Source organism: Peromyscus maniculatus, chromosome 23 (assembly GCF_049852395.1).
Source record: "Peromyscus maniculatus bairdii isolate BWxNUB_F1_BW_parent chromosome 23, HU_Pman_BW_mat_3.1, whole genome shotgun sequence".
Taxonomy (NCBI): Eukaryota; Metazoa; Chordata; class Mammalia; order Rodentia; family Cricetidae; genus Peromyscus; species Peromyscus maniculatus.
Genome location: NC_134874.1, coordinates 33,884,337 through 34,458,532, shown reverse-complemented (window position 1 = coordinate 34,458,532; position 574,196 = coordinate 33,884,337).

Below are 574,196 nucleotides of genomic sequence, written 5' to 3'. Positions count from 1 at the left end.
AGAGTGTTTTTCTTGTAAGGCCGACTGGGGTTCAATACAACTTCCTAAACGGAGTTGATTCTCATTGAGTTTCAAGTTCTAGCATTAAGTGTTAATTCAGGGTAAGAACACCACTATTGTGCTCTTCTGGCCATAAACAGTGCAAATAGCACTCGCGTCTGTTCCCAGCAAATACAGTGTATTGGACTGAAGAGAAGCTCCTGTTTTACTTAGTTTCCTATACTGAGTTGAACTAGATATGCCTCGTTTGTGTAGGAAGCACAGTTCTCTTGTTCTGAGCTAGCTCACTGTACTGGCCCTATAGGAAACACAGTAGAGTGCAAGAGTGCCTGTTTCTCAAAAGCAGAGTGTTTTTCTTGTAAGGCCGACTGGGGTTCAATACAACTTCCTAAACGGAGTTGATTCACATTGAGTTTCAAGTTCTAGCATTAAGTGTTAATTCAGGGTAAGATCACCACTATTGTGCTATTCTGGCCATAAACAGTGCAAATTAGCACTCGCGTCTGTTCCCAGCAAATACAGTGTATTGGACTGAAGAGAAGCTCCTGTTTTACTTAGTTTCCAATACTGAGTTGAACTAGATATGTCCCGTTTGTGTAGGAAGCACAGTTCTCTTGTTCTGAGCTAGCTCACTGTACTGGCCCTATAGGAAACACAGTAGAGTGCAAGATTGCCTGTTTCTCAAAAGCAGAGTGTTTTTATTTAAGGCCGACTGGGGTTCAATACAACTTCCTAAACGGAGTTGATTCACATTGAGTTTCAAGTTCTAGTATTAAGTGTTAATTCAGGGTAAGAACACCACTATTGTGCTATTCTGGCCATAAACAGTGCAATAGCACTCGCGTCTGTTCCCAGCAAATACAGTGTATTGGACTGAAGAGAGGCTCCTGTTTTACTTAGTTTCCAATACTGAGTTGAACTAGATATGCCCCGTTTGTGTAGGAAGCACAGTTCTCTTGTTCTGAGCTAGCTCACTGTACTGGCCCTATAATAAACACAGTAGAGTGCAAGAGTGCCTGTTTCTCAAAAGCAGAGTGTTTTTCTTGTAAGGCAGACTGTTTTTTTGAGTGCAAGAATGCCCGTTTTTCAAAAGCAGAGTGTTTTTCTTGCATGGCACACCAGGGTTCAATTAAACTTCCTAAACGTAGTTGAATCACGTTCAGTTTCAAGTTCTAGCAGCAAGGGTTCATTGAGGCTAAGAACAGCACTCTTGTGCTATTCTGGCCATACACAGTGCAACCAGCATTCGAGTCTTTTCCCAGCAAGTACAGTGTATTGGACTGAAGAGAAGCTCCTGTTCTACTTAGTTTCCAATACTGAGTAGAACTAGATATGCCCCGTTTGTGTAGGAAGCACAGTTCTCTTGTTCTGAGCTAGCTCACTGTACTGGCCCTATAGGAAACACAGTAGAGTGCAAGAGTGCCTGTTTCTCAAAAGCAGAGTGTTTTTCTTGTAAGGCCGACTGGGGTTCAATACAACTTCCTAAACGGAGTTGATGATTTTCAATGAGTTTCAAGTTCTAGCATTAAGTGTTAATTCAGGGTAAGAACACAACTATTGTGCTATTCTGGCCATAAACAGTGCAAATAGCACTCGCGTCTGTTCCCAGCAAATACAGTGTATTGGACTGAAGAGAAGCTCCTGTTTTACTTAGTTTCCAATACTGAGTTGAACTGGATATGCCCCTTTTGTGTAGGAAGCACAGTTCTCTTGTTCTGAGCTCGCTCACTGTACTGGCCCTATAGGAAACACAGTAGAGTGCAAGAGTGCCTGTTTCTCAAAAGCAGAGTGTTTTTCTTGTAAGGCCGACTGGGGTTCAAAACAACTTCCTAAACGGAGTTGATTCACATTGAGTTTCAAGTTCTAGCATTAAGTGTTAATTCAGGGTAAGAACAGCACTATTGTGCTATTCTGGCCATAAACAGTGCAAATAGCACTCGCGTCTGTTCCCAGCAAATACAGTGTATTGGACTGAAGAGAAGCTCCTGTTTTACTTAGTTTCCAATACTGAGTTGAACTGGATATGCCCCTTTTGTGTAGGAAGCACAGTTCTCTTGTTCTGAGCTCGCTCACTGTACTGGCCCTATAGGAAACACAGTAGAGTGCAAGAGTGCCTGTTTCTCAAAAGCAGAGTGTTTTTCTTGTAAGGCCGACTGGGGTTCAATACAACTTCCTAAACGGAGTTTATTCACATTCAGTTTCAAGTTCTAGCATTAAGTGTTAATTCAGGGTAAGAACACCACTATTGTGCTATTCTGGCCATAAACAGTGCAAATAGCACTCGCGTCTGTTCAAAGCAAATACAGTGTATTGGACTGAAGAGAAGCTCCTGTTTTACTTAGTTTCCAATACTGAGTTGAACTAGATATGCCCCGTTTGTGTAGGAAGCACAGTTCTCTTGTTCTGAGCTAGCTCACTGTACTGGCCCTATAGGAAACACAGTAGAGTGCAAGAGTGCCTGTTTCTCAAAAGCAGAGTGTTTTTCTTGTAAGGCCGACTGGGGTTCAATACAACTTCCTAAACGGAGTTGATTCTCATTGAGTTTCAAGTTCTAGCATTAAGTGTTAATTCAGGGTAAGAACACCACTATTGTGCTCTTCTGGCCATAAACAGTGCAAATAGCACTCGCGTCTGTTCCCAGCAAATACAGTGTATTGGACTGAAGAGAAGCTCCTGTTTTACTTAGTTTCCTATACTGAGTTGAACTAGATATGCCCCGTTTGTGTAGGAAGCACAGTTCTCTTGTTCTGAGCTAGCTCACTGTACTGGCCCTATAGGAAACACAGTAGAGTGCAAGAGTGCCTGTTTCTCAAAAGCAGAGTGTTTTTCTTGTAAGGCCGACTGGGGTTCAATACAACTTCCTAAACGGAGTTGATTCACATTGAGTTTCAAGTTCTAGCATTAAGTGTTAATTCAGGGTAAGATCACCACTATTTTGCTATTCTGGCCATAAACAGTGCAAATTAGCACTCGCGTCTGTTCCCAGCAAATACAGTGTATTGGACTGAAGAGAAGCTCCTGTTTTACTTAGTTTCCAATACTGAGTTGAACTAGATATGCCCCGTTTGTGTAGGAAGCACAGTTCTCTTGTTCTGAGCTAGCTCACTGTACTGGCCCTATAGGAAACACAGTAGAGTGCAAGAGTGCCTGTTTCTCAAAAGCAGAGTGTTTTTCTTGTAAGGCCGACTGGGGTTCAATACAACTTCCTAAACGGAGTTGATTCACATTGAGTTTCAAGTTCTAGCATTAAGTGTTAATTCAGGGTAAGAACACCACTATTGTGCTATTCTGGCCATAAACAGTGCAATAGCACTCGCGTCTGTTCCCAGCAAATACAGTGTATTGGACTGAAGAGAGGCTCCTGTTTTACTTAGTTTCCAATACTGAGTTGAACTAGATATGCCCCGTTTGTGTAGGAAGCACAGTTCTCTTGTTCTGAGCTAGCTCACTATACTGGCCCTATAGGAAACACAGTAAGTGCAAGAGTGCCTGTTTCTCAAAAGCAGAGTGTTTTTCTTGTAAGGCCGACTGTTTTTTTAGTGCAAGAGTGCCCGTTTCTCAAAAGCAGAGTGTTTTTCTTGCATGGCACACTAGGGTTCAATTAAACTTCCTAAACGGAGGTGAATCACGTTCAGTTTCAAGTTCTAGCAGCAAGGGTTCATTGAGGCTAAGAACAGCACTCTTGTGCTATTCTGGCCATACACAGTGCAACCAGCATTCGAGTCTTTTCCCAAGAAGTACAGTGTATTGGACTGAAGAGAAGCTCCTGTTTTACTTAGTTTCCAATACTGAGTTGAACTAGATATGCCCCGTTTGTGTAGGAAACACAGTCTCTTGTTCTGAGCTAGCTCACTGTAATGGCCCTATAGGAAACACAGTAGAGTGCAAGAGTGCCTGTTTCTCAAAAGCAGAGTGTTTTTCTTGTAAACCCGACTGGGGTTCAATACAACTTCCTAAACGGAGTTGATTCACATTCAGTTTCAAGTTCTAGCATTAAGTGTTAATTCAGGGTAAGAACACCACTATTGTGCTATTCTGGCCATAAACAGTGCAAATAGCACTCGCGTCTGTTCCCAGCAAATACAGTGTATTGGACTGAAGAGAAGCTCCTGTTTTACTTAGTTTCCAATACTGAGTTGAACTAGATATGCCCCGTTTGTGTAGGAAGCACAGTTCTCTTGTTCTGAGCTAGCTCACTGTACTGGCCTTATAGGAAACACAGTAGAGTGCAAGAGTGCCTGTTTCTCAAAAGCAGAGTGTTTTTCTTGTAAGGCCGACTGGGGTTCAATACAACTTCCTAAACGGAGTTGATTCACATTGAGTTTCAAGTTCTAGCATTAAGTGTTAATTCAGGGTAAGAACACCACTATTGTGCTATTCTGGCCATAAACAGTGCAATAGCACTCGCGTCTGTTCCCAGCAAATACAGTGTATTGGACTGAAGAGAGGCTCCTGTTTTACTTAGTTTCCAATACTGAGTTGAACTAGATATGCCCCGTTTGTGTAGGAAGCACAGTTCTCTTGTTCTGAGCTAGCTCACTGTACTGGCCCTATAGGAAACACAGTAAGTGCAAGAGTGCCTGTTTCTCAAAAGCAGAGTGTTTTTCTTGTAAGGCCGACTGTTTTTTTAGTGCAAGAATGCCCGTTTCTCAAAAGCAGAGTGTTTTTCTTGCATGGCACACTAGGGTTCAATTAAACTTCCTAAACGGAGGTGAATCACGTTCAGTTTCAAGTTCTAGCAGCAAGGGTTCATTGAGGCTAAGAACAGCACTCTTGTGCTATTCTGGCCATACACAGTGCAACCAGCATTCGAGTCTTTTCCCAAGAAGTACAGTGTATTGGACTGAAGAGAAGCTCCTGTTTTACTTAGTTTCCAATACTGAGTTGAACTAGATATGCCCCGTTTGTGTAGGAAACACAGTCTCTTGTTCTGAGCTAGCTCACTGTAATGGCCCTATAGGAAACACAGTAGAGTGCAAGAGTGCCTGTTTCTCAAAAGCAGAGTGTTTTTCTTGTAAGGCCGACTGGGGTTCAATACAACTTCCTAAACGGAGTTGATTCACATTCAGTTTCAAGTTCTAGCATTAAGTGTTAATTCAGGGTAAGAACACCACTATTGTGCTATTCTGGCCATAAACAGTGCAAATAGCACTCGCGTCTGTTCCCAGCAAATACAGTGTATTGGACTGAAGAGAAGCTCCTGTTTTACTTAGTTTCCAATACTGAGTTGAACTAGATATGCCCCGTTTGTGTAGGAAGCACAGTTCTCTTGTTCTGAGCTAGCTCACTGTACTGGCCCTATAGGAAACACAGTAGAGTGCAAGAGTGCCTGTTTCTCAAAAGCAGAGTGTTTTTCTTGTAAGGCCGACTGGGGTTCAATACAACTTCCTAAACGGAGTTGATTCTCATTGAGTTTCAAGTTCTAGCATTAAGTGTTAATTCAGGGTAAGAACACCACTATTGTGCTCTTCTGGCCATAAACAGTGCAAATAGCACTCGCGTCTGTTCCCAGCAAATACAGTGTATTGGACTGAAGAGAAGCTCCTGTTTTACTTAGTTTCCTATACTGAGTTGAACTAGATATGCCCCGTTTGTGTAGGAAGCACAGTTCTCTTGTTCTGAGCTAGCTCACTGTACTGGCCCTATAGGAAACACAGTAGAGTGCAAGAGTGCCTGTTTCTCAAAAGCAGAGTGTTTTTCTTGTAAGGCCGACTGGGGTTCAATACAACTTCCTAAACGGAGTTGATTCACATTGAGTTTCAAGTTCTAGCATTAAGTGTTAATTCAGGGTAAGAACACCACTATTGTGCTATTCTGGCCATAAACAGTGCAAATTAGCACTCGCGTCTGTTCCCAGCAAATACAGTGTATTGGACTGAAGAGAAGCTCCTGTTTTACTTAGTTTCCAATACTGAGTTGAACTAGATATGCCCCGTTTGTGTAGGAAGCACAGTTCTCTTGTTCTGAGCTAGCTCACTGTACTGGCCCTATAGGAAACACAGTAGAGTGCAAGAGTGCCTGTTTCTCAAAAGCAGAGTGTTTTTATTTACGGCCGACTGGGGTTCAATACAACTTCCTAAACGGAGTTGATTCACATTGAGTTTCAAGTTCTAGCATTAAGTGTTAATTCAGGGTAAGAACACCACTATTGTGCTATTCTGGCCATAAACAGTCAATAGCACTCGCGTCTGTTCCCAGCAAATACAGTGTATTGGACTGAAGAGAGGCTCCTGTTTTACTTAGTTTCCAATACTGAGTTGAACTAGATATGCCCCGTTTGTGTAGGAAGCACAGTTCTCTTGTTCTGAGCTAGCTCACTGTACTGGCCCTATAATAAACACAGTAGAGTGCAAGAGTGCCTGTTTCTCAAAAGCAGAGTGTTTTTCTTGTAAGGCAGACTGTTTTTTTGAGTGCAAGAATGCCCGTTTTTCAAAAGCAGAGTGTTTTTCTTGCATGGCACACCAGGGTTCAATTAAACTTCCTAAACGGAGTTGAATCACGTTCAGTTTCAAGTTCTACCAGCAAGGGTTCATTGAGGCTAAGAACAGCACTCTTGTGCTATTCTGGCCATACACAGTGCAACCAGCATTCGAGTCTTTTCCCAGCAAGTACAGTGTATTGGACTGAAGAGAAGCTCCTGTTTTACTTAGTTTCCAATACTGAGTAGAACTAGATATGCCCCGTTTGTGTAGGAAGCACAGTTCTCTTGTTCTGAGCTAGCTCACTGTACTGGCCCTATAGGAAACACAGTAGAGTGCAAGAGTGCCTGTTTCTCAAAAGCAGAGTGTTTTTCTTGTAAGGCCGACTGGGGTTCAATACAACTTCCTAAACGGAGTTGATGATTTTCAATGAGTTTCAAGTTCTAGCATTAAGTGTTAATTCAGGGTAAGAACACAACTATTGTGCTATTCTGGCCATAAACAGTGCAAATAGCACTCGCGTCTGTTCCCAGCAAATACAGTGTATTGGACTGAAGAGAAGCTCCTGTTTTACTTAGTTTCCAATACTGAGTTGAACTGGATATGCCCCTTTTGTGTAGGAAGCACAGTTCTCTTGTTCTGAGCTCGCTCACTGTACTGGCCCTATAGGAAACACAGTAGAGTGCAAGAGTGCCTGTTTCTCAAAAGCAGAGTGTTTTTCTTGTAAGGCCGACTGGGGTTCAATACAACTTCCTAAACGGAGTTGATTCACATTCAGTTTCAAGTTCTAGCAGTAAGTGTTAATTCAGGGTAAGAACACCACTATTGTGCTATTCTGGCCATAAACAGTGCAAATTAGCACTCGCGTCTGTTCCCAGCAAATACAGTGTATTGGACTGAAGAGAAGCTCTTGTTTTACTTAGTTTCCAATACTGAGTTGAACTAGATATGCCCCGTTTGTGTAGGAAGCACAGTTCTCTTGTTCTGAGCTAGCTCACTGTACTGGCCCTATAGGAAACACAGTAGAGTGCAAGAGCGCCTGTTTCTCAAAAGCAGAGTGTTTTTCTTGTAAGTCCAACTGGGGTTCAATACAACTTCCTAAACGGAGTTGATTCACATTCAGTTTCAAGTTCTAGCATTAAGTGTTAATTCAGGGTAAGAACACCACTATTGTGCTATTCTGGCCAAAAACAGTGCAAATAGCACTCGCGTCTGTTCCCAGCAAATACAGTGTATTGGACTGAAGAGAAGCTCCTGTTTTACTTAGTTTCCAATACTGAGTTGAACTAGATATGCACCGTTTGTGTAGGAAGCACAGTTCTCTTGTTCTGAGCTAGCTCATTGTACTGGCCCTATAGTAAACACAGTAGAGTGCAAGAGTGCCTGTTTCTCAAAAGCAGAGTGTTTTTCTTGTAAGGCCGACTGGGGTTCAATACAACTTCCTAAACGGTGTTGATTCACATTGAGTTTCAAGTTCTAGCATTAAGTGTTAATTCAGGGTAAGAACAGCACTATTGTGCTATTCTGGCCATAAACAGTGCAAATAGCACTCGCGTCTGTTCCCAGCAAATACAGTGTATTGGACTGAAGAGAAGCTCCTGTTTTACTTAGTTTCCAATACTGAGTTGAACTGGATATGCCCCTTTTGTGTAGGAAGCACAGTTCTCTTGTTCTGAGCTCGCTCACTGTACTGGCCCTATAGGAAACACAGTAGAGTGCAAGAGTGCCTGTTTCTCAAAAGCAGAGTGTTTTTCTTGTAAGGCCGACTGGGGTTCAATACAACTTCCTAAACAGAGTTGATTCACATTGAGTTTCAAGTTCTAGCATTAAGTGTTAATTCAGGGTAAGAACACCACTATTGTGCTATTCTGGCCATAAACAGTGCAAATTAGCACTCGCGTCTGTTCCCAGCAAATACAGTGTATTGGACTGAAGAGAAGCTCCTGTTTTACTTAGTTTCCAATACTGAGTTGAACTAGATATGCCCCGTTTGTGTAGGAAGCACAGTTCTCTTGTTCTGAGCTAGCTCACTGTACTGGCCCTATAGGAAACACAGTAGAGTGCAAGAGTGCCTGTTTCTCAAAAGCAGAGTGTTTTTCTTGTAAGGCCGACTGGGGTTCAATACAACTTCCTAAACGGAGTTGATTCACATTGAGTTTCAAGTTCTAGCATTAAGTGTTAATTCAGGGTAAGAACACCACTATTGTGCTATTCTGGCCATAAACAGTGCAAATAGCACTCGCGTCTGTTCCCAGCAAATACAGTGTATTGGACTGAAGAGAAGCTCCTGTTTTACTTAGTTTCCAATACTGAGTTGAACTAGATATGCCCCGTTTGTGTAGGAAGCACAGTTCTCTTGTTCTGAGCTAGCTCACTGTACTGGCCCTATAGGAAACACAGTAGAGTGCAAGAGTGCCTGTTTCTCAAAAGCAGAGTGTTTTTCTTGTAAGGCCGACTGGGGTTCAATACAACTTCCTAAACGGAGTTGATTCACATTCAGTTTCAAGTTCTAGCATTAAGTGTTAATTCAGGGTAAGAACACCACTATTGTGCTATTCTGGCCATAAACAGTGCAAATAGCACTCGCGTCTGTTCCCAGCAAATACAGTGTATTGTACTGAAGAGAAGCTCCTGTTTTACTTAGTTTCCAATACTGAGTTGAACTAGATATGCCCCGTTTGTGTAGGAAGCACAGTTCTCTTGTTCTGAGCTATCTCACTGTACTGGCCCTATAGGAAACACAGTAGAGTGCAAGAGTGCCTGTTTCTCAAAAGCAGAGTGTTTTTCTTGTAAGGCCGACTGGTGTTCAATACAACTTCCTAAACGGAGTTGATTCACATTGAGTTTCAAGTTCTAGCATTAAGTGTTAATTCAGGGTAAGAACACCACTATTGTGCTATTCTGGCCATAAACAGTGCAAATAGCACTCGCGTCTGTTCCCAGCAAATACAGTGTATTGGACTCAAGAGAATCTCCTGTTTTACTTAGTTTCCAATACTGAGTTGAACTAGATATGCCCCGTTTGTGTAGGAAGCACAGTTCTCTTGTTCTGAGCTATATCACTGTACTGGCCTTATAGGAAACACAGTAGAGTGCAAGAGTGCCTGTTTCTCAAAAGCAGAGTGCTTTTCTTGTAAGGCCGACTGGGGTTCAATACAACTTCCTAAACGGAGTTGATTCACATTGAGTTTCAAGTTCTAGCATTAAGTGTTAATTCAGGGTAAGAACACCACTATTGTGCTATTCTGGCCATAAACAGTGCAAATAGCACTCGCGTCTGTTCCCAGCAAATACAGTGTATTGGACTCAATAGAAGCTCCTGTTTTACTTAGTTTCCAATACTGAGTTGAACTAGATATGCCCCGTTTGTGTAGGAAGCACAGTTCTCTTGTTCTGAGCTAGCTCACTGTACTGGCCCTATAGGAAACACAGTAGAGTGCAAGAGTGCCTGTTTCTCAAAAGCAGAGTGTTTTTCTTGTAAGGCCGATTGGGGTTCAATACAACTTCCTAAACGGAGTTGATTCACATTGAGTTTCAAGTTCTAGCATTAAGTGTTAATTCAGGGTAAGAACACCACTATTGTGCTATTCTGGCCATAAACAGTGCAAATAGCACTCGCGTCTGTTCCCAGCAAATACAGTGTATTGGACTGAAGAGAAGCTCCTGTTTTACTTAGTTTCCAATACTGAGTTGAACTAGATATGCCCCGTTTGTGTAGGAAGCACAGTTCTCTTGTTCTGAGCTAGCTCACTGTACTGGCCCTATAGGAAACACAGTAGAGTGCAAGAGTGCCTGTTTCTCAAAAGCAGAGTGTTTTTCTTGTAAGGCCGACTGGGGTTCAATACAACTTCCTAAACGGAGTTGATTCACATTGAGTTTCAAGTTCTAGCATTAAGTGTTAATTCAGGGTAAGAACACCACTATTGTGCTATTCTGGCCATAAACAGTGCAATAGCACTCGCGTCTGTTCCCAGCAAATACAGTGTATTGGACTGAAGAGAGGCTCCTGTTTTACTTAGTTTCCAATACTGAGTTGAACTAGATATGCCCCGTTTGTGTAGGAAGCACAGTTCTCTTGTTCTGAGCTAGCTCACTGTACTGGCCCTATAATAAACACAGTAGAGTGCAAGAGTGCCTGTTTCTCAAAAGCAGAGTGTTTTTCTTGTAAGGCAGACTGTTTTTTTTGAGTGCAAGAATGCCCGTTTTTCAAAAGCAGAGTGTTTTTCTTGCATGGCACACCAGGGTTCAATTAAACTTCCTAAACGGAGTTGAATCACGTTCAGTTTCAAGTACTAGCAGCAAGGGTTCATTGAGGCTAAGAACAGCACTCTTGTGCTATTCTGGCCATACACAGTGCAACCAGCATTCGAGTCTTTTCCCAGCAAGTACAGTGTATTGGACTGAAGAGAAGCTCCTGTTTTACTTAGTTTCCAATACTGAGTAGAACTAGATATGCCCCGTTTGTGTAGGAAGCACAGTTCTCTTGTTCTGAGCTAGCTCACTGTACTGGCCCTATAGGAAACACAGTAGAGTGCAAGAGTGCCTGTTTCTCAAAAGCAGAGTGTTTTTCTTGTAAGGCCGACTGGGGTTCAATACAACTTCCTAAACGGAGTTGATGATTTTCAATGAGTTTCAAGTTCTAGCATTAAGTGTTAATTCAGGGTAAGAACACAACTATTGTGCTATTCTGGCCATAAACAGTGCAAATAGCACTCGCGTCTGTTCCCAGCAAATACAGTGTATTGGACTGAAGAGAAGCTCCTGTTTTACTTAGTTTCCAATACTGAGTTGAACTGGATATGCCCCTTTTGTGTAGGAAGCACAGTTCTCTTGTTCTGAGCTCGCTCACTGTACTGGCCCTATAGGAAACACAGTAGAGTGCAAGAGTGCCTGTTTCTCAAAAGCAGAGTGTTTTTCTTGTAAGGCCGACTGGGGTTCAATACAACTTCCTAAACGGAGTTGATTCACATTCAGTTTCAACTTCTAGCAGTAAGTGTTAATTCAGGGTAAGAACACCACTATTGTGCTATTCTGGCCATAAACAGTGCAAATTAGCACTCGCGTCTGTTCCCAGCAAATACAGTGTATTGGACTGAAGAGAAGCTCCTGTTTTACTTAGTTTCCAATACTGAGTTGAACTAGATATGCCCCGTTTGTGTAGGAAGCACAGTTCTCTTGTTCTGAGCTAGCTCACTGTACTGGCCCTATAGGAAACACAGTAGAGTGCAAGAGCGCCTGTTTCTCAAAAGCAGAGTGTTTTTCTTGTAAGGCCAACTGGGGTTCAATACAACTTCCTAAACGGAGTTGATTCACATTCAGTTTCAAGTTCTAGCATTAAGTGTTAATTCAGGGTAAGAACACCACTATTGTGCTATTCTGGCCAAAAACAGTGCAAATAGCACTCGCGTCTGTTCCCAGCAAATACAGTGTATTGGACTGAAGAGAAGCTCCTGTTTTACTTAGTTTCCAATACTGAGTTGAACTAGATATGCACCGTTTGTGTAGGAAGCACAGTTCTCTTGTTCTGAGCTAGCTCATTGTACTGGCCCTATAGTAAACACAGTAGAGTGCAAGAGTGCCTGTTTCTCAAAAGCAGAGTGTTTTTCTTGTAAGGCCGACTGGGGTTCAATACAACTTCCTAAACGGTGTTGATTCACATTGAGTTTCAAGTTCTAGCATTAAGTGTTAATTCAGGGTAAGAACAGCACTATTGTGCTATTCTGGCCATAAACAGTGCAAATAGCACTCGCGTCTGTTCCCAGCAAATACAGTGTATTGGACTGAAGAGAAGCTCCTGTTTTACTTAGTTTCCAATACTGAGTTGAACTGGATATGCCCCTTTTGTGTAGGAAGCACAGTTCTCTTGTTCTGAGCTAGCTCACTGTACTGGCCCTATAGGAAACACAGTAGAGTGCAAGAGTGCCTGTTTCTCAAAAGCAGAGTGTTTTTCTTGTAAGGCCGACTGGGGTTCAATACAACTTCCTAAACGGAGTTGATTCACATTCAGTTTCAAGTTCTAGCATTAAGTGTTAATTCAGGGTAAGAACACCACTATTGTGCTATTCTGGCCATAAACAGTGCAAATAGCACTCGCGTCTGTTCCCAGCAAATACAGTGTATTGTACTGAAGAGAAGCTCCTGTTTTACTTAGTTTCCAATACTGAGTTGAACTAGATATGCCCCGTTTGTGTAGGAAGCACAGTTCTCTTGTTCTGAGCTATCTCACTGTACTGGCCCTATAGGAAACACAGTAGAGTGCAAGAGTGCCTGTTTCTCAAAAGCAGAGTGTTTTTCTTGTAAGGCCGACTGGTGTTCAATACAACTTCCTAAACGGAGTTGATTCACATTGAGTTTCAAGTTCTAGCATTAAGTGTTAATTCAGGGTAAGAACACCACTATTGTGCTATTCTGGCCATAAACAGTGCAAATAGCACTCGCGTCTGTTCCCAGCAAATACAGTGTATTGGACTCAAGAGAATCTCCTGTTTTACTTAGTTTCCAATACTGAGTTGAACTAGATATGCCCCGTTTGTGTAGGAAGCACAGTTCTCTTGTTCTGAGCTATATCACTGTACTGGCCTTATAGGAAACACAGTAGAGTGCAAGAGTGCCTGTTTCTCAAAAGCAGAGTGCTTTTCTTGTAAGGCCGACTGGGGTTCAATACAACTTCCTAAACGGAGTTGATTCACATTGAGTTTCAAGTTCTAGCATTAAGTGTTAATTCAGGGTAAGAACACCACTATTGTGCTATTCTGGCCATAAACAGTGCAAATAGCACTCGCGTCTGTTCCCAGCAAATACAGTGTATTGGACTCAATAGAAGCTCCTGTTTTACTTAGTTTCCAATACTGAGTTGAACTAGATATGCCCCGTTTGTGTAGGAAGCACAGTTCTCTTGTTCTGAGCTAGCTCACTGTACTGGCCCTATAGGAAACACAGTAGAGTGCAAGAGTGCCTGTTTCTCAAAAGCAGAGTGTTTTTCTTGTAAGGCCGATTGGGGTTCAATACAACTTCCTAAACGGAGTTGATTCACATTGAGTTTCAAGTTCTAGCATTAAGTGTTAATTCAGGGTAAGAACACCACTATTGTGCTATTCTGGCCATAAACAGTGCAAATAGCACTCGCGTCTGTTCCCAGCAAATACAGTGTATTGGACTGAAGAGAAGCTCCTGTTTTACTTAGTTTCCAATACTGAGTTGAACTAGATATGCCCCGTTTGTGTAGGAAGCACAGTTCTCTTGTTCTGAGCTAGCTCACTGTACTGGCCCTATAGGAAACACAGTAGAGTGCAAGAGTGCCTGTTTCTCAAAAGCAGAGTGTTTTTCTTGTAAGGCCGACTGGGGTTCAATACAACTTCCTAAACGGAGTTGATTCACATTGAGTTTCAAGTTCTAGCATTAAGTGTTAATTCAGGGTAAGAACACCACTATTGTGCTATTCTGGCCATAAACAGTGCAATAGCACTCGCGTCTGTTCCCAGCAAATACAGTGTATTGGACTGAAGAGAGGCTCCTGTTTTACTTAGTTTCCAATACTGAGTTGAACTAGATATGCCCCGTTTGTGTAGGAAGCACAGTTCTCTTGTTCTGAGCTAGCTCACTGTACTGGCCCTATAATAAACACAGTAGAGTGCAAGAGTGCCTGTTTCTCAAAAGCAGAGTGTTTTTCTTGTAAGGCAGACTGTTTTTTTTGAGTGCAAGAATGCCCGTTTTTCAAAAGCAGAGTGTTTTTCTTGCATGGCACACCAGGGTTCAATTAAACTTCCTAAACGGAGTTGAATCACGTTCAGTTTCAAGTACTAGCAGCAAGGGTTCATTGAGGCTAAGAACAGCACTCTTGTGCTATTCTGGCCATACACAGTGCAACCAGCATTCGAGTCTTTTCCCAGCAAGTACAGTGTATTGGACTGAAGAGAAGCTCCTGTTTTACTTAGTTTCCAATACTGAGTAGAACTAGATATGCCCCGTTTGTGTAGGAAGCACAGTTCTCTTGTTCTGAGCTAGCTCACTGTACTGGCCCTATAGGAAACACAGTAGAGTGCAAGAGTGCCTGTTTCTCAAAAGCAGAGTGTTTTTCTTGTAAGGCCGACTGGGGTTCAATACAACTTCCTAAACGGAGTTGATGATTTTCAATGAGTTTCAAGTTCTAGCATTAAGTGTTAATTCAGGGTAAGAACACAACTATTGTGCTATTCTGGCCATAAACAGTGCAAATAGCACTCGCGTCTGTTCCCAGCAAATACAGTGTATTGGACTGAAGAGAAGCTCCTGTTTTACTTAGTTTCCAATACTGAGTTGAACTGGATATGCCCCTTTTGTGTAGGAAGCACAGTTCTCTTGTTCTGAGCTCGCTCACTGTACTGGCCCTATAGGAAACACAGTAGAGTGCAAGAGTGCCTGTTTCTCAAAAGCAGAGTGTTTTTCTTGTAAGGCCGACTGGGGTTCAATACAACTTCCTAAACGGAGTTGATTCACATTCAGTTTCAACTTCTAGCAGTAAGTGTTAATTCAGGGTAAGAACACCACTATTGTGCTATTCTGGCCATAAACAGTGCAAATTAGCACTCGCGTCTGTTCCCAGCAAATACAGTGTATTGGACTGAAGAGAAGCTCCTGTTTTACTTAGTTTCCAATACTGAGTTGAACTAGATATGCCCCGTTTGTGTAGGAAGCACAGTTCTCTTGTTCTGAGCTAGCTCACTGTACTGGCCCTATAGGAAACACAGTAGAGTGCAAGAGCGCCTGTTTCTCAAAAGCAGAGTGTTTTTCTTGTAAGGCCAACTGGGGTTCAATACAACTTCCTAAACGGAGTTGATTCACATTCAGTTTCAAGTTCTAGCATTAAGTGTTAATTCAGGGTAAGAACACCACTATTGTGCTATTCTGGCCAAAAACAGTGCAAATAGCACTCGCGTCTGTTCCCAGCAAATACAGTGTATTGGACTGAAGAGAAGCTCCTGTTTTACTTAGTTTCCAATACTGAGTTGAACTAGATATGCACCGTTTGTGTAGGAAGCACAGTTCTCTTGTTCTGAGCTAGCTCATTGTACTGGCCCTATAGTAAACACAGTAGAGTGCAAGAGTGCCTGTTTCTCAAAAGCAGAGTGTTTTTCTTGTAAGGCCGACTGGGGTTCAATACAACTTCCTAAACGGTGTTGATTCACATTGAGTTTCAAGTTCTAGCATTAAGTGTTAATTCAGGGTAAGAACAGCACTATTGTGCTATTCTGGCCATAAACAGTGCAAATAGCACTCGCGTCTGTTCCCAGCAAATACAGTGTATTGGACTGAAGAGAAGCTCCTGTTTTACTTAGTTTCCAATACTGAGTTGAACTGGATATGCCCCTTTTGTGTAGGAAGCACAGTTCTCTTGTTCTGAGCTCGCTCACTGTACTGGCCCTATAGGAAACACAGTAGAGTGCAAGAGTGCCTGTTTCTCAAAAGCAGAGTGTTTTTCTTGTAAGGCCGACTGGGGTTCAATACAACTTCCTAAACAGAGTTGATTCACATTGAGTTTCAAGTTCTAGCATTAAGTGTTAATTCAGGGTAAGAACACCACTATTGTGCTATTCTGGCCATAAACAGTGCAAATTAGCACTCGCGTCTGTTCCCAGCAAATACAGTGTATTGGACTGAAGAGAAGCTCCTGTTTTACTTAGTTTCCAATACTGAGTTGAACTAGATATGCCCCGTTTGTGTAGGAAGCACAGTTCTCTTGTTCTGAGCTAGCTCACTGTACTGGCCCTATAGGAAACACAGTAGAGTGCAAGAGTGCCTGTTTCTCAAAAGCAGAGTGTTTTTCTTGTAAGGCCGACTGGGGTTCAATACAACTTCCTAAACGGAGTTGATTCACATTGAGTTTCAAGTTCTAGCATTAAGTGTTAATTCAGGGTAAGAACACCACTATTGTGCTATTCTGGCCATAAACAGTGCAAATAGCACTCGCGTCTGTTCCCAGCAAATACAGTGTATTGGACTGAAGAGAAGCTCCTGTTTTACTTAGTTTCCAATACTGAGTTGAACTAGATATGCCCCGTTTGTGTAGGAAGCACAGTTCTCTTGTTCTGAGCTAGCTCACTGTACTGGCCCTATAGGAAACACAGTAGAGTGCAAGAGTGCCTGTTTCTCAAAAGCAGAGTGTTTTTCTTGTAAGGCCGACTGGGGTTCAATACAACTTCCTAAACGGAGTTGATTCACATTCAGTTTCAAGTTCTAGCATTAAGTGTTAATTCAGGGTAAGAACACCACTATTGTGCTATTCTGGCCATAAACAGTGCAAATAGCACTCACGTCTGTTCCCAGCAAATACAGTGTATTGTACTGAAGAGAAGCTCCTGTTTTACTTAGTTTCCAATACTGAGTTGAACTAGATATGCCCCGTTTGTGTAGGAAGCACAGTTCTCTTGTTCTGAGCTATCTCACTGTACTGGCCCTATAGGAAACACAGTAGAGTGCAAGAGTGCCTGTTTCTCAAAAGCAGAGTGTTTTTCTTGTAAGGCCGACTGGTGTTCAATACAACTTCCTAAACGGAGTTGATTCACATTGAGTTTCAAGTTCTAGCATTAAGTGTTAATTCAGGGTAAGAACACCACTATTGTGCTATTCTGGCCATAAACAGTGCAAATAGCACTCGCGTCTGTTCCCAGCAAATACAGTGTATTGGACTCAAGAGAATCTCCTGTTTTACTTAGTTTCCAATACTGAGTTGAACTAGATATGCCCCGTTTGTGTAGGAAGCACAGTTCTCTTGTTCTGAGCTATATCACTGTACTGGCCTTATAGGAAACACAGTAGAGTGCAAGAGTGCCTGTTTCTCAAAAGCAGAGTGCTTTTCTTGTAAGGCCGACTGGGGTTCAATACAACTTCCTAAACGGAGTTGATTCACATTGAGTTTCAAGTTCTAGCATTAAGTGTTAATTCAGGGTAAGAACACCACTATTGTGCTATTCTGGCCATAAACAGTGCAAATAGCACTCGCGTCTGTTCCCAGCAAATACAGTGTATTGGACTCAATAGAAGCTCCTGTTTTACTTAGTTTCCAATACTGAGTTGAACTAGATATGCCCCGTTTGTGTAGGAAGCACAGTTCTCTTGTTCTGAGCTAGCTCACTGTACTGGCCCTATAGGAAACACAGTAGAGTGCAAGAGTGCCTGTTTCTCAAAAGCAGAGTGTTTTTCTTGTAAGGCCGATTGGGGTTCAATACAACTTCCTAAACGGAGTTGATTCACATTGAGTTTCAAGTTCTAGCATTAAGTGTTAATTCAGGGTAAGAACACCACTATTGTGCTATTCTGGCCATAAACAGTGCAAATAGCACTCGCGTCTGTTCCCAGCAAATACAGTGTATTGGACTGAAGAGAAGCTCCTGTTTTACTTAGTTTCCAATACTGAGTTGAACTAGATATGCCCCGTTTGTGTAGGAAGCACAGTTCTCTTGTTCTGAGCTAGCTCACTGTACTGGCCCTATAGGAAACACAGTAGAGTGCAAGAGTGCCTGTTTCTCAAAAGCAGAGTGTTTTTCTTGTAAGGCCGACTGGGGTTCAATACAACTTCCTAAACGGAGTTGATTCACATTGAGTTTCAAGTTCTAGCATTAAGTGTTAATTCAGGGTAAGAACACCACTATTGTGCTATTCTGGCCATAAACAGTGCAATAGCACTCGCGTCTGTTCCCAGCAAATACAGTGTATTGGACTGAAGAGAGGCTCCTGTTTTACTTAGTTTCCAATACTGAGTTGAACTAGATATGCCCCGTTTGTGTAGGAAGCACAGTTCTCTTGTTCTGAGCTAGCTCACTGTACTGGCCCTATAATAAACACAGTAGAGTGCAAGAGTGCCTGTTTCTCAAAAGCAGAGTGTTTTTCTTGTAAGGCAGACTGTTTTTTTTGAGTGCAAGAATGCCCGTTTTTCAAAAGCAGAGTGTTTTTCTTGCATGGCACACCAGGGTTCAATTAAACTTCCTAAACGGAGTTGAATCACGTTCAGTTTCAAGTACTAGCAGCAAGGGTTCATTGAGGCTAAGAACAGCACTCTTGTGCTATTCTGGCCATACACAGTGCAACCAGCATTCGAGTCTTTTCCCAGCAAGTACAGTGTATTGGACTGAAGAGAAGCTCCTGTTTTACTTAGTTTCCAATACTGAGTAGAACTAGATATGCCCCGTTTGTGTAGGAAGCACAGTTCTCTTGTTCTGAGCTAGCTCACTGTACTGGCCCTATAGGAAACACAGTAGAGTGCAAGAGTGCCTGTTTCTCAAAAGCAGAGTGTTTTTCTTGTAAGGCCGACTGGGGTTCAATACAACTTCCTAAACGGAGTTGATGATTTTCAATGAGTTTCAAGTTCTAACATTAAGTGTTAATTCAGGGTAAGAACACAACTATTGTGCTATTCTGGCCATAAACAGTGCAAATAGCACTCGCGTCTGTTCCCAGCAAATACAGTGTATTGGACTGAAGAGAAGCTCCTGTTTTACTTAGTTTCCAATACTGAGTTGAACTGGATATGCCCCTTTTGTGTAGGAAGCACAGTTCTCTTGTTCTGAGCTCGCTCACTGTACTGGCCCTATAGGAAACACAGTAGAGTGCAAGAGTGCCTGTTTCTCAAAAGCAGAGTGTTTTTCTTGTAAGGCCGACTGGGGTTCAATACAACTTCCTAAACGGAGTTTATTCACATTCAGTTTCAACTTCTAGCAGTAAGTGTTAATTCAGGGTAAGAACACCACTATTGTGCTATTCTGGCCATAAACAGTGCAAATTAGCACTCGCGTCTGTTCCCAGCAAATACAGTGTATTGGACTGAAGAGAAGCTCCTGTTTTACTTAGTTTCCAATACTGAGTTGAACTAGATATGCCCCGTTTGTGTAGGAAGCACAGTTCTCTTGTTCTGAGCTAGCTCACTGTACTGGCCCTATAGGAAACACAGTAGAGTGCAAGAGCGCCTGTTTCTCAAAAGCAGAGTGTTTTTCTTGTAAGGCCAACTGGGGTGCAATACAACTTCCTAAACGGAGTTGATTCACATTCAGTTTCAAGTTCTAGCATTAAGTGTTAATTCAGGGTAAGAACACCACTATTGTGCTATTCTGGCCAAAAACAGTGCAAATAGCACTCGCGTCTGTTCCCAGCAAATACAGTGTATTGGACTGAAGAGAAGCTCCTGTTTTACTTAGTTTCCAATACTGAGTTGAACTAGATATGCACCGTTTGTGTAGGAAGCACAGTTCTCTTGTTCTGAGCTAACTCATTGTACTGGCCCTATAGTAAACACAGTAGAGTGCAAGAGTGCCTGTTTCTCAAAAGCAGAGTGTTTTTCTTGTAAGGCCGACTGGGGTTCAATACAACTTCCTAAACGGTGTTGATTCACATTGAGTTTCAAGTTCTAGCATTAAGTGTTAATTCAGGGTAAGAACAGCACTATTGTGCTATTCTGGCCATAAACAGTGCAAATAGCACTCGCGTCTGTTCCCAGCAAATACAGTGTATTGGACTGAAGAGAAGCTCCTGTTTTACTTAGTTTCCAATACTGAGTTGAACTGGATATGCCCCTTTTGTGTAGGAAGCACAGTTCTCTTGTTCTGAGCTCGCTCACTGTACTGGCCCTATAGGAAACACAGTAGAGTGCAAGAGTGCCTGTTTCTCAAAAGCAGAGTGTTTTTCTTGTAAGGCCGACTGGGGTTCAATACAACTTCCTAAACAGAGTTGATTCACATTGAGTTTCAAGTTCTAGCATTAAGTGTTAATTCAGGGTAAGAACACCACTATTGTGCTATTCTGGCCATAAACAGTGCAAATTAGCACTCGCGTCTGTTCCCAGCAAATACAGTGTATTGGACTGAAGAGAAGCTCCTGTTTTACTTAGTTTCCAATACTGAGTTGAACTAGATATGCCCCGTTTGTGTAGGAAGCACAGTTCTCTTGTTCTGAGCTAGCTCACTGTACTGGCCCTATAGGAAACACAGTAGAGTGCAAGAGTGCCTGTTTCTCAAAAGCAGAGTGTTTTTCTTGTAAGGCCGACTGGGGTTCAATACAACTTCCTAAATGGAGTTGATTCACATTGAGTTTCAAGTTCTAGCATTAAGTGTTAATTCAGGGTAAGAACACCACTATTGTGCTATTCTGGCCATAAACAGTGCAAATAGCACTCGCGTCTGTTCCCAGCAAATACAGTGTATTGGACTGAAGAGAAGCTCCTGTTTTACTTAGTTTCCAATACTGAGTTGAACTAGATATGCCCCGTTTGTGTAGGAAGCACAGTTCTCTTGTTCTGAGCTAGCTCACTGTACTGGCCCTATAGGAAACACAGTAGAGTGCAAGAGTGCCTGTTTCTCAAAAGCAGAGTGTTTTTCTTGTAAGGCCGACTGGGGTTCAATACAACTTCCTAAATGGAGTTGATTCACATTGAGTTTCAAGTTCTAGCATTAAGTGTTAATTCAGGGTAAGAACACCACTATTGTGCTATTCTGGCCATAAACAGTGCAAATAGCACTCGCGTCTGTTCCCAGCAAATACAGTGTATTGGACTGAAGAGAAGCTCCTGTTTTACTTAGTTTCCAATACTGAGTTGAACTAGATATGCCCCGTTTGTGTAGGAAGCACAGTTCTCTTGTTCTGAGCTCGCTCACTGTACTGGCCGTATAGGAAACACAGTAGAGTGCAAGAGTGCCTGTTTCTCAAAAGCAGAGTGTTTTTCTTGTAAGGCCGACTGGGGTTCAATACAACTTCCTAAACAGAGTTGATTCACATTCAGTTTCAAGTTCTAGCATTAAGTGTTAATTCAGGGTAAGAACACCACTATTGTGCTATTCTGGCCATAAACAGTGCAAATTAGCACTCGCGTCTGTTCCCAGCAAATACAGTGTATTGGACTGAAGAGAAGCTCCTGTTTTACTTAGTTTCCAATACTGAGTTGAACTAGATATGCCCCGTTTGTGTAGGAAGCACAGTTCTCTTGTTCTGAGCTATATCACTGTACTGGCCCTATAGGAAACACAGTAGAGTGCAAGAGTGCCTGTTTCTCAAAAGCAGAGTGTTTTTCTTGTAAGGCCGACTGGGGTTCAATACAACTTCCTAAACGGAGTTGATTCACATTGAGTTTCAAGTTCTAGCATTAAGTGTTAATTCAGGGTAAGAACACCACTATTGTGCTATTCTGGCCATAAACAGTGCAAATAGCACTCGCGTCTGTTCCCAGCAAATACAGTGTATTGGACTGAAGAGAAGCTCCTGTTTTACTTAGTTTCCAATACTGAGTTGAACTAGATATGCCCCGTTTGTGTAGGAAGCACAGTTCTCTTGTTCTGAGCTAGCTCACTGTACTGGCCCTATAGGAAACACAGTAGAGTGCAAGAGTGCCTGTTTCTCAAAAGCAGAGTGTTTTTCTTGTAAGGCCGACTGGGGTTCAATACAACTTCCTAAACGGAGTTGATTCACATTGAGTTTCAAGTTCTAGCATTAAGTGTTAATTCAGGGTAAGAACACCACTATTGTGCTATTCTGGCCATAAACAGTGCAAATAGCACTCGCGTCTGTTCCCAGCAAATACAGTGTATTGGACTGAAGAGAAGCTCCTGTTTTACTTAGTTTCCAATACTGAGTTGAACTAGATATGCCCCGTTTGTGTAGGAAGCACAGTTCTCTTGTTCTGAGCTAGCTCACTGTACTGGCCCTATAGGAAACACAGTAGAGTGCAAGAGTGCCTGTTTCTCAAAAGCAGAGTGTTTTTCTTGTAAGGCCGACTGGGGTTCAATACAACTTCCTAAACGGAGTTGATTCACATTCAGTTTCAAGTTCTAGCATTAAGTGTTAATTCAGGGTAAGAACACCACTATTGTGCTATTCTGGCCATAAACAGTGCAAATAGCACTCGCGTCTGTTCCCAGCAAATACAGTGTATTGTACTGAAGAGAAGCTCCTGTTTTACTTAGTTTCCAATACTGAGTTGAACTAGATATGCCCCGTTTGTGTAGGAAGCACAGTTCTCTTGTTCTGAGCTATCTCACTGTACTGGCCCTATAGGAAACACAGTAGAGTGCAAGAGTGCCTGTTTCTCAAAAGCAGAGTGTTTTTCTTGTAAGGCCGACTGGGGTTCAATACAACTTCCTAAACGGAGTTGATTCACATTGAGTTTCAAGTTCTAGCATTAAGTGTTAATTCAGGGTAAGAACACCACTATTGTGCTATTCTGGCCATAAACAGTGCAAATAGCACTCGCGTCTGTTCCCAGCAAATACAGTGTATTGGACTCAAGAGAAGCTCCTGTTTTACTTAGTTTCCAATACTGAGTTGAACTAGATATGCCCCGTTTGTGTAGGAAGCACAGTTCTCTTGTTCTGAGCTATATCACTGTACTGGCCCTATAGGAAACACAGTAGAGTGCAAGAGTGCCTGTTTCTCAAAAGCAGAGTGCTTTTCTTGTAAGGCCGACTGGGGTTCAATACAACTTCCTAAACGGAGTTGATTCACATTGAGTTTCAAGTTCTAGCATTAAGTGTTAATTCAGGGTAAGAACACCACTATTGTGCTATTCTGGCCATAAACAGTGCAAATAGCACTCGCGTCTGTTCCCAGCAAATACAGTGTATTGGACTCAATAGAAGCTCCTGTTTTACTTAGTTTCCAATACTGAGTTGAACTAGATATGCCCCGTTTGTGTAGGAAGCACAGTTCTCTTGTTCTGAGCTAGCTCACTGTACTGGCCCTATAGGAAACACAGTAGAGTGCAAGAGTGCCTGTTTCTCAAAAGCAGAGTGTTTTTCTTGTAAGGCCGACTGGGGTTCAATACAACTTCCTAAACAGAGTTGATTCACATTCAGTTTCAAGTTCTAGCATTAAGTGTTAATTCAGGGTAAGAACACCACTATTGTGCTATTCTGGCCATAAACAGTGCAAATTAGCACTCGCGTCTGTTCCCAGCAAATACAGTGTATTGGACTGAAGAGAAGCTCCTGTTTTACTTAGTTTCCAATACTGAGTTGAACTAGATATGCCCCGTTTGTGTAGGAAGCACAGTTCTCTTGTTCTGAGCTATATCACTGTACTGGCCCTATAGGAAACACAGTAGAGTGCAAGAGTGCCTGTTTCTCAAAAGCAGAGTGTTTTTCTTGTAAGGCCGACTGGGGTTCAATACAACTTCCTAAACGGAGTTGATTCACATTGAGTTTCAAGTTCTAGCATTAAGTGTTAATTCAGGGTAAGAACACCACTATTGTGCTATTCTGGCCATAAACAGTGCAAATAGCACTCGCGTCTGTTCCCAGCAAATACAGTGTATTGGACTGAAGAGAAGCTCCTGTTTTACTTAGTTTCCAATACTGAGTTGAACTAGATATGCCCCGTTTGTGTAGGAAGCACAGTTCTCTTGTTCTGAGCTAGCTCACTGTACTGGCCCTATAGGAAACACAGTAGAGTGCAAGAGTGCCTGTTTCTCAAAAGCAGAGTGTTTTTCTTGTAAGGCCGACTGGGGTTCAATACAACTTCCTAAACGGAGTTGATTCACATTGAGTTTCAAGTTCTAGCATTAAGTGTTAATTCAGGGTAAGAACACCACTATTGTGCTATTCTGGCCATAAACAGTGCAAATAGCACTCGCGTCTGTTCCCAGCAAATACAGTGTATTGGACTGAAGAGAAGCTCCTGTTTTACTTAGTTTCCAATACTGAGTTGAACTAGATATGCCCCGTTTGTGTAGGAAGCACAGTTCTCTTGTTCTGAGCTAGCTCACTGTACTGGCCCTATAGGAAACACAGTAGAGTGCAAGAGTGCCTGTTTCTCAAAAGCAGAGTGTTTTTCTTGTAAGGCCGACTGGGGTTCAATACAACTTCCTAAACGGAGTTGATTCACATTCAGTTTCAAGTTCTAGCATTAAGTGTTAATTCAGGGTAAGAACACCACTATTGTGCTATTCTGGCCATAAACAGTGCAAATAGCACTCGCGTCTGTTCCCAGCAAATACAGTGTATTGTACTGAAGAGAAGCTCCTGTTTTACTTAGTTTCCAATACTGAGTTGAACTAGATATGCCCCGTTTGTGTAGGAAGCACAGTTCTCTTGTTCTGAGCTATCTCACTGTACTGGCCCTATAGGAAACACAGTAGAGTGCAAGAGTGCCTGTTTCTCAAAAGCAGAGTGTTTTTCTTGTAAGGCCGACTGGGGTTCAATACAACTTCCTAAACGGAGTTGATTCACATTGAGTTTCAAGTTCTAGCATTAAGTGTTAATTCAGGGTAAGAACACCACTATTGTGCTATTCTGGCCATAAACAGTGCAAATAGCACTCGCGTCTGTTCCCAGCAAATACAGTGTATTGGACTCAAGAGAAGCTCCTGTTTTACTTAGTTTCCAATACTGAGTTGAACTAGATATGCCCCGTTTGTGTAGGAAGCACAGTTCTCTTGTTCTGAGCTATATCACTGTACTGGCCCTATAGGAAACACAGTAGAGTGCAAGAGTGCCTGTTTCTCAAAAGCAGAGTGCTTTTCTTGTAAGGCCGACTGGGGTTCAATACAACTTCCTAAACGGAGTTGATTCACATTGAGTTTCAAGTTCTAGCATTAAGTGTTAATTCAGGGTAAGAACACCACTATTGTGCTATTCTGGCCATAAACAGTGCAAATAGCACTCGCGTCTGTTCCCAGCAAATACAGTGTATTGGACTCAATAGAAGCTCCTGTTTTACTTAGTTTCCAATACTGAGTTGAACTAGATATGCCCCGTTTGTGTAGGAAGCACAGTTCTCTTGTTCTGAGCTAGCTCACTGTACTGGCCCTATAGGAAACACAGTAGAGTGCAAGAGTGCCTGTTTCTCAAAAGCAGAGTGTTTTTCTTGTAAGGCCGACTGGGGTTCAATACAACTTCCTAAACGGAGTTGATTCACATTGAGTTTCAAGTTCTAGCATTAAGTGTTAATTCAGGGTAAGAACACCACTATTGTGCTATTCTGGCCATAAACAGTGCAAATAGCACTCGCGTCTGTTCCCAGCAAATACAGTGTATTGGACTGAAGAGAAGCTCCTGTTTTACTTAGTTTCCAATACTGAGTTGAACTAGATATGCCCCGTTTGTGTAGGAAGCACAGTTCTCTTGTTCTGAGCTAGCTCACTGTACTGGCCCTATAGGAAACACAGTAGAGTGCAAGAGTGCCTGTTTCTCAAAAGCAGAGTGTTTTTCTTGTAAGGCCGACTGGGGTTCAATACAACTTCCTAAACGGAGTTGATTCACATTCAGTTTCAAGTTCTAGCATTAAGTGTTAATTCAGGGTAAGAACACCACTATTGTGCTATTCTGGCCATAAACAGTGCAAATTAGCACTCGCGTCTGTTCCCAGCAAATACAGTGTATTGGACTGAAGAGAAGCTCCTGTTTTACTTAGTTTCCAATACTGAGTTGAACTAGATATGCCCCGTTTGTGTAGGAAGCACAGTTCTCTTGTTCTGAGCTAGCTCACTGTACTGGCCCTATAGGAAACACAGTAGAGTGCAAGAGTGCCTGTTTCTCAAAAGCAGAGTGTTTTTCTTGTAAGGCCGACTGGGGTTCAATACAACTTCCTAAACGGAGTTGATTCACATTGAGTTTCAAGTTCTAGCATTAAGTGTTAATTCAGGGTAAGAACACCACTATTGTGCTATTCTGGCCATAAACAGTGCAATAGCACTCGCGTCTGTTCCCAGCAAATACAGTGTATTGGACTGAAGAGAGGCTCCTGTTTAACTTAGTTTCCAATACTGAGTTGAACTAGATATGCCCCGTTTGTGTAGGAAGCACAGTTCTCTTGTTCTGAGCTAGCTCACTGTACTGGCCCTATAGGAAACACAGTAGAGTGCAAGAGTGCCTGTTTCTCAAAAGCAGAGTGTTTTTCTTGTAAGGCCGACTGGGGTTCAATACAACTTCCTAAACAGAGTTGATTCACATTCAGTTTCAAGTTCTAGCATTAAGTGTTAATTCAGGGTAAGAACACCACTATTGTGCTATTCTGGCCATAAACAGTGCAAATAGCACTCGCGTCTGTTCCCAGCAAATACAGTGTATTGGGCTGAAGAGAAGCTCCTGTTTTACTTAGTTTCCAATACTGAGTTGAACTAGATATGGCCCGTTTGTGTAGGAAGCACAGTTCTCTTGTTCTGAGCTAGCTCACTGTACTGGCCCTATAGGAAACACAGTAGAGTGCAAGAGTGCCTGTTTCTCAAAAGCAGAGTGTTTTTCTTGTAAGGCCGACTGGGGTCCAATACAACTTCCTAAACGGAGTTGATTCACATTGAGTTTCAAGTTCTAGCATTAAGTGTTAATTCAGGGTAAGAACACCACTATTGTGCTATTCTGGCCATAAACAGTGCAAATAGCACTCGCGTCTGTTCCCAGCAAATACAGTGTATTGGACTCAAGAGAAGCTCCTGTTTTACTTAGTTTCCAATACTGAGTTGAACTAGATATGCCCCGTTTGTGTAGGAAGCACAGTTCTCTTGTTCTGAGCTATATCACTGTACTGGCCCTATAGGAAACACAGTAGAGTGCAAGAGTGCCTGTTTCTCAAAAGCAGAGTGCTTTTCTTGTAAGGCCGACTGGGGTTCAATACAACTTCCTAAACGGAGTTGATTCACATTGAGTTTCAAGTTCTAGCATTAAGTGTTAATTCAGGGTAAGAACACCACTATTGTGCTATTCTGGCCATAAACAGTGCAAATAGCACTCGCGTCTGTTCCCAGCAAATACAGTGTATTGGACTCAAGAGAAGCTCCTGTTTTACTTAGTTTCCAATACTGAGTTGAACTAGATATGCCCCGTTTGTGTAGGAAGCACAGTTCTCTTGTTCTGAGCTAGCTCACTGTACTGGCCCTATAGGAAACACAGTAGAGTGCAAGAGTGCCTGTTTCTCAAAAGCAGAGTGTTTTTCTTGTAAGGCCGACTGGGGTTCAATACAACTTCCTAAAGGGAGTTGATTCACATTGAGTTTCAAGTTCTAGCATTAAGTGTTAATTCAGGGTAAGAACACCACTATTGTGCTATTCTGGCCATAAACAGTGCAAATAGCACTCGCGTCTGTTCCCAGCAAATACAGTGTATTGGACTGAAGAGAAGCTCCTGTTTTACTTAGTTTCCAATACTGAGTTGAACTAGATATGCCCCGTTTGTGTAGGAAGCACAGTTCTCTTGTTCTGAGCTAGCTCACTGTACTGGCCCTATAGGAAACACAGTAGAGTGCAAGAGTGCCTGTTTCTCAAAAGCAGAGTGTTTTTCTTATAAGGCCGACTGGGGTTCAATACAACTTCCTAAACGGAGTTGATTCACATTCAGTTTCAAGTTCTAGCATTAAGTGTTAATTCAGGGTAAGAACACCACTATTGTGCTATTCTGGCCATAAACAGTGCAAATAGCACTCGCGTCTGTTCCCAGCAAATACAGTGTATTGTACTGAAGAGAAGCTCCTGTTTTACTTAGTTTCCAATACTGAGTTGAACTAGATATGCCCCGTTTGTGTAGGAAGCACAGTTCTCTTGTTCTGAGCTATCTCACTGTACTGGCCCTATAGGAAACACAGTAGAGTGCAAGAGTGCCTGTTTCTCAAAAGCAGAGTGTTTTTCTTGTAAGGCCGACTGGTGTTCAATACAACTTCCTAAACGGAGTTGATTCACATTGAGTTTCAAGTTCTAGCATTAAGTGTTAATTCAGGGTAAGAACACCACTATTGTGCTATTCTGGCCATAAACAGTGCAAATAGCACTCGCGTCTGTTCCCAGCAAATACAGTGTATTGGACTCAAGAGAAGCTCCTGTTTTACTTAGTTTCCAATACTGAGTTGAACTAGATATGCCCCGTTTGTGTAGGAAGCACAGTTCTCTTGTTCTGAGCTATATCACTGTACTGGCCCTATAGGAAACACAGTAGAGTGCAAGAGTGCCTGTTTCTCAAAAGCAGAGTGTTTTTCTTGTAAGGCCGACTGGGGTTCAATACAACTTCCTAAAGGGAGTTGATTCACATTGAGTTTCAAGTTCTAGCATTAAGTGTTAATTCAGGGTAAGAACACCACTATTGTGCTATTCTGGCCATAAACAGTGCAAATAGCACTCGCGTCTGTTCCCAGCAAATACAGTGTATTGGACTGAAGAGAAGCTCCTGTTTTACTTAGTTTCCAATACTGAGTTGAACTAGATATGCCCCGTTTGTGTAGGAAGCACAGTTCTCTTGTTCTGAGCTAGCTCACTGTACTGGCCCTATAGGAAACACAGTAGAGTGCAAGAGTGCCTGTTTCTCAAAAGCAGAGTGTTTTTCTTGTAAGGCCGACTGGGGTTCAATACAACTTCCTAAACGGAGTTGATTCACATTCAGTTTCAAGTTCTAGCATTAAGTGTTAATTCAGGGTAAGAACACCACTATTGTGCTATTCTGGCCATAAACAGTGCAAATAGCACTCGCGTCTGTTCCCAGCAAATACAGTGTATTGTACTGAAGAGAAGCTCCTGTTTTACTTAGTTTCCAATACTGAGTTGAACTAGATATGCCCCGTTTGTGTAGGAAGCACAGTTCTCTTGTTCTGAGCTAGCTCACTGTACTGGCCCTATAGGAAACACAGTAGAGTGCAAGAGTGCCTGTTTCTCAAAAGCAGAGTGTTTTTCTTGTAAGGCCGACTGGTGTTCAATACAACTTCCTAAACGGAGTTGATTCACATTGAGTTTCAAGTTCTAGCATTAAGTGTTAATTCAGGGTAAGAACACCACTATTGTGCTATTCTGGCCATAAACAGTGCAAATAGCACTCGCGTCTGTTCCCAGCAAATACAGTGTATTGGACTCAAGAGAAGCTCCTGTTTTACTTAGTTTCCAATACTGAGTTGAACTAGATATGCCCCGTTTGTGTAGGAAGCACAGTTCTCTTGTTCTGAGCTATATCACTGTACTGGCCCTATAGGAAACACAGTAGAGTGCAAGAGTGCCTGTTTCTCAAAAGCAGAGTGTTTTTCTTGTAAGGCCGACTGGGGTTCAATACAACTTCCTAAACGGAGTTGATTCACATTGAGTTTCAAGTTCTAGCATTAAGTGTTAATTCAGGGTAAGAACACCACTATTGTGCTATTCTGGCCATAAACAGTGCAAATAGCACTCGCGTCTGTTCCCAGCAAATACAGTGTATTGGACTGAAGAGAAGCTCCTGTTTTACTTAGTTTCCAATACTGAGTTGAACTAGATATGCCCCGTTTGTGTAGGAAGCACAGTTCTCTTGTTCTGAGCTAGCTCACTGTACTGGCCCTATAGGAAACACAGTAGAGTGCAAGAGTGCCTGTTTCTCAAAAGCAGAGTGTTTTTCTTGTAAGGCCGACTGGGGTTCAATACAGCTTCCTAAACGGAGTTGATTCACATTCAGTTTCAAGTTCTAGCATTAAGTGTTAATTCAGGGTAAGAACACCACTATTGTGCTATTCTGGCCATAAACAGTGCAAATTAGCACTCGCGTCTGTTCCCAGCAAATACAGTGTATTGGACTGAAGAGAAGCTCCTGTTTTACTTAGTTTCCAATACTGAGTTGAACTAGATATGCCCCGTTTGTGTAGGAAGCACAGTTCTCTTGTTCTGAGCTAGCTCACTGTACTGGCCCTATAGGAAACACAGTAGAGTGCAAGAGTGCCTGTTTCTCAAAAGCAGAGTGTTTTTCTTGTAAGGCCGACTGGGGTTCAATACAACTTCCTAAACGGAGTTGATTCACATTGAGTTTCAAGTTCTAGCATTAAGTGTTAATTCAGGGTAAGAACACCACTATTGTGCTATTCTGCCCATAAACAGTGCAATAGCACTCGCGTCTGTTCCCAGCAAATACAGTGTATTGGACTGAAGAGAGGCTCCTGTTTTACTTAGTTTCCAATACTGAGTTGAACTAGATATGCCCCGTTTGTGTAGGAAGCACAGTTCTCTTGTTCTGAGCTAGCTCACTGTACTGGCCCTATAGGAAACACAGTAGAGTGCAAGAGTGCCTGTTTCTCAAAAGCAGAGTGTTTTTCTTGTAAGGCCGACTGGGGTTCAATACAACTTCCTAAACAGAGTTGATTCACATTCAGTTTCAAGTTCTAGCATTAAGTGTTAATTCAGGGTAAGAACACCACTATTGTGCTATTCTGGCCATAAACAGTGCAAATAGCACTCGCGTCTGTTCCCAGCAAATACAGTGTATTGGGCTGAAGAGAAGCTCCTGTTTTACTTAGTTTCCAATACTGAGTTGAACTAGATATGGCCCGTTTGTGTAGGTAGCACAGTTCTCTTGTTCTGAGCTTGCTCACTGTACTGGCCCTATAGGAAACACAGTAGAGTGCAAGAGTGCCTGTTTCTCAAAAGCAGAGTGTTTTTCTTGTAAGGCCGACTGGGGTCCAATACAACTTCCTAAACGGAGTTGATTCACATTGAGTTTCAAGTTCTAGCATTAAGTGTTAATTCAGGGTAAGAACACCACTATTGTTCTATTCTGGCCATAAACAGTGCAAATAGCACTCGCGTCTGTTCCCAGCAAATACAGTGTATTGGACTCAAGAGAAGCTCCTGTTTTACTTAGTTTCCAATACTGAGTTGAACTAGATATGCCCCGTTTGTGTAGGAAGCACAGTTCTCTTGTTCTGAGCTATATCACTGTACTGGCCCTATAGGAAACACAGTAGAGTGCAAGAGTGCCTGTTTCTCAAAAGCAGAGTGCTTTTCTTGTAAGGCCGACTGGGGTTCAATACAACTTCCTAAACGGAGTTGATTCACATTGAGTTTCAAGTTCTAGCATTAAGTGTTAATTCAGGGTAAGAACACCACTATTGTGCTATTCTGGCCATAAACAGTGCAAATAGCACTCGCGTCTGTTCCCAGCAAATACAGTGTATTGGACTCAATAGAAGCTCCTGTTTTACTTAGTTTCCAATACTGAGTTGAACTAGATATGCCCCGTTTGTGTAGGAAGCACAGTTCTCTTGTTCTGAGCTAGCTCACTGTACTGGCCCTATAGGAAACACAGTAGAGTGCAAGAGTGCCTGTTTCTCAAAAGCAGAGTGTTTTTCTTGTAAGGCCGACTGGGGTTCAATACAACTTCCTAAACAGAGTTGATTCACATTCAGTTTCAAGTTCTAGCATTAAGTGTTAATTCAGGGTAAGAACACCACTATTGTGCTATTCTGGCCATAAACAGTGCAAATAGCACTCGTGTCTGTTCCCAGCAAATACAGTGTATTGGGCTGAAGAGAAGCTCCTGTTTTACTTAGTTTCCAATACTGAGTTGAACTAGATATGGCCCGTTTGTGTAGGAAGCACAGTTCTCTTGTTCTGAGCTAGCTCACTGTACTGGCCCTATAGGAAACACAGTAGAGTGCAAGAGTGCCTGTTTCTCAAAAGCAGAGTGTTTTTCTTGTAAGGCCGACTGGGGTCCAATACAACTTCCTAAACGGAGTTGATTCACATTGAGTTTCAAGTTCTAGCATTAAGTGTTAATTCAGGGTAAGAACACCACTATTGTGCTATTCTGGCCATAAACAGTGCAAATAGCACTCGCGTCTGTTCCCAGCAAATACAGTGTATTGGACTCAAGAGAAGCTCCTGTTTTACTTAGTTTCCAATACTGAGTTGAACTAGATATGCCCCGTTTGTGTAGGAAGCACAGTTCTCTTGTTCTGAGCTATATCACTGTACTGGCCCTATAGGAAACACAGTAGAGTGCAAGAGTGCCTGTTTCTCAAAAGCAGAGTGCTTTTCTTGTAAGGCCGACTGGGGTTCAATACAACTTCCTAAACGGAGTTGATTCACATTGAGTTTCAAGTTCTAGCATTAAGTGTTAATTCAGGGTAAGAACACCACTATTGTGCTATTCTGGCCATAAACAGTGCAAATAGCACTCGTGTCTGTTCCCAGCAAATACAGTGTATTGGACTCAATAGAAGCTCCTGTTTTACTTAGTTTCCAATACTGAGTAGAACTAGATATGCCCCGTTTGTGTAGGAAGCACAGTTCTCTTGTTCTGAGCTAGCTCACTGTACTGGCCCTATAGGAAACACAGTAGAGTGCAAGAGTGCCTGTTTCTCAAAAGCAGAGTGTTTTTCTTGTAAGGCCGACTGGGGTTCAATACAACTTCCTAAACAGAGTTGATTCACATTCAGTTTCAAGTTCTAGCATTAAGTGTTAATTCAGGGTAAGAACACCACTATTGTGCTATTCTGGCCATAAACAGTGCAAATAGCACTCGCGTCTGTTCCCAGCAAATACAGTGTATTGGGCTGAAGAGAAGCTCCTGTTTTACTTAGTTTCCAATACTGAGTTGAACTAGATATGGCCCGTTTGTGTAGGAAGCACAGTTCTCTTGTTCTGAGCTAGCTCACTGTACTGGCCCTATAGGAAACACAGTAGAGTGCAAGAGTGCCTGTTTCTCAAAAGCAGAGTGTTTTTCTTGTAAGGCCGACTGGGGTCCAATACAACTTCCTAAACGGAGTTGATTCACATTGAGTTTCAAGTTCTAGCATTAAGTGTTAATTCAGGGTAAGAACACCACTATTGTGCTATTCTGGCCATAAACAGTGCAAATAGCACTCGCGTCTGTTCCCAGCAAATACAGTGTATTGGACTCAAGAGAAGCTCCTGTTTTACTTAGTTTCCAATACTGAGTTGAACTAGATATGCCCCGTTTGTGTAGGAAGCACAGTTCTCTTGTTCTGAGCTATATCACTGTACTGGCCCTATAGGAAACACAGTAGAGTGCAAGAGTGCCTGTTTCTCAAAAGCAGAGTGCTTTTCTTGTAAGGCCGACTGGGGTTCAATACAACTTCCTAAACGGAGTTGATTCACATTGAGTTTCAAGTTCTAGCATTAAGTGTTAATTCAGGGTAAGAACACCACTATTGTGCTATTCTGGCCATAAACAGTGCAAATAGCACTCGCGTCTGTTCCCAGCAAATACAGTGTATTGGACTGAAGAGAAGCTCCTGTTTTACTTAGTTTCCAATACTGAGTTGAACTAGATATGCCCCGTTTGTGTAGGAAGCACAGTTCTCTTGTTCTGAGCTAGCTCACTGTACTGGCCCTATAGGAAACACAGTAGAGTGCAAGAGTGCCTGTTTCTCAAAAGCAGAGTGTTTTTCTTGTAAGGCCGACTGGGGTTCAATACAACTTCCTAAAGGGAGTTGATTCACATTGAGTTTCAAGTTCTAGCATTAAGTGTTAATTCAGGGTAAGAACACCACTATTGTGCTATTCTGGCCATAAACAGTGCAAATAGCACTCGCGTCTGTTCCCAGCAAATACAGTGTATTGGACTGAAGAGAAGCTCCTGTTTTACTTAGTTTCCAATACTGAGTTGAACTAGATATGCCCCGTTTGTGTAGGAAGCACAGTTCTCTTGTTCTGAGCTAGCTCACTGTACTGGCCCTATAGGAAACACAGTAGAGTGCAAGAGTGCCTGTTTCTCAAAAGCAGAGTGTTTTTCTTATAAGGCCGACGGGGGTTCAATACAACTTCCTAAACGGAGTTGATTCACATTCAGTTTCAAGTTCTAGCATTAAGTGTTAATTCAGGGTAAGAACACCACTATTGTGCTATTCTGGCCATAAACAGTGCAAATAGCACTCGCGTCTGTTCCCAGCAAATACAGTGTATTGTACTGAAGAGAAGCTCCTGTTTTACTTAGTTTCCAATACTGAGTTGAACTAGATATGCCCCGTTTGTGTAGGAAGCACAGTTCTCTTGTTCTGAGCTATCTCACTGTACTGGCCCTATAGGAAACACAGTAGAGTGCAAGAGTGCCTGTTTCTCAAAAGCAGAGTGTTTTTCTTGTAAGGCCGACTGGTGTTCAATACAACTTCCTAAACGGAGTTGATTCACATTGAGTTTCAAGTTCTAGCATTAAGTGTTAATTCAGGGTAAGAACACCACTATTGTGCTATTCTGGCCATAAACAGTGCAAATAGCACTCGCGTCTGTTCCCAGCAAATACAGTGTATTGGACTCAAGAGAAGCTCCTGTTTTACTTAGTTTCCAATACTGAGTTGAACTAGATATGCCCCGTTTGTGTAGGAAGCACAGTTCTCTTGTTCTGAGCTATATCACTGTACTGGCCCTATAGGAAACACAGTAGAGTGCAAGAGTGCCTGTTTCTCAAAAGCAGAGTGTTTTTCTTGTAAGGCCGACTGGGGTTCAATACAACTTCCTAAAGGGAGTTGATTCACATTGAGTTTCAAGTTCTAGCATTAAGTGTTAATTCAGGGTAAGAACACCACTATTGTGCTATTCTGGCCATAAACAGTGCAAATAGCACTCGCGTCTGTTCCCAGCAAATACAGTGTATTGGACTGAAGAGAAGCTCCTGTTTTACTTAGTTTCCAATACTGAGTTGAACTAGATATGCCCCGTTTGTGTAGGAAGCACAGTTCTCTTGTTCTGAGCTAGCTCACTGTACTGGCCCTATAGGAAACACAGTAGAGTGCAAGAGTGCCTGTTTCTCAAAAGCAGAGTGTTTTTCTTGTAAGGCCGACTGGGGTTCAATACAACTTCCTAAACGGAGTTGATTCACATTCAGTTTCAAGTTCTAGCATTAAGTGTTAATTCAGGGTAAGAACACCACTATTGTGCTATTCTGGCCATAAACAGTGCAAATAGCACTCGCGTCTGTTCCCAGCAAATACAGTGTATTGGACTCAAGAGAAGCTCCTGTTTTACTTAGTTTCCAATACTGAGTTGAACTAGATATGCCCCGTTTGTGTAGGAAGCACAGTTCTCTTGTTCTGAGCTATATCACTGTACTGGCCCTATAGGAAACACAGTAGAGTGCAAGAGTGCCTGTTTCTCAAAAGCAGAGTGCTTTTCTTGTAAGGCCGACTGGGGTTCAATACAACTTCCTAAACGGAGTTGATTCACATTGAGTTTCAAGTTCTAGCATTAAGTGTTAATTCAGGGTAAGAACACCACTATTGTGCTATTCTGGCCATAAACAGTGCAAATAGCACTCGCGTCTGTTCCCAGCAAATACAGTGTATTGGACTCAATAGAAGCTCCTGTTTTACTTAGTTTCCAATACTGAGTTGAATTAGATATGCCCCGTTTGTGTAGGAAGCACAGTTCTCTTGTTCTGAGCTAGCTCACTGTACTGGCCCTATAGGAAACACAGTAGAGTGCAAGAGTGCCTGTTTCTCAAAAGCAGAGTGTTTTTCTTGTAAGGCCGACTGGGGTTCAATACAACTTCCTAAACGGAGTTGATTCACATTGAGTTTCAAGTTCTAGCATTAAGTGTTAATTCAGGGTAAGAACACCACTATTGTGCTATTCTGGCCATAAACAGTGCAAATAGCACTCGCGTCTGTTCCCAGCAAATACAGTGTATTGGACTGAAGAGAAGCTCCTGTTTTACTTAGTTTCCAATACTGAGTTGAACTAGATATGCCCCGTTTGTGTAGGAAGCACAGTTCTCTTGTTCTGAGCTAGCTCACTGTACTGGCCCTATAGGAAACACAGTAGAGTGCAAGAGTGCCTGTTTCTCAAAAGCAGAGTGTTTTTCTTGTAAGGCCGACTGGGGTTCAATACAGCTTCCTAAACGGAGTTGATTCACATTCAGTTTCAAGTTCTAGCATTAAGTGTTAATTCAGGGTAAGAACACCACTATTGTGCTATTCTGGCCATAAACAGTGCAAATTAGCACTCGCGTCTGTTCCCAGCAAATACAGTGTATTGGACTGAAGAGAAGCTCCTGTTTTACTTAGTTTCCAATACTGAGTTGAACTAGATATGCCCCGTTTGTGTAGGAAGCACAGTTCTCTTGTTCTGAGCTAGCTCACTGTACTGGCCCTATAGGAAACACAGTAGAGTGCAAGAGTGCCTGTTTCTCAAAAGCAGAGTGTTTTTCTTGTAAGGCCGACTGGGGTTCAATACAACTTCCTAAACGGAGTTGATTCACATTGAGTTTCAAGTTCTAGCATTAAGTGTTAATTCAGGGTAAGAACACCACTATTGTGCTATTCTGCCCATAAACAGTGCAATAGCACTCGCGTCTGTTCCCAGCAAATACAGTGTATTGGACTGAAGAGAGGCTCCTGTTTTACTTAGTTTCCAATACTGAGTTGAACTAGATATGCCCCGTTTGTGTAGGAAGCACAGTTCTCTTGTTCTGAGCTAGCTCACTGTACTGGCCCTATAGGAAACACAGTAGAGTGCAAGAGTGCCTGTTTCTCAAAAGCAGAGTGTTTTTCTTGTAAGGCCGACTGGGGTTCAATACAACTTCCTAAACAGAGTTGATTCACATTCAGTTTCAAGTTCTAGCATTAAGTGTTAATTCAGGGTAAGAACACCACTATTGTGCTATTCTGGCCATAAACAGTGCAAATAGCACTCGCGTCTGTTCCCAGCAAATACAGTGTATTGGGCTGAAGAGAAGCTCCTGTTTTACTTAGTTTCCAATACTGAGTTGAACTAGATATGGCCCGTTTGTGTAGGTAGCACAGTTCTCTTGTTCTGAGCTTGCTCACTGTACTGGCCCTATAGGAAACACAGTAGAGTGCAAGAGTGCCTGTTTCTCAAAAGCAGAGTGTTTTTCTTGTAAGGCCGACTGGGGTCCAATACAACTTCCTAAACGGAGTTGATTCACATTGAGTTTCAAGTTCTAGCATTAAGTGTTAATTCAGGGTAAGAACACCACTATTGTTCTATTCTGGCCATAAACAGTGCAAATAGCACTCGCGTCTGTTCCCAGCAAATACAGTGTATTGGACTCAAGAGAAGCTCCTGTTTTACTTAGTTTCCAATACTGAGTTGAACTAGATATGCCCCGTTTGTGTAGGAAGCACAGTTCTCTTGTTCTGAGCTATATCACTGTACTGGCCCTATAGGAAACACAGTAGAGTGCAAGAGTGCCTGTTTCTCAAAAGCAGAGTGCTTTTCTTGTAAGGCCGACTGGGGTTCAATACAACTTCCTAAACGGAGTTGATTCACATTGAGTTTCAAGTTCTAGCATTAAGTGTTAATTCAGGGTAAGAACACCACTATTGTGCTATTCTGGCCATAAACAGTGCAAATAGCACTCGCGTCTGTTCCCAGCAAATACAGTGTATTGGACTCAATAGAAGCTCCTGTTTTACTTAGTTTCCAATACTGAGTTGAACTAGATATGCCCCGTTTGTGTAGGAAGCACAGTTCTCTTGTTCTGAGCTAGCTCACTGTACTGGCCCTATAGGAAACACAGTAGAGTGCAAGAGTGCCTGTTTCTCAAAAGCAGAGTGTTTTTCTTGTAAGGCCGACTGGGGTTCAATACAACTTCCTAAACAGAGTTGATTCACATTCAGTTTCAAGTTCTAGCATTAAGTGTTAATTCAGGGTAAGAACACCACTATTGTGCTATTCTGGCCATAAACAGTGCAAATAGCACTCGTGTCTGTTCCCAGCAAATACAGTGTATTGGGCTGAAGAGAAGCTCCTGTTTTACTTAGTTTCCAATACTGAGTTGAACTAGATATGGCCCGTTTGTGTAGGAAGCACAGTTCTCTTGTTCTGAGCTAGCTCACTGTACTGGCCCTATAGGAAACACAGTAGAGTGCAAGAGTGCCTGTTTCTCAAAAGCAGAGTGTTTTTCTTGTAAGGCCGACTGGGGTCCAATACAACTTCCTAAACGGAGTTGATTCACATTGAGTTTCAAGTTCTAGCATTAAGTGTTAATTCAGGGTAAGAACACCACTATTGTGCTATTCTGGCCATAAACAGTGCAAATAGCACTCGCGTCTGTTCCCAGCAAATACAGTGTATTGGACTGAAGAGAAGCTCCTGTTTTACTTAGTTTCCAATACTGAGTTGAACTAGATATGCCCCGTTTGTGTAGGAAGCACAGTTCTCTTGTTCTGAGCTAGCTCACTGTACTGGCCCTATAGGAAACACAGTAGAGTGCAAGAGTGCCTGTTTCTCAAAAGCAGAGTGTTTTTCTTATAAGGCCGACGGGGGTTCAATACAACTTCCTAAACGGAGTTGATTCACATTCAGTTTCAAGTTCTAGCATTAAGTGTTAATTCAGGGTAAGAACACCACTATTGTGCTATTCTGGCCATAAACAGTGCAAATAGCACTCGCGTCTGTTCCCAGCAAATACAGTGTATTGTACTGAAGAGAAGCTCCTGTTTTACTTAGTTTCCAATACTGAGTTGAACTAGATATGCCCCGTTTGTGTAGGAAGCACAGTTCTCTTGTTCTGAGCTATCTCACTGTACTGGCCCTATAGGAAACACAGTAGAGTGCAAGAGTGCCTGTTTCTCAAAAGCAGAGTGTTTTTCTTGTAAGGCCGACTGGTGTTCAATACAACTTCCTAAACGGAGTTGATTCACATTGAGTTTCAAGTTCTAGCATTAAGTGTTAATTCAGGGTAAGAACACCACTATTGTGCTATTCTGGCCATAAACAGTGCAAATAGCACTCGCGTCTGTTCCCAGCAAATACAGTGTATTGGACTCAAGAGAAGCTCCTGTTTTACTTAGTTTCCAATACTGAGTTGAACTAGATATGCCCCGTTTGTGTAGGAAGCACAGTTCTCTTGTTCTGAGCTATATCACTGTACTGGCCCTATAGGAAACACAGTAGAGTGCAAGAGTGCCTGTTTCTCAAAAGCAGAGTGTTTTTCTTGTAAGGCCGACTGGGGTTCAATACAACTTCCTAAAGGGAGTTGATTCACATTGAGTTTCAAGTTCTAGCATTAAGTGTTAATTCAGGGTAAGAACACCACTATTGTGCTATTCTGGCCATAAACAGTGCAAATAGCACTCGCGTCTGTTCCCAGCAAATACAGTGTATTGGACTGAAGAGAAGCTCCTGTTTTACTTAGTTTCCAATACTGAGTTGAACTAGATATGCCCCGTTTGTGTAGGAAGCACAGTTCTCTTGTTCTGAGCTAGCTCACTGTATTGGCCCTATAGGAAACACAGTAGAGTGCAAGAGTGCCTGTTTCTCAAAAGCAGAGTGTTTTTCTTGTAAGGCCGACTGGGGTTCAATACAACTTCCTAAACGGAGTTGATTCACATTCAGTTTCAAGTTCTAGCATTAAGTGTTAATTCAGGGTAAGAACACCACTATTGTGCTATTCTGGCCATAAACAGTGCAAATAGCACTCGCGTCTGTTCCCAGCAAATACAGTGTATTGGACTCAAGAGAAGCTCCTGTTTTACTTAGTTTCCAATACTGAGTTGAACTAGATATGCCCCGTTTGTGTAGGAAGCACAGTTCTCTTGTTCTGAGCTATATCACTGTACTGGCCCTATAGGAAACACAGTAGAGTGCAAGAGTGCCTGTTTCTCAAAAGCAGAGTGCTTTTCTTGTAAGGCCGACTGGGGTTCAATACAACTTCCTAAACGGAGTTGATTCACATTGAGTTTCAAGTTCTAGCATTAAGTGTTAATTCAGGGTAAGAACACCACTATTGTGCTATTCTGGCCATAAACAGTGCAAATAGCACTCGCGTCTGTTCCCAGCAAATACAGTGTATTGGACTCAATAGAAGCTCCTGTTTTACTTAGTTTCCAATACTGAGTTGAATTAGATATGCCCCGTTTGTGTAGGAAGCACAGTTCTCTTGTTCTGAGCTAGCTCACTGTACTGGCCCTATAGGAAACACAGTAGAGTGCAAGAGTGCCTGTTTCTCAAAAGCAGAGTGTTTTTCTTGTAAGGCCGACTGGGGTTCAATACAACTTCCTAAACGGAGTTGATTCACATTGAGTTTCAAGTTCTAGCATTAAGTGTTAATTCAGGGTAAGAACACCACTATTGTGCTATTCTGGCCATAAACAGTGCAAATAGCACTCGCGTCTGTTCCCAGCAAATACAGTGTATTGGACTGAAGAGAAGCTCCTGTTTTACTTAGTTTCCAATACTGAGTTGAACTAGATATGCCCCGTTTGTGTAGGAAGCACAGTTCTCTTGTTCTGAGCTAGCTCACTGTACTGGCCCTATAGGAAACACAGTAGAGTGCAAGAGTGCCTGTTTCTCAAAAGCAGAGTGTTTTTCTTGTAAGGCCGACTGGGGTTCAATACAGCTTCCTAAACGGAGTTGATTCACATTCAGTTTCAAGTTCTAGCATTAAGTGTTAATTCAGGGTAAGAACACCACTATTGTGCTATTCTGGCCATAAACAGTGCAAATTAGCACTCGCGTCTGTTCCCAGCAAATACAGTGTATTGGACTGAAGAGAAGCTCCTGTTTTACTTAGTTTCCAATACTGAGTTGAACTAGATATGCCCCGTTTGTGTAGGAAGCACAGTTCTCTTGTTCTGAGCTAGCTCACTGTACTGGCCCTATAGGAAACACAGTAGAGTGCAAGAGTGCCTGTTTCTCAAAAGCAGAGTGTTTTTCTTGTAAGGCCGACTGGGGTTCAATACAACTTCCTAAACGGAGTTGATTCACATTGAGTTTCAAGTTCTAGCATTAAGTGTTAATTCAGGGTAAGAACACCACTATTGTGCTATTCTGCCCATAAACAGTGCAATAGCACTCGCGTCTGTTCCCAGCAAATACAGTGTATTGGACTGAAGAGAGGCTCCTGTTTTACTTAGTTTCCAATACTGAGTTGAACTAGATATGCCCCGTTTGTGTAGGAAGCACAGTTCTCTTGTTCTGAGCTAGCTCACTGTACTGGCCCTATAGGAAACACAGTAGAGTGCAAGAGTGCCTGTTTCTCAAAAGCAGAGTGTTTTTCTTGTAAGGCCGACTGGGGTTCAATACAACTTCCTAAACAGAGTTGATTCACATTCAGTTTCAAGTTCTAGCATTAAGTGTTAATTCAGGGTAAGAACACCACTATTGTGCTATTCTGGCCATAAACAGTGCAAATAGCACTCGCGTCTGTTCCCAGCAAATACAGTGTATTGGGCTGAAGAGAAGCTCCTGTTTTACTTAGTTTCCAATACTGAGTTGAACTAGATATGGCCCGTTTGTGTAGGTAGCACAGTTCTCTTGTTCTGAGCTTGCTCACTGTACTGGCCCTATAGGAAACACAGTAGAGTGCAAGAGTGCCTGTTTCTCAAAAGCAGAGTGTTTTTCTTGTAAGGCCGACTGGGGTCCAATACAACTTCCTAAACGGAGTTGATTCACATTGAGTTTCAAGTTCTAGCATTAAGTGTTAATTCAGGGTAAGAACACCACTATTGTTCTATTCTGGCCATAAACAGTGCAAATAGCACTCGCGTCTGTTCCCAGCAAATACAGTGTATTGGACTCAAGAGAAGCTCCTGTTTTACTTAGTTTCCAATACTGAGTTGAACTAGATATGCCCCGTTTGTGTAGGAAGCACAGTTCTCTTGTTCTGAGCTATATCACTGTACTGGCCCTATAGGAAACACAGTAGAGTGCAAGAGTGCCTGTTTCTCAAAAGCAGAGTGCTTTTCTTGTAAGGCCGACTGGGGTTCAATACAACTTCCTAAACGGAGTTGATTCACATTGAGTTTCAAGTTCTAGCATTAAGTGTTAATTCAGGGTAAGAACACCACTATTGTGCTATTCTGGCCATAAACAGTGCAAATAGCACTCGCGTCTGTTCCCAGCAAATACAGTGTATTGGACTCAATAGAAGCTCCTGTTTTACTTAGTTTCCAATACTGAGTTGAACTAGATATGCCCCGTTTGTGTAGGAAGCACAGTTCTCTTGTTCTGAGCTAGCTCACTGTACTGGCCCTATAGGAAACACAGTAGAGTGCAAGAGTGCCTGTTTCTCAAAAGCAGAGTGTTTTTCTTGTAAGGCCGACTGGGGTTCAATACAACTTCCTAAACAGAGTTGATTCACATTCAGTTTCAAGTTCTAGCATTAAGTGTTAATTCAGGGTAAGAACACCACTATTGTGCTATTCTGGCCATAAACAGTGCAAATAGCACTCGTGTCTGTTCCCAGCAAATACAGTGTATTGGGCTGAAGAGAAGCTCCTGTTTTACTTAGTTTCCAATACTGAGTTGAACTAGATATGGCCCGTTTGTGTAGGAAGCACAGTTCTCTTGTTCTGAGCTAGCTCACTGTACTGGCCCTATAGGAAACACAGTAGAGTGCAAGAGTGCCTGTTTCTCAAAAGCAGAGTGTTTTTCTTGTAAGGCCGACTGGGGTCCAATACAACTTCCTAAACGGAGTTGATTCACATTGAGTTTCAAGTTCTAGCATTAAGTGTTAATTCAGGGTAAGAACACCACTATTGTGCTATTCTGGCCATAAACAGTGCAAATAGCACTCGCGTCTGTTCCCAGCAAATACAGTGTATTGGACTCAAGAGAAGCTCCTGTTTTACTTAGTTTCCAATACTGAGTTGAACTAGATATGCCCCGTTTGTGTAGGAAGCACAGTTCTCTTGTTCTGAGCTATATCACTGTACTGGCCCTATAGGAAACACAGTAGAGTGCAAGAGTGCCTGTTTCTCAAAAGCAGAGTGCTTTTCTTGTAAGGCCGACTGGGGTTCAATACAACTTCCTAAACGGAGTTGATTCACATTGAGTTTCAAGTTCTAGCATTAAGTGTTAATTCAGGGTAAGAACACCACTATTGTGCTATTCTGGCCATAAACAGTGCAAATAGCACTCGTGTCTGTTCCCAGCAAATACAGTGTATTGGACTCAATTGAAGCTCCTGTTTTACTTAGTTTCCAATACTGAGTTGAACTAGATATGCCCCGTTTGTGTAGGAAGCACAGTTCTCTTGTTCTGAGCTAGCTCACTGTACTGGCCCTATAGGAAACACAGTAGAGTGCAAGAGTGCCTGTTTCTCAAAAGCAGAGTGTTTTTCTTGTAAGGCCGACTGGGGTTCAATACAACTTCCTAAACGGAGTTGATTCACATTGAGTTTCAAGTTCTAGCATTAAGTGTTAATTCAGGGTAAGAACACCACTATTGTGCTATTCTGGCCATAAACAGTGCAAATAGCACTCGCGTCTGTTCCCAGCAAATACAGTGTATTGGACTGAAGAGAAGCTCCTGTTTTACTTAGTTTCCAATACTGAGTTGAACTAGATATGCCCCGTTTGTGTAGGAAGCACAGTTCTCTTGTTCTGAGCTAGCTCACTGTACTGGCCCTATAGGAAACACAGTAGAGTGCAAGAGTGCCTGTTTCTCAAAAGCAGAGTGTTTTTCTTGTAAGGCCGACTGGGTTTCAATACAACTTCCTAAACAGAGTTGATTCACATTCAGTTTCAAGTTCTAGCATTAAGTGTTAATTCAGGGTAAGAACACCACTATTGTGCTATTCTGGCCATAAACAGTGCAAATAGCACTCGCGTCTGTTCCCAGCAAATACAGTGTATTGGACTGAAGAGAAGCTCCTGTTTTACTTAGTTTCCAATACTGAGTTGAACTAGATATGCCCCGTTTGTGTAGGAAGCACAGTTCTCTTGTTCTGAGCTAGCTCACTGTACTGGCCCTATAGGAAACACAGTAGAGTGCAAGAGTGCCTGTTTCTCAAAAGCAGAGTGTTTTTCTTATAAGGCCGACTGTTGTTCAATACAACTTCCTAAACAGAGTTGATTCACATTCAGTTTCAAGTTCTAGCATTAAGTGTTAATTCAGGGTAAGAACACCACTATTGTGCTATTCTGGCCATAAACAGTGCAAATAGCACTCGTGTCTGTTCCCAGCAAATACAGTGTATTGGGCTGAAGAGAAGCTCCTGTTTTACTTAGTTTCCAATACTGAGTTGAACTAGATATGGCCCGTTTGTGTAGGAAGCACAGTTCTCTTGTTCTGAGCTAGCTCACTGTACTGGCCCTATAGGAAACACAGTAGAGTGCAAGAGTGCCTGTTTCTCAAAAGCAGAGTGTTTTTCTTGTAAGGCCGACTGGGGTCCAATACAACTTCCTAAACGGAGTTGATTCACATTGAGTTTCAAGTTCTAGCATTAAGTGTTAATTCAGGGTAAGAACACCACTATTGTGCTATTCTGGCCATAAACAGTGCAAATAGCACTCGCGTCTGTTCCCAGCAAATACAGTGTATTGGACTCAAGAGAAGCTCCTGTTTTACTTAGTTTCCAATACTGAGTTGAACTAGATATGCCCCGTTTGTGTAGGAAGCACAGTTCTCTTGTTCTGAGCTATATCACTGTACTGGCCCTATAGGAAACACAGTAGAGTGCAAGAGTGCCTGTTTCTCAAAAGCAGAGTGCTTTTCTTGTAAGGCCGACTGGGGTTCAATACAACTTCCTAAACGGAGTTGATTCACATTGAGTTTCAAGTTCTAGCATTAAGTGTTAATTCAGGGTAAGAACACCACTATTGTGCTATTCTGGCCATAAACAGTGCAAATAGCACTCGTGTCTGTTCCCAGCAAATACAGTGTATTGGACTCAATAGAAGCTCCTGTTTTACTTAGTTTCCAATACTGAGTAGAACTAGATATGCCCCGTTTGTGTAGGAAGCACAGTTCTCTTGTTCTGAGCTAGCTCACTGTACTGGCCCTATAGGAAACACAGTAGAGTGCAAGAGTGCCTGTTTCTCAAAAGCAGAGTGTTTTTCTTGTAAGGCCGACTGGGGTTCAATACAACTTCCTAAACAGAGTTGATTCACATTCAGTTTCAAGTTCTAGCATTAAGTGTTAATTCAGGGTAAGAACACCACTATTGTGCTATTCTGGCCATAAACAGTGCAAATAGCACTCGCGTCTGTTCCCAGCAAATACAGTGTATTGGGCTGAAGAGAAGCTCCTGTTTTACTTAGTTTCCAATACTGAGTTGAACTAGATATGGCCCGTTTGTGTAGGAAGCACAGTTCTCTTGTTCTGAGCTAGCTCACTGTACTGGCCCTATAGGAAACACAGTAGAGTGCAAGAGTGCCTGTTTCTCAAAAGCAGAGTGTTTTTCTTGTAAGGCCGACTGGGGTCCAATACAACTTCCTAAACGGAGTTGATTCACATTGAGTTTCAAGTTCTAGCATTAAGTGTTAATTCAGGGTAAGAACACCACTATTGTGCTATTCTGGCCATAAACAGTGCAAATAGCACTCGCGTCTGTTCCCAGCAAATACAGTGTATTGGACTCAAGAGAAGCTCCTGTTTTACTTAGTTTCCAATACTGAGTTGAACTAGATATGCCCCGTTTGTGTAGGAAGCACAGTTCTCTTGTTCTGAGCTATATCACTGTACTGGCCCTATAGGAAACACAGTAGAGTGCAAGAGTGCCTGTTTCTCAAAAGCAGAGTGCTTTTCTTGTAAGGCCGACTGGGGTTCAATACAACTTCCTAAACGGAGTTGATTCACATTGAGTTTCAAGTTCTAGCATTAAGTGTTAATTCAGGGTAAGAACACCACTATTGTGCTATTCTGGCCATAAACAGTGCAAATAGCACTCGCGTCTGTTCCCAGCAAATACAGTGTATTGGACTCAAGAGAAGCTCCTGTTTTACTTAGTTTCCAATACTGAGTTGAACTAGATATGCCCCGTTTGTGTAGGAAGCACAGTTCTCTTGTTCTGAGCTAGCTCACTGTACTGGCCCTATAGGAAACACAGTAGAGTGCAAGAGTGCCTGTTTCTCAAAAGCAGAGTGTTTTTCTTGTAAGGCCGACTGGGGTTCAATACAACTTCCTAAAGGGAGTTGATTCACATTGAGTTTCAAGTTCTAGCATTAAGTGTTAATTCAGGGTAAGAACACCACTATTGTGCTATTCTGGCCATAAACAGTGCAAATAGCACTCGCGTCTGTTCCCAGCAAATACAGTGTATTGGACTGAAGAGAAGCTCCTGTTTTACTTAGTTTCCAATACTGAGTTGAACTAGATATGCCCCGTTTGTGTAGGAAGCACAGTTCTCTTGTTCTGAGCTAGCTCACTGTACTGGCCCTATAGGAAACACAGTAGAGTGCAAGAGTGCCTGTTTCTCAAAAGCAGAGTGTTTTTCTTATAAGGCCGACTGGGGTTCAATACAACTTCCTAAACGGAGTTGATTCACATTCAGTTTCAAGTTCTAGCATTAAGTGTTAATTCAGGGTAAGAACACCACTATTGTGCTATTCTGGCCATAAACAGTGCAAATAGCACTCGCGTCTGTTCCCAGCAAATACAGTGTATTGTACTGAAGAGAAGCTCCTGTTTTACTTAGTTTCCAATACTGAGTTGAACTAGATATGCCCCGTTTGTGTAGGAAGCACAGTTCTCTTGTTCTGAGCTATCTCACTGTACTGGCCCTATAGGAAACACAGTAGAGTGCAAGAGTGCCTGTTTCTCAAAAGCAGAGTGTTTTTCTTGTAAGGCCGACTGGTGTTCAATACAACTTCCTAAACGGAGTTGATTCACATTGAGTTTCAAGTTCTAGCATTAAGTGTTAATTCAGGGTAAGAACACCACTATTGTGCTATTCTGGCCATAAACAGTGCAAATAGCACTCGCGTCTGTTCCCAGCAAATACAGTGTATTGGACTCAAGAGAAGCTCCTGTTTTACTTAGTTTCCAATACTGAGTTGAACTAGATATGCCCCGTTTGTGTAGGAAGCACAGTTCTCTTGTTCTGAGCTATATCACTGTACTGGCCCTATAGGAAACACAGTAGAGTGCAAGAGTGCCTGTTTCTCAAAAGCAGAGTGTTTTTCTTGTAAGGCCGACTGGGGTTCAATACAACTTCCTAAAGGGAGTTGATTCACATTGAGTTTCAAGTTCTAGCATTAAGTGTTAATTCAGGGTAAGAACACCACTATTGTGCTATTCTGGCCATAAACAGTGCAAATAGCACTCGCGTCTGTTCCCAGCAAATACAGTGTATTGGACTGAAGAGAAGCTCCTGTTTTACTTAGTTTCCAATACTGAGTTGAACTAGATATGCCCCGTTTGTGTAGGAAGCACAGTTCTCTTGTTCTGAGCTAGCTCACTGTACTGGCCCTATAGGAAACACAGTAGAGTGCAAGAGTGCCTGTTTCTCAAAAGCAGAGTGTTTTTCTTGTAAGGCCGACTGGGGTTCAATACAACTTCCTAAACGGAGTTGATTCACATTCAGTTTCAAGTTCTAGCATTAAGTGTTAATTCAGGGTAAGAACACCACTATTGTGCTATTCTGGCCATAAACAGTGCAAATAGCACTCGCGTCTGTTCCCAGCAAATACAGTGTATTGTACTGAAGAGAAGCTCCTGTTTTACTTAGTTTCCAATACTGAGTTGAACTAGATATGCCCCGTTTGTGTAGGAAGCACAGTTCTCTTGTTCTGAGCTATCTCACTGTACTGGCCCTATAGGAAACACAGTAGAGTGCAAGAGTGCCTGTTTCTCAAAAGCAGAGTGTTTTTCTTGTAAGGCCGACTGGTGTTCAATACAACTTCCTAAACGGAGTTGATTCACATTGAGTTTCAAGTTCTAGCATTAAGTGTTAATTCAGGGTAAGAACACCACTATTGTGCTATTCTGGCCATAAACAGTGCAAATAGCACTCGCGTCTGTTCCCAGCAAATACAGTGTATTGGACTCAAGAGAAGCTCCTGTTTTACTTAGTTTCCAATACTGAGTTGAACTAGATATGCCCCGTTTGTGTAGGAAGCACAGTTCTCTTGTTCTGAGCTATATCACTGTACTGGCCCTATAGGAAACACAGTAGAGTGCAAGAGTGCCTGTTTCTCAAAAGCAGAGTGCTTTTCTTGTAAGGCCGACTGGGGTTCAATACAACTTCCTAAACGGAGTTGATTCACATTGAGTTTCAAGTTCTAGCATTAAGTGTTAATTCAGGGTAAGAACACCACTATTGTGCTATTCTGGCCATAAACAGTGCAAATAGCACTCGCGTCTGTTCCCAGCAAATACAGTGTATTGGACTCAATAGAAGCTCCTGTTTTACTTAGTTTCCAATACTGAGTTGAATTAGATATGCCCCGTTTGTGTAGGAAGCACAGTTCTCTTGTTCTGAGCTAGCTCACTGTACTGGCCCTATAGGAAACACAGTAGAGTGCAAGAGTGCCTGTTTCTCAAAAGCAGAGTGTTTTTCTTGTAAGGCCGACTGGGGTTCAATACAACTTCCTAAACGGAGTTGATTCACATTGAGTTTCAAGTTCTAGCATTAAGTGTTAATTCAGGGTAAGAACACCACTATTGTGCTATTCTGGCCATAAACAGTGCAAATAGCACTCGCGTCTGTTCCCAGCAAATACAGTGTATTGGACTGAAGAGAAGCTCCTGTTTTACTTAGTTTCCAATACTGAGTTGAACTAGATATGCCCCGTTTGTGTAGGAAGCACAGTTCTCTTGTTCTGAGCTAGCTCACTGTACTGGCCCTATAGGAAACACAGTAGAGTGCAAGAGTGCCTGTTTCTCAAAAGCAGAGTGTTTTTCTTGTAAGGCCGACTGGGGTTCAATACAGCTTCCTAAACGGAGTTGATTCACATTCAGTTTCAAGTTCTAGCATTAAGTGTTAATTCAGGGTAAGAACACCACTATTGTGCTATTCTGGCCATAAACAGTGCAAATTAGCACTCGCGTCTGTTCCCAGCAAATACAGTGTATTGGACTGAAGAGAAGCTCCTGTTTTACTTAGTTTCCAATACTGAGTTGAACTAGATATGCCCCGTTTGTGTAGGAAGCACAGTTCTCTTGTTCTGAGCTAGCTCACTGTACTGGCCCTATAGGAAACACAGTAGAGTGCAAGAGTGCCTGTTTCTCAAAAGCAGAGTGTTTTTCTTGTAAGGCCGACTGGGGTTCAATACAACTTCCTAAACGGAGTTGATTCACATTGAGTTTCAAGTTCTAGCATTAAGTGTTAATTCAGGGTAAGAACACCACTATTGTGCTATTCTGGCCATAAACAGTGCAATAGCACTCGCGTCTGTTCCCAGCAAATACAGTGTATTGGACTGAAGAGAGGCTCCTGTTTTACTTAGTTTCCAATACTGAGTTGAACTAGATATGCCCCGTTTGTGTAGGAAGCACAGTTCTCTTGTTCTGAGCTATCTCACTGTACTGGCCCTATAGGAAACACAGTAGAGTGCAAGAGTGCCTGTTTCTCAAAAGCAGAGTGTTTTTCTTGTAAGGCCGACTGGGGTTCAATACAACTTCCTAAACAGAGTTGATTCACATTCAGTTTCAAGTTCTAGCATTAAGTGTTAATTCAGGGTAAGAACACCACTATTGTGCTATTCTGGCCATAAACAGTGCAAATAGCACTCGCGTCTGTTCCCAGCAAATACAGTGTATTGGGCTGAAGAGAAGCTCCTGTTTTACTTAGTTTCCAATACTGAGTTGAACTAGATATGGCCCGTTTGTGTAGGTAGCACAGTTCTCTTGTTCTGAGCTTGCTCACTGTACTGGCCCTATAGGAAACACAGTAGAGTGCAAGAGTGCCTGTTTCTCAAAAGCAGAGTGTTTTTCTTGTAAGGCCGACTGGGGTCCAATACAACTTCCTAAACGGAGTTGATTCACATTGAGTTTCAAGTTCTAGCATTAAGTGTTAATTCAGGGTAAGAACACCACTATTGTTCTATTCTGGCCATAAACAGTGCAAATAGCACTCGCGTCTGTTCCCAGCAAATACAGTGTATTGGACTCAAGAGAAGCTCCTGTTTTACTTAGTTTCCAATACTGAGTTGAACTAGATATGCCCCGTTTGTGTAGGAAGCACAGTTCTCTTGTTCTGAGCTATATCACTGTACTGGCCCTATAGGAAACACAGTAGAGTGCAAGAGTGCCTGTTTCTCAAAAGCAGAGTGCTTTTCTTGTAAGGCCGACTGGGGTTCAATACAACTTCCTAAACGGAGTTGATTCACATTGAGTTTCAAGTTCTAGCATTAAGTGTTAATTCAGGGTAAGAACACCACTATTGTGCTATTCTGGCCATAAACAGTGCAAATAGCACTCGCGTCTGTTCCCAGCAAATACAGTGTATTGGACTCAATAGAAGCTCCTGTTTTACTTAGTTTCCAATACTGAGTTGAACTAGATATGCCCCGTTTGTGTAGGAAGCACAGTTCTCTTGTTCTGAGCTAGCTCACTGTACTGGCCCTATAGGAAACACAGTAGAGTGCAAGAGTGCCTGTTTCTCAAAAGCAGAGTGTTTTTCTTGTAAGGCCGACTGGGGTTCAATACAACTTCCTAAACAGAGTTGATTCACATTCAGTTTCAAGTTCTAGCATTAAGTGTTAATTCAGGGTAAGAACACCACTATTGTGCTATTCTGGCCATAAACAGTGCAAATAGCACTCGTGTCTGTTCCCAGCAAATACAGTGTATTGGGCTGAAGAGAAGCTCCTGTTTTACTTAGTTTCCAATACTGAGTTGAACTAGATATGGCCCGTTTGTGTAGGAAGCACAGTTCTCTTGTTCTGAGCTAGCTCACTCTACTGGCCCTATAGGAAACACAGTAGAGTGCAAGAGTGCCTGTTTCTCAAAAGCAGAGTGTTTTTCTTGTAAGGCCGACTGGGGTCCAATACAACTTCCTAAACGGAGTTGATTCACATTGAGTTTCAAGTTCTAGCATTAAGTGTTAATTCAGGGTAAGAACACCACTATTGTGCTATTCTGGCCATAAACAGTGCAAATAGCACTCGCGTCTGTTCCCAGCAAATACAGTGTATTGGACTCAAGAGAAGCTCCTGTTTTACTTAGTTTCCAATACTGAGTTGAACTAGATATGCCCCGTTTGTGTAGGAAGCACAGTTCTCTTGTTCTGAGCTATATCACTGTACTGGCCCTATAGGAAACACAGTAGAGTGCAAGAGTGCCTGTTTCTCAAAAGCAGAGTGCTTTTCTTGTAAGGCCGACTGGGGTTCAATACAACTTCCTAAACGGAGTTGATTCACATTGAGTTTCAAGTTCTAGCATTAAGTGTTAATTCAGGGTAAGAACACCACTATTGTGCTATTCTGGCCATAAACAGTGCAAATAGCACTCGTGTCTGTTCCCAGCAAATACAGTGTATTGGACTCAATAGAAGCTCCTGTTTTACTTAGTTTCCAATACTGAGTTGAACTAGATATGCCCCGTTTGTGTAGGAAGCACAGTTCTCTTGTTCTGAGCTAGCTCACTGTACTGGCCCTATAGGAAACACAGTAGAGTGCAAGAGTGCCTGTTTCTCAAAAGCAGAGTGTTTTTCTTGTAAGGCCGACTGGGGTTCAATACAACTTCCTAAACGGAGTTGATTCACATTGAGTTTCAAGTTCTAGCATTAAGTGTTAATTCAGGGTAAGAACACCACTATTGTGCTATTCTGGCCATAAACAGTGCAAATAGCACTCGCGTCTGTTCCCAGCAAATACAGTGTATTGGACTGAAGAGAAGCTCCTGTTTTACTTAGTTTCCAATACTGAGTTGAACTAGATATGCCCCGTTTGTGTAGGAAGCACAGTTCTCTTGTTCTGAGCTAGCTCACTGTACTGGCCCTATAGGAAACACAGTAGAGTGCAAGAGTGCCTGTTTCTCAAAAGCAGAGTGTTTTTCTTGTAAGGCCGACTGGGGTTCAATACAACTTCCTAAACAGAGTTGATTCACATTCAGTTTCAAGTTCTAGCATTAAGTGTTAATTCAGGGTAAGAACACCACTATTGTGCTATTCTGGCCATAAACAGTGCAAATAGCACTCGCGTCTGTTCCCAGCAAATACAGTGTATTGGACTGAAGAGAAGCTCCTGTTTTACTTAGTTTCCAATACTGAGTTGAACTAGATATGCCCCGTTTGTGTAGGAAGCACAGTTCTCTTGTTCTGAGCTAGCTCACTGTACTGGCCCTATAGGAAACACAGTAGAGTGCAAGAGTGCCTGTTTCTCAAAAGCAGAGTGTTTTTCTTGTAAGGCCGACTGGGGTTCAATACAACTTCCTAAACAGAGTTGATTCACATTGAGTTTCAAGTTCTAGCATTAAGTGTTAATTCAGGGTAAGAACACCACTATTGTGCTATTCTGCCCATAAACAGTGCAATAGCACTCGCGTCTGTTCCCAGCAAATACAGTGTATTGGACTGAAGAGAGGCTCCTGTTTTACTTAGTTTCCAATACTGAGTTGAACTAGATATGCCCCGTTTGTGTAGGAAGCACAGTTCTCTTGTTCTGAGCTAGCTCACTGTACTGGCCCTATAGGAAACACAGTAGAGTGCAAGAGTGCCTGTTTCTCAAAAGCAGAGTGTTTTTCTTGTAAGGCCGACTGGGGTTCAATACAACTTCCTAAACAGAGTTGATTCACATTCAGTTTCAAGTTCTAGCATTAAGTGTTAATTCAGGGTAAGAACACCACTATTGTGCTATTCTGGCCATAAACAGTGCAAATAGCACTCGCGTCTGTTCCCAGCAAATACAGTGTATTGGGCTGAAGAGAAGCTCCTGTTTTACTTAGTTTCCAATACTGAGTTGAACTAGATATGGCCCGTTTGTGTAGGAAGCACAGTTCTCTTGTTCTGAGCTAGCTCACTGTACTGGCCCTATAGGAAACACAGTAGAGTGCAAGAGTGCCTGTTTCTCAAAAGCAGAGTGTTTTTCTTGTAAGGCCGACTGGGGTCCAATACAACTTCCTAAACGGAGTTGATTCACATTGAGTTTCAAGTTCTAGCATTAAGTGTTAATTCAGGGTAAGAACACCACTATTGTGCTATTCTGGCCATAAACAGTGCAAATAGCACTCGTGTCTGTTCCCAGAAAATACAGTGTATTGGACTGAGAGAAGCTCCTGTTTTACTTAGTTTCCAATACTGAGTTGAACTAGATATGCCCCGTTTGTGTAGGAAACACAGTTCTCTTGTTCTGATCTATCTCACTGTACTGGCCCTATAGGAAACACAGTAGAGTGCAAGAGTGCCTGTTTCTCAAAAGCAGAGTGTTTTTCTTGTAAGGCCGACTGGGGTTCAATACAACTTCCTAAACGGAGTTGATTCACATTGAGTTTCAAGTTCTAGCATTAAGTGTTAATTCAGGGTAAGAACACCACTATTGTGCTATTCTGGCCATAAACAGTGCAAATAGCACTCGCGTCTGTTCCCAGAAAATACAGTGTATTGGACTCAATAGAAGCTCCTGTTTTACTTAGTTTCCAATACTGAGTTGAACTAGATATGCCCCGTTTGTGTAGGAAGCACAGTTCTCTTGTTCTGAGCTAGCTCACTGTACTGGCCCTATAGGAAACACAGTAGAGTGCAAGAGTGCCTGTTTCTCAAAAGCAGAGTGTTTTTCTTGTAAGGCCGACTGGGGTTCAATACAACTTCCTAAACGGAGTTGATTCACATTCAGTTTCAAGTTCTAGCATTAAGTGTTAATTCAGGGTAAGAACACCACTATTGTGCTATTCTGGCCATAAACAGTGCAAATAGCACTCGCGTCTGTTCCCAGCAAATACAGTGTATTGGACTCAATAGAAGCTCCTGTTTTACTTAGTTTCCAATACTGAGTTGAACTAGATATGCCCCGTTTGTGTAGGAAGCACAGTTCTCTTGTTCTGAGCTAGCTCACTGTACTGGCCCTATAGGAAACACAGTAGAGTGCAAGAGTGCCTGTTTCACAAAAGCAGAGTGTTTTTCTTGTAAGGCCGACTGTGGTTCAATACAACTTCCTAAACGGAGTTGATTCACATTGAGTTTCAAGTTCTAGCATTAAGTGTTAATTCAGGGTAAGAACACCACTATTGTGCTATTCTGGCCATAAACAGTGCAAATAGCACTCGCGTCTGTTCCCAGCAAATACAGTGTATTGGACTGAAGAGAAGCTCCTGTTTTACTTAGTTTCCAATACTGAGTTGAACTGGATATGCCCCTTTTGTGTAGGAAGCACAGTTCTCTTGTTCTGAGCTCGCTCACTGTACTGGCCCTATAGGAAACACAGTAGAGTGCAAGAGTGCCTGTTTCTCAAAAGCAGAGTGTTTTTCTTCTAAGGCCGACTGGGGTTCAATACAACTTCCTAAACAGAGTTGATTCACATTCAGTTTCAAGTTCTAGCATTAAGTGTTAATTCAGGGTAAGAACACCACTATTGTGCTATTCTGGCCATAAACAGTGCAAATTAGCACTCGCGTCTGTTCCCAGCAAATACAGTGTATTGGACTGAAGAGAAGCTCCTGTTTTACTTAGTTTCCAATACTGAGTTGAACTAGATATGCCCTGTTTGTGTAGGAAGCACAGTTCTCTTGTTCTGAGCTAGCTCACTGTACTGGCCCTATAGGAAACACAGTAGAGTGCAAGAGTGCCTGTTTCTCAAAAGCAGAGTGTTTTTCTTGTAAGGCCGACTGGGGTTCAATACAACTTCCTAAACAGAGTTGATTCACATTCAGTTTCAAGTTCTAGCATTAAGTGTTAATTCAGGGTAAGAACACCACTATTGTGCTATTCTGGCCATAAACAGTGCAAATAGCACTCGCGTCTGTTCCCAGCAAATACAGTGTATTGGACTGAAGAGAAGCTCCTGTTTTACTTAGTTTCCAATACTGAGTTGAACTAGATATGCCCCGTTTGTGTAGGAAGCACAGTTCTCTTGTTCTGAGCTAGCTCACTGTACTGGCCCTATAGGAAACACAGTAGAGTGCAAGAGTGCCTGTTTCTCAAAAGCAGAGTGTTTTTCTTGTAAGGCCGACTGGTGTTCAATACAACTTCCTAAACGGAGTTGATTCACATTGAGTTTCAAGTTCTAGCATTAAGTGTTAATTCAGGGTAAGAACACCACTATTGTGCTATTCTGGCCATAAACAGTGCAAATAGCACTCGCGTCTGTTCCCAGCAAATACAGTGTATTGGACTGAAGAGAAGCTCCTGTTTTACTTAGTTTCCAATACTGAGTTGAACTAGATATGCCCCGTTTGTGTAGGAAGCACAGTTCTCTTGTTCTGAGCTATCTCACTGTACTGGCCCTATAGGAAACACAGTATAGTGCAAGAGTGCCTGTTTCTCAAAAGCAGAGTGTTTTTCTTCTAAGGCCGACTGGGGTTCAATACAACTTCCTAAACGGAGTTGATTCACATTGAGTTTCAAGTTCTAGCATTAAGTGTTAATTCAGGGTAAGAACACCACTATTGTGCTATTCTGGCCATAAACAGTGCAAATAGCACTCGCGTCTGTTCTCAGCAAATACAGTGTATTGGACTCAATAGAAGCTCCTGTTTTACTTAGTTTCCAATACTGAGTTGAACTAGATATGCCCCGTTTGTGTAGGAAGCACAGTTCTCTTGTTCTGAGCTATCTCACTGTACTGGCCCTATAAGAAACACAGCAGAGTGCAAGAGTGCCTGTTTCTCAAAAGCAGAGTGTTTTTCTTGTAAGGCCGACTGGGGTTCAATACAACTTCCTAAACGTTGTTGATTCACATTCAGTTTCAAGTTCTAGCATTAAGTGTTAATTCAGGGTAAGAACACCACTATTGTGCTATTCTGGCCATAAACAGTGCAAATAGCACTCGCGTCTGCTCCCAGTAAATACAGTGTATTGGACTGAAGAGAAGCTCCTGTTTTACTTAGTTTCCAATACTGAGTTGAACTAGATAAGGCCCGTTTGTGTAGGAAGCACAGTTCTCTTGTTCTGAGCTAGCTCACTGTACTGGCCCTATAGGAAACACAGTAGAGTGCAAGAGTGCCTGTTTCTCAAAAGCAGAGTGTTTTTCTTGTAAGGCCAACTGGGGTTCAATACAACTTCCTAAACGGAGTTGATTCACAATGAGTTTCAAGTTCTAGCATTAAGTGTTAATTCAGGGTAAGAACACCACTATTGTGCTATTCTGGCCATAAACAGTGCAAATAGCACTCGCGTCTGTTCCCAGCAAATACTGTGTATTGGACTGAAGAGAAGCTCCTGTTTTACTTAGTTTCCAATACTGAGTTGAACTAGATATGCCCCGTTTGTGTAGGAAGCACAGTTCTCTTGTTCTGAGCTAGCTCACTGTACTGGCCCTATAGGAAACACAGTAGAGTGCAAGAGTGCCTGTTTCTCAAAAGCAGAGTGTTTTTCTTGTAAGGCCGACTGGGGTTCAATACATCTTCCTAAACGGAGTTGATTCACATTGAGTTTCAAGTTCTAGCATTAAGTGTTAATTCAGGGTAAGAACAGCACTATTGTGCTATTCTGGCCATAAACAGTGTAAATAGCACTCGCGTCTGTTCCCAGCAAATACAGTGTATTGGACTGAAGAGAAGCTCCTGTTTTACTTAGTTTCCAATACTGAGTTGAACTAGATATGCCCCGTTTGTGTAGGAGGCACAGTTCTCTTGTTCTGAGCTAGCTCACTGTACTGGCCCTATAGGAAACACAGTAGAGTGCAAGAGTGCCTGTTTCTCAAAAGCAGAGTGTTTTTCTTGTAAGGCCGACTGTTTTTTTGAGTGCAAGAATGCCCGTTTCTCAATAGCAGAGTGTTTTTCTTGCATGGCACACTAGGGTTCAATTAAACTTCCTAAACGGAGTTGAATCACGTTCAATTTCAAGTTCTAGCAGCAAGGGTTCATTGAGGCTAAGAACAGCACTCTTGTGCTATTCTGGCCATACACAGTGCAACCAGCATTGGAGTCTTTTCCCAGCAAGTACAGTGTATTGGACTGAAGAGAAGCTCCTGTTTTACTTAGTTTCCAATACTGAGTTGAACTATATATTCCCAGTTTGTGTAGGAAGCACAGTTCTCTTGTTCTGAGCTATCTCACTGTACTGGCCCTATAGGAAACACAGTAGAGTGCAAGAGTACCTGTTTCTCAATAGCAGAGTGTTTTTCTTGTAAGGCCGACTGGGGTTCAATACAACTTCCTAAACGGAGTTGATTCACATTGAGTTTCAAGTTCTAGCATTAAGTGTTAATTCAGGGAAAGAACACCACTATTGTGCTATTCTGGCCATAAACAGTGCAAATAGCACTCGCGTCTGTTCCCAGCAAATACAGTGTATTGGACTGAAGAGAAGTTCCTGTTTTACTTAGTTTCCAATACTGAGTTGAACTAGATATGCCCCGTTTGTGTAGGAAGCACAGTTCTCTTGTTCTGATCTATCTCACTGTACTGGCCCTATAGGAAACACAGTAGAGTGCAAGAGTGCCTGTTTCTCAAAAGCAGAGTGTTTTTCTTGTAAGGCCGACTGGGGTTCAATACAACTTCCTAAACGGAGTTGATTCACATTGAGTTTCAAGTTCTAGCATTAAGTGTTAATTCAGGGTAAGAACACCACTATTGTGCTATTCTGGCCATAAACAGTGCAAATAGCACTCGCGTCTGTTCCCAGCAAATACAGTGTATTGGACTGAAGAGAAGCTCCTGTTTTACTTAGTTTCCAATACTGAGTTGAACTAGATATGCCCCGTTTGTGTAGGAAGCACAGTTCTCTTGTTCTGAGCTAGCTCACTGTACTGGCCCTATAGGAAACACAGTAGAGTGCAAGAGTGCCTGTTTCTCAAAAGCAGAGTGTTTTTCTTGTAAGGCCGACTGGGGTTCAATACAACTTCCTAAACGGAGTGGATTCACATTGAGTTTCAAGTTCTAGCATTAAGTGTTAATTCAGGGTAAGAACACCACTATTGTGCTATTCTGGCCATAAACAGTGCAAATAGCATTCGTGTCTGTTCCCAACAAGTACAGTGCATTGGACTGAAGAGAAGCTCCTGTTTTACTTAGTTTCCAATACTGAGTTGAACTAGATATGCCCCGTTTGTGTAGGAAGCACAGTTCTCTTGTTCTGAGCTAGCTCACTGTACTGGCCCTATAGGAAACACAGTAGAGTGCAAGAGTGCCTGTTTCTCAAAAGCAGAGTGTTTTTCTTGTAAGGCCGACTGGGGTTCAATACAACTTCCTAAACGGAGTTGATTCACATTGAGTTTCAAGTTCTAGCATTAAGTGTTAATTCAGGGAAAGAACACCATTATTGTGCTATTCTGGCCATAAACAGTGCAATAGCACTCGCGTCTGTTCCCAGCAAATACAGTGTATTGGACTGAAGAGAGGCTCCTGTTTTACTTAGTTTCCAATACTGAGTTGAACTAGATATGCCCCGTTTGTGTAGGAAGCACAGTTCTCTTGTTCTGAGCTAGCTCACTGTACTGGCCCTATAGGAAACACAGTAGAGTGCAAGAGTGCCTGTTTCTCAAAAGCAGAGTGTTTTTCTTGTAAGGCCGACTGTTTTTTTGAGTGCAAGAATGCCCGTTTCTCAATAGCAGAGTGTTTTTCTTGCATGGCACACTAGTGTTCAATTAAACTTCATAAACGGAGTTGAATCACGTTCAGTTTCAAGTTCTAGCAGCAAGGGTTCATTGAGGCTAAGAACAGCACTCTTGTGCTATTCTGGCCATACACAGTGCAACCAGCATTTGAGTCTTTTCCCAGCAAGTACAGTGTATTGGACTGAAGAGAGGCTCCTGTTTTACTTAGTTTCCAATACTGAGTTGAACTAGATATGCCCCGTTTGTGTAGGAAGCACAGTTCTCTTGTTCTGAGCTAGCTCACTGTACTGGCCCTTTAGGAAACACAGTAGAGTGCAAGAGTGCCTGTTTCTCAAAAGCAGAGTGTTTTTCTTGTTAGGCCGACTGTTTTTTTGAGTGCAAGAATGCCCGTTTCTTCATAGCAGAGTGTTTTTCTTGCATGGCACACTAGTGTTCAATTAAACTTCCTAAACGGAGTTGAATCACGTTCAGTTTCAAGTTCTAGCAGCAAGGGTTCATTGAGGCTAAGAACAGGACTCTTGTGCTATTCTGGCCATACACAGTGCAACCAGCATTGGAGTCTTTTCCCTGCAAGTACAGTGTATTGGACTGAAGAGAAGCTCCTGTTTTACTTAGTTTCCAATACTGAGTTGAACTAGATATGCCCCGTTTGTGTAGGAAGCACAGTTCTCTTGTTCTGAGCTAGCTCACTGTACTGGCCCTATAGGAAACACAGTAGAGTGCAAGAGTGCCTGTTTCTCAAAAGCAGAGTGTTTTTCTTGTAAGGCCGACTGGGGTTCAATACAACTTCCTAAACGGAGTTGATTCACATTGAGTTTCAAGTTCTAGCATTAAGTGTTAATTCAGGGTAAGAACACCACTATTGTGCTATTCTGGCCATAAACAGTGCAAATAGCACTCACGTCTGTTCCCAGCAAATACAGTGTATTGGACTGAAGAGAAGCTCCTGTTTTACTTAGTTTCCAATACTGAGTTGAACTAGATATGCCCCGTTTGTGTAGGAAGCACAGTTCTCTTGTTCTGAGCTATCTCACTGTACTGGCCCTATAGGAAACACAGTAGAGTGCAAGAGTGCCTGTTTCTCAAAAGCAGAGTGTTTTTCTTGTAAGGCCGACTGGGGTTCAATACAACTTCCTAAACGGAGTTGATTCACATTGAGTTTCAAGTTCTAGCATTAAGTGTTAATTCAGGGTAAGAACACCACTATTGTGCTATTCTGGCCATAAACAGTGCAAATAGCACTCGCGTCTGTTCCCAGAAAATACAGTGTATTGGACTCAATAGAAGCTCCTGTTTTACTTAGTTTCCAATACTGAGTTGAACTAGATATGCCCCGTTTGTGTAGGAAGCACAGTTCTCTTGTTCTGAGCTATCTCACTGTACTGGTCCTATAAGAAACACAGCAGAGTGCAAGAGTGCCTGTTTCTCAAAAGCAGAGTGTTTTTCTTGTAAGGCCGACTGGGGTTCAATACAACTTCCTAAACGTTGTTGATTCACATTCAGTTTCAAGTTCTAGCATTAAGTGTTAATTCAGGGTAAGAACACCACTATTGTGCTATTCTGGCCATAAACAGTGCAAATAGCACTCGCGTCTGTTCCCAGCAAATACAGTGTATTGGACTGAAGAGAAGCTCCTGTTTTACTTAGTTTCCAATACTGAGTTGAACTAGATATGGCCCGTTTGTGTAGGAAGCACAGTTCTCTTGTTCTGAGCTATCTCACTGTACTGGCCCTATAGGAAACACAGTAGAGTGCAAGAGTGCCTGTTTCTCAAAAGCAGAGTGTTTTTCTTGTAAGGCCAACTGGGGTTCAATACAACTTCCTAAACGGAGTTGATTCACATTGAGTTTCAAGTTCTAGCATTAAGTGTTAATTCAGGGTAGGAACACCACTATTGTGCTATTCTGGCCATAAACAGTGCAAATAGCACTCGCGTCTGTTCCCAGCAAATACAGTGTATTGGACTGAAGAGAAGCTCCTGTTTTACTTAGTTTCCAATACTGAGTTGAACTAGATATGCCCCGTTTGTGTAGGAAGCACAGTTCTCTTGTTCTGAGCTAGCTCACTGTACTGGCCCTATAGGAAACACAGTAGAGTGCAAGAGTGCCTGTTTCTCAAAAGCAGAGTGTTTTTCTTGTAAGGCCGACTGGGGTTCAATACAACTTCCTAAACGGAGTTGATTCACATTGAGTTTCAAGTTCTAGCATTAAGTGTTAATTCAGGGTAAGAACAGCACTATTGTGCTATTCTGGCCATAAACAGTGTAAATAGCACTCGCGTCTGTTCCCAGCAAATACAGTGTATTGGACTGAAGAGAAGCTCCTGTTTTACTTAGTTTCCAATACTGAGTTGAACTAGATATGCCCCGTTTGTGTAGGAAGCACAGTTCTCTTGTTCTGAGCTAGCTCACTGTACTGGCCCTATAGGAAACACAGTAGAGTGCAAGAGTGCCTGTTTCTCAAAAGCAGAGTGTTTTTCTTGTAAGGCCGACTGTTTTTTTGAGTGCAAGAATGCCCGTGTCTCAATAGCAGAGTGTTTTTCTTGCATGGCACACTAGGGTTCAATTAAACTTCCTAAACGGAGTTGAATCACGTTCAGTTTCAAGTTCTAGCAGCAAGGGTTCATTGAGGCTAAGAACAGCACTCTTGTGCTATTCTGGCCATACACAGTGCAACCAGCATTGGAGTCTTTTCCCAGCAAGTACAGTGTATTGGACTGAAGAGAAGCTCCTGTTTTACTTAGTTTCCAATACTGAGTTGAACTATATATTCCCAGTTTGTGTAGGAAGCACAGTTCTCTTGTTCTGAGCTATCTCACTGTACTGGCCCTATAGGAAACACAGTAGAGTGCAAGAGTACCTGTTTCTCAAAAGCAGAGTGTTTTTCTTGTAAGGCCGACTGGGGTTCAATACAACTTCCTAAACGGAGTTGATTCACATTGAGTTTCAAGTTCTAGCATTAAGTGTTAATTCAGGGAAAGAACACCACTATTGTGCTATTCTGGCCATAAACAGTGCAAATAGCACTCGGGTCTGTTCCCAGCAAATACAGTGTATTGGACTGAAGAGAAGTTCCTGTTTTACTTAGTTTCCAATACTGAGTTGAACTAGATATGCCCCGTTTGTGTAGGAAGCACAGTTCTCTTGTTCTGAGCTAGCTCACTGTACTGGCCCTATAGGAAACACAGTAGAGTGCAAGAGTGCCTGTTTCTCAAAAGCAGAGTGTTTTTCTTGTAAGGCCGACTGGGGTTCAATACAACTTCCTAAACGGAGTTGATTCACATTCAGTTTCAAGTTCTAGCATTAAGTGTTAATTCAGGGTAAGAACACCACTATTGTGCTATTCTGGCCATAAACAGTGCAAATAGCACTCGCGTCTGTTCCCAGCAAATACAGTGTATTGGACTCAATAGAAGCTCCTGTTTTACTTAGTTTCCAATACTGAGTTGAACTAGATATGCCCCGTTTGTGTAGGAAGCACAGTTCTCTTGTTCTGAGCTAGCTCACTGTACTGGCCCTATAGGAAACACAGTAGAGTGCAAGAGTGCCTGTTTCACAAAAGCAGAGTGTTTTTCTTGTAAGGCCGACTGTGGTTCAATACAACTTCCTAAACGGAGTTGATTCACATTGAGTTTCAAGTTCTAGCATTAAGTGTTAATTCAGGGTAAGAATACCACTATTGTGCTATTCTGGCCATAAACAGTGCAAATAGCACTCGCGTCTGTTCCCAGCAAATACAGTGTATTGGACTGAAGAGAAGCTCCTGTTTTACTTAGTTTCCAATACTGAGTTGAACTGGATATGCCCCTTTTGTGTAGGAAGCACAGTTCTCTTGTTCTGAGCTCGCTCACTGTACTGGCCCTATAGGAAACACAGTAGAGTGCAAGAGTGCCTGTTTCTCAAAAGCAGAGTGTTTTTCTTGTAAGGCCGACTGGGGTTCAATACAACTTCCTAAACAGAGTTGATTCACATTCAGTTTCAAGTTCTAGCATTAAGTGTTAATTCAGGGTAAGAACACCACTATTGTGCTATTCTGGCCATAAACAGTGCAAATTAGCACTCGCGTCTGTTCCCAGCAAATACAGTGTATTGGACTGAAGAGAAGCTCCTGTTTTACTTAGTTTCCAATACTGAGTTGAACTAGATATGCCCTGTTTGTGTAGGAAGCACAGTTCTCTTGTTCTGAGCTAGCTCACTGTACTGGCCCTATAGGAAACACAGTAGAGTGCAAGAGTGCCTGTTTCTCAAAAGCAGAGTGTTTTTCTTGTAAGGCCGACTGGGGTTCAATACAACTTCCTAAACAGAGTTGATTCACATTCAGTTTCAAGTTCTAGCATTAAGTGTTAATTCAGGGTAAGAACACCACTATTGTGCTATTCTGGCCATAAACAGTGCAAATAGCACTCGCGTCTGTTCCCAGCAAATACAGTGTATTGGACTGAAGAGAAGCTCCTGTTTTACTTAGTTTCCAATACTGAGTTGAACTAGATATGCCCCGTTTGTGTAGGAAGCACAGTTCTCTTGTTCTGAGCTAGCTCACTGTACTGGCCCTATAGGAAACACAGTAGAGTGCAAGAGTGCCTGTTTCTCAAAAGCAGAGTGTTTTTCTTGTAAGGCCGACTGGGGTTCAATACAACTTCCTATACGGAGTTGATTCACATTGAGTTTCAAGTTCTAGCATTAAGTGTTAATTCAGGGTAAGAACACCACTATTGTGCTATTCTGGCCATAAACAGTGCAAATAGCACTCGCGTCTGTTCCCAGCAAATACAGTGTATTGGACTGAAGAGAAGCTCCTGTTTTACTTAGTTTCCAATACTGAGTTGAACTAGATATGGCCCGTTTGTGTAGGAAGCACAGTTCTCTTGTTCTGAGCTATCTCACTGTACTGGCCCTATAGGAAACACAGTATAGTGCAAGAGTGCCTGTTTCTCAAAAGCAGAGTGTTTTTCTTGTAAGGCCGACTGGGGTTCAATACAACTTCCTAAACGGAGTTGATTCACATTGAGTTTCAAGTTCTAGCATTAAGTGTTAATTCAGGGTAAGAACACCACTATTGTGCTATTCTGGCCATAAACAGTGCAAATAGCACTCGCGTCTGTTCTCAGCAAATACAGTGTATTGGACTCAATAGAAGCTCCTGTTTTACTTAGTTTCCAATACTGAGTTGAACTAGATATGCCCCGTTTGTGTAGGAAGCACAGTTCTCTTGTTCTGAGCTATCTCACTGTACTGGCCCTATAAGAAACACAGCAGAGTGCAAGAGTGCCTGTTTCTCAAAAGCAGAGTGTTTTTCTTGTAAGGCCGACTGGGGTTCAATACAACTTCCTAAACGTTGTTGATTCACATTCAGTTTCAAGTTCTAGCATTAAGTGTTAATTCAGGGTAAGAACACCACTATTGTGCTATTCTGGCCATAAACAGTGCAAATAGCACTCGCGTCTGCTCCCAGTAAATACAGTGTATTGGACTGAAGAGAAGCTCCTGTTTTACTTAGTTTCCAATACTGAGTTGAACTAGATATGGCCCGTTTGTGTAGGAAGCACAGTTCTCTTGTTCTGAGCTAGCTCACTGTACTGGCCCTATAGGAAACACAGTAGAGTGCAAGAGTGCCTGTTTCTCAAAAGCAGAGTGTTTTTCTTGTAAGGCCGACTGTTTTTTTGAGTGCAAGAATGCCCGTTTCTCAATAGCAGAGTGTTTTTCTTGCATGGCACACTAGGGTTCAATTAAACTTCCTAAACGGAGTTGAATCAAGTTCAGTTTCAAGTTCTAGCAGCAAGGGTTCATTGAGGCTAAGAACAGCACTCTTGTGCTATTCTGGCCATACACAGTGCAACCAGCATTGGAGTCTTTTCCCAGCAAGTACAGTGTATTGGACTGAAGAGAAGCTCCTGTTTTACTTAGTTTCCAATACTGAGTTGAACTATATATTCCCAGTTTGTGTAGGAAGCACAGTTCTCTTGTTCTGAGCTATCTCACTGTACTGGCCCTATAGGAAACACAGTAGAGTGCAAGAGTGCCTGTTTCTCAAAAGCAGAGTGTTTTTCTTGTAAGGCCGACTGGGGTTCAATACAACTTCCTAAACGGAGTGGATTCACATTGAGTTTCAAGTTCTAGCATTAAGTGTTAATTCAGGGTAAGAACACCACTATTGTGCTATTCTGGCCATAAACAGTGCAAATAGCATTCGTGTCTGTTCCCAACAAGTACAGTGCATTGGACTGAAGAGAAGCTCCTGTTTTACTTAGTTTCCAATACTGAGTTGAACTAGATATGCCCCGTTTGTGTAGGAAGCACAGTTCTCTTGTTCTGAGCTAGCTCACTGTACTGGCCCTATAGGAAACACAGTAGAGTGCAAGAGTGCCTGTTTCTCAAAAGCAGAGTGTTTTTCTTGTAAGGCCGACTGTTTTTTTGAGTGCAAGAATGCCCGTGTCTCAATAGCAGAGTGTTTTTCTTGCATGGCACACTAGGGTTCAATTAAACTTCCTAAACGGAGTTGAATCACGTTCAGTTTCAAGTTCTAGCAGCAAGGGTTCATTGAGGCTAAGAACAGCACTCTTGTGCTATTCTGGCCATACACAGTGCAACCAGCATTGGAGTCTTTTCCCAGCAAGTACAGTGTATTGGACTGAAGAGAAGCTCCTGTTTTACTTAGTTTCCAATACTGAGTTGAACTATATATTCCCAGTTTGTGTAGGAAGCACAGTTCTCTTGTTCTGAGCTATCTCACTGTACTGGCCCTATAGGAAACACAGTAGAGTGCAAGAGTATCTGTTTCTCAAAAGCAGAGTGTTTTTCTTGTAAGGCCGACTGGGGTTCAATACAACTTCCTAAACGGAGTTGATTCACATTGAGTTTCAAGTTCTAGCATTAAGTGTTAATTCAGGGAAAGAACACCACTATTGTGCTATTCTGGCCATAAACAGTGCAAATAGCACTCGGGTCTGTTCCCAGCAAATACAGTGTATTGGACTGAAGAGAAGTTCCTGTTTTACTTAGTTTCCAATACTGAGTTGAACTAGATATGCCCCGTTTGTGTAGGAAGCACAGTTCTCTTGTTCTGAGCTAGCTCACTGTACTGGCCCTATAGGAAACACAGTAGAGTGCAAGAGTGCCTGTTTCTCAAAAGCAGAGTGTTTTTCTTGTAAGGCCGACTGGGGTTCAATACAACTTCCTAAACGGAGTTGATTCACATTGAGTTTCAAGTTCTAGCATTAAGTGTTAATTCAGGGTAAGAACACCACTATTGTGCTATTCTGGCCATAAACAGTGCAAATAGCACTCGCGTCTGTTCCCAGCAAATACAGTGTATTGGACTGAAGAGAAGCTCCTGTTTTACTTAGTTTCCAATACTGAGTTGAACTAGATATGCCCCGTTTGTGTAGGAAGCACAGTTCTCTTGTTCTGAGCTAGCTCACTGTACTGGCCCTATAGGAAACACAGTAGAGTGCAAGAGTGCCTGTTTCTCAAAAGCAGAGTGTTTTTCTTGTAAGGCCGACTGGGGTTCAATACAACTTCCTAAACGGAGTTGATTCACATTGAGTTTCAAGTTCTAGCATTAAGTGTTAATTCAGGGTAAGAACACCACTATTGTGCTATTCTGGCCATAAACAGTGCAAATAGCACTCGCGTCTGTTACCAGCAAATACAGTGTATTGGACTGAAGAGAAGCTCCTGTTTTACTTAGTTTCCAATACTGAGTTGAACTAGATATGCCCCGTTTGTGTAGGAAGCACAGTTCTCTTGTTCTGAGCTAGCTCACTGTACTGGCCCTATAGGAAACACAGTAGAGTGCAAGAGTGCCTGTTTCTCAAAAGCAGAGTGTTTTTCTTGTAAGGCCGACTGGGGTTCAATACAACTTCCTAAACGGAGTTGATTCACATTGAGTTTCAAGTTCTAGCATTAAGTGTTAATTCAGGGTAAGAACACCACTATTGTGCTATTCTGGCCATAAACAGTGCAAATAGCACTCGCGTCTGTTCCCAGCAAATACAGTGTATTGGACTGAAGAGAAGCTCCTGTTTTACTTAGTTTCCAATACTGAGTTGAACTAGATATGCCCCGTTTGTGTAGGAAGCACAGTTCTCTTGTTCTGAGCTATCTCACTGTACTGGCCCTATAGGAAACACAGTAGAGTGCAAGAGTGCCTGTTTCTCAAAAGCAGAGTGTTTTTCTTGTAAGGCCGACTGGGGTTCAATACAACTTCCTAAACGGAGTTGATTCACATTGAGTTTCAAGTTCTAGCATTAAGTGTTAATTCAGGGTAAGAACACCACTATTGTGCTATTCTGGCCATAAACAGTGCAAATAGCACTCGCGTCTGTTCTCAGCAAATACAGTGTATTGGACTCAATAGAAGCTCCTGTTTTACTTAGTTTCCAATACTGAGTTGAACTAGATATGCCCCGTTTGTGTAGGAAGCACAGTTCTCTTGTTCTGAGCTATCTCACTGTACTGGCCCTATAAGAAACACAGCAGAGTGCAAGAGTGCCTGTTTCTCAAAAGCAGAGTGTTTTTCTTGTAAGGCCGACTGGGGTTCAATACAACTTCCTAAACGTTGTTGATTCACATTCAGTTTCAAGTTCTAGCATTAAGTGTTAATTCAGGGTAAGAACACCACTATTGTGCTATTCTGGCCATAAACAGTGCAAATAGCACTCGCGTCTGCTCCCAGTAAATACAGTGTATTGGACTGAAGAGAAGCTCCTGTTTTACTTAGTTTCCAATACTGAGTTGAACTAGATAAGGCCCGTTTGTGTAGGAAGCACAGTTCTCTTGTTCTGAGCTAGCTCACTGTACTGGCCCTATAGGAAACACAGTAGAGTGCAAGAGTGCCTGTTTCTCAAAAGCAGAGTGTTTTTCTTGTAAGGCCAACTGGGGTTCAATACAACTTCCTAAACGGAGTTGATTCACATTGAGTTTCAAGTTCTAGCATTAAGTGTTAATTCAGGGTAAGAACACCACTATTGTGCTATTCTGGCCATAAACAGTGCAAATAGCACTCGCGTCTGTTCCCAGCAAATACTGTGTATTGGACTGAAGAGAAGCTCCTGTTTTACTTAGTTTCCAATACTGAGTTGAACTAGATATGCCCCGTTTGTGTAGGAAGCACAGTTCTCTTGTTCTGAGCTAGCTCACTGTACTGGCCCTATAGGAAACACAGTAGAGTGCAAGAGTGCCTGTTTCTCAAAAGCAGAGTGTTTTTCTTGTAAGGCCGACTGGGGTTCAATACATCTTCCTAAACGGAGTTGATTCACATTGAGTTTCAAGTTCTAGCATTAAGTGTTAATTCAGGGTAAGAACAGCACTATTGTGCTATTCTGGCCATAAACAGTGTAAATAGCACTCGCGTCTGTTCCCAGCAAATACAGTGTATTGGACTGAAGAGAAGCTCCTGTTTTACTTAGTTTCCAATACTGAGTTGAACTAGATATGCCCCGTTTGTGTAGGAGGCACAGTTCTCTTGTTCTGAGCTAGCTCACTGTACTGGCCCTATAGGAAACACAGTAGAGTGCAAGAGTGCCTGTTTCTCAAAAGCAGAGTGTTTTTCTTGTAAGGCCGACTGTTTTTTTGAGTGCAAGAATGCCCGTTTCTCAATAGCAGAGTGTTTTTCTTGCATGGCACACTAGGGTTCAATTAAACTTCCTAAACGGAGTTGAATCACGTTTAATTTCAAGTTCTAGCAGCAAGGGTTCATTGAGGCTAAGAACAGCACTCTTGTGCTATTCTGGCCATACACAGTGCAACCAGCATTGGAGTCTTTTCCCAGCAAGTACAGTGTATTGGACTGAAGAGAAGCTCCTGTTTTACTTAGTTTCCAATACTGAGTTGAACTATATATTCCCAGTTTGTGTAGGAAGCACAGTTCTCTTGTTCTGAGCTAGCTCACTGTACTGGCCCTATAGGAAACACAGTAGAGTGCAAGAGTACCTGTTTCTCAATAGCAGAGTGTTTTTCTTGTAAGGCCGACTGGGGTTCAATACAACTTCCTAAACGGAGTTGATTCACATTGAGTTTCAAGTTCTAGCATTAAGTGTTAATTCAGGGAAAGAACACCACTATTGTGCTATTCTGGCCATAAACAGTGCAAATAGCACTCGCGTCTGTTCCCAGCAAATACAGTGTATTGGACTGAAGAGAAGTTCCTGTTTTACTTAGTTTCCAATACTGAGTTGAACTAGATATGCCCCGTTTGTGTAGGAAGCACAGTTCTCTTGTTCTGATCTATCTCACTGTACTGGCCCTATAGGAAACACAGTAGAGTGCAAGAGTGCCTGTTTCTCAAAAGCAGAGTGTTTTTCTTGTAAGGCCGACTGGGGTTCAATACAACTTCCTAAACGGAGTTGATTCACATTGAGTTTCAAGTTCTAGCATTAAGTGTTAATTCAGGGTAAGAACACCACTATTGTGCTATTCTGGCCATAAACAGTGCAAATAGCACTCGCGTCTGTTCCCAGCAAATACAGTGTATTGGACTGAAGAGAAGCTCCTGTTTTACTTAGTTTCCAATACTGAGTTGAACTAGATATGCCCCGTTTGTGTAGGAAGCACAGTTCTCTTGTTCTGAGCTAGCTCACTGTACTGGCCCTATAGGAAACACAGTAGAGTGCAAGAGTGCCTGTTTCTCAAAAGCAGAGTGTTTTTCTTGTAAGGCCGACTGGGGTTCAATACAACTTCCTAAACGGAGTGGATTCACATTGAGTTTCAAGTTCTAGCATTAAGTGTTAATTCAGGGTAAGAACACCACTATTGTGCTATTCTGGCCATAAACAGTGCAAATAGCATTCGTGTCTGTTCCCAACAAGTACAGTGCATTGGACTGAAGAGAAGCTCCTGTTTTACTTAGTTTCCAATACTGAGTTGAACTAGATATGCCCCGTTTGTGTAGGAAGCACAGTTCTCTTGTTCTGAGCTAGCTCACTGTACTGGCCCTATAGGAAACACAGTAGAGTGCAAGAGTGCCTGTTTCTCAAAAGCAGAGTGTTTTTCTTGTAAGGCCGACTGGGGTTCAATACAACTTCCTAAACGGAGTTGATTCACATTGAGTTTCAAGTTCTAGCATTAAGTGTTAATTCAGGGAAAGAACACCATTATTGTGCTATTCTGGCCATAAACAGTGCAATAGCACTCGCGTCTGTTCCCAGCAAATACAGTGTATTGGACTGAAGAGAGGCTCCTGTTTTACTTAGTTTCCAATACTGAGTTGAACTAGATATGCCCCGTTTGCGTAGGAAGCACAGTTCTCTTGTTCTGAGCTAGCTCACTGTACTGGCCCTATAGGAAACACAGTAGAGTGCAAGAGTGCCTGTTTCTCAAAAGCAGAGTGTTTTTCTTGTAAGGCCGACTGGGGTTCAATACAACTTCCTAAACAGAGTTGATTCACATTCAGTTTCAAGTTCTAGCATTAAGTGTTAATTCAGGGTAAGAACACCACTATTGTGCTATTCTGGCCATAAACAGTGCAAATAGCACTCGCGTCTGTTCCCAGCAAATACAGTGTATTGGACTGAAGAGAAGCTCCTGTTTTACTTAGTTTCCAATACTGAGTTGAACTAGATATGCCCCGTTTGTGTAGGAAGCACAGTTCTCTTGTTCTGAGCTAGCTCACTGTACTGGCCCTATAGGAAACACAGTAGAGTGCAAGAGTGCCTGTTTCTCAAAAGCAGAGTGTTTTTCTTGTAAGGCCGACTGGGGTTCAATACAACTTCCTATACGGAGTTGATTCACATTGAGTTTCAAGTTCTAGCATTAAGTGTTAATTCAGGGTAAGAACACCACTATTGTGCTATTCTGGCCATAAACAGTGCAAATAGCACTCGCGTCTGTTCCCAGCAAATACAGTGTATTGGACTGAAGAGAAGCTCCTGTTTTACTTAGTTTCCAATACTGAGTTGAACTAGATATGCCCCGTTTGTGTAGGAAGCACAGTTCTCTTGTTCTGAGCTATCTCACTGTACTGGCCCTATAGGAAACACAGTATAGTGCAAGAGTGCCTGTTTCTCAAAAGCAGAGTGTTTTTCTTGTAAGGCCGACTGGGGTTCAATACAACTTCCTAAACGGAGTTGATTCACATTGAGTTTCAAGTTCTAGCATTAAGTGTTAATTCAGGGTAAGAACACCACTATTGTGCTATTCTGGCCATAAACAGTGCAAATAGCACTCGCGTCTGTTCTCAGCAAATACAGTGTATTGGACTCAATAGAAGCTCCTGTTTTACTTAGTTTCCAATACTGAGTTGAACTAGATATGCCCCGTTTGTGTAGGAAGCACAGTTCTCTTGTTCTGAGCTATCTCACTGTACTGGCCCTATAAGAAACACAGCAGAGTGCAAGAGTGCCTGTTTCTCAAAAGCAGAGTGTTTTTCTTGTAAGGCCGACTGGGGTTCAATACAACTTCCTGAACGTTGTTGATTCACATTCAGTTTCAAGTTCTAGCATTAAGTGTTAATTCAGGGTAAGAACACCACTATTGTGCTATTCTGGCCATAAACAGTGCAAATAGCACTCGCGTCTGCTCCCAGTAAATACAGTGTATTGGACTGAAGAGAAGCTCCTGTTTTACTTAGTTTCCAATACTGAGTTGAACTAGATATGCCCCGTTTGTGTAGGAAGCACAGTTCTCTTGTTCTGAGCTAGCTCACTGTACTGGCCCTATAGGAAACACAGTAGAGTGCAAGAGTGCCTGTTTCTCAAAAGCAGAGTGTTTTTCTTGTAAGGCCGACTGTTTTTTTGAGTGCAAGAATGCCCGTTTCTCAATAGCAGAGTGTTTTTCTTGCATGGCACACTAGGGTTCAATTAAACTTCCTAAACGGAGTTGAATCACGTTCAGTTTCAAGTTCTAGCAGCAAGGGTTCATTGAGGCTAAGAACAGCACTCTTGTGCTATTCTGGCCATACACAGTGCAACCAGCATTGGAGTCTTTTCCCAGCAAGTACAGTGTATTGGACTGAAGAGAAGCTCCTGTTTTACTTAGTTTCCAATACTGAGTTGAACTATATATTCCCAGTTTGTGTAGGAAGCACAGTTCTCTTGTTCTGAGCTATCTCACTGTACTGGCCCTATAGGAAACACAGTAGAGTGCAAGAGTACCTGTTTCTCAATAGCAGAGTGTTTTTCTTGTAAGGCCGACTGGGGTTCAATACAACTTCCTAAACGGAGTTGATTCACATTGAGTTTCAAGTTCTAGCATTAAGTGTTAATTCAGGGAAAGAACACCACTATTGTGCTATTCTGGCCATAAACAGTGCAAATAGCACTCGCGTCTGTTCCCAGCAAATACAGTGTATTGGACTGAAGAGAAGTTCCTGTTTTACTTAGTTTCCAATACTGAGTTGAACTAGATATGCCCCGTTTGTGTAGGAAGCACAGTTCTCTTGTTCTGAGCTAGCTCACTGTACTGGCCCTATAGGAAACACAGTAGAGTGCAAGAGTGCCTGTTTCTCAAAAGCAGAGTGTTTTTCTTGTAAGGCCGACTGGGGTTCAATACAACTTCCTAAACGGAGTTGATTCACATTGAGTTTCAAGTTCTAGCATTAAGTGTTAATTCAGGGTAAGAACACCACTATTGTGCTATTCTGGCCATAAACAGTGCAAATAGCACTCGCGTCTGTTCCCAGCAAATACAGTGTATTGGACTGAAGAGAAGCTCCTGTTTTACTTAGTTTCCAATACTGAGTTGAACTAGATATGCCCCGTTTGTGTAGGAAGCACAGTTCTCTTGTTCTGAGCTAGCTCACTGTACTGGCCCTATAGGAAACACAGTAGAGTGCAAGAGTGCCTGTTTCTAAAAAGCAGAGTGTTTTTCTTGTAAGGCCGACTGGGGTTCAATACAACTTCCTAAACGGAGTGGATTCACATTGAGTTTCAAGTTCTAGCATTAAGTGTTAATTCAGGGTAAGAACACCACTATTGTGCTATTCTGGCCATAAACAGTGCAAATAGCATTCGTGTCTGTTCCCAACAAGTACAGTGCATTGGACTGAAGAGAAGCTCCTGTTTTACTTAGTTTCCAATACTGAGTTGAACTAGATATGCCCCGTTTGTGTAGGAAGCACAGTTCTCTTGTTCTGAGCTAGCTCACTGTACTGGCCCTATAGGAAACACAGTAGAGTGCAAGAGTGCCTGTTTCTCAAAAGCAGAGTGTTTTTCTTGTAAGGCCGACTGGGGTTCAATACAACTTCCTAAACGGAGTTGATTCACATTGAGTTTCAAGTTCTAGCATTAAGTGTTAATTCAGGGAAAGAACACCATTATTGTGCTATTCTGGCCATAAACAGTGCAATAGCACTCGCGTCTGTTCCCAGCAAATACAGTGTATTGGACTGAAGAGAAGCTCCTGTTTTACTTAGTTTCCAATACTGAGTTGAACTAGATATGCCCCGTTTGTGTAGGAAGCACAGTTCTCTTGTTCTGAGCTAGCTCACTGTACTGGCCCTATAGGAAACACAGTAGAGTGCAAGAGTGCCTGTTTCTCAAAAGCAGAGTGTTTTTCTTGTAAGGCCGACTGTTTTTTTGAGTGCAAGAATGCCCGTTTCTCAATAGCAGAGTGTTTTTCTTGCATGGCACACTAGGGTTCAATTAAACTTCCTAAACGGAGTTGAATCACGTTCAGTTTCAAGTTCTAGCAGCAAGGGTTCATTGAGGCTAAGAACAGCACTCTTGTGCTATTCTGGCCATACACAGTGCAACCAGCATTGGAGTCTTTTCCCAGCAAGTACAGTGTATTGGACTGAAGAGAAGCTCCTGTTTTACTTAGTTTCCAATACTGAGTTGAACTATATATTCCCAGTTTGTGTAGGAAGCACAGTTCTCTTGTTCTGAGCTATCTCACTGTACTGGCCCTATAGGAAACACAGTAGAGTGCAAGAGTACCTGTTTCTCAATAGCAGAGTGTTTTTCTTGTAAGGCCGACTGGGGTTCAATACAACTTCCTAAACGGAGTTGATTCACATTGAGTTTCAAGTTCTAGCATTAAGTGTTAATTCAGGGAAAGAACACCACTATTGTGCTATTCTGGCCATAAACAGTGCAAATAGCACTCGCGTCTGTTCCCAGCAAATACAGTGTATTGGACTGAAGAGAAGTTCCTGTTTTACTTAGTTTCCAATACTGAGTTGAACTAGATATGCCCCGTTTGTGTAGGAAGCACAGTTCTCTTGTTCTGAGCTAGCTCACTGTACTGGCCCTATAGGAAACACAGTAGAGTGCAAGAGTGCCTGTTTCTCAAAAGCAGAGTGTTTTTCTTGTAAGGCCGACTGGGGTTCAATACAACTTCCTAAACGGAGTTGATTCACATTGAGTTTCAAGTTCTAGCATTAAGTGTTAATTCAGGGTAAGAACACCACTATTGTGCTATTCTGGCCATAAACAGTGCAAATAGCACTCGCGTCTGTTCCCAGCAAATACAGTGTATTGGACTGAAGAGAAGCTCCTGTTTTACTTAGTTTCCAATACTGAGTTGAACTAGATATGCCCCGTTTGTGTAGGAAGCACAGTTCTCTTGTTCTGAGCTAGCTCACTGTACTGGCCCTATAGGAAACACAGTAGAGTGCAAGAGTGCCTGTTTCTAAAAAGCAGAGTGTTTTTCTTGTAAGGCCGACTGGGGTTCAATACAACTTCCTAAACGGAGTGGATTCACATTGAGTTTCAAGTTCTAGCATTAAGTGTTAATTCAGGGTAAGAACACCACTATTGTGCTATTCTGGCCATAAACAGTGCAAATAGCATTCGTGTCTGTTCCCAACAAGTACAGTGCATTGGACTGAAGAGAAGCTCCTGTTTTACTTAGTTTCCAATACTGAGTTGAACTAGATATGCCCCGTTTGTGTAGGAAGCACAGTTCTCTTGTTCTGAGCTAGCTCACTGTACTGGCCCTATAGGAAACACAGTAGAGTGCAAGAGTGCCTGTTTCTCAAAAGCAGAGTGTTTTTCTTGTAAGGCCGACTGGGGTTCAATACAACTTCCTAAACGGAGTTGATTCACATTGAGTTTCAAGTTCTAGCATTAAGTGTTAATTCAGGGAAAGAACACCATTATTGTGCTATTCTGGCCATAAACAGTGCAATAGCACTCGCGTCTGTTCCCAGCAAATACAGTGTATTGGACTGAAGAGAGGCTCCTGTTTTACTTAGTTTCCAATACTGAGTTGAACTAGATATGCCCCGTTTGTGTAGGAAGCACAGTTCTCTTGTTCTGAGCTAGCTCACTGTACTGGCCCTATAGGAAACACAGTAGAGTGCAAGAGTGCCTGTTTCTCAAAAGCAGAGTGTTTTTCTTGTAAGGCCGACTGTTTTTTTGAGTGCAAGAATGCCCGTTTCTCAATAGCAGAGTGTTTTTCTTGCATGGCACACTAGTGTTCAATTAAACTTCATAAACGGAGTTGAATCACGTTCAGTTTCAAGTTCTAGCAGCAAGGGTTCATTGAGGCTAAGAACAGCACTCTTGTGCTATTCTGGCCATACACAGTGCAACCAGCATTCGAGTCTTTTCCCAGCAAGTACAGTGTATTGGACTGAAGAGAGGCTCCTGTTTTACTTAGTTTCCAATACTGAGTTGAACTAGATATGCCCCGTTTGTGTAGGAAGCACAGTTCTCTTGTTCTGAGCTAGCTCACTGTACTGGCCCTTTAGGAAACACAGTAGAGTGCAAGAGTGCCTGTTTCTCAAAAGCAGAGAGTTTTTCTTGTTAGGCCGACTGTTTTTTTGAGTGCAAGAATGCCCGTTTCTTCATAGCAGAGTGTTTTTCTTGCATGGCACACTAGTGTTCAATTAAACTTCCTAAACGGAGTTGAATCACGTTCAGTTTCAAGTTCTAGCAGCAAGGGTTCATTGAGGCTAAGAACAGGACTCTTGTGCTATTCTGGCCATACACAGTGCAACCAGCATTGGAGTCTTTTCCCTGCAAGTACAGTGTATTGGACTGAAGAGAAGCTCCTGTTTTACTTAGTTTCCAATACTGAGTTGAACTATATATTCCCAGTTTGTGTAGGAAGCACAGTTCTCTTGTTCTGAGCTATCTCACTGTACTGGCCCTATAGGAAACACAGTAGAGTGCAAGAGTGCCTGTTTCTCAAAAGCAGAGTGTTTTTCTTGTAAGGCCGACTGGGGTTCAATACAACTTCCTAAACGGAGTGGATTCACTTTGAGTTTCAAGTTCTAGCATTAAGTGTTAATTCAGGGTAAGAACACCACTATTGTGCTATTCTGGCCATAAACAGTGCAAATAGCATTCGTGTCTGTTCCCAACAAGTACAGTGCATTGGACTGAAGAGAAGCTCCTGTTTTACTTAGTTTCCAATACTGAGTTGAACTAGATATGCGCCGTTTGTGTAGGAAGCACAGTTCTCTTGTTCTGAGCTAGCTCACTGTACTGGCCCTATAGGAAACACAGTAGAGTGCAAGAGTGCCTGTTTCTCAAAAGCAGAGTGTTTTTCTTGTAAGGCCGACTGTTTTTTTGAGTGCAAGAATGCCCGTTTCTCAATAGCAGAGTGTTTTTCTTGCATGGCACACTAGTGTTCAATTAAACTTCATAAACGGAGTTGAATTACGTTCAGTTTCAAGTTCTAGCATCAAGGGTTCATTGAGGCTAAGAACAGCACTCTTGTGCTATTCTGGCCATACAGAGTGCAACCAGCATTCGAGTGTTTTCCCAGCAAGTACAGTGTATTGGACTGAAGAGAGGCTCCTGTTTTACTTAGTTTCCAATACTGAGTTGAACTAGATATGCCCCGTTTGTGTAGGAAGCACAGTTCTCTTGTTCTGAGCTAGCTCACTGTACTGGCCCTATAGGAAACACAGTAGAGTGCAAGAGTGCCTGTTTCTCAAAAGCAGAGTGTTTTTCTTGTTAGGCCGACTGTTTTTTTGAGTGCAAGAATGCCCGTTTCTTAATAGCAGAGTGTTTTTCTTGCATGGCACACTAGTGTTCAATTAAACTTCCTAAACGGAGTTGAATCACGTTCAGTTTCAAGTTCTAGCAGCAAGGGTTCATTGAGGCTAAGAACAGCACTCTTGTGCTATTCTGGCCATACACAGTGCAAACAGCATTCAAGTCTTTTCCCAGCAAGTACAGTGTATTGGACTGAAGAGAAGCTCCTGTTTTACTTAGTTTCCAATACTGAGTTGAACTATATATTCCCAGTTTGTGTAGGAAGCACAGTTCTCTTGTTCTGAGCTATCTCACTGTACTGGCCATATAGGAAACACAATAGAGTGCAAGAGTGCCTGTTTCTCAAAACCAGAGTGTTTTTCTTGTAAGGCCGACTGGGGTTCAATACAACTTCCTAAACGAAGTTGATTCACATTGAGTTTCAAGTTCTAGCATTAAGTGTTAATTCAGGGAAAGAACACCACTATTGTGCTATTCTGGCCATAAACAGTGCAAATAGCACTCGCGTCTGTTCCCAGCAAATACAGTGTATTGGACTGAAGAGAAGTTCCTGTTTTACTTAGTTTCCAATACTGAGTTGAACTAGATATGCCCCGTTTGTGTAGGAAGCACAGTTCTCTTGTTCTGAGCTAGCTCACTGTACTGGCCCTATAGGAAACACAGTAGAGTGCAAGAGTGCCTGTTTCTCAAAAGCAGAGTGTTTTTCTTGTAAGGCCGACTGGGGTTCAATACAACTTCCTAAACGGAGTTGATTCACATTCAGTTTCAAATTCTAGCATTAAGTGTTAATTCAGGGTAAAAACACCACTATTGTGCTATTCTGGCCATAAACAGTGCAAATAGCACTCGCGTCTGTTACCAGCAAATACAGTGTATTGGACTGAAGAGAAGCTCCTGTTTTACTTAGTTTCCAATACTGAGTTGAACTAGATATGCCCCGTTTGTGTAGGAAGCACAGTTCTCTTGTTCTGAGCTAGCTCACTGTACTGGCCCTATAGGAAACACAGTAGAGTGCAAGAGTGCCTGTTTCTCAAAAGCAGAGTGTTTTTCTTGTAAGGCCGACTGGGGTTCAATACAACTTCCTAAACGGAGTTGATTCACATTGAGTTTCAAGTTCTAGCATTAAGTGTTAATTCAGGGTAAGAACACCACTATTGTGCTATTCTGGCCATAAACAGTGCAAATAGCACTCGCGTCTGTTCCCAGCAAATACAGTGTATTGGACTGAAGAGAAGCTCCTGTTTTACTTAGTTTCCAATACTGAGTTGAACTAGATATGCCCCGTTTGTGTAGGAAGCACAGTTCTCTTGTTCTGAGCTAGCTCACTGTACTGGCCCTATAGGAAACACAGTAGAGTGCAAGAGTGCCTGTTTCTCAAAAGCAGAGTGTTTTTCTTGTAAGGCCGACTGGGGTTCAATACAACTTCCTAAACGGAGTTGATTCACATTGAGTTTCAAGTTCTAACATTAAGTGTTAATTCATGGTAAGAACACCACTATTGTGCTATTATGGCCATAAACAGTGCAATAGCACTCGCGTCTGTTCCCAGCAAATACAGTGTATTGGACTGAAGAGAGGCTCCTGTTTTACTTAGTTTCCAATACTGAGTTGAACTAGATATGCCCCGTTTGTGTAGGAAGCACAGTTCTCTTGTTCTGACCTAGCTCACTGTACTGGCCCTATAGGAAACACAGTAGAGTGCAAGAGTGCCTGTTTCTCAAAAGCAGAGTGTTTTTCTTGTAAGGCCGACTGTTTTTTTGAGTGCAAGAATGCCCGTTTCTCAAAAGCAGAGTGTTTTTCTTGCATGGCACACTAGGGTTCAATTAAACTTCCTAAACGGAGGTGAATCACGTTCAGTTTCAAGTTCTAGCAGCAAGGGTTCATTGAGGCTAAGAACAGCACTCTTGTGCTATTCTGGCCATACACAGTGCAACCAGCATTCCAGTATTTTCCCAGCAAGTACAGTGTATTGGACTGAAGAGAAGCTCCTGTTTTACTTAGTTTCCAATACTGAGTTGAACTAGATATGCCCCGTTTGTGTAGGAAACACAGTTCTCTTGTTCTGAGCGAGCTCACTGTACTGGCCCTATAGGAAACACAGTAGAGTGCAAGAGTGCCTGTTTCTCAAAAGCAGAGTGTTTTTCTTGTAAGGCCGACTGGGGTTCAATACAACTTCCTAAACAGAGTTGATTCACATTCAGTTTCAAGTTCTAGCATTAAGTGTTAATTCAGGGTAAGAACACCACTATTGTGCTATTCTGGCCATAAACAGTGCAAATAGCACTCGCGTCTGTTCCCAGCAAATACAGTGTATTGGACTGAAGAGAAGCTCCTGTTTTACTTAGTTTCCAATACTGAGTTGAACTAGATATGCCCCGTTTGTGTAGGAAGCACAGTTCTCTTGTTCTGAGCTATCTCACTGTACTGGCCCTATAGGAAACACAGTAGAGTGCAAGAGTGCCTGTTTCTCAAAAGCAGAGTGTTTTTCTTGTAAGGCCGACTGGGGTTCAATACAACTTCCTAAACGGAGTTGATTCACATTCAGTTTCAAGTTCTAGCATTAAGTGTTAATTCAGGGTAAGAACACCACTATTGTGCTATTCTGGCCATAAACAGTGCAAATTAGCACTCGCGTCTGTTCCCAGCAAATACAGTGTATTGGACTGAAGAGAAGCTCCTGTTTTACTTAGTTTCCAATACTGAGTTGAACTAGATATGCCCCGTTTGTGTAGGAAGCACAGTTCTCTTGTTCTGAGCTAGCTCACTGTACTGGCCCTATAGGAAACACAGTAGAGTGCAAGAGTGCCTGTTTCTCAAAAGCAGAGTGTTTTTCTTGTAAGGCCGACTGGGGTTCAATACAACTTCCTAAACGGAGTTGATTCACATTGAGTTTCAAGTTCTAGCATTAAGTGTTAATTCAGGGTAAGAACACCACTATTGTGCTATTCTGGCCATAAACAGTGCAAATAGCACTGCGTCTGTTCCCAGCAAATACAGTGTATTGGACTGAAGAGAAGCTCCTGTTTTACTTAGTTTCCAATACTGAGTTGAACTAGATATGCCCCGTTTGTGTAGGAAGCACAGTTCTCTTGTTCTGAGCTAGCTCACTGTACTGGCCCTATAGGAAACACAGTAGAGGGCAAGAGTGCCTGTTTCTCAAAAGCAGAGCGTTTTTCTTGTAAGGCCGACTGGGGTTCAATACAACTTCCTAAACGGAGTTGATTCACATTGAGTTTCAAGTTCTAGCATTAAGTGTTAATTCAGGGTAAGAACACCACTATTGTGCTATTCTGGCCATAAACAGTGCAATAGCACTCGCGTCTGTTCCCAGCAAATACAGTGTATTGGACTGAAGAGAAACTCCTGTTTTACTTAGTTTCCAATACTGAGTTGAACTAGATATGCCCCGTTTGTGTAGGAAGCACAGTTCTCTTGTTCTGAGCTAGCTCACTGTACTGGCCCTATAGGAAACACAGTAGAGTGCAAGAGTGCCTGTTTCTCAAAAGCAGAGTGTTTTTCTTGTAAGGCCGACTGTTTTTTTGAATGCAAGAATGCCCGTTTCTCAAAAGCAGAGTGTTTTTCTTGCATGGCACACTAGGGTTCAATTAAACTTCCTAAACGGAGGTGAATCACGTTCAGTTTCAAGTTCTAGCAGCAAGGGTTCATTGAGGCTAAGAACAGCACTCTTGTGCTATTCTGGCCATACACAGTGCAACCAGCATTCGAGTCTTTTCCCAGCAAGTACAGTGTATTGGACTGAAGAGAAGCTCCTGTTTTACTTAGTTTCCAATACTGAGTTGAACTAGATATGCCCCGTTTGTGTAGGAAACACAGTTCTCTTGTTCTGAGCTAGCTCACTGTACTGGCCCTATAGGAAACACCGTAGAGTACAAGAGTGCCTGTTTCTCAAAAGCAGAGTGTTTTTCTTGTAAGGCCGCCTGGGGTTCAATACAACTTCCTAAACGGAGTTGATTCACATTGAGTTTCAAGTTCTAGCATTAAGTGTTAATTCAGGGTAAGAACACCACTATTGTGCTATTCTGGCCATAAACAGTACAAATAGCACTCGCGTCTGTTCCCAGCAAATACAGTGTATTGGACTGAAGAGAAGCTCCTGTTTTACTTAGTTTCCAATACTGAGTTGAACTAGATATGCCCCGTTTGTGTAGGAAGCACAGTTCTCTTGTTCTGAGCTAGCTCACTGTACTGGCCCTATAGGAAACACAGTAGAGTGCAAGAGTGCCTGTTTCTCAAAAGCAGAGTGTTTTTCTTGTAAGGCCGACTGGGGTTCAATACAACTTCCTAAACGGAGTTGATTCACATTGAGTTTCAAGTTCTAGAATTAAGTGTTAATTCAGGGTAAGAACACCACTATTGTGCTATTCTGGCCATAAACAGTGCAAATAGCACTCGTGTCTGTTCCCAGCAAGTACAGTGCATTGGACTGAATAGAAGCTCCTGTTTTACTTAGTTTCCAATACTGAGTTGAACTAGATATGCCCCGTTTGTGTAGGAAGCACAGTTCTCTTGTTCTGAGCTAGCTCACTGTACTGGCCCTATAGGAAACACAGTAGAGTGCAAGAGTGCCTGTTTCTCAAAAGCAGAGTGTTTTTCTTGTAAGGCCGACTTTTTTTTTGAGTGCAAGAATGCCCGTTTCTCAAAAGCAGAGTGTTTTTCTAGCATGGCACACTAGGGTTCAATTAAACTTCCTAAACGGAGGTGAATCACGTTCAGTTTCAAGTTCTAGCAGCAAGGGTTCATTGAGGCTAAGAACAGCACTCTTGTGCTATTCTGGCCATACACAGTGCAACCAGCATTCGTGTCTTTTCCCAGCAAGTACAGTGTATTGGACTGAAGAGAAGCTCCTGTTTTACTTAGTTTCCAATACTGAGTTGAACTAGATATGCCCCTTTTGTGTAGGAAGCACAGTTCTCTTGTTCTGAGCTAGCTCATTGTACTGGCCCTATAGGAAAAACAGTAGAGTGCAAGAGTGCCTGTTTCTCAAAAGCAGAGTGTTTTTCTTGTAAGGCCGACTGGGGTTCAATACAACTTCCTAAACGGTGTTGATTCACATTGAGTTTCAAGTTCTAGCATTAAGTGTTAATTCAGGGTAAGAACACCACTATTGTGCTATTCTGGCCATAAACAGTGCAAATAGCACTCATGTCTGTTCCCAGCAAGTACAGTGCATTGGACTGAATAGAAGCTCCTGTTTTACTTAGTTTCCAATACTGAGTTGAACTAGATATGCCCCGTTTGTGTAGGAAGCACAGTTCTCTTGTTCTGAGCTAGCTCACTGTACTGGCCCTATAGGAAACACAGTAGAGTGCAAGAGTGCCTGTTTCGCAAAAGCAGAGTGTTTTTCTTGTAAGGCCGACTTTTTTTTTGAGTGCAAGAATGCCCGTTTCTCAAAAGCAGAGTGTTTTTCTAGCATGGCACACTAGGGTTCAATTAAACTTCCTAAACGGAGGTGAATCACGTTCAGTTTCAAGTTCTAGCAGCAAGGGTTCATTGAGGCTAAGAACAGCACTCTTGTGCTATTCTGGCCATACACAGTGCAACCAGCATTCGAGTCTTTTCCCAGCAAGTACAGTGTATTGGACTGAAGAGAAGCTCCTGTTTTACTTAGTTTCCAATACTGAGTTGAACTAGATATGCCCCGTTTGTGTAGGAAGCACAGTTCTCTTGTTCTGAGCTAGCTCATTGTACTGGCCCTATAGGAAACACAGTAGAGTGCAAGAGTGCCTGTTTCTCAAAAGCAGAGTGTTTTTCTTGTAAGGCCGACTGGGGTTCAATACAACTTCCTAAACGGAGTTGATTCACATTGAGTTTCAAGTTCTAGCATTAAGTGTTAATTCAGGGTAAGAACACCACTATTGTGCTATTCTGGCCATAAACAGTGCAAATAGCACTCGCGTCTGTTCCCAGCAAATACAGTGCATTGGACTGAAGAGAAGCTCCTGTTTTACTTAGTTTCCAATACTGAGTTGAACTAGATATGCCCCGTTTGTGTAGGAAGCACAGTTCTCTTGTTCTGAGCTAGCTGACTGTACTGGCCCTATAGGAAACACAGTAGAGTGCAAGAGTGCCTGTTTCTCAAAAGCAGAGTGTTTTTCTTGTAAGGCCGACTGGGGTTCAATACAACTTCCTAAACGGAGTTGATTCACATTGAGTTTCAAGTTCTAGCATTAAGTGTTAATTCAGGGTAAGAACACCACTATTGTGCTATTCTGGCCATAAACAGTGCAAATAGCACTCGCGTCTGTTCCCAGCAAATACAGTGTATTGGACTGAAGAGAAGCTCCTGTTTTACTTAGTTTCCAATACTGAGTTGAACTAGATATGCCCCGTTTGTGTAGGAAGCACAGTTCTCTTGTTCTGAGCTAGCTCACTGTACTGGCCCTATAGGAAACACAGTAGAGTGCAAGAGTGCCTGTTTCTCAAAAGCAGAGTGTTTTTCTTGTAAGGCCGACTGGGGTTCAATACAACTTCCTAAACGGAGTTGATTCACATTGAGTTTCAAGTTCTAGCATTAAGTGTTAATTCAGGGTAAGAACACCACTATTGTGCTATTCTGGCCATAAACAGTGCAAATAGCACTCGCGTCTGTTCCCAGCAAATACAGTGTATTGGACTGAAGAGAAGCTCCTGTTTTACTTAGTTTCCAATACTGAGTTGAACTAGATATGCCCCGTTTGTGTAGGAAGCACAGTTCTCTTGTTCTGAGCTAGCTCACTGTACTGGCCCTATAGGAAACACAGTAGAGTGCAAGAGTGCCTGTTTCTCAAAAGCAGAGTGTTTTTCTTGTAAGGCCGACTGGGGTTCAATACAACTTCCTAAACGGAGTTGATTCACATTCAGTTTCAAGTTCTAGCATTAAGTGTTAATTCAGGGTAAGAACACCACTATTGTGCTATTCTGGCCATAAACAGTGCAAATAGCACTCGTGTCTGTTCCCAGCAAGTACAGTGCATTGGACTGAATAGAAGCTCCTGTTTTACTTAGTTTCCAATACTGAGTTGAACTAGATATGCCCCGTTTGTGTAGGAAGCACAGTTCTCTTGTTCTGAGCTAGCTCACTGTACTGGTCCTATAGGAAACACAGTAGAGTGCAAGAGTGCCTGTTTCGCAAAAGCAGAGTGTTTTTCTTGTAAGGCCGACTGTTTTTTTGAGTGCAAGAATGCCCGTTTCTCAAAAGCAGAGTGTTTTTCTAGCATGGCACACTAGGGTTCAATTAAACTTCCTAAACGGAGGTGAATCACGTTCAGTTTCTAGTTCTAGCAGCAAGGGTTCATTGAGGCTAAGAACAGCACTCTTGTGCTATTCTGGCCATACACAGTGCAACCAGCATTCGAGTCTTTTCCCAGCAAGTACAGTGTATTGGACTGAAGAGAAGCTCCTGTTTTACTTAGTTTCCAATACTGAGTTGAACTAGATATGCCCCGTTTGTGTAGGAAGCACAATTCTCTTGTTCTGAGCTAGCTCATTGTACTGTCCCTATAGGAAACACAGTAGAGTGCAAGAGTGCCTGTTTCTCAAAAGCAGAGTGTTTTTCTTGTAAGGCCGACTGGGGTTCAATACAACTTCCTAAACGGAGTTGATTCACATTGAGTTTCAAGTTCTAGCATTAAGTGTTAATTCAGGGTAAGAACACCACTATTGTGCTATTCTGGCCATAAACAGTGCAATAGCACTCGCGTCTGTTCCCAGCAAATACAGTGTATTGGACTGAAGAGAGGCTCCTGTTTTACTTAGTTTCCAATACTGAGTTGAACTAGATATGCCCCGTTTGTGTAGGAAGCACAGTTCTCTTGTTCTGAGCTAGCTCACTGTACTGGCCCTATAATAAACACAGTAGAGTTCAAGAGTGCCTGTTTCTCAAAAGCAGAGTGTTTTTCTTGTAAGGCCGACTGTTTTTTTGAGTGCAAGAATGCCCGTTTCTCAAAAGCAGAGTGTTTTTCTTGCATGGCACACCAGGGTTCAATTAAACTTCCTAAACGGAGTTGAATCACGTTCAGTTTCAAGTTCTAGCAGCAAGGGTTCATTGAGGCTAAGAACAGCACTCGTGTGCTATTCTGGCCATACACAGTGCAACCAGCATTCGAGTCTTTTCCCAGCAAGTACAGTGTATTGGACTGAAGAGAAGCTCCTGTTTTACTTAGTTTCCAATACTGAGTTGAACTAGATAAGCCCCGTTTGTGTAGGAAGCACAGTTCTCTTGTTCTGAGCTAGCTCACTGTACTGGCCCTATAGGAAACACAGTAGAGTGCAAGAGTGCCTGTTTCTCAAAAGCAGAGTGTTTTTCTTGTAAGGCCGACTGGGGTTCAATACAACTTCCTAAACGGAGTTGATTCACATTCAGTTTCAAGTTCTAGCATTAAGTGTTAATTCAGGGTAAGAACACCACTATTGTGCTATTCTGGCCATAAACAGTGCAAATAGCACTCGCGTCTGTTCCCAGCAAATACAGTGTATTGGACTGAAGAGAAGCTCCTGTTTTACTTAGTTTCCAATACTGAGTTGAACTAGATATGCCCCGTTTGTGTAGGAAGCACAGTTCTCTTGTTCTGAGCTACCTCACTGTACTGGCCCTATAGGAAACACAGTAGAGTGCAAGAGTGCCTGTTTCTCAAAAGCAGAGTGTTTTTCTTGTAAGGCCGACTGGGGTTCAATACAACTTCCTAAACGGAGTTGATTCACATTCAGTTTCAAGTTCTAGCATTAAGTGTTAATTCAGGGTAAGAACACCACTATTGTGCTATTCTGGCCATAAACAGTGCAAATAGCACTCGTGTCTGTTCCCAGCAAGTACAGTGCATTGGACTGAATAGAAGCTCCTGTTTTACTTAGTTTCCAATACTGAGTTGAACTAGATATGCCCCGTTTGTGTAGGAAGCACAGTTCTCTTGTTCTGAGCTAGCTCACTGTACTGGCCCTATAGGAAACACAGTAGAGTGCAAGAGTGCCTGTTTCGCAAAAGCAGAGTGTTTTTCTTGTAAGGCCGACTGTTTTTTTGAGTGCAAGAATGCCCGTTTCTCAAAAGCAGAGTGTTTTTAGCATGGCACACTAGGGTTCAATTAAACTTCCTAAACGGAGGTGAATCACGTTCAGTTTCAAGTTCTAGCAGCAAGGGTTCATTGAGGCTAAGAACAGCACTCTTGTGCTATTCTGGCCATACGCAGTGCAACCAGCATTCGAGTCTTTTCCCAGCAAGTACAGTGTATTGGACTGAAGAGAAGCTCCTGTTTTACTTAGTTTCCAATACTGAGTTGAACTAGATATGCCCCGTTTGTGTAGGAAGCACAATTCTCTTGTTCTGAGCTAGCTCATTGTACTGGCCCTATAGGAAACACAGTAGAGTGCAAGAGTGCCTGTTTCTCAAAAGCAGAGTGTTTTTCTTGTAAGGCCGACTGGGGTTCAATACAACTTCCTAAACGGAGTTGATTCACATTGAGTTTCAAGTTCTAGCATTAAGTGTTAATTCAGGGTAAGAACACCACTATTGTGCTATTCTGGCCATAAACAGTGCAATAGCACTCGCGTCTGTTCCCAGCAAATACAGTGTATTGGACTGAAGAGAGGCTCCTGTTTTACTTAGTTTCCAATACTGAGTTGAACTAGATATGCCCCGTTTGTGTAGGAAGCACAGTTCTCTTCTTCTGAGCTAGCTCACTGTACTGGCCCTATAATAAACACAGTAGAGTTCAAGAGTGCCTGTTTCTCAAAAGCAGAGTGTTTTTCTTGTAAGGCCGACTGTTTTTTTGAGTGCAAGAATGCCCGTTTCTCAAAAGCAGAGTGTTTTTCTAGCATGGCACACTAGGGTTCAATTAAACTTCCTAAACGGAGGTGAATCACGTTCAGTTTCAAGTTCTAGCAGCAAGGGTTCATTGAGGCTAAGAACAGCACTCTTGTGCTATTCTGGCCATACACAGTGCAACCAGCATTCGAGTCTTTTCCCAGCAAGTACAGTGTATTGGACTGAAGAGAAGCTCCTGTTTTACTTAGTTTCCAATACTGAGTTGAACTAGATATGCCCCGTTTGTGTAGGAAGCACAGTTCTCTTGTTCTGAGCTAGCTCACTGTACTGGCCCTATAGGAAACACAGTAGAGTGCAAGAGTGCCTGTTTCTCAAAAGCAGAGTGTTTTTCTTGTAAGGCCGACTGGGGTTCAATACACCTTCCTAAACGGAGTTGATTCACATTGACTTTCAAGTTCTAGCATTAAGTGTCAATTCAGGGTAAGAACACCACTATTGTGCTATTCTGGCCATAAACAGTGCAATAGCACTCGCGTCTGTTCCCAGCAAATACAGTGTATTGGACTGAAGAGAGGCTCCTGTTTTACTTAGTTTACAATACTGAGTTGAACTAGATATGCCCCGTTTGTGTAGGAAGCACAGTTCTCTTGTTCTGAGCTATCTCACTGTACTGGCCCTATAGGAAACACAGTAGAGTGCAAGAGTGCCTGTTTCTCAAAAGCAGAGTGTTTTTCTTGTAAAGCCGACTGTTTTTTTGAGTGCAAGAATGCCCGTTTCTCAAAAGCAGAGTGTTTTTCTAGCATGGCACACTAGGGTTCAATTAAACTTCCTAAACGGAGGTGAATCACGTTCAGTTTCAAGTTCTAGCAGCAAGGGTTCATTGAGGCTAAGAACAGCACTCTTGTGCTATTCTGGCCATACACAGTGCAACCAGCATTCGAGTCTTTTCCCAGCAAGTACAGTGTATTGGACTGAAGAGAAGCTCCTGTTTTACTTAGTTTCCAATACTGAGTTGAACTAGATATGCCCCGTTTGTGTAGGAAGCACAGTTCTCTTGTTCTGAGCTAGCTCACTGTACTGGCCCTATAGGAAACACAGTAGAGTGCAAGAGTGCCTCTTTCTCAAAAGCAGAGTGTTTTTCTTGTAAGGCCGACTGGGGTTCAATACACCATCCTAAACGGAGTTGATTCACATTGAGTTTCAAGTTCTAGCATTAAGTGTCAATTCAGGGTAAGAACACCACTATTGTGCTATTCTGGCCATAAACAGTGCAATAGCACTCGCGTCTGTTCCCAGCAAATACAGTGTATTGGACTGAAGAGAGGCTCCTGTTTTACTTAGTTTACAATACTGAGTTGAACTAGATATGCCCCGTTTGTGTAGGAAGCACAGTTCTCTTGTTCTGAGCTAGCTCACTGTACTGGCCCTATAATAAACACAGTAGAGTGCAAGAGTGCCTGTTTCTCAAAAGCAGAGTGTTTTTCTTGTAAGGCCGACTGTTTTTTTGAGTGCAAGAATGCCCGTTTCTCAAAAGCAGAGTGTTTTTCTTGCATGGCACACCAGGGTTCAATTAAACTTCCTAAACGAGTTGAATCACGTTCAGTTTGAAGTTCTAGCAGCAAGGGTTAATTGAGGCTAAGAACAGCACTCTTGTGCTATTATGGCCATACACAGTGCAACCAGCATTCGAGTCTTTTCCCAGCAAGTACAGTGTATTGGACTGAAGAGAAGCTCCTGTTTTACTTAGTTTCCAATACTGAGTTGAACTATATATTCCCCGTTTGTGTAGGAAGCACAGTTCTCTTGTTCTGAGCTAGCTCACTGTACTGGCCCTATAGGAAACACAGTAGAGTGCAAGAGTGCCTGTTTCTCAAAAGCAGAGTGTTTTTCTTGTAATGCCGACTGGGGTTCAATACAACTTCCTAAACGGAGTTGATTCACATTGAGTTTCAAGTTCTAGCATTAAGTGTTAATTCAGGGTAAGAACACCACTATTGTGCAATTCTGGCCATAAACAGTGCAAATAGCACTCGCGTCTGTTCCCAGCAAATACAGTGTATTGGACTCAATAGAAGCTCCTGTTTTACTTAGTTTCCAATACTGAGTTGAACTAGATATGCCCCGTTTGTGTAGGAAGCACAGTTCTCTTGATCTGAGCTAGCTCACTGTACTGGCCCTATAGGAAACACAGTAGAGTGCAAGAGTGCCTGTTTCTCAAAAGCAGAGTGTTTTTCTTGTAAGGCCGACTGGGGTTCAATACAACTTCCTAAACGGAGTTGATTCACATTGAGTTTCAATTTCTAGCATTAAGTGTTAATTCAGGGTAAGAACACCACTATTGTGCTATTCTGGCCATAAACAGTGCAAATAGCACTCGCGTCTGTTCCCAGCAAATACAGTGTATTGGACTGAAGAGAAGCTCCTGTTTTACTTAGTTTCCAATACTGAGTTGAACTGGATATGCCCCTTTTGTGTAGGAAGCACAGTCTCTTGTTCTGAGCTCGCTCACTGTACTGGCCCTATAGGAAACACAGTAGAGTGCAAGAGTGCCTGTTTCTCAAAAGCAGAGTGTTTTTCTTGTAAGGCCGACTGGGGTTCAATACACCTTCCTAAACGGAGTTGATTCACATTCAGTTTCAAGTTCTAGCATTAAGTGTTAATTCAGGGTAAGAACACCACTATTGTGTTATTCTGGCCATAAACAGTGCAAATTAGCACTCGCGTCTGTTCCCAGCAAATACAGTATATTGGACTGAAGAGAAGCTCCTGTTTCACTTAGTTTCCAATACTGAGTTGAACTAGATGCCCCGTTTGTGTAGGAAGCACAGTTCTCTTGTTCTGAGCTAGCTCACTGTACTGGCCCTATAGGAAACACAGTAGAGTGCAAGAGTGCCTGTTTCTCAAAAGCAGAGTGTTTTTCTTGTAAGGCCGACTGGGGTTCAATACAACTTCCTAAACGGAGTTGATTCACATTGAGTTTCAAGTTCTAGCATTAAGTGTTAATTCAGGGTAAGAACACCACTATTGTGCTATTCTGGCCATAAACAGTGCAAATAGCACTCGCGTCTGTTCCCAGCAAATACAGTGTATTGGACTGAAGAGAAGCTCCTGTTTTACTTAGTTTCCAATACTGAGTTGAACTGGATATGCCCCTTTTGTGAAGGAAGCACAGTTCTCTTGTTCTGAGCTCGCTCACTGTACTGGCCCTATAGGAAACACAGTAGAGTGCAAGAGTGCCTGTTTCTCAAAAGCAGAGTGTTTTTCTTATAAGGCCGACTGGGGTTCAATACAACTTCATAAACGGAGTTGATTCACATTGAGTTTCAAGTTCTAGCATTAAGTGTTAATTCAGGGTAAGAACACCACTATTGTGCTATTCTGGCCATAAACAGTGCAAATTAGCACTCGCGTCTGTTCCCAGCAAATACAGTGTATTGGACTGAAGAGAAGCTCCTGTTTTACTTAGTTTCCAATACTGAGTTGAACTAGATATGCCCCGTTTGTGTAGGAAGCACAGTTCTCTTGTTCTGAGCTAGCTCACTGTACTGGCACTATAGGAAACACAGTAGAGTGCAAGAGTGCCTGTTTCTCAAAAGCAGAGTGTTTTTCTTGTAAGGCCGACTGGCGTTCAATACAACTTCCTAAAAGGAGTTGATTCACATTGAGTTTCAAGTTCTAGCATTAAGTGTTAATTCAGGGTAAGAACACCACTATTGTGCTATTCTGGCCATAAACAGTGCAAATAGCACTCGCGTCTGTTCCCAGCAAATACAGTGTATTGGACTGAAGAGAAGCTCCTGTTTTACTTAGTTTCCAATACTGAGTTGAACTAGATATGCCCCGTTTGTGTAGGAAGCACAGTTCTCTTGTTCTGAGCTAGCTCACTGTACTGGCCCTATAGGAAACACAGTAGAGTGCAAGAGTGCCTGTTTCTCAAAAGCAGAGTGTTTTTCTTGTAAGGCCGACTGGGGTTCAATACAACTTCCTAAACGGAGTTGATTCACATTGAGTTTCAAGTTCTAGCATTAAGTGTTAATTCAGGGTAAGAACACCACTATTGTGCTATTCTGGCCATAAACAGTGCAAATAGCACTCGCGTCTGTTCCCAGCAAATACAGTGTATTGTACTGAAGAGAAGCTCCTGTTTTACTTAGTTTCCAATACTGAGTTGAACTGGATATGCCCCTTTTGTGTAGGAAGCACAGTTCTCTTGTTCTGAGCTCGCTCACTGTACTGGCCCTATAGGAAACACAGTAGAGTGCAAGAGTGCCTGTTTCTCAAAAGCAGAGTGTTTTTCTTGTAAGGCCGACTGGGGTTCAATACAACTTCCTAAACGGAGTTGATTCACATTGAGTTCCAAGTTCTAGCATTAAGTGTTAATTCAGGGTAAGAACACCACTATTGTGCTATTCTGGCCATAAACAGTGCAAATTAGCACTCGCGTCTGTTCCCAGCAAATACAGTGTATTGGACTGAAGAGAAGCTCCTGTTTTACTTAGTTTCCAATACTGAGTTGAACTAGATATGCCCCGTTTGTGTAGGAAGCACAGTTCTCTTGTTCTGAGCTAGCTCACTGTACTGGCCCTATACGAAACACAGTAGAGTGCAAGAGTGCCTGTTTCTCAAAAGCAGAGTGTTTTTCTTGTAAGGCCGACTGGGGTTCAATACAACTTCCTTAAAGGAGTTGATTCACATTGAGTTTCAAGTTCTAGCATTAAGTGTTAATTCAGGGTAAGAACACCACTATTGTGCTATTCTGGCCATAAACAGTGCAAATAGCACTCGCGTCTGTTCCCAGCAAATACAGTGTATTGGACTGAAGAGAAGCTCCTGTTTTACTTAGTTTCCAATACTGAGTTGAACTAGATATGCCCCGTTTGTGTAGGAAGCACAGTTCTCTTGTTCTGAGCTAGCTCACTGTACTGGCCCTATAGGAAACACAGTAGAGTGCAAGAGTGCCTGTTTCTCAAAAGCAGAGTGTTTTTCTTGTAAGGCCGACTGGGGTTCAATACAACTTACTAAACGGAGTTGATTCACATTCAGTTTCAAGTTCTAGCATTAAGTGTTAATTCAGGGTAAGAACACCACTATTGTGCTATTCTGGCCATAAACAGTGCAAATAGCACTCGCGTCTGTTCCCAGCAAATACAGTGTATTGGACTGAAGAGAAGCTCCTGTTTTACTTAGTTTCCAATACTGAGTTGAACTAGATATGCCCCGTTTGTGTAGGAAGCACAGTTCTCTTGTTCTGAGCTATATCACTGTACTGGACCTATAGGAAACACAGTAGAGTGCAAGAGTGCCTGTTTCTCAAAAGCAGAGTGTTTTTCTTGTAAGGCCGACTGGGGTTCAATACAACTTCCTAAACGGAGTTGATTCACATTGAGTTTCAAGTTCTAGCATTAAGTGTTAATTCAGGGTAAGAACACCACTATTGTGCTATTCTGGCCAAAAACAGTGCAAATAGCACTCGCGTCTGTTCCCAGCAAATACAGTGTATTGAACTCAATAGAAGCTCCTGTTTTACTTAGTTTCCAATACTGAGTTGAACTAGATATGCCCCGTTTGTGTAGGAAGCACAGTTCTCTTGTTCTGAGCTAGCTCACTGTACTGGCCCTATAGGAAACACAGTAGAGTGCAAGAGTGCCTGTTTCTCAAAAGCAGAGTGTTTTTCTTGTAAGGCCGACTGGGGTTCAATACAACTTCCTAAACGGAGTTGATTCACATTCAGTTTCAAGTTCTAGCATTAAGTGTTAATTCAGGGTAAGAACACCACTATTGTGCTATTCTGGCCATAAACAGTGCAAATAGCACTCGTGTCTGTTCCCAGCAAGTACAGTGCATTGGACTGAATAGAAGCTCCTGTTTTACTTAGTTTCCAATACTGAGTTGAACTAGATATGCCCCGTTTGTGTAGGAAGCACAGTTCTCTTGTTCTGAGCTAGCTCACTGTACTGGTCCTATAGGAAACACAGTAGAGTGCAAGAGTGCCTGTTTCGCAAAAGCAGAGTGTTTTTCTTGTAAGGCCGACTGTTTTTTTGAGTGCAAGAATGCCCGTTTCTCAAAAGCAGAGTGTTTTTCTAGCATGGCACACTAGGGTTCAATTAAACTTCCTAAACGGAGGTGAATCACGTTCAGTTTCTAGTTCTAGCAGCAAGGGTTCATTGAGGCTAAGAACAGCACTCTTGTGCTATTCTGGCCATACACAGTGCAACCAGCATTCGAGTCTTTTCCCAGCAAGTACAGTGTATTGGACTGAAGAGAAGCTCCTGTTTTACTTAGTTTCCAATACTGAGTTGAACTAGATATGCCCCGTTTGTGTAGGAAGCACAATTCTCTTGTTCTGAGCTAGCTCATTGTACTGTCCCTATAGGAAACACAGTAGAGTGCAAGAGTGCCTGTTTCTCAAAAGCAGAGTGTTTTTCTTGTAAGGCCGACTGGGGTTCAATACAACTTCCTAAACGGAGTTGATTCACATTGAGTTTCAAGTTCTAGCATTAAGTGTTAATTCAGGGTAAGAACACCACTATTGTGCTATTCTGGCCATAAACAGTGCAATAGCACTCGCGTCTGTTCCCAGCAAATACAGTGTATTGGACTGAAGAGAGGCTCCTGTTTTACTTAGTTTCCAATACTGAGTTGAACTAGATATGCCCCGTTTGTGTAGGAAGCACAGTTCTCTTGTTCTGAGCTAGCTCACTGTACTGGCCCTATAATAAACACAGTAGAGTTCAAGAGTGCCTGTTTCTCAAAAGCAGAGTGTTTTTCTTGTAAGGCCGACTGTTTTTTTGAGTGCAAGAATGCCCGTTTCTCAAAAGCAGAGTGTTTTTCTTGCATGGCACACCAGGGTTCAATTAAACTTCCTAAACGGAGTTGAATCACGTTCAGTTTCAAGTTCTAGCAGCAAGGGTTCATTGAGGCTAAGAACAGCACTCGTGTGCTATTCTGGCCATACACAGTGCAACCAGCATTCGAGTCTTTTCCCAGCAAGTACAGTGTATTGGACTGAAGAGAAGCTCCTGTTTTACTTAGTTTCCAATACTGAGTTGAACTAGATAAGCCCCGTTTGTGTAGGAAGCACAGTTCTCTTGTTCTGAGCTAGCTCACTGTACTGGCCCTATAGGAAACACAGTAGAGTGCAAGAGTGCCTGTTTCTCAAAAGCAGAGTGTTTTTCTTGTAAGGCCGACTGGGGTTCAATACAACTTCCTAAACGGAGTTGATTCACATTCAGTTTCAAGTTCTAGCATTAAGTGTTAATTCAGGGTAAGAACACCACTATTGTGCTATTCTGGCCATAAACAGTGCAAATAGCACTCGCGTCTGTTCCCAGCAAATACAGTGTATTGGACTGAAGAGAAGCTCCTGTTTTACTTAGTTTCCAATACTGAGTTGAACTAGATATGCCCCGTTTGTGTAGGAAGCACAGTTCTCTTGTTCTGAGCTACCTCACTGTACTGGCCCTATAGGAAACACAGTAGAGTGCAAGAGTGCCTGTTTCTCAAAAGCAGAGTGTTTTTCTTGTAAGGCCGACTGGGGTTCAATACAACTTCCTAAACGGAGTTGATTCACATTCAGTTTCAAGTTCTAGCATTAAGTGTTAATTCAGGGTAAGAACACCACTATTGTGCTATTCTGGCCATAAACAGTGCAAATAGCACTCGTGTCTGTTCCCAGCAAGTACAGTGCATTGGACTGAATAGAAGCTCCTGTTTTACTTAGTTTCCAATACTGAGTTGAACTAGATATGCCCCGTTTGTGTAGGAAGCACAGTTCTCTTGTTCTGAGCTAGCTCACTGTACTGGCCCTATAGGAAACACAGTAGAGTGCAAGAGTGCCTGTTTCGCAAAAGCAGAGTGTTTTTCTTGTAAGGCCGACTGTTTTTTTGAGTGCAAGAATGCCCGTTTCTCAAAAGCAGAGTGTTTTTAGCATGGCACACTAGGGTTCAATTAAACTTCCTAAACGGAGGTGAATCACGTTCAGTTTCAAGTTCTAGCAGCAAGGGTTCATTGAGGCTAAGAACAGCACTCTTGTGCTATTCTGGCCATACGCAGTGCAACCAGCATTCGAGTCTTTTCCCAGCAAGTACAGTGTATTGGACTGAAGAGAAGCTCCTGTTTTACTTAGTTTCCAATACTGAGTTGAACTAGATATGCCCCGTTTGTGTAGGAAGCACAATTGTCTTGTTCTGAGCTAGCTCATTGTACTGGCCCTATAGGAAACACAGTAGAGTGCAAGAGTGCCTGTTTCTCAAAAGCAGAGTGTTTTTCTTGTAAGGCCGACTGGGGTTCAATACAACTTCCTAAACGGAGTTGATTCACATTGAGTTTCAAGTTCTAGCATTAAGTGTTAATTCAGGGTAAGAACACCACTATTGTGCTATTCTGGCCATAAACAGTGCAATAGCACTCGCGTCTGTTCCCAGCAAATACAGTGTATTGGACTGAAGAGAGGCTCCTGTTTTACTTAGTTTCCAATACTGAGTTGAACTAGATATGCCCCGTTTGTGTAGGAAGCACAGTTCTCTTCTTCTGAGCTAGCTCACTGTACTGGCCCTATAATAAACACAGTAGAGTTCAAGAGTGCCTGTTTCTCAAAAGCAGAGTGTTTTTCTTGTAAGGCCGACTGTTTTTTTGAGTGCAAGAATGCCCGTTTCTCAAAAGCAGAGTGTTTTTCTAGCATGGCACACTAGGGTTCAATTAAACTTCCTAAACGGAGGTGAATCACGTTCAGTTTCAAGTTCTAGCAGCAAGGGTTCATTGAGGCTAAGAACAGCACTCTTGTGCTATTCTGGCCATACACAGTGCAACCAGCATTCGAGTCTTTTCCCAGCAAGTACAGTGTATTGGACTGAAGAGAAGCTCCTGTTTTACTTAGTTTCCAATACTGAGTTGAACTAGATATGCCCCGTTTGTGTAGGAAGCACAGTTCTCTTGTTCTGAGCTAGCTCACTGTACTGGCCCTATAGGAAACACAGTAGAGTGCAAGAGTGCCTGTTTCTCAAAAGCAGAGTGTTTTTCTTGTAAGGCCGACTGGGGTTCAATACACCTTCCTAAACGGAGTTGATTCACATTGACTTTCAAGTTCTAGCATTAAGTGTCAATTCAGGGTAAGAACACCACTATTGTGCTATTCTGGCCATAAACAGTGCAATAGCACTCGCGTCTGTTCCCAGCAAATACAGTGTATTGGACTGAAGAGAGGCTCCTGTTTTACTTAGTTTACAATACTGAGTTGAACTAGATATGCCCCGTTTGTGTAGGAAGCACAGTTCTCTTGTTCTGAGCTATCTCACTGTACTGGCCCTATAGGAAACACAGTAGAGTGCAAGAGTGCCTGTTTCTCAAAAGCAGAGTGTTTTTCTTGTAAAGCCGACTGTTTTTTTGAGTGCAAGAATGCCCGTTTCTCAAAAGCAGAGTGTTTTTCTAGCATGGCACACTAGGGTTCAATTAAACTTCCTAAACGGAGGTGAATCACGTTCAGTTTCAAGTTCTAGCAGCAAGGGTTCATTGAGGCTAAGAACAGCACTCTTGTGCTATTCTGGCCATACACAGTGCAACCAGCATTCGAGTCTTTTCCCAGCAAGTACAGTGTATTGGACTGAAGAGAAGCTCCTGTTTTACTTAGTTTCCAATACTGAGTTGAACTAGATATGCCCCGTTTGTGTAGGAAGCACAGTTCTCTTGTTCTGAGCTAGCTCACTGTACTGGCCCTATAGGAAACACAGTAGAGTGCAAGAGTGCCTCTTTCTCAAAAGCAGAGTGTTTTTCTTGTAAGGCCGACTGGGGTTCAATACACCATCCTAAACGGAGTTGATTCACATTGAGTTTCAAGTTCTAGCATTAAGTGTCAATTCAGGGTAAGAACACCACTATTGTGCTATTCTGGCCATAAACAGTGCAATAGCACTCGCGTCTGTTCCCAGCAAATACAGTGTATTGGACTGAAGAGAGGCTCCTGTTTTACTTAGTTTACAATACTGAGTTGAACTAGATATGCCCCGTTTGTGTAGGAAGCACAGTTCTCTTGTTCTGAGCTAGCTCACTGTACTGGCCCTATAATAAACACAGTAGAGTGCAAGAGTGCCTGTTTCTCAAAAGCAGAGTGTTTTTCTTGTAAGGCCGACTGTTTTTTTGAGTGCAAGAATGCCCGTTTCTCAAAAGCAGAGTGTTTTTCTTGCATGGCACACCAGGGTTCAATTAAACTTCCTAAACGAGTTGAATCACGTTCAGTTTGAAGTTCTAGCAGCAAGGGTTAATTGAGGCTAAGAACAGCACTCTTGTGCTATTATGGCCATACACAGTGCAACCAGCATTCGAGTCTTTTCCCAGCAAGTACAGTGTATTGGACTGAAGAGAAGCTCCTGTTTTACTTAGTTTCCAATACTGAGTTGAACTATATATTCCCCGTTTGTGTAGGAAGCACAGTTCTCTTGTTCTGAGCTAGCTCACTGTACTGGCCCTATAGGAAACACAGTAGAGTGCAAGAGTGCCTGTTTCTCAAAAGCAGAGTGTTTTTCTTGTAATGCCGACTGGGGTTCAATACAACTTCCTAAACGGAGTTGATTCACATTGAGTTTCAAGTTCTAGCATTAAGTGTTAATTCAGGGTAAGAACACCACTATTGTGCAATTCTGGCCATAAACAGTGCAAATAGCACTCGCGTCTGTTCCCAGCAAATACAGTGTATTGGACTCAATAGAAGCTCCTGTTTTACTTAGTTTCCAATACTGAGTTGAACTAGATATGCCCCGTTTGTGTAGGAAGCACAGTTCTCTTGATCTGAGCTAGCTCACTGTACTGGCCCTATAGGAAACACAGTAGAGTGCAAGAGTGCCTGTTTCTCAAAAGCAGAGTGTTTTTCTTGTAAGGCCGACTGGGGTTCAATACAACTTCCTAAACGGAGTTGATTCACATTGAGTTTCAATTTCTAGCATTAAGTGTTAATTCAGGGTAAGAACACCACTATTGTGCTATTCTGGCCATAAACAGTGCAAATAGCACTCGCGTCTGTTCCCAGCAAATACAGTGTATTGGACTGAAGAGAAGCTCCTGTTTTACTTAGTTTCCAATACTGAGTTGAACTGGATATGCCCCTTTTGTGTAGGAAGCACAGTCTCTTGTTCTGAGCTCGCTCACTGTACTGGCCCTATAGGAAACACAGTAGAGTGCAAGAGTGCCTGTTTCTCAAAAGCAGAGTGTTTTTCTTGTAAGGCCGACTGGGGTTCAATACACCTTCCTAAACGGAGTTGATTCACATTCAGTTTCAAGTTCTAGCATTAAGTGTTAATTCAGGGTAAGAACACCACTATTGTGTTATTCTGGCCATAAACAGTGCAAATTAGCACTCGCGTCTGTTCCCAGCAAATACAGTATATTGGACTGAAGAGAAGCTCCTGTTTCACTTAGTTTCCAATACTGAGTTGAACTAGATGCCCCGTTTGTGTAGGAAGCACAGTTCTCTTGTTCTGAGCTAGCTCACTGTACTGGCCCTATAGGAAACACAGTAGAGTGCAAGAGTGCCTGTTTCTCAAAAGCAGAGTGTTTTTCTTGTAAGGCCGACTGGGGTTCAATACAACTTCCTAAACGGAGTTGATTCACATTGAGTTTCAAGTTCTAGCATTAAGTGTTAATTCAGGGTAAGAACACCACTATTGTGCTATTCTGGCCATAAACAGTGCAAATAGCACTCGCGTCTGTTCCCAGCAAATACAGTGTATTGGACTGAAGAGAAGCTCCTGTTTTACTTAGTTTCCAATACTGAGTTGAACTGGATATGCCCCTTTTGTGAAGGAAGCACAGTTCTCTTGTTCTGAGCTCGCTCACTGTACTGGCCCTATAGGAAACACAGTAGAGTGCAAGAGTGCCTGTTTCTCAAAAGCAGAGTGTTTTTCTTATAAGGCCGACTGGGGTTCAATACAACTTCATAAACGGAGTTGATTCACATTGAGTTTCAAGTTCTAGCATTAAGTGTTAATTCAGGGTAAGAACACCACTATTGTGCTATTCTGGCCATAAACAGTGCAAATTAGCACTCGCGTCTGTTCCCAGCAAATACAGTGTATTGGACTGAAGAGAAGCTCCTGTTTTACTTAGTTTCCAATACTGAGTTGAACTAGATATGCCCCGTTTGTGTAGGAAGCACAGTTCTCTTGTTCTGAGCTAGCTCACTGTACTGGCACTATAGGAAACACAGTAGAGTGCAAGAGTGCCTGTTTCTCAAAAGCAGAGTGTTTTTCTTGTAAGGCCGACTGGCGTTCAATACAACTTCCTAAAAGGAGTTGATTCACATTGAGTTTCAAGTTCTAGCATTAAGTGTTAATTCAGGGTAAGAACACCACTATTGTGCTATTCTGGCCATAAACAGTGCAAATAGCACTCGCGTCTGTTCCCAGCAAATACAGTGTATTGGACTGAAGAGAAGCTCCTGTTTTACTTAGTTTCCAATACTGAGTTGAACTAGATATGCCCCGTTTGTGTAGGAAGCACAGTTCTCTTGTTCTGAGCTAGCTCACTGTACTGGCCCTATAGGAAACACAGTAGAGTGCAAGAGTGCCTGTTTCTCAAAAGCAGAGTGTTTTTCTTGTAAGGCCGACTGGGGTTCAATACAACTTCCTAAACGGAGTTGATTCACATTGAGTTTCAAGTTCTAGCATTAAGTGTTAATTCAGGGTAAGAACACCACTATTGTGCTATTCTGGCCATAAACAGTGCAAATAGCACTCGCGTCTGTTCCCAGCAAATACAGTGTATTGTACTGAAGAGAAGCTCCTGTTTTACTTAGTTTCCAATACTGAGTTGAACTGGATATGCCCCTTTTGTGTAGGAAGCACAGTTCTCTTGTTCTGAGCTCGCTCACTGTACTGGCCCTATAGGAAACACAGTAGAGTGCAAGAGTGCCTGTTTCTCAAAAGCAGAGTGTTTTTCTTGTAAGGCCGACTGGGGTTCAATACAACTTCCTAAACGGAGTTGATTCACATTGAGTTCCAAGTTCTAGCATTAAGTGTTAATTCAGGGTAAGAACACCACTATTGTGCTATTCTGGCCATAAACAGTGCAAATTAGCACTCGCGTCTGTTCCCAGCAAATACAGTGTATTGGACTGAAGAGAAGCTCCTGTTTTACTTAGTTTCCAATACTGAGTTGAACTAGATATGCCCCGTTTGTGTAGGAAGCACAGTTCTCTTGTTCTGAGCTAGCTCACTGTACTGGCCCTATACGAAACACAGTAGAGTGCAAGAGTGCCTGTTTCTCAAAAGCAGAGTGTTTTTCTTGTAAGGCCGACTGGGGTTCAATACAACTTCCTTAAAGGAGTTGATTCACATTGAGTTTCAAGTTCTAGCATTAAGTGTTAATTCAGGGTAAGAACACCACTATTGTGCTATTCTGGCCATAAACAGTGCAAATAGCACTCGCGTCTGTTCCCAGCAAATACAGTGTATTGGACTGAAGAGAAGCTCCTGTTTTACTTAGTTTCCAATACTGAGTTGAACTAGATATGCCCCGTTTGTGTAGGAAGCACAGTTCTCTTGTTCTGAGCTAGCTCACTGTACTGGCCCTATAGGAAACACAGTAGAGTGCAAGAGTGCCTGTTTCTCAAAAGCAGAGTGTTTTTCTTGTAAGGCCGACTGGGGTTCAATACAACTTACTAAACGGAGTTGATTCACATTCAGTTTCAAGTTCTAGCATTAAGTGTTAATTCAGGGTAAGAACACCACTATTGTGCTATTCTGGCCATAAACAGTGCAAATAGCACTCGCGTCTGTTCCCAGCAAATACAGTGTATTGGACTGAAGAGAAGCTCCTGTTTTACTTAGTTTCCAATACTGAGTTGAACTAGATATGCCCCGTTTGTGTAGGAAGCACAGTTCTCTTGTTCTGAGCTATATCACTGTACTGGACCTATAGGAAACACAGTAGAGTGCAAGAGTGCCTGTTTCTCAAAAGCAGAGTGTTTTTCTTGTAAGGCCGACTGGGGTTCAATACAACTTCCTAAACGGAGTTGATTCACATTGAGTTTCAAGTTCTAGCATTAAGTGTTAATTCAGGGTAAGAACACCACTATTGTGCTATTCTGGCCAAAAACAGTGCAAATAGCACTCGCGTCTGTTCCCAGCAAATACAGTGTATTGAACTCAATAGAAGCTCCTGTTTTACTTAGTTTCCAATACTGAGTTGAACTAGATATGCCCCGTTTGTGTAGGAAGCACAGTTCTCTTGTTCTGAGCTAGCTCACTGTACTGGCCCTATAGGAAACACAGTAGAGTGCAAGAGTGCCTGTTTCTCAAAAGCAGAGTGTTTTTCTTGTAAGGCCGACTGGGGTTCAATACAACTTACTAAACGGAGTTGATTCACATTCAGTTTCAAGTTCTAGCATTAAGTGTTAATTCAGGGTAAGAACACCAGTATTGTGCTATTCTGGCCATAAACAGTGCAAATAGCACTCGCGTCTGTTCCCGGCAAATACAGTGTATTGGACTGAAGAGAAGCTCCTGTTTTACTTAGTTTCCAATACTGAGTTGAACTGGATATGCCCCTTTTGTGTAGGAAGCACAGTTCTCTTGTTCTGAGCTCGCTCACTGTACTGGCCCTATAGGAAACACAGTAGAGTGCAAGAGTGCCTGTTTCTCAAAAGCAGAGTGTTTTTCTTGTAAGGCCGACTGGGGTTCAATACAACTTCCTAAACGGAGTTGATTCACATTGAGTTTCAAGTTCTAGCATTAAGTGTTAATTCAGGGTAAGAACACCACTATTGTGCTATTCTGGCCATAAACAGTGCAAATTAGCACTCGCGTCTGTTCCCAGCAAATACAGTGTATTGGACTGAAGAGAAGCTCCTGTTTTACTTAGTTTCCAATACTGAGTTGAACTAGATATGCCCCGTTTGTGTAGGAAGCACAGTTCTCTTGTTCTGAGCTCGCTCACTGTACTGGCCCTATAGGAAACACAGTAGAGTGCAAGAGTGCCTGTTTCTCAAAAGCAGAGTGTTTTTCTTGTAAGGCCGACTGGGGTTCAATACAACTTCCTAAATGGAGTTGATTCACATTCAGTTTCAAGTTCTAGCATTAAGTGTTAATTCAGGGTAAGAACACCACTATTGTGCTATTCTGGCCAAAAACAGTGCAAATAGCACTCGCGTCTGTTCCCAGCAAATACAGTGTATTGGACTGAAGAGAAGCTCCTGTTTTACTTAGTTTCCAATACTGAGTTGAACTAGATATGCCCCGTTTGTGTAGGAAGCACAGTTCTCTTGTTCTGAGCTAGCTCACTGTACTGGCCCTATAGGAAACACAGTAGAGTGCAAGAGTGCCTGTTTCTCAAAAGCAGAGTGTTTTTCTTGTAAGGCCGACTGGGGTTCAATACAACTTCCTAAACGGAGTTGATTCACATTGAGTTTCAAGTTCTAGCATTAAGTGTTAATTCAGGGTAAGAACACCACTATTGTGCTATTCTGGCCATAAACAGTGCAAATTAGCACTCGCGTCTGTTCCCAGTAAATACAGTGTATTGGACTGAAGAGAAGCTCCTGTTTTACTTAGTTTCCAATACTGAGTTGAACTAGATATGCCCCGTTTGTGTAGGAAGCACAGTTCTCTTGTTCTGAGCTAGCTCACTGTACTGGCCCTATAGGAAACACAGTAGAGTGCAAGAGTGCCTGTTTCTCAAAAGCAGAGTGTTTTTCTTGTAAGGCCGACTGGGGTTCAATACAACTTCCTAAACGGAGTTGATTCACATTCAGTTTCAAGTTCTAGCATTAAGTGTTAATTCAGGGTAAGAACACCACTATTGTGCTATTCTGGCCATAAACAGTGCAAATAGCACTCGCGTCTGTTCCCAGCAAATACAGTGTATTGGACTGAAGAGAAGCTCCTGTTTTACTTAGTTTCCAATACTGAGTTGAACTAGATATGCCCCGTTTGTGTAGGAAGCACAGTTCTCTTGTTCTGAGCTATATCACTGTACTGGCCCTATAGGAAACACAGTAGAGTGCAAGAGTGCCTGTTTCTCAAAAGCAGAGTGTTTTTCTTGTAAGGCCGACTGGGGTTCAATACAACTTCCTAAACGGAGTTGATTCACATTGAGTTTCAAGTTCTAGCATTAAGTGTTAATTCAGGGTAAGAACACCACTATTGTGCTATTCTGGCCAAAAACAGTGCAAATAGCACTCGCGTCTGTTCCCAGCAAATACAGTGTATTGGACTCAATAGAAGCTCCTGTTTTACTTAGTTTCCAATACTGAGTTGAACTAGATATGCCCCGTTTGTGTAGGAAGCACAGTTCTCTTGTTCTGAGCTAGCTCACTGTACTGGCCCTATAGGAAACACAGTAGAGTGCAAGAGTGCCTGTTTCTCAAAAGCAGAGTGTTTTTCTTGTAAGGCCGACTGGGGTTCAATACAACTTCCTAAACGGAGTTGATTCACATTGAGTTTCAAGTTCTAGCATTAAGTGTTAATTCAGGGTAAGAACACCACTATTGTGCTATTCTGGCCATAAACAGTGCAAATAGCACTCGCGTCTGTTCCCAGCAAATACAGTGTATTGGACTGAAGAGAAGCTCCTGTTTTACTTAGTTTCCAATACTGAGTTGAACTGGATATGCCCCTTTTGTGTAGGAAGCACAGTTCTCTTGTTCTGAGCTCGCTCACTGTACTGGCCCTATAGGAAACACAGTAGAGTGCAAGAGTGCCTGTTTCTCAAAAGCAGAGTGTTTTTCTTGTAAGGCCGACTGGGGTTCAATACAACTTCCTAAACGGAGTTGATTCACATTGAGTTTCAAGTTCTAGCATTAAGTGGTAATTCAGGGTAAGAACACCACTATTGTGCTATTCTGGCCATAAACAGTGCAAATTAGCACTCGCGTCTGTTCCCAGCAAATACAGTGTATTGGACTGAAGAGAAGCTCCTGTTTTACTTAGTTTCCAATACTGAGTTGAACTAGATATGCCCCGTTTGTGTAGGAAGCACAGTTCTCTTGTTCTGAGCTAGCTCACTGTACTGGCCCTATAGGAAACACAGTAGAGTGCAAGAGTGCCTGTTTCTCAAAAGCAGAGTGTTTTTCTTGTAAGGCCGACTGGGGTTCAATACAACTTCCTAAATGGAGTTGATTCACATTCAGTTTCAAGTTCTAGCATTAAGTGTTAATTCAGGGTAAGAACACCACTATTGTGCTATTCTGGCCAAAAACAGTGCAAATAGCACTCGCGTCTGTTCCCAGCAAATACAGTGTATTGGACTGAAGAGAAGCTCCTGTTTTACTTAGTTTCCAATACTGAGTTGAACTAGATATGCCCCGTTTGTGTAGGAAGCACAGTTCTCTTGTTCTGAGCTAGCTCACTGTACTGGCCCTATAGGAAACACAGTAGAGTGCAAGAGTGCCTGTTTCTCAAAAGCAGAGTGTTTTTCTTGTAAGGCCGACTGGGGTTCAATACAACTTCCTAAACGGAGTTGATTCACATTGAGTTTCAAGTTCTAGCATTAAGTGTTAATTCAGGGTAAGAACACCACTATTGTGCTATTCTGGCCATAAACAGTGCAAATTAGCACTCGCGTCTGTTCCCAGCAAATACAGTGTATTGGACTGAAGAGAAGCTCCTGTTTTACTTAGTTTCCAATACTGAGTTGAACTAGATATGCCCCGTTTGTGTAGGAAGCACAGTTCTCTTGTTCTGAGCTAGCTCACTGTACTGGCCCTATAGGAAACACAGTAGAGTGCAAGAGTGCCTGTTTCTCAAAAGCAGAGTGTTTTTCTTGTAAGGCCGACTGGGGTTCAATACAACTTCCTAAACGGAGTTGATTCACATTCAGTTTCAAGTTCTAGCATTAAGTGTTAATTCAGGGTAAGAACACCACTATTGTGCTATTCTGGCCATAAACAGTGCAAATTAGCACTCGCGTCTGTTCCCAGCAAATACAGTGTATTGGACTGAAGAGAAGCTCCTGTTTTACTTAGTTTCCAATACTGACTTGAACTAGATATGCCCCGTTTGTGTAGGAAGCACAGTTCTCTTGTTCTGAGCTAGCTCACTGTACTGGCCCTATAGGAAACACAGTAGAGTGCAAGAGTGCCTGTTTCTCAAAAGCAGAGTGTTTTTCTTGTAAGGCCGACTGGGGTTCAATACAACTTCCTAAACGAAGTTGATTCACATTCAGTTTCAAGTTCTAGCATTAAGTGTTAATTCAGGGTAAGAACACCACTATTGTGCTATTCTGGCCATAAACAGTGCAAATAGCACTCGCGTCTGTTCCCAGCAAATACAGTGTATTGGATTGAAGAGAAGCTCCTGTTTTACTTAGATTCCAATACTGACTTGAACTAGATATGCCCCGTTTGTGTAGGAAGCACAGTTCTCTTGTTCTGAGCTAGCTCACTGTACTGGCATATACGAAACACAGTAGAGTGCAAGAGTGCCTGTTTCTCAAAAGCAGAGTGTTTTTCTTGTAAGGCCGACTGGGGTTCAATACAACTTCCTTAAAGGAGTTGATTCACATTGAGTTTCAAGTTCTAGCATTAAGTGTTAATTCAGGGTAAGAACACCACTATTGTGCTATTCTGGCCATAAACAGTGCAAATAGCACTCGCGTCTGTTCCCAGCAAATACAGTGTATTGGACTGAAGAGAAGCTCCTGTTTTACTTAGTTTCCAATACTGAGTTGAACTAGATATGCCCCGTTTGTGTAGGAAGCACAGTTCTCTTGTTCTGAGCTATCTCACTGTACTGGCCCTATAGGAAACACAGTAGAGTGCAAGAGTGCCTGTTTCTCAAAAGCAGAGTGTTTTTCTTGTAAGGCCGACTGGGGTTCAATACAACTTCCTAAACGGAGTTGATTCACATTCAGTTTCAAGTTCTAGCATTAAGTGTTAATTCAGGGTAAGAACACCACTATTGTGCTATTCTGGCCATAAACAGTGCAAATAGCACTCGCGTCTGTTCCCAGCAAATACAGTGTATTGGACTGAAGAGAAGCTCCTGTTTTACTTAGTTTCCAATACTGAGTTGAACTAGATATGCCCCGTTTGTGTAGGAAGCACAGTTCTCTTGTTCTGAGCTATATCACTGTACTGGTCCTATAGGAAACACAGTAGAGTGCAAGAGTGCCTGTTTCTCAAAAGCAGAGTGTTTTTCTTGTAAGGCCGACTGGGGTTCAATACAACTTCCTAAACGGAGTTGATTCACATTGAGTTTCAAGTTCTAGCATTAAGTGTTAATTCAGGGTAAGAACACCACTATTGTGCTATTCTGGCCAAAAACAGTGCAAATAGCACTCGCGTCTGTTCCCAGCAAATACAGTGTATTGGACTCAATAGAAGCTCCTGTTTTACTTAGTTTCCAATACTGAGTTGAACTAGATATGCCCCGTTTGTGTAGGAAGCACAGTTCTCTTGTTCTGAGCTAGCTCACTGTACTGGCCCTATAGGAAACACAGTAGAGTGCAAGAGTGCCTGTTTCTCAAAAGCAGAGTGTTTTTCTTGTAAGGCCGACTGGGGTTCAATACAACTTCCTAAACGGAGTTGATTCACATTGAGTTTCAAGTTCTAGCATTAAGTGTTAATTCAGGGTAAGAACACCACTATTGTGCTATTCTGGCCATAAACAGTGCAAATAGCACTCGCGTCTGTTCCCAGCAAATACAGTGTATTGGACTGAAGAGAAGCTTCTGTTTTACTTAGTTTCCAATACTGAGTTGAACTGGATATGCCCCTTTTGTGTAGGAAGCACAGTTCTCTTGTTCTGAGCTCGCTCACTGTACTGGCCCTATAGGAAACACAGTAGAGTGCAAGAGTGCCTGTTTCTCAAAAGCAGAGTGTTTTTCTTGTAAGGCCGACTGGGGTTCAATACAACTTCCTAAACGGAGTTGATTCACATTGAGTTTCAAGTTCTAGCATTAAGTGTTAATTCAGGGTAAGAACACCACTATTGTGCTATTCTGGCCATAAACAGTGCAAATTAGCACTCGCGTCTGTTCCCAGCAAATACAGTGTATTGGACTGAAGAGAAGCTCCTGTTTTACTTAGTTTCCAATACTGAGTTGAACTAGATATGCCCCGTTTGTGTAGGAAGCACAGTTCTCTTGTTCTGAGCTAGCTCACTGTACTGGCCCTATAGGAAACACAGTAGAGTGCAAGAGTGCCTGTTTCTCAAAAGCAGAGTGTTTTTCTTGTAAGGCCGACTGGGGTTCAATACAACTTCCTAAATGGAGTTGATTCACATTCAGTTTCAAGTTCTAGCATTAAGTGTTAATTCAGGGTAAGAACACCACTATTGTGCTATTCTGGCCATAAACAGTGCAAATAGCACTCGCGTCTGTTCCCAGCAAATACAGTGTATTGGACTGAAGAGAAGCTCCTGTTTTACTTAGTTTCCAATACTGAGTTGAACTAGATATGCCCCGTTTGTGTAGGAAGCACAGTTCTCTTGTTCTGAGCTAGCTCACTGTACTGGCCCTATAGGAAACACAGTAGAGTGCAAGAGTGCCTGTTTCTCAAAAGCAGAGTGTTTTTCTTGTAAGGCCGACTGGGGTTCAATACAACTTCCTAAACGGAGTTGATTCACATTGAGTTTCAAGTTCTAGCATTAAGTGTTAATTCAGGGTAAGAACACCACTATTGTGCTATTCTGGCCATAAACAGTGCAAATTAGCACTCGCGTCTGTTCCCAGCAAATACAGTGTATTGGACTGAAGAGAAGCTCCTGTTTTACTTAGTTTCCAATACTGAGTTGAACTAGATATGCCCCGTTTGTGTAGGAAGCACAGTTCTCTTGTTCTGAGCTAGCTCACTGTACTGGCCCTATAGGAAACACAGTAGAGTGCAAGAGTGCCTGTTTCTCAAAAGCAGAGTGTTTTTCTTGTAAGGCCGACTGGGGTTCAATACAACTTCCTAAACGGAGTTGATTCACATTCAGTTTCAAGTTCTAGCATTAAGTGTTAATTCAGGGTAAGAACACCACTATTGTGCTATTCTGGCCATAAACAGTGCAAATAGCACTCGCGTCTGTTCCCAGCAAATACAGTGTAATGGACTGAAGAGAAGCTCCTGTTTTACTTAGATTCCAATACTAAGTTGAACTATATATGCCCCGTTTGTGTAGGAAGCACAGTTCTCTTGTTCTGAGCTAGCTCACTGTACTGGCCCTATAGGAAACACAGTAGAGTGCAAGAGTGCCTGTTTCTCAAAAGCAGAGTGTTTTTCTTGTAAGGCCGACTGGGGTTCAATACAACTTCCTAAACGGAGTTGATTCACATTGAGTTTCAAGTTCTAGCATTAAGTGTTAATTCAGGGTAAGAACACCACTATTGTGCTATTCTGCCCAAAAACAGTGCAAATAGCACTCGCGTCTGTTCCCAGCAAATACAGTGTATTGGACTCAATAGAAGCTCCTGTTTTACTTAGTTTCCAATACTGAGTTGAACTAGATATGCCCCGTTTGTGTAGGAAGCACAGTTCTCTTGTTCTGAGCTAGCTCACTGTACTGGCCCTATAGGAAACACAGTAGAGTGCAAGAGTGCCTGTTTCTCAAAAGCAGAGTGTTTTTCTTGTAAGGCCGACTGGGGTTCAATAAAACTTGCTATAAGGAGTTGATGATTCACATTGAGTTTCAAGTTCTAGCATTAAGTGTTAATTCAGGGTAAGAACACCACTATTGTGCTATTCTGGCCATAAACAGTGCAAATAGCACTCGCGTCTGTTCCCAGCAAATACAGTGTATTGGACTGAAGAGAAGCTCCTGTTTTACTTAGTTTCCAATACTGAGTTGAACTGGATATGCCCCTTTTGTGTAGGAAGCACAGTTCTCTTGTTCTGAGCTCGCTCACTGTACTGGCCCTATAGGAAACACAGTAGAGTGCAAGAGTGCCGGTTTCTCAAAAGCAGAGTGTTTTTCTTGTAAGGCCGACTGGGGTTCAATACAACTTCCTAAACGGAGTTGATTCACATTCAGTTTCAAGTTCTAGCATTAAGTGTTAATTCAGGGTAAGAACACCACTATTGTGCTATTCTGGCCAAAAACAGTGCAAATAGCACTCGCGTCTGTTCCCAGCAAATACAGTGTATTGGACTCAATAGAAGCTCCTGTTTTACTTAGTTTCCAATACTGAGTTGAACTAGATATGCCCCGTTTGTGTGGGAAGCACAGTTCTCTTGTTCTGAGCTAGCTCACTGTACTGGCCCTATAGGAAACACAGTAGAGTGCAAGAGTGCCTGTTTCTCAAAAGCAGAGTGTTTTTCTTGTAAGGCCGACTGGGGTTCAATACAACTTCCTAAACGGAGTTGATGATTCACATTGAGTTTCAAGTTCTAGCATTAAGTATTAATTCAGGGTAAGAACACCACTATTGTGCTATTCTGGCCATAAACAGTGCAAATAGCACTCGCGTCTGTTCCCAGCAAATACAGTGTATTGGACTGAAGAGAAGCTCCTGTTTTACTTAGTTTTCAATACTGAGTTGAACTGGATATGCCCCGTTTGTGTAGGAAGCACAGTTCTCTTGTTCTGAGCTCGCTCACTGTACTGGCCCTATAGGAAACACAGTAGAGTGCAAGAGTGCCTGTTTCTCAAAAGCAGAGTGTTTTTCTTGTAAGGCCGACTGGGGTTCAATACATATTCCTAAATGGAGTTGATTCACATTCAGTTTCAAGTTCTAGCATTAAGTGTTAATTCAGGGTAAGAACACCACTATTGTGCTATTCTGGCCAAAAACAGTGCAAATAGCACTCGCGTCTGTTCCCAGCAAATACAGTGTATTGGACTGAAGAGAAGCTCCTGTTTTACTTAGTTTCCAATACTGAGTTGAACTAGATATGCCCCGTTTGTGTAGGAAGCACAATTCTCTTGTTCTGAGCTAGCTCACTGTACTGGCCCTATAGGAAACACAGTAGAGTGCAAGAGTGCCTGTTTCTCAAAAGCAGAGTGTTTTTCTTGTAAGGCCGACTGTTTTTTTGAGTGCAAGAATGCCCGTTTCTCAAAAGCAGAGTGTTTTTCTAGCATGGCACACTAGGGTTCAATTAAACTTCCTAAACGGAGGTGAATCACGTTCAGTTTCAAGTTCTAGCAGCAAGGGTTCATTGAGGCTAAGAACAGCACTCTTGTGCTATTCTGGCCATACACAGTGCAACCAGCATTCGAGTCTTTTCCCAGCAAGTACAGTGTATTGGACTGAAGAGAAGCTCCTGTTTTACTTAGTTTCCAATACTGAGTTGAACTAGATATGCCCCGTTTGTGTAGGAAGCACAATTCTCTTGTTCTGAGCTAGCTCATTGTACTGGCCCTATAGGAAACACAGTAGAGTGCAAGAGTGCCTGTTTCTCAAAAGCAGAGTGTTTTTCTTGTAAGGCCGACTGGGGTTCAATACAACTTCCTAAACGGAGTTGATTCACATTGAGTTTCAAGTTCTAGCATTAAGTGTTAATTCAGGGTAAGAACACCACTATTGTGCTATTCTGGCCATAAACAGTGCAAATAGCACTCGCGTCTGTTCCCAGCAAATACAGTGTATTGGACTAAAGAGAGGCTCCTGTTTTACTTAGTTTCCAATACTGAGTTGAACTAGATATGCCCCGTTTGTGTAGGAAGCACAGTTCTCTTGTTCTGAGCTAGCTCACTGTACTGGCCCTATAATAAACACAGTAGAGTGCAAGAGTGCCTGTTTCTCAAAAGCAGAGTGTTTTTCTTGTAAGGCCGACTGTTTTTTTGAGTGCAAGAATGCCCGTTTCTCAAAAGCAGAGTGTTTTTCTTGCATGGCACACCAGGGTTCAATTAAACTTCCTAAACGGAGTTGAATCACGTTCAGTTTCAAGTTCTAGCAGCAAGGGTTCATTGAGGCTAAGAACAGCACTCTTGTGCTATTCTGGCCATACACAGTGCAACCAGCATTCGAGTCTTTTCCCAGCAAGTACAGTGTATTGGACTGAAGAGAAGCTCCTGTTTTACTTAGTTTCCAATACTGAGTTGAACTAGATATGCCCCGTTTGTGTAGGAAGCACAGTTCTCTTGTTCTGAGCTAGCTCACTGTACTGGCCCTATAGGAAACACCGTAGAGTGCAAGAGTGCCTGTTTCTCAAAAGCAGAGTGTTTTTCTTGTAAGGCCGACTGGGGTTCAATACAACTTCCTAAACGGAGTTGATTCACATTCAATTTCAAGTTCTAGCATTAAGTGTTAATTCAGGGTAAGAACACCACTATTGTGCTATTCTGGCCATAAACAGTGCAAATAGCACTCGCGTCTGTTCCCAGCAAATACAGTGTATTGGACTGAAGAGAAGCTCCTGTTTTACTTAGTTTCCAATACTGAGTTGAACTAGATATGCCCCGTTTGTGTAGGAAGCACAGTTCTCTTGTTCTGAGCTATCTCACTGTAGTGGCCCTATAGGAAACACAGTAGAGTGCAAGAGTGCCTGTTTCTCAAAAGCAGAGTGTTTTTCTTGTAAGGCCGACTGGGGTTCAATACAACTTCCTAAACGGAGTTGATTCACATTGAGTTTCAAGTTCTAGCATTAAGTGTTAATTCAGGGTAAGAACACCACTATTGTGCTATTCTGGCCATAAACAGTGCAAATAGCACTCGTGTCTGTTCCCAGCAAGTACAGTGCATTGGACTGAATAGAAGCTCCTGTTTTACTTAGTTTCCAATACTGAGTTGAACTAGATATGCCCCGTTTGTGTAGGAAGCACAGTTCTCTTGTTCTGAGCTAGCTCACTGTACTGGCCCTATAGGAAACACAGTAGAGTGCAAGAGTGCCTGTTTCTCAAAAGCAGAGTGTTTTTCTTGTAAGGCCGACTGTTTTTTTGAGTGCAAGAATGCCCGTTTCTCAAAAGCAGAGTGTTTTTCTAGCATGGTACACTAGGGTTCAATTAAACTTCCTAAACGGAGGTGAATCACGTTCAGTTTCAAGTTCTAGCAGCAAGGGTTCATTGAGGCTAAGAACAGCACTCTTGTGCTATTCTGGCCATACACAGTGCAACCAGCATTCGAGTCTTTTCCCAGCAAGTACAGTGTATTGGACTGAAGAGAAGCTCCTGTTTTACTTAGTTTCCAATACTGAGTTGAACTAGATATGCCCCGTTTGTGTAGGAAGCACAGTTCTCTTGTTCTGAGCTAGCTCACTGTACTGGCCCTATAGGAAACACAGTAGAGTGCAAGAGTGCCTGTTTCTCAAAAGCAGAGTGTTTTTCTTGTAAGGCCAACTGAGGTTCAATACACCTTCCTAAACGGAGTTGATTCACATTGAGTTTCAAGTTCTAGCATTAAGTGTCAATTCAGGGTAAGAACACCACTATTGTGCTATTCTGGCCATAAACAGTGCAATAGCACTCGCGTCTGTTCCCAGCAAATACAGTGTATTGGACTGAAGAGAGGCTCCTGTTTTACTTAGTTTCCAATACTGAGTTGAACTAGATATGCCCCGTTTGTGTAGGAAGCACAGTTCTCTTGATCTGAGCTAGCTCACTGTACTGGCCCTATAGGAAACACAGTAGAGTGCAAGAGTGCCTGTTTCTCAAAAGCAGAGTGTTTTTCTTGTAAGGCCGACTGGGGTTCAATACAACTTCCTAAACGGAGTTGATTCACATTGAGTTTCAATTTCTAGCATTAAGTGTTAATTCAGGGTAAGAACACCACTATTGTGCTATTCTGGCCATAAACAGTGCAAATAGCACTCGCGTCTGTTCCCAGCAAATACAGTGTATTGGACTGAAGAGAAGCTCCTGTTTCACTTAGTTTCCAATACTGAGTTGAACTAGATATGCCCCGTTTGTGTAGGAAGCACAGTTCTCTTGTTCTGAGCTAGCTCACTGTACTGGCCCTATAGGAAACACAGTAGAGTGCAAGAGTGCCTGTTTCTCAAAAGCAGAGTGTTTTTCTTGTAAGGCCGACTGGGGTTCAATACAACTTCCTAAAAGGAGTTGATTCACATTCAGTTTCAAGTTCTAGCATTAAGTGTTAATTCAGGGTAAGAACACCACTATTGTGCTATTCTGGCCAAAAACAGTGCAAATAGCACTCGCGTCTGTTCCCAGCAAATACAGTGTATTGGACTGAAGAGAAGCTCCTGTTTTACTTAGTTTCCAATACTGAGTTGAACTAGATATGCCCCGTTTGTGTAGGAAGCACAGTTCTCTTGTTCTGAGCTAGCTCACTGTACTGGCCCTATAGGAAACACAGTAGAGTGCAAGAGTGCCTGTTTCTCAAAAGCAGAGTGTTTTTCTTGTAAGGCCAACTGGGGTTCAATACAACTTCCTAAACGGAGTTGATTCACATTGAGTTTCAAGTTCTAGCATTAAGTGTTAATTCAGGGTAAGAACACCACTATTGTGCTATTCTGGCCATACACAGTGCAACCAGCATTCGAGTCTTTTCCCAGCAAATACAGTGTATTGGACTGAAGAGAAGCTCCTGTTTTACTTAGTTTCCAATACTGAGTTGAACTCGATATGCCCCTTTTGTGAAGGAAGCACAGTTCTCTTGTTCTGAACTCGCTCACTGTACTGGCCCTATAGGAAACACAGTAGAGTACAAGAGTGCCTGTTTCTCAAAAGCAGAGTGTTTTTCTTATAAGGCCGACTGGGGTTCAATACAACTTCATAAACGGAGTTGATTCACATTGAGTTTCAAGTTCTAGCATTAAGTGTTAATTCAGGGTAAGAACACCACTATTGTGCTATTCTGGCCATAAACAGTGCAAATTAGCACTCGCGTCTGTTCCCAGCAAATACAGTGTATTGGACTGAAGAGAAGCTCCTGTTTTACTTAGTTTCCAATACTGAGTTGAACTAGATATGCCCCGTTTGTGTAGGAAGCACAGTTCTCTTGTTCTGAGCTATCTCACTGTACTGGCACTATAGGAAACACAGTAGAGTGCAAGAGTGCCTGTTTCTCAAAAGCAGAGTGTTTTTCTTGTAAGGCCGACTGGCGTTCAATACAACTTCCTAAAAGGAGTTGATTCACATTGAGTTTCAAGTTCTAGCATTAAGTGTTAATTCAGGGTAAGAACACCACTATTGTGCTATTCTGGCCATAAACAGTGCAAATAGCACTCGCGTCTGTTCCCAGCAAATACAGTGTATTGGACTGAAGAGAAGCTCCTGTTATACTTAGTTTCCAATACTGAGTTGAACTAGATATGCCCCGTTTGTGTAGGAAGCACAGTTCTCTTGTTCTGAGCTAGCTCACTGTACTGGCCCTATAGGAAACACAGTAGAGTGCAAGAGTGCCTGTTTCTCAAAAGCAGAGTGTTTTTCTTGTAAGGCCGACTGGGGTTCAATACAACTTCCTAAACGGAGTTGATTCACATTGAGTTTCAAGTTCTAGCATTAAGTGTTAATTCAGGGTAAGAACACCACTATTGTGCTATTCTGGCCATAAACAGTGCAAATAGCACTCGCGTCTGTTCCCAGCAAATACAGTGTATTGGACTGAAGAGAAGCTCCTGTTTTACTTAGTTTCCAATACTGAGTTGAACTAGATATGCCCCGTTTGTGTAGGAAGCACAGTTCTCTTGTTCTGAGCTCGCTCACTGTACTGGCCCTATAGGAAACACAGTAGAGTGCAAGAGTGCCTGTTTCTCAAAAGCAGAGTGTTTTTCTTGTAAGGCCGACTGGGGTTCAATACAACTTCATAAACGGAGTTGATTCACATTCAGTTTCAAGTTCTAGCATTAAGTGTTAATTCAGGGTAAGAACACCACTATTGTGCTATTCTGGCCATAAACAGTGCAAATTAGCACTCGCGTCTGTTCCCAGCAAATACAGTGTATTGGACTGAAGAGAAGCTCCTGTTTTACTTAGTTTCCAATACTGAGTTGAACTAGATATGCCCCGTTTGTGTAGGAAGCACAGTTCTCTTGTTCTGAGCTAGCTCACTGTACTGGCCCTATACGAAACACAGTAGAGTGCAAGAGTGCCTGTCTCAAAAGCAGAGTGTTTTTCTTGTAAGGCCGACTGGGGTTCAATACAACTTCCTTAAAGGAGTTGATTCACATTGAGTTTCAAGTTCTAGCATTAAGTGTTAATTCAGGGTAAGAACACCACTATTGTGCTATTCTGGCCATAAACAGTGCAAATAGCACTCGCGTCTGTTCCCAGCAAATACAGTGTATTGGACTGAAGAGAAGCTCCTGTTTTACTTAGTTTTCAATACTGAGTTGAACTAGATATGCCCCGTTTGTGTAGGAAGCACAGTTCTCTTGTTCTGAGCTAGCTCACTGTACTGGCCCTATAGGAAACACAGTAGAGTGCAAGAGTGCCTGTTTCTCAAAAGCAGAGTGTTTTTCTTGTAAGGCCGACTGGGGTTCAATACAACTTACTAAACGGAGTTGATTCACATTCAGTTTCAAGTTCTAGCATTAAGTGTTAATTCAGGGTAAGAACACCACTATTGTGCTATTCTGGCCATAAACAGTGCAAATAGCACTCGCGTCTGTTCCCAGCAAATACAGTGTATTGGACTGAAGAGAAGCTCCTGTTTTACTTAGTTTCCAATACTGAGTTGAACTAGATATGCCCCGTTTGTGTAGGAAGCACAGTTCTCTTGTTCTGAGCTATATCACTGTACTGGCCCTATAGGAAACACAGTAGAGTGCAAGAGTGCCTGTTTCTCAAAAGCAGAGTGTTTTTCTTGTAAGGCCGACTGGGGTTCAATACAACTTCCTAAACGGAGTTGATTCACATTGAGTTTCAAGTTCTAGCATTAAGTGTTAATTCAGGGTAAGAACACCACTATTGTGCTATTCTGGCCAAAAACAGTGCAAATAGCACTCGCGTCTGTTCCCAGCAAATACAGTGTATTGGACTCAATAGAAGCTTCTGTTTTACTTAGTTTCCAATACTGAGTTGAACTAGATATGCCCCGTTTGTGTAGGAAGCACAGTTCTCTTGTTCTGAGCTAGCTCACTGTACTGGCCCTATACGAAACACAGTAGAGTGCAAGAGTGCCTGTTTCTCAAAAGCAGAGTGTTTTTCTTGTAAGGCCGACTGGGGTTCAATACAACTTCCTAAACGGAGTTGATTCACATTGAGTTTCAAGTTCTAGCATTAAGTGTTAATTCAGGGTAAGAACACCACTATTGTGCTATTCTGGCCAAAAACAGTGCAAATAGCACTCGCGTCTGTTCCCAGCAAATACAGTGTATTGGACTGAAGAGAAGCTCCTGTTTTACTTAGTTTCCAATACTGAGTTGAACTAGTTATGCACCGTTTGTGTAGGAAGCACAGTTCTCTTGTTCGGAGCTAGCTCACTGTACTGGCCCTATAGGAAACACAGTAGAGTGCAAGAGTGCCTGTTTCTCAAAAGCAGAGTGTTTTTCTTGTAAGGCCGACTGGGGTTCAATACAATTTCCTAAACGGAGTTGATTCACATTGAGTTTCAAGTTCTAGCATTAAGTGTTAATTCAGGGTAAGAACACCACTATTGTGCTATTCTGGCCATAAACAGTGCAAATTAGCACTCGCGTCTGTTCCCAGCAAATACAGTGTATTGGACTGAAGAGAAGCTCCTGTTTTACTTAGTTTCCAATACTGAGTTGAACTAGATATGCCCCGTTTGTGTAGGAAGCACAGTTCTCTTGTTCTGAGCTAGCTCACTGTACTGGCCCTATAGGAAACACAGTAGAGTGCAAGAGTGCCTGTTTCTCAAAAGCAGAGTGTTTTTCTTGTAAGGCCGACTGGGGTTCAATACAACTTCCTAAACGGAGTTGATTCACATTCAGTTTCAAGTTCTAGCATTAAGTGTTAATTCAGGGTAAGAACACCACTATTGTGCTATTCTGGCCATAAACAGTGCAAATAGCACTCGCGTCTGTTCCCAGCAAATACAGTGTATTGGACTGAAGAGAAGCTCCTGTTTTACTTAGTTTCCAATACTGAGTTGAACTAGATATGCCCCGTTTGTGTAGGAAGCACAGTTCTCTTGTTCTGAGCTATCTCACTGTACTGGCCCTATAGGAAACACAGTAGAGTGCAAGAGTGCCTGTTTCTCAAAAGCAGAGTGTTTTTCTTGTAAGGCCGACTGGGGTTCAATACAACTTCCTAAAAGGAGTTGATTCACATTCAGTTTCAAGTTCTAGCATTAAGTGTTAATTCAGGGTAAGAACACCACTATTGTGCTATTCTGGCCATAAACAGTGCAAATTAGCACTCGCGTCTGTTCCCAGCAAATACAGTGTATTGGACTGAAGAGAAGCTCCTGTTTTACTTAGTTTCCAATACTGAGTTGAACTAGATATGCCCCGTTTGTGTAGGAAGCACAGTTCTCTTGTTCTGAGCTAGCTCACTGTACTGGCCCTATAGGAAACACAGTAGAGTGCAAGAGTGCCTGTTTCTCAAAAGCAGAATGTTTTTCTTGTAAGGCCGACTGGGGTTCAATACAACTTCCTAAACGGAGTTGATGATTCACATTGAGTTTCAAGTTCTAGCATTAAGTATTAATTCAGGGTAAGAACACCACTAATGTGCTATTCTGGCCATAAACAGTGGAAATAGCACTCGCGTCTGTTCCCAGCAAATACAGTGTATTGGACTGAAGAGAAGCTCCTGTTTTACTTAGTTTTCAATACTGAGTTGAACTGGATATGCCCCTTTTGTGTAGGAAGCACAGTTCTCTTGTTCTGAGCTCGCTCACTGTACTGGCCCTATAGGAAACACAGTAGAGTGCAAGAGTGCCTGTTTCTCAAAAGCAGAGTGTTTTTCTTGTAAGGCCGACTGGGGTTCAATACAACTTCCTAAACGGAGTTGATTCACATTGAGTTTCAAGTTCTAGCATTAAGTGTTAATTCAGGGTAAAAACACCACTATTGTGCTATTCTGGCCATAAACAGTGCAAATTAGCACTCGCGTCTGTTCCCAGCAAATACAGTGTATTGGACTGAAGAGAAGCTCCTGTTTTACTTAGTTTCCAATACTGAGTTGAACTAGATATGCCCCGTTTGTGTAGGAAGCACAGTTCTCTTGTTCTGAGCTAGCTCACTGTACTGGCCCTATAGGAAACACAGTAGAGTGCAAGAGTGCCTGTTTCTCAAAAGCAGAGTGTTTTTCTTGTAAGGCCGACAGGGGTTCAATACAACTTCCTAAACGGAGTTGATTCACATTGAGTTTCAAGTTCTAGCATTAAGTGTTAATTCAGGGTAAGAACACCACTATTGTGCTATTCTGGCCAAAAACAGTGCAAATAGCACTCGCGTCTGTTCCCAGCAAATACAGTGTATTGGACTGAAGAGAAGCTCCTGTTTTACTTAGTTTCCAAAACTGAGTTGAACTAGATATGCACCGTTTGTGTAGGAAGCACAGTTCTCTTGTTCTGAGCTAGCCCACTGTACTGGCCCTATAGGAAACACAGTAGAGTGCAAGAGTGCCTGTTTCTCAAAAGCAGAGTGTTTTTCTTGTAAGGCCGACTGGGGTTCAATACAACTTCCTAAACGGAGTTGATTCACATTGAGTTTCAAGTTCTAGCATTAAGTGTTAATTCAGGGTAAGAACACCACTATTGTGCTATTCTGGCCATATACAGTGCAAATTAGCACTCGCGTCTGTTCCCAGCAAATACAGTGTATTGGACTGAAGAGAAGCTCCTGTTTAACTTAGTTTCCAATACTGAGTTGAACTAGATATGCCCCGTTTGTGTAGGAAGCACAGTTCTCTTGTTCTGAGCTAGCTCACTGTACTGGCCCTATAGGAAACACATTAGAGTGCAAGAGTGCCTGTTTCTCAAAAGCAGAGTGTTTTTCTTGTAAGGCAGACTGGGGTTCAATACACTTCCTAAACGGAGTTGATTCACATTGAGTTTCAAGTTCTAGCATTAAGTGTTAATTCAGGGTAAGAACACCACTATTGTGCTATTCTGGCCATAAACAGTGCAAATAGCACTCGCGTCTGTTCCCAGCAAATACAGTGTATTGGACTGAAGAGAAGCTTCTGTTTTACTTAGTTTCCAATACTGAGTTGAACTAGATAAGCCCCGTTTGTGTAGGAAGCACAGTTCTCTTGTTCTGAGCTATATCACTGTACTGGCCCTATAGGAAACACAGTAGAGTGCAAGAGTGCCTGTTTCTCAAAAGCAGAGTGTTTTTCTTGTAAGGCCGACTGGGGTTCAATACAACTTCCTAAACGGAGTTGATTCACATTCAGTTTCAAGTTCTAGCATTAAGTGTTAATTCAGGGTAAGAACACCACAATTGTGCTATTCTGGCCATAAACAGTGCAAATTAGCACTCGCGTCTGTTCCCAGCAAATACAGTGTATTGGACTGAAGAGAAGCTCCTGTTTTACTTAGTTTCCAATACTGAGTTGAACTAGATATGCCCCGTTTGTGTAGGAAGCACAGTTCTCTTGTTCTGAGCTAGCTCACTGTACTGGCCCTATAGGAAACACAGTAGAGTGCAAGAGTGCCTGTTTCTCAAAAGCAGAGTGTTTTTCTTGTAAGGCCGACTGGGGTTCAATACAACTTCCTAAACGGAGTTGATTCACATTGAGTTTCAAGTTCTAGCATTAAGTGTTAATTCAGGGTAAGAACACCACTATTGTGCTATTCTGGCCATAAACAGTGCAAATTAGCACTCGCGTCTGTTCCCAGCAAATACAGTGTATTGGACTGAAGAGAAGCTCCTGTTTTACTTAGTTTCCAATACTGAGTCGAACTAGATATGCCCCGTTTGTGTAGGAAGCACAGTTCTCTTGTTCTGAGCTAGCTCACTGTACTGGCCCTATAGGAAACACAGTAGAGTGCAAGAGTGCCTGTTTCTCAAAAGCAGAGTGTTTTTCTTGTAAGCCCGACTGGGGTTCAATACACTTCCTAAACGGAGTTGATTCACATTGAGTTTCAAGTTCTAGCATTAAGTGTTAATTCAGGGTAAGAACACCACTATTGTGCTATTCTGGCCATAAACAGTGCAAATAGCACTCGCGTCTGTTCCCAGCAAATACAGTGTATTGGACTGAAGAGAAGCTTCTGTTTTACTTAGTTTCCAATCCTGAGTTGAACTAGATATGCCCCGTTTGTGTAGGAAGCACAGTTCTCTTGTTCTGAGCTATCTCACTGTACTGGCCCTATAGGAAACACAGTAGAGTGCAAGAGTGCCTGTTTCTCAAAAGCAGAGTGTTTTTCTTGTAAGGCCGACTGGGGTTTAATACAACTTCCTAAACGGAGTTGATTCACATTCAGTTTCAAGTTCTAGCATTAAGTGTTAATTCAGGGAAAGAACACCACTATTGTGCTATTCTGGCCATAAACAGTGCAAATAGCACTCGCGTCTGTTCCCAGCAAATACAGTGTATTGGACTGAAGAGAAGCTCCTGTTTTACTTAGTTTCCAATACTGAGTTGAACTAGATATGCCCCGTTTGTGTAGGAAGCACAGTTCTCTTGTTCTGAGCTAGCTCACTGTACTGGCCCTATAGGAAACACAGTAGAGTGCAAGAGTGCCTGTTTTTCAAAAGCAGAGTGTTTTTCTTGTAAGGCCGACTGGGGTTCAATACAACTTCCTAAACGGAGTTGATTCACATTGAGTTTCAAGTTCTAGCATTAAGTGTTAATTCAGGGTAAGAACACCACTATTGTGCTATTCTGGCCATAAACAGTGCAAATAGCACTCGCGTCTGTTCCCAGCAAATACAGTGTATTGGACTGAAGAGAAGCTCCTGTTTTACTTAGTTTCCAATACTGAGTTGAACTAGATATGCCCCGTTTGTGTAGGAAGCACAGTTCTCTTGTTCTGAGCTAGCTCACTGTACTGGCCCTATAGGAAACACAGTAGAGTGCAAGAGTGCCTGTTTCTCGAAAGCAGAGTGTTTTTCTTGTAAGGCCGAATGGGGTTCAATACAACTTCCTAAACGGAGTTGATTCACATTGAGTTTCAAGTTCTAGCATTAAGTGTTAATTCAGGGTAAGAACACCACTATTGTGCTATTCTGGCCATAAACAGTGCAAATTAGCACTCGCGTCTGTTCCCAGCAAATACAGTGTATTGGACTGAAGAGAAGCTCCTGTTTTACTTAGTTTCCAATACTGAGTTGAACTAGATATGCCCCGTTTGTGTAGGAAGCACAGTTCTCTTGTTCTGAGCTAGCTCACTGTACTGGCCCTATAGGAAACACAGTAGAGTGAAGAGTGCCTGTTTCTCAAAAGCAGAGTGTTTTTCTTGTAAGGCCGACTGGGGTTCAATACAACTTCCTAAACGGAGTTGATTCACATTCAGTTTCAAGTTCTAGCATTAAGTGTTAATTCAGGGAAAGAACACCACTATTGTGCTATTCTGGCCATAAACAGTGCAATAGCATTCGCGTCTGTTCCCAGCAAATACAGTGTATTGGACTGAAGAGAGGCTCCTGTTTTACTTAGTTTCCAATACTGAGTTGAACTAGATATGCCCCGTTTGTGTAGGAAGCACAGTTCTCTTGTTCTGAGCTAGCTCACTGTACTGGCCCTATAGGAAACACAGTAGAGTGCAAGAGTGCCTGTTTCTCAAAAGCAGAGTGTTTTTCTTGTAAGGCCGACTGTTTTTTTGAGTGCAAGAATGCCCGTTTCTCAATAGCAGAGTGTTTTTCTTGCATGGCACACCAGGGTTCAATTAAACTTCCTAAACGGAGTTGAATCACTTTCAGTTTCAAGTTCTAGCAGCAAGGGTTCATTGAGGCTAAGAACAGCACTCTTGTGCTATTCTGGCCATACACAGTGCAACCAGCTTTCGAATCTTTTCCCAGCAAGTACAGTGTATTGGACTGAAGAGAAGCTCCTGTTTTACTTAGTTTCCAATACTGAGTTGAACTATATATTCCCCGTTTGTGTAGGAAGCACAGTTCTCTTGTTCTGAGCTATCTCACTGTACTGGCCCTATAGGAAACACAGTAGAGTGCAAGAGTGCCTGTTTCTCAAAAGCAGAGTGTTTTTCTTGTAAGGCCGACTGGGGTTCAATACAACTTCCTAAACGGGGTTGATTCACATTGAGTTTCAAGTTCTAGCATTAAGTGTTAATTCAGGGAAAGAACACCACTATTGTGCTATTCTGGCCATAAACAGTGCAAATAGCACTCGCGTCTGTTCCCAGCAAATACAGTGTATTGGACTGAAGAGAAGCTCCTGTTTTACTTAGTTTCCAATACTGAGTTGAACTAGATATGCCCCGTTTGTGTAGGAAGCACAGTTCTCTTGTTCTGAGCTAGCTCACTGTACTGGCCCTATAGGAAACACAGTAGAGTGCAAGAGTGCCTGTTTCTCAAAAGCAGAGTGTTTTTCTTGTAAGGCCGACTGGGGTTCAATACAACTTCCTATACGGAGTTGATTCACATTCAGTTTCAAGTTCTAGCATTAAGTGTTAATTCAGGGTAAGAACACCACTATTGTGCTATTCTGGGCATAAACAGTGCAAATAGCACTCGCGTCTGTTCCCAGCAAATACAGTGTATTGGACTGAAGAGAAGCTCCTGTTTTACTTAGTTTCCAATACTGAGTTGAACTAGATATGCCCCGTTTGTGTAGGAAGCACAGTTCTCTTGTTCTGAGCTAGCTCACTGTACTGGCCCTATAGGAAACACAGTAGAGTGCAAGAGTGCCTGTTTTTCAAAAGCAGAGTGTTTTTCTTGTAAGGCCGACTGGGGTTCAATACAACTTCCTAAACGGAGTTGATTCACATTGAGTTTCAAGTTCTAGCATTAAGTGTTAATTCAGGGTAAGAACACCACTATTGTGCTATTCTGGCCATAAACAGTGCAAATAGCACTCGCGTCTGTTCCCAGCAAATACAGTGTATTGGACTGAAGAGAAGCTCCTGTTTTACTTAGTTTCCAATACTGAGTTGAACTAGATATGCCCCGTTTGTGTAGGAAGCACAGTTCTCTTGTTCTGAGCTAGCTCACTGTACTGGCCCTATAGGAAACACAGTAGAGTGCAAGAGTGCCTGTTTCTCGAAAGCAGAGTGTTTTTCTTGTAAGGCCGACTGGGGTTCAATACAACTTCCTAAACGGAGTTGATTCACATTGAGTTTCAAGTTCTAGCATTAAGTGTTAATTCAGGGTAAGAACACCACTATTGTGCTATTCTGGCCATAAACAGTGCAAATTAGCACTCGCGTCTGTTCCCAGCAAATACAGTGTATTGGACTGAAGAGAAGCTCTTGTTTTACTTAGTTTCCAATACTGAGTTGAACTAGATATGCCCCGTTTGTGTAGGAAGCACAGTTCTCTTGTTCTGAGCTAGCTCACTGTACTGGCCCTATAGGAAACACAGTAGAGTGAAGAGTGCCTGTTTCTCAAAAGCAGAGTGTTTTTCTTGTAAGGCCGACTGGGGTTCAATACAACTTCCTAAACGGAGTTGATTCACATTGAGTTTCAAGTTCTAGCATTAAGTGTTAATTCATGGAAAGAACACCCCTATTGTGCTATTCTGGCCATAAACAGTGCAATAGCACTCGCGTCTGTTCCCAGCAAATACAGTGTATTGGACTGAAGAGAGGCTCCTGTTTTACTTAGTTTCCAATACTGAGTTGAACTAGATATGCCCCGTTTGTGTAGGAAGCACAGTTCTCTTGTTCTGAGCTAGCTCACTGTACTGGCCCTATAGGAAACACAGTAGAGTGCAAGAGTGCCTGTTTCTCAAAAGCAGAGTGTTTTTCTTGTAAGGCCGACTGTTTTTTTGAGTGCAAGAATGCCCGTTTCTCAATAGCAGAGTGTTTTTCTTGCATGGCACACCAGGGTTCAATTAAACTTCCTAAACGGAGTTGAATCACTTTCAGTTTCAAGTTCTAGCAGCAAGGGTTCATTGAGGCTAAGAACAGCACTCTTGTGCTATTCTGGCCATACACAGTGCAACCAGCATTCGAATCTTTTCCCAGCAAGTACAGTGTATTGGACTGAAGAGAAGCTCCTGTTTTACTTAGTTTCCAATACTGAGTTGAACTATATATTCCCCGTTTGTGTAGGAAGCACAGTTCTCTTGTTCTGAGCTATCTCACTGTACTGGCCCTATAGGAAACACAGTAGAGTGCAAGAGTGCCTGTTTCTCAAAAGCAGAGTGTTTTTCTTGTAAGGCCGACTGGGGTTCAATACAACTTCCTAAACGGGGTTGATTCACATTGAGTTTCAAGTTCTAGCATTAAGTGTTAATTCAGGGAAAGAACACCACTATTGTGCTATTCTGGCCATAAACAGTGCAAATAGCACTCGCGTCTGTTCCCAGCAAATACAGTGTATTGGACTGAAGAGAAGCTCCTGTTTTACTTAGTTTCCAATACTGAGTTGAACTAGATATGCCCCGTTTGTGTAGGAAGCACAGTTCTCTTGTTCTGAGCTAGCTCACTGTACTGGCCCTATAGGAAACACAGTAGAGTGTAAGATTGCCTGTTTCTCAAAAGCAGAGTGTTTTTCTTGTAAGGCCGACTGGGGTTCAATACAACTTCCTAAACGGAGTTGATTCACATTCAGTTTCAAGTTCTAGCCTTAAGTGTTAATTCAGGGTAAGAACACCACTATTGTGCTATTCTGGCCATAAACAGTGCAAATAGCACTCGCGTCTGTTCCCAGCAAATACAGTGTATTGGACTGAAGAGAAGCTCCTGTTTTACTTAGTTTCCAATACTGAGTTGAACTAGATATGCCCCGTTTGTGTAGGAAGCACAGTTCTCTTGTTCTGAGCTAGCTCACTGTACTGGCCCTATAGGAAACACAGTAGAGTGCAAGAGTGCCTGTTTCTCAAAAGCAGAGTGTTTTTCTTGTAAGCCCGACTGGGGTTCAATACACTTCCTAAACGGAGTTGATTCACATTGAGTTTCAAGTTCTAGCATTAAGTGTTAATTCAGGGTAAGAACACCACTATTGTGCTATTCTGGCCATAAACAGTGCAAATAGCACTCGCGTCTGTTCCCAGCAAATACAGTGTATTGGACTGAAGAGAAGCTTCTGTTTTACTTAGTTTCCAATACTGAGTTGAACTAGATATGCCCCGTTTGTGTAGGAAGCACAGTTCTCTTGTTCTGAGCTATCTCACTGTACTGGCCCTATAGGAAACACAGTAGAGTGCAAGAGTGCCTGTTTCTCAAAAGCAGAGTGTTTTTCTTGTAAGGCCGACTGGGGTTCAATACAACTTCCTAAACGGAGTTGATTCACATTGAGTTTCAAGTTCTAGCATTAAGTGTTAATTCAGGGTAAGAACACCACTATTGTGCTATTCTGGCCATAAACAGTGCAAATTAGCACTTGCGTCTGTTCCCAGCAAATACAGTGTATTGGACTGAAGAGAAGCTCCTGTTTTACTTAGTTTCCAATACTGAGTTGAACTAGATATGCCCCGTTTGTGTAGGAAGCACAGTTCTCTTGTTCTGAGCTAGCTCACTGTACTGGCCCTATAGGAAACACAGTAGAGTGCAAGAGTGCCTGTTTCTCAAAAGCAGAGTGTTTTTCTTGTAAGGCCGACTGGGGTTCAATACAACTTCCTAAACGGAGTTGATTCACATTCAGTTTCAAGTTCTAGCATTAAGTGTTAATTCAGGGTAAGAACACCACTATTGTGCTATTCTGGCCATAAACAGTGCAAATAGCACCCGCGTCTGTTCCCAGCAAATACAGTGTATTGGACTGAAGAGAAGCTCCTGTTTTACTTAGTTTCCAATACTGAGTTGAACTAGATATGCCCCGTTTGTGTAGGAAGCACAGTTCTCTTGTTCTGAGCTATCTCACTGTACTGGCCCTATAGGAAACACAGTAGAGTGCAAGAGTGCCTGTTTCTCAAAAGCAGAGTGTTTTTCTTGTAAGGCCGACTGGGGTTCAATACAACTTCCTAAACGGAGTTGATTCACATTGAGTTTCAAGTTCTAGCATTAAGTGTTAATTCAGGGTAAGAACACCACTATTGTGCTATTCTGGCCATAAACAGTGCAAATAGCACTCGCGTCTGTTCCCAGCAAATACAGTGTATTGGACTGAAGAGAAGCTCCTGTTTTACTTAGTTTCCAATACTGAGTTGAACTAGATATGCCCCGTTTGTGTAGGAAGCACAGTTCTCTTGTTCTGAGCTATCTCACTGTACTGGCCCTATAGGAAACACAGTAGAGTGCAAGAGTGCCTGTTTCTCAAAAGCAGAGTGTTTTTCTTGTAAGGCCGACTGGGGTTCAATACAACTTCCTAAACGGAGTTGATTCACATTGAGTTTCAAGTTCTAGCATTAAGTGTTAATTCAGGGTAAGAACACCACTATTGTGCTATTCTGGCCATAAACAGTGCAAATTAGCACTCGCGTCTGTTCCCAGCAAATACAGTGTATTGGACTGAAGAGAAGCTCCTGTTTTACTTAGTTTCCAATACTGAGTTGAACTAGATATGCCCCGTTTGTGTAGGAAGCACAGTTCTCTTGTTCTGAGCTAGCTCACTGTACTGGCCCTATGGAAACACAGTAGAGTGAAGAGTGCCTGTTTCTCAAAAGCAGAGTGTTTTTCTTGTAAGGCCGACTGGGGTTCAATACAACTTCCTAAACGGAGTTGATTCACATTCAGTTTCAAGTTCTAGCATTAAGTGTTAATTCAGGGAAAGAACACCACTATTGTGCTATTCTGGCCATAAACAGTGCAATAGCACTCGCGTCTGTTCCCAGCAAATACAGTGTATTGGACTGAAGAGAGGCTCCTGTTTTACTTAGTTTCCAATACTGAGTTGAACTAGAAATGCCCCGTTTGTGTAGGAAGCACAGTTCTCTTGTTCTGAGCTAGCTCACTGTACTGGCCCTATAGGAAACACAGTAGAGTGCAAGAGTGCCTGTTTCTCAAAAGCAGAGTGTTTTTCTTGTAAGGCCGACTGGGGTTCAATACACTTCCTAAACGGAGTTGATTCACATTGAGTTTCAAGTTCTAGCATTAAGTGTTAATTCAGGGTAAGAACACCACTATTGTGCTATTCTGGCCATAAACAGTGCAAATAGCACTCGCGTCTGTTCCCAGCAAATACAGTGTATTGGACTGAAGAGAAGCTTCTGTTTTACTTAGTTTCCAATACTGAGTTGAACTAGATATGCCCCGTTTGTGTAGGAAGCACAGTTCTCTTGTTCTGAGCTATCTCACTGTACTGGCCCTATAGGAAACACAGTAGAGTGCAAGAGTGCCTGTTTCTCAAAAGCAGAGTGTTTTTCTTGTAAGGCCGACTGGGGTTCAATACAACTTCCTAAACGGAGTTGATTCACATTGAGTTTCAAGTTCTAGCATTAAGTGTTAATTCAGGGTAAGAACACCACTATTGTGCTATTCTGGCCATAAACAGTGCAAATTAGCACTCGCGTCTGTTCCCAGCAAATACAGTGTATTGGACTGAAGAGAAGCTCCTGTTTTACTTAGTTTCCAATACTGAGTTGAACTAGATATGCCCCGTTTGTGTAGGAAGCACAGTTCTCTTGTTCTGAGCTAGCTCACTGTACTGGCCCTATAGGAAACACAGTAGAGTGCAAGAGTGCCTGTTTCTCAAAAGCAGAGTGTTTTTCTTGTAAGGCCGACTGGGGTTCAATACAACTTCCTAAACGGAGTTGATTCACATTCAGTTTCAAGTTCTAGCATTAAGTGTTAATTCAGGGTAAGAACACCACTATTGTGCTATTCTGGCCATAAACAGTGCAAATAGCACTCGCGTCTGTTCCCAGCAAATACAGTGTATTGGACTGAAGAGAAGCTCCTGTTTTACTTAGTTTCCAATACTGAGTTGAACTAGATATGCCCCGTTTGTGTAGGAAGCACAGTTCTCTTGTTCTGAGCTATCTCACTGTACTGGCCCTATAGGAAACACAGTAGAGTGCAAGAGTGCCTGTTTCTCAAAAGCAGAGTATTTTTCTTGTAAGGCCGACTGGGGTTCAATACAACTTCCTAAACGGAGTTGATTCACATTGAGTTTCAAGTTCTAGCATTAAGTGTTAATTCAGGGTAAGAACACCACTATTGTGCTATTCTGGCCATAAACAGTGCAAATTAGCACTCGCGTCTGTTCCCAGCAAATACAGTGTATTGGACTGAAGAGAAGCTCCTGTTTTACTTAGTTTCCAATACTGAGTTGAACTAGATATGCCCCGTTTGTGTAGGAAGCACAGTTCTCTTGTTCTGAGCTAGCTCACTGTACTGGCCCTATAGGAAACACAGTAGAGTGAAGAGTGCCTGTTTCTCAAAAGCAGAGTGTTTTTCTTGTAAGGCCGACTGGGGTTCAATACAACTTCCTAAACGGAGTTGATTCACATTCAGTTTCAAGTTCTAGCATTAAGTGTTAATTCAGGGAAAGAACACCACTATTGTGCTATTCTGGCCATAAACAGTGCAATAGCACTCGCGTCTGTTCCCAGCAAATACAGTGTATTGGACTGAAGAGAGGCTCCTGTTTTACTTAGTTTCCAATACTGAGTTGAACTAGATATGCCCCGTTTGTGTAGGAAGCACAGTTCTCTTGTTCTGAGCTAGCTCACTGTACTGGCCCTATAGGAAACACAGTAGAGTGCAAGAGTGCCTGTTTCTCAAATGCAGAGTGTTTTTCTTGTAAGGCCGACTGGGGTTCAATACACTTCCTAAACGGAGTTGATTCACATTGAGTTTCAAGTTCTAGCATTAAGTGTTAATTCAGGGTAAGAACACCACTATTGTGCTATTCTGGCCATAAACAGTGCAAATAGCACTCGCGTCTGTTCCCAGCAAATACAGTGTATTGGACTGAAGAGAAGCTTCTGTTTTACTTAGTTTCCAATACTGAGTTGAACTAGACATGCCCCGTTTGTGTAGGAAGCACAGTTCTCTTGTTCTGAGCTATCTCACTGTACTGGCCCTATAGGAAACACAGTAGAGTGCAAGAGTGCCTGTTTCTCAAAAGCAGAGTGTTTTTCTTGTAAGGCCGACTGGGGTTCAATACAACTTCCTAAACGGAGTTGATTCACATTCAGTTTCAAGTTCTAGCATTAAGTGTTAATTCAGGGTAAGAACACCACTATTGTGCTATTCTGGCCATAAAGAGTGCAAATAGCACTCGCGTCTGTTCCCAGCAAATACAGTGTATTGGACTGAAGAGAAGCTCCTGTTTTACTTAGTTTCCAATACTGAGTTGAACTAGATATGCCCCGTTTGTGTAGGAAGCACAGTTCTCTGGTTCTGAGCTATCTCACTGTACTGGCCCTACAGGAAACACAGTAGAGTGCAAGAGTGCCTGTTTCTCAAAAGCAGAGTGTTTTTCTTGTAAGGCCGACTGGGGTTCAATACAACTTCCTAAACGGAGTTGATTCACATTCAGGTTCAAGTTCTAGCATTAAGTGTTAATTCAGGGTAAGAACACCACTATTGTGCTATTCTGGCCATAAACAGTGCAAATAGCACTCGCGTCTGTTCCCAGCAAATACAGTGTATTGGACTGAAGAGAAGCTCCTGTTTTACTTAGTTTCCAATACTGAGTTGAACTAGATATGCCCCGTTTGTGTAGGAAGCACAGTTCTCTTGTTCTGAGCTATATCACTGTACTGGCCCTATAGGAAACACAGTAGAGTACAAGAGTGCCTGTTTCTCAAAAGCAGAGTGTTTTTCTTGTAAGGCCGACTGGGGTTCAGTACAACTTCCTAAACGGAGTTGACTCACATTGAGTTTCAAGTTCTAGCATTAAGTGTTAATTCAGGGTAAAAACACCACTATTGTGCTATTCTGGCCATAAACAGTGCAAATAGCACTCGCGTCTGTTCCCAGCAAATACAGTGTATTGGAATCAATAGAAGCTCCTGTTTTACTTAGTTTCCAATACTGAGTTGAACTAGATATGCCCCGTTTGTGTAGGAAGCACAGTTCTCTTGTTCTGAGCTAGCTCACTGTACTGGCCCTATAGGAAACACAGTAGAGTGCAAGAGTGCCTGTTTCTCAAAAGCAGAGTGTTTTTCTTGTAAGGCCGACTGGGGTTCAATACAACTTCCTAAACGGAGTTGATTCACATTGAGGTTCAAGTTCTAGCATTAAGTGTTAATTCAGGGTAAGAACACCACTATTGTGCTATTCTGGCCATAAACAGTGCAAATAGCACTCGCGTCTGTTCCCAGCAAATACAGTGTATTGGACTGAAGAGAAGCTCCTGTTTTACTTAGTTTCCAATACTGAGTTGAACTAGATATGCCCCGTTTGTGTAGGAAGCACAGTTCTCTTGTTCTGAGCTAGCTCACTGTACTGGCCCTATAGGAAACACAGTAGAGTGCAAGAGTGCCTGTTTCTCAAAAGCAGAGTGTTTTTCTTGTAAGGCCGACTGGGGTTCATACAACTTCCTAAACGGAGTTGATTCACATTGAGTTTCAAGTTCTAGCATTAAGTGTTAATTCAGGGTAAGAACACCACTATTGTGCTATTCTGGCCATAAACAGTGCAAATAGCACTCGCGTCTGTTCCCAGCAAATACAGTGTATTGGACTGAAGAGAAGCTCCTGTTTTACTTAGTTTCCAATACTGAGTTGAACTAGATATGCCCCGTTTGTGTAGGAAGCACAGTTCTCTTGTTCTGATCTAGCTCACTGTACTGGCCCTATAGGAAACACAGTAGAGTGCAAGAGTGCCTGTTTCTCAAAAGCAGAGTGTTTTTCTTGTAAGGCCGACTGGGGTTCAATACAACTTCCTAAACGGAGTTGATTCACATTCAGTATCAAGTTCTAGCATTAAGTGTTAATTCAGGGTAAGAACACCACTATTGTGCTATTCTGGCCATAAACAGTGCAAATAGCACTCGCGTCTGTTCCCAGCAAATACAGTGTATTGGACTCAATAGAAGCTCCTGTTTTACTTAGTTTCCAATACTGAGTTGAACTAGATATGCCCCGTTTGTGTAGGAAGCACAGTTCTCTTGTTCTGAGCTATATCACTCTACTGGCCCTATAGGAAACACAGTAGAGTACAAGAGTGCCTGTTTCTCAAAAGCAGAGTGTTTTTCTTGTAAGGCCGACTGGGGTTCAATACAACTTCCTAAACGGAGTTGACTCACATTGAGTTTCAAGTTCTAGCATTAAGTGTTAATTCAGGGTAAGAACACCACTATTGTGCTATTCTGGCCATAAACAGTGCAAATAGCACTCGCGTCTGTTCCCAGCAAATACAGTGTATTGGACTGAAGAGAAGCTCCTGTTTTACTTAGTTTCCAATACTGAGTTGAACTAGATATGCCCCGTTTGTGTAGGAAGCACAGTTCTCTTGTTCTGAGCTAGCTCACTGTACTGGCCCTATAGGAAACACAGTAGAGTGCAAGAGTGCCTGTTTCTGAAAAGCAGAGTGTTTTTCTTGTAAGGCCGACTGGGGTTCAATACAACTTCCTAAACGGAGTTGATTCACATTGAGTTTCAAGTTCTAGCATTAAGTGTTAATTCAGGGTAAGAACACCACTATTGTGCTATTCTGGCCATAAACAGTGCAAATAGAACTCGCGTCTGTTCCCAGCAAATACAGTGTATTGGACTGAAGAGAAGCTCCTGTTTTACTTAGTTTCCAATACTGAGTTGAAATAGATATGCCCCGTTTGTGTAGGAAGCACAGTTCTCTTGTTCTGAGCTAGCTCACTGTACTGGCCCTATAGGAAACACAGTAGAGTGCAAGAGTGCCTGTTTCTCAAAAGCAGAGTGTTTTTCTTGTAAGGCCGACTGGGGTTCAATACAACTTCCTAAACGGAGTTGATTCACATTCAGTTTCAAGTTCTAGCATTAAGTGTTAATTCAGGGAAAGAACACCACTATTGTGCTATTCTGGCATAAACAGTGCAAATAGCACTCGCGTCTGTTCCCAGCAAATACAGTGTATTGGACTCAATAGAAGCTCCTGTTTTACTTAGTTTCCAATACTGAGTTGAACTAGATATGCCCCGTTTGTGTAGGAAGCACAGTTCTCTTGTTCTGAGCTAGCTCACTGTACTGGCCCTATAGGAAACACAGTAGAGTGCAAGAGTGCCTGTTTCTCAAAAGCAGAGTGTTTTTCTTGTAAGGCCGACTGGGGTTCAATACAACTTCCTAAACGGAGTTGATTCACATTGAGTTTCAAGTTCTAGCATTAAGTGTTAATTCAGGGTAAGAACACCACTATTGTGCTATTCTGGCCATAAACAGTGCAAATAGCACTCGCGTCTGTTCCCAGCAAATACAGTGTATTGGACTGAAGAGAAGCTCCTGTTTTACTTAGTTTCCAATACTGAGTTGAACTAGATATGCCCCGTTTGTGTAGGAAGCACAGTTCTCTTGTTCTGAGCTAGCTCACTGTACTGGCCCTATAGGAAACACAGTAGAGTGCAAGAGTGCCTGTTTCTCAATAGCAGAGTGTTTTTCTTGTAAGGCCGACTGGGGTTCAATACAACTTCCTAAACGGAGTTGATTCACATTGAGTTTCAAGTTCTAGCATTAAGTGTTAATTCAGGGTAAGAACACCACTATTGTGCTATTCTGGCCATAAACAGTGCAAATAGCACTCGCGTCTGTTCCCAGCAAATACAGTGTATTGGACTGAAGAGAAGCTCCTGTTTTACTTAGTTTCCAATACTGAGTTGAACTAGATATGCCCCGTTTGTGTAGGAAGCACAGTTCTCTTGTTCTGAGCTAGCTCACTGTACTGGCCCTATAGGAAACACAGTAGAGTGCAAGAGTGCCTGTTTCTCAAAAGCAGAGTATTTTTCTTGTAAGGCCGACTGGGGTTCAATACAACTTCCTAAACGGAGTTGATTCACATTCAGTTTCAAGTTCTAGCATTAAGTGTTAATTCAGGGTAAGAACACCACTATTGTGCTATTCTGGCCATAAACAGTGCAAATAGCACTCGCGTCTGTTCCCAGCAAATACAGTGTATTGGACTGAAGAGAAGCTCCTGTTTTACTTAGTTTCCAATACTGAGTTGAACTAGATATGCCCCGTTTGTGTAGGAAGCACAGTTCTCTTGTTCTGAGCTAGCTCACTGTACTGGCCCTATAGGAAACACAGTAGAGTGCAAGAGTGCCTGTTTCTCAAAAGCAGAGTGTTTTTCTTGTAAGGCCGACTGGGGTTCAATACAACTTCCTAAACGGAGTTGATTCACATTGAGTTTCAAGTTCTAGCATTAAGTGTTAATTCAGGGTAAGAACACCACTATTGTGCTATTCTGGCCATAAACAGTGCAAATAGCACTCGCGTCTGTTCCCAGCAAATACAGTGTATTGGACTGAAGAGAAGCTCCTGTTTTACTTAGTTTCCAATACTGAGTTGAACTAGATATGCCCCGTTTGTGTAGGAAGCACAGTTCTCTTGTTCTGAGCTATCTCACTGTACTGGCCCTATAGGAAACACAGTAGAGTACAAGAGTGCCTGTTTCTCAAAAGCAGAGTGTTTTTCTTGTAAGGCCGACTGGGGTTCAATACAACTTCCTAAACGGAGTTGATTCACATTGAGTTTCAAGTTCTAGCATTAAGTGTTAATTCAGGGTAAGAACACCACTATTGTGCTATTCTGGCCATAAACAGTGCAAATAGCACTCGCGTCTGTTCCCAGCAAATACAGTGTATTGGACTGAAGAGAAGCTCCTGTTTTACTTAGTTTCCAATACTGAGTTGAACTAGATATGCCCCGTTTGTGTAGGAAGCACAGTTCTCTTGTTCTGAGCTAGCTCACTGTACTGGCCCTATAGGAAACACAGTAGAGTGCAAGAGTGCCTGTTTCTCAAAAGCAGAGTGTTTTTCTTGTAAGGCCGACTGGGGTTCATACAACTTCCTAAACGGAGTTGATTCACATTGAGTTTCAAGTTCTAGCATTAAGTGTTAATTCAGGGTAAGAACACCACTATTGTGCTATTCTGGCCATAAACAGTGCAAATAGCACTCGCGTCTGTTCCCAGCAAATACAGTGTATTGGACTGAAGAGAAGCTCCTGTTTTACTTAGTTTCCAATACTGAGTTGAACTAGATATGCCCCGTTTGTGTAGGAAGCACAGTTCTCTTGTTCTGATCTAGCTCACTGTACTGGCCCTATAGGAAACACAGTAGAGTGCAAGAGTGCCTGTTTCTCAAAAGCAGAGTGTTTTTCTTGTAAGGCCGACTGGGGTTCAATACAACTTCCTAAACGGAGTTGATTCACATTCAGTATCAAGTTCTAGCATTAAGTGTTAATTCAGGGTAAGAACACCACTATTGTGCTATTCTGGCCATAAACAGTGCAAATAGCACTTGCGTCTGTTCCCAGCAAATACAGTGTATTGGACTCAATAGAAGCTCCTGTTTTACTTAGTTTCCAATACTGAGTTGAACTAGATATGCCCCGTTTGTGTAGGAAGCACAGTTCTCTTGTTCTGAGCTATATCACTCTACTGGCCCTATAGGAAACACAGTAGAGTACAAGAGTGCCTGTTTCTCAAAAGCAGAGTGTTTTTCTTGTAAGGCCGACTGGGGTTCAATACAACTTCCTAAACGGAGTTGACTCACATTGAGTTTCAAGTTCTAGCATTAAGTGTTAATTCAGGGTAAGAACACCACTATTGTGCTATTCTGGCCAAAAACAGTGCAAATAGCACTCGCGTCTGTTCCCAGCAAATACAGTGTATTGGACTGAAGAGAAGCTCCTGTTTTACTTAGTTTCCAATACTGAGTTGAACTAGATATGCCCCGTTTGTGTAGGAAGCACAGTTCTCTTGTTCTGAGCTAGCTCACTGTACTGGCCCTATAGGAAACACAGTAGAGTGCAAGAGTGCCTGTTTCTGAAAAGCAGAGTGTTTTTCTTGTAAGGCCGACTGGGGTTCAATACAACTTCCTAAACGGAGTTGATTCACATTGAGTTTCAAGTTCTAGCATTAAGTGTTAATTCAGGGTAAGAACACCACTATTGTGCTATTCTGGCCATAAACAGTGCAAATAGAACTCGCGTCTGTTCCCAGCAAATACAGTGTATTGGACTGAAGAGAAGCTCCTGTTTTACTTAGTTTCCAATACTGAGTTGAAATAGATATGCCCCGTTTGTGTAGGAAGCACAGTTCTCTTGTTCTGAGCTAGCTCACTGTACTGGCCCTATAGGAAACACAGTAGAGTGCAAGAGTGCCTGTTTCTCAAAAGCAGAGTGTTTTTCTTGTAAGGCCGACTGGGGTTCAATACAACTTCCTAAACGGAGTTGATTCACATTCAGTTTCAAGTTCTAGCATTAAGTGTTAATTCAGGGAAAGAACACCACTATTGTGCTATTCTGGCCATAAACAGTGCAAATAGCACTCGCGTCTGTTCCCAGCAAATACAGTGTATTGGACTCAATAGAAGCTCCTGTTTTACTTAGTTTCCAATACTGAGTTGAACTAGATATGCCCCGTTTGTGTAGGAAGCACAGTTCTCTTGTTCTGAGCTAGCTCACTGTACTGGCCCTATAGGAAACACAGTAGAGTGCAAGAGTGCCTGTTTCTCAAAAGCAGAGTGTTTTTCTTGTAAGGCCGACTGGGGTTCAATACAACTTCCTAAACGGAGTTGATTCACATTGAGTTTCAAGTTCTAGCATTAAGTGTTAATTCAGGGTAAGAACACCACTATTGTGCTATTCTGGCCATAAACAGTGCAAATAGCACTCGCGTCTGTTCCCAGCAAATACAGTGTATTGGACTGAAGAGAAGCTCCTGTTTTACTTAGTTTCCAATACTGAGTTGAACTAGATATGCCCCGTTTGTGTAGGAAGCACAGTTCTCTTGTTCTGAGCTAGCTCACTGTACTGGTCCTATAGGAAACACAGTAGAGTGCAAGAGTGCCTGTTTCTCAATAGCAGAGTGTTTTTCTTGTAAGGCCGACTGGGGTTCAATACAACTTCCTAAACGGAGTTGATTCACATTGAGTTTCAAGTTCTAGCATTAAGTGTTAATTCAGGGTAAGAACACCACTATTGTGCTATTCTGGCCATAAACAGTGCAAATAGCACTCGCGTCTGTTCCCAGCAAATACAGTGTATTGGACTGAAGAGAAGCTCCTGTTTTACTTAGTTTCCAATACTGAGTTGAAATAGATATGCCCCGTTTGTGTAGGAAGCACAGTTCTCTTGTTCTGAGCTAGCTCACTGTACTGGCCCTATAGGAAACACAGTAGAGTGCAAGAGTGCCTGTTTCTCAAAAGCAGAGTATTTTTCTTGTAAGGCCGACTGGGGTTCAATACAACTTCCTAAACGGAGTTGATTCACATTCAGTTTCAAGTTCTAGCATTAAGTGTTAATTCAGGGTAAGAACACCACTATTGTGCTATTCTGGCCATAAACAGTGCAAATAGCACTCGCGTCTGTTCCCAGCAAATACAGTGTATTGGACTGAAGAGAAGCTCCTGTTTTACTTAGTTTCCAATACTGAGTTGAACTAGATATGCCCCGTTTGTGTAGGAAGCACAGTTCTCTTGTTCTGAGCTAGCTCACTGTACTGGCCCTATAGGAAACACAGTAGAGTGCAAGAGTGCCTGTTTCTCAAAAGCAGAGTGTTTTTCTTGTAAGGCCGACTGGGGTTCAATACAACTTCCTAAACGGAGTTGATTCACATTGAGTTTCAAGTTCTAGCATTAAGTGTTAATTCAGGGTAAGAACACCACTATTGTGCTATTCTGGCCATAAACAGTGCAAATAGCACTCGCGTCTGTTCCCAGCAAATACAGTGTATTGGACTGAAGAGAAGCTCCTGTTTTACTTAGTTTCCAATACTGAGTTGAACTAGATATGCCCCGTTTGTGTAGGAAGCACAGTTCTCTTGTTCTGAGCTATCTCACTGTACTGGCCCTATAGGAAACACAGTAGAGTACAAGAGTGCCTGTTTCTCAAAAGCAGAGTGTTTTTCTTGTAAGGCCGACTGGGGTTCAATACAACTTCCTAAACGGAGTTGATTCACATTGAGTTTCAAGTTCTAGCATTAAGTGTTAATTCAGGGTAAGAACACCACTATTGTGCTATTCTGGCCATAAACAGTGCAAATAGCACTCGCGTCTGTTCCCAGCAAATACAGTGTATTGGACTGAAGAGAAGCTCCTGTTTTACTTAGTTTCCAATACTGAGTTGAACTAGATATGCCCCGTTTGTGTAGGAAGCACAGTTCTCTTGTTCTGAGCTAGCTCACTGTACTGGCCCTATAGGAAACACAGTAGAGTGCAAGAGTGCCTGTTTCTCAAAAGCAGAGTGTTTTTCTTGTAAGGCCGACTGGGGTTCAATACAACTTACTAAACGGAGTTGATTCACATTGAGTTTCAAGTTCTAGCATTAAGTGTTAATTCAGGGTAAGAACACCACTATTGTGCTATTCTGGCCATAAACAGTGCAAATTAGCACTCGCGTCTGTTCCCAGCAAATACAGTGTATTGGACTGAAGAGAAGCTCCTGTTTTACTTAGTGTCCAATACTGAGTTGAACTAGATATGCCCCGTTTGTGTAGGAAGCACAGTTCTCTTGTTCTGAGCTATATCACTCTACTGGCCCTATAGGAAACACAGTAGAGTACAAGAGTGCCTGTTTCTCAAAAGCAGAGTGTTTTTCTTGTAAGGCCGACTGGGGTTCAATACAACTTCCTAAACGGAGTTGACTCACATTGAGTTTCAAGTTCTAGCATTAAGTGTTAATTCAGGGTAAGAACACCACTATTGTGCTATTCTGGCCATAAACAGTGCAAATAGCACTCGCGTCTGTTCCCAGCAAATACAGTGTATTGGACTGAAGAGAAGCTCCTGTTTTACTTAGTTTCCAATACTGAGTTGAACTAGATATGCCCCGTTTGTGTAGGAAGCACAGTTCTCTTGTTCTGAGCTAGCTCACTGTACTGGCCCTATAGGAAACACAGTAGAGTGCAAGAGTGCCTGTTTCTCAAAAGCAGAGTGTTTTTCTTGTAAGGCCGACTGGGGTTCAATACAACTTCCTAAACGGAGTTGATTCACATTGAGTTTCAAGTTCTAGCATTAAGTGTTAATTCAGGGTAAGAACACCACTATTGTGCTATTCTGGCCATAAACAGTGCAAATAGCACTCGCGTCTGTTCCCAGCAAATACAGTGTATTGGACTGAAGAGAAGCTCCTGTTTTACTTAGTTTCCAATACTGAGTTGAACTAGATATGCCCCGTTTGTGTAGGAAGCACAGTTCTCTTGTTCTGAGCTATCTCACTGTACTGGCCCTATAGGAAACACAGTAGAGTACAAGAGTGCCTGTTTCTCAAAAGCAGAGTGTTTTTCTTGTAAGGCCGACTGGGGTTCAATACAACTTCCTAAACGGAGTTGATTCACATTGAGTTTCAAGTTCTAGCATTAAGTGTTAATTCAGGGTAAGAACACCACTATTGTGCTATTCTGGCCATAAACAGTGCAAATAGCACTCGCGTCTGTTCCCAGCAAATACAGTGTATTGGACTGAAGAGAAGCTCCTGTTTTACTTAGTTTCCAATACTGACTTGAACTAGATATGCCCCGTTTGTGTAGGAAGCACAGTTCTCTTGTTCTGAGCTAGCTCACTGTACTGGCCCTATAGGAAACACAGTAGAGTGCAAGAGTGCCTGTTTCTCAAAAGCAGAGTGTTTTTCTTGTAAGGCCGACTGGGGTTCAATACAACTTACTAAACGGAGTTGATTCACATTGAGTTTCAAGTTCTAGCATTAAGTGTTAATTCAGGGTAAGAACACCACTATTGTGCTATTCTGGCCATAAACAGTGCAAATTAGCACTCGCGTCTGTTCCCAGCAAATACAGTGTATTGGACTGAAGAGAAGCTCCTGTTTTACTTAGTTTCCAATACTGAGTTGAACTAGATATGCCCCGTTTGTGTAGGAAGCACAGTTCTCTTGTTCTGAGCTATATCACTCTACTGGCCCTATAGGAAACACAGTAGAGTACAAGAGTGCCTGTTTCTCAAAAGCAGAGTGTTTTTCTTGTAAGGCCGACTGGGGTTCAATACAACTTCCTAAACGGAGTTGACTCACATTGAGTTTCAAGTTCTAGCATTAAGTGTTAATTCAGGGTAAGAACACCACTATTGTGCTATTCTGGCCATAAACAGTGCAAATAGCACTCGCGTCTGTTCCCAGCAAATACAGTGTATTGGACTCAATAGAAGCTCCTGTTTTACTTAGTTTCCAATACTGAGTTGAACTAGATATGCCCCGTTTGTGTAGGAAGCACAGTTCTCTTGTTCTGAGCTATCTCACTGTACTGGCCCTATAGGAAACACAGTAGAGTGCAAGAGTGCCTGTTTCTCAAAAGCAGAGTGTTTTTCTTGTAAGGCCGACTGGGGTTCAATACAACTTCCTAAACGGAGTTGATTCACATTGAGTTTCAAGTTCTAGCATTAAGTGTTAATTCAGGGTAAGAACACCACTATTGTGCTATTCTGGCCATAAACAGTGCAAATAGCACTCGCGTCTGTTCCCAGCAAATACAGTGTATTGGACTGAAGAGAAGCTCCTGTTTTACTTAGTTTCCAATACTGAGTTGAACTAGATATGCCCCGTTTGTGTAGGAAGCACAGTTCTCTTGTTCTGAGCTAGCTCACTGTACTGGCCCTATAGGAAACACAGTAGAGTGCAAGAGTGCCTGTTTCTCAAAAGCAGAGTGTTTTTCTTGTAAGGCCGACTGGGGTTCAATACAACTTCCTAAACGGAGTTGATTCACATTGAGTTTCAAGTTCTAGCATTAAGTGTTAATTCAGGGTAAGAACACCACTATTGTGCTATTCTGGCCAAAAACAGTGCAAATAGCACTCGCGTCTGTTCCCAGCAAATACAGTGTATTGGACTGAAGAGAAGCTCCTGTTTTACTTAGTTTCCAATACTGAGTTGAACTAGATATGCCCCGTTTGTGTAGGAAGCACAGTTCTCTTGTTCTGATCTAGCTCACTGTACTGGCCCTATAGGAAACACAGTAGAGTGCAAGAGTGCCTGTTTCTCAAAAGCAGAGTGTTTTTCTTGTAAGGCCGACTGGGGTTCAATACAACTTCCTAAACGGAGTTGATTCACATTCAGTTTCAAGTTCTAGCATTAAGTGTTAATTCAGGGTAAGAACACCACTATTGTGCTATTCTGGCCATAAACACTGCAAATAGCACTCGCGTCTGTTCCCAGCAAATACAGTGTATTGGACTCAATAGAAGCTCCTGTTTTACTTAGTTTCCAATACTGAGTTGAACTAGATATGCCCCGTTTGTGTAGGAAGCACAGTTCTCTTGTTCTGAGCTAGCTCACTGTACTGGCCCTATAGGAAACACAGTAGAGTGCAAGAGTGCCTGTTTCTCAAAAGCAGAGTGTTTTTCTTGTAAGGCCGACTGGGGTTCAATACAACTTCCTAAACGGAGTTGACTCACATTGAGTTTCAAGTTCTAGCATTAAGTGTTAATTCAGGGTAAGAACACCACTATTGTGCTATTCTGGCCATAAACAGTGCAAATAGCACTCGCGTCTGTTCCCAGCAAATACAGTGTATTGGACTCAATAGAAGCTCCTGTTTTACTTAGTTTCCAATACTGAGTTGAACTAGATATGCCCCGTTTGTGTAGGAAGCACAGTTCTCTTGTTCTGAGCTAGCTCACTGTACTGGCCCTATAGGAAACACAGTAGAGTGCAAGAGTGCCTGTTTCTCAAAAGCAGAGTGTTTTTCTTGTAAGGCCGACTGGGGTTCAATACAACTTCCTAAACGGAGTTGATTCACATTGAGTTTCAAGTTCTAGCATTAAGTGTTAATTCAGGGTAAGAACACCACTATTGTGCTATTCTGGCCATAAACAGTGCAAATAGCACTCGCGTCTGTTCCCAGCAAATACAGTGTATTGGACTGAAGAGAAGCTCCTGTTTTACTTAGTTTCCAATACTGAGTTGAACTAGATATGCCCCGTTTGTGTAGGAAGCACAGTTCTCTTGTTCTGGGCTAGCTCACTGTACTGGCCCTATAGGAAACACAGTAGAGTGCAAGAGTGCCTGTTTCTCAAAAGCAGAGTGTTTTTCTTGTAAGGCCGACTGGGGTTCAATACAACTTCCTAAACGGAGTTGATTCACATTGAGTTTCAAGTTCTAGCATTAAGTGTTAATTCAGGGTAAGAACACCACTATTGTGCTATTCTGGCCAAAAACAGTGCAAATAGCACTCGCGTCTGTTCCCAGCAAATACAGTGTATTGGACTGAAGAGAAGCTCCTGTTTTACTTAGTTTCCAATACTGAGTTGAACTAGATATGCCCCGTTTGTGTAGGAAGCACAGTTCTCTTGTTCTGAGCTAGCTCACTGTACTGGCCCTATAGGAAACACAGTAGAGTGCAAGAGTGCCTGTTTCTCAAAAGCAGAGTGTTTTTCTTGTAAGGCCGACTGGGGTTCAATACAACTTCCTAAACGGAGTTGATTCACATTGAGTTTCAAGTTCTAGCATTAAGTGTTAATTCAGGGTAAGAACACCACTATTGTGCTATTCTGGCCATAAACAGTGCAAATAGCACTCGCGTCTGTTCCCAGCAAATACAGTGTATTGGACTGAAGAGAAGCTCCTGTTTTACTTAGTTTCCAATACTGAGTTGAACTAGATATGCCCCGTTTGTGTAGGAAGCACAGTTCTCTTGTTCTGATCTAGCTCACTGTACTGGCCCTATAGGAAACACAGTAGAGTGCAAGAGTGCCTGTTTCTCAAAAGCAGAGTGTTTTTCTTGTAAGGCCGACTGGGGTTCAATACAACTTCCTAAACGGAGTTGATTCACATTCAGTTTCAAGTTCTAGCATTAAGTGTTAATTCAGGGTAAGAACCCCACTATTGTTCTATTCTGGCCATAAACAGTGCAAATAGCACTCGCGTCTGTTCCCAGCAAATACAGTGTATTGGACTGAAGAAAAGCTCCTGTTTTACTTAGTTTCCAATACTGAGTTGAACTAGATATGCCCCGTTTGTGTAGGAAGCACAGTTCTCTTGTTCTGAGCTATCTCACTGTACTGGCCCTATAGGAAACACAGTAGAGTGCAAGAGTGCCTGTTTCTCAAAAGCAGAGTGTTTTTCTTGTAAGGCCGACTGGGGTTCAATACAACTTCCTAAACGGAGTTGATTCACATTGAGTTTCAAGTTCTAGCATTAAGTGTTAATTCAGGGTAAGAACACCACTATTGTGCTATTCTGGCCATAAACAGTGCAAATAGCACTCGCGTCTGTTCCCAGCAAATACAGTGTATTGGACTGAAGAGAAGCTCCTGTTTTACTTAGTTTCCAATACTGAGTTGAACTAGATATGCCCCGTTTGTGTAGGAAGCACAGTTCTCTTGTTCTGAGCTAGCTCACTGTACTGGCCCTATAGGAAACACAGTAGAGTGCAAGAGTGCCTGTTTCTCAAAAGCAGAGTGTTTTTCTTGTAAGGCCGACTGTGGTTCAATACAACTTCCTAAACGGAGTTGATTCACATTGAGTTTCAAGTTCTAGCATTAAGTGTTAATTCAGGGTAAGAACACCACTATTGTGCTATTCTGGCCATAAACAGTGCAAATTAGCACTCGCGTCTGTTCCCAGCAAATACAGTGTATTGGACTGAAGAGAAGCTCCTGTTTTACTTAGTTTCCAATACTGAGTTGAACTAGATATGCCCCGTTTGTGTAGGAAGCACAGTTCTCTTGTTCTGAGCTAGCTCACTGTACTGGCCCTATAGGAAACACAGTAGAGTGCAAGAGTGCCTGTTTCTCAAAAGCAGAATGTTTTTCTTGTAAGGCCGACTGGGGTTCAATACAACTTCCTAAACGGAGTTGATTCACATTGAGTTTCAAGTTCTAGCATTAAGTGTTAATTCAGGGAAAGAACACCACTATTGTGCTATTCTGGCCATAAACAGTGCAATAGCACTCGCGTCTGTTCCCAGCAAATACAGTGTATTGGACTGAAGAGAGGCTCCTGTTTTACTTAGTTTCCAATACTGAGTTGATCTAGATATGCCCCGTTTGTGTAAGAAGCACAGTTCTCTTGTTCTGAGCTAGCTCACTGTACTGGCCCTATAGGAAACACAGTAGAGTGCAAGAGTGCCTGTTTCTCAAAAGCAGAGTGTTTTTCTTGTAAGGCCGACTGTTTTTTTGAGTGCAAGAATGCCCGTTTCTCAATAGCAGAGTGTTTTTATTGCATGGCACACCAGGGTTCAATTAAACTTCCTAAACGGAGTTGAATCACGTTCAGTTTCAAGTTCTAGCAGCAAGGGTTCATTAAGGCTAAGAACAGCACTCTTGTGCTATTCTGGCCATACACAGTGCAACCAGCATTCGAATCTTTTCCCAGCAAGTACAGTGTATTGGACTGAAGAGAAGCTCCTGTTTTACTTAGTTTCCAATACTGAGTTGAACTAGATATGCCCCGTTTGTGTAGGAAGCACAGTTCTCTTGTTCTGAGCTAGCTCACTGTACTGGCCCTATAGGAAACACAGTAGAGTGCAAGAGTGCCTGTTTCTCAAAAGCAGAGTGTTTTTCTTGTAAGGCCGACTGGGGTTCAATACAACTTCCTAAACGGAGTTGATTCACATTCAGTTTCAAGTTCTAGCATTAAGTGTTAATTCAGGGTAAGAACACCACTATTGTGCTATTCTGGCCATAAACAGTGCAAATAGCACTCGCGTCTGTTCCCAGCAAATACAGTGTATTGGACTGAAGAGAAGCTCCTGTTTTACTTAGTTTCCAATACTGAGTTGAACTAGATATGCCCCGTTTGTGTAGGAAGCACAGTTCTCTTGTTCTGAGCTAGCTCACTGTACTGGCCCTATAGGAAACACAGTAGAGTGCAAGAGTGCCTGTTTCTCAAAAGCAGAGTGTTGTTCTTTTAAGGCCGACTGGGGTTCAATACAACTTCCTAAACGGAGTTGATTCACATTGAGTTTCAAGTTCTAGCATTAAGTGTTAATTCAGGGTAAGAACACCACTATTGTGCTATTCTGGCCATAAACAGTGCAAATAGCATTCGTGTCTGTTCCCAACAAGTACAGTGCATTGGACTGAAGAGAAGCTCCTGTTTTACTTAGTTTCCAATACTGAGTTGAACTAGATATGCCCCGTTTGTGTAGGAAGCACAGTTCTCTTGTTCTGAGCTAGCCTACTGTACTGGCCCTATAGGAAACACAGTAGAGTGCAAGAGTGCCTGTTTCTCAAAAGCAGAGTGTTTTTCTTGTAAGGCCGACTGGGGTTCAATACAACTTCCTAAACGGAGTTGATTCACATTCAGTTTCAAGTTCTAGCATTAAGTGTTAATTCAGGGTAAGAACACCACTATTGTGCTATTCTGGCCATAAACAGTGCAAATAGCACTCGCGTCTGTTCCCAGCAAATACAGTGTATTGGACTGAAGAGAAGCTCCTGTTTTACTTAGTTTCCAATACTGAGTTGAACTAGATATGCCCCGTTTGTGTAGGAAGCACAGTTCTCTTGTTCTGAGCTAGCTCACTGTACTGGCCCTATAGGAAACACAGTAGAGTGCAAGAGTGCCTGTTTCTCAAAAGCAGAGTGTTTTTCTTGTAAGGCCGACTGGGGTTCAATACAACTTCCTAAACGGAGATGATTCACATTGAGTTTCAAGTTCTAGCTTAAGTGTAAATTCAGGGTAAGAACACCACTATTGTGCTATTCTGGCCATAAACAGTGCAAATAGCACTCGCGTCTGTTCCCAGCAAATACAGTGTATTGGACTGAAGAGAAGCTCCTGTTTTACTTAGTTTCCAATACTGAGTTGAACTAGATATGCCCCGTTTGTGTAGGAAGCACAGTTCTCTTGTTCTGAGCTAGCTCACTGTACTGGCCCTATAGGAAACACAGTAGAGTGCAAGAGTGCCTGTTTCTCAAAAGCAGAGTGTTTTTCTTGTAAGGCCGACTGGGGTTCAATACAACTTCCTAAACGGAGTTAATTCACATTGAGTTTCAAGTTCTAGCATTAATTGTTAATTCAGGGTAAGAACACCACTATTGTGCTATTCTGGCCATAAACAGTGCAAATTAGCACTCGCGTCTGTTCCCAGCAAATACAGTGTATTGGACTGAAGAGAAGCTCCTGTTTTACTTAGTTTCCAATACTGAGTTGAACTAGATATGCCCCGTTTGTGTAGGAAGCACAGTTCTCTTGTTCTGAGCTAGCTCACTGTACTGGCCCTATAGGAAACACAGTAGAGTGCAAGAGTGCCTGTTTCTCAAAAGCAGAGTGTTTTTCTTGTAAGGCCGACTAGGGTTCAATACAACTTCCTAAACGGAGTTGATTCATATTGAGTTTCAAGTTCTAGCATTAAGTGTTAATTCAGGGTAAGAACACCACTATTGTGCTATTCTGGCCATAAACAGTGCAATAGCACTCGCGTCTGTTCCCAGCAAATACAGTGTATTGGACTGAAGAGAGGCTCCTGTTTTACTTAGTTTCCAATACTGAGTTGAACTAGATATGCCCCGTTTGTGTAGGAAGCACAGTTCTCTTGTTCTGAGCTAGCTCACTGTACTGGCCCTATAGGAAACACAGTAGAGTGCAAGAGTGCCTGTTTCTCAAAAGCAGAGTGTTTTTCTTGTAAGGCCGACTGTTTTTTTGAGTGCAAGAATGCCCGTTTCTCAAAAGCAGAGTGTTTTTCTTGCATGGCACACTGGGGTTCAATTAAACTTCCTAAACGGAGTTGAATCACGTTCAGTTTCATGTTCTAGCAGCAAGGGTTCATTGAGGCTAAGAACAGCACTCTTGAGCTATTCTGGCCATACACTGTGCAACCAGCATTCGAGTCTTTTCCCAGCAAGTACAGTGTATTGGACTGAAGAGAAGCTCCTGTTTTACTTAGTTTCCAATACTGAGTTGAACTATATATTCCCCATTTGTGTAGGAAGCACAGTTCTCTTGTTCTGAGCTATCTCACTGTACTGGCCCTACAGGAAACACAGTAGAGTGCAAGAGTGCCTGTTTCTCAAAAGCAGAGTGTTTTTCTTGTAAGGCCGACTGGGGTTCAATACAACTTCCTAAACGGAGTTGATTCACATTCAGTTTCAAGTTCTAGCATTAAGTGTTAATTCAGGGTAAGAACACCACTATTGTGCTATTCTGGCCATAAACAGTGCAAATAGCACTTGCGTCTGTTCCCAGCAAATACAGTGTATTGGACTGAAGAGAAGCTCCTGTTTTACTTAGTTTCCAATACTGAGTTGAACTGGATATGCCCCTTTTGTGTAGGAAGCACAGTTCTCTTGTTCTGAGCTCGCTCACTGTACTGGCCCTATAGGACACACAGTAGAATGCAAGAGTGCCTGTTTCTCAAAAGCAGAGTGTTTTTCTTGTAAGGCCGACTGGGGTTCAATACAACTTCCTAAACGGAGTTGATTCACATTGAGTTTCAAGTTCTAGCATTAAGTGTTAATTCAGGGTAAGAACACCACTATTGTGCTATTCTGGCCATAAACAGTGCAAATTAGCACTCGCGTCTGTTCCCAGCAAATACAGTGTATTGGACTGAAGAGAAGCTCCTGTTTTACTTAGTTTCCAATACTGAGTTGAACTAGATATGCCCCGTTTGTGTAGGAAGCACAGTTCTCTTGTTCTGAGCTAGCTCACTGTACTGGCCCTATAGGAAACACAGTAGAGTGCAAGAGTGCCTGTTTATCAAAAGCAGAGTGTTTTTCTTGTAAGGCCGACTGGGGTTCAATACAACTTCCTAAATGGAGTTGATTCACATTCAGTTTCAAGTTCTAGCATTAAGTGTTAATTCAGGGTAAGAACACCACTATTGTGCTACTCTGGCCAAAAACAGTGCAAATAGCACTCGCGTCTGTTCCCAGCAAATACAGTGTATTGGACTGAAGAGAAGCTCCTGTTTTACTTAGTTTCCAATACTGAGTTGAACTAGATATGCACCGTTTGTGTAGGAAGCACAGTTCTCTTGTTCTGAGCTAGCTCACTGTACTGGCCCTATAGGAAACACAGTAGAGTGCAAGAGTGCCTGTTTCTCAAAAGCAGAATGTTTTTCTTGTAAGGCCGACTGGGGTTCAATACAACTTCCTAAACGGAGTTGATTCACATTGAGTTTCAAGTTCTAGCATTAAGTGTTAATTCAGGGTAAGAACACCACTATTGTGCTATTCTGGCCATAAACAGTGCAAATTAGCACTCGCGTCTGTTCCCAGCAAATACAGTGTATTGGACTGAAGAGAAGCTCCTGTTTTACTTAGTTTCCAATACTGAGTTGAACTAGATATGCCCCGTTTGTGTAGGAAGCACAGTTCTCTTGTTCTGAGCTAGCTCACTGTACTGGCCCTATAGGAAACACAGTAGAGTGCAAGAGTGCCTGTTTCTCAAAAGCAGAGTGTTTTTCTTGTAAGGCCGACTGGGGTTCAATACAACTTCCTAAACGGAGTTGATTCACATTGAGTTTCAAGTTCTAGCATTAAGTGTTAATTCAGGGTAAGAACACCACTATTGTGCTATTCTGGCCATAAACAGTGCAAATAGCACTCGCGTCTGTTCCCAGCAAATACAGTGTATTGGACTGAAGAGAAGCTTCTGTTTTACTTAGTTTCCAATCCTGAGTTGAACTAGATATGCCCCGTTTGTGGAGGAAGCACAGTTCTCTTGTTCTGAGCTATCTCACTGTACTGGCCCTATAGGAAACACAAGAGAGTGCAAGAGTGCCTGTTTCTCAAAAGCAGAGTGTTTTTCTTGTAAGGCCGACTGGGGTTCAATACAACTTCCGAAACGGAGTTGATTCACATTCAGTTTCAAGTTCTAGCATTAAGTGTTAATTCAGGGTAAGAACACCACTATTGTGCTATTCTGGCCATAAACAGTGCAAATTAGCACTCGCGTCTGTTCCCAGCAAATACAGTGTATTGGACTGAAGAGAAGCTCCTGTTTTACTTAGTTTCCAATACTGAGTTGAACTAGATATGCCCCGTTTGTGTAGGAAGCACAGTTCTCTTGTTCTGAGCTAGCTCACTGTACTGGCCCTATAGGAAACACAGTAGAGTGCAAGAGTGCCTGTTTCTCAAAAGCAGAGTGTTTTTCTTGTAAGGCCGACTGTTTTTTTGAGTGCAAGAATGCCCGTTTCTCAAAAGCAGAGTGTTTTTCTTGCATGGCACACTAGGGTTCAATTAAACTTCCTAAACGGAGTTGAATCACGTTCAGTTTCATGTTCTAGCAGCAAGGGTTCATTGAGGTTAAGAACAGCACTCTTGAGCTATTCTGGCCATACACAGTGCAACCAGCATTCGAGTCTTTTCCCAGCAAGTACAGTGTATTGGACTGAAGAGAAGCTCCTGTTTTACTTAGTTTCCAATACTGAGTTGAACTATATATTCCCCGTTTGTGTAGGAAGCACAGTTCTCTTGTTCTGAGCTATCTCACTGTACTGGCCCTACAGGAAACACAGTAGAGTGCAAGAGTGCCTGTTTCTCAAAAGCAGAGTGTTTTTCTTGTAAGGCCGACTGGGGTTCAATACAACTTCCTAAACGGAGTTGATTCACATTCAGTTTCAAGTTCTAGCATTAAGTGTTAATTCAGGGTAAGAACACCACTATTGTGCTATTCTGGCCATAAACAGTGCAAATAGCACTCGCGTCTGTTCCCAGCAAATACAGTGTATTGGACTGAAGAGAAGCTCCTGTTTTACTTAGTTTCCAATACTGAGTTGAACCAGATATGCCCCGTTTGTGTAGGAAGCACAGTTCTCTTGTTCTGAGCTAGCTCACTGTACTGGCCCTATAGGAAATACAGTAGAGTGCAAGAGTGCCTGTTTCTCAAAAGCAGAGTGTTTTTCTTGTAAGGCCGACTGGGGTTCAATACAACTTCCTAAACGGAGTTGATTCACATTGAGTTTCAAGTTCTAGCATTAAGTGTTAATTCAGGGTAAGAACACCACTATTGTGCTATTTTGGCCATAAACAGTGCAAATAGCACTCGCGTCTGTTCCCAGCAAATACAGTGTATTGGACTGAAGAGAAGCTCCTGTTTTACTTAGTTTCCAATACTGAGTTGAACTAGATATGCCCCGTTTGTGTAGGAAGCACAGTTCTCTTGTTCTGAGCTAGCTCACTGTACTGGCCCTATAGGAAACACAGTAGAGTGCAAGAGTGCCTGTTTCTCAAAAGCAGAGTGTTTTTCTCGTAAGGCCGACTGGGGTTCAATACAACTTCCTAAACGGAGTTTATTCACATTGAGTTTCAAGTTCTAGCATTAATTGTTAATTCAGGGTAAGAACACCACTATTGTGCTATTCTGGCCATAAACAGTGCAAATTAGCACTCGCTTCTGTTCCCAGCAAATACAGTGTATTGGACTGAAGAGAAGCTCCTGTTTTACTTAGTTTCCAATACTGAGTTGAACTAGATATGCCCCGTTTGTGTAGGAAGCACAGTTCTCTTGTTCTGAGCTAGCTCACTGTACTGGCCCTATAGGAAACACAGTAGAGTGCAAGAGTGCCTGTTTATCAAAAGCAGAGTGTTTTTCTTGTAAGGCCGACTGGGGTTCAATACAACTTCCTAAACGGAGTTGATTCACATTGAGTTTCATGTTCTAGCATTAAGTGTTAATTCAGGGTAAGAACACCACTGTTGTGCTATTCTGGCCATAAACAGTGCAATAGCACTCGCGTCTGTTCCCAGCAAATACAGTGTATTGGACTGAAGAGAGGCTCCTGTTTTACTTAGTTTCCAATACTGAGTTGAACTAGATATGCCACGTTTGTGTAGGAAGCACAGTTCTCTTGTTCTGAGCTAGCTCACTGTACTGGCCCTATAGAAAACACAGTAGAGTGCAAGAGTGCCTGTTTCTCAAAAGCAGAGTGTTTTTCTTGTAAGGCCGACTGTTTTTTTGAGTGCAAGAATGCCCGTTTCTCAAAAGCAGAGTGTTTTTCTTGCATGGCACACTAGGGTTCAATTAAACTTCCTAAACGGAGTTGAATCACGTTCAGTTTCAAGTTCTAGGAGCAAGGGTTCATTGAGGCTAAGAACAGCACTCTTGTGCTATTCTGGCCATACACAGTGCAACCAGCATTCGAGTCTTTTCCCAGCAAGTACAGTGTATTGGACTGAAGAGAAGCTCCTGTTTTACTTAGTTTCCAATACTGAGTTGAACTATATATTCCCCGTTTGTGTAGGAAGCACAGTTCTCTTGTTCTGAGCTAGCTCACTGTACTGGCCCTATAGGAAACACAGTAGAGTGCAAGAGTGCCTGTTTCTCAAAAGCAGAGTGTTTTTCTTGTAAGGCCGACTGGGGTTCAATACAACTTCCTAAACGGAGTTGATTCACATTCAGTTTCAAGTTCTAGCATTAAGTGTTAATTCAGGGTAAGAACACCACTATTGTGCTATTCTGGCCATAAACAGTGCAAATAGCACTCGCGTCTGTTCCCAGCAAATACAGTGTATTGGACTGAATAGAAGCTCCTGTTTTACTTAGTTTCCAATACTGAGTTGAACTAGATATGCCCCGTTTGTGTAGGAAGCACAGTTCTCTTGTTCTGAGCTAGCTCACTGTACTGGCCCTATAGGAAACACAGTAGAGTGCAAGAGTGCCTGTTTCTCAAAAGCAGAGTGTTTTTCTTGTAAGGCCGACTGGGGTTCAATACAATTTCCTAAACGGAGTTGATTCACATTCAGTTTCAAGTTCTAGCATTAAGTGTTAATTCAGGGTAAGAACACCACTATTGTGCTATTCTGGCCATAAACAGTGCAAATTAGCACTCGCGTCTGTTCCCAGCAAATACAGTGTATTGGACTGAAGAGAAGCTCCTGTTTTACTTAGTTTCCAATACTGAGTTGAACTAGATATGCCCCGTTTGTGTAGGAAGCACAGTTCTCTTGTTCTGAGCTAGCTCACTGTACTGGCCCTATAGGAAACACAGTAGAGTGCAAGAGTGCCTGTTTATCAAAAGCAGAGTGTTTTTCTTGTAAGGCCGACTGGGGTTCAATACAACTTCCTAAACGGAGTTGATTCACATTGAGTTTCAAGTTCTAGCATTAAGTGTTAATTCAGGGTAAGAACACCACTGTTGTGCTATTCTGGCCATAAACAGTGCAATAGCACTCGCTTCTGTTCCCAGCAAATACAGTGTATTGGACTGAAGAGAGGCTCCTGTTTTACTTAGTTTCCAATACTGAGTTGAACTAGATATGCCCCGTTTGTGTAGGAAGCACAGTTCTCTTGTTCTGAGCTAGCTCACTGTACTGGCCCTATAGAAAACACAGTAGAGTGCAAGAGTGCCTGTTTCTCAAAAGCAGAGTGTTTTTCTTGTAAGGCCGACTGGGGTTCAATACAACTTCCTAAACGGAGTTGATTCACATTGAGTTTCAAGTTCTAGCATTAAGTGTTAATTCAGGGTAAGAACACCACTATTGTGCTATTCTGGCCATAAACAGTGCAAATAGCATTCGTGTCTGTTCCCAACAAGTACAGTGCATTGGACTGAAGAGAAGCTTCTGTTTTACTTAGTTTCCAATACTGAGTTGAACTAGATATGCCCCGTTTGTGTAGGAAGCACAGTTCTCTTGTTCTGATCTAGCTCACTGTACTGGCCCTATAGGAAACACAGTAGAGTGCAAGAGTGCCTGTTTCTCAAAAGCAGAGTGTTTTTCTTGTAAGGCCGACTGTTTTTTTGAGTGCAAGAATGCCCGTTTCTCAAAAGCAGAGTGTTTTTCTTGCATGGCACACTAGGGTTCAATTAAACTTCCTAAACGGAGTTGAATCACGTTCAGTTTCAAGTTCTAGGAGCAAGGGTTCATTGAGGCTAAGAACAGCACTCTTGTGCTATTCTGGCCATACACAGTGCAACCAGCATTCGAGTCTTTTCCCAGCAAGTACAGTGTATTGGACTGAAGAGAAGCTCCTGTTTTACTTAGTTTCCAATACTGAGTTGAACTATATATTCCCCGTTTGTGTAGGAAGCACAGTTCTCTTGTTCTGAGCTAGCTCACTGTACTGGCCCTATAGGAAACACAGTAGAGTGCAAGAGTGCCTGTTTCTCAAAAGCAGAGTGTTTTTCTTGTAAGGCCGACTGGGGTTCAATACAACTTCCTAAACGGAGTTGATTCACATTGAGTTTCAAGTTCTAGCATTAAGTGTTAATTCAGGGTAAGAACACCACTATTGTGCTATTCTGGCCATAAACAGTGCAAATAGCACTCGCGTCTGTTCCCAGCAAATACAGTGTATTGGACTGAAGAGAAGCTCCTGTTTTACTTAGTTTCCAATACTGAGTTGAACTAGATATGCCCCGTTTGTGTAGGAAGCACAGTTCTCTTGTTCTGAGCTAGCTCACTGTACTGGCCCTATAGGAAACACAGTAGAGTGCAAGAGTGCCTGTTTCTCAAAAGCAGAGTGTTTTTCTTGTAAGGCCGACTGGGGTTCAATACAATTTCCTAAACGGAGTTGATTCACATTCAGTTTCAAGTTCTAGCATTAAGTGTTAATTCAGGGTAAGAACACCACTATTGTGCTATTCTGGCCATAAACAGTGCAAATTAGCACTCGCGTCTGTTCCCAGCAAATACAGTGTATTGGACTGAAGAGAAGCTCCTGTTTTACTTAGTTTCCAATACTGAGTTGAACTAGATATGCCCCGTTTGTGTAGGAAGCACAGTTCTCTTGTTCTGAGCTAGCTCACTGTACTGGCCCTATAGGAAACACAGTAGAGTGCAAGAGTGCCTGTTTATCAAAAGCAGAGTGTTTTTCTTGTAAGGCCGACTGGGGTTCAATACAACTTCCTAAACGGAGTTGATTCACATTGAGTTTCAAGTTCTAGCATTAAGTGTTAATTCAGGGTAAGAACACCACTGTTGTGCTATTCTGGCCATAAACAGTGCAATAGCACTCGCGTCTGTTCCCAGCAAATACAGTGTATTGGACTGAAGAGAGGCTCCTGTTTTACTTAGTTTCCAATACTGAGTTGAACTAGATATGCCCCGTTTGTGTAGGAAGCACAGTTCTCTTGTTCTGAGCTAGCTCACTGTACTGGCCCTATAGAAAACACAGTAGAGTGCAAGAGTGCCTGTTTCTCAAAAGCAGAGTGTTTTTCTTGTAAGGCCGACTGGGGTTCAATACAACTTCCTAAACGGAGTTGATTCACATTGAGTTTCAAGTTCTAGCATTAAGTGTTAATTCAGGGTAAGAACACCACTATTGTGCTATTCTGGCCATAAACAGTGCAAATAGCATTCGTGTCTGTTCCCAACAAGTACAGTGCATTGGACTGAAGAGAAGCTTCTGTTTTACTTAGTTTCCAATACTGAGTTGAACTAGATATGCCCCGTTTGTGTAGGAAGCACAGTTCTCTTGTTCTGATCTAGCTCACTGTACTGGCCCTATAGGAAACACAGTAGAGTGCAAGAGTGCCTGTTTCTCAAAAGCAGAGTGTTTTTCTTGTAAGGCCGACAGGGGTTCAATACAACTTCCTAAACGGAGTTGATTCACATTGAGTTTCAAGTTCTAGCATTAAGTGTTAATTCAGGGTAAGAACACCACTATTGTGCTATTCTGGCCATAAACAGTGCAAATAGCACTCGCGTCTGTTCCCAGCAAATACAGTGTATTGGACTGAAGAGAAGCTCCTGTTTTACTTAGTTTCCAATACTGAGTTGAACTAGATATGCCCCGTTTGTGTAGGAAGCACAGTTCTCTTGTTCTGAGCTATCTCACTGTACTGGCCCTATAGGAAACACAGTAGAGTGCAAGAGTGCCTGTTTCTCAAAAGCAGAGTGTTTTTCTTGTAAGGCCGACTGGGGTTCAATACAACTTCCTAAACGGAGTTGATTCACATTGAGTTTCAAGTTCTAGCATTAAGTGTTAATTCAGGGTAAGAACACCACTATTGTGCTATTCTGGCCATAAACAGTGCAAATAGCACTCGCATCTGTTCCCAGCAAATACAGTGTATTGGACTGAATAGAAGCTCCTGTTTTACTTAGTTTCCAATACTGAGTTGAACTAGATATGCCCCGTTTGTGTAGGAAGCACAGTTCTCTTGTTCTGAGCTAGCTCACTGTACTGGCCCTATAGGAAACACAGTAGAGTGCAAGAGTGCCTGTTTCTCAAAAGCAGAGTGTTTTTCTTGTAAGGCCGACTGGGGTTCAATACAATTTCCTAAACGGAGTTGATTCACATTCAGTTTCAAGTTCTAGCATTAAGTGTTAATTCAGGGTAAGAACACCACTATTGTGCTATTCTGGCCATAAACAGTGCAAATTAGCACTCGCGTCTGTTCCCAGCAAATACAGTGTATTGGACTGAAGAGAAGCTCCTGTTTTACTTAGTTTCCAATACTGAGTTGAACTAGATATGCCCCGTTTGTGTAGGAAGCACAGTTCTCTTGTTCTGAGCTAGCTCACTGTACTGGCCCTATAGGAAACACAGTAGAGTGCAAGAGTGCCTGTTTATCAAAAGCAGAGTGTTTTTCTTGTAAGGCCGACTGGGGTTCAATACAACTTCCTAAACGGAGTTGATTCACATTGAGTTTCAAGTTCTAGCATTAAGTGTTAATTCAGGGTAAGAACACCACTGTTGTGCTATTCTGGCCATAAACAGTGCAATAGCACTCGCGTCTGTTCCCAGCAAATACAGTGTATTGGACTGAAGAGAGGCTCCTGTTTTACTTAGTTTCCAATACTGAGTTGAACTAGATATGCCCCGTTTGTGTAGGAAGCACAGTTCTCTTGTTCTGAGCTAGCTCACTGTACTGGCCCTATAGAAAACACAGTAGAGTGCAAGAGTGCCTGTTTCTCAAAAGCAGAGTGTTTTTCTTGTAAGGCCGACTGTTTTTTTGAGTGCAAGAATGCCCGTTTCTCAAAAGCAGAGTGTTTTTCTTGCATGGCACACTAGGGTTCAATTAAACTTCCTAAACGGAGTTGAATCACGTTCAGTTTCAAGTTCTAGGAGCAAGGGTTCATTGAGGCTAAGAACAGCACTCTTGTGCTATTCTGGCCATACACAGTGCAACCAGCATTCGAGTCTTTTCCCAGCAAGTACAGTGTATTGGACTGAAGAGAAGCTCCTGTTTTACTTAGTTTCCAATACTGAGTTGAACTAGATATGCCCCGTTTGTGTAGGAAGCACAGTTCTCTTGTTCTGAGCTAGCTCACTGTACTGGCCCTATAGGAAACACAGTAGAGTGCAAGAGTGCCTGTTTCTCAAAAGCAGAGTGTTTTTCTTGGAAGGCCGACTGGGGTTCAATACAACTTCCTAAACGGAGTTGATTCACATTGAGTTTCAAGTTCTAGCATTAAGTGTTAATTCAGGGTAAGAACACCACTATTGTGCTATTCTGGCCATAAACAGTGCAAATAGCACTCGCGTCTGTTCCCAGCAAATACAGTGTATTGGACTGAAGAGAAGCTCCTGTTTTACTTAGTTTCCAATACTGAGTTGAACTAGATATGCCCCGTTTGTGTAGGAAGCACAGTTCTCTTGTTCTGAGCTAGCTCACTGTACTGGCCCTATAGGAAACACAGTAGAGTGCAAGAGTGCCTGTTTCTCAAAAGCAGAGTGTTTTTCTTGTAAGGCCGACTGGGGTTCAATACAACTTCCTAAACGGAGTTGATTCACATTGAGTTTCAAGTTCTAGCATTAAGTGTTAATTCAGGGTAAGAACACCACTATTGTGCTATTCTGGCCATAAACAGTACAAATAGCATTCGTGTCTGTTCCCAACAAGTACAGTGCATTGGACTGAAGAGAAGCTCCTGTTTTACTTAGTTTCCAATACTGAGTTGAACTAGATATGCCCCGTTTGTGTAGTAAGCACAGTTCTCTTGTTCTGAGCTAGCTCACTGTACTGGCCCTATAGGAAACACAGTAGAGTGCAAGAGTGCCTGTTTCTCAAAAGCAGAGTGTTTTTCTTGTAAGGCCGACTGGGGTTCAATACAACTTCCTAAACGGAGTTGATTCACATTGAGTTTCAAGTTCTAGCATTAAGTGTTAATTCAGGGTAAGAACACCACTATTGTGCTATTCTGGCCATAAACAGTGCAAATAGCATTCGTGTCTGTTCCCAACAAGTACAGTGCATTGGACTGAAGAGAAGCTCCTGTTTTACTTAGTTTCCAATACTGAGTTGAACTAGATATGCCCCGTTTGTGTAGGAAGCACAGTTCTCTTGTTCTGATCTAGCTCACTGTACTGGCCCTATAGGAAACACAGTAGAGTGCAAGAGTGTCTGTTTCTCAAAAGCAGAGTGTTTTTCTTGTAAGGCCGACTGGGGTTCAATACAAGTTCCTAAACGGAGTTGATTCACATTCAGTTTCAAGTTCTAGCATTAAGTGTTAATTCAGGGTAAGAACACCACTATTGTGCTATTCTGGCCATAAACAGAGCAAATTGCACTCGCGTCTGTTCCCAGCAAATACAGTGTATTGGACTGAAGAGAAGCTCCTGTTTTACTTAGTTTCCAATACTGAGTTGAACTAGATATGCCCCGTTTGTGTAGGAAGCACAGTTCTCTTGTTCTGAGCTAGCTCACTGTACTGGCCCTATAGGAAACACAGTAGAGTGCAAGAGTGCCTGTTACTCAAAATCAGAGTGTTTTTCTTGTAAGGCCGACTGGGGTTCAATACAACTTCCTAAACGGAGTTGATTCACATTGAGTTTCAAGTTCTAGCATTAAGTGTTAATTCAGGGTAAGAACACCACTATTGTGCTATTCTGGCCATAAACAGTGCAAATTAGCACTCGCGTCTGTTCCCAGCAAATACAGTGTATTGGACTGAAGAGAAGCTCCTGTTTTACTTAGTTTCCAATACTGAGTTGAACTAGATATGCCCCGTTTGTGTAGGAAGCACAGTTCTCTTGTTCTGAGCTAGCTCACTGTACTGGCCCTATAGGAAACACAGTAGAGTGCAAGAGTGCCTGTTTCTCAAAAGCAGAGTGTTTTTCTTGTAAGGCCGACTGGGGTTCAATACAACTTCCTAAACGGAGTTGATTCACATTGAGTTTCAAGTTCTAGCATTAAGTGTTAATTCAGGGTAAGAACACCACTATTGTGCTATTCTGGCCATAAACAGTGCAATAGCACTCGCGTCTGTTCCCAGCAAATACAGTGTATTGGACTGAAGAGAGGCTCCTGTTTTACTTAGTTTCCAATACTGAGTTGAACTAGATATGCCCCGTTTGTGTAGGAAGCACAGTTCTCTTGTTCTGAGCTAGCTCACTGTACTGGCCCTATAGGAAACACAGTAGAGTGCAAGAGTGCCTGTTTCTCAAAAGCAGAGTGTTTTTCTTGTAAGGCCGACTGTTTTTTTGAGTGCAAGAATGCCCGTTTCTCAAAAGCAGAGTGTTTTTCTTGCATGGCACACTAGGGTTCAATTAAACTTCCTAAACGGAGTTGAATCACGTTCAGTTTCAAGTTCTAGCAGCAAGGTTTCATTGAGGCTAAGAACAGCACTCTTGTGCTATTCTGGCCATACACAGTGCAACCAGCATTCGAGTCTTTTCCCAGCAAGTACAGTGTATTGGACTGAAGAGAAGCTCCTGTTTTACTTAGTTTCCAATACTGAGTTGAACTAGATATGCCCCGTTTGTGTAGGAAGCACAGTTCTCTTGTTCTGAGCTAGCTCACTGTACTGGCCCTATAGGAAACACAGTAGAGTGCAAGAGTGCCTGTTTCTCAAAAGCAGAGTGTTTTTCTTGTAAGGCCGACTGGGGTTCAATACAACTTCCTAAACGGAGTTGATTCACATTGAGTCAAGTTCTAGCATTAAGTGTTAATTCAGGGTAAGAACACCACTATTGTGCTATTCTGGCCATAAACAGTGCAAATAGCCCTCGCGTCTGTTCCCAGCAAATACAATGTATTGGACTGAAGAGAAGCTCCTGTTTTACTTAGTTTCCAATACTGAGTTGAACTAGATATGCCCCGTTTGTGTAGGAAGCACAGTTCTCTTGTTCTGAGCTAGCTCACTGTACTGGCCTTATAGGAAACACAGTAGAGTGCAAGAGTGCCTGTTTCTCAAAAGCAGAGTGTTTTTCTTGTAAGGCCGACTGGGGTTCAATACAACTTCCTAAACGGAGTTGATTCACATTGAGTTTCAAGTTCTAGCATTAAGTGTTAATTCAGGGTAAGAACACCACTATTGTGCTATTCTGGCCATAAACAGTGCAAATAGCACTCGCGTCTGTTCCCAGCAAATACAGTGTATTGGACTGAAGAGAAGCTCCTGTTTTACTTAGTTTCCAATACTGAGTTGAACTAGATATGCCCCGTTTGTGTAGGAAGCACAGTTCTCTTGTTCTGAGCTAGCTCACTGTACTGGCCCTATAGGAAACACAGTAGAGTGCAAGAGTGCCTGTTTCTCAAAAGCAGAGTGTTTTTCTTGTAAGGCCGACTGGGGTTCAATACAACTTCCTAAACGGAGTTGATTCACATTCAGTTTCAAGTTCTAGCATTAAGTGTTAATTCAGGGTAAGAACACCACTATTGTGCTATTCTGGCCATAAACAGTGCAAATTAGCACTCGCGTCTGTTCCCAGCAAATACAGTGTATTGGACTGAAGAGAAGCTCCTGTTTTACTTAGTTTCCAATACTGAGTTGAACTAGATATGCCCCGTTTGTGTAGGAAGCACAGTTCTCTTGTTCTGAGCTAGCTCACTGTACTGGCCCTATAGGAAACACAGTAGAGTGCAAGAGTGCCTGTTTCTCAAAAGCAGAGTGTTTTTCTTGTAAGGCCGACTGGGGTTCAATACAACTTCCTAAACGGAGTTGATTCACATTGAGTTTCAAGTTCTAGCATTAAGTGTTAATTCAGGGTAAGAACACCACTATTGTGCTATTCTGGCCATAAACAGTGCAAATTAGCACTCGCGTCTGTTCCCAGCAAATACAGTGTATTGGACTGAAGAGAGGCTCCTGTTTTACTTAGTTTCCAATACTGAGTTGAACTAGATATGCCCCGTTTGTGTAGGAAGCACAGTTCTCTTGTTCTGAGCTAGCTCACTGTACTGGCCCTATAGAAAACACAGTAGAGTGCAAGAGTGCCTGTTTCTCAAAAGCAGAGTGTTTTTCTTGTAAGGCCGACTGTTTTTTTGAGTGCAAGAATGCCCGTTTCTCAAAAGCAGAGTGTTTTTCTTGCATGGCACACTAGGGTTCAATTAAACTTCCTAAACGGAGTTGAATCACGTTCAGTTTCAAGTTCTAGCAGCAAGGGTTCATTGAGGCTAAGAACAGCACTCTTGTGCTATTCTGGCCATACACAGTGCAACCAGCATTCGAGTCTTTTCCCAGCAAGTACAGTGTATTGGACGGAAGAGAAGCTCCTGTTTTACTTAGTTTCCAATACTGAGTTGAACTATATATTCCCCGTTTGTGTAGAAAGCACAGTTCTCTTGTTCTGAGCTATCTCACTGTACTGGCCCTATAGGAAACACAGTAGAGTGCAAGAGTGCCTGTTTCTCAAAAGCAGAGTGTTTTTCTTGTAAGGCCGACTGTTTTTTTGAGTGCAAGAATGCCCGTTTCTCAAAAGCAGAGTGTTTTTCTTGCATGGCACACTAGGGTTCAATTAAACTTCCTAAACGGAGTTGAATCACGTTCAGTTTCAAGTTCTAGCAGCAAGGGTTCATTGAGGCTAAGAACAGCACTCTTGTGCTATTCTGGCCATACACAGTGCAACCAGCATTCGAGTCTTTTCCCAGCAAGTACAGTGTATTGGACGGAAGAGAAGCTCCTGTTTTACTTAGTTTCCAATACTGAGTTGAACTATATATTGCCCGTTTGTGTAGGAAGCACAGTTCTCTTGTTCTGAGCTATCTCACTGTACTGGCCCTATAGGAAACACAGTAGAGTGCAAGAGTGCCTGTTTCTCAAAAGCAGAGTGTTTTTCTTGTAAGGCCGACTGGGGTTCAATACAACTTCCTAAACGGAGTTGATTCACATTGAGTTTCAAGTTCTAGCATTAAGTGTTAATTCAGGGTAAGAACACCACTATTGTGCTATTCTGGCCATAAACAGTGCAAATAGCACTCGCGTCTGTTCCCAGCAAATACAGTGTATTGGACTGAAGAGAAGTTCCTGTTTTACTTAGTTTCCAATACTGAGTTGAACTAGATATGCCCCGTTTGTGTAGGAAGCACAGTTCTCTTGTTCTGAGCTAGCTCACTGTACTGGCACTATAGGAAACACAGTAGAGTGCAAGAGTGCCTGTTTCTCAAAAGCAGAGTGTTTTTCTTGGAAGGCCGACTGGGGTTCAATACAACATCCTAAACGGAGTTGATTCACATTGAGTTTCAAGTTCTAGCATTAAGTGTTAATTCAGGGTAAGAACACCACTATTGTGCTATTCTGGCCATAAACAGTGCAAATAGCATTCGTGTCTGTTCCCAACAAGTACAGTGCATTGGACTGAAGAGAAGCTCCTGTTTTACTTAGTTTCCAACACTGAGTTGAACTAGATATGCCCCGTTTGTGTAGGAAGCACAGTTCTCTTGTTCTGAGCTAGCTCACTGTACTGGCCCTATAGGAAACACAGTAGAGTGCAAGAGTGCCTGTTTCTCAAAAGCAGAGTGTTTTTCTTGTAAGGCCGACTGGGGTTCAATACAACTTCCTAAACGGAGTTGATTCACATTCAGTTTCAAGTTCTAGCATTAAGTGTTAATTCAGGGTAAGAACACCACTATTGTGCTATTCTGGCCATAAACAGTGCAAATAGCACTCGCGTCTGTTCCCAGCAAATACAGTGTATTGGACTGAAGAGAAGCTCCTGTTTTACTTAGTTTCCAATACTGAGTTGAACTAGATATGCCCCGTTTGTGTAGGAAGCACAGTTCTCTTGTTCTGAGCTAGCTCACTGTACTGGCCCTATAGGAAACACAGTAGAGTGCAAGAGTGCCTGTTTCTCAAAAGCAGAGTGTTTTTCTTGTAAGGCCGACTGGGGTTCAATACAACTTCCTAAACGGAGTTGATTCACATTGAGTTTCAAGTTCTAGCATTAAGTGTTAATTCAGGGTAAGAACACCACTATTGTGCTATTTTGGCCATAAACAGTGCAAATAGCACTCGCGTCTGTTCCCAGCAAATACAGTGTATTGGACTGAAGAGAAGTTCCTGTTTTACTTAGTTTCCAATACTGAGTTGAACTAGATATGCCCCGTTTGTGTAGGAAGCACAGTTCTCTTGTTCTGAGCTAGCTCACTGTACTGGCACTATAGGAAACACAGTAGAGTGCAAGAGTGCCTGTTTCTCAAAAGCAGAGTGTTTTTCTTGGAAGGCCGACTGGGGTTCAATACAACATCCTAAACGGAGTTGATTCACATTGAGTTTCAAGTTCTAGCATTAAGTGTTAATTCAGGGTAAGAACACCACTATTGTGCTATTCTGGCCATAAACAGTGCAAATAGCATTCGTTTCTGTTCCCAACAAGTACAGTGCATTGGACTGAAGAGAAGCTCCTGTTTTACTTAGTTTCCAACACTGAGTTGAACTAGATATGCCCCGTTTGTGTAGGAAGCACAGTTCTCTTGTTCTGAGCTAGCTCACTGTACTGGCCCTATAGGAAACACAGTAGAGTGCAAGAGTGCCTGTTTCTCAAAAGCAGAGTGTTTTTCTTGTAAGGCCGACTGGGGTTCAATACAACTTCCTAAACGGAGTTGATTCACATTCAGTTTCAAGTTCTAGCATTAAGTGTTAATTCAGGGTAAGAACACCACTATTGTGCTATTCTGGCCATAAACAGTGCAAATAGCACTCGCGTCTGTTCCCAGCAAATACAGTGTATTGGACTGAAGAGAAGCTCCTGTTTTACTTAGTTTCCAATACTGAGTTGAACTAGATATGCCCCGTTTGTGTAGGAAGCACAGTTCTCTTGTTCTGAGCTAGCTCACTGTACTGGCCCTATAGGAAACACAGTAGAGTGCAAGAGTGCCTGTTTCTCAAAAGCAGAGTGTTTTTCTTGTAAGGCCGACTGGGGTTCAATACAACTTCCTAAACGGAGTTGATTCACATTGAGTTTCAAGTTCTAGCATTAAGTGTTAATTCAGGGTAAGAACACCACTATTGTGCTATTCTGGCCATAAACAGTACAAATAGCACTCGCGTCTGTTCCCAGCAAATACAGTGTATTGGACTGAAGAGAAGCTCCTGTTTTACTTAGTTTCCAATACTGAGTTGAACTAGATATGCCCCGTTTGTGTAGGAAGCACAGTTCTCTTGTTCTGAGCTAGCTCACTGTACTGGCCCTATAGGAAACACAGTAGAGTGCAAGAGTGCCTGTTTCTCAAAAGCAGAGTGTTTTTCTTGTAAGGCCGACTGGGGTTCAATACAACTTCCTAAACGGAGTTGATTCACATTGAGTTTCAAGTTCTAGCATTAAGTGTTAATTCAGGGTAAGAACACCACTATTGTGCTATTCTGGCCATAAACGGTGCAATAGCACTCGCGTCTGTTCCCAGCAAATACAGTGTATTGGACTGAAGAGAGGCTCCTGTTTTACTTAGTTTCCAATACTGAGTTGAACTAGATATGCCCCGTTTGTGTAGGAAGCACAGTTCTCTTGTTCTGAGCTAGCTCACTGTACTGGCCCTATAGGAAACACAGTAGAGTGCAAGAGTGCCTGTTTCTCAAAAGCAGAGTGTTTTTCTTGTAAGGCCGACTGTTTTTTTGAGTGCAAGAATGCCCGTTTCTCAAAAGCAGAGTGTTTTTCTTGCATGGCACACTAGGGTTCAATTAAACTTCCTAAACGGAGGTGAATCACGTTCAGTTTCAAGTTCTAGCAGCAAGGGTTCATTGAGGCTAAGAACAGCACTCTTGTGCTATTCTGGCCATACACAGTGCAACCAGCATTCGAGTCTTTTCACAGCAAGTACAGTGTATTGGACTGAAGAGAAGCTCCTGTTTTACTTAGTTTCCAATACTGAGTTGAACTAGATATGCCCCGTTTGTGTAGGAAACACAGTTCTCTTGTTCTGAGCTAGCTCACTGTACTGGCCTTATAGGAAACACAGTAGAGTGCAAGAGTGCCTGTTTCTCAAAAGCAGAGTGTTTTTCTTGTAAGGCCGACCGGGGTTCAATACAACTTCCTAAACGGAGTTGATTCACATTGAGTTTCAAGTTCTAGCATTAAGTGTTAATTCAGGGTAAGAACACCACTATTGTGCTATTCTGGCCATAAACAGTGCAAATAGCACTCGCGTCTGTTCCCAGCAAATACAGTGTATTGGACTGAAGAGAAGCTCCTGTTTTACTTAGTTTCCAATACTGAGTTGAACTAGATATGCCCCGTTTGTGTAGGAAGCACAGTTCTCTTGTTCTGAGCTAGCTCACTGTACTGGCCCTATAGGAAACACAGTAGAGTGCAAGAGTGCCTGTTTCTCAAAAGCAGAGTGTTTTTCTTGTAAGGCCGACTGGGGTTCAATACAACTTCCTAAACGGAGTTGATTCACATTCAGTTTCAAGTTCTAGCATTAAGTGTTAATTCAGGGTAAGAACACAACTATTGTGCTATTCTGGCCATAAACAGTGCAAATTAGCACTCGCGTCTGTTCCCAGCAAATACAGTGTATTGGACTGAAGAGAGGCTCCTGTTTTACTTAGTTTCCAATACTGAGTTGAACTAGATATGCCCCGTTTGTGTAGGAAGGACAGTTCTCTTGTTCTGAGCTAGCTCACTGTACTGGCCCTATAGAAAACACAGTAGAGTGCAAGAGTGCCTGTTTCTCAAAAGCAGAGTGTTTTTCTTGTAAGGCCGACTGTTTTTTTGAGTGCAAGAATGCCCGTTTCTCAAAAGCAGAGTGTTTTTCTTGCATGGCACACTAGGGTTCAATTAAACTTCCTAAACGGAGGTGAATCACGTTCAGTTTCAAGTTCTAGCAGCAAGGGTTCATTGAGGCTAAGAACAGCACTCTTGTGCTATTCTGGCCATACACATTGCAACCAGCATTCGAGTCTTTTCCCAGCAAGTACAGTGTATTGGACGGAAGAGAAGCTCCTGTTTTACTTAGTTTCCAATACTGAGTTGAACTATATATTCCCCGTTTGTGTAGGAAGCACAGTTCTCTTGTTCTGAGCTATCTCACTGTACTGGCCCTATAGGAAACACAGTAGAGTGCAAGAGTGCCTGTTTCTCAAAAGCAGAGTGTTTTTCTTGTAAGGCCGACTGGGGTTCAATACAACTTCCTAAACGGAGTTGATTCACATTGAGTTTCAAGTTCTAGCATTAAGTGTTAATTCAGGGTAAGAACACCACTATTGTGCTATTCTGGCCATAAACAGTGCAAATACCACTCGCGTCTGTTCCCAGCAAATACAGTGTATTGGACTGAAGAGAAGTTCCTGTTTTACTTAGTTTCCAATACTGAGTTGAACTAGATATGCCCCGTTTGTGTAGGAAGCACAGTTCTCTTGTTCTGAGCTAGCTCACTGTACTGGCCCTATAGGAAACACAGTAGAGTGCAAGAGTGCCTGTTTCTCAAAAGCAGAGTGTTTTTCTTGGAAGGCCGACTGGGGTTCAATACAACTTCCTAAACGGAGTTGATTCACATTCAGTTTCAAGTTCTAGCATTAAGTGTTAATTCAGGGTAAGAACACCACTATTGTGCTATTCTGGCCATAAACAGTGCAAATAGCACTCGCGTCTGTTCCCAGCAAATACAGTGTATTGGACTGAAGAGAAGTTCCTGTTTTACTTAGTTTCCAATACTGAGTTGAACTAGATATGCCCCGTTTGTGTAGGAAGCACAGTTCTCTTGTTCTGAGCTAGCTCACTGTACTGGCCCTATAGGAAACACAGTAGAGTGCAAGAGTGCCTGTTTCTCAAAAGCAGAGTGTTTTTCTTGTAAGGCCGACTGGGGTACAATACAACTTCCTAAACGGAGTTGATTCACATTGAGTTTCAAGTTCTAGCATTAAGTGTTAATTCAGGGTAAGAACACCACTATTGTGCTATTCTGGCCATAAACAGTGCAAATAGCATTCGTGTCTGTTCCCAACAAGTACAGTGCATTGGACTGAAGAGAAGCTCCTGTTTTACTTAGTTTCCAATACTGAGTTGAACTAGATATGCCCCGTTTGTGTAGGAAGCACAGTTCTCTTGTTCTGAGCAAGCTCACTGTACTGGCCCTATAGGAAACACAGTAGAGTGCAAGAGTGCCTGTTTCTCAAAAGCAGAGTGTTTTTCTTGTAAGGCCGACTGGGGTTCAATACAACTTCCTAAACGGAGTTGATTCACATTCAGTTTCAAGTTCTAGCATTAAGTGTTAATTCAGGGTAAGAACACCACTATTGTGCTATTCTGGCCATAAACAGTGCAAATAGCACTCGCGTCTGTTCCCAGCAAATACAGTGTATTGGACTGAAGAGAAGCTCCTGTTTTACTTAGTTTCCAATACTGAGTTGAACTAGATATGCCCCGTTTGTGTAGGAAGCACAGTTCTCTTGTTCTGAGCTAGCTCACTGTACTGGCCCTATAGGAAACACAGTAGAGTGCAAGAGTGCCTGTTTCTCAAAAGCAGAGTGTTTTTCTTGTAAGGCCGACTGGGGTTCAATACAACTTCCTAAACGGAGTTGATTCACATTGAGTTTCAAGTTCTAGCATTAAGTGTTAATTCAGGGTAAGAACACCACTATTGTGCTATTCTGGCCATAAACAGTACAAATAGCACTCGCGTCTGTTCCCAGGAAATACAGTGTATTGCACTGAAGAGAAGCTCCTGTTTTACTTAGTTTCCAATACTGAGTTGAACTAGATATGCCCCGTTTGTGTAGGAAGCACAGTTCTCTTGTTCTGAGCTAGCTCACTGTACTGGCCCTATAGGAAACACAGTAGAGTGCAAGAGTGCCTGTTTCTCAAAAGCAGAGTGTTTTTCTTGTAAGGCCGACTGGGGTTCAATACAACTTCCCAAACGGAGTTGATTCACATTGAGTTTCAAGTTCTAGCATTAAGTGTTAATTCAGGGTAAGAACACCACTATTGTGCTATTCTGGCCATAAACAGTGCAAATTAGCACTCGCGTCTGTTCCCAGCAAATACAGTGTATTGGACTGAAGAGAAGCTCCTGTTTTACTTAGTTTCCAATACTGAGTTGAACTAGATATGCCCCGTTTGTGTAGGAAGCACAGTTCTCTTGTTCTGAGCTAGCTCACTGTACTGGCCCTATAGGAAACACAGTAGAGTGCAAGAGTGCCTGTTTCTCAAAAGCAGAGTGTTTTTCTTGTAAGGCCGACTGGGGTTCAATACAACTTCCTAAACGGAGTTGATTCACATTGAGTTTCAAGTTCTAGCATTAAGTGTTAATTCAGGGTAAGAACACCACTATTGTGCTATTCTGGCCATAAACAGTGCAAATTAGCACTCGCGTCTGTTCCCAGCAAATACAGTGTATTGGACTGAAGAGAGGCTCCTGTTTTACTTAGTTTCCAATACTGAGTTGAACTAGATATGCCCCGTTTGTGTAGGAAGCACAGTTCTCTTGTTCTGAGCTAGCTCACTGTACTGGCCCTATAGAAAACACAGTAGAGTGCAAGAGTGCCTGTTTCTCAAAAGCAGAGTGTTTTTCTTGTAAGCCCGACTGTTTTTTTGAGTGCAAGAATGCCCGTTTCTCAAAAGCAGAGTGTTTTTCTTGCATGGCACACTAGGGTTCAATTAAACTTCCTAAACGGAGTTGAATCACGTTCAGTTTCAAGTTCTAACAGCAAGGGTTCATTGAGGCTAAGAACAGCACTCTTGTGCTATTCTGGCCATACACAGTGCAACCAGCATTCGAGTCTTTTCCCAGCAAGTACAGTGTATTGGACGGAAGAGAAGCTCCTGTTTTACTTAGTTTCCAATACTGAGTTGAACTATATATTCCCCGTTTGTGTAGAAAGCACAGTTCTCTTGTTCTGAGCTATCTCACTGTACTGGCCCTATAGGAAACACAGTAGAGTGCAAGAGTGCCTGTTTCTCAAAAGCAGAGTGTTTTTCTTGTAAGGCCGACTGGGGTTCAATACAACTTCCTAAACGGAGTTGATTCACATTGAGTTTCAAGTTCTAGCATTAAGTGTTAATTCAGGGTAAGAACACCACTATTGTGCTATTTTGGCCATAAACAGTGCAAATAGCACTCGCGTCTGTTCCCAGCAAATACAGTGTATTGGACCGAAGAGAAGTTCCTGTTTTACTTAGTTTCCAATACTGAGTTGAACTAGATATGCCCCGTTTGTGTAGGAAGCACAGTTCTCTTGTTCTGAGCTAGCTCACTGTACTGGCACTATAGGAAACACAGTAGAGTGCAAGAGTGCCTGTTTCTCAAAAGCAGAGTGTTTTTCTTGGAAGGCCGACTGGGGTTCAATACAACTTCCTAAACGGAGTTGATTCACATTGAGTTTCAAGTTCTAGCATTAAGTGTTAATTCACGGTAAGAACACCACTATTGTGCTATTCTGGCCATAAACAGTGCAAATAGCATTCGTGTCTGTTCCCAACAAATACAGTACATTGGACTGAAGAGAAGCTCCTGTTTTACTTAGTTTCCAATACTGAGTTGAAGTAGATATGGCCCGTTTGTGTAGGAAGCACAGTTCTCTTGTTCTGAGCTAGCTCACTGTACTGGCCCTATAGGAAACACAGTAGAGTGCAAGAGTGCCTGTTTCTCAAAAGCAGAGTGTTTTTCTTGTAAGGCCGACTGGGGTTCAATACAACTTCCTAAACGGAGTTGATTCACATTCAGTTTCAAGTTCTAGCATTAAGTGTTAATTCAGGGTAAGAACACCACTATTGTGCTATTCTGGCCATAAACAGTGCAAATAGCACTCGCGTCTGTTCCCAGCAAATACAGTGTATTGGACTGAAGAGAAGCTCCTGTTTTACTTAGTTTCCAATACTGAGTTGAACTAGATATGCCCCGTTTGTGTAGGAAGCACAGTTCTCTTGTTCTGAGCTAGCTCACTGTACTGGCCCTATAGGAAACACAGTAGAGTGCAAGAGTGCCTGTTTCTCAAAAGCAGAGTGTTTTTCTTGTAAGGCCGACTGGGGTTCAATACAACTTCCTAAACGGAGTTGATTCACTTTCAGTTTCAAGTTCTAGCATTAAGTGTTAATTCAGGGTAAGAACACCACTATTGTGCTATTCTGGCCATAAACAGTGCAAATTAGCACTCGCGTCTGTTCCCAGCAAATACAGTGTATTGGACTGAAGAGAGGCTCCTGTTTTACTTAGTTTCCAATACTGAGTTGAACTAGATATGCCCCGTTTGTGTAGGAAGCACAGTTCTCTTGTTCTGAGCTAGCTCACTGTACTGGCCCTATAGAAAACACAGTAGAGTGCAAGAGTGCCTGTTTCTCAAAAGCAGAGTGTTTTTCTTGTAAGGCCGACTGTTTTTTTGAGTGCAAGAATGCCCGTTTCTCAAAAGCAGAGTGTTTTTCTTGCATGGCACACTAGGGTTCAATTAAACTTCCTAAACGGGGGTGAATCACGTTCAGTTTCAAGTTCTAGCAGCAAGGGTTCATTGAGGCTAAGAACAGCACTCATGTGCTATTCTGGCCATACACAGTGCAACCAGCATTCGAGTCTTTTCCCAGCAAGTACAGTGTATTGGACTGAAGAGAAGCTCCTGTTTTACTTAGTTTCCAATACTGAGTTGAACTAGATATGCCCCGTTTGTGTAGGAAACACAGTTCTCTTGTTCTGAGCTAGCTAACTGTACTGGCCCTATAGGAAACACAGTAGAGTGCAAGAGTGCCTGTTTCTCAAAAGCAGAGTGTTTTTCTTGTAAGGCCGACCGGGGTTCAATACAACTTCCTAAACGGAGTTGATTCACATTGAGTTTCAAGTTCTAGCATTAAGTGTTAATTCAGGGTAAGAACACCACTATTGTGCTATTCTGGCCATAAACAGTACAAATAGCACTCGCGTCTGTTCCCAGCAAATACAGTGTATTGGACTGAAGAGAAGCTCCTGTTTTACTTAGTTTCCAATACTGAGTTGAACTAGATATGCCCCGCTTGTGTAGGAAGCACAGTTCTCTTGTTCTGAGCTAGCTCACTGTACTGGCCCTATAGGAAACACAGTAGAGTGCAAGAGTGCCTGTTTCTCAAAAGCAGAGTGTTTTTCTTGTAAGGCCGACTGGGGTTCAATACAACTTCCTAAACGGAGTTGATTCACATTCAGTTTCAAGTTCTAGCATTAAGTGTTAATTCAGGGTAAGAACACAACTATTGTGCTATTCTGGCCATAAACAGTGCAAATTAGCACTCGCGTCTGTTCCCAGCAAATACAGTGTATTGGACTGAAGAGAGGCTCCTGTTTTACTTAGTTTCCAATACTGAGTTGAACTAGATATGCCCCGTTTGTGTAGGAAGCACAGTTCTCTTGTTCTGAGCTAGCTCACTGTACTGGCCCTATAGAAAACACAGTAGAGTGCAAGAGTGCCTGTTTCTCAAAAGCAGAGTGTTTTTCTTGTAAGCCCGACTGTTTTTTTGAGTGCAAGAATGCCCGTTTCTTAAAAGCAGAGTGTTTTTCTTGCATGGCACACTAGGGTTCAATTAAACTTCCTAAACGGAGTTGAATCACGTTCAGTTTCAAGTTCTAGCAGCAAGGGTTCATTGAGGCTTAGAACAGCACTCTTGTGCTATTCTGGCCATACACAGTGCAACCAGCATTCGAGTCTTTTCCCAGCAAGTACAGTGTATTGGACTGAAGAGAAGCTCCTGTTTTACTTAGTTTCCAATACTGAGTTGAACTATATATTGCCCGTTTGTGTAGGAAGCACAGTTCTCTTGTTCTGAGCTATCTCACTGTACTGGCCCTATAGGAAACACAGTAGAGTGCAAGAGTGCCTGTTTCTCAAAAGCAGAGTGTTTTTCTTGTAAGGCCGACTGGGGTTCAATACAACTTCCTAAACGGAGTTGATTCACATTGAGTTTGAAGTTCTAGCATTAAGTGTTAATTCAGGGTAAGAACACCACTATTGTGCTATTCTGGCCATAAACAGTGCAAATAGCACTCGCGTCTGTTTCCAGCAAATACAGTGTATTGGACTCAATAGAAGCTCCTGTTTTACTTAGTTTCCAATACTGAGTTGAACTAGATATGCCCCGTTTGTGTAGGAAGCACAGTTCTCTTGTTCTGAGCTAGCTCACTGTACTGGCCTTATAGGAAACACAGTAGAGTGCAAGAGTGCCTGTTTCTCAAAAGCAGAGTGTTTTTCTTGTAAGGCCGACTGGGGTTCAATACAACTTCCTAAACGGAGTTGATTCACATTGAGTTTCAAGTTCTAGCATTAAGTGTTAATTCAGGGTAAGAACACCACTATTGTGCTATTCTGGCCATAAACAGTGCAAATAGCACTCGCGTCTGTTCCCAGCAAATACAGTGTATTGGACTGAAGAGAAGCTCCTGTTTTACTTAGTTTCCAATACTGAGTTGAACTAGATATGCCCCGTTTGTGTAGGAAGCACAGTTCTCTTGTTCTGAGCTAGCTCACTGTACTGGCCCTATAGGAAACACAGTAGAGTGCAAGAGTGCCTGTTTCTCAAAAGCAGAGTGTTTTTCTTGTAAGGCCGACTGGGGTTCAATACAACTTCCTAAACGGAGTTGATGATTCACATTGAGTTTCAAGTTCTAGCATTAAGTGTTAATTCAGGGTAAGAACACCACTATTGTGCTATTCTGGCCATAAACAGTGCAATAGCACTGGCGTCTGTTCCCAGCAAATACAGTGTTTTGGACTGAAGAGAGGCTCCTGTTTTACTTAGTTTCCAATACTGAGTTGAACTAGATATGCCCCGTTTGTGTAGGAAGCACAGTTCTCTTGTTCTGAGCTAGCTCACTGTACTGGCCCTATAGGAAACACAGTAGAGTGCAAGAGTGCCTGTTTCTCAAAAGCAGAGTGTTTTTCTTGTAAGGCCGACTGTTTTTTTGAGTGCAAGAATGCCCGTTTCTCAAAAGCAGAGTGTTTTTCTTGCATGGCACACTAGGGTTCAATTAAACTTCCTAAACGGAGGTGAATCACGTTCAGTTTCAAGTTCTAGCAGCAAGGGTTCATTGAGGCTAAGAACAGCACTCTTGTGCTATTCTGGCCATACACAGTGCAACCAGCATTCGAGCCTTTTCCCAGCAAGTACAGTGTATTGGACGGAAGAGAAGCTCCTGTTTTACTTAGTTTCCAATACTGAGTTGACCTAGATATGCCCCGTTTGTGTAGGAAACACAGTTCTCTTGTTCTGAGCTAGCTCACTGTACTGGCTCTATAGGAAACACAGTAGAGTGCAAGAGTGCCTGTTTCTCAAAAGCAGAGTGTTTTTCTTGTAAGGCCGACCGGGGTTCAATACAACTTCCTAAACGGAGTTGATTCACATTGAGTTTCAAGTTCTAGCTTTAAGTGTTAATTCAGGGTAAGAACACCACTATTGTGCTATTCTGGCCATAAACAGTACAAATAGCACTCGCGTCTGTTCCCAGCAAATACAGTGTATTGGACTGAAGAGAAGCTCCTGTTTTACTTAGTTTCCAATACTGAGTTGAACTAGATATGCCCCGTTTGTGTAGGAAGCACAGTTCTCTTGTTCTGAGCTAGCTCACTGTACTGGCCCTATAGGAAACACAGTAGAGTGCAAGAGTGCCTGTTTCTCAAAAGCAGAGTGTTTTTCTTGTAAGGCCGACCGGGGTTCAGTACAACTTCCTAAACGGAGTTGATTCACATTCAGTTTCAAGTTCTAGCATTAAGTGTTAATTCAGGGTAAGAACACCACTATTGTGCTATTCTGGCCATAAACAGTGCAAATTAGCACTCGCGTCTGTTCCCAGCAAATACAGTGTATTGGACTGAAGAGAAGCTCCTGTTTTACTTAGTTTCCAATACTGAGTTGAACTAGATATGCCCCGTTTGTGTAGGAAGCACAGTTCTCTTGTTCTGAGCTAGCTCACTGTACTGGCCCTATAGAAAACACAGAAGAGTGCAAGAAAGCCTGTTTCTCAAAAGCAGAGTGTTTTTCTTGTAAGGCCGACTGTTTTTTTGAGTGCAAGAATGCCCGTTTCTCAAAAGCAGAGTGTTTTTCTTGCATGGCACACTAGGGTTCAATTAAACTTCCTAAACGGAGTTGAATCACGTTCAGTTTCAAGTTCTAGCAGCAAGGGTTCATTGAGGCTAAGAACAGCACTCTTGTGCTATTCTGGCCATACACAGTGCAACCAGCATTCGAGTCTTTTCCCAGCAAGTACAGTGTATTGGACTGAAGAGAAGCTCCTGTTTTACTTAGTTTCCAATACTGAGTTGAACTATATATTCCCCGTTTGTGTAGGAAGCACAGTTCTCTTGTTCTGAGCTATCTCACTGTACTGGCCCTATAGGAAACACAGTAGAGTGCAAGAGTGCCTGTTTCTCAAAAGCAGAGTGTTTTTCTTGTAAGGCCGACTGGGGTTCAATACAACTTCCTAAACGGAGTTGATTCACATTGAGTTTCAAGTTCTAGCATTAAGTGTTAATTCAGGGTAAGAACACCACTATTGTGCTATTCTGGCCATAAACAGTGCAAATAGCACTCGCGTCTGTTCCCAGCAAATACAGTGTATTGGACTCAATAGAAGCTCCTGTTTTACTTAGTTTCCAATACTGAGTTGAACTAGATATGCCCCGTTTGTGTAGGAAGCACAGTTCTCTTGTTCTGAGCTAGCTCACTGTACTGGCCTTATAGGAAACACAGTAGAGTGCAAGAGTGCCTGTTTCTCAAAAGCAGAGTGTTTTTCTTGTAAGGCCGACTGGGGTTCAATACAACTTCCTAAACGGAGTTGATTCACATTCAGTTTCAAGTTCTAGCATTAAGTGTTAATTCAGGGTAAGAACACCACTATTGTGCTATTCTGGCCATAAACAGTGCAAATAGCACTCGTGTCTGTTCCCAGCAAATACAGTGTATTGGACTGAAGAGAAGCTCCTGTTTTACTTAGTTTCCAATACTGAGTTGAACTAGATATGCCCCGTTTGTGTAGGAAGCACAGTTCTCTTGTTCTGAGCTAGCTCACTGTACTGGCCCTATAGGAAACACAGTAGAGTGCAAGAGTGCCTGTTTCTCAAAAGCAGAGTGTTTTTCTTGTAAGGCCGACTGGGGTTCAATACAACTTTCTAAACTGAGTTGATGATTCACATTGAGTTTCAAGTTCTAGCATTAAGTGTTAATTCAGGGTAAGAACACCACTATTGTGCTATTCTGGCCATAAACAGTGCAAATTAGCACTGGCGTCTGTTCCCAGCAAATACAGTGTATTGGACTGAAGAGAAGCTCCTGTTTTACTTAGTTTCCAATACTGAGTTGAACTAGATATGCCCCGTTTGTGTAGGAAGCACAGTTCTCTTGTACTGAGCTAGCTCACTGTACTGGCCCTATAGGAAACACAGTAGAGTGCAAGAGTGCCTATTTCTCAAAAGCAGAGTGTTTTTCTTGTAAGGCCGACTCGGGTTCAATACAACTTCCTAAACGGAGTTGATTCACATTGAGTTTCAAGTTCTAGCATTAAGTGTTAATTCAGTGTAAGAACACCACTATTGTGCTATTCTGGCCAAAAACAGTGCAAATAGCACTCGCGTCTGTTCCCAGCAAATACAGTGTATTGCACTGAAGAGAAGCTCCTGTTTTACTTAGTTTCCAATACTGAGTTGAACTAGATATGCCCCGTTTGTGTAGGAAGCAGAGTTCTCTTGTTCTGAGCTAGCTCACTGTACTGGCCCTATAGGAAACACAGTAGAGTGCAAGAGTGCCTGTTTCTCAAAAGCAGAGTGTTTTACTTGTAAGGCCGACTGGGGTACAATACAACTTCCTAAACGGAGTTGATTCACATTGAGTTTCAAGTTCTAGCATTAAGTGTTAATTCAGGGTAAGAACACCACTATTGTGCTATTCTGGCCATAAACAGTGCAAATTAGCACTCGCGTCTGTTCCCAGCAAATACAGTGTATTGGACTGAAGAGAAGCTCCTGTTTTACTTAGTTTCCAATACTGAGTTGAACTAGATATGCCCCGTTTGTGTAGGAAGCACAGTTCTCTTGTTCTGAGCTAGCTCACTGTACTGGCCCTATAGGAAACACAGTAGAGTGCAAGAGTGCCTGTTTCTCAAAAGCAGAGTGTTTTTCTTGTAAGGCCGACTGGGGTTCAATACAACTTCCTAAACGGAGTTGATTCACATTGAGGTTCAAGTTCTAGCATTAAGTGTTAATTCAGGGTAAGAACACCACTATTGTGCTATTCTGGCCAAAAACAGTGCAATAGCACTCGCGTCTGTTCCCAGCAAATACAGTGTATTGGACTGAAGAGAGGCTCCTGTTTTACTTAGTTTCCAATACTGAGTTGAACTAGATATGCCCCGTTTGTGTAGGAAGCACAGTTCTCTTGTTCTGAGCTAGCTCACTGTACTGGCCCTATAGGAAACACAGTAGAGTGCAAGAGTGCCTGTTTCTCAAAAGCAGAGTGTTTTTCTTTTAAGGCCGACTGTTTTTTTGAGTGCAAGAATGCCCGTTTCTCAAAAGCAGAGTGTTTTTCTTGCATGGCACACTGGGGTTCAATTAAACTTCCTAAACGGAGGTGAATCACGTTCAGTTTCAAGTTCTAGCAGCAAGGGTTCATTGAGGCTAAGAACAGCACTCTTGTGCTATTCTGGCCATACACAGTGCAACCAGCATTCGAGTCTTTTCCCAGCAAGTACAGTGTATTGGACTGAAGAGAAGCTCCTGTTTTACTTAGTTTCCAATACTGAGTTGAACTAGATATGCCCCGTTTGTGTAGGAAGCACAGTTCTCTTGTTCTGAGCTAGCTCACTGTACTGGCCTTATAGGAAACACAGTAGAGTGTAAGAGTGCCTGTTTCTCAAAAGCAGAGTGTTTTTCTTGTAAGGCCGACTGGGGTTCAATACAACTTCCTAAACGGAGTTGATTCACATTCAGTTTTAAGTTCTAGCATTAAGTGTTAATTCAGGGTAAGAACACCACTATTGTGCTATTCTGGCCATAAACAGTGCAAATAGCACTCGCGTCTGTTCCCAGCAAATACAGTGTATTGGACTCAATAGAATCTCCTGTTTTACTTAGTTTCCAATACTGAGTTGAACTAGATATGCCCCGTTTGTGTAGGAAGCACAGTTCTCTTGTTCTGAGCTAGCTCACTGTACTGGCCCTATAGGAAACACAGTAGAGTGCAAGAGTGCCTGTTTCTCAAAAGCAGAGTGTTTTTCTTGTAAGGCCGACTGGGGTTCAATACAACTTCCTAAATGGAGTTGATTCACATTGAGTTTCAAGTTCTAGCATTAAGTGTTAATTCAGGGTAAGAACACCACTATTGTGCTATTCTGGCCATAAACAGTGCAAATAGCACTGGCGTCTGTTCCCAGCAAATACAGTGTATTGGACTGAAGAGAAGCTCCTGTTTTACTTAGTTTCCAATACTGAGTTGAACTAGATATGCCCCGTTTGTGTAGGAAGCACAGTTCTCTTGTTCTGAGCTAGCTCACTGTACTGGCCCTATAGGAAACACAGTCGAGTGCAAGAGTGCCTGTTTCTCAAAAGCAGAGTGTTTTTCTTGTAAGGCCGACTGGGGTTCAATACAACTTCCTAAACGGAGTTGATGATTCACATTGAGTTTCAAGTTCTAGCATTAAGTGTTAATTCAGGGTAAGAACACCACTATTGTGCTATTCTGGCCATAAACAGTGCAAATAGCACTCGCGTCTGTTCCCAGCAAATACAGTGTATTGGACTGAAGAGAAGCTCCTGTTTTACTTAGTTTCCAATACTGAGTTGAAGTAGATATGCACCGTTTGTGTAGGAAGCACAGTTCTCTTGTTCTGAGCTATCTCACTGTACTGGCCCTATAGGAAACACAGTAGAGTGCAAGAGTGCCTGTTTCTCAAAAGCAGAGTGTTTTTCTTGTAAGGCAGACTCGGGTTCAATACAACTTCCTAAACGGAGTTGATTCACATTGAGTTTCAATTTCTAGCATTCAGTGTTAATTCAGGGTAAGAACACCACTATTGTGCTATTCTGGCCATAAACAGTGCAAATAGCACTCGCGTCTGTTCCCAGCAAATACAGTGTATTGCACTGAAGAGAAGCTCCTGTTTTACTTAGTTTCCAATACTGAGTTGAACTAGATATGCCCCGTTTGTGTAGGAAGCAGAGTTCTCTTGTTCTGAGCTAGCTCACTGTACTGGCCCTATAGGAAACACAGTAGAGTGCAAGAGTGCCTGTTTCTCCAAAGCAGAGTGTTTTTCTTGTAAGGCCGACTGGGGTACAATACAACTTCCTAAACGGAGTTGATTCACATTGAGTTTCAAGTTCTAGCATTAAGTGTTAATTCAGGGTAAGAACACCACTATTGTGCTATTCTGGCCATAAACAGTGCAAATAGCACTCGCGTCTGTTCCCAGCAAATACAGTGTATTGGACTGAAGAGAAGCTCCTGTTTTACTTAGTTTCCAATACTGACTTGAACTAGATATGCCCCGTTTGTGTAGGAAGCACAGTTCTCTTGTTCTGAGCTAGCTCACTGTACTGGCACTATAGGAAACACAGTAGAGTGCAAGAGTGCCTGTTTCTCAAAAGCAGAGTGTTTTTCTTGTAAGGCCGACTGGGGTTCAATACAACTTCCTAAACGGAGTTGATTCACATTCAGTTTCAAGTTCTAGCATTAAGTGTTAATTCAGGGTAAGAACACCACTATTGTGCTATTCTGGCCATAAACAGTGCAAATTAGCACTCGCGTCTGTTCCCAGCAAATACAGTGTATTGGACTGAAGAGAGGCTCCTGTTTTACTTAGTTTCCAATACTGAGTTGAACTAGATATGCCCCGTTTGTGTAGAAAGCACAGTTCTCTTGTTCTGAGCTAGCTCACTGTACTGGCCCTATAGGAAACACAGTAGAGTGCAAGAGTGCCTGTTTCTCAAAAGCAGAGTGTTTTTCTTGTAAGGCCGACTGTTTTTTTGAGTGCAAGAATGCCCGCTTCTCAAAAGCAGAGTGTTTTTCTTGCATGGCACACTGGGGTTCAATTAAACTTCCTAAACGGAGTTGAATCACGTTCAGTTTCAAGTTCTAGCAGCAAGGGTTCATTGAGGCTAAGAACAGCACTCTTGTGCTATTCTGGCCATACACAGTGCAACCAGCATTCGAGTCTTTTCCCAGCAAGTACAGGGTATTGGACTGAAGAGAAGCTCCTGTTTTACTTAGTTTCCAATACTGAGTTGAACTATATATTCCCCGTTTGTGTAGGAAGCACAGTTCTCTTGTTCTGAGCTAGCTCACTGTACTGGCCCTATAGGAAACACAGTAGAGTGCAAGAGTGCCTGTTTCTCAAAAGCAGAGTGTTTTTCTTGTAAGGCCGACTGGGGTTCAATACAACTTCCTAAACGGAGTTGATTCACATTGAGTTTCAAGTTCTAGCATTAAGTGTTAATTCAGGGTAAGAACACCACTATTGTGCTATTCTGGCCATAAACAGTGCAAATAGCACTCGCGTCTGTTCCCAGCAAATACAGTGTATTGGACTCAATAGAATATCCTGTTTTACTTAGTTTCCAATACTGAGTTGAACTAGATATGCCCCGTTTGTGTAGGAAGCACAGTTCTCTTGTTCTGAGCAAGCTCACTGTACTGGCCCTATAGGAAACACAGTAGAGTGCAAGAGTGCCTGTTTCTCAAAAGCAGAGTGTTTTTCTTGTAAGGCCGACTGGGGTTCAATACAACTTCCTAAACGGAGTTGATTCACATTGAGTTTCAAGTTCTAGCATTAAGTGTTAATTCAGGGTAAGAACACCACTATTGTGCTATTCTGGCCATAAACAGTGCAAATAGCACTCGCGTCTTTTCCCAGCAAATACAGTGTATTGGACTGAAGAGAAGCTCCTGTTTTACTTAGTTTCCAATACTGAGTTGAACTAGATATGCCCCGTTTGTGTAGGAAGCACAGTTCTCTTGTTCTGAGCTAGCTCACTGTAGTGGCCCTATAGGAAACACAGTAGAGTGCAAGAGTGCCTGTTTCTCAAAAGCAGAGTGTTTTTCTTGTAATGCCGACTGGGGTTCAATACAACTTCGTAAACGGAGTTGATTCACATTCAGTTTCAAGTTCTAGCATGAAGTGTTAATTCAGGGTAAGAACACCACTATTGTGCTATTCTGGCCATAAACAGTGCAAATTAGCACTCGCGTCTGTTCCCAGCAAATACAGTGTATTGGACTGAAGAGAAGCTCCTGTTTTACTTAGTTTCCAATACTGAGTTGAACTAGATATGCCCCGTTTGTGTAGGAAGCACAGTTCTCTTGTTCTGAGCTAGCTCACTGTACTGGCCCTATAGGAAACACAGTAGAGTGCAAGAGTGCCTGTTTCTCAAAAGCAGAGTGTTTTTCTTGTAAGGCCGACTGGGGTTCAATACAACTTCCTAAACGGAGTTGATTCACATTGAGTTTCAAGTTCTAGCATTAAGTGTTAATTCAGGGTAAGAACACCACTATTGTGCTATTCTGGCCATAAACAGTGCAAATAGCACTCGCGTCTGTTCCCAGCAAATACAGTGTATTGGACTGAAGAGAAGCTCCTGTTTTACTTAGTTTCCAATACTGAGTTGAACTAGATATGCCCCGTTTGTGTAGGAAGCACAGTTCTCTTGTTCTGAGCTATCTCACTGTACTGGCCCTACAGGAAACACAGTAGAGTGCAAGAGTGCCTGTTTCTCAAAAGCAGAGTGTTTTTCTTGTAAGGCCGACTGGGGTTCAATACAACTTCCTAAACGGAGTTGATTCACATTCAGTTTCAAGTTCTAGCATTAAGTGTTAATTCAGGGTAAGAACACCACTATTGTGCTATTCTGGCCATAAACAGTGCAAATAGCACTCGCGTCTGTTCCCAGCAAATACAGTGTATTGGACTGAAGAGAAGCTCCTGTTTTACTTAGTTTCCAATACTGAGTTGAACTAGATATGCCCCGTTTGTGTAGGAAGCACAGTTCTCTTGTTCTGAGCTAGCTCACTGTACTGGCCCTATAGGAAACACAGTAGAGTGCAAGAGTGCCTGTTTCTCAAAAGCAGAGTGTTTTTCTTGTAAGGCCGACTGGGGTTCAATACAACTTCCTAAACGGAGTTGATTCACATTGAGTTTCAAGTTCTAGCATTAAGTGTTAATTCAGGGTAAGAACACCACTATTGTGCTATTCTGGCCATAAACAGTGCAAATAGCACTCGCGTCTGTTCCCAGCAAATACAGTGTATTGGACTGAAGAGAAGCTCCTGTTTTACTTAGTTTCCAATACTGAGTTGAACTAGATATGCCCCGTTTGTGTAGGAAGCACAGTTCTCTTGTTCTGAGCTAGCTCACTGTACTGGCCCTATAGGAAACACAGTAGAGTGCAAGAGTGCCTGTTTCTCAAAAGCAGAGTGTTTTTCTTGTAAGGCCGACTGGGGTTCAATACAACTTCCTAAACGGAGTTGATTCACATTCAGTTTCAAGTTCTAGCATTAAGTGTTAATTCAGGGTAAGAACACCACTATTGTGCTATTCTGGCCATAAACAGTGCAAATAGCACTCGCGTCTGTTCCCAGCAAATACAGTGTATTGGACTGAAGAGAAGCTCCTGTTTTACTTAGTTTCCAATACTGAGTTGAACTAGATATGCCCCGTTTGTGTAGGAAGCACAGTTCTCTTGTTCTGAGCTAGCTCACTGTACTGGCCCTATAGGAAACACAGTAGAGTACAAGAGTGCCTGTTTCTCAAAAGCAGAGTGTTTTTCTTGTAAGGCCGACTGGGGTTCAATACAACTTCCTAAACGGAGTTGATTCACATTGAGTTTCAAGTTCTAGCATTAAGTGTTAATTCAGGGTAAGAACACCACTATTGTGCTATTCTGGCCGTAAACAGTGCAAATAGCACTCGCGTCTGTTCCCAGCAAATACAGTGTATTGGACTGAAGAGAAGCTCCTGTTTTACTTAGTTTCCAATACTGAGTTGAACTAGATATGCCCCGTTTGTGTAGGAAGCACAGTTCTCTTGTTCTGAGCTAGCTCACTGTACTGGCCCTATAGGAAACACAGTAGAGTGCAAGAGTGCCTGTTTCTCAAAAGCAGAGTGTTTTTCTTGTAAGGCCGACTGGGGTTCAATACAACTTCCTAAACGGAGTTGATTCACATTCAGTTTCAAGTTCTAGCATTAAGTGTTAATTCAGGGTAAGAACACCACTATTGTGCTATTCTGGCCATAAACAGTGCAAATAGCACTCGCGTCTGTTCCCAGCAAATACAGTGTATTGGACTGAAGAGAAGCTCCTGTTTTACTTAGTTTCCAATACTGAGTTGAACTAGATATGCCCCGTTTGTGTAGGAAGCACAGTTCTCTTGTTCTGAGCTAGCTCACTGTACTGGCCCTATAGGAAACACAGTAGAGTGCAAGAGTGCCTGTTTCTCAAAAGCAGAGTGTTTTTCTTGTAAGGCCGACTGGGGTTCAATACAACTTCCTAAACGGAGTTGATTCACATTGAGTTTCAAGTTCTAGCATTAAGTGTTAATTCAGGGTAAGAACACCACTATTGTGCTATTCTGGCCATAAACAGTGCAAATAGCACTCGCGTCTGTTCCCAGCAAATACAGTGTATTGGACTGAAGAGAAGCTCCTGTTTTACTTAGTTTCCAATACTGAGTTGAACTAGATATGCCCCGTTTGTGTAGGAAGCACAGTTCTCTTGTTCTGAGCTAGCTCACTGTACTGGCCCTATAGGAAACACAGTAGAGTGCAAGAGTGCCTGTTTCTCAAAAGCAGAGTGTTTTTCTTGTAAGGCCGACTGGGGTTCAATACAACTTCCTAAACGGAGTTGATTCACATTCAGTTTCAAGTTCTAGCATGAAGTGTTAATTCAGGGTAACAACACCACTATTGTGCTATTCTGGCCATAAACAGTGCAAATTAGCACTCGCGTCTGTTCCCAGCAAATACAGTGTATTGGACTGAAGAGAAGCTCCTGTTTTACTTAGTTTCCAATACTGAGTTGAACTAGATATGGCCCGTTTGTGTAGGAAGCACAGTTCTCTTGTTCTGAGCTAGCTCACTGTACTGGCCCTATAGGAAACACAGTAGAGTGCAAGAGTGCCTGTTTCTCAAAAGCAGAGTGTTTTTCTTGTAAGGCCGACTGGGGTTCAATACAACTTCCTAAACGGAGTTGATTCACATTCAGTTTCAAGTTCTAGCATTAAGTGTTAATTCAGGGTAAGAACACCACTATTGTGCTATTCTGGCCATAAACAGTGCAAATAGCACTCGCGTCTGTTCCCAGCAAATACAGTGTATTGGACTGAAGAGAAGCTCCTGTTTTACTTAGTTTCCAATACTGAGTTGAACTAGATATGCCCCGTTTGTGTAGGAAGCACAGTTCTCTTGTTCTGAGCTATCTCACTGTACTGGCCCTACAGGAAACACAGTAGAGTGCAAGAGTGTCTGTTTCTCAAAAGCAGAGTGTTTTTCTTGTAAGGCCGACTGGGGTTCAATACAACTTCCTAAACGGAGTTGATTCACATTCAGTTTCAAGTTCTAGCATTAAGTGTTAATTCAGGGTAAGAACACCACTATTGTGCTATTCTGGCCATAAACAGTGCAAATAGCACTCGCTTCTGTTCCCAGCAAATACAGTGTATTGGACTGAAGAGAAGCTCCTGTTTTACTTAGTTTCCAATACTGAGTTGAACTAGATATGCCCCGTTTGTGTAGGAAGCACAGTTCTCTTGTTCTGAGCTAGCTCACTGTACTGGCCCTATAGGAAACACAGTAGAGTACAAGAGTGCCTGTTTCTCAAAAGCAGAGTGTTTTTCTTGTAAGGCCGACTGGGGTAAAATACAACTTCCTATACGGAGTTGATTCACATTGAGTTTCAAGTTCTAGCATTAAGTGTTAATTCAGGGTAAGAACACCACTATTGTGCTATTCTGGCCATAAACAGTGCAAATAGCACTCGCGTCTGTTCCCAGCAAATACAGTGTATTGGACTGAAGAGAAGCTCCTGTTTTACTTAGTTTCCAATACTGAGTTGAACTAGATATGCCCCGTTTGTGTAGGAAGCACAGTTCTCTTGTTCTGAGCTAGCTCACTGTACTGGCCCTATAGGAAAAACAGTAGAGTGCAAGAGTGCCTGTTTCTCAAAAGCAGAGTGTTTTTCTTGTAAGGCCGACTGGGGTTCAATACAACTTCCTAAATGGAGTTGATTCACATTGAGTTTCAAGTTCTAGCATTAAGTGTTAATTCAGGGTAAGAACACCACTATTGTGCTATTCTGGCCATAAACAGTGCAAATAGCACTTGCGTCTGTTCCCAGCAAATACAGTGTATTGGACTGAAGAGAAGCTTCTGTTTTACTTAGTTTCCAATACTGAGTTGAACTAGATATGCCCCGTTTGTGTAGGAAGCACAGTTCTCTTGTTCTGAGCTAGCTCACTGTACTGGCCCTATAGGAAACACAGTAGAGTGCAAGAGTGCCTGTTTCTCAAAAGCAGAGTGTTTTTCTTGTAAGGCCGACTGGGGTTCAATACAACTTCCTAAACGGAGTTGATTCACATTCAGTTTCAAGTTCTAGCATTAAGTGTTAATTCACGGTAAGAACACCACTATTGTGCTATTCTGGCCATAAACAGTGCAAATAGCACTCGCGTCTGTTCCCAGCAAATACACTGTATTGGACTGAAGAGAAGCTCCTGTTTTACTTAGTTTCCAATACTGAGTTGAACTAGATATGCCCCGTTTGTGTAGGAAGCACAGTTCTCTTGTTCTGAGCTAGCTCACTGTACTGGCCCTATAGGAAACACAGTAGAGTACAAGAGTGCCTGTTTCTCAAAAGCAGAGTGTTTTTCTTGTAAGGCCGACTGTTTTTTTGAGTGCAAGAATGCCCGTTTCTCAATAGCAGAGTGTTTTTCTTGCATGGCACATTAGGGTTCAATTAAACTTCCTAAACGGAGTTGAATCACGTTCAGTTTCAAGTTCTAGCAGCAAGGGTTCATTGAGGCTAAGAACAGCACTCTTGTGCTATTCTGGCCATACACAGTGCAACCAGCATTCGAGTCTTTTCCCAGCAAGTACAGTGTATTGGACTGAAGAGAAGCTCCTGTTTTACTTAGTTTCCAATACTGAGTTGAACTATATATGCCCAGTTTGTGTAGGAAGCACAGTTCTCTTGTTCTAAGCTATCTCACTGTACTGGCCCTATAGGAAACACAGTAGAGTGCAAGAGTGCCTGTTTCTCAAAAGCAGAGTGTTTTTCTTGTAAGGCCGACTGGGGTTCAATACAACTTCCTAAACGGAGTTGATTCACATTGAGTTTCAAGTTCTAGCATTAAGTGTTAATTCAGGGAAAGAACACCACTATTGTGCTATTCTGGCCATAAACAGTGCAAATACACTCGCGTCTGTTCCCAGCAAATACAGTGTATTGGACTGAAGAGAGGTTCCTGTTTTACTTAGTTTCCAATACTGAGTTGAACTAGATATGCCCCGTTTGTGTAGGAAGCACAGTTCTCTTGTTCTGAGCTAGCTCACTGTACTGGCCCTATAGGAAACACAGTAGAGTGCAAGAGTGCCTGTTTCTCAAAAGCAGAGTGTTTTTCTTGTAAGGCCGACTGGGGTTCAATACAACTTCCTAAACGGAGTTGATTCACATTCAGTTTCAAGTTCTAGCATTAAGTGTTAATTCAGGGTAAGAACACCACTATTGTGCTATTCTGGCCATAAACAGTGCAATAGCACTCGCGTCTGTTCCCAGCAAATACAGTGTATTGGACTGAAGAGAGGCTCCTGTTTTACTTAGTTTCCAATACTGAGTTGAACTAGATATGCCCCGTTTGTGTAGGAAGCACAGTTCTCTTGTTCTGAGCTAGCTCACTGTAGTGGCCCTATAGGAAACACAGTAGAGTGCAAGAGTGCCTGTTTCTCAAAAGCAGAGTGTTTTTCTTGTAAGGCCGACTGTTTTTTTTGAGTGCAAGAATGCCCGTTTCTCAAAAGCAGAGTGTTTTTCTTGCATGGCACACTAGGGTCCAATTAAACTTCCTAAACGGAGGTGAATCACGTTCAGTTTCAAGTTCTAGCAGCAAGGGTTCATTGAGGCTAAGAACAGCACTCTTGTGCTATTCTGGCCATACACAGTGCAACCAGCATTCGAGTCTTTTCCCAGCAAGTACAGTGTATTGGACTGAAGAGAAGCTCCTGTTTTACTTAGTTTCCAATACTGAGTTGAACTAGATATGCCCCGTTTGTGTAGGAAACACAGTTCTCTTGTTCTGAGCTAGCTCACTGTACTGGCCCTATAGGAAACACAGTAGAGTGCAAGAGTGCCTGTTTCTCAAAAGCAGAGTGTTTTTCTTGTAAGGCCGACTGGGGTTCAATACAACTTCCTAAACGGAGTTGATTCACATTCAGTTTCAAGTTCTAGCATTAAGTGTTAATTCAGGGTAAGAACACCACTATTGTGCTATTCTGGCCATAAACAGTGCAAATAGCACTCGCGTCTGTTCCCAGCAAATACAGTGTATTGGACTCAATAGAAGCTCCTGTTTTACTTAGTTTCCAATACTGAGTTGAACTAGATATGCCCCGTTTGTGTAGGAAGCACAGTTCTCTTGTTCTGAGCTATCTCACTGTACTGGCCCTATAGGAAACACAGTAGAGTGCAAGAGTGCCTGTTTCTCAAAAGCAGAGTGTTTTTCTTGTAAGGCCGACTGGGGTTCAATACAACTTCCTAAACGGAGTTGATTCACATTGAGTTTCAAGTTCTAGCATTAAGTGTGAATTCAGGGTAAGAACACCACTATTGTGCTATTCTGGCCATAAACAGTGCAAATAGCACTCGCGTCTGTTCCCAGCAAATACAGTGTATTGGACTGAAGAGAAGCTCCTGTTTTACTTAGTTTCCAATACTGAGTTGAACTAGATATGCCCCGTTTGTGTAGGAAGCACAGTTCTCTTGTTCTGAGCTAGCTCACTGTACTGGCCCTATAGGAAAAACAGTAGAGTGCAAGAGTGCCTGTTTCTCAAAAGCAGAGTGTTTTTCTTGTAAGGCCGACTGGGGTTCAATACAACTTCCTAAATGGAGTTGATTCACATTGAGTTTCAAGTTCTAGCATTAAGTGTTAATTCAGGGTAAGAACACCACTATTGTGCTATTCTGGCCATAAACAGTGCAAATAGCACTTGCGTCTGTTCCCAGCAAATACAGTGTATTGGACTGAAGAGAAGCTTCTGTTTTACTTAGTTTCCAATACTGAGTTGAACTAGATATGCCCCGTTTGTGTAGGAAGCACAGTTCTCTTGTTCTGAGCTAGCTCACTGTACTGGCCCTATAGGAAACACAGTAGAGTGCAAGAGTGCCTGTTTCTCAAAAGCAGAGTGTTTTTCTTGTAAGGCCGACTGGGGTTCAATACAACTTCCTAAACGGAGTTGATTCACATTGAGTTTCAAGTTCTAGCATTAAGTGTTAATTCACGGTAAGAACACCACTATTGTGCTATTCTGGCCATAAACAGTGCAAATAGCACTCGCGTCTGTTCCCAGCAAATACAGTGTATTGGACTGAAGAGAAGCTCCTGTTTTACTTAGTTTCCAATACTGAGTTGAACTAGATATGCCCCGTTTGTGTAGGAAGCACAGTTCTCTTGTTCTGAGCTAGCTCACTGTACTGGCCCTATAGGAAACACAGTAGAGTACAAGAGTGCCTGTTTCTCAAAAGCAGAGTGTTTTTCTTGTAAGGCCGACTGTTTTTTTGAGTGCAAGAATGCCCGTTTCTCAATAGCAGAGTGTTTTTCTTGCATGGCACATTAGGGTTCAATTAAACTTCCTAAACGGAGTTGAATCACGTTCAGTTTCAAGTTCTAGCAGCAAGGGTTCATTGAGGCTAAGAACAGCACTCTTGTGCTATTCTGGCCATACACAGTGCAACCAGCATTCGAGTCTTTTCCCAGCAAGTACAGTGTATTGGACTGAAGAGAAGCTCCTGTTTTACTTAGTTTCCAATACTGAGTTGAACTATATATGCCCAGTTTGTGTAGGAAGCACAGTTCTCTTGTTCTAAGCTATCTCACTGTACTGGCCCTATAGGAAACACAGTAGAGTGCAAGAGTGCCTGTTTCTCAAAAGCAGAGTGTTTTTCTTGTAAGGCCGACTGGGGTTCAATACAACTTCCTAAACGGAGTTGATTCACATTGAGTTTCAAGTTCTAGCATTAAGTGTTAATTCAGGGAAAGAACACCACTATTGTGCTATTCTGGCCATAAACAGTGCAAATACACTCGCGTCTGTTCCCAGCAAATACAGTGTATTGGACTGAAGAGAGGTTCCTGTTTTACTTAGTTTCCAATACTGAGTTGAACTAGATATGCCCCGTTTGTGTAGGAAGCACAGTTCTCTTGTTCTGAGCTAGCTCACTGTACTGGCCCTATAGGAAACACAGTAGAGTGCAAGAGTGCCTGTTTCTCAAAAGCAGAGTGTTTTTCTTGTAAGGCCGACTGGGGTTCAATACAACTTCCTAAACGGAGTTGATTCACATTCAGTTTCAAGTTCTAGCATTAAGTGTTAATTCAGGGTAAGAACACCACTATTGTGCTATTCTGGCCATAAACAGTGCAATAGCACTCGCGTCTGTTCCCAGCAAATACAGTGTATTGGACTGAAGAGAGGCTCCTGTTTTACTTAGTTTCCAATACTGAGTTGAACTAGATATGCCCCGTTTGTGTAGGAAGCACAGTTCTCTTGTTCTGAGCTAGCTCACTGTAGTGGCCCTATAGGAAACACAGTAGAGTGCAAGAGTGCCTGTTTCTCAAAAGCAGAGTGTTTTTCTTGTAAGGCCGACTGTTTTTTTTGAGTGCAAGAATGCCCGTTTCTCAAAAGCAGAGTGTTTTTCTTGCATGGCACACTAGGGTTCAATTAAACTTCCTAAACGGAGGTGAATCACGTTCAGTTTCAAGTTCTAGCAGCAAGGGTTCATTGAGGCTAAGAACAGCACTCTTGTGCTATTCTGGCCATACACAGTGCAACCAGCATTCGAGTCTTTTCCCAGCAAGTACAGTGTATTGGACTGAAGAGAAGCTCCTGTTTTACTTAGTTTCCAATACTGAGTTGAACTAGATATGCCCCGTTTGTGTAGGAAACACAGTTCTCTTGTTCTGAGCTAGCTCACTGTACTGGCCCTATAGGAAACACAGTAGAGTGCAAGAGTGCCTGTTTCTCAAAAGCAGAGTGTTTTTCTTGTAAGGCCGACTGGGGTTCAATACAACTTCCTAAACGGAGTTGATTCACATTCAGTTTCAAGTTCTAGCATTAAGTGTTAATTCAGGGTAAGAACACCACTATTGTGCTATTCTGGCCATAAACAGTGCAAATAGCACTCGCGTCTGTTCCCAGCAAATACAGTGTATTGGACTCAATAGAAGCTCCTGTTTTACTTAGTTTCCAATACTGAGTTGAACTAGATATGCCCCGTTTGTGTAGGAAGCACAGTTCTCTTGTTCTGAGCTATCTCACTGTACTGGCCCTATAGGAAACACAGTAGAGTGCAAGAGTGCCTGTTTCTCAAAAGCAGAGTGTTTTTCTTGTAAGGCCGACTGGGGTTCAATACAACTTCCTAAACGGAGTTGATTCACATTGAGTTTCAAGTTCTAGCATTAAGTGTTAATTCAGGGTAAGAACACCACTATTGTGCTATTCTGGCCATAAACAGTGCAAATAGCACTCGCGTCTGTTCCCAGCAAATACAGTGTATTGGACTGAAGAGAAGTTCCTGTTTTACTTAGTTTCCAATACAGAGTTGAACTAGATATGCCCCGTTTGTGTAGGAAGCACAGTTCTCTTGTTCTGAGCTAGCTCACTGTACTGGCCCTATAGGAAACACAGTAGAGTGCAAGAGTGCCTGTTTACCAAAAGCAGAGTGTTTTTCTTGTAAGGCCGACTGGGGTTCAATACAACTTCCTAAACGGAGTTGATTCACATTGAGTTTCAAGTTCTAGCATTAAGTGTTAATTCAGGGTAAGAACACCACTATTGTGCTATTCTGGCCATAAACAGTGCAATAGCACTCGCGTCTGTTGCCAGCAAATACAGTGTATTGGACTGAAGAGAGGCTCCTGTTTTACTTAGTTTCCAATACTGAGTTGAACTAGATATGCCCCGTTTGTGTAGGAAGCACAGTTCTCTTGTTCTGAGCTAGCTCACTGTACTGGCCCTATAGAAAACACAGTAGAGTGCAAGAGTGCCTGTTTCTCAAAAGCAGAGTGTTTTTCTTGTAAGGCCGACTGTTTTTTTGAGTGCAAGAATGCCCGTTTCTCAAAAGCAGAGTGTTTTTCTTGCATGGCACACTAGGGTTCAATTAAACTTCCTAAACGGAGGTGAATCACGTTCAGTTTCAAGTTCTAGCAGCAAGGGTTCATTGAGGCTAAAACAGCACTCTTGTGCTATTCTGGCCATACACAGTGCAACCAGCATTCGAGTCTTTTCCCAGCAAGTACAGTGTATTGGACTGAAGAGAAGCTCCTGTTTTACTTAGTTTCCAATACTGAGTTGAACTAGATATGCCCCGTTTGTGTAGGAAGCACAGTTCTCTTGTTCTGAGCTAGCTCACTGTACTGGCCCTATAGGAAACACAGTAGAGTGCAAGAGTGCCTGTTTCTCAAAAGCAGAGTGTTTTTCTTGTAAGGCCGACTGGGGTTCAATACAACTTCCTAAACGGAGTTGATTCACATTGAGTTTCAAGTTCTAGCATTAAGTGTTAATTCAGGGTAAGAACATAACTATTGTGCTATTCTGGCCATAAACAGTGCAAATAGCACTCGCTTCTGTTCCCAGCAAATACAGTGTATTGGACTGAAGAGAAGCTCCTGTTTTACTTAGTTTCCAATACTGAGTTGAACTAGATATGCCCCGTTTGTGTAGGAAGCACAGTTCTCTTGTTCTGAGCTAGCTCACTGTACTGGCCCTATAGGAAACACAGTAGAGTGCAAGAGTGCCTGTTTCTCAAAAGCAGAGTGTTTTTCTTGTAAGGCCGACTGGGGTTCAATACAACTTCCTAAACGGAGTTGATTCACATTGAGTTTCAAGTTCTAGCATTAAGTGTTAATTCAGGGTAAGAACACCACTATTGTGCTATTCTGGCCATAAACAGTGCAAATTAGCACTCGCGTCTGTTGCCAGCAAATACAGTGTATTGGACTGAAGAGAAGCTCCTGTTTTACTTAGTTTCCAATACTGAGTTGAACTAGATATGCCCCGTTTGTGTAGGAAGCACAGTTCTCTTGTTCTGAGCTAGCTCACTGTACTGGCCCTATAGGAAACACAGTAGAGTGCAAGAGTGCCTGTTTCTCAAAAGCAGAGTGTTTTTCTTGTAAGGCCGACTGGGGTTCAATACAACTTCCTAAACGGAGTTGATTCACATTGAGTTTCAAGTTCTAGCATTAAGTGTGAATTCAGGGTAAGAACACCACTATTGTGCTATTCTGGCCATAAACAGTGCAATAGCACTCGCGTCTGTTCCCAGCAAATACAGTGTATTGGACTGAAGAGAGGCTCCTGTTTTACTTAGTTTCCAAAACTGAGTTGAACTAGATATGCCCCGTTTGTGTAGGAAGCACAGTTCTCTTGTTCTGAGCTAGCTCACTGTACTGGCCCTATAGGAAACACAGTAGAGTGCAAGAGTGCCTGTTTCTCAAAAGGAGAGTGTTTTTCCTGTAAGGCCGACTGTTTTTTTGAGTGCAAGAATGCCCGTTTCTCAAAAGCAGAGTGTTTTTGTTGCATGGCACACTAGGGTTCAATTAAACTTCCTAAACGGAGGTGAATCACGTTCAGTTTCAAGTTCTAGCAGCAAGGGTTCATTGAGGCTAAGAACAGCACTCTTGTGCTATTCTGGCCATACACAGTGCAACCAGCATTCGAGTCTTTTCCCAGTAAGTACAGTGTATTGGACTGAAGAGAAGCTCCTGTTTTACTTAGTTTCCAATACTGAGTTGAACTAGATATGCCCCGTTTGTGTAGGAAACACAGTTCTCTTGTTCTGAGCTAGCTCACTGTACTGGCCCTATAGGAAACACAGTAGAGTGCAAGAGTGCCTGTTTCTCAAAAGCAGAGTGTTTTTCTTGTAAGGCCGACTGGGGTTCAATACAACTTCCTAAACGGAGTTGATTCACATTCAGTTTCAAGTTCTAGCATTAAGTGTTAATTCAGGGTAAGAACACCACTATTGTGCTATTCTGGCCATAAACAGTGCAAATAGCACTCGCGTCTGTTCCCAGCAAATACAGTGTATTGGACTGAAGAGAAGCTCCTGTTTTACTTAGTTTCCAATACTGAGTTGAACTAGATATGCCCCGTTTGTGTAGGCAGCACAGTTCTCTTGTTCTGAGCTAGCTCACTGTACTGGCCCTATAGGAAACACAGTAGAGTGCAAGAGTGCCTGTTTCTCAAAAGCAGAGTGTTTTTCTTGTAAGGCCGACTGTTTTTTTGAGTGCAAGAATGCCCGTTTCTCAAAAGCAGAGTGTTTTTCTTGCATGGCACACTGGGGTTCAATAAACTTCCTAAACGGAGTTGAATCACGTTCAGTTTCAAGTTCTAGCAGCAAGGGTTCATTGAGGCTAAGAACAGCACTCTTGTGCTATTCTGGCCATACACAGTGCAACCAGCATTCGAGTCTTTTCCCAGCAAGTACAGTGTATTGGACTGAAGAGAAGCTCCTGTTTTACTTAGTTTCCAATACTGAGTTGAACTATATATTCCCCGTTTGTGTAGGAAGCACAGTTCTCTTGTTCTGAGCTAGCTCACTGTACTGGCCCTATAGGAAACACAGTAGAGTGCAAGAGTGCCTGTTTCTCAAAAGCAGAGTGTTTTTCTTGTAAGGCCGACTGGGGTTCAATACAACTTCCTAAACGGAGTTGATTCACATTGAGTTTCAAGTTCTAGCATTAAGTGTTAATTCAGGGTAAGAACACCACTATTGTGCTATTCTGGCCATAAACAGTGCAAATAGCACTCGCGTCTGTTCCCAGCAAATACAGTGTATTGGACTCAATAGAAGCTCCTGTTTTACTTAGTTTCCAATACTGAGTTGAACTAGATATGCCCCGTTTGTGTAGGAAGCACAGTTCTCTTGTTCTGAGCTAGCTCACTGTACTGGCCCTATAGGAAACACAGTAGAGTGCAAGAGTGCCTGTTTACCAAAAGCAGAGTGTTTTTCTTGTAAGGCCGACTGGGGTTCAATACAACTTCCTAAACGGAGTTGATTCACATTGAGTTTCAAGTTCTAGCATTAAGTGTTAATTCAGGGTAAGAACACCACTATTGTGCTATTCTGGCCATAAACAGTGCAATAGCACTCGCGTCTGTTGCCAGCAAATACAGTGTATTGGACTGAAGAGAGGCTCCTGTTTTACTTAGTTTCCAATACTGAGTTGAACTAGATATGCCCCGTTTGTGTAGGAAGCACAGTTCTCTTGTTCTGAGCTAGCTCACTGTACTGGCCCTATAGAAAACACAGTAGAGTGCAAGAGTGCCTGTTTCTCAAAAGCAGAGTGTTTTTCTTGTAAGGCCGACTGTTTTTTTGAGTGCAAGAATGCCCGTTTCTCAAAAGCAGAGTGTTTTTCTTGCATGGCACACTAGGGTTCAATTAAACTTCCTAAACGGAGGTGAATCACGTTCAGTTTCAAGTTCTAGCAGCAAGGGTTCATTGAGGCTAAAACAGCACTCTTGTGCTATTCTGGCCATACACAGTGCAACCAGCATTCGAGTCTTTTCCCAGCAAGTACAGTGTATTGGACTGAAGAGAAGCTCCTGTTTTACTTAGTTTCCAATACTGAGTTGAACTAGATATGCCCCGTTTGTGTAGGAAGCACAGTTCTCTTGTTCTGAGCTAGCTCACTGTACTGGCCCTATAGGAAACACAGTAGAGTGCAAGAGTGCCTGTTTCTCAAAAGCAGAGTGTTTTTCTTGTAAGGCCGACTGGGGTTCAATACAACTTCCTAAACGGAGTTGATTCACATTGAGTTTCAAGTTCTAGCATTAAGTGTTAATTCAGGGTAAGAACATAACTATTGTGCTATTCTGGCCATAAACAGTGCAAATAGCACTCGCTTCTGTTCCCAGCAAATACAGTGTATTGGACTGAAGAGAAGCTCCTGTTTTACTTAGTTTCCAATACTGAGTTGAACTAGATATGCCCCGTTTGTGTAGGAAGCACAGTTCTCTTGTTCTGAGCTAGCTCACTGTACTGGCCCTATAGGAAACACAGTAGAGTGCAAGAGTGCCTGTTTCTCAAAAGCAGAGTGTTTTTCTTGTAAGGCCGACTGGGGTTCAATACAACTTCCTAAACGGAGTTGATTCACATTGAGTTTCAAGTTCTAGCATTAAGTGTGAATTCAGGGTAAGAACACCACTATTGTGCTATTCTGGCCATAAACAGTGCAATAGCACTCGCGTCTGTTCCCAGCAAATACAGTGTATTGGACTGAAGAGAGGCTCCTGTTTTACTTAGTTTCCAAAACTGAGTTGAACTAGATATGCCCCGTTTGTGTAGGAAGCACAGTTCTCTTGTTCTGAGCTAGCTCACTGTACTGGCCCTATAGAAAACACAGTAGAGTGCAAGAGTGCCTGTTTCTCAAAAGCAGAGTGTTTTTCTTGTAAGGCCGACTGTTTTTTTGAGTGCAAGAATGCCCGTTTCTCAAAAGCAGAGTGTTTTTCTTGCATGGCACACTAGGGTTCAATTAAACTTCCTAAACGGAGGTGAATCACGTTCAGTTTCAAGTTCTAGCAGCAAGGGTTCATTGAGGCTAAAACAGCACTCTTGTGCTATTCTGGCCATACACAGTGCAACCAGCATTCGAGTCTTTTCCCAGCAAGTACAGTGTATTGGACTGAAGAGAAGCTCCTGTTTTACTTAGTTTCCAATACTGAGTTGAACTAGATATGCCCCGTTTGTGTAGGAAGCACAGTTCTCTTGTTCTGAGCTAGCTCACTGTACTGGCCCTATAGGAAACACAGTAGAGTGCAAGAGTGCCTGTTTCTCAAAAGCAGAGTGTTTTTCTTGTAAGGCCGACTGGGGTTCAATACAACTTCCTAAACGGAGTTGATTCACATTGAGTTTCAAGTTCTAGCATTAAGTGTTAATTCAGGGTAAGAACATAACTATTGTGCTATTCTGGCCATAAACAGTGCAAATAGCACTCGCTTCTGTTCCCAGCAAATACAGTGTATTGGACTGAAGAGAAGCTCCTGTTTTACTTAGTTTCCAATACTGAGTTGAACTAGATATGCCCCGTTTGTGTAGGAAGCACAGTTCTCTTGTTCTGAGCTAGCTCACTGTACTGGCCCTATAGGAAACACAGTAGAGTGCAAGAGTGCCTGTTTCTCAAAAGCAGAGTGTTTTTCTTGTAAGGCCGACTGGGGTTCAATACAACTTCCTAAACGGAGTTGATTCACATTGAGTTTCAAGTTCTAGCATTAAGTGTGAATTCAGGGTAAGAACACCACTATTGTGCTATTCTGGCCATAAACAGTGCAATAGCACTCGCGTCTGTTCCCAGCAAATACAGTGTATTGGACTGAAGAGAGGCTCCTGTTTTACTTAGTTTCCAAAACTGAGTTGAACTAGATATGCCCCGTTTGTGTAGGAAGCACAGTTCTCTTGTTCTGAGCTAGCTCACTGTACTGGCCCTATAGGAAACACAGTAGAGTGCAAGAGTGCCTGTTTCTCAAAAGGAGAGTGTTTTTCCTGTAAGGCCGACTGTTTTTTTGAGTGCAAGAATGCCCGTTTCTCAAAAGCAGAGTGTTTTTGTTGCATGGCACACTAGGGTTCAATTAAACTTCCTAAACGGAGGTGAATCACGTTCAGTTTCAAGTTCTAGCAGCAAGGGTTCATTGAGGCTAAGAACAGCACTCTTGTGCTATTCTGGCCATACACAGTGCAACCAGCATTCGAGTCTTTTCCCAGCAAGTACAGTGTATTGGACTGAAGAGAAGCTCCTGTTTTACTTAGTTTCCAATACTGAGTTGAACTAGATATGCCCCGTTTGTGTAGGAAACACAGTTCTCTTGTTCTGAGCTAGCTCACTGTACTGGCCCTATAGGAAACACAGTAGAGTGCAAGAGTGCCTGTTTCTCAAAAGCAGAGTGTTTTTCTTGTAAGGCCGACTGGGGTTCAATACAACTTCCTAAACGGAGTTGATTCACATTCAGTTTCAAGTTCTAGCATTAAGTGTTAATTCAGGGTAAGAACACCACTATTGTGCTATTCTGGCCATAAACAGTGCTAATAGCACTCGCGTCTGTTCCCAGCAAATACAGTGTATTGGACTGAAGAGAAGCTCCTGTTTTACTTAGTTTCCAATACTGAGTTGAACTAGATATGCCCCGTTTGTGTAGGCAGCACAGTTCTCTTGTTCTGAGCTAGCTCACTGTACTGGCCCTATAGGAAACACAGTAGAGTGCAAGAGTGCCTGTTTCTCAAAAGCAGAGTGTTTTTCTTGTAAGGCCGACTGTTTTTTTGAGTGCAAGAATGCCCGTTTCTCAAAAGCAGAGTGTTTTTCTTGCATGGCACACTGGGGTTCAATAAACTTCCTAAACGGAGTTGAATCACGTTCAGTTTCAAGTTCTAGCAGCAAGGGTTCATTGAGGCTAAGAACAGCACTCTTGTGCTATTCTGGCCATACACAGTGCAACCAGCATTCGAGTCTTTTCCCAGCAAGTACAGTGTATTGGACTGAAGAGAAGCTCCTGTTTTACTTAGTTTCCAATACTGAGTTGAACTATATATTCCCCGTTTGTGTAGGAAGCACAGTTCTCTTGTTCTGAGCTAGCTCACTGTACTGGCCCTATAGGAAACACAGTAGAGTGCAAGAGTGCCTGTTTCTCAAAAGCAGAGTGTTTTTCTTGTAAGGCCGACTGGGGTTCAATACAACTTCCTAAACGGAGTTGATTCACATTGAGTTTCAAGTTCTAGCATTAAGTGTTAATTCAGGGTAAGAACACCACTATTGTGCTATTCTGGCCATAAACAGTGCAAATAGCACTCGCGTCTGTTCCCAGCAAATACAGTGTATTGGACTCAATAGAAGCTCCTGTTTTACTTAGTTTCCAATACTGAGTTGAACTAGATATGCCCCGTTTGTGTAGGAAGCACAGTTCTCTTGTTCTGAGCTAGCTCACTGTACTGGCCCTATAGGAAACACAGTAGAGTGCAAGAGTGCCTGTTTCTCAAAAGCAGAGTGTTTTTCTTGTAAGGCTGACTGGGGTTCAATACAACTTCCTAAACGGAGTTGATTCACATTGAGTTTCAAGTTCTAGCATTAAGTGTTAATTCAGGGTAAGAACACCACTATTGTGCTATTCTGGCCATAAACAGTGCAAATAGCTCTCGCGTCTGTTCCCAGCAAATACAGTGTATTGGACTGAAGAGAAGCTCCTGTTTTACTTAGTTTCCAATACTGAGTAGAACTAGATATGCCCCGTTTGTGTAGGAAGCACAGTTGTCTTGTTCTGAGCTAGCTCACTGTACTGGCCCTATAGGAAACACAGTAGAGTACAAGAGTGCCTGTTTCTCATAGCAGAGTGTTTTTCTTGTAAGGCCGACTGTTTTTTTGAGTGCAAGAATGCCCGTTTCTCAAAAGCAGAGTGTTTTCTTGCATGGCACACTAGGGTTCAATTAAACTTCCTAAACGGAGTTGAATCACGTACAGTTTCAAGTTCTAGCAGCAAGGGTTCATTGAGGCTAAGAACAGCACTCTTGTGCTATTCTGGCCATACACAGTGCAACCAGCATTCGAGTCTTTTCCCAGCAAGTACAATGTATTGGACTGAAGAGAAGCTCCTGTTTTACTTAGTTTCCAATACTGAGTTGAACTATATATTCCCCGTTTGTGTAGGAAGCACAGTTCTCTTGTTCTGAGCTATCTCACTGTACTGGCCCTATAGGAAACACAGTAGAGTGCAAGAGTGCCTGTTTCTCAAAAGCAGAGTGTTTTTCTTGTAAGGCCGACTGGGGTTCAATACAACTTCCCAAACGGAGTTGATTCACATTGAGTTTCAAGTTCTAGCATTAAGTGTTAATTCAGGGTAAGAACACCACTATTGTGCTATTCTGGCCATAAACAGTGCAAATAGCACTCGCGTCTGTTCCCAGCAAATACAGTGTATTGGATTCAATAGAAGCTCCTGTTTTACTTAGTTTCCAATACTGAGTTGAACTAGATATGCCCCGTTTGTGTAGGAAGCACAGTTCTCTTGTTCTGAGCTAGCTCACTGTACTGGCCCTATAGGAAACACAGTAGAGTGCAAGAGTGCCTGTTTCTCAAAAGCAGAGTGTTTTTCTTGTAAGGCCGACTGGGGTTCAATACAACTTCCTAAACGGAGTTGATTCACATTGAGTTTCAAGTTCTAGCATTAAGTGTTAATTCAGGGTAAGAACACCACTATTGTGCTATTCTGGCCATAAACAGTGCAAATAGCACTCGCGTCTGTTCCCAGCAAATACAGTGTATTGGACTGAAGAGAGGCTCCTGTTTTACTTAGTTTCCAATACTGAGTTGAACTAGATATGCCCCGTTTGTGTAGGAAGCACAGTTCTCTTGTTCTGAGCTAGCTCACTGTACTGGCCCTATAGGAAACACAGTAGAGTGCAAGAGTGCCTGTTTCTCAAAAGCAGAGTGTTTTTCTTGTATGGCCGACTGTTTTTTTGAGTGCAAGAATGCCCGTTTCTCAAAAGCAGAGTGTTTTTCTTGCATGGCACACAGGGGTTCAATTAAACTTCCTAAACGGAGTTGAATCACTTTCAGTTTCAAGTTCTAGCAGCAAGGGTTCATTGAGGCTAAGAACAGCACTCTTGTGCTATTCTGGCCATACACAGTGCAACCAGCATTCGAGTCTTTTCCCAGCAAGTACAGTGTATTGGACTGAAGAGAAGCTCCTGTTTTACTTAGTTTCCAATACTGAGTTGAACTATATATTCCCCGTTTGTGTAGGAAGCACAGTTCTCTTCTTCTGAGCTAGCTCACTGTACTGGCCCTATAGGAAACACAGTAGAGTGCAAGAGTGCCTGTTTCTCAAAAGCAGAGTGTTTTTCTTGTAAGGCCGACTGGGGTTCAATACAACTTCCTAAACGGAGTTGATTCACATTGAGTTTCAAGTTCTAGCATTAAGTGTTAATTCAGGGTAAGAACACCACTATTGTGCTATTCTGGCCATAAACAGTGCAAATAGCACTCGCGTCTGTTCCCAGCAAATACAGTGTATTGGACTCAATAGAAGCTCCTGTTTTACTTAGTTTCCAATACTGAGTTGAACTAGATATGCCCCGTTTGTGTAGGAAGCACAGTTCTCTTGTTCTGAGCTAGCTCACTGTACTGGCCCTATAGGAAACACAGTAGAGTGCAAGAGTGCCTGTTTCTCAAAAGCAGAGTGTTTTTCTTGTAAGGCCGACTGGGGTTCAATACAACTTCCTAAACGGAGTTGATTCACATTGAGTTTCAAGTTCTAGCATTAAGTGTTAATTCAGGGTAAGAACACCACTATTGTGCTATTCTGGCCATAAACAGTGCAAATAGCACTCGCGTCTGTTCCCAGCAAATACAGTGTATTGGACTGAAGAGAAGCTCCTGTTTTACTTAGTTTCCAATACTGAGTAGAACTAGATATGCCCCGTTTGTGTAGGAAGCACAGTTGTCTTGTTCTGAGCTAGCTCACTGTACTGGCCCTATAGGAAACACAGTAGAGTGCAAGAGTGCCTGTTTCTCAAAAGCAGAGTGTTTTTCTTGTAAGGCCGACTGTTTTTTTGAGTGCAAGAATGCCCGTTTCTCAAAAGCAGAGTGTTTTTCTTGCATGGCACACTAGGGTTCAATTAAACTTCCTAAACGGAGTTGAATCACGTACAGTTTCAAGTTCTAGCAGCAAGGGTTCATTGAGGCTAAGAACAGCACTCTTGTGCTATTCTGGCCATACACAGTGCAAACAGCATTCGAGTCTTTTCCCAGCAAATACAGTGTATTGGACTGAAGAGAAGCTCCTGTTTTACTTAGTTCCCAATACTGAGTTGAACTATATATTCCCCGTTTGTGTAGGAAGCACAGTTCTCTTGTTCTGAGCTATCTCACTGTACTGGCCCTATAGGAAACACAGTAGAGTGCAAGAGTGCCTGTTTCTCAAAAGCAGAGTGTTTTTCTTGTAAGGCCGACTGGGGTTCAATACAACTTCCTAAACGGAGTTGATTCACATTGAGTTTCAAGTTCTAGCATTAAGTGTTAATTCAGGGTAAGAACATCACTATTGTGCTATTCTGGCCATAAACAGTGCAAATAGCACTCGCGTCTGTTCCCAGCAAATACAGTGTATTGGATTCAATAGAAGCTCCTGTTTTACTTAGTTTCCAATACTGAGTTGAACTAGATATGCCCCGTTTGTGTAGGAAGCACAGTTCTCTTGTTCTGAGCTAGCTCACTGTACTGGCCCTATAGGAAACACAGTAGAGTGCAAGAGTGCCTGTTTCTCAAAAGCAGAGTGTTTTTCTTGTAAGGCCGACTGGGGTTCAATACAACTTCCTAAACGGAGTTGATTCACATTGAGTTTCAAGTTCTAGCATTAAGTGTTAATTCAGGGTAAGAACACCACTATTGTGCTATTCTGGCCATAAACAGTGCAAATACACTCGCGTCTGTTCCCAGCAAATACAGTGTATTGGACTGAAGAGAAGCTCCTGTTTTACTTAGTTTCCAATACTGAGTAGAACTAGATATGCCCCGTTTGTGTAGGAAGCACAGTTCTCTTGTTCTGAGCTAGCTCACTGTACTGGCCCTATAGGAAACACAGTAGAGTGCAAGAGTGCCTGTTTCTCAAAAGCAGAGTGTTTTTCTTGTAAGGCCGACTGGGGTTCAATACAACTTCCTAAACGGAGTTGATGATTCACATTGAGTTTCAAGTTCTAGCATTAAGTGTTAATTCAGGGTAAGAACACCACTATTGTGCTATTCTGGCCATAAACAGTGCAAATAGCACTCGCGTCTGTTCCCAGCAAATACAGTGTATTGGACTGAAGAGAAGCTCCTGTTTTACTTAGTTTCCAATACTGAGTAGAACTAGATATGCCCCGTTTGTGTAGGAAGCACAGTTCTCTTGTTCTGAGCTAGCTCACTGTACTGGCCCTATAGGAAACACAGTAGAGTGCAAGAGTGCCTGTTTCTCAAAAGCAGAGTGTTTTTCTTGTAAGGCCGACTGGGGTTCAATACAACTTCCTAAACGGAGTTGATGATTCACATTGAGTTTCAAGTTCTAGCATTAAGTGTTAATTCAGGGTAAGAACACCACTATTGTGCTATTCTGGCCATAAACAGTGCAAATAGCACTCGCGTCTGTTCCCAGCAAATACAGTGTATTGGACTGAAGAGAAGCTCCTGTTTTACTTAGTTTCCAATACTGAGTTGAACTGGGTATGCCCCTTTTGTGTAGGAAGCACAGTTCTCTTGTTCTGAGCTCGCTCACTGTACTGGCCCTATAGGAAACACAGTAGAGTGCAAGAGTGCCTGTTTCTCAAAAGCAGAGTGTTTTTCTTGTAAGGCCGACTGGGGTTCAATACAACTTCCTTAACGGAGTTGATGATTCACATTGAGTTTCAAGTTCTAGCATTAAGTGTTAATTCAGGGTAAGAACACCACTATTGTGCTATTCTGGCCATAAACAGTGCAAATAGCACTCGCGTCTGTTCCCAGCAAATACAGTGTATTGGACTGAAGAGAAGCTCCTGTTTTACTTAGTTTCCAATACTGAGTTGAACTGGGTATGCCCCTTTTGTGTAGGAAGCACAGTTCTCTTGTTCTGAGCTCGCTCACTGTACTGGCCCTATAGGAAACACAGTAGAGTGCAAGAGTGCCTGTTTCTCAAAAGCAGAGTGTTTTTCTTGTAAGGCCGACTGGGGTTCAATACAACTTCCGAAACGGAGTTGATGATTCACATTGAGTTTCAAGTTCTAGCACTAAGTGTTAATTCACGGTAAGAACACCACTATTGTGCTATTCTGGCCAAAAACAGTGCAAATAGCACTCGCGTCTGTTCCCAGCAAATACAGTGTATTGGACTGAAGAGAAGCTCCTGTTTTACTTAGTTTCCAATACTGAGTAGAACTAGATATGCCCCGTTTGTGTAGGAAGCACAGTTCTCTTGTTCTGAGCTAGCTCACTGTACTGGCCCTATAGGAAACACAGTAGAGTGCAAGAGTGCCTGTTTCTCAAAAGCAGAGTGTTTTTCTTGTAAGGCCGATTGGGGTTCAATACAACTTCCTAAACGGAGTTGATGATTCACATTGAGTTTCAAGTTCTAGCATTAAGTGTTAATTCAGGGTAAGAACACCACTATTGTGCTATTCTGGCCATAAACAGTGCAAATAGCACTCGCGTCTGTTCCCAGCAAATACAGTGTATTGGACTGAAGAGAAGCTCCTGTTTTACTTAGTTTCCAATACTGAGTAGAACTAGATATGCCCCGTTTGTGTAGGAAGCACAGTTCTCTTGTTCTGAGCTAGCTCACTGTACTGGCCCTATAGGAAACACAGTAGAGTGCAAGAGTGCCTGTTTCTCAAAAGCAGAGTGTTTTTCTTGTAAGGCCGACTGGGGTTCAATACAACTTCCTAAACGGAGTTGATGATTCACATTGAGTTTCAAGTTCTAGCATTAAGTGTTAATTCAGGGTAAGAACACCACTATTGTGCTATTCTGGCCATAAACAGTGAAAATAGCACTCGCGTCTGTTCCCAGCAAATACAGTGTATTGGACTGAAGAGAAGCTCCTGTTTTACTTAGTTTCCAATACTGAGTTGAACTGGATATGCCCCTTTTGTGTAGGAAGAACAGTTCTCTTGTTCTGAGCTAGCTCACTGTACTGGCCCTATAGGAAACACAGTAGAGTGCAAGAGTGCCTGTTTCTCAAAAGCAGAGTGTTTTTCTTGTAAGGCCGACTGGGGTTCAATACAACTTCCTAAACGGAGTTTATTCACATTGAGTTTCAAGTTCTAGCATTAAGTGTTAATTCAGGGTAAGAACACCACTATTGTGCTATTCTGGCCATAAACAGTGCAAATAGCACTCGCGTCTGTTCCCAGCAAATACAGTGTATTGGACTGAAGAGAAGCTCCTGTTTTACTTAGTTTCCAATACTGAGTGAAACTAGATATGCCCCGTTTGTGTAGGAAGCACAGTTCTCTTGTTCTGAGCTAGCTCACTGTACTGGCCCTATAGGAAACACAGTAGAGTGCAAGAGTGCCTGTTTCTCAAAAGCAGAGTGTTTTTCTTGTAAGGCCGACTGGGGTTCAATACAACTTCCTAAACGGAGTTGATGATTCACATTGAGTTTCAAGTTCTAGCATTAAGTGTTAATTCAGGGTAAGAACACCACTATTGTGCTATTCTGGCCAAAAACAGTGCAAATAGCACTCGCGTCTGTTCCCAGCAAATACAGTGTATTGGACTGAAGAGAAGCTCCTGTTTTACTTAGTTTCCAATACTGAGTTGAACTAGATATGCCCCGTTTGTGTAGGAAGCACAGTTCTCTTGTTCTGAGCTAGCTCACTGTACTGGCCCTATAGGAAACACAGTAGAGTGCAAGAGTGCCTGTTTCTCAAAAGCAGAGTGTTTTTCTTGTAAGGCCGACTGGGGTTCAATACAAATTCCTAAACGGAGTTGATTCACATTCAGTTTCAAGTTCTAGCATTAAGTGTTAATTCAGGGTAAGAACACCACTATTGTGCTATTCTGGCCATAAACAGTGCAAATAGCACTCGCGTCTGTTCCCAGCAAATACAGTGTATTGGACTGAAGAGAAGCTCCTGTTTTACTTAGTTTCCAATACTGAGTAGAACTAGATATGCCCCGTTTGTGTAGGAAGCACAGTTCTCTTGTTCTGAGCTAGCTCACTGTACTGGCCCTATAGGAAACACAGTAGAGTGCAAGAGTGCCTGTTTCTCAAAAGCAGAGTGTTTTTCTTGTAAGGCCGACTGGGGTTCAATACAACTTCCTAAACGGAGTTGATGATTCACATTGAGTTTCAAGTTCTAGCATTAAGTGTTAATTCAGGGTAAGAACACCACTATTGTGCTATTCTGGCCATAAACAGTGCAAATAGCACTCGCGTCTGTTCCCAGCAAATACAGTGTATTGGACTGAAGAGAAGCTCCTGTTTTACTTAGTTTCCAATACTGAGTTGAACTGGATATGCCCCTTTTGTGTAGGAAGCACAGTTCTCTTGTTCTGAGCTTGCTCACTGTACTGGCCCTATAGGAAAAACAGTAGAGGGCAAGAGTGCCTGTTTCTCAAAAGCAGAGTGTTTTTCTTGTAAGGCCGACTGGGGTTCAATACAATTTCCTAAACGGAGTTGATTCACATTCAGTTTCAAGTTCTAGCATTAAGTGTTAATTCAGGGTAAGAACACCACTATTGTGCTATTCTGGCCATAAACAGTGCAAATAGCACTCGCGTCTGTTCCCAGCAAATACAGTGTATTGGACTGAAGAGAAGCTCCTGTTTTGCTTAGTTTCCAATACTGAGATGAACTAGATATGCCCCGTTTGTGTAGGAAGCACAGTTCTCTTGTTCTGAGCTATATCACTGTACTGGCCCTATAGAAAACACAGTAGAGTGCAAGAGTGCCTGTTTCTCAAAAGCAGAGTGTTTTTCTTGTAAGGCCGACTGGGGTTCAATACAACTTCCTAAACGGAGTTGATTCACATTGAGTTTCAAGTTCTAGCATTAAGTGTTAATTCACGGTAAGAACACCACTATTGTGCTATTCTGGCCATAAACAGTGCAAATAGCACTCGCGTCTGTTCCCAGCAAATACAGTGTATTGGACTGAAGAGAAGCTCCTGTTTTACTTAGTTTCCAATACTGAGTTGAACTAGATATGCCCCGTTTGTGTAGGAAGCACAGTTCTCTTGTTCTGAGCTAGCTCACTGTACTGGCCCTATAGGAAACACAGTAGAGTGCAAGAGTGCCTGTTTCTCAAAAGCAGAGTGTTTTTCTTGTAAGGCCGACTGGGGTTCAATACAACTTCCTAAACGGAGTTGATTCACATTGAGTTTCAAGTTCTAGCATTAAGTGTTAATTCAGGGAAAGAACACCACTATTGTGCTATTCTGGCCATAAACAGTGCAAATAGCACTCGCGTCTCTTCCCAGCAAATACAGTGTATTGGACTGAAGAGAAGCTCCTGTTTTACTTAGTTTCCAATACTGAGATGAACTAGATATGCCCCGTTTGTGTAGGAAGCACAGTTCTCTTGTTCTGAGCTATATCACTGTACTGGCCCTATAGGAAACACAGTAGAGTGCAAGAGTGCCTGTTTCTCAAAAGCAGAGTGTTTTTCTTGTAAGGCCGACTGGGGTTCAATACAACTTCCTAAACGGAGTTGATTCACATTCAGTTTCAAGTTCTAGCATTAAGTGTTAATTCAGGGTAAGAACACCACTATTGTGCTATTCTGGCCATAAACAGTGCAAATAGCACTCGCGTCTGTTCCCAGCAAATACAGTGTATTGGACTGAAGAGAAGCTCCTGTTTTACTTAGTTTCCAATACTGAGATGAACTAGATATGCCCCGTTTGTGTAGGAAGCACAGTTCTCTTGTTCTGAGCTATATCACTGTACTGGCCCTATAGGAAACACAGTAGAGTGCAAGAGTGCCTGTTTCTCAAAAGCAGAGTGTTTTTCTTGTAAGGCCGACTGGGGTTCAATACAACTTCCTAAACGGAGTAGATTCACATTCAGTTTCAAGTTCTAGCATTAAGTGTTAATTCAGGGTAAGAACACCACTATTGTGCTATTCTGGCCATAAACAGTGCAAATAGCACTCGCGTCTGTTCCCAGCAAATACAGTGTATTGGACTCAATAGAAGCTCCTGTTTTACTTAGTTTCCAATACTGAGTTGAACTAGATATGCCCCGTTTGTGTAGGAAGCACAGTTCTCTTGTTCTGAGCTAGCTCACTGTACTGGCCCTATAGGAAACACAGTAGAGTGCAAGAGTGCCTGTTTCTCAAAAGCAGAGTGTTTTTCTTGTAAGGCCGACTGGGGTTCAATACAACTTCCTAAACGGAGTTGATTCACATTGAGTTTCAAGTTCTAGCATTAAGTGTTAATTCAGGGTAAGAACACCACTATTGTGCTATTCTGGCCATAAACAGTGCAAATACACTCGCGTCTGTTCCCAGCAAATACAGTGTATTGGACTGAAGAGAAGCTCCTGTTTTACTTAGTTTCCAATACTGAGTAGAACTAGATATGCCCCGTTTGTGTAGGAAGCACAGTTCTCTTGTTCTGAGCTAGCTCACTGTACTGGCCCTATAGGAAACACAGTAGAGTGCAAGAGTGCCTGTTTCTCAAAAGCAGAGTGTTTTTCTTGTAAGGCCGACTGTTTTTTTGAGTGCAAGAATGCCCGTTTCTCAAAAGCAGAGTGTTTTCTTGCATGGCACACTAGGGTTCAATTAAACTTCCTAAACGGAGTTGAATCACTTTCAGTTTCAAGTTCTAGCAGCAAGGGTTCATTGAGGCTAAGAACAGCACTCTTGTGCTATTCTTGCCATACACTGTGCAACCAGCATTCGAGTCTTTTCCCAGCAAGTACAGTGTATTGGACTGAAGAGAAGCTCCTGTTTTACTTAGTTTCCAATACTGAGTTGAACTATATATTCCCCGTTTGTGTAGGAAGCACAGTTCTCTTGTTCTGAGCTATCTCACTGTACTGGCCCTATAGGAAACACAGTAGAGTGCAAGAGTGCCTGTTTCTCAAAAGCAGAGTGTTTTTCTTGTAAGGCCGACTGGGGTTCAATACAACTTCCCAAACGGAGTTGATTCACATTGAGTTTCAAGTTCTAGCATTAAGTGTTAATTCAGGGTAAGAACACCACTATTGTGCTATTCTGGCCATAAACAGTGCAAATAGCACTCGCGTCTGTTCCCAGCAAATACAGTGTATTGGATTCAATAGAAGCTCTTGTTTTACTTAGTTTCCAATACTGAGTTGAATTAGATATGCCCCGTTTGTGTAGGAAGCACAGTTGTCTTGTTCTGAGCTAGCTCACTGTACTGGCCCTATAGGAAACACAGTAGAGTGCAAGAGTGCCTGTTTCTCAAAAGCAGAGTGTTTTTCTTGTAAGGCCGACTGGGGTTCAATACAACTTCCTAAATGGAGTTGATTCACATTGAGTTTCAAGTTCTAGCATTAAGTGTTAATTCAGGGTAAGAACACCACTATTGTGCTATTCTGGCCATAAACAGTGCAAATAGCACTCGCGTCTGTTCCCAGCAAATACAGTGTATTGGACTGAAGAGAGGCTCCTGTTTTACTTAGTTTCCAATACTGAGTTGAACTAGATATGCCCCGTTTGTGTAGGAAGCACAGTTCTCTTGTTCTGAGCTAGCTCACTGTACTGGCCCTATAGGAAACACAGTAGAGTGCAAGAGTGCCTGTTTCTCAAAAGCAGAGTGTTTTTCTTGTATGGCCGACTGTTTTTTTGAGTGCAAGAATGCCCGTTTCTCAAAAGCAGAGTGTTTTTCTTGCATGGCACACAGGGGTTCAATTAAACTTCCTAAACGGAGTTGAATCACTTTCAGTTTCAAGTTCTAGCAGCAAGGGTTCATTGAGGCTAAGAACAGCACTCTTGTGCTATTCTGGCCATACACAGTGCAACCAGCATTCGAGTCTTTTCCCAGCAAGTACAGTGTATTGGACTGAAGAGAAGCTCCTGTTTTACTTAGTTTCCAATACTGAGTAGAACTAGATATGCCCCGTTTGTGTAGGAAGCACAGTTCTCTTGTTCTGAGCTAGCTCACTGTACTGGCCCTATAGGAAACACAGTAGAGTGCAAGAGTGCCTGTTTCTCAAAAGCAGAGTGTTTTTCTTGTAAAGCCGACTGGGGTTCAATACAACTTCCTAAACGGAGTTGATGATTCACATTGAGTTTCAAGTTCTAGCATTAAGTGTTAATTCAGGGTAAGAACACCACTATTGTGCTATTCTGGCCATAAACAGTGCAAATAGCACTCGCGTCTGTTCCCAGCAAATACAGTGTATTGGACTGAAGAGAAGCTCCTGTTTTACTTAGTTTCCAATACTGAGTTGAACTGGGTATGCCCCTTTTGTGTAGGAAGCACAGTTCTCTTGTTCTGAGCTAGCTCACTGTACTGGCCCTATAGGAAACACAGTAGAGTGCAAGAGTGCCTGTTTCTCAAAAGCAGAGTGTTTTTCTTGTAAGGCCGACTGGGGTTCAATACAACTTCCTAAACGGAGTTGATTCACATTCAGTTTCAAGTTCTAGCATTAAGTGTTAATTCAGGGTAAGAACACCACTATTGTGCTATTCTGGCCATAAACAGTGCAAATAGCACTCGCGTCTGTTCCCAGCAAATACAGTGTATTGGACTGAAGAGAAGCTCCTGTTTTACTTAGTTTCCAATACTGAGTTGAACTAGATATGCCCCGTTTGTGTAGGAAGCACAGTTCTCTTGTTCTGAGCTAGCTCACTGTACTGGCCCTATAGGAAACACAGTAGAGTGCAAGAGTGCCTGTTTCTCAAAAGCAGAGTGTTTTTCTTGTAAGGCCGACTGGGGTTCAATACAACTTCCTAAACGGAGTTGATGATTCACATTGAGTTTCAAGTTCTAGCATTAAGTGTTAATTCAGGGTAAGAATAGCACTATTGTGCTATTCTGGCCAAAAACAGTGCAAATAGCACTCGCGTCTGTTCCCAGCAAATACAGTGTATTGGACTGAAGAGAAGCTCCTGTTTTACTTAGTTTCCAACACTGAGTAGAACTAGATATGCCCCGTTTGTGTAGGAAGCACAGTTCTCTTGTTCTGAGCTAGCTCACTGTACTGGCCCTATAGGAAACACAGTAGAGTGCAAGAGTGCCTGTTTCTCAAAAGCAGAGTGTTTTTCTTGTAAGGCCGACTGGGGTTCAATACAACTTCCTAAACGGAGTTGATGATTCACATTGAGTTTCAAGTTCTAGCATTAAGTGTTAATTCAGGGTAAGAACACCACTATTGTGCTATTCTGGCCATAAACAGTGCAAATAGCACTCGCGTCTGTTCCCAGCAAATACAGTGTATTGGACTGAAGAGAAGCTCCTGTTTTACTTAGTTTCCAATACTGAGTAGAACTAGATATGCCCCGTTTGTGTAGGAAGCACAGTTCTCTTGTTCTGAGCTAGCTCACTGTACTGGCCCTATAGGAAACACAGTAGAGTGCAAGAGTGCCTGTTTCTCAAAAGCAGAGTGTTTTTCTTGTAAGGCCGACTGGGGTTCAATACAACTTCCTAAACGGAGTTGATGATTCACATTGAGTTTCAAGTTCTAGCATTAAGTGTTAATTCAGGGTAAGAACACCACTATTGTGCTATTCTGGCCATAAACAGTGCAAATAGCACTCGCGTCTGTTCCCAGCAAATACAGTGTATTCGACTGAAGAGAAGCTCCTGTTTTACTTAGTTTCCAATACTGAGTTGAACTGGGTATGCCCCTTTTGTGTAGGAAGCACAGTTCTCTTGTTCTGAGCTCGCTCACTGTACTGGCCCTATAGGAAACACAGTAGAGTGCAAGAGTGCCTGTTTCTCAAAAGCAGAGTGTTTTTCTTGTAAGGCCGACTGGGGTTCAATACAACTTCCTAAACGGAGTTGATGATTCACATTGAGTTTCAAGTTCTAGCATTAAGTGTTAATTCAGGGTAAGAACACCACTATTGTGCTATTCTGGCCATAAACAGTGCACATAGCACTCGCGTCTGTTCCCAGCAAATACAGTGTATTGGACTGAAGAGAGGCTCCTGTTTTACTTAGTTTCCAATACTGAGTTGAACTAGATATGCCCCGTTTGTGTAGGAAGCACAGTTCTCTTGTTCTGAGCTAGCTCACTGTACTGGCCCTATAGGAAACACAGTAGAGTGCAAGAGTGCCTGTTTCTCAAAAGCAGAGTGTTTTTCTTGTATGGCCGACTGTTTTTTTGAGTGCAAGAATGCCCGTTTCTCAAAAGCAGAGTGTTTTTCTTGCATGGCACACAGGGGTTCAATTAAACTTCCTAAACGGAGTTGAATCACTTTCAGTTTCAAGTTCTAGCAGCAAGGGTTCATTGAGGCTAAGAACAGCACTCTTGTGCTATTCTGGCCATACACAGTGCAACCAGCATTCGAGTCTTTTCCCAGCAAGTACAGTGTATTGGACTGAAGAGAAGCTCCTGTTTTACTTAGTTTCCAATACTGAGTTGAACTATATATTCCCCGTTTGTGTAGGAAGCACAGTTCTCTTCTTCTGAGCTAGCTCACTGTACTGGCCCTATAGGAAACACAGTAGAGTGCAAGAGTGCCTGTTTCTCAAAAGCAGAGTGTTTTTCTTGTAAGGCCGACTGGGGTTCAATACAACTTCCTAAACGGAGTTGATTCACATTGAGTTTCAAGTTCTAGCATTAAGTGTTAATTCAGGGTAAGAACACCACTATTGTGCTATTCTGGCCATAAACAGTGCAAATAGCACTCGCGTCTGTTCCCAGCAAATACAGTGTATTGGACTCAATAGAAGCTCCTGTTTTACTTAGTTTCCAATACTGAGTTGAACTAGATATGCCCCGTTTGTGTAGGAAGCACAGTTCTCTTGTTCTGAGCTAGCTCACTGTACTGGCCCTATAGGAAACACAGTAGAGTGCAAGAGTGCCTGTTTCTCAAAAGCAGAGTGTTTTTCTTGTAAGGCCGACTGGGGTTCAATACAACTTCCTAAACGGAGTTGATTCACATTGAGTTTCAAGTTCTAGCATTAAGTGTTAATTCAGGGTAAGAACACCACTATTGTGCTATTCTGGCCATAAACAGTGCAAATAGCACTCGCGTCTGTTCCCAGCAAATACAGTGTATTGGACTGAAGAGAAGCTCCTGTTTTACTTAGTTTCCAATACTGAGTAGAACTAGATATGCCCCGTTTGTGTAGGAAGCACAGTTGTCTTGTTCTGAGCTAGCTCACTGTACTGGCCCTATAGGAAACACAGTAGAGTGCAAGAGTGCCTGTTTCTCAAAAGCAGAGTGTTTTTCTTGTAAGGCCGACTGTTTTTTTGAGTGCAAGAATGCCCGTTTCTCAAAAGCAGAGTGTTTTTCTTGCATGGCACACTAGGGTTCAATTAAACTTCCTAAACGGAGTTGAATCACGTACAGTTTCAAGTTCTAGCAGCAAGGGTTCATTGAGGCTAAGAACAGCACTCTTGTGCTATTCTGGCCATACACAGTGCAACCAGCATTCGAGTCTTTTCCCAGCAAATACAGTGTATTGGACTGAAGAGAAGCTCCTGTTTTACTTAGTTCCCAATACTGAGTTGAACTATATATTCCCCGTTTGTGTAGGAAGCACAGTTCTCTTGTTCTGAGCTATCTCACTGTACTGGCCCTATAGGAAACACAGTAGAGTGCAAGAGTGCCTGTTTCTCAAAAGCAGAGTGTTTTTCTTGTAAGGCCGACTGGGGTTCAATACAACTTCCTAAACGGAGTTGATTCACATTGAGTTTCAAGTTCTAGCATTAAGTGTTAATTCAGGGTAAGAACATCACTATTGTGCTATTCTGGCCATAAACAGTGCAAATAGCACTCGCGTCTGTTCCCAGCAAATACAGTGTATTGGATTCAATAGAAGCTCCTGTTTTACTTAGTTTCCAATACTGAGTTGAACTAGATATGCCCCGTTTGTGTAGGAAGCACAGTTCTCTTGTTCTGAGCTAGCTCACTGTACTGGCCCTATAGGAAACACAGTAGAGTGCAAGAGTGCCTGTTTCTCAAAAGCAGAGTGTTTTTCTTGTAAGGCCGACTGGGGTTCAATACAACTTCCTAAACGGAGTTGATTCACATTGAGTTTCAAGTTCTAGCATTAAGTGTTAATTCAGGGTAAGAACACCACTATTGTGCTATTCTGGCCATAAACAGTGCAAATACACTCGCGTCTGTTCCCAGCAAATACAGTGTATTGGACTGAAGAGAAGCTCCTGTTTTACTTAGTTTCCAATACTGAGTAGAACTAGATATGCCCCGTTTGTGTAGGAAGCACAGTTCTCTTGTTCTGAGCTAGCTCACTGTACTGGCCCTATAGGAAACACAGTAGAGTGCAAGAGTGCCTGTTTCTCAAAAGCAGAGTGTTTTTCTTGTAAGGCCGACTGGGGTTCAATACAACTTCCTAAACGGAGTTGATGATTCACATTGAGTTTCAAGTTCTAGCATTAAGTGTTAAATCAGGGTAAGAACACTACTATTGTGCTATTCTGGCCATAAACAGTGCAAATAGCACTCGCGTCTGTTCCCAGCAAATACAGTGTATTGGACTGAAGAGAAGCTCCTGTTTTACTTAGTTTCCAATACTGAGTAGAACTAGATATGCCCCGTTTGTGTAGGAAGCACAGTTCTCTTGTTCTGAGCTAGCTCACTGTACTGGCCCTATAGGAAACACAGTAGAGTGCAAGAGTGCCTGTTTCTCAAAAGCAGAGTGTTTTTCTTGTAAGGCCGACTGGGGTTCAATACAACTTCCTAAACGGAGTTGATGATTCACATTGAGTTTCAAGTTCTAGCATTAAGTGTTAATTCAGGGTAAGAACACCACTATTGTGCTATTCTGGCCATAAACAGTGCAAATAGCACTCGCGTCTGTTCCCAGCAAATACAGTGTATTGGACTGAAGAGAAGCTCCTGTTTTACTTAGTTTCCAATACTGAGTTGAACTGGGTATGCCCCTTTTGTGTAGGAAGCACAGTTCTCTTGTTCTGAGCTCGCTCACTGTACTGGCCCTATAGGAAACACAGTAGAGTGCAAGAGTGCCTGTTTCTCAAAAGCAGAGTGTTTTTCTTGTAAGGCCGACTGGGGTTCAATACAACTTCCTTAACGGAGTTGATGATTCACATTGAGTTTCAAGTTCTAGCATTAAGTGTTAATTCAGGGTAAGAACACCACTATTGTGCTATTCTGGCCATAAACAGTGCAAATAGCACTCGCGTCTGTTCCCAGCAAATACAGTGTATTGGACTGAAGAGAAGCTCCTGTTTTACTTAGTTTCCAATACTGAGTTGAACTGGGTATGCCCCTTTTGTGTAGGAAGCACAGTTCTCTTGTTCTGAGCTCGCTCACTGTACTGGCCCTATAGGAAACACAGTAGAGTGCAAGAGTGCCTGTTTCTCAAAAGCAGAGTGTTTTTCTTGTAAGGCCGACTGGGGTTCAATACAACTTCCGAAACGGAGTTGATGATTCACATTGAGTTTCAAGTTCTAGCACTAAGTGTTAATTCACGGTAAGAACACCACTATTGTGCTATTCTGGCCAAAAACAGTGCAAATAGCACTCGCGTCTGTTCCCAGCAAATACAGTGTATTGGACTGAAGAGAAGCTCCTGTTTTACTTAGTTTCCAATACTGAGTAGAACTAGATATGCCCCGTTTGTGTAGGAAGCACAGTTCTCTTGTTCTGAGCTAGCTCACTGTACTGGCCCTATAGGAAACACAGTAGAGTGCAAGAGTGCCTGTTTCTCAAAAGCAGAGTGTTTTTCTTGTAAGGCCGATTGGGGTTCAATACAACTTCCTAAACGGAGTTGATGATTCACATTGAGTTTCAAGTTCTAGCATTAAGTGTTAATTCAGGGTAAGAACACCACTATTGTGCTATTCTGGCCATAAACAGTGCAAATAGCACTCGCGTCTGTTCCCAGCAAATACAGTGTATTGGACTGAAGAGAAGCTCCTGTTTTACTTAGTTTCCAATACTGAGTAGAACTAGATATGCCCCGTTTGTGTAGGAAGCACAGTTCTCTTGTTCTGAGCTAGCTCACTGTACTGGCCCTATAGGAAACACAGTAGAGTGCAAGAGTGCCTGTTTCTCAAAAGCAGAGTGTTTTTCTTGTAAGGCCGACTGGGGTTCAATACAACTTCCTAAACGGAGTTGATGATTCACATTGAGTTTCAAGTTCTAGCATTAAGTGTTAATTCAGGGTAAGAACACCACTATTGTGCTATTCTGGCCATAAACAGTGAAAATAGCACTCGCGTCTGTTCCCAGCAAATACAGTGTATTGGACTGAAGAGAAGCTCCTGTTTTACTTAGTTTCCAATACTGAGTGAAACTAGATATGCCCCGTTTGTGTAGGAAGCACAGTTCTCTTGTTCTGAGCTAGCTCACTGTACTGGCCCTATAGGAAACACAGTAGAGTGCAAGAGTGCCTGTTTCTCAAAAGCAGAGTGTTTTTCTTGTAAGGCCGACTGGGGTTCAATACAACTTCCTAAACGGAGTTGATGATTCACATTGAGTTTCAAGTTCTAGCATTAAGTGTTAATTCAGGGTAAGAACACCACTATTGTGCTATTCTGGCCAAAAACAGTGCAAATAGCACTCGCATCTGTTCCCAGCAAATACAGTGTATTGGACTGAAGAGAAGCTCCTGTTTTACTTAGTTTCCAATACTGAGTTGAACTAGATATGCCCCGTTTGTGTAGGAAGCACAGTTCTCTTGTTCTGAGCTAGCTCACTGTACTGGCCCTATAGGAAACACAGTAGAGTGCAAGAGTGCCTGTTTCTCAAAAGCAGAGTGTTTTTCTTGTAAGGCCGACTGGGGTTCAATACAAATTCCTAAACGGAGTTGATTCACATTCAGTTTCAAGTTCTAGCATTAAGTGTTAATTCAGGGTAAGAACACCACTATTGTGCTATTCTGGCCATAAACAGTGCAAATAGCACTCGCGTCTGTTCCCAGCAAATACAGTGTATTGGACTGAAGAGAAGCTCCTGTTTTACTTAGTTTCCAATACTGAGTAGAACTAGATATGCCCCGTTTGTGTAGGAAGCACAGTTCTCTTGTTCTGAGCTAGCTCACTGTACTGGCCCTATAGGAAACACAGTAGAGTGCAAGAGTGCCTGTTTCTCAAAAGCAGAGTGTTTTTCTTGTAAGGCCGACTGGGGTTCAATACAACTTCCTAAACGGAGTTGATGATTCACATTGAGTTTCAAGTTCTAGCATTAAGTGTTAATTCAGGGTAAGAACACCACTATTGTGCTATTCTGGCCATAAACAGTGCAAATAGCACTCGCGTCTGTTCCCAGCAAATACAGTGTATTGGACTGAAGAGAAGCTCCTGTTTTACTTAGTTTCCAATACTGAGTTGAACTGGATATGCCCCTTTTGTGTAGGAAGCACAGTTCTCTTGTTCTGAGCTTGCTCACTGTACTGGCCCTATAGGAAAAACAGTAGAGGGCAAGAGTGCCTGTTTCTCAAAAGCAGAGTGTTTTTCTTGTAAGGCCGACTGGGGTTCAATACAATTTCCTAAACGGAGTTGATTCACATTCAGTTTCAAGTTCTAGCATTAAGTGTTAATTCAGGGTAAGAACACCACTATTGTGCTATTCTGGCCATAAACAGTGCAAATAGCACTCGCGTCTGTTCCCAGCAAATACAGTGTATTGGACTGAAGAGAAGCTCCTGTTTTACTTAGTTTCCAATACTGAGATGAACTAGATATGCCCCGTTTGTGTAGGAAGCACAGTTCTCTTGTTCTGAGCTATATCACTGTACTGGCCCTATAGGAAACACAGTAGAGTGCAAGAGTGCCTGTTTCTCAAAAGCAGAGTGTTTTTCTTGTAAGGCCGACTGGGGTTCAATACAACTTCCTAAACGGAGTTGATTCACATTGAGTTTCAAGTTCTAGCATTAAGTGTTAATTCACGGTAAGAACACCACTATTGTGCTATTCTGGCCATAAACAGTGCAAATAGCACTCGCGTCTGTTCCCAGCAAATACAGTGTATTGGACTGAAGAGAAGCTCCTGTTTTACTTAGTTTCCAATACTGAGTTGAACTAGATATGCCCCGTTTGTGTAGGAAGCACAGTTCTCTTGTTCTGAGCTAGCTCACTGTACTGGCCCTATAGGAAACACAGTAGAGTGCAAGAGTGCCTGTTTCTCAAAAGCAGAGTGTTTTTCTTGTAAGGCCGACTGGGGTTCAATACAACTTCCTAAACGGAGTTGATTCACATTGAGTTTCAAGTTCTAGCATTAAGTGTTAATTCAGGGTAAGAACACCACTATTGTGCTATTCTGGCCATAAACAGTGCAAATAGCACTCGCGTCTGTTCCCAGCAAATACAGTGTATTGGACTGAAGAGAAGCTCCTGTTTTACTTAGTTTCCAATACTGAGATGAACTAGATATGCCCCGTTTGTGTAGGAAGCACAGTTCTCTTGTTCTGAGCTATATCACTGTACTGGCCCTATAGGAAACACAGTAGAGTGCAAGAGTGCCTGTTTCTCAAAAGCAGAGTGTTTTTCTTGTAAGGCCGACTGGGGTTCAATACAACTTCCTAAACGGAGTTGATTCACATTGAGTTTCAAGTTCTAGCATTAAGTGTTAATTCAGGGTAAGAACACCACTATTGTGCTATTCTGGCCATAAACAGTGCAAATAGCACTCGCGTCTGTTCCCAGCAAATACAGTGTATTGGACTGAAGAGAAGCTCCTGTTTTACTTAGTTTCCAATACTGAGATGAACTAGATATGCCCCGTTTGTGTAGGAAGCACAGTTCTCTTGTTCTGAGCTATATCACTGTACTGGCCCTATAGGAAACACAGTAGAGTGCAAGAGTGCCTGTTTCTCAAAAGCAGAGTGTTTTTCTTGTAAGGCCGACTGGGGTTCAATACAACTTCCTAAACGGAGTTGATTCACATTTAGTTTCAAGTTCTAGCATTAAGTGTTAATTCAGGGTAAGAACACCACTATTGTGCTATTCTGGCCATAAACAGTGCAAATAGCACTCGCGTCTGTTCCCAGCAAATACAGTGTATTGGACTCAATAGAAGCTCCTGTTTTACTTAGTTTCCAATACTGAGTTGAACTAGATATGCCCCGTTTGTGTAGGAAGCACAGTTCTCTTGTTCTGAGCTAGCTCACTGTACTGGCCCTATAGGAAACACAGTAGAGTGCAAGAGTGCCTGTTTCTCAAAAGCAGAGTGTTTTTCTTGTAAGGCCGACTGGGGTTCAATAAAACTTCCTAAACGGAGTTGATTCACATTGAGTTTCAAGTTCTAGCATTAAGTGTTAATTCAGGGTAAGAACACCACTATTGTGCTATTCTGGCCATAAACAGTGCAAATACACTCGCGTCTGTTCCCAGCAAATACAGTGTATTGGACTGAAGAGAAGCTCCTGTTTTACTTAGTTTCCAATACTGAGTAGAACTAGATATGCCCCGTTTGTGTAGGAAGCACAGTTCTCTTGTTCTGAGCTAGCTCACTGTACTGGCCCTATAGGAAACACAGTAGAGTGCAAGAGTGCCTGTTTCTCAAAAGCAGAGTGTTTTTCTTGTAAGGCCGACTGTTTTTTTGAGTGCAAGAATGCCCGTTTCTCAAAAGCAGAGTGTTTTCTTGCATGGCACACTAGGGTTCAATTAAACTTCCTAAACGGAGTTGAATCACTTTAAGTTTCAAGTTCTAGCAGCAAGGGTTCATTGAGGCTAAGAACAGCACTCTTGTGCTATTCTGGCCATAAACAGTGCAACCAGCATTCGAGTCTTTTCCCAGCAAGTACAGTGTATTGGACTGAAGAGAAGCTCCTGTTTTACTTAGTTTCCAATACTGAGTTGAACTATATATTCCCCGTTTGTGTAGGAAGCACAGTTCTCTTGTTCTGAGCTATCTCACTGTACTGGCCCTATAGGAAACACAGTAGAGTGCAAGAGTGCCTGTTTCTCAAAAGCAGAGTGTTTTTCTTGTAAGGCCGACTGGGGTTCAATACAACTTCCCAAACGGAGTTGATTCACATTGAGTTTCAAGTTCTAGCATTAAGTGTTAATTCAGGGTAAGAACACCACTATTGTGCTATTCTGGCCATAAACAGTGCAAATAGCACTCGCGTCTGTTCCCAGCAAATACAGTGTATTGGATTCAATAGAAGCTCCTGTTTTACTTAGTTTCCAATACTGAGTTGAACTAGATATGCCCCGTTTGTGTAGGAAGCACAGTTCTCTTGTTCTGAGCTAGCTCACTGTACTGGCCCTATAGGAAACACAGTAGAGTGCAAGAGTGCCTGTTTCTCAAAAGCAGAGTGTTTTTCTTGTAAGGCCGACTGGGGTTCAATACAACTTCCTAAATGGAGTTGATTCACATTGAGTTTCAAGTTCTAGCATTAAGTGTTCATTCAGGGTAAGAACACCACTATTGTGCTATTCTGGCCATAAACAGTGCAAATAGCACTCGCGTCTGTTCCCAGCAAATACAGTGTATTGGACTGAAGAGAGGCTCCTGTTTTACTTAGTTTCCAATACTGAGTTGAACTAGATATGCCCCGTTTGTGTAGGAAGCACAGTTCTCTTGTTCTGAGCTAGCTCACTGTACTGGCCCTATAGGAAACACAGTAGAGTGCAAGAGTGCCTGTTTCTCAAAAGCAGAGTGTTTTTCTTGTATGGCCGACTGTTTTTTTGAGTGCAAGAATGCCCGTTTCTCAAAAGCAGAGTGTTTTTCTAGCATGGCACACTAGGGTTCAATTAAACTTCCTAAACGGAGGTGAATCACGTTCAGTTTCAAGTTCTAGCAGCAAGGGTTCATTGAGGCTAAGAACAGCACTCTTGTGCTATTCTGGCCATACACAGTGCAACCAGCATTCGAGTCTTTTCCCAGCAAGTACAGTGTATTGGACTGAAGAGAAGCTCCTGTTTTACTTAGTTTCCAATACTGAGTAGAACTAGATATGCCCCGTTTGTGTAGGAAGCACAGTTCTCTTGTTCTGAGCTAGCTCACTGTACTGGCCCTATAGGAAACACAGTAGAGTGCAAGAGTGCCTGTTTCTCAAAAGCAGAGTGTTTTTCTTGTAAGGCCGACTGGGGTTCAATACAACTTCCTAAACGGAGTTGATGATTCACATTGAGTTTCAAGTTCTAGCATTAAGTGTTAATTCAGGGTAAGAACACCACTATTGTGCTATTCTGGCCATAAACAGTGCAAATAGCACTCGCGTCTGTTCCCAGCAAATACAGTGTATTGGACTGAAGAGAAGCTCCTGTTTTACTTAGTTTCCAATACTGAGTTGAACTGGGTATGCCCCTTTTGTGTAGGAAGCACAGTTCTCTTGTTCTGAGGTCGCTCACTGTACTGGCCCTATAGGAAACACAGTAGAGTGCAAGAGTGCCTGTTTCTCAAAAGCAGAGTGTTTTTCTTGTAAGGCCGACTGGGGTTCAATACAACTTCCTAAACGGAGTTGATTCACATTGAGTTTCAAGTTCTAGCATTAAGTGTTAATTCAGGGTAAGAACACCACTATTGTGCTATTCTGGCCATAAACAGTGCAAATAGCACTCGCGTCTGTTCCCAGCAAATACAGTGTATTGGACTGAAGAGAAGCTCCTGTTTTACTTAGTTTCCAATACTGAGTTGAACTAGATATGCCCCGTTTGTGTAGGAAGCACAGTTCTCTTGTTCTGAGCTAGCTCACTGTACTGGCCCTATAGGAAACACAGTAGAGTGCAAGAGTGCCTGTTTCTCAAAAGCAGAGTGTTTTTCTTGTAAGGCCGACTGGGGTTCAATACAACTTCCTAAACGGAGTTGATGATTCACATTGAGTTTCAAGTTCTAGCATTAAGTGTTAATTCAGGGTAAGAATAGCACTATTGTGCTATTCTGGCCAAAAACAGTGCAAATAGCACTCGCGTCTGTTCCCAGCAAATACAGTGTATTGGACTGAAGAGAAGCTCCTGTTTTACTTAGTTTCCAACACTGAGTAGAACTAGATATGCCCCGTTTGTGTAGGAAGCACAGTTCTCTTGTTCTGAGCTAGCTCACTGTACTGGCCCTATAGGAAACACAGTAGAGTGCAAGAGTGCCTGTTTCTCAAAAGCAGAGTGTTTTTCTTGTAAGGCCGACTGGGGTTCAATACAACTTCCTAAACGGAGTTGATGATTCACATTGAGTTTCAAGTTCTAGCATTAAGTGTTAATTCAGGGTAAGAACACCACTATTGTGCTATTCTGGCCATAAACAGTGCAAATAGCACTCGCGTCTGTTCCCAGCAAATACAGTGTATTGGACTGAAGAGAAGCTCCTGTTTTACTTAGTTTCCAATACTGAGTAGAACTAGATATGCCCCGTTTGTGTAGGAAGCACAGTTCTCTTGTTCTGAGCTAGCTCACTGTACTGGCCCTATAGGAAACACAGTAGAGTGCAAGAGTGCCTGTTTCTCAAAAGCAGAGTGTTTTTCTTGTAAGGCCGACTGGGGTTCAATACAACTTCCTAAACGGAGTTGATGATTCACATTGAGTTTCAAGTTCTAGCATTAAGTGTTAATTCAGGGTAAGAACACCACTATTGTGCTATTCTGGCCATAAACAGTGCAAATAGCACTCGCGTCTGTTCCCAGCAAATACAGTGTATTGGACTGAAGAGAAGCTCCTGTTTTACTTAGTTTCCAATACTGAGTTGAACTGGGTATGCCCCTTTTGTGTAGGAAGCACAGTTCTCTTGTTCTGAGCTCGCTCACTGTACTGGCCCTATAGGAAACACAGTAGAGTGCAAGAGTGCCTGTTTCTCAAAAGCAGAGTGTTTTTCTTGTAAGGCCGACTGGGGTTCAATACAACTTCCTAAACGGAGTTGATGATTCACATTGAGTTTCAAGTTCTAGCATTAAGTGTTAATTCAGGGTAAGAACACCACTATTGTGCTATTCTGGCCATAAACAGTGCAAATAGCACTCGCGTCTGTTCCCAGCAAATACAGTGTATTGGACTGAAGAGAAGCTCCTGTTTTACTTAGTTTCCAATACTGAGTTGAACTGGGTATGCCCCTTTTGTGTAGGAAGCACAGTTCTCTTGTTCTGAGGTCGCTCACTGTACTGGCCCTATAGGAAACACAGTAGAGTGCAAGAGTGCCTGTTTCTCAAAAGCAGAGTGTTTTTCTTGTAAGGCCGACTGGGGTTCAATACAACTTCCTAAACGGAGTTGATTCACATTCAGTTTCAAGTTCTAGCATTAAGTGTTAATTCAGGGTAAGAACACCACTATTGTGCTATTCTGGCCATAAACAGTGCAAATAGCACTCGCGTCTGTTCCCAGCAAATACAGTGTATTGGACTGAAGAGAAGCTCCTGTTTTACTTAGTTTCCAATACTGAGTTGAACTAGATATGCCACGTTTGTGTAGGAAGCACAGTTCTCTTGTTCTGAGCTAGCTCACTGTACTGGCCCTATAGGAAACACAGTAGAGTGCAAGAGTGCCTGTTTCTCAAAAGCAGAGTGTTTTTCTTGTAAGGCCGACTGGGGTTCAATACAACTTCCTAAACGGAGTTGATGATTCACATTGAGTTTCAAGTTCTAGCATTAAGTGTTAATTCAGGGTAAGAATAGCACTATTGTGCTATTCTGGCCAAAAACAGTGCAAATAGCACTCGCGTCTGTTCCCAGCAAATACAGTGTATTGGACTGAAGAGAAGCTCCTGTTTTACTTAGTTTCCAATACTGAGTAGAACTAGATATGCCCCGTTTGTGTAGGAATCACAGTTCTCTTGTTCTGAGCTAGCTCACTGTACTGGCCCTATAGGAAACACAGTAGAGTGCAAGAGTGCCTGTTTCTCAAAAGCAGAGTGTTTTTCTTGTAAGGCCGACTGGGGTTCAATACAACTTCCTAAACGGAGTTGATGATTGACATTGAGTTTCAAGTTCTAGCATTAAGTGTTAATTCAGGGTAAGAACACCACTATTGTGCTATTCTGGCCATAAACAGTGCAAATAGCACTCGCGTCTGTTCCCAGCAAATACAGTGTATTGGACTGAAGAGAAGCTCCTGTTTTACTTAGTTTCCAATACTGAGTAGAACTAGATATGCCCCGTTTGTGTAGGAAGCACAGTTCTCTTCTTCTGAGCTAGCTCACTGTACTGGCCCTATAGGAAACACAGTAGAGTGCAAGAGTGCCTGTTTCTCAAAAGCAGAGTGTTTTTCTTGTAAGGCCGACTGGGGTTCAATACAACTTCCTAAACGGAGTTGATGATTCACATTGAGTTTCAAGTTCTAGCATTAAGTGTTAATTCAGGGTAAGAACACCACTATTGTGCTATTCTGGCCATAAACAGTGCAAATAGCACTCGCGTCTGTTCCCAGCAAATACAGTGTATTGGACTGAAGAGAAGCTCCTGTTTTACTTAGTTTCCAATACTGAGTTGAACTGGGTATGCCCCTTTTGTGTAGGAAGCACAGTTCTCTTGTTCTGAGCTCGCTCACTGTACTGGCCCTATAGGAAACACAGTAGAGTGCAAGAGTGCCTGTTTCTCAAAAGCAGAGTGTTTTTCTTGTAAGGCCGACTGGGGTTCAATACAACTTCCTAAACGGAGTTGATGATTCACATTGAGTTTCAAGTTCTAGCATTAAGTGTTAATTCACGGTAAGAACACCACTATTGTGCTATTCTGGCCAAAAACAGTGCAAATAGCACTCGCGTCTGTTCCCAGCAAATACAGTGTATTGGACTGAAGAGAAGCTCCTGTTTTACTTAGTTTCCAATACTGAGTAGAACTAGATATGCCCCGTTTGTGTAGGAAGCACAGTTCTCTTGTTCTGAGCTAGCTCACTGTACTGGCCCTATAGGAAACACAGTAGAGTGCAAGAGTGCCTGTTTCTCAAAAGCAGAGTGTTTTTCTTGTAAGGCCGATTGGGGTTCAATACAACTTCCTAAACGGAGTTGATGATTCACATTGAGTTTCAAGTTCTAGCATTAAGTGTTAATTCAGGGTAAGAACACCACTATTGTGCTATTCTGGCCATAAACCGTGCAAATAGCACTCGCGTCTGTTCCCAGCAAATACAGTGTATTGGACTGAAGAGAAGCTCCTGTTTTACTTAGTTTCCAATACTGAGTAGAACTAGATATGCCCCGTTTGTGTAGGAAGCACAGTTCTCTTGTTCTGAGCTAGCTCACTGTACTGGCCCTATAGGAAACACAGTAGAGTGCAAGAGTGCCTGTTTCTCAAAAGCAGAGTGTTTTTCTTGTAAGGCCGACTGGGGTTCAATACAACTTCCTAAACGGAGTTGATGATTCACATTGAGTTTCAAGTTCTAGCATTAAGTGTTAATTCAGGGTAAGAACACCACTATTGTGCTATTCTGGCCATAAACAGTGCAAATAGCACTCGCGTCTGTTCCCAGCAAATACAGTGTATTGGACTGAAGAGAAGCTCCTGTTTTACTTAGTTTCCAATACTGAGTTGAACTGGATATGCCCCTTTTGTGTAGGAAGAACAGTTCTCTTGTTCTGAGCTCGCTCACTGTACTGGCCCTATAGGAAACACAGTAGAGTGCAAGAGTGCCTGTTTCTCAAAAGCAGAGTGTTTTTCTTTAAGGCCGACTGGGGTTCAATACAACTTCCTAAACGGAGTTGATTCACATTGAGTTTCAAGTTCTAGCATTAAGTGTTAATTCAGGGTAAGAACACCACTATTGTGCTATTCTGGCCATAAACAGTGCAAATAGCACTCGCGTCTGTTCCCAGCAAATACAGTGTATTGGACTGAAGAGAAGCTCCTGTTTTACTTAGTTTCCAATACTGAGTGAAACTAGATATGCCCAGTTTGTGTAGGAAGCACAGTTCTCTTGTTCTGAGCTAGCTCACTGTACTGGCCCTATAGGAAACACAGTAGAGTGCAAGAGTGCCTGTTTCTCAAAAGCAGAGTGTTTTTCTTGTAAGGCCGACTGGGGTTCAATACAACTTCCTAAACGGAGTTGATGATTCACATTGAGTTTCAAGTTCTAGCATTAAGTGTTAATTCAGGGTAAGAACACCACTATTGTGCTATTCTGGCCAAAAACAGTGCAAATAGCACTCGCGTCTGTTCCCAGCAAATACAGTGTATTGGACTGAAGAGAAGCTCCTGTTTTACTTAGTTTCCAATACTGAGTTGAACTAGATATGCCCCGTTTGTGTAGGAAGCACAGTTCTCTTGTTCTGAGCTAGCTCACTGTACTGGCCCTATAGGAAACACAGTAGAGTGCAAGAGTGCCTGTTTCTCAAAAGCAGAGTGTTTTTCTTGTAAGGCCGACTGGGGTTCAATACAACTTCCTAAACGGAGTTGATTCACATTCAGTTTCAAGTTCTAGCATTAAGTGTTAATTCAGGGTAAGAACACCACTATTGTGCTATTCTGGCCATAAACAGTGCAAATAGCACTCGCGTCTGTTCCCAGCAAATACAGTGTATTGGACTGAAGAGAAGCTCCTGTTTTACTTAGTTTCCAATACTGAGTAGAACTAGATATGCCCCGTTTGTGTAGGAAGCACAGTTCTCTTGTTCTGAGCTAGCTCACTGTACTGGCCCTATAGGAAACACAGTAGAGTGCAAGAGTGCCTGTTTCTCAAAAGCAGAGTGTTTTTCTTGTAAGGCCGACTGGGGTTCAATACAACTTCCTAAACGGAGTTGATGATTCACATTGAGTTTCAAGTTCTAGCATTAAGTGTTAATTCAGGGTAAGAACACCACTATTGTGCTATTCTGGCCATAAACAGTGCAAATAGCACTCGCGTCTGTTCCCAGCAAATACAGTGTATTGGACTGAAGAGAAGCTCCTGTTTTACTTAGTTTCCAATACTGAGTTGAACTTGGTATGCCCCTTTTGTGTAGGAAGCACAGTTCTCTTGTTCTGAGCTCGCTCACTGTACTGGCCCTATAGGAAACACAGTAGAGTGCAAGAGTGCCTGTTTCTCAAAAGCAGAGTGTTTTTCTTGTAAGGCCGACTGGGGTTCAATACAACTTCCTAAACGGAGTTGATGATTCACATTGAGTTTCAAGTTCTAGCATTAAGTGTTAATTCAGGGTAAGAACACCACTATTGTGCTATTCTGGCCATAAACAGTGCAAATAGCACTCGCGTCTGTTCCCAGCAAATACAGTGTATTGGACTGAAGAGAAGCTCCTGTTTTACTTAGTTTCCAATACTGAGTTGAACTGGGTATGCCCCTTTTGTGTAGGAAGCACAGTTCTCTTGTTCTGAGGTCGCTCACTGTACTGGCCCTATAGGAAACACAGTAGAGTGCAAGAGTGCCTGTTTCTCAAAAGCAGAGTGTTTTTCTTGTAAGGCCGACTGGGGTTCAATACAACTTCCTAAACGGAGTTGATTCACATTCAGTTTCAAGTTCTAGCATTAAGTGTTAATTCAGGGTAAGAACACCACTATTGTGCTATTCTGGCCATAAACAGTGCAAATAGCACTCGCGTCTGTTCCCAGCAAATACAGTGTATTGGACTGAAGAGAAGCTCCTGTTTTACTTAGTTTCCAATACTGAGTTGAACTAGATAGGCCCCGTTTGTGTAGGAAGCACAGTTCTCTTGTTCTGAGCTAGCTCACTGTACTGGCCCTATAGGAAACACAGTAGAGTGCAAGAGTGCCTGTTTCTCAAAAGCAGAGTGTTTTTCTTGTAAGGCCGACTGGGGTTCAATACAACTTCCTAAACGGAGTTGATGATTCACATTGAGTTTCAAGTTCTAGCATTAAGTGTTAATTCAGGGTAAGAATAGCACTATTGTGCTATTCTGGCCAAAAACAGTGCAAATAGCACTCGCGTCTGTTCCCAGCAAATACAGTGTATTGGACTGAAGAGAAGCTCCTGTTTTACTTAGTTTCCAATACTGAGTAGAACTAGATATGCCCCGTTTGTGTAGGAATCACAGTTCTCTTGTTCTGAGCTAGCTCACTGTACTGGCCCTATAGGAAACACAGTAGAGTGCAAGAGTGCCTGTTTCTCAAAAGCAGAGTGTTTTTCTTGTAAGGCCGACTGGGGTTCAATACAACTTCCTAAACGGAGTTGATGATTCACATTGAGTTTCAAGTTCTAGCATTAAGTGTTAATTCAGGGTAAGAACACCACTATTGTGCTATTCTGGCCATAAACAGTGCAAATAGCACTCGCGTCTGTTCCCAGCAAATACAGTGTATTGGACTGAAGAGAAGCTCCTGTTTTACTTAGTTTCCAATACTGAGTAGAACTAGATATGCCCCGTTTGTGTAGGAAGCACAGTTCTCTTGTTCTGAGCTAGCTCACTGTACTGGCCCTATAGGAAACACAGTAGAGTGCAAGAGTGCCTGTTTCTCAAAAGCAGAGTGTTTTTCTTGTAAGGCCGACTGGGGTTCAATACAACTTCCTAAACGGAGTTGATGATTCACATTGAGTTTCAAGTTCTAGCATTAAGTGTTAATTCAGGGTAAGAACACCACTATTGTGCTATTCTGGCCATAAACAGTGCAAATAGCACTCGCGTCTGTTCCCAGCAAATACAGTGTATTGGACTGAAGAGAAGCTCCTGTTTTACTTAGTTTCCAATACTGAGTTGAACTGGGTATGCCCCTTTTGTGTAGGAAGCACAGTTCTCTTGTTCTGAGCTCGCTCACTGTACTGGCCCTATAGGAAACACAGTAGAGTGCAAGAGTGCCTGTTTCTCAAAAGCAGAGTGTTTTTCTTGTAAGGCCGACTGGGGTTCAATACAACTTCCTAAACGGAGTTGATGATTCACATTGAGTTTCAAGTTCTAGCATTAAGTGTTAATTCAGGGTAAGAACACCACTATTGTGCTATTCTGGCCATAAACCGTGCAAATAGCACTCGCGTCTGTTCCCAGCAAATACAGTGTATTGGACTGAAGAGAAGCTCCTGTTTTACTTAGTTTCCAATACTGAGTAGAACTAGATATGCCCCGTTTGTGTAGGAAGCACAGTTCTCTTGTTCTGAGCTAGCTCACTGTACTGGCCCTATAGGAAACACAGTAGAGTGCAAGAGTGCCTGTTTCTCAAAAGCAGAGTGTTTTTCTTGTAAGGCCGACTGGGGTTCAATACAACTTCCTAAACGGAGTTGATGATTCACATTGAGTTTCAAGTTCTAGCATTAAGTGTTAATTCAGGGTAAGAACACCACTATTGTGCTATTCTGGCCATAAACAGTGCAAATAGCACTCGCGTCTGTTCCCAGCAAATACAGTGTATTGGACTGAAGAGAAGCTCCTGTTTTACTTAGTTTCCAATACTGAGTTGAACTGGATATGCCCCTTTTGTGTAGGAAGAACAGTTCTCTTGTTCTGAGCTCGCTCACTGTACTGGCCCTATAGGAAACACAGTAGAGTGCAAGAGTGCCTGTTTCTCAAAAGCAGAGTGTTTTTCTTGTAAGGCCGACTGGGGTTCAATACAACTTCCTAAACGGAGTTGATTCACATTGAGTTTCAAGTTCTAGCATTAAGTGTTAATTCAGGGTAAGAACACCACTATTGTGCTATTCTGGCCATAAACAGTGCAAATAGCACTCGCGTCTGTTCCCAGCAAATACAGTGTATTGGACTGAAGAGAAGCTCCTGTTTTACTTAGTTTCCAATACTGAGTGAAACTAGATATGCCCCGTTTGTGTAGGAAGCACAGTTCTCTTGTTCTGAGCTAGCTCACTGTACTGGCCCTATAGGAAACACAGTAGAGTGCAAGAGTGCCTGTTTCTCAAAAGCAGAGTGTTTTTCTTGTAAGGCCGACTGGGGTTCAATACAACTTCCTAAACGGAGTTGATGATTCACATTGAGTTTCAAGTTCTAGCATTAAGTGTTAATTCAGGGTAAGAACACCACTATTGTGCTATTCTGGCCAAAAACAGTGCAAATAGCACTCGCGTCTGTTCCCAGCAAATACAGTGTATTGGACTGAAGAGAAGCTCCTGTTTTACTTAGTTTCCAATACTGAGTTGAACTAGATATGCCCCGTTTGTGTAGGAAGCACAGTTCTCTTGTTCTGAGCTAGCTCACTGTACTGGCCCTATAGGAAACACAGTAGAGTGCAAGAGTGCCTGTTTCTCAAAAGCAGAGTGTTTTTCTTGTAAGGCCGACTGGGGTTCAATACAACTTCCTAAACGGAGTTGATTCACATTCAGTTTCAAGTTCTAGCATTAAGTGTTAATTCAGGGTAAGAACACCACTATTGTGCTATTCTGGCCATAAACAGTGCAAATAGCACTCGCGTCTGTTCCCAGCAAATACAGTGTATTGGACTGAAGAGAAGCTCCTGTTTTACTTAGTTTCCAATACTGAGTAGAACTAGATATGCCCCGTTTGTGTAGGAAGCACAGTTCTCTTGTTCTGAGCTAGCTCACTGTACTGGCCCTATAGGAAACACAGTAGAGTGCAAGAGTGCCTGTTTCTCAAAAGCAGAGTGTTTTTCTTGTAAGGCCGACTGGGGTTCAATACAACTTCCTAAACGGAGTTGATGATTCACATTGAGTTTCAAGTTCTAGCATTAAGTGTTAATTCAGGGTAAGAACACCACTATTGTGCTATTCTGGCCATAAACAGTGCAAATAGCACTCGCGTCTGTTCCCAGCAAATACAGTGTATTGGACTGAAGAGAAGCTCCTGTTTTACTTAGTTTCCAATACTGAGTTGAACTGGATATGCCCCTTTTGTGTAGGAAGCACAGTTCTCTTGTTCTGAGCTTGCTCACTGTACTGGCCCTATAGGAAAAACAGTAGAGGGCAAGAGTGCCTGTTTCTCAAAAGCAGAGTGTTTTTCTTGTAAGGCCGACTGGGGTTCAATACAACTTCCTAAACGGAGTTGATTCACATTCAGTTTCAAGTTCTAGCATTAAGTGTTAAATCAGGGTAAGAACACCACTATTGTGCTATTCTGGCCATAAACAGTGCAAATAGCACTCGCGTCTGTTCCCAGCAAATACAGTGTATTGGACTGAAGAGAAGCTCCTGTTTTACTTAGTTTCCAATACTGAGATGAACTAGATATGCCCCGTTTGTGTAGGAAGCACAGTTCTCTTGTTCTGAGCTATATCACTGTACTGGCCCTATAGGAAACACAGTAGAGTGCAAGAGTGCCTGTTTCTCAAAAGCAGAGTGTTTTTCTTGTAAGGCCGACTGGGGTTCAATACAACTTCCTAAACGGAGTTGATTCACATTGAGTTTCAAGTTCTAGCATTAAGTGTTAATTCAGGGTAAGAACACCACTATTGTGCTATTCTGGCCATAAACAGTGCAAATAGCACTCGCGTCTGTTCCCAGCAAATACAGTGTATTGGACTGAAGAGAAGCTCCTGTTTTACTTAGTTTCCAATACTGAGTTGAACTAGATATGCCCCGTTTGTGTAGGAAGCACAGTTCTCTTGTTCTGAGCTAGCTCACTGTACTGGCCCTATAGGAAACACAGTAGAGTGCAAGAGTGCCTGTTTCTCAAAAGCAGAGTGTTTTTCTTGTAAGGCCGACTGGGGTTCAATACAACTTCCTAAACGGAGTTGATTCACATTGAGTTTCAAGTTCTAGCATTAAGTGTTAATTCAGGGTAAGAACACCACTATTGTGCTATTCTGGCCATAAACAGTGCAAATAGCACTCGCGTCTGTTCCCAGCAAATACAGTGTATTGGACTGAAGAGAAGCTCCTGTTTTACTTAGTTTCCAATACTGAGATGAACTAGATATGCCCCGTTTGTGTAGGAAGCACAGTTCTCTTGTTCTGAGCTATATCACTGTACTGGCCCTATAGGAAACACAGTAGAGTGCAAGAGTGCCTGTTTCTCAAAAGCAGAGTGTTTTTCTTGTAAGGCCGACTGGGGTTCAATACAACTTCCTAAACGGAGTTGATTCACATTCAGTTTCAAGTTCTAGCATTAAGTGTTAATTCAGGGTAAGAACACCACTATTGTGCTATTCTGGCCATAAACAGTGCAAATAGCACTCGCGTCTGTTCCCAGCAAATACAGTGTATTGGACTGAAGAGAAGCTCCTGTTTTACTTAGTTTCCAATACTGAGATGAACTAGATATGCCCCGTTTGTGTAGGAAGCACAGTTCTCTTGTTCTGAGCTATATCACTGTACTGGCCCTATAGGAAACACAGTAGAGGGCAAGAGTGCCTGTTTCTCAAAAGCAGAGTGTTTTTCTTGTAAGGCCGACTGGGGTTCAATACAACTTCCTAAACGGAGTTGATTCACATTCAGTTTCAAGTTCTAGCATTAAGTGTTAATTCAGGGTAAGAACACCACTATTGTGCTATTCTGGCCATAAACAGTGCAAATAGCACTCGCGTCTGTTCCCAGCAAATACAGTGTATTGGACTGAAGAGAAGCTCCTGTTTTACTTAGTTTCCAATACTGAGTTGAACTAGATATGCCCCGTTTGTGTAGGAAGCACAGTTCTCTTGTTCTGAGCTATATCACTGTACTGGCCCTATAGGAAACACAGTAGAGTGCAAGAGTGCCTGTTTCTCAAAAGCAGAGTGTTTTTCTTGTAAGGCCGACTGGGGTTCAATACAACTTCCTAAACGGAGTTGATTCACATTGAGTTTCAAGTTCTAGCATTAAGTGTTAATTCACGGTAAGAACACCACTATTGTGCTATTCTGGCCATAAACAGTGCAAATAGCACTCGCGTCTGTTCCCAGCAAATACAGTGTATTGGACTGAAGAGAAGCTCCTGTTTTACTTAGTTTCCAATACTGAGTTGAACTAGATATGCCCCGTTTGTGTAGGAAGCACAGTTCTCTTGTTCTGAGCTAGCTCACTGTACTGGCCCTATAGGAAACACAGTAGAGTGCAAGAGTGCCTGTTTCTCAAAAGCAGAGTGTTTTTCTTGTAAGGCCGACTGGGGTTCAATACAACTTCCTAAACGGAGTTGATTCACATTCAGTTTCAAGTTCTAGCATTAAGTGTTAATTCAGGGTAAGAACACCACTATTGTGCTATTCTGGCCATAAACAGTGCAAATAGCACTCGCGTCTGTTCCCAGCAAATACAGTGTATTGGACTGAAGAGAAGCTCCGGTTTTACTTAGTTTCCAATACTGAGTTGAACTAGATATGCCCCGTTTGTGTAGGAAGCACAGTTCTCTTGTTCTGAGCTAGCTCACTGTACTGGCCCTATAGGAAACACAGTAGAGTGCAAGAGTGCCTGTTTCTCAAAAGCAGAGTGTTTTTCTTGTAAGGCCAACTGGGTTTCAATACAACTTCCTAAACGGAGTTGATTCACATTCAGTTTCAAGTTCTAGCATTAAGTGTTAATTCAGGGTAAGAACACCACTATTGTGCTATTCTGGCCATAAACAGTGCAAATAGAACTCGCGTCTGTTCCCAGCAAATACAGTGTATTGGACTGAAGAGAAGCTCCTGTTTTACTTAGTTTCCAATACTGAGTTGAACTAGATATGCCCGTTTGTGTAGGAAGCACAGTTCTCTTGTTCTGAGCTAGCTCACTGTACTGGCCCTATAGGAAACACAGTAGAGTGCAAGAGTGCCTGTTTCTCAAAAGCAGAGTGTTTTTCTTGCAAGGCCGACTGGGGTTCAATACAACTTCCTAAACGGAGTTGATTCACATTCAGTTTCAAGTTCTAGCATTAAGTGTTAATTCAGGGTAAGAACACCACTATTGTGCTATTCTGGCCATAAACAGTGCAAATAGCACTCGCGTCTGTTCCCACCAAATACAGTGTATTGGACTGAAGAGAAGCTCCTGTTTTACTTAGTTTCCAATACTGAGTTGAACTAGATATGCCCCGTTTGTGTAGGAAGCACAGTTCTCTTGTTCTGAGCTAGCTCACTGTACTGGCCCTATAGGAAACACAGTAGAGTGCAAGAGTGCCTGTTTCTCAAAAGCAGAGTGTTTTTCTTGTAAGGCCGACTGGGGTTCAATACAACTTCCTAAACGGAGTTGATTCACATTCAGTTTCAAGTTCTAGCATTAAGTGTTAATTCAGGGTAAGAACACCACTATTGTGCTATTCTGGCCATAAACAGTGCAAATAGCACTCGCGTCTGTTCCCAGCAAATACAGTGTATTGGACTCAATAGAAGCTCCAGTTTTACTTAGTTTCCAATACTGAGTTGAACTAGATATGCCCCGTTTGTGTAGGAAGCACAGTTCTCTTGTTCTGAGCTATCTCACTGTACTGGCCCTGTAGGAAACACAGTAGAGTGCAAGAGTGCCTGTTTCTCAAAAGCAGAGTGTTTTTCTTGTAAGGCCGACTGGGGTTCAATACAACTTCCTAAACGGAGGTGATTCACATTCAGTTTCAAGTTCTAGCATTAAGTGTTAATTCAGGGTAAGAACACCACTATTGTGCTATTCTGGCCATAAACAGTGCAAATAGCACTCGCGTCTGTTCCCAGCAAATACAGTGTATTGGACTGAAGAGAAGCTCCTGTTTTACTTAGTTTCCAATACTGAGATGAACTAGATATGCCCCGTTTGTGTAGGAAGCACAGTTCTCTTGTTCTGAGCTATATCACTGTACTGGCCCTATAGGAAACACAGTAGAGTGCAAGAGTGCCTGTTTCTCAAAAGCAGAGTGTTTTTCTTGTAAGGCCGACTGGGGTTCAATACAACTTCCTAAACGGAGTTGATTCACATTGAGTTTCAAGTTCTAGCATTAAGTGTTAATTCACGGTAAGAACACCACTATTGTGCTATTCTGGCCATAAACAGTGCAAATAGCACTCGCGTCTGTTCCCAGCAAATACAGTGTATTGGACTGAAGAGAAGCTCCTGTTTTACTTACTTTCCAATACTGAGTTGAACTAGATATGCCCCGTTTGTGTAGGAAGCACAGTTCTCTTGTTCTGAGCTAGCTCACTGTACTGGCCCTATAGGAAACACAGTAGAGTGCAAGAGTGCCTGTTTCTCAAAAGCAGAGTGTTTTTCTTGTAAGGCCGACTGGGGTTCAATACAACTCCCTAAACGGAGTTGATTCACATTCAGTTTCAAGTTCTAGCATTAAGTGTTAATTCAGGGTAAGAACACCACTATTGTGCTATTCTGGCCATAAACAGTGCAAATAGCACTCGCGTCTGTTCCCAGCAAATACAGTGTATTGGACTGAAGAGAAGCTCCTGTTTTACTTAGTTTCCAATACTGAGTTGAACTAGATATGCCCCGTTTGTGTAGGAAGCACAGTTCTCTTGTTCTGAGCTAGCTCACTGTACTGGCCCTATAGGAAACACAGTAGAGTGTAAGAGTGCCTGTTTCTCAAAAGCAGAGTGTTTTTCTTGTAAGGCCGACTGGGGTTCAATACAACTTCCTAAACGGAGTTGATTCACATTCAGTTTCAAGTTCTAGCATTAAGTGTTAATTCAGGGTAAGAACACCACTATTGTGCTATTCTGGCCATAAACAATGCAAATAGCACTCGCGTCTGTTCCCAGCAAATACAGTGTATTGGACTGAAGAGAAGCTCCTGTTTTACTTAGTTTCCAATACTGAGTTGAACTAGATATGCCCCGTTTGTGTAGGAAGCACAGTTCTCTTGTTCTGAGCTAGCTCACTGTACTGGCCTATAGGAAACACAGTAGAGTGCAAGAGTGCCTGTTTCTCAAAAGCAGAGTGTTTTTCTTGTAAGGCCGACTGGGGTTCAATACAACTTCCTAAACGGAGTTGATTCACATTGAGTTTCAAGTTCTAGCATTAAGTGTTAATTCAGGGTAAGAACACCACTATTGTGCTATTCTGGCCATAAACAGTGCAAATAGCACTCGCGTCTGTTCCCAGCAAATACAGTGTATTGGACTGAAGAGAAGCTCCTGTTTTACTTAGTTTCCAATACTGAGTTGAACTAGATATGCCCCGTTTGTGTAGGAAGCACAGTTCTCTTGTTCTGAGCTAGCTCACTGTACTGGCCCTATAGGAAACACAGTAGAGTGCAAGAGTGCCTGTTTCTCAAAAGCAGAGTGTTTTTCTTGTAAGGCCGACTGGGGTTCAATACAACTTCCTAAACGGAGTTGATTCACATTCAGTTTCAAGTTCTAGCATTAAGTGTTAATTCAGGGTAAGAACACCACTATTGTGCTATTCTGGCCATAAACAGTGCAAATAGCACTCGCGTCTGTTCCCAGCAAATACAGTGTATTGGACTGAAGAGAAGCTCCTGTTTTACTTAGTTTCCAATACTGAGTTGAACTAGATATGCCCCGTTTGTGTAGGAAGCACAGTTCTCTTGTTCTGAGCTAGCTCACTGTACTGGCCCTATAGGAAACACAGTAGAGTGCAAGAGTGCCTGTTTCTCAAAAGCAGAGTGTTTTTCTTGTAAGGCCAACTGGGGTTCAATACAACTTCCTAAACGGAGTTGATTCACATTGAGTTTCAAGTTCTAGCATTAAGTGTTAATTCAGGGAAAGAACACCACTATTGTGCTATTCTGGCCATAAACAGTGCAAATAGCACTCGTGTCTGTTCCCAGCAAGTACAGTGCATTGGACTGAAGAGAAGCTCCTGTTTTACTTAGTTTCCAATACTGAGTTGAACTAGATATGCCCCGTTTGTGTAGGAAGCACAGTTCTCTTGTTCTGAGCTAGCTCACTGTACTGGCCCTATAGGAAACACAGTAGAGTGCAAGAGTGCCTGTTTCTCAAAAGCAGAGTGTTTTTCTTGTAAGGCCGACTGGGGTTCGATACAACTTCCTAAACGGAGTTGATTCACATTGAGTTTCAAGTTCTAGCATTAAGTGTTAATTCAGGGTAAGAACACCACTATTGTGCTATTCTGGCCATAAACAGTGCAAATAGCACTCGCGTCTGTTCCCACCAAATACAGTGTATTGGACTCAATAGAAGCTCCTGTTTTACTTAGTTTCCAATACTGAGTTGAACTAGATATGCCCCGTTTGTGTAGGAAGCACAGTTCTCTTGTTCTGAGCTATCTCACTGTACTGGCCCTATAGGAAACACAGTAGAATGCAAGAGTGCCTGTTTCTCAAAAGCAGAGTGTTTTTCTTGTAAGGCCGACTGGGGTTCAATACAACTTCCTAAACGGAGTTGATTCTCATTGAGTTTCAAGTTCTAGCATTAAGTGTTAATTCAGGGAAAGAACACCACTATTGTGCTATTCTGGCCATAAACAGTGCAAATAGCACTCGCGTCTCTTCCCAGCAAATACAGTGTATTGGACTGAAGAGAAGTTCCTGTTTTACTTAGTTTCCAATACTGAGTTGAACTAGATATGCCCCGTTGGTGTAGGAAGCACAGTTCTCTTGTTCTGAGCTAGCTCACTGTACTGGCCCTATAGGAAACACAGTAGAGTGCAAGAGTGCCTGTTTCTCAAAAGCAGAGTGTTTTTCTTGTAAGACCGACTGGGGTTCAATACAACTTCCTAAACGGAGTTGATTCACATTGGGTTTCAAGTTCTAGCATTAAGTGTTAATTCAGGGTAAGAACACCACTATTGTGCTATTCTGGCCATAAACAGTGCAAATAGCACTTGCGTCTGTTCCCAGCAAATACAGTGTATTGGACTGAAGAGAAGCTCCTGTTTTACTTAGTTTCCAATACTGAGTTGAACTAGATATGCCCCGTTTGTGTAGGAAGCACAGTTCTCTTGTTCTGAGCTAGCTCACTGTACTGGCCCTATAGGAAACACAGTAGAGTGCAAGAGTGCCTGTTTCTCAAAAGCAGAGTGTTTTTCTTGTAAGGCCGACTGGGGTTCAATACAACTTCCTAAACGGAGTTGATTCACATTGAGTTTCAAGTTCTAGCATTAAGTGTTAATTCAGGGTAAGAACACCACTATTGTGCTATTCTGGCCATAAACAGTGCAAATAGCACTCGCGTCTGTTCCCAGCAAATACAGTGTATTGGACTCAATAGAAGCTCCTGTTTTACTTAGTTTCCAATACTGAGTTGAACTAGATATGCCCCGTTTGTGTAGGAAGCACAGTTCTCTTGTTCTGAGCTAGCTCACTGTACTGGCCTATAGGAAACACAGTAGAGTGCAAGAGTGCCTGTTTCTCAAAAGCAGAGTGTTTTTCTTGTAAGGCCGACTGGGGTTCAATACAACTTCCTAAACGGAGTTGATTCACATTGAGTTTCAAGTTCTAGCATTAAGTGTTAATTCAGGGTAAGAACACCACTATTGTGCTATTCTGGCCATAAACAGTGCAAATAGCACTCGCGTCTGTTCCCAGCAAATACAGTGTATTGGACTGAAGAGAAGCTCCTGTTTTACTTAGTTTCCAATACTGAGTTGAACTAGATATGCCCCGTTTGTGTAGGAAGCACAGTTCTCTTGTTCTGAGCTAGCTCACTGTACTGGCCCTATAGGAAACACAGTAGAGTGCAAGAGTGCCTGTTTCTCAAAAGCAGAGTGTTTTTCTTGTAAGGCCGACTGGGGTTCAATACAACTTCCTAAACGGAGTTGATTCACATTCAGTTTCAAGTTCTAGCATTAAGTGTTAATTCAGGGTAAGAACACCACTATTGTGCTATTCTGGCCATAAACAGTGCAAATAGCACTCGCGTCTGTTCCCAGCAAATACAGTGTATTGGACTGAAGAGAAGCTCCTGTTTTACTTAGTTTCCAATACTGAGTTGAACTAGATATGCCCCGTTTGTGTAGGAAGCACAGTTCTCTTGTTCTGAGCTAGCTCACTGTACTGGCCCTATAGGAAACACAGTAGAGTGCAAGAGTGCCTGTTTCTCAAAAGCAGAGTGTTTTTCTTGTAAGGCCAACTGGGGTTCAATACAACTTCCTAAACGGAGTTGATTCACATTGAGTTTCAAGTTCTAGCATTAAGTGTTAATTCAGGGAAAGAACACCACTATTGTGCTATTCTGGCCATAAACAGTGCAAATAGCACTCCTGTCTGTTCCCAGCAAGTACAGTGCATTGGACTGAAGAGAAGCTCCTGTTTTACTTAGTTTCCAATACTGAGTTGAACTAGATATGCCCCGTTTGTGTAGGAAGCACAGTTCTCTTGTTCTGAGCTAGCTCACTGTACTGGCCCTATAGGAAACACAGTAGAGTGCAAGAGTGCCTGTTTCTCAAAAGCAGAGTGTTTTTCTTGTAAGGCCGACTGGGGTTCGATACAACTTCCTAAACGGAGTTGATTCACATTGAGTTTCAAGTTCTAGCATTAAGTGTTAATTCAGGGTAAGAACACCACTATTGTGCTATTCTGGCCATAAACAGTGCAAATAGCACTCGCGTCTGTTCCCACCAAATACAGTGTATTGGACTCAATAGAAGCTCCTGTTTTACTTAGTTTCCAATACTGAGTTGAACTAGATATGCCCCGTTTGTGTAGGAAGCACAGTTCTCTTGTTCTGAGCTATCTCACTGTACTGGCCCTATAGGAAACACAGTAGAATGCAAGAGTGCCTGTTTCTCAAAAGCAGAGTGTTTTTCTTGTAAGGCCGACTGGGGTTCAATACAACTTCCTAAACGGAGTTGATTCTCATTGAGTTTCAAGTTCTAGCATTAAGTGTTAATTCAGGGAAAGAACACCACTATTGTGCTATTCTGGCCATAAACAGTGCAAATAGCACTCGCGTCTCTTCCCAGCAAATACAGTGTATTGGACTGAAGAGAAGTTCCTGTTTTACTTAGTTTCCAATACTGAGTTGAACTAGATATGCCCCGTTGGTGTAGGAAGCACAGTTCTCTTGTTCTGAGCTAGCTCACTGTACTGGCCCTATAGGAAACACAGTAGAGTGCAAGAGTGCCTGTTTCTCAAAAGCAGAGTGTTTTTCTTGTAAGACCGACTGGGGTTCAATACAACTTCCTAAACGGAGTTGATTCACATTGGGTTTCAAGTTCTAGCATTAAGTGTTAATTCAGGGTAAGAACACCACTATTGTGCTATTCTGGCCATAAACAGTGCAAATAGCACTTGCGTCTGTTCCCAGCAAATACAGTGTATTGGACTGAAGAGAAGCTCCTGTTTTACTTAGTTTCCAATACTGAGTTGAACTAGATATGCCCCGTTTGTGTAGGAAGCACAGTTCTCTTGTTCTGAGCTAGCTCACTGTACTGGCCCTATAGGAAACACAGTAGAGTGCAAGAGTGCCTGTTTCTCAAAAGCAGAGTGTTTTTCTTGTAAGGCCGACTGGGGTTCAATACAACTTCCTAAACGGAGTTGATTCACATTGAGTTTCAAGTTCTAGCATTAAGTGTTAATTCAGGGTAAGAACACCACTATTGTGCTATTCTGGCCATAAACAGTGCAAATAGCACTCGCGTCTGTTCCCAGCAAATACAGTGTATTGGACTCAATAGAAGCTCCTGTTTTACTTAGTTTCCAATACTGAGTTGAACTAGATATGCCCCGTTTATGTAGGAAGCACAGTTCTCTTGTTCTGAGCTAGCTCACTGTACTGGCCCTATAGGAAACACAGTAGAGTGCAAGAGTGCCTGTTTCTCAAAAGCAGAGTGTTTTTCTTGTAAGGCCAACTGGGGTTCAATACAACTTCCTAAACGGAGTTGATTCACATTCAGTTTCAAGTTCTAGCATTAAGTGTTAATTCAGGGTAAGAACACCACTATTGTGCTATTCTGGCCATAAACAGTGCAAATAGCACTCGCGTCTGTTCCCACCAAATACAGTGTATTGGACTGAAGAGAAGCTCCTGTTTTACTTAGTTTCCAATACTGAGTTGAACTAGATATGCCCCGTTTGTGTAGGAAGCACAGTTCTCTTGTTCTGAGCTAGCTCACTGTACTGGCCCTATAGGAAACACAGTAGAGTGCAAGAGTGCCTGTTTCTCAAAAGCAGAGTGTTTTTCTTGTAAGGCCGACTGGGGTTCAATACAACTTCCTAAACGGAGTTGATTCACATTCAGTTTCAAGTTCTAGCATTAAGTGTTAATTCAGGGTAAGAACACCACTATTGTGCTATTCTGGCCATAAACAGTGCAAATAGCACTCGCGTCTGTTCCCAGCAAATACAGTGTATTGGACTCAATAGAAGCTCCTGTTTTACTTAGTTTCCAATACTGAGTTGAACTAGATATGCCCCGTTTGTGTAGGAAGCACAGTTCTCTTGTTCTGAGCTATCTCACTGTACTGGCCCTATAGGAAACACAGTAGAGTGCAAGAGTGCCTGTTTCTCAAAAGCAGAGTGTTTTTCTTGTAAGGCCGACTGGGGTTCAATACAACTTCCTAAACGGAGTTGATTCACATTGAGTTTCAAGTTCTAGCATTAAGTGTTAATTCAGGGAAAGAACACAACTATTGTGCTATTCTGGCCATAAACAGTGCAAATAGCACTCACGTCTCTTCCCAGCAAATACAGTGTATTGGACTGAAGAGACGTTCCTGTTTTACTTAGTTTCCAATACTGAGTTGAACTAGATATGCCCCGTTTGTGTAGGAAGCACAGTTCTCTTGTTCTGAGCTAGCTCACTGTACTGGCCCTATAGGAAACACAGTAGAGTGCAAGAGTGCCTGTTTCTCAAAAGCAGAGTGTTTTTCTTGTAAGACCGACTGGGGTTCAATACAACTTCCTAAACGGAGTTGATTCACATTGGGTTTCAAGTTCTAGCATTAAGTGTTAATTCAGGGTAAGAACACCACTATTGTGCTATTCTGGCCATAAACAGTGCAAATAGCACTTGCGTCTGTTCCCAGCAAATACAGTGTATTGGACTGAAGAGAAGCTCCTGTTTTACTTAGTTTCCAATACTGAGTTGAACTAGATATGCCCCGTTTGTGTAGGAAGCACAGTTCTCTTGTTCTGAGCTAGCTCACTGTACTGGCCCTATAGGAAACACAGTAGAGTGCAAGAGTGCCTGTTTCTCAAAAGCAGAGTGTTTTTCTTGTAAGGCCGACTGGGGTTCAATACAACTTCCTAAACGGAGTTGATTCACATTGAGTTTCAAGTTCTAGCATTAAGTGTTAATTCAGGGTAAGAACACCACTATTGTGCTATTCTGGCCATAAACAGTGCAATAGCACTCGCGTCTGTTCCCAGCAAATACAGTGTATTGGACTGAAGAGAGGCTCCTGTTTTACTTAGTTTCCAATACTGAGTTGAACTAGATATGCCCCGTTTGTGTAGGAAGCACAGTTCTCTTGTTCTGAGCTAGCTCACTGTACTGGCCCTATAGGAAACACAGTAGAGTGCAAGAGTGCCTGTTTCTCAAAAGCAGAGTGTTTTTCTTGTAAGGCCGACTGTTTTTTTGAGTGCAAGAATGCCCGTTTCTCAATAGCAGAGTGTTTTTCTTGCATGGCACACTAGGGTTCAATTAAACTTCCTAAACGGAGGTGAATCACGTTCAGTTTCAAGTTCTAGCATCAAGGGTTCATTGAGGCTAAGAACAGCACTCTTGTGCTATTCTGGCCATACACAGTGCAACCAGCATTCGAGTCTTTTCCCAGCAAGTACAGTGTATTGGACTGAAGAGAAGCTCCTGTTTTACTTAGTTTCCAATACTGAGTTGAACTATATATTCCCAGTTTGTGTAGGAAGCACAGTTCTCTTGTTCTGAGCTAGCTCACTGTACTGGCCCTATTGGAAACACAGTAGAGTGCAAGAGTGCCTGTTTCTCAAAAGCAGAGTGTTTTTCTTGTAAGGCCGACTGGGGTTCAATACAACTTCCTAAACGGAGTTGATTCACATTGAGTTTCAAGTTCTAGCATTAAGTGTTAATTCAGGGAAAGAACACCACTATTGTGCTATTCTGGCCATAAACAGTGCAAATAGCACTCGCGTCTCTTCCCAGCAAATACAGTGTGTTGGACTGAAGAGAAGTTCCTGTTTTACTTAGTTTCCAATACTGAGTTGAACTAGATATGCCCCGTTTGTGTAGGAAGCACAGTTCTCTTGTTCTGAGCTAGCTCACTGTACTGGCCCTATAGGAAACACAGTAGAGTGCAAGAGTGCCTGTTTCTCAGAAGCAGAGTGTTTTTCTTGTAAGGCCGACTGGGGTTCAATACAACTTCCTAAACGGAGTTGATTCACATTGAGTTTCAAGTTCTAGCATTAAGTGTTAATTCAGGGTAAGAACACCACTATTGTGCTATTCTGGCCATAAACAGTGCAAATAGCACTCGCGTCTGTTCCCAGCAAATACAGTGTATTGGACTGAAGAGAAGTTCCTGTTTTATTTAGTTTCCAATACTGAGTTGAACTAGATATGCCCCGTTTGTGTAGGAAGCACAGTTCTCTTGTTCTCAGCTAGCTCACTGTACTGGCCCTATAGGAAACACAGTAGAGTGCAAGAGTGCCTGTTTCTCAAAAGCAGAGTGTTTTTCTTGTAAGGCCGACTGGGGTTCAATACAACTTCCTAAACGGAGTTGATTCACATTCAGTTTCAAGTTCTAGCATTAAGTGTTAATTCAGGGAAAGAACACCACTATTGTGCTATTCTGGCCATAAACAGTGCAAATAGCACTCGTGTCTGTTCCCAGCAAGTACAGTGCATTGGACTGAAGAGAAGCTCCTGTTTTACTTAGTTTCCAATACTGAGTTGAACTAGATATGCCCCGTTTGTGTAGGAAGCACAGTTCTCTTGTTCTGAGCTAGCTCACTGTACTGGCCCTATAGGAAACACAGTAGAGTGCAAGAGTGCCTGTTTCTCAAAAGCAGAGTGTTTTTCTTGTAAGGCCGACTGGGGTTCGATACAACTTCCTAAACGGAGTTGATTCACATTGAGTTTCAAGTTCTAGCATTAAGTGTTAATTCAGGGTAAGAACACCACTATTGTGCTATTCTGGCCATAAACAGTGCAAATAGCACTCGCGTCTGTTCCCAGCAAATACAGTGTATTGGACTGAAGAGAAGCTCCTGTTTTACTTAGTTTCCAATACTGAGTTGAACTAGATATGCCCCGTTTGTGTAGGAAGCACAGTTCTCTTGTTCTGAGCTAGCTCACTGTACTGGCCCTATAGGAAACACAGTAGAGTGCAAGAGTGCCTGTTTCTCAAAAGCAGAGTGTTTTTCTTGTAAGGCCGACTGGGGTTCAATACAACTTCCTAAACGGAGTTGATTCACATTGAGTTTCAAGTTCTAGCATTAAGTGTTAATTCAGGGTAAGAACACCACTATTGTGCTATTCTGGCCATAAACAGTGCAAATTAGCACTCGCGTCTGTTCACAGCAAATACAGTGTATTGGACTGAAGAGAAGCTCCTGTTTTACTTAGTTTCCAATACTGAGTTGAACTAGATATGCCCCGTTTGTGTAGGAAGCACAGTTCTCTTGTTCTGAGCTAGCTCACTGTACTGGCCCTATAGGAAACACAGTAGAGTGCAAGAGTGCCTGTTTCTCAAAAGCAGAGTGTTTTTCTTGTAAGGCCGACTGGGGTTCGATACAACTTCCTAAACGGAGTTGATTCACATTCAGTTTCAAGTTCTAGCATTAAGTGTTAATTCAGGGTAAGAACACCACTATTGTGCTATTCTGGCCATAAACAGTGCAAATAGCACTCGCGTCTGTTCCCAGCAAATACAGTGTATTGGACTGAAGAGAAGCTCCTGTTTTACTTAGTTTCCAATACTGAGTTGAACTAGATATGCCCCGTTTGTGTAGGAAGCACAGTTCTCTTGTTCTGAGCTAGCTCACTGTACTGGCCCTATGGGAAACACAGTAGAGTGCAAGAGTGCCTGTTTCTCAAAAGCAGAGTGTTTTTCTTGTAAGGCCGACTGGGGTTCAATACAACTTCCTAAACGGAGTTGATTCACATTGAGTTTCAAGTTCTAGCATTAAGTGTTAATTCAGGGTAAGAACACCACTATTGTGCTATTCTGGCCATAAACAGTGCAAATAGCACTCGCGTCTGTTCCCAGCAAATACAGTGTATTGGACTGAAGAGAAGCTCCTGTTTTACTTAGTTTCCAATACTGAGTTGAACTAGATATGCCCCGTTTGTGTAGGAAGCACAGTTCTCTTGTTCTGAGCTAGCTCACTGTACTGGCCCTATAGGAAACACAGTAGAGTTCAAGAGTGCCTGTTTCTCAAAAGCAGAGTGTTTTTCTTGTAAGGCCGACTGGGGTTCAATACAACTTCCTAAACGGAGTTGATTCACATTCAGTTTCAAGTTCTAACATTAAGTGTTAATTCAGGGTAAGAACACCACTATTGTGCTATTCTGGCCATAAACAGTGCAAATAACAATCGCGTCTATTCCCAGCAAATACAGTGTATTGGACTGAAGAGAAGCTCCTGTTTTACTTAGTTTCAAATACTGAGTTGAACTAGATATGCCCCGTTTGTGTAGGAAGCACAGTTCTCTTGTTCTGAGCTAGCTCACTGTACTGGCCCTATAGGAAACACAGTAGAGTGCAAGAGTGCCTGTTTCTCAAAAGCAGAGTGTTTTTCTTGTAAGGCCGACTGGGGTTCAATACAACTTCCTAAACGGAGTTGATTCACATTGAGTTTCAAGTTCTAGCATTAAGTGTTAATTCAGGGTAAGAACACCACTATTGTGCTATTCTGGCCATAAACAGTGCAAATTAGCACTCGCGTCTGTTCCCAGCAAATACAGTGTATTGGACTGAAGAGAAGCTCCTGTTTTACTTAGTTTCCAATACTGAGTTGAACTAGATATGCCCCGTTTGTGTAGGAAGCACAGTTCTCTTGTTCTGAGCTAGCTCACTGTACTGGCCCTATAGGAAACACAGTAGAGTGCAAGAGTGCCTGTTTCTCAAAAGCAGAGTGTTTTTCTTGTAAGGCCGACTGGGGTTCAATACAACTTCCTAAACGGAGTTGATTCACATTGAGTTTCAAGTTCTAGCATTAAGTGTTAATTCAGGGAAAGAACACCATTATTGTGCTATTCTGGCCATAAACAGTGCAATAGCACTCGCGTCTGTTCCCAGCAAATACAGTGTATTGGACTGAAGACAGGCTCCTCTTTTACTTAGTTTCCAATACTGAGTTGAACTAGATATGCCCCGTTTGTGTAGGAAGCACAGTTCTCTTGTTCTGAGCTAGCTCACTGTACTGGCCCTATAGGAAACACAGTAGAGTGCAAGAGTGCCTGTTTCTCAAAAGCAGAGTGTTTTTCTTGTAAGGCCGACTGTTTTTTTGAGTGCAAGAATGCCCGTTTCTCAATAGCAGAGTGTTTTTCTTGCATGGCACACTAGGGTTCAATTAAACTTCCTAAACGGAGGTGAATCACGTTCAGTTTCAAGTTCTAGCATCAAGGGTTCATTGAGGCTAAGAACAGCACTCTTGTGCTATTCTGGCCATACAGAGTGCAACCAGCATTCGAGTCTTTTCCCAGCAAGTACAGTGTATTGGACTGAAGAGAAGCTCCTGTTTTACTTAGTTTCCAATACTGAGTTGAACTATATATTCCCAGTTTGTGTAGGAAGCACAGTTCTCTTGTTCTGAGCTAGCTCACTGTACTGGCCCTTTTGGAAACACAGTAGAGTGCAAGAGTGCCTGTTTCTCAAAAGCAGAGTGTTTTTCTTGTAAGGCCGACTGTTTTTTTGAGTGCAAGAATGCCCGTTTCTCAATAGCAGAGTGTTTTTCTTGCATGGCACACTAGGGTTCAATTAAACTTCCTAAACGGAGGTGAATCACGTTCAGTTTCAAGTTCTAGCATCAAGGGTTCATTGAGGCTAAGAACAGCACTCTTGTGCTATTCTGGCCATACACAGTGCAACCAGCATTCGAGTCTTTTCCCAGCAAGTACAGTGTATTGGACTGAAGAGAAGCTCCTGTTTTACTTAGTTTCCAATACTGAGTTGAACTATATATTCCCAGTTTGTGTAGGAAGCACAGTTCTCTTGTTCTGAGCTAGCTCACTGTACTGGCCCTATTGGAAACACAGTAGAGTGCAAGAGTGCCTGTTTCTCAAAAGCAGAGTGTTTTTCTTGTAAGGCCGACTGGGGTTCAATACAACTTCCTAAACGGAGTTGATTCACATTGAGTTTCAAGTTCTAGCATTAAGTGTTAATTCAGGGAAAGAACACCACTATTGTGCTATTCTGGCCATAAACAGTGCAAATAGCACTCGCGTCTCTTCCCAGCAAATACAGTGTGTTGGACTGAAGAGAAGTTCCTGTTTTACTTAGTTTCCAATACTGAGTTGAACTAGATATGCCCCGTTTGTGTAGGAAGCACAGTTCTCTTGTTCTGAGCTAGCTCACTGTACTGGCCCTATAGGAAACACAGTAGAGTGCAAGAGTGCCTGTTTCTCAGAAGCAGAGTGTTTTTCTTGTAAGGCCGACTGGGGTTCAATACAACTTCCTAAACGGAGTTGATTCACATTGAGTTTCAAGTTCTAGCATTAAGTGTTAATTCAGGGTAAGAACACCACTATTGTGCTATTCTGGCCATAAACAGTGCAAATAGCACTCGCGTCTGTTCCCAGCAAATACAGTGTATTGGACTGAAGAGAAGTTCCTGTTTTATTTAGTTTCCAATACTGAGTTGAACTAGATATGCCCCGTTTGTGTAGGAAGCACAGTTCTCTTGTTCTCAGCTAGCTCACTGTACTGGCCCTATAGGAAACACAGTAGAGTGCAAGAGTGCCTGTTTCTCAAAAGCAGAGTGTTTTTCTTGTAAGGCCGACTGGGGTTCAATACAACTTCCTAAACGGAGTTGATTCACATTCAGTTTCAAGTTCTAGCATTAAGTGTTAATTCAGGGAAAGAACACCACTATTGTGCTATTCTGGCCATAAACAGTGCAAATAGCACTCGTGTCTGTTCCCAGCAAGTACAGTGCATTGGACTGAAGAGAAGCTCCTGTTTTACTTAGTTTCCAATACTGAGTTGAACTAGATATGCCCCGTTTGTGTAGGAAGCACAGTTCTCTTGTTCTGAGCTAGCTCACTGTACTGGCCCTATAGGAAACACAGTAGAGTGCAAGAGTGCCTGTTTCTCAAAAGCAGAGTGTTTTTCTTGTAAGGCCGACTGGGGTTCGATACAACTTCCTAAACGGAGTTGATTCACATTGAGTTTCAAGTTCTAGCATTAAGTGTTAATTCAGGGTAAGAACACCACTATTGTGCTATTCTGGCCATAAACAGTGCAAATAGCACTCGCGTCTGTTCCCAGCAAATACAGTGTATTGGACTGAAGAGAAGCTCCTGTTTTACTTAGTTTCCAATACTGAGTTGAACTAGATATGCCCCGTTTGTGTAGGAAGCACAGTTCTCTTGTTCTGAGCTAGCTCACTGTACTGGCCCTATAGGAAACACAGTAGAGTGCAAGAGTGCCTGTTTCTCAAAAGCAGAGTGTTTTTCTTGTAAGGCCGACTGGGGTTCAATACAACTTCCTAAACGGAGTTGATTCACATTGAGTTTCAAGTTCTAGCATTAAGTGTTAATTCAGGGTAAGAACACCACTATTGTGCTATTCTGGCCATAAACAGTGCAAATTAGCACTCGCGTCTGTTCACAGCAAATACAGTGTATTGGACTGAAGAGAAGCTCCTGTTTTACTTAGTTTCCAATACTGAGTTGAACTAGATATGCCCCGTTTGTGTAGGAAGCACAGTTCTCTTGTTCTGAGCTAGCTCACTGTACTGGCCCTATAGGAAACACAGTAGAGTGCAAGAGTGCCTGTTTCTCAAAAGCAGAGTGTTTTTCTTGTAAGGCCGACTGGGGTTCGATACAACTTCCTAAACGGAGTTGATTCACATTCAGTTTCAAGTTCTAGCATTAAGTGTTAATTCAGGGTAAGAACACCACTATTGTGCTATTCTGGCCATAAACAGTGCAAATAGCACTCGCGTCTGTTCCCAGCAAATACAGTGTATTGGACTGAAGAGAAGCTCCTGTTTTACTTAGTTTCCAATACTGAGTTGAACTAGATATGCCCCGTTTGTGTAGGAAGCACAGTTCTCTTGTTCTGAGCTAGCTCACTGTACTGGCCCTATGGGAAACACAGTAGAGTGCAAGAGTGCCTGTTTCTCAAAAGCAGAGTGTTTTTCTTGTAAGGCCGACTGGGGTTCAATACAACTTCCTAAACGGAGTTGATTCACATTGAGTTTCAAGTTCTAGCATTAAGTGTTAATTCAGGGTAAGAACACCACTATTGTGCTATTCTGGCCATAAACAGTGCAAATAGCACTCGCGTCTGTTCCCAGCAAATACAGTGTATTGGACTGAAGAGAAGCTCCTGTTTTACTTAGTTTCCAATACTGAGTTGAACTAGATATGCCCCGTTTGTGTAGGAAGCACAGTTCTCTTGTTCTGAGCTAGCTCACTGTACTGGCCCTATAGGAAACACAGTAGAGTTCAAGAGTGCCTGTTTCTCAAAAGCAGAGTGTTTTTCTTGTAAGGCCGACTGGGGTTCAATACAACTTCCTAAACGGAGTTGATTCACATTCAGTTTCAAGTTCTAACATTAAGTGTTAATTCAGGGTAAGAACACCACTATTGTGCTATTCTGGCCATAAACAGTGCAAATAACAATCGCGTCTATTCCCAGCAAATACAGTGTATTGGACTGAAGAGAAGCTCCTGTTTTACTTAGTTTCAAATACTGAGTTGAACTAGATATGCCCCGTTTGTGTAGGAAGCACAGTTCTCTTGTTCTGAGCTAGCTCACTGTACTGGCCCTATAGGAAACACAGTAGAGTGCAAGAGTGCCTGTTTCTCAAAAGCAGAGTGTTTTTCTTGTAAGGCCGACTGGGGTTCAATACAACTTCCTAAACGGAGTTGATTCACATTGAGTTTCAAGTTCTAGCATTAAGTGTTAATTCAGGGTAAGAACACCACTATTGTGCTATTCTGGCCATAAACAGTGCAAATTAGCACTCGCGTCTGTTCCCAGCAAATACAGTGTATTGGACTGAAGAGAAGCTCCTGTTTTACTTAGTTTCCAATACTGAGTTGAACTAGATATGCCCCGTTTGTGTAGGAAGCACAGTTCTCTTGTTCTGAGCTAGCTCACTGTACTGGCCCTATAGGAAACACAGTAGAGTGCAAGAGTGCCTGTTTCTCAAAAGCAGAGTGTTTTTCTTGTAAGGCCGACTGGGGTTCAATACAACTTCCTAAACGGAGTTGATTCACATTGAGTTTCAAGTTCTAGCATTAAGTGTTAATTCAGGGAAAGAACACCATTATTGTGCTATTCTGGCCATAAACAGTGCAATAGCACTCGCGTCTGTTCCCAGCAAATACAGTGTATTGGACTGAAGACAGGCTCCTCTTTTACTTAGTTTCCAATACTGAGTTGAACTAGATATGCCCCGTTTGTGTAGGAAGCACAGTTCTCTTGTTCTGAGCTAGCTCACTGTACTGGCCCTATAGGAAACACAGTAGAGTGCAAGAGTGCCTGTTTCTCAAAAGCAGAGTGTTTTTCTTGTAAGGCCGACTGTTTTTTTGAGTGCAAGAATGCCCGTTTCTCAATAGCAGAGTGTTTTTCTTGCATGGCACACTAGGGTTCAATTAAACTTCCTAAACGGAGGTGAATCACGTTCAGTTTCAAGTTCTAGCATCAAGGGTTCATTGAGGCTAAGAACAGCACTCTTGTGCTATTCTGGCCATACAGAGTGCAACCAGCATTCGAGTCTTTTCCCAGCAAGTACAGTGTATTGGACTGAAGAGAAGCTCCTGTTTTACTTAGTTTCCAATACTGAGTTGAACTATATATTCCCAGTTTGTGTAGGAAGCACAGTTCTCTTGTTCTGAGCTAGCTCACTGTACTGGCCCTTTTGGAAACACAGTAGAGTGCAAGAGTGCCTGTTTCTCAAAAGCAGAGTGTTTTTCTTGTAATGCCGACCGGGGTTCAATACAACTTCCTAAACGGATTTGATTCACATTGAGTTTCAAGTTCTAGCATTAAGTGTTAATTCAGGGAAAGAACACCACTATTGTGCTATTCTGGCCATAAACAGTGCAAATAGCACTCGCGTCTCTTCCCAGCAAATACAGTGTATTGGACTGAAGAGAAGTTCCTGTTTTACTTAGTTTCCAATACTGAGTTGAACTAGATATGCCCCGTTTGTGTAGGAAGCACAGTTCTCTTGTTCTGAGCTAGCTCACTGTACTGGCCCTATAGGAAACACAGTAGAGTGCAAGAGTGCCTGTTTCTCAGAAGCAGAGTGTTTTTCTTGTAAGGCCGACTGGGGTTCAATACAACTTCCTAAACGGAGTTGATTCACATTGAGTTTCAAGTTCTAGCATTAAGTGTTAATTCAGGGTAAGAACACCACTATTGTGCTATTCTGGCCATGAACAGTGCAAATAGCACTCGCGTCTGTTCCCAGCAAATACAGTGTATTGGCCTGAAGAGAAGTTCCTGTTTTACTTAGTTTCCAATACTGAGTTGAACTAGATATGCCCCGTTTGTGTAGGAAGCACAGTTCTCTTGTTCTGAGCTAGCTCACTGTACTGGCCCTATAGGAAACACAGTAGAGTGCAAGAGTGCCTGTTTCTCAAAAGCAGAGTGTTTTTCTTGTAAGGCCGACTGGGGTTCAATACAACTTCCTAAACGGAGTTGATTCACATTGAGTTTCAAGTTCTAGCATTAAGTGTTAATTCAGGGAAAGAACACCACTATTGTGCTATTCTGGCCATAAACAGTGCAAATAGCACTCGCGTCTGTTCCCAGCAAATACAGTGTATTGGACTGAAGAGAAGCTCCTGTTTTACTTAGTTTCCAATACTGAGTTGAACTAGATATGCCCCGTTTGTGTAGGAAGCACAGTTCTCTTGTTCTGAGCTAGCTCACTGTACTGGCCCTATAGGAAACACAGTAGAGTGCAAGAGTGCCTGTTTCTCAAAAGCAGAGTGTTTTTCTTGTAAGGCCGACTGGGGTTCAATACAACTTCCTAAACGGAGTTGATTCACATTGAGTTTCAAGTTCTAGCATTAAGTGTTAATTCAGGGAAAGAACACAATTATTGTGCTATTCTGGCCATAAACAGTGCAATAGCATTCACGTCTGTTCCCAGCAAATACAGTGTATTGGACTGAAGAGAGGCTCCTGTTTTACTTAGTTTCCAATACTGAGTTGAACTAGATATGCCCCGTTTGTGTAGGAGGCACAGTTCTCTTGTTCTGAGCTAGCTCACTGTACTGGCCCTATAGGAAACACAGTAGAGTGCAAGAGTGCCTGTTTCTCAAAAGCAGAGTGTTTTTTTTGTAAGGCCGACTGTTTTTTTGAGTGCAAGAATGCCCGTTTCTCAATAGCAGAGTGTTTTTTTGCATGGCACACTAGGGTTCAATTAAACTTCCTAAACGGAGGTGAATCACGTTCAGTTTCAAGTTCTAGCAGCAAGGGTTCATTGAGGCTAAGAACAGCACTCTTGTGCTATTCTGGCCATACACAGTGCAACCAGCATTCGAGTCTTTTCCCAGCAAGTACAGTGTATTGGACTGAAGAGAAGCTCCTGTTTTACTTAGTTTCCAATACTGAGTTGAACTATATATTCCCAGTTTGTGTAGGAAGCACAGTTCTCTTGTTCTGAGCTATCTCACTGTACTGGCCCTATAGGAAACACAGTAGAGTGCAAGAGTGCCTGTTTCTCAAAAGCAGAGTGTTTTTCTTGTAAGGCCGACTGGGGTTCAATACAACTTCCTAAACGGAGTTGATTCACATTGAGATTCAAGTTCTAGCATTAAGTGTTAATTCAGGGTAAGAACACCACTATTGTGCTATTCTGGCCATAAACAGTGCAAATAGCACTCGCGTCTGTTCCCAGCAAATACAGTGTATTGGACTGAAGAGAAGTTCCTGTTTTACTTAGTTTCCAATACTGAGTTGAACTAGATATGCCCCGTTTGTGTAGGAAGCACAGTTCTCTTGTTCTGAGCTAGCTCACTGTACTGGCCCTATGGGAAACACAGTAGAGTGCAAGAGTGCCTGTTTCTCAAAAGCAGAGTGTTTTTCTTGTAAGGCCGACTGGGGTTCAATACAACTTCCTAAACGGAGTTGATTCACATTGAGTTTCAATTTCTAGCATTAAGTGTTAATTCAGGGTAAGATCACCACTATTGTGCTATTCTGGCCATAAACAGTGCAAATAGCACTCGCGTCTGTTCCCAGCAAATACAGTGTATTGGACTGAAGAGAAGCTCCTGTTTTACTTAGTTTCCAATACTGAGTTGAACTAGATATGCCCCGTTTGTGTAGGAAGCACAGTTCTCTTGTTCTGAGCTAGCTCACTGTACTGGCCCTATAGGAAACACAGTAGAGTGCAAGAGTGCCTGTTTCTCAAAAGCAGAGTGTTTTTCTTGTAAGGCCGACTGGGGTGCAATACAACTTCCTAAACGGAGTTGATTCACATTGAGTTTCAAGTTCTAGCATTAAGTGTTAATTCAGGGTAAGAACACCACTATTGTGCTATTCTGGCCATAAACATTGCAAATAGCACTCGCGTCTGTTCCCAGCAAATACAGTGTATTGGACTGAAGAGAAGCTCCTGTTTTACTTAGTTTCCAATACTGAGTTGAACTAGATATGCCCCGTTTGTGTAGGAAGCACAGTTCTCTTGTTCTGAGCTAGCTCACTGTACTGGCCCTATAGGAAACACAGTAGAGTGCAAGAGTGCCTGTTTCTCAAAAGCAGAGTGTTTTTCTTGTAAGGCCGACTGGGGTTCAATACAACTTCCTAAACGGAGTTGATTCACATTCAGTTTCAAGTTCTAGCATTAAGTGTTAATTCAGGGTAAGAACACCACTATTGTGCTATTCTGGCCATAAACAGTGCAAATTAGCACTCGCGTCTGTTCCCAGCAAATACAGTATATTGGACTGAAGAGAAGCTCCTGTTTTACTTAGTTTCCAATACTGAGTTGAACTAGATATGCCCCGTTTGTGTAGGAAGCACAGTTCTCTTGTTCTGAGCTAGCTCACTGTACTGGCCCTATAGGAAATACAGTAGAGTGCAAGAGTGCCTGTTTCTCAAAAGCAGAGTGTTTTTCTTGTAAGGCCGACTGGGGTTCAATACAACTTCCTAAACGGAGTTGATTCACATTGAGTTTCAAGTTCTAGCATTAAGTGTTAATTCAGGGTAAGAACACCACTATTGTGCTATTCTGGCCATAAACATTGCAAATAGCACTCGCGTCTGTTCCCAGCAAATACAGTGTATTGGACTGAAGAGAAGCTCCTGTTTTACTTAGTTTCCAATACTGAGTTGAACTAGATATGCCCCGTTTGTGTAGGAAGCACAGTTCTCTTGTTCTGAGCTAGCTCACTGTACTGGCCCTATAGGAAACACAGTAGAGTGCAAGAGTGCCTGTTTCTCAAAAGCAGAGTGTTTTTTTTGTAAGGCCGACTGTTTTTTTGAGTGCAAGAATGCCCGTTTCTCAATAGCAGAGTGTTTTTTTGCATGGCACACTAGGGTTCAATTAAACTTCCTAAACGGAGGTGAATCACGTTCAGTTTCAAGTTCTAGCAGCAAGGGTTCATTGAGGCTAAGAACAGCACTCTTGTGCTATTCTGGCCATACACAGTGCAACCAGCATTCGAGTCTTTTCCCAGCAAGTACAGTGTATTGGACTGAAGAGAAGCTCCTGTTTTACTTAGTTTCCAATACTGAGTTGAACTATATATTCCCAGTTTGTGTAGGAAGCACAGTTCTCTTGTTCTGAGCTATCTCACTGTACTGGCCCTATAGGAAACACAGTAGAGTGCAAGAGTGCCTGTTTCTCAAAAGCAGAGTGTTTTTCTTGTAAGGCCGACTGGGGTTCAATACAACTTCCTAAACGGAGTTGATTCACATTGAGATTCAAGTTCTAGCATTAAGTGTTAATTCAGGGTAAGAACACCACTATTGTGCTATTCTGGCCATAAACAGTGCAAATAGCACTCGCGTCTGTTCCCAGCAAATACAGTGTATTGGACTGAAGAGAAGTTCCTGTTTTACTTAGTTTCCAATACTGAGTTGAACTAGATATGCCCCGTTTGTGTAGGAAGCACAGTTCTCTTGTTCTGAGCTAGCTCACTGTACTGGCCCTATGGGAAACACAGTAGAGTGCAAGAGTGCCTGTTTCTCAAAAGCAGAGTGTTTTTCTTGTAAGGCCGACTGGGGTTCAATACAACTTCCTAAACGGAGTTGATTCACATTGAGTTTCAATTTCTAGCATTAAGTGTTAATTCAGGGTAAGATCACCACTATTGTGCTATTCTGGCCATAAACAGTGCAAATAGCACTCGCGTCTGTTCCCAGCAAATACAGTGTATTGGACTGAAGAGAAGCTCCTGTTTTACTTAGTTTCCAATACTGAGTTGAACTAGATATGCCCCGTTTGTGTAGGAAGCACAGTTCTCTTGTTCTGAGCTAGCTCACTGTACTGGCCCTATAGGAAACACAGTAGAGTGCAAGAGTGCCTGTTTCTCAAAAGCAGAGTGTTTTTCTTGTAAGGCCGACTGGGGTGCAATACAACTTCCTAAACGGAGTTGATTCACATTGAGTTTCAAGTTCTAGCATTAAGTGTTAATTCAGGGTAAGAACACCACTATTGTGCTATTCTGGCCATAAACATTGCAAATAGCACTCGCGTCTGTTCCCAGCAAATACAGTGTATTGGACTGAAGAGAAGCTCCTGTTTTACTTAGTTTCCAATACTGAGTTGAACTAGATATGCCCCGTTTGTGTAGGAAGCACAGTTCTCTTGTTCTGAGCTAGCTCACTGTACTGGCCCTATAGGAAACACAGTAGAGTGCAAGAGTGCCTGTTTCTCAAAAGCAGAGTGTTTTTCTTGTAAGGCCGACTGGGGTTCAATACAACTTCCTAAACGGAGTTGATTCACATTCAGTTTCAAGTTCTAGCATTAAGTGTTAATTCAGGGTAAGAACACCACTATTGTGCTATTCTGGCCATAAACAGTGCAAATTAGCACTCGCGTCTGTTCCCAGCAAATACAGTGTATTGGACTGAAGAGAAGCTCCTGTTTTACTTAGTTTCCAATACTGAGTTGAACTAGATATGCCCCGTTTGTGTAGGAAGCACAGTTCTCTTGTTCTGAGCTAGCTCACTGTACTGGCCCTATAGGAAATACAGTAGAGTGCAAGAGTGCCTGTTTCTCAAAAGCAGAGTGTTTTTCTTGTAAGGCCGACTGGGGTTCAATACAACTTCCTAAACGGAGTTGATTCACATTCAGTTTCAAGTTCTAGCATTAAGTGTTAATTCAGGGAAAGAACACCACTATTGTGCTATTCTGGCCATAAACAGTGCAAATTAGCACTCGCGTCTGTTCCCAGCAAATACAGTGTATTGGACTGAAGAGAGGCTCCTGTTTTACTTAGTTTCCAATACTGAGTTGAACTAGATATGCCCCGTTTGTGTAGGAAGCACAGTTCTCTTGTTCTGAGCTAGCTCACTGTACTGGCCCTATAGGAAACACAGTAGAGTGCAAGAGTGCCTGTTTCTCAAAAGCAGAGTGTTTTTCTTGTAAGGCCGACTGTTTTTTTGAGTGCAAGAATGCCCGTTTCTCAATAGCAGAGTGTTTTTCTTGCATGGCACACTAGGGTTCAATTAAACTTCCTAAACGGAGGTGAATCACGTTCAGTTTCAAGTTCTAGCAGCAAGGGTTCATTGAGGCTAAGAACAGCACTCTTGTGCTATTCTGGCCATACACAGTGCAACCAGCATTCGAGTCTTTTCCCAGCAAGTACAGTGTATTGGACTGAAGAGAAGCTCCTGTTTTACTTAGTTTCCAATACTGAGTTGAACTAGATATGCCCCGTTTGTGTAGGAAGCACAGTTCTCTTGTTCTGAGCTAGCTCACTGTACTGGCCCTATAGGAAACACAGTAGAGTGCAAGAGTGCCTGTTTCTCAAAAGTAGAGTGTTTTTCTTGTAAGGCCGACTGGGGTTCAATACAACTTCCTAAACGGAGTTGATTCACCTTGAGTTTCAAGTTCTAGCATTAAGTGTTAATTCAGGGAAAGAACACCACTATTGTGCTATTCTGGCCATAAACAGTGCAAATAGCACTCGCGTCTGTTCCCAGCAAATACAGTGTATTGGACTGAAGAGAAGTTCCTGTTTTACTTACTTTCCAATACTGAGTTGAACTAGATATGCCCCGTTTGTGTAGGAAGCACAGTTCTCTTGTTCTGAGCTAGCTCACTGTACTGGCCCTATAGGAAACACAGTAGAGTGCAAGAGTGCCTGTTTCTCAAAAGCAGAGTGTTTTTCTTGTAAGGCCGACTGGGGTTCAATACAACTTCCTAAACGGAGTTGATTCACATTGAGTTTCAAGTTCTAGCATTAAGTGTTAATTCAGGGTAAGAACACCACTATTGTGCTATTCTGGCCATAAACAGTGCAAATAGCACTCGCGTCTGTTCCCAGCAAATACAGTGTATTGGACTGAAGAGAAGCTCCTGTTTTACTTAGTTTCCAATACTGAGTTGAACTAGATATGCCCCGTTTGTGTAGGAAGCACAGTTCTCTTGTTCTGAGCTAGCTCACTGTACTGGCCCTATAGGAAACACAGTAGAGTGCAAGAGTGCCTGTTTCTCAAAAGCAGAGTGTTTTTCTTGTAAGGCCGACTGGGGTTCGATACAACTTCCTAATCGGAGTTGATTCACATTGAGTTTCAAGTTCTAGCATTAAGTGTTAATTCAGGGTAAGAACACCACTATTGTGCTATTCTGGCCATAAACAGTGCAAATAGCACTCGTGTCTGTTCCCAGCAAGTACAGTGCATTGGACTGAAGAGAAGCTCCTGTTTTACTTAGTTTCCAATACTGAGTTGAACTAGATATGCCCCGTTTGTGTAGGAAGCACAGTTCTCTTGTTCTGAGCTAGCTCACTGTACTGGCCCTATAGGAAACACAGTAGAGTGCAAGAGTGCCTGTTTCTCAAAAGCAGAGTGTTTTTCTTGTAAGGCCGACTGGGGTTCAATACAACTTCCTAAACGGAGTTGATTCACATTCAGTTTCAAGTTCTATCATTAAGTGTTAATTCAGGGTAAGAACACCACTATTGTGCTATTCTGGCCATAAACAGTGCAAATAGCACTCGCGTCTGTTCCCAGCAAATACAGTGTATTGGACTGAAGAGAAGCTCCTGTTTTACTTAGTTTCCAATACTGAGTTGAACTAGATATGCCCCGTTTGTGTAGGAAGCACAGTTCTCTTGTTCTGAGCTAGCTCACTGTACTGGCCCTATAGGAAACACAGTAGAGTGTAAGAGTGCCTGTTTCTCAAAAGCAGAGTGTTTTTCTTGTAAGGCCAACTGGGGTTCAATACAACTTCCTAAACGCAGTTGATTCACATTGAGTTTCAAGTTCTAGCATTAAGTGTTAATTCAGGGTAAGAACACCACTATTGTGCTATTCTGGCCATAAACAGTGCAATAGCACTCGCGTCTGTTCCCAGCAAATACAGTGTATTGGACTGAAGAGAGGCTCCTGTTTTACTTAGTTTCCAATACTGAGTTGAACTAGATATGCCCCGTTTGTGTAGGAAGCACAGTTCTCTTGTTCTGAGCTAGCTCACTGTACTGGCCCTATATGAAACACAGTAGAGTGCAAGAGTGCCTGTTTCTCAAAAGCAGAGTGTTTTTCTTGTAAGGCCGACTGTTTTTTTGAGTGCAAGAATGCCCGTTTTCAAAAGCAGAGTGTTTTTCTTGCATGGCACACTAGGGTTCAATTAAACTTCCTAAACGGAGGTGAATCACGTTCAGTTTCAAGTTCTAGCAGCAAGGGTTCATTGAGGCTAAGAACAGCACTCTTGTGCTATTCTGGCCATACACAGTGCAACCAGCATTCGAGTCTTTTCCCAGCAAGTACAGTGTATTGGACTGAAGAGAAGCTCCTGTTTTACTTAGTTTCCAATACTGAGTTGAACTAGATATGCCCCGTTTGTGTAGGAAGCACAGTTCTCTTGTTCTGAGCTAGCTCACTGTACTGGCCCTATAGGAAACACAGTAGAGTGCAAGAGTGCCTGTTTCTCAAAAGCAGAGTGTTTTTCTTGTAAGGCCGACTGGGGTTCAATACAACTTCCTAAACGGAGTTGATTCACATTGAATTTCATGTTCTAGCATTAAGTGTTAATTCAGGGAAAGAACACCACTATTGTGCTATTCTGGCCATAAACAGTGCAAATAGCACTCGCGTCTGTTCCCAGCAAATACAGTTTATTGGACTGAAGAGAAGCTCCTGTTTTACTTAGTTTCCAATACTGAGTTGAACTAGATATGCCCCGTTTGTGTAGGAAGCACAGTTCTCTTGTTCTGAGCTAGCTGACTGTACTGGCCCTATAGGAAACACAGTAGAGTGCAAGAGTGCCTGTTTCTCAAAAGCAGAGTGTTTTTCTTGTAAGGCCGACTGGGGTTCAATACAACTTCTTAAACGGAGTTGATTCACATTGAGTTTCAAGTTCTAGCATTAAGTGTTAATTCAGGGTAAGAACACCACTATTGTGCTATTCTGGCCATAAACAGTGTAAATAGCACTCGTGTCTGTTCCCAGCAAGTACAGTGCATTGGACTGAAGAGAAGCTCCTGTTTTACTTAGTTTCCAATACTGAGTTGAACTAGATATGCCCCGTTTGTGTAGGAAGCACAGTTCTCTTGTTCTGAGCTAGCTCACTGTACTGGCCCTATAGGAAACACAGTAGAGTGCAAGAGTGCCTGTTTCTCAAAAGCAGAGTGTTTTTCTTGTAAGGCCGACTGGGGTTCAATACAACTTCCTAAACGGAGTTGATTCACATTGAGTTTCAAGTTCTAGCATTAAGTGTTAATTCAGGGTAAGAACACCACTATTGTGCTATTCTGGCCATAAACAGTGCAATAGCACTCGCGTCTGTTCCCAGCAAATACAGTGTATTGGACTGAAGAGAGGCTCCTGTTTTACTTAGTTTCCAATACTGAGTTGAACTAGATATGCCCCGTTTGTGTAGGAAGCACAGTTCTCTTGTTCTGAGCTAGCTCACTGTACTGGCCCTATAGGAAACACAGTAGAGTGCAAGAGTGCCCGTTTCTCAAAAGCAGAGTGTTTTTCTTGCATGGCACACTAGGGTTCAATTAAAATTCCTAAACGGGGTTGAATCACGTTCAGTTTCAAGTTCTAGCAGCAAGGGTTCATTGAGGCTAAGAACAGCACTCTTGTGCTATTCTGGCCATACACAGTGCAACCAGCATTCGAGTCTTTTCCCAGCAAGTACAGTGTATTGGACTGAAGAGAAGCTCCTGTTTTACTTAGTTTCCAATACTTAGTTGAACTATATATTCCCCGTTTGTGTAGGAAGCACAGTTCTCTTGTTCTGAACTATCTCACTGTACTGCCCTATAGGAAACACAGTAGAGTGCAAGAGTGCCTGTTTCTCAAAAGCAGAGTGTTTTTCTTGTAAGACCGACTGGGGTTCAATACAACTTCCTAAACGGAGTTGATTCACATTGAGTGTCAAGTTCTAGCATTAAGTGTTAATTCAGGGTAAGAACACCACTATTGTGCTATTCTGGCCATAAACAGTGCAAATAGCACTCGCGTCTGTTCCCAGCAAATACAGCGTATTGGACTCAATAGAAGCTCCTGTTTTACTTAGTTTCCAATACTGAGTTGAACTAGATATGCCCCGTTTGTGTAGGAAGCACAGTTCTCTTGTTCTGAGCTAGCTCACTGTACTGGCCCTATAGGAAACACAGTAGAGTGCAAGAGTGCCTGTTTCTCAAAAGCAGAGTGGTTTCTTGTAAGGCCGACTGGGGTTCAATACAACTTCCTAAACGGAGTTGATTCACATTGAGTTTCAAGTTCTAGCATTTAGTGTTAATTCAGGGTAAGAACAACACTATTGTGCTATTCTGGCCATAAACAGTGCAAATAGCACTCGCGTCTGTTCCCAGCAAATACAGTGTATTGGACTGAAGAGAAGCTCCTGTTTTAATTAGTTTCCAATACTGAGTAGAACTAGATATGCCCCGTTTGTGTAGGAAGCACAGTTCTCTTGTTCTGAGCTAGCTCACTGTACTGGCCCTATAGGAAACACAGTAGAGTGCAAGAGTGCCTGTTTCTCAAAAGCAGAGTGTTTTTCTTGTAAGGCCGACTGGGGTTCAATACAACTTCCTAAACGGAGTTGATGATTCACATTGAGTTTCAAGTTCTAGCATTAAGTGTTAATTCAGGGTAAGAACACCACTATTGTGCTATTCTGGCCATAAACAGTGCAAATAGCACTCGTGTCTGTTCCCAGCAAGTACAGTGCATTGGACTGAAGAGAAGCTCCTGTTTTACTTAGTTTCCAATACTGAGTTGAACTAGATATGCCCCGTTTGTGTAGGAAGCACAGTTCTCTTGTTCTGAGCTAGCTCACTGTACTGGCCCTATAGGAAACACAGTAGAGTGCAAGAGTGCCTGTTTCTCAAAAGCAGAGTGTTTTTCTTGTAAGGCCGACTGGGGTTCAATACAACTTCCTAAACGGAGTTGATTCACATTCAGTTTCAAGTTCTAGCATTAAGTGTTAATTCAGGGTAAGAACACCACTATTGTGCTATTCTGGCCATAAACAGTTCAAATTAGCACTCGCGTCTGTTCCCAGCAAATACAGTGTATTGGACTGAAGAGAAGCTCCTGTTTTACTTAGTTTCCAATACTGAGTTGAACTAGATATGCCCCGTTTGTGTAGGAAGCACAGTTCTCTTGTTCTGAGCTAGCTCACTGTACTGGCCCTATAGGAAACACAGTAGAGTGCAAGAGTGCCTGTTTCTCAAAAGCAGAGTGTTTTTCTTGTAAGGCCGACTGGGGTTCAATACAACTTCCTAAACGGAGTTGATTCACATTGAGCTTCAAGTTCTAGCATTAAGTGTTAATTCAGGGTAAAAACACCACTATTGTGCTATTCTGGCCATAAACAGTGCAATAGCACTCCCGTCTGTTCCCAGCAAATACAGTGTATTGGACTGAAGAGAGGCTCCTGTTTTACTTAGTTTCCAATACTGAGTTGAACTAGATATGCCCCGTTTGTGTAGGAAGCACAGTTCTCTTGTTCTGAGCTAGCTCACTGTACTGGCCCTATAGGAAACACAGTAGAGTGCAAGTGTGCCTGTTTCTCAAAAGCAGAGTGTTTTTCTTGTAAGGCCGACTGTTTTTTTGAGTGCAAGAATGCCCGTTTCTCAAAAGCAGAGTGTTTTTCTTGCATGGCACACTAGGGTTCAATTAAACTTCCTAAACTTAGGTGAATCACGTTCAGTTTCAAGTTCTAGCAGCAAGGGTTCATGAGGCTAAGAACAGCACTCTTGTGCTATTCTGGCCATACACAGTGCAACCAGCATTCGAGTCTTTTCCCAGCAAGTACAGTGTATTGGACTGAAGAGAAGCTCCTGTTTTACTTAGTTTCCAATACTGAGTTGAACTAGATATGCCCCGTTTGTGTAGGAAGCACAGTTCTCTTGTTCTGAGCTAGCTCACTGTACTGGCCCTATAGGAAACACAGTAGAGTGCAAGAGTGCCTGTTTCTCAAAAGCAGAGTGTTTTTCTTGTAAGGCCGACTGGGGTTCAATACAACTTCCTAAACGGAGTTGATTCACATTCAGTTTCAAGTTCTAGCATTAAGTGTTAATTCAGGGTAAGAACACCACTATTGTGCTATTCTGGCCATAAACAGTGCAAATAGCACTCGCGTCTGTTCCCAGCAAATACAGTGTATTGGACTGAAGAGAAGCTCCTGTTTTACTTAGTTTCCAATACTGAGTTGAACTAGATATGCCCCGTTTGTGTAGGAAGCACAGTTCTCTTGTTCTGAGCTAGCTCACTGTACTGGCCCTATAGGAAACACAGTAGAGTGCAAGAGTGCCTGTTTCTCAAAAGCAGAGTGGTTTCTTGTAAGGCCGACTGGGGTTCAATACAACTTCCTAAACGGAGTTGATTCACATTGAGTTTCAAGTTCTAGCATTTAGTGTTAATTCAGGGTAAGAACACCACTGTTGTGCTATTCTGGCCATAAACAGTGCAAATAGCACTCGCGTCTGTTCCCAGCAAATACAGTGTATTGGACTGAAGAGAAGCTCCTGTTTTACTTAGTTTCCAATACTGAGTAGAACTAGATATGCCCCGTTTGTGTAGGAAGCACAGTTCTCTTGTTCTGAGCTAGCTCACTGTACTGGCCCTATAGGAAACACAGTAGAGTGCAAGAGTGCCTGTTTCTCAAAAGCAGAGTGTTTTTCTTGTAAGGCCGACTGGGGTTCAATACAACTTCCTAAACGGAGTTGATGATTCACATTGAGTTTCAAGTTCTAGCATTAAGTGTTAATTCAGGGTAAGAACACCAGTATTGTGCTATTCTGGCCATAAACAGTGCAAATAGCACTCGTGTCTGTTCCCAGCAAGTACAGTGCATTGGACTGAAGAGAAGCTCCTGTTTTACTTAGTTTCCAATACTGAGTTGAACTAGATATGCCCCGTTTGTGTAGGAAGCACAGTTCTCTTGTTCTGAGCTAGCTCACTGTACTGGCCCTATAGGAAACACAGTAGAGTGCAAGAGTGCCTGTTTCTCAAAAGCAGAGTGTTTTTCTTGTAAGGCCGACTGGGGTTCAATACAACTTCCTAAACGGAGTTGATTCACATTCAGTTTCAAGTTCTAGCATTAAGTGTTAATTCAGGGTAAGAACACCACTATTGTGCTATTCTGGCCATAAACAGTTCAAATTAGCACTCGCGTCTGTTCCCAGCAAATACAGTGTATTGGACTGAAGAGAAGCTCCTGTTTTACTTAGTTTCCAATACTGAGTTGAACTAGATATGCCCCGTTTGTGTAGGAAGCACAGTTCTCTTGTTCTGAGCTAGCTCACTGTACTGGCCCTATAGGAAACACAGTAGAGTGCAAGAGTGCCTGTTTCTCAAAAGCAGAGTGTTTTTCTTGTAAGGCCGACTGGGGTTCAATACAACTTCCTAAACGGAGTTGATTCACATTGAGCTTCAAGTTCTAGCATTAAGTGTTAATTCAGGGTAAAAACACCACTATTGTGCTATTCTGGCCATAAACAGTGCTATAGCACTCCCGTCTGTTCCCAGCAAATACAGTGTATTGCACTGAAGAGAGGCTCCTGTTTTACTTAGTTTCCAATACTGAGTTGAACTAGATATGCCCCGTTTGTGTAGGAAGCACAGTTCTCTTGTTCTGAGCTAGCTCACTGTACTGGCCCTATAGGAAACACAGTAGAGTGCAAGAGTGCCTGTTTCTCAAAAGCAGAGTGTTTTTCTTGTAAGGCCGACTGTTTTTTTGAGTGCAAGAATGCCCGTTTCTCAAAAGCAGAGTGTTTTTCTTGCATGGCACACTAGGGTTCAATTAAACTTCCTACACTTAGGTGAATCACGTTCAGTTTCAAGTTCTAGCAGCAAGGGTTCATGAGGCTAAGAACAGCACTCTTGTGCTATTCTGGCCATACACAGTGCAACCAGCATTCGAGTCTTTTCTCAGCAAGTACAGTGTATTAGACTGAAGAGAAGCTCCTGTTTTACTTAGTTTCCAATACTGAGTTGAACTAGATATGCCCCGTTTGTGTAGGAAGCACAGTTCTCTTGTTCTGAGCTAGCACACTGTACTGGCCCTATAGGAAACACAGTAGAGTGCAAGAGTGCCTGTTTCTCAAAAGCAGAGTGTTTTTCTTGTAAGGCCGACTGGGGTTCAATACAACTTCCTAAACGGAGTTGATTCACATTCAGTTTCAAGTTCTAGCATTAAGTGTTAATTCAGGGTAAGAACACCACTATTGTGCTATTCTGGCCCTAAACAGTGCAAATAGCACTCGCGTCTGTTCCCAGCAAATACAGTGTATTGGACTGAAGAGAAGCTCCTGTTTTACTTAGTTTCCAATACTGAGTTGAACTAGATATGCCCCGTTTGTGTAGGAAGCACAGTTCTCTTGTTCTGAGCTAGCTCACTGTACTGGCCCTATAGGAAACACAGTAGAGTGCAAGAGTGCCTGTTTCTCAAAAGCAGAGTGTTTTTCTTGTAAGGCCGACTGGGGTTCAATACAACTTCCTAAACGGAGTTGATGATTCACATTGAGTTTCAAGTTCTAGCATTAAGTGTTAATTCAGGGTAAGAACACCAGTATTGTGCTATTCTGGCCATAAACAGTGCAAATAGCACTCGTGTCTGTTCCCAGCAAGTACAGTGCATTGGACTGAAGAGAAGCTCCTGTTTTACTTAGTTTCCAATACTGAGTTGAACTAGATATGCCCCGTTTGTGTAGGAAGCACAGTTCTCTTGTTCTGAGCTAGCTCACTGTACTGGCCCTATAGGAAACACAGTAGAGTGCAAGAGTGCCTGTTTCTCAAAAGCAGAGTGTTTTTCTTGTAAGGCCGACTGGGGTTCAATACAACTTCCTAAACGGAGTTGATTCACATTCAGTTTCAAGTTCTAGCATTAAGTGTTAATTCAGGGTAAGAACACCACTATTGTGCTATTCTGGCCATAAACAGTTCAAATTAGCACTCGCATCTGTTCCCAGCAAATACAGTGTATTGGACTGAAGAGAAGCTCCTGTTTTACTTAGTTTCCAATACTGAGTTGAACTAGATATGCCCCGTTTGTGTAGGAAGCACAGTTCTCTTGTTCTGAGCTAGCTCACTGTACTGGCCCTATAGGAAACACAGTAGAGTGCAAGAGTGCCTGTTTCTCAAAAGCAGAGTGTTTTTCTTGTAAGGACGACTGGGGTTCAATACAACTTCCTAAACGGAGTTGATTCACATTGAGCTTCAAGTTCTAGCATTAAGTGTTAATTCAGGGTAAAAACACCACTATTGTGCTATTCTGGCCATAAACAGTGCAATAGCACTCCCGTCTGTTCCCAGCAAATACAGTGTATTGCACTGAAGAGAGGCTCCTGTTTTACTTAGTTTCCAATACTGAGTTGAACTAGATATGCCCCGTTTGTGTAGGAAGCACAGTTCTCTTGTTCTGAGCTAGCTCACTGTACTGGCCCTATAGGAAACACAGTAGAGTGCAAGAGTGCCTGTTTCTCAAAAGCAGAGTGTTTTTCTTGTAAGGCCGACTGTTTTTTTGAGTGCAAGAATGCCCGTTTCTCAAAAGCAGAGTGTTTTTCTTGCATGGCACACTAGGGTTCAATTAAACTTCCTACACTTAGGTGAATCACGTTCAGTTTCAAGTTCTAGCAGCAAGGGTTCATGAGGCTAAGAACAGCACTCTTGTGCTATTCTGGCCATACACAGTGCAACCAGCATTCGAGTCTTTTCTCAGCAAGTACAGTGTATTAGACTGAAGAGAAGCTCCTGTTTTACTTAGTTTCCAATACTGAGTTGAACTAGATATGCCCCGTTTGTGTAGGAAGCACAGTTCTCTTGTTCTGAGCTAGCTCACTGTACTGGCCCTATAGGAAACACAGTAGAGTGCAAGAGTGCCTGTTTCTCAAAAGCAGAGTGTTTTTCTTGTAAGGCCGACTGGGGTTCAATACAACTTCCTAAACGGAGTTGATTCACATTCAGTTTCAAGTTCTAGCATTAAGTGTTAATTCAGGGTAAGAACACCACTATTGTGCTATTCTGGCCATAAACAGTGCAAATAGCACTCGCGTCTGTTCCCAGCAAATACAGTGTATTGGACTGAAGAGAAGCTCCTGTTTTACTTAGTTTCCAATACTGAGTTGAACTAGATATGCCCGTTTGTGTAGGAAGCACAGTTCTCTTGTTCTGAGCTAGCTCACTGTACTGGCCCTATAGGAAACACAGTAGAGTGCAAGAGTGCCTGTTTCTCAAAAGCAGAGTGTTTTTCTTGTAAGGCCGACTGGGGTTCAATACAACTTCCTAAACGGAGTTGATTCACATTCAGTTTCAAGTTCTAGCATTAAGTGTTAATTCAGGGTAAGAACACCACTATTGTGCTATTCTGGCCATAAACAGTGCAAATTAGCACTCGCGTCTGTTCCCAGCAAATACAGTGTATTGGACTGAAGAGAAGCTCCTGTTTTACTTAGTTTCCAATACTGAGTTGAAGTAGATATGCCCCGTTTGTGTAGGAAGCACAGTTCTCTTGTTCTGAGCTAGCTCACTGTACTGGCCCTATAGGAAACACAGTAGAGTGCAAGAGTGCCTGTTTCTCAAAAGCAGAGTGTTTTTCTTGTAAGGCCGACTGGGGTTCAATACAACGTCCTAAACGGAGTTGATTCACATTCAGTTTCAAGTTCTAGCATTAAGTGTTAATTCAGGGTAAGAACACCACTATTGTGCTATTCTGGCCATAAACAGTGCAAATTAGCACTAGCGTCTGTTCCCAGCAAATACAGTGTATTGGACTGAAGAGAAGCTCCTGTTTTACTTAGTTTCCAATACTGAGTTGAACTAGATATGCCCCGTTTGTGTAGGAAGCACAGTTCTCTTGTTCTGAGCTAGCTCACTGTACTGGCCCTATAGGAAACACAGTAGAGTGCAGGAGTGCCTGTTTCTCAAAAGCAGAGTGTTTTTCTTGTAAGGCCGACTGGGGTTCAATACAACTTCCTAAACGGAGTTGATTCACATTGAGTTTCAAGTTCTAGCATTAAGTGTTAATTCAGGGTAAGAACACCACTATTGTGCTATTCTGGCCATAAACAGTGCAATAGCACTCGCGTCTGTTCCCAGCAAATACAGTGTATTGGACTGAAGAGAGGCTCCTGTTTTACTTAGTTTCCAATACTGAGTTGAACTAGATATGCCCCGTTTGTGTAGGAAGCACAGTTCTCTTGTTCTGAGCTAGCTCACTGTACTGGCCCTATAGGAAACACAGTAGAGTGCAAGAGTGCCCGTTTCTCAAAAGCAGAGTGTTTTTCTTGCATGGCACACTAGGGTTCAATTAAACTTCCTAAACGGGGTTGAATCACGTTCATTTTCAAGTTCTAGCAGCAAGGGTTCATTGAGGCTAAGAACAGCACTCTTGTGCTATTCTGGCCATACACAGTGCAACCAGCATTCGAGTCTTTTCCCAGCAAGTACAGTGTATTGGACTGAAGAGAAGCTCCTGTTTTACTTAGTTTCCAATACTGAGTTGAACTATATATTCCCCGTTTGTGTAGGAAGCACAGTTCTCTTGTTCTGAACTATCTCACTGTACTGCCCTATAGGAAACACAGTAGAGTGCAAGAGTGCCTGTTTCTCAAAAGCAGAGTGTTTTTCTTGTAAGGCCGACTGGGGTTCAATACAACTTCCTAAAAGGAGTTGATTCACATTGAGTGTCAAGTTCTAGCATTAAGTGTTAATTCAGGGTAAGAACACCACTATTGTGCTATTCTGGCCATAAACAGTGCAAATAGCACTCGCGTCTGTTCCCAGCAAATACAGTGTATTGGACTGAAGAGAAGCTCCTGTTTTACTTAGTTTCCAATACTGAGTAGAACTAGATATGCCCCGTTTGTGTAGGAAGCACAGTTCTCTTGTTCTGAGCTAGCTCACTGTACTGGCCCTATAGGAAACACAGTAGAGTGCAAGAGTGCCTGTTTCTCAAAAGCAGAGTGTTTTTCTTGTAAGGCCGACAGGGGTTCAATACAACTTCCTAAACGGAGTTGATGATTCACATTGAGTTTCAAGTTCTAGCATTAAGTGTTAATTCAGGGTAAGAACACCACTATTGTGCTATTCTGGCCATAAACAGTGCAAATAGCACTCGTGTCTGTTCCCAGCAAGTACAGTGCATTGGACTGAAGAGAAGCTCCTGTTTTACTTAGTTTCCAATACTGAGTTGAACTAGATATGCCCCGTTTGTGTAGGAAGCACAGTTCTCTTGTTCTGAGCTAGCTCACTGTACTGGCCCTATAGGAAACACAGTAGAGTGCAAGAGTGCCTGTTTCTCAAAATCAGAGTGTTTTTCTTGTAAGGCCGACTGGGGTTCAATACAACTTCCTAAACGGAGTTGATTCACATTGAGCTTCAAGTTCTAGCATTAAGTGTTAATTCAGGGTAAAAACACCACTATTGTGCTATTCTGGCCATAAACAGTGCAATAGCACTCGTGTCTGTTCCCAGCAAATACAGTGTATTGGACTGAAGAGAGGCTCCTGTTTTACTTAGTTTCCAATACTGAGTTGAACTAGATATGCCCCGTTTGTGTAGGAAGCACAGTTCTCTTGTTCTGAGCTAGCTCACTGTACTGGCCCTATAGGAAACACAGTAGAGTGCAAGAGTGCCTGTTTCTCAAAAGCAGAGTGTTTTTCTTGTAAGGCCGACTGTTTTTTTGAGTGCAAGAATGCCCGTTTCTCAAAAGCAGAGTGTTTTTCTTGCATGGCACACTAGGGTTCAATTAAACTTCCTAAACTTAGGTGAATCACGTTCAGTTTCAAGTTCTAGCAGCAAGGGTTCATGAGGCTAAGAACAGCACTCTTGTGCTATTCTGGCCATACACAGTGCAACCAGCATTCGAGTCTTTTCCCAGCAAGTACAGTGTATTGGACTGAAGAGAAGCTCCTGTTTTACTTAGTTTCCAATACTGAGTTGAACTAGATATGCCCCGTTTGTGTAGGAAGCACAGTTCTCTTGTTCTGAGCTAGCTCACTGTACTGGCCCTATAGGAAACACAGTAGAGTGCAAGAGTGCCTGTTTCTCAAAAGCAGAGTGTTTTTCTTGTAAGGCCGACTGGGGTTCAATACAACTTCCTAAACGGAGTTGATTCACATTGAGTTTCAAGTTCTAGCATTAAGTGTTAATTCAGGGTAAGAACACCACTATTGTGCTATTCTGGCCATAAACAGTGCAAATAGCACTCGCGTCTGTTCCCAGCAAATACAGTGTATTGGACTGAAGAGAAGCTCCTGTTTTACTTAGTTTCCAATACTGAGTTGAACTAGATATGCCCCGTTTGTGTAGGAAGCACAGTTCTCTTGTTCTGAGCTAGCTCACTGTACTGGCCCTATAGGAAACACAGTAGAGTGCAAGAGTGCCTGTTTCTCAAAAGCAGAGTGTTTTTCTTGTAAGGCCGACTGGGGTTCAATACAACTTCCTAAACGGATTTGATTCACATTCAGTTTCAAGTTCTAGCATTAAGTGTTAATTCAGGGTAAGAACACCACTAAGGTGCTATTCTGGCCATAAACAGTGCAAATTAGCACTCGCGTCTGTTCCCAGCAAATACAGTGTATTGGACTGAAGAGAAGCTCCTGTTTTACTTAGTTTCCAATACTGAGTTGAACTAGATATGCCCCGTTTGTGTAGGAAGCACAGTTCTCTTGTTCTGAGCTAGCTCACTGTACTGGCCCTATAGGAAACACAGTAGAGTGCAAGAGTGCCTGTTTCTCAAAAGCAGAGTGTTTTTCTTGTAAGGCCGACTGGGGTTCAGTACAACTTCCTAAACGGAGTTGATTCACATTCAGTTTCAAGTTCTAGCATTAAGTGTTAATTCATGGTAAGAACACAACTATTGTGCTATTCTGGCCATAAACAGTGCAATAGCACTCGCGTCTGTTCCCAGCAAATGCAGTGTATTGGACTGAAGAGAGGCTCCTGTTTTACTTAGTTTCCAATACTGAGTTGAACTAGATATGCCCCGTTTGTGTAGGAAGCACAGTTCTCTTGTTCTGAGCTAGCTCACTGTACTGGCCCTATAGGAAACACAGTAGAGTGCAAGAGTGCCTGTTTCTCAAAAGCAGAGTGTTTTTCTTGTAAGTCCGACTGGGGTTCAATACAACTTCCTAAACGGAGTTGATTCACATTGAGTTTCAAGTTCTAGCATTAAGTGTTAATTCAGGGAAAGAACACCACTATTGTGCTATTCTGGCCATAAACAGTGCAAATAGCACTCGCGTCTGTTCCCAGCAAATACAGTGTATTGGACTGAAGAGAAGTTCCTGTTTTACTTAGTTTCCAATACTGAGTTGAACTAGATATGCCCCGTTTGTGTAGGAAGCACAGTTCTCTTGTTCTGAGCTAGCTCACTGTACTGGCCCTATAGGAAACACAGTAGAGTGCAAGAGTACCTGTTTCTCAAAAGCAGAGTGTTTTTCTTGTAAGGCCGACTGGGGTTCAATACAACTTCCTAAACGGAGTTGATTCACATTGAGTTTCAAGTTCTAGCATTAAGTGTTAATTCAGGGTAAGAACACCACTATTGTGCTATTCTGGCCATAAACAGTGCAAATAGCACTCTCGTCTGTTCCCAGCAAATACAGTGTATTGGACTGAAGAGAAGCTCCTGTTTTACTTAGTTTCCAATACTGAGTTGAACTAGATATGCCCCGTTTGTGTAGGAAGTACAGTTCTCTTGTTCTGAGCTAGCTCACTGTACTGGCCCTATAGGAAACACAGTAGAGTGCAAGAGTGCCTGTTTCTCAAAAGCAGAGTGTTTTTCTTGTAAGGCCGACTGTTTTTTTGAGTGCAAGAATGCCCGTTTCTCAAAAGCAGAGTGTTTTTCTTGCATGGCACACTAGGGTTCAATTAAACTTCCTAAACGGAGGTGAATCACGTTCAGTTTCAAGTTCTAGCAGCAAGGGTTCATTGAGGCTAAGAACAGCACTCTTGTGCTATTCTGGCCATACACAGTGCAACCAGCATTCGAGTCTTTTCCCAGCAAGTACAGTGTATTGGACTGAAGAGAAGCTCCTGTTTTACTTAGTTTCCAATACTGAGTTGAACTAGATATGCCCCGTTTGTGTAGGAAGCACAGTTCTCTTGTTCTGAGCTAGCTCACTGTACTGGCCCTATAGGAAACACAGTAGAGTGCAAGAGTGCCTGTTTCTCAAAAGCAGAGTGTTTTTCTTGTAAGGCCGACTGTTTTTTTGAGTGCAAGAATGCCCGTTTCTCAAAAGCAGAGTGTTTTTCTTGCATGGCACACTAGGGTTCAATTAAACTTCCTAAACGGAGGTGAATCACGTTCAGTTTCAAGTTCTAGCAGCAAGGGTTCATTGAGGCTAAGAACAGCACTCTTGTGCTATTCTGGCCATACACAGTGCAACCAGCATTCGAGTCTTTTCCCAGCAAGTACAGTGTATTGGACTGAAGAGAAGCTCCTGTTTTACTTAGTTTCCAATACTGAGTTGAACTATATATTCCCCGTTTGTGTAGGAAGCACAGTTCTCTTGTTCTGAGCTATCTCACTGTACTGGCCCTATAGGAAACACAGTAGAGTGCAAGATTGCCTGTTTCTCAAAAGCAGAGTGTTTTTCTTGTAAGGCCGACTGGGGTTCAATACAACTTCCTAAACGGAGTTGATTCACATTGAATTTCAAGTTCTAGCATTAAGTGTTAATTCAGGGAAAGAACACCACTATTGTGCTATTCTGGCCATAAACAGTGCAAATAGCACTCGCGTCTGTTCCGAGCAAATACAGTGTATTGGACTGAAGAGAAGTTCCTGTTTTACTTAGTTTCCAATACTGAGTTGAACTAGATATGCCCCGTTTGTGTAGGAAGTACAGTTCTCTTGTTCTGAGCTAGCTCACTGTACTGGCCCTATAGGAAACACAGTAGAGTGCAAGAGTGCCTGTTTCTCAAAAGCAGAGTGTTTCTCTTGTAAGGCCGACTGGGGTTCAATACAACTTCCTAAACGGAGTTGATTCACATTGAGTTTCAAGTTCTAGCATTAAGTGTTAATTCAGGGTAAGAACACCACTATTGTGCTATTCTGGCCATAAACAGTGCAAATAGCACTCGTGTCTGTTCCCAGCAAGTACAGTGCATTGGACTGAAGAGAAGCTCCTGTTTTACTTAGTTTCCAATACTGAGTTGAACTAGATATGCCCCGTTTGTGTAGGAAGCACAGTTCTCTTGTTCCGAGCTAGCTCACTGTACTGGCCCTATAGGAAACACAGTAGAGTGCAAGAGTGCCTGTTTCTCAAAAGCAGAGTGTTTTTCTTGTAAGGCCGACTGGGGTTCAATACAACTTCCTAAACGGAGTTGATTCACATTGAGTTTCAAGTTCTAGCATTAAGTGTTAATTCAGGGTAAGAACACCACTATTGTGCTATTCTGGCCATAAACAGTGCAAATAGCACTCGCATCTGTTCCAAGCAAATACAGTGTATTGGACTGAAGAGAAGCTCCTGTTTTACTTAGTTTCCAATACTGAGTTGAACTAGATATGCCCCGTTTGTGTAGGAAGCACAGTTCTCTTGTTCTGAGCTAGCTCACTGTACTGGCCGTATAGGAAACACAGTTGAGTGCAAGAGTGCCTGTTTCTCAAAAGCAGAGTGTTTTTCTTGTAAGGCCGACTGGGGTTCAATACAACTTCCTAAACGGAGTTGATTCACATTGAGTTTCAAGTTCTAGCATTAAGTGTTAATTCAGGGTAAGAACACCACTATTGTGCTATTCTGGCCATAAACAGTGCAAATAGCACTCGCGTCTGTTCCCAGCAAATACAGTGTATTGGACTGAAGAGAAGCTCCTGTTTTACTTAGTTTCCAATACTGAGTTGAACTAGATATGCCCCGTTTGTGTAGGAAGCACAGTTCTCTTGTTCTGAGCTAGCTCACTGTACTGGCGCTATAGGAAACACAGTAGAGTGCAAGAGTGCCTGTTTCTCAAAAGCAGAGTGTTTTTCTTGTAAGGCCGACTGTTTTTTTGAGTGCAAGAATGCCCGTTTCTCAAAAGCAGAGTGTTTTTATTGCATGGCACAATAGGGTTCAATTAAACTTCCTAAACGGAGGTGAATCACGTTCAGTTTCAAGTTCTAGCAGCAAGGGTTCATTGAGGCTAAGAACAGCACTCTTGTGCTATTCTGGCCATACACAGTGCAACCAGCATTCGAGTCTTTTCCCAGCAAGTACAGTGTATTGGACTGAAGAGAAGCTCATGTTTTACTTAGTTTCCAATACTGAGTTGAACTAGATATGCCCCGTTTGTGTAGGAAACACAGTTCTCTTGTTCTGAGCTAGCTAACTGTACTGGCCCTATAGGAAACACAGTAGAGTGCAAGAGTGCCTGTTTCTCAAAAGCAGAGTGTTTTTCTTGTAAGGCCGACTGGGGTTCAATACAACTTCCTAAACGGAGTTGATTCACATTGAGTTTCAAGTTCTAGCATTAAGTGTTAATTCAGGGTAAGAACACCACTATTGTGCTATTCTGGCCAAAAACAGTGCAAATAGCACTCGCGTCTTTTCCCAGCAAATACAGTGTATTGGACTGAAGAGAATCTCCTGTTTTACTTAGTTTCCAATACTGAGTTGAACTAGATATGCCCCGTTTGTGTAGGAAGCACAGTTCTCTTGTTCTGAGCTATCTCACTGTACTGGCCCTATAGGAAACACAGTAGAGTGCAAGAGTGCCTGTTTCTCAAAAGCAGAGTGTTTTTCTTGTAAGGCCGACTGGGGTTCAATACAACTTCCTAAACGGAGTTGATTCACATTGAGTTTCAAGTTCTAGCATTAAGTGTTAATTCAGGGTAAGAACACCACTATTGTGCTATTCTGGCCATAAACAGTGCAAATAGCACTCGCGTCTGTTCCCAGCAAATACAGTGTATTGGACTGAAGAGAAGCTCCTGTTTTACTTAGTTTCCAATACTGATTTGAACTAGATATGCCCCGTTTGTGTAGGAAGCACAGTTCTCTTGTTCTGAGCTAGCTCACTGTACTGGCCCTATAGGAAACACAGTAGAGTGCAAGAGTGCCTGTTTCTCAAAAGCAGAGTGTTTTTCTTGTAAGGCCGACTGGGGTTCAATACAACTTCCTAAACGGAGTTGATTCACAATCAGTTTCAAGTTCTAGCATTAAGTGTTAATTCAGGGTAAGAACACCACTATTGTGCTATTCTGGCCATAAACAGTGCAATAGCTCTCGCGTCTGTTCCCAGCAAATACAGTGTATTGGACTGAAGAGAAGCTACTGTTTTACTTAGTTTCCAATCCTGAGTTGAACTAGATATGCCCCGTTTGTGTAGGAAGCACAGTTCTCTTGTTCTGAGCTAGCTCACTGTACTGGCCGTATAGGAAACACAGTAGAGTGCAAGAGTGCCTGTTTCTCAAAAGCAGAGTGTTTTTCTTGTAAGGCCGACTGGGGTTCAATACAACTTCCTAAACGGAGTTGATTCACATTGAGTTTCAAGTTCTAGCATTAAGTGTTAATTCAGGGTAAGAACACCACTATTGTGCTATTCTGGCCATAAACAGTGCAATAGCACTCGCGTCTGTTCCCAGCAAATACAGTGTATTGGACTGAAGAGAGGCTCCTGTTTTACTTAGTTTCCAATACTGAGTTGAACTAGATATGCCCCGTTTGTGTAGGAAGCACAGTTCTCTTGTTCTGAGCTAGCTCACTGTACTGGCCCTATAGGAAACACAGTAGAGTGCAAGAGTGCCTGTTTCTCAAAAGCAGAGTGTTTTTCTTGTAAGGCCGACTGTTTTTTTGAGTGCAAGAATGCCCGTTTCTCAAAAGCAGAGTGTTTTTCTTGCATGGCACAATAGGGTTCAATTAAACTTCCTAAACGGAGGTGAATCACGTTCAGTTTCAAGTTCTAGCAGGAAGGGTTCATTGAGGCTAAGAACAGCACTCTTGTGCTATTCTGGCCATACACAGTGCAACCAGCATTCGAGTCTTTTCCCAGCAAGTACAGTGTATTGGACTGAAGAGAAGCTCCTGTTTTACTTAGTTTCCAATACTGAGTTGAACTAGATATGCCCCGTTTGTGTAGGAAGCACAGTTCTCTTGTTCTGAGCTATCTCACTGTACAGGCCCTATAGGAAACACAGTAGAGTGCAAGAGTGCCTGTTTCTCAAAAGCAGAGTGTTTTTCTTGTAAGGCCGACTGGGGTTCAATACAACTTCCTAAACGGAGTTGATTCACATTGAGTTTCAAGTTCTAGCATTAAGTGTTAATTCAGGGTAAGAACACCACTATTGTGCTATTCTGGCCATAAAGAGTGCAAATAGCACTCGCGTCAGTTCCCAGCAAATACAGTGTATTGGACTGAAGAGAAGCTCCTGTTTTACTTAGTTTCCAATACTGAGTTGAACTAGATATGCCCCGTTTGTGTAGGAAGCACAGTTCTCTTGTTCTGAGCTAGCTCACTGTACAGGCCCTATAGGAAACACAGTAGAGTGCATGAGTGCCTGTTTCTCAAAAGCAGAGTGTTTTTCTTGTAAGGCCGACTGGGGTTCAATACAACTTCCTAAATGGAGTTGATGATTCACATTGAGTTTCAAGTTCTAGCATTAAGTGTTAATTCAGGGTAAGAACACCACTATTGTGCTATTCTGGCCATAAACAGTGCAAATAGCACTCGCGTCTGTTCCCAGCAAGTACAGTGCATTGGACTGAAGAGAAGCTCCTGTTTTACTTAGTTTCCAATACTGAGTTGAACTAGATATGCCCCGTTTGTGTAGGAAGCACAGTTCTCTTGTTCTGAGCTAGCTAACTGTACTGGCCCTATAGGAAACACAGTAGAGTGCAAGAGTGCCTGTTTCTCAAAAGCAGAGTGTTTTTCTTGTAAGGCCGACTGGGGTTCAACACAACTTCCTAAACGGAGTTGATTCACATTCAGTTTCAGGTTCTAGCATTAAGTGTTAATTCAGCGTAAGAACACCACTATTGTGCTATTCTGGCCATAAACAGTGCAAATAGCACTCGCGTCTGTTCCCAGCAAATACAGTGTATTGGACTGAAGAGAAGCTCCTGTTTTACTTAGTTTCCAATACTGAGTTGAACTAGATATGCCCCGTTTGTGTAGGAAGCACAGTTCTCTTGTTCTGAGCTAGCTCACTGTACTGGCCCTATAGGAAACACAGTAGAGTGCAAGAGTGCCTGTTTCTCAAAAGCAGAGTGTTTTTCTTGTAAGGCCGACTGTTTTTTTGAGTGCAAGAATGCCCGTTTCTCAAAAGCAGAGTGTTTTTCTTGCATGGCACAATAGGGTTCAATTAAACTTCCTAAACGGAGGTGAATCACGTTCAGTTTCAAGTTCTAGCAGCAAGGGTTCATTGAGGCTAAGAACAGCACTCTTGTGCTATTCTGGCCATACACAGTGCAACCAGCATTCGAGTCTTTTCCCAGCAAGTACAGTGTATTGGACTGAAGAGAAGCTCCTGTTTTACTTAGTTTCCAATACTGAGTTGAACTAGATATGCCCCGTTTGTGTAGGAAGCACAGTTCTCTTGTTCTGAGCTATCTCACTGTACTGGCCCTATAGGAAACACAGTAGAGTGCAAGAGTGCCTGTTTCTCAAAAGCAGAGTGTTTTTCTTGTAAGGCCGACTGGGGTTCAATACAACTTCCTAAACGGAGTTGATTCACATTGAGTTTCAAGTTCTAGCATTAAGTGTTAATTCAGGGTAAGAACACCACTATTGTGCTATTCTGGCCATAAACAGTGCAAATAGCACTCGCGTCAGTTCCCAGCAAATACAGTGTATTGGACTGAAGAGAAGCTCCTGTTTTACTTAGTTTCCAATACTGAGTTGAACTAGATATGCCCCGTTTGTGTAGGAAGCACAGTTCTCTTGTTCTGAGCTAGCTCACTGTACAGGCCCTATAGGAAACACAGTAGAGTGCAAGAGTGCCTGTTTCTCAAAAGCAGAGTGTTTTTCTTGTAAGGCCGACTGGGGTTCAATACAACTTCCTAAACGGAGTTGATGATTCACATTGAGTTTCAAGTTCTAGCATTAAGTGTTAATTCAGGGTAAGAACACCACTATTGTGCTATTCTGGCCATAAACAGTGCAAATTAGCACTAGCGTCTGTTCCCAGCAAATACAGTGTATTGGACTGAAGAGAAGCTCCTGTTTTACTTAGTTTCCAATACTGAGTTGAACTAGATATGCCCCGTTTGTGTAGGAAGCACAGTTCTCTTGTTCTGAGCTAGCTCACTGTACTGGCCCTATAGGAAACACAGTAGAGTGCAGGAGTGCCTGTTTCTCAAAAGCAGAGTGTTTTTCTTGTAAGGCCGACTGGGGTTCAATACAACTTCCTAAACGGAGTTGATTCACATTGAGTTTCAAGTTCTAGCATTAAGTGTTAATTCAGGGTAAGAACACCACTATTGTGCTATTCTGGCCATAAACAGTGCAATAGCACTCGCGTCTGTTCCCAGCAAATACAGTGTATTGGACTGAAGAGAGGCTCCTGTTTTACTTAGTTTCCAATACTGAGTTGAACTAGATATGCCCCGTTTGTGTAGGAAGCACAGTTCTCTTGTTCTGAGCTAGCTCACTGTACTGGCCCTATAGGAAACACAGTAGAGTGCAAGAGTGCCCGTTTCTCAAAAGCAGAGTGTTTTTCTTGCATGGCACACTAGGGTTCAATTAAACTTCCTAAACGGGGTTGAATCACGTTCATTTTCAAGTTCTAGCAGCAAGGGTTCATTGAGGCTAAGAACAGCACTCTTGTGCTATTCTGGCCATACACAGTGCAACCAGCATTCGAGTCTTTTCCCAGCAAGTACAGTGTATTGGACTGAAGAGAAGCTCCTGTTTTACTTAGTTTCCAATACTGAGTTGAACTATATATTCCCCGTTTGTGTAGGAAGCACAGTTCTCTTGTTCTGAACTATCTCACTGTACTGCCCTATAGGAAACACAGTAGAGTGCAAGAGTGCCTGTTTCTCAAAAGCAGAGTGTTTTTCTTGTAAGGCCGACTGGGGTTCAATACAACTTCCTAAAAGGAGTTGATTCACATTGAGTGTCAAGTTCTAGCATTAAGTGTTAATTCAGGGTAAGAACACCACTATTGTGCTATTCTGGCCATAAACAGTGCAAATAGCACTCGCGTCTGTTCCCAGCAAATACAGTGTATTGGAATCAATAGAAGCTCCTGTTTTACTTAGTTTCCAATACTGAGTTGAACTAGATATGCCCCGTTTGTGTAGGAAGCACAGTTCTCTTGTTCTGAGCTAGCTCACTGTACTGGCCCTATAGGAAACACAGTAGAGTGCAAGAGTGCCTGTTTCTCAAAAGCAGAGTGGTTTCTTGTAAGGCCGACTGGGGTTCAATACAACTTCCTAAACGGAGTTGATTCACATTGAGTTTCAAGTTCTAGCATTAAGTGTTAATTCAGGGTAAGAACACCACTATTGTGCTATTCTGGCCATAAACAGTGCAAATAGCACTCGCGTCTGTTCCCAGCAAATACAGTGTATTGGACTGAAGAGAAGCTCCTGTTTTACTTAGTTTCCAATACTGAGTAGAACTAGATATGCCCCGTTTGTGTAGGAAGCACAGTTCTCTTGTTCTGAGCTAGCTCACTGTACTGGCCCTATAGGAAACACAGTAGAGTGCAAGAGTGCCTGTTTCTCAAAAGCAGAGTGTTTTTCTTGTAAGGCCGACAGGGGTTCAATACAACTTCCTAAACGGAGTTGATGATTCACATTGAGTTTCAAGTTCTAGCATTAAGTGTTAATTCAGGGTAAGAACACCACTATTGTGCTATTCTGGCCATAAACAGTGCAAATAGTACTCGTGTCTGTTCCCAGCAAGTACAGTGCATTGGACTGAAGAGAAGCTCCTGTTTTACTTAGTTTCCAATACTGAGTTGAACTAGATATGCCCCGTTTGTGTAGGAAGCACAGTTCTCTTGTTCTGAGCTAGCTCACTGTACTGGCCCTATAGGAAACACAGTAGAGTGCAAGAGTGCCTGTTTCTCAAAATCAGAGTGTTTTTCTTGTAAGGCCGACTGGGGTTCAATACAACTTCCTAAACGGAGTTGATTCACATTGAGCTTCAAGTTCTAGCATTAAGTGTTAATTCAGGGTAAAAACACCACTATTGTGCTATTCTGGCCATAAACAGTGCAATAGCACTCGTGTCTGTTCCCAGCAAATACAGTGTATTGGACTGAAGAGAGGCTCCTGTTTTACTTAGTTTCCAATACTGAGTTGAACTAGATATGCCCCGTTTGTGTAGGAAGCACAGTTCTCTTGTTCTGAGCTAGCTCACTGTACTGGCCCTATAGGAAACACAGTAGAGTGCAAGAGTGCCTGTTTCTCAAAAGCAGAGTGTTTTTCTTGTAAGGCCGACTGTTTTTTTGAGTGCAAGAATGCCCGTTTCTCAAAAGCAGAGTGTTTTTCTTGCATGGCACACTAGGGTTCAATTAAACTTCCTAAACTTAGGTGAATCACGTTCAGTTTCAAGTTCTAGCAGCAAGGGTTCATGAGGCTAAGAACAGCACTCTTGTGCTATTCTGGCCATACACAGTGCAACCAGCATTCGAGTCTTTTCCCAGCAAGTACAGTGTATTGGACTGAAGAGAAGCTCCTGTTTTACTTAGTTTCCAATACTGAGTTGAACTAGATATGCCCCGTTTGTGTAGGAAGCACAGTTCTCTTGTTCTGAGCTAGCTCACTGTACTGGCCCTATAGGAAACACAGTAGAGTGCAAGAGTGCCTGTTTCTCAAAAGCAGAGTGTTTTTCTTGTAAGGCCGACTGGGGTTCAATACAACTTCCTAAACGGAGTTGATTCACATTCAGTTTCAAGTTCTAGCATTAAGTGTTAATTCAGGGTAAGAACACCACTATTGTGCTATTCTGGCCATAAACAGTGCAAATAGCACTCGCGTCTGTTCCCAGCAAATACAGTGTATTGGACTGAAGAGAAGCTCCTGTTTTACTTAGTTTCCAATACTGAGTTGAACTAGATATGCCCCGTTTGTGTAGGAAGCACAGTTCTCTTGTTCTGAGCTAGCTCACTGTACTGGCCCTATAGGAAACACAGTAGAGTGCAAGAGTGCCTGTTTCTCAAAAGCAGAGTGTTTTTCTTGTAAGGCCGACTGGGGTTCAATACAACTTCCTAAACGGATTTGATTCACATTCAGTTTCAAGTTCTAGCATTAAGTGTTAATTCAGGGTAAGAACACCACTAAGGTGCTATTCTGGCCATAAACAGTGCAAATTAGCACTCGCGTCTGTTCCCAGCAAATACAGTGTATTGGACTGAAGAGAAGCTCCTGTTTTACTTAGTTTCCAATACTGAGTTGAACTAGATATGCCCCGTTTGTGTAGGAAGCACAGTTCTCTTGTTCTGAGCTAGCTCACTGTACTGGCCCTATAGGAAACACAGTAGAGTGCAAGAGTGCCTGTTTCTCAAAAGCAGAGTGTTTTTCTTGTAAGGCCGACTGGGGTTCAATACAACTTCCTACACGGAGTTGATTCACATTGAGTTTCAAGTTCTAGCATTAAGTGTTAATTCATGGTAAGAACACAACTATTGTGCTATTCTGGCCATAAACAGTGCAATAGCACTCGCGTCTGTTCCCAGCAAATGCAGTGTATTGGACTGAAGAGAGGCTCCTGTTTTACTTAGTTTCCAATACTGAGTTGAACTAGATATGCCCCGTTTGTGTAGGAAGCACAGTTCTCTTGTTCTGAGCTAGCTCACTGTACTGGCCCTATAGGAAACACAGTAGAGTGCAAGAGTGCCTGTTTCTCAAAAGCAGAGTGTTTTTCTTGTAAGTCCGACTGGGATTCAATACAACTTCCTAAACGGAGTTGATTCACATTGAGTTTCAAGTTCTAGCATTAAGTGTTAATTCAGGGAAAGAACACCACTATTGTGCTATTCTGGCCATAAACAGTGCAAATAGCACTCGCGTCTGTTCCCAGCAAATACAGTGTATTGGACTGAAGAGAAGTTCCTGTTTTACTTAGTTTCCAATACTGAGTTGAACTAGATATGCCCCGTTTGTGTAGGAAGCACAGTTCTCTTGTTCTGAGCTAGCTCACTGTACTGTCCCTATAGGAAACACAGTAGAGTGCAAGAGTACCTGTTTCTCAAAAGCAGAGTGTTTTTCTTGTAAGGCCGACTGGGGTTCAATACAACTTCCTAAACGGAGTTGATTCACATTGAGTTTCAAGTTCTAGCATTAAGTGTTAATTCAGGGTAAGAACACCACTATTGTGCTATTCTGGCCATAAACAGTGCAAATAGCACTCTCGTCTGTTCCCAGCAAATACAGTGTATTGGACTGAAGAGAAGCTCCTGTTTTACTTAGTTTCCAATACTGAGTTGAACTAGATATGCCCCGTTTGTGTAGGAAGTACAGTTCTCTTGTTCTGAGCTAGCTCACTGTACTGGCCCTATAGGAAACACAGTAGAGTGCAAGAGTGCCTGTTTCTCAAAAGCAGAGTGTTTTTCTTGTAAGGCCGACTGTTTTTTTGAGTGCAAGAATGCCCGTTTCTCAAAAGCAGAGTGTTTTTCTTGCATGGCACACTAGGGTTCAATTAAACTTCCTAAACGGAGGTGAATCACGTTCAGTTTCAAGTTCTAGCAGCAAGGGTTCATTGAGGCTAAGAACAGCACTCTTGTGCTATTCTGGCCATACACAGTGCAACCAGCATTCGAGTCTTTTCCCAGCAAGTACAGTGTATTGGACTGAAGAGAAGCTCCTGTTTTACTTAGTTTCCAATACTGAGTTGAACTAGATATGCCCCGTTTGTGTAGGAAGCACAGTTCTCTTGTTCTGAGCTAGCTCACTGTACTGGCCCTATAGGAAACACAGTAGAGTGCAAGAGTGCCTGTTTCTCAAAAGCAGAGTGTTTTTCTTGTAAGGCCGACTGTTTTTTTGAGTGCAAGAATGCCCGTTTCTCAAAAGCAGAGTGTTTTTCTTGCATGGCACACTAGGGTTCAATTAAACTTCCTAAACGGAGGTGAATCACGTTCAGTTTCAAGTTCTAGCAGCAAGGGTTCATTGAGGCTAAGAACAGCACTCTTGTGCTATTCTGGCCATACACAGTGCAACCAGCATTCGAGTCTTTTCCCAGCAAGTACAGTGTATTGGACTGAAGAGAAGCTCCTGTTTTACTTAGTTTCCAATACTGAGTTGAACTATATATTCCCCGTTTGTGTAGGAAGCACAGTTCTCTTGTTCTGAGCTAGCTCACTGTACTGGCCCTATAGGAAACACAGTAGAGTGCAAGATTGCCTGTTTCTCAAAAGCAGAGTGTTTTTCTTGTAAGGCCGACTGGGGTTCAATACAACTTCCTAAACGGAGTTGATTCACATTGAATTTCAAGTTCTAGCATTAAGTGTTAATTCAGGGAAAGAACACCACTATTGTGCTATTCTGGCCATAAACAGTGCAAATAGCACTCGCGTCTGTTCCGAGCAAATACAGTGTATTGGACTGAAGAGAAGTTCCTGTTTTACTTAGTTTCCAATACTGAGTTGAACTAGATATGCCCCGTTTGTGTAGGAAGTACAGTTCTCTTGTTCTGAGCTAGCTCACTGTACTGGCCCTATAGGAAACACAGTAGAGTGCAAGAGTGCCTGTTTCTCAAAAGCAGAGTGTTTTTCTTGTAAGGCCGACTGGGGTTCAATACAACTTCCTAAACGGAGTTGATTCACATTGAGTTTCAAGTTCTAGCATTAAGTGTTAATTCAGGGTAAGAACACCACTATTGTGCTATTCTGGCCATAAACAGTGCAAATAGCACTCGTGTCTGTTCCCAGCAAGTACAGTGCATTGGACTGAAGAGAAGCTCCTGTTTTACTTAGTTTCCAATACTGAGTTGAACTAGATATGCCCCGTTTGTGTAGGAAGCACAGTTCTCTTGTTCCGAGCTAGCTCACTGTACTGGCCCTATAGGAAACACAGTAGAGTGCAAGAGTGCCTGTTTCTCAAAAGCAGAGTGTTTTTCTTGTAAGGCCGACTGGGGTTCAATACAACTTCCTAAACGGAGTTGATTCACATTGAGTTTCAAGTTCTAGCATTAAGTGTTAATTCAGGGTAAGAACACCACTATTGTGCTATTCTGGCCATAAACAGTGCAAATAGCACTCGCGTCTGTTCCCAGCAAATACAGTGTATTGGACTGAAGAGAAGCTCCTGTTTTACTTAGTTTCCAATACTGAGTTGAACTAGATATGCCCCGTTTGTGTAGGAAGCACAGTTCTCTTGTTCTGAGCTAGCTCACTGTACTGGCCATATAGGAAACACAGTTGAGTGCAAGAGTGCCTGTTTCTCAAAAGCAGAGTGTTTTTCTTGTAAGGCCGACTGGGGTTCAATACAACTTCCTAAACGGAGTTGATTCACATTGAGTTTCAAGTTCTAGCATTAAGTGTTAATTCAGGGTAAGAACAACACTATTGTGCTATTCTGGCCATAAACAGTGCAAATAGCACTCGCGTCTGTTCCCAGCAAATACAGTGTATTGGACTGAAGAGAAGGTCCTGTTTTACTTAGTTTCCAATACTGAGTTGAACTAGATATGCCCCGTTTGTGTAGGAAGCACAGTTCTCTTGTTCTGAGCTAGCTCACTGTACTGGCGCTATAGGAAACACAGTAGAGTGCAAGAGTGCCTGTTTCTCAAAAGCAGAGTGTTTTTCTTGTAAGGCCGACTGTTTTTTTGAGTGCAAGAATGCCCGTTTCTCAAAAGCAGAGTGTTTTTATTGCATGGCACAATAGGGTTCAATTAAACTTCCTAAACGGAGGTGAATCACGTTCAGTTTCAAGTTCTAGCAGCAAGGGTTCATTGAGGCTAAGAACAGCACTCTTGTGCTATTCTGGCCATACACAGTGCAACCAGCATTCGAGTCTTTTCCCAGCAAGTACAGTGTATTGGACTGAAGAGAAGCTCATGTTTTACTTAGTTTCCAATACTGAGTTGAACTAGATATGCCCCGTTTGTGTAGGAAACACAGTTCTCTTGTTCTGAGCTAGCTAACTGTACTGGCCCTATAGGAAACACAGTAGAGTGCAAGAGTGCCTGTTTCTCAAAAGCAGAGTGTTTTTCTTGTAAGGCCGACTGGGGTTCAATACAACTTCCTAAACGGAGTTGATTCACATTGAGTTTCAAGTTCTAGCATTAAGTGTTAATTCAGGGTAAGAACACCACTATTGTGCTATTCTGGCCAAAAACAGTGCAAATAGCACTCGCGTCTTTTCCCAGCAAATACAGTGTATTGGACTGAAGAGAATCTCCTGTTTTACTTAGTTTCCAATACTGAGTTGAACTAGATATGCCCCGTTTGTGTAGGAAGCACAGTTCTCTTGTTCTGAGCTAGCTCACTGTACTGGCCCTATAGGAAACACAGTAGAGTGCAAGAGTGCCTGTTTCTCAAAAGCAGAGTGTTTTTCTTGTAAGGCCGACTGGGGTTCAATACAACTTCCTAAACGGAGTTGATTCACATTGAGTTTCAAGTTCTAGCATTAAGTGTTAATTCAGGGTAAGAACACCACTATTGTGCTATTCTGGCCATAAACAGTGCAAATAGCACTCGCGTCTGTTCCCAGCAAATACAGTGTATTGGACTGAAGAGAAGCTCCTGTTTTACTTAGTTTCCAATACTGATTTGAACTAGATATGCCCCGTTTGTGTAGGAAGCACAGTTCTCTTGTTCTGAGCTAGCTCACTGTACTGGCCCTATAGGAAACACAGTAGAGTGCAAGAGTGCCTGTTTCTCAAAAGCAGAGTGTTTTTCTTGTAAGGCCGACTGGGGTTCAATACAACTTCCTAAACGGAGTTGATTCACATTCAGTTTCAAGTTCTAGCATTAAGTGTTAATTCAGGGTAAGAACACCACTATTGTGCTATTCTGGCCATAAACAGTGCAATAGCACTCGCGTCTGTTCCCAGCAAATACAGTGTATTGGACTGAAGAGAAGCTCCTGTTTTACTTAGTTTCCAATCCTGAGTTGAACTAGATATGCCCCGTTTGTGTAGGAAGCACAGTTCTCTTGTTCTGAGCTAGCTCACTGTACTGGCCCTATAGGAAACACAGTAGAGTGCAAGAGTGCCTGTTTCTCAAAAGCAGAGTGTTTTTCTTGTAAGGCCGACTGGGGTTCAATACAACTTCCTAAACGGAGTTGATTCACATTGAGTTTCAAGTTCTAGCATTAAGTGTTAATTCAGGGTAAGAACACCACTATTGTGCTATTCTGGCCATAAACAGTGCAATAGCACTCGCGTCTGTTCCCAGCAAATACAGTGTATTGGACTGAAGAGAGGCTCCTGTTTTACTTAGTTTCCAATACTGAGTTGAACTAGATATGCCCCGTTTGTGTAGGAAGCACAGTTCTCTTGTTCTGAGCTAGCTCACTGTACTGGCCCTATAGGAAACACAGTAGAGTGCAAGAGTGCCTGTTTCTCAAAAGCAGAGTGTTTTTCTTGTAAGGCCGACTGTTTTTTTGAGTGCAAGAATGCCCGTTTCTCAAAAGCAGAGTGTTTTTCTTGCATGGCACAATAGGGTTCAATTAAACTTCCTAAACGGAGGTGAATCACGTTCAGTTTCAAGTTCTAGCAGGAAGGGTTCATTGAGGCTAAGAACAGCACTCTTGTGCTATTCTGGCCATACACAGTGCAACCAGCATTCGAGTCTTTTCCCAGCAAGTACAGTGTATTGGACTGAAGAGAAGCTCCTGTTTTACTTAGTTTCCAATACTGAGTTGAACTAGATATGCCCCGTTTGTGTAGGAAGCACAGTTCTCTTGTTCTGAGCTATCTCACTGTACAGGCCCTATAGGAAACACAGTAGAGTGCAAGAGTGCCTGTTTCTCAAAAGCAGAGTGTTTTTCTTGTAAGGCCGACTGGGGTTCAATACAACTTCCTAAACGGAGTTGATTCACATTGAGTTTCAAGTTCTAGCAATAAGTGTTAATTCAGGGTAAGAACACCACTATTGTGCTATTCTGGCCATAAAGAGTGCAAATAGCACTCGCGTCAGTTCCCAGCAAATACAGTGTATTGGACTGAAGAGAAGCTCCTGTTTTACTTAGTTTCCAATACTGAGTTGAACTAGATATGCCCCGTTTGTGTAGGAAGCACAGTTCTCTTGTTCTGAGCTAGCTCACTGTACAGGCCCTATAGGAAACACAGTAGAGTGCATGAGTGCCTGTTGCTCAAAAGCAGAGTGTTTTTCTTGTAAGGCCGACTGGGGTTCAATACAACTTCCTAAATGGAGTTGATGATTCACATTGAGTTTCAAGTTCTAGCATTAAGTGTTAATTCAGGGTAAGAACACCACTATTGTGCTATTCTGGCCATAAACAGTGCAAATAGCACTCGCGTCTGTTCCCAGCAAGTACAGTGCATTGGACTGAAGAGAAGCTCCTGTTTTACTTAGTTTCCAATACTGAGTTGAACTAGATATGCCCCGTTTGTGTAGGAAGCACAGTTCTCTTGTTCTGAGCTAGCTAACTGTACTGGCCCTATAGGAAACACAGTAGAGTGCAAGAGTGCCTGTTTCTCAAAAGCAGAGTGTTTTTCTTGTAAGGCCGACTGGGGTTCAACACAACTTCCTAAACGGAGTTGATTCACATTCAGTTTCAGGTTCTAGCATTAAGTGTTAATTCAGCGTAAGAACACCACTATTGTGCTATTCTGGCCATAAACAGTGCAAATAGCACTCGCGTCTGTTCCCAGCAAATACAGTGTATTGGACTGAAGAGAAGCTCCTGTTTTACTTAGTTTCCAATCCTGAGTTGAACTAGATATGCCCCGTTTGTGTAGGAAGCACAGTTCTCTTGTTCTGAGCTAGCTCACTGTACTGGCCCTATAGGAAACACAGTAGAGTGCAAGAGTGCCTGTTTCTCAAAAGCAGAGTGTTTTTCTTGTAAGGCCGACTGTTTTTTTGAGTGCAAGAATGCCCGTTTCTCAAAAGCAGAGTGTTTTTCTTGCATGGCACAATAGGGTTCAATTAAACTTCCTAAACGGAGGTGAATCACGTTCAGTTTCAAGTTCTAGCAGCAAGGGTTCATTGAGGCTAAGAACAGCACTCTTGTGCTATTCTGGCCATACACAGTGCAACCAGCATTCGAGTCTTTTCCCAGCAAGTACAGTGTATTGGACTGAAGAGAAGCTCCTGTTTTACTTAGTTTCCAATACTGAGTTGAACTAGATATGCCCCGTTTGTGTAGGAAGCACAGTTCTCTTGTTCTGAGCTATCTCACTGTACTGGCCCTATAGGAAACACAGTAGAGTGCAAGAGTGCCTGTTTCTCAAAAGCAGAGTGTTTTTCTTGTAAGGCCGACTGGGGTTCAATACAACTTCCTAAACGGAGTTGATTCACATTGAGTTTCAAGTTCTAGCATTAAGTGTTAATTCAGGGTAAGAACACCACTATTGTGCTATTCTGGCCATAAACAGTGCAAATAGCACTCGCGTCAGTTCCCAGCAAATACAGTGTATTGGACTGAAGAGAAGCTCCTGTTTTACTTAGTTTCCAATACTGAGTTGAACTAGATATGCCCCGTTTGTGTAGGAAGCACAGTTCTCTTGTTCTGAGCTAGCTCACTGTACAGGCCCTATAGGAAACACAGTAGAGTGCAAGAGTGCCTGTTTCTCAAAAGCAGAGTGTTTTTCTTGTAAGGCCGACTGGGGTTCAATACAACTTCCTAAACGGAGTTGATGATTCACATTGAGTTTCAAGTTCTAGCATTAAGTGTTAATTCAGGGTAAGAACACCACTATTGTGCTATTCTGGCCATAAACAGTGCAAATAGCACTCGCGTCTGTTCCCAGCAAGTACAGTGCATTGGACTGAAGAGAAGCTCCTGTTTTACTTTGTTTCCAATACTGAGTTGAACTAGATATGCCCCGTTTGTGTAGGAAGCACAGTTCTCTTGTTCTGAGCTAGCTAACTGTACTGGCCCTATAGGAAACACAGTAGAGTGCAAGAGTGCCTGTTTCTCAAAAGCAGAGTGTTTTTCTTGTAAGGCCGACTGGGGTTCAACACAACTTCCTAAACGGAGTTGATTCACATTCAGTTTCAGGTTCTAGCATTAAGTGTTAATTCAGGGTAAGAAAACCACTATTGTGCTATTCTGGCCATAAACAGTGCAAATTAGCACTCGCGTCTGTTCCCAGCAAATACAGTGTATTGGACTGAAGAGAAGCTCCTGTTTTACTTAGTTTCCAATACTGAGTTGAACTAGATATGCCCCGTTTGTGTAGGAAGCACAGTTCTCTTGTTCTGAGCTAGCTCACTGTACTGGCCCTATAGGAAACACAGTAGAGTGCAAGAGTGCCTGTTTCTCAAAAGCAGAGTGTTTTTCTTGTAAGGCCGACTGGGGTTCAATACAACTTCCTAAACGGAGTTGATTCACATTGAGTTTCAAGTTCTAGCATTAAGTGTTAATTCAGGGTAAGAACACCACTATTGTGCTATTCTGGCCATAAACAGTGCAAATTAGCACTCGCGTCTGTTCCCAGCAAATACAGTGTATTGGACTGAAGAGAAGCTCCTGTTTTACTTAGTTTCCAATACTGAGTTGAACTAGATATGCCCCGTTTGTGTAGGAAGCACAGTTCTCTTGTTCTGAGCTAGCTCACTGTACTGGCCCTATAGGAAACACAGTAGAGTGCAAGAGTGCCTGTTTCTCAAAAGCAGAGTGTTTTTCTTGTAAGGCCGACTGGGGTTCAATACAACTTCCTAAACGGAGTTGATGATTCACATTGAGTTTCAAGTTCTAGCATTAAGTGTTAATTCAGGGTAAGAACACCACTATTGTGCTATTCTGGCCATAAACAGTGCAAATAGCACTCGCGTCTGTTCCCAGCAAGTACAGTGCATTGGACTGAAGAGAAGCTCCTGTTTTACTTTGTTTCCAATACTGAGTTGAACTAGATATGCCCCGTTTGTGTAGGAAGCACAGTTCTCTTGTTCTGAGCTAGCTAACTGTACTGGCCCTATAGGAAACACAGTAGAGTGCAAGAGTGCCTGTTTCTCAAAAGCAGAGTGTTTTTCTTGTAAGGCCGACTGGGGTTCAACACAACTTCCTAAACGGAGTTGATTCACATTCAGTTTCAGGTTCTAGCATTAAGTGTTAATTCAGGGTAAGAAAACCACTATTGTGCTATTCTGGCCATAAACAGTGCAAATTAGCACTCGCGTCTGTTCCCAGCAAATACAGTGTATTGGACTGAAGAGAAGCTCCTGTTTTACTTAGTTTCCAATACTGAGTTGAACTAGATATGCCCCGTTTGTGTAGGAAGCACAGTTCTCTTGTTCTGAGCTAGCTCACTGTACTGGCCCTATAGAAAACACAGTAGAGTGCAAGAGTGCCTGTTTCTCAAAAGCAGAGTGTTTTTCTTGTAAGGCCGACTGGGGTTCAATACAACTTCCTAAACGGAGTTGATTCACATTGAGTTTCAAGTTCTAGCATTAAGTGTTAATTCAGGGTAAGAACACCACTATTGTGCTATTCTGGCCATAAACAGTGCAATAGCACTCGCGTCTGTTCCCAGCAAGTACAGTGCATTGGACTGAAGAGAAGCTCCTGTTTTACTTTGTTTCCAATACTGAGTTGAACTAGATATACCCCGTTTGTGTAGGAAGCACAGTTCTCTTGTTCTGAGCTAGCTCACTGTACTGGCCCTATAGGAAACACAGTAGAGTGCAAGAGTGCCTGTTTCTCAAAAGCAGAGTGTTTTTCTTGTAAGGCCGACTGGGGTTCAATACAACTTCCTAAACGGAGTTGATTCACATTGAGTTTCAAGTTCTAGCATTAAGTGTTAATTCAGGGTAAGAACACCACTATTGTGCTATTCTGGCCATAAACAGTGCAAATTAGCACTCGCGTCTGTTCCCAGCAAATACAGTGTATTGGACTGAAGAGAAGCTCCTGTTTTACTTAGTTTCCAATACTGAGTTGAACTAGATATGCCCCGTTTGTGTAGGAAGCACAGTTCTCTTGTTCTGAGCTAGCTCACTGTACTGGCCCTATAGGAAACACAGTAGAGTGCAAGAGTGCCTGTTTCTCAAAAGCAGAGTGTTTTTCTTGTAAGGCCGACTGGGGTTCAATACAACTTCCTAAACGGAGTTGATTCACATTGAGTTTCAAGTTCTAGCATTAAGTGTTAATTCAGGGTAAGAACACCACTATTGTGCTATTCTGGCCATAAACAGTGCAATAGCACTCGCGTCTGTTCCCAGCAAGTACAGTGCATTGGACTGAAGAGAAGCTCCTGTTTTACTTAGTTTCCAATACTGAGTTGAACTAGATATGCCCCGTTTGTGTAGGAAGCACAGTTCTCTTGTTCTGAGCTAGCTAACTGTACTGGCCCTATAGGAAACACAGCAGAGTGCAAGAGTGCCTGTTTCTCAAAAGCAGAGTGTTTTTCTTGTAAGGCCGACTGGGGTTCAACACAACTTCCTAAACGGAGTTGATTCACATTCAGTTTCAGGTTCTAGCATTAAGTGTTAATTCAGCGTAAGAACACCACTATTGTGCTATTCTGGCCATAAACAGTGCAAATAGCACTCGCGTCTGTTCCCAGCAAATACAGTGTATTGGACTGAAGAGAAGCTCCTGTTTTACTTAGTTTCCAATACTGAGTTGAACTAGATATGCCCCGTTTGTGTAGGAAGCACAGTTCTCTTGTTCTGAGCTAGCTCACTGTACTGGCCCTATAGGAAACACAGTAGAGTGCAAGAGTGCCTGTTTCTCAAAAGCAGAGTGTTTTTCTTGTAAGGCCGACTGTTTTTTTGAGTGCAAGAATGCCCGTTTCTCAAAAGCAGAGTGTTTTTCTTGCATGGCGCAATAGGGTTCAATTAAACTTCCTAAACGGAGGTGAATCACGTTCAGTTTCAAGTTCTAGCAGCAAGGGTTCATTGAGGCTAAGAACAGCACTCTTGTGCTATTCTGGCCATACACAGTGCAACCAGCATTCGAGTCTTTTCCCAGCAAGTACAGTGTATTGGACTGAAGAGAAGCTCCTGTTTTACTTTGTTTCCAATACTGAGTTGAACTAGATATGCCCCGTTTGTGTAGGAAGCACAGTTCTCTTGTTCTGAGCTATCTCACTGTACTGGCCCTATAGGAAACACAGTAGAGTGCAAGAGTGCCTGTTTCTCAAAAGCAGAGTGTTTTTCTTGTAAGGCCGACTGGGGTTCAATACAACTTCCTAAACGGAGTTGATTCACATTGAGTTTCAAGTTCTAGCATTAAGTGTTAATTCAGGGTAAGAACACCACTATTGTGCTATTCTGGCCATAAACAGTGCAAATAGCACTCGCGTCAGTTCCCAGCAAATACAGTGTATTGGACTGAAGAGAAGCTCCTGTTTTACTTAGTTTCCAATACTGAGTTGAACTAGATATGCCCCGTTTGTGTAGGAAGCACAGTTCTCTTGTTCTGAGCTAGCTCACTGTACTGGCCCTATAGGAAACACAGTAGAGTGCAAGAGTGCCTGTTTCTCAAAAGCAGAGTGTTTTTCTTGTAAGGCCGACTGGGGTTCAATACAACTTCCTAAACGGAGTTGATGATTCACATTGAGTTTCAAGTTCTAGCATTAAGTGTTAATTCAGGGTAAGAACACCACTATTGTGCTATTCTGGCCATAAACAGTGCAAATAGCACTCGCGTCTGTTCCCAGCAAGTACAGTGCATTGGACTGAAGAGAAGCTCCTGTTTTACTTTGTTTCCAATACTGAGTTGAACTAGATATGCCCCGTTTGTGTAGGAAGCACAGTTCTCTTGTTCTGAGCTAGCTAACTGTACTGGCCATATAGGAAACACAGTAGAGTGCAAGAGTGCCTGTTTCTCAAAAGCAGAGTGTTTTTCTTGTAAGGCCGACTGGGGTTCAACACAACTTCCTAAACGGAGTTGATTCACATTCAGTTTCAGGTTCTAGCATTAAGTGTTAATTCAGCGTAAGAACACCACTATTGTGCTATTCTGGCCATAAACAGTGCAAATAGCACTCGCGTCTGTTCCCAGCAAATACAGTGTATTGGACTGAAGAGAAGCTCCTGTTTTACTTAGTTTCCAATACTGAGTTGAACTAGATATGCCCCGTTTGTGTAGGAAGCACAGTTCTCTTGTTCTGAGCTAGCTCACTGTACTGGCCCTATAGGAAACACAGTAGAGTGCAAGAGTGCCTGTTTTCAAAAGCACAGTGTTTTTCTTGTAAGGCCGACTGGGGTTCAATACAACTTCCTAAACGGAGTTGATTCACATTGAGTTTCAAGTTCTAGCATTAAGTGTTAATTCAGGGTAAGAACACCACTATTGTGCTATTCTGGCCATAAACAGTGCAAATAGCACTCGCGTCTGTTCCCAGCAAATACAGTGTATTGGACTGAAGAGAAGCTCCTGTTTTACTTAGTTTCCAATACTGAGTTGAACTAGATATACCCCGTTTGTGTAGGAAGCACAGTTCTCTTGTTCTGAGCTAGCTCACTGTACTGGCCCTATAGGAAACACAGTAGAGTGCAAGAGTGCCTGTTTCTCAAAAGCAGAGTGTTTTTCTTGGAAGGCCGACTGGGGTTCAATACAACTTCCTAAACGGAGTTGATTCACATTCAGGTTCAAGTTCTATCATTAAGTGTTAATTCAGGGTAAGAACACCACTATTGTGCTATTCTGGCCATAAACAGTGCAAATTAGCACTCGCGTCTGTTCCCAGCAAATACAGTGTATTGGACTGAAGAGAAGCTCCTGTTTTACTTAGTTTCCAATACTGAGTTGAACTAGATATGCCCCGTTTGTGTAGGAAGCACAGTTCTCTTGTTCTGAGCTAGCTCACTGTACTGGCCCTATAGGAAACACAGTAGAGTGCAAGAGTGCCTGTTTCTCAAAAGCAGAGTGTTTTTCTTGTAAGGCCGACTGGGGTTCAATACAACTTCCTAAACGGAGTTGATTCACATTGAGTTTCAAGTTCTAGCATTAAGTGTTAATTCAGGGTAAGAACACCACTATTGTGCTATTCTGGCCATAAACAGTGCAATAGCACTCGCGTCTGTTCCCAGCAAATACAGTGTATTGGACTGAAGAGAGGCTCCTGTTTTACTTAGTTTCCAATACTGAGTTGAACTAGATATGCCCCGTTTGTGTAGGAAGCACAGTTCTCTTGTTCTGAGCTAGCTCACTGTACTGGCCCTATAGGAAACACAGTAGAGTGCAAGAGTGCCTGTTTCTCAAAAGCAGAGTGTTTTTCTTGTAAGGCCGACTGTTTTTTTGAGTGCAAGAATGCCCGTTTCTCAAAAGCAGAGTGTTTTTCTTGCATGGCACAATAGGGTTCAATTAAACTTCCTAAACGGAGGTGAATCACGTTCAGTTTCAAGTTCTAGCAGCAAGGGTTCATTGAGGCTAAGAACAGCACTCTTGTGCTATTCTGGCCATACACAGTGCAACCAGCATTCGAGTCTTTTCCCAGCAAGTACAGTGTATTGGACTGAAGAGAAGCTCCTGTTTTACTTAGTTTCCAATACTGAGTTGAACTAGATATTCCCCGTTTGTGTAGGAAACACAGTTCTCTTGTTCTGAGCTAGCTCACTGTACTGGCCCTATAGGAAACACAGTAGAGTGCAAGAGTGCCTGTTTCTCAAAAGCAGAGTGTTTTTCTTGTAAGGCCGACTGGGGTTCAATACAACTTCCTAAACGGAGTTGATTCACATTGAGTTTCAAGTTCTAGCATTAAGTGTTAATTCAGGGTAAGAACACCACTATTGTGCTATTCTGGCCATAAACAGTGCAAATAGCACTCGCGTCTGTTACCAGCAAATACAGTGTATTGGACTGAAGAGAAGCTCCTGTTTTACTTAGTTTCCAATACTGAGTTGAACTAGATATGCCCCGTTTGTGTAGGAAGCACAGTTCTCTTGTTCTGAGCTAGCTCACTGTACTGGCCCTATAGGAAACACAGTAGAGTGCAAGAGTGCCTGTTTCTCAAAAGCAGAGTGTTTTACATGTAAGGCCGACTGGGGTTCAATACAACTTCCTAAACGGAGTTGATGATTCACATTGAGTTTCAAGTTCTAGCATTAAGTGTTAATTCAGGGTAAGAACACCACTATTGTGCTATTCTGGCCATAAACAGTGCAAATAGCACTCGCGTCTGTTCCCAGCAAGTACAGTGCATTGGACTGAAGAGACGCTCCTGTTTTACTTAGTTTCCAATACTGAGTTGAACTAGATATGCCCCGTTTGTGTAGGAAGCACAGTTCTCTTGTTCTGAGCTAGCTAACTGTACTGGCCCTATAGGAAACACAGTAGAGTGCAAGAGTGCCTGTTTCTCAAAAGCAGAGTGTTTTTCTTGTAAGGCCGACTGGGGTTCAACACAACTTCCTAAACGGAGTTGATTCACATTCAGTTTCAGGTTCTAGCATTAAGTGTTAATTCAGCATAAGAACACCACTATTGTGCTATTCTGGCCATAAACAGTGCAAATAGCACTCGCGTCTGTTCCCAGCAAATACAGTGTATTGGACTGAAGAGAAGCTCCTGTTTTACTTAGTTTCCAATACTGAGTTGAACTAGATATGCCCCGTTTGTGTAGGAAGCACAGTTCTCTTGTTCTGAGCTAGCTCACTGTACTGGCCCTATAGGAAACACAGTAGAGTGCAAGAGTGCCTGTTTTCAAAAGCACAGTGATTTTCTTGTAAGGCTGACTGGGGTTCAATACAACTTCCTAAACGGAGTTGATTCACATTGAGTTTCAAGTTCTAGCATTAAGTGTTAATTCAGGGTAAGAACACCACTATTGTGCTATTCTGGCCATAAACAGTGCAAATAGCACTCGCGTCTGTTCCCAGCAAATACAGTGTATTGGACTGAAGAGAAGCTCCTGTTTTACTTAGTTTCCAATACTGAGTTGAACTAGATATACCCCGTTTGTGTAGGAAGCACAGTTCTCTTGTTCTGAGCTAGCTCACTGTACTGGCCCTATAGGAAACACAGTAGAGTGCAAGAGTGCCTGTTTCTCAAAAGCAGAGTGTTTTTCTTGTAAGGCCGACTGGGGTTCAATACAACTTCCTAAACGGAGTTGATTCACATTGAGTTTCAAGTTCTAGCATTAAGTGTTAATTCAGGGTAAGAACACCACTATTGTGCTATTCTGGCCATAAACAGTGCAAATTAGCACTCGCGTCTGTTCCCAGCAAATACAGTGTATTGGACTGAAGAGAAGCTCCTGTTTTACTTAGTTTCCAATACTGAGTTGAACTAGATATGCCCCGTTTGTGTAGGAAGCACAGTTCTCTTGTTCTGAGCTAGCTCACTGTACTGGCCCTATAGGAAACACAGTAGAGTGCAAGAGTGCCTGTTTCTCAAAAGCAGAGTGTTTTTCTTGTAAGGCCGACTGGGGTTCAATACAACTTCCTAAACGGAGTTGATTCACATTGAGTTTCAAGTTCTAGCATTAAGTGTTAATTCAGGGTAAGAACACCACTATTGTGCTATTCTGGCCATAAACAGTGCAATAGCACTCGCGTCTGTTCCCAGCAAGTACAGTGCATTGGACTGAAGAGAAGCTCCTGTTTTACTTAGTTTCCAATACTGAGTTGAACTAGATATGCCCCGTTTGTGTAGGAAGCACAGTTCTCTTGTTCTGAGCTAGCTAACTGTACTGGCCCTATAGGAAACACAGTAGAGTGCAAGAGTGCCTGTTTCTCAAAAGCAGAGTGTTTTTCTTGTAAGGCCGACTGGGGTTCAACACAACTTCCTAAACGAGGTTGATTCACATTCAGTTTCAGGTTCTAGCATTAAGTGTTAATTCAGCGTAAGAACACCACTATTGTGCTATTCTGTCCATAAACAGTGCAAATAGCACTCGCGTCTGTTCCCAGCAAATACAGTGTATTGGACTGAAGAGAAGCTCCTGTTTTACTTAGTTTCCAATACTGAGTTGAACTAGATATGCCCCGTTTGTGTAGGAAGCACAGTTCTCTTGTTCTGAGCTAGCTCACTGTACTGGCCCTATAGGAAACACAGTAGAGTGCAAGAGTGCCTGTTTCTCAAAAGCAGAGTGTTTTTCTTGTAAGGCCGACTGTTTTTTTGAGTGCAAGAATGCCCGTTTCTCAAAAGCAGAGTGTTTTTCTTGCATGGCGCAATAGGGTTCAATTAAACTTCCTAAACGGAGGTGAATCACGTTCAGTTTCAAGTTCTAGCAGCAAGGGTTCATTGAGGCTAAGAACAGCACTCTTGTGCTATTCTGGCCATACACAGTGCAACCAGCATTCGAGTCTTTTCCCAGCAAGTACAGTGTATTGGACTGAAGAGAAGCTCCTGTTTTACTTTGTTTCCAATACTGAGTTGAACTAGATATGCCCCGTTTGTGTAGGAAGCACAGTTCTCTTGTTCTGAGCTAGCTCACTGTACTGGCCCTATAGGAAACACAGTAGAGTGCAAGAGTGCCTGTTTCTCAAAAGCAGAGTGTTTTTCTTGTAAGGCCGACTGGGGTTCAATACAACTTCCTAAACGGAGTTGATTCACATTGAGTTTCAAGTTCTAGCATTAAGTGTTAATTCAGGGTAAGAACACCACTATTGTGCTATTCTGGCCATAAACAGTGCAAATAGCACTCGCGTCTGTTCCCAGCAAATAGAGTGTATTGGACTGAAGAGAAGCTCCTGTTTTACTTAGTTTCCAATACTGAGTTGAACTAGATATGCCCCGTTTGTGTAGGAAGCACAGTTCTCTTGTTCTGAGCTAGCTCACTGTACTGGCCCTATAGGAAACACAGTAGAGTGCAAGAGTGCCTGTTTTCAAAAGCACAGTGTTTTTCTTGTAAGGCCGACTGGGGTTCAATACAACTTCCTAAACGGAGTTGATTCACATTGAGTTTCAAGTTCTACCATTAAGTGTTAATTCAGGGTAAGAACACCACTATTGTGCTATTCTGGCCATAAACAGTGCAAATAGCACTCGCGTCTGTTCCCAGCAAATACAGTGTATTGGACTGAAGAGAAGCTCCTGTTTTACTTAGTTTCCAATACTGAGTTGAACTAGATATACCCCGTTTGTGTAGGAAGCACAGTTCTCTTGTTCTGAGCTAGCTCACTGTACTGGCCCTATAGGAAACACAGTAGAGTGCAAGAGTGCCTGTTTCTCAAAAGCAGAGTGTTTTTCTTGTAAGGCCGACTGGGGTTCAATACAACTTCCTAAACGGAGTTGATTCACATTGAGTTTCAAGTTCTAGCATTAAGTGTTAATTCAGGGTAAGAACACCACTATTGTGCTATTCTGGCCATAAACAGTGCAAATTAGCACTCGCGTCTGTTCCCAGCAAATACAGTGTATTGGACTGAAGAGAAGCTCCTGTTTTACTTAGTTTCCAATACTGAGTTGAACTAGATATGCCCCGTTTGTGTAGGAAGCACAGTTCTCTTGTTCTGAGCTAGCTCACTGTACTGGCCCTATAGGAAACACAGTAGAGTGCAAGAGTGCCTGTTTCTCAAAAGCAGAGTGTTTTTCTTGTAAGGCCGACTGGGGTTCAATACAACTTCCTAAACGGAGTTGATTCACATTGAGTTTCAAGTTCTAGCATTAAGTGTTAATTCAGGGTAAGAACACCACTATTGGCTATTCTGGCCATAAACAGTGCAATAGCACTCGCGTCTGTTCCCAGCAAATACAGTGTATTGGACTGAAGAGAGGCTCCTGTTTTACTTAGTTTCCAATACTGAGTTGAACTAGATATACCCCGTTTGTGTAGGAAGCACAGTTCTCTTGTTCTGAGCTAGCTCACTGTACTGGCCCTATAGGAAACACAGTAGAGTGCAAGAGTGCCTGTTTCTCAAAAGCAGAGTGTTTTTCTTGTAAGGCCGACTGGGGTTCAATACAACTTCCTAAACGGAGTTGATTCACATTGAGTTTCAAGTTCTAGCATTAAGTGTTAATTCAGGGTAAGAACACCACTATTGTGCTATTCTGGCCATAAACAGTGCAAATTAGCACTCGCGTCTGTTCCCAGCAAATACAGTGTATTGGACTGAAGAGAAGCTCCTGTTTTACTTAGTTTCCAATACTGAGTTGAACTAGATATGCCCCGTTTGTGTAGGAAGCACAGTTCTCTTGTTCTGAGCTAGCTCACTGTACTGGCCCTATAGGAAACACAGTAGAGTGCAAGAGTGCCTGTTTCTCAAAAGCAGAGTGTTTTTCTTGTAAGGCCGACTGGGGTTCAATACAACTTCCTAAACGGAGTTGATTCACATTGAGTTTCAAGTTCTAGCATTAAGTGTTAATTCAGGGTAAGAACACCACTATTGTGCTATTCTGGCCATAAACAGTGCAATAGCACTCGCGTCTGTTCCCAGCAAGTACAGTGCATTGGACTGAAGAGAAGCTCCTGTTTTACTTAGTTTCCAATACTGAGTTGAACTAGATATGCCCCGTTTGTGTAGGAAGCACAGTTCTCTTGTTCTGAGCTAGCTAACTGTACTGGCCCTATAGGAAACACAGTACAGTGCAAGAGTGCCTGTTTCTCAAAAGCAGAGTGTTTTTCTTGTAAGGCCGACTGGGGTTCAACACAACTTCCTAAACGGAGTTGATTCACATTCAGTTTCAGGTTCTAGCATTAAGTGTTAATTCAGCGTAAGAACACCACTATTGTGCTATTCTGTCCATAAACAGTGCAAATAGCACTCGCGTCTGTTCCCAGCAAATACAGTGTATTGGACTGAAGAGAAGCTCCTGTTTTACTTAGTTTCCAATACTGAGTTGAACTAGATATGCCCCGTTTGTGTAGGAAGCACAGTTCTCTTGTTCTGAGCTAGCTCACTGTACTGGCCCTATAGGAAACACAGTAGAGTGCAAGAGTGCCTGTTTCTCAAAAGCAGAGTGTTTTTCTTGTAAGGCCGACTGTTTTTTTGAGTGCAAGAATGCCCGTTTCTCAAAAGCAGAGTGTTTTTCTTGCATGGCGCAATAGGGTTCAATTAAACTTCCTAAACGGAGGTGAATCACGTTCAGTTTCAAGTTCTAGCAGCAAGGGTTCATTGAGGCTAAGAACAGCACTCTTGTGCTATTCTGGCCATACACAGTGCAACCAGCATTCGAGTCTTTTCCCAGCAAGTACAGTGTATTGGACTGAAGAGAAGCTCCTGTTTTACTTTGTTTCCAATACTGAGTTGAACTAGATATGCCCCGTTTGTGTAGGAAGCACAGTTCTCTTGTTCTGAGCTAGCTCACTGTACTAGCCCTATAGGAAACACAGTAGAGTGCAAGAGTGCCTGTTTCTCAAAAGCAGAGTGTTTTTCTTGTAAGGCCGACTGGGGTTCAATACAACTTCCTAAACGGAGTTGATTCACATTGAGTTTCAAGTTCTAGCATTAAGTGTTAATTCAGGGTAAGAACACCACTATTGTGCTATTCTGGCCATAAACAGTGCAAATAGCACTCGCGTCTGTTCCCAGCAAATACAGTGTATTGGACTGAAGAGAAGCTCCTGTTTTACTTAGTTTCCAATACTGAGTTGAACTAGATATGCCCCGTTTGTGTAGGAAGCACAGTTCTCTTGTTCTGAGCTAGCTCACTGTACTGGCCCTATAGGAAACACAGTAGAGTGCAAGAGTGCCTGTTTTCAAAAGCACAGTGTTTTTCTTGTAAGGCCGACTGGGGTTCAATACAACTTCCTAAACGGAGTTGATTCACATTGAGTTTCAAGTTCTAGCATTAAGTGTTAATTCAGGGTAAGAACACCACTATTGTGCTATTCTGGCCATAAACAGTGCAATAGCACTCGCGTCTGTTCCCAGCAAGTACAGTGCATTGGACTGAAGAGAAGCTCCTGTTTTACTTAGTTTCCAATACTGAGTTGAACTAGATATGCCCCGTTTGTGTAGGAAGCACAGTTCTCTTGTTCTGAGCTAGCTAACTGTACTGGCCCTATAGGAAACACAGTACAGTGCAAGAGTGCCTGTTTCTCAAAAGCAGAGTGTTTTTCTTGTAAGGCCGACTGGGGTTCAACACAACTTCCTAAACGGAGTTGATTCACATTCAGTTTCAGGTTCTAGCATTAAGTGTTAATTCAGCGTAAGAACACCACTATTGTGCTATTCTGTCCATAAACAGTGCAAATAGCACTCGCGTCTGTTCCCAGCAAATACAGTGTATTGGACTGAAGAGAAGCTCCTGTTTTACTTAGTTTCCAATACTGAGTTGAACTAGATATGCCCCGTTTGTGTAGGAAGCACAGTTCTCTTGTTCTGAGCTAGCTCACTGTACTGGCCCTATAGGAAACACAGTAGAGTGCAAGAGTGCCTGTTTCTCAAAAGCAGAGTGTTTTTCTTGTAAGGCCGACTGTTTTTTTGAGTGCAAGAATGCCCGTTTCTCAAAAGCAGAGTGTTTTTCTTGCATGGCGCAATAGGGTTCAATTAAACTTCCTAAACGGAGGTGAATCACGTTCAGTTTCAAGTTCTAGCAGCAAGGGTTCATTGAGGCTAAGAACAGCACTCTTGTGCTATTCTGGCCATACACAGTGCAACCAGCATTCGAGTCTTTTCCCAGCAAGTACAGTGTATTGGACTGAAGAGAAGCTCCTGTTTTACTTTGTTTCCAATACTGAGTTGAACTAGATATGCCCCGTTTGTGTAGGAAGCACAGTTCTCTTGTTCTGAGCTAGCTCACTGTACTGGCCCTATAGGAAACACAGTAGAGTGCAAGAGTGCCTGTTTCTCAAAAGCAGAGTGTTTTTCTTGTAAGGCCGACTGGGGTTCAATACAACTTCCTAAACGGAGTTGATTCACATTGAGTTTCAAGTTCTAGCATTAAGTGTTAATTCAGGGTAAGAACACCACTATTGTGCTATTCTGGCCATAAACAGTGCAAATAGCACTCGCGTCTGTTCCCAGCAAATACAGTGTATTGGACTGAAGAGAAGCTCCTGTTTTACTTAGTTTCCAATACTGAGTTGAACTAGATATGCCCCGTTTGTGTAGGAAGCACAGTTCTCTTGTTCTGAGCTAGCTCACTGTACTGGCCCTATAGGAAACACAGTAGAGTGCAAGAGTGCCTGTTTTCAAAAGCACAGTGTTTTTCTTGTAAGGCCGACTGGGGTTCAATACAACTTCCTAAACGGAGTTGATTCACATTGAGTTTCAAGTTCTAGCATTAAGTGTTAATTCAGGGTAAGAACACCACTATTGTGCTATTCTGGCCATAAACAGTGCAAATAGCACTCGCGTCTGTTCCCAGCAAATACAGTGTATTGGACTGAAGAGAAGCTCCTGTTTTACTTAGTTTCCAATACTGAGTTGAACTAGATATACCCCGTTTGTGTAGGAAGCACAGTTCTCTTGTTCTGAGCTAGCTCACTGTACTGGCCCTATAGGAAACACAGTAGAGTTCAAGAGTGCCTGTTTCTCAAAAGCAGAGTGTTTTTCTTGTAAGGCCGACTGGGGTTCAATACAACTTCCTAAACGGAGTTGATTCACATTCAGGTTCAAGTTCTAGCATTAAGTGTTAATTCAGGGTAAGAACACCACTATTGTGCTATTCTGGCCATAAACAGTGCAAATTAGCACTCGCGTCTGTTCCCAGCAAATACAGTGTATTGGACTGAAGAGAAGCTCCTGTTTTACTTAGTTTCCAATACTGAGTTGAACTAGATATGCCCCGTTTGTGTAGGAAGCACAGTTCTCTTGTTCTGAGCTAGCTCACTGTACTGGCCCTATAGGAAACACAGTAGAGTGCAAGAGTGCCTGTTTCTCAAAAGCAGAGTGTTTTTCTTGTAAGGCCGACTGGGGTTCAATACAACTTCCTAAACGGAGTTGATTCACATTGAGTTTCAAGTTCTAGCATTAAGTGTTAATTCAGGGTAAGAACACCACTATTGTGCTATTCTGGCCATAAACAGTGCAATAGCACTCGCGTCTGTTCCCAGCAAATACAGTGTATTGGACTGAAGAGAGGCTCCTGTTTTACTTAGTTTCCAATACTGAGTTGAACTAGATATGCCCCGTTTGTGTAGGAAGCACAGTTCTCTTGTTCTGAGCTAGCTCACTGTACTGGCCCTATAGGAAACACAGTAGAGTGCAAGAGTGCCTGTTTCTCAAAAGCAGAGTGTTTTTCTTGTAAGGCCGACTGTTTTTTTGAGTGCAAGAGTGCCCGTTTCTCAAAAGCAGAGTGTTTTTCTTGCATGGCACAATAGGGTTCAATTAAACTTCCTAAACGGAGGTGAATCACGTTCAGTTTCAAGTTCTAGCAGCAAGGGTTCATTGAGGCTAAGAACAGCACTCTTGTGCTATTCTGGCCATACACAGTGCAACCAGCATTCGAGTCTTTTCCCAGCAAGTACAGTGTATTGGACTGAAGAGAAGCTCCTGTTTTACTTAGTTTCCAATACTGAATTGAACTAGATATGCCCCGTTTGTGTAGGAAACACAGTTCTCTTGTTCTGAGCTATCTCACTGTACTGGCCCTATAGGAAACACAGTAGAGTGCAAGAGTGCCTGTTTCTCAAAAGCAGAGTGTTTTTCTTGTAAGGCCGACTGGGGTTCAATACAACTTCCTAAACGGAGTTGATTCACATTGAGTTTCAAGTTCTAGCATTAAGTGTTAATTCAGGGTAAGAACACCACTATTGTGCTATTCTGGCCATAAACAGTGCAAATAGCACTCGCGTCTGTTACCAGCAAATAGAGTGTATTGGACTGAAGAGAAGCTCCTGTTTTACTTAGTTTCCAATACTGAGTTGAACTAGATATGCCCCGTTTGTGTAGGAAGCACAGTTCTCTTGTTCTGAGCTAGCTCACTGTACTGGCCCTATAGGAAACACAGTAGAGTGCAAGAGTGCCTGTTTCTCAAAAGCAGAGTGTTTTACATGTAAGGCCGACTGGGGTTCAATACAACTTCCTAAACGGAGTTGATGATTCACATTGAGTTTCAAGTTCTAGCATTAAGTGTTAATTCAGGGTAAGAACACCACTATTGTGCTATTCTGGCCATAAACAGTGCAAATAGCACTCGCGTCTGTTCCCAGCAAGTACAGTGCATTGGACTGAAGAGAAGCTCCTGTTTTACTTTGTTTCCAATACTGAGTTGAACTAGATATGCCCCGTTTGTGTAGGAAGCACAGTTCTCTTGTTCTGAGCTAGCTAACTGTACTGGCCCTATAGGAAACACAGTAGAGTGCAAGAGTGCCTGTTTCTCAAAAGCAGAGTGTTTTTCTTGTAAGGCCGACTGGGGTTCAACACAACTTCCTAAACGGAGTTGATTCACATTCAGTTTCAGGTTCTAGCATTAAGTGTTAATTCAGCATAAGAACACCACTATTGTGCTATTCTGGCCATAAACAGTGCAAATAGCACTCGCGTCTGTTCCCAGCAAATACAGTGTATTGGACTGAAGAGAAGCTCCTGTTTTACTTAGTTTCCAATACTGAGTTGAACTAGATATGCCCCGTTTGTGTAGGAAGCACAGTTCTCTTGTTCTGAGCTAGCTCACTGTACTGGCCCTATAGGAAACACAGTAGAGTGCAAGAGTGCCTGTTTTCAAAAGCACAGTGATTTTCTTGTAAGGCTGAATGGGGTTCAATACAACTTCCTAAACGGAGTTGATTCACATTGAGTTTCAAGTTCTAGCATTAAGTGTTAATTCAGGGTAAGAACACCACTATTGTGCTATTCTGGCCATAAACAGTGCAAATAGCACTCGCGTCTGTTCCCAGCAAATACAGTGTATTGGACTGAAGAGAAGCTCCTGTTTTACTTAGTTTCCAATACTGAGTTGAACTAGATATACCCCGTTTGTGTAGGAAGCACAGTTCTCTTGTTCTGAGCTAGCTCACTGTACTGGCCCTATAGGAAACACAGTAGAGTGCAAGAGTGCCTGTTTCTCAAAAGCAGAGTGTTTTTCTTGTAAGGCCGACTGGGGTTCAATACAACTTCCTAAACGGAGTTGATTCACATTGAGTTTCAAGTTCTAGCATTAAGTGTTAATTCAGGGTAAGAACACCACTATTGTGCTATTCTGGCCATAAACAGTGCAAATTAGCACTCGCGTCTGTTCCCAGCAAATACAGTGTATTGGACTGAAGAGAAGCTCCTGTTTTACTTAGTTTCCAATACTGAGTTGAACTAGATATGCCCCGTTTGTGTAGGAAGCACAGTTCTCTTGTTCTGAGCTAGCTCACTGTACTGGCCCTATAGGAAACACAGTAGAGTGCAAGAGTGCCTGTTTCTCAAAAGCAGAGTGTTTTTCTTGTAAGGCCGACTGGGGTTCAATACAACTTCCTAAACGGAGTTGATTCACATTGAGTTTCAAGTTCTAGCATTAAGTGTTAATTCAGGGTAAGAACACCACTATTGTGCTATTCTGGCCATAAACAGTGCAATAGCACTCGCGTCTGTTCCCAGCAAGTACAGTGCATTGGACTGAAGAGAAGCTCCTGTTTTACTTAGTTTCCAATACTGAGTTGAACTAGATATGCCCCGTTTGTGTAGGAAGCACAGTTCTCTTGTTCTGAGCTAGCTAACTGTACTGGCCCTATAGGAAACACAGTAGAGTGCAAGAGTGCCTGTTTCTCAAAAGCAGAGTGTTTTTCTTGTAAGGCCGACTGGGGTTCAACACAACTTCCTAAACGGAGTTGATTCACATTCAGTTTCAGGTTCTAGCATTAAGTGTTAATTCAGCGTAAGAACACCACTATTGTGCTATTCTGGCCATAAACAGTGCAAATAGCACTCGCGTCTGTTCCCAGCAAATACAGTGTATTGGACTGAAGAGAAGCTCCTGTTTTACTTAGTTTCCAATACTGAGTTGAACTAGATATGCCCCGTTTGTGTAGGAAGCACAGTTCTCTTGTTCTGAGCTAGCTCACTGTACTGGCCCTATAGGAAACACAGTAGAGTGCAAGAGTGCCTGTTTCTCAAAAGCAGAGTGTTTTTCTTGTAAGGCCGACTGGGGTTCAATACAACTTCCTAAACGGAGTTGATTCACATTGAGTTTCAAGTTCTAGCATTAAGTGTTAATTCAGGGTAAGAACACCACTATTGTGCTATTCTGGCCATAAACAGTGCAATAGCACTCGCGTCTGTTCCCAGCAAGTACAGTGCATTGGACTGAAGAGAAGCTCCTGTTTTACTTAGTTTCCAATACTGAGTTGAACTAGATATGCCCCGTTTGTGTAGGAAGCACAGTTCTCTTGTTCTGAGCTAGCTAACTGTACTGGCCCTATAGGAAACACAGTAGAGTGCAAGAGTGCCTGTTTCTCAAAAGCAGAGTGTTTTTCTTGTAAGGCCGACTGGGGTTCAACACAACTTCCTAAACGGAGTTGATTCACATTCAGTTTCAGGTTCTAGCATTAAGTGTTAATTCAGCGTAAGAACACCACTATTGTGCTATTCTGGCCATAAACAGTGCAAATAGCACTCGCGTCTGTTCCCAGCAAATACAGTGTATTGGACTGAGGAGAAGCTCCTGTTTTACTTAGTTTCCAATACTGAGTTGAACTAGATATGCCCCGTTTGTGTAGGAAGCACAGTTCTCTTGTTCTGAGCTAGCTCACTGTACTGGCCCTATAGGAAACACAGTAGAGTGCAAGAGTGCCTGTTTCTCAAAAGCAGAGTGTTTTTCTTGTAAGGCCGACTGTTTTTTTGAGTGCAAGAATGCCCGTTTCTCAAAAGCAGAGTGTTTTTCTTGCATGGCGCAATAGGGTTCAATTAAACTTCCTAAACGGAGGTGAATCACGTTCAGTTTCAAGTTCTAGCAGCAAGGGTTCATTGAGGCTAAGAACAGCACTCTTGTGCTATTCTGGCCATACACAGTGCAACCAGCATTCGAGTCTTTTCCCAGCAAGTACAGTGTATTGGACTGAAGAGAAGCTCCTGTTTTACTTTGTTTCCAATACTGAGTTGAACTAGATATGCCCCGTTTGTGTAGGAAGCACAGTTCTCTTGTTCTGAGCTATCTCACTGTACTGGCCCTATAGGAAACACAGTAGAGTGCAAGAGTGCCTGTTTCTCAAAAGCAGAGTGTTTTTCTTGTAAGGCCGACTGGGGTTCAATACAACTTCCTAAACGGAGTTGATTCACATTCAGTTTCAGGTTCTAGCATTAAGTGTTAATTCAGCGTAAGAACACCACTATTGTGCTATTCTGGCCATAAACAGTGCAAATAGCACTCGCGTCTGTTCCCAGCAAATACAGTGTATTGGACTGAAGAGAAGCTCCTGTTTTACTTAGTTTCCAATACTGAGTTGAACTAGATATGCCCCGTTTGTGTAGGAAGCACAGTTCTCTTGTTCTGAGCTAGCTCACTGTACTGGCCCTATAGGAAACACAGTAGAGTGCAAGAGTGCCTGTTTCTCAAAAGCAGAGTGTTTTTCTTGTAAGGCCGACTGTTTTTTTGAGTGCAAGAATGCCCGTTTCTCAAAAGCAAAGTGTTTTTCTTGCATGGCGCAATAGGGTTCAATTAAACTTCCTAAACGGAGGTGAATCACGTTCAGTTTCAAGTTCTAGCAGCAAGGGTTCATTGAGGCTAAGAACAGCACTCTTGTGCTATTCTGGCCATACACAGTGCAACCAGCATTCGAGTCTTTTCCCAGCAAGTACAGTGTATTGGACTGAAGAGAAGCTCCTGTTTTACTTTGTTTCCAATACTGAGTTGAACTAGATATGCCCCGTTTGTGTAGGAAGCACAGTTCTCTTGTTCTGAGCTATCTCACTGTACTGGCCCTATAGGAAACACAGTAGAGTGCAAGAGTGCCTGTTTCTCAAAAGCAGAGTGTTTTTCTTGTAAGGCCGACTGGGGTTCAATACAACTTCCTAAACGGAGTTGTTTCACATTGAGTTTCAAGTTCTAGCATTAAGTGTTAATTCAGGGTAAGAACACCACTATTGTGCTATTCTGGCCATAAACAGTGCAAATAGCACTCGCGTCAGTTCCCAGCAAATACAGTGTATTGGACTGAAGAGAAGCTCCTGTTTTACTTAGTTTCCAATACTGAGTTGAACTAGATATGCCCCGTTTGTGTAGGAAGCACAGTTCTCTTGTTCTGAGCTAGCTCACTGTACTGGCCCTATAGGAAACACAGTAGAGTGCAAGAGTGCCTGTTTCTCAAAAGCAGAGTGTTTTTCTTGTAAGGCCGACTGGGGTTCAATACAACTTCCTAAACGGAGTTGATGATTCACATTGAGTTTCAAGTTCTAGCATTAAGTGTTAATTCAGGGTAAGAACACCACTATTCTGCTATTCTGGCCATAAACAGTGCAAATAGCACTCGCGTCTGTTCCCAGCAAGTACAGTGCATTGGACTGAAGAGAAGCTCCTGTTTTACTTTGTTTCCAATACTGAGTTGAACTAGATATGCCCCGTTTGTGTAGGAAGCACAGTTCTCTTGTTCTGAGCTAGCTAACTGTACTGGCCCTCTAGGAAACACAGTAGAGTGCAAGAGTGCCTGTTTCTCAAAAGCAGAGTGGTTTTCTTGTAAGGCCGACTGGGGTTCAACACAACTTCCTAAACGGAGTTGATTCACATTGAGTTTCAAGTTCTAGCATTAAGTGTTAATTCAGGGTAAGAACACCACTATTGTGCTATTCTGGCCATAAACAGTGCAATAGCACTCGCGTCTGTTCCCAGCAAATACAGTGTATTGGACTGAAGAGAGGCTCCTGTTTTACTTAGTTTCCAATACTGAGTTGACCTAGATATGCCCCGTTTGTGTAGGAAGCACAGTTCTCTTGTTCTGAGCTAGCTCACTGTACTGGCCCTATAGGAAACACAGTAGAGTGCAAGAGTGCCTGTTTCTCAAAAGCAGAGTGTTTTTCTTGTAAGGCCGACTGTTTTTTTGAGTGCAAGAATGCCGGTTTCTCAAAAGCAGAGTGTTTTTCTTGCATGGCACAATAGGGTTCAATTAAACTTCCTAAACGGAGGTGAATCACGTTCAGTTTCAAGTTCTAGCAGCAAGGGTTCATTGAGGCTAAGAACAGCACTCTTGTGGTATTCTGGCCATACACAGTGCAACCAGCATTCGAGTCTTTTCCCAGCAAGTACAGTGTATTGGACTGAAGAGAAGCTCCTGTTTTACTTAGTTTCCAATACTGAGTTGAACTAGATATGCCCCGTTTGTGTAGGAAACACAGTTCTCTTGTTCTGAGCTAGCTCACTGTACTGGCCCTATAGGAAACACAGTAGAGTGCAAGAGTGCCTGTTTCTCAAAAGCAGAGTGTTTTTCTTGTAAGGCCGACTGGGGTTCAATACAACTTCCTAAACGGAGTTGATTCACATTGAGTTTCAAGTTCTAGCATTAAGTGTTAATTCAGGGTAAGAACACCACTATTGTGCTATTCTGGCCATAAACAGTGCAAATAGCACTCGCGTCTGTTACCAGCAAATACAGTGTATTGGACTCAATAGAAGCTCCTGTTTTACTTAGTTTCCAAAACTGAATTGAACTAGATATGCCCCGTTTGTGTAGGAAGCACAGTTCTCTTGTTCTGAGCTAGCTCACTGTACTGGCCCTATAGGAAACACAGTAGAGTGCAAGAGTGCCTGTTTCTCAAAAGCAGAGTGTTTTTCTTGTAAGGCCGACTGGGGTTCAATACAACTTCCTAAACGGAGTTGATGATTCACATTCAGTTTCAAGTTCTAGCATTAAGTGTTAATTCAGGGTAAGAACACCACTATTGTGCTATTCTGGCCATAAACAGTGCAAATAGCACTCGCGTCTGTTCCCAGCAAGTACAGTGCATTGGACTGAAGAGAAGCTCCTGTTTTACTTAGTTTCCAATACTGAGTTGAACTAGATATGCCCCGTTTGTGTAGGAAGCACAGTTCTCTTGTTCTGAGCTAGCTCACTGTACTGGCCCTATAGGAAACACAGTAGAGTGCAAGAGTGCTTGTTTTCAAAAGCAGGGTGTTTTTCTTGTAAGGCCGACTGGGGTTCAATACAACTTCCTAAACGGAGTTGATTCACATTGAGTTTCAAGTTCTAGCATTAAGTGTTAATTCAGGGTAAGAACACCACTATTGTGCTATTCTGGCCATAAACAGTGCAAATATCACTCGCGTCTGTTCCCAGCAAATACAGTGTATTGGACTGAAGAGAAGCTCCTGTTTTACTTAGTTTCCAATACTGAGTTGAACTAGATATGCCCCGTTTGTGTAGGAAGCACAGTTCTCTTGTTCTGAGCTAGCTCACTGTACTGGCCCTATAGGAAACACAGTAGAGTGCAAGAGTGCCTGTTTCTCAAAAGCAGAGTGGTTTTCTTGTAAGGCCGACTGGGGTTCAATACAACTTCCTAAACGGAGTTGATTCACATTGAGTTTCAAGTTCTAGCATTAAGTGTTAATTCAGGGTAAGAACACCACTATTGTGCTATTCTGGCCATAAACAGTGCAATAGCACTCGCGTCTGTTCCCAGCAAATACAGTGTATTGGACTGAAGAGAGGCTCCTGTTTTACTTAGTTTCCAATACTGAGTTGATCTAGATATGCCCCGTTTGTGTAGGAAGCACAGTTCTCTTGTTCTGAGCTAGCTCACTGTACTGGCCATATAGGAAACACAGTAGAGTGCAAGAGTGCCTGTTTCTCAAAAGCAGAGTGTTTTTCTTGTATGGCCGACTGTTTTTTTGAGTGCAAGAATGCCCATTTCTCAAAAGCAGAGTCTTTTTCTTGCATGGCACACTAGGGTTCAATTAAACTTCCTAAACGGAGGTGAATCACGTTCAGTTTCAAGTTCTAGCAGCAAGGGTTCATTGAGGCTAAGAACAGCACTCTTGTGCTATTCTGGCCATACACAGTGCAACCAGCATTCGAGTCTTTTCCCAGCAAGTACAGTGTATTGGACTGAAGAGAAGCTCCTGTTTTACTTAGTTTCCAATACTGAGTTGAACTATATATTCCCCGTTTGTGTAGGAAGCACAGTTCTCTTGTTCTGAGCTATCTCACTGTACTGGCCCTATAGGAAACACAGTAGAGTGCAAGAGTGCCTGTTTCTCAAAAGCAGAGTGTTTTTCTTGTAAGGCCGACTGGGGTTCAATACAACTTCCTAAACGGAGTTGATTCACATTGAGTTTCAAGTTCTAGCATTAAGTGTTAATTCAGGGTAAGAACACCACTATTGTGCTATTCTGGCCATAAACAGTGCAAATAGCACTCGCGTCTGTTCCCAGCAAATACAGTGTATTGGACTCAATAGAAGCTCCTGTTTTACTTAGTTTCCAATACTGAGTTGAACTAGATATGCCCCGTTTGTGTAGGAAGCACAGTTCTCTTGTTCTGAGCTAGCTCACTGTACAGGCCCTATAGGAAACACAGTAGAGTGCAAGAGTGCCTGTTTCTCAAAAGCAGAGTGTTTTTCTTGTAAGGCCGACTGGGGTTCAATACAACTTCCTAAACGGAGTTGATGATTCACATTGAGTTTCAAGTTCTAGCATTAAGTGTTAATTCAGGGTAAGAACACCACTATTGTGCTATTCTGGCCATAAACAGTGCAAAAGCACTCGCGTCTGTTCCCAGCAAATACAGTGTATTGGACTGAAGAGAGGCTCCTGTTTTACTTAGTTTCCAATACTGAGTTGAACTAGATATGCCCCGTTTGTGTAGGAAGCACAGTTCTCTTGTTCTGAGCTAGCTCACTGTACTGGCCCTATAGGAAACACAGTAGAGTGCAAGAGTGCCTGTTTCTCAAAAGCAGAGTGTTTTTCTTGTATGGCCGACTGTTTTTTTCAGTGCAAGAATGCCCGTTTCTCAAAAGCAGAGTCTTTTTCTTGCATGGCACACTAGGGTTCAATTAAACTTCCTAAACGGAGGTGAATCACGTTCAGTTTCAAGTTCTAGCAGCAAGGGTTCATTGAGGCTAAGAACAGCACTCTTGTGCTATTCTGGCCATACACAGTGCAACCAGCATTCGAGTCTTTTCCCAGCAAGTACAGTGTATTGGACTGAAGAGAAGCTCCTGTTTTACTTAGTTTCCAATACTGAGTTGAACTATATACTCCCCGTTTGTGTAGGAAGCACAGTTCTCTTGTTCTGAGCTATCTCACTGTACTGGCCCTATAGGAAACACAGTAGAGTGCAAGAGTGCCTGTTTCTCAAAAGCAGAGTGTTTTTCTTGTAAGGCCGACTGGGGTTCAATACAACTTCCTAAACGGAGTTGATTCACATTGAGTTTCAAGTTCTAGCATTAAGTGTTAATTCAGGGTAAGAACACCACTATTGTGCTATTCTGGCCATAAACAGTGCAAATAGCACTCGCGTCTGTTCCCAGCAAATACAGTGTATTGGACTCAATAGAAGCTCCTGTTTTACTTAGTTTCCAATACTGAGTTGAACTAGATATGCCCCGTTTGTGTAGGAAGCAAAGTTCTCTTGTTCTGAGTTAGCTCACTGTACAGGCCCTATAGGAAACACAGTAGAGTGCAAGAGTGCCTGTTTCTCAAAAGCAGAGTGTTTTTCTTGTAAGGCCGACTGGGGTTCAACACAACTTCCTAAACGGAGTTGATTCACATTGAGTTTCAAGTTCTAGCATTAAGTGTTAATTCAGGGTAAGAACACCACTATTGTGCTATTCTGGCCATAAACAGTGCAATAGCACTCGCGTCTGTTCCCAGCAAATACAGTGTATTGGACTGAAGAGAGGCTCCTGTTTTACTTAGTTTCCAATACTGAGTTGACCTAGATATGCCCCGTTTGTGTAGGAAGCACAGTTCTCTTGTTCTGAGCTAGCTCACTGTACTGGCCCTATAGGAAACACAGTAGAGTGCAAGAGTGCCTGTTTCTCAAAAGCAGAGTGTTTTTCTTGTAAGGCCGACTGTTTTTTTGAGTGCAAGAATGCCGGTTTCTCAAAAGCAGAGTGTTTTTCTTGCATGGCACAATAGGGTTCAATTAAACTTCCTAAACGGAGGTGAATCACGTTCAGTTTCAAGTTCTAGCAGCAAGGGTTCATTGAGGCTAAGAACAGCACTCTTGTGCTATTCTGGCCATACACAGTGCAACCAGCATTCGAGTCTTTTCCCAGCAAGTACAGTGTATTGGACTGAAGAGAAGCTCCTGTTTTACTTAGTTTCCAATACTGAGTTGAACTAGATATGCCCCGTTTGTGTAGGAAACACAGTTCTCTTGTTCTGAGCTAGCTCACTGTACTGGCCCTATAGGAAACACAGTAGAGTGCAAGAGTGCCTGTTTCTCAAAAGCAGAGTGTTTTTCTTGTAAGGCCGACTGGGGTTCAATACAACTTCCTAAACGGAGTTGATTCACATTGAGTTTCAAGTTCTAGCATTAAGTGTTAATTCAGGGTAAGAACACCACTATTGTGCTATTCTGGCCATAAACAGTGCAAATAGCACTCGCGTCTGTTACCAGCAAATACAGTGTATTGGACTCAATAGAAGCTCCTGTTTTACTTAGTTTCCAAAACTGAATTGAACTAGATATGCCCCGTTTGTGTAGGAAGCACAGTTCTCTTGTTCTGAGCTAGCTCACTGTACTGGCCCTATAGGAAACACAGTAGAGTGCAAGAGTGCCTGTTTCTCAAAAGCAGAGTGTTTTTCTTGTAAGGCCGACTGGGGTTCAATACAACTTCCTAAACGGAGTTGATGATTCACATTCAGTTTCAAGTTCTAGCATTAAGTGTTAATTCAGGGTAAGAACACCACTATTGTGCTATTCTGGCCATAAACAGTGCAAATAGCACTCGCGTCTGTTCCCAGCAAGTACAGTGCATTGGACTGAAGAGAAGCTCCTGTTTTACTTAGTTTCCAATACTGAGTTGAACTAGATATGCCCCGTTTGTGTAGGAAGCACAGTTCTCTTGTTCTGAGCTAGCTCACTGTACTGGCCCTATAGGAAACACAGTAGAGTGCAAGAGTGCTTGTTTTCAAAAGCAGGGTGTTTTTCTTGTAAGGCCGACTGGGGTTCAATACAACTTCCTAAACGGAGTTGATTCACATTGAGTTTCAAGTTCTAGCATTAAGTGTTAATTCAGGGTAAGAACACCACTATTGTGCTATTCTGGCCATAAACAGTGCAAATATCACTCGCGTCTGTTCCCAGCAAATACAGTGTATTGGACTGAAGAGAAGCTCCTGTTTTACTTAGTTTCCAATACTGAGTTGAACTAGATATGCCCCGTTTGTGTAGGAAGCACAGTTCTCTTGTTCTGAGCTAGCTCACTGTACTGGCCCTATAGGAAACACAGTAGAGTGCAAGAGTGCCTGTTTCTCAAAAGCAGAGTGGTTTTCTTGTAAGGCCGACTGGGGTTCAATACAACTTCCTAAACGGAGTTGATTCACATTGAGTTTCAAGTTCTAGCATTAAGTGTTAATTCAGGGTAAGAACACCACTATTGTGCTATTCTGGCCATAAACAGTGCAATAGCACTCGCGTCTGTTCCCAGCAAATACAGTGTATTGGACTGAAGAGAGGCTCCTGTTTTACTTAGTTTCCAATACTGAGTTGATCTAGATATGCCCCGTTTGTGTAGGAAGCACAGTTCTCTTGTTCTGAGCTAGCTCACTGTACTGGCCATATAGGAAACACAGTAGAGTGCAAGAGTGCCTGTTTCTCAAAAGCAGAGTGTTTTTCTTGTATGGCCGACTGTTTTTTTGAGTGCAAGAATGCCCATTTCTCAAAAGCAGAGTCTTTTTCTTGCATGGCACACTAGGGTTCAATTAAACTTCCTAAACGGAGGTGAATCACGTTCAGTTTCAAGTTCTAGCAGCAAGGGTTCATTGAGGCTAAGAACAGCACTCTTGTGCTATTCTGGCCATACACAGTGCAACCAGCATTCGAGTCTTTTCCCAGCAAGTACAGTGTATTGGACTGAAGAGAAGCTCCTGTTTTACTTAGTTTCCAATACTGAGTTGAACTATATATTCCCCGTTTGTGTAGGAAGCACAGTTCTCTTGTTCTGAGCTATCTCACTGTACTGGCCCTATAGGAAACACAGTAGAGTGCAAGAGTGCCTGTTTCTCAAAAGCAGAGTGTTTTTCTTGTAAGGCCGACTGGGGTTCAATACAACTTCCTAAACGGAGTTGATTCACATTGAGTTTCAAGTTCTAGCATTAAGTGTTAATTCAGGGTAAGAACACCACTATTGTGCTATTCTGGCCATAAACAGTGCAAATAGCACTCGCGTCTGTTCCCAGCAAATACAGTGTATTGGACTCAATAGAAGCTCCTGTTTTACTTAGTTTCCAATACTGAGTTGAACTAGATATGCCCCGTTTGTGTAGGAAGCACAGTTCTCTTGTTCTGAGCTAGCTCACTGTACAGGCCCTATAGGAAACACAGTAGAGTGCAAGAGTGCCTGTTTCTCAAAAGCAGAGTGTTTTTCTTGTAAGGCCGACTGGGGTTCAATACAACTTCCTAAACGGAGTTGATGATTCACATTGAGTTTCAAGTTCTAGCATTAAGTGTTAATTCAGGGTAAGAACACCACTATTGTGCTATTCTGGCCATAAACAGTGCAAAAGCACTCGCGTCTGTTCCCAGCAAATACAGTGTATTGGACTGAAGAGAGGCTCCTGTTTTACTTAGTTTCCAATACTGAGTTGAACTAGATATGCCCCGTTTGTGTAGGAAGCACAGTTCTCTTGTTCTGAGCTAGCTCACTGTACTGGCCCTATAGGAAACACAGTAGAGTGCAAGAGTGCCTGTTTCTCAAAAGCAGAGTGTTTTTCTTGTATGGCCGACTGTTTTTTTCAGTGCAAGAATGCCCGTTTCTCAAAAGCAGAGTCTTTTTCTTGCATGGCACACTAGGGTTCAATTAAACTTCCTAAACGGAGGTGAATCACGTTCAGTTTCAAGTTCTAGCAGCAAGGGTTCATTGAGGCTAAGAACAGCACTCTTGTGCTATTCTGGCCATACACAGTGCAACCAGCATTCGAGTCTTTTCCCAGCAAGTACAGTGTATTGGACTGAAGAGAAGCTCCTGTTTTACTTAGTTTCCAATACTGAGTTGAACTATATACTCCCCGTTTGTGTAGGAAGCACAGTTCTCTTGTTCTGAGCTATCTCACTGTACTGGCCCTATAGGAAACACAGTAGAGTGCAAGAGTGCCTGTTTCTCAAAAGCAGAGTGTTTTTCTTGTAAGGCCGACTGGGGTTCAATACAACTTCCTAAACGGAGTTGATTCACATTGAGTTTCAAGTTCTAGCATTAAGTGTTAATTCAGGGTAAGAACACCACTATTGTGCTATTCTGGCCATAAACAGTGCAAATAGCACTCGCGTCTGTTCCCAGCAAATACAGTGTATTGGACTCAATAGAAGCTCCTGTTTTACTTAGTTTCCAATACTGAGTTGAACTAGATATGCCCCGTTTGTGTAGGAAGCAAAGTTCTCTTGTTCTGAGTTAGCTCACTGTACAGGCCCTATAGGAAACACAGTAGAGTGCAAGAGTGCCTGTTTCTCAAAAGCAGAGTGTTTTTCTTGTAAGGCCGACTGGGGTTCAACACAACTTCCTAAACGGAGTTGATGATTCACATTGAGTTTCAAGTTCTAGCATTAAGTGTTAATTCAGGGTAAGAACACCACTATTGTGCTATTCTGGCCATAAACAGTGCAAATAGCACTCGCGTCTGTTCCCAGCAAGTACAGTGCATTGGACTGAAGAGAAGCTCCTGTTTTACTTAGTTTCCAATACTGAGTTGAACTAGATATGCCCCGTTTGTGTAGGAAGCACAGTTCTCTTGTTCTGAGCTAGCTCACTGTACTGGCCCTATAGGAAACACAGTAGAGTGCAAGAGTGCCTGTTTCTCAAAAGCAGAGTGGTTTTCTTGTAAGGCCGACTGGGGTTCAATACTACTTCCTAAACGGAGTTGATTCACATTGAGTTTCAAGTTCTAGCATTAAGTGTTAATTCAGGGTAAGAACACCACTATTGTGCTATTCTGGCCATAAACAGTGCAATAGCACTCGCGTCTGTTCCCAGCAAATACAGTGTATTGGACTGAAGAGAGGCTCCTGTTTTACTTAGTTTCCAATACTGAGTTGAACTAGATATGCCCCGTTTGTGTAGGAAGCACAGTTCTCTTGTTCTGAGCTAGCTCACTGTACTGGCCCTATAGGAAACACAGTAGAGTGCAAGAGTGCCTGTTTCTCAAAAGCAGAGTGTTTTTCTTGTATGGCCGACTGTTTTTTTGAGTGCAAGAATGCCCGTTTCTCAAAAGCAGAGTCTTTTTCTTGCATGGCACAATAGGGTTCAATTAAACTTCCTAAACGGAGGTGAATCACGTTCAGTTTCAAGTTCTAGCAGCAAGGGTTCATTGAGGCTAAGAACAGCACTCTTGTGCTATTCTGGCCATACACAGTGCAACCAGCATTCGAGTCTTTTCCCAGCAAGTACAGTGTATTGGACTGAAGAGAAGCTCCTGTTTTACTTAGTTTCCAATACTGAGTTGAACTATATATTCCCCGTTTGTGTAGGAAGCACAGTTCTCTTGTTCTGAGCTATCTCACTGTACTGGCCCTATAGGAAACACAGTAGAGTGCAAGAGTGCCTGTTTCTCAAAAGCAGAGTGTTTTTCTTGTAAGGCCGACTGGGGTTCAATACAACTTCCTAAACGGAGTTGATTCACATTGAGTTTCAAGTTCTAGCATTAAATGTTAATTCAGGGTAAGAACACCACTATTGTGCTATTCTGGCCATAAACAGTGCAAATAGCACTCGTGTCTGTTCCCAGCAAATACAGTGTATTGGACTCAATAGAAGCTCCTGTTTTACTTAGTTTCCAATACTGAGTTGAACTAGATATGCCCCGTTTGTGTAGGAAGCAAAGTTCTCTTGTTCTGAGCTAGCTCACTGTACAGGCCCTATAGGAAACACAGTAGAGTGCAAGAGTGCCTGTTTCTCAAAAGCAGAGTGGTTTTCTTGTAAGGCCGACTGGGGTTCAATACAACTTCCTAAACGGAGTTGATTCACATTGAGTTTCAAGTTCTAGCATTAAGTGTTAATTCAGGGTAAGAACACCACTCTTGTGCTATTCTGGCCATAAACAGTGCAATAGCACTCGCGTCTGTTCCCAGCAAATACAGTGTATTGGACTGAAGAGAGGCTCCTGTTTTACTTAGTTTCCAATACTGAGTTGAACTAGATATGCCCCGTTTGTGTAGGAAGCACAGTTCTCTTGTTCTGAGCTAGCTCACTGTACTGGCCCTATAGGAAACACAGTAGAGTGCAAGAGTGCCTGTTTCTCAAAAGCAGAGTGTTTTTCTTGTATGGCCGACTGTTTTTTTTTGAGTGCAAGAATGCCCGTTTCTCAAAAGCAGAGTGTTTTTCTTGCATGGCACACTAGGGTTCAATTAAACTTCCTAAACGGAGGTGAATCACGTTCAGTTTCAAGTTCTAGCAGCAAGGGTTCATTGAGGCTAAGAACAGCACGCTTGTGCTATTCTGGCCATACACAGTGCAACCAGCATTCGAGTCTTTTCCCAGCAAGTACAGTGTATTGGACTGAAGAGAAGCTCCTGTTTTACTTAGTTTCCAATACTGAGTTGAACTATATATTCCCCGTTTGTGTAGGAAGCACAGTTCTCTTGTTCTGAGCTATCTCACTGTACTGGCCCTATAGGAAACACAGTAGAGTGCAAGAGTGCCTGTTTCTCAAAAGCAGAGTGTTTTTCTTGTAAGGCCGACTGGGGTTCAATACAACTTCCTAAACGGAGTTGATTCACATTGAGTTTCAAGTTCTAGCATTAAGTGTTAATTCAGGGTAAGAACACCACTATTGTGCTATTCTGGCCATAAACAGTGCAAATAGCACTCGCGTGTGTTCCCAGCAAATACAGTGTATTGGACTCAATAGAAGCTCCTGTTTTACTTAGTTTCCAATGCTGAGTTGAACTAGATATGCCCCGTTTGTGTAGGAAGCACAGTTCTCTTGTTCTGAGCTAGCTCACTGTACTGGCCCTATAGGAAACACAGTAGAGTGCAAGAGTGCCTGTTTCTCAAAAGCAGAGTGTTTTTCTTGTAAGGCCGACTGGGGTTCAATACAACTTCCTAAACGGAGTTGATTCACATTCAGTTTCAAGTTCTAGCATTAAGTGTTAATTCAGGGTAAGAACACCACTATTGTACTATTCTGGCCATAAACAGTGCAATTAGCACTCGCGTCTGTTCCCAGCATATACAGTGTATTGGACTGAAGAGAAGCTCCTGTTTTACTTAGTTTCCAATACTGAGTTGAACTAGATATGCCCCGTTTGTGTAGGAAGCACAGTTCTCTTGTTCTGAGCTAGCTCACTGTACTGACCCTATAGGAAACACAGTAGAGTGCAAGAGTGCCTGTTTCTCAAAAGCAGAGTGTTTTTCTTGTAAGGCCGACTGGGGTTCAATACAACTTCCTAAACGGAGTTGATTCACATTGAGTTTCAAGTTCTAGCATTAAGTGTTAATTCAGGGTAAGAACACCACTATTGTGCTATTCTGGCCATAAACAGTGCAAATTAGCACTCGCGTCTGTTCCCAGCAAATACAGTGTATTGGACTGAAGAGAAGCTCCTGTTTTACTTAGTTTCCAATACTGAGTTGAACTAGATATGCCCCGTTTGTGTAGGAAGCACAGTTCTCTTGTTCTGAGCTAGCTCACTGTACTGGCCCTATAGGAAACACAGTAGAGTGCAAGAGTGCCTGTTTCTCAAAAGCAGAGTGTTTTTCTTGTAAGGCCGACTGGGGTTCAATACAACTTCCTAAACGGAGTTGATTCACATTGAGTTTCAAGTTCTAGCATTAAGTGTTAATTCAGGGTAAGAACACCACTATTGTGCTATTCTGGCCATAAACAGTGCAAATTAGCACTCGCGTCTGTTCCCAGCAAATACAGTGTATTGGACTGAAGAGAAGCTCCTGTTTTACTTAGTTTCCAATACTGAGTTGAACTAGATATGCCCCGTTTGTGTAGGAAGCACAGTTCTCTTGTTCTGAGCTAGCTCACTGTACTGGCCCTATAGGAAACACAGTAGAGTGCAAGAGTGCCTGTTTCTCAAAAGCAGAGTGTTTTTCTTGTAAGGCCGACTGGGGTTCAATACAACTTCCTAAACGGAGTTGATTCACATTGAGTTTCAAGTTCTAGCATTAAGTGTTAATTCAGGGTAAGAACACCACTATTGTGCTATTCTGGCCATAAACAGTGCAAATAGCACTCGCGTCTGTTCCCAGCAAATACAGTGTATTGGACTGAAGAGAAGCTCCTGTTTTACTTAGTTTCCAATACTGAGTTGAACTAGATATGCCCCGTTTGTGTAGGAAGCACAGTTCTCTTGTTCTGAGCTAGCTCACTGTACTGGCCCTATAGGAAACACAGTAGAGTGCAAGAGTGCCTGTTTCTCAAAAGCAGAGTGGTTTTCTTGTAAGGCCGACTGGGGTTCAATACAACTTCCTAAACGGAGTTGATTAACATTGAGTTTCAAGTTCTAGCATTAAGTGTTAATTCAGGGTAAGAACACCACTATTGTGCTATTCTGGCCAAAAACAGTGCAAATAGCACTCGCGTCTGTTCCCAGCAAATACAGTGTATTGGACTGAAGAGAAGCTCCTGTTTTACTTAGTTTCCAATACTGAGTTGAACTAGATATGCCCCGTTTGTGTAGGAAGCACAGTTCTCTTGTTCTGAGCTAGCCTACTGTACTGGCCCTGTAGGAAACACAGTAGAGTGCAAGAGTGCCTGTTTCTCAAAAGCAGAGTGTTTTTCTTGTAAGGCCGACTGGGGTTCAATACAACTTCCTAAACGGAGTTGATTCACATTGAGTTTCAAGTTCTAGCATTAAGTGTTAATTCAGGGTAAGAACACCACTATTGTGCTATTCTGGCCATAAACAGTGCAAATTAGCACTCGCGTCTGTTCCCAGCAAATACAGTGTATTGGACTGAAGAGAAGCTCCTGTTTTACTTAGTTTCCAATAGTGAGTTGAACTAGATATGCCCCGTTTGTGTAGGAAGCACAGTTCTCTTGTTCTGAGCTAGCTCACTGTACTGGCCCTATAGGAAACACAGTAGAGTGCAAGAGTGCCTGTTTCTCAAAAGCAGAGTGTTTTTCTTGTATGGCCGACTGTTTTTTTTGAGTGCAAGAATGCCCGTTTCTCAAAAGCAGAGTGTTTTTCTTGCATGGCACACTAGGGTTCAAGTAAACTTCCTAAACGGAGGTGAATCACGTTCAGTTTCAAGTTCTAGCAGCAAGGGTTCATTGAGGCTAAGAACAGCACTCTTGTGCTATTCTGGCCATACACAGTGCAACCAGCATTCGAGTCTTTTCCCAGCAAGTACAGTGTATTGGACTGAAGAGAAGCTCCTGTTTTACTTAGTTTCCAATACTGAGTTGAACTATATATTCCCCGTTTGTGTAGGAAGCACAGTTCTCTTGTTCTGAGCTATCTCACTGTACTGGCCCTATAGGAAACACAGTAGAGTGCAAGAGTGCCTGTTTCTCAAAAGCAGAGTGTTTTTCTTGTAAGGCCGACTGGGGTTCAATACAACTTCCTAAACGGAGTTGATTCACATTGAGTTTCAAGTTCTAGCATTAAGTGTTAATTCAGGGTAAGAACACCACTATTGTGCTATTCTGGCCATAAACAGTGCAAATAGCACTCGCGTCTGTTCCCAGCAAATACAGTGTATTGGACTCAATAGAAGCTCCTGTTTTACTTAGTTTCCAATACTGAGTTGAACTAGATATGCCCCGTTTGTGTAGGAAGCACAGTTCTCTTGTTCTGAGCTAGCTCACTGTACTGGCCCTATAGGAAACACAGTAGAGTGCAAGAGTGCCTGTTTCTCAAAAGCAGAGTGTTTTTCTTGTAAGGCCGACTGGGGTTCAATACAACTTCCTAAACGGAGTTGATTCACATTCAGTTTCAAGTTCTAGCATTAAGTGTTAATTCAGGGTAAGAACACCACTATTGTACTATTCTGGCCATAAACAGTGCAGTTAGCACTCGCGTCTGTTCCCAGCATATACAGTGTATTGGACTGAAGAGAAGCTCCTGTTTTACTTAGTTTCCAATACTGAGTTGAACTAGATATGCCCCGTTTGTGTAGGAAGCACAGTTCTCTTGTTCTGAGCTAGCTCACTGTACTGACCATATAGGAAACACAGTAGAGTGCAAGAGTGCCTGTTTCTCAAAAGCAGAGTGTTTTTCTTGTAAGGCCGACTGGGGTTCAATACAACTTCCTAAACGGAGTTGATTCACATTGAGTTTCAAGTTCTAGCATTAAGTGTTAATTCAGGGTAAGAACACCACTATTGTGCTATTCTGGCCATAAACAGTGCAAATTAGCACTCGCGTCTGTTCCCAGCAAATACAGTGTATTGGACTGAAGAGAAGCTCCTGTTTTACTTAGTTTCCAATACTGAGTTGAACTAGATATGCCCCGTTTGTGTAGGAAGCACAGTTCTCTTGTTCTGAGCTAGCTCACTGTACTGGCCCTATAGGAAACACAGTAGAGTGCAAGAGTGCCTGTTTCTCAAAAGCAGAGTGTTTTTCTTGTAAGGCCGACTGGGGTTCAATACAACTTCCTAAACGGAGTTGATTCACATTGAGTTTCAAGTTCTAGCATTAAGTGTTAATTCAGGGTAAGAACACCACTATTGTGCTATTCTGGCCATAAACAGTGCAAATTAGCACTCGCGTCTGTTCCCAGCAAATACAGTGTATTGGACTGAAGAGAAGCTCCTGTTTTACTTAGTTTCCAATACTGAGTTGAACTAGATATGCCCCGTTTGTGTAGGAAGCACAGTTCTCTTGTTCTGAGCTAGCTCACTGTACTGGCCCTATAGGAAACACAGTAGAGTGCAAGAGTACCTGTTTCTCAAAAGCAGAGTGTTTTTCTTGTAAGGCCGACTGGGGTTCAATACAACTTCCTAAACGGAGTTGATTCACATTGAGTTTCAAGTTCTGGCATTAAGTGTTAATTCAGGGTAAGAACACCACTATTGTGCTATTCTGGCAATAAACAGTGCAAATAGCACTCGCGTCTGTTCCCAGCAAATACAGTGTATTGGACTGAAGAGAAGCTCCTGTTTTACTTAGTTTCCAATACTGAGTTGAACTAGATATGCCCCGTTTGTGTAGGAAGCACAGTTCTCTTGTTCTGAGCTAGCTCACTGTACTGGCCCTATAGGAAACACAGTAGAGTGCAAGAGTGCCTGTTTCTCAAAAGCAGAGTGGTTTTCTTGTAAGGCCGACTGGGGTTCAATACAACTTCCTAAACGGAGTTGATTAACATTGAGTTTCAAGTTCTAGCATTAAGTGTTAATTCAGGGTAAGAACACCACTATTGTGCAATTCTGGCCAAAAACAGTGCAAATAGCACTTGCGTCTGTTCCCAGCAAATACAGTGTATTGGACTGAAGAGAAGCTCCTGTTTTACTTAGTTTCCAATACTGAGTTGAACTAGATATGCCCCGTTTGTGTAGGAAGCACAGTTCTCTTGTTCTGAGCTAGCCTACTGTACTGGCCCTATAGGAAACACAGTAGAGTGCAAGAGTGCCTGTTTAACAAAAGCAGAGTGTTTTTCTTGTAAGGCCGACTGGGGTTCAATACAACTTCCTAAACGGAGTTGATTCACATTGAGTTTCAAGTTCTAGCATTAAGTGTTAATTCAGGGTAAGAACACCACTATTGTGCTATTCTGGCCATAAACAGTGCAAATTAGCACTCGCGTCTGTTCCCAGCAAATACAGTGTATTGGACTGAAGAGAAGCTCCTGTTTTACTTAGTTTCCAATACTGAGTTGAACTAGATATGCCCCGTTTGTGTAGGAAGCACAGTTCTCTTGTTCTGAGCTAGCTCACTGTACTGGCCCTATAGGAAACACAGTAGAGTGCAAGAGTGCCTGTTTCTCAAAAGCAGAGTGGTTTTCTTGTAAGGCCGACTGGGGTTCAATACAACTTCCTAAACGGAGTTGATTCACATTGAGTTTCAAGTTCTAGCATTAAGTGTTAATTCAGGGTAAGAACACCACTATTGTGCTATTCTGGCCATAAACAGTGCAAATAGCACTCGCGTCTGTTCCCAGCAAATACAGTGTATTGGACTGAAGAGAAGCTCCTGTTTTACTTAGTTTCCAATACTGAGTTGAACTAGATATGCCCCGTTTGTGTAGGAAGCACAGTTCTCTTGTTCTGAGCTAGCTCACTGTACTGGCCCTATAGGAAACACAGTAGACTGCAAGAGTGCCTGTTTCTCAAAAGCAGAGTGTTTTTCTTGTAAGGCCGACTGGGGTTCAATACAACTTCCTAAACGGAGTTGATTAACATTGAGTTTCAAGTTCTAGCATTAAGTGTTAATTCAGGGTAAGAACACCACTATTGTGCTATTCTGGCCAAAAACAGTGCAAATAGCACTCGCGTCTGTTCCCAGCAAATACAGTGTATTGGACTGAAGAGAAGCTCCTGTTTTACTTAGTTTCCAATACTGAGTTGAACTAGATATGCCCCGTTTGTGTAGGAAGCACAGTTCTCTTGTTCTGAGCTAGCCTACTATACTGGCCCTATAGGAAACACAGTAGAGTGCAAGAGTGCCTGTTTCTCAAAAGCAGAGTGTTTTTCTTGTAAGGCCGACTGGGGTTCAATACAACTTCCTAAACGGAGTTGATTCACATTGAGTTTCAAGTTCTAGCATTAAGTGTTAATTCAGGGTAAGAACACCACTATTGTGCTATTCTGGCCAAAAACAGTGCAAATAGCACTCGCGTCTGTTCCCAGCAAATACAGTGTATTGGACTGAAGAGAAGCTCCTGTTTTACTTAGTTTCCAATACTGAGTTGAACTAGATATGCCCCGTTTGTGTAGGAAGCACAGTTCTCTTGTTCTGAGCTAGCCTACTGTACTGGCCGTATAGGAAACACAGTAGAGTGCAAGAGTGCCTGTTTCTCAAAAGCAGAGTGTTTTTCTTGTAAGGCCGACTGGGGTTCAATACAACCTCCTAAACGGAGTTGATTCACATTGAGTTTCAAGTTCTAGCATTAAGTGTTAATTCAGGGTAAGAACACCACTATTGTGCTATTCTGGCCATAAACAGTGCAAATTAGCACTCGCGTCTGTTCCCAGCAAATACAGTGTATTGGACTGAAGAGAAGCTCCTGTTTTACTTAGTTTCCAATACTGAGTTGAACTAGATATGCCCCGTTTGTGTAGGAAGCACAGTTCTCTTGTTCTGAGCTAGCTCACTGTACTGGCCCTATAGGAAACACAGTAGAGTGCAAGAGTGCCTGTTTCTCAAAAGCAGAGTGTTTTTCTTGTAAGGCCGACTGGGGTTCAATACAACTTCCTAAACGGAGTTGATTCACATTGAGTTTCAAGTTCTAGCATTAAGTGTTAATTCAGGGTAAGAACACCACTATTGTGCTATTCTGGCCATAAACAGTGCAAATAGCACTCGCGTCTGTTCCCAGCAAATACAGTGTATTGGACTGAAGAGAAGCTCCTGTTTTACTTAGTTTCCAATACTGAGTTGAACTAGATATGCCCCGTTTGTGTAGGAAGCACAGTTCTCTTGTTCTGAGCTAGCTCACTGTACTGGCCCTATAGGAAACACAGTAGAGTGCAAGAGTGCCTGTTTCTCAAAAGCAGAGTGTTTTTCTTGTAAGGCCGACTGGGGTTCAATACAACTTCCTAAACGGAGTTGATTAACATTGAGTTTCAAGTTCTAGCATTAAGTGTTAATTCAGGGTAAGAACACCACTATTGTGCTATTCTGGCCAAAAACAGTGCAAATAGCACTCGCGTCTGTTCCCAGCAAATACAGTGTATTGGACTGAAGAGAAGCTCCTGTTTTACTTAGTTTCCAATACTGAGTTGAACTAGATATGCCCCGTTTGTGTAGGAAGCACAGTTCTCTTGTTCTGAGCTAGCCTACTATACTGGCCCTATAGGAAACACAGTAGAGTGCAAGAGTGCCTGTTTCTCAAAAGCAGAGTGTTTTTCTTGTAAGGCCGACTGGGGTTCAATACAACTTCCTAAACGGAGTTGATTCACATTGAGTTTCAAGTTCTAGCATTAAGTGTTAATTCAGGGTAAGAACACCACTATTGTGCTATTCTGGCCATAAACAGTGCAAATTAGCACTCACGTCTGTTCCCAGCAAATACAGTGTATTGGACTGAAGAGAAGCTCCTGTTTTACTTAGTTTCCAATACTGAGTTGAACTAGATATGCCCCGTTTGTGTAGGAAGCACAGTTCTCTTGTTCTGAGCTAGCTCACTGTACTGGCCCTATAGGAAACACAGTAGAGTGCAAGAGTGCCTGTTTCTCAAAAGCAGAGTGTTTTTCTTGTAAGGCCAACTGGGGTTCAATACAACTTCCTAAACGGAGTTGATTCACATTGAGTTTCAAGTTCTAGCATTAAGTGTTAATTCAGGGTAAGAACACCACTATTGTGCTATTCTGGCCATAAACAGTGCAAATTAGCACTCGCGTCTGTTCCCAGCAAATACAGTGTATTGGACTGAAGAGAAGCTCCTGTTTTACTTAGTTTCCAATACTGAGTTGAACTAGATATGCCCCGTTTGTGTAGGAAGCACAGTTCTCTTGTTCTGAGCTAGCTCACTGTACTGGCCCTATAGGAAACACAGTAGAGTGCAAGAATGCCTGTTTCTCAAAAGCAGAGTGTTTTTCTTGTAAGGCCGACTGGGGTTCAATACAACTTCCTAAACGGAGTTGATTCACATTGAGTTTCAATTTCTAGCATTAAGTGTTAATTCAGGGTAAGAACACCACTATTGTGCTATTCTGGCCAAAAAAAATGCAAATAGCACTCGCGTCTGTTCCCAGCAAATACAGTGTATTGGACTGAAGAGAAGCTCCTGTTTTACATAGTTTCCAATACTGAGTTGAACTAGATATGCCCCGTTTGTGTAGGAAGCACAGTTCTCTTGTTCTGAGCTAGCTCACTGTACTGGCCCTATAGGAAACACAGTAGAGTGCAAGAGTGCCTGTTTCTCAAAAGCAGAGTGTTTTTATTGTAAGGCCGACTGGGGTTCAATACAACTTCCTAAACGGAGTTGATTCACATTCAGTTTCAAGTTCTAGCATTAAGTGTTAATTCAGGGTAAGAACACCACTATTGTGTTATTCTGGCCATAAACAGTGCAAATTAGCACTCGCGTCTGTTCCCAGCAAATACAGTGTATTGGACTGAAGAGAAGCTCCTGTTTTACTTAGTTTCCAATACTGAGTTGAACTAGATATGCCCCGTTTGTGTAGGAAGCACAGTTCTCTTGTTCTGAGCTAGCTCACTGTACTGGCCCTATAGGAAACACAGTAGAGTGCAAGAGTGCCTGTTTCTCAAAAGCAGAGTGTTTTTCTTGTAAGGCCGACTGGGGTTCAATACAACTTCCTAAACGGAGTTGATTCACATTGAGTTTCAAGTTCTAGCATTAAGTGATTATTCAGGGTAAGAACACCACTATTGTGCTATTCTGGCCATAAACAGTGCAAATAGCACTCGCGTCTGTTCCCAGCAAATACAGTGTATTGGACTGAATAGAAGCTCCTGTTTTACTTAGTTTCCAATACTGAGTTGAACTTGATATGCCCCGTTTGTGTAGGAAGCACAGTTCTCTTGTTCTGAGCTAGCTCACTGTACTGGCCCTATAGGAAACACAGTAGAGTACAAGAGTGCCTGTTTCTCAAAAGCAGAGTGTTTTTCTTGTAAGGCCGACTGGGGTTCAATACAACTTCCTAAACGGAGTTGATTCACATTCAGTTTCAAGTCCTGCATTAAGTGTTAATTCAGGGTAAGAACACCACTATTGTGCTATTCTGGCCATAAACAGTGCAAATAGCACTCGCGTCTGTTCCCAGCAAATACAGTGTATTGGACTGAAGAGAAGCTCCTGTTTTACTTAGTTTCCAATACTGAGTTGAACTAGATATGCCCCGTTTGTGTAGGAAGCACAGTTCTCTTGTTCTGAGCTGGCTCACTGTACTGGCCCTATAGGAAACACAGTAGAGTGCAAGAGTGCCTGTTTCTCAAAAGCAGAGTGTTTTTCTTGTAAGGCCGACTGTTTTTTTGAGTGCAAGAATGCCCGTTTCTCAAAAGCAGAGTGTTTTTCTTGCATGGCACACTAGGGTTCAATTAAACTTCCTAAACGGAGGTGAATCACGTTCAGTTTCAAGATCTAGCAGCAAGGGTTCATTGAGGCTAAGAACAGCACTCTTGTGCTATTCTGGCCATACACAGTGCAACCAGCATTCGAGTCTTTTCCCAGCAAGTACAGTGTATTGGACTGAAGAGAAGCTCCTGTTTTACTTAGTTTCCAATACTGAGTTGAACTATATATTCCCCGTTTGTGTAGGAAGCACAGTTCTCTTGTTCTGAGCTACCTCACTGTACTGGCCCTATAGGAAACACAGTAGAGTGCAAGAGTGCCTGTTTCTCAAAAGCAGAGTGGTTTTCTTGTAAGGCCGACTGGGGTTCAATACAACTTCCTAAACGGAGTTGATTCACATTCAGTTTCAAGTTCTAGCATTAAGTGTTAATTCAGGGTAAGAACACCACTATTGTGCTATTCTGGCCATAAACAGTGCAAATAGCACTCGCGTCTGTTCCCAGCAAATACAGTGTATTGGACTCAATAGAAGTTCCTGTTTTACTTAGTTTCCAATACTGAGTTGAACTAGATATGCCCCGTTTGTGTAGGAAGCACAGTTCTCTTGTTCTGAGCTAGCTCACTGTACTGGCCCTATAGGAAACACAGTAGAGTGCAAGAGTGCCTGTTTCTCAAAAGCAGAGTGTTTTTCTTGTAAGGCCGACTGGGGTTCAATACAACTTCCTAAACGGAGTTGATTCACATTGAGTTTCAAGTTCTAGCATTAAGTGTTAATTCAGGGTAAGAACACCACTCTTGTGCTATTCTGGCCATAAACAGTGCAAATAGCACTCGTGTCTGTTCCCAGCAAATACAGTGTATTGGACTGAAGAGAAGCTCCTGTTTTACTTAGTTTCCAATACTGAGTTGAACTAGATATGCCCCGTTTGTGTAGGAAGCACAGTTCTCTTGTTCTGAGCTAGCTCACTGTACAGGCCCTATAGGAAACACAGTAGAGTGCAAGAGTGCCTGTTTCTCAAAAGCAGAGTGTTTTTCTTGTAAGGCCGACTGGGGTTCAATACAACTTCCTAAACGGAGTTGATGATTCACATTGAGTTTCAAGTTCAAGCATTAAGTGTTAATTCAGGGTAAGAACACCACTATTGTGCTATTCTGGCCATAAACAGTGCAAATAGCACTCGCGTCTGTTCCCAGCAAGTACAGTGCATTGGACTGAAGAGAAGCTCCTGTTTTACTTAGTTTCCAATACTGAGTTGAACTAGATATGCCCCGTTTGTGTAGGAAGCACAGTTCTCTTGTTCTGAGCTAGCTCACTGTACTGGCCCTATAGGAAACACAGTAGAGTGCAAGAGTGCCTGTTTCTCAAAAGCAGAGTGTTTTTCTTGTAAGGCCGACTGGGGTTCAACACAACTTCCTAAACGGAGTTGATTCTCATTCAGTTTCAGGTTCTAGCATTAAGTGTTAATTCAGCGTAAGAACACCACTATTGTGCTATTCTGGCCATAAACAGTGCAAATAGCACTCGCGTCTGTTCCCAGCAAATACAGTGTATTGGACTGAAGAGAAGCTCCTGTTTTACTTAGTTTCCAATACTGAGTTGAACTAGATATGCCCCGTTTGTGTAGGAAGCACAGTTCTCTTGTTCTGAGCTAGCTCACTGTACTGGCCCTATAGGAAACACAGTAGAGTGCAAGAGTGCCTGTTTCTCAAAAGCAGAGTGTTTTTCTTGTAAGGCCGACTGGGGTTCAATACAACTTCCTAAACGGAGTTGATTCACATTCAGTTTCAAGTTCTAGCATTAAGTGTTAATTCAGGGTAAGAACACCACTATTGTGCTATTCTGGCCATAAACAGTGCAAATAGCACTCGCGTCTGTTCCCAGCATATACAGTGTATTGGACTGAAGTGAAGCTCCTGTTTTACTTAGTTTCCAATACTGAGTTGAACTAGATATGCCCCGTTTGTGTAGGAAGCACAGTTCTCTTGTTCTGAGCTAGCTCACTGTACTGACCCTATAGGAAACACAGTAGAGTGCAAGAGTGCCTGTTTCTCAAAAGCAGAGTGTTTTTCTTGTAAGGCCGACTGGGGTTCAATACAACTTCCTAAACGGAGTTGATTCACATTGAGTTTCAAGTTCTAGCATTAAGTGTTAATTCAGGGTAAGAACACCACTATTGTGCTATTCTGGCCATAAACAGTGCAAATTAGCACTCGCGTCTGTTCCCAGCAAATACAGTGTATTGGACTGAAGAGAAGCTCCTGTTTTACATAGTTTCCAATCCTGAGTTGAACTAGATATGCCCCGTTTGTGTAGGAAGCACAGTTCTCTTGTTCTGAGCTAGCTCACTGTACTGGCCCTATAGGAAACACAGTAGAGTGCAAGAATGCCTGTTTCTCAAAAGCAGAGTGTTTTTCTTGTAAGGCCGACTGGGGTTCAATACAACTTCCTAAACGGAGTTGATTCACATTGAGTTTCAATTTCTAGCATTAAGTGTTAATTCAGGGTAAGAACACCACTATTGTGCTATTCTGGCCAAAAAAAATGCAAATAGCACTCGCGTCTGTTCCCAGCAAATACAGTGTATTGGACTGAAGAGAAGCTCCTGTTTTACATAGTTTCCAATACTGAGTTGAACTAGATATGCCCCGTTTGTGTAGGAAGCACAGTTCTCTTGTTCTGAGCTAGCTCACTGTACTGGCCCTATAGGAAACACAGTAGAGTGCAAGAGTGCCTGTTTCTCAAAAGCAGAGTGTTTTTATTGTAAGGCCGACTGGGGTTCAATACAACTTCCTAAACGGAGTTGATTCACATTCAGTTTCAAGTTCTAGCATTAAGTGTTAATTCAGGGTAAGAACACCACTATTGTGTTATTCTGGCCATAAACAGTCCAAATTAGCACTCGCGTCTGTTCCCAGCAAATACAGTGTATTGGACTGAAGAGAAGCTCCTGTTTTACTTAGTTTCCAATACTGAGTTGAACTAGATATGCCCCGTTTGTGTAGGAAGCACAGTTCTCTTGTTCTGAGCTAGCTCACTGTACTGGCCCTATAGGAAACACAGTAGAGTGCAAGAGTGCCTGTTTCTCAAAAGCAGAGTGTTTTTCTTGTAAGGCCGACTGGGGTTCAATACAACTGCCTAAACGGAGTTGATTCACATTGAGTTTCAAGTTCTAGCATTAAGTGATTATTCAGGGTAAGAACACCACTATTGTGCTATTCTGGCCATAAACAGTGCAAATAGCACTCGCGTCTGTTCCCAGCAAATACAGTGTATTGGACTGAATAGAAGCTCCTGTTTTACTTAGTTTCCAATACTGAGTTGAACTTGATATGCCCCGTTTGTGTAGGAAGCACAGTTCTCTTGTTCTGAGCTAGCTCACTGTACTGGCCCTATAGGAAACACAGTAGAGTACAAGAGTGCCTGTTTCTCAAAAGCAGAGTGTTTTTCTTGTAAGGCCGACTGGGGTTCAATACAACTTCCTAAACGGAGTTGATTCACATTCAGTTTCAAGTCCTGCATTAAGTGTTAATTCAGGGTAAGAACACCACTATTGTGCTATTCTGGCCATAAACAGTGCAAATAGCACTCGCGTCTGTTCCCAGCAAATACAGTGTATTGGACTGAAGAGAAGCTCCTGTTTTACTTAGTTTCCAATACTGAGTTGAACTAGATATGCCCCGTTTGTGTAGGAAGCACAGTTCTCTTCTTCTGAGCTGGCTCACTGTACTGGCCCTATAGGAAACACAGTAGAGTGCAAGAGTGCCTGTTTCTCAAAAGCAGAGTGTTTTTCTTGTAAGGCCGACTGTTTTTTTGAGTGCAAGAATGCCCGTTTCTCAAAAGCAGAGTGTTTTTCTTGCATGGCACACTAGGGTTCAATTAAACTTCCTAAACGGAGGTGAATCACGTTCAGTTTCAAGATCTAGCAGCAAGGGTTCATTGAGGCTAAGAACAGCACTCTTGTGCTATTCTGGCCATACACAGTGCAAAAAGCATTCGAGTCTTTTCCCAGCAAGTACAGTGTATTGGACTGAAGAGAAGCTCTTGTTTTACTTAGTTTCCAATACTGAGTTGAACTATATATTCCCCGTTTGTGTAGGAAGCACAGTTCTCTTGTTCTGAGCTACCTCACTGTACTGGCCCTATAGGAAACACAGTAGAGTGCAAGAGTGCCTGTTTCTCAAAAGCAGAGTGGTTTTCTTGTAAGGACGACTGGGGTTCAATACAACTTCCTAAACGGAGTTGATTCACATTCAGTTTCAAGTTCTAGCATTAAGTGTTAATTCAGGGTAAGAACACCACTATTGTGCTATTCTGGCCATAAACAGTGCAAATAGCACTCGCGTCTGTTCCCAGCAAATACAGTGTATTGGACTCAATAGAAGCTCCTGTTTTACTTAGTTTCCAATACTGAGTTGAACTAGATATGCCCCGTTTGTGTAGGAAGCACAGTTCTCTTGTTCTGAGCTAGCTCACTGTACTGGCCCTATAGGAAACACAGTAGAGTGCAAGAGTGCCTGTTTCTCAAAAGCAGAGTGTTTTTCTTGTAAGGCCGACTGGGGTTCAATACAACTTCCTAAACGGAGTTGATTCACATTGAGTTTCAAGTTCTAGCATTAAGTGTTAATTCAGGGTAAGAACACCACTCTTGTGCTATTCTGGCCATAAACAGTGCAAATAGCACTCGTGTCTGTTCCCAGCAAATACAGTGTATTGGACTGAAGAGAAGCTCCTGTTTTACTTAGTTTCCAATACTGAGTTGAACTAGATATGCCCCGTTTGTGTAGGAAGCACAGTTCTCTTGTTCTGAGCTAGCTCACTGTACAGGCCCTATAGGAAACACAGTAGAGTGCAAGAGTGCCTGTTTCTCAAAAGCAGAGTGTTTTTCTTGTAAGGCCGACTGGGGTTCAATACAACTTCCTAAACGGAGTTGATGATTCACATTGAGTTTCAAGTTCAAGCATTAAGTGTTAATTCAGGGTAAGAACACCACTATTGTGCTATTCTGGCCATAAACAGTGCAAATAGCACTCGCGTCTGTTCCCAGCAAGTACAGTGCATTGGACTGAAGAGAAGCTACTGTTTTACTTAGTTTCCAATACTGAGTTGAACTAGATATGCCCCGTTTGTGTAGGAAGCACAGTTCTCTTGTTCTGAGCTAGCTCACTGTACTGGCCCTATAGGAAACACAGTAGAGTGCAAGAGTGCCTGTTTCTCAAAAGCAGAGTGTTTTTCTTGTAAGGCCGACTGGGGTTCAACACAACTTCCTAAACGGAGTTGATTCTCATTCAGTTTCAGGTTCTAGCATTAAGTGTTAATTCAGCGTAAGAACACCACTATTGTGCTATTCTGGCCATAAACAGTGCAAATAGCACTCGCGTCTGTTCCCAGCAAATACAGTGTATTGGACTGAAGAGAAGCTCCTGTTTTACTTAGTTTCCAATACTGAGTTGAACTAGATATGCCCCGTTTGTGTAGGAAGCACAGTTCTCTTGTGCTGAGCTAGCTCACTGTACTGGCCCTATAGGAAACACAGTAGAGTGCAAGAGTGCCTGTTTCTCAAAAGCAGAGTGTTTTTCTTGTAAGGCCGACTGGGGTTCAATACAACTTCCTAAACGGAGTTGATTCACATTCAGTTTCAAGTTCTAGCATTAAGTGTTAATTCAGGGTAAGAACACCACTATTGTGCTATTCTGGCCATAAACAGTGCAAATAGCACTCGCGTCTGTTCCCAGCAAATACAGTGTATTGGACTGAAGAGAAGCTCCTGTTTTACTTAGTTTCCAATACTGAGTTGAACTAGATATGCCCCGTTTGTGTAGGAAGCACAGTTCTCTTGTTCTGAGCTAGCTCACTGTACTGGCCCTATAGGAAACACAGTAGAGTGCAAGAGTGCCTGTTTCTCAAAAGCAGAGTGTTTTTCTTGTAAGGCCGACTGGGGTTCAATACAACTTCCTAAACGGAGTTGATTCACATTGAGTTTCAAGTTCTAGCATTAAGTGTTAATTCAGGGTAAGAACACCACTATTATGCTATTCTGGCTAAAAACAGTGCAAATAGCACTCGCGTCTGTTCCCAGCAAATACAGTGTATTGGACTGAAGAGAAGCTCCTGTTTTACTTAGTTTCCAATACTGAGTTGAACTAGATATGCCCCGTTTGTGTAGGAAGCACAGTTCTCTTGTTCTGAGCTAGCTCACTGTACTGGCCCTATAGGAAACACAGTAGAGTGCAAGAGTGCCTGTTTCTCAAAAGCAGAGTGTTTTTCTTGTAAGGCCGACTGGGGTTCAATACAACTTCCTAAACGGAGTTGATTCACATTGAGTTTCAAGTTCTAGCATTAAGTGATTATTCAGGGTAAGAACACCACTATTGTGCTATTCTGGCCATAAACAGTGCAAATAGCACTCGCGTCTGTTCCCAGCAAATACAGTGTATTGGACTGAAGAGAAGCTCCTGTTTTACTTAGTTTCCAATACTGAGTTGAACTAGATATGCCCCGTTTGTGTAGGAAGCACAGTTCTCTTGTTCTGAGCTAGCTCACTGTACTGGCCCTATAGGAAACACAGTAGAGTGCAAGAGTGCCTGTTTCTCAAAAGCAGAGTGTTTTTCTTGTAAGGCCGACTGGGGTTCAACACAACTTCCTAAACGGAGTTGATTCTCATTCAGTTTCAGGTTCTAGCATTAAGTGTTAATTCAGCGTAAGAACACCACTATTGTGCTATTCTGGCCATAAACAGTGCAAATTAGCACTCGCGTCTGTTCCCAGCAAATACAGTGTATTGGACTGAAGAGAAGCTCCTGTTTTACATAGTTTCCAATCCTGAGTTGAACTAGATATGCCCCGTTTGTGTAGGAAGCACAGTTCTCTTGTTCTGAGCTAGCTCACTGTACTGGCCCTATAGGAAACACAGTAGAGTGCAAGAGTGCCTGTTTCTCAAAAGCAGAGTGTTTTTCTTGTAAGGCCGACTGGGGTTCAATACAACTTCCTAAACGGAGTTGATTCACATTGAGTTTCAAGTTCTAGCATTAAGTGTTAATTCAGGGTAAGAACACCACTATTGTGCTATTCTGGCCATAAACAGTGCAAATAGCACTCGCGTCTGTTCCCAGCAAATACAGTGTATTGGACTGAAGAGAAGCTCCTGTTTTACTTAGTTTCCAATACTGAGTTGAACTAGATATGCCCCGTTTGTGTAGGAAGCACAGTTCTCTTGTTCTGAGCTAGCTCACTGTACTGGCCCTATAGGAAACACAGTAGAGTGCAAGAGTGCCTGTTTCTCAAAAGCAGAGTGTTTTTCTTGTAATGCCGACTGGGGTTCAATACAACTTCCTAAACGGAGTTGATTCACATTGAGTTTCAAGTTCTAGCATTAAGTGTTAATTCAGGGTAAGAACACCACTATTGTGCTATTCTGGCCAAAAACAGTGCAAATAGCACTCGCGTCTGTTCCCAGCATATACAGTGTATTGGACTGAAGAGAAGCTCCTGTTTTACTTAGTTTCCAATACTGAGTTGAACTAGATATGCCCCGTTTGTGTAGGAAGCACAGTTCTCTTGTTCTGAGCTAGCTCACTGTACTGGCCCTATAGGAAACACAGTAGAGTGCAAGAGTGCCTGTTTCTCAAAAGCAGAGTGTTTTTCTTGTAAGGCCGACTGGGGTTCAATACAACTTCCTAAACGGAGTTGATTCACATTGAGTTTCAAGTTCTAGCATTAAGTGATTATTCAGGGTAAGAACACCACTATTGTGCTATTCTGGCCATAAACAGTGCAAATAGCACTCGCGTCTGTTCCCAGCAAATACAGTGTATTGGACTGAATAGAAGCTCCTGTTTTACTTAGTTTCCAATACTGAGTTGAACTAGATATGCCCCGTTTGTGTAGGAAGCACAGTTCTCTTGTTCTGAGCTAGTTCACTGTACTGGCCCTATAGGAAACACAGTAGAGTACAAGAGTGCTTGTTTCTCAAAAGCAGAGTGTTTTTCTTGTAAGGCCGACTGGGGTTCAATACAACTTCCTAAACGGAGTTGATTCACATTCAGTTTCAAGTTCTAGCATTAAGTGTTATTTCAGGGTAAGAACACCACTATTGTGCTATTCTGGCCATAAACAGTGCACATAGCACTCGCGTCTGTTCCCAGCAAATACAGTGTATTGGACTGAAGAGAAGCTCCTGTTTTACTTAGTTTCCAATACTGAGTTGAACTAGATATGCCCCGTTTGTGTAGGAAGCACAGTTCTCTTGTTCTGAGCTGGCTCACTGTACTGGCCCTATAGGAAACACAGTAGAGTGCAAGAGTGCCTGTTTCTCAAAAGCAGAGTGTTTTTCTTGTAAGGCCGACTGGGGTTCAATACAACTTCCTAAACGGAGTTGATTCACATTGAGTTTCAAGTTCTAGCATTAAGTGTTAATTCAGGGTAAGAACACCACTATTGTGCTATTCTGGCCAAAAACAGTGCAAATAGCACTCGCGTCTGTTCCCAGCAAATACAGTGTATTGGACTGAAGAGAAGCTCCTGTTTTACTTAGTTTCCAATACTGAGTTGAACTAGATATGCCCCGTTTGTGTAGGAAGCACAGTTCTCTTGTTCTGAGCTAGCTCACTGTACTGGCCCTATAGGAAACACAGTAGAGTGCAAGAGTGCCTGTTTCTCAAAAGCAGAGTGTTTTTCTTGTAAGGCCGACTGGGGTTCAATACAACTTCCTAAACGGAGTTGATTCACATTCAGTTTCAAGTTCTAGCATTAAGTGTTAATTCAGGGTAAGAACACCACTATTGTGATATTCTGGCCATAAACAGTGCAAATAGCACTCGCGTCTGTTCCCAGCAAATACAGTGTATTGGACTGAAGAGAAGCTCCTGTTTTACTTAGTTTCCAATACTGAGTTGAACTAGATATGCCCCGTTTGTGTAGGAAGCACAGTTCTCTTGTTCTGAGCTAGCTCACTGTACTGGCCCTATAGGAAACACAGTAGAGTGCAAGTGTGCCTGTTTCTCAAAAGCAGAGTGTTTTTCTTGTAAGGCCGACTGGGGTTCAATACAACTTCCTAAACGGAGTTGATTCACATTGAGTTTCAAGTTCTAGCATTAAGTGTTAATTCAGGGTAAGAACACCACTATTGTGCTATTCTGGCCATAAACAGTGCAAATAGCACTCGCGTCTGTTCCCAGCAAATACAGTGTATTGGACTGAAGAGAAGCTCCTGTTTTACTTAGTTTCCAATACTGAGTTGAACTAGATATGCCCCGTTTGTGTAGGAAGCACAGTTCTCTTGTTCTGAGCTATCTCACTGTACTGGCCCTATAGGAAACACAGTAGAGTGCAAGAGTGCCTGTTTCTCAAAAGCAGAGTGTTTTTCTTGTAAGGCCGACTGGGGTTCAATACAACTTCCTAAACGGAGTTGATTCACATTGAGTTTCAAGTTCTAGCATTAAGTGTTAATTCAGGGTAAGAACACCACTATTGTGCTATTCTGGCCATAAACAGTGCAAATAGCACTCGCGTCTGTTCCCAGCAAATACAGTGTATTGGACTGAAGAGAAGCTCCTGTTTTACTTAGTTTCCAATACTGAGTTGAACTAGATATGCCCCATTTGTGTAGGAAGCACAGTTCTCTTGTTCTGAGCTAGCTCACTGTACTGGCCCTATAGGAAACACAGTAGAGTGCAAGAGTGCCTGTTTCTCAAAAGCAGAGTGTTTTTCTTGTAAGGCCGACTGGGGTTCAATACAACTTCCTAAACGGAGTTGATTCACATTCAGTTTCAAGTTCTAGCATTAAGTGTTAATTCAGGGTAAGAACACCACTATTGTGCTATTCTGGCCATAAACAGTGCAAATTAGCACTCGCGTCCGTTCCCAGCAAATACAGTGTATTGGACTGAAGAGAAGCTCCTGTTTTACTTACTTTCCAAAACTGAGTTGAACTAGATATGCCCCGTTTGTGTAGGAAGCACAGTTCTCTTGTTCTGAGCTAGCTCACTGTACTGGCCCTATAGGAAACACAGTAGAGTGCAAGAGTGCCTGTTTCTCAAAAGCAGAGTGTTTTTCTTGTAAGGCCGACTGGGGTTCAATACAACTTCCTAAACGGAGTTGATTCACATTGAGTTTCAAGTTCTAGCATTAAGTGATTATTCAGGGTAAGAACACCACTATTGTGCTATTCTGGCCATAAACAGTGCAAATAGCACTCGCGTCTGTTCCCAGCAAATACAGTGTATTGGACTCAATAGAAGCTCCTGTTTTACTTAGTTTCCAATACTGAGTTGAACTAGATATGCCCCGTTTGTGTAGGAAGCACAGTTCTCTTGTTCTGAGCTAGCTCACTGTACTGTCCCTATAGGAAACACAGTAGAGTGCAAGAGTGCCTGTTTCTCAAAAGCAGAGTGTTTTTCTTGTAAGGCCGACTGGGGTTCAATACAACTTCCTAAATGGAGTTGATTCACATTCAGTTTCAAGTTCTAGCATTAAGTGTTAATTCAGGGTAAGAACACCACTATTGTGCTATTCTGGCCATAAACAGTGCAAATAGCACTCGCGTCTCTTCCCAGCAAATACAGTGTATTGGACTGAAGAGAAGCTCCTGTTTTACTTAGTTTCCAATACTGAGTTGAACTAGATATGCCCCGTTTGTGTAGGAAGCACAGTTCTCTTGTTCTGAGCTGGCTCACTGTACTGGCCCTATAAGAAACACAGTAGAGTGCAAGAGTGCCTGTTTCTCAAAAGCAGAGTGTTTTTCTTGTAAGGCCGACTGGGGTTCAATACAACTTCCTAAACGGAGTTGATTCACATTGAGTTTCAAGTTCTAGCATTAAGTGTTAATTCAGGGTAAGAACACCACTATTGTGCTATTCTGGCCATAAACAGTGCAATAGCACTCGCGTCTGTTCCCAGCAAATACAGTGTATTGGACTGAAGAGAGGCTCCTATTTTACTTAGTTTCCAATACTGAGTTGAACTAGATATGCCCCGTTTGTGTAGGAAGCACAGTTCTCTTGTTCTGAGCTAGCTCACTGTACTGGCCCTATAGGAAACACAGCAGAGTGCAAGAGTGCCTGTTTCTCAAAAGCAGAGTGTTTTTCTTGTAAGGCCGATGTTTTTTTTGAGTGCAAGAATGCCCGTTTCTCAAAAGCAGAGTGTTTTTCTTGCATGGCACACTAGGGTTCAATTAAACTTCCTAAACGGAGGTGTATCACGTTCAGTTTCAAGTTCTAGCAGCAAGGGTTCATTGAGGCTAAGAACAGCACTCTTGTGCTATTCTGGCCATACACAGTGCAACCAGCATTCGAGTCTTTTCCCAGCAAGTACAGTGTATTGGACTGAAGAGAAGCTCCTGTTTTACTTAGTTTCCAATACTGAGTTGAACTAGATATGCCCCGTTTGTGTAGGAAACACAGTTCTCTTGTTCTGAGCTAGCTCACTGTACTGGCCCTATAGGAAACACCGTAGAGTGCAAGAGTGCCTGTTTCTCAAAAGCAGAGTGTTTTTCTTGTAAGGCCGACTGGGGTTCAATACAACTTCCTAAACGGAGTTGATTCACATTCAGTTTCAAGTTCTAGCATTAAGTGTTAATTCAGGGTAAGAACACCACTATTGTGCTATTCTGGCCATAAACAGTGCAAATAGCACTCACGTCTGTTCCCAGCAAATACAGTGTATTGGACTGAAGAGAAGCTCCTGTTTTACTTAGTTTCCAATACTGAGTTGAACTAGATATGCCCCGTTTGTGTAGGAAGCACAGTTCTCTTGTTCTGAGCTGGCTCACTGTACTGGCCCTATAGGAAACACAGTAGAGTGCAAGAGTGCCTGTTTCTCAAAAGCAGAGTGTTTTTCTTGTAAGGCCGACTGGGGTTCAATACAACTTCCTAAACGGAGTTGATTCACATTCAGTTTCAAGTTCTAGCATTAAGTGTTAATTCAGGGTAAGAACACCACTATTGTGCTATTCTGGCCATAAACAGTTCAAAGAGCACTCGCGTATGTTCCCAGCAAATACAGTGTATTGGACTGAAGAGAAGCTCCTGTTTTACTTAGTTTCCAATACTGAGTTGAACTAGATATGCCCCGTTTGTGTAGGAAGCACAGTTCTCTTGTTCTGAGCTAGCTCACTGTACTGGCCCTATAGGAAACACAGTAGAGTGCAAGAGTGCCTGTTTCTCAAAAGCAGAGTGTTTTTCTTGTAAGGCCGACTGGGGTTCAATACAACTTCCTAAACGGAGTTGATTCACATTCAGTTTCAAGTTCTAGCATTAAGTGTTAATTCAGGGTAAGAACACCACTATTGTGCTATTCTGGCCATAAACAGTGCAAATAGCACTCGCGTCGGTTCCCAGCAAATACAGTGTATTGGACTGAAGAGAAGCTCCTGTTTTACTTAGTTTCCAATACTGAGTTGAACTAGATATGCCCCTTTGGGTAGGAAGCACAGTTCTCTTGTTCTGAGCTAGCTCACTGTACTGGCCCTATAGGAAACACAGTAGAGTGCAAGAGTGCCTGTTTCTCAAAAGCAGAGTGTTTTTCTTGTAAGGCCGACTGGGGTTCAATACAACTTCCTAAACGCAGTTGATTCACATTCAGTTTCAAGTTCTAGCATTAAGTGTTAATTCAGGGTAAGAACACCACTATTGTGCTATTCTGGCCATAAACAGTGCAAATTAGCACTCGCGTCCGTTCCCAGCAAATACAGTGTATTGGACTGAAGAGAAGCTCCTGTTTTACTTACTTTCCAATACTGAGTTGAACTAGATATGCCCCGTTTGTGTAGGAAGCACAGTTCTCTTGTTCTGAGCTAGCTCACTGTACTGGCCCTATAGGAAACACAGTAGAGTGCAAGAGTGCCTGTTTCTCAAAAGCAGAGTGTTTTTCTTGTAAGGCCGACTGGGGTTCAATACAACTTCCTAAACGGAGTTGATTCACATTGAGTTTCAAGTTCTAGCATTAAGTGATTATTCAGGGTAAGAACACCACTATTGTGCTATTCTGGCCATAAACAGTGCAAATAGCACTCGCGTCTGTTCCCAGCAAATACAGTGTATTGGACTCAATAGAAGCTCCTGTTTTACTTAGTTTCCAATACTGAGTTGAACTAGATATGCCCCGTTTGTGTAGGAAGCACAGTTCTCTTGTTCTGAGCTAGCTCACTGTACTGTCCCTATAGGAAACACAGTAGAGTGCAAGAGTGCCTGTTTCTCAAAAGCAGAGTGTTTTTCTTGTAAGGCCGACTGGGGTTCAATACAACTTCCTAAATGGAGTTGATTCACATTCAGTTTCAAGTTCTAGCATTAAGTGTTAATTCAGGGTAAGAACACCACTATTGTGCTATTCTGGCCATAAACAGTGCAAATAGCACTCGCGTCTCTTCCCAGCAAATACAGTGTATTGGACTGAAGAGAAGCTCCTGTTTTACTTAGTTTCCAATACTGAGTTGAACTAGATATGCCCCGTTTGTGTAGGAAGCACAGTTCTCTTGTTCTGAGCTGGCTCACTGTACTGGCCCTATAAGAAACACAGTAGAGTGCAAGAGTGCCTGTTTCTCAAAAGCAGAGTGTTTTTCTTGTAAGGCCGACTGGGGTTCAATACAACTTCCTAAACGGAGTTGATTCACATTGAGTTTCAAGTTCTAGCATTAAGTGTTAATTCAGGGTAAGAACACCACTATTGTGCTATTCTGGCCATAAACAGTGCAATAGCACTCGCGTCTGTTCCCAGCAAATACAGTGTATTGGACTGAAGAGAGGCTCCTATTTTACTTAGTTTCCAATACTGAGTTGAACTAGATATGCCCCGTTTGTGTAGGAAGCACAGTTCTCTTGTTCTGAGCTAGCTCACTGTACTGGCCCTATAGGAAACACAGCAGAGTGCAAGAGTGCCTGTTTCTCAAAAGCAGAGTGTTTTTCTTGTAAGGCCGATGTTTTTTTTGAGTGCAAGAATGCCCGTTTCTCAAAAGCAGAGTGTTTTTCTTGCATGGCACACTAGGGTTCAATTAAACTTCCTAAACGGAGGTGTATCACGTTCAGTTTCAAGTTCTAGCAGCAAGGGTTCATTGAGGCTAAGAACAGCACTCTTGTGCTATTCTGGCCATACACAGTGCAACCAGCATTCGAGTCTTTTCCCAGCAAGTACAGTGTATTGGACTGAAGAGAAGCTCCTGTTTTACTTAGTTTCCAATACTGAGTTGAACTAGATATGCCCCGTTTGTGTAGGAAACACAGTTCTCTTGTTCTGAGCTAGCTCACTGTACTGGCCCTATAGGAAACACCGTAGAGTGCAAGAGTGCCTGTTTCTCAAAAGCAGAGTGTTTTTCTTGTAAGGCCGACTGGGGTTCAATACAACTTCCTAAACGGAGTTGATTCACATTCAGTTTCAAGTTCTAGCATTAAGTGTTAATTCAGGGTAAGAACACCACTATTGTGCTATTCTGGCCATAAACAGTGCAAATAGCACTCACGTCTGTTCCCAGCAAATACAGTGTATTGGACTGAAGAGAAGCTCCTGTTTTACTTAGTTTCCAATACTGAGTTGAACTAGATATGCCCCGTTTGTGTAGGAAGCACAGTTCTCTTGTTCTGAGCTGGCTCACTGTACTGGCCCTATAGGAAACACAGTAGAGTGCAAGAGTGCCTGTTTCTCAAAAGCAGAGTGTTTTTCTTGTAAGGCCGACTGGGGTTCAATACAACTTCCTAAACGGAGTTGATTCACATTCAGTTTCAAGTTCTAGCATTAAGTGTTAATTCAGGGTAAGAACACCACTATTGTGCTATTCTGGCCATAAACAGTTCAAAGAGCACTCGCGTATGTTCCCAGCAAATACAGTGTATTGGACTGAAGAGAAGCTCCTGTTTTACTTAGTTTCCAATACTGAGTTGAACTAGATATGCCCCGTTTGTGTAGGAAGCACAGTTCTCTTGTTCTGAGCTAGCTCACTGTACTGGCCCTATAGGAAACACAGTAGAGTGCAAGAGTGCCTGTTTCTCAAAAGCAGAGTGTTTTTCTTGTAAGGCCGACTGGGGTTCAATACAACTTCCTAAACGGAGTTGATTCACATTCAGTTTCAAGTTCTAGCATTAAGTGTTAATTCAGGGTAAGAACACCACTATTGTGCTATTCTGGCCATAAACAGTGCAAATAGCACTCGCGTCGGTTCCCAGCAAATACAGTGTATTGGACTGAAGAGAAGCTCCTGTTTTACTTAGTTTCCAATACTGAGTTGAACTAGATATGCCCCTTTGGGTAGGAAGCACAGTTCTCTTGTTCTGAGCTAGCTCACTGTACTGGCCCTATAGGAAACACAGTAGAGTGCAAGAGTGCCTGTTTCTCAAAAGCAGAGTGTTTTTCTTGTAAGGCCGACTGGGGTTCAATACAACTTCCTAAACGCAGTTGATTCACATTGAGTTTCAAGTTCTAGAATTAAGTGTTAATTCAGGGTAAGATCACCACTATTGTGCTATTCTGGCCATAAACAGTGCAAATAGCACTCGCGTCTGTTCCCAGCAAATACAGTGTATTGGACTGAAGAGAAGCTCCTGTTTTACTTAGTTTCCAATACTGAGTTGAACTAGATATGCCCCGTTTGTGTAGGAAGCACAGTTCTCTTGTTCTGAGCTAGCTCACTGTACTGGCCCTATAGGAAACACAGTAGAGTGCAAGAGTGCCTGTTTCTCAAAAGCAGAGTGTTTTTCTTGTAAGGCCGACTGGGGTTCAATACAACTTCCTAAACGGAGTTGATTCACATTCAGTTTCAAGTTCTAGCATTAAGTGTTAATTCAGGGTAAGAACACCACTATTGTGCTATTCTGGCCATAAACAGTGCAATAGCACTCGCGTCTGCTCCCAGCAAATACAGTGTATTGGACTGAAGAGAGGCTCCTGTTTTCCTTAGTTTCCAATACTGAGTTGAACTAGATATGCCCCGTTTGTGTAGGAAGCACAGTTCTCTTGTTCTGAGCTAGCTCACTGTACTGGCCCTATAGGAAACACAGTAGAGTGCAAGAGTGCCTGTTTCTCAAAAGCAGAGTGTTTTTCTTGTAAGGCCGACTGTTTTTTTGAGTGCAAGAATGCCCGTTTCTCAAAAGCAGAGTGTTTTTCTTGCATGGCACACTAGGGTTCAATTAAACTTCCTAAACGGAGGTGTATCACGTTCAGTTTCAAGTTCTAGCAGCAAGGGTTCATTGAGGCTAAGAACAGCACTCTTGTGCTATTCTGGCCATACACAGTGCAACCAGCATTCGAGTCTTTTCCCAGCAAGTACAGTGTATTGGACTGAAGAGAAGCTCCTGTTTTTTTTTTTTTTTTGTTTGTTTTTTTTTTGTTTTTTTTTTTTTTTTTTTTTTTTTTTTTTTCGAGACAGGGTTTCTCTGTGTAGCTTTGTGCCTTTCCTGGAACTCACTTGGTAGCCCAGGCTGGCCTCGAACTCACAGAGATCCGCCTGGCTCTGCCTCCCGAGTGCTGGGATTAAAGGCGTGCGCCACCACCGCCCGGCGAGAAGCTCCTGTTTTACTTAGTTTCCAATACTGAGTTGAACTAGATATGCCCCGTTTGTGTAGGAAACACAGTTCTCTTGTTCTGAGCTAGCTCACTGTACTGGCCCTATAGGAAACACCGTAGAGTGCAAGAGTGCCTGTTTCTCAAAAGCAGAGTGTTTTTCTTGTAAGGCCGACTGGGGTTCAATACAACTTCCTAAACGGAGTTGATTCACATTCAGTTTCAAGTTCTAGCATTAAGTGTTAATTCAGGGTAAGAACACCACTATTGTGCTATTCTGGCCATAAACAGTGCAAATTATCACTCGCGTCTGTTCCCAGCAAATACAGTGTATTGGACTGAAGAGAAGCTCCTGTTTTACTTAGTTTCCAATACTGAGTTGAACTAGATATGCCCCGTTTGTGTAGGAAGCACAGTTCTCTTGTTCTGAGCTAGCTCACTGTACTGGCCCTATAGGAAACACAGTAGAGTGCAAGAGTGCCTGTTTCTCAAAAGCAGAGTGTTTTTCTTGTAAGGCCGACTGGGGTTCAATACAACTTCCTAAACGGAGTTGATTCACATTGAGTTTCAAGTTCTAGCATTAAGTGTTAATTCAGGGTAAGAACACCACTATTGTGCTATTCTGGCCATAAACAGTGCAAATAGCACTCGCGTCTGTTCCCAGCAAATACAGTGTATTGGACTGAAGAAGGCTCCTGTTTTACTTAGTTTCCAATACTGAGTTGAACTAGATATGCCCCGTTTGTGTAGGAAGCACAGTTCTCTTGTTCTGAGCTAGCTCACTGTACTGGCCCTATAGGAAACACAGTAGAGTGCAAGAGTGCCTGTTTCTCAAAAGCAGAGTGTTTTTCTTGTAAGGCCGACTGGGGTTCAATACAACTTCCTAAACGGAGTTGATTCACATTGAGTTTCAAGTTCTAGCATTAAGTGTTAATTCAGGGTAAGAACACCACTATTGTGCTATTCTGGCCATAAACAGTGCAAATAGCACTCGCGTCTGTTCCCAGCAAATACAGTGTATTGGACTGAAGAGAAGCTCCTGTTTTACTTAGTTTCCAATACTGAGTTGAACTAGATATGCCCCGTTTGTGTAGGAAGCACAGTTCTCTTGTTCTGAGCTAGCTCACTGTACTGGCCCTATAGGAAACACAGTAGAGTGCAAGAGTGCCTGTTTCTCAAAAGCAGAGTGTTTTTCTTGTAAGGCCGACTGGGGTTCAATACAACTTCCTAAACGGAGTTGATTCACATTCAGTTTCAAGTTCTAGCATTAAGTGTTAATTCAGGGTAAGATCACCACTATTGTGCTATTCTGGCCATAAACAGTGCAATAGCACTCGCGTCTGTTCCCAGCAAATACAGTGTATTGGACTGAAGAGAGGCTCCTGTTTTACTTAGTTTCCAATACTGAGTTGAACTAGATATGCCCCGTTTGTGTAGGAAACACAGTTCTCTTGTTCTGAGCTAGCTCACTGTACTGGCCCTATAGGAAACACAGTAGAGTGCAAGAGTGCCTGTTTCTCAAAAGCAGAGTGTTTTTCTTGTAAGGCCGACTGTTTTTTTGAGTGCAAGAATGCCCGTTTCTCAAAAGCAGAGTGTTTTTCTTGCATGGCACACTAGGGTTCAATTAAACTTCCTAAACGGAGGTGAATCACGTTCAGTTTCAAGTTCTAGCAGCAAGGGTTCATTGAGGCTAAGAACAGCACTCTTGTGCTATTCTGGCCATACACAGTGCAACCAGCATTCGAGTCTTTTCCCAGCAAGTACAGTGTATTGGACTGAAGAGAAGCTCCTGTTTTACTTAGTTTCCAATACTGAGTTGAACTAGATATGCCCCGTTTATGTAGGAAACACAGTTCTCTTGTTCTGAGCTAGCTCACTGTACTGGCCCTATAGGAAACACCGTAGAGTGCAAGAGTGCCTGTTTCTCAAAAGCAGAGTGTTTTTCTTGTAAGGCCGACTGGGGTTCAATACAACTTCCTAAACGGAGTTGATTCACATTCAGTTTCAAGTTCTAGCATTAAGTGTTAATTCAGGGTAAGATCACCACTATTGTGCTATTCTGGCCATAAACAGTGCAATAGCACTCGCGTCTGTTCCCAGCAAATACAGTGTATTGGACTGAAGAGAGGCTCCTGTTTTACTTAGTTTCCTATACTGAGTTGAACTAGATATGCCCCGTTTGTGTAGGAAGCACAGTTCTCTTGTTCTGAGCTAGCTCACTGTACTGGCCCTATAGGAAACACAGTAGAGTGCAAGAGTGCCTGTTTCTCAAGAGCAGAGTGTTTTTCTTGTAAGGCCGACTGTTTTTTTGAGTGCAAGAATGCCCGTTTCTCAAAAGCAGAGTGTTTTTCTTGCATGGCACACTAGGGTTCAATTAAACTTCCTAAACGGAGGTGAATCACGTTCAGTTTCAAGTTCTAGCAGCAAGGGTTCATTGAGGCTAAGAACAGCACTCTTGTGCTATTCTGGCCATACACAGTGCAACCAGCATTCGAGTCTTTTCCCAGCAAGTACAGTGTATTGGACTGAAGAGAAGATCCTGTTTTACTTAGTTTCCAATACTGAGTTGAACTAGATATGCCCCGTTTGTGTAGGAAACACAGTTCTCTTGTTCTGAGCTAGCTCACTGTACTGGCCCTATAGGAAACACCGTAGAGTGCAAGAGTGCCTGTTTCTCAAAAGCAGAGTGTTTTTCTTGTAAGGCCGACTGGGGTTCAATACAACTTCCTAAACGGAGTTGATTCACATTCAGTTTCAAGTTCTAGCATTAAGTGTTAATTCAGGGTAAGAACACCACTATTGTGCTATTCTGGCCATAAACAGTGCAAATAGCACTCGCGTCTGTTCCCAGCAAATACAGTGTATTGGACTGAAGAGAGGCTCCTGTTTTACTTAGTTTCCAGTACTGAGTTGAACTAGATATGCCCCGTTTGTGTAGGAAGCACAGTTCTCTTGTTCTGAGCTAGCTCACTGTACTGGCCCTATAGGAAACACAGTAGAGTGCAAGAGTGCCTGTTTCTCAAAAGCAGAGTGTTTTTCTTGTAAGGCCGACTGTTTTTTTGAGTGCAAGAATGCCCGTTTCTCAAAAGCAGAGTGTTTTTCTTGCATGGCACACTAGGGTTCAATTAAACTTCCTAAACGGAGGTGAATCACGTTCAGTTTCAAGTTCTAGCAGCAAGGGTTCATTGAGGCTAAGAACAGCACTCTTGTGCTATTCTGGCCATACACAGTGCAACCAGCATTCGAGTCTTTTCCCAGCAAGTACAGTGTATTGGACTGAAGAGAAGCTCCTGTTTTACTTAGTTTCCAATACTGAGTTGAACTAGATATGCCCCGTTTGTGTAGGAAACACAGTTCTCTTGTTCTGAGCTAGCTCACTGTACTGGCCCTATAGGAAACACCGTAGAGTGCAAGAGTGCCTGTTTCTCAAAAGCAGAGTGTTTTTCTTGTAAGGCCGACTGGGGTTCAATACAACTTCCTAAACGGAGTTGATTCACATTCAGTTTCAAGTTCTAGCATTAAGTGTTAATTCAGGGTAAGAACACCACTATTGTGCTATTTTGGCCATAAACAGTGCAAATAGCACTCGCGTCTGTTCCCAGCAAATACAGTGTATTGGACTGAAGAGAAGCTCTTGTTTTACTTAGTTTCCAATACTGAGTTGAACTAGATATGCCCCGTTTGTGTAGGAAGCACAGTTCTCTTGTTCTGAGCTAGCTCACTGTACTGGCCCTATAGGAAACACAGTAGAGTGCAAGAGTGCCTGTTTCTCAAAAGCAGAGTGTTTTTCTGGTAAGGCCGACAGGGGTTCAATACAACTTCCTAAACGGAGTTGATTCACATTCAGTTTCAAGTTCTAGCATTAAGTGTTAATTCAGGGTAAGAACACCACTATTGTGCTATTCTGGCCATAAACAGTGCAAATTAGCACTCGCGTCTGTTCCCAGCAAATACAGTGTATTGGACTGAAGAGAAGCTCCTGTTTTACTTAGTTTCCAATACTGAGTTGAACTAGATATGCCCCGTTTGTGTAGGAAGCACAGTTCTCTTGTTCTGAGCTAGCTCACTGTACTGGCCCTATAGGAAACACAGTAGAGTGCAAGAGTGCCTGTTTCTCAAAAGCAGAGTGTTTTTCTTGTAAGGCCGACTGGGGTTCAATACAACTTCCTAAACGGAGTTGATTCACATTGAGTTTCAAGTTCTAGCATTAAGTGTTAATTCAGGGTAAGAACACCACTATTGTGCTATTCTGGCCATAAACAGTGCAATAGCACTCGCGTCTGTTCCCAGCAAATACAGTGTATTGGACTGAAGAGAGGCTCCTGTTTTACTTAGTTTCCAATACTGAGTTGAACTAGATATGCCCCGTTTGTGTAGGAAGCACAGTTCTCTTGTTCTGAGCTAGCTCACTGTACTGGCCCTATAGGAAACACAGTAGAGTGCAAGAGTGCCTGTTTCTCAAAAGCAGAGTGTTTTTCTTGTAAGGCCGACTGTTTTTTTGAGTGCAAGAATGCCCGTTTCTCAAAAGCAGAGTGTTTTTCTTGCATGGCACACTAGGGTTCAATTAAACTTCCTAAACGGAGTTGAATCACGTTCAGTTTCAAGTTCTAGCAGCAAGGGTTCATTGAGGCTAAGAACAGCACTCTTGTGCTATTCTGGCCATACACAGTGCAACCAGCATTCGAGTCTTTTCCCAGCAAGTACAGTGTATTGGACTGAAGAGAAGATCCTGTTTTACTTAGTTTCCAATACTGAGTTGAACTAGATATGCCCCGTTTGTGTAGGAAACACAGTTCTCTTGTTCTGAGCTAGCTCACTGTACTGGCCCTATAGGAAACACCGTAGAGTGCAAGAGTGCCTGTTTCTCAAAAGCAGAGTGTTTTTCTTGTAAGGCCGACTGGGGTTCAATACAACTTCCTAAACGGAGTTGATTCACATTCAGTTTCAAGTTCTAGCATTAAGTGTTAATTCAGGGTAAGAACACCACTATTGTGCTATTCTGGCCATAAACAGTGCAAATAGCACTTGCGTCTGTTCCCAGCAAATACAGTGTATTGGACTGAAGAGAAGCTCCTGTTTTACTTAGTTTCCAATACTGAGTTGAACTAGATATTCTCCGTTTGTGTAGGAAGCACAGTTCTCTTGTTCTGAGCTAGCTCACTGTACTGGCCCTATAGGAAACACAGTAGAGTGCAAGAGTGCCTGTTTCTCAAAAGCAGAGTGTTTTTCTTGTAAGGCCGACTGGGGTTCAATACAACTTCCTAAACGGAGTTGATTCACATTGAGTTTCAAGTTCTAGCATTAAGTGTTAATTCAGGGTAAGAACACCACTATTGTGCTATTCTGGCTATAAACAGTGCAATAGCACTCGCGTCTGTTCCCAGCAAATACAGTGTATTGGACTGAAGAGAGGCTCCTGTTTTACTTAGTTTCCAATACTGAGTTGAACTAGATATGCCCCGTTTGTGTAGGAAGCACAGTTCTCTTGTTCTGAGCTAGCTCACTGTACTGGCCCTATAGGAAACACAGTAGAGTGCAAGAGTGCCTGTTTCTCAAAAGCAGAGTGTTTTTCTTGTAAGGCCGACTGTTTTTTTGAGTGCAAGAATGCCCATTTCTCAAAAGCAGATTGTTTTTCTTGCATGGCACACTAGGGTTCAGTTAAACTTCCTAAACGGAGTTGAATCACGTTAAGTTTCAAGTTCTAGCAGCAAGGGTTCATTGAGGCTAAGAACTGCACTCTTGTGCTATTCTGGCCATACACAGTGCAACCAGCATTCGAGTCTTTTCCCAGCAGGTACAGTGTATTGGACTGAAGAGAAGCTCCTGTTTTACTTAGTTTCCAATACTGAGTTGAACTAGATATGCCCCGTTTGTGTAGGAAGCACAGTTCTCTTGTTCTGAGCTAGCTCACTGTACTGGCCCTATAGGAAACACAGTAGAGTGCAAGAGTGCCTGTTTCTCAAAAGCAGAGTGTTTTTCTTGTAAGGCCGACTGGGGTTCAATACAACTTCCTAAACGGAGTTGATTCACATTGAGTTTCAAGTTCTAGCATTAAGTGTTAATTCAGGGTAAGAGAACCACTATTGTGCTATTCTGGCCATAAACAGTGCAAATAGCACTCGCGTCTGTTCCCAGCAAATACAGTGTATTGGACTGAAGAGAAGCTCCTGTTTTACTTAGTTTCCAATACTGAGTTGAACTAGATATGCCCCGTTTGTGTAGGAAGCACAGTTCTCTTGTTCTGAGCTAGCTCACTGTACTGGCCCTATAGGAAACACAGTGGAGTGCAAGAGTGCCTGTTTCTCAAAAGCAGAGTGTTTTTCTTGTAAGGCCGACTGGGGTTCAATACAACTTCCTAAACGGAGTTGATTCACATTGAGTTTCAAGTTCTAGCATTAAGTGTTAATTCAGGGTAAGAACACAACTATTGTGCTATTCTGGCCATAAACAGTGCAATAGGACTCGCGTCTGTTCCCAGCAAATACAGTGTATTGGACTGAAGAGAGGCTCCTGTTTTACTTAGTTTCCAATACTGAGTTGAACTAGATATGCCCCGTTTGTGTAGGAAGCACAGTTCTCTTGTTCTGAGCTAGCTCACTGTACTGGCCCTATAGGAAACACAGTAGAGTGCAAGAGTGCCTGTTTCTCAAAAGCAGAGTGTTTTTCTTGTAAGGCCGACTGTTTTTTTGAGTGCAAGAATGCCCGTTTCTCAAAAGCAGAGTGTTTTTCTTGCATGGCACACTAGGGTTCAATTAAACTTCCTAAACGGAGGTGAATCACGTTCAGTTTCAAGTTCTAGCAGCAAGGGTTCATTGAGGCTAAGAACAGCACTCTTGTGCTATTCTGGCCATACACAGTGCAACCAGCATTCGAGTCTTTTCCCAGCAAGTACAGTGTATTGGACTGAAGAGAAGCTCCTGTTTTACTTAGTTTCCAATACTGAGTTGAACTAGATATGCCCCGTTTATGTAGGAAACACAGTTCTCTTGTTCTGAGCTAGCTCACTGTACTGGCCCTATAGGAAACACCGTAGAGTGCAAGAGTGCCTGTTTCTCAAAAGCAGAGTGTTTTTCTTGTAAGGCCGACTGGGGTTCAATACAACTTCCTAAACGGAGTTGATTCACATTCAGTTTCAAGTTCTAGCATTAAGTGTTAATTCAGGGTAAGATCACCACTATTGTGCTATTCTGGCCATAAACAGTGCAATAGCACTCGCGTCTGTTCCCAGCAAATACAGTGTATTGGACTGAAGAGAGGCTCCTGTTTTACTTAGTTTCCTATACTGAGTTGAACTAGATATGCCCCGTTTGTGTAGGAAGCACAGTTCTCTTGTTCTGAGCTAGCTCACTGTACTGGCCCTATAGGAAACACAGTAGAGTGCAAGAGTGCCTGTTTCTCAAGAGCAGAGTGTTTTTCTTGTAAGGCCGACTGTTTTTTTGAGTGCAAGAATGCCCGTTTCTAAAAAGCAGAGTGTTTTTCTTGCATGGCACACTAGGGTTCAATTAAACTTCCTAAACGGAGGTGAATCACGTTCAGTTTCAAGTTCTAGCAGCAAGGGTTCATTGAGGCTAAGAACAGCACTCTTGTGCTATTCTGGCCATACACAGTGCAACCAGCATTCGAGTCTTTTCCCAGCAAGTACAGTGTATTGGACTGAAGAGAAGATCCTGTTTTACTTAGTTTCCAATACTGAGTTGAACTAGATATGCCCCGTTTGTGTAGGAAACACAGTTCTCTTGTTCTGAGCTAGCTCACTGTACTGGCCCTATAGGAAACACCGTAGAGTGCAAGAGTGCCTGTTTCTCAAAAGCAGAGTGTTTTTCTTGTAAGGCCGACTGGGGTTCAATACAACTTCCTAAACGGAGTTGATTCACATTCAGTTTCAAGTTCTAGCATTAAGTGTTAATTCAGGGTAAGAACACCACTATTGTGCTATTCTGGCCATAAACAGTGCAAATAGCACTCGCGTCTGTTCCCAGCAAATACAGTGTATTGGACTGAAGAGAGGCTCCTGTTTTACTTAGTTTCCAGTACTGAGTTGAACTAGATATGCCCCGTTTGTGTAGGAAGCACAGTTCTCTTGTTCTGAGCTAGCTCACTGTACTGGCCCTATAGGAAACACAGTAGAGTGCAAGAGTGCCTGTTTCTCAAAAGCAGAGTGTTTTTCTTGTAAGGCCGACTGTTTTTTTGAGTGCAAGAATGCCCGTTTCTCAAAAGCAGAGTGTTTTTCTTGCATGGCACACTAGGGTTCAATTAAACTTCCTAAACGGAGGTGAATCACGTTCAGTTTCAAGTTCTAGCAGCAAGGGTTCATTGAGGCTAAGAACAGCACTCTTGTGCTATTCTGGCCATACACAGTGCAACCAGCATTCGAGTCTTTTCCCAGCAAGTACAGTGTATTGGACTGAAGAGAAGCTCCTGTTTTACTTAGTTTCCAATACTGAGTTGAACTAGATATGCCCCGTTTGTGTAGGAAACACAGTTCTCTTGTTCTGAGCTAGCTCACTGTACTGGCCCTATAGGAAACACCGTAGAGTGCAAGAGTGCCTGTTTCTCAAAAGCAGAGTGTTTTTCTTGTAAGGCCGACTGGGGTTCAATACAACTTCCTAAACGGAGTTGATTCACATTCAGTTTCAAGTTCTAGCATTAAGTGTTAATTCAGGGTAAGAACACCACTATTGTGCTATTTTGGCCATAAACAGTGCAAATAGCACTCGCGTCTGTTCCCAGCAAATACAGTGTATTGGACTGAAGAGAAGCTCTTGTTTTACTTAGTTTCCAATACTGAGTTGAACTAGATATGCCCCGTTTGTGTAGGAAGCACAGTTCTCTTGTTCTGAGCTAGCTCACTGTACTGGCCCTATAGGAAACACAGTAGAGTGCAAGAGTGCCTGTTTCTCAAAAGCAGAGTGTTTTTCTGGTAAGGCCGACAGGGGTTCAATACAACTTCCTAAACGGAGTTGATTCACATTCAGTTTCAAGTTCTAGCATTAAGTGTTAATTCAGGGTAAGAACACCACTATTGTGCTATTCTGGCCATAAACAGTGCAAATTAGCACTCGCGTCTGTTCCCAGCAAATACAGTGTATTGGACTGAAGAGAAGCTCCTGTTTTACTTAGTTTCCAATACTGAGTTGAACTAGATATGCCCCGTTTGTGTAGGAAGCACAGTTCTCTTGTTCTGAGCTAGCTCACTGTACTGGCCCTATAGGAAACACAGTAGAGTGCAAGAGTGCCTGTTTCTCAAAAGCAGAGTGTTTTTCTTGTAAGGCCGACTGGGGTTCAATACAACTTCCTAAACGGAGTTGATTCACATTGAGTTTCAAGTTCTAGCATTAAGTGTTAATTCAGGGTAAGAACACCACTATTGTGCTATTCTGGCCATAAACAGTGCAATAGCACTCGCGTCTGTTCCCAGCAAATACAGTGTATTGGACTGAAGAGAGGCTCCTGTTTTACTTAGTTTCCAATACTGAGTTGAACTAGATATGCCCCGTTTGTGTAGGAAGCACAGTTCTCTTGTTCTGAGCTAGCTCACTGTACTGGCCCTATAGGAAACACAGTAGAGTGCAAGAGTGCCTGTTTCTCAAAAGCAGAGTGTTTTTCTTGTAAGGCCGACTGTTTTTTTGAGTGCAAGAATGCCCGTTTCTCAAAAGCAGAGTGTTTTTCTTGCATGGCACACTAGGGTTCAATTAAACTTCCTAAACGGAGTTGAATCACGTTCAGTTTCAAGTTCTAGCAGCAAGGGTTCATTGAGGCTAAGAACAGCACTCTTGTGCTATTCTGGCCATACACAGTGCAACCAGCATTCGAGTCTTTTCCCAGCAAGTACAGTGTATTGGACTGAAGAGAAGATCCTGTTTTACTTAGTTTCCAATACTGAGTTGAACTAGATATGCCCCGTTTGTGTAGGAAACACAGTTCTCTTGTTCTGAGCTAGCTCACTGTACTGGCCCTATAGGAAACACCGTAGAGTGCAAGAGTGCCTGTTTCTCAAAAGCAGAGTGTTTTTCTTGTAAGGCCGACTGGGGTTCAATACAACTTCCTAAACGGAGTTGATTCACATTCAGTTTCAAGTTCTAGCATTAAGTGTTAATTCAGGGTAAGAACACCACTATTGTGCTATTCTGGCCATAAACAGTGCAAATAGCACTTGCGTCTGTTCCCAGCAAATACAGTGTATTGGACTGAAGAGAAGCTCCTGTTTTACTTAGTTTCCAATACTGAGTTGAACTAGATATTCTCCGTTTGTGTAGGAAGCACAGTTCTCTTGTTCTGAGCTAGCTCACTGTACTGGCCCTATAGGAAACACAGTAGAGTGCAAGAGTGCCTGTTTCTCAAAAGCAGAGTGTTTTTCTTGTAAGGCCGACTGGGGTTCAATACAACTTCCTAAACGGAGTTGATTCACATTCAGTTTCAAGTTCTAGCATTAAGTGTTAATTCAGGGTAAGAACACCACTATTGTGCTATTCTGGCTATAAACAGTGCAATAGCACTCGCGTCTGTTCCCAGCAAATACAGTGTATTGGACTGAAGAGAGGCTCCTGTTTTACTTAGTTTCCAATACTGAGTTGAACTAGATATGCCCCGTTTGTGTAGGAAGCACAGTTCTCTTGTTCTGAGCTAGCTCACTGTACTGGCCCTATAGGAAACACAGTAGAGTGCAAGAGTGCCTGTTTCTCAAAAGCAGAGTGTTTTTCTTGTAAGGCCGACTGTTTTTTTGAGTGCAAGAATGCCCATTTCTCAAAAGCAGATTGTTTTTCTTGCATGGCACACTAGGGTTCAGTTAAACTTCCTAAACGGAGTTGAATCACGTTAAGTTTCAAGTTCTAGCAGCAAGGGTTCATTGAGGCTAAGAACTGCACTCTTGTGCTATTCTGGCCATACACAGTGCAACCAGCATTCGAGTCTTTTCCCAGCAGGTACAGTGTATTGGACTGAAGAGAAGCTCCTGTTTTACTTAGTTTCCAATACTGAGTTGAACTAGATATGCCCCGTTTGTGTAGGAAGCACAGTTCTCTTGTTCTGAGCTAGCTCACTGTACTGGCCCTATAGGAAACACAGTAGAGTGCAAGAGTGCCTGTTTCTCAAAAGCAGAGTGTTTTTCTTGTAAGGCCGACTGGGGTTCAATACAACTTCCTAAACGGAGTTGATTCACATTGAGTTTCAAGTTCTAGCATTAAGTGTTAATTCAGGGTAAGAGAACCACTATTGTGCTATTCTGGCCATAAACAGTGCAAATAGCACTCGCGTCTGTTCCCAGCAAATACAGTGTATTGGACTGAAGAGAAGCTCCTGTTTTACTTAGTTTCCAATACTGAGTTGAACTAGATATGCCCCGTTTGTGTAGGAAGCACAGTTCTCTTGTTCTGAGCTAGCTCACTGTACTGGCCCTATAGGAAACACAGTGGAGTGCAAGAGTGCCTGTTTCTCAAAAGCAGAGTGTTTTTCTTGTAAGGCCGACTGGGGTTCAATACAACTTCCTAAACGGAGTTGATTCACATTGAGTTTCAAGTTCTAGCATTAAGTGTTAATTCAGGGTAAGAACACAACTATTGTGCTATTCTGGCCATAAACAGTGCAATAGGACTCGCGTCTGTTCCCAGCAAATACAGTGTATTGGACTGAAGAGAGGCTCCTGTTTTACTTAGTTTCCAATACTGAGTTGAACTAGATATGCCCCGTTTGTGTAGGAAGCACAGTTCTCTTGTTCTGAGCTAGCTCACTGTACTGGCCCTATAGGAAACACAGTAGAGTGCAAGAGTGCCTGTTTCTCAAAAGCAGAGTGTTTTTCTTGTAAGGCCGACTGTTTTTTTGAGTGCAAGAATGCCCGTTTCTCAAAAGCAGAGTGTTTTTCTTGCATGGCACACTAGGGTTCAGTTAAACTTCCTAAACGGAGTTGAATCACGTTCAGTTTCAAGTTCTAGCAGCAATTGTTCATTCAGGCTAAGAACATCACTCTTGTGCTATTCTGGCCATACAGTGCAAATAGTATTCGCGTGTGTTCCCAGCAAGTACAGTGTATTGGACTGAAGAGAAGCTCCTGTTTTACTTAGTTTCCAATCCTGAGTTGAAGTAAATATGCCCCGTTTTTGAAGGAAGCACAGTTCTTTTGTTCTGAGCTAGCTCACTGTACTGGCCCTTTTGGAAACACAGTAGAGTGCAAGAATGCCCGTTTCTCAAAAGCAGAGTGTTTTTCTTGCATGGCACACTAGGGTTCAGTTAAACTTCCTAAACGGAGTTGAATCACGTTCAATTTCAAGTTCTAGCAGCAGGGGTTCATTCAGGCTAAGAACAGCACTCTTGTGGTATTCTGGCCATACACAGTGCAAATAGCATTCGCGTCTGTTCAGAGAAAGTACAGTGTATTGGACTGAAGAGAAGCTCCTGTTTTACTTAGTTTCCATTCCTGAGTTGAGCTAGATATGCCCCGTTTGTGTAGGAAGCACAGTTCTCTTGTTCTGAGCTAGCTCACTGTACTGGCCCTATAGGAAACACAGTAGAGTGCAAGAGTGCCTGTTTCTCAAAAGCAGAGTGTTTTTCTTGTAAGGCCGACTGGGGTTCAATACAACTTCCTAAACGGAGTTGATTCACATTGAGTTTCAAGTTCTAGCATTAAGTGTTAATTCAGGGTAAGAGAACCACTATTGTGCTATTCTGGCCATAAACAGTGCAAATAGCACTCGCGTCTGTTCCCAGCAAATACAGTGTATTGGACTGAAGAGAAGCTCCTGTTTTACTTAGTTTCCAATACTGAGTTGAACTAGATATGCCCCGTTTGTGTAGGAAGCACAGTTCTCTTGTTCTGAGCTAGCTCACTGTACTGGCCCTATAGGAAACACAGTGGAGTGCAAGAGTGCCTGTTTCTCAAAAGCAGAGTGTTTTTCTTGTAAGGCCGACTGGGGTTCAATACAACTTCCTAAACGGAGTTGATTCACATTGAGTTTCAAGTTCTAGCATTAAGTGTTAATTCAGGGTAAGAACACAACTATTGTGCTATTCTGGCCATAAACAGTGCAATAGGACTCGCGTCTGTTCCCAGCAAATACAGTGTATTGGACTGAAGAGAGGCTCCTGTTTTACTTAGTTTCCAATACTGAGTTGAACTAGATATGCCCCGTTTGTGTAGGAAGCACAGTTCTCTTGTTCTGAGCTAGCTCACTGTACTGGCCCTATAGGAAACACAGTAGAGTGCAAGAGTGCCTGTTTCTCAAAAGCAGAGTGTTTTTCTTGTAAGGCCGACTGTTTTTTTGAGTGCAAGAATGCCCGTTTCTCAAAAGCAGAGTGTTTTTCTTGCATGGCACACTAGGGTTCAGTTAAACTTCCTAAACGGAGTTGAATCACGTTCAGTTTCAAGTTCTAGCAGCAATTGTTCATTCAGGCTAAGAACATCACTCTTGTGCTATTCTGGCCATACAGTGCAAATAGTATTCGCGTGTGTTCCCAGCAAGTACAGTGTATTGGACTGAAGAGAAGCTCCTGTTTTACTTAGTTTCCAATCCTGAGTTGAAGTAAATATGCCCCGTTTTTGAAGGAAGCACAGTTCTTTTGTTCTGAGCTAGCTCACTGTACTGGCCCTTTTGGAAACACAGTAGAGTGCAAGAATGCCCGTTTCTCAAAAGCAGAGTGTTTTTCTTGCATGGCACACTAGGGTTCAGTTAAACTTCCTAAACGGAGTTGAATCACGTTCAATTTCAAGTTCTAGCAGCAGGGGTTCATTCAGGCTAAGAACAGCACTCTTGTGGTATTCTGGCCATACACAGTGCAAATAGCATTCGCGTCTGTTCAGAGAAAGTACAGTGTATTGGACTGAAGAGAAGCTCCTGTTTTACTTAGTTTCCATTCCTGAGTTGAGCTAGATATGCCCCGTTTGTGTAGGCAGCACGGTTCTTTTGTACTGAGCTAGCTCACTGTACTGGCTCGATAGGAAACACAGTAGAGTGCAAGAATGCCCGTTTCTCAAAAGCAGAGTGTTTTTCTTGCATGGCACACTAGGGTTCAGTTAAACTTCCTAAACGGAGTTGAATCACGTTCAGTTTCAAGTTCTAGCAGCAGGGGTTCATTCAGGCTAAGAACAGCACTCTTGTGCTATTCTGGCCATACACAGTGCAACCAGCATTCGAGTCTTTTCCCAGCAAGTACAGTGTATTGGACTGAAGAGAAGCTCCTGTTTTACTTAGTTTCCAATACTGAGTTGAACTAGATATTCCCCGTTTGTGTAGGAAACACAGTTCTCTTGTTCTGAGCTAGCTCACTGTACTGGCCCTATAGGAAACACCGTAGAGTGCAAGAGTGCCTGTTTCTCAAAAGCAGAGTGTTTTTCTTGTAAGGCCGACTGGGGTTCAATACAACTTCCTAAACGGAGTTGATTCACATTCAGTTTCAAGTTCTAGCATTAAGTGTTAATTCAGGGTAAGAACACCACTATTGTGCTATTCTGGCCATAAACAGTGCAAATAGCACTCGCGTCTGTTCCCAGCAAATACAGTGTATTGGACTGAAGAGAAGCTCCTGTTTTACTTAGTTTCCAATACTGAGTTGAACTAGATATGCCCCGTTTGTGTAGGAAGCACAGTTCTCTTGTTCTGAGCTAGCTCACTGTACTGGCCCTATAGGAAACACAGTAGAGTGCAAGAGTGCCTGTTTCTCAAAAGCAGAGTGTTTTTCTTGTAAGGCCGACTGGGGTTCAATACAACTTCCTAAACGGAGTTGATTCACATTGAGTTTCAAGTTCTAGCATTAAGTGTTAATTCAGGGTAAGAACACCACTATTGTGCTATTCTGGCCATAAACAGTGCAAATAGCACTCGTGTCTGTTCCCAGCAAATACAGTGTATTGGACTGAAGAGAAGCTCCTGTTTTACTTAGTTTCCAATACTGAGTTGAACTAGATATGCCCCGTTTGTGTAGGAAGCACAGTTCTCTTGTTCTGAGCTAGCTCACTGTACAGGCCCTATAGGAAACACAGTAGAGTGCAAGAGTGCCTGTTTCTCAAAAGCAGAGTGTTTTTCTTGTAAGGCCGACTGGGGTTCAATACAACTTCCTAAACGGAGTTGATTCACATTGAGTTTCAAGTTCTAGCATTAAGTGTTAATTCAGGGTAAGAACACCACTATTGTGCTATTCCGGCCATAAACAGTGCAAATTAGCTCTCGCGTCTGTTCCCAGCAAATACAGTGTATTGGACTGAAGAGAAGCCCCTGTTTTACTTAGTTTCCAATACTGAGTTGAACTAGATATGCCCCGTTTGTGTAGGAAGCACAGTTCTCTTGTTCTGAGCTAGCTCACTGTACTGGCCCTATAGGAAACACAGTACAGTGCAAGAGTGCCTGTTTCTCAAAAGCAGAGTGTTTTTCTTGTAAGGCCGACTGGGGTTCAATACAACTTCCTAAACGGAGTTGATTCACATTGAGATTCAAGTTCTAGCATTAAGTGTTAATTCAGGGTAAGAACACCACTATTGTGCTATTCTAGCCATAAACAGTGCAATTGCACTCGCGTCTGTTCCCAGCAAATACAGTGTATTGGACTGAAGAGAAGCTCCTGTTTTACTTAGTTTCCAATACTGAGTTGAAATAGATATGCCCCGTTTGTGTAGGAAGCACAGTTCTCTTGTTCTGAGCTAGCTCACTGTACTGGCCCTATAGGAAACACAGTAGAGTGCAAGAGTGCCTGTTTCTCAAAAGCAGAGTGTTTTTCTGGTAAGGCCGACTGGGGTTCAATACAACTTCCTAAACGGAGTTGATTCACATTGAGTTTCAAGTTCTAGCATTAAGTGTTAATTCAGGGTAAGAACACCACTTTTGTGCTATTCTGGCCATAAACAGTGCAAATAGCACTCGCGTCTGTTCCCAGCAAATACAGTGTATTGGACTGAAGAGAAGCTCCTGTTTTACTTAGTTTCCAATACTGAGTTGAACTAGATATGCCCCGTTTGTGTAGGAAGCACAGTTCTCTTGTTCTGAGCTAGCTCACTGTACTGGCCCTATAGGAAACACAGTAGAGTGCAAGAGTGCCTGTTTCTCAAAAGCAGAGTGTTTTTCTTGTAAGGCCGACTGTTTTTTCGAGTGCAAGAATGCCCGTTTCTCAAAAGCAGAGTGTTTTTTTTGCATGGCACACTAGGGTTCAGTTAAACTTCCTAAACGGAGTTGAATCACGTTCAGTTTCAAGTTCTAGCAGCAAGGGTTCATTGAGGCTAAGAACAGCACTCTTGTGCTATTCTGGCCATACACAGTGCAACCAGCATTCGAGTCTTTTCCCAGCAAGTACAGTGTATTGGACTGAAGAGAAGCTCCTGTTTTACTTAGTTTCCAATACTGAGTTGAACTAGATATGCCCCGTTTGTGTAGGAAACACAGTTCTCTTGTTCTGAGCTAGCTCACTGTACTGGCCCTATAGGAAACACAGTAGAGTGCAAGAGTGCCTGTTTCTCAAAAGCAGAGTGTTTTTCTTGTAAGGCCGACTGGGGTTCAATACAACTTCCTAAACGGAGTTGATTCACATTGAGTTTCAAGTTCTAGCATTAAGTGTTAATTCAGGGTAAGAACACCACTATTGTGCTATTCTGGCTATAAACAGTGCAATAGCACTCGCGTCTGTTCCCAGCAAATACAGTGTATTGGACTGAAGAGAGGCTCCTGTTTTACTTAGTTTCCAATACTGAGTTGAACTAGATATGCCCCGTTTGTGTAGGAAGCACAGTTCTCTTGTTCTGAGCTAGCTCACTGTACTGGCCCTATAGGAAACACAGTAGAGTGCAAGAGTGCCTGTTTCTCAAAAGCAGAGTGTTTTTCTTGTAAGGCCGACTGTTTTTTTGAGTGCAAGAATGCCCATTTCTCAAAAGCAGATTGTTTTTCTTGCATGGCACACTAGGGTTCAGTTAAACTTCCTAAACGGAGTTGAATCACGTTAAGTTTCAAGTTCTAGCAGCAAGGGTTCATTGAGGCTAAGAACTGCACTCTTGTGCTATTCTGGCCATACACAGTGCAACCAGCATTCGAGTCTTTTCCCAGCAGGTACAGTGTATTGGACTGAAGAGAAGCTCCTGTTTTACTTAGTTTCCAATACTGAGTTGAACTAGATATGCCCCGTTTGTGTAGGAAGCACAGTTCTCTTGTTCTGAGCTAGCTCACTGTACTGGCCCTATAGGAAACACAGTAGAGTGCAAGAGTGCCTGTTTCTCAAAAGCAGAGTGTTTTTCTTGTAAGGCCGACTGGGGTTCAATACAACTTCCTAAACGGAGTTGATTCACATTGAGTTTCAAGTTCTAGCATTAAGTGTTAATTCAGGGTAAGAGAACCACTATTGTGCTATTCTGGCCATAAACAGTGCAAATAGCACTCGCGTCTGTTCCCAGCAAATACAGTGTATTGGACTGAAGAGAAGCTCCTGTTTTACTTAGTTTCCAATACTGAGTTGAACTAGATATGCCCCGTTTGTGTAGGAAGCACAGTTCTCTTGTTCTGAGCTAGCTCACTGTACTGGCCCTATAGGAAACACAGTAGAGTGCAAGAGTGCCTGTTTCTCAAAAGCAGAGTGTTTTTCTTGTAAGGCCGACTGTTTTTTTGAGTGCAAGAATGCCCGTTTCTCAAAAGCAGAGTGTTTTTCTTGCATGGCACACTAGGGTTCAGTTAAACTTCCTAAACGGAGTTGAATCACGTTCAGTTTCAAGTTCTAGCAGCAATTGTTCATTCAGGCTAAGAACATCACTCTTGTGCTATTCTGGCCATACAGTGCAAATAGTATTCGCGTGTGTTCCCAGCAAGTACAGTGTATTGGACTGAAGAGAAGCTCCTGTTTTACTTAGTTTCCAATCCTGAGTTGAAGTAAATATGCCCCGTTTTTGAAGGAAGCACAGTTCTTTTGTTCTGAGCTAGCTCACTGTACTGGCCCTTTTGGAAACACAGTAGAGTGCAAGAATGCCCGTTTCTCAAAAGCAGAGTGTTTTTCTTGCATGGCACACTAGGGTTCAGTTAAACTTCCTAAACGGAGTTGAATCACGTTCAATTTCAAGTTCTAGCAGCAGGGGTTCATTCAGGCTAAGAACAGCACTCTTGTGGTATTCTGGCCATACACAGTGCAAATAGCATTCGCGTCTGTTCAGAGAAAGTACAGTGTATTGGACTGAAGAGAAGCTCCTGTTTTACTTAGTTTCCATTCCTGAGTTGAGCTAGATATGCCCCGTTTGTGTAGGCAGCACGGTTCTTTTGTACTGAGCTAGCTCACTGTACTGGCTCGATAGGAAACACAGTAGAGTGCAAGAATGCCCGTTTCTCAAAAGCAGAGTGTTTTTCTTGCATGGCACACTAGGGTTCAGTTAAACTTCCTAAACGGAGTTGAATCACGTTCAGTTTCAAGTTCTAGCAGCAGGGGTTCATTCAGGCTAAGAACAGCACTCTTGTGCTATTCTGGCCATACACAGTGCAACCAGCATTCGAGTATTTTCCCAGCAAGTACAGTGTATTGGACTGAAGAGAAGCTCCTGTTTTACTTAGTTTCCAATACTGAGTTGAACTAGATATTCCCCGTTTGTGTAGGAAACACAGTTCTCTTGTTCTGAGCTAGCTCACTGTACTGGCCCTATAGGAAACACCGTAGAGTGCAAGAGTGCCTGTTTCTCAAAAGCAGAGTGTTTTTCTTGTAAGGCCGACTGGGGTTCAATACAACTTCCTAAACGGAGTTGATTCACATTCAGTTTCAAATTCTAGCATTAAGTGTTAATTCAGGGTAAGAACACCACTATTGTGCTATTCTGGCCATAAACAGTGCAAATAGCACTCGCGTCTGTTCCCAGCAAATACAGTGTATTGGACTGAAGAGAAGCTCCTGTTTTACTTAGTTTCCAATACTGAGTTGAACTAGATATGCCCCGTTTGTGTAGGAAGCACAGTTCTCTTGTTCTGAGCTAGCTCACTGTACTGGCCCTATAGGAAACACAGTAGAGTGCAAGAGTGCCTGTTTCTCAAAAGCAGAGTGTTTTTCTTGTAAGGCCGACTGGGGTTCAATACAACTTCCTAAACGGAGTTGATTCACATTGAGTTTCAAGTTCTAGCATTAAGTGTTAATTCAGGGTAAGAGAACCACTATTGTGCTATTCTGGCCATAAACAGTGCAAATAGCACTCGCGTCTGTTCCCAGCAAATACAGTGTATTGGACTGAAGAGAAGCTCCTGTTTTACTTAGTTTCCAATACTGAGTTGAACTAGATATGCCCCGTTTGTGTAGGAAGCACAGTTCTCTTGTTCTGAGCTAGCTCACTGTACTGGCCCTATAGGAAACACAGTAGAGTGCAAGAGTGCCTGTTTCTCAAAAGCAGAGTGTTTTTCTTGTAAGGCCGACTGGGGTTCAATACAACTTCCTAAACGGAGTTGATTCACATTGAGTTTCAAGTTCTAGCATTAAGTGTTAATTCAGGGTAAGAACACAACTATTGTGCTATTCTGGCCATAAACAGTGCAATAGGACTCGCGTCTGTTCCCAGCAAATACAGTGTATTGGACTGAAGAGAGGCTCCTGTTTTACTTAGTTTCCAATACTGAGTTGAACTAGATATGCCCCGTTTGTGTAGGAAGCACAGTTCTCTTGTTCTGAGCTAGCTCACTGTACTGGCCCTATAGGAAACACAGTAGAGTGCAAGAGTGCCTGTTTCTCAAAAGCAGAGTGTTTTTCTTGTAAGGCCGACTGTTTTTTTGAGTGCAAGAATGCCCGTTTCTCAAAAGCAGAGTGTTTTTCTTGCATGGCACACTAGGGTTCAGTTAAACTTCCTAAACGGAGTTGAATCACGTTCAGTTTCAAGTTCTAGCAGCAATTGTTCATTCAGGCTAAGAACATCACTCTTGTGCTATTCTGGCCATACAGTGCAAATAGTATTCGCGTGTGTTCCCAGCAAGTACAGTGTATTGGACTGAAGAGAAGCTCCTGTTTTACTTAGTTTCCAATCCTGAGTTGAAGTAAATATGCCCCGTTTTTGAAGGAAGCACAGTTCTTTTGTTCTGAGCTAGCTCACTGTACTGGCCCTTTTGGAAACACAGTAGAGTGCAAGAATGCCCGTTTCTCAAAAGCAGAGTGTTTTTCTTGCATGGCACACTAGGGTTCAGTTAAACTTCCTAAACGGAGTTGAATCACGTTCAATTTCAAGTTCTAGCAGCAGGGGTTCATTCAGGCTAAGAACAGCACTCTTGTGGTATTCTGGCCATACACAGTGCAAATAGCATTCGCGTCTGTTCAGAGAAAGTACAGTGTATTGGACTGAAGAGAAGCTCCTGTTTTACTTAGTTTCCATTCCTGAGTTGAGCTAGATATGCCCCGTTTGTGTAGGCAGCACGGTTCTTTTGTACTGAGCTAGCTCACTGTACTGGCTCGATAGGAAACACAGTAGAGTGCAAGAATGCCCGTTTCTCAAAAGCAGAGTGTTTTTCTTGCATGGCACACTAGGGTTCAGTTAAACTTCCTAAACGGAGTTGAATCACGTTCAGTTTCAAGTTCTAGCAGCAGGGGTTCATTCAGGCTAAGAACAGCACTCTTGTGCTATTCTGGCCATACACAGTGCAACCAGCATTCGAGTCTTTTCCCAGCAAGTACAGTGTATTGGACTGAAGAGAAGCTCCTGTTTTACTTAGTTTCCAATACTGAGTTGAACTAGATATTCCCCGTTTGAGTAGGAAACACAGTTCTCTTGTTCTGAGCTAGCTCACTGTACTGGCCCTATAGGAAACACCGTAGAGTGCAAGAGTGCCTGTTTCTCAAAAGCAGAGTGTTTTTCTTGTAAGGCCGACTGGGGTTCAATACAACTTCCTAAACGGAGTTGATTCACATTCAGTTTCAAGTTCTAGCATTAAGTGTTAATTCAAGGTAAGAACACCACTATTGTGCTATTCTGGCCATAAACAGTGCAAATAGCACTCGCGTCTGTTCCCAGCAAATACAGTGTATTGGACTGAAGAGAAGCTCCTGTTTTACTTAGTTTCCAATACTGAGTTGAACTAGATATGCCCCGTTTGTGTAGGAAGCACAGTTCTCTTGTTCTGAGCTAGCTCACTGTACTGGCCCTATAGGAAACACAGTAGAGTGCAAGAGTGCCTGTTTCTCAAAAGCAGAGTGTTTTTCTTGTAAGGCCGACTGGGGTTCAATACAACTTCCTAAACGGAGTTGATTCACATTGAGTTTCAAGTTCTAGCATTAAGTGTTAATTCAGGGTAAGAACACCACTATTGTGCTATTCTGGCCATAAACAGTGCAAATAGCACTCGTGTCTGTTCCCAGCAAATACAGTGTATTGGACTGAAGAGAAGCTCCTGTTTTACTTAGTTTCCAATACTGAGTTGAACTAGATATGCCCCGTTTGTGTAGGAAGCACAGTTCTCTTGTTCTGAGCTAGCTCACTGTACAGGCCCTATAGGAAACACAGTAGAGTGCAAGAGTGCCTGTTTCTCAAAAGCAGAGTGTTTTTCTTGTAAGGCCGACTGGGGTTCAATACAACTTCCTAAACGGAGTTGATTCACATTGAGTTTCAAGTTCTAGCATTAAGTGTTAATTCAGGGTAAGAACACCACTATTGTGCTATTCTGGCCATAAACAGTGCAAATTAGCTCTCGCGTCTGTTCCCAGCAAATACAGTGTATTGGACTGAAGAGAAGCCCCTGTTTTACTTAGTTTCCAATACTGAGTTGAACTAGATATGCCCCGTTTGTGTAGGAAGCACAGTTCTCTTGTTCTGAGCTAGCTCACTGTACTGGCCCTATAGGAAACACAGTACAGTGCAAGAGTGCCTGTTTCTCAAAAGCAGAGTGTTTTTCTTGTAAGGCCGACTGGGGTTCAATACAACTTCCTAAACGGAGTTGATTCACATTGAGATTCAAGTTCTAGCATTAAGTGTTAATTCAGGGTAAGAACACCACTATTGTGCTATTCTAGCCATAAACAGTGCAATTGCACTCGCGTCTGTTCCCAGCAAATACAGTGTATTGGACTGAAGAGAAGCTCCTGTTTTACTTAGTTTCCAATACTGAGTTGAAATAGATATGCCCCGTTTGTGTAGGAAGCACAGTTCTCTTGTTCTGAGCTAGCTCACTGTACTGGCCCTATAGGAAACACAGTAGAGTGCAAGAGTGCCTGTTTCTCAAAAGCAGAGTGTTTTTCTGGTAAGGCCGACTGGGGTTCAATACAACTTCCTAAACGGAGTTGATTCACATTGAGTTTCAAGTTCTAGCATTAAGTGTTAATTCAGGGTAAGAACACCACTTTTGTGCTATTCTGGCCATAAACAGTGCAAATAGCACTCGCGTCTGTTCCCAGCAAATACAGTGTATTGGACTGAAGAGAAGCTCCTGTTTTACTTAGTTTCCAATACTGAGTTGAACTAGATATGCCCCGTTTGTGTAGGAAGCACAGTTCTCTTGTTCTGAGCTAGCTCACTGTACTGGCCCTATAGGAAACACAGTAGAGTGCAAGAGTGCCTGTTTCTCAAAAGCAGAGTGTTTTTCTTGTAAGGCCGACTGTTTTTTCGAGTGCAAGAATGCCCGTTTCTCAAAAGCAGAGTGTTTTTTTTGCATGGCACACTAGGGTTCAGTTAAACTTCCTAAACGGAGTTGAATCACGTTCAGTTTCAAGTTCTAGCAGCAAGGGTTCATTGAGGCTAAGAACAGCACTCTTGTGCTATTCTGGCCATACACAGTGCAACCAGCATTCGAGTCTTTTCCCAGCAAGTACAGTGTATTGGACTGAAGAGAAGCTCCTGTTTTACTTAGTTTCCAATACTGAGTTGAACTAGATATGCCCCGTTTGTGTAGGAAACACAGTTCTCTTGTTCTGAGCTAGCTCACTGTACTGGCCCTATAGGAAACACAGTAGAGTGCAAGAGTGCCTGTTTCTCAAAAGCAGAGTGTTTTTCTTGTAAGGCCGACTGTTGTTCAATACAACTTCTTAAACGGAGTTGATTCACATTGAGTTTCAAGTTCTAGCATTAAGTGTTAATTCAGGGTAAGAACACCACTATTGTGCTATTCTGGCCATAAACAGTGCAAATAGCACTCGCGTCTGTTCCCAGCAAATACAGTGTATTGGACTGAAGAGAAGCTCCTGTTTTACTTAGTTTCCAATACTGAGTTGAACTAGATATGCCCCGTTTGTGTAGGAAGCACAGTTCTCTTGTTCTGAGCTAACTCACTGTACTGGCCCTATAGGAAACATAGTAGAGTGCAAGAGTGCCTGTTTCTCAAAAGCAGAGTGTTTTTCTTGTAAGGCCGACTGGGGTTCAATACAACTTCCTAAACGGAGTTGATTCACATTGAGTTTCAAGTTCTAGCATTAAGTGTTAATTCAGGGTAAGAACACCACTATTGTGCTATTCTGGCCATAAACAGTGCAAATAGCACTCGCCTCTGTTCCCAGCAAATACAGTGTATTGGACTGAAGAGAAGCTCCTGTTTTACTTAGTTTCCAATACTGAGTTGAACTAGATATGCCCCGTTTGTGTAGGAAACACAGTTCTCTTGTTCTGAGCTAGTTCACTGTACTGGCCATATAGGAAACACAGTAGAGTGCAAGAATGCCTGTTTCTCAAAAGCAGAGTGTTTTTCTTGTAAGGCCGACTGTTTTTTTGAGTGCAAGAATGCCCGTTTCTCAAAAGCAGAGTGTTTTTCTTGCATGGCACACTAGGGTTCAGTTAAACTTCCTAAACGGAGTTGAATCACGTTCAGTTTCAAGTTCTAGCAGCAAGGGTTCATTCAGGCTAAGAACATCACTCTTGTGCTATTCTGGCCATTAAGTACAAATAGTATTCGCGTGTGTTCCCAGCATGTACAGTGTATTGGACTGAAGAGAAGCTCCTGTTTTACTTAGTTTCCAATCCTGAGTTGAAGTAAATATGCCCCGTTTTTGAAGGAAGCACAGTTCTTTTGTTCTGAGCTAGCTCACTGTACTGGCCCTTTTGGAAACACAGTAGAGTGCAAGAATGCCCGTTTCTCAAAAGCAGAGTGTTTTTCTTGCATGGCACACTAGGGTTCAGTTAAACTTCCTAAACGGAGTTGAATCACGTTCAGTTTCAAGTTCTAGCAGTAGGGGTTCATTCAGGCTAAGAACAGCACTCTTGTGCTATTCTGGCCGTACACAGTGCAAATAGCATTCGCGTCTGTTCCCAGCAAGTATAGTGTATTGGACTGAAGAGAAGCTCCTGTTTTACTTAGTTTCCAATCCTGAGTTGAACTAGATATGCCCCGTTTGTGTTGGAAGCACGATTCTTTTGTTCTGAGCTAGCTCACTGTACTGGCCCTATAGGAAACACAGTAGAGTGCAAGAATGCCCATTTCTCAAAAGCAGAGTGTTTTTCTTGCATGGCACCCTAGGTTTCTGTTAAACTTCCTAAACGGAACTGAATCACGTTCAGTTTCAAGTTCTAGCAGCAAGGGTTCATTCAGGCTAAGAACAGCACTCTTGTGCTCTTCTGGCCATACACAGTGCAAATAGCATTCGCGTCTGTTCCCGGCAAGTACAGTGTATTGGACTGAAGAGAAGCTCCTGTTTTACTTAGTTTCCAATCCTGAGTTGAACTAAATATGCCCCGTTTGTGTAGGCAGCACGGTTCTTTTGTTCTGAGCTAGCTCACTGTACTGGCCCTATAGGAAACACAGTAGAGTGGAAGAATGCCCGTTTATCATAAGCAGAGTTTTTTTCTTGCAGGGCACACTAGGGTTCAGTTAAACTTCCTAAACAGAACTGAATCACGTTCAGTTTCAAGTTCTAGCAGCAAGGTTTCATTCAGGCTAAGAACAGCACTCTTGTGCTATTCTGGCCATACACAGTGCAAATAGCATTCGTGTCTGTTCCCACCAAATACAGTGTATTGGACTGAAGAGATGCTCCTGTTTTACTTAGTTTCCAATCCTGAGTTGAACTAGATATGCCCCGTTTGTGTAGGAAGCACGGTTCTTTTGTTCTGAGCTAGGTCACTGGACTGGCCCTCTAGGAAACACAGTAGAGTGCAAGAATGCCCGTTTCTCAAAAGCAGAGTGTTTTTCTTGCATGGCACGCTAGGGTTCAGTTAAACTTCCTAATCGGAGTTGAATCACGTTCAGTTTCAAGTTCTAGCAGCAGGGGTTCATTCAGGCTAAGAACAGCACTCTTGTGCTATTCTGGCCATACACAGTGCAAATAGCATTCGCGTCTGTTCCCAGCAAGTACAGTGTATTGGACTGAAGAGAAGCTCCTGTTTTACTTAGTTTCCAATACTGAGTTGAACTAGATATGCCCCGTTTGTGTAGGAAGCACAGTTCGTTTGTTTTGAGCTAGCTCACTGTACTGCCCCTATAGGAAACACACTAGATGCAAGAATGCCCGTTTCTCAAAAGCAGAGTGTTTTTCTTGCATGGCACACTAGGGTTCAGTTAAACTTCCTAAACGGAGATGAATCACGTTCAGTTTCAAGTTCTAGCAGCAAGGGTTCATTCAGGCTAAGAACAGCACTCTTGTGCTATTCTGGCCATACACAGTGCAAATAGCATTCGCGTCTTCCCAGCAAGTACAGTGTATTGGACTGAAGAGAAGCTCCTGTTTTACTTAGGTTCCAATCCTGACTTGAACTAGATATGCCCCGTTTGTGTAGGAAGCACAGTTCTTTTGTTCTGAGCTAGCTCACTGTACTGGCGCTTTAGGAAACACAGTAGAGTGCAAGAATGCCCGTTTCTCAAAAGCAGAGTGTTTTTCTTGCATGGCACACTAGGGTTCAGTTAAACTTCTTAAACGGAATTGAATCACTTTCAGTTTCAAGTTCTAGCAGCAAGGGTTCATTCAGACTAAGAACAGCACTCTTGTGCTATTCTGGCCATACACAGTGCAAAAGCATTCTCGTCTGTTCCCAGCAAATACAGTGTATTGGGCTGAAGAGAAGCTCCTGTTTTACTTAGTTTCCAATGCAGAGTTGAACTAGATATGCCCCGTTTGTGTAGGAAGCACAGTTCATTTGTTCTGAGCTAGCTCACTGTACTGGCCCTATAGGAAACACAGTAGAGTGCAAGAATGTCCGTTTCTCAAAAGCAGAGTGTTTTTCTTGCATGGCACACTTGGGATCAGTTAAACTTCCTAAACGGAGTTGAATCACATTCAGTTTCAAGTTCTAGGAGCAAGGGTTCATTCAGGCTAAGAACAGCACTCTTGTGCTATTCTGGCCATACACAGTGCAAATAGCATTCGCGTCTGTTCCCAGCAAGTATAGTGTATTGGACTGAAGAGAAGCTCCTGTTTTACTTAGTTTCCAATCCTGAGTTGAACTAGATATGCCCCATTTGTGTAGGAAGCACAGTTTTTTTTTTCTGAGCTAGCTCACTGTACTGGCCCTATAGGAAACACAGAAGAGTGCAAGAATGCCTGTTTCTCAAAAGCAGAGTGTTTTTCTTGCATGGCACACTAGGGTTAAGATAAACTTCCTAAACGGAGCTGAATCACATTCAGTTTCAAGTTCTAGCAGCAAGGGTTCACTCAGGCTAAGAACAGCACTCTTGTGCTATTCTGGCCATACACAGTGCAAATAGCATTCGCGTCTGTTCCCAGCAAGTACAGTGTATTGGGCTGAAGAGAAGCTCCTGTTTTACTTAGTTTCCAATCCTGAGTTGAACTAGATATGCCCCGTTTGTGTAGGAAGCACAGTTCTTTTGTTCTGAGGTAGCTCACAGTACTGGCCCTATAGGAAACACAGTAGAGTGCAAGAATGCCCGTTTCTCAAAAGCAGTGTGTTTTTCTTGCATGGCACACTAGGGTTCAGTTATACTTCCTAAACGGAGTTGAATCACGTTCAGTTTCAAGTTCTAGCAGCAAGGGTTCATTCAGGCTAAGAACAACACTCTTGTGCTATTCTGGTCATACACAGTGCAAATAGCATTCGCCTCTTCCCAGCAAGTACAGTGTATTGGACTGAAGAGAAGCTCCTGTTTTACTTAGGTTCCAATCCTGAGTTGAACTAGATATGCCCCGTTTGTGTAGGAAGCACAGTTCTTTTGTTCTGAGCTAGCTCACAGTACTGGCCCTATAGGAAACACAGTAGAGTGCAAGAATGCCCGTTTCTCAAAAGCAGTGTGTTTTTCTTGCATGGCACACTAGGGTTCAGTTATACTTCCTAAACGGAGTTGAATCACGTTCAGTTTCAAGTTCTAGCAGCAAGGGTTCATTCAGGCTAAGAACAGCACTCTTGTGCTATTCTGGTCATACACAGTGCAAATAGCATTCGCCTCTTCCCAGCAAGTACAGTGTATTGGACTGAAGAGAAGCTCCTGTTTTACTTAGGTTCCAATCCTGAGTTGAACTAGATATGCCCCGTTTGTGTAGGAAGCACGGTTCTTTTGTTCTGAGCTAGCTCACTGTACTGGCCCTATAGGAAACACAGTAGAGTGCAAGAATGCCCATTTCTCAAAAGCAGAGTGTTTTTCTTGCATGGCACCCTAGGGTTCTGTTAAACTTCCTAAACGGAACTGAATCACGTTCAGTTTCAAGTTCTAGCAGCAAGGGTTCATTCAGGCTAAGAACAGCACTCTTGTGCTCTTCTGGCCATACACAGTGCAAATAGCATTCGCGTCTGTTCCCAGCAAGTACAGTGTATTGGACTGAAGAGAAGCTCCTGTTTTACTTAGTTTCCAATCCTGAGTTGAACTAAATATGCCCCGTTTGTGTAGGCAGCACTGTTCTTTTGTTCTGAGCTAGCTCACTGTACTGGCCATATAGGAAACACAGTAGAGTGGAAGAATGCCCGTTTCTCATAAGCAGAGTTTTTTTCTTGCAGGGCACACTAGGGTTCAGTTAAACTTCCTAAACAGAACATAATCACGTTCAGTTTCAAGTTCTATTAGCAAGGGTTCATTCAGGCTAAGAACAGACATCTTGTGCTATTCTGGCCATACACAGTGCAAATAGCATTCGTGTCTGTTCCCACCAAATACAGTGTATTGGACTGAAGAGATGCTCCTGTTTTACTTAGTTTCCAATCCTGAGTTGAACTAGATATGCCCCGTTTTTGTAGGAAGCACAGTTCGTTTGTTTTGAGCTAGCTCACTGTACTGCCTCTATAGGAAACACACTAGATGCAAGAATTCCCGTTTCTCAAAGCAGAGTGTTTTTCTTGCATGGCACACTAGGGTTCAGTTAAACTTCCTAAACGGAGTTGAATCACGTTCAGTTTACAGTTCTAGCAGCAAGGGTTCATTCAGGCTAAGAACAGCACTCTTGTGCTATTCTGGCCATACACAGTGCAAATAGCATTCGCGTCTTCCCAGCAAGTACAGTGTATTGGACTGAAGAGAAGCTCCTGTTTTACTTAGGTTCCAATCCTGAGTTGAACTAGATATGCCCCGTTTGTGTAGGAAGCACGGTTCTTTTGTTCTGAGCTAGCTCACTGTACTGGCGCTATAGGAAACACAGTAGAGTGCAAGTATGCCCGTTCCTCAAAAGCAGAGTGTTTTTCTTGCATGGCACACTAGTGTTCAGTTAAACTTCTTAAACGGAATTGAATCACTTTCAGTTTCAAGTTCTAGCAGCAAGGGTTCATTCAGACTTAGAACAGCACTCTTGTGCTATTCTGGCCATACACAGTGCAAATAGCATTCTCGTCCGTTCCCAGCAAATACAGTGTATTGGGCTGAAGAGAAGCTCCTGTTTTACTTAGTTTCCAATCCAGAGTTGAACTAGATATGCCCCGTTTGTGTAGGAAGCACAGTTCATTTGTTCTGAGCTAGCTCACTGTACTGGCCCTATAGGAAACACAGTAGAGTGCAAGAATGCCCGTTTCTCAAAAGCAGAGTGTTTTTCTTGCATGGCACACTATGGTTCAGTTAAACTTCCTAAACGGAATTGAATCACTTTCAGTTTAAAGTTCTAGCAGCAAGGGTTCATTCAGGCTAAGAACAGCACTCTTGTGCTATTCTGGCCATACACAGTGCAAATTGCATTGGCGTCTGTTCTCAGCAAATACAGTGCATTGGGCTGAAGAGATGCTCCTGTTTTACTTAGTTTCCAATACTGAGTTGAACTAGATATGCCCCGTTTGTGTAGGAAGCACAGTTCGTTTGTTTTGAGCTAGCTCACTGTACTGCCCCTATAGGAAACACACTAGATGCAAGAATGCCCGTTTCTCAAAAGCAGAGTGTTTTTCTTGCATGGCACACTAGGGTTCAGTTAAACTTCCTAAACGGAGTTGAATCACGTTCAGTTTCAAGTTCTAGACGCAAGGGTTCATTCAGGCTAAGAACAGCACTCTTGTGCTATTCTGGCCATACACAGTGCAAATAGCATTCGCGTCTGTTCCCAGCAAATATAGTGTATTGGGCTGAAGAGAAGCTCCTGTTTTACTTAGTTTCCAATCCAGAGTTTAACTAGATATGCCCCGTTTGTGTAGGAAGCACAGTTCATTTGTTCTGAGCTAGCTCACTTTACTGGCCCTATAGGAAACACAGTAGAGTGCAAGAATGCCCGTTTCTCAAAAGCAGAGTGTTTTTCTTGCATGGCACACTAGGGTTCAGTTAAACTTCCTAAACGGAGTTGAATCACATTCAGTTTCAAGTTCTAGGAGCAAGGGTTCATTCAGGCTATGAACAGCACTCTTGTGCTATTCTGGTCATACACAGTGCAAATAGCATTCGCGTCTGTTCCCAGCAAGTATAGTGTATTGGACTGAAGAGAAGCTCCTGTTTTACTTAGTTTCCAATCCTGAGTTGAACTAGATATGCCCCGTTTGTGTTGGAAGCACGGTTCTTTTGTTCTGATCTAGCTCACTGTACTGGCCCTATAGGAAACACAGTAGAGTGCAAGAATGCCCATTTCTCAAAAGCAGAGTGTTTTTCTTGCATGGCACCCTAGGTTTCTGTTAAACTTCCTAAATGGAACTGAATCACGTTCAGTTTCAAGATCTAGCAGCAAGGGTTCATTCAGGCTAAGAACAGCACTCTTGTGCTTTTCTGGCCATACACAGTGCAAATAGCATTCGTGTCTGTTCCCGGCAAGTACAGTGTATTGGACTGAAGAGAAGCTCCTGTTTTACTTAGTTTCCAATCCTGAGTTGAACTAAATATGCCCCGTTTGTGTAGGCAGCACGGTTCTTTTGTTCTGAGCTAGCTCACTGTACTGGCCCTATAGGAAACACAGTAGAGTGGAAGAATGCCCGTTTCTCATAAGCAGAGTTTTTTTCTTCCAGGGCACACTAGGGTTCAGTTAAACTTCCTAAACAGAACTGAATCACGTTCAGTTTCAAGTTCTAGCAGCAAGGTTTCATTCAGGCTAAGAACAGCACTCTTGTGCTATTCTGGCCATACACAGTGCAAATAGCATTCGTGTCTGTTCCCACCAAATACAGTGTATTGGACTGAAGAGATGCTCCTGTTTTACTTAGTTTCCAATCCTGAGTTGAACTAGATATGCCCCGTTTGTGTAGGAAGCACGGTTCTTTTGTACTGAGCTAGCTCACTGGACTGGCCCTATAGGAAACACAGTAGAGTGCAAGAATGCCCGTTTCTCAAAAGCAGAGTGTTTTTCTTGCATGGCACGCTAGGGTTCAGTTAAACTTCCTAATCGGAGTTGAATCACGTTCAGTTTCAAGTTCTAGCAGCAGGGGTTCATTCAGGCTAAGAACAGCACTCTTGTGCTATTCTGGCCATACACAGTGCAAATAGCATTCGCGTCTGTTCCCAGCAAGTACAGTGTATTGGACTGAAGAGAAGCTCCTGTTTTACTTAGTTTCCAATACTGAGTTGAACTAGATATGCCCCGTTTGTGTAGGAAGCACAGTTCGTTTGTTTTGAGCTAGCTCACTGTACTGCCCCTATAGGAAACACACTAGATGCAAGAATGCCCGTTTCTCAAAAGCAGAGTGTTTTTCTTGCATGGCACACTAGGGTTCAGTTAAACTTCCTAAACGGAGTTGAATCACGTTCAGTTTCAAGTTCTAGCAGCAAGGGTTCCTTCAGGCTAAGAACAGCACTCTTGTGCTATTCTGGCCATACACAGTGCAAATAGCATTCGCGTCTGTTCCCAGCAAGTATAGTGTATTGGACTGAAGAGAAGCTCCTGTTTTACTTAGTTTCCAATCCTCAGTTGAACTAGATATGCCCCGTTTGTGTTGGAAGCACGGTTCTTTTGTTCTGAGCTAGCTCACTGTACTGGCCCTATAGGAAACACAATAGAGTGCAAGAACGCTAGTTTCTCAAAAGCAGAGTGTTTTTCTTGCATGGCACCCTAGGGTTCTGTTAAACTTCCTAAACGGAACTGAATCACGTTCAGTTTCAAGTTCTAGCAGCAAGGGTTCATTCAGGCTAAGAACAGCACTCTTGTGCTCTTCTGGCCATACACAGTGCAAATAGCATTCGCGTCTGTTCCCAGCAAGTACAGTGTATTGGACTGAAGAGAAGCTCCTGTTTTACTAAGTTTCCAATCCTGAGTTGAAATAAATATGCCCCGTTTGTGTAGGCAGCACGGTTCTTTTGTTCTGAGCTAGCTCACTGTACTGGCCCTATAGGAAACACAGTAGAGTAGAAGAATGCCCGTTTCTCATAAGCAGGGTTTTTTTCTTGCAGGGCACACTAGGGTTCAGTTAAACTTCCTAAACAGAACTGAATCACGTTCAGTTTCAAGTTCTAGCAGCAAGGGTTCATTCAGGCTAAGAACAGCACTCTTGTGCTATTCTGGCCATACACAGTGCAAATAGCATTCGTGTCTGTTCCCACCAAATACAGTGTATTGGACTGAAGAGATGCTCCTGTTTTACTTAGTTTCCAATCCTGAGTTGAACTAGATATGCCCCGTTTGTGTAGGAAGCACGGTTCTTTTGTTCTGAGCTAGCTCACTGGACTGGCCCTATAGCAAACACAGTAGAGTGCAAGAATGCCCGTTTCTCAAAAGCAGAGTGTTTTTCTTGCATGGCACGTTAGGGTTCAGTTAAACTTCCTAATCGGAGTTGAATCACGTTCAGTTTCAAGTTCTAGCAGCAGGGGTTCATTCAGGCTAAGAACAGCACTCTTGTGCTATTCTGGCCATACACAGTGCAAATAGCATTCGCGTCTGTTCCCAGCAAGTACAGTGTATTGGACTGAAGAGAAGCTCCTGTTTTACTTAGTTTCCAATACTGAGTTGAACTAGATATGCCCCGTTTGTGTAGGAAGCACAGTTCGTTTGTTTTGAGCTAGCTCACTGTACTGCCCCTATAGGAAACACACTAGATGCAAGAATGCCCGTTTCTCAAAAGCAGAGTGTTTTTCTTGCATGGCACACTAGGGTTCAGTTAAACTTCCTAAACGGAGTTGAATCACGTTCAGTTTCAAGTTCTAGCAGCAAGGGTTCATTCAGGCTAAGAACAGCACTCTTGTGCTATTCTGGCCATACACAGTGCAAATAGCATTCGCGTCTTCCCAGCAAGTACAGTGTATTGGATTGAAGAGAAGCTCCTGTTTTACTTAGTTTCCAATCCTGAGTTGAACTAGATATGCCCCGTTTGTGTTGGAAGCACGGTTCTTTTGTTCTGAGCTAGCTCACTGTACTGGCACTATAGGAAACACAGTAGAGTGCAAGAATGCCCATTTCTCAAAAGCAGAGTGTTTTTCTTGCATGGCACCCTAAGTTTCTGTTAAACTTCCTAAACGGAACTGAATCACGTTCAGTTTCAAGTTCTACCAGCAAGGGTTCATTCAGGCTAAGAACAGCACTCTTGTGCTCTTCTGGCCATACACAGTGCAAATAGCATTCGCGTCTGTTCCCGGCAAGTACAGTGTATTGGACTGAAGAGAAGCTCCTGTTTTACTTAGTTTCCAATCCTGAGTTGAACTAAATATGCCCCGTTTGTGTAGGCAGCACGGTTCTTTTGTTCTGAGCTAGCTCACTGTACTGGCCCTATAGGAAACACAGTAGAGTGGAAGAATGCCCGTTTCTCATAAGCAGAGTTTTTTTCTTCCAGGGCACACTAGGGTTCAGTTAAACTTCCTAAACAGAACTGAATCACGTTCAGTTTCAAGTTCTAGCAGCAAGGTTTCATTCAGGCTAAGAACAGCACTCTTGTGCTATTCTGGCCATACACAGTGCAAATAGCATTCGTGTCTGTTCCCACCAAATACAGTGTATTGGACTGAAGAGATGCTCCTGTTTTACTTAGTTTCCAATCCTGAGTTGAACTAGATATGCCCCGTTTGTGTAGGAAGCACGGTTCTTTTGTTCTGAGCTAGCTCACTGGACTGGCCCTATAGGAAACACAGTAGAGTGCAAGAATGCCCGTTTCTCAAAAGCAGAGTGTTTTTCTTGCATGGCACGCTAGGGTTCAGTTAAACTTCCTAATCGGAGTTGAATCACGTTCAGTTTCAAGTTCTAGCAGCAGGGGTTCATTCAGGCTAAGAACAGCACTCTTGTGCTATTCTGGCCATACACAGTGCAAATAGCATTCGCGTCTGTTCCCAGCAAGTACAGTGTATTGGACTGAAGAGAAGCTCCTGTTTTACTTAGTTTCCAATACTGAGTTGAACTAGATATGCCCCGTTTGTGTAGGAAGCACAGTTCGTTTGTTTTGAGCTAGCTCACTGTACTGCCCCTATAGGAAACACACTAGATGCAAGAATGCCCGTTTCTCAAAAGCAGAGTGTTTTTCTTGCATGGCACACTAGGGTTCAGTTAAACTTCCTAAACGGAGTTGAATCACGTTCAGTTTCAAGTTCTAGCAGCAAGGGTTCCTTCAGGCTAAGAACAGCACTCTTGTGCTATTCTGGCCATACACAGTGCAAATAGCATTCGCGTCTTCCCAGCAAGTACAGTGTATTGGACTGAAGAGAAGCTCCTGTTTTACTTAGTTTCCAATCCTGAGTTGAACTAGATATGCCCCGTTTGTGTAGGAAGCACGGTTCTTTTGTTCTGAGCTAGCTCACTGTACTGGCGCTATATGAAACACAGTAGAGTGCAAGAATGCCCGTTTCTCAAAAGCAGAGTGTTTTTCTTGCATGGCACACTAGGGTTCAGTTAAACTTCTTAAACGGAATTGAATCACTTTCAGTTTCAAGTTCTAGCAGCAAGGGTTCATTCAGACTAAGAACAGCACTCTTGTGCTATTCTGGCCATACACAGTGCAAATAGCATTCTCGTCTGTTCCCAGCAAATACAGTGTATTGGGCTGAAGAGAAGCTCCTGTTTTACTTAGTTTCCAATCCAGAGTTGAACTAGATATGCCCCGTTTGTGTAGGAAGCACAGTTCATTTGTTCTGAGCTAGCTCACTGTACTGGCCCTATAGGAAACACAGTAGAGTGCAAGAATGCCCGTTTGTCAAAAGCAGAGTGTTTTTCTTGCATGGCACACTAGGGTTCAGTTAAACTTCCTAAACGGAGTTGAATCACATTCAGTTTCAAGTTCTAGGAGCAAGGGTTCATTCAGGCTAAGAACAGCACTCTTGTGCTATTCTGGCCATACACAGTGCAAATAGCATTCTCGTCTGTTCCCAGCAAGTATAGTGTATTGGACTGAAGAGAAGCTCCTGTTTTACTTAGTTTCCAATCCTGAGTTGAACTAGATATGCCCAGTTTGTGTTGGAAGCACGGTTCTTTTGTTCTGAGCTAGCTCACTGTACTGGCCCTGTAGGAAACACAGTAGAGTGCAAGAATGCCCATTTCTCAAAAGCAGAGTGTTTTTCTTGCATGGCACCCTAGGGTTCTGTTAAACTTCCTAAACGGAACTGAATCACGTTCAGTTTCAAGTTCTAGCAGCACGGGTTCATTCAGGCTAAGAACAGCACTCTTGTGCTCTTCTGGCCATACACAGTGCAAATAGCATTCGCGTCTGTTCCCAGCAAGTACAGTGTATTGGACTGAAGAGAAGCTCCTGTTTTACTAAGTTTCCAATCCTGAGTTGAAAAAAAAATATGCCCCGTTTGTGTAGGCAGCACGGTTCTTTTGTTCTGAGCTAGCTCACTGTACTGGCCCTATAGGAAACACAGTAGAGTGGAAGAATGCCCGTTTCTCATAAGCAGAGTTTTTTTCTTGCAGGGCACACTAGGGTTCAGTTAAACTTCCTAAACAGAACTGAATCACGTTCAGTTTCAAGTTCTACCAGCAAGGGTTCATTCAGGCTAAGAACAGCACTCTTGTGCTATTCTGGCCATACACAGTGCAAATAGCATTCGTGTCTGTTCCCACCAAATACAGTGTATTGGACTGAAGAGATGCTCCTGTTTTACTTAGTTTCCAATCCTGAGTTGAACTAGATATGCCCCGTTTGTGTAGGAAGCACGGTTCTTTTGTTCTGAGCTAGCTCACTGGACTGGCCCTATAGGAAACACAGTAGAGTGCAAGAATGCCCGTTTCTCAAAAGCAGAGTGTTTCTCTTGCATGGCACGTTAGGGTTCAGTTAAACTTCCTAATCGGAGTTGAATCACGTTCAGTTTCAAGTTCTAGCAGCAGAGGTTCATTCAGGCTAAGAACAGCACTCTTGTGCTATTCTGGCCATACACAGTGCAAATAGCATTCGCGTCTGTTCCCAGCAAGTACAGTGTATTGGACTGAAGAGAAGCTCCTGTTTTACTTAGTTTCCAATACTGAGTTGAACTAGATATGCCCCGTTTGTGTAGGAAGCACAGTTCGTTTGTTTTGAGCTAGCTCACTGTACTGCCCCTATAGGAAACACACTAGATGCAAGAATGCCCGTTTCTCAAAAGCAGAGTGTTTTTCTTGCATGGCACACTAGGGTTCAGTTAAACTTCCTAAACGGAGTTGAATCACGTTCAGTTTCAAGTTCTAGCAGCAAGGGTTCATTCAGGCTAAGAACAGCACTCTTGTGCTATTCTGGCCATACACAGTGCAAATAGCATTCGCGTCTTCCCAGCAAGTACAGTGTATTGGACTGATGAGAAGCTCCTGTTTTACTTAGGTTCCAATCCTGAGTTGAACTAGATATGCCCCGTTTGTGTAGGAAGCACGGTTCTTTTGTTCTGAGCTAGCTCACTGTACTGGCGCTATAGGAAACACAGTAGAGTGCAAGAATGCCCGTTTCTCAAAAGCAGAGTGTTTTTCTTGCATGGCACACTAGGGTTCAGTTAAACTTCTTAAACGGAATTGAATCACTTTCAGTTTAAAGTTCTAGCAGCAAGGGTTCATTCAGGCTAAGAACAGCACTCTTGTGCTATTCTGGCCATACACAGTGCAAATAGCATTCGCGTCTGTTCCCAGCAAATACAGTGTATTGGGCTGAAGAGAAGCTCCTGTTTTACTTAGTTTCCAATCCAGAGTTGAACTAGATATGCCCCGTTTGTGTAGGAAGCACAGTTCATTTGTTCTGAGCTAGCTCACTGTACTGGCCCTATAGGAAACACAGTAGAGTGCAAGAATGCCCGTTTCTCAAAAGCAGAGTGTTTTTCTTGCATGGCACACTAGGGTTCAGTTAAACTTCCTAAACGGAGTTGAATCACATTCAGTTTCAAGTTCTAGGAGCAAGGGTTCATTCAGGCTAAGAACAGCACTCTTGTGCTATTCTGGCCATACACAGTGCAAATAGCATTCGCGTCTGTTCCCAGCAAGTATAGTGTATTGGACTGAAGAGAAGCTCCTGTTTTACTTAGTTTCCAATCCTGAGTTGAACTAGATATGCCCCATTTGTGTAGGAAGCACAGTTTTTTTGTTCTGAACTAGCTCACTGTACTGGCCCTATAGGAAACACAGTAGAGTACAAGAATGCCTGTTTCTCAAAAGCAGAGTGTTTTTCTTGCATGGCACACTAGGGTTAAGATAAACTTCCTAAACGGAGCGGAATCACGTTCAGTTTCAAGTTCTAGCAGCAAGGGTTCACTCAGGCTAAGAACAGCACTCTTGTGCTATTCTGGCCATACACAGTGCAAATAGCATTCGCGTCTGTTCCCAGCAAGTACAGTGTATTGGGCTGAAGAGAAGCTCCTGTTTTACTTAGTTTCCAATCCTGAGTTGAACTAGATATGCCCCGTTTGTGTAGGAAGCACAGTTCTTTTGTTCTGAGCTAGCTCACAGTACTGGCCCTATAGGAAACACAGTAGAGTGCAAGAATGCCCGTTTCTCAAAAGCAGTGTGTTTTTCTTGCATGGCACACTAGGGTTCAGTTATACTTCCTAAACGGAGTTGAATCACGTTCAGTTTCAAGTTCTAGCAGCAAGGGTTCATTCAGGCTAAGAACAGCACTCTTGTGCTATTCTGGTCATACACAGTGCAAATAGCATTCGCCTCTTCCCAGCAAGTACAGTGTATTGGACTGAAGAGAAGCTCCTGTTTTACTTAGGTTCCAATCCTGAGTTGAACTAGATATGCCCCGTTTGTGTAGGAAGCACGGTTCTTTTGTTCTGAGCTAGCTCACTGTACTGGCGCTATAGGAAACACAGTAGAGTGCAAGAATGCCCGTTTCTCAAAAGCAGAGTTTTTTTCTTGCATGGCACCCTAGGGTTCAGTTAAACTTCCAAAACGGAGTTGAATCACATTCAGTTTCAAGTTCTAGGAGCAAGGGTTCATTCAGGCTAAGAACAGCACTCTTGTACTATTCTGGCCATACACAGTGCAAATAGCATTCGTGTCTGTTCCCAGCAAGTATAGTGTATTGGACTGAAGAGAAGCTCCTGTTTTACTTAGTTTCCAATCCTGAGTTGAACTAGATATGCCCCGTTTGTGTTGGAAGCACGGTTCTTTTGTTCTGAGCTAGCTCACTGTACTGGCCCTATAGGAAACACAGTAGAGTGCAAGAATGCCCATTTCTCAAAAGCAGAGTGTTTTTCTTGCATGGCACCCTAGGTTTCTGTTAAACTTCCTAAACGGAACTGAATCACGTTCAGTTTCAAGTTCTAGCAGCAAGGGTTCATTCAGGCTAAGAACAGCACTCTTGTGCTCTTCTGGCCATACACAGTGCAAATAGCATTCGCGTCTGTTCCCGGCAAGTACAGTGTATTGGACTGAAGAGAAGCTCCTGTTTTACTTAGTTTCCAATCCTGAGTTGAACTAAATATGCCCCGTTTGTGTAGGCAGCACGGTTCTTTTGTTCTGAGCTAGCTCACTGTACTGGCCCTATAGGAAACACAGTAGAGTGGAAGAATGCCCGTTTCTCATAAGCAGAGTTTTTTTCTTCCAGGGCACACTAGGGTTCAGTTAAACTTCCTAAACAGAACTGAATCACGTTCAGTTTCAAGTTCTAGCAGCAAGGTTTCATTCAGGCTAAGAACAGCACTCTTGTGCTATTCTGGCCATACACAGTGCAAATAGCATTCTCGTCTGTTCCCAGCAAATACAGTGTATTGGGCTGAAGAGAAGCTCCTGTTTTACTTAGTTTCCAATCCAGAGTTGAACTAGATATGCCCCGTTTGTGTAGGAAGCACAGTTCATTTGTTCTGAGCTAGCTCACTGTACTGGCCCTATAGGAAACACAGTAGAGAGCAAGAATGCCCGTTTCTCAAAAGCAAGTGTTTTTCTTGCATGGCACACTATGGTTTAGTTAAACTTCCTAAACGGAATTGAATCACTTTCAGTTTAAAGTTCTAGCAGCAAGGGTTCATTCAGGCTAAGAACAGCACTCTTGTGCTATTCTGGCCATACACAGTGCAAATTGCATTGGCGTCTGTTCTCAGCAAATACAGTGCATTGGGCTGAAGAGAAGCTCCTGTTTACTTAGTTTCCAATCCTGAGTTGAACTAGATATTCCCCGTTTGTGTAGTAAGCACGGTTCTTTTGTTCTGAGCTAGCTCACTGTACTGGCCCTACAGGAAACACAGTAGAGTGCAAGAATGCCCGTTTCTCAAAAGCAGGGTGTTTTTCTTACATGGCACACTAGGGTTCAGTTATACTTCCTAAACGGAATTGAATCACGTTCATTTTCAAGTTCTAGCAGCAAGGGTTCATTCAGGCTAAGAACAGCACTCTTGTGCTATTCTGGCCATACACAGTACAAATTGCATTTGTGTCTGTTCCCAGCAAGTACAGTGTATTGGACTAAAGAGAAGCTCCTGTTTTACTTAGTTTCCAATCCTGAGTTGAACTAGATATGACCCGTTTGTGTTGGAAGCACGGTTCTTTTGTTCTGAGCTAGCTCACTGTACTGGCCCTATAGGAAACACAGTAGAGTGCAAGAATGCCCATTTCTCAAATGCAGAGTGTTTTTCTTGCATGGCACCATAGGGTTCTGTTAAACTTCCTAAACGGAACTGAATCACGTTCAGTTTCAAGTTCTAGCAGCAAGGGTTCATTCAGGCTTAGAACAGCACTCTTGTGCTATTCTGGCCATACACTGTGCAAAGAGCATTCGCGTCTGTTCCCAGCAAGTACAGTGTATTGGACTGAAGAGAAGCTCCTGTTTTACTTAGTTTCCAATCCTGAGTTGAACTAAATATGCCCCGTTTGTGTAGGCAGCACGGTTCTTTTGTTCTGAGCTAGCTCACTGTACTGGCCCTATAAGAAACACAGTAGTGTAGAAGAATGCCCGTTTCTCATAAGCAGAGTTTTTTTCTTACAGGGCACACTAGAGTTCAGTTAAACTTCCTAAACAGAACTGAATCACGTTCAGTTTCAAGTTCTAGCAGCAAGGGTTCATTCAGGCTAAGAACAGCACTCTTGTCCTATTTTGGCCATACACAGTGCAAATAGCTTTCGCGTCTGTTCCCACCAAATACAGTGTATTGGACTGAAGAGATGCTCCTGTTTTACTTAGTTTCCAATCCTGAGTTGAGCTAGATATGCCCAGTTTGTGTAGGAAGCACAGTTCTTTTGTTCTGAGCTAGCTCACTGTACTGGCCCTATTGGAAACACAGTAGAGTGCAAGAATGCCCGTTTCTCAAAAGCAGGGTGTTTTTCTTGCATGGCACACTAGGGTTCAGTTATACTTCCTAAACGGAGTTGAATCACGTTCAGTTTCAAGTTCTAGCAGCAAGGGTTCATTCAGGCTAAGAACAGCACTCTTGTGCTATTCTGGCCATACACAGTGCAAATAGCATTCGCGTCTTCCCAGCAAGTACAGTGTATTGGACTGAAGAGAAGCTCCTGTTTTACTTAGGTTCCAATCCTGAGTTGAACTAGATATGCCCCGTTTGTGTAGGAAGCACGGTTCTTTTGTTCTGAGCTAGCTCACTGTACTGGCGCTATAGGAAACACAGTAGAGTGCAAGAATGCCCGTTTCTCAAAAGCAGAGTGTTTTTCTTGCATGGCACACTAGGGTTCAGTTAAACTTCTTAAACGGAATTGAATCACTTTCAGTTTAAAGTTCTAGCAGCAAGGGTTCATTCAGGCTAAGAACAGCACTCTTGTGCTATTCTGGCCATACACAGTGCAAATAGCATTCGCGTCTGTTCCCAGCAAATACAGTGTATTGGGCTGAAGAGAAGCTCCTGTTTTACTTAGTTTCCAATCCAGAGTTGAACTAGATATGCCCCGTTTGTGTAGGAAGCACAGTTCATTTGTTCTGAGCTAGCTCACTGTACTGGCCCTATAGGAAACACAGTAGAGTGCAAGAATGCCCGTTTCTCAAAAGCAGAGTGTTTTTCTTGCATGGCACACTAGGGTTCAGTTAAACTTCCTAAACGGAGTTGAATCACATTCAGTTTCAAGTTCTAGGAGCAAGGGTTCATTCAGGCTTAGAACAGCACTCTTGTGCTATTCTGGCCATACACAGTGCAAATAGCATTCGCGTCTGTTCCCAGCAAGTATAGTGTATTGGACTGAAGAGAAGCTCCTGTTTTACTTAGTTTCCAATCCTGAGTTGAACTAGATATGCCCCATTTGTGTAGGAAGCACAGTTTTTTTGTTCTGAACTAGCTCACTGTACTGGCCCTATAGGAAACACAGTAGAGTACAAGAATGCCTGTTTCTCAAAAGCAGAGTGTTTTTCTTGCATGGCACACTAGGGTTAAGATAAACTTCCTAAACGGAGCGGAATCACGTTCAGTTTCAAGTTCTAGCAGCAAGGGTTCACTCAGGCTAAGAACAGCACTCTTGTGCTATTCTGGCCATACACAGTGCAAATAGCATTCGCGTCTGTTCCCAGCAAGTACAGTGTATTGGGCTGAAGAGAAGCTCCTGTTTTACTTAGTTTCCAATCCAGAGTTGAACTAGATATGCCCCGTTTGTGTAGGAAGCACAGTTCATTTGTTCTGAGCTAGCTCACTGTACTGGCCCTATAGGAAACACAGTAGAGAGCAAGAATGCCCGTTTCTCAAAAGCAAGTGTTTTTCTTGCATGGCACACTATGGTTTAGTTAAACTTCCTAAACGGAATTGAATCACTTTCAGTTTAAAGTTCTAGCAGCAAGGGTTCATTCAGGCTAAGAACAGCACTCTTGTGCTATTCTGGCCATACACAGTGCAAATTGCATTGGCGTCTGTTCTCAGCAAATACAGTGCATTGGGCTGAAGAGAAGCTCCTGTTTACTTAGTTTCCAAACCTGAGTTGAACTAGATATTCCCCGTTTGTGTAGTAAGCACGGTTCTTTTGTTCTGAGCTAGCTCACTGTACTGGCCCTACAGGAAACACAGTAGAGTGCAAGAATGCCCGTTTCTCAAAAGCAGGGTGTTTTTCTTACATGGCACACTAGGGTTCAGTTATACTTCCTAAACGGAATTGAATCACGTTCATTTTCAAGTTCTAGCAGCAAGGGTTCATTCAGGCTAAGAACAGCACTCTTGTGCTATTCTGGCCATACACAGTACAAATTGCATTTGTGTCTGTTCCCAGCAAGTACAGTGTATTGGACTGAAGAGAAGCTCCTGTTTTACTTATTTTCCAATCCTGAGTTGAACTGGATATGCCACGTATGTGTAGGAAGCACGGTTCTTTTGTTCTGAGCTACCTCACTGTACTAGCACTTCAGGAAACACAGTAGAGTGCAAGAATGCCCGTTTCCCAAAAGTAGAGTGTTTTTCTTGCATGGCACACTAGGGTACAGTTAAACTTCCTTAACGGAGTTGAGTCACGTTCAGTTTCACGTTTTAGCAGCAAGGGTTCATTCAGGATAAGAACAGCACACTTGTGCTATTCTGGCCATACACAGTGCAAATAGCATTCGCGTCTGTTCCCAGCAAGTACAGTGTATTGGACTAAAGAGAAGCTCCTGTTTTACTTAGTTTCCAATCCTGAGTTGAACTAGATATGACCCGTTTGTGTTGGAAGCACGGTTCTTTTGTTCTGAGCTAGCTCACTGTACTGGCCCTATAGGAAACACAGTAGAGTGCAAGAATGCCCGTTTCTCAAAAGCAGAGTGTTTTTCTTGCATGGCACGCTAGGGTTCAGTTAAACTTCCTAAACGGAGTTGAATCACGTTCAGTTTTAAGTTCTAGCAGCAGGGGTTCATTCAGGCTAAGAATAGCACTCTTGTGTTATTCTGGCCATACACAGTGCAAATAGCATTCGCGTCTGTTCCCAGCAAGTACAGTGTATTGGACTGAAGAAAAGCTCCTCTTTTACTCAGTTTCCAATAATGAGTTGAACTCGATATGCCCAGTTTGTGTAGAAAGCACAGTTCTTTTGTTCTGAGCTAGCTCACTGTACTGGACCTATTGGAAACACAGTAGAGTGCAAGAATGCCCGTTTCTCAAAAGCAGAGTGTTTTCCTTGCATGGCACATTAGGGTTCAGTTAAACTTCCTAAACGGAGTTTAATCACGTCAGTTTCAAGTTCTAGCAGCAAAGGTTCATTCAGGCAAAGAACAGCACTCTTGTGCTATTCTGGCCATACACAGTGCAAATAGCATTCTCGTCTGTTCCCAGCAAGTACAGTGTATTGGACTGAAGAGAAGCTCCTGTTTTACTTAGTTTCCAATCCTGAGTTGAGCTAGATATGCCCCGTTTGTGTAGGAAACATGGTTCTTTTGTTCTGAGCTAGCTCACTGTACTGGCCCTATAGGAACACAGAAGAGTGCAAGAATGCCCGTTTCTCAAAAGCAGAGTGTTTTTCTTGTATGGCACATTAGGGTTCAATTAAACTTCCAAAACGGAGTTGAATCAGGTTCAGTTTCAAGTTCTAGCAGCTAGGGTTCATTCAGGCTAAGAACAGCACTCTTGTGCTATTCTGGCCATACACAGTGCAAATAGCATTCGCGTCTGTTCCCAGCAAGTACAGTGTATAGGACTGAAGAGAATCTCCTGTTTTACTTAGTTTCCAATCCTGAGTTGAACTAGATATGCCCAGTTTCTGTAGGAAGCACAGTTCTTTTGTTCTGAGCTAGATCACTGTACTGGCCCTATAGGAAACACAGAAGAGTGCAAGAATGCCCGTTTCTCAAAAGCAGACTGTTTTTCTTGCATGGCACACTAGGGTTCAGTTAAACTACCTAATCGGAGTTGAATAACGTTCAGTCACAAGTTCTAGCAGCAGGCGTTCATTCAGGCTAAGAACAGCACTCTTGTGCTATTCTGGTCATACACAGTGCAAATAGCATTCGAGTCTGTTCCCAGCAAGTACAGTGTATTGGACTGAAGAGAAGCTCCTGTTTTACTTAGTTTCCAATCCTGAATTGAACTAGATATGCCCAGTTTGTGTAGGAAGCACAGTTCTTTTGTTCTGAGCTAGCTCACTGTACTGGCCCTATTGGAAACACAGTAGAGTGCAAGAATGCCCGTTTCTCAAAAGCAGAGTGTTTTTCTTGCATGGCATACTAGGGTTCAGTTAAACTTCCTAAAGGGAGTTGAATCACGTTCAGTTTCAAGTTCTAGCGGCAAGGGTTCATTCAGGCTAAGAACAGCACTCTTGTGCTATTCTGGCCATACACAGTGCAAATAGCTTTCGCGTCTGTTCCCAGCAGGTACAGTGTATTGGACTGAAGAGAAGCTCCTGTTTTACTTAGTTTCCAATCCCGAGTTGAACTAGATATGCCCTGTATGTGTAGGAAGCACAGTTCTTTTGTTGTGAGCTAGCTCACTGTACAGGCCCTATAGGAAACACAGTAGATTGCAAGATTGCCCGTTTCTCAAAAGCAGAGTGTTTTTCTTGCATGGCACACTAGGGTTCAGTTAAACTTCCTAAATGGAGTTGAATCACGTTCAGTTTCAAGTTCTAGCAGCAAGGGTTCATTCAGGCTAAGAACAGCACTCTTGTGCTATTGTGGCCATACACAGTGCAAATAGCATTCCTGTCTGTTCCCAGCAAGTACAGTGTATTGGACTGAAGTGAAGCTCCTGTTTTACTTAGTTTCTAATCCTGAATTGAACTAGATATGCCCCGTTTGTGTAGGAAGCACTGTTCTTTTGTTCTGAGCTAGCTCACTGTACTGTTCCTATAGGAAACACAGAAGAGTGCAAGAATGCCCGTTTCTCAAAAGCAGAGTGTTTTTCTTGCATGGCACACTAGGGTTTAGTTAAACTTCCTAAACGGTGTTGAATCACGTTCAGTTTCAAGTTCTAGCAGCAGGGGTTCATTCAGCCTAAGAACAGCACTCTTGTGCTATTCTGGCCATACACAGTGCAAATAGCATTCCCGTCTGTTCCCAGCAAGTACAGTGTATAGGACTGAAGAGAAGCTCCTGTTTTACTTAGTTTCCAATCCTGAGTTGAACTAGATATGCCCCGTTTGTGTAGGAAACATGGTTCTTTTGTTCTGAGCTAGCTCACTGTACTGGTCCTATAGGAAACACAGAAGAGAGCAAGAATGCCCGTTTCTCAAAAGCAGAGTGTTTTTCTTGCATGGCACACTAGGGTTTAGTTAAACTTCCTAAACGGTGTTGAATCACGTTCAGTTTCAAGTTCTAGCAGCAAGGGTTCATTCAGGCTAAGAACAGCACTCTTGTTCTATTCTGGCCACACACAGTGCAAATAGCATTCTCGTCTGTTCCCAGAGAATACAGTTTATTGGACTGAAGAGAAGCTCCTGTTTTACTTAGTTTCCAATCCTGAGTTGAACTAGATATGCCCCGTTTGTGTAGGATGCACAGTTCTTTTGTTCTGAGCTAGCACACTGTACTGGCCCTATGGGAAACACAGTAGAGTGCAAGAATGCCCGTTTCTCAAAATCAGAGTGTTTTTCTTGCATGGCACACTAGGGTTCAGTGAAACTTCCTAAACGGAGTTGAATCACGTTCAGTTTCAAGTTCTAGCAGCAAGGGTTCATTCAGCCTAAGAACAGCACTCTTGTGCTATTCTGGCCATACACAGTGCAAATAGCATTCGCGTCTGTTCCCAGCAAGTACAGTGTATAGGACTGAAGAGAAGCTCCTGTTTTACTTAGTTTCCAATCCTGAGTTGAACTAGATATGCCCCGTTTGTGTAGGAAACATGGTTCTTTTGTTCTGAGCTAGCCCAGTGTACTGGCCCTATAGGAACACAGAAGAGTGCAAGAATGCCCGTTTCTCAAAAGCAGAGTGTTTTTCTTGTATGGCACATTAGGGTTCAATTAAACTTCCAAAACGGAGTTGAATCACGTTCAGTTTCAAGTTCTAGCAGCTAGGGTTCATTCAGGCTAAGAACAGCACTCTTGTGCTATTCTGGCCATACACAGTGCAAATAGCATTCGCGTCTGTTCCCAGCAAGTACAGTGTATAGGACTGAAGAGAAGCTCCTGTTTTACTTAGTTTCCAATCCTGAGTTGAACTAGATATGCCCAGTTTGTGTAGGAAGCACAGTTCTTTTGTTCTGAGCTAGATCACTGTACTGGCCCTATAGGAAACACAGAAGAGTGCAAGAATGCCCGTTTCTCAAAAGCAGACTGTTTTTCTTGCATGGCACACTAGGGTTCAGTTAAACTACCTAATCGGAGTTGAATCACGTTCAGTCACAAGTTCTAGCAGCAGGGGTTCATTCAGGCTAAGAACAGCACTCTTGTGCTATTCTGGCCATACACAGTGCAATTAGCATTCGAGTCTGTTCCCAGCAAGTACAGTGTATTGGACTGAAGAGAAGCTCCTGTTTTACTTAGTTTCCAATCCTGAATTGAACTAGATATGCCCAGTTTGTGTAGGAAGCACAGTTCTTTTGTTCTGAGCTAGCTCACTGTACTGGCCCTATTGGAAACACAGTAGAGTGCAAGAATGCCTGTTTCTCAAAAGCAGAGTGTTTTTCTTGCATGGCATACTAGGGTTCAGTTAAACTTCCTAAAGGGAGTTGAATCACGTTCAGTTTCAAGTTCTAGCGGCAAGGGTTCATTCAGGCTAAGAACAGCACTCTTGTGCTATTCTGGCCATACACAGTGCAAATAGCTTTCGCGTCTGTTCCCAGCAGGTACAGTGTATTGGACTGAAGAGAAGCTCCTGTTTTACTTAGTTTCCAATCCCGAGTTGAACTAGATATGCCCTGTATGTGTAGGAAGCACAGTTCTTTTGTTGTGAGCTAGCTCACTGTACTGGCCCTATAGGAAACACAGTAGAGTGCAAGAATGCCCGTTTCTCAAAAGCAGAGTGTTAATCTTGCATGGCACACTAGGGTTCAGTTAAACTTCCTAAATGTAGTTGAATCACGTTCAGTTTCAAGCTCTAGCAGCAACGGTTCATTCAGGCTAATAACAGCACTCTTGTGCTATTGTGGCCATTCACAGAGCAAATAGCATTCGTGTCTGTTCCCAGCAAGTACAGTGTATTGGACTGAAGTGAAGCTCCTGTTTTACTTAGTTTCTAATCCTGAGTTGAACTAGATATGCCCCGTTTGTGTAGGAAGCACAGTTCTTTTGTTCTGAGCTAGCTCACTGTACTGGTCCTATAGGAAACACAGAAGAGAGCAAGAATGCCCGTTTCTCAAAAGCAGAGTGTTTTTCTTGCATGGCACACTAGGTTTTAGTTAAACTTCCTAAACGGTGTTGAATCACGTTCAGTTTCAAGTTCTAGCAGCAAGGGTTCATTCAGGCTAAGAACAGCACTCTTGTTCTATTCTGGCCACACACAGTGCAAATAGCATTCTCGTCTGTTCCCAGAGAATACAGTTTATTGGACTGAAGAGAAGCTCCTGTTTTACTTAGTTTCCAATCCTGAGTTGAACTAGATATGCCCCGTTTGTGTAGGATGCACAGTTCTTTTGTTCTGAGCTAGCACACTGTACTGGCCCTATGGGAAACACAGTAGAGTGCAAGAATGCCCGTTTCTCAAAATCAGAGTGTTTTTCTTGCATGGCACACTAGGGTTCAGTGAAACTTCCTAAACGGAGTTGAATCACATTCAGTTTCAAGTTCTAGCAGCAAGGGTTCATTCAGCCTAAGAACAGCACTCTTGTGCTATTCTGGCCATACACAGTGCAAATAGCATTCGCGTCTGTTCCCAGCAAGTACAGTGTATAGGACTGAAGAGAAGCTCCTGTTTTACTTAGTTTCCAATCCTGAGTTGAACTAGATATGCCCCGTTTGTGTAGGAAACATGGTTCTTTTGTTCTGAGCTAGCTCACTGTACTGGCCCTATAGGAACACAGAAGAGTGCAAGAATGCCCGTTTCTCAAAAGCAGAGTGTTTTTCTTGTATGGCACATTAGGGTTCAATTAAACTTCCAAAACGGAGTTGAATCACGTTCAGTTTCAAGTTCTAGCAGCTAGGGTTCATTCAGGCTAAGAACAGCACTCTTGTGCTATTCTGGCCATACACAGTGCAAATAGCATTCGCGTCTGTTCCCAGCAAGTACAGTGTATAGGACTGAAGAGAAGCTCCTGTTTTACTTAGAATCTAATCCTGAGTTGAACTAGATATGCCCAGTTTCTGTAGGAAGCACAGTTCTTTTGTTCTGAGCTAGATCACTGTACTGGCCCTATAGGAAACACAGAAGAGTGCAAGAATGCCCGTTTCTCAAAAGCAGACTGTTTTTCTTGCATGGCACACTAGGGTTCAGTTAAACTACCTAATCGGAGTTGAATCACGTTCAGTCACAAGTTCTAGCAGCAGGGGTTCATTCAGGCTAAGAACAGCACTCTTGTGCTATTCTGGCCATACACAGTGCAATTAGCATTCGAGTTTGTTCCCAGCAAGTACAGTGTATTGGACTGAAGAGAAGCTCCTGTTTTACTTAGTTTCCAATCCTGAATTGAACTAGATATGCCCAGTTTGTGTAGGAAGCACAGTTCTTTTGTTCTGAGCTAGCTCACTGTACTGGCCCTATTGGAAACACAATAGAGTGCAAGAATGCCCGTTTCTCAAAAGCAGAGTGTTTTTCTTGCATGGCATACTAGGGTTCAGTTAAACTTTCTAAAAGGAGTTGAATCACGTTCAGTTTCAAGTTCTAGCGGCAAGGGTTCATTCAGGCTAAGAACAGCACTCTTGTGCTATTCTGGCCATACACAGTGCAAATAGCTTTCGCGTCTGTTCCCAGCAGGTACAGTGTATTGGACTGAAGAGAAGCTCCTGTTTTACTTAGTTTCCAATCCCGAGTTGAACTAGATATGCCCTGTATGTGTAGGAAGCAGAGTTCTTTTGTTGTGAGCTAGCTCACTGTACTGGCCCTATAGGAAACACAGTAGAGTGCAAGAATGCCCGTTTCTCAAAAGCAGAGTGTTTTTCTTGCATGGCACACTAGGGTTCAGTTAAACTTCCTAAATGGAGTTGAATCACGTTCAGTTTCAAGTTCTAGCAGCAAGGGTTCATTCAGGCTAAGAACAGCACTCTTGTGCTATTGTGGCCATACACAGTGCAAATAGCATTCGCCTCTGTTCCCAGCAAGTACAGTGTATTGGACTGAAGTGAAGCTCCTGTTTTACTTAGTTTCTAATCCTGAGTTGAACTAGATATGCCCCGTTTGTGTAGGAAGCACAGTTCTTTTGTTCTGAGCTAGCTCACTGTACTGATCCTATAGGAAACACAGAAGAGTGCAAGAATGCCCGTTTCTCAAAAGCAGAGTGTTTTTCTTGCATGGCACACTAGGGTTTAGTTAAACTTCCTAAACGGTGTTGAATCACGTTCAGTTTCAAGTTCTAGCAGCAGGGGTTCATTCAGCCTAAGAACAGCACTCTTGTGATATTCTGGCCATACACAGTGCAACTAGCATTCGAGTCTGTTCCCAGCAAGTACAGTGTATTGGACTGAAGAGAAGCTCCTGTTTTACTTAGTTTCCAATCCTGAGTTGAAATAGATATGCCCAGTTTGTGTAGGAAGCACAGTTCTTTTGTTCTGAGCTAGCTCACTCTACTGGCCCTATTGGAAACACAGTAGAGTGCAAGAATGCCCGTTTCTCAAAAGCAGAGTGTTTTTATTGCGTGGCACACTAGGGTTAAGTTAAACTTCCTAAACGGAGTTGAATCACGTTCAGTTTCAAGTTCTAGCAGCAAGGGTTCATTCAGGCTAAGAACAGCACTCTTGTGCTATTCTGGCCATACAGAGTGCAGATAGCATTCGCGTCTGTTCCCAGCAAGTACAGTGTATTGGACTGAAGAGAAGCTCCTGTTTTACTTATTTTCCAATCCTGAGTTGAACTAGATATGCCCCGTTTGTGTAGGAAGCATGGTTATTTTGTTCTGAGCTAGCTCACTGTACTGGCCCTATAGGAAACACAGTAGAGTGGAAGAATGCCCATTTCTCATAAGGAGAGTGTTTATTTGCATTGCATACTAGGGCTCAGTGAAACTTCCTAAACGGAGTTGAATCACGTTCAGTTTCAAGTTCTAGCCGCAAGGGTTCATTCAGGCTAAGAACAGCACTCTTGTGCTATTCTGGCCATACACAGTGCAAATAGCATTCGCGTCTGTTCCCAGCAAGTACAGTGTATTGGACTGAAGAGAAGCTCCTGTTTTACTTAGTTTCCAATCCTGAGTTGAACTAGATATGCCCAGTTTGTGTAGGAAGCACAGTTCTTTTGTTCTGAGCTAGCTCACTGTACTGGCCCTATTGGAAACACAGTAGAGTGCAAGAATGCCTGTTTCTCAAAAGCAGAGTGTTTTTCTTGCATGGCACACTAGGGTTCAGTTAAACTTCCTAAACGGAGTTGAATCACGTTCAGTTTCAAGTTCTAGCAGCAAGGGTTCATTCAGGCTAAGAACAGCACTCTTGTGCTATTCTGACCATACACAGTGCCATAGCATTCTCGTTTGTTCCTAGCAAGTACAGTTTATTGGACTGAAGAGAAGCTCCTGTTTTACTTAGTTTCCAATCCTGAGTTGAGCTAGATATGCCCCGTTTGTGTAGGCAGAACGGTTCTTTTGTTATGAGCTAGCTCACTGTCCTGGCCCTATAGGAAACACTGTAGAGTGCAAGAATGCCCGATTCTCAGAAGCAGAGTGTTTTTCGTGCATGGCACACTAGGGTTCAGTTAAACTTCGTAAACGGAGTTGAATCACATTAAGTTTCAAGTTCTAGCAGCAGGGGTTCATTCAGCCTAAGAACAGCACTCTTGTGCTATTCTGGCCATACACAGTGCAACTAGCATTCGAGTCTGTTCCCAGCAAGTACAGTGTATTGGACTGAAGAGAAGCTCCTGTTTTACTTAGTTTCCAATTTTGAGTTAAACTAGATATGCCCCGTTTGTGTAGGAAGCACAGTTCTTTTGTTCTGAGCTAGCTCACTGTACTGGCCCTATAGGAAACTCAGTAGAGTGCATGAATGCCCGTTTCTCAAAAGCAGAGTCTTTTTCTTGCATGGCACACTAGGGTTCACTTAAACTTCCTTAAGGGAGTTGAATCACGTTCAGTTTCATGTTCTAGCAGCAGGGGTTCATTCAGGCTAAGAACAGCACTCTTGTGCTATTCTGGCCATACACAATTCCATAGCATTCGCGTCTGTTCCCAGCAAGTACAGTGTATTGGACTGAAGAGAAGCTCCTGTTTTACTTAGTTTCCAATCCTGAGTTGAGCTAGATATGCCCCGTTTGTGTAGGCAGCACGGTTCTTTTGTTCTGAGCTAGCTCACTGTCCTGGCCCTATAGGAAACACTGTAGAGTGCAAGAATGCCCGATTCTCAGAAGCAGAGTGTTTTTCGTGCATGGCACACTAGGGTTCAGTTAAACTTCCTAAACGGAGTTGAATCACATTAAGTTTCAAGTTCTAGCAGCAATGGTTCATTCAGGCTAAGAACAGCACTCTTGTGCTATTCTGGCCATACACAGTGCAGATAGCATTCGCGTCTGTGCCCAGCAAGTACAGTGTATTGGACTGAAGAGAAGCTCCTTTTTTACTTGTTTTCCAATCCTGAGTTGAACTAGATATGCCTTGTATGTGTAGGAAGCACAGTTCTTTTGTTCTGAGCTAGCTCACTGTACTGGCCCTATTGGAAACACAGTAGAGTGCAAGAATGCCCGTTTCTCCAAAGCAGAGTGTTTTTCTTGCATGGCACACTAGGGTTCAGTTAAACTTCCTAAATGGAGTTGAATCACGTTAAGTTTCAAGTTCTAGCAGCAAGGGTTCATTCAGGCTAATAACAGCACTCTTGTGCTATTCTGGCCATACACAGTGCAAATAGCTTTCGCGTCTGTTCCCAGCAATTACAGTGTATTGGACTGAAGTGAAGCTCCTGTTTTACTTAGAATCTAATCCTGAGTTGAACTAGATATGCCCCGTTTGTGTAGGAAGCACAGTTCTTTTGTTCTGAGCTAGCTCACTGTACTGGCCCTATAGGAAACTCAGTAGAGTGCATGAATGCCCGTTTCTCAAAAGCAGAGTCTTTTTCTTGCATGGCACACTAGGGTTCACTTAAACTTCCTTAAGGGAGTTGAATCACGTTCAGTTTCATGTTCTAGCAGCAGGGGTTCATTCAGGCTAAGAACAGCACTCTTGTGCTATTCTGGCCATACACAATTCCATAGCATTCGCGTCTGTTCCCAGCAAGTACAGTGTATTGGACTGAAGAGAAGCTCCTGTTTTACTTAGTTTCCAATCCTGAGTTGAGCTAGATATGCCCCGTTTGTGTAGGCAGCACGGTTCTTTTGTTCTGAGCAAGCTCACTGTCCTGGCCCTATAGGAAACACTGTAGAGTGCAAGAATGCCCGATTCTCAGAAGCAGAGTGTTTTTCGTGCATGGCACACTAGGGTTCAGTTAAACTTCCTAAACGGAGTTGAATCACATTAAGTTTCAAGTTCTAGCAGCAATGGTTCATTCAGGCTAAGAACAGCACTCTTGTGCTATTCTGGCCATACACAGTGCAGATAGCATTCGCGTCTGTGCCCAGCAAGTACAGTGTATTGGACTGAAGAGAAGCTCCTGTTTTACTTGTTTTCCAATCCTGAGTTGAACTAGATATGCCTTGTATGTGTAGGAAGCACAGTTCTTTTGTTCTGAGCTAGCTCACTGTACTGGCCCTATTGGAAACACAGTAGAGTGCAAGAATGCCCGTTTCTCCAAAGCAGAGTGTTTTTCTTGCATGGCACACTAGGGTTCAGTTAAACTTCCTAAATGGAGTTGAATCACGTTAAGTTTCAAGTTCTAGCAGCAAGGGTTCATTCAGGCTAAGAACAGCACTCTTGTGCTATTCTGGCCATACACAGTGCAAATAGCTTTCGCGTCTGTTCCCAGCAATTACAGTGTATTGGACTGAAGTGAAGCTCCTGTTTTACTTAGAATCTAATCCTGAGTTGAACTAGATATGCCCCGTTTGTGTAGGAAGCACAGTTCTTTTGTTCTGAGCTAGCTCACTGTACTGGCCCTATAGGAAACACAGTAGAGTGCAAGAATGCCCGTTTCTCAAAAGCAGAGTGTTTTTCTTGCATGGCACACTAGGGTTCAGTTAAACTTCCTAAACGGAGTTGAATCACGTTCAGTTTCAAGTTCTAGCAGCAGGGGTTCATTCAGGCTAAGAACAGCACTCTTGTGCTATTCTGGCCATACACAGTGCAACTAGCATTCGAGTCTGTTCCCAGCAAGTACAGTGTAATGGACTGAAGAGAAGCTCCTGTTTTACTTAGTTTCCAATCCTGAGTTAAACTAGATATGCCACGTTTGTGTAGGAAGCACAGTTCTTTTGTTCTGAGCTAGCTCACTGTACTGGCCCTATAGGAAACACAGTAGAGTGCAAGAATGCCCGTTTCTCAAAAGCAGAGTGTTTTTCTTGCATGGCACACTAGGTTTCAGTTAAACTTCCTAAATGGAGTTGAATCAATTCAGTTTCAAGTTCTAGCAGCAAGGGTTCATTCAGGCTAAGAACAGCACTCTTGTGCTATTCTGGCCATACACAGTGCAAATAGCATTCGCGTCTGTTCCTAGCAAGTACAGTGTATTGGACTGAAGTGAAGCTCCTGTTTTATTTAGTTTCTAATCCTGAGTTGAACTAGATATGCCCCGTTTGTGTAGGAAGCACAGTTCTTTTGTTCTGAGCTAACTCACTGTACTGGCCCTATTGGAAACACAGTAGAGTGCAAGAATGCCCGTTTCTCAAAAGCAGAGTGTTTTTCTTGCATGGCACGCTAGGGTTCAGTTAAACTTCCTAAACGGAGTTGAATCACATTCAGTTTCAAGGTTTAGCAGCAGGGGTTCATTCAGGCTAAGAACAGCACTCTTGTGCTATTCTGGCCATACACAGGGCAACTAGCATTCGAGTCTGTTCCCAGTAAGCACAGTGTATTGGACTGAAGAGAAGCTCCTGTTTTACTTAGTTTCCAATCCTGAATTGAACTAGATATGCCCAGTTTGTGTAGGAAGCACAGTTCTTTTGTTCTGAGCTAGCTCACTGTACTGGCCCTATTTGAAACACAGTAGAGTGCAAAAATGCCCGTTTCTCAAAAGCAGAGTGTTTTTCTTGCATGGCACACTAGGGTTCAGTTAAACTTCCTAAACGGAGTTGAATCACGTTAAGTTTCAAGTTCTAGCAGCAAGGGTTCATTCAGGCAAAGAACAGCACTCTTGTGCTATTCTGGCCATACACGGTGCAAATAGCATCGCGTCTGTTCCAAGCCAATACAGTGTATTGGAATGAAGAGAAGCTCCTGTTTTACTCAGTTTCCAATCCTGAGTAGAACTAGATATGCCCCGTTTGTGTAGGAAGCACGGTTCTTTTGTTCTGAGCTAGCTCACTGTACTGGCCCTATAGGAAACACAGAAGAGTATTAGAATGCCCGTTTCTCAAAAGCAGAGTGTTTTTCTTGCATGGCACACTAGGGTTCAGTTAAACTTCCTAAAGGGAGTTGAATCACATTCCGTTTCATGTTCTAGCAGCAAGTGTTCATTCAGGCAAAGACAGCACTCTTGTGCTATTCTGGCCATACACAGTGCAAATAGCATTCGCGTCTGTTCCTAGCAAGTACAGTGTATTGGACTGAAGAGAAGCTCCTGTTTTACTTAGTTTCCAATTTTGAGTTAAACTAGATATGCCCCGTTTGTGTAGGAAGCACAGTTCTTTTGTTCTGAGCTAGCTCACTGTACTGGCCCTATAGGAAACACAGTAGAGTGCAAGAATGCCCGTTTCTCAAAAGCAGAGTGTTTTTCTTGCATGGCACGCTAGGGTTCAGTTAAACTTCCTAAACGGAGTTGAATCACGTTCAGTTTCAAGTTCTAGCAGCAGGGGTTCATTCAGGCTAAGAAGAGCACTCTTGTGCTATTCTGGCTATACACAGTGCAAATAGCATTCGAGTCTGTTCCCAGCAAGTACAGTGTATTGGACTGAAGAGAAGCTCGTGTTTTACTTAGTTTTCAATCCTGAGTTGAACTAGATATGCCCAGTTTGTGTAGGAAGCACAGTTCTTTTGTTCTGAGCTAGCTCACTGTACTGGCCCTATTGGAAACACAGTAGAGTGCAAGAATGCCCGTTTCTCAAAAGCAGAGTGTTTTTCTTGCATGGCACACTAGGGTTCAGTTAAACTTCCTAAACGGAGATGAATCACGTTCAGTTTAAAGTTCTAGCAGCAAGGGTTCATTCAGGCTAAGAACAGCACTCTTGTGCTATTCTGGCCATACACAGTGCAAATAGCATTCGCGTCTGTTCCCAGCAAGTACAGTGTATTGGACTGAAGAGAAGCTCCTGTTTTACTTTGTTTCCAATCCTGAGTTGAGCTAGATATGCCCCGTTTGTGTAGGCAGCACGGTTCTTTTGTTCTGAGCTAGCTCACTGTACTGGCCCTATAGGAAACACAGTAGAGTGCTAGAATGCCCGATTCTCAGAAGCAGAGTGTTTTTCGTGCATGGCACACTAGGGTTCAGTTAAACTTCCTAAACGGAGTTGAATCACGTTCAGTTTCAAGTTCTAGCAGCAAGGGTTCATTCAGGCTAAGAATAGCACTCTTGTGCTATTCTGGCCATACACAGTGCAAATAGCATTCGCGTCTGTTCCCAGCAAGTACAGTGTATTGGACTGGAGAAGCTCCTGTTTTACTTAGTTTCCAATCCTGAGTTGAACTAGATATGCCCCGTTTGTGTAGGCAACACGGTTCTTTTGTTCTGAGCTAGCTTACTGTACTGGCCCTATAGGAAACTCAGTAGAGTGCAAGAATGCCCGTTTCTCAAAAGCAGAGTGTTTTTCTTGCATGGCACACTAGGGTTCAATTAAACTTCCTAAACGGAGTTGAATCACGTTCATTTTCAAGTTCTAGCAGCAAGGTTTCATTGAGTCTAAGAATAGCACTCTTGTGCTATTCTGGCCATTCACAGGGCAAATAGTATTCGCGTCTGTTCCCAGCAAGTACAGTGTATTGGACTGAAGAGAAGCTCCTGTTTTACTTAGTTTCCAATCCTGAGTTGAACTAGATATGCCCCGTTTGTGCAGGCTGCACGGTTCTTTTGTTCTGAGCTAGCTCACTGTACTGGCCCTATAGGAAACTCAGTAGAGTGCATGAATGCCCGTTTCTCAAAAGCAGAGTGTTTTTCTTGCATGGCACACTAGGGTTCAGTTAAACTTCCTAAACGGAGTTGAATCATATTCAGTTTCAAGTTCTAGCAGCAAGGGTTCATTCAGGCTAAGAACAGCACTCTTGTGCTATTCTGGCCATACACAGTGCAAATAGCATTCGTGTTTGTTCCCAGCAAGTACAGTGTATTGGACTGAAGAGAAGCTCCTGTTTTACTTAGTTTCCAATCCGGAGTTGAACTAGATATGCCCCGTATGTGTAGGAAGCACAGTTCTTTTGTTCTGAGCTAGCTCACTGTACTGGCCCTATAGGAAACACAGTAGAGGGCAAGAATGCCAGTTTCTCAAAAGCAGTGTGTTTTTCTTCCATGGCACACTAGGGTTCAGTTAAACTTCCTAAACGGAGTTGAATCACGTTCAGTTTCAAGTTTTAGCAGCAAGGGTTCATTCAGGCTAAGAACAGCACTCTTGTGCTATTCTGGCTATACACAGTGCAGATAGCATTCGCGTCTGTTCCCAGCAAGTACAGTGTATTGGACTGAAGAGAAGCTCCTGTTTAACTTATTTTCCAATCCTGAGTTGAACTAGATATACTCAGTTTGTGTAGGAAGTACAGTTCTTTTGTTCTGAGCTAGCTCACTGTACTGGCCCTATTGGAAACACAGTAGAGTGCAAGAATGCCCATTTCTCAAAAGCAGAGTGTTTTTCTTGCATGGCACACTAGGGTTCAGTTAAACTTCCTAAACGGTGTTGAATCACGTTCAGTTTCAAGTTCTAGCAGCAAGGGTTCATTCAGGCTAAGAACAGCACTCTTGTGCTATTCGGGCCATACACAGTGCAACCAGCATTCTCGTCTATTCCCAGCAAGTACAGTGTATTGGACTGAAGAGAAGCTCCTGTTTTACTTAGTTTCCAATCCTGAGTTGAACTAGATATGCCCCGTATGTGTAGGAAGCACAGTTCTTTTGTTCTTAGCTAGCTCACTGTACTGGCCCTATAGGAAACACAGTAGAGTGCAAGAATGCCCGTTTCTCAAAAGCAGAGTGTTTTTCTTGCATGGCACACTAGGGTTCAGTTAAACTTCCTAAACGGAGTTGAATCAAGTTCAGTTACAAGTTTTAGCAGCAGGGATTCATTCAGGCTAAGAACAGCACTCTTGTGCTATTCTGGCCATACACAGTGCAAATAGCATTCACGTCTCTTCCCAGCAAGTACAGTGTATTGGACTGAATAGAAGCTCCTGTTTTACTTAGTTTCCCATTCTGAGTTGTACTAGATATGCACAGTTTGTGTAGGAAGCACAGTTCTTTTGTTCTGAGCTAGCTCACTGTACTGGCCCTATTGGAAACACAGTAGAGTGCAAGAATGCCCGTTTCTCAAAAGCAGAGTGTTTTTCTTGCATGGCACACTAGGGTTCAGTTAAACTTCCTAAACGGAGTTGAATCACGTTCAGTTTAAAGTTCTAGCATCAACGGTTCATTCAGCCTAAGAACAGTACTCTTGTGGTATTCTGGGCATACACAGTGCAAATAGCATTCGCGTCTGTTCCCAGCAAGTACAGTGTATTGGACTGAAGAGAAGCTCCTGTTTTACTTAGTTTCCAATCCTGAGTTGAGTTAGATATGCCCCGATTGTGCAGGCAGCACGGCTCATTTGTTCTGAGCTAGCTCACTGTACTGGCCCTATAGGAAACACAGTAGAGTGCAAGAATGCCCGATTCTCAGAAGCAGAGTGTTTTTCGTGCATGGCACACTAGGGTTCAGTTAAACTTCCTAAACGGAGTTGAATCACGTTCATTTTCAAGTTCTAGCAGCAAGGTTTCATTCAGTCTAAGAATAGCACTCTTGTGCTATTCTGGCCATTCACAGGGCAAATAGCATTCGCGTCTGTTCCCAGCAAGTACAGTGTATTGGACTGAAGAGAAGCTCCTGTTTTACTTAGTTTCCAATCCTGAGTTGAACTAGATATGCCCCGTTTGTGCAGGCTGCACGGTTCTTTTGTTCTGAGCTAGCTGACTCTACTGGCCCTATAGGAAACTCAGTAGAGTGCATGAATGCCCGTTTCTCAAAAGCAGAGTGTTTTTCTTGCATGGCACACTAGGGTTCAGTTAAACTTCCTAAACAGAGTTGAATCACGCTCAGTTTCAAGTTCTAGCAGCAAGGGTTCATTCAGGCTAAGAACAGCACTCTTGTTCTATTCTGGCCATACACAGTGCAACCAGCATTCGAGTCTGTTCCCAGCAAGTACAGTGTATTGGACTGAAGAGAAGCTCCTGTTTTACTTAGTTTCCAATCCTGAGTTGAACTAGATATGCCCCGTTTGTGTAGGAAGCACAGTTCTTTTGTTCTGAACTAGTTCACTGTACTGGCCCTATAGGAAACACAGTAGAGTGCAAGAATGCCCGATTCTCAGAAGCAGAGTGTTTTTCTTGCATGGCACGCTAGGGTTCAGTTAAACTTCCTAAACGGAGTTGAATCACGTTCAGTTTCAAGTTCTAGCATCAGGGGTTCATTCAGGCTAAGTAGAGCACTCTTGTGCTATTCTGGCCATACACAGTGCAAATAGGATTCGAGTCTGTTCCCAGCAAGTACAGTGTATTGGACTGAAGAGAAGCTCCTGTTTTACTTAGTTTTCAATCCTGAGTTGAACTAGATATGCCCCGTTTGTGTAGGCAACACGGTTCTTTTGTTCTGAGCTAGCTCACTGTACTGGCCCTATAGGAAACTCAGTAGAGTGCAAGAATGCCCGTTTATCAAAAGCAGAGTGTTTTTCTTGCATGGCACACTAGGGTTCTGTTAAACTTCCTAAACGGAGTTGAATCACGTTCAGTTTAAAGTTCTAGCAGCAGGGGTTAATTCAGGCTAAGAACAGCACTCTTGTGCTATTCTGGCCATACACAGTGCAAATAGCATTCACGTCTCTTCCCAGCAAGTACAGTGTATTGGACTGAAGAGAAGCTCCTGTTTTACTTAGTTTCCCATTCTGAGTTGTACTAGATATGCCCAGTTTGTGTAGGAAGCACAGTTCTTTTGTTCTGAGCTAGCTCACTGTACTGGCCCTATAGGAAGCACAGTAGAGTGCAAGAATGCCCGTTTCTCAAAAGCAGAGTGTTTTTCTTGCATGGCACACTAGGGTTCAGTTAAACTTCCTAAACGGAGTTGAATCACGTTCAGTTTAAAGTTCTAGCAGCAAGGGTTCATTCAGGCTAAGAACAGCACTTTTGTGGTATTCTGGCCATACACAGTGCAAATAGCATTCGCGTCTGTTCCCAGCAAGTACACTGTATTGGACTGAAGAGAAGCTCCTGTTTTACTTAGTTTCCAATCCTGAGTTGAACTAGATATGCCCCGTATGTGTAGGAAGCACAGTTCTTTTGATCTGAGCTAGCTCACTGTACTGGCCCTATAGGAAACACAGTAGAGTGCAAGAATGCCCGTTTCTCAAAAACAGACTGTTTTTCTTGCATGGCACACTAGGGTTCAGTTAAATTTCCTAAACGGAGTTGAATCACGTTCAGTTTCAAGTTCTACCAGCAAGGGTTCATTCAGGCTAAGAACAGCACTCTTGTGCTATTGTGGCCATACACAGTGCAAATAGCATTCGCGTTTGTTCCCAGCAAATACAGTGTATTGGACTGAAGAGAAGCTCCTGTTTTACTTAGTTTCCAATCCTGAGTTGAACTAGATATGCCCAGTTTGTGTAGGAAGCACAGTTCTTTTGTTCTGAGCTAGCTCACTGTACTGGCCTTATAGGAAACACAGTGGAGGGCAAGAATGCCCGTTTCTCAAAAGCAGTGTGTTTTTCTTCCATGGCACACTAGGGTTCAGTTAAACTTCCAAAACGGAGTTGAATCACGTTCAGTTTCAAGTTCTAGCAGCAAGGGTTCATTCAGGCTAAGAACAGCACTCTTGTGCTATTCTGGCCATACACAGTGCAAATAGCATTCGCGTCTGTTCCCAGCAAATACAGTGTATTGGACTGAAGAGAAGCTCCTGTTTTACTTATTTTCCAATCCTGAGTTGAACTAGATATGCTCAGTTTGTGTAGGAAGCACAGTTCTTTTGTTCTGAGCTAGCTCACTGTACTGGCCATATTGGAAACACAGTAGAGTGCAAGAATGCCAGTTTCTCAAAAGCAGAGTGTTTTTCTTGCATGGCACACTAGGGTTCAGTTAAACTTCCTAAACGGAGTTGAATCATATTCAGTTTCAAGTTCTAGCAGCAAGGGTTCATTCAGGCTAAGAACAGCACTCTTGTGCTATTCTGGCCATACACAGTGCAAATAGCATTCGTGTTTGTTCCCAGCAAGTACAGTGTATTGGACTGAAGAGAAGCTCCTGTTTTACTTAGTTTCCAATCCGGAGTTGAACTAGATATGCCCCGTATGTGTAGGAAGCACAGTTCTTTTGTTCTGAGCTAGCTCACTGTACTGGCCCTATAGGAAACACAGTAGAGGGCAAGAATGCCCGTTTCTCAAAAGCAGTGTGTTTTTCTTCCATGGCACACTAGGGTTCAGTTAAACTTCCTAAACGGAGTTGAATCACGTTCAGTTTCAAGTTTTAGCAGCAAGGGTTCATTCAGGCTAAGAACAGCACTCTTGTGCTATTCGGGCCATACACAGTGCAACCAGCATTCTCGTCTATTCCCAGCAAGTACAGTGTATTGGACTGAAGAGAAGCTCCTGTTTTACTTAGTTTCCAATCCTGAGTTGAACTAGATATGCCCCGTATGTGTAGGAAGCACAGTTCTTTTGTTCTTAGCTAGCTCACTGTACTGACCCTATAGGAAACACAGTAGAGTGCAAGAATGCCCGTTTCTCAAAAGCAGAGTGTTTTTCTTGCATGGCACACTAGGGTTCAGTTAAACTTCCTAAACGGAGTTGAATCAAGTTCAGTTACAAGTTCTAGCAGCAGGGATTCATTCAGGCTAAGAACAGCACTCTTGTGCTATTCTGGCCATACACAGTGCAAATAGCATTCACGTCTCTTCCCAGCAAGTACAGTGTATTGGACTGAATAGAAGCTCCTGTTTTACTTAGTTTCCCATTCTGAGTTGTACTAGATATGCACAGTTTGTGTAGGAAGCACAGTTCTTTTGTTCTGAGCTAGCTCACTGTACTGGCCCTATTGGAAACACAGTAGAGTGCAAGAATGCCCGTTTCTCAAAAGCAGAGTGTTTTTCTTGCATGGCACACTAGGGTTCAGTTAAACTTCCTAAACGGAGTTGAATCACGTTCAGTTTAAAGTTCTAGCATCAACGGTTCATTCAGCCTAAGAACAGCACTCTTGTGGTATTCTGGGCATACACAGTGCAAATAGCATTCGCGTCTGTTCCCAGCAAGTACAGTGTATTGGACTGAAGAGAAGCTCCTGTTTTACTTAGTTTCCAATCCTGAGTTGAGTTAGATATGCCCCGATTGTGCAGGCAGCACGGCTCTTTTGTTCTGAGCTAGCTCACTGTACTGGCCCTATAGGAAACACAGTAGAGTACAAGAATGCCCGATTCTCAGAAGCAGAGTGTTTTTCGTGCATGGCACACTAGGGTTCAGTTAAACTTCCTAAACGGAGTTGAATCACGTTCATTTTCAAGTTCTAGCAGCAAGGTTTCATTCAGTCTAAGAATAGCACTCTTGTGCTATTCTGGCCATTCACAGGGCAAATAGCATTCGCGTCTGTTCCCAGCAAGTACAGTGTATTGGACTGAAGAGAAGCTCCTGTTTTACTTAGTTTCCAATCCTGAGTTGAACTAGATATGCCCCGTTTGTGCAGGCTGCACGGTTCTTTTGTTCTGAGCTAGCTGACTGTACTGGCCCTATAGGAAACTCAGTAGAGTGCATGAATGCCCGTTTCTCAAAAGCAGAGTGTTTTTCTTGCATGGCACACTAGGGTTCAGTTAAACTTCCTAAACAGAGTTGAATCACGCTCAGTTTCAAGTTCTAGCAGCAAGGGTTCATTCAGGCTAAGAACAGCACTCTTGTTCTATTCTGGCCATACACAGTGCAACCAGCATTCGAGTCTGTTCCCAGCAAGTACAGTGTATTGGACTGAAGAGAAGCTCCTGTTTTACTTAGTTTCCAATCCTGAGTTGAACTAGATATGCCCCGTATGTGTAGGAAGCACAGTTCTTTTGTTCTTAGCTAGCTCACTGTACTGACCCTATAGGAAACACAGTAGAGTGCAAGAATGCCCGTTTCTCAAAAGCAGAGTGTTTTTCTTGCATGGCACACTAGGGTTCAGTTAAACTTCCTAAACGGAGTTGAATCAAGTTCAGTTACAAGTTCTAGCAGCAGGGATTCATTCAGGCTAAGAACAGCACTCTTGTGCTATTCTGGCCATACACAGTGCAAATAGCATTCACGTCTCTTCCCAGCAAGTACAGTGTATTGGACTGAATAGAAGCTCCTGTTTTACTTAGTTTCCCATTCTGAGTTGTACTAGATATGCACAGTTTGTGTAGGAAGCACAGTTCTTTTGTTCTGAGCTAGCTCACTGTACTGGCCCTATTGGAAACACAGTAGAGTGCAAGAATGCCCGTTTCTCAAAAGCAGAGTGTTTTTCTTGCATGGCACACTAGGGTTCAGTTAAACTTCCTAAACGGAGTTGAATCACGTTCAGTTTAAAGTTCTAGCATCAACGGTTCATTCAGCCTAAGAACAGCACTCTTGTGGTATTCTGGGCATACACAGTGCAAATAGCATTCGCGTCTGTTCCCAGCAAGTACAGTGTATTGGACTGAAGAGAAGCTCCTGTTTTACTTAGTTTCCAATCCTGAGTTGAGTTAGATATGCCCCGATTGTGCAGGCAGCACGGCTCTTTTGTTCTGAGCTAGCTCACTGTACTGGCCCTATAGGAAACACAGTAGAGTACAAGAATGCCCGATTCTCAGAAGCAGAGTGTTTTTCGTGCATGGCACACTAGGGTTCAGTTAAACTTCCTAAACGGAGTTGAATCACGTTCATTTTCAAGTTCTAGCAGCAAGGTTTCATTCAGTCTAAGAATAGCACTCTTGTGCTATTCTGGCCATTCACAGGGCAAATAGCATTCGCGTCTGTTCCCAGCAAGTACAGTGTATTGGACTGAAGAGAAGCTCCTGTTTTACTTAGTTTCCAATCCTGAGTTGAACTAGATATGCCCCGTTTGTGCAGGCTGCACGGTTCTTTTGTTCTGAGCTAGCTGACTGTACTGGCCCTATAGGAAACTCAGTAGAGTGCATGAATGCCCGTTTCTCAAAAGCAGAGTGTTTTTCTTGCATGGCACACTAGGGTTCAGTTAAACTTCCTAAACAGAGTTGAATCACGCTCAGTTTCAAGTTCTAGCAGCAAGGGTTCATTCAGGCTAAGAACAGCACTCTTGTTCTATTCTGGCCATACACAGTGCAACCAGCATTCGAGTCTGTTCCCAGCAAGTACAGTGTATTGGACTGAAGAGAAGCTCCTGTTTTACTTAGTTTCCAATCCTGAGTTGAACTAGATATGCCCCGTTTGTGTAGGAAGCACAGTTCTTTTGTTCTGAACTAGTTCACTGTACTGGCCCTATAGGAAACACAGTAGAGTGCAAGAATGCCCGATTCTCAGAAGCAGAGTGTTTTTCTTGCATGGCACGCTAGGGTTCAGTTAAACTTCCTAAACGGAGTTGAATCACGTTCAGTTTCAAGTTCTAGCATCAGGGGTTCATTCAGGCTAAGTAGAGCACTCTTGTGCTATTCTGGCCATACACAGTGCAAATAGGATTCGAGTCTGTTCCCAGCAAGTACAGTGTATTGGACTGAAGAGAAGCTCCTGTTTTACTTAGTTTTCAATCCTGAGTTGAACTAGATATGCCCCGTTTGTGTAGGCAACACGGTTCTTTTGTTCTGAGCTAGCTCACTGTACTGGCCCTATAGGAAACTCAGTAGAGTGCAAGAATGCCCGTTTATCAAAAGCAGAGTGTTTTTCTTGCATGGCACACTAGGGTTCTGTTAAACTTCCTAAACGGAGTTGAATCACGTTCAGTTTAAAGTTCTAGCAGCAGGGGTTAATTCAGGCTAAGAACAGCACTCTTGTGCTATTCTGGCCATACACAGTGCAAATAGCATTCACGTCTCTTCCCAGCAAGTACAGTGTATTGGACTGAAGAGAAGCTCCTGTTTTACTTAGTTTCCCATTCTGAGTTGTACTAGATATGCCCAGTTTGTGTAGGAAGCACAGTTCTTTTGTTCTGAGCTAGCTCACTGTACTGGCCCTATAGGAAGCACAGTAGAGTGCAAGAATGCCCGTTTCTCAAAAGCAGAGTGTTTTTCTTGCATGGCACACTAGGGTTCAGTTAAACTTCCTAAACGGAGTTGAATCACGTTCAGTTTAAAGTTCTAGCAGCAAGGGTTCATTCAGGCTAAGAACAGCACTTTTGTGGTATTCTGGCCATACACAGTGCAAATAGCATTCGCGTCTGTTCCCAGCAAGTACACTGTATTGGACTGAAGAGAAGCTCCTGTTTTACTTAGTTTCCAATCCTGAGTTGAACTAGATATGCCCCGTATGTGTAGGAAGCACAGTTCTTTTGATCTGAGCTAGCTCACTGTACTGGCCCTATAGGAAACACAGTAGAGTGCAAGAATGCCCGTTTCTCAAAAACAGACTGTTTTTCTTGCATGGCACACTAGGGTTCAGTTAAATTTCCTAAACGGAGTTGAATCACGTTCAGTTTCAAGTTCTACCAGCAAGGGTTCATTCAGGCTAAGAACAGCACTCTTGTGCTATTGTGGCCATACACAGTGCAAATAGCATTCGCGTTTGTTCCCAGCAAATACAGTGTATTGGACTGAAGAGAAGCTCCTGTTTTACTTAGTTTCCAATCCTGAGTTGAACTAGATATGCCCAGTTTGTGTAGGAAGCACAGTTCTTTTGTTCTGAGCTAGCTCACTGTACTGGCCTTATAGGAAACACAGTAGAGGGCAAGAATGCCCGTTTCTCAAAAGCAGTGTGTTTTTCTTCCATGGCACACTAGGGTTCAGTTAAACTTCCAAAACGGAGTTGAATCACGTTCAGTTTCAAGTTCTAGCAGCAAGGGTTCATTCAGGCTAAGAACAGCACTCTTGTGCTATTCTGGCCATACACAGTGCAAATAGCATTCGCGTCTGTTCCCAGCAAATACAGTGTATTGGACTGAAGAGAATCTCCTGTTTTACTTATTTTCCAATCCTGAGTTGAACTAGATATGCTCAGTTTGTGTAGGAAGCACAGTTCTTTTGTTCTGAGCTAGCTCACTGTACTGGCCATATTGGAAACACAGTAGAGTGCAAGAATGCCAGTTTCTCAAAAGCAGAGTGTTTTTCTTGCATGGCACACTAGGGTTCAGTTAAACTTCCTAAACGGAGTTGAATCATATTCAGTTTCAAGTTCTAGCAGCAAGGGTTCATTCAGGCTAAGAACAGCACTCTTGTGCTATTCTGGCCATACACAGTGCAAATAGCATTCGTGTTTGTTCCCAGCAAGTACAGTGTATTGGACTGAAGAGAAGCTCCTGTTTTACTTAGTTTCCAATCCGGAGTTGAACTAGATATGCCCCGTATGTGTAGGAAGCACAGTTCTTTTGTTCTGAGCTAGCTCACTGTACTGGCCCTATAGGAAACACAGTAGAGGGCAAGAATGCCCGTTTCTCAAAAGCAGTGTGTTTTTCTTCCATGGCACACTAGGGTTCAGTTAAACTTCCTAAACGGAGTTGAATCACGTTCAGTTTCAAGTTTTAGCAGCAAGGGTTCATTCAGGCTAAGAACAGCACTCTTGTGCTATTCGGGCCATACACAGTGCAACCAGCATTCTCGTCTATTCCCAGCAAGTACAGTGTATTGGACTGAAGAGAAGCTCCTGTTTTACTTAGTTTCCAATCCTGAGTTGAACTAGATATGCCCCGTATGTGTAGGAAGCACAGTTCTTTTGTTCTTAGCTAGCTCACTGTACTGACCCTATAGGAAACACAGTAGAGTGCAAGAATGCCCGTTTCTCAAAAGCAGAGTGTTTTTCTTGCATGGCACACTAGGGTTCAGTTAAACTTCCTAAACGGAGTTGAATCAAGTTCAGTTACAAGTTCTAGCAGCAGGGATTCATTCAGGCTAAGAACAGCACTCTTGTGCTATTCTGGCCATACACAGTGCAAATAGCATTCACGTCTCTTCCCAGCAAGTACAGTGTATTGGACTGAATAGAAGCTCCTGTTTTACTTAGTTTCCCATTCTGAGTTGTACTAGATATGCACAGTTTGTGTAGGAAGCACAGTTCTTTTGTTCTGAGCTAGCTCACTGTACTGGCCCTATTGGAAACACAGTAGAGTGCAAGAATGCCCGTTTCTCAAAAGCAGAGTGTTTTTCTTGCATGGCACACTAGGGTTCAGTTAAACTTCCTAAACGGAGTTGAATCACGTTCAGTTTAAAGTTCTAGCATCAACGGTTCATTCAGCCTAAGAACAGCACTCTTGTGGTATTCTGGGCATACACAGTGCAAATAGCATTCGCGTCTGTTCCCAGCAAGTACAGTGTATTGGACTGAAGAGAAGCTCCTGTTTTACTTAGTTTCCAATCCTGAGTTGAGTTAGATATGCCCCGATTGTGCAGGCAGCACGGCTCTTTTGTTCTGAGCTAGCTCACTGTACTGGCCCTATAGGAAACACAGTAGAGTGCAAGAATGCCCGATTCTCAGAAGCAGAGTGTTTTTCGTGCATGGCACACTAGGGTTCAGTTAAACTTCCTAAACGGAGTTGAATCACGTTCATTTTCAAGTTCTAGCAGCAAGGTTTCATTCAGTCTAAGAATAGCACTCTTGTGCTATTCTGGCCATTCACAGGGCAAATAGCATTCGCGTCTGTTCCCAGCAAGTACAGTGTATTGGACTGAAGAGAAGCTCCTGTTTTACTTAGTTTCCAATCCTGAGTTGAACTAGATATGCCCCTTTTGTGCAGGCTGCACGGTTCTTTTGTTCTGAGCTAGCTGACTGTACTGGCCCTATAGGAAACTCAGTAGAGTGCATGAATGCCCGTTTCTCAAAAGCAGAGTGTTTTTCTTGCATGGCACACTAGGGTTCAGTTAAACTTCCTAAACAGAGTTGAATCACGCTCAGTTTCAAGTTCTAGCAGCAAGGGTTCATTCAGGCTAAGAACAGCACTCTTGTTCTATTCTGGCCATACACAGTGCAACCAGCATTCGAGTCTGTTCCCAGCAAGTACAGTGTATTGGACTGAAGAGAAGCTCCTGTTTTACTTAGTTTCCAATCCTGAGTTGAACTAGATATGCCCCGTTTGTGTAGGAAGCACAGTTCTTTTGTTCTGAACTAGTTCACTGTACTGGCCCTATAGGAAACACAGTAGAGTGAAAGAATGCCCGATTCTCAGAAGCAGAGTGTTTTTCTTGCATGGCACGCTAGGGTTCAGTTAAACTTCCTAAACGGAGTTGAATCACGTTCAGTTTCAAGTTCTAGCATCAGGGGTTCATTCAGGCTAAGTAGAGCACTCTTGTGCTATTCTGGCCATACACAGTGCAAATAGGATTCGAGTCTGTTCCCAGCAAGTACAGTGTATTGGACTGAAGAGAAGCTCCTGTTTTACTTAGTTTTCAATCCTGAGTTGAACTAGATATGCCCCGTTTGTGTAGGCAACACGGTTCTTTTGTTCTGAGCTAGCTCACTGTACTGGCCCTATAGGAAACTCAGTAGAGTGCAAGAATGCCCGTTTATCAAAAGCAGAGTGTTTTTCTTGCATGGCACACTAGGGTTCTGTTAAACTTCCTAAACGGAGTTGAATCACGTTCAGTTTAAAGTTCTAGCAGCAGGGGTTAATTCAGGCTAAGAACAGCACTCTTGTGCTATTCTGGCCATACACAGTGCAAATAGCATTCACGTCTCTTCCCAGCAAGTACAGTGTATTGGACTGAAGAGAAGCTCCTGTTTTATTTAGTTTCCCATTCTGAGTTGTACTAGATATGCCCAGTTTGTGTAGGAAGCACAGTTCTTTTGTTCTGAGCTAGCTCACTGTACTGGCCCTATAGGAAACACAGTAGAGTGCAAGAATGCCCGATTCTCAAAAGCAGAGTGTTTTTCTTGCATGGCACACTAGGGTTCAGTTAAACTTCCTAAACAGAGTTGAATCACGCTCAGTTTCAAGTTCTAGCAGCAAGGGTTCATTCAGGCTAAGAACAGCACTCTTGTTCTCTTCTGGCCATACACAGTGCAACCAGTATTCGAGTCTGTTCCCAGCAAGTACAGTGTATTGGACTGAAGAGAAGCTCCTGTTTTACTTAGTTTCCAATCCTGAGTTGAACTAGATATGCCCCGTTTGTGTAGGAAGCACAGTTCTTTTGTTCTGAACTAGTTCACTGTACTGGCCCTATAGGAAACACAGTAGAGTGCAAGAATGCCCGTTTCTCAAAAGCAGACTGTTTTTCTTGCATGGCACACTAGGGTTCAGTTAAACTTCCTAAACGGAGTTGAATCACGTTCAGTTTCAAGTTCTAGCAGCAAGGGTTCATTCAGGCTAAGAACAGCACTCTTGTGCTATTCTGGCCATTCACAGTGCAAATAGCATTCGCGTCTGTTCCCAGCAAGTACAGTGTATTGGACTGAAGAGAAGCTCCTGTTTTACTTAGGTTCCAATCCTGAGTTGAACTAGATATGCCCCGTTTGTGCAGGCTGCACGGTTCTTTTGTTCTGAGCTAGCTCACTGTACTGGCCCTATAGGAAACTCAGTAGAGTGCATGAATGCCCGTTTCTCAAAAGCAGAGTGTTTTTCTTGCATGGCACACTAGGGTTCAGTTAAACTTCCTAAACAGAGTTGAATCACGCTCAGTTTCAAGTTCTAGCAGCAAGGGTTCATTCAGGCTAAGAACAGCACTCTTGTTCTATTCTGGCCATACACAGTGCAACCAGCATTCTAGTCTGTTCCCAGCAAGTACAGTGTATTGGACTGAAGAGAAGCTCCTGTTTTACTTAGTTTCCAATCCTGAGTTGAACTAGATATGCCCCGTTTGTGTAGGAAGCACAGTTCTTTTGTTCTGAGCTAGTTCACTGTACTGGCCCTATAGGAAACACAGTAGAGTGCAAGAATGCCCGTTTCTCAAAAGCAGACTATTTTTCTTGCATGGCACACTAGGGTTCAGTTAAACTTCCTAAACGGAGTTGAATCACGTTCAGTTTAAAGTTCTAGCAGCAAGGGTTCATTCAGGCTAAGAACAGCACTTTTGTGGTATTCTGGCCATACACAGTGCAAATAGCATTCGCGTCTGTTCCCAGCAAGTACACTGTATTGGACTGAAGAGAAGCTCCTGTTTTACTTAGTTTCCAATCCTGAGTTGAGCTAGATATGCCCCGATTGTGCAGGCAGCACGGTTCTTTTGTTCTGAGCTAGCTCACTGTACTGGCCCTATAGGAAACACAGTAGAGTGTAAGAATGCCCGATTCTCAGAAGCAGAGTGTTTTTCGTGCATGGCACACTAGGGTTCAGTTAAACTTCCTAAACGGAGTTGAATCACGTTCAGTTTCAAGTTCTAGCAGCAAGGGTTCATTCAGGCTAAGAATAGCACTCTTGTGCTATTCTGGCCATTCACAGTGCAAATAGCATTCGCGTCTGTTCCCAGCAAGTACAGTGTATTGGACTGAAGAGAAGCTCCTGTTTTACTTAGTTTCCAATCCTGAGTTGAACTAGATATGCCCCGTTTGTGTAGGCTGCACGGTTCTTTTGTTCTGAGCTAGCTCACTGTACTGTCCCTGTAGGAAACTCAGTAGAGTGCATGAATGCCCGTTTCTCAAAAGCAGAGTGTTTTTCTTGCATGGCACACTAGGGTTCAGTTAAACTTCCTAAACAGAGTTGAATCACGCTCAGTTTCAAGTTCTAGCAGCAAGGGTTCATTCAGGCTAAGAACAGCACTCTTGTACTATTGTGGCCATAGACAGTGCAAAGAGCATTCGCGTTTGTTCCCAGCAAGTACAGTGTATTGGACTGAAGAGAAGCTCCTGTTTTACTTAGTTTCCAATCCTGAGTTGAACTAGATATGCCCAGTTTGTGTAGGAAGCACAGTTCTTTTGTTCTGAGCTAGCTCACTGTACTGGCCTTATAGGAAACACAGTAGAGGGCAAGAATGCCCGTTTCTCAAACGCAGTGTGTTTTTCTTCCATGGCACACTAGGGTTCAGTTAAACTTCGTAAACGGAGTTGAATCACGTTCCGTTTCATGTTCTAGCAGAAAGTGTTCATTCAAGCTAAGAACAGCACTCTTGTGCTATTCTCGCCATACAAAGTACAAATAGCATTCGCGTCTGTTCCTAGCAAGTACAGTGTATTGGACTGAAGAGAAGCTCCTGTTTTACTTAGTTTCCAATTGTGAGTTAAACTAGATATGCCCCGTTTGTGTAGGAAGCACAGTTCTTTTGTTCTGAGCTAGCTCACTGTACTGGCCCTATAGGAAACACAGTAGAGTGCAAGAATGCCCGTTTCTCAAAAGCAGAGTGTTTTTCTTGCATGGCACGCTAGGGTTCAGTTAAACTTCCTAAACGGAGTTGAATCACGTTCAGATTCAAGTTCTAGCATCAGGGGTTCATTCAGGCTAAGAAGAGCACTCTTGTTCTATTCTGGCCATACACAGTGCAAATAGGATTCGAGTCTGTTCCCAGCAAGTACAGTGTATTGGACTGAAGAGAAGCTCCTGTTTTACTTAGTTTTCAATCCTGAGTTGAACTAGATATGCCCCGTTTGTGTAGGCAACACGGTTCTTTTGTTCTGAGCTAGCTCACTGTACTGGCCCTATAGGAAACTCAGTAGAGTGCAAGAATGCCCGTTTCTCAAAAGCAGAGTGTTTTTCTTGCATGGCACACTAGGGTTCTGTTAAACTTCCTAAACGGAGTTGAATCACGTTCAGTTTAAAGTTCTAGCAGCAGGGGTTAATTCAGGCTAAGAACAGCACTCTTGTGCTATTCTGGCCATACACAGTGCAACCGGCATTCGAGTCTGTTCCCCGCAAGTACAGTGTATTGGACTGAAGAGAAGCTCCTGTTTTACTTAGTTTCCAATCCTGAGTTGAACTAGATATGCCCCGTATGTGTCGGAAGCACAGTTCTTTTGATCTGAGCTAGCTCACTGTACTGGCCCTATAGGAAACACAGTAGAGTGCAAGAATGCCCGTTTCTCAAAAGCAGAGTGTTTTTCTTGCATGGCACACTAGGGTTCAGTTAAATTTCCTAAACGGAGTTGAATCACGTTCAGTTTCAAGTTCTACCAGCAAGGGTTCATTCAGGCTAAGAACAGCACTCTTGTGCTATTGTGGCCATACACAGTGCAAATAGCATTCGCGTTTGTTCCCAGCAAGTACAGTGTATTGGACTGAAGAGAAGCTCCTGTTTTACTTAGTTTCCAATCCTGAGTTGAACTAGATATGCCCAGTTTGTGTAGGAAGCACAGTTCTTTTGTTCTGAGCTAGCTCACTGTACTGGCCTTATAGGAAACACAGTAGAGGGCAAGAATGCCCGTTTCTCAAAAGCAGTGTGTTTTTCTTCCATGGCACACTAGGGTTCAGTTAAACTTCCAAAACGGAGTTGAATCACGTTCAGTTTCAAGTTCTAGCAGCAAGGGTTCATTCAGGCTAAGAACAGCACTCTTGTGTTATTCTGGCCATACACAGTGCAAATAGCATTCGCGTCTGTTCCCAGCAAATACAGTGTATTGGACTGAAGAGAAGCTCCTGTTTTACTTATTTTCCAATCCTGAGTTGAACTAGATATGCTCAGTTTGTGTAGGAAGCACAGTTCTTTTGTTCTGAGCTAGCTCACTGTACTGGCCATATTGGAAACACAGTAGAGTGCAAGAATGCCAGTTTCTCAAAAGCAGAGTGTTTTTCTTGCATGGCACACTAGGGTTCAGTTAAACTTCCTAAATGGAGCTGAATCACGTTCAGTTTCAAGTTCTAGCAGCAGGGGTTCATTCAGGCTAAGAACAGCACTCTTGTGCTATTCTGGCCATACACAGTGCAAATAGCATTCATGTCTCTTCCCAGCAAGTACAGTGTATTGGACTGAATAGAAGCTCCTGTTTTACTTAGTTTCCCATTCTGAGTTGTACTAGATATGCCCCATTTGTGTAGGAAGCACAGTTCTTTTGTTCTGAGCTAGCTCACTGTACTGGCCCTATTGGAAACACAGTAGAGTGCAAGAATGCCCGTTTCTCAAAAGCAGAGTGTTTTTCTTGCATGGCACACTAGGGTTCAGTTAAACTTCCTAAACGGAGTTGAATCACGTTCAGTTTAAAGTTCTAGCAGCAACGGTTCATTCAGGCTAAGAACAGCACTCTTGTGGTATTCTGGGCATACACAGTGCAAATAGCATTCGCGTCTGTTCCCAGCAAGTACAGTGTATTGGACTGAAGAGAAGCTCCTGTTTTACTTAGTTTCCAATCCTGAGTTGAGTTAGATATGCCCCGATTGTGCAGGCAGCACGGCTCTTTTTTTTATGAGCTAGCTCACTGTACTGGCCCTATAGGAAACACAGTAGAGTGCAAGAATGCCCGATTCTCAGAAGCAGAGTGTTTTTCGTGCATGGCACACTAGGGTTCAGTTAAACTTCCTAAACGGAGTTGAATCACGTTCATTTTCAAGTTCTAGCAGCAATGTTTCATTCAGTCTAAGAATAGCACTCTTGTGCTATTCTGGCCATTCACAGTGCAAATAGCATTCGCGTCTGTTCCCAGCAAGTACAGTGTATTGGACTGAAGAGAAGCTCCTGTTTTACTTAGTTTGCAATCCTGAGTTGAACTAGATATGCCCCGTTTGTGCAGGCTGCACGGTTCTTTTGTTCTGAGCTAGCTCACTGTACTGGCCCTATAGGAAACTCAGTAGAGTGCATGAATGCCCGTTTCTCAAAAGCAGAGTGTTTTTCTTGCATGGCACACTAGGGTTCAGTTAAACTTCCTAAACAGAGTTGAATCACGCTCAGTTTCAAGTTCTAGCAGCAAGGGTTCATTCAGGCTAAGAACAGCACTCTTGTTCTATTCTGGCCATACACAGTGCAACCAGTATTCGAGTCTGTTCCCAGCAAGTACAGTGTATTGGACTGAAGAGAAGCTCCTGTTTTACTTAGTTTCCAATCCTGAGTTGAACTAGATATTCCCCGTTTGTGTAGGAAGCACAGTTCTTTTGTTCTGAACTAGTTCACTGTACTGGCCCTATAGGAAACACAGTAGAGTGCAAGAATGCCCGTTTCTCAAAAGCAGACTGTTTTTCTTGCATGGCACACTAGGGTTCAGTTAAACTTCCTAAACGGAGTTGAATCACGTTCAGTTTCAAGTTCTAGCAGCAAGGGTTCATTCATGCTAAGAACAGGACTCTTGTGCTATTCTGGCCATACACAGTGCAAATAGCATTCGCGTCTGTTCCCAGCAAGTACAGTGTATTGGACTGAAGAGAAGCTCCTGTTTTACTTATTTTCCAATCCTGAGTTGAACTAGATATGCCCCGTTTGTGTAGGAAGCACGGTTCTTTTGTTCTGATCTAGCTCACTGTACTGGCCCTATAGGAAACACAGTAGAGTGCAAGAATGCCCGTTTCTCAAAAGCAGAGTGTTTTTCTTGCATTGCACACTAGGGTTCAGTTAAACTTCCTAAACGGGGTTGAATCACGTTCAGTTTCAATTTCTAGCAGCAAGGATTCATACAGGCTAAGAACAGCACTCTTGTGCTATTCTGGCCATACACAGTGCAAATAGCATTCGCGTCTGTTCCCAGCAAGTACAGTGTATTGGACTGAAGAGAAGCTCCTTTTTAATTATTTTCCAATCCTGAGTTGAACTAGATATGCCCCATTTGTGTAGGAAGCACGGTTCTTTTGTTCTGAGCTAGCTCACTGTACTGGCCCTATATGAAACTCAGTAGAGTGCAAGAATGCCCGTTTCTCAAAAGCAGAGTGTTTTTCTTGCATGGCACACTAGGGTTCAGATAAACTTCCTAAGCGGAGTTGAATCACGTTCAGTTTCAAGTTCTAGCAGCAAGGGTTCATTGAGGCTAAGTACAGCACTCTTGTGCTATTCTGGCCATAAACAGTGCAACAAGCATTTGAGTCTGTTCCCAGCAAGTACAGTGTACTGGACTGAAGAGAAGCTCCTGTTTAACTTAGTTTCCAATCCTGAGTTGAACTAGATATGCCCCTTATGTGTAGGAAGCACGGTTCTTTTGTTCTGAGCTAGCTCACTGTACTGGCCCTATAGGGAACACATTAGAGTGCAAGAATGCCCGTTTCTCAAAAGCAGAGTGTTTTTCTTGCATGGCACACTGGGGTTCAGTTAAACTTCCTAAACGGAGTTGAATCACGTTCAGTTTCAAGTTCTAGCAGCAAGGGTTCATTCAGGCTAAGAACAGCACTCTTGTGCTATTCTGGCCATACACAGTGCAAATAGCATTCGCGTCTGTTCCCAGCAAGTACAGTGTATTGGACTGAAGAGAAGCTCCTGTTTTACTTAGTTTCCAAGCCTGAGTTGAACTAGATATGCCCCGTTTGAGAAGGAAGCACGGTTCTTTTGTTCTGAGCTAGCTCACTGTAGTGGCCCTATAGGAAACACAGTAGAGTGCAAGAATGTCCGTTTCTCAAAAGCAGAGTGTTTTTCTTGCATGGCACACTAGGGTTCTGTTAAACTTGCTAATCGGAGTTGAATCACGTTCAGTTTAAAGTTCTAGCAGCAAGGGTTCATTCAGGCTAAGAACAGCACTCTTGTGCTATTCTGGCCATACACAGTGCAAATAGCATTCGCGTCTGTTCCCAGCAAGTACAGTGTATTGGACTGAAGAGAAGCTCCTGTTTTACTTAGTTTCCAATCCTGAGTTGAACTAGATATGCCCCGTTTGTGTAGGAAGCACGGTTCATTTGTTCTGAGCTAGCTCACTGTACTGGCGCTATAGGAAACACAGTAGAGAGCAAGAATGCCCGTTTCTCAAAAGCAGAGTGTTTTTCTTGCATGGCACACTAGGGTTCAGATAAACTTCTTAAACGGAGTTGAATTACGTTCAGTTTCAAGTTCTAGCAGCAAGGGTTCATTCAGGCTAAGAACAGCACTCTTGCGCTATTCTGGACATACACAGTGCAAATAGCATTCGCGTCTGTTCCCAGCAAGTACAGTGTATTGGACTGAAGAGAAGCTCCTGTTTTACTTATTTTCCAATCCTGAGTTGAACTAGATATGCCCCGTTTGTGTAGGAAGCACGGTTCTTTTGTTCTGAGCTAGCTCACTGTACTGGCCCTATAGGAAACACAGTAGAGTGCAGGAATGCTCGTTTCTCAAAAGCAGAGTGATTTTCTTGCATGGCACATTAGGGTTCTGTTAAACTTCCGAAAGGGAGTTGAATCATGTTCAGTTTCAAGTTCTAGCAGCAAGGGTTTTCAGGCTAAGAACAGCACTCTTGTGCTATTCTGGCCATACACAGTACAAATAGCATTCTCGTCAGTTCCCAGCAAGTACAGTTTATTGAACTGAAGAGAAGCTATTGTTTTACTAGTTTCCAATCCTGAGTTGAACTAGATATGCCCCGTTTGTGTAGGAAGCACGGTTCTTTTGTTCTGAGCTAGCTCACTGTACTGGCCCTATAGGAAACACAGTAGAGTGCAAGAATGCCCGTTTCTCAAAAGCAGAGTGTTTTTCTTGCATGGCACACTAGGGTTCAGTTAAACTTCCTAAACGGAGTTGAATCACGTTCAGTTTCAAGTTCTAGCAGCAAGGGTTCATTCAGGCTAAGAACAGCACTCTTGTGCTATTCTGGCCATACACAGTGCAAATATTATTCGCGTCTGTTCCCAGCAAGAACAGTGTATTGGACTGAAGAGAAGCTCCTGTTTTACTTAGTTTCCAATCCTGACTTGAGCTAGATATACCCCGTTTGTGTAGGCAGCAGGTTCTTTTGTTCTGAGCTAGCTCACTGTACTGGCCCTATAGGAAACACAGTAGAGAGCAAGAATGCCCGTTTCTCAGTAGCAGAGTGTTTTTCGTGCATGGCACACTAGGGTTCAGTTAAATTTCCTAAACGGAATTGAATCACGTTCAGTTTCAAGTTCTAGCAGCAAGGGTTCATTCAGGCTAAGAACAGCACTATTGTTCTATTCTGGCCATTCACAGTGCAAATAGCATTCGCGTCTGTTCCCAGCAAGTACAGTGTATTGGACTGAAGAGAAGCTCCTGTTTTACTTAGTTTCCAATCCTGAGTTGAACTAGATATGCCCCGTTTGTGTAGGAAGCAAGGTTCTTTTGTTCTGAGCTAGCTCACTGTACTGGCCCTATAGGAAACACAGTAGAGTGCAAGAATGCCCGTTTCTCAAAAGCAGAGTGTTTTTCTTGCATGGCACACTAGGGTTCAGATAAACTTCCTAAGCGGAGTTGAATCACGTTCAGTTTCAAGTTCTAGCAGCAAGGGTTCATTGAGGCTAAGTACAGCACTCTTGTGCTATTCTGGCCATAAACAGTGCAACAAGCATTTGAGTCTGTTCCCAGCAAGTACAGTGTACTGGACTGAAGAGAAGCTCCTGTTTAACTTAGTTTCCAATCCTGAGTTGAACTAGATATGCCCCTTATGTGTAGGAAGCACGGTTCTTTTGTTCTGAGCTAGCTCACTGTACTGGCCCTATAGGGAACACATTAGAGTGCAAGAATGCCCGTTTCTCAAAAGCAGAGTGTTTTTCTTGCATGGCACACTGGGGTTCAGTTAAACTTCCTAAACGGAGTTGAATCACGTTCAGTTTCAAGTTCTAGCAGCAAGGGTTCATTCAGGCTAAGAACAGCACTCTTGTGCTATTCTGGCCATACACAGTGCAAATAGCATTCGCGTCTGTTCCCAGCAAGTACAGTGTATTGGACTGAAGAGAAGCTCCTGTTTTACTTAGTTTCCAAGCCTGAGTTGAACTAGATATGCCCCGTTTGAGAAGGAAGCACGGTTCTTTTGTTCTGAGCTAGCTCACTGTAGTGGCCCTATAGGAAACACAGTAGAGTGCAAGAATGTCCGTTTCTCAAAAGCAGAGTGTTTTTCTTGCATGGCACACTAGGGTTCTGTTAAACTTGCTAATCGGAGTTGAATCACGTTCAGTTTCAAGTTCTGGCAGCAAGGGTTCATTCAGGCTAAGAACAGCACTCTTGTGCTATTCTGGCCATACACAGTGCAAATAGCATTCGCGTCTGTTCCCAGCAAGTACAGTGTATTGGACTGAAGAGAAGCTCCTGTTTTACTTAGTTTCCAATCCTGAGTTGAACTAGATATGCCCCGTTTGTGTAGGAAGCACGGTTCATTTGTTCTGAGCTAGCTCACTGTACTGGCGCTATAGGAAACACAGTAGAGAGCAAGAATGCCCGTTTCTCAAAAGCAGAGTGTTTTTCTTGCATGGCACACTAGGGTTCAGATAAACTTCTTAAACGGAGTTGAATTACGTTCAGTTTCAAGTTCTAGCAGCAAGGGTTCATTCAGGCTAAGAACAGCACTCTTGCGCTATTCTGGACATACACAGTGCAAATAGCATTCGCGTCTGTTCCCAGCAAGTACAGTGTATTGGACTGAAGAGAAGCTCCTGTTTTACTTAGTTTCCAATCCTGAGTTGAACTAGATATGCCCCGTTTGTGAAGGAAGCACGGTTCTTTTGTTCTGAGCTAGCTCACTGTACTGGCCCTATAGGAAACACAGTAGAGTGCAGGAATGCTCGTTTCTCAAAAGCAGAGTGATTTTCTTGCATGGCACATTAGGGTTCTGTTAAACTTCCGAAAGGGAGTTGAATCATGTTCAGTTTCAAGTTCTAGCAGCAAGGGTTTTCAGGCTAAGAACAGCACTCTTGTGCTATTCTGGCCATACACAGTACAAATAGCATTCTCGTCAGTTCCCAGCAAGTACAGTTTATTGAACTGAAGAGAAGCTATTGTTTTACTTAGTTTCCAATCCTGAGTTGAACTAGATATGCCCCGTTTGTGTAGGAAGCACGGTTCTTTTGTTCTGAGCTAGCTCACTGTACTGGCCCTATAGGAAACACAGTAGAGTGCAAGAATGCCCGTTTCTCAAAAGCAGAGTGTTTTTCTTGCATGGCACACTAGGGTTCAGTTAAACTTCCTAAACGGAGTTGAATCACGTTCAGTTTCAAGTTCTAGCAGCAAGGGTTCATTCAGGCTAAGAACAGCACTCTTGTGCTATTCTGGCCATACACAGTGCAAATATTATTCGCGTCTGTTCCCAGCAAGAACAGTGTATTGGACTGAAGAGAAGCTCCTGTTTTACTTAGTTTCCAATCCTGACTTGAGCTAGATATGCCCCGTTTGTGTAGGCAGCAGGTTCTTTTGTTCTGAGCTAGCTCACTGTACTGGCCCTATAGGAAACACAGTAGAGAGCAAGAATGCCCGTTTCTCAGTAGCAGAGTGTTTTTCGTGCATGGCACACTAGGGTTCAGTTAAATTTCCTAAACGGAATTGAATCACGTTCAGTTTCAAGTTCTAGCAGCAAGGGTTCATTCAGGCTAAGAACAGCACTATTGTTCTATTCTGGCCATTCACAGTGCAAATAGCATTCGCGTCTGTTCCCAGCAAGTACAGTGTATTGGACTGAAGAGAAGCTCCTGTTTTACTTAGTTTCCAATCCTGAGTTGAACTAGATATGCCCCGTTTGTGTAGGAAGCAAGGTTCTTTTGTTCTGAGCTAGCTCACTGTACTGGCCCTATAGGAAACACAGTAGAGTGCAAGAATGCCCGTTTCTCAAAAGCAGAGTGTTTTTCTTGCATGGCACACTTGGGTTCAGTTAAACTTCCTAAACGGAGTTGAATCACGTTCAGTTTCAAGTTCTATCAGCAAGGGTTCATTGAGTCTAAGAACAACACTCTTGTGCTATTCTGGCCATACACAGTGCAACCAGCATTCGCGTCTGTTCCCAGCAAGTACAGTGTATTGCACTGAAGACAAGCTCCTGTTTTACTTAGTTTCCAATCCTGAGTTGAACTAGATATGCCCTGTTTGTGTAGGAAGCAGAGTTCTTTTGTTCTGAGCTAGCTCACTGTACTGGTCCTATAGGAAACACAATAGAGTGCAAGAATGCCCGTTTATCAGAAGAAGAGTGTTTTTTTTGCATGGCACACGAGGGTTCAGTTAAACTTCCTAAACGGAGTTGAATCACGTTCAGTTTCTAGTTCTGGCAGCAAGGGTTCATTCAGGCTAAGAACAGCATTCTTGTGCTATTCTGGCCATACACAGTGCAAATAGCATTCGCGTGTTCCCAGCAAGTACAGTGTATTGGACTGAAGAGAAGCTCCTGTTTTACTTAGTTTCAAATCCTGAGTTGACATAGATATGCCCCGTTTGTGTAGGAATCACGGTTCTTTTGTTCTGAGCTAGCTCACTGTACTGGCCCTATAGGAAACACAGTAGAGTGCAAAAATGCCCGTTTCTCAAAAGCAGAGTGTTTTTCTTGCATGGCACACTAGGGTTCAGTTAAACTTCCTAAACGGAGTTGAATCACGTTCAGTTTCAAGTTCTAGCAGCAAGGGTTCACTCAGGCTAAGAACAGGACTCTTGTGCTATTCTGGCCATACACAGTGCAAATAGCATTCGCGTCTGTTCCCAGCAAGTACAGTGTATTGGACTGAAGAGAAGCTCCTGTTTTACTTAGTTTCCAATCCTGAGTTGAACTAGATATGCCCCGTATGTGTAGGAAGCACGGTTCTTTTGTTCTGAGCTAGCTCACTGTACTGGCCCTGTAGGAAACACAGTAGAGTGCAAGAATGCCCGTTTCTCAAAAGCAGAGTGTTTTTCTTGCATGGCACATTGGGTACAGTTAAACTTCCTAAACGGAGTTGAATCACGTTCAGTTTCAAGTTCTAGCAGCAGGAGTTCATTCAGGCTAAGAACAGCATTCTTGTGCTATTCTGGCCATACACAGTGCAAGTAGCATTCGCGTCTGTTCCAAGCAAGTACAGTGTATTGGACTGAAGAGAAGCTCCTGTTTTATTTAGTTTCAAATCCTGAGTTGAAATAGATATGCCCCGTTTGTGTAGGAAGCACGGTTCTTTTGTTCTGAGCTAGCTCACTCTACTGGCCCTATAGGAAACACAGTAGAGTGCAAGAATGCCTGTTTCTCAAAAGCAGAGTGTTTTTCTTGCATGGCACACTAGGGTTCAGTTAAACTTCCTAAACGGAGTTGAATCACGTTCAGTTTCAAGTTCTAGCAGCAAGGGTTCATTCAGGCTAAGAACAACACTCTTGTGCTATTCTGGCCATACACAGTGCAAATAGCATTCGCGTCTGTTCCCAGCAAGTACAGTGTATTGGACTGAAGAGAAGCTCCTGTTTTACTTAGGTTCCAATCCTGAGTTGAAATAGATATGCCCAGTTTGTGTAGAAAGCACGGATCTTTTGTTCTGAGCTAGCTTACTGTACTGGCGCTCTAGGAAACACAGTAGAGAGCAAGAATGCCCGTTTCCAAAAGCAGAGTGTTTTTCTTGCATGGCACACTAGGGTTCAGATAAACTTCCTAAACGGAGTTGAATCACGTCCAGTTTCAAGTTCTAGCAGCAAGGGTTCATTCAGGCTAAGAACAGCACTCTTGTGCTATTCTGGCCATACACAGTGCAAATAGCATTCGCGTTGGTCCCAGCAAGTACAGTGTATTGGACTGAAGAGAAGCTCCTGTTTTACTTATTTTCCAATCCTGAGTTGAACTAGATATGCCCCGTTTGTGTAGGAAGCACGGTTCTTTTGTTCTGAGCTAGCACACTGTACTGGCCCTATAGGAAACACAGTAGAGTGCAAGGATGCCCGTTTCTCAAAAGCAGAGTGTTTTTCTTGCATGGCACACTAGGGTTCAGTTAAACTTCCTAAACAGAGTTGAATCACATTCAGTTTCAAGTTCTAGCAGCAAGGGTTCATTCAGGCTGAGAACAGCACTCTTGTGCTATTCTGGCCATACACAGTGCAAATATTATTCGCGTCTGTTCCCAGCAAGAACAGTGTATTGGACTGAAGAGAAGCTCCTGTTTTACTTAGTTTCCAATCCTGAGTTGAGCTAGATATGCCCCGTTTGTGTAGGCAGCAGGTTCTTTTGTTCTGAGCTAGCTCACTGTACTGGCCCTATAGGAAACACAGTAGAGAGCAAGAATGCCCGTTTCTCAGTAGCAGAGTGTTTTTCGTGCATGGCACACTAGGGTTCAGTTAAATTTCCTAAACGGAATTGAATCACGTTCAGTTTCAAGTTCTAGCAGCAAGGGTTCATTCAGGCTAAGAACAGCACTATTGTGCTATTCTGGCCATTCACAGTGCAAATAGCATTCGCGTCTGTTCCCAGCAAGTACAGTGTATTGGACTGAAGAGAAGCTCCTGTTTTACTTAGTTTCCAATCGTGAGTTGAACTAGATGTTCCCCGTTTGTGTAGGAAGCAAGGTTCTTTTGTTCTGAGCTAGCTCACTGTACTGGCCCTATTGGAAACACAATAGAGTGCAAGAATGCCCGTTTCTCAAAAGCAGAGTGTTTTTCTTGCATGGCACACTTGGGTTCAGTTAAACTTCCTAAACGGAGTTGAATCACGTTCAGTTTCAAGTTCTATCAGCAAGGGGTCATTGAGGCTAAGAACAACACTCTTGTGCTATTCTGGCCATACACAGTGCAACCAGCATTCGCGTCTGTTCCCAGCAAGTACAGTGTATTGCACTGAAGACAAGCTCCTGTTTTACTTAGTTTCCAATCCTGAGTAGAACTAGATATGCCCTGTTTGTGTAGGAAGCAGAGTTCTTTTGTTCTGAGCTAGCTCACTGTACTGGCCCTATAGGAAACACAATAGAGTGCAAGAATGCCCGTTTATCAGAAGCAGAGTGTTTTTTTTGCATGGCACACGAGGGTTCAGTTAAACTTCCGAAACGGAGTTGAATCACGTTCAGTTTCTAGTTCTGGCAGCAAGGGTTCATTCAGGCTAAGAACAGCATTTTTGTGCTATTCTGGCCATACACAGTGCAAATAGCATTCGCGTGTTCCCAGCAAGTACAGTGTATTGGACTGAAGAGAAGCTCCTGTTTTACTTAGTTTCAAATCCTGAGTTGACATAGATATTCCCCGTTTGTGTAGGGATCACGGTTCTTTTGTTCTGAGCTAGCTCACTGTACTGGCCCTATAGGAAACACAGTAGAGTGCAAGAATGCCCGTTTCTCAAAAGCAGAGTGTTTTTCTTGCATGGCACACTAGGGTTCAGTTAAACTTCCTAAACGGAGTTGAATCACGTTCAGTTTCAAGTTCTAGCAGCAAGGGTTCATTCAGGCTAAGAACAGGACTCTTGTGCTATTCTGGCCATACACAGTGCAAATAGCATTCGCGTCTGTTCCCAGCAAGTACAGTGTATTGGACTGAAGAGAAGCTCCTGTTTTACTTAGTTTCCAATCCTGAGTTGAACTAGATATGCCCAGTTTGTGTAGGAAGCACAGTTCTTTTGTTCTGAGCTAGCTCACTGTACTGGCCCTATTGGAAACACAGTAGAGTGCAAGAATGCCCGTTTCTCAAAAGCAGAGTGTTTTTCTAGCATGGCACACTAGGGTTCAGTTAAACTTCCTAAAGAGAGTTGAATCACGTTCAGTTTCAAGCTCTGGCAGCAAGGGTTCATTCAGGCTATGAACAGCACTCTTGTGCTATTCTGGCCATACACAGTGCAAATAGCATTCGCGTCTGTTCCCAGCAAGTACAGTGTATTGGACTGAAGAGACTCTCCTGTTTTACTTAGTTTCCAATCCTGAGTTAAACTAGATATGCCACGTTTGTGTAGGAAGCACAGTTCTTTTGTTCTGATCTAGCTCACTGTACTGGCCCTATAGGAAACACAGTAGAGTGCAAGAATGCCCGTTTCTCAAAAGCAGAGTGTTTTTCTTGCATGGCACACTAGGGTTCAGTTAAATTTCCTAAACGGAGTTGAATCACGTTCAGTTTCAAGTTCTAGCAGCAAGGGTTCATTCAGGCTAAGAACAGCACTCTTGTGCTATTGTGGCCATACACAGTGCAAATAGCATTCGCGTTTGTTCCCAGCAAGTACAGTGTATTGGACTGAAGAGAAGCTCCTGTTTTACTTAGTTTCCAATCCTGAGTTGAACTAGATATGCCCAGTTTGTGTAGGAAGCACAGTTCTTTTGTTCTGAGCTAGCTCACTGTACTGGCCTTATAGGAAACACAGTAGAGGGCAAGAATGCCCGTTTCTCAAAAGCAGTGTGTTTTTCTTCCATGGCACACTAGGGTTCAGTTAAACTTCCAAAACGGAGTTGAATCACATTCAGTTTCAAGTTCTAGCAGCAAGGGTTCATTCAGGCTAAGAACAGCACTCTTGTGCTATTCTGGCCATACACAGTGCAAATAGCATTCGCGTCTGTTCCCAGCAAATACAGTGTATTGGACTGAAGAGAAGCTCCTGTTTTACTTATTTTCCAATCCTGAGTTGAACTAGATATGCTCAGTTTGTGTAGGAAGCACAGTTCTTTTGTTCTGAGCTAGCTCACTGTACTGGCCATATTGGAAACACAGTAGAGTGCAAGAATGCCAGTTTCTCAAAAGCAGAGTGTTTTTCTTGCATGGCACACTAGGGTTCAGTTAAACTTCCTAAATGGAGCTGAATCACGTTCAGTTTCAAGTTCTAGCAGCAGGGGTTCATTCAGGCTAAGAACAGCACTCTTGTGCTATTCTGGCCATACACAGTGCAAATAGCATTCATGTCTCTTCCCAGCAAGTACAGTGTATTGGACTGAATAGAAGCTCCTGTTTTACTTAGTTTCCCATTCTGAGTTGTACTAGATATGCCCCATTTGTGTAGGAAGCACAGTTCTTTTGTTCTGAGCTAGCTCACTGTACTGGCCCTATTGGAAACACAGTAGAGTGCAAGAATGCCCGTTTCTCAAAAGCAGAGTGTTTTTCTTGCATGGCACACTAGGGTTCAGTTAAACTTCCTAAACGGAGTTGAATCACGTTCAGTTTAAAGTTCTAGCAGCAACGGTTCATTCAGGCTAAGAACAGCACTCTTGTGGTATTCTGGGCATACACAGTGCAAATAGCATTCGCGTCTGTTCCCAGCAAGTACAGTGTATTGGACTGAAGAGAAGCTCCTGTTTTACTTAGTTTCCAATCCTGAGTTGAGTTAGATATGCCCCGATTGTGCAGGCAGCACGGCTCTTTTTTTTATGAGCTAGCTCACTGTACTGGCCCTATAGGAAACACAGTAGAGTGCAAGAATGCCCGTTTCTCAGAAGCAGAGTGTTTTTCGTGCATGGCACACTAGGGTTCAGTTAAACTTCCTAAACGGAGTTGAATCACGTTCAGTTTCAAGTTCTATCAGCAAGGGTTCATTGAGGCTAAGAACAACACTCTTGTGCTATTCTGGCCATACACAGTGCAACCAGCATTCGCGTCTGTTCCCAGCAAGTACAGTGTATTGCACTGAAGACAAGCTCCTGTTTCACTTAGTTTCCAATCCTGAGTTGAACTAGATATGCCCTGTTTGTGTAGGAAGCAGAGTTCTTTTGTTCTGAGCTAGCTCACTGTACTGGTCCTATAGGAAACACAATAGAGTGCAAGAATGCCCGTTTATCAGAAGAAGAGTGTTTTTTTTGCATGGCACACGAGGGTTCAGTTAAACTTCCTAAACGGAGTTGAATCACGTTCAGTTTCTAGTTCTGGCAGCAAGGGTTCATTCAGGCTAAGAACAGCATTCTTGTGCTATTCTGGCCATACACTGTGCAAATAGCATTCGCGTGTTCCCAGCAAGTACAGTGTATTGGACTGAAGAGAAGCTCCTGTTTTACTTAGTTTCAAATCCTGAGTTGACATAGATATGCCCCGTTTGTGTAGGAATCACGGTTCTTTTGTTCTGAGCTAGCTCACTGTACTGGCCCTATAGGAAACACAGTAGAGTGCAAAAATGCCCGTTTCTCAAAAGCAGAGTGTTTTTCTTGCATGGCACACTAGGGTTCAGTTAAACTTCCTAAACGGAGTTGAATCACGTTCAGTTTCAAGTTCTAGCAGCAAGGGTTCACTCAGGCTAAGAACAGGACTCTTGTGCTATTCTGGCCATACACAGTGCAAATAGCATTCGCGTCTGTTCCCAGCAAGTACAGTGTATTGGACTGAAGAGAAGCTCCTGTTTTACTTAGTTTCCAATCCTGAGTTGAACTAGATATGCCCCGTATGTGTAGGAAGCACGGTTCTTTTGTTCTGAGCTAGCTCACTGTACTGGCCCTGTAGGAAACACAGTAGAGTGCAAGAATGCCCGTTTCTCAAAAGCAGAGTGTTTTTCTTGCATGGCACATTGGGTACAGTTAAACTTCCTAAACGGAGTTGAATCACGTTCAGTTTCAAGTTCTAGCAGCAGGAGTTCATTCAGGCTAAGAACAGCATTCTTGTGCTATTCTGGCCATACACAGTGCAAGTAGCATTCGCGTCTGTTCCAAGCAAGTACAGTGTATTGGACTGAAGAGAAGCTCCTGTTTTATTTAGTTTCAAATCCTGAGTTGAAATAGATATGCCCCGTTTGTGTAGGAAGCACGGTTCTTTTGTTCTGAGCTAGCTCACTCTACTGGCCCTATAGGAAACACAGTAGAGTGCAAGAATGCCTGTTTCTCAAAAGCAGAGTGTTTTTCTTGCATGGCACACTAGGGTTCAGTTAAACTTCCTAAACGGAGTTGAATCACGTTCAGTTTCAAGTTCTAGCAGCAAGGGTTCATTCAGGCTAAGAACAACACTCTTGTGCTATTCTGGCCATACACAGTGCAAATAGCATTCGCGTCTGTTCCCAGCAAGTACAGTGTATTGGACTGAAGAGAAGCTCCTGTTTTACTTAGGTTCCAATCCTGAGTTGAAATAGATATGCCCAGTTTGTGTAGAAAGCACGGATCTTTTGTTCTGAGCTAGCTTACTGTACTGGCGCTCTAGGAAACACAGTAGAGAGCAAGAATGCCCGTTTCCAAAAGCAGAGTGTTTTTCTTGCATGGCACACTAGGGTTCAGATAAACTTCCTAAACGGAGTTGAATCACGTCCAGTTTCAAGTTCTAGCAGCAAGGGTTCATTCAGGCTAAGAACAGCACTCTTGTGCTATTCTGGCCATACACAGTGCAAATAGCATTCGCGTTGGTCCCAGCAAGTACAGTGTATTGGACTGAAGAGAAGCTCCTGTTTTACTTATTTTCCAATCCTGAGTTGAACTAGATATGCCCCGTTTGTGTAGGAAGCACGGTTCTTTTGTTCTGAGCTAGCACACTGTACTGGCCCTATAGGAAACACAGTAGAGTGCAAGGATGCCCGTTTCTCAAAAGCAGAGTGTTTTTCTTGCATGGCACACTAGGGTTCAGTTAAACTTCCTAAACAGAGTTGAATCACATTCAGTTTCAAGTTCTAGCAGCAAGGGTTCATTCAGGCTGAGAACAGCACTCTTGTGCTATTCTGGCCATACACAGTGCAAATATTATTCGCGTCTGTTCCCAGCAAGAACAGTGTATTGGACTGAAGAGAAGCTCCTGTTTTACTTAGTTTCCAATCCTGAGTTGAGCTAGATATGCCCCGTTTGTGTAGGCAGCAGGTTCTTTTGTTCTGAGCTAGCTCACTGTACTGGCCCTATAGGAAACACAGTAGAGAGCAAGAATGCCCGTTTCTCAGTAGCAGAGTGTTTTTCGTGCATGGCACACTAGGGTTCAGTTAAATTTCCTAAACGGAATTGAATCACGTTCAGTTTCAAGTTCTAGCAGCAAGGGTTCATTCAGGCTAAGAACAGCACTATTGTGCTATTCTGGCCATTCACAGTGCAAATAGCATTCGCGTCTGTTCCCAGCAAGTACAGTGTATTGGACTGAAGAGAAGCTCCTGTTTTACTTAGTTTCCAATCGTGAGTTGAACTAGATGTTCCCCGTTTGTTTAGGAAGCAAGGTTCTTTTGTTCTGAGCTAGCTCACTGTACTGGCCCTATTGGAAACACAATAGAGTGCAAGAATGCCCGTTTCTCAAAAGCAGAGTGTTTTTCTTGCATGGCACACTTGGGTTCAGTTAAACTTCCTAAACGGAGTTGAATCACGTTCAGTTTCAAGTTCTATCAGCAAGGGGTCATTGAGGCTAAGAACAACACTCTTGTGCTATTCTGGCCATACACAGTGCAACCAGCATTCGCGTCTGTTCCCAGCAAGTACAGTGTATTGCACTGAAGACAAGCTCCTGTTTTACTTAGTTTCCAATCCTGAGTAGAACTAGATATGCCCTGTTTGTGTAGGAAGCAGAGTTCTTTTGTTCTGAGCTAGCTCACTGTACTGGCCCTATAGGAAACACAATAGAGTGCAAGAATGCCCGTTTATCAGAAGCAGAGTGTTTTTTTTGCATGGCACACGAGGGTTCAGTTAAACTTCCGAAACGGAGTTGAATCACGTTCAGTTTCTAGTTCTGGCAGCAAGGGTTCATTCAGGCTAAGAACAGCATTTTTGTGCTATTCTGGCCATACACAGTGCAAATAGCATTCGCGTGTTCCCAGCAAGTACAGTGTATTGGACTGAAGAGAAGCTCCTGTTTTACTTAGTTTCAAATCCTGAGTTGACATAGATATGCCCCGTTTGTGTAGGGATCACGGTTCTTTTGTTCTGAGCTAGCTCACTGTACTGGCCCTATAGGAAACACAGTAGAGTGCAAGAATGCCCGTTTCTCAAAAGCAGAGTGTTTTTCTTGCATGGCACACTAGGGTTCAGTTAAACTTCCTAAACGGAGTTGAATCACGTTCAGTTTCAAGTTCTAGCAGCAAGGGTTCATTCAGGCTAAGAACAGGACTCTTGTGCTATTCTGGCCATACACAGTGCAAATAGCATTCGCGTCTGTTCCCAGCAAGTACAGTGTATTGGACTGAAGAGAAGCTCCTGTTTTACTTAGTTTCCAATCCTGAGTTGAACTAGATATGCCCAGTTTGTGTAGGAAGCACAGTTCTTTTGTTCTGAGCTAGCTCACTGTACTGGCCCTATTGGAAACACAGTAGAGTGCAAGAATGCCCGTTTCTCAAAAGCAGAGTGTTTTTCTAGCATGGCACACTAGGGTTCAGTTAAACTTCCTAAAGAGAGTTGAATCACGTTCAGTTTCAAGCTCTGGCAGCAAGGGTTCATTCAGGCTATGAACAGCACTCTTGTGCTATTCTGGCCATACACAGTGCAAATAGCATTCGCGTCTGTTCCCAGCAAGTACAGTGTATTGGACTGAAGAGACTCTCCTGTTTTACTTAGTTTCCAATCCTGAGTTAAACTAGATATGCCACGTTTGTGTAGGAAACACAGTTCTTTTGTTCTGATCTAGCTCACTGTACTGGCCCTATAGGAAACACAGTAGAGTGCAAGAATGCCCGTTTCTCAAAAGCAGAGTGTTTTTCTTGCATGGCACACTAGGGTTCAGTTAAATTTCCTAAACGGAGTTGAATCACGTTCAGTTTCAAGTTCTAGCAGCAAGGGTTCATTCAGGCTAAGAACAGCACTCTTGTGCTATTGTGGCCATACACAGTGCAAATAGCATTCGCGTTTGTTCCCAGCAAGTACAGTGTATTGGACTGAAGAGAAGCTCCTGTTTTACTTAGTTTCCAATCCTGAGTTGAACTAGATATGCCCAGTTTGTGTAGGAAGCACAGTTCTTTTGTTCTGAGCTAGCTCACTGTACTGGCCTTATAGGAAACACAGTAGAGGGCAAGAATGCCCGTTTCTCAAAAGCAGTGTGTTTTTCTTCCATGGCACACTAGGGTTCAGTTAAACTTCCAAAACGGAGTTGAATCACATTCAGTTTCAAGTTCTAGCAGCAAGGGTTCATTCAGGCTAAGAACAGCACTCTTGTGCTATTCTGGCCATACACAGTGCAAATAGCATTCGCGTCTGTTCCCAGCAAATACAGTGTATTGGACTGAAGAGAAGCTCCTGTTTTACTTATTTTCCAATCCTGAGTTGAACTAGATATGCTCAGTTTGTGTAGGAAGCACAGTTCTTTTGTTCTGAGCTAGCTCACTGTACTGGCCATATTGGAAACACAGTAGAGTGCAAGAATGCCAGTTTCTCAAAAGCAGAGTGTTTTTCTTGCATGGCACACTAGGGTTCAGTTAAACTTCCTAAATGGAGCTGAATCACGTTCAGTTTCAAGTTCTAGCAGCAGGGGTTCATTCAGGCTAAGAACAGCACTCTTGTGCTATTCTGGCCATACACAGTGTAAATAGCTTTCATGTCTCTTCCCAGCAAGTACAGTGTATTGGACTGAATAGAAGCTCCTGTTTTACTTAGTTTCCCATTCTGAGTTGTACTAGATATGCCCCATTTGTGTAGGAAGCACAGTTCTTTTGTTCTGAGCTAGCTCACTGTACTGGCCCTATTGGAAACACAGTAGAGTGCAAGAATGCCCGTTTCTCAAAAGCAGAGTGTTTTTCTTGCATGGCACACTAGGGTTCAGTTAAACTTCCTAAACGGAGTTGAATCACGTTCAGTTTAAAGTTCTAGCAGCAACGGTTCATTCAGGCTAAGAACAGCACTCTTGTGGTATTCTGGGCATACACAGTGCAAATAGCATTCGCGTCTGTTCCCAGCAAGTACAGTGTATTGGACTGAAGAGAAGCTCCTGTTTTACTTAGTTTCCAATCCTGAGTTGAGTTAGATATGCCCCGATTGTGCAGGCAGCACGGCTCTTTTTTTTATGAGCTAGCTCACTGTACTGGCCCTATAGGAAACACAGTAGAGTGCAAGAATGCCCGTTTCTCAGAAGCAGAGTGTTTTTCGTGCATGGCACACTAGGGTTCAGTTAAACTTCCTAAACGGAGTTGAATCACGTTCATTTTCAAGTTCTAGCAGCAATGTTTCATTCAGTCTAAGAATAGCACTCTTGTGCTATTCTGGCCATTCACAGTGCAAATAGCATTCGCGTCTGTTCCCAGCAAGTACAGTGTATTGGACTGAAGAGAAGCTCCTGTTTTACTTAGTTTGCAATCCTGAGTTGAACTAGATATGCCCCGTTTGTGCAGGCTGCACGGTTCTTTTGTTCTGAGCTAGCTCACTGTACTGGCCCTATAGGAAACTCAGTAGAGTGCATGAATGCCCGTTTCTCAAAAGCAGAGTGTTTTTCTTGCATGGCACACTAGGGTTCAGTTAAACTTCCTAAACAGAGTTGAATCACGCTCAGTTTCAAGTTCTAGCAGCAAGGGTTCATTCAGGCTAAGAACAGCACTCTTGTTCTATTCTGGCCATACACAGTGCAACCAGTATTCGAGTCTGTTCCCAGCAAGTACAGTGTATTGGACTGAAGAGAAGCTCCTGTTTTACTTAGTTTCCAATCCTGAGTTGAACTAGATATGCCCCGTTTGTGTAGGAAGCACAGTTCTTTTGTTCTGAACTAGTTCACTGTACTGGCCCTATAGGAAACACAGTAGAGTGCAAGAATGCCCGTTTCTCAAAAGCAGACTGTTTTTCTTGCATGGCACACTAGGGTTCAGTTAAACTTCCTAAACGGAGTTGAATCACGTTCAGTTTCAAGTTCTAGCAGCAAGGGTTCATTCATGCTAAGAACAGGACTCTTGTGCTATTCTGGCCATACACAGTGCAAATAGCATTCGCGTCTGTTCCCAGCAAGTACAGTGTATTGGACTGAAGAGAAGCTCCTGTTTTACTTATTTTCCAATCCTGAGTTGAACTAGATATGCCCCGTTTGTGTAGGAAGCACGGTTCTTTTGTTCTGATCTAGCTCACTGTACTGGCCCTATAGGAAACACGGTAGAGTGCAAGAATGCCCGTTTCTCAAAAGCAGAGTGTTTTTCTTGCATTGCACATTAGGGTTCAGTTAAACTTCCTAAACGGGGTTGAATCACGTTCAGTTTCAATTTCTAGCAGCAAGGATTCATACAGGCTAAGAACAGCACTCTTGTGCTATTCTGGCCATACACAGTGCAAATAGCATTCGCGTCTGTTCCCAGCAAGTACAGTGTATTGGACTGAAGAGAAGCTCCTTTTTAATTATTTTCCAATCCTGAGTTGAACTAGATATGCCCCATTTGTGTAGGAAGCACGGTTCTTTTGTTCTGAGCTAGCTCACTGTACTGGCCCTATATGAAACTCAGTAGAGTGCAAGAATGCCCGTTTCTCAAAAGCAGAGTGTTTTTCTTGCATGGCACACTAGGGTTCAGATAAACTTCCTAAGCGGAGTTGAATCACGTTCAGTTTCAAGTTCTAGCAGCAAGGGTTCATTGAGGCTAAGTACAGCACTCTTGTGCTATTCTGGCCATAAACAGTGCAACAAGCATTTGAGTCTGTTCCCAGCAAGCACAGTGTACTGGACTGAAGAGAAGCTCCTGTTTAACTTAGTTTCCAATCCTGAGTTGAACTAGATATGCCCCTTATGTGTAGGAAGCACGGTTCTTTTGTTCTGAGCTAGCTCACTGTACTGGCCCTATAGGGAACACATTAGAGTGCAAGAATGCCCGTTTCTCAAAAGCAGAGTGTTTTTCTTGCATGGCACACTAGGGTTCAGTTAAACTTCCTAAACGGAGTTGAATCACGTTCAGTTTCAAGTTCTAGCAGCAAGGGTTCATTCAGGCTAAGAACAGCACTCTTGTGCTATTCTGGCCATACACAGTGCAAATAGCATTTGCGTCTGTTCCCAGCAAGTACAGTGTATTGGACTGAAGAGAAGCTCCTGTTTTACTTAGTTTCCAAGCCTGAGTTGAACTAGATATGCCCCGTTTGAGAAGGAAGCACGGTTCTTTTGTTCTGAGCTAGCTCACTGTACTGGCCCTATAGGAAACACAGTAGAGTGCAAGAATGTCCGTTTCTCAAAAGCAGAGTGTTTTTCTTGCATGGCACACTAGGGTTCTGTTAAACTTGCTAATCGGAGTTGAATCACGTTCAGTTTCAAGTTCTAGCAGCAAGGGTTCATTCAGGCTAAGAACAGCACTCTTGTGCTATTCTGGCCATACACAGTGCAAATAGCATTCGCGTCTGTTCCCAGCAAGTACAGTGTATTGGACTGAAGAGAAGCTCCTGTTTTACTTAGTTTCCAATCCTGAGTTGAACTAGATATGCCCCGTTTGTGTAGGAAGCACAGTTCTTTTGTTCCCAGCTAGCTCACTGTACTGGCCCTATAGGAAACACAGTAGAGTGCAAGAATGCCCGTTTCTCAAAAGCAGAGTGTTTTTCTTGCATGGCACACTAGGGTTCAGATAAACTTCTTAAACGGAGTTGAATTACGTTCAGTTTCAAGTTCTAGCAGCAAGGGTTCATTCAGGCTAAGAACAGCACTCTTGCGCTATTCTGGACATACACAGTGCAAATAGCATTCGCGTCTGTTCCCAGCAAGTACAGTGTATTGGACTGAAGAGAAGCTCCTGTTTTACTTATTTTCCAATCCTGAGTTGAACTAGATATGCCCCGTTTGTGTAGGAAGCACGGTTCTTTTGTTCTGAGCTAGCTCACTGTACTGGCCCTATAGGAAACACAGTAGAGTGCAGGAATGCTCGTTTCTCAAAAGCAGAGTGATTTTCTTGCATGGCACATTAGGGTTCTGTTAAACTTCCGAAAGGGAGTTGAATCATGTTCAGTTTCAAGTTCTAGCAGCAAGGGTTTTCAGGCTAAGAACAGCACTCTTGTGCTATTCTGGCCATACACAGTACAAATAGCATTCTCGTCAGTTCCCAGCAAGTACAGTTTATTGAACTGAAGAGAAGCTATTGTTTTACTTAGTTTCCAATCCTGAGTTGAACTAGATATGCCCCGTTTGTGTAAGATGCACAGTTCTTTTGTTCTGAGCTAGCTCACTGTACTGGCCCTATAGGAAACACAGTAGAGTGCAAGAATGCCCGTTTCTCAAAAGCAGAGTGTTTTTCTTGCATGGCACACTAGGGTTCAGTTAAACTTCCTACACGGAGTTGAATCACGTTCAGTTTCAAGTTCTAGCAGCAAGGGTTCATTCAGGCTAAGAACAGCACTCTTGTGCTATTCTGGCCATACACAGTGCAAATAGCATTCGCGTCTGTTCCCAGCAAGTACAGTGTATTGGACTGAAGAGAAGCTCCTTTTTTCTTAGTTTCCAATCCTGAGTTGAACTAGATATGCCCCGTTTGTGTAGGAAGCACGGTTCTTTTGTTCTGAGCTAGCTCACTGTACTGGCCCTATAGGAAACACAGTAGAGTGCAAGAATGTCCGTTTCTCAAAAGCAGAGTGTTTTTCTTGCATGGCACACTAGGGTTCTGTTAAACTTGCTAATCGGAGTTGAATCACGTTCAGTTTCAAGTTCTAGCAGCAAGGGTTCATTCAGGCTAAGAACAGCACTCTTGTGCTATTCTGGCCATACACAGTGCAAATAGCATTCGCGTCTGTTCCCAGCAAGTACAGTGTATTGGACTGAAGAGAAGCTCCTGTTTTACTTAGTTTCCAATCCTGAGTTGAACTAGATATGCCCCGTTTGTGTAGGAAGCACGGTTCATTTGTTCTGAGCTAGCTCACTGTACTGGCGCTATAGGAAACACAGTAGAGAGCAAGAATGCCCGTTTCTCAAAAGCAGAGTGTTTTTCTTGCATGGCACACTAGGGTTCAGATAAACTTCTTAAACGGAGTTGAATTACGTTCAGTTTCAAGTTCTAGCAGCAAGGGTTCATTCAGGCTAAGAACAGCACTCTTGCGCTATTCTGGACATACACAGTGCAAATAGCATTCGCGTCTGTTCCCAGCAAGTACAGTGTATTGGACTGAAGAGAAGCTCCTGTTTTACTTATTTTCCAATCCTGAGTTGAACTAGATATGCCCCGTTTGTGTAGGAAGCACGGTTCTTTTGTTCTGAGCTAGCTCACTGTACTGGCCCTATAGGAAACACAGTAGAGTGCAGGAATGCTCGTTTCTCAAAAGCAGAGTGATTTTCTTGCATGGCACATTAGGGTTCTGTTAAACTTCCGAAAGGGAGTTGAATCATGTTCAGTTTCAAGTTCTAGCAGCAAGGGTTTTCAGGCTAAGAACAGCACTCTTGTGCTATTCTGGCCATACACAGTACAAATAGCATTCTCGTCAGTTCCCAGCAAGTACAGTTTATTGAACTGAAGAGAAGCTATTGTTTTACTTAGTTTCCAATCCTGAGTTGAACTAGATATGCCCCGTTTGTGTAAGATGCACAGTTCTTTTGTTCTGAGCTAGCTCACTGTACTGGCCCTATAGGAAACACAGTAGAGTGCAAGAATGCCCGTTTCTCAAAAGCAGAGTGTTTTTCTTGCATGGCACACTAGGGTTCAGTTAAACTTCCTACACGGAGTTGAATCACGTTCAGTTTCAAGTTCTAGCAGCAAGGGTTCATTCAGGCTAAGAACAGCACTCTTGTGCTATTCTGGCCATACACAGTGCAAATAGCATTCGCGTCTGTTCCCAGCAAGTACAGTGTATTGGACTGAAGAGAAGCTCCTTTTTTCTTAGTTTCCAATCCTGAGTTGAACTAGATATGCCCCGTTTGTGTAGGAAGCACGGTTCTTTTGTTCTGAGCTAGCTCACTGTACTGGCCCTATAGGAAACACAGTAGAGTGCAAGAATGCCCGTTTCTCAAAAGCAGAGTGTTTTTCTTGCATGGCACACTAGGGTTCAGTTAAATTTCCTAAACGGAGTTGAATCACGTTCAGTTTCAAGTTCTAGCAGCAAGGGTTCATTCAGGCTAAGAACAGCACTCTTGTGCTATTCTGGCCATATATATTGCAACCAGCATTCGCGTCTGTTCCCAGCAAGTACAGTGTATTGAACAGAAGAGAAGCTCCTGTTTTACTTATTTTCCAATCCTGATTTGAGCTAGATATGCCCCGTTTGTGTAGGCAGCAGAGTTTTTTTGTTCTGAGCTACCTCACTGTACTGGCCCTATAGGAAACACAGTAGAGTGCAAGAATGCCCGTTTCTCAAAAGCAGAGTGTTTTTCTTGCATGGCACACTAGGGTTCAGTTAAATTCCTAAACGGAGTTGAATCACGTTCAGTTTCAAGTTCTAGCAGCAAGGGTTCATTCAGGCTAAGAACAGCACTCTTATGCTATTCTGGCCATACACAGTGCAAATAGCATTCGAGTCTGTTCCCAGCATGTACAGTGTATTGGACTGAAGAGAAGCTCCTGTTTTACTTAGTTTCCAATCCTGAGTTGAACTAGATATGCCCCGTATGTGTAGGAAGCACGGTTCTTTTGTTCTGATCTAGCTCACTGTACTGGCCCTATAGGAAACACAGTAGAGTGCAAGAATGCCCGTTTCTCAAAAGCAGAGTGTTTTTCTTGCATGGCACACTAGGGTTCTGTTAAACTTCCTAATCGGAGTTGAATCACATTCAGTTTCAAGTTCTAGCAGCAAGGGTTCATTCAGGCTAAGAACAGCACTCTTGTGCTATTCTGGCCATACACAGTGCAAATATCGTTCGCATCTGTTCCCAGCAATTACAGTGTATTGGACTGAAGAGAAGCTCCTGTTTTACTTAGTTTCCAATCCTGAGTTAAACTAGATATGCCCCGTTTGTGTAGGAAGCACATTTCTTTTGTTCTGAGCTAGCTCACCGTACTGGCCCTATAGGAAACACAGTAGAGTGCAAGAATGCCCGTTTCTCAAAAGCAGAGTGTTTTTCTTGCATGGCACACTAGGGTTCAGTTAAACTTCTTAAACGGAGTTGAATCACGTTCAGTTTCAAGTTCTAGCAGCACGGGTTCATTCAGGCTAAGAACAACACTCTTGTGCTATTCTGGCCATACACAGTGCAAATAGCATTCGCGTCTGTCCCCAGCAAGTACAGTGTATTGGACTGAAGAGAAGCGCCTTTTTACTTAGTTTCCAATACTGAGTTGAACTAGATATGCCCCGTTTGTGTAGGAAGCACGGTTCTTTTGTTCTGAGCTAGTTCACTGTACTTGCCTTATAGGAAACTCAGTAGAGTGCAAGAATGCCTGTTTCTCAAAAGCAGAGTGTTTTTCTTGCATGGCACACTAGGGTTCAGTTAAACTTCCTAAAAGGAGTTGAATCACGTTCAGTTTCAAGTTCTAGCAGCAAGGGTTCATTCAGGCTAAGAATAGCACTCTTGTGCTATTCTGGCCATATACAGTGCAACCAGCATTCGCGTCTGTTCCCAGCAAGTACAGTGTATTGAACTGAAGAGAAGCTCCTGTTTTACTTATTTTCCAATCCTGATTTGAGCTAGATATGCCCCGTTTGTGTAGGCAGCAGAGTTCTTTTGTTCTGAGCTACCTCACTGTTGGCCCTATAGGAAACACAGTAGAGTGCAAGAATGCCCGTTTCTCAAAAGCAGAGTGTTTTTCTTGCATGGCACACTAGGGTTCAGTTAAACTTCCTAAACGGAGTTGAATCACGTTCAGTTTCAAGTTCTAGCAGCAAGGGTTCATTCAGGCTAAGAACAGCACTCTTGTGCTATTCTGGCCATACACAGTGCAAATAGCATTCGCGTCTGTTCAAAGCAAGTACAGTGTATTGGACTGAAGAGAAGCTCCTGTTTTACTTAGTTTCCAATCCTGAGTTGAACTAGATATGCCCCGTATGTGTAGGAAGCACGGTTCTTTTGTTCTGATCTAGCTCACTGTACTGGCCCTATAGGAAACACAGTAGAGTGCAAGAATGCCTGTTTCTCAAAAGCAGAGTGTTTTTCTTGCATGGCACACTAGGGTTCTGTTAAACTTCCTAATCGGAGTTGAATCACGTTCAGTTTCAAGTTCTAGCAGCAAGGGTTCATTCAGGCTAAGAACAGCACTCTTGTGCTATTCTGGCCATACACAGTGCAAATATCGTTCGCATCTGTTCCCAGCAATTACAGTGTATTGGACTGAAGAGAAGCTCCTGTTTTACTTAGTTTCCAATCCTGAGTTAAACTAGATATGCCCCGTTTGTGTAGGAAGCACAGTTCTTTTGTTCTGAGCTAGCTCACTGTACTGGCCCTATAGGAAACACAGTAGAGTGCAAGAATGCCCGTTTCTCAAAAGCAGAGTGTTTTTCTTGCATGGCACACTAGGGTTCAGTTAAACTTCTTAAACGGAGTTGAATCACGTTCAGTTTCAAGTTCTAGCAGCACGGTTTCATTCAGGCTAAGAACAACACTCTTGTGCTATTCTGGCCATACACAGTGCAAATAGCATTCGCGTCTGTTCCCAGCAAGTACAGTATATTGGACTGAAGAGAAGCGCCTTTTTACTTAATTTCCAATACTGAGTTGAACTAGATATGCCCCGTTTGTGTAGGAAGCACGGTTCTTTTGTTCTTAGCTAGTTCACTGTACTTGCCTTATAGGAAACTCAGTAGAGTGCAAGAATGCCTGTTTCTCAAAAGCAGAGTGTTTTTCTTGCATGGCACACTAGGGTTCAGTTAAACTTCCTAAAAGGAGTTGAATCACGTTCAGTTTCAAGTTCTAGCAGCAAGGGTTCATTCAGGTTAAGAACAGCACTCTTGTGCTATTCTGGCCATACACAGTGCAACCAGCATTCGCGTCTGTTCCCAGCAAGTACAGTGTATTGGACTGAAGAGAAGCTCCTGTTTTACTTAGTTTCCAATCCTGAGTTGAACTAGATATGCCCCGTTTGTGTAGGAAGCACGGTTCTTTTGTTCTGAGCTAGCTCACTGTACTGGCCCTATAGGAAACACAGTAGAGTGCAAGAATGCCCGTTTCTCAAAAGCAGAGTGTTTTTCTTGCATGGCACACTAGGGTTCAGTTAAACTTCCTAAACGGAGTTGAATCACGTTCAGTTTCAAGTTCTAGCAGCAAGGGTTCATTCAGGCTAAGAACAGCACTCTTGTGCTATTCTGGCCATACACAGTGCAAATATTATTCGCGTCTGTTCCCAGCAAGAACAGTGTATTGGACTGAAGAGAAGCTCCTGTTTTACTTAGTTTCCAATCCAGAGTTGAGCTAGATATGCCCCGTTTGTGTAGGCAGCAGGTTCTTTTGTTCTGAGCTAGCTCACTGTACTGGCCCTATAGGAAACACAGTAGAGAGCAAGAATGCCCGTTTCTCAGTAGCAGAGTGTTTTTCGTGCATGGCACACTAGGGTTCAGTTAAATTTCCTAAACGGAATTGAATCACGTTCAGTTTCAAGTTCTAGCAGCAAGGGTTCATTCAGGCTAAGAACAGCACTATTGTTCTATTCTGGCCATTCACAGTACAAATAGCATTCGCGTCTGTTCCCAGCAAGTACAGTGTATTGGACTGAAGAGAAGCTCCTGTTTTACTTAGTTTCCAATCCTGAGTTGAACTAGATATGCCCCGTTTGTATAGGAAGCAAGGTTCTTTTGTTCTGAGCTAGCTCACTGTACTGGCCCTATAGGAAACACAGTAGAGTGCAAGAATGCCCGTTTCTCAAAAGCAGAGTGTTTTTCTTGCATGGCACACTTGGGTTCAGTTAAACTTCCTAAACGGAGTTGAATCACGTTCAGTTTCAAGTTCTATCAGCAAGGGTTCATTGAGGCTAAGAACAACACTCTTGTGCTATTCTGGCCATACACAGTGCAACCAGCATTCGCGTCTGTTCCCAGCAAGTACAGTGTATTGCGCTGAAGACAAGCTCCTGTTTTACTTAGTTTCCAATCCTGAGTTGAACTAGATATGCCCTGTTTGTGTAGGAAGCAGAGTTCTTTTGTTCTGAGCTAGCTCACTGTACTGGCCCTATAGGAAACACAATAGAGTGCAAGAATGCCCGTTTATCAGAAGAAGAGTGTTTTTTTTGCATGGCACACGAGGGTTCAGTTAAACTTCCTAAACGGAGTTGAATCACGTTCAGTTTCTAGTTCTGGCAGCAAGGGTTCATTCAGGCTAAGAACAGCATTCTTGTGCTATTCTGGCCATACACAGTGCAAATAGCATTCGCGTGTTCCCAGCAAGTACAGTGTATTGGACTGAAGAGAAGCTCCTGTTTTACTTAGTTTCAAATCCTGAGTTGACATAGATATGCCCCGTTTGTGTAGGAATCACGGTTCTTTTGTTCTGAGCTAGCTCACTGTACTGGCCCTATAGGAAACACAGTAGAGTGCAAAAATGCCCGTTTCTCAAAAGCAGAGTGTTTTTCTTGCATGGCACACTAGGGTTCAGTTAAACTTCCTAAACGGAGTTGAATCACGTTCAGTTTCAAGTTCTAGCAGCAAGGGTTCACTCAGGCTAAGAACAGGACTCTTGTGCTATTCTGGCCATACACAGTGCAAATAGCATTCGCGTCTGTTCCCAGCAAGTACAGTGTATTGGACTGAAGAGAAGCTCCTGTTTTACTTAGTTTCCAATCCTGAGTTGAACTAGATATGCCCCGTATGTGTAGGAAGCACGGTTCTTTTGTTCTGAGCTAGCTCACTGTACTGGCCCTGTAGGAAACACAGTAGAGTGCAAGAATGCCCGTTTCTCAAAAGCAGAGTGTTTTTCTTGCATGGCACATTGGGTACAGTTAAACTTCCTAAACGGAGTTGAATCACGTTCAGTTTCAAGTTCTAGCAGCAGGAGTTCATTCAGGCTAAGAACAGCATTCTTGTGCTATTCTGGCCATACACAGTGCAAGTAGCATTCGCGTCTGTTCCAAGCAAGTACAGTGTATTGGACTGAAGAGAAGCTCCTGTTTTATTTAGTTTCAAATCCTGAGTTGAAATAGATATGCCCCGTTTGTGTAGGAAGCACGGTTCTTTTGTTCTGAGCTAGCTCACTCTACTGGCCCTATAGGAAACACAGTAGAGTGCAAGAATGCCTGTTTCTCAAAAGCAGAGTGTTTTTCTTGCATGGCACACTAGGGTTCAGTTAAACTTCCTAAACGGAGTTGAATCACGTTCAGTTTCAAGTTCTAGCAGCAAGGGTTCATTCAGGCTAAGAACAACACTCTTGTGCTATTCTGGCCATACACAGTGCAAATAGCATTCGCGTCTGTTCCCAGCAAGTACAGTGTATTGGACTGAAGAGAAGCTCCTGTTTTACTTAGGTTCCAATCCTGAGTTGAAATAGATATGCCCAGTTTGTGTAGAAAGCACGGATCTTTTGTTCTGAGCTAGCTTACTGTACTGGCGCTCTAGGAAACACAGTAGAGAGCAAGAATGCCCGTTTCCAAAAGCAGAGTGTTTTTCTTGCATGGCACACTAGGGTTCAGATAAACTTCCTAAACCGAGTTGAATCACGTCCAGTTTCAAGTTCTAGCAGCAAGGGTTCATTCAGGCTAAGAACAGCACTCTTGTGCTATTCTGGCCATACACAGTGCAAATAGCATTCGCGTTGGTCCCAGCAAGTACAGTGTATTGGACTGAAGAGAAGCTCCTGTTTTACTTATTTTCCAATCCTGAGTTGAACTAGATATGCCCCGTTTGTGTAGGAAGCACGGTTCTTTTGTTCTGAGCTAGCACACTGTACTGGCCCTATAGGAAACACAGTAGAGTGCAAGGATGCCCGTTTCTCAAAAGCAGAGTGTATTTCTTGCATGGCACACTAGGGTTCAGTTAAACTTCCTAAACAGAGTTGAATCACATTCAGTTTCAAGTTCTAGCAGCAAGGGTTCATTCAGGCTAAGAACAGCACTCTTGTGCTATTCTGGCCATACACAGTGCAAATATTATTCGCGTCTGTTCCCAGCAAGAACAGTGTATTGGACTGAAGAGAAGCTCCTGTTTTACTTAGTTTCCAATCCTGAGTTGAGCTAGATATGCCCCGTTTGTGTAGGCAGCAGGTTCTTTTGTCTGAGCTAGCTCACTGTACTGGCCCTATAGGAAACACAGTAGAGAGCAAGAATGCCCGTTTCTCAGTAGCAGAGTGTTTTTCGTGCATGGCAAACTAGGGTTCAGTTAAATTTCCTAAACGGAATTGAATCACGTTCAGTTTCAAGTTCTAGCAGCAAGGGTTCATTCAGGCTAAGAACAGCACTATTGTGCTATTCTGGCCATTCACAGTGCAAATAGCATTCGCGTCTGTTCCCAGCAAGTACAGTGTATTGGACTGAAGAGAAGCTCCTGTTTTACTTAGTTTCCAATCGTGAGTTGAACTAGATGTTCCCCGTTTGTGTAGGAAGCAAGGTTCTTTTGTTCTGAGCTAGCTCACTATACTGGCCCTATTGGAAACACAGTAGAGTGCAAGAATGCCCGTTTCTCAAAAGCAGAGTGTTTTTCTTGCATGGCACACTTGGGTTCAGTTAAACTTCCTAAACGGAGTTGAATCACGTTCAGTTTCAAGTTCTATCAGCAAGGGGTCATTGAGGCTAAGAACAACACTCTTGTGCTATTCTGGCCATACACAGTGCAACCAGCATTCGCGTCTGTTCCCAGCAAGTACAGTGTATTGCACTGAAGACAAGCTCCTGTTTTACTTAGTTTCCAATCCTGAGTAGAACTAGATATGCCCTGTTTGTGTAGGAAGCAGAGTTCTTTTGTTCTGAGCTAGCTCACTGTACTGGCCCTATAGGAAACACAATAGAGTGCAAGAATGCCCGTTTATCAGAAGCAGACTGTTTTTTTTGCATGGCACACGAGGGTTCAGTTAAACTTCCGAAACGGAGTTGAATCACGTTCAGTTTCTAGTTCTGGCAGCAAGGGTTCATTCAGGCTAAGAACAGCATTTTTGTGCTATTCTGGCCATACACAGTGCAAATAGCATTCGCGTGTTCCCAGCAAGTACAGTGTATTGGACTGAAGAGAAGCTCCTGTTTTACTTAGTTTCAAATCCTGAGTTGACATAGATATGCCCCGTTTGTGTAGGGATCACGGTTCTTTTGTTCTGAGCTAGCTCACTGTACTGGCCATATAGTAAACACAGTAGAGTGCAAGAATGCCCGTTTCTCAAAAGCAGAGTGTTTTTCTTGCATGGCACACTAGGGTTCAGTTAAACTTCCTAAACGGAGTTGAATCACGTTCAGTTTCAAGTTCTAGCAGCAAGGGTTCATTCAGGCTAAGAACAGGACTCTTGTGCTATTCTGGCCATACACAGTGCAAATAGCATTCGCGTCTGTTCCCAGCAAGTACAGTGTATTGGACTGAAGAGAAGCTCCTGTTTTACTTAGTTTCCAATCCTGAGTTGAACTAGATATGCCCAGTTTGTGTAGGAAGCACAGTTCTTTTGTTCTGAGCTAGCTCACTGTACTGGCCCTATTGGAAACACAGTAGAGTGCAAGAATGCCCGTTTCTCAAAAGCAGAGTGTTTTTCTAGCATGGCACACTAGGGTTCAGTTAAACTTCCTAAAGAGAGTTGAATCACGTTCAGTTTCAAGCTCTGGCAGCAAGGGTTCATTCAGGCTATGAACAGCACTCTTGTGCTATTCTGGCCATACACAGTGCAAATAGCATTCGCGTCTGTTCCCAGCAAGTACAGTGTATTGGACTGAAGAGACTCTCCTGTTTTACTTAGTTTCCAATCCTGAGTTAAACTAGATATGCCACGTTTGTGTAGGAAGCACAGTTCTTTTGTTCTGATCTAGCTCACTGTACTGGCCCTATAGGAAACACAGTAGAGTGCAAGAATGCCCGTTTCTCATAAGCAGAGTGTTTTTCTTGCATGGCACACTAGGGTTCAGTTAAACTTCCTAAACGAAGTTGAATCACGTTCAGTTTCAAGTTCTAGCAGCAGGGGTTCATTCAGGTTAAGAACAGCACTCTTGTGCTATTCTGGCCATACACAGTGCAAATAGCATTCGCGACTGTTCCCAGCAAGTACAGTGTATTGGACTGAAGAGAAGCTCCTGTTTTACTTAGTTTCAAATCCTCAGTTGAAATAGATATGCCCCGTTTGTGTAGGAAGCACGGTTCTTTTGTTCTGAGCTAGCTCACTGCACTGGCCCTATAGGAAACACAGTAGAGTGCAAGAATGCCCGTTTCTCAAAAGCAGAGTGTTTTTCTTGCATGGCACACTAGGGTTCAGTTAAACTTCCTAAACGGAGTTGAATCACGTTCAGTTTCAAGTTCTAGCAGCAAGGGTTCATTCAGGCTAAGAACAGGACTCTTGTGTTATTCTGGACACACAGTGCAAATAGCATTCGCGTCTGTTCCCAGCAAGTACAGTGTATTGGACTGAAGAGAAGCTCCTGTTTTACTTAGTTTCCAATCCTGAGTTGAACTAGATATGCCCCGTATGTGTAGGAAGCACGGTTCTTTTGTTCTGAGCTAGCGCACTGTACTGGCCCTGTAGGAAACACAGTAGAGTGCAAGAATGCCCGTTTCTCAAAAGCAGAGTGTTTTTCTTGCATGGCACACTTGGGTAGAGTTAAACTTCCTAAACGGAGTTGAATCACGTTCAGTTTCAAGTTCTAGCAGCAGGAGTTTATTCAGGCTAAGAACAGCACTCTTGTGCTATTCTGGCCATACACAGTGCAAATAGCATTCGCGTCTGTTCCCAGCAAGTACAGTGTATTGGACTGAAGAGAAGCTCCTGTTTTACTTAGTTTCCAATCCTGAGTTGAACTAGATATGCCCAGTTTGTGTAGGAAGCACAGTTCTTTTGTTCTGAGCTAGCTCACTGTACTGGCCCTATTGGAAACACAGTAGAGTGCAAGAATGCCCGTTTCTCAAAAGCAGAGTGTTTTTCTAGCATGGCACACTAGGGTTCAGTTAAACTTCCTAAAGAGAGTTGAATAACGTTCAGTTTCAAGCTCTGGCAGCAAGGGTTCATTCAGGCTAAGAACAGCACTCTTGTGCTATTCTGGCCATACACAGTGCAAATAGCATTCGCGTCTGTTCCCAGCAAGTACAGTGTATTGGACTGAAGAGAAGCTCCTGTTTTACTTAGTTTCCAATCCTGAGTTAAACTAGATATGCCACGTTTGTGTAGGAAGCACAGTTCTTTTGTTCTGAGCTAGCTCACTGTACTGGCCCTATAGGAAACACAGTAGAGTGCAAGAATGCCCGTTTCTCAAAAGCAGAGTGTTTTTCTTGCATGGAACACTAGGGTTCAGTTAAACTTCCTAAACGAAGTTGAATCACGTTCAGTTTCAAGATCTAGCAGCAGGGGTTCATTCAGGCTAAGAACAACACTCTTGTGCTATTCTGGCCATACACAGTGCAAATAGCATTCGCGTCTGTTCCCAGCAAGTACAGTGTATTGGACTGAAGAGAAGCTCCTGTTTTACTTAGTTTCCAATCCTGAGTTGAACTAGAAATGCCCTGTATGTGTAGGAAGCACATTTCTTTTGTTCTGAGCTAGCTCACTGTCCAGGCCCTATAGGAAACACAGTAGAGTGCAAGAATGCCCGTTTCTCAAAAGCAGAGTGTTTTTCTTGCATGGCACACTAGGGTTCAGTTAAACTTCCTAAACGGAGTTGAATCACGTTCAGTTTCAAGTTCTAGCAGCAGGGGTTCATTCAGGCTAAGAATAGCACTCTTGTGCTATTCTGGCCATACACAGTGCAAATAGCATTCGTGTCTATTCCCAGCAAGTACAGTGTATTGGACTGAAGACAAGCTCCTGTTTTACTTAGTTTCCAATCCTGAGTAGAACTAGATATGCCCTGTTTGTGTAGGAAGCAGAGTTCTTTTGTTCTGAGCTAGCTCACTGTACTGGCCCTATAGGAAACACAATAGAGTGCAAGAATGCCCGTTTATCAGAAGCAGAGTGTTTTTTTTGCATGGCACACGAGGGTTCAGTTAAACTTCCGAAACGGAGTTGAATCACGTTCAGTTTCTAGTTCTGGCAGCAAGGGTTCATTCAGGCTAAGAACAGCATTCTTGTGCTATTCTGGCCATACACAGTGCAAATAGCATTCGCGTGTTCCCAGCAAGTACAGTGTATTGGACTGAAGAGAAGCTCCTGTTTTACTTAGTTTCAAATCCTGAGTTGACATAGATATGCCCCGTTTGTGTAGGGATCACGGTTCTTTTGTTCTGAGCTAGCTCACTGTACTGGCCCTATAGGAAACACAGTAGAGTGCAAGAATGCCCGTTTCTCAAAAGCAGAGTGTTTTTCTTGCATGGCACACTAGGGTTCAGTTAAACTTCCTAAACGGAGTTGAATCACGTTCAGTTTCAAGTTCTAGCAGCAAGGGTTCATTCAGGCTAAGAACAGGACTCTTGTGCTATTCTGGCCATACACAGTGCAAATAGCATTCGCGTCTGTTCCCAGCAAGTACAGTGTATTGGACTGAAGAGAAGCTCCTGTTTTACTTAGTTTCCAATCCTGAGTTGAACTAGATATGCCCAGTTTGTGTAGGAAGCACAGTTCTTTTGTTCTCAGCTAGCTCACTGTACTGGCCCTATTGGAAACACAGTAGAGTGCAAGAATGCCCGTTTCTCAAAAGCAGAGTGTTTTTCTAGCATGGCACACTAGGGTTCAGTTAAACTTCCTAAAGAGAGTTGAATCACGTTCAGTTTCAAGCTCTGGCAGCAAGGGTTCATTCAGGCTATGAACAGCACTCTTGTGCTATTCTGGCCATACACAGTGCAAATAGCATTCGCGTCTGTTCCCAACAAGTACAGTGTATTGGACTGAAGAGACTCTCCTGTTTTACTTAGTTTCCAATCCTGAGTTAAACTAGATATGCCACGTTTGTGTAGGAAGCACAGTTCTTTTGTTCTGATCTAGCTCACTGTACTGGCCCTATAGGAAACACAGTAGAGTGCAAGAATGCCCGTTTCTCATAAGCAGAGTGTTTTTCTTGCATGGCACACTAGGGTTCAGTTAAACTTCCTAAACGAAGTTGAATCACGTTCAGTTTCAAGTTCTAGCAGCAGGGGTTCATTCAGGTTAAGAACAGCACTCTTGTGCTATTCTGGCCATACACAGTGCAAATAGCATTCGCGACTGTTCCCAGCAAGTACAGTGTATTGGACTGAAGAGAAGCTCCTGTTTTACTTAGTTTCAAATCCTGAGTTGAAATAGATATGCCCCGTTTGTGTAGGAAGCATGGTTCTTTTGTTCTGAGCTAGCTCACTGCACTGGCCCTATAGGAAACACAGTAGAGTGCAAGAATGCCCGTTTCTCAAAAGCAGAGTGTTTTTCTTGCATGGCACACTAGGGTTCAGTTAAACTTCCTAAACGGAGTTGAATCACGTTCAGTTTCAAGTTCTAGCAGCAAGGGTTCATTCAGGCTAAGAACAGGACTCTTGTGTTATTCTGGACACACAGTGCAAATAGCATTCGCGTCTGTTCCCAGCAAGTACAGTGTATTGGACTGAAGAGAAGCTCCTGTTTTACTTAGTTTCCAATCCTGAGTTGAACTAGATATGCCCCGTATGTGTAGGAAGCACGGTTCTTTTGTTCTGAGCTAGCGCACTGTACTGGCCCTGTAGGAAACACAGTAGAGTGCAAGAATGCCCGTTTCTCAAAAGCAGAGTGTTTTTCTTGCATGGCACACTTGGGTAGAGTTAAACTTCCTAAACGGAGTTGAATCACGTTCAGTTTCAAGTTCTAGCAGCAGGAATTCATTCAGGCTAAGAACAGCACTCTTGTTCTATTCTGGCCATACACAGTGCAAATAGCATTCGCGTCTGTTCCCAGCAAGTACAGTGTATTGGACTGAAGAGAAGCTCCTGTTTTACTTAGTTTCCAATCCTGAGTTGAACTAGATATGCCCAGTTTGTGTAGGAAGCACAGTTCTTTTGTTCTGAGCTAGCTCACTGTACTGGCCCTATTGGAAACACAGTAGAGTGCAAGAATGCTCGTTTCTCAAAAGCAGAGTGTTTTTCTAGCATGGCACACTAGGGTTCAGTTAAACTTCCTAAAGAGAGTTGAATAACGTTCAGTTTCAAGCTCTGGCAGCAAGGGTTCATTCAGGCTAAGAACAGCACTCTTGTGCTATTCTGGCCATACACAGTGCAAATAGCATTCGCGTCTGTTCCCAGCAAGTACAGTGTATTGGACTGAAGAGAAGCTCCTGTTTTACTTAGTTTCCAATCCTGAGTTAAACTAGATATGCCACGTTTGTGTAGGAAGCACAGTTCTTTTGTTCTGAGCTAGCTCACTGTACTGGCCCTATAGGAAACACAGTAGAGTGCAAGAATGCTCGTTTCTCAAAAGCAGAGTGTTTTTCTTGCATGGCACGCTGGATTTCAGTTAAACTTCCTAAACGGAGTTGAATCACGTTCAGTTTCAAGTTGTAGCAGCAGGGGTTCATTTAGGCTAAGAACAGCACTCTTGTGCTATTCTGGCCATACAAAGTGCAAATAGCATTCGCGTTGTTCCCAGCAAGTACAGTGTATTGGACTGAAGAGAAGCTCCTGTTTTACTTAGTTTCCAATCCTGAGTTGAACTAGATATACCCCGTTTGTGTAGGAAGCACAGTTCTTTTGTTCTGAGCTAGCTCACTGTACTGGCCCTATAGGAAACACAGTAGAGTGCAAGAATGCCCGTTTCTCAAAAGCAGAGTGTTTTTCTTGCATGGCACACTAGGGTTCAGTTAAACTTCCTAAACGAAGTTGAATCACGGTCAGTTTCAAGTTCTAGCCCCAGGGGATCATTCAGGCTATGAACAGCACTCTTGTGCTATTCTGGCCATACACAGTGCAAGTAGCATTCGCGTCTGTTCCAAGCAAGTACAGTGTATTGGACTGAAGAGAAGCTCCTGTTTTATTTAGTTTCAAATCCTGAGTTGAAATAGATATGCCCCGTTTGTGTAGGAAGCACGGTTCTTTTGTTCTGAGCTAGCTCACTGCACTGGCCCTATAGGAAACACAGTAGAGTGCAAGAATGCCTGTTTCTCAAAAGCAGAGTGTTTTTCTTGCATGGCACACTAGGGTTCAGTTAAACTTCCTAAACGGAGTTGAATCACGTTCAGTTTCAAGTTCTAGCAGCAAGGGTTCATTCAGGCTAAGAACAGCACTCTTGTGCTATTCTGGCCAAACACAGTGCAAATAGCATTCGCGTCTGTTCCCAGCAAGTACAGAGTATTGGACTGAAGAGAAGCTCCTGTTTTACTTAGTTTCCAATCCTGAGTTGAACTAGATATGCTCCGTATGTGTAGGAAGCACGGTTCTTTTGTTCTGAGCTAGCTCACTGTAGTGGTCATGTAGGAAACACAGTAGAGTGCAAGAATGCCCATTTCTCAAAAGCACAGTGTTTTTCTTGCATGGCACACTAGGGTTCAGTTACACTTCCTAAACAGAGTTGAATCACATTCAGTTTCAGGTTCTGTCAGCAAGGGTTCATTCAGTCTAAGAACAGAACTCTTGTGCTATTCTGGACATACACAGTGCAAATAGCATTCGCGTCTGTTCCCAGCATGTACAGTGTATTGGACTGAAGAGAAGCTCCTGTTTTACTTAGTTTCCAATCCTGAGTTGAACTAGATATGCCCCGTTTGTGTAGGCAGCACGGTTCTTTTTTTCTGAGCTAGCTCACTGTACTGGCCCTATAGGAAAGACAGTAGAGTGCAAGAATGCCCGTTTCTCAGAAGCACAGTGTTTTTCGTGCATGGCACACTAGGGTTCAGTTAAACTTCCTAAACGGAATTGAATCACGTTCAGTTTCAAGTTCTAGCAGCAAGGGTTCATTCAGACTAAGAACAGCACTCTTGTGCTATTCTGGCCATTCACAGTACAAATAGCATTCTCGTCTGTTCCCAGCAAGTACAGTGTATTGGACTGAAGAGAAGCTCCTGTTTTACTTAGTTTCCAATCCTGAGTTGAACTAGATATGCCCCGTTTGTGTAGGAAGCACGGTTCTTTTGTTCTGAGCTAGCTCACTGTACTGGCCCTATAGGAAACACAGTAGAGTGCAAGAATGCCCGTTTCTCAAAAGCAGAGTGTTTTTCTTGCATGGCACGCTAGGTTTCAGTTAAACTTCCTAAACGGAGTTGAATCACGTTCAGTCTCAAGTTGTAGCAGCAGGGGTTCATTCAAGCTAAGAACAGCACTCTTGTGCTATTCTGGCCATACACAGTGCAAATAGCATTTGCGTTGTTCCCAGGAAGTACAGTGTATTGGACTGAAGAGAAGCTCCTGTTTTACTTAGTTTCCAATCCTGAGTTGATCTAGATATGCCCCGTTTGTGTAGGAAGCACGGTTCTTTTGTTCTGAGCTAGCTCACTGTACTGGCCCTATTGGAAACACAGTAGAGTGTAAGAATGCCCGTTTCTCAAAAGCACAGTGTTTTTCTTGCATGGCACACTAGGGTTCAGTTACACTTCCTAAACAGAGTTGAATCACGTTCACTTTCAAGTTCTAGCAGCAAGGGTTCATTCAGGCTAAGAACAGCACTCTTGTGCTATTCTGGCCATACACAATGCAACCAGCATTCGCGTCTGTTCCCAGCAAGTACAGTGTATTGGACTGAAGAGAAGCTCCTGTTTTACTTAGTTTCCTATCCTGAGTTGAACTACATATGCCCCGTTTGTGTAGGAAGCAGAGTTCTTTTGTTCTGAGCTAGCTCACTGTACTGGCCCTATAGGAAACACAATAGAGTGCAAGAATGCCCGTTTCTCAAAAGCAGAGTGTTTTTCTTGCATGGCACACTAGGGTTCAGTTAAACTTCCTAAACGAAGTTGAATCACGTTCAGTTTCAAGTTCTAGCAGCAGGGGTTCATCCAGGCTAAGAACAGCACTCTTGTGCTATTCTGGCCATACACAGTGCAAATAGCATTCGCGTTGGTCCCAGCAAGTACAGTGTATTGGACTGAAGAGAAGCTCCTGTTTTACTTAGTTTCCAATTCTGAGTTGAACTAGATATGCCCCGTTTGTGTAGGAAGCACGGTTCTTTTGTTCTGAGCTAGCTCACTGTACTGGCCCTATTGGAAACACAGTAGAGTGCAAGAATGCCCGTTTCTCAAAAGCAGAGTGTTTTTTTTGCATGGCACACTAGGGTTCAGTTAAACTTCCTAAACAGAGTTGAATCACGTTCAGGTTCAAGTTCTGTCAGCAAGGGTTCATTCAGGCTAAGAACAGCACTCTTGTGCTTTTCTGGCCATACACAGTGCAAATAGCATTCGCGTCTGTTCCCAGCAAGTACAGTGTATTGGACTGAAGAGAAGCTCCTGTTTTACTTAGTTTCCTATCCTGAGTTGAACTAGATATGCCCCGTTTGTGTAGGCAGCACGGTTCTTTTTTTCTGAGCTAGCTCACTGTCCAGGCCCTATAGGAAACACAGTAGAGTGCAAGAATGCCCGTTTCTCAGAAGCAGAGTGTTTTTCGTGCATGGCACACTAGGGTTCAGTTAAACTTCCTAAACGGAATTGAATCACGTTCAGTTTCAAGTTCTAGCAGCAAGGGTTCATTCAGGCTAAGAACAGCACTATTGTGCTATTCTGGCCATTCACAGTGCAAATAGCATTCGCGTCTGTTCCCAGCAAGTACAGTGTATTGGACTGAAGAGAAGCTCCTGTTTTACTTAGTTTCCAATCCTGAGTTGAACTAGATACGCCCCGTTTGTGTAGGAAGCACGGTTCTTTTGTTCTGAGCTAGCTCACTGTACTGGCCTTATAGGAAACAGAGTAGAGTGCAAGAATGCCCGTTTCTCAAAAGCAGAGTGTTTTTCTTGCATGGCTCACTTGCTTTCAGTTAAACTTCTTAAACGGAGTTGAATCACGTTCAGTTTCAAGTTCTAGCAGCAAGGGTTCATTCAGGCTAAGAACAGCACTCTTGTGCTATTCTGGCCATACACAGTCCAACCAGCATTCGCGTCTGTTCCCAGCAAGTACAGTGTATTGGACTGAAGAGAAGCTCCTGTTTTACTTAGTTTCCAATCCTGAGTTGAACTAGATATGCCCCGTTTGTTTAGGAAGCACGGTTCTTTTGTTCTGAGCTAGCTCACTGTACTGGCCCTATTGGAAACACAGTAGAGTGCAAGAATGCCCGTTTCTCAAGAGCACAGTGTTTTTCTTGCATGGCAACTAGGGCTCAGTTAAACTTCCTAAACAGAGTTGAATCACGTTCAGTTTCAAGTTCTGTCAGCAAGGGTTCATTCAGACTAAGAACAGCACTCTTGTGCTATTCTGGCCATACACAGTGCAAATAGCATTCGCGTCTGTTCCCAGCAACTACAGTGTATTGGACTGAAGAGAAGCTCCTGTTTTACTTAGTTTCCAATCCTGAGTTGAACTAGATATGCCTCGTTTGTGTAGGCAGCACCGTTCTTTTTTTCTGAGCTAGCTCACTGTACTGGCCCTATAGGAATCACAGTAGAGTGCAAGAATGCCCGTTTCTCAGAAGCAGAGTGTTTTTCTTGCATGGCAACTAGGGTTCAGTTAAACTTCCTAAACGAAGTTGAATCAAGTTCAGTTTCAAGTTCAAGCAGCAAGGGTTCATTCAGGCTAAGAACAGCACTCTTGTGCTGTTCTGGCCATATACAGTGCAAAGAGCATTCTCGTCTGTTCCCAGCAAGTACAGTTTATTGGACTGAAGAGAAGCTCCTGTTTTACTTAGTTTCCAATCCTGAGTTGAACTAGATATGCCCCGTTTGTGTAGGATGCACAGTTCTTTTGTTCTGAGCTAGCTCACTGTACTGGCCCTATAGGAAACACAGCAGAGTGCAAGAATGCCCGTTTCTCAAAAGCAGAGTGTTTTTCTTGCATGGCACGCTAGGTTTCAGTTAAACTTCCTAAACGGAGTTGAATCACGTTCAGTTTCAAGTTCTAGCAGCAGGGGTTCATTCAGGCTAAGAACAGCACTCTTGTGCTATTCTGGCCATACACAGTACAAATAGCATTCGCGTTGGTCCCAGCAAGTACAGTGTATTGGACTGAAGAGAAGCTCCTGTTTTACTTAGTTTCCAATCCTGAGTTGAACTAGATATGCTCCGTTTGTGAAGGAAGCACGGTTCTTTTGTTCTGAGCTAGCTCACTGTACTGGCCCTATTGGAAACACAGTAGAGTGCAAGAATGCCCGTTTCTCAAAAGCACAGTGTTTTTCTTGCATGGCACACTAGGGTTCAGTTAAACTTCCTAAACAGAGTTGAATCACGTTCAGGTTCAAGTTCTGTCAGCAAGGGTTCATTCAGGCTAAGAACAGCACTCTTGTGCTATTCTGGCCATACACAGTGCAACCAGCATTCGTGTCTGTTCCCAGCAAGTACAGTGTATTGGACTGAAGTGAAGCTCCTGTTTTACTTAGTTTCCAATCCTGAGTTGAACTAGATATGCCCCGTTTGTGTAGGAAGCACGGTTCTTTTGTTCTGAGCTAGCTCACTGTACTGGCCCTATTGGAAACACAGTAGAGTGCAAGAATGCCCGTTTCTCAAGAGCACAGTGTTTTTCTTGCATGGCAACTAGGGTTCAGTTAAACTTCCTAAACAGAGTTGAATCACGTTCAGTTTCAAGTTCTGTCAGCAAGGGTTCATTCAGGCTAAGAACAGCACTCTTGTGCTATTCTGGCCATACACAGTGCAAATAGCATTCGCGTCTGTTCCCAGCAAGTACAGTGTATTGGACTGAAGAGAAGCTCCTGTTTTACTTAGTTTCCTATCCTGAGTTGAACTAGATATGCCCCGTTTGTGTAGGCAGCACGGTTCTTTTTTTCTGAACTAGCTCACTGTACTGGCCCTATAGGAAACACAGTAGAGTACAGGAATGCCCGTTTCTCAGAAGCAGAGTGTTTTTCGTGCATGGCACACTAGGGTTCAGTTAAACTTCCTAAACGGAATTGTATCACGTTCAGTTTCAAGTTCTAGCAGCAAGGGTTCATTCAGGCTAAGAACAGCACTATTGTGCTATTCTGGCCATTCACAGTGCAAATAGCATTCGCGTCTGTTCCCAGCAAGTACAGTGTATTGGACTGAAGAGAAGCTCCTGTTTTACTTAGTTTCCAATCCTGAGTTGAACTAGATATACCCCGTTTGTGTAGGAAGCACGGTTCTTTTGTTCTGAGCTAGCTCACTGTACTGGCCTTATAGGAAACAGAGTAGAGTGCAAGAATGCCCGTTTCTCAAAAGCAGAGTGTTTTTCTTGCATGGCTCACTTGGGTTCAGTTAAACTTCTTAAACGGAGTTGAATCACGTTCAGTTTCAAGTTCTAGCAGCAAGGGTTCATTCAGGCTAAGAACAGCACTCTTGTTCTATTCTGGCCATACACAGTGCAACAAGCATTCACGTCTGTTCCCAGCAAGTACAGTGTATTGGACTGAAGAGAAGCTCCTGTTTTACTTAGTTTCCAATCCTGAGTTGAACTAGATATGCCCCGTTTGTGTAGGAAGCACGGTTCTTTTGTTCTGAGCTAGCTCACTGTACTGGCCCTATTGGAAACACAGTAGAGTGCAAGAATGCCCGTTTCTCAAGAGCACAGTGTTTTTCTTGCATGGCAACTAGGGTTCAGTTAAACTTCCTAAACAGAGTTGAATCACGTTCAGTTTCAAGTTCTGTCAGCAAGGGTTCATTCAGGCTAAGAACAGCACTCTTGTGCTATTCTGGCCATACACAGTGCAAATAGCATTCGCGTCTGTTCCCAGCAACTACAGTGTATTGGACTGAAGAGAAGCTCCTGTTTTACTTAGTTTCCAATCCTGAGTTGAACTAGATATGCCTCGTTTGTGTAGGCAGCACGGTTTTTTTTTTCTGAGCTAGCTCACTGTACTGGCCCTATAGGAAACACAGTAGAGTGCAAGAATGCCCTTTCTCAGAAGCAGAGTGTTTTTCGTGCATGGCACACTAGGGTTCAGTTAAACTTCCTAAACGGAATTGAATCACGTTCAGTTTCAAGTTCTAGCAGCAAGGGTTCATTCAGGCTAAGAACAGGACTATTGTGCTATTCTGGCCATTCACAGTGCAAATAGCATTCGCGTCTGTTCCCAGCAAGTACAGTGCATTGGACTGAAGAGAAGCTCCTGTTTTACTTAGTTTCCAATCCTGAGTTGAACTAGATATGCCCCGTTTGTGTAGGAAGCACAGTTCTTTTGTTCTGAGCTAGCTCCCTGACTGGCCCTATTGGAAACACAGTAGAGTGCAAGAATGCCCGTTTCTCAAGAGCACAGTGTTTTTCTTGCATGGCAACTAGGGTTCAGTTAAACTTCCTAAACAGAGTTGAATCACGTTCAGTTTCAAGTTCTGTCAGCAAGGGTTCATTCAGGCTAAGAACAGCACTCTTGTGCTATTCTGGCCATACACAGTGCAAATAGCATTCGCGTCTGTTCCCTGCAAGTACAGTGTATTGGACTGAAGAGAAGCTCCTGTTTTACTTAGTTTCCAATCCTGAGTTGAACTAGATATGCACCGTTTGTGTAGGCAGCACGGTTCTTTTGTTCTGAGCTAGCTCACTGTACTGGCCCTATAGGAAACACAGTAGAGTGCAAGAATGCCCGTTTCTCAGAAGCAGAGTGTTTTTCTTGCATGGCACACTAGGGTTCAGTTAAACTTCCTAAACGGAATTGAATCACGTTCAGTTTCAAGTTCTAGCAGCAAGGGTTCATTCAGGCTAAGAACAGCACTATTGTGCTATTCTGGCCATTCACAGTGCAAATAGCATTCGCGTCTGTTCCCAGCAAGTACAGTGTATTGGACTGAAGAGAAGCTCCTGTTTTACTTAATTTCCAATCCTGAGTTGAACTAGATATGCCCCGTTTGTGTAGGAAGCACGGTTCTTTTGTTCTGAGCTAGCTCACTGTACTGGCCCTATTGGAAACACAGTAGAGTGCAAGAATGCCCGTTTCTCAAAAGCAGAGTGTTTTTTTTGCATGGCACACTAGGGTTCAGTTAAACTTCCTAAACAGAGTTGAATCACGTTCAGGTTCAAGTTCTGTCAGCAAGGGTTCATTCAGGCTAAGAACAGCACTCTTGTGCTATTCTGGCCATACACAGTGCAAATAGCATTCGCGTCTGTTCCCAGCAAGTACAGTGTATTGGACTGAAGAGAAGCTCCTGTTTTACTTAGTTTCCAATCCTGAGTTGAACTAGATATGCCCCGTTTGTGTAGGATGCACAGTTCTTTTGTTCTGAGCTAGCTCACTGTACTGGCCCTATAGGAAACACAGTAGAGTGCAAGAATGCCCGTTTCTCAAAAGCAGAGTGTTTTTCTTGCATGGCACGCTAGGTTTCAGTTAAACTTCCTAAACAGAGTTGAATCACGTTCAGGTTCAAGTTCTGTCAGCAAGGGTTCATTCAGGCTAAGAACAGCACTCTTGTGCTATTCTGGCCATACACAGTGCAAATAGCATTCGCGTCTGTTCCCAGCAAGTACAGTGTATTGGACTGAAGAGAAGCTCCTGTTTTACTTAGTTTCCTATCCTGAGTTGAACTAGATATGCCCCGTTTGTGTAGGAAGCACGGTTCTTTTGTTCTGAGCTAGCTCACTGTACTGGCCCTATAGGAAACACAGTAGAGTGCAAGAATGCCCGTTTCTCAAAAGCAGAGTGTTTTTCTTGCATGGCTCACTTGGGTTCAGTTAAACTTCTTAAACGGAGTTGAATCACGTTCAGTTTCAAGTTCTAGCAGCAAGGGTTCATTCAGGCTAAGAACAGCACTCTTGTGCTATTCTGGCGATACACAGTGCAACCAGCATTCGTGTCTGTTCCCAGCAAGTACAGTGTATTGGACTGAAGTGAAGCTCCTGTTTTACTTAGTTTCCAATCCTGAGTTGAACTAGATATGCCCCGTTTGTGTAGGAAGCACGGTTCTTTTGTTCTGAGCTAGCTCACTGTACTGGCACTATTGGAAACACAGTAGAGTGCAAGAATGCCCGTTTCTCAAGAGCACAGTGTTTTTCTTGCATGGCAACTAGGGTTCAGTTAAACTTCCTAAACAGAGTTGAATCACGTTCAGTTTCAAGTTCTGTCAGCAAGGGTTCATTCAGGCTAAGAACAGCACTCTTGTGCTATTCTGGCCATACACAGTGCAAATAGCATTCGCGTCTGTTCCCAGCAAGTACAGTGTATTGGACTGAAGAGAAGCTCCTGTTTTACTTAGTTTCCTATCCTGAGTTGAAGTAGATATGCCCCGTTTGTGTAGGCAGCACGGTTCTTTTTTTCTGAGCTAGCTCACTGTACTGGCCCTATAGGAAACACAGTAGAGTGCACGAATGCCCGTTTCTCAGAAGCAGAGTGTTTTTCGTGCATGGCACACTAGGGTTCAGTTAAACTTCCTAAACGGAATTGTATCACGTTCAGTTTCAAGTTCTAGCAGCAAGGGTTCATTCAGGCTAAGAACAGCACTATTGTGCTATTCTGGCCATTCACAGTGCAAATAGCATTCGCGTCTGTTCCCAGCAAGCACAGTGTATTGGACTGAAGAGAAGCTCCTGTTTTACTTAGTTTCCAATCCTGAGTTGAACTAGATATACCCCGTTTGTATAGGAAGCACGGTTCTTTTGTTCTGAGATAGCTCACTGTACTGGCCTTATAGGAAACAGAGTAGAGTGCAAGAATGCCCGATTCTCAAAAGCAGAGTGTTTTTCTTGCATGGCTCACTTGGGTTCAGTTAAACTTCTTAAACGGAGTTGAATCACGTTCAGTTTCAAGTTCTAGCAGCAAGGGTTCATTCAGGCTAAGAACAGCACTCTTGTGCTATTCTGGCCATACACAGTGCAACAAGCATTCACGTCTGTTCCCAGCAAGTACAGTGTATTGGACTGAAGAGAAGCTCCTGTTTTACTTAGTTTCCAATCCTGAGTTGAACTAGATATGCCCCGTTTGTGTAGGAAGCACGGTTCTTTTGTTCTGAGCTAGCTCACTGTACTGGCCCTATTGGAAACACAGTAGAGTGCAAGAATGCCCGTTTCTCAAGAGCACAGTGTTTTTCTTGCTTGGCAACTAGGGTTCAGTTAAACTTCCTAAACAGAGTTGAATCACGTTCAGTTTCAAGTTCTGTCAGCAAGGGTTCATTCAGGCTAAGAACAGCACTCTTGTGCTATTCTGGCCATACACAGTGCAAATAGCATTCGCGTCTGTTCCCAGCAACTACAGTGTATTGGACTGAAGAGAAGCTCCTGTTTTACTTAGTTTCCAAACCTGAGTTGAACTAGATATGCCTCGTTTGTGTAGGCAGCACGGTTCTTTTTTTCTGAGCTTGCTCACTGTACTGTCCCTATAGGAAACACAGTAGAGTGCAAGAATGCTATTTCTCAGAAGCAGAGTGTTTTTCGTGCATGGCTCACTATGGTTCAGTTAAACTTCCTAAACGGAATTGAATCACGTTCAGTTTCAAGTTCTAGCAGCAAGGGTTCATTCAGGCTAAGAACAGCACTATTGTGCTCTTCTGGCCATTCACAGTGCAAATAGCATTCGCGTCTGTTCCCAGCAAGTACAGTGTATTGGACTGAAGAGAAGCTCCTGTTTTACTTAGTTTCCAATCCTGAGTTGAACTAGATATGCCCCGTTTGTGTAGGAAGCACGGTTCTTTTGTTCTGAGCTAGCTCACTGTACTGGCCCTATTGGAAACACAGTAGAGTGCAAGAATGCCCGTTTCTCAAGAGCACAGTGTTTTTCTTGCATGGCAACTAGGGTTCAGTTAAACTTCCTAAACAGAGTTGAATCACGTTCACTTTCAAGATCTGTCAGCAAGGGTTCATTCAGGCTAAGAACAGCACTCTTGTGCTATTCTGACAATACACAGTGCAAATAGCATTCGCGTCTGTTCCCTGCAAGTACAGTGTATTGGACTGAAGAGAAGCTCCTGTTTTACTTAGTTTCCAATCCTGAGTTGAACTAGATATGCACCGTTTGTGTAGGCAGCACGGTTCTTTTGTTCTGAGCTAGCTCACTGTACTGGCCCTATAGGAAACACAGTAGAGTGCAAGAATGCCCGTTTCTCAGAAGCAGAGTGTTTTTCTTGCATGGCACACTAGGGTTCAGTTAAACTTCCTAAACGGAATTGTATCACGTTCAGTTTCAAGTTCTAGCAGCAAGGGTTCATTCAGGCTAAGAACAGCACTATTGTGCTATTCTGGCCATTCACAGTGCAAATAGCATTCGCGTCTGTTCCCAGCAAGTACAGTGTATTGGACTGAAGAGAAGCTCCTGTTTTACTTAGTTTCCAATCCTGAGTTGAACTAGATATGCCCCGTTTGTGTAGGAAGCACGGTTCTTTTGTTCTGAGCTAGCTCACTGTACTGGCCCTATTGGAAACACAGTAGAGTGCAAGAATGCCCGTTTCTCAAAAGCAGAGTGTTTTTTTTGCATGGCACACTAGGGTTCAGTTAAACTTCCTAAACAGAGTTGAATCACGTTCAGGTTCAAGTTCTGTCAGCAAGGGTTCATTCAGGCTAAGAACAGCACTCTTGTGCTATTCTGGCCATACACAGTGCAAATAGCATTCGCGTCTCTTCCCAGCAAGTACAGTGTATTGGACTGAAGAGAAGCTCCTGTTTTACTTAGTTTCCTATCCTGAGTTGAACTAGATATGCCCCGTTTGTGTAGGCAGCACGGTTCTTTTTTTCTGAGCTAGCTCACTGTCCAGGCCCTATAGGAAACACAGTAGAGTGCAAGAATGCCCGTTTCTCAGAAGCAGAGTGTTTTTCGTGCATGGCACACTAGGGTTCAGTTAAACTTCCTAAACGGAATTGAATCACGTTCAGTTTCAAGTTCTAGCAGCAAGGGTTCATTCAGGCTAAGAACAGCACTATTGTGCTATTCTGGCCATTCACAGTGCAAATAGCATTCGCGTCTGTTCCCAGCAAGTACAGTGTATTGGACTGAAGAGAAGCTCCTGTTTTACTTAGTTTCCAATCCTGAGTTGAACTAGATATGCCCCGTTTGAGTAGGAAGCACGGTTCTTTTGTTCTGAGCTAGCTCACTGTACTGGCCTTATAGGAAACAGAGTAGACTGCAAGAATGCCCGTTTCTCAAAAGCAGAGTGTTTTTCTTGCATGGCTCACTTGCTTTCAGTTAAACTTCTTAAACGGAGTTGAATCACGTTCAGTTTCAAGTTCTAGCAGCAAGGGTTCATTCAGGCTAAGAACAGTACTCTTGTGCTATTCTGGCCATACACAGTCCAACCAGCATTCGCGTCTGTTCCCAGCAAGTACAGTGTATTGGACTGAAGAGAAGCTCCTGTTTTACTTAGTTTCCAATTCTGAGTTGAACTAGATATGCCCCGTTTGTGTAGGATGCACAGTTCTTTTGTTCTGAGCTAGCTCACTGTACTGGCCCTATAGGAAACACAGTAGAGTGCAAGAATGCCCGTTTCTCAAAAGCAGAGTGTTTTTCTTGCATGGCACGCTAGGTTTCAGTTAAACTTCCTAAACAGAGTTGAATCACGTTCAGTTTCAAGTTCTAGCAGCAGGGGTTCATTCAGGCTAAGAACAGCACTATTGTGCTATTCTGGCCATTCACAGTGCAAATAGCATTCGCGTCTGTTCCCAGCAAGTACAGTGTATTGGACTGAAGTGAAGCTCCTGTTTTACTTAGTTTCCAATCCTGAGTTGAACTAGATATGCCCCGTTTGTGTAGGAAGCACGGTTCTTTTGTTCTGAGCTAGCTCACTGTACTGGCCCTATTGGAAACACAGTAGAGTGCAAGAATGCCCGTTTCTCAAGAGCACAGTGTTTTTCTTGCATGGCAACTAGGGTTCAGTTAAACTTCCTAAACAGAGTTGAATCACGTTCAGTTTCAAGTTCTGTCAGCAAGGGTTCATTCAGGCTAAGAACAGCACTCTTGTGCTATTCTGGCCATACACAGTGCAAATAGCATTCGCGTCTGTTCCAAGCAAGTACAGTGTATTGGACTGAAGAGAAGCTCCTGTTTTACTTAGTTTCCTATCCTGAGTTGAACTAGATATGCCCCGTTTGTGTAGGCAGCACGGTTCTTTTTTTCTGAGCTAGCTCACTGTACTGGCCCTATAGGAAACACAGTAGAGTGCAAGAATGCCCGTTTCTCAGAAGCAGAGTGTTTTTCTTGCATGGCAACTAGGGTTCAGTTAAACTTCCTAAACGAAGTTGAATCAAGTTCAGTTTCAAGTTCAAGCAGCAAGGGTTCATTCAGGCTAAGAACAGCACTCTTGTGCTGTTCTGGCCATATACAGTGCAAAGAGCATTCTCGTCTGTTCCCAGCAAGTACAGTTTATTGGACTGAAGAGAAGCTCCTGTTTTACTTAGTTTCCAATCCTGAGTTGAACTAGATATGCCCCGTTTGTGTAGGATGCACAGTTCTTTTGTTCTGAGCTAGCTCACTGTACTGGCCCTATAGGAAACACAGTAGAGTGCAAGAATGCCCGTTTCTCAAAAGCAGAGTGTTTTTCTTGCATGGCACGCTAGGTTTCAGTTAAACTTCCTAAACGGAGTTGAATCACGTTCAGTTTCAAGTTCTAGCAGCAGGGGTTCATTCAGGCTAAGAACAGCACTCTTGTGCTATTCTGGCCATACACCGTGCAAATAGCATTCGCGTTGGTCCCAGCAAGTACAGTGTATTGGACTGAAGAGAAGCTCCTGTTTTACTCAGTTTCCAATCCTGAGTTGAACTAGATATACCCCGTTTGTGTAGGAAGCACGGTTCTTTTGTTCTGAGCAAGCTCACTGTACTGGCCTTATAGGAAACACAGTAGAGTGCAAGAATGCCCTTTCTCAGAAGCAGAGTGTTTTTCGTGCATGGCACACTAGGGTTCAGTTAAACTTCCTAAACGGAATTGAATCACGTTCAGTTTCAAGTTCTAGCAGCAAGGGTTCATTCAGGCTAAGAACAGCACTATTGTGCTATTCTGGCCATTCACAGTGCAAATAGCATTCGCCTCTGTTCCCAGCAAGAACAGTGTATTGGACTGAAGAGAAGCTCCTGTTTTACTTAGTTTCCAATCCTGAGTTGAACTAGATATGCCCCGTTTGTGTAGGAAGCACGGTTCTTTTGTTCTGAGCTAGCTCACTGTACTGGCCCTATTGGAAACACAGTAGAGTGCAAGAATGCCCGTTTCTCAGGAGCACAGTGTTTTTCTTGCATGGCAACTAGGGTTCAGTTAAACTTCCTAAACAGAGTTGAATCACGTTCAGTTTCAAGTTCTGTCAGCAAGGGTTCATTCAGGCTAAGAACAGCACTCTTGTGCTATTCTGGCCATACACAGTGCAAATAGCATTCGCGTTTGTTCCCTGCAAGTACAGTGTATTGGACTGAAGAGAAGCTCCTGTTTTACTTAGTTTCCAATCCTGAGTTGAACTAGATATGCACCGTTTGTGTAGGCAGCACGGTTCTTTTTTTCTGAGCTAGCTCACTGTACTGGCCCTATAGGAAACACAGTAGAGTGCAAGAATGCCCGTTTCTCAGAAGCAGAGTGTTTTTCTTGCATGGCACACTAGGGTTCAGTTAAACTTCCTAAACGGAATTGAATCACGTTCAGTTTCAAGTTCTAGCAGCAAGGGTTCATTCAGGCTAAGAACAGCACTCTTGTGCTATTCTGGCCATTCACAGTGCAAATAGCATTCGCGTCTGTTCCCAGCAAGTACAGTGTATTGGACTGAAGAGAAGCTCCTGTTTTACTTAGTTTCCAATCCTGAGTTGAACTAGATATGCCCCGTTTTTGTAGGAAGCACGGTTCTTTTGTTCTGAGCTAGCTCACTGTACTGGCCCTATTGGAAACACAGTAGAGTGAAAGAATGCCCGTTTCTCAAAAGCAGAGTGTTTTTTTTTGCATGGCACACTAGGGTTCAGTTAAACTTCCTAAACAGAGTTGAATCACGTTCAGGTTCAAGTTCTGTCAGCAAGGGTTCATTCAGGCTAAGAACAGCACTCTTGTGCTATTCTGGCCATACACAGTGCAAATAGCATTCGCGTCTGTTCCAAGCAAGTACAGTGTATTGGACTGAAGAGAAGCTCCTTTTTTACTTAGTTTCCTATCCTGAGTTGAACTAGATATGCCCCGTTTGTGTAGGCAGCACGGTTCTTTTTTTCTGAGCTAGCTCACTGTCCAGGCCCTATATGAAACACAGTAGAGTGCAAGAATGCCCGTTTCTCAGAAGCAGAGTGTTTTTCGTGCATGGCACACTAGGGTTCAGTTAAACTTCCTAAACGGAATTGAATCACGTTCAGTTTCAAGTTCTAGTAGCAAGGGTTCATTCAGGCTAAGCACAGCACTATTGTGCTATTCTGGCCATTCACAGTGCAAATAGCATTCGCGTCTGTTCCCAGCAAGTACAGTGTATTGGACTGAAGAGAAGCTCCTGTTTTACTTAGTTTCCAATCCTGAGTTGAACTAGATATGCCCCGTTTGTGTAGGAAGCACGGTTCTTTTGTTCTGAGCTAGCTCACTTTACTGGCCTTATAGGAAACAGAGTAGAGTGCAAGAATGCCCGTTTCTCAAAAGCAGAGTGTTTTTCTTGCATGGCTCACTTGCTTTCAGTTAAACTTCTTAAACGGAGTTGAATCACGTTCAGTTTCAAGTTCTAGCAGCAAGGGTTCATTCAGGCTAAGAACAGCACTCTTGTGCTATTCTGGCCATACACAGTCCAACCAGCATTCGCTTCTGTTCCCAGCAAGTACAGTGTATTGGACTGAAGAGAAGCTCCTGTTTTACTTAGTTTCCAATCCTGAGTTGAACTAGATATGCCCCGTTTGTGTAGGAAGCACGGTTCTTTTGTTCTGAGCTAGCTCACTGTACTGGCCCTATTGGAAACACAGTAGAGTGCAAGAATGCCCGTTTCTCAAGAGCACAGTGTTTTTCTTGCATGGCAACTAGGGTTCAGTTAAACTTCCTAAACAGAGTTGAATCACGTTCAGTTTCAAGTTCTGTCAGCAAGGGTTCATTCAGGCTAAGAACAGCACTCTTGTGCTATTCTGGCCATACACAGTGCAAATAGCATTCGCGTCTGTTCCCTGCAAGTACAGTGTATTGGACTGAAGAGAAGCTCCTGTTTTACTTAGTTTCCAATCCTGAGTTGAACTAGATATGCACCGTTTGTGTAGGCAGCACGGTTCTTTTGTTCTGAGCTAGCTCACTGTACTGGCCCTATAGGAAACACAGTAGAGTGCAAGAATGCCCGTTTCTCAGAAGCAGAGTGTTTTTCTTGCATGGCACACTAGGGTTCAGTTAAACTTCCTAAACGGAATTGAATCACGTTCAGTTTCAAGTTCTAGCAGCAAGGGTTCATTCAGGCTAAGAACAGCACTATTGTGCTATTCTGGCCATTCACAGTGCAAATAGCATTCGCGTCTGTTCCCAGCAAGTACAGTGTATTGGACTGAAGAGAAGCTCCTGTTTTACTTAGTTTCCAATCCTGAGTTGAACTAGATATGCCCCGTTTGTGTAGGAAGCACGGTTCTTTTGTTCTGAGCTAGCTCACTGTACTGGCCCTATTGGAAACACAGTAGAGTGCAAGAATGCCCGTTTCTCAAGAGCACAGTGTTTTTCTTGCATGGCAACTAGGGTTCAGTTAAACTTCCTAAACAGAGTTGAATCACGTTCAGGTTCAAGTTCTGTCAGCAAGGGTTCATTCAGGCTAAGAACAGCACTCTTGTGCTATTCTGGCCATACACAGTGCAAATAGCATTGGCGTCTGTTCCCAGCAAGTACAGTGTATTGGACTGAAGAGAAGCTCCTGTTTTACTTAGTTTCCTTTCCTGAGTTGAACTAGATGTGCCCCGTTTGTGTAGGCAGCACGGTTCTTTTTTTCTGAGCTAGCTCACTGTCCAGGCCCTATAGGAAACACAGTAGAGTGCAAGAATGCCCGTTTCTCAGAAGCAGAGTGTTTTTCGTGCATGGCACACTAGGGTTCAGTTAAACTTCCTAAACGGAATTGAATCACGTCCAGTTTCAAGTTCTAGCAGCAAGGGTTCATTCAGGCTAAGAACAGCACTATTGTGCTATTCTGGCCATTCACAGTGCAAATAGCATTCGCGTCTGTTCCCAGCAAGTACAGTGTATTGGACTGAAGAGAAGCTCCTGTTTTACTTAGTTTCCAATCCTGAGTTGAAATAGATATGCCCCGTTTGTGTAGGAAGCACGGTTCTTTTGTTCTGAGCTAGCTCACTGTACTGGCCCTATTGGAAACACAGTAGAGTGCAAGAATGCCCGTTTCTCAAGAGCACAGTGTTTTTCTTGCATGGCAACTAGGGCTCAGTTAAACTTCCTAAACAGAGTTGAATCACGTTCAGTTTCAAGTTCTGTCAGCAAGGGTTCATTCAGGCTAAGAACATCACTCTTGTGCTATTCTGGCCATACACAGTGCAAATATCATTCGCGTCTGTTCCCATTAAGTACAGTGTATTGGACTGAAGAGAAGCTCCTGTTTTACTTAGTTTCCAATCCTGAGTTGAACTAGATATGCCTCGTTTGTGTAGGCAGCACCGTTCTTTTTTTCTGAGCTAGCTCACTGTACTGGCCCTATAGGAATCACAGTAGAGTGCAAGAATGCCCGTTTCTCAGAAGCAGAGTGTTTTTCTTGCATGGCAACTAGGGTTCAGTTAAACTTCCTAAACGAAGTTGAATCAAGTTCAGTTTCAAGTTCAAGCAGCAAGGGTTCATTCAGGCTAAGAACAGCACTCTTGTGCTATTCTGGCCATTCACAGTACAAATAGAATTCTCGTCTGTTCCCAGCAAGTACAGTTTATTGGACTGAAGAGAAGCTCCTGTTTTACTTAGTTTCCAATCCTGAGTTGAACTAGATATGCCCCGTTTGTGTAGGAAGCACGGTTCTTTTATTCTGAGCTAGCTCACTGTACTGGCCCTATTGGAAACACAGTAGAGTGCAAGAATGCCCGTTTCTCAAAAGCAGAGTGTTTTTTTTGCATGGCACACTAGGGTTCAGTTAAACTTCCTAAACAGAGTTGAATCACGTTCAGGTTCAAGTTCTGTCAGCAAGGGTTCATTCAGGCTAAGAACAGCACTCTTGTGCTATTCTGGCCATACACAGTGCAAATAGCATTCGCGTCTGTTCCCAGCAAGTACAGTGTATTGGACTGAAGAGAAGCTCCTGTTTTACTTAGTTTCCTATCCTGAGTTGAACTAGATATGCCCCGTTTGAGTAGGCAGCACGGTTCTTTTTTTCTGAGCTAGCTCACTGTACTGGCCCTATAGGAAACACAGTAGAGTGCAAGAATGCCCGTTTCCCAGAAGCAGAGTGTTTTTCGTGCATGGCACACTAGGGTTCAGTTAAACTTCCTAAACGGAATTGAATCACGTTCAGTTTCAAGTTCTAGCAGCAAGGGTTCATTCAGGCTAAGAACAGCACTATTGTGCTATTCTGGCCATTCACAGTGCAAATAGCATTCGCGTCTGTTCCCAGCAAGTACAGTGTATTGGACTGAAGAGAAGCTCCTGTTTTACTTAGTTTCCAATCCTGAGTTGAACTAGATATGCCCCGTTTGTGTAGGAAGCACGGTTATTTTGTTCTGAGCTAGCTCACTGTACTGGCCTTATAGGAAACAGAGTAGAGTGCAAGAATGCCCGTTTCTCAAAAGCAGAGTGTTTTTCTTGCATGGCTCACTTGCGTTCAGTTAAACTTCTTAAACGGAGTTGAATCACGTTCAGTTTCAAGTTCTAGCAGCAAGGGTTCATTCAGGCTAAGAACAGCACTCTTGTGCTATTCTGGCCATACACAGTCCAATCAGCATTCGCGTCTGTTCCCAGCAAGTACAGTGTATTGGACTGAAGAGAAGCTCCTGTTTTACTTAGTTTCCAATCCTGAGTTGAACTAAATATGCCCCGTTTGTGTAGGAAGCACGGTTCTTTTGTTCTGAGCTAGCTCACTGTACTGGCCCTATTGGAAACACAGTAGAGTGCAAGAATGCCCGTTTCTCAAGAGCACAGTGTTTTTCTTGCATGGCAACTAGGGTTCAGTTAAACTTCCTAAACAGAGTTGAATCACGTTCAGTTTCAAGTTCTGTCAGCAAGGGTTCATTCAGGCTAAGAACAGCACTCTTGTGCTATTCTGGCCATACACAGTGCAAATAGCATTCGCGTCTGTTCCCAGCAACTACAGTGTATTGGACTGAAGAGAAGCTCCTGTTTTACTTAGTTTCCAAACCTGAGTTGAACTAGATATGCCTCGTTTGTGTAGGCAGCACGGTTCTTTTTTTCTGAGCTAGCTCACTGTACTGGCCCTATAGGAAACACAGTAGAGTGCAAGAATGCCCTTTCTCAGAAGCAGAGTGTTTTTCGTGCATGGCACACTAGGGTTCAGTTAAACTTCCTAAACGGAATTGAATCACGTTCAGTTTCAAGTTCTAGCAGCAAGGGTTCATTCAGGCTAAGAACAGCACTATTGTGCTATTCTGGCCATTCACAGTGCAAATAGCATTCGCGTCTGTTCCCAGCAAGTACAGTGTATTGGACTGAAGAGAAGCTCCTGTTTTACTTAGTTTCCAATCCTGAGTTGAACTAGATATGCCCCGTTTGTGTAGGAAGCACGGTTCTTTTGTTCTGAGCTAGCTCACTGTACTGGCCCTATAGGAAACACAGTAGAGTGCAAGAATGCCCGTTTCTCAAGAGCACAGTGTTTTTCTTGCATGGCAACTAGGGTTCAGTTAAACTTCCTAAACAGAGTTGAATCACGTTCAGTTTCAAGTTCTGTCAGCAAGGGTTCATTCAGGCTAAGAACAGCACTCTTGTGCTATTCTGGCCATACACAGTGCAAATAGCATTCGCGTCTGTTCCCTGCAAGTACAGTGTATTGGACTGAAGAGAAGCTCCTGTTTTACTTAGTTTCCAATCCTGAGTTGAACTAGATATGCACCGTTTGTGTAGGCAGCACGGTTCTTTTGTTCTGAGCTAGCTCACTGTACTGGCCCTATAGGAAACACAGTAGAGTGCAAGAATGCCCGTTTCTCAGAAGCAGAGTGTTTTTCTTGCATGGCACACTAGGGTTCAGTTAAACTTCCTAAACGGAATTGAATCACGTTCAGTTTCAAGTTCTAGCAGCAAGGGTTCATTCAGGCTAAGAACAGCACTATTGTGCTATTCTGGCCATTCACAGTGCAAATAGCATTCGCGTCTGTTCCCAGCAAGTACAGTGTATTGGACTGAAGAGAAGCTCCTGTTTTACTTAGTTTCCAAACCTGAGTTGAACTAGATATGCCTCGTTTGTGTAGGCAGCACGGTTCTTTTTTTCTGAGCTAGCTCACTGTACTGGCCCTATAGGAAACACAGTAGAGTGCAAGAATGCCCTTTCTCAGAAGCAGATTGTTTTTCGTGCATGGCACACTAGGGTTCAGTTAAACTTCCTAAACGGAATTGAATCACGTTCAGTTTCAAGTTCTAGCAGCAAGGGTTCATTCAGGCTAAGAACAGCACTATTGTGCTATTCTGGCCATTCACAGTGCAAATAGCATTCGCGTCTGTTCCCAGCAAGTACAGTGTATTGGACTGAAGAGAAGCTCCTGTTTTACTTAGTTTCCAATCCTGAGTTGAACTAGATATGCCCCGTTTGTGTAGGAAGCACGGTTCTTTTGTTCTGAGCTAGCTCACTGTACTGGCCCTATTGGAAACACAGTAGAGTGCAAGAATGCCCGTTTCTCAAGAGCACAGTGTTTTTCTTGCATGGCAACTAGGGTTCAGTTAAACTTCCTAAACAGAGTTGAATCACGTTCAGTTTCAAGTTCTGTCAGCAAGGGTTCATTCAGGCTAAGAACAGCACTCTTGTGCTATTCTGGCCATACACAGTGCAAATAGCATTCGCGTCTGTTCCCTGCAAGTACAGTGTATTGGACTGAAGAGAAGCTCCTGTTTTACTTAGTTTCCAATCCTGAGTTGAACTAGATATGCACCGTTTGTGTAGGCAGCACGGTTCTTTTGTTCTGAGCTAGCTCACTGTACTGGCCCTATAAGAAACACAGTAGAGTGCAAGAATGCCCGTTTCTCAGAAACAGAGTGTTTTTCTTGCATGGCACACTAGGGTTCAGTTAAACTTCCTAAACGGAATTGAATCACGTTCAGTTTCAAGTTCTAGCAGCAAGGGTTCATTCAGGCTAAGAACAGCACTATTGTGCTATTCTGGCCATTCACAGTGCAAATAGCATTCGCGTCTGTTCCCAGCAAGTACAGTGTATTGGACTGAAGAGAAGCTCCTGTTTTACTTAGTTTCCAATCCTGAGTTGAACTAGATATGCCCCGTTTGTGTTGGAAGCACGCTTCTTTTGTTCTGAGCTAGCTCACTGTACTGGCCCTATTTGAAACAGTAGAGTGCAAGAATGCCCGTTTCTCAAAAGCAGAGTGTTTTTTTTGCATGGCACACTAGGGTAAAGTTAAACTTCCTAAACAGAGTTGAATCACGTTCAGGTTCAAGTTCTGTCAGCAAGGGTTCATTCAGGCTAAGAACAGCACTCTTGTGCTATTCTGGCCATACACAGTGCAAATAGCATTCGCGTCTGTTCCCAGCAAGTACAGTGTATTGGACTGAAGAGAAGCTCCTGTTTTACTTAGTTTCCTTTCCTGAGTTGAACTAGATGTGCCCCGTTTGTGTAGGCAGCACGGTTCTTTTTTTCTGAGCTAGCTCAAAGTCCAGGCCCTATAGGAAACACAGTAGAGTGCAAGAATGCCCGTTTCTCAGAAGCAGAGTGTTTTTCGTGCATGGCACACTAGGGTTCAGTTAAACTTCCTAAACGGAATTGAATCACGTTCAGTTTCAAGTTCTAGCAGCAAGGGTTCATTCAGGCTAAGAACAGCACTATTGTGCTATTTCGGCCATTCACAGTGCAAATAGCATTCGCGTCTGTTCCCAGCAAGTACAGTGTATTGGACTGAAGAGAAGCTCCTGTTTTACTTAGTTTCCAATCCTGAGTTGAACTAGATATGCCCGGTTTGTGTAGGAAGCACGGTACTTTTGTTCTGAGCTAGCTCACTGTACTGGCCTTATAGGAAACAGAGTAGAGTGCAAGAATGCCCGTTTCTCAAAAGCAGAGTGTTTTTCTTGCATGGCTCACTTGCTTTCAGTTAAACTTCTTAAACGGAGTTGAATCACGTTCAGTTTCAAGTTCTAGCAGCAAGGGTTCATTCAGGCTAAGAACAGCACTCTTGTGCTATTCTGGCCATACACAGTCCAACCAGCATTCGCGTCTGTTCCCAGCAAGTACAGTGTATTGGACTGAAGAGAAGCTCCTGTTTTACTTAGTTTCCAATCCTGAGTTGAACTAGATATGCCCCGTTTGTGTAGGAAGCACGGTTCTTTTGTTCTGAGCTAGCTCACTGTACTGGCCCTATTGGAAACACAGTAGAGTGCAAGAATGCCCGTTTCTCAAGAGCACAGTGTTTTTCTTGCATGGCAACTAGGGCTCAGTTAAACTTCCTAAACAGAGTTGAATCAAGTTCAGTTTCATGTTCTAGCAGCAAGGGTTCATTCAGGCTAAGAACAGCACTCTTGTGCTATTCTGGCCATACACAGTGCAAATATCATTCGCGTCTGTTCCCAGCAAGTACAGTGTATTGGACTGAAGAGAAGCTCCTGTTTTACTTAGTTTCCAATCCTGAGTTGAACAAGATATGCCTCGTTTGTGTAGGCCACACCGTTCTTTTTTTCTGAGCTAGCTAACTGTACTGGCCCTATAGGAATCACAGTAGAGTGCAAGAATGCCCGTTTCTCAGAAGCAGAGTGTTTTTCTTGCATGGCAACTAGGGTTCAGTTAAACTTCCTAAACGAAGTTGAATCAAGTTCAGTTTCAAGTTCAAGTAGCAAGGGTTCATTCAGGCTAAGAACAGCATTCTTGTGCTATTCTGGCCATTCACAGTACAAATAGAATTCTCGTCTGTTCCCAGCAAGTACAGTTTATTGGACTGAAGAGAAGCTCCTGTTTTACTGAGTTTCCAATCCTGAGTTGAACTAGATATGCCCCGTTTGTGTAGGAAGCACGGTTCTTTTGTTCTGAGCTAGCTCACTGTACTGGCCCTATTGGAAACACAGTAGAGTGCAAGAATGCCCGTTTCTCAAAAGCAGAGTGTTTTTTTTGCATGGCACACTAGGGTTCAGTTAAACTTCCTAAACAGAGTTGAATCACGTTCAGGTTCAAGTTCTGTCAGCAAGGGTTCATTCAGGCTAAGAACAGCACTCTTGTGCTATTCTGGCCATACACAGTGCAAATAGCATTCGCGTCTGTTCCCAGCAAGTACAGTGTATTGGACTGAAGAGAAGCTCCTGTTTTACTTAGTTTCCTATCCTGAGTTGAACTAGATATGCCCCGTTTGTGTAGGCAGCACGGTTCTTTTGTTCTGAGCTAGCTCACTGTACTGGCCCTATAGGAAACACAGTAGAGTGCAAGAATGCCCGTTTCTCAGAAGCAGAGTGTTTTTCGTGCATGGCACACTAGGGTTCAGTTAAACTTCCTAAACGGAATTGAATCACGTTCAGTTTCAAGTTCTAGCAGCAAGGGTTCATTCAGGCTAAGAACAGCACTATTGTGCTATTCTGGCCATTCACAGTGCAAATAGCATTCGCGTCTGTTCCCAGCAAGTACAGTGTATTGGACTGAAGAGAAGCTCCTGTTTTACTTAGTTTCCAATCCTGAGTTGAACTAGATATGCCCCGTTTGTGTAGGAAGCACGGTTATTTTGTTCTGAGGTAGCTCACTGTACTGGCCTTATAGGAAACAGAGTAGAGTGCAAGAATGCCCGTTTCTCAAAAGCAGAGTGTTTTTCTTGCATGGCTCACTTGCTTTCAGTTAAACTTCTTAAACGGAGTTGAATCACGTTCAGTTTCAAGTTCTAGCAGCAAGGGTTCATTCAGGCTAAGAACAGCACTCTTGTGCTATTCTGGCCATACACAGTCCAACCAGCATTCGCGTCTGTTCCCAGCAAGTACAGTGTATTGGACTGAAGAGAAGCTCCTGTTTTACTTAGTTTCCAATCCTGAGTTGAACTAAATATGCCCCGTTTGTGTAGGAAGCACGGTTCTTTTGTTCTGAGCCAGCTCACTGTACTGGCCCTATTGGAAACACAGTAGAGTGCAAGAATGCCCGTTTCTCAAGAGCACAGTGTTTTTCTTGCATGGCAACTAGGGTTCAGTTAAACTTCCTAAACAGAGTTGAATCACGTTCAGTTTCAAGTTCTGTCAGCAAGGGTTCATTCAGGCTAAGAACAGCACTCTTGTGCTATTCTGGCCATACACAGTGCAAATAGCATTCGCGTCTGTTCCCAGCAAGTACAGTGTATTGGACTGAAGAGAAGCTCCTGTTTTACTTAGTTTCCAAACCTGAGTTGAACTAGATATGCCTCGTTTGTGTAGGCAGCACGGTTCTTTTTTTCTGAGCTAGCTCACTGTACTGGCCCTATAGGAAACACAGTAGAGTGCAAGAATGCCCTTTCTCAGAAGCAGAGTGTTTTTCGTGCATGGCACACTAGGGTTCAGTTAAACTTCCTAAACGGAATTGAATCACGTTCAGTTTCAAGTTCTAGCAGCAAGGGTTCATTCAGGCTAAGAACAGCACTATTGTGCTATTCTGGCCATTCACAGTGCAAATAGCATTCGCGTCTGTTCCCAGCAAGTACAGTGTATTGGACTGAAGAGAAGCTCCTGTTTTACTTAGTTTCCAATCCTGAGTTGAACTAGATATGCCCCGTTTGTGTAGGAAGCACGGTTCTTTTGTTCTGAGCTAGCTCACTGTACTGGCCCTATTGGAAACACAGTAGAGTGCAAGAATGCCCGTTTCTCAAGAGCACAGTGTTTTTCTTGCATGGCAACTAAGGTTCAGTTAAACTTCCTAAACAGAGTTGAATCACGTTCAGTTTCAAGTTCTGTCAGCAAGGGTTCATTCAGGCTAAGAACAGCACTCTTGTGCTATTCTGGCCATACACAGTGCAAATAGCATTCGCGTCTGTTCCCTGCAAGTACAGTGTATTGGACTGAAGAGAAGCTCCTGTTTTACTTAGTTTCCAATCCTGAGTTGAACTAGATATGCACCGTTTGTGTAGGCAGCACGGTTCTTTTGTTCTGAGCTAGCTCACTGTACTGGCCCTATAGGAAACACAGTAGAGTGCAAGAATGCCCGTTTCTCAGAAGCAGAGTGTTTTTCTTGCATGGCACACTAGGGTTCAGTTAAACTTCCTAAACGGAATTGAATCACGTTCAGTTTCAAGTTCTAGCAGCAAGGGTTCATTCAGGCTAAGAACAGCACTATTGTGCTATTCTGGCCATTCACAGTGCAAATAGCATTCGCGTCTGTTCCCAGCAAGTACAGTGTATTGGACTGAAGAGAAGCTCCTGTTTTACTTAGTTTCCAATCCTGAGTTGAACTAGATATGCCCCGTTTGTGTAGGAAGCACGGTTCTTTTGTTCTGAGCTAGCTCACTGTACTGGCCCTATTGGAAACACAGTAGAGTGCAAGAATGCCCGTTTCTCAAAAGCAGAGTGTTTTTTTTGCATGGCACACTAGGGTACAGTTAAACTTCCTAAACAGAGTTGAATCACGTTCAGGTTCAAGTTCTGTCAGCAAGGGTTCATTCAGGCTAAGAACAGCACTCTTGTGCTATTCTGGCCATACACAGTGCAAATAGCATTCGCGTCTGTTCCCAGCAAGTACAGTGTATTGGACTGAAGAGAAGCTCCTGTTTTACTTAGTTTCCTTTCCTGAGTTGAACTAGATATGCCCCGTTTGTGTAGGCAGCACGGTTCTTTTTTTCTGAGCTAGCTCACTGTCCAGGCCCTATAGGAAACAGAGTAGAGTGCAAGAATGCCCGTTTCTCAGAAGCAGAGTGTTTTTCGTGCATGGCACACTAGGGTTCAGTTAAACTTCCTAAACGGAATTGAATCTCGTTCAGTTTAAAGTTCTAGCAGCAAGGGTTCATTCAGGCTAAGACCAGCACTATTGTGCTATTCTGGCCATTCACAGTGCAAATAGCATTCGCGTCTGTTCCCAGCAAGTACAGTGTATTGGACTGAAGAGAAGCTCCTGTTTTACTTAGTTTCCAATCCTGAGTTGAACTAGATATGCCCCGTTTGTGTAGGAAGCACGGTTCTTTAGTTCTGAGCTAGCTCACTGTACTGGCGCTATTGGAAACACAGTAGAGTGCAAGAATGCCCGTTTCTCAAGAGCACAGTGTTTTTCTTGCATGGCAACTAGGGCTCAGTTAAACTTCCTAAACAGAGTTGAATCACGTTCAGTTTCAAGTTCTGTCAGCAAGGGTTCATTCAGGCTAAGAACAGCACTCTTGTGCTATTCTGGCCATACACGGTGCAAATAGCATTCGCGTCTGTTCCCAGCAAGTACAGTGTATTGGACTGAAGAGAAGCTCCTGTTTTACTTAGTTTCCAATCCTGAGTTGAACTAGATATGCCTCGTTTGTGTAGGCAGCACCGTTCTTTTTTTCTGAGCTAGCTCACTGTACTGGCCCTATAGGAATCACAGTAGAGTGCAAGAATGCCCGTTTCTCAGAAGCAGAGTGTTTTTCTTGCATGGCAACTAGGGTTCAGTTAAACTTCCTAAACGAAGTTGAATCAAGTTCAGTTTCAAGTTCAAGCAGCAAGGGTTCATTCAGGCTAAGAACAGCACTCTTGTGCTGTTCTGGCCATATACAGTGCAAATAGCATTCTCGTCTCTTCCCAGCAAGTACAGTTTATTGGACTGAAGTGAAGCTCCTGTTTTACTTAGTTTCCAATCCTGAGTTGAACTAGATATGCCCCGTTTGTGTAGGATGCACAGTTCTTTTGTTCTAAGCTAGCTCACTGTACTGGCCCTATAGGAAACACAGTAGAGTGCAAGAATGCCCGTTTTTCAAAAGCAGAGTGTTTTTCTTGCATGGCACGCTAGGTTTCAGTTAAACTTCCTAAACGGTGTTGAATCACGTTCAGTTTCAAGTTCTGTCAGCAAGGGTTCATTCAGGCTAAGAACAGCACTCTTGTGCTATTCTGGCCATACACAGTGCAAATAGCATTCGCGTCTGTTCCCAGCAACTACAGTGTATTGGACTGAAGAGAAGCTCCTGTTTTACTTAGTTTCCAATCCTGAGTTGAACTAGATATGCCTCGTTTGTGTAGGCAGCACGGTTCTTTTTTTCTGAGCTAGCTCACTGTACTGGCCCTATAGGAAACACAGTAGAGTGCAAGAATGCCCTTTCTCAGAAGCAGATTGTTTTTCGTGCATGGCACACTAGGGTAGATTAAACTTCCTAAACGGAATTGAATCACGTTCAGTTTCAAGTTCTAGCAGCAAGGGTTCATTCAGGCTAAGAACAGCACTAGTGTGCTATTCTGGCCATTCACAGTGCAAATAGCATTCGCGTCTGTTCCCAGCAAGTACAGTGTATTGGACTGAAGAGAAGCTCCTGTTTTACTTAGTTTCCAATCCTGAGTTGAACTAGATATGCCCCGTTTGTGTAGGAAGCACGGTTCTTTTGTTCTGAGCTAGCTCACTGTACTGGCCCTATTGGAAACACAGTAGAGTGCAAGAATGCCCGTTTCTCAAGAGCACAGTGTTTTTCTTGCATGGCAACTAGGGTTCAGTTAAACTTCCTAAACGGAGTTGAATCACGTTCAGTTTCAAGTTCTGTCAGCAAGGGTTCATTCAGGCTAAGAACAGCACTCTTGTGCTATTCTGGCCATACACAGTGCAAATAGCATTCGCGTCTGTTCCCTGCAAGTACAGTGTATTGGACTTAAGAGAAGCTCCTGTTTTACTTAGTTTCCAATCCTGAGTTGAACTAGATATGCACCGTTTATGTAGGCAGCACGGTTCTTTTGTTCTGAGCTAGCTCACTGTACTGGCCCTATAGGAAAAACAGTAGAGTGCAAGAATGCCCGTTTCTCAGAAGCAGAGTGTTTTTCTTGCATGGCACACTAGGGTTCAGTTAAACTTCCTAAACGGAATTGAATCACGTTCAGTTTCAAGTTCTAGCAGCAAGGGTTCATTCAGGCTAAGAACAGCACTATTGTGCTATTCTGGCCATTCACAGTGCAAATAGCATTCGCGTCTGTTCCCAGCATGTACAGTGTATTGGACTGAAGAGAAGCTCCTGTTTTACTTAGGTTCCAATTCTGAGTTGAACTAGATATGCCCCGTTTGTGTAGGAAGCACGGTTCTTTTGTTCTGAGCTAGCTCACTGTACTGGCCTTATAGGAAACACAGTAGAGTGCAAGAATGCCCGTTTCTCAAAAGCAGAGTGTTTTTCTTGCATGGCTATCTTGGGTTCAGTTAAACTTCCTAAACGGAGTTGAATCACGTTCAGTTTCAAGTTCTAGCAGCAAGGGTTCATTCAGGCTAAGAACAGCACTCTTGTGCTATTCTGGCCATACACAGTGCAACCAGCAATCGCGTCTGTTCCCAGCAAGTACAGTGTATTGGACTGAAGAGAAGCTCCTGTTTTACTTAGTTTCCAATCCTGAGTTGAATTAGATATGCCCCGTTTGTGTAGGAAGCACAGTTCTTTTGTTCTGAGCTAGCTCACTGTACTGGCCCTATAGGAATCACAGTAGAGTGCAAGAATGCCCGTTTCTCAAAGCAGAGTGTTTTTCTTGCATGGCACACTAGGGTTCAGTTAAAATTCCTAAACGGATTTGAATCACTTTCAGTTTCAATTTCTAGCAGCAAGGGTTCATTCAGGCTAAGAACAGCACTCTTGTGCTATTCTGACAATACACAGTGCAAATGCATTCGCGTCTGTTCCCAGCAAGTACAGTGTATTGGACTGAAGAGAAGCTCCTGTTTTACTTAGTTTCCAATCCTGAGTTGAACTAGATATGCCCCATTTGTGTAGGATGCACTGTTCTTTTGTTCTGAGCTAGCTCACTGTACTGGCCCTATAGGAAACACAGTAGAGTGCAAGAATGCCCGTTTCTCAAAAGCAGAGTGTTTTTCTTGCATGGCACATTAGGGTTCAGTTAAACTTCATAAACGGATTTGAATCACTTTCAGTTTCAAGTTCTAGCAGCAAGGGTTCATTCAGGTTAAGAACAGCACTCTTGTGCTGTTCTGGCCATACACAGTGCAAATAGCATTCTCGTCTGTTCCCAGCAAGTACAGTTTATTGGACTGAAACGAAGCTCCTGTTTTACTTAGTTTCCAATCCTGAGTTGAACTAGATATGCCCCGTTTGTGTAGGATGCACAGTTCTTTTGTTCTGAGCTAGCTCACTGTACGTGCCCTATAGGAAACACAGTAGAGTGCAAGAATGCCCGTTTCTCAAAAGCTGAGTGTTTTTCTTGCATGGCACACAAGGGTTCAGTTAAACTTCCTAAACGGAATTGAATCACGTTCAGTTTCAAGTTCTAGCAGCAAGGGTTCATTCAGGCTAAGAACAGCACTCTTGTGCTATTTTGACAATACACAGTGCAAATGCATTCGCGTCTGTTCCCAGCAAGTACAGTGTATTGGACTGAAGAGAAGCTCCTGTTTTACTTAGTTTCCAATCCTGAGTTGAACTAGATATGGCCCGTTTGTGTAGGATGCACTGTTCTTTTGTTCTGAGCTAGCTCACTGTACTGGCCCTATAGGAAACACAGTAGAGTGCAAGAATGCCCGTTTCTCAAAAGCAGAGTGTTTTTCTTGCATGGCACATTAGGGTTCAGTTAAACTTCCTAAACGGATTTGAATCACTTTCAGTTTCAAGTTCTAGCAGCAAGGGTTCATTCAGGTTAAGAACAGCACTCTTGTGCTGTCCTGGCCATACAGAGTGCAAATAGCATTCTCGTCTGTTCCCAGCAAGTACAGTTTATTGGACTGAAACGAAGCTCCTGTTTTACTTAGTTTCCAATCCTGAGTTGAACTAGATATGCCCCGTTTGTGTAGGATGCACAGTTCTTTTGTTCTGAGCTAGCTCACTGTACTGGCTCTATAGGAAACACAGTAGAGTGCAAGAATGCCCGTTTCTCAAAAGCAGAGTGTTTTTCTTGCATGGCACGCTAGGTTTCAGTTAAACTTCCTAAACGGAGTTGAATCACGTTCAGTTTCAAGTTCTAGCAGCAGGGGTTCATTCAGGCTAAGAACAGCACTCTTGTGCTATTCTGGCCATACACAGTGCAAATATCATTCGCGTTGGTCCCAGCAAGTACAGTGTATTGGACTGAAGAGAAGCTCCTGTTTTACTTAGTTTCCAATCCTGAGTTGAACTAGATATGCCCCGTTTGTGTAGGAAGCACGGTTCTTTTGTTCTGAGCTAGCTCACTGTACTGGCCCTATTGGAAACACAGTAGAGTGCAAGAATGCCCGTTTCTCAAAAGCAGAGTGTTTTTTTTGCATGGCACACTAGGGTTCAGTTAAACTTCCTAAACAGAGTTGAATCACGTTCAGGTTCAAGTTCTGTCAGCAAGGGTTCATTCAGGCTAAGAACAGCACTCTTGTGCTATTCTGGCCATACACAGTGCAAATAGCATTCGCGTCTGTTCCCAGCAAGTACAGTGTATTGGACTGAAGAGAAGCTCCTGTTTTACTTAGTTTCCTATCCTGAGTTGAACTAGATATGCCCCGTTTGTGTAGGCAGCACGGTTCTTTTTTTCTGAGCTAGCTCACTGTACTGGCCCTATAGGAAACACAGTAGAGTGCAAGAATGCCCGTTTCTCAGAAGCAGAGTGTTTTTCGTGCATGGCACACTAGGGTTCAGTTAAACTTCCTAAACGGAATTGAATCACGTTCAGTTTCAAGTTCTAGCAGCAAGGGTTCATTCAGGCTAAGAACAGCACTATTGTGCTATTCTGGCCATTCACAGTGCAAATAGCATTCGCGTCTGTTCCCAGCAAGTACAGTGTATTGGACTGAAGAGAAGCTCCTGTTTTACTTAGTTTCCAATCCTGAGTTGAACTAGATATGCCCCGTTTGTGTAGGAAGCACGGTTCTTTTGTTCTGAGCTAGCTCACTGTACTGGCCTTATAGGAAACAGAGTAGAGTGCAAGAATGCCCGTTTCTCAAAAGCAGAGTGTTTTTCTTGCATGGCTCACTTGGGTTCAGTTAAACTTCTTAAACGGAGTTGAATCACGTTCAGTTTCAAGTTCTAGCAGCAAGGGTTCATTCAGGCTAAGAACAGCACTCTTGTGCTATTCTGGCCATACACAGTCCAACCAGCATTCGCGTCTGTTCCCAGCAAGTACAGTGTATTGGACTGAAGAGAAGCTCCTGTTTTACTTAGTTTCCAATCCTGAGTTGAACTAGATATGCCCCGTTTGTGTAGGAAGCACGGTTCTTTTGTTCTGAGCTAGCTCACTGTACTGGCCCTATTGGAAACACAGTAGAGTGCAAGAATGCCCGTTTCTCAAGAGCACAGTGTTTTTCTTGCATGGCAACTAGGGCTCAGTTAAACTTCCTAAACAGAGTTGAATCACGTTCAGGTTCAAGTTCTGTCAGCAAGGGTTCATTCAGGCTAAGAACAGCACTCTTGTGCTATTCTGGCCATACACAGTGCAAATAGCATTCGCGTCTGTTCCCAGCAAGTACAGTGTATTGGACTGAAGAGAAGCTCCTGTTTTACTTAGTTTCCTATCCTGAGTTGAACTAGATATGCCCCGTTTGTGTAGGCAGCACGGTTCTTTTTTTCTGAGCTAGCTCACTGTACTGGCCCTATAGGAAACACAGTAGAGTGCAAGAATGCCCGTTTCTCAGAAGCAGAGTGTTTTTCGTGCATGGCACACTAGGGTTCAGTTAAACTTCCTAAACGGAATTGAATCACGTTCAGTTTCAAGTTCTAGCAGCAAGGGTTCATTCAGGCTAAGAACAGCACTATTGTGCTATTCTGGCCATTCACAGTGCAAATAGCATTCGCGTCTGTTCCCAGCAAGTACAGTGTATTGGACTGAAGAGAAGCTCCTGTTTTACTTAGTTTCCAATCCTGAGTTGAACTAGATATGCCCCGTTTGTGTAGGAAGCACGGTTCTTTTGTTCTGAGCTAGCTCACTGTACTGGCCTTATAGGAAACAGAGTAGAGTGCAAGAATGCCCGTTTCTCAAAAGCAGAGTGTTTTTCTTGCATGGCTCACTTGGGTTCAGTTAAACTTCTTAAACGGAGTTGAATCACGTTCAGTTTCAAGTTCTAGCAGCAAGGGTTCATTCAGGCTAAGAACAGCACTCTTGTGCTATTCTGGCCATACACAGTCCAACCAGCATTCGCGTCTGTTCCCAGCAAGTACAGTGTATTGGACTGAAGAGAAGCTCCTGTTTTACTTAGTTTCCAATCCTGAGTTGAACTAGATATGCCCCGTTTGTGTAGGAAGCACGGTTCTTTTGTTCTGAGCTAGCTCACTGTACTGGCCCTATTGGAAACACAGTAGAGTGCAAGAATGCCCGTTTCTCAAGAGCACAGTGTTTTTCTTGCATGGCAACTAGGGCTCAGTTAAACTTCCTAAACAGAGTTGAATCACGTTCAGTTTCAAGTTCTGTCAGCAAGGGTTCATTCAGGCTAAGAACAGCACTCTTGTGCTATTCTGGCCATAAACAGTGCAAATAGCATTCGTGTCTGTTCCCAGCAAGTACAGTGTATTGGACTGAAGAGAAGCTCCTGTTTTACTTAGTTTCCAATCCTGAGTTGAACTAGATATGCCTTGTTTGTGTAGGCAGCACGGTTCTTTTTTTCTGAGCTAGCTCACTGTACTGGCCCTATAGGAATCACAGTAGAGTGCAAGAATGCCCGTTTCTCAGAAGCAGAGTGTTTTTCGTACATGGCACACTAGGGTTCAGTTAAACTTCCTAAACGGAATTGAATCACGTTCCGTTTCAAGTTCTAGCAGCAAGGGTTCATTCAGGCTAAGAACAGCACTATTGTGCTATTCTGGCCATTCACAGTCCAAATAGCATTCACGTCTGTTCCCAGCAAGTACAGTGTATTGGACTGAAGAGAAGCTCCTGTTTTACTTAGATTCCAATCCTGAGTTGATCTAGATATGCCCCGTTTGTGTAGGAAGCACGGTTCTTTTGTTCTGAGCTAGCCCACTGTACTGGCCTTATAGGAAACAGAGTAGAGTGCAAGAATGCCCGTTTCTCAAAAGCAGAGTGTTTTTCTTGCATGGCAACTAGGGTTCAGTTAAACTTCCTAAACAGAGTTGAATCACGTTCAGTTTCAAGTTCTGTCAGCAAGGGTTCATTCAGGCTAAGAACAGCACTCTTGTGCTATTCTGGCCATACACAGTGCAAATAGCATTCGCGTCTGTTCCCAGCATGTACAGTGTATTGGACTGAAGAGAAGCTCCTGTTTTACTTAGTTTCCAATCCTGAGTTGAGCTAGATATGCCCCGTTTGTGTAGGCAGCCCGGTTCTTTTGTTCTGAGCTAGCTCACTGTACTGGCCCTATAGGAAACACATTAGAGTGCAAGTTTGCCCGTTTCTCAGAAGCAGAGTGTTTTTCGTGCATGGCACACTGGGTTCAGTTAAACTTCCTAAACGAAGTTGAATCACGTTCAGTTTCATGTTCAAGCAGCAAGGGTTTATTCAGGCTAAGAACAGCACTCTTGTGCTGTTCTGGCCATATTCAGTGCAAAGAGCATTCTCGTCTGTTCCCAGCAAGTACAGTTTATTGGACTGAAGAGAAGCTCCTGTTTTACTTAGTTTCCAATCCTGAGTTGAACTAGATATGCCCCGTTTGTGTAGGATGCACAGTTCTTTTGTTCTGAGCTAGCTCACTGTACTGGCCCTATAGGAAACACAGTAGAGTGCAAGAATGCCCGTTTCTCAAAAGCAGAGTGTTTTTCTTGCATGGCACGCTAGGTTTCAGTTAAACTTCCTAAACGGAGTTGAATCACGTTCAGTTTCAAGTTCTAGCAGCAGGGGTTCATTCAGGCTAAGAACAGCACTCTTGTGCTATTCTGGCCATACACGGTGCAAATAGCATTCGCGTTGGTCCCAGCAAGTACAGTGTATTGGACTGAAGAGAAGCTCCTGTTTTACTTAGTTTCCAATCCTGAGTTGAACTAGATATGCTCCGTTTGTGTAGGAAGCACGGTTCTTTTGTTTTGAGCTAGCTCACAGTACTGGCCCTATTGGAAACACAGTAGAGTGCAAGAATGCCCGTTTCTCAAAAGCAGAGTGTTTTTCTTACATGGCACACTAGGGTTCAGTTAAACTTCCTAAACAGAGTTGAATCACGTTCAGGTTCAAGTTCTGTCAGGAAGGGTTCATTCAGGCTAAGAACAGCACTCTTGTGCTATTCTGGCCATACACAGTGCAAATAGCATTCGCGTCTGTTCCCAGCAAGTACAGTGTATTGGACTGAAGAGAAGCTCCTGTTTTACTTAGTTTCCAATCCTGAGTTGAACTAGATATGCCCCGTTTGTGTAGGATGCACAGTTCTTTTGTTCTGAGCTAGCTCACTGTACTGGCTCTATAGGAAACACAGTAGAGTGCAAGAATGCCCGTTTCTCAAAAGCAGAGTGTTTTTCTTGCATGGCACGCTAGGTTTCAGTTAAACTTCCTAAACGGAGTTGAATCACGTTCAGTTTCAAGTTCTAGCAGCAGGGCTTCATTCAGGCTAAGAACAGCACTCTTGTGCTATTCTGGCCATACACAGTGCAAATATCATTCGCGTTGGTCCCAGCAAGTACAGTGTATTGGACTGAAGAGAAGCTCCTGTTTTACTTATTTTCCAATCCTGAGTTGAACTAGATATGCCCCGTTTGTGTAGGAAGCACGGTTCTTTTGTTCTGAGCTAGCTCACTGTACTGGCCCTATAGGAAACACAGTAGAGTGCAAGAATGCCCGTTTCTCAAAAGCAGAGTGTTTTTTTTGCATGGCACACTAGGGTTCAGTTAAACTTCCTAAACAGAGTTGAATCACGTTCAGGTTCAAGTTCTGTCAGCAAGGGTTCATTCAGGCTAAGAACAGCACTCTTGTGCTATTCTGGCCATACACAGTGCAAATAGCATTCGCGTCTGTTCCCAGCAAGTACAGTGTATTGGACTGAAGAGAAGCTCCTGTTTTACTTAGTTTCCTATCCTGAGTTGAACTAGATGTGCCCCGTTTGTGTAGGCAGCACGGTTCTTTTTTTCTGAGCTAGCTCACTGTACTGGCCCTATAGGAAACACAGTAGAGTGCAAGAATGCCCGTTTCTCAGAAGCAGAGTGTTTTTCGTGCATGGCACACTAGGGTTCAGTTAAACTTCCTAAACGGAATTGAATCACGTTCAGTTTCAAGTTCTAGCAGCAAGGGTTCATTCAGGCTAAGAACAGCACTATTGTGCTATTCTGGCCATTCACAGTGCAAATAGCATTCGCGTCTGTTCCCAGCAAGTACAGTGTATTGGACTGAAGAGAAGCTCCTGTTTTACTTAGTTTCCAATCCTGAGTTGAACTAGATATGCCCCGTTTGTGTAGGAAGCACGGTTCTTTTGTTCTGAGCTAGCTCACTGTACTGGCCTTATAGGAAACAGAGTAGAGTGCAAGAATGCCCGTTTCTCAAAAGCAGAGTGTTTTTCTTGCATGGCTCACTTGGGTTCAGTTAAACTTCTTAAACGGAGTTGAATCACGTTCAGTTTCAAGTTCTAGCAGCAAGGGTTCATTCAGGCTAAGAACAGCACTCTTGTGCTATTCTGGCCATACACAGTCCAACCAGCATTCGCGTCTGTTCCCAGGAAGTACAGTGTATTGGACTGAAGAGAAGCTCCTGTTTTACTTAGTTTCCAATCCTGAGTTGAACTAGATATGCCCCGTTTGTGTAGGAAGCACGGTTCTTTTGTTCTGAGCTAGCTCACTGTACGTGCCCTATAGGAAACACAGTAGAGTGCAAGAATGCCCGTTTCTCAAAAGCTGAGTGTTTTTCTTGCATGGCACACAAGGGTTCAGTTAAACTTCCTAAACGGAATTGAATCACGTTCAGTTTCAAGTTCTAGCAGCAAGGGTTCATTCAGGCTAAGAACAGCACTCTTGTGCTATTTTGACAATACACAGTGCAAATGCATTCGTGTCTGTTCCCAGCAAGTACAGTGTATTGGACTGAAGAGAAGCTCCTGTTTTACTTAGTTTCCAATCCTGAGTTGAACTAGATATGGCCCGTTTGTGTAGGATGCACTCTTCTTTTGTTCAGAGCTAGCTCACTGTACTGGCCCTATAGGAAACACAGTAGAGTGCAAGAATGCCCGTTTCTCAAAAGCAGAGTGTTTTTCTTGCATGGCACATTAGGGTTCAGTTAAACTTCCTAAACGGATTTGAATCACTTTCAGTTTCAAGTTCTAGCAGCAAGGGTTCATTCAGGTTAAGAACAGCACTCTTGTGCTGTCCTGGCCATACACAGTGCAAATAGCATTCTCGTCTGTTCCCAGCAAGTACAGTTTATTGGACTGAAACGAAGCTCCTGTTTTACTTAGTTTCCAATCCTGAGTTGAACTAGATATGCCCCGTTTGTGTAGGATGCACAGTTCTTTTGTTCTGAGCTAGCTCACTGTACTGGCTCTATAGGAAACACAGTAGAGTGCAAGAATGCCCGTTTCTCAAAAGCAGAGTGTTTTTCTTGCATGGCACGCTAGGTTTCAGTTAAACTTCCTAAACGGAGTTGAATCACGTTCAGTTTCAAGTTCTAGCAGCAGGGGTTCATTCAGGCTAAGAACAGCACTCTTGTGCTATTCTGGCCATACACAGTGCAAATATCATTCGCGTTGGTCCCAGCAAGTACAGTGTATTGGACTGAAGAGAAGCTCCTGTTTTACTTAGTTTCCAATCCTGAGTTGAACTAGATATGCCCCGTTTGTGTAGGAAGCACGGTTCTTTTGTTCTGAGCTAGCTCACTGTACTGGCCCTATTGGAAACACAGTAGAGTGCAAGAATGCCCGTTTCTCAAAAGCAGAGTGTTTTTTTTGCATGGCACACTAGGGTTCAGTTAAACTTCCTAAACAGAGTTGAATCACGTTCAGGTTCAAGTTCTGTCAGCAAGGGTTCATTCAGGCTAAGAACAGCACTCTTGTGCTATTCTGGCCATACACAGTGCAAATAGCATTCGCGTCTGTTCCCAGCAAGTACAGTGTATTGGACTGAAGAGAAGCTCCTGTTTTACTTAGTTTCCTATCCTGAGTTGAACTAGATATGCCCCGTTTGTGTAGGCAGCACGGTTCTTTTTTTCTGAGCTAGCTCACTGTACTGGCCCTATAGGAAACACAGTAGAGTGCAAGAATGCCCGTTTCTCAGAAGCAGAGTGTTTTTCGTGCATGGCACACTAGGGTTCAGTTAAACTTCCTAAACGGAATTGAATCACGTTCAGTTTCAAGTTCTAGCAGCAAGGGTTCATTCAGGCTAAGAACAGCACTATTGTGCTATTCTGGCAATTCACAGTGCAAATAGCATTCGCGTCTGTTCCCAGCAAGTACAGTGTATTGGACTGAAGAGAAGCTCCTGTTTTACTTAGTTTCCAATCCTGAGTTGAACTAGATATGCCCCGTTTGTGTAGGAAGCACGGTTCTTTTGTTCTGAGCTAGCTCACTGTACTGGCCCTATTGGAAACACAGTAGAGTGCAAGAATGCCCGTTTCTCAAGAGCACAGTGTTTTTCTTGCATGGCAACTAGGGCTCAGTTAAACTTCCTAAACAGAGTTGAATCACGTTCAGTTTCAAGTTCTGTCAGCAAGGGTTCATTCAGGCTAAGAACAGCACTCTTGTGCTATTCTGGCCATACACAGTGCAAATAGCATTCGTGTCTGTTCCCAGCAAGTACAGTGTATTGGACTGAAGAGAAGCTCCTGTTTTACTTAGTTTCCAATCCTGAGTTGAACTAGATATGCCTCGTTTGTGTAGGCAGCACGGTTCTTTTTTTCTGAGCTAGCTCACTGTACTGGCCCTATAGGAATCACAGTAGAGTGCAAGAATGCCCGTTTCTCAGAAGCAGAGTGTTTTTCGTACATGGCACACTAGGGTTCAGTTAAACTTCCTAAACGGAATTGAATCACGTTCCGTTTCAAGTTCTAGCAGCAAGGGTTCATTCAGGCTAAGAACAGCACTATTGTGCTATTCTGGCCATTCACAGTCCAAATAGCATTCGCGTCTGTTCCCAGCAAGTACAGTGTATTGGACTGAAGAGAAGCTCCTGTTTTACTTAGATTCCAATCCTGAGTTGAACTAGATATGCCCCGTTTGTGTAGGAAGCACGGTTCTTTTGTTCTGAGCTAGCTCACTGTACTGGCCTTATAGGAAACAGAGTAGAGTGCAAGAATGCCCGTTTCTCAAAAGCAGAGTGTTTTTCTTGCATGGCAACTAGGGTTCAGTTAAACTTCCTAAACAGAGTTGAATCACGTTCAGTTTCAAGTTCTGTCAGCAAGGGTTCATTCAGGCTAAGAACAGCACTCTTGTTCTATTCTGGCCATACACAGTGCAAATAGCATTCGCGTCTGTTCCCAGCATGTACAGTGTATTGGACTGAAGAGAAGCTCCTGTTTTACTTAGTTTCCAATCCTGAGTTGAGCTAGATATGCCCCGTTTGTGTAGGCAGCCCGGTTCTTTTGTTCTGAGCTAGCTCACTGTACTGGCCCTATAGGAAACACAGTAGAGTGCAAGTTTGCCCGTTTCTCAGAAGCAGAGTGTTTTTCGTGCATGGCACACTAGGGTTCAGTTAAACTTCCTAAACGAAGTTGAATCACGTTCAGTTTCATGTTCAAGCAGCAAGGGTTCATTCAGGCTAAGAACAGCACTCTTGTGCTGTTCTGGCCATATACAGTGCAAAGAGCATTCTCGTCTGTTCCCAGCAAGTACAGTTTATTGGACTGAAGAGAAGCTCCTGTTTTACTTAGTTTCCAATCCTGAGTTGAACTAGATATGCCCCGTTTGTGTAGGATGCACAGTTCTTTTGTTCTGAGCTAGCTCACTGTACTGGCCCTATAGGAAACACAGTAGAGTGCAAGAATGCCCGTTTCTCAAAAGCAGAGTGTTTTTCTTGCATGGCACGCTAGGTTTCAGTTAAACTTCCTAAACGGAGTTGAATCACGTTCAGTTTCAAGTTCTAGCAGCAGGGGTTCATTCAGGCTAAGAACAGCACTCTTGTGCTATTCTGGCCATACACGGTGCAAATAGCATTCGCGTTGGTCCCAGCAAGTACAGTGTATTGGACTGAAGAGAAGCTCCTGTTTTACTTAGTTTCCAATCCTGAGTTGAACTAGATATGCTCCGTTTGTGTAGGAAGCACGGTTCTTTTGTTTTGAGCTAGCTCACAGTACTGGCCCTATTGGAAACACAGTAGAGTGCAAGAATGCCCGTTTTTCAAAAGCAGAGTGTTTTTCTTGCATGGCACACTAGGGTTCAGTTAAACTTCCTAAACAGAGTTGAATCACGTTCAGGTTCAAGTTCTGTCAGGAAGGGTTCATTCAGGCTAAGAACAGCACTCTTGTGCTATTCTGGCCATAAACAGTGCAAATAGCACTCGCGTCTGTTCCCAGCAAGTACAGTGTATTGGACTGAAGAGAAGCTCCTGTTTTACTTAGTTTCCAATCCTGAGTTGAACTAGATATGCCCCGTTTGTGTAGGATGCACAGTTCTTTTGTTCTGAGCTAGCTCACTGTACTGGCTCTATAGGAAACACAGTAGAGTGCAAGAATGCCCGTTTCTCAAAAGCAGAGTGTTTTTCTTGCATGGCACGCTAGGTTTCAGTTAAACTTCCTAAACGGAGTTGAATCACGTTCAGTTTCAAGTTCTAGCAGCAGGGGTTCATTCAGGCTAAGAACAGCACTCTTGTGCTATTCTGGCCATACACAGTGCAAATATCATTCGCGTTGGTCCCAGCAAGTACAGTGTATTGGACTGAAGAGAAGCTCCTGTTTTACTTAGTTTCCAATCCTGAGTTGAACTAGATATGCCCCGTTTGTGTAGGAAGCACGGTTCTTTTGTTCTGAGCTAGCTCACTGTACTGGCCCTATTGGAAACACAGTAGAGTTCAAGAATGCCCGTTTCTCAAAAGCAGAGTGTTTTTTTTGCATGGCACACTAGGGTTCAGTTAAACTTCCTAAACAGAGTTGAATCACGTTCAGGTTCAAGTTCTGTCAGCAAGGGTTCATTCAGGCTAAGAACAGCACTCTTGTGCTATTCTGGCCATACACAGTGCAAATAGCATTCGCGTCTGTTCCCAGCAAGTACAGTGTATTGGACTGAAGAGAAGCTCCTGTTTTACTTAGTTTCCTATCCTGAGTTGAAGTAGATATGCCCCGTTTGTGTAGGCAGCACGGTTCTTTTTTTCTGAGCTAGCTCACTGTACTGGCCCTATAGGAAACACAGTAGAGTGCAAGAATGCCCGTTTCTCAGAAGCAGAGTGTTTTTCGTGCATGGCACACTAGGGTTCAGTTAAACTTCCTAAACGGAATTGAATCACGTTCAGTTTCAAGTTCTAGCAGCAAGGGTTCATTCAGGCTAAGAACAGCACTATTGTGCTATTCTGGCCATTCACAGTGCAAATAGCATTCGCGTCTGTTCCCAGCAAGTACAGTGTATTGGACTGAAGAGAAGCTCCTGTTTTACTTAGTTTCCAATCCTGAGTTGAACTAGATATGCCCCGTTTGTGTAGGAAGCACGGTTCTTTTGTTCTGAGCTAGCTCACTGTACTGGCCTTATAGGAAACAGAGTAGAGTGCAAGAATGCCCGTTTCTCAAAAGCAGAGTGTTTTTCTTGCATGGCTCACTTGCTTTCAGTTAAACTTCTTAAACGGAGTTGAATCACGTTCAGTTTCAAGTTCTGTCAGCAAGGGTTCATTCAGGCTAAGAACAGCACTCTTGTGCTATTCTGGCCATACACAGTCCAACCAGCATTCGCGTCTGTTCCCAGCAAGTACAGTGTATTGGACTGAAGAGAAGCTCCTGTTTTATTTAGTTTCCAATCCTGAGTTGAACTAGATATGCCCCGTTTGTGTAGGAAGCACGGTTCTTTTGTTCTGAGCTAGCTCACTGTACTGGCCCTATTGGAAACACAGTAGAGTGCAAGAATGCCCGTTTCTCAAGAGCACAGTGTTTTTCTTGCATGGCAACTAGGGCTCAGTTAAACTTCCTAAACAGAGTTGAATCACGTTCAGTTTCAAGTTCTGTCAGCAAGGGTTCATTCAGGCTAAGAACAGCACTCTTGTGCTATTCTGGCCATACACAGTGCAAATAGCATTCGTGTCTGTTCCCAGCAAGTACAGTATATTGGACAGAAGAGAAGCTCCTGTTTTACTTAGTTTCCAATCCTGAGTTGAACTAGATATGCCTCGTTTGTGTAGGCAGCACGGTTCTTTTTTTCTGAGCTAGCTCACTGTACTGGCCGTATAGGAATCACAGTAGAGTGCAAGAATGCCCGTTTCTCAGAAGCAGAGTGTTTTTCGTGCATGGCACACTAGGGTTCAGTTAAACTTCCTAAACGGAATTGAATCACGTTCCGTTTCAAGTTCTAGCAGCAAGGGTTCATTCAGGCTAAGAACAGCACTATTGTGCTATTCTGGCCATTCACAGTCCAAATAGCATTCGCGTCTGTTCCCAGCAAGTACAGTGTATTGGACTGAAGAGAAGCTCCTGTTTTACTTAGATTCCAATCCTGAGTTGAACTAGATATGCCCCGTTTGTGTAGGAAGCACGGTTCTTTTGTTCTGAGCTAGCTCACTGTACTGGCCTTATAGGAAACACAGTAGAGTGCAAGAATGCCCGTTTCTCAAAAGCAGAGTGTTTTTCTTGCATGGCATCTAGGGTTCAGTTAAACTTCCTAAACAGAGTTGAATCACGTTCAGTTTCAAGTTCTGTCAGCAAGGGTTCATTCAGGCTAAGAACAGCACTCTTGTGCTATTCTGGCCATACACAGTGCAAATAGCATTCGCGTCTGTTCGCAGCATGTACAGTGTATTGGACTGAAGAGAAGCTCCTGTTTTACTTAGTTTCCAATCCTGAGTTGAGCTAGATATGCCCCGTTTGTGTAGGCAGCCCGGTTCTTTTGTTCTGAGCTAGCTCACTGTACTGGCCCTTTAGGAAACACAGTAGAGTGCAAGTTTGCCCGTTTCTCAGAAGCAGAGTGTTTTTCGTGCATGGCACACTAGGGTTCAGTTAAACTTCCTAAACGAAGTTGAATCACGTTCAGTTTCAAGTTCAAGCAGCAAGGGTTCATTCAGGCTAAGAACAGCACTCTTGTGCTGTTCTGGCCATATACAGTGCAAAGAGCATTCTCGTCTGTTCCCAGCAAGTACAGTTTATTGGACTGAAGAGAAGCTCCTGTTTTACTTAGTTTCCAATCCTGAGTTGAACTAGATATGCCCCGTTTGTATAGGATGCACAGTTCTTTTGTTCTGAGCTAGCTCACTGTACTGGCCCTATAGGAAACACAGTAGAGTGCAAGAATGCCCGTTTCTCAAAAGCAGAGTGTTTTTCTTGCATGGCACGCTAGGTTTCAGTTAAACTTCCTAAACGGAGTTGAATCACGTTCAGTTTCAAGTTCTAGCAGCAGGGGTTCATTCAGGCTAAGAACAGCACTCTTGTGCTATTCTGGCCATACACAGTGCAAATAGCATTCGCGTTGGTCCCAGCAAGTACAGTGTATTGGACTGAAGAGAAGCTCCTGTTTTACTTAGTTTCCAATCCTGAGTTGAACTAGATATGCTCCGTTTGTGTAGGAAGCACGGTTCTTTTGTTTTGAGCTAGCTCACAGTACTGGCCCTATTGGAAACACAGTAGAGTGCAAGAATGCCCGTTTCTCAAAAGCAGAGTGTTTTTCTTGCATGGCACACTAGGGTTCAGTTAAACTTCCTAAACAGAGTTGAATCACGTTCAGGTTCAAGTTCTGTCAGGAAGGGTTCATTCAGGCTAAGAACAGCACTCTTGTGCTATTCTGGCCATACACAGTGCAAATAACATTCGCGTCTGTTCCCAGCAAGTACAGTGTATTGGACTGAAGAGAAGCTCCTGTTTTACTTAGTTTCCAATCCTGAGTTGAACTAGATATGCCCCGTTTGTGTAGGAAGCACGGTTCTTTTGTTCTGAGCTAGCTCACTGTACTGGCCCTATTGGAAACACAGTAGAGTGCAAGAATGCCCGTTTCTCAAGAGCACAGTGTTTTTCTTGCATGGCAACTAGGGTTCAGGTAAACTTCCTATACAGAGTTGAATCACGTTCAGTTTCAAGTTCTGTCAGCAAGGGTTCATTCAGGCTAAGAACAGCACTCTTGTGCTATTCTGGCCATACACAGTGCAAATAGCATTCGCGTCTGTTCCCAGCAAGTACAGTGTATTGGACTGAAGAGAAGCTCCTGTTTTACTTAGTTTCCAATCCTGAGTTGAACTAGATATGCCCCGTTTGTGTAGGCAGCACGGTTCTTTTTTTCTGAGCTAGCTCACTGTACTGGCCCTATAGGAAACACAGTAGAGTGCAAGAATGCCCGTTTCTCAGAAGCAGAGTGTTTTTCGTGCATGGCACACTAGGGTTCAGTTAAACTTCCTAAACGGAATTGTATCACGTTCAGTTTCAAGTTCTAGCAGCAAGGGTTCATTCAGGCTAAGAACAGCACTATTGTGCTATTCTGGCCATTCACAGTGCAAATAGCATTCGCGTCTGTTCCCAGCAAGTACAGTGTATTGGACTGAAGAGAAGCTCCTGTTTTACTTAGTTTCCAATCCTGAGTTGAACTAGATATGCCCCGTTTGTGTAGGAAGCACGGTTCTTTTGTTCTGAGCTAGCTCACTGTACTGGCCTTATAGGAAACACAGTAGAGTGCAAAAATGCCCGTTTCTCAAGATCACAGTGTTTTTCTTGCATGGCAACTAGGGTTCAGTTAAACTTCATAAACAGAGTTGAATCACGTTCAGTTTCAAGTTCTGTCAGCAAGGGTTCATTCAGGCTAAGAACAGCACTCGTGTGCTATTCTGGCCATACACAGTGCAAATAGCATTCGCGTCTGTTCCCAGCAACTACAATGTATTGGACTGAAGAGAAGCTCCTGTTTTACTTAGTTTCCAATCCTGAGTTGAACTAGATATGCCTCCTTTGTGTAGGCAGCACGGTTCTTTTTTTCTGAGCTAGCTCACTGTTCTGGCACTATAGGAAACACAGTAGAGTGTAAGAATGCCCGTTTCTCAGAAGCAGAGTGTTTTTCTTGCATGGCACACTAGGGTTCAGTTAAACTTCCTAAACGGAATTGAATCACGTTCAGTTTCAAGTTCTAGCAGCAAGGGTTCATTCAGGCTAAGAACAGCACTATTGTGCTATTCTGGCCATTCACAGTGCAAATAGCATTCGCGTCTGTTCCCAGCAAGTACAGTGTATTGGACTGAAGAGAAGCTCCTGTTTTACTTAGTTTCCAATCCTGAGTTGAACTAGATATGCCCCGTTTGTGTAGGAAGCACGGTTCTTTTGTTCTGAGCTAGGTCACTGTACTGGCCTTATAGGAAACACAGTAGAGTGTAAGAATGCCCGTTTCTCAAAAGCAGAGTGTTTTTCTTGCATGGCTCTCTTGGGTTCAGTTAAACTTCCTAAACGGAGTTGAATCACGTTCAGTTTCAAGTTCTAGCAGCAAGGGTTCATTCAGGCTAAGAACAGCACTCTTGTGCTATTCTGGCCATACACAGTGCAACCAGCATTCGCGTCTGTTCCCAGCAAGTACAGTGTATTGGACTGAAGAGAAGCTCCTGTTTTACTTAGTTTCCAATCCTGAGTTGAACTAGATATGCCCCGTTTGTGTAGGAAGCAGAGTTCCTTTGGTCTGAACTAGCTCACTGTACTGGCCCTATTGGAAACACAATAGAGTGCAAGATTGCCCGTTTCTCAAAAGCAGAGTGTTTTTCTTGCATGGCACACTAGGGTTCAGTTAAACTTCCTAAACGGAGTTGAATCACGTTCAGTTTCAAGTTCTAGCAGCAAGGGTTCATTCAGGCTAAGAACAGCACTCTTGTGCTATTCTGGCCATACACAGTGCAAATAGCATTCGCGTCTGTTTCCAGCAAGTTCAGTGTATTGGACTGAAGAGAAGCTCCTGTTTTACTTAGTTTCCAATCCTGAGTTGAACTAGATATGCCCCGTTTGTATAGGATGCACAGTTCTTTTGTTCTGAGCTAGCTCACTGTACTGGCCCTATAGGAAACACAGTAGAGTGCAAGAATGCCCGTTTCTCAAAAGCTGAGTGTTTTTCTTGCATGGCACACAAGGGTTCAGTTAAACTTCCTAAACGGAACTGAATCACGTTCAGTTTCAAGTTCTAGCAGCAAGGGTTCCTTCAGGCTAAGAACAGCACTCTTGTGCTATTCTGGCCATACATAGTGCAAATAGCATTCGCGTCTGTTCCCAGCAAGTACAGTGTATTGGACTGAAGAGAAGCTCCTGTTTTACTTATTTTCCAATCCTGAGTTGAACTAGATATGCCCCGTTTGTGTAGGAAGCACGGTTCTTTTGTTCTGAGCTAGCTCACTGTACTGGCCCTATAGGAAAAACAGTAGAGTGCAAGAATGCCCCTTTCTCAAAAGCAGAGTGTTTTTCTTGCATGGCTCACTTGGGTTCAGTTAAACTTCTTAAACGGAGTTGAATCACGTTCACTTTCAAGTTCTAGCAGAAAGAGTTCATTCAGGCTAAGAACAGCACTCTTGTGCTATTCTGGCCATTCACAGTGCCACCAGCATTCGCGTCTGTTCCCAGAAAGTACAGTGTATTGGACTGAAGAGAAGCTCCTGTTTTACTTAGTTTCCAATCCTGAGTTGAACTACATATGCCCCGTTTGTGTAGGAAGCAGAGTTCTTTTGTTCTGAGCTAGCTCACTGTACTGGCCCTATAGGAAACACAATAGAGTGCAAGAATGCCCGTTTCTCAAAAGCAGAGTGTTTTTCTTGCATGGCACAATAGGGTTCAGTTAAACTTCCTAAACGAAGTTGAATCACGTTCAGTTTCAAGTTCAAGCAGCAAGGGTTCATTCAGGCTAAGAACAGCACTCTTGTGCTGTTCTGGCCATATACAGTGCAAATAGCATTCGCCTCTGTTCCCAGCAACTACAGTTTATTGGACTGAAGAGAAGCTCCTGTTTTACTTAGTTTCCAATCCTGAGTTGAACTAGATATGCCCCGTTTGTGTAGGAAGCACGGTTCTTTTGTTCTGAGCTAGCTCACTGTACTGGCCTTATAGGAAACACAGTAGAGTGCAAGAATGCCCGTTTCTCAAGATCACAGTGTTTTTCTTGCATGGCAACTAGGGTTCAGTTAAACTTCATAAACAGAGTTGAATCACGTTCAGTTTCAAGTTCTGTCAGCAAGGGTTCATTCAGGCTAAGAACAGCACTCGTGTGCTATTCTGGCCATACACAGTGCAAATAGCATTCGCGTCTGTTCCCAGCAACTACAATGTATTGGACTGAAGAGAAGCTCCTGTTTTACTTAGTTTCCAATCCTGAGTTGAACTAGATATGCCTCCTTTGTGTAGGCAGCACGGTTCTTTTTTTCTGAGGTAGCTCACTGTTCTGGCACTATAGGAAACACAGTAGAGTGTAAGAATGCCCGTTTCTCAGAAGCAGAGTGTTTTTCTTGCATGGCACACTAGGGTTCAGTTAAACTTCCTAAACGGAATTGAATCACGTTCAGTTTCAAGTTCTAGCAGCAAGGGTTCATTCAGGCTAAGAACAGCACTATTGTGCTATTCTGGCCATTCACAGTGCAAATAGCATTCGCGTCTGTTCCCAGCAAGTACAGTGTATTGGACTGAAGAGAAGCTCCTGTTTTACTTAGTTTCCAAACCTGAGTTGAACTAGATATGCCCCGTTTGTGTAGGAAGCACGGTTCTTTTGTTCTGAGCTAGGTCACTGTACTGGCCTTATAGGAAACACAGTAGAGTGTAAGAATGCCCGTTTCTCAAAAGCAGAGTGTTTTTCTTGCATGGCTCTCTTGGGTTCAGTTAAACTTCCTAAACGGAGTTGAATCACGTTCAGTTTCAAGTTCTAGCAGCAAGGGTTCATTCAGGCTAAGAACAGCACTCTTGTGCTATTCTGGCCATACACAGTGCAACCAGCATTCGCGTCTGTTCCCAGCAAGTACAGTGTATTGGACTGAAGAGAAGCTCCTGTTTTACTTAGTTTCCAATCCTGAGTTGAACTAGATATGCCCCGTTTGTGTAGGAAGCAGAGTTCCTTTGGTCTGAACTAGCTCACTGTACTGGCCCTATTGGAAACACAATAGAGTGCAAGATTGCCCGTTTCTCAAAAGCAGAGTGTTTTTCTTGCATGGCACACTAGGGTTCAGTTAAACTTCCTAAACGGAGTTGAATCACGTTCAGTTTCAAGTTCTAGCAGCAAGGGTTCATTCAGGCTAAGAACAGCACTCTTGTGCTATTCTGGCCATACACAGTGCAAATAGCATTCGCGTCTGTTTCCAGCAAGTTCAGTGTATTGGACTGAAGAGAAGCTCCTGTTTTACTTAGTTTCCAATCCTGAGTTGAACTAGATATGCCCCGTTTGTATAGGATGCACAGTTCTTTTGTTCTGAGCTAGCTCACTGTACTGGCCCTATAGGAAACACAGTATGCCCGTTTCTCAAAAGCAGAGTGTTTTTCTTGCATGGCACACTAGGGTTCAGTTAAAATTCCTAAACGGATTTGAATCACATTCAGTTTCAATTTCTAGCAGCAAGGGTTCATTCAGGCTAAGAACAGCACTCTTGTGCTATTCTGACAATACACAGTGCAAATGCATTCGCGTCTGTTCCCAGCAAGTACAGTGTATTGGACTGAAGAGAAGCTCCTGTTTTACTTAGTTTCCAATCCTGAGTTGAACTAGATATGCCCCGTTTGTGTAGGATGCACTGTTCTTTTGTTCTGAGCTAGCTCACTGTACTGGCCCTATAGGAAACACAGTAGAGTGCAAGAATGCCCGTTTCTCAAAAGCACAGTGTTTTTCTTGCATGGCACATTAGGGTTCAGTTAAACTTCCTAAACGGATTTGAATCACTTTCAGTTTCAAGTTCTAGCAGCAAGGGTTCATTCAGGCTAAGAACAGCACTCTTGTGCTGTCCTGGCCATACACAGTGCAAATAGCATTCTCGTCTGTTCCCAGCAAGTACAGTTTATTGGACTGAAACGAAGCTCCTGTTTTACTTAGTTTCCAATCCTGAGTTGAACTAGATATGCCAGGTTGTGTAGGATGCACAGTTCTTTTGTTCTGAGCTAGCTCACTGTACTGGCCCTATAGGAAACACAGTAGAGTGCAAGAATGCCCGTTTCTCAAAAGCTGAGTGTTTTTCTTGCATGGCACACAAGGGTTCAGTTAAACTTCCTAAACGGAACTGAATCACGTTCAGTTTCAAGTTCTAGCAGCAAGGGTTCCTTCAGGCTAAGAACAGCACTCTTGTGCTATTCTGGCCATACATAGTGCAAATAGCATTCGCGTCTGTTCCCAGCAAGTACAGTGTATTGGACTGAAGAGAAGCTCCTGTTTTACTTATTTTCCAATCCTGAGTTGAACTAGATATGCCCCGTTTGTGTAGGAAGCACGGTTCTTTTGTTCTGAGCTAGCTCACTGTACTGGCCCTATAGGAAAAACAGTAGAGTGCAAGAATGCCCCTTTCTCAAAAGCAGAGTGTTTTTCTTGCATGGCTCACTTGGGTTCAGTTAAACTTCTTAAACGGAGTTGAATCACGTTCACTTTCAAGTTCTAGCAGAAAGAGTTCATTCAGGCTAAGAACAGCACTCTTGTGCTATTCTGGCCATACACAGTGCCACCAGCATTCGCGTCTGTTCCCAGAAAGTACAGTGTATTGGACTGAAGAGAAGCTCCTGTTTTACTTAGTTTCCAATCCTGAGTTGAACTAGATATGCCCCGTTTGTGTAGGAAGCAGAGTTCTTTTGTTCTGAGCTAGCTCACTGTACTGGCCCTATAGGAAACACAATAGAGTGCAAGAATGCCCGTTTCTCAAAAGCAGAGTGTTTTTCTTGCATGGCACACTAGGGTTCAGTTAAACTTCCTAAACGAAGTTGAATCACGTTCAGTTTCAAGTTCAAGCAGCAAGGGTTCATTCAGGCTAAGAACAGCACTCTTGTGCTGTTCTGGCCATATACAGTGCAAATAGCATTCGCCTCTGTTCCCAGCAACTACAGTTTATTGGACTGAAGAGAAGCTCCTGTTTTACTTAGTTTCCAATCCTGAGTTGAACTAGATATGCCCCGTTTGTGTAAGATGCACAGTTCTTTTGTTCTGAGCTATCTCACTGTACTGGCCCTATAGGAAACACAGTAGAGTGCAAGAATGCCCGTTTCTCAAAAGCAGAGTGTTTTTCTTGCATGGCACGCTAGGTTTCAGTTAAACTTCCTAAACGGAGTTGAATCACGTTCAGTTTCAAGTTCTAGCAGCAGGGGTTCATTCAGGCTAAGAACAGCACTCTTGTGCTATTCTGGCCATACACAGTGCAAATAGCATTCGCGTTGGTCCCAGCAAGTACAGTGTATTGGACTGAAGAGAAGCTCCTGTTTTACTTAGTTTCCAATCCTGTGTTGAACTAGATATGCCCCGTTTGTGTAGGAAGCACGTTTCTTTTGTTCTGAGCTAGCTCACTGTACTGGCCCTATTGGAAACACAGTAGAATGCAAGAATGCCCGTTTCACAAAAGCACAGTGTTTTTCTTGCATGGCACACTAGGGTTCAGTTAAACTTCCTAAACAGAGTTGAATCACATTCAGGTTTAGGTTCTGTCAGCAAGGGTTCATTCAGGCTAAGAACAGCACTCTTGTGCTATTCTGGCCATACACAGTGCAAATAGCATTCGAGTTTGTTCCCAGCAAGTACAGTGTATTGGACTGAAGAGAAGCTCCTGTTTTACTTAGTTTCCTATCCTGAGTTGAACTAGATATGCCCTGTTTGTGTAGGCAGGACGGTTCTTTTTTTCTGAGCTAGCTCACTGTACTGGCCCTATAGGAAACACAGTAGAGTGCAAGAATGCCCGTTTCTCAGAAGCCGAGTGTTTTTCTTGCATGGCACACTAGGGTTCAGTTAAACTTCCTAAACGGAATTGAATCACGTTCAGTTTCAAGTTCCAGCAGCAAGGGTTCATTCAGGCTAAGAACAGCACTATTGTGCTATTCTGGCCATTCACAGTGCAAATAGCATTCGTGTTGTTCCCAGCAAGTACAGTGTATTGGACTGAAGAGAAGCTCCTGTTTTACTTAGTTTCCAATCCTGAGTTGAACTAGATATGCCCCCTTTGTGTAGGAAGCACGGTTCTTTTGTTCTGAGCTAGCTCACTGTATTGGCCCTATAGGAAACACAGTAGAGTGCAAGAATGCCCGTTTCTCAAAAGCAGAGTGTTTTTCTTGCATGGCTCACTTGGGTTCAGTTAAACTTCTTAAACGGAGTTGAATCACGTTCAGTTTCAAGTTCTAGCAGCAAGGGTTCATTCAGGCTAAGAACAGCACTCTTGTGCTATTCTGGCCAGAAACAGTGCAACCAGCATTCGCGTCTGTTCCCAGCAAGTACAGTGTATTGGACTGAAGAGAAGCTCCTGTTTTACTTAGTTTCCAATCCTGAGTTGAACTAGATATGCCCCGTTTGTGTAGGAAGCACGGTTCTTTTGTTCTGAGCTAGCTCACTGTACTGGCCCTATTGGAAACACAGTAGAGTGCAAGAATGCCCGTTTCTCAAGAGCACAGTGTTTTTCTTGCATGGCAACTAGGGTTCAGTTAAACTTCATAAACAGAGTTGAATCACGTTCAGTTTCAAGTTCTGTCAGCAAGGGTTCATTCAGGCTAAGAACAGCACTCTTGTGCTATTCTGGCCATACACAGTGCAAATAGCATTCGCGTCTGTTCCCAGCAAGTACAGTGTATTGGACTGAAGAGAAGCTCCTGTTTTACTTAGTTTCCTATCCTGAGTTGAACTAGATATGCCCCGTTTGTGTAGGCAGCACGGTTCTTTTTTTCTGAGCTAGCTCACTGTACTGGCCCTATAGGAAACACAGTAGAGTGCAAGAATGCCCGTTTCTCAGAAGCAGAGTGTTTTTCGTGCATGGCACACTAGGGTTCAGTTAAACTTCCTAAACGGAATTGTATCACGTTCAGTTTCAAGTTCTAGCAGCAAGGGTTCATTCAGGCTAAGAACAGCACTATTGTGCTATTCTGGCCATTCACAGTCCAAATAGAATTCTCGTCTGTTCCCAGCAAGTACAGTGTATTGGACTGAAGAGAAGCTCCTGTTTTACTTAGTTTCCAATCCTGAGTTGAACTAGATATGCCCCGTTAGTGTAGGAAGCACAGTTCTTTTGTTCTGAGCTAGCTCACTGTACTGGCCCTATAGGAAACACAGTAGAGTGCAAGAATGCCCGTTTCTCAAAAGCAGAGTGTTTTTCTTGCATGGCACACTAGGGTTCAGTTAAAATTCCTAAACGGATTTGAATCACATTCAGTTTCAATTTCTAGCAGCAAGGGTTCATTCAGGCTAAGAACAGCACTCTTGTGCTATTCTGACAATACACAGTGCAAATGCATTCGCGTCTGTTCCCAGCAAGTACAGTGTATTGGACTGAAGAGAAGCTCCTGTTTTACTTAGTTTCCAATCCTGAGTTGAACTAGATATGCCCCGTTTGTGTAGGATGCACTGTTCTTTTGTTCTGAGCTAGCTCACTGTACTGGCCCTATAGGAAACACAGTAGAGTGCAAGAATGCCCGTTTCTCAAAAGCACAGTGTTTTTCTTGCATGGCACATTAGGGTTCAGTTAAACTTCCTAAACGGATTTGAATCACTTTCAGTTTCAAGTTCTAGCAGCAAGGGTTCATTCAGGCTAAGAACAGCACTCTTGTGCTCTCCTGGCCATACACAGTGCAAATAGCATTCTCGTCTGTTCCCAGCAAGTACAGTTTATTGGACTGAAACGAAGCTCCTGTTTTACTTAGTTTCCAATCCTGAGTTGAACTAGATATGCCCCGTTTGTGTAGGATGCACAGTTCTTTTGTTCTGAGCTAGCTCACTGTACTGGCCCTATAGGAAACACAGTAGAGTGCAAGAATGCCCGTTTCTCAAAAGCTGAGTGTTTTTCTTGCATGGCACACAAGGGTTCAGTTAAACTTCCTAAACGGAATTGAATCACGTTCAGTTTCAAGTTCTAGCAGCAAGGGTTCCTTCAGGCTAAGAACAGCACTCTTGTGCTATTCTGGCCATACACAGTGCAAATAGCATTCGCGTCTGTTCCCAGCAAGTACAGTGTATTGGACTGAAGAGAAGCTCCTTTTTTCTTAGTTTCCAATCCTGAGTTGAACTAGATATGCCCCGTTTGTGTAGGAAGCACGGTTCTTTTGTTCTGAGCTAGCTCACTGTACTGGCCCTATAGGAAAAACAGTAGAGTGCAAGAATGCCCCTTTTTCAAGAGCAGAGTGTTTTTCTTGCATGGCTCACTTGGGTTCAGTTAAACTTCTTAAACGGAGTTGAATCACGTTCACTTTCAAGTTCTAGCAGAAAGAGTTCATTCAGGCTAAGAATAGCACTCTTGTGCTATTCTGGCCATACACAGTGCCACCAGCATTCGCGTCTGTTCCCAGCAAGTACAGTGTATTGGACTGAAGAGAAGCTCCTGTTTTACTTAGTTTCCAATCCTGAGTTGAACTACATATGCCCCGTTTGTGTAGGAAGCAGAGTTCTTTTGTTCTGAGCTAGCTCACTGTACTGGCCCTATAGGAAACACAATAGAGTGCAAGAATGCCCGTTTCTCAAAAGCAGAGTGTTTTTCTTGCATGGCACACTAGGGTTCAGTTAAACTTCCTAAACGAAGTTGAATCACGTTCAGTTTCAAGTTCAAGCAGCAAGGGTTCATTCAGGCTAAGAACAGCACTCTTGTGCTGTTCTGGCCATATACAGTGCAAATAGCATTTGCCTCTGTTCCCAGCAAGTACAGTTTATTGGACTGAAGAGAAGCTCCTGTTTTACTTAGTTTCCAATCCTGAGTTGAACTAGATATGCCCCGTTTGTGTAGGATGCACAGTTCTTTTGTTCTGAGCTATCTCACTGTACTGGCCCTATAGGAAACACAGTAGAGTGCAAGAATGCCCGTTTCTCAAAAGCAGAGTGTTTTTCTTGCATGGCATGCTAGGTTTCAGTTAAACTTCCTAAACGGAGTTGAATCACGTTCAGTTTCAAGTTCTAGCAGCAGGGGTTCATTCAGGCTAAGAACAGCACTCTTGTGCTATTCTGGCCATACACAGTGCAAATAGCATTCGCGTTGGTCCCAGCAAATACAGTGTATTGGACTGAAGAGAAGCTCCTGTTTTACTTAGTTTCCAATCCTGTGTTGAACTAGATATGCCCCGTTTGTGTAGGAAGCACGGTTCTTTTGTTCTGAGCTAGCTCACTGTACTGGCCCTATTGGAAACACAGTAGAGTGCAAGAATGCCCGTTTCACAAAAGCACAGTGTTTTTCTTGCATGGCACACTAGGGTTCAGTTAAACTTCCTAAACAGAGTTGAATCACGTTCAGGTTTAGGTTCTGTCAGCAAGGGTTCATTCAGGCTAAGAACAGCACTCTTGTGCTATTCTGGCCATACACAGTGCAAATAGCATTCGAGTTTGTTCCCAGCAAGTACAGTGTATTGGACTGAAGAGAAGCTCCTGTTTTACTTAGTTTCCTATCCTGAGTTGAACTAGATATGCCCTGTTTGTGTAGGCAGCACGGTTCTTTTTTTCTGAGCTAGCTCACTGTACTGGCCCTATAGGAAACACAGTAGAGTGCAAGAATGCCCGTTTCTCAGAAGCCGAGTGTTTTTCTTGCATGGCACACTAGGGTTCAGTTAAACTTCCTAAACGGAATTGAATCACGTTCAGTTTCAAGTTCCAGCAGCAAGGGTTCATTCAGGCTAAGAACAGCACTATTGTGCTATTCTGGCCATTCACAGTGCAAATAGCATTCGTGTTGTTCCCAGCAAGTACAGTGTATTGGACTGAAGAGAAGCTCCTGTTTTACTTAGTTTCCAATCCTGAGTTGAACTAGATATGCCCCCTTTGTGTAGGAAGCACGGTTCTTTTGTTCTGAGCTAGCTCACTGTATTGGCCCTATAGGAAACACAGTAGAGTGCAAGAATGCCCGTTTCTCAAAAGCAGAGTGTTTTTCTTGCATGGCTCACTTGGGTTCAGTTAAACTTCTTAAACGGAGTTGAATCACGTTCAGTTTCAAGTTCTAGCAGCAAGGGTTCATTCAGGCTAAGAACAGCACTCTTGTGCTATTCTGGCCAGAAACAGTGCAACCAGCATTCGCGTCTGGTCCCAGGAAGTACAGTGTATTGGACTGAAGAGAAGCTCCTGTTTTACTTAGTTTCCAATCCTGAGTTGAACTAGATATGCCCCGTTTGTGTAGGAAGCACGGTTCTTTTGTTCTGAGCTAGCTCACTGTACTGGCCCTATTGGAAACACAGTAGAGTGCAAGAATGCCCGTTTCTCAAGAGCACAGTGTTTTTCTTGCATGGCAACTAGGGTTCAGTTAAACTTCCTAAACAGAGTTGAATCACGTTCAGTTTCAAGTTCTGTCAGCAAGGGTTCATTCAGGCTAAGAACAGCACTCTTGTGCTATTCTGGCCATACACAGTGCAAATAGCATTCGCGTCTGTTCCCAGCAAGTACAGTGTATTGGACTGAAGAGAAGCTCCTGTTTTACTTAGTTTCCAATCCTGAGTTGAACTAGATATGCCCCGTTTGTGTAGGAAGCACGGTTCTTTTGTTCTGAGCTAGCTCACTGTACTGGCCCTATAGGAAACACAGTAGAGTGCAAGAATGCCCGTTTCTCAAAAGCAGAGTGTTTTTCTTGCATGGCTCACTTGGGTTCAGTTAAACTTCTTAAACGGAGTTGAATCACGTTCAGTTTCAAGTTCTAGCAGCAAGGGTGTATTCAGGCTAAGATCAGCACTCTTGTGCTATTCTGGCCATTCACAGTGCAACCAGCATTCGCGTCTGTTCCCAGCAACTACAGTGTATTGGACTGAAGAGAAGCTCCTGTTTTACTTAGTTTCCAATCCTGAGTTGAACTAGATATGCCCCGTTTGTGTAGGAAGCACGGTTCTTTTGTTGTGAGCTAGCTCACTGTACTGGCCCTATTGGAAACACAGTAGAGTGCAAGAATGCCCGTTTCTCAAGAGCACAGTGTTTTTCTTGCATGGCAACTAGGGTTCAGTTAAACTTCCTAAACAGAGTTGAATCACGTTCAGTTTCAAGTTCTGTCAGCAAGGGTTCATTCAGGCTAAGAACAGCACTCTTGTGCTATTCTGGCCATAAACAGTGCAAATAGCATTCGCGTCTGTTCCCTGCAAGTACAGTGTATTGGACTGAAGAGAAGCTCCTGTTTTACTTAGTTTCCAATCCTGAGTTGAACTAGATATGCACCGTTTGTGTAGGCAGCACGGTTGTTTTGTTCTGAGCTAGCTCACTGACTGGCCCTATAGGAAACACAGTAGAGTGCAAGAATGCCCGTTTCTCAGAAGCAGAGTGTTTTTCTTGCATGGCACACTAGGGTTCAGTTAAACTTCCTAAACGGAATTGAATCACGTTCAGTTTCAAGTTCTAGCAGCAAGGGTTCATTCAGGCTAAGAACAGCACTCTTGTGCTATTCTGGCCATACACAGTGCAACCAGCATTCGCGTCTGTTCCCAGCAAGTACAGTGTATTGGACTGAAGAGAAGCTCCTGTTTTACTTAGTTTCCAATCCTGAGTTGAACTAGATATGCCCCGTTTGTGTAGGAAGCAGAGTTCCTTTGGTCTGAGCTAGCTCACTGTACTGGCCCTATTGGAAACACAATAGAGTGCAAGAATGCCCGTTTCTCAAAAGCAGAGTGTTTTTCTTGCATGGCTCTCTTGGGTTCAGTTAAACTTCCTAAACGGAGTTGAATCACGTTCAGTTTCAAGTTCTAGCAGCAAGGGTTCATTCAGGCTAAGAACAGCACTCTTGTGCTATTCTGGCCATACACAGTGCAAATAGCATTCGCGTCTGTTTCCAGCAAGTTCAGTGTATTGGACTGAAGAGAAGCTCCTGTTTTACTTAGTTTCCAATCCTGAGTTGAACTAGATATGCCCCGTTTGTATAGGATGCACAGTTCTTTTGTTCTGAGCTAGCTCACTGTACTGGCCCTATAGGAAACACAGTAGAGTGCAAGAATGCCCGTTTCTCAAAAGCAGAGTGTTTTTCTTGCATGGCACGCTAGGTTTCAGTTAAACTTCCTAAACGGAGTTGAATGACGTTCAGTTTCAAGTTCTAGCAGCAGGGGTTCATTCAGGCTAAGAACAGCACTCTTGTGCTATTCTGGCCATACACAGTGCAAATAGCATTCGCGTTGTTCCCAGCAAGTACAGTGTATTGGACTGAAGAGAAGCTCCTGTTTTACTTAGTTTCCAATCCTGAGTTGAACTAGATATGCCCCGTTTGTGTAGGAAGCACGGTTCTTTTGTTCTGAGCTAGCTCACTGTACTGGTCCTATTGGAAACACAGTAGAGTGCAAGAATGCCCGTTTCTCAAAAGCAGAGTGTTTTTCTTCCATGGCACACTAGGGTTCAGTTAAACTTCCTAAACAGTGTTGAATCACGTTCAGTTTCAGGTTCTGTCAGCAAGGGTTCATTCAGGCTAAGAACAGCACTCTTGTGCTATTCTGGCCATACACAGTGCAAATAGCATTCGCGTCTGTTCCCAGCATGTACAGTGTATTGGACTGAAGAGAAGCTCCTGTTTTACTTAGTTTCCAATCCTGAGTTGAGCTAGATACGCCCCGTTTGTGTAGGCAGCCCGGTTCTTTTGTTCTGAGCTAGCTCACTGTACTGGCCCTATAGGAAACACAGTAGAGTGCAAGAATGCCCGTTTCTCAGAAGCAGAGTGTTTTTCATGCATGGCACACTAGGGTTCAGTTAAACTTCCTAAACGGAACTGAATCACGTTCAGTTTCAAGTTCTAGCAGCAAGGGTTCTTTCAGGCTAAGAACAGCACTATTGTGCTATTCTGGCCATTCACAGTACAAATAGAATTCTAGTCTGTTCCCAGCAAGTACAGTGTATTGGACTGAAGAGAAGCTCCTGTTTTACTTAGTTTCCAATCCTGAGTTGAAGTAGATATGCCCCGTTTGTGTAGGAAACACAGTTCTTTTGGTCTGAGCTAGCTCACTGTACTGGCTCTATAGGAAACACAGTAGAGTGCAAGAATGCCCGTTTCTCAAAAGCAGAGTGTTTTTCTTGCATGGCACACTAGGGTTCAGTTAAAATTCCTAAACGCATTTGAATCACTTTCAGTTTCAATTTCTAGCAGCAAGGGTTCATTCAGGCTAAGAACAGCACTCTTGTGCTATTCTGACAATACACAGTGCAAATGCATTCGCGTCTGTTCCCAGCAAGTACCGTGTATTGGACTGAAGAGAAGCTCCTGTTTTACTTAGTTTCCAATCCTGAGTTGAACTAGATATGCCCCGTTTGTGTAGGATGCACTGTTCTTTTGTTCTGAGCTAGCTCCCTGTACTGGCCCTATAGGAAACACAGTAGAGTGCAAGAATGCCCGTTTCTCAAAAGCAGAGTGTTTTTCTTGCATGGCACATTAGGGTTCAGTTAAACTTCCTAAACGGATTTGAATCACTTTCAGTTTCAAGTTCTAGCAGCAAGGGTTCATTCAGGTTAAGAACAGCACTCTTGTGCTGTTCTGGCCATACACAGTGCAAATAGCATTCTCGTCTGTTCCCAGCAAGTACAGTTTATTGGACTGAAACGAAGCTCCTGTTTTACTTAGTTTCCAATCCTGAGTTGAACTAGATATGCCCCGTTTGTGTAGGATGCACAGTTCTTTTGTTCTGAGCTAGCTCACTGTACTGGCCCTATAGGAAACACAGTAGAGTGCAAGAATGCCCGTTTCTCAAAAGCTGAGTGTTTTTCTTGCATGGCACACAAGGGTTCAGTTAAACTTCCTAAACGGAATTGAATCACGTTCAGTTTCAAGTTCTAGCAGCAAGGGTTCATTCAGGCTAAGAACAGCACTCTTGTGCTATTCTGGCCATACACAGTGCAAATAGCATTCGAGTCTGTTCCCAGCAAGTACAGTGTATTGGACTGAAGAGAAGCTCCTGTTTTACTTATTTTCCTATCCTGAGTTGAACTAGATATGCCCCGTTTGTGTAGGAAGCACGGTTCTTTTGTTCTGAGCTAGCTCACTGTATGGGCCCTATAGGAAACACAGTAGAGTGCAAGAATGCCCGTTTCACAAAAGCAGAGTGTTTTTCTTGCATGGCTCACTTTGGTTCAGTTAAACTTCTTAAACGGAGTTGAATCACGTACAGTTTCAAGTTCTAGCAGCAAGGGTTCATTCAGGCTAAGAACAGCACTCTTGTGCTATTCTGGCCATAAACAGTGCAACCAGCATTCGCGTCTGTTCCCAGCAAGTACAGTGTATTGGACTGAAGAGAAGCTCCTGTTTTACTGAGTTTCCAATCCTGAGTTGAATTAGATATGCCCCGTTTGTGTAGGAAGCACGGTTCTTTTGTTCTGAGCTAGCTCACTGTACTGGCCCTATTGGAAACACAGTAGAGTGCAAGAATGCGCGTTTCTCAAGAGCACAGTGTTTTTCTTGCATGGCAACTAGGGTTCAGTTAAACTTCCTAAACAGAGTTGAATCACGTTCAGTTTCAAGTTCTGTCAGCAAGGGTTCATTCAGACTAAGAACAGCACTCTTGTGCTATTCTGGCCATACACAGTGCAAATAGCATTCGCGTCTGTTCCCAGCAAGTACAGTGTATTGGACTGAAGAGAAGCTCCTGTTTTACTTAGTTTCCTATCCTGAGTTGAACTAGATATGCCCCGTTTGTGTAGGCAGCACGGTTCTTTTTTTCTGAGCTAGCTCACTGTACTGGCCCTTTAGGAAACACAGTAGAGTGCAAGAATGCCCGTTTCTCAGAAGCAGAGTGTTTTTCCTGCATGGCACACTAGGGTTCAGTTAAAATTCCTAAACGGAATTGAATCACGTTCAGTTTCAAGTTCTAGCAGCAAGGGTTCATTCAGGCTAAGAACAGCACAATTGTGCTATTCTGGCAATTCACAGTGCAAATAGCATTCGCGTCTGTTCCCAGCAAGTAGAGTGTATTGGACTGAAGAGAAGCTCCTGTTTTACTTAGTTTCCAATCCTGAGTTGAACTAGATATGCCCCGTTTGTGTAGGAAGCACGGATCTTTTGTTCTGAGCTAGCTCACTGTACTGGCCTTATAGGAAACACAGTAGAGTGCAAGAATGCCCGTTTCTCAAAAGCAGAGTGTTTTTCTTGCATGGCTCACTTGGGTTCAGTTAAACTTCTTAAACGGAGTTGAATCACGTTCAGTTTCAAGTTCTAGCAGCAAGGGTTCATTCAGGCTAAGAACAGCACTCTTGTGCTATTCTGGCCATACACAGTGCAACCAGCATTCGCGTCTGTTCCCAGCAAGTACAGTGTATTGGACTGAAGAGAAGCTCCTATTTTACTTAGTTTCCAATCCTGAGTTGAACTAGATATGCCCCGTTTGTGTAGGAAGCACAGTTCTCTTGTTCTGAGCTAGCTCACTGTACTGGCCCTATAGGAAACACAGTAGAGTGCAAGAGTGCCTGTTTCTCAAAAGCAGAGTGTTTTTCTTGTAAGGCCGACTGGGGTTCAATACAACTTCCTAAACGGAGTTGATTCACATTGAGTTTCAAGTTCTAGCATTAAGTGTTAATTCAGGGTAAGAACACCACTATTGTGCTATTCTGGCCATAAACAGTGCAAATAGCACTCGCGTCGGTTCCCAGCAAATACAGTGTATTGGACTGAAGAGAAGCTCCTGTTTTACTTAGTTTCCAATCCTGAGTTGAACTAGATATGCCTCGTTTGTGTAGGCGGCACGTTTCTTTTTTTCTGAGCTAGCTCACTGTACTGGCCCTATAGGAAACACAGTAGAGTGCAAGAATGCCCGTTTCTCAGAAGCAGAGTGTTTTTCGTGCATGGCACACTAGGGTTTAGTTAAACTTCCTAAACGGAATTGAATCACGTTCAGTTTCAAGTTCTAGCAGCAAGGGTTCATTCAGGCTAAGAACAGCACTATTGTGCTATTCTGGCCATACACAGTGCAACCAGCATTAGCGTCTGTTCCCAGCAAGTACAGTGTATTGGACTGAAGAGAAGCTCCTGTTTTACTTAGTTTCCAATCCTGAGTTGAACTAGATATGCACCGTTTGTGTAGGCAGCACGGTTCTTTTGTTCTGAGCTAGCTCACTGTACTGGCCCTATAGGAAACACAGTAGAGTGCAAGAATGCCCGTTTCTCAGAAGCAGAGTGTTTTTCTTGCATGGCACACTAGGGTTCAGTTAAACTTCCTAAACGGAGTTGAATCACGTTCAGTTTCAAGTTTTAGCAGCAAGGGTTCATTCAGGCTAAGAAGAGCACTCTTGTGCTATTCTGGCCATACACAGTGCAACCAGCATTCGCGTCTGTTCCCAGCAAGTACAGTGTATTGGACTGAAGAGAAGCTCCTGTTTTACTTAGTTTCCAATCCTGAGTTGAACTAGATATGCCCCGTTTGTGTAGGAAGCAGAGTTCTTTTGGTCTGAGCTAGCTCACTGTACTGGCCCTATAGGACACACAATAGAGTGCAAGAATGCCCGTTTCTCAAAAGCAGAGTGTTTTTCTTGCATGGCACACTAGGGTTCAGTTAAACTTCCTAAACGGAGTTGAATCACGTTCAGTTTCAAGTTCTAGCAGCAAGGGTTCATAAAGGCTAAGAACAGCACTCTTGTGCTATTCTGGCCATAAACAGTGCAAATAGCATTCGCGTCTGTTTCCAGCAAGTACAGTGTATTGGACTGAAGAGAAGCTCCTGTTTTACTTAGTTTCCAATCCTGAGTTGAACTAGATATGCCCCGTTTGTATAGGATGCACAGTTCTTTTGTTATGAGCTAGCTCACTGTACTGGCCCTATAGGAAACACAGTAGAGTGCAAGAATGCCCGTTTCTCAAAAGCAGAGTGTTTGTCTTGCATGGCACGCTAGGTTTCAGTTAAACTTCCTAAACGGAGTTGAATCACGTTCAGTTTCAAGTTCTAGCAGCAGGGGTTCATTCAGGCTAAGAACAGCACTCTTGTGCTATTCTGGCCATACACAGTGCAAATAGCATTCGCGTTGTTCCCAGCAAGTACAGTGTATTGGACTGAAGAGAAGCTCCTGTTTTACTTAGTTTCCAATCCTGAGTTGAACTAGATATGCCCCGTTTGTGTAGGAAGCACGGTTCTTTTGTTCTCAGCTAGCTCACTGTACTGGCCCTATTGGAAACACAGTAGAGTGCAAGAATGCCCGTTTCTCAAAAGAACAGTGTTTTTCTTGCATGACACACTAGGGTTCAGTTAAACTTCCTAAACAGAGTTGAATCACGTTCAGTTTCAGGTTCTGTCAGCAAGGGTTCATTCAGGCTAAGAACAGCACTCTTGTGCTATTCTGGCCATACACAGTGCAAATAGCATTCGCGTCTGTTCCCAGCATGTACAGTGTATTGGACTGAAGAGAAGCTCCTGTTTTACTTAGTTTCCAATCCTGAGTTGAGCTAGATATGCCCCGTTTGTGTAGGCAGCCCGGTTCTTTTGTTCTGAGCTAGCTCACTGTACTGGCCCTATAGGAAACACAGTAGAGTGCAAGAATGCCCGTTTCTCAGAAGCAGAGTGTTTTTCGTGCATGGCACACTAGGGTTCAGTTAAAGTTCCTAAACGGAATTGAATCACGTTCAGTTTCAAGTTCTAGCAGCAAGGGTTCATTCAGGCTATGAACAGCACTATTGTGCTATTCTGACAATACACAGTGCAAATGCATTCGCGTCTGTTCCCAGCAAGTACAGTGTATTGGACTGAAGAGAAGCTCCTGTTTTACTTAGTTTCCAATCCTGAGTTGAACTAGATATGCCCCGTTTGTGTAGGATGCACTGTTCTTTTGTTCTGAGCTAGCTCACTGTACTGGCCCTATAGGAAACACAGTAGAGTGCAAGAATGCCCGTTTCTCAAAAGCTGAGTGTTTTTCTTGCATGGCACATTAGGGTTCAGTTAAACTTCCTAAACGGATTTGAATCACTTTCAGTTTCAAGTTCTAGCAGCAAGGGTTCATTCAGGCTAAGAACAGCACTCTTGTGCTATTCTGGCCATACACAGTGCAACCAGCATTCGCGTCTGTTCCCAGCAAGTACAGTGTATTGGACTGAAGAGAAGCTCCTGTTTTACTTAGTTTCCAATCCTGAGTTGAACTAGATATGCCCCGTTTGTGTAGGAAGCACATTTCTCTTGTTCTGAGCTAGCTCACTGTACTGGCCCTATAGGAAACACAGTAGAGTGCAAGAGTGCCTGTTTCTCAAAAGCAGAGTGTTTTTCTTGCATGGCTCACTTGGGTTCAGTTAAACTTCTTAAACGGAGTTGAATCACGTTCAGTTTCAAGTTCTAGCAGCAAGGGTTCATTCAGGCTAAGAACAGCACTCTTGTGCTATTCTGGCCATACACAGTGCAACCAGCTTTCGCGTCTGTTCCCAGTAAGTACAGTGTATTGGACTGAAGAGAAGCTCTTGTTTTACTAAGTTTCCAATCCGGAGTTGAACTAGATATGCACCGTTTGTGTAGGCAGCACGGTTCTTTTGTTCTGAGCTAGCTCACTGTACTGGCCCTATAGGAAACACAGTAGAGTGCAAGAATGCCCGTTTCTCAGAAGCAGAGTGTTTTTCTTGCATGGCACACTAGGGTTCAGTTAAACTTCCTAAACGGAGTTGAATCACGTTCAGTTTCAAGTTCTAGCAGCAAGGGTTCATTCAGGCTAAGAAGAGCACTCTTGTGCTATTCTGGCCATACACAGTGCAACCAGCATTCGCGTCTGTTCCCAGCAAGTACAGTGTATTGGACTGAAGAGAAGCTCCTGTTTTACTTAGTTTCCAATCCTGAGCTGAACTAGATATGCCCCTTTTGTGTAGGAAGCAGAGTTCTTTTGGTCTGAGATAGCTCACTGTACTGGCCCTATAGGAAACACAGTAGAGTGCAAGAATGCCCGTTTCTCAAAAGCAGAGTGTTTTTCTTGCATGGCAACTAGGGTTCAGTTAAACTTCCTAAACGGAGTTGAATCACGTTCAGTTTCAAGTTCTGTCAGCAAGGGTTCATTCAGGCTAAGAACAGCACTCTTGTGCTATTCTGGCCATACACAGTGCAAATAGCATTCGTGTTGTTCCCAGCAAGTACAGTGTATTGGACTGAAGAGAAGCTCCTGTTTTACTTAGTTTCCAATCCTGAGTTGAACTAGATATGCCCCGTTTGTGTAGGAAGCACGGTTCTTTTGTTCTGAGCTAGCTCACTGTACTGGCCTTTTGGAAACACAGTAGAGTGCAAGAATGCCCGTTTCTCAAAAGCATAGTGTTTTTCTTGCATGGCACACTAGGGTTCAGTTAAACTTCCTAAACAGAGTTGAATCACGTTCAGTTTCAGGTTCTGTCAGCAAGGGTTCATTCAGGCTAAGAACAGCACTCTTGTGCTATTCTGGCCATACACAGTGCAAATATCATTCGCGTCTGTTCCCAGCATGTACAGTGTATTGGACTGAAGAGAAGCTCCTGTTTTACTTAGTTTCCAATCCTGAGTTGAGCTAGATATGCCCCGTTTGTGTAGGCAGCCCGGTTCTTTTGGTCTGAGCTAGCTTACTGTACTGGCCCTATAGGAAACACAGTAGAGTGCAAGAATGCCCGTTTCTCAGAAGCAGAGTGTTTTTTTGTGCATGGCACACTAGGGTTCAGTTAAACTTCCTAAACGGAATTGAATCACGTTCAGTTTCAAGTTCTAGCAGCAAGGGTTCAATCAGGCTAAGAACAGCACTATTGTGCTATTCTGGCCATTCACAGTACAAATAGAATTCTCGTCTGTTCCCAGCAAGTACAGTGTATTGGACTGAAGAGAAGCTCCTGTTTTACTTAGTTTCCAATCCTGAGTTGAACTAGATATGCCCCGTTTGTGTAGGAAGCACAGTTCTTTTGTTCTGAGCTAGCTCACTGTACTGGCCCTATAGGAAACACAGTGGAGTGCAAGAATGCCCGTTTCTCAGAAGCAGAGTGTTTTTCGTGCATGGCACACTAGGGTTCAGTTAAACTTCCTAAACGGAATTGAATCACGTTCAGTTTCAAGTTCTAGCAGCAAGGGTTCATTCAGGGTAAGAACAGCACTATTGTGCTATTCTGGCCATTCACAGTACAAATAGAATTCTCGTCTGTTCCCAGCAAGTACAGTGTATTGGACTGAAGAGAAGCTCCTGTTTTACTTAGTTTCCAATCCTGAGTCGAAGTAGATATGCCCCGTTTGTGTTGGAAGCACAGTTCTTTTGTTCTGAGCTAGCTCACTGTACTGGCCCTATAGGAAACACAATAGAGTGCAAGAATGCCCGTTTCTCAAAAGCAGTGTGTTTTTCTTGCATGGCACACTAGGGTTCAGTTAAAATTCCTAAACGGATTTGAATCACTTTCAGTTTCAAGTTCTAGCAGCAAGGGTTCATTCAGGCTAAGAACAGCACTCTTGTGCTGTTCTGGCCATACACAGTGCAAATAGCATTCTCGTCTGTTCCCAGCAATACAGTTTATTGGACTGAAAAGAAGCTCCTGTTTTATTTAGTTTCAAATCCTGAGTTGAACTAGATATGCCCCGTTTGTGTAGGATGCACAGTTCTTTTGTTCTGAGCTAGCTCACTGTACTGGCCCTATAGGAAACACAGTAGAGTGCAAGAATTCCCGTTTTTCAAAAGCTGAGTGTTTTTCTTGCATGGCACAGAAGGGTTCAGTTAAACTTCCTATACGGAATTGAATCACGTTCAGTCAAGTTCTAGCAGCAAGGGTTCATTCAGGCTAAGAACAGCACTATTGTGCTATTCTGGCCATTCACTGTACAAATAGCATTCGCGTCTGTTCCAAGCAAGTACAGTGTATTGGACTGAATAGAAGCTCCTGTTTTACTTAGTTTCCAATCCTGAGTTGAACTAGATATGCCCCGTTTGTGTAGGAAGCACGGTTCTTTTGTTCTGAGCTAGCTCACTGTACTGGCCCTATAGGAAAAACAGTAGAGTGCAAGAATGCCCGTTTCTCAAAAGCAGAGTGTTTTTCTTGCATGGCTCACTTGGGTTCAGTTAAACTTCCTAAACGGAGTTGAATCACATTCACTTTCAAGTTCTGTCAGCAAGGGTTCATTCTGGCTAAGAACAGCACTCTTGTGCTATTATGGCCATACACAGTGCAACCAGCATTCGCGTCTGTTCCCAGCAAGTACAGTGTATTGGACTGAAGAGAAGCTCCTGTTTTACTTAGTTTCCAATCCTGAGTTGAACTAGATATGCCCCGTTTGTGTAGGAAGCACGGTTCTTTTGTACTGAGCTAGCTCACTGTACTGGCCCTATAGGAAAAACAGTAGAGTGCAAGAATGCCCGTTTCTCAAAAGCAGAGTGTTTTTCTTGCATGGCTCTCTTGGGTTCAGTTAAACTTCCTAAACGGAGTTGAATCACGTTCACTTTCAAGTTCTAGCAGCAAGGGTTCATTCAGGCTAAGAACAGCACTCTTGTGCTATTCTGGTCATACACAGTGCAACCAGCATTCGCGTCTGTTCCCAGCATGTACAGTGTATTGGACTGAAGAGAAGCTCCTGTTTTACTTAGTTTCCAATCCTGAGTTGAACTAGATATGCCCCGTTTGTGTAGGAAGCATGGTTCTTTTGTTCTGAGCTAGCTCACTGTACTGGCACTATAGGAAACACAGTAGAGTGCAAGAATGCCCGTTTCTCAAAAGCAGAGAGTTTTTCTTGCATGGCACACTAGGGTTCAGTTAAACTTCCTAAACGGATTTGAATCACTTTCAGTTTCAATTTCTAGCAGCAAGGGTTCATTCAGGCTAAGTACAGCACTCTAGTGCTATTCTGACCATACACAGTGCAAATGCATTCGCGTCTGTTCCCAGCAAGTACAGTGTATTGGACTGAAGAGAAGCTCCTGTTTTACTTAGTTTCCAATCCTGAGTTGAACTAGATATGCCCCGTTTGTGTAGGATGCACTGTTCTTTTGTTCTGAGCTAGCTCACTGTACTGGCCCTATAGGAAACACAGTAGAGTGCAAGAATGCCCGTTTCTCAAAAGCAGAGTGTTTTTCTTGCATGGCACATTAGGGTTCAGTTAAACTTCCTAAACGGAGTTGAATCACGTTCAGTTTCAAGTTCTAGCAGCAAGGGTTCATTCAGGCTAAGAACAGCACTCTTGTGCTGTTCTGGCCATACACAGTGCAAATAGCATTCTCATCTGTTCCCAGCAAGTACAGTTTATTGGACTGAAGAGAAGCTCCTGTTTTACTTAGTTTCCATGCCTGAGTTGAACTAGATATGCCCCGTTTGTGTAGGATGCACAGTTCTTTTGTTCTGAGCTACCTCACTGTACTGGCCCTATAGGAAACACAGTAGAGTGCAAGAATGCCCGTTTCTCAAAAGCAGAGTGTTTGTCTTGCATGGCACACTAGGGTTCAATTAAACTTCCTAAACGGAATTGAAACACGTTCAGATTCAAGTTCTAGCAGCAAGGGTTCATTCAGGCTAAGAACAGCACTATTGTGCTATTCTGGCCATTCACAGTACAAATAGCATTCGCGTCTGTTCCCAGCAAGTACAGTGTATTGGACTGAAGAGAAGCTCCTCTTTTACTTAGTTTCCAATCCTGAGTTGAACTAGATATGCCCCGTTTGTGTAGGAAGCACGGTTCTTTTTTACTGAGCTTGCTCACTGTACTGGCCCTATAGGAAACACAGTAGAGTGCAAGAATGCCCGTTTCTCAAAAGCAGAGAGTTTTTCTTGCATGGCACACTAGGGTTCAGTTAAACTTCCTAAACGGATTTGAATCACTTTCAGTTTCAATTTCTAGCAGCAAGGGTTCATTCAGGCTAAGAACAGCACTCTTGTGCTATTCTGACCATACACAGTGCAAATGCATTCGCGTCTGTTCCAAGCAAGTACAGTGTATTGGACTGAAGAGAAGCTCCTGTTTTACTTAGTTTCCAATCCTGAGTTGAACTAGATATGCCCCGTTTGTGTAGGAAGCAGAGTTCTTTTGTTCTGAGCTAGCTCACTGTACTGGCCCTATAGGAAACACAATAGAGTGCAAGAATGCCCGTTTCTCAAAAGCAGAGTGTTTTTCTTGAATGGCTCACTTGGGTTCAGTTAAACATCCTAAACGGAGTTGAATCACGTTCACTTTCAAGTTCTAGCAGCAAGGGTTCATTCAGGCTAAGAACAGCACTCTTGTGCTATTCTGGCCATACACAGTGCAACCAGCATTCGCGTCTGTTCCCAGCATGTACAGTGTATTGGACTGAAGAGAAGCTCCTGTTTTACTTAGTTTCCAATCCTGAGTTGAACTAGATATGCCCCGTTTGTGTAGGAAGCAGAGTTCTTTTGGTCTGAGCTAGCTCACTGTACTGGCCCTATAGGAAACACAATAGAGTGCAAGAATGCCCGTTTCTCAAAAGCAGAGTGTTTTTCTTGCATGGCACACTAGGGTTCAGTTAAACTTCCTAAATGGAGTTGAATCACGTTCAGTTTCAAGTTATAGCAGCAAGTGTTCATTCAGGCTAAGAACATCACTCTTGTGCTATTCTGGCCATACACAGTGCAAATAGCATTTTTGTCAGTTCCCAGCAAGTACAGGGTATTGGACTGAAGAGAAGCTCCTGTTTTACTTAGTTTCCAATCCTGAGTTGAACTAGATATGCCCCGTTTGTGTAGGAAGCATGGTTCTTTTGTTCTGAGCTAGCTAACTGTACTGGCACTATAGGAAACACAGTAGAGTGCAAGAATGCCCGTTTCTCCAATGCTGAGCGTTTTTATTGCATGGCACACTAGGGTTCAGTTAAACTTCCTAAACAGAGTTGAATCACATTCAGTTTCAAGTTCTAGCAGCAAGGGTTCATTCAGGCTAAGAACAGCACTCTTGTGCTATTCTGGCCATACACAGTGCATATAGCATTCGCGTCTGTTCCCAGCAAGTACAGTGTATTGGACTGAAGAGAAGCTCCTGTTTTACTTCGTTTCCAATCCTGAGTTGAACTAGATATGCCCCGTTTGTTTAGGAAGCACAGTTCTTTTGTTCTGAGCTAGCTCACTGTACTGGCCCTATAGGAAACACAGTAGAGTGCAAGAATGCCCGTTTCTCAAAAGCAGAGTGTTTTTCTTGCATGGCACATTAGGGTTCAGTTAAACTTCCTAAACGGAGTTGAATCACGTTCAGTTTCAAGTTCTAGCAGCAAGGGTTCATTGAGGCTAAGAACAGCACTCTTGTGCTGTTCTGGCCATACACAGTGCAAATAGCATTCTCATCTGTTCCCAGCAAGTACAGTTTATTGGACTGAAGAGAAGCTCCTGTTTTACTTAGTTTCCATTCCTGAGTTGAACTAGATATGCCCCGTTTGTGTAGGATGCACAGTTCTTTTGTTCTGAGCTAGCTCACTGTACTGGCCCTATAGGAAACACAGTAGAGTGCAAGAATGCCCGTTTCTCAAAAGCAGAGTGTTTTTCTTGCATGGCACACTAGGGTTCAGTTAAACTTCCTAAACGGAATTGAAACACGTTCAGTTTCAAGTTCTAGCAGCAAGGGTTCATTCAGGCTAGGAACAGCACTATTGTGCTATTCTGGCCATTCACAGTTCAAATAGCATTCGCGTCTGTTCCCAGCAAGTACAGTGTATTGGACTGAAGAGAAGCTCCTGTTTTACTTAGTTTCCAATCCTGAGTTGAACTAGATATGCCCCGTTTGTGTAGGAAGCACGGTTCTTTTGTACTGAGCTAGCTCACTGTACTGGCCCTATAGGAAACACAGTAGAGTGCAAGAATGCCCGTTTCTCAAAAGCAGAGAGTTTTTCTTGCATGGCACACTAGGGTTCAGTTAAACTTCCTAAACGGATTTGAATCACGTTCAGTTTCAATTTCTAGCAGCAAGGGTTCATTCAGGCTAAGAACAGCACTCTAGTGCTATTCTGACCATACACAGTGCAAATGCATTCGCGTCTGTTCCCAGCAAGTACAGTGTATTGGACTGAAGAAAAGCTCCTGTTTTACTTAGTTTCCAATCCTGAGTTGAACTAGATATGCCCCGTTTGTGTAGGATGCACTGTTCTTTTGTTCTGAGCTAGCTCACTGTACTGGCCCTATAGGAAACACAGTAGAGTGCAAGAATGCCCGTTTCTCAAAAGCAGAGTGTTTTTCTTGCATGGCACATTAGGGTTCAGTTAAACTTCCTAAACGGAGATGAATCACGTTCAGTTTCAAGTTCTAGCAGCAAGGGTTCATTCAGGCTAAGAACAGCACTCTTGTGCTGTTCTGGCCATACACAGTGCAAATAGCATTCTCATCTGTTCCCAGCAAGTACAGTTTATTGGATTGAAGAGAAGCTCCTGTTTTACTTAGTTTCCATTCCTGAGTTGAACTAGATATGCCCCGTTTGTGTAGGATGCACAGTTCTTTTGTTCTGAGCTAGCTCACTGTACTGGCCCTATAGGAAACACAGTAGAGTGCAAGAATGCCCGTTTCTCAAAAGCAGAGTGTTTTTCTTGCATGGCACACTAGGGTTCAGTTAAACTTCCTAAACGGAATTGAAACACGTTCAGTTTCAAGTTCTAGCAGCAAGGGTTCATTCAGGCTAAGAACAGGACTATTGTGCTATTCTGGCCATTCACAGTTCAAATAGCATTCGCGTCTGTTCCCAGCAAGTACAGTGTATTGGACTGAAGAGAAGCTCCTGTTTTACTTAGTTTCCAATCCTGACTTGAACTAGATATGCCCCGTTTGTGTAGGAAGCACGGTTCTTTTGTACTGAGCTAGCTCACTGTACTGGCCCTATAGGAAACACAGTAGAGTGCAAGAATGCCCGTTTCTCAAAAGCAGAGAGTTTTTCTTGCATGGCACACTAGGGTTCAGTTAAACTTCCTAATCGGATTTGAATCACGTTCAGTTTCAATTTCTAGCAGCAAGGGTTCATTCAGGCTAAGAACAGCACTCTTGTGCTATTCTGACCATACACAGTGCAAATGCATTCGCGTCTGTTCCCAGCAAGTACAGTGTATTGGACTGAAGAGAAGGTCCTGTTTTACTTAGTTTCCAATCCTGAGTTGAACTAGATATGCCCCGTTTGTGTAGGAAGCACGGTTCTTTTGTACTGAGCTAGCTCACTGTACTGGCCCTATAGGAAACACAATAGAGTGCAAGAATGCCCGTTTCTCAAAAGCAGAGAGTTTTTCTTGCATGGCTCACTTGGGTTCAGTTAAACTTCCTAAACGGAGTTGAATTACGTTCACTTTCAAGTTCTAGCAGCAAGGGTTCATTCAGGCTAAGAACAGCACTCTTGTGCTATTCTGGCCATAAACTGTGCAACCAGCATTTGCGTCTGTTCCCAGCAAGTACAGTGTATTGGACAGAAGAGAAGCTCCTGTTTTACTTAGTTTCCAATCCTGAGTTGAACTAGATATGCCCCGTTTGTGTAGGAAGCAGAGTTCTTTTGGTCTGAGCTAGCTCACTGTACTGGCCCTATAGGAAACACAATAGAGTGCAAGAATGCCCGTTTCTCAAAAGCAGAGTGTTTTTCTTGCATGGCACACTAGGGTTCAGTTAAACTTCCTAAACGGAGTTGAATCACGTTCAGTTTCAAGTTCTAGCAGCAAGGGTTCATTCAGGCTAAGAACAGCACTATTGTGCTATTCTGGCCATTCACAGTACAAATAGCATTCGCGTCTGTTCCCAGCAAGTACAGTGTATTGGACTGAAGAGAAGCTCCTGTTTTACTTAGTTTCCAATCCTGAGTTGAACTAGATATGCCCCGTTTGTGTAGGAAGCACAGTTCTTTTGTACTGAGCTAGTTCACTGTACTGGCCCTATAGGAAACACAGTAGAGTGCAAGAATGCCCGTTTCTCAAAAGCAGAGAGTTTTTCTTGCATGGCACACTAGGGTTCAGTTAAACTTCCTAAACGGATTTGAATCACGTTCAGTTTCAATTTCTAGCAGCAAGGGTTCATTCAGGCTAAGAACAGCACTCTTGTGCTATTCTGACCATACACAGTGCAAATGCATTCGCGTCTGTTCCCAGCAAGTACAGTGTATTGGACTGAAGAGAAGGTCCTGTTTTACTTAGTTTCCAATCCTGAGTTGAACTAGATATGCCCTGTTTGTGTAGGATGCACTGTTCTTTTGTTCTGAGTTAGCTCACTGTACTGGCCCTATAGGAAACACAGTAGAGTGCAAGAATGCCCGTTTCTCAAAAGCAGAGTGTTTTTCTTGCATGGCACATTAGGGTTCAGTTAAACTTCCTAAACGGAGTTGAATCATGTTCAGTTTCAAGTTCTAGCAGCAAGGGTTCATTCAGGCTAAGAACAGCACTCTTGTGCTGTTCTGGCCATACACAGTGCAAATAGCATTCTCGTCTGTTCCCAGCAAGTACAGTTTATTGGACTGAAGAGAAGCTCCTGTTTTACTTAGTTTCCAATCCTGAGTTGAACTAGATATGCCCCGTTTGTGTAGGAAGCACGGTTCTTTTGTATTGAGCTAGCTCACTGTACTGGCCCTATAGGAAACACAATAGAGTGCAAGAATGCCCGTTTCTCAAAAGCAGAGAGTTTTTCTTGCATTGCTCACTTGGGTTCAGTTAAACTTCCTAAACGGAGTTGAATCACGTTCACTTTCAAGTTCTAGCAGCAAGGGTTCATTCAGGCTAAGAACAGCACTCTTGTGCTATTCTGGCCATACACAGTGCAACCAGCATTCGCGTCTGTTCCCAGCAAGTACAGTGTATTGGACAGAAGAGAAGCTCCTGTTTTACTTAGTTTCCAATCCTGAGTTGAACTAGATATGCCCCGTTTGAGTAGGAAGCACGGTTCTTTTGTTCTGAGCTAGCTCACTGTACTGGCCCTATAGGAAACACAATAGAGTGCAAGAATGCCCGTTTCTCAAAAGCAGAGTGTTTTTCTTGCATGGCACACTAGGGTTCAGTTAAACTTCCTAAACGGAGTTGAATCACGTTCAGTTTCAAGTTATAGCAGCAAGTGTTCATTCAGGCTAAAAACAGCACTCTTGTGCTATTCTGGCCATACACAGTGCAAATAGCATTTTTGTCAGTTCCCAGCAAGTACAGTGTATTGGACTGAAGAGAAGCTCCTGTTTTACTTTGTTTCCAATCCTGAGTTGAACTAGATATGCCCCGTTTGTGTAGGAAGCATGGTTCTTTTGTTCTGAGCTAGCTCACTGTACTGGCACTATAGGAAACACAGTAGAGTGCAAGAATGCCCGTTTCTCAAAAGCAGAGAGTTTTTCTTGCATGGCACACTAGGGTTCAGTTAAACTTCCTAAACGGAGTTGAATCACGTTCAGTTTTAAGTTCTAGCAGCAAGGGGTCATTCAGGCTACGAACAGCACTCTAGTGCTATTCTGACCATACACAGTGCAAATGCATTCGCGTCTGTTCCCAGAAAGTACAGTGTATTGGACTGAAGAGAAGCTCCTGTTTTACTTAGTTTCCAATCCTGAGTTGAACTAGATATGCCCCGTTTGTGTAGGATGCACTGTTCTTTTGTTCTGAGCTAGCTCACTGTACTGGCCCTATAGGAAACACAGTAGAGTGCAAGAATGCCCGTTTCTCAAAAGCAGAGTGTTTTTCTTGCATGGCACATTAGGGTTCAGTTAAACTTCCTAAACGGAGTTGAATCACGTTCAGTTTCAAGTTCTAGCAGCAAGGGTTCATTCAGGCTAAGAACAGCACTCTTGTGCTGTTCTGGCCATACACAGTGCAAATAGCATTCTCGTCTGTTCCCAGCAAGTACAGTGTATTGGACTGAAGAGAAGCTCCTGTTTTACTTAGTTTCCATTCCTGAGTTGAACTAGATATGCCCCGTTTGTGTAGGATGCACAGTTCTTTTGTTCTGAGCTTGCTCACTGTACTGGCCCTATAGGAAACACAGTAGAGTGCAAGAATGCCCGTTTCTCAAAAGCAGAGTGTTTTTCTTGCATGGCACACTAGGGTTCAGTTAAACTTCCTAAACGGAATTGAAACACGTTCAGTTTCAAGTTCTAGCAGCAAGGGTTCATTCAGGCTAAGAACAGCACTATTGTGCTATTCTGGCCATTCACAGTACAAATAGCATTCGCGTCTGTTCCCAGCAAGTACAGTGTATTGGACTGAAGAGAAGCTCCTGTTTTACTTAGTTTCCAATCCTGAGTTGAACTAGATATGCCCCGTTTGTGTAGGATGCACTGTTCTTTTGTTCTGAGTTAGCTCACTGTACTGGCCCTATAGGAAACACAGTAGAGTGCAAGAATGCCCGTTTCTCAAAAGCAGAGTGTTTTTCTTGCATGGCACATTAGGGTTCAGTTAAACTTCCTAAACGGAGTTAAATCACGTTCAGTTTCAAGTTCTAGCAGCAAGGGTTCATTCAGGCTAAGAACAGCACTCTTGTGCTGTTCTGGCCATACACAGTGCAAATAGCATTCTCGTCTGTTCCCAGCAAGTACAGTTTATTGGTCTGAAGAGAAGCTCCTGTTTTACTTAGTTTCCAATCCTGAGTTGAACTAGATATGCCCCGTTTGTGTAGGAAGCACGGTTCTTTTGTACTGAGCTAGCTCACTGTACTGGCCCTATAGGAAAAACAGTAGAGTGCAAGAATGCCCGTTTCTCAAAAGCAGAGTGTTTTTCTTGCATGGCTCTCTTGGGTTCAGTTAAACTTCTTAAAGGGAGTTGAATCACGTTCACTTTCAAGTTCTAGCAGCAAGGGTTCATTCAGGCTAAGAACAGCACTCTTGTGCTATTCTGGCCATACACAGTGCAACCAGCATTCGCGTCTGTTCCCAGCATGTACAGTGTATTGGACTGAAGAGAAGCTCCTGTTTTACTTAGTTTCCAATCCTGAGTTGAACTAGATATGCCCCGTTTGTGTAGGAAGCAGAGTTCTTTTGTTCTGAGCTAGCTCACTGTACTGGCCCTATAGGAAACACAATAGAGTGCAAGAATGCCCGTTTCTCAAACCAGAGTGTTTTTCTTGCATGGCTCACTTGGGTTCAGTTAAACTTCCTAAACGGAGTTGAATCACGTTCACTTTCAATTTCTAGCAGCAAGGGTTCATTCAGGCTAAGAACAGCACTCTTGTGCTATTCTGGCCATATGCAGTGCAACCAGCATTCGCGTCTGTTCCCAGCAAGTACATTGTATTGGACTGAAAGAAGCTCCTGTTTTACTTAGTTTCCAATCCTGAGTTGAACTAGATATGCCCCGTTTGTGTAGGAAGCAGAGTTCTTTTGGTCTGAGCTAGCTCACTGTACTGGCCCTATAGGAAACACAATAGAGTGCAAGAATGCCCGTTTCTCAAAAGCAGAGTGTTTTTCTTGCATGGCACACTAGGGTTCAGTTAAACTTCCTAAACGGAGTTGAATCACCTTCAGTTTCAAGTTATAGCAGCAAGGGTTCATTCAGGCTAAGAACAGCACTCTTGTGCTATTCTGGCCATACACAGTGCAAATAGCATTTTTGTCAGTTCCCAGCAAGTACAGTGTATTGGACTGAAGAGAAGCTCCTGTTTTACTTAGTTTCCAATCCTGAGTTGAACTAGATATGCCCCGTTTGTGTAGGATGCACTGTTCTTTTGTTCTGAGCTAGCTCACTGTTCTGGCCCTATAGGAAACACAGTAGAGTGCAAGAATGCCCGTTTCTCAAAAGCAGAGTGTTTTTCTTGCATGGCACATTAGGGTTCAGTTAAACTTCCTAAACGGAGTTGAATCACGTTCAGTTTCAAGTTCTAGCAGCAAGGGTTCATTCAGGCTAAGAACAGCACTCTTGTGCTGTTCTGGCCATACACAGTGCAAATAGCATTCTCATCTGTTCCCAGCAAGTACAGTTTATTGGACTGAAGAGAAGCTCCTGTTTTACTTAGTTTCCATTCCTGAGTTGAACTAGATATGCCCCGTTTGTGTAGGAAGCAGAGTTCTTTTGTTCTGAGCTAGCTCACTGTACTGGCCCTATAGGAAACACAATAGAGTGCAAGAATGCCCGTTTCTCAGAAGCAGAGTGTTTTTCTTGCATGGCACACTAGGGTTCAGTTAAACTTCCTAAACGGAGTTGAATCACGTTCAGTTTCAAGTTATAGCAGCAAGTGTTCATTCAGGCTAAGAACAGCACTCTTGTGCTATTCTGGCCATACACAGGGCAAATAGCATTTTTTGTCAGTTCCCAGCATGTACAGTGTATTGGACTGAACAGAAGCTCCTGTTTTACGTAGTTTCCAATCCTGAGTTGAACTAGATATGCCCCGTTTGTGTAGGAAGCATGGTTCTTTTGTTCTGAGCCTGCTCACTGTACTGGCCCTATAGGAAACACAGTAGAGTGCAAGAATGCCCGTTTCTCAGAAGCAGAGTGTTTTTCTTGCATGGCACATTAGGGTTCAGTTAAACTTCCTAAAAGGAATTGAATCACGTTCAGTTTCAAGTTCTAGCAGCAAGGGTTCATAAAGGCTAAGAACAGCACTCTTGTGCTATTCTGGCCATACAAAGTGCAACCAGCATTCGTGTCTGTTCCCAGCAAGTACAGTGTATTGGACTGAAGAGAAGCTCCTGTTTTACTTAGTATCAAATCCTGAATTGAACTAGATATGCCCCGTTTGTGTAGGAAGCACAGTTCTTTTGTTCTGAGCTAGCTCACTGTACTGGCCCTATAGGAAACACAGTAGAGTGCAAGAATGCCCGTCTCTCAAAAGCAGAGAGTTTGTATTGCATGGCACACTCGGGTTCAGTTAAACTTCCTAAACGGAGTTGAATCACGTTCAGTTTCAAGTTCTAGCAGCAGAGGTTCATTCAGGCTAAGAACAGCACTCTTGTGCTATTCTTGCCATACACAGTGCGAATAGCTTTCGTGTCTGTTCCCAGCAAGTACAGTGTATTGGACTGAAGAGAAGCTCCTGTTTTACTTAGTTTCCAATACAGAGTTGTACTATATATGCCCCGTTTGTGTAGGAAGCAGAGTTCTTTTGTTCTGAGCTAGCTCACGGTACTGGCCCTATAGGAAACACAGTAGAGTGCAAGAATGCCCGTTTCTCAAAAGCAGAGTGTTTTTCTTGCATGGCACACTAGGGTTCAGTTAAACTTCCTAAACGGAGTTGAATCACGTTCACTTTCACGTTCTAGCAGCAAGGGATCATTCAGGCTAAGAACAGCACTCTTGTGCTATTCTGGCCATACACAGTGCAAATAGCATTCGCGTCTGTTCCCAGCAAGTACAGTGTATTGGACTGAAGAGAAGCTCCTGTTTTACTTAGTTTCCAATCCTGAGTTGAACTAGATATGACCCGTTTGTGTAGGAAGCACAGTTCTTTTGCGCTGAGCTAGCTCACTGTACTGGCCCTATAGGAAAAACAGTAGAGTGCAAGAATGCCCGTTTCTCAAAAGCAGAGTGTTTTTCTTGCATGGCTCACTTGGGTTCAGTTAAACTTCCTAAACGGAGTTGAATCACGTTCACTTTCAAGTTCTAGCAGCAAGTGTTCATTCAGGCTAAGAACAGCACTCTTGTGCTATTCTGGCCATACACAGTGCTACCAGCATTCGCGTCTGTTCCCAGCAAGTACAGTGTATTGGACTGAAGAGAAGCTCCTGTTTTACTTATTTTCCAATCCTGAGTTGAACTAGATATGCCCCGTTTGTGTAGGAAGCACGGTTCTTTTGTTCTGAGCTAGCTCACGGTACTGGCCCTATAGGAAACACAGTAGAGTGCAAGAATGCCCGTTTCTCACAAGCAGAGTGTTTTTATTGCATGGCCCACTAGGGTTCTGTTAAACGTCCTAAACGGAGTTGAATCACGTTCAGTTTCAAGTTCTAGCAGCAAGGGTTCATTCAGGCTAAGAACAGCACTCTTCTGCTATTCTGGCCATACACAGTGCAAATAGCATTCGCGTCTGTTCCCAGCAAGTACAGTGTATTGGACTGAAGAGAAGCTCCTGTGTTACTTAGTTTCCAATCCTGAGTTGAAGTAGATATGCCCCGTTTGTGTAGGAAGCACAGTTCTTTTGTTCTGAGCTAGCTCACTGTACTGGCCCTATAGGAAACACAGTAGAGTGCAAGAATGCCCGTTTCTCAAAAGCAGAGTGTTTTTCTTGCATGGCACACTAGGGTTCAGTTAAACTTCCTAAACGGAGTTGAATCACGTTCAGTTTCAAGTTCTAGCAGCAAGGGTTCATTCAGGCTAAGAACAGCACTCTTGTGCTATACTGGCCATACACAGTGCAAATAGCATTCGCGTCTGTTCCCAGCAAGTACAGTGTATTGGACTGAAGAGAAGCTCCTGTTTTACTTAGTTTCCAATCCTGAGTTGAACTAGATATGCTCCGTTTGTGTAGGAAGCACGGTTCTTTTGTTCTGAGCTAGCTCACGGTACTGGCCCTATAGGAAACACAGTAGAGTGCAAGAATGCCCGTTTCTCAAAAGCAGAGTGTTTTTCTTGCATGGCACACTAGGGTTCTGTTAAACTTCCTTATCGGAGTTGAATCACGTTCAGTTTCAAGTTCTAGCAGCAAGGGATCATTCAGGCTAAGAACAACACTCTTGTGCTATTCTGGCCATACACAGTGCAAATAGCATTCGCGTCTGTTCCCAGCAAGTACAGTGTATTGGACTGAAGAGAAGCTCCTGTTTTACTTATTTTCCAATCCTGTGTTGAACTAGATATGCCCAGTTTGTATAGTAAGAACAGTTCTTTTGTTCTGAGCTAGCTCACTGTACTGGCCCTATAGGAAACACAGTAGAGTGCAAGAATGCCCGTTTCTCACAAGCAGAGTGTTTTTCTTGCATGGCCCACTAGTGTTCTGTTAAACGTCCTAAACGGAGTTGAATCACGTTCAGTTTCAAGTTCTAGCAGCAAGGGTTCATTCAGGCTAAGAACAGCACTCTTGTGCTATTCTGGCCATACACAGTGCAAATAGCATTCGCGTCTGTTCCCAGCAATACAGTGTATTGGACTGAAGAGAAGCTCCTGTTTTACTTAGTTTCCAATCCTGAGTTGAAGTAGATATGGCCCGTTTGTGTAGGAAGCACGGTTCTTTTGTTCTGAGCTAGCTCACTGTACTGGCCCTATAGGAAACACAGTAGAGTGCACGAATGCCCGTTTCTCAAAAGCAGAGTGTTTTTCTTGCATGGCACACTAGGGTTCAGTTAAACTTCCTAAACGGAGTTGAATCACGTTCAGTTTCAAGTTCTAGCAGCAAAGGTTCATTCAGGCTAAGAACAGCACTCTTGTGCTATTCTGGCCATACACAGTGCAAATAGCATTCGAGTCTGTTCCCAGCAAGTACAGTGTATTGGACTGAAGAGAAGCTCCTGTTTTACTTAGTTTCCAATCCTGAGTTGAACTAGATATGCCCCTTTGGTGTAGGTGTACAGTTATTTTGTTCTGAGCTAGCTCAGTGTACTGGTCCTGTAGGAAACAAAGTAGAGTGCAAGAATGCCCGTCTCTCAAAAGCAGAGTGTTTTTCTTGCATGCCACACTTGGGTCCAGTTAAACTTCTTAAACGGAGTTGAATCACGTTCAGTTTCAAGTTCTAGCATCAAGGGTTCATTGAGGCTAAGAACAGCAATCTTGTGCTATTCTGGCCATACACAGTGCAACCAGCATCGCGTCTGTTCCCAGCAAGTACAGTGTATTGGACTGAAGAGAAGCTCCTGTTTTACTTAGTTTCCAATCCTGAGTTGAACTAGATATGCCCCGTTTGTGTAGGAAGCACAGTTCTTTTGTTCTGAGCTAGCTCACTGTACTGGCCCTATAGGAAACACAGTAGAGTGCAAGAATGCCCGTTTCTCAAAAGCAGAGTGTTTTTCTTGCATGGCACACTAGGGTTCAGTTAAACTCCCTAAACGGAGTTGAATCACGTTCAGTTTCAAGTTCTAGCAGCAAGGGTTCATTCAGGCTAAGAACAGCACTCTTGTGCTATTCTGGCCATACACAGTGCAAATAGCATTCGCGTCTGTTCCCAGCAAGTACAGTGTATTGGACTGAAGAGAAGCTCCTGTTTTACTTAGTTTCCAATCCTGAGTTGAACTAGATATGCCCCGTTTGTGTAGGAAGCACGGTTCTTTTGTTCTGAGCTAGCTCACGGTACTGGCCATATAGGAAACACAGTAGAGTGCAAGAATGCCCGTTTCTCAAAAGCAGAGTGTTTTTCTTGCATGGCACACTAGGGTTCAGTTAAACTTCCTAAACGGAGTTGAATCACGTTCACTTTCACGTTTTAGCAGCAAGGGATCATTTAGGCTAAGAACAGCACTCTTGTGCTATTCTGGCCATACACAGTGCAAACAGCATTCGCGTCTGTTCCCAGCAAGTACAGTGTATTGTACTGAAGAGAAGCTCCTGTTTTACTTAGTTTCCAATCCTGAGTTGAACTAGATATGCCCCGTTTGTGTAGGAAGCACGGTTCTTTTGTTCTGAGCTAGCTCATTGTACTGGCCCTATAGGAAAAACAGTAGAGTGCAAGAATGCCCGTTTCTCAAAAGCAGAGTGTTTTTCTTGCATGGCTCACTTCGGTTCAGTTAAACTTCCTAAACGGAGTTGAATCATGTTCACTTTCAAGTTCTAGCAGCAAGGGTTCATTCAGGCTAAGAACAGCACTCTTGTGCTATTCTGGCCATACACAGTGCTACCAGCATTCGTGTCTGTTCCCAGCAAGTACAGTGTATTGGACTGAAGAGAAGCTCCTGTTTTACTTATTTTCCAATCCTGAGTTGAACTAGATATGCCCCGTTTGTGTAGGAAGCACGGTTCTTTTGTTCTGAGCTAGCTCACTGTACTGGCCCTATAGGAAACACAGTAGAGAGCAAGAATGCCTGTTTCTCAAAAGCAGAGTGTTTTTCTTGCATGGCACGCTAGGGTTCAGTTAAACTTCCTAAACGGAGATGAATCACTTTCAGTTTCAAGTTCTAGCAGCAGGGGTTCATTCAGGCTAAGAACAGCACTCTTGTGCTATTCTGGCCATACACAGTGCAAATAGCATTCGAGTCTGTTCCCAGCAAGTACAGTGTATTGGACTGAAGAGAAGCTCCTGTTTTACTTAGTTTCCAATCCTGAGTTGAACTAGATATGCCCCGTTGGTGTAGGTGTACAGTTATTTTGTTCTGAGCTAGCTCAGTGTACTGGTCCTGTAGGAAACAAAGTAGAGTGCAAGAATGCCCGTCTCTCAAAAGCAGAGTGTTTTTCTTGCATGCCACACTTGGGTCCAGTTAAACTTCTTAAACGGAGTTGAATCACGTTCAGTTTCAAGTTCTAGCATCAAGGGTTCATTGAGGCTAAGAACAGCAATCTTGTGCTATTCTGGCCATACACAGTGCAACCAGCATCGCGTCTGTTCCCAGCAAGTACAGTGTATTGGACTGAAGAGAAGCTCCTGTTTTACTTAGTTTCCAATCCTGAGTTGAACTAGATATGCCCCGTTTGTGTAGGAAGCACAGTTCTTTTGTTCTGAGCTAGCTCACTGTACTGGCCCTATAGGAAACACAGTAGAGTGCAAGAATGCCCGTTTCTCAAAAGCAGAGTGTTTTTCTTGCATGGCACACTAGGGTTCAGTTAAACTCCCTAAACGGAGTTGAATCACGTTCAGTTTCAAGTTCTAGCAGCAAGGGTTCATTCAGGCTAAGAACAGCACTCTTGTGCTATTCTGGCCATACACAGTGCAAATAGCATTCGCGTCTGTTCCCAGCAAGTACAGTGTATTGGACTGAAGAGAAGCTCCTGTTTTACTTAGTTTCCAATCCTGAGTTGAACTAGATATGCCCCGTTTGTGTAGGAAGCACGGTTCTTTTGTTCTGAGCTAGCTCACGGTACTGGCCATATAGGAAACACAGTAGAGTGCAAGAATGCCCGTTTCTCAAAAGCAGAGTGTTTTTCTTGCATGGCACACTAGGGTTCAGTTAAACTTCCTAAACGGAGTTGAATCACGTTCACTTTCACGTTTTAGCAGCAAGGGATCATTTAGGCTAAGAACAGCACTCTTGTGCTATTCTGGCCATACACAGTGCAAACAGCATTCGCGTCTGTTCCCAGCAAGTACAGTGTATTGTACTGAAGAGAAGCTCCTGTTTTACTTAGTTTCCAATCCTGAGTTGAACTAGATATGCCCCGTTTGTGTAGGAAGCACGGTTCTTTTGTTCTGAGCTAGCTCACTGTACTGGCCCTATAGGAAAAACAGTAGAGTGCAAGAATGCCCGTTTCTCAAAAGCAGAGTGTTTTTCTTGCATGGCTCACTTCGGTTCAGTTAAACTTCCTAAACGGAGTTGAATCATGTTCACTTTCAAGTTCTAGCAGCAAGGGTTCATTCAGGCTAAGAACAGCACTCTTGTGCTATTCTGGCCATACACAGTGCTACCAGCATTCGCGTCTGTTCCCAGCAAGTACAGTGTATTGGACTGAAGAGAAGCTCCTGTTTTACTTATTTTCCAATCCTGAGTTGAACTAGATATGCCCCGTTTGTGTAGGAAGCACGGTTCTTTTGTTCTGAGCTAGCTCACTGTACTGGCCCTATAGGAAACACAGTAGAGAGCAAGAATGCCTGTTTCTCAAAAGCAGAGTGTTTTTCTTGCATGGCACGCTAGGGTTCAGATAAACTTCCTAAACGGAGATGAATCACTTTCAGTTTCAAGTTCTAGCAGCAGGGGTTCATTCAGGCTAAGAACAGCACTCTTGTGCTATTCTGGCCATACACAGTGCAAATAGCATTCGAGTCTGTTCCCAGCAAGTACAGTGTATTGGACTGAAGAGAAGCTCCTGTTTTACTTAGTTTCCAATCCTGAGTTGAACTAGATATGCCCCGTTGGTGTAGGTGTACAGTTATTTTGTTCTGAGCTAGCTCAGTGTACTGGTCCTGTAGGAAACAAAGTAGAGTGCAAGAATGCCCGTCTCTCAAAAGCAGAGTGTTTTTCTTGCATGCCACACTTGGGTCCAGTTAAACTTCTTAAACGGAGTTGAATCACGTTCAGTTTCAAGTTCTAGCATCAAGGGTTCATTGAGGCTAAGAACAGCAATCTTGTGCTATTCTGGCCATACACAGTGCAACCAGCATTCGCGTCTGTTCCCAGCAAGTACAGTGTATTGGACTGAAGAGAAGCTCCTGTTTTACTTAGTTTCCAATCCTGAGTTGAACTAGATATGCCCCGTTTGTGTAGGAAGCACGGTTCTTTTGTTCTGAGCTAGCTCACTGTACTGGCCCTATAGGAAACACAGTAGAGTGCAAGAATGCCCGTTTCTCAAAAGCAGAGTGTTTTTCTTGCATGGCACACTAGGGTTCAGTTAAACTTCCTAAACGGAGTTGAATCACGTTCAGTTTCAAGTTCTAGCAGCAAGGGTTCATTCAGGCTAAGAATAGCACTCTTGTGCTATTCTGGCCATACACAGTGCAAATAGCATTCGCGTCTGTTCCCAGCAAGTACAGTGTATTGGACTGAAGAGAAGCTCCTGTTTTACTTAGTTTCGAATCCTGAGTTGAACTAGATATGCCCCGTTTGTGTAGGAAGCACGGTTCTTTTGTTCTGAGCTAGCTCACTGTACTGGACCTATAGGAAACACAGAAGAGTGCAAGAATGCCCGTTTCTCAAAAGCAGAGTGTTTTTCTTGCATGGCAGACTAGGGTTCAGTTAAACTTCCTAAACGGAGTTGAATCACGTTCAGTTTCAAATTCTAGCAGCAAAGGTTCATTCAGGCTAAGAACAGCACTCTTGTGCTATTCTGGCAATACACAGTGCAAATAGCATTTGCTTCTGTTCCAAGCAAGTACAGTGTATTGGACTGAAGAGAAGCTCCTGTTTTACTTACTTTCCAATCCTGAGTGGAACTAGATATGCCCCGTTTGTGTAGGAAGCACAGTTCTTTTGTTCTGAGCTAGCTCACTGTACTGGCCCTATAGGAAACACAGTAGAGTGCAAGAATGCCCGTTTCTCAAAAGCAGAGTGTTTTTCTTGCATGGCACAATAGGGTTCAGTTAAACTTCCTAAACGGAGTTGAATCACGTTCACTTTCATGTTTTAGCAGCAAGGGATCATTCAGGCTAAGAACAGCACTCTTGTGCTATTCTGGCCATACACAGTGCAAATAGCATTCGCGTCTGTTCCCAGCAAGTACAGTGTATTGTACTGAAGAGAAGCTCCTGTTTTACTTATTTTCCAATCCTGAGTTGAACTAGATATGGCCCGTTTGTGTAGGAAGCACGGTTCTTTTGTTCTGAGCTAGCTCACTGTTCTGGCCCTATAGGAAACACAGTAGAGTGCAAGAATGCCCGTTTCTCAAAAGCAGAGTGTTTTTCTTGCATGGCACGCTAGGGTTCAGTTAAACTTCCTAAACGGAGTTGAATCACGTTCAGATTCAAGTTCTAGCAGCAGGGGTTCATTCAGGCTAAGAACAGCACTCTTGTGCTATTCTGGCCCTACACAGTGCAAATAGCATTCGCGTCTGTTCCCAGCAAGTACAGTGTATTGGACTGAAGAGAAGCTCCTGTTTTACTTAGTTTCCATTCCTGAGTTGAACTAGATATGCCCAGTTTGTGTAGGAAGCACAGTTCTTTTGTTCTGAGCTAGCTCACTCTACTGGCCCTATTGGAAACACAGTAGAGTGCAAGAATGCCCGTTTCTCAAAAGCAGAGTGTTTTTCTTGCATGGCACACTAGGGTTCAGTTAAACTTCCTAAACAGAGTTGAATCACGTTCAGTTTAAAGTTCTAGCAGCAAGGGTTCATTCAGGGTAAGAACAGCACTCTAGTGCTATTCTGGCCATACACAGTGCAAATAGCATTCGCGTCTGTTCCCAGCAAGTACAGTGTATTGGACTGAAGAGAAGCTCCTGTTTTACTTAGTTTCCAATCCTGAGTTGAACTAGATATGCCCAGTTTGTGTAGGAAGCACGGTTCTTTTGTTCTGAGCTAGCTCACTGTACTGGCCTTATAGGAAACACAGTAGAGTGCAAGAATGCCCGTTTCTCAAAAGCAGAGTGTTTTTCTTGCATGGCACACTAGGGTTCTGTTAAACTTCCTTATCAGAGTTGAATCACGTTCAGTTTCAAGTTCTAGCAGCAAGGGATCATTCAGGCTAATAACAACACTATTGTGCTATTCTGGCCATACACAGTGCAAATAGCATTCGCGTCTGTTCCCAGCAAGTACAGTGTATTGGACTGAAGAGAAGCTCCTGTTTTACTTATTTTCCAATCCTGTGTTGAACTAGATATGCCCAGTTTGTATAGTAAGCACAGTTCTTTTGTTCTGAGCTAGCTCACTGTACTGGCCCTATAGGAAACACAGTAGAGTGCAAGAATGCCCGTTTCTCAAAAGCAGAGTGTTTTTCTTGCATGGCACACTAGGGTTCAGTTAAACTTCCTAAACGGAGTTGAATCACGTTCACTTTCACGTTCTAGCAGCAAGGGTTCATTCAGGCTAAGAACAGCACTCTTGTGCTATTCTGGCCATACACAGTGCAAATAGCATTCGTGTCTGTTCCCAGCAAGTACAGTGTATTGGACTGAAGAGAAGCTCCTGTTTTACTTAGTTTCCAATCCTGAGTTGAAGTAGATATGGCCCGTTTGTGTAGGAAGCACGGTTCTTTTGTTCTGAGCTAGCTCACTGTACTGGCCCTATAGGAAACAAAGTAGAGAGCACGAATGCCCGTTTCTCAAAAGCAGAGTGTTTTTCTTGCATGGCACACTAGGGTTCAGTTAAACTTCCTAAACGGAGTTGAATCACGTTCAGTTTCAAATTCTAGCAGCAAGGGTTCAGTCAGGCCAGAACAGCACTCTTGTGCTCTACTGGCCATAGACAGTGCAAATAGCATTCGTGTCTGTTCCCAGCAAGTACAGTGTATTGTACTGAAGAGAAGCTCCTATTTTACTTAGTTTCCAATCCTGAGTTGAACTAGATATGCCCCGTTTGTGTAGGAAGCACGGTTCTTTTGTTTTGAGCTAGCTCACTGTACTGGCCCTATAGGAAAAACAGTAGAGTGCAAGAATGCCCGTTTCTCAAAAGCAGAGTGTTTTTCTTGCATGGCTCACTTCGGTTCAGTTAAACTTCCTAAACGGAGTTGAATCATGTTCACTTTCAAGTTCTAGCAGCAAGGGTTCATTCAGGCTAAGAACAGCACTCTTGTGCTATTCTGGCCATACACAGTGCTACCAGCATTCGCGTCTGTTCCCAGCAAGTACAGTGTATTGGACTGAAGAGAAGCTCCTGTTTTACTTATTTTCCAATCCTGAGTTGAACTAGATATGCCCCGTTTGTGTAGGAAGCACGGTTCTTTTGTTCTGAGCTAGCTCACTGTACTGGCCCTATAGGAAACACAGTAGAGAGCAAGAATGCCTGTTTCTCAAAAGCAGAGTGTTTTTCTTGCATGGCACGCTAGGGTTCAGTTAAACTTCCTAAACGGAGATGAATCACTTTCAGTTTCAAGTTCTAGCAGCAGGGGTTCATTCAGGCTAAGAACAGCACTCTTGTGCTATTCTGGCCATACACAGTGCAAATAGCATTCGAGTCTGTTCCCAGCAAGTACAGTGTATTGGACTGAAGAGAAGCTCCTGTTTTACTTAGTTTCCAATCCTGAGTTGAACTAGATATGCCCCGTTGGTGTAGGTGTACAGTTATTTTGTTCTGAGCTAGCTCAGTGTACTGGTCCTGTAGGAAACAAAGTAGAGTGCAAGAATGCCCGTCTCTCAAAAGCAGAGTGTTTTTCTTGCATGCCACACTTGGGTTCAGTTAAACTTCTTAAACGGAGTTGAATCACGTTCAGTTTCAAGTTCTAGCATCAAGGGTTCATTGAGGCTAAGAACAGCAATCTTGTGCTATTCTGGCCATACACAGTGCAACCAGCATTCGCGTCTGTTCCCAGCAAGTACAGTGTATTGGACTGAAGAGAAGCTCCTGTTTTACTTAGTTTCCAATCCTGAGTTGAACTAGATATGCCCCGTTTGTGTAGGAAGCACGGTTCTTTTGTTCTGAGCTAGCTCACTGTACTGGCCCTATAGGAAACACAGTAGAGTGCAAGAATGCCCGTTTCTCAAAAGCAGAGTGTTTTTCTTGCATGGCACACTAGGGTTCAGTTAAACTTCCTAAACGGAGTTGAATCACGTTCAGTTTCAAGTTCTAGCAGCAAGGGTTCATTCAGGCTAAGAACAGCACTCTTGTGCTATTCTGGCCATACACAGTGCAAATAGCATTCGCGTCTGTTCCCAGCAAGTACAGTGTATTGGACTGAAGAGAAGCTCCTGTTTTACTTAGTTTCCAATCCTGAGTTGAACTAGATATGCCCCGTTTGTGTAGGAAGCACGGTTCTTTTGTTCTGAGCTAGCTCACTGTACTGGACCTATAGGAAACACAGAAGAGTGCAAGAATGCCCGTCTCTCAAAAGCAGAGTGTTTTTCTTGCATGGCAGACTAGGGTTCAGTTAAACTTCCTAAACGGAGTTGAATCACGTTCAGTTTCAAATTCTAGCAGCAAAGGTTCATTCAGGCTAAGAACAGCACTCTTGTGCTATTCTGGCAATACACAGTGCAAATAGCATTTGCTTCTGTTCCAAGCAAGTACAGTGTATTGGACTGAAGAGAAGCTCCTGTTTTACTTACTTTCCAATCCTGAGTGGAACTAGATATGCCCCGTTTGTGTAGGAAGCATAGTTCTTTTGTTCTGAGCTAGCTCACTGTACTGGCCCTATAGGAAACACAGTAGAGTGCAAGAATGCCCGTTTCTCAAAAGCAGAGTGTTTTTCTTGCATGGCACACTAGGGTTCAGTTAAACTTCCTAAACGGAGTTGAATCACGTTCACTTTCATGTTTTAGCAGCAAGGGATCATTCAGGCTAAGAACAGCACTCTTGTGCTATTCTGGCCATACACAGTGCAAATAGCATTCGCGTCTGTTCCCAGCAAGTACAGTGTATTGTACTGAAGAGAAGCTCCTGTTTTACTTATTTTCCAATCCTGAGTTGAACTAGATATGGCCCGTTTGTGTAGGAAGCACGGTTCTTTTGTTCTGAGCTAGCTCACTGTTCTGGCCCTATAGGAAACACAGTAGAGTGCAAGAATGCCCGTTTCTCAAAAGCAGAGTGTTTTTCTTGCATGGCACGCTAGGGTTCAGTTAAACTTCCTAAACGGAGTTGAATCACGTTCAGATTCAAGTTCTAGCAGCAGGGCTTCATTCAGGCTAAGAACGGCACTCTTGTGCTATTCTGGCCCTACACAGTGCAAATAGCATTCGCGTCTGTTCCCAGCAAGTACAGTGCATTGGACTGAAGAGAAGCTCCTGTTTTACTTAGTTTCCATTCCTGAGTTGAACTAGATATGCCCAGTTTGTGTAGGAAGCACAGTTCTTTTGTTCTGAGCTAGCTCACTCTACTGGCCCTATTGGAAACACAGTAGAGTGCAAGAATGCCCGTTTCTCAAAAGCAGAGTGTTTTTCTTGCATGGCACACTAGGGTTCAGTTAAACTTCCTAAACAGAGTTGAATCACGTTCAGTTTAAAGTTCTAGCAGCAAGGGTTCATTCAGGGTAAGAACAGCACTCTAGTGCTATTCTGGCCATACACAGTGCAAATAGCATTCGCGTCTGTTCCCAGCAAGTACAGTGTATTGGACTGAAGAGAAGCTCCTGTTTTACTTAGTTTCCAATCCTGAGTTGAACTAGATATGCCCCGTTTGTGTAGGAAGCACGGTTCTTTTGTTCTGAGCTAGCTCACTGTACTGGCCTTATAGGAAACACAGTAGAGTGCAAGAATGCCCGTTTCTCAAAAGCAGAGTGTTTTTCTTGCATGGCACACTAGGGTTCTGTTAAACTTCCTTATCAGAGTTGAATCACGTTCAGTTTCAAGTTCTAGCAGCAAGGGATCATTCAGGCTAATAACAACACTATTGTGCTATTCTGGCCATACACAGTGCAAATAGCATTCGCGTCTGTTCCCAGCAAGTACAGTGTATTGGACTGAAGAGAAGCTCCTGTTTTACTTATTTTCCAATCCTGTGTTGAACTAGATATGCCCAGTTTGTATAGTAAGCACAGTTCTTTTGTTCTGAGCTAGCTCACTGTACTGGCCCTATAGGAAACACAGTAGAGTGCAAGAATGCCCGTTTCTCAAAAGCAGAGTGTTTTTCTTGCATGGCACACTAGGGTTCAGTTAAACTTCCTAAACGGAGTTGAATCACGTTCACTTTCACGTTCTAGCAGCAAGGGTTCATTCAGGCTAAGAACAGCACTCTTGTGCTATTCTGGCCATACACAGTGCAAATAGCATTCGTGTCTGTTCCCAGCAAGTACAGTGTATTGGACTGAAGAGAAGCTCCTGTTTTACTTAGTTTCCAATCCTGAGTTGAAGTAGATATGGCCCGTTTGTGTAGGAAGCACGGTTCTTTTGTTCTGAGCTAGCTCACTGTACTGGCCCTATAGGAAACAAAGTAGAGAGCACGAGTGCCCGTTTCTCAAAAGCAGAGTGTTTTTCTTGCATGGCACACTAGGGTTCAGTTAAACTTCCTAAACGGAGTTGAATCACGTTCAGTTTCAAATTCTAGCAGCAAGGGTTCAGTCAGGCCAGAACAGCACTCTTGTGCTCTACTGGCCATAGACAGTGCAAATAGCATTCGTGTCTGTTCCCAGCAAGTACAGTGTATTGTACTGAAGAGAAGCTCCTATTTTACTTAGTTTCCAATCCTGAGTTGAACTAGATATGCCCCGTTTGTGTAGGAAGCAGAGTTCTTTTGGTCTGAGCTAGCTCACTATACTGGCCCTATAGGAAACACAGTAGAGTGCAAGAATGCCCGTTTCTCAAAAGCAGAGTGTTTTTCTTGCATGGCACACTAGGGTTCTGTTAAACTTCCTAAACGGAGTTCAATCACGTTCAGTTTCAAGTTCTGTCAGCAAGGGTTCATTCAGGCTAAGAACAGCACTCTTGTGCTATTCTGGCCATACACAGTGCAAATAGCATTCGCGTCTGTTCCCAGCAAGTACAGTGTATTGGACTGAAGAGAAGCTCCTGTTTTACTTAGTTTCCAATCCTGAGTTGAACTAGATATGCCCAGTTTGTGTAGGAAGCACAGTTCTTTTGTTCTGAGCTAGATCACTGTACTGGCCCTATACTAAACACAGTAGAGTGCAAGAATGCCCGTTTCTCAAAAGCAGAGTGTTTTTCTTGCATGGTACACTAGGGTTCAGTTAAACTTCCTAAACGGAGTTGAATCACGTTCAGTTTCAAGTTCTAGCAGCAAGGGTTCATTCAGGCTAAGAACAGCACTCTTGTGCTATTCTGGTCATACACAGTGCAAATAGCATTCGTGTCTGTTCCTAGCAAGTACAGTGTATTGTACTGAAGAGAAGCTCCTGTTTTACTTAGTTTCCAATCCTGAGTTGAACTAGATATGCCCCGTTTGTGTAGGAAGCACAGTTCTTTTGTTCTGAGCTAGCTCATTGTACTGGCCCTATAGAAAACACAGTAGAGTGCAAGAATGCCCCTTTCTCAAAAGCAGAGTGTTTTTCTTGCATGGCACACTTGGGTTCAGTTAAACTTCCTATACGGAGTTGAATCACGTTCAGTTTCAATTTCTAGCAGCAAGGGTTCATTCAAGCTAAGAACAGCACTCTTGTGCTATTCTGGCCATACACAGTGCAAATAGCTTTCGCGTCTGTTCACAGCAAGTACAGTGTATTGGACTGAAGAGAAGCTCCGGTTTTACTTAGTTTCCAATCCTGAGTTGAACTAGATATGCCCAGTTTGTATAGTAAACAGAGTTCTTTTTTTCTGAGCTAGCTCACTGTACTGGCCCTATAGGAAACACAGTAGAGTGCATGAATGCCCTTTTCTCAAAAGCAGAGTGTTTTTCTTGCATGGCACACAAGGGTTCAGTTAAACTTCCTAAACGGAGTTGAATCACGTTCAGTTTCAAGTTCTAGCAGCAAGGGTTCATTCAGGCTAAGAACAGCACTCTTGTGCTATTCTGTCCATACACAGTGCAAATAGCATTCGCGTCTGTTCCCAGCAAGTACAGTGTATTGGATTGAAGAGAAGCTCCTGTTTTACTTAGTTTCCAATCCTGAGTTGAACTAGATATGCCCCGTTTGTGTAGGAAGCACAGTTCTTTTGTTCTGAGCTAGCTCACTGTACTGGCCCTTCAGGAAACACAGTAGAGTGGAAGAATGCCCGTTTCTCAAAAGCAGAGTGTTTTTCTTGCATGGCACACTAGGGTTCAGTTAAACTTCCTAAACGGAGTTGAACCACGTTCAGTTTCACGTTTTAGCAGCAAGGGTTCATTCATGCTTAGAACAGCACACTTGTGCTATTCTGGCCATACACAGTGCAAATAGCATCCGTGTATGTTCCCAGCAAGCACAGTGTATTGAACTGAGAGAAGCTCCTGTTTTACTTAGTTTCCAATCCTGAGTTGAACTAGATATGCCCCGTTTGTGTAGGAAGCACGGTTCTTTTGTTCTGAGCTAGCTCACTGTACTGGCCCAATAGGAAACACAGTAGAGTGCAAGAATGCCCGTTTCTCAAAAGCAGAGTGTTTTTCTTGCATGGCACTCTAGGGTTCTGTTAAACTTCCTAAACGGAGTTGAATCACGTTCAGTTTCAAGTTCTAGCAGAAAGGGTTTATTCAGGCTAAGAACAGCACTCTTGTGCTATTCTGGACATTCACAGTACAAATAGCATTCACGTCTGTTCCCAGCAAGTACAGTGTATTGGACTGAAGAGAAGCTCCTGTTTTACTTACTTTCCAATCCTGAGTTGAACTAGAGAGGCCCAGTTTGTGTAGGAAACACAGTTCTTTTGTTCTGAGCTAGCTCACTGTACTGGCCCTATAGGAAACACAGTAGAGTGCAAGAATGCCCGTTTCTCAAAAGCAGAGTGTTTTTCTTGCATGGCACACTAGGGTTCAGTTAAACTTCCTAAACGGAGTTGAATCACGTTCAGTTTCAAGTTCTAGCAGCAAGGGTTCATTCAGGCTAAGAACAGCACTCTTGTGCTATTCTGGCCATACACAGTGCAAATAGCATTCGCTTCTCTTCCCAGCAAGTACAGTGTATTGGACGGAAGAGAAGCTGCTGTTTTACTTAGTTTCCAATCCTGAGTTGAACTAGATATGCTCCGTTTGTGTAGGAAGCACGGTTCCTTTGTTCTGAACTAGCTCTCTGTACTGGCCCTATTGGAAACACAGTAGAGTACAAGAATGCCTGTTTCTCAAAAGCAGAGTGTTTTTCTTGCATGGCACACTAGGGTTCAGTTAAACTTCCTAAACGGAGTTGAATCACGTTCAGTTTCAAGTTCTAGCAGCAAGGGTTCATTCAGGTAAGAACAGCAATCTTGTGCTATTCTGTCCATACGCAGTGCAAATAGCATTCGAGTGTGTTCCCAGCAAGTAAAGTGTATTGGACTGAAGAGAAGCTCCTGTTTTACTTAGTTTCCAATCCTGAGTTGAACTAGATATGTCCCGTTTGTGTAGGAAGCACAGTTCTTTTGTTCTGATTTAGCTTACTGGACTGGCCCTATAGGAAACACAGTAGAGTGCAAGAATGCCCGTTTCTCAAAAGCAGAGTGTTTTTCTTGCATGGCACACTAGGGTTCAGTTAAACTTCCTAAACAGAGTTGAATCACATTCAGTTTCAAGTTCTAGCAGCAAGAGTTCATTCAGGCTAAGAACACCACTCTTGTGCTATTCTGGCCATACACAGTGCAAATAGCATTCGCGTCTGTTACCAGCAAGTACAGTGTATTGGACGGAAGAGAAGCTCCTTTTTTACTTAGTTTCCAATCCTGAGTTGAACTAGATATGGCCCGTTTGTTTAGGAAGCACAGTTCTTTTGTTCTGAGCTAGCTCACTGTACTGGCCCTATAGGAAACACAGTAGAGTGCAAGAATGCCCGTTTCTCAAAAGCAGAGTGTTTTTCTTGCATGGCACTCTAGTGTTCTGTTAAACTTCCTAAACGGAGTTGAATCACGTTCAGTTTCAAGTTCTAGCAGAAAGGGTTTATTCAGGCTAAGAACAGCACTCTTGTGCTATTCTGGACATTCACAGTACAAATAGCATTCACGTCTGTTCCCAGCAAGTACAGTGTATTGGACTGAAGAGAAGCTCCTGTTTTACTTACTTTCCAATCCTGAGTTGAACTAGAGAGGCCCAGTTTGTGTAGGAAACACAGTTCTTTTGTTCTGAGCTAGCTCACTGTACTGGCCCTATAGGAAACACAGTAGAGTGCAAGAATGCCCGTTTCTCAAAAGCAGAGTGTTTTTCTTGCATGGCACACTAGGGTTCAGTTAAACTTCCTAAACGGAGTTGAATCACGTTCAGTTTTAAGTTCTAGCAGCAAGGGTTCATTCAGGCTAAGAACAGCACTCTTGTGCTATTCTGGCCATACACAGTGCAAATAGCATTCGCTTCTCTTCCCAGCAAGTACAGTGTATTGGACGGAAGAGAAGCTGCTGTTTTACTTAGTTTCCAATCCTGAGTTGAACTAGATATGCTCCGTTTGTGTAGGAAGCACGGTTCCTTTGTTCTGAACTAGCTCTCTGTACTGGCCCTATAGGAAACACAGTAGAGTACAAGAATGCCTGTTTCTCAAAAGCAGAGTGTTTTTCTTGCATGGCACACTAGGGTTCAGTTAAACTTCCTAAACGGAGTTGAATCACGTTCAGTTTCAAGTTCTAGCAGCAAGGGTTCATTCAGGTAAGAACAGCAATCTTGTGCTATTCTGTCCATACGCAGTGCAAATAGCATTCGAGTGTGTTCCCAGCAAGTAAAGTGTATTGGACTGAAGAGAAGCTCCTGTTTTACTTAGTTTCCAATCCTGAGTTGAACTAGATATGTCCCGTTTGTGTAGGAAGCACAGTTCTTTTGTTCTGATTTAGCTTACTGGACTGGCCCTATAGGAAACACAGTAGAGTGCAAGAATGCCCGTTTCTCAAAAGCAGAGTGTTTTTCTTGCATGGCACACTAGGGTTCAGTTAAACTTCCTAAACAGAGTTGAATCACATTCAGTTTCAAGTTCTAGCAGCAAGAGTTCATTCAGGCTAAGAACACCACTCTTGTGCTATTCTGGCCATACACAGTGCAAATAGCATTCGCGTCTGTTACCAGCAAGTACAGTGTATTGGACGGAAGAGAAGCTCCTTTTTTACTTAGTTTCCAATCCTGAGTTGAACTAGATATGGCCCGTTTGTTTAGGAAGCACAGTTCTTTTGTTCTGAGCTAGCTCACTGTACTGGCCCTATAGGAAACACAGTAGAGTGCAAGAATGCCCGTTTCTCAAAAGCAGAGTGTTTTTCTTGCATGGCACTCTAGGGTTCAGGTAAACTTCCTAAACGGAGTTGAATCACGTTCAGTTTCAAGTTCTAGCAGCAGGGGTTCATTCAGGCTAAGAACAGCACTCTTGTGCTATTCTGGCCATACACAGTGCAAAGAGCATTCGCGTCTGTTCCCAGCAAGTACAGTGTATTCGACTGAAGAGAAGCTCCTGTTTTAATTAGTTTCCAATCCTGAGTTGAACTAGATATGCCCCGTTTGTGTAGGAAGCACAGTTCTTTTGTTCTGAGCTAGCTCATTGTACTGGCCCTAGAGAAAAACACAGTAGTTTGGAAGAATGCCTGTTTCTCAAAAGCAGAGTGCTTTTCTCGCATGGCATACCAGTGTTCATTTAAACTTCCTAAACGGAGTTGAATCACGTTCAGTTTCAAGTTCTAGGAGCAAGTGTTCATTCAGGCTCAGAACAGCACTCTTGTTCTATTGTGTCCATACACAGTGCAAATAGCATTCACGTCTGTTCCCAACAAGTACAGTGTATTGGACTGAAGAGAAGCTCCTGTTGTAGTTAGTTTCCAATACTCAGTTGAACTAGATATGCCCAGTTTGTGTAGGAAGCACAGTTCTTTTGTTCTGAGCTAGCTCACTGTACAGGCCCTATAGGAAACACAGTAGAGTGCAAGAATGCCCGTTTCTCAAAAACAGAGTGTTTTTCTTGCATGGCACACTAGGGTTCAGTTAAACTTCATAAACAGAGTTGAATCACATGCAGTTTCAAGTTCTAGCAGCAAGGGTTCATTCAGGCTAAGAACAGCACTCTTGTGCTATTCTGGCCATAAAAAATGCAAATAGCATTCGCGTCTGTTAATAGCAAGTACAGTGTATTGGACTGCAGAGAAGCTCCTGTTTTACTTAGTTTCCAATCCTGAGTTGAACTAGATATGCCCCGTATGTTTAGGAAGCACAGTTCTTTTGTTCTGAGCTAGCTCACTGTACTGGCCCTATAGGAAACACAGTAGAGTGCAAGAATGCCCGTTTCTCAAAAACAGAGTGTTTTTCTTGCATGGCACACTAGGGTTCAGGTAAACTTCCTAAACGGAGTTGAATCAAGTTCAGTGTCAAGTTCTAGCATCAGGGGTTCATTCAGTCTAAGAACAGCACTCTTGTGCTATTCTGGCCATACACAGTGCAAATAGCATTCGCTTCTCTTCCCAGCAAGTACAGTGTATTGGACGGAAGAGAAGCTCCTGTTTTACTTAGTTTCCAATCCTGAGTTGAACTAGATATGCCCCGTTTGTGTAGGAAGCACGGTTCCTTTGTTCTGAGCTAGCTCACTGTACTGGTCCTATAGGAAACACAGTAGAGTACAAGAATGCCTGTTTCTCAAAAGCAGAGTGTTTTTCTTGCATGGCACACTAGGGTTCAGTTAAACTTCCTAAACGGAGTTGAATCACGTTCAGTTTCAAGTTCTAGCAGCAAGGGTTCATTCAGGTAAGAACAGCAATCTTGTGCTATTCTGTCCATACACAGTACAAATAGCATTCTCGTCTGTTCCCAGCAAGTACAGTTTATTGGACTGAAGAGAAGCTCCTGTTTTACTTAGTTTCCAATCCTGAGTTGAACTAGATATGCCCCGTTTGTGTAGGATGCACAGTTCTTTTGTTCTGAGCTAGCTCACTATACTGGCCCTATTGGAAACACAGTAGAGTGCAAGAATGCCCGTTTCTCAAAAGCAGAGTGTTTTTCTTGCATGGCACACTAGGGTTCAGTTAAACTTCCTTAAGGGAGTTGAATCACGTCCAGTTTCAAGTTCTGGCAGCCAGGGTTCATTCAGGCTAAGAACAGCACTCTTGTGCTATTCTGGCCATACACAGTGTAATAACATTCACGTCTGTTCCCAGCAAGTACAGTGTATTGGACTGAAGAGAAGCTCCTGTTTTACTTAGTTTCCAATCCTGAGTTGAACTAGATATGCCCCGTATGTGTAGGAAGCACAGTTCTTTTGTTCTGTGCTATCTCACTGTACTGGCCCTATAGGAAACACAGTAAAGTTCAAGAATGACCGTTTCTCAAAAGCAGAGTGTTTTTCTTGCATGGCACACTAGGGTTCAGTTAAACTTCCTAAACGGAGTTGAATCACGTTCAGTTTCAAGTTCTAGCAGCAGGGGTTCATTCAGGCTAAGAACAGCACTCTTGTGCTATTCTGGCCATACACAGTGCAAATAGCATTCGTGTCTGTTCCCAGCAAGTACAGTGTATTGGACTGAAAAGAAGCTCCTGTTTTACTTATTTTCCAAACCTGAGTTGAACTAGATATGCCCCGTTTGTGTAGGAAGCACGGTTCTTTTGTTCTGAGCTAGCTCACTCTACTGGTCCTATAGGAAACACAGTTGAGTGCAAGAATGTCGTTTCTCAAAAGCAGAGTGTTTTTCTTGCACGGCACACTAGGGTTCATTTAAACTTCCTAAACGGAGTTGAATCACGATCAGTTTCAAGTTCTAGCAGCAAGTGTTCATTCAGGCTAAGAACAGCACTCTTGTGCTATTCTGGCCATACACAGTGCAAATACCATAGCATCTGTTCCCAGCAAGTAAAGTGTATTGGACTGAAGAGAAGCTCCTGTTTTACTTAGTTTCCAATCCTGAGTTGAACTAGATATGCCCCGTTTGTGTAGGAAGCACAGTTCTTTTGTTCTGAGTTAGCTTACTGTACTGGCCCTATAGGAAACACAGTAGAGTGCAAGAATGCCCGTTTCTCAAAAGCAGAGTGTTTCTCTTGCATGGCACACTAGGGTTCAGTTAAACTTCCTAAACAGAGTTGAATCACATGCAGTTTCAAGTTCTAGCAGCAAGGGTTCATTCAGGCTAAGAACAGCACTCTTGTGCTATTCTGGCCATACAAAATGCAAATAGCATTCGCGTCTGTTAATAGCAAGTACAGTGTATTGGACTGCAGAGAAGCTCCTGTTTTACTTAGTTTCCAATCCTGAGTTGAACTAGATATGCCCCGTATGTTTAGGAAGCACAGTTCTTTTGTTCTGAGCTAGCTCACTGTACTGGCCCTATAGGAAACACAGTAGAGTGCAAGAATGCCCGTTTCTCAAAAACAGAGTGTTTTTCTTGCATGGCACACTAGGGTTCAGGTAAACTTCCTAAACGGAGTTGAATCACGTTCAGTTTCAAGTTCTAGCAGCAAAGGTTCATTCAGGCTAAGAACAGCACTCTTGTGCTATTCTGGCCATACACAGTGCAAATAGCATTCGCGTCTGTTCCCAGCAAGTACAGTGTATTGGACTGAAGAGAAGCTCCTGTTTTACTTAGTTTCCAATCCTGAGTTCAACTAGATATGCCCCGTTTGTGTAAAAAGCAGAGTTCTTTTGTTCTGAGCTAGCTCACTGTACTAGCCCTATAGGAAACACAGTAGAATGCAAGAATGCCCGTTTCTCAAAAGCAGAGTGTTTTTCTTGCATGGCACACTAGGGTTCAGTTAAACTTCCTAAATGGAGTTGAATCAAGTTCAGTGTCAAGTTCTAGCATCAGGGGTTCATTCAGTCTAAGAACAGCACTCTTGTGCTATTCTGGCCATACACAGTGCAAATAGCATTCGCTTCTCTTCCCAGCAAGTACAGTGTATTGGACGGAAGAGAAGCTCCTGTTTTACTTAGTTTCCAATCCTGAGTTGAACTAGATATGCCCCGTTTGTGTAGGAAGCACGGTTCCTTTGTTCTGAGCTAGCTCACTGTACTGGTCCTATAGGAAACACAGTAGAGTACAAGAATGCCTGTTTCTCAAAAGCAGAGTGTTTTTCTTGCATGGCACACTAGGGTTCAGTTAAACTTCCTAAACGGAGTTGAATCACGTTCAGTTTCAAGTTCTAGCAGCAAGGGTTCATTCAGGTAAGAACAGCAATCTTGTGCTATTCTGTCCATACACAGTGCAAATAGCATTCTCGTCTGTTCCCAGCAAGTACAGTTTATTGGACTGAAGAGAAGCTCCTGTTTTACTTAGTTTCCAATCCTGAGTTGAACTAGATATGCCCCGTTTGTGTAGGATGCACAGTTCTTTTGTTCTGAGCTAGCTCACTATACTGGCCCTTTGGAAACACAGTAGAGTGCAAGAATGCCCGTTTCTCAAAAGCAGAGTGTTTTTCTTGCATGGCACACTAGGGTTCAGTTAAACTTCCTTAAGGGAGTTGAATCACGTTCAGTTTCAAGTTCTGGCAGCCAGGGTTCATTCAGGCTAAGAACAGCACTCTTGTGCTATTCTGGCCATACACAGTGTAATAACATTCACGTCTGTTCCCAGCAAGTACAGTGTATTGGACTGAAGAGAAGCTCCTGTTTTACTTAGTTTCCAATCCTGAGTTGAACTAGATATGCCCCGTATGTGTAGGAAGCACAGTTCTTTTGTTCTGTGCTATCTCACTGTACTGGCCCTATAGGAAACACAGTAAAGTTCAAGAATGACCGTTTCTCAAAAGCAGAGTGTTTTTCTTGCATGGCACACTAGGGTTCAGTTAAACTTCCTAAACGGAGTTGAATCACGTTCAGTTTCAAGTTCTAGCAGCAGGGGTTCATTCAGGCTAAGAACAGCACTCTTGTGCTATTCTGGCCATACACAGTGCAAATAGCATTCGTGTCTGTTCCCAGCAAGTACAGTGTATTGGACTGAAAAGAAGCTCCTGTTTTACTTATTTTCCAAACCTGAGTTGAACTAGATATGCCCCGTTTGTGTAGGAAGCACGGTTCTTTTGTTCTGAGCTAGCTCACTCTACTGGTCCTATAGGAAACACAGTTGAGTGCAAGAATGTCGTTTCTCAAAAGCAGAGTGTTTTTCTTGCACGGCACACTAGGGTTCATTTAAACTTCCTAAACGGAGTTGAATCACGTTCAGTTTCAATTTCTAGAAACAAGGGTTCATTAGGGTTAAGAACAGCACTCTTGTGCTATTCTGGCCATACACAGTGCAAATAGCATTCGCGTCTGTTCCCAGCAAGTACAGTGTATTGGACTTAAGAGAAGCTCCTGTTTTACTTAGTTTCCAATCCTGAGTTGAACTAGATATGCCCCGTTTGTGTAGGATGCACGGTTCCTTTGTTCTGAGCTAGCTCACTGTACTGGCCCTATAGGAAACACAGTAGAGTACAAGAATGCCTGTTTCTCAAAAGCAGAGTGTTTTTCTTGCATGGCACACTAGGGTTCAGTTAAACTTCCTAAACGGAGTTGAATCACGTTCAGTTTCAAGTTCTAGCAGCAAGGGTTCATTCAGGTAAGAACAGCAATCTTGTGCTATTCTGTCCATACACAGTGCAAATAGCATTCTCGTCTGTTCCCAGCAAGTACAGTTTATTGGACTGAAGAGAAGCTCCTGTTTTACTTAGTTTCCAATCCTGAGTTGAACTAGATATGCCCCGTTTGTGTAGGATGCACAGTTCTTTTGTTCTGAGCTAGCTCACTATACTGGCCCTATTGGAAACACAGTAGAGTGCAAGAATGCCCGTTTCTCAAAAGCAGAGTGTTTTTCTTGCATGGCACACTAGGGTTCAGTTAAACTTCCTTAAGGGAGTTGAATCACGTTCAGTTTCAAGTTCTGGCAGCAAGGGTTCATTCAGGCTAAGAACAGCACTCTTGTGCTATTCTGGCCATACACAGTGTAATAACATTCACGTCTGTTCCCAGCAAGTACAGTGTATTGGACTGAAGAGAAGCTCCTGTTTTACTTAGTTTCCAATCCTGAGTTGAACTAGATATGCCCCGTATGTGTAGGAAGCACAGTTCTTTTGTTCTGTGCTATCTCACTGTACTGGCCCTATAGGAAACACAGTAAAGTTCAAGAATGACCGTTTCTCAAAAGCGGAGTGTTTTTCTTGCATGGCACACTAGGGTTCAGTTAAACTTCCTAAACGGAGTTGAATCACGTTCAGTTTCAAGTTCTAGCAGCAGGGGTTCATTCAGGCTAAGAACAGCACTCTTGTGCTATTCTGGCCATACACAGTGCAAATAGCATTCGTGTCTGTTCCCAGCAAGTACAGTGTATTGGACTGAAAAGAAGCTCCTGTTTTACTTATTTTCCAAACCTGAGTTGAACTAGATATGCCCCGTTTGTGTAGGAAGCACGGTTCTTTTGTTCTGAGCTAGCTCACTCTACTGGTCCTATAGGAAACACAGTTGAGTGCAGGAATGTCGTTTCTCAAAAGCAGAGTGTTTTTCTTGCACGGCACACTAGGGTTCATTTAAACTTCCTAAACGGAGTTGAATCACGTTCAGTTTCAATTTCTAGAAGCAAGGGTTCATTAGGGTTAAGAACAGCACTCTTGTGCTATTCTGGCCATACACAGTGCAAATAGCATTCGCATCTGTTCCCAGCAAGTACAGTGTATTGGACTGAAGAGAAGCTCCTGTTTTACTTAGTTTCCAAACCTGAGTTGAACTAGATATGCCCCGTTTGTGTAAAAAGCACAGTTCTTTTGTTCTGAGCTAGCTCACTGTACTAGCCCTATAGGAAAGTCAATAGAATGCAAGAATGCGCGTTTCTCAAAAGCAGAGTGTTTTTCTTGCATGGCACACTAGGGTTCAGTTAAACTTCCTAAACGGAGTTGAATCAAGTTCAGTGTCAAGTTCTAGCAGCAGGGGTTCATTCAGGCTAAGAACAGAACTCTTGTGCTATTCTGGCCATACAGAGTGCAAATAGCATTCGTGTCTGTTCCCAGCAAGTACAGTGTATTGGACTGAAAAGAAGCTCCTGTTTTACTTATTTTCCAATCCTGAGTTGAACTAGATATGCCCCGTTTGTGTAGGAAGCACAGTTCTTTTGTTCTGAGCTAGCTCACTCTACTGGTCCTATAGGAAACACAGTAGAGTACAAGAATGCCCGTTTCTCAAAAGCAGAGTGTTTTTCTTGCACGGCACACTAGGGTTCAGTTAAACTTCCTAAACGGAGTTGAATCACGTTCAGTTTCAAGTTCTAGCAGCAAGGGTTCATTCAGGTTAAGAACAGCACTCTTGTGCTATTCTGGCCATACACAGTGCAAATAGCATTCGCGTCTGTTCCCAGCAAGTACAGTGTATTGGACTGAAGAGAAGCTCCTGTTTTACTTAGTTTCCAAACCTGAGTTGAACTAGATATGCCCCGTTTGTGTAGGAAGCACGGTTCTTTGGTCTGAGCTAGCTCACTGTACTGGCCCTATAGGAAACACAGTAGAGTGCAAGAATGCTCATTTCTCCAAAGAGAGTGTTTTTCTTGCATGGCAACTAAGGTTCAATTAAACTTCTTAAACGGAGTTGAATCACGATCAGTTTCAAGTTCTAGCAGCAAGTGTTCATTCGGGCTAAGAACAGCACTCTTGTGCTATTCTGGCCATACACAGTCAAATCGCATTCGCGTCTCTTGCCAGCAAGTACAGTGTATTGGACTGAAGAGAAGCTCCTATTTTACTTAGTTTCCAATCCTGAGTTGAACTAGATATGCCCAGTTTGTGTAGGAAGCACAGTTCTTTTGTTCTGAGCTAGCTCACTGTACTGGCCCTATAGGAAACACAGTAGAGTGCAAGAATGCCCGTTTCTCAAAAGCAGAGTGTTTTTCTTGCATGGCACACTAGGGTTCAGTTAAACTTCCTTAAGGGAGTTGAATCACGTTCAGTTTCAAATTCTGGCAGCAAGGGTTCATTCAGGCTAAGAACATCACTTTTGTGCTATTCTGGCCATACACAGTCCAAATAACATTCACGTCTGGTCCCAGCAAGTACAGTGTATTGGACTGAAGAGAAGCTCCTGTTTTACTTAGTTTCCAATCCTGAGTTGAACTAGATATGCCGCGTTTGTGTAGGAAGCACGGTTCTTTTGTTCTGAGCTAGCTCACTCTACTGGCCCTATAGGAAACACAGTAGAGTGCAAGAATGCCCGTTTCTCAAAAGCAGAGTGTTTTTCTTGCATGGCACACTAGGGTTCAGTTAAACTTCCTAAACGGAGTTGAATCACGTTCAGTTTCAAGTTCTAGCAGCAAGGGTTCATTCAGGTAAGAACAGCAATATTGTGCTATTCTGTCCATACACAGTGCAAATACCATCGCGTCTGTTCCCAGCAAGTAAAGTGTATTGGAATGAAGAGAAGCTCCTGTTTTACTTAGTTTCCAATCCTGAGTTGAACTAGATATGCCCCGTTTGTTTAGGAAGCACAGATCTTTTGTTCTGAGCTAGCCTACTGTACTGGCCCTATAGGAAACACAGTAGAGTGCAAGAATGCTCGTTTCTCCAAAGAGAGTGTTTTTCTTGCATGGCAACTAAGGTTCAATTAAACTTCTTAAACGGAGTTGAATCACGATCAGTTTCAAGTTCTAGCAGCAAGTGTTCATTCAGGCTAAGAACAGCACTCTTGTGCTATTTTGGCCATACACAGTCAAATCGCATTCGCGTCTCTTCCCAGTAAGTACAGTGTATTGGACTGAAGAGAAGCTCCTATTTTACTTAGTTTCCAATCCTGAGTTGAACTAGATATGCCCAGTTTGTGTAGGAAGCACAGTTCTTTTGTTCTGAGCTAGCTCACTGTACTGGCCCTATAGGAAACACAGTAGAGTGCAAGAATGCCCGTTTCTCAAAAGCAGAGTGTTTTTCTTGCATGGCACACTAGGGTTCAGTTAAACTTCCTAAACGGAGTTGAATCACGTTCACTTTCACGTTTTAGCAGCAAGGGATCATTCAGGCTAAGAACAGCACTCTTCTGCTATTCTGGCCATACACAGTGCAAATAGCATTTGCGTCTGTTCCCAGCAAGTACAGTGTATTGGACTGAAGAGAAGCTCCTGTTTTACTTATTTTCCAAACCTGAGTTGAACTAGATATGCCCCATTTGTGTAGGAAGCACGGTTCTTTTGTTCTGAGCTAGCTCACTGTACTGGCCCTATAGGAAACACAGTAGAGTGCAAGAATGCCCGTTTCTCAAAAGCAGAGTGTTTTTCGTGCATGGCACGCTAGGGTTCAGTTAAACTTCCTAAACGGAGTTGAATCACGTTCAGTTTCAAGTTCTAGCAGCAGGGGTTCATTCAGGCTAAGAACAGCACTCTTGTGCTATTCTGGCCATACACAGTGCAAATAGCATTCGCGTCTGTTCCCAGCAAGTACAGTGTATTGGACTGAAGAGAAGATCCTGTTTTACTTAGTTTCCAATCCTGAGTTGAACTAGATATGCCCCGTTTGTGTAGGAGGCACAGTTCTTTTGTTCTGAGCTAGCTCACTCTGCTGGCCCTATTGGAAACACAGTAGTGTGCAAGAATGCCCTTTTCTCAAAAGCAGAGTGTTTTTCTTGCATGGCACACTAGGGTTCAGTTAAACTTCCTAAACAGAGTTGAATCACGTTCAGTTTCAAGTTCTGGCAGCAAGGGTTCATTCAGGCTAAGAACAGCACTCTTGTGCTATTCTGGCCATACACAGTGCAAATAGCATTCGCGTCTGTTCCCAGCAAGTGAGTGTATTGGACTGAAGAGAAGCTCCTGTTTTACTTAGTTTCCAATCCTGAGTTGAACTAGATATGCCCCGTTTGTGTAAAAAGCACAGTTCTTTTCTTCTGAGCTAGCTCACTGTACTAGCCCTATAGGAAACACAGTAGAATGCAAGAATGCCCGTTTCTCAAAAGCAGAGTGTTTTTCTTGCATGGCACACTAGGGTTCAGTTAAACTTCCTAAACGGAGTTGAGTCAAGTTCAGTGTCAAGTTCTACCAGCAGGGGTTCATTCAGTCTAAGAACAGCACTCTTGTGCTATTCTGGCCATACAAAGTGCAAATAGCATTTGCTTCTCTTCCCAGCAAGTACAGTGTATTGGACGGAAGAGAAGTTCCTGTTTTACTTAGTTTCCAATCCTGAGTTGAACTAGATATGCTCCGTTTGTGTAGGAAACACGGTTCCTTGTTCTGAACTAGCTCACTGTACTGGCCCTATAGGAAACACAGTAGAGTACAAGAATGCCTGTTTCTCAAAAGCAGAGTGTTTTTCTTGCATGGCACACTAGGGTTCAGTTAAACTTCCTAAACGGAGTTGAATCACGTTCAGTTTCAAGTTCTAGCAGCAAGGGTTCATTCAGGTAAGAACAGCAATCTTGTGCTATTCTGTCCATACACAGTGCAAATACCATCGCGTCTGTTCCCAGCTAGTAAAGTGTATTGGACTGAAGAGAAGCTCCTGTTTTACTTAGTTTCCAATCCTGAGTTGAACTAGATATGCCCCGTTTGTGTAGGAAGCACAGTTCTTTTGTTCTGAGTTAGCCTACTGTACTGGCCCTATAGGAAATACAGTAGAGTGCAAGAATGCCCGTTTCTCCAAAGCAGAGTGTTTTTCTTGCATGGCACACTAGGGTGCAGTTAAACTTCCTAAACAGAGTTGAATCACATTCAGTTTCAAGTTCTAGCAGCAAGGGTTCATTCAGGCTAAGAACAGCACTCTTGTGCTATTCAGGCCATACACAGTGCATATAGCATTCGCGTCTGTTCCCAGCAAGTACAGTGTATTGGACTGAAGAGAAGCTCCTGTTTTACTTCGTTTCCAATCCTGAGTTGAACTAGATATGCCCCGTTTGTTTAGGAAGCACAGTTCTTTTGTTCTGAGCTAGCTCACTGTACTGGCCCTATAGGAAACACAGTAGAGTGCAAGAATGCCCGTTTCTCAAAAGCAGAGTGTTTTTCTTGCATGGCACGCTAGGGTTCAGTTAAACTTCCTAAACGGAGTTGAATCACATTCAGTTTCAAGTTCTAGCAGCAGGGGTTCATTCAGGCTAGGAACAGCACTCTTGTGCTATTCTGGCCATACACAGTTCAAATAGCAATCGCGTCTGTTCCCAGCAAGTACAGTGTATTGGACTGAAGAGAAGCTCCTGTTTTACTTAGTTTCCAATCCTGAGTTGAACTAGATATGCCCCGTTTGTGTAAAAAGCACAGTTCTTTTGTTCTGAGCTAGCTCACTGTACTAGCCCTATAGGAAACACAGTAGAATGCAAGAATGCCCGTTTCTCAAAAGCAGAGTGTTTTTCTTGCATGGCACACTAGGGTTCAGTTAAACTTCCTAAATGGAGTTGAATCAAGTTCAGTGTCAAGTTCTAGCAGCAGGGGTTCATTCAGTCTAAGAACAGCTCTCTTGTGCTATTCTGGCCATACACAGTGCAAATAGCATTCGCTTCTCTTCCCAGCAACTACAGTGTATTGGACTGAAGAGAAGCTCCTGTTTTACTTAGTTTCCAATCCTGAGTTGAACTAGATATGCCCCGTTTGTGTAGGAAGCACGGTTCCTTTGTTCTGAGCTAGCTCACTGTACTGACCCTATAGGAAACACAGTAGAGTACAAGAATGCCTGTTTCTCAAAAGCAGAGTGTTTTTCTTGCATGGCACACTAGGGTTCAGTTAAACTTCCTTAAGGGAGTTGAATCACGTTCAGTTTCAAATTCTGGCAGCAAGGGTTCATTCAGGCTAAGAACATCACTCTTGTGCTATTCTGGCCATACACAGTCCAAATAACATTCACGTCTGTTCCCAGCAAGTACAGTGTATTGGACTGAAGAGAAGCTCCTGTTTTACTTAGTTTCCAATCCTGAGTTGAACTTGATATGCCCCGTATGTGTAGGAAGCACAGTTCTTTTGTTCTGTGCTAGCTCATTGTACTGTCCCTATAGGAAACACAGTAAAGTTCAAGAATGCCCGTTTCTCAAAAGCAGAGTGTTTTTCTTGCATGGCACACTAGGGTTCAGTTAAACTTCATAAACGGTGTTGAATCACGTTCAGTTTCAAGTTCTAGCAGCAGGGGTTCATTCAGGCTAAGAACAGCACTCTTGTGCTATTCTGGCCATACACAATGCAAATAGCATTCGCGACTGTTCCCAGCAAGTACAGTGTATTGGACTGAAGAGAAGCTCCTGTTTTACTTAGTTTCCAATCCTGAGTTGAACTAGATATGCCCCGTTTGTGTAGGAAGCACGGTTCTTTTGTTCTGAGCTAGCTCACTCTACTGGCCCTATAGGAAACACAGTAGAGTGCAAGAATGCCCGTTTCTCAAAAGCAGAGTGTTTTTCTTGCATGGCACACTAGGGTTCAGTTAAACTTCCTAAACGGAGTTGAATCACGTTCAGTTTCAAGTTCTAGAAGCAAGGGTTCATTCAGGTTAAGAACAGCACTCTTGTGCTATTCTGGCCATACACAGTGCTAGTAGCATTCGCGTCTGTTCCCAGCAAGTACAGTGTATTGGACTGAAGAGAAGCTCCTGTTTTTCTTAGTTTAAAAACCTGAGTTGAACTAGATATGCCCCGTTTGTGTAGGAAGCACGGTTCTTTTGTTCTGAGCTAGCTCACTGTACTGGCCTATTAGGAAACACATCGAGTGCAAGAATGCCCGTTTCTCAAAAGCAGAGTGTTTTTCTTGCATGGCACACTAGGGTTCAATTAAACTTCCTAAACGGAGTTGAATCACGTTCAGTTTCAAGTTCTAGGAGCAAGTGTTCATTCAGGCTCAGAACAGCACTCTTGTTCTATTCTGGCCATACACAGTGCAAATAGCATTCACGTCTGTTCTCAACAAGTACAGTGTATTGGACTGAAGAGAAGCTCCTGTTTTAGTTAGTTTCCAATACTCAGTTGAACTAGATATGCCCCGTTTGTGTAGGAAGCACAGTTCTTTTGTTCTGAGCTAGCCTACTGTACTGGCCCTATAGAAAACACAGTAGAGTGCAATAATGCTCGTTTCCTCAAGGAGAGTGTTTTTCTTGCATGGCAACTAAGGTTCATTTAAACTTCTTAAACGGAGTTGAATCAGGATCAGTTTCAAGTTCTAGCAGCAAGTGTTCATTCAGGCTAAGAACAGCACTCTTGTGCTATTCTGGCCATACACAGTCAAATCGCATTCGCGTGTCTTCCCAGCAAGTACAGTGTATTGGACTGAAGAGAAGCTCCTATTTTACTTAGTTTCCAATCCTGAGTTGAACTAGATATGCCCAGTTTGTGTAGGAAGCAAAGTTCTTTTGTTCTGAGCTAGCTCACTGTACTGGCCCTATAGGAAACACAGTAGAATGAAAGAATGCCCGTTTCTCAAAAGCAGAGTGTTTTTCTTGCATGGCACACTAGGGTTCAGTTAAACTTCCTAAACGGAGTTGAGTCAAGTTCAGTGTCAAGTTCTACCAGCAGGGGTTCATTCAGTCTAAGAACAGCACTCTTGTGCTATTCTGGCCATACACAGTGCAAATAGCATTTGCTTCTCTTCCCAGCAAGTACAGTGTATTGGATGGAAGAGAAGCTCCTGTTTTACTTAGTTTCCAATCCTGAGTTGAACTAGATATGCTCCGTTTGTGTAGGAAGCACGGTTCCTTTGTTCTGAACTAGCTCACTGTACTGGCCCTATAGGAAACACAGTAGAGTACAAGAATGCCTGTTTCTCAAAAGCAGAGTGTTTTTCTTGCATGGCACACTAGGGTTCAGTTAAACTTCCTAAACGGAGTTGAATCACGTTCAGTTTCAAGTTCTAGCAGCAAGGGTTCATTCAGGTAAGAACAGCAATCTTGTGCTATTCTGTCCATACACAGTGCAAATACCATCGCGTCTGTTCCCAGCTAGTAAAGTGTATTGGACTGAAGAGAAGCTCCTGTTTTACTTAGTTTCCAATCCTGAGTTGAACTAGATATGCCCCGTTTGTGTAGGAAGCACAGTTCTTTTGTTCTGAGTTAGCTTACTGTACTGGCCCTATAGGAAACACAGTAGAGTGCAAGAATGCCCGTTTCTCAAAAGCAGAGTGTTTTTTCTTGCATGGCACACTAGGGTTCAGTTAAACTTCCTAAACAGAGTTGAATCACATTCAGTTTCAAGTTCTAGCAGCAAGGGTTCATTCAGGCTAAGAACAGCACTCTTGTGCTATTCTGGCCATACACAGTGCATATAGCATTCGCGTCTGTTCCCAGCAAGTACAGTGTATTGGACTGAAGAGAAGCTCCTGTTTTACTTCGTTTCCAATCCTGAGTTGAACTAGATATGCCCCGTTTGTTTAGGAAGCACATTTCTTTTGTTTTGAGCTAGCTCACTGTACTGGCCCTATAGGAAACACAGTAGAGTGCAAGAATGCCCGTTTCTCAAAAGCAGAGTGTTTTTCTTGCATGGCACGCTAGGGTTCAGTTAAACTTCCTAAACGGAGTTGAATCACGTTCAGTTTCAAGTTCTAGCAGCAGGGGTTCATTCAGGCTAAGAACAGCACTCTTGTGCTATTCTGGCCATACACAGTGAAAATAGCATTCGCGTCTGTTCCCAGCAAGTACAGTGTATTGGACTGAAGAGAAGCTCCTGTTTTACTTAGTTTCCAATCCTGAGTTGAACTAGATATGCCCCGTTTGTTTAAAAAGCACAGTTCTTTTGTTCTGAGCTAGCTCACTGTACTAGCCCTATAGGAAACACAGTAGAATGCAAGAATGCCCGTTTCTCAAAAGCAGAGTGTTTTTCTTGCATGGCACACTATGGTTCAGTTAAACTTGCTAAATGGAGTTGAATCAAGTTCAGTGTCAAGTTAGTGCAGCAGGGGTTCATTCAGTCTAAGAACAGCACTCTTGTGATATTCTGGCCATACACAGTGCAAATAGCATTCGCTTCTCTTCCCAGCAAGTACAGTGTATTGGACGGAAGAGAAGCTCCTGTTTTACTTAGTTTCCAATCCTGAGTTGAACTAGATATGCCTCGTTTGTGTAGGAAGCACGGTTCCTTTGTTCTGAGCTAGCTCACTGTACTGGCCCTATAGGAAACACAGTAGAGTACAAGAATGCCCGTTTCTCAAAAGCAGAGTGTTTTTCTTGCATGGCACACTAGGGTTCAGTTAAACTTCCTTAAGGGAGTTGAATCACGTTCAGTTTCAAATTCTGGCAGCAAGGGTTCATTCAGGCTAAGAACAGCACTCTTGTGCTATTCTGGCCATACACAGTCCAAATAACATTCACGTCTGGTCCCAGCAAGTACAGTGTATTGGACTGAAGAGAAGCTCCTGTTTTACTTAGTTTCCAATCCTGAGTTGAACTTGATATGCCCCGTATGTGTAGGAAGCACAGTTCTTTTGTTCTGTGCTTGCTCACTCTACTGTCCCTATAGGAAACACAGTAAAGTTCAAGAATGCCCGTTTCTCAAAAGCAGAGTGTTTTTCTTGCATGGCACACTAGGGTTCAGTTAAACTTCCTAAACGGAGTTGAATCACGTTCAGTTTCAAGTTCTAGCAGCAGGGGTTCATTCAGGCTAAGAACAGCACTCTTGTGCTATTCTGGCCATACACAATGCAAATAGCATTCGCGACTGTTCCCAGCAAGTACAGTGTATTGGACTGAAGAGAAGCTCCTGTTTTACTTAGTTTCTAATCATGAGTTGAACTAGATATGCCCCGTTTGTGTAGGAAGCACGGTTCTTTTGTTCTGAGCTAGCTCACTGTACTGGCCCTATAGGAAACACAGTAGAGTGCAAGAATGCCCGTTTCTCAAAAGCAGAGTGTTTTTCTTGCATGGCACACTAGGGTTCAGTTAAACTTCCTAAACGGAGTTGAATCACGTTCAGTTTCAAGTTCTAGCAGCAAGGGTTCATTCAGGTTAAGAACAGCACTCTTGTGCTATTCTGGCCATACACAGTGCTAGTAGCATTCGTGTCTGTTCCCAGCAAGTACAGTGTATTGGACTGAAGAGAAGCTCCTGTTTTACTTAGTTTCCAAACCTGAGTTGAACTAGATATGCCCCGTTTGTGTAGGAAGCACGGTTCTTTTGTTCTGAGCTAGCTCACTGTACTGGCACTATAGGAAACACAGTAGAGTGCAAGAATGCCCGTTTCTCAAAAGCAGAGTGTTTTTCTTGCATGGCACACTAGGGTTCAATTAAACTTCCTAAACGGAGTTGAATCACGTTCAGTTTCAAGTTCTAGGAGCAAGTGTTCATTCAGGCTCAGAACAGCACTCTTGTTCTATTCTGGCCATACACAGTGCAAATAGCATTCACGTCTGTTCTCAACAATTACAGTGTATTGGACTGAAGAGAAGCTCCTGTTTTAGTTAGTTTCCAATACTCAGTTGAACTAGATATGCCCCGTTTGTGTAGGAAGCACAGTTCTTTTGTTCTGAGCTAGCCTACTGTACTGGCCCTATAGGAAACACAGTAGAGTGCAAGAATGCTCGTTTCTCCAAAGAGAGTGTTTTTCTTGCATGGCAACTAAGGTTCAATTAAACTTCTTAAACGGAGTTGAATCACGATCAGTTTCAAGTTCTAGCAGCAAGTGTTCATTCAGGCTAAGAACAGCACTCTTGTGCTATTCTGGCCATACACAGTCAAATCGCATTCGCGTCTCTTCCCAGTAAGTACAGTGTATTGGACTGAAGAGAAGCTCCTATTTTACTTAGTTTCCAATCCTGAGTTGAACTAGATATGCCCAGTTTGTGTAGGAAGCACAGTTCTTTTGTTCTGAGCTAGCTCACTGTACTGGCCCTATAGGAAACACAGTAGAGTGCAAGAATGCCCGTTTCTCAAAAGCAGAGTGTTTTTCTTGCATGGCACACTAGGGTTCAGTTAAACTTCCTAAACGGAGTTGAATCACATTCACTTTCACGTTTTAGCAGCAAGGGATCATTCAGGCTAAGAACAGCACTCTTGTGCTATTCTGGCCATACACAGTGCAAATAGCATTCGCGTCTGTTCCCAGCAAGTACAGTGTATTGGACTGAAGAGAAGCTCCTGTTTTACTTAGTTTCCAATCCTGAGTTGAACTAGATATGCCCAGTTTGTGTAGGAAGCACAGTTCTTTTGTTCTGAGCTAGCTCACTCTACTGGCCCTATTGGAAACACAGTAGAGTGCAAGAATGCCCTTTACTCAAAAGCAGAGTGTTTTTCTTGCATGGCACACTAGGGTTCAGTTAAACTTCCTAAACAGAGTTGAATCACGTTCAGTTTCAAGTTCTGGCAGCAAGGGTTCATTCAGGCTAAGAACAGCACTCTTGTGCTATTCTGGCCATACACAGTGCAAATAGCATTCGCGTCTGTTCCCAGCAAGTGAGTGTATTGGACTGAAGAGAAGCTCCTGTTTTACTTAGTTTCCAATCCTGAGTTGAACTAGATATGCCCCGTTTGTGTAAAAAGCACAGTTCTTTTCTTCTGAGCTAGCTCACTGTACTAGCCCTATAGGAAACACAGTAGAATGCAAGAATGCCCGTTTCTCAAAAGCAGAGTGTTTTTCTTGCATGGCAAACTAGGGTTCAGTTAAACTTCCTAAACGGAGTTGAGTCAAGTTCAGTGTCAAGTTCTACCAGCAGGGGTTCATTCAGTCTAAGAACAGCACTCTTGTGCTATTCTGGCCATACACAGTGCAAATAGCATTTGCTTCTCTTCCCAGCAAGTACAGTGTATTGGACGGAAAGAAGCTCCTGTTTTACTTAGTTTCCAATCCTGAGTTGAACTAGATATGCTCCGTTTGTGTAGGAAGCACGGTTCCTTTGTTCTGAACTAGCTCACTGTACTGGCCCTATAGGAAACACAGTACAGTACAAGAATGCCTGTTTCTCAAAAGCAGAGTGTTTTTCTGCATGGCACACTAGGGTTCAGTTAAACTTCCTAAACGGAGTTGAATCACATTCAGTTTCAAGTTCTAGCAGCAAGGGTTCATTCAGGTAAGAACAGCAATCTTGTGCTATTCTGTCCATACACAGTGCAAATACCATCGCGTCTGTTCCCAGCTAGTAAAGTGTATTGGACTGAAGAGAAGCTCCTGTTTTACTTAGTTTCCAATCCTGAGTTGAACTAGATATGCCCCGTTTGTGTAGGAAGCACAGTTCTTTTGTTCTAAGTTAGCTTACTGTACTGGCCCTATAGGAAACACAGTAGAGTGCAAGAATGCCCGTTTCTCAAAAGCAGAGTGTTTTTCTTGCATGGCACACTAGGGTTCAGTTAAACTTCCTAAACAGAGTTGAATCACATTCAGTTTCAAGTTCTAGCAGCAAGGGTTCATTCAGGCTAAGAACAGCACTCTTGTGCTATTCTGGCCATACACAGTGCATATAGCATTCGCTTCTGTTACCAGCAAGTACAGTGTATTGGACTGAAGAGAAGCTCCTGTTTTACTTCGTTTCAAATCCCTAGTTGAACTAGATATGCCCCGTTTGTTTAGGAAGCACAGTTCTTTTGTTCTGAGCTAGCTCACTGTACTGGCCCTATAGGAAACACAGTAGAGTACAAGAATGCCCGTTTCTCCCAAGCAGAATGTTTTTCATGCATGGCACTCTAGGGTTCAGGTAAACTTCCTAAACGGAGTTGAATCACGTTCAGTTTCAAGTTCTAGCAGCAAAGGTTCATTCAGGCTAAGAACAGCACTCTTGTGCTATTCTGGCCATACACAGTGCAAAGAGCATTCGCGTCTGTTCCCAGCAAGTACAGTGTATTGGACTGAAGAGAAGCTCCTGTTTTAATTAGTTTCCAATCCTGAGTTGAACTAGATATGCCCCGTTTGTGAAGGAAGATCAGTTCTTTTGTACTGAGCTAGCTCATTGTATTGGCCCTATAGAAAAACACAGTAGTTTGCAAGAATGCCTGTTTCTCAAAAGCAGAGTGCTTTTCTCTCATGGCATACCAGGGTTCAATTAAACTTCCTAAACGGAGTTGAATCACGTTCAGTTTCAAGTTCTAGGAGCAAGTGTTCATTCATGCTCAGAACATCACCATCGTTCTATTCTGGCCAAACACAGTGCAAATAGCATTCACGTCTGTTCTCAACAAGTACAGTGTATTGGACTGAAGAGAAGCTCCTGTTTTAGTTAGTTTCCAATACTCAGTTGAACTAGATATGCCCCGTTTGTGTAGGAAGCACAGTTCTTTTGTTCTGAGCTAGCCTACTGTACTGGCCCTATAGGAAACACAGTAGAGTGCAAGAATGCTCGTTTCTCCAAAGAGAGTGTTTTTCTTGCATGTCAACTAAGGTTTAATTAGACTTCTTAAACGGAGTTGAATCACGATCAGTTTCAAGTTCTAGCAGCAAGGGTTCATTCAGGTTAAGAACAGCACTCTTGTGCTATTCTGGCCATACACAGTCAAATCGCATTCGCGTCTCTTCCCAGCAAGTACAGTGTATTGGACTGAAGAGAAGCTCCTGTTTTACTTATTTTCCAAACCTGAGTTGAACTAGATATGCCCCGTTTGTGTAGGAAGCACGGTTCTTTTGTTCTGAGCTAGCTCACTGTACTGGCCCTATAGGAAACACAGTAGAGTGCAAGAATACCCGTTTCTCAAAAGCAGAGTGTTTTTCTTGCATGGCACGCTAGGGTTCAGTTAAACTTCCTAAACGGAGTTGAATCACGTTCAGTTTCAAGTTCTAGCAGCAGGGGTTCATATAGGCTAAGAACAGCACTCTTGTGCTATTCTGGCCATACACAGTGCAAATAGCATTCGCGTCTGTTCCCAGCAAGTACAGTGTATTGGACTGAAGAGAAGCTCCTGTTTTACTTAGTTTCCAATCCTGAGTTGAACTAGATATGCCCAGTTTGTGTAGGAAGCACAGTTCTTTTGTTCTGAGCTAGCTCACTCTACTGGCCCTATTGGAAAAACAGTAGAGTGCAAGAATGCCCGTTTCTCAAAAGCAGAGTGTTTTTCTTGCATGGCACACTAGGGTTCAGTTAAAATTCCTAAACAGAGTTGAATCACGTTCAGTTTCAAGTTCTGGCAGCAAGGGTTCATTCAGGCTAAGAACAGCACTCTTGTGCTATTCTGGCCATACACAGTGCAAATAGCATTCGCGTCTGTTCCCAGCAAGTACAGTGTATTGGACTGAAGAGAAGCTCCTGTTTTACTTAGTTTCCAATCCTGAGTTGAACTAGATATGCCCTGTTTGTGTAAAAAACACAGTTGTTTTGTTCTGAGCTAGCTCACTGTACTAGCCCTATAGGAAACACAGTAGAATGCAAGAATGCCCGTTTCTCAAAAGCAGAGTGTTTTTCTTGCATGGCACACTAGGGTTCAGTTAAAGTTCCTAAATGGAGTTGAATCAAGTTCAGTGTCAAGTTCTAGCAGCAGGGGTTCATTCAGTCTAAGAACAGCACTCTTGTGCTATTCTGGCCATTCACAGTGCAAATAGCATTCGCTTCTCTTCCCAGCAAGTACAGTGTATTGGACGGAAGAGAAGCTCCTGTTTTACTTAGTTTCCAATCCTGAGTTCAACTAGATATGCCCCGTTTGTGTAGGAAGCACGGTTCCTTTGTTCTGAGCTAGCTCTTTGTACTGGCCCTATAGGAAACACAGTAGAGTACAAGAATGCCTGTTTCTCAAAAGCAGAGTGTTTTTCTTGCATGGCACACTAGGGTTCAGTTAAACTTCCTTAAGGGAGTTGAATCACGTTCAGTTTCAAATTCTGGCAGCAAGGGTTCATTCAGGCTAAGAACAGCACTCTTGTGCTATTCTGGCCATACACAGTCCAAATAACATTCACGTCTGTTCCCAGCAAGTACAGTGTATTGGACTGAAGAGAAGCTCCTGTTTTACTTAGTTTCCAATCCTGAGTTGAACTAGATATGCCCCGTTTGTGTAGGAAGTACAGTTCTTTTGTTCTGAGCTAGCTCATTGTACTGGCCCTATAGAAAAACACAGTAGTTTGCAAGAATGCCTGTTTCTCAAAAGCAGAGTGCTTTTCTCGCATGGTATACCAGGGTTCAATTAAACTTCCTAAACGGAGTTGAATCACGTTAAGTTTCAAGTTCTAGGAGCAAGTGTTCATTCAGGCTCAGAACAGAACTCTTGTTCTATTCTGGCCATACACAGTGCAAATAGCATTCACATCTGTTCCCAACAAGTACAGTGTATTGTACTGAAGAGAAGCTCATGTTTTAGTTTGTTTCCAATACTCAGTTGAACTAGATATGCCCCGTTTGTGTAGGAAGCACAGTTCTTTTGTTCTGATCTAGCTCACTCTACTGGCCCTATTGGAAACACAGTAGAGTGCAAGAATGCCCGTTTCTCAAAAGCAGAGTGTTTTTCTTTCATGGCACACTAGGGTTCAGTTAAACTTCCTAAACGGAGTTGAATCACGTTCAGTTTCAAGTTCTAGCAGCAAGGGTTCATTCAGGCTAAGAACAGCACTCTTGTGCTATTCTGGCCATTCACAGTGCAAATAGCATTCGCGTCTGTTCACAGCAAGTACAGTGTATTGGACTGAAGAGAAGCTCCTGTTTTACTTAGTTTCCAATCCTGAGTTGAACTAGATATGCCCCGTTTGTGTAAAAAGCACAGTTCTTTTGTTCTGAGCTAGCTCACTGTACTAGCCCTATAGGAAACACAGTAGAATGCAAGAATGCCCGTTGCTCAAAAGCAGAGTGTTTTTAGTGCATGGCACATTAGGGTTCCGTTAAACTTCCTAAACGGAGTTGAATCACGTTCAGTGTCAAGTTCTAGCAGCAGGGGTTCATTCAGTCTAAGAACAGCACTCTTGTGCTATTCTGGCCATACACAGTGCAAATAGCATTCGCTTCTCTTCCCAGCAAGTACAGTGTATTGCACGGAAGAGAAGCTCCTGTTTTACTTAGTTTCCAATCCTGAGTTGAACTAGATATGCTCCGTTTGTGTAGGAAGCACGGTTCCTCTGGTCTGAACTAGCTCACTGTACTGGCCCTATAGGAAACACAGTAGAGTACAAGAATGCCTGTTTCTCAAAAGCAGAGTGTTTTTCTTGCATGGCACACTAGGGTTCAGTTAAACTTCCTAAACGGAGTTGAATCACGTTCAGTTTCAAGTTCTAGCAGCAAGGGTTCATTCAGGTAAGAACAACAATATTGTGCTATTCTGTCCATACACAGTGCAAATACCATCGCGTCTGTTCCCAGCAAGTAAAGTGTATTGGACTGAAGAGAAGCTCCTGTTTTACTTAGTTTCCAATCCTGAGTTGAACTAGATATGCCCCGTTTGTGTAGGAAGCACAGTTCTTTTGTTCTGAGTTAGCTTACTGTCCTGGCCCTATAGGAAACACAGTAGAGTGCAAGAATGCCCGTTTCTCAAAAGCAGAGTGTTTTTCTTGCATGGCACACTAGGGTTCAGTTAAACTTCCTAAACGGAGTTGAATCACGTTCAGTTTCAAGTTCTAGCAGCAGGGGTTCATTCAGGCTAAGAACAGCACTCTTGTGCTATTCTGGCCATACACAGTGCAAATAGCATTCGCGTTTGTTCCCAGCAAGTACAGTGTGTTGGACTGAAGAGAAGCTCCTGTTTTACTTAGTTTGCAATCCTGAGTTGAACTAGATATGCCCAGTTTGTGTAGGAAGCACAGTTCTTTTGTTCTGAGCTAGCTCACTCTACTGACCCTATTGGAAACACAGTAGAGTGCAAGAATGCCCGTTTCTCAAAAGCAGAGTGTTTTTGTTGCAGGTAACACTAGGGTTCAGTTAAAATTCCTAAACAGAGTTGAATCACGATCAGTTTCAAGTTCTGGCAGCAAGGGTTCATTCAGGCTAAGAACAGCACTCTTGTGCTATTCTGGCCATACACAGTGCAAATAGCATTCGCGTCTGTTCCCAGCAAGTACAGTGTATTGGACTGAAGAGAAGCTCCTGTTTTACTTAGTTTCCAATCCCGAGTTGAGCTAGATATCCCACGTTTGTGTAGGCATCACGGTTCTTTTGTTCTGAGCTAGCTCACTGTACTGGCCCTATAGGAAACACAGTAGAGTGCAAGAATACCCGTTTCTCAGAAGCAGAGTGTTTTTCGTGCATGGCACCCTAGGGTTCAGTTAAACTTCCTAAACGGAATTGAATCACGTTCAGTTTAAAGTTCTAGCAGCAAGGGTTCATTCAGGCCAAGAACAGCACTATTGTGCTATTCTGGCCATTCACAGTGCAAATAGCATTCGCGTCTGTTCCCAGCAAGTACAGTGTATTGGACTGAAGAGAAGATCCTGTTTCACTTAGTTTCAAATCCTGAGTTGAACTAGATATGCCCCGTTTGTGTAGGATGCACGGTTCTTTTGTTCTGAGCTAGCTCACTGTACTGGCCCTATAGGAAACACAGTAGAGTGCAAGAATGCCCGTTTCTCAAAAGCAGAGTGTTTTTCATGCATGGCACACTTGGGTCCAGTTAAACTTCTTAAACGGAGTTGAATCACGTTCAGTTTCAAGTTCTAGCAGCAAGGGTTCATTGAGGCTAAGAACAGAAATCTTGTGCTATTCTGGCCATACACAGTTCAAATAGCCTTCGCGTCTGTTCACAGCAAGTACAGTGTATTGGACTGAAGAGAAGCTCCTGTTTTACTTAGTTTCCAATCCTGAGTTGAACTAGATATGCCCCGTTTGTGTAAAAAGCACAGTTATTTTGTTCTGAGCTAGCTCCCTGTACTAGCCCTATAGGAAACACAGTAGAATGCAAGAATGCCCGTTTCTCCAAAGCAGAGTGTTTTTCTTGCATGGCACACTAGGGTTCAGTTAAACTTCCTAAACGGAGTTGAATCAAGTTCAGTGTCAAGTTCTAGCAGCAGGGGTTCATTCAGTCTAAGAACAGCACTCTTGTGCTATTCTGGCCATACACAATGCAAATAGCATTCGCTTCTCTTCCCAGCAAGTACAGTGTATTGGACGGAAGAGAAGCTCCTGTTTTACTTAGTTTCCAATCCTGAGTTGAACTAGATATGCCCCGTTTGTGTAGGAAGCACGGTTCCTTTGTTCTGAGCTAGCTCACTGTACTGGCCCTATAGGAAACACAGTAGAGTACAAGAATGCCTGTTTCTCAAAAGCAGAGTGTTTTTCTTCCATGGCACACTAGGGTTCAGTTAAACTTCCTAAACGGAGTTGAATCACGTTCAGTTTCAAGTTCTAGCAGCAAGGGTTCATTCAGGTAAGAACAGCAATCTTGTGCTATTCGGTCCATACACAGTGCAAATAGCATTCGCGTCTGTTCCCAGCAAGTAAAGTGTATTGGACTGAAGGGAAGCTCCTGTTTTACTTAGTTTCCAATCCTGAGTTGAACTAGATATGCCCCGTTTGTGTAGGAAGCACAGTTCTTTTGTTCTGAGTTAGCTTACTCTACTGGCCCTATAGGAAACACAGTAGAGTGCAAGAATGCCCGTTTCTCAAAAGCAGAGTGTTTTTCTTGCATGGCACACTAGGGTTCAAATAAACTTCCTAAACGGAGTTGAATCACGTTGAGTTTCAAGTTCTAGCAGCAAGGGTTCATTCAGGCTAAGAACAGCACTCTTGTGCTATTCTGGCCAAACACAGTGCAAATAGCATTCGCGTCTGTTAGCAGCAAGTACAGTGTATTGGACTGAAGAGAAGCTCCTGTTTTACTTAGTTTCCAATCCTGAGTTGAACTAGATATGCCCCGTTTGTTTAGGAAGCACAGTTCTTTTGTTCTGAGCTAGCTCACTGTACTGGCCCTATACGTAACAAAGTAGAGTGCAAGAATGCCCGTTTATCCAAAGCAGAGTGTTTTTCTTGCATGGCACACTAGGGTTCAGGTAAACTTGCAAAACGGAGTTGAATCACGTTCAGTTTATATTCTAGCAGCAGGGGTTCATTCAGTCTAAGAACAGCACTCTTGTGCTATTCTGGCCATACACAGTGCAAAGAGCATTCGTGTCTGTTCCCAGCAAGTACAGTGTATTGGACTGAAGAGAAGCTCCTGTTTTAATTAGTTTCCAATCCTGAGTTGAACAAGATATGCCCCGTTTGTGTAGGAAGCACAGTTCTTTTGTTCTGAGCTAGCTCATTGTACTTGCCGTATAGAAAAACACAGTAGTTTGCAAGAATACCTGTTTCTCAAAAGCAGAGTGCTTTTCTCGCATGGCATACCAGGGTTCAATTAAACTTCCTAAACGGAGTTGAATCTAGTTCAGTTTCAAGTTCTAGGAGCAAGTGTTCATTCAGGCTCTGAACAGCACTCTTGTTCTATTCTGGCCATACACAGTGCAAATAGTATTCACGTCTGTTCCCAACAAGTACAGTGTATTGGACTGAAGAGAAGCTCCTGTTTTAGTTAGTTTCCATTACTCAGTTGAACTAGATATGCCCCGTTTGTGTAGGAAGCACAGTTCTTTTGTTCTGAGCTAGCCTACTGTACTGGCCATATAGGAAACACAGTAGAGTGCAAGAATGCTCGTTTCTCCAAAGAAGAGTGTTTTTCTTGCATGGCAACTAAGGTTCAATTAAACTTCTTAAACGGAGTTGAATCACGATCAGTTTAAAGTTCTAGCATCAGGGGTTCATTCAGTCTAAGAACAGCACTCTTGTGCTATTCTGGCCATACACAGTGCAAATCGCATTCGCGTCTCTTCCCAGCAAGTACAGTGTATTGGACTGAAGAGAAGCTCCTGCTTTACTTAGTTTCCAATCCTGAGTTGAACTAGATATGCCCAGTTTGTGTAGGAAGCACAGTTCTTTTGTTCTGAGCTAGCTCACTGTACTGGCCCTATAGGAAACACTGTAGAGTGCAACAATGCCCGTTTCATCAAAGGAGTGTGTTTTTCTTGCATGGCACACTAGGGTTCTATTAAACGTCCTAAACGGAGTTGAATCACCTTCAGGTTCAAGTTCTAGCAGCAAGTGTTCATTCAGGCTAAGAACACCACTCTTGTGCAATCTGGCCATACACCACAGTGCAAATAGCATTCGCGTCTGTTCCAGCAAGTACAGTGTATTGGACTGAAGAGAAGCTCCTGTTTTACTTAGTTTCCAATACTGAGTTGAACTAGATATGCCCCGTTTGTCTAGGAAGGACAGTTCTTTTGTTCTGAGCTAGCTCATTGTACTGGCCCTATAGGAAACACAGTACCTTGCAAGAATGCCTGTTTCTCAAAAGCAGAGTGCTTTTCTTGCATGGCACACCAGGGTTCAATTAAACTTCCTAAACGGAGTTGAATTACCTTCAGTTTCAAGTTCTAGCAGCAAGTGTTGATTCAGGCTAAGAACAACACTCTTTCGCTATTCTGGCCATACACCACAGTGCAAATAGCATTCGCTTCTGTTCCCAGCAAGTACAGAGTATTGGACTGAAGAGAAGCTCCTGTGTTACTTAGTTTCAATACTGAGTTGAACTAGATATGCGTCGTTTGTGTAGGAAGCACAGTTCTTTTTCTCTGAGCTATCTCACTGTACAGGCCCTATAGGAAACACAGTAGTTTGCAAGAATGCCCGTTTCTCCAAAGCAGAGTGCTTTCCTTGCATGACACACAAGGGTTCAATTAAACTACCTAAACGAAGTTGAATCAGTTCACTTTCAAGTTCTAGCAGCAAGAATTCATTCAGGCTAAGAATAACACTCTTCTGCTATTCTGGCATTACACCAGAGTGCAAATAGCATTCGCGTCTGTTCCAGGCAAGTACAGTGTATTGGACTGAAGAGAAGCTCATGTTTTCCATAGTTTCCAATACTGCGTTGAACTAGATATGCCCCGTTTATGTAGGAAGCACTATTCTTTTGTTCTGAGCTCACCTACTGTACTGGCCCTATAGGAAAAACACTAGAAGGCAAGAATGCCCGTTTCTCAAAAGCAGAGTGTTTTTCTTGCACGGCACACAAGATTTCAATTAAACTAACTAAACGGAGTTGAATAACGTTCAGTTTCAAGTTCTAGCAGCAAGTGTTCATTCAGGCTAAGAACACCACTCTTGTGCAATCTGGCCATACGCCAAAGAGCAAATTGAATTCGCGTCTGTTCCCAGCAAGTACAGTGTATTGGACTGAAGAGAAGCTCCTGTTTTACTTAGTTTCCAATACTGAGTTGAACTAGATATGCCCCGTTTGTGTAGGAAGCACAGTTCTTTTGTTCTGAGCTAGCTCATTGAACTGGCCCTATAGGAAACACAGTAGTTTGCAAGAATGCCCGTTTCTCAAAAGCAGAGTGCTTTGCTTGCATGGCACACTAGGGTTCAATTAAACTACCTAAACGGAGTTGAATCAGTTCACTTTCAAGTACTAGCAGTAAGAATTCATTCAGGCTAAGAACAGCACTCTTGAGCTATTCTGGGCATACACAGTACTAAAAGCATTCACGTATGTTCCCAGTAAGTACAGTGTATTGGACTGAAGAGAAGCTCCTGTTTTACTTATTTTCCAATCCTGAGTTGAACTAGATATGCCCCGTTTGTGTAGGAAGCACAGTTCTTTTGTTCTGAGCTAGCCACTGTACTGGCCATATAGTAATCACAGTAGAGGGCAAGAATTCCCGTTTCTCAAAAGCAGAGAGTTTTTCTTGCATGGCACACTAGGGTTCATTTAAACTTCCTAAACGCAGTTGAATCACCTTCAGGTTCAACTTCTAGCAGCAAGTGTTCATTCAGGCTAAGAACAGTACTCTTGTTCTATTCTGGTCTTACACCACGGTGCAAATAGCATTCGCGTCTGTTCCCAGCAAGTATAGTGTACTCGACTGAAGAGAAGCTCCGGTTTTACTTAGTTTCCAATACTGAGTTGAACTAGATATGCCCCGTTTGTGTAGGAAGCACAGTTCTTTTGTTCTGAGCTTGCTCAGTATACTGGCCCTATAGGAAACACAGTAGAGTGCAAGAATGCCCATTTCTCAAAAGCAGAGTGTTTTACTTGCATGGCACACTAGGGATCAATTTCTTCCTAAACGGAGTTGAATCATGTTCAGTTTCAAGTTTTAGCAGCATGTGTTCATTCAGGCTAAGAACAGAACTCTTGTGCTATTCTGGCCATACACAGTGCAAATAACATTCATGTCTGTTCCCAGCAAGTACAGTGTATTGGACTGAAGAGAAGCTTCTGTTTTACTTAGTTTCCAATACCGAGTTGAAGTAGATATGCCCCGTTTGTGTAGGAAGCACAGTTCATTTGTTCTGAGCTAGATCACTCTACTGGCCCTATAAGAAACACAGTATAGTGCAAGAATGCCCGTTTCTCCAAAGCAGAATGCTTTTCTTGCATGGCAACTAAGGTTCAATTAAACTTCATAAACGGAGTTGAATCACGTTTAGTTTCAAGTTCAAGCAGCAACTGTTCATTCAGGCTAAGAACACCACTCTTGTTCTATTCTGGCCATACACCACAGTGCAAATAGCATTCGCATCTGTTCGCAGAAAGTAAAGTGTATTGGACCTTAGAGAAGCTTCTGTTTTACATAGTTTGCAATACTGAGTTGAACTAGATATGCCCCGTTTTTGTAGGAACCACAGTTCTTTTGTTCTGAGCTAGCTCACTGTACTGGCCATATAGGAAACACAGTAGTTTGCAAGAATGCCCGTTTATCAAAATCAGAGTGCTTTTCTTGCATGGCACACTAGGGTTCAATTAAACTTCCTAAACGGAGTTGTATCACGTTCAGTTTCAAGTTCTAGCACCAAGTGTTCATTCAGTCTAAGAACAGCACTCTTGTGCTATTCCTGCCATACACAGTGCAAATAGCAATCGAATCTGTTCCCAGTAAGTTCAGTGTATTGGACTGAAGAGAAGCTCCTGTTTTACTTAGTTTCCAATACTGAGTTGAACTAGATATGCCCCGTTTGTGTAGGAAGCACAGTTCTTTAATTCTGAGCTAGCTCACTGTACTGGCCCTATAGGAAACAGAGTAGAGTGCAAGAATGCCCGTTTCTCAAAATCAGAGTGTTTTTCTTGCATGGCACACCAGGTTTCAATTAAACTTCCTAAACGGAGTTGAATCTCATTCAGGTTCAAGTTCTAGCAGCAAGTGTTCATTCAGGCTAAGGACAGCACTCTTGTGCTATTCTTGACATACACAGTGCAGATAGCATTCGCATCTGTTCCCAGCAAGTAGAGTGTATTGGACTGAAGAGAAGCTCCTGTTTTACTTAGTTTCCAATACTGAGTTGAACTAGATATGCCCCGTTTGTGTTGGAAGCACAGTTCTTTTGTTCTGAGCTAGCTCACTGTACTGGCCCTATAGGAAACACAGTAGAGTGTAAGAATGCCCATTTCTAAAAAGCATAGTGTTTTTCTTGCATAGCACACTAGGGATCAATTAAACTTCATTAATGGAGTTGAATCACATTCAGTTTCAAGTTCTAGCACCAAGTGTTCTTTCAGTCTAAGAACAGCACTCTTGTGCTATTCCTGCCATACACAGTGCAAATAGCAATCGAATCTGTTCACAGTAAGTTCAGTGTATTGGACTGAAGAGAAGCTCCTGTGTTACTTAGTTTCCAATACTGAGTTGAACTAGATATCCCGCGTTTTTGTAGGAAGCACAGTTCTTTTTCTCAGAGCTAACTCACTGTACTGGCCCTGTAGGAAACACTGTAGTTTGCAAGAATGCCCGTTTCTCAAAAGGAGAGTGCTTTTCTTTCATGGCACACTAGGGTTCAATTAAACTTCCTGAACGGAGTTGAATCACGTTCAGTTTCAAGTTCTAGCAGCAAGAATTCATTCAGGCTAAGAACAGCACTCTCCTGCTATTCTGGCCATTCACCACAGTGCAAATATTTCGAGTCTCTTCCCAGCAGGTACAGTTTATTGGACTGAAGAGAAGCTCCTCTTTTACTTAGCTTCCAATACTGAGTTGAACTAGATGTGCCCCGTTTTTGTAGGAAGCACAGTTCTTTTGTTCTGAGCTATCTCACTGTACTGGCCCTATAGGAAACACAGTAGAGGGCAAGAATGCCCGTTTCTCAAAAGCAGAGTGTTTTTGTCGCATCGCACACTAGGGTTCAATTAAACTTCCTAAACAGAGTTGAATCACGTTCAGTTTCAAGTTCTAGCAGCAAGTGTTCTTTCAGGCTAAGAACAGCACTCTTGAGCTATTCTGGCCATACACAGTGCTAATAGCATTCACGTATGTTTCCAGTAAGTACAGTGTATTGGACTGACGAAAGCTCCTGTTTTAATTAGTTTCCAATACTGAGTTGAAGTAGATATTCCCCGTTTGGGTAGGAAGCACAGTTCATTTGTTCTGAGCTAGCCTACTGTACTGGCCCTATAGAAAAAACACTAGAGTGCAAGAATGCCCATGTCTCCAAAGCAGAGTGTTTTTCTTGCATGGCAACTTAGGTTCAATTAAACTTCCTAAACGGAGTTGAATCACGTTCACTTTCACGTTCTAGCAGCAAGGGTTCATTCAGGCTAAGGTAGCACTCTTATGCTATTCTGGCCATACACAGTTCCAAAAGCATTCACGTCTGTTCCCAGCAAGTACAGTGTATTGGACTGAAGAGAAGCTCCTGTTTTACTTAGTTTCCAATACTGCGTTGAACTAGATATTCCCCGTTTGTGTAGGAAGCACAGTTCTTTTGTTCTGAGCTAACCTAATGTACTGGCCCTATAGGAAACACGCTAGAGTTCAAGAATGCCCGTTTCTCAAAAGCAGAGTGTTTTTATTGCATGTCACACAAGGGTTCAATTAAACTAACTAAACACAGTTGAATAACTTTCAGTTTCAAGTTCTAGCAGCAAGTGTTCATTCAGGCTAAGAACAGCACTCTTGTGCAATCTAGCCATATGCCAGAGTGCAAATAGCATTCGCGTCTGTTCCCAGCAAGTACAGTGTATCAGACTGAAGAGAAGCTCTTGCTTTACTTAGTTTCCAATACTGAGTTGAACTAGATATGCCCCATTTGTGTAGGAAGCACAGTTCTTTTGTTCTGAGCTATCTCACTGTACTGGCCCTATAGGAAACACAGTAGTTTGCAAGAATGCCCGTTTCTCAAAAGCAGAGTGCTTTTCTTGCATGGCACACTAGGGTTCAATTAAACTACCTAAAGGGAGTTGAATCAGTTCACTTTCAAGTTCTAGCAGCTAGAATTCATTCAGGCTAAGAACAGCAATCTTGTGTTATTCTGGCCATACACCACAGTGCAAATATTTTGAGTCTCTTACCAGCAAGTACAGATTATTGGACTGACGAGAAGCTCCTGTTTTACTTAGTTTCAAATAGTGAGTTGAACTAGATATGCCCCATTTGTGTAGAAAGCACAGTTCTTTTGTTCTGAGCTAGCTCATTGTCCTGGCCCTATATGAAACACAGTAATTTGCAAGAATGCCCGTTTTTCAAAAGCAGAGTGTTTTCTTGCATGACACACTAGCGTTCAATTAAACTTACTAAACGGAGTTGAATCACATTCAGGTTCAAGTTCTAACAGCAAGTGTTCATTCAGGCTGAGAACACCACTCTTGTGCTATTCTGGCCATACACCACAGTGCAAATAGTATTCGCGTCTGTTCCAAGCAAGTACAGTGTATTTGACTGAAGAGAAGCTCCTGTTTTACTTAGTTTCCAATACTGAGTTGAAGTAGATATGCCCCGTTTGTGTAGGAATCACAGATCTTTTGTTCTGAGCTAGCTCACTGTACTGGCCCTACAGGAAAAACAGTAGAGTACAAGAATGCCCGTTTCTCCAAAGCAGAGTGTTTTTCTTACATGGCACACTAGGGTTCTATTAAAATTCCTAAATGGAGTTGAATCACCTTCAGGTTCAAGTTCTAGCAGCAAGTGTTCATTCAGGCTAAGAACAGCACTCTTGTGCTATTCTGGCCACACACCACAGTGCAAATAGCATTCGCGTCTGTTCCCAGCAAGTATAGTGTATTGGACTTAAGGGAAGCTCCTGTTTTACTTAGTTTCCAATCCTGAGTTGAACTAGATATGCCCCGTTTGTGTAGGAAGCACAGTTCTTTTGTTCCGAGCTAGCTCATGGTACTGGCCCTATAGGAAACACACTAGAGTGCAAGAATGCCCGTTTCTCAAAAGCAGAGTATTTTTCTTGCATGGCACACTAGGGTTCACTTAAACATCCTAAACGGAGTTGAATAACGTTCAATTTCAAGTTCTAGCAGCAAGTGTTCATTCAGGCTAAGAACAGCACTCTTGTGCAATCTGGCCATATGCCACAGTGCAAATAGCATTCGTGTCTGTTCCCAGCAAGTACAGTGTATTGGACTGAAGAGAAGCTCCTGTTTTACTTAGTTTCCAATACTGAGTTGAACTAGATATTCCCCTTTTTGTGTAGGAAGCACAGTTCTTTTATTCTGAGCTGGCTCACTGCTTGGCCCGATAGGAAACACAGTAGAGTACAAGAATGCCCATTTCTCAAAAATAGAGTGTTTTTCTTGAATGGCACACTAGGTTTCAATTAAACTTCCTAAACGGAGTTGAATCACGTTCAGTTTCAAGTTCTAGCAGCAAGTGTTCATTTAGGCTAAGAACACCACTCTTGTACTATGCTGGCCATACTCCACAGTGCAAATAGCATTCGCGTCTGTTCCCAGCAAGTACAGTGTATTGGACTGAAGAGAAACTCCTGTTTTACTTAGTTTCCAATACTGAGTTGAACTAGATATGCCCCGTTTGTGTAGGAAACACAGTTCTTTTGTTCTGAGATAGCTCATTGTACTGGCCCTATAGGACACACAGTAGTCTGCAAGAATGCCCGTTTACATAAGCAGAGTGTTTTCTTGCATGGCACACTAGGGTTCAATTAAACTTCCTAAACGGAGTTGAATCATCTTCAGGTTCAAGTTCTAGCAGCAAGTGTTGATTCAGGCTAAGAACAGCACTCTTGTACTATTCTGGCCATACACCACAGTGCAAATAGCATTCGCGTCCGTTCCCAGCAAGTACAGTGTATTGGACTGAAGAGAAGCTCCTGTGTTACTTAGTTTCCAATACTGAGTTGAACTAGATATCCCGCGTTTTTGTAGGAAGCACAGTTCTTTTTCTCTGAGCTAACTCACTGTACTGGCCCTGTAGGAAACACAGTAGTTTGCAAGAATGCCCGTTTCTCAAAAGCAGAGTGCTTTTCTTGCATGGAACACTAGGGTTCCATTAAACTTCCTGAACGGAGTTGAATCACGTTCAGTTTCAAGTTCTAGCAGCAAGAATTCATTCAGGCTAAGAACAGCACTCTTCTGCTATTCTGGCCATTCACCACAGTGCAAATATTTCCAGTCTCTTCCCAGCAGGTACAGTGTATTGGACTGAAGAGAAACTCCTGTGTTACTTAGTTTCCAATACTGAGTTGAGCTAGATATCCCGCGTTTTTGTAGGAAGCACAGTTCTTTTTCTCTGAGCTAACTCACTGTACTGGCCCTGTAGGAAACACAGTAGAGTGCAAGAATGCCCGTTTCTCAAAAATAGAGTGTTTTTCTTGCATGCCACACTAGGGTTCAATTAAACTAACTAAACGGAGTTGAATCACGTTCAGTTTCAAGTTCTAGCATCAAATGTTCATTCAGGCTAAGAACAGCACTCTTGTGCTATTCTGGCTATACACCACAGTGCAAATACCATTCATGTCTGTTCCCAGCAAGTACAGTGTATTGGACTCAAGAGAACCTCCTGTTTTATTTAGTTTCCTATACTGAGTTAAACTAGATATGCCCCGTTTGTGTAGGAAGCACATTTAGTTTGCTCTGAGCTAGCTCACTGTATTGGCCTTATAGGAAATAGAGTGGAGTGCAAGAATGCTCATTTCTCGAAAATAGAGTGTTTTTCTTGCATGGCACACTAGTGTTCAATTAAAATTCCTGAACGGAGTTGAATCACGTTCAGTTTCAATTTCTAGCAGCAAGTGTTCATTCAGGCTAAGAACACCACTCTTGTGCTATTCTGGACATACACCACAGTGCAAATAGCATTCGCGTCTGTCCCAACAAGTACAGTGTATTGGACTGAGAGAAGCTCCTGTTTTACTTAGTTTCCAATACTGAGTTGATCTAGATATGCCCCGTTTGTGTAGGAAGCACAGTTCTTTTGTTCCGAGCTAGGTCACTGTACTGGCCCTATAGGAAACACAGTAGAGTGCAAGAATGCCCGTTTCTCAAAAACAGAGTGTTTTTCTTGTATGGCACACTAGTGTTCAATTAAACATCCTAAACGGAGTTGAATCACGTTCAGTTTCAAGTTCTAGCAGCAAGTGTTCATTCAGGCTAAGAACAGCACTCTTGTGCTATTCTGGCCATACAGCACAGTGCAAATAGCATTCGTGTCTGTTCCCAACAAGTACTGTGTATTGGACTGAAGAGAAGCTCCTGTTTTACTTAGTTTCCTATATATAGTTGACTTCATATGCCGCGTTTGTGTAGGATGCACAGTTCTTTTGTTCTGATCTAGCTCACTCTACTGGTCCTATAGGAAACACAGTAGAGTGCAATAATGCCCGTTTCTCAAAAGCAGCGTATTTTTCTTGCATGGAACACTAGGTTTCAATTAAACTTCCTAAACAGAGTTTAATCACGTTCAGTTTCAAGTTCTAGCAGCAAGTTTTCATTCAGGCTAAGAATACCACTCTTGTGCTATTCTGGCCATACACCACAGTGCAAATAGCATTCGCGTCTGTTCCCAGCAAGTACAGTGTATTGGACTGAAGAGAAGCTCCTGTTACTAAGTTTCCAATACTAAGTTGAACTAGATATGCACCGTTTGTGTAGGAAGCACAGTTCTTTTGTTCTGAGCTAGCTCACTGTACTGGCCCTATAGGAAACACAGTAGAATGCACTAATGACCGTTTCTCAAAAGTGGAGTTTTTTTCTTGCATGGCACACTAGTGTTTAATTAAACTAAGTAAACGGAGTTGAATCACATTCAGTTTCAAGATCTAGCAGCAAGTGTTCTTTCAGGCTAAGAACACCAATCTTGTGCTATTCTGGTTATACACCACAGTGCAAATAGCATTCGCGTCTGTTCCCAGCAAGTAGAGTGTATTGGACTGAAGAGAAGCTCCTGTTTTACTTAGTTTCCAATACTGAGTTGAACTAGATATGCCCCGTTTGTGTAGGAATCACAGTTCTTTTGCTCTGGGCTAGCTCACTGTACTGGCCCTAAAGGAAACAGAGTAGAGTGCAAGAATGCCCGTTTATCAAAAGCAGAGTGTTTTTCTTGCATGGCACACTAGCGTTCAATTAAACTAACTAAACGGAGTTGAATCACGTTCAGTTTCAAGTTCTAGCAGCAAGTGTTCATTAAGGCTAAGAACAGCACTCTTGTGCTATTCTGGACTTACACCACAGTGCAAATAGCATTCGCGACTGTTCCCAGCAAGTACAGTGTATTGGACTGAAGAGAAGCTCCTCTTTACTTAGTTTACAATACTGAGTTGAACTAGATATGCCCCGTTTGTGTAGAAGCACAGTTCTTTTGTTCTGAGCTAGCTCACTGTACTGGCCCTTTAGGAAACACAGTAGCGTGCAAGAATCCCCATTTCTGGAAAATAGAGTGTGTTTCTTGCATGGCACACTAGGGTTCAATAAAAATTGCTAAACAGAGTTGAATCACGTTCAGTTTCAAGTTCTAGCAGCAAGTGTTCATTCAGGCTAAGAACACAACTCTTGTGCTATTCTGGCCATACACCACAGTGCAAATAGCATTCGCGTATATTCCCAGCAATTACAGTGTATTGGACTGAAGAAAAGCTCCTGTTTTACTAAGTTTCCAATACTGATTTGAAGTAGATATGCCCCATTAGTGTAGGAACCACAGTTCTTTTGTTCTGAGCTAGCTCACTGTACTGGCCCTATAAGAAACACAGTAGAGTGCAAGAATGCCCGTTTCTCCAAAGCAGAGTGTTTTTCTTGCATGGCAACTAAGGTTCAATTAAACTTCCTAAACGGAGTTGAATCACGTTCAGTTTCAAGTTCTAGCAGCAAGTATTCATTCAGGCTGAGAACACCACTATTGTGCTGTTCTGGCCATACACCAGAGTGCAAATATCCTTCGCGTCTGTTCCCCGCAAGTACAGTGTATTGGACTGAAGAGAAGCTCCTCTTTTACTTAGTTTCCAATACTGAGTTGAACTAAATATGCCCCGTTCGTGTAGGAAGCACAGTTCTTTTGTTCTGAGATAGCTCACTGTAATGGCCCTATAGGAAACACTATAGAGTGCAATAATGCCCGTCTCTCAAAAGCAGAGTTTTTTTCTTGCATGGCACACTAGGTTTTAATTAAACTAACTAAACGGAGTTGAATCACGTTCAGTTTCAAGTTCTAGCAGCAAGTGTTCATTCAGGCTTAGAACACCACTCTTGTGCTATTTTGACCATACACCAGAATGCAAATAGCATTCGGGTCTGTTCCCAGCAGGTACAGTGTATTGGACTGAAGAGAAGCTCCTATTTTTCTTAGTTTCCAATACTGAGTTGAACTAGATATGCCCCGTTTGTGTAGGAAGTACAGTTCTTTTGTTCTGAGCTAGCTCACTGTACTGGCTTTATAGGCAACACAGTAGAGTGCAAGAATGCCCGTTTCTCAAATGCAGAGTGTTTTTCTTGCATGGCACACTAGTGTTCAATTAAAATTCCTAAACGGAGTTGAATCACGTTCAGTTTCAAGTTCTAGCAGCAAGTGTTCATTCAGACTAAGAACAGAACTCTTGTGCTATTCTGGCCATACACCACATTGCAAATAGCATTCGTGTCTGTTCCCAGCAAGTACAGTGTATTGGACTGAAGAGAAGCTCCTGTTTTACTTAGTTTCCAATACTGAGTTGAACTAGATATGCCCCGTTTGTGTAGGAATCACAGTTCTTTTGTTCTGAGCTAGCTCACTGTACTGGCCCTTTAGGAAACACAGTAGAGTGCAAGAATCCCCATTTCTGGAAAATAGAGTGTTTTTCTTGCATGGCACACTAGGGTTCAATTAAAATTCCTAAACAGAGTTGAATCAGGTTCAGCTTAAAGTTCTAGCAGCAAGTGTTCATTCAGGCTAAGAACACCACTCTTGTGCTATTCTGGCCATACACCACAGTGCAAATAGCATTCGCGTCTATTCCCAGCAAATAGAGTGTATTGGACTGAAGAGAAGCTCCTGTTTTACGTAGTTTCCAATACTGAGTTGAACTAGATATGCC